Genomic DNA, 576,716 nt, shown 5'->3' on the forward strand with positions numbered 1-576,716 from the left:
GAGGAGGAGAAATAATTTTAACCCCAATTCATACATATAGATATCCATTGCAAATATTTCCCTTAACATGAGGATGAGATCTTAAAAAGATTTATTTTGCTAGATGGAATTCTGATTTTGGGGGAAGAAATGTGTTGTAAATGTATTGCTTTGAATAGGTTCACCTGAGACTTTGTCTTCAAAATAATTTGTAAACATTTCAATTTACCTATGTTCCTGTAGTTGAGAAAGTTGGGGAGATACAATTTAATTCAGCAAAAATGTATGACATTTTTTATTACCTTAAGTAAATGTTGACTCCTTTTCTTTTGAGCTGAAATTTACTTTAAAAATGTCTCTTTTTTTATTACAGATGAATGAGGTATACACATAAGGAGCTGGTTGTTCTTCTCCCTATTTATAATTTTCTTTACATTCTTAACTAAATAAATCATGTTCAGACTTGAAAAATTCTGTCCTAATCATACTTTCTCCATAAAATTGTATGTCATTATCACAGGCTATTTTAACCTTTCCTTCAGTTGGTATTCTATAACACATGAGACCTAGAGTGGCTTAACACTTCTTACAGTTCTCCTTTTATATACTTGACTATAAAGGAATCGGTATGAAACAATAACTAAGGACTTTGGAAGCAGAAGACTTTGATTTTGAAGTCTGAATTTGAACTGTTTTTGACATTCACTACCTATAATGGCCTTAGTCACAATTACATTATGTCCCTGCATTTGAACCTCCTCATTCAACAATAATAACATTCAACACAAAACAAATTTCTTGAGTACCAAATAACACTGGGGATATAAAGATGATAAGACACAGACTTCACCTTCAGAGAGAAAATAGTACGGCATTCTGTCTTTAGACCTAGGCAAGATAAGCTTGAACCTAGGCACGATTGCTGGCTTTCTCCAGCAATACCCACCCCCATGGCTGGGAGCCTGCTGGGCCAACGAGATGTGTCCTGCCAGCATCTCTCCTAAACCTTTCTGTGGGTACCTATGATCCCAGAAAATTTTGCCCGATAGACTGAAGGCCACATGCAGGGCATGCATAATCCTCTGCTTGTGTCAGTTTTCTTAAGAACAAATGCACTATTAATATGTACCCACAAGCAGGGGAAATGGCCAAGAGACTATTTATAAAGGGCATAGAGAGAGTTGGACTTGCAGGTTGGCTGTTGAATTACATATATGAACTCTTGTCCCATATTAATCTCTAATCCCCAGTTGAACTCTTGCAAGTACTAAATAAGGGTCTGATTAGAAAGAATATCTAACTCTAGCCTGAAGTGGTCAGGGAAGTCAGTTGCTTTTGGGTGGAAAGAATGCTTAATCTTAATTTTGATGGATAAATATAAAGCACATAGTCAAAGTGTAGACACTAGGACAGTCTAAAATGATACTATGTTAATATAATCTTTCCCAAGAGTCAGGTTGACAGGGGGAACAGTTCAACAAAGCCATATTGTAAGTTTTAAGAGAAGTTGGCATTTCTATTTGCTGTACCAAAGTTTTTTTTAAAAAATACTAGGAAACATTATCTGCTATGGTGTTTATTTCCTTTTGTTTGGCTTTACAACTCTCATTTTGCCCTTCAAAGAGGAGAAAGAAGAAATCCAGCAGTGTTGCAAGCATATATTGGTGAATTTTAATCATTGCATAATTCTTTCTGGCAGGATTATCTAAAGCTTACTATCCCTTCAAGTAACACTTTTAAAGGTCTATCAAATCATGAGGCCAAAGGGATATACACACAAATACTTTATTAATTCAATTTTTCAATATGCTTGAAATGTGATCTCCCAATTTCTGTGCAAGCAGATTAAAGTCATAGATCTGTATTTATCACACCACCTTGGAATTAAACAAGAGAACAAGGACTCCCCTTTCAATATGAGGACAAGAAATGGGAAAGTTAAGTATGTCAGAGTCCAAATAGAGATTTTGAAGAGGAAATTTTCAATCTGTGAATCCGTGCAATAGTGTGGGAAGAAGAAATGGACCCGGGCTAAATATTCTCCAACTTTAGAGGTCACGTTAAACATGAATACTTTAGCCAGGCTCCCTGACCACACACTGAAACCCACTGAATTCCACAATCTGAAACAGAGGTCACATAGTTAAAGATGTGAAAGAGAAAGTACATTTTTAGTACTACAGGTTTAGTGTAAACAATATTTGAGTATGTGTAAAATGCAGGTTTTTAGTTGTATTCTCCTTTTATCTGATTTTCTCAGATAATCGTCCATTTTCATCTCTAGACTCATGAATATTTCAGCTATTTTGAATTGAATATTGTTTAAAATATTAGACTAACTCTACTCATAGCACTTTGCTTGAAATTTAGCACAAAGTTAGCATTCAAAATCAAGGAAACAAGCAAAACAAATGTTCCCCCTCAATCCTTCAAAACAGAGAGTAGAAAGGATAAAATCTGCAGTCTTTGGCTTGGTTTTTACCTTGCTGATGAGGAACTTTCTTTCAAATTCCAGTTAGAACTCTGAACTTTAAATCTTCCTGCGATGAGTTTCAGAACTTTGTTGTTTCCTTCAGCATATTCGTTTTCATCTTATCATTTTCAGTTTCATTTATTTAAACCCTTACTTTAAAGTTACCACATGCTTATTCCTGAGTCTACAATACACTCAGTTTGGCACAAACATAAAAAGAAGAAGCAAGGAAATGTTCACCACAAAAATTAGCACAATATTTAACTTTAGGGAGGAGGGAATTGTGATTAGGAAAAGGCATATGGCAGCCCTCCTGGATGCTGGCAATACTTTTTTTGCCTTAGTTGTGTGACTATTACATGTTTGCTTTATAATGACTACATAAAGTGTACATTTGTTTTATGCATTTTCATTAATATATACTTTATTTCATTATAAAAAGGATCAAACAATCTATTTTGTCTACTAAATTATGGAGTTTTTGCTATAGGATTATATTGACTATATAATACAGATTGTATACAGATATGTTAAACTACATCTTAAATTCAAGTAAATTTTGAAGATGATTTATTTTCTCTCTCCATGGAGTTCCTGAAGATGTTTGTTTACTCTATCAAGTCTAACAGCAAATGAGCTGAAGTTTAAAATAAGAGCTGCTATACAACATCTGAGGGATTTTTCAGAAATCATTTAGTCTCAGAATACAAATGGACCATATCTAAGTACCATTTGAAAATATACTCTGATTATGAAAATGGAACACTGTATTCTTTTTAAAAATATGGAATGCTTCACGAATTTGCATGTCATCCTTGTGCAGGGGCCATGCTAATCTTCTCTGTGTCATTCCAAAACACTGTATATTAACAGAAAAAAAGCTATCATTAAAATATAAACTTTTTATAAGAATAAAATATAACTATAAATATTTCATTATAATATATAAAATATATTTCATTATATATATTATACATTATATAATATTATATTATATTTTAGTATATATTGATTATCATGTCTATATTGTATGTATTATATAATTATGTTCATTATATTTCATTATAATTAATCTCATCTCTATAGTTAATCTGATTTTATTTTGGTACATATTTAGATGTTCATATTAGTAATTTGACCAATACTATACTTTAAAAAAATGTTTTAAATAGTGACTCAGCTGTCTTGGAGGATTAATTTTGTAGTGCAAGGTCAATAAACCGTTAACTTATTGTTTGATCAAATTCAAAGAAATTTATTTTGTCTCAAAATAAATTGGTAGATTCAAAGGCATAAAATGATTCTCTGTGCAACATCTTCCAGGACAATGTCAACATCAGTTTCTCTAAGTGTATTTGTGGCAGAAAATATGCATGCATTTTTTCAGCAGCCAAAGTAGTAGACTATAGTATTAGTTAGAAATATCCATTCAGAGAAACTCTGCACACCTTTACTGTTAGGGGGAAGTCTTCCAACCACATGTGTTAAATGGAAATACATATCTACTCTCCTCCTATAGTAACTTAACCTATAGGCATGTGCCTGAGGCTTGGGCAATAGACAGTTTACCTGAGAGCTGACTTCTGAGAAAGTAATGCAGAGATGCAGAGGCAGTTGGAGGTTAATAGCTAATCGTTTTATTGGTTGACCTGAGAGTTTAGAGGCAGAAGGAGAAGTGCCCAGTGTAGCAAGAAGTGTCCAGTGACAAAAGTGGTGATGACAGCAATAACGTCTTAATCAGAGAGATCTTGCTGTTTGAGAAATGTTGTACTCTAGACCTCACTTAGTTCCTGGACACTTTGCAAGTATTCATCACATTCTTTAGACAATTTTGTTTATGCTTAAGTTACATAGATTGGCTTTCTTTTTGGTTTCTACCAAAGACTAACTTGTAAAGGGAGAAAGCATTCTTTAGCATTGTATTTTACTGTGTTGTGATATATTGTATCACATACATTGTATGTGATCATATAATACTGATAGATTTTTTACTGCTATAAGTACTACTTCCTTTGTCTTACACAATGATAACAGTCAATTTTGTTTGCATTCTTACCCCTTTTTGAGAGCTTATGTTTTTTTTTAAATGTGTTCATCTTTCAAGAAAGACTTGCAATTACTAGGTAAATGTCATGTGATTCTTTTGACCTTGCATAATTTTAGTAATCAAAATTGAGGAAAGCTCTTGAGCCAAGAAGACATGAGAAAGCCCTTACAAGTCTCTTTTAGACACCTGCAAGTGGAGAAAACTGAAAAGTGCAGTTGTCATTGGTCTTTCATCCACAAGGATGCAAGATATACCATTTGCCTCCTCTGCAGCATATAAAATAATAATCATGCTTTTTGCAGAATAGAGCTAAAGCAGAACAAATTAGAATGGACCTGGATAACCAAATAATAATAATAATAACCAAATAATTACCAAGCAACATGAAAATAATGTAATGGAGTAATTGAAAATGTTTTTTTTTGTAGAAACGTGATTTGCCAGATTTTTTTTTGAGGTAGCACTTGCATTTTCAAGTTTCCTCTCCTAATATCTATGATTATCTGCATAGAAATTAAATTGAAAAACTTACTTACTGTATTCATTTTCTCAGAGAATTATTAAAGGAATACCACAAATCTGAGTGAAGACCCTCTATGAATCCATACTAATTCTGAGATTGGACTATCCATGTTCCTAATGGTATTCATGGCTAGTTTCATGTATACTGCAAGATCCTTAACTCAGAACATAATTACAGATGGAAGAAAACAAAGAGGAATAAAATACTTCTTTTTCTGAACAAAATGAATCTAAAAATTCTATATTATTTTATGTGTTTTATATAATTATTAAGAGTAGATTGTGCAAACTCCAAGAGCTTTTATACATTCAGTGGGGAAGGTGAACTTTGGCTAATAAATGTATCTTCAACATTGTCAGTGGGAAATTTAGTGCTGTATGCTATTAGCTAGATGAGAAATTTTAAAGTTTATTTTTAAATTGCTACAAAGTAACAGGTCTAATACACAAGAGGTAGTTTTGAGCCATTCACATGAAAGAGAATGAGATAACATCTTCAACCACCCTAATTAATGTTAGTTGATGTTATAGACATTTAAGCACACCTATTAAAACACAGAGGGAAAATCAAACATGAGAAAAGCAAGTAATAGTATTTCAGATATTTTATTCCCAGTTTATTTCTAACACAATATGATTTTCTAAAATGAAATTGGATATGATCTCTCCAGCATACTTATGATTGAAATTAATTATTATGGTTAAAAATGGACTTGTTTCTGACATTGGTAACCACATATATAATTTCAGTAAGAATGCAGTCAGGATGTTTCAGTTGCCTTAACTTATTAAAATTTCCATTATGCAATTCTTACTAATTGTGATTCATATATATATATTCCATAATTCAATTATTCCATATATGTATACCACAGTATTCAGGTGATCAAATTATTATGCAACATTTTATTTCTGTCATTATTTTGCATTCCTTATTTCTCTGGTTAAAAAAGTTGTGTTTTCAGACCTACTAGAGAAGGGACTTGAGGATATGGGAAGGGGGAAGTGTAAGCTGTGACAAAGTGAGAGAGTGGCATGGACATATATACACTACCAAAGGTCAAATAGATAGCTAGTGGGAAGCAGCCGCATAGCACAGGGAGATCAGTTTGGTGCTTTGTGACCACCTAGAGGGGTGGGATAGGGAGGGTGGGAGGGAGGGAGATGCAAGAGGGAAGAGAGATGTGAACATATGTATATGTATAATTGATTCACTTTGTTATAAAGCAGAAACTAACACACCATTGTAAAGCTATTATACTCCAATAAAGATGTAAAAAAAAAAGTTTTGTTTTGTTTTGTTTTTTTTGTATGTCAAAAAGTGGATCCAGAATTTCCAACAGTTCTAGAAAAAAATCTGGAATGTTTTAAATGTACACACTATAGAATTTTAAATCGCTAATAGTACTGATTTTTACTTCATAAATTCTCATTCAGCTGCAGTGAATTTAAATATGTAACGTACAGTTCCTTGGATACATGCAATATTTTACTTTCTAAGAAAATATGTAGAACTTTAAATTTTATATATGAATTGCCACAAAAGATGGCATACTGTCATGTGGAAGATTTTAAATTGTTCTCTTATGCATTAAACATTGTTATAATCAGTTTTACAATATAAAACTATTAAAGTTACAAAAGAGTGTGTCCAATAACTGTCCCAGTTTTCCAATAAGGAGAGTCAATGTAATCACTCAAGTTGCTAGGATTCATGCCCTGTCTTTGACTTATGCTATAGTAGTGAGTCTTGTGACTTTTCAAAAAGAAAAAGAAGTTATAAGATGGTATTTTTGTGCTTTTCCTTTATCACAACAATTTCCATTAATTAATGCTAATCAATAATGCATAAAAAACTATATCAGTTACAGTCTAGCAAAATTTAAATACAATATGACATAAACAACTTATATATATTTCCTGATATTTCTTGGGAAATACTTTTTTCTTTTCACATTTGTTGACACCTCCTCTATATTCAGCTTTAAAAATTTTTGGATATTTATAAAATATTAATTAGTACTTTATTATTTATTAATATACTTTAAAATATATACTAACTAAAGTTAATAGATGTACTCAATTTTCAACTAATATTTTTTTCTATTCCAAGATTCTACTCAGAATGCTATATTACATGTAGTAGTCACGTCCACCTAGACTCTTCCTCCACTTGGCTGTGACAGTTTTACAGATTTTCCTTGCTTTTGATGACCTTGATATTTTTTAAGTCATACTAGTCATCTATTTTGTAAAATGTCTCTCAGAGGAATTTTATTGACAACTTTTTTTCATAATTAGACTTTGTTTGGGTGTTTGGGGGAGGAGAATCTCAGAGGAAAAGTCTCATTTTCAACATATCATGAGGCTATATACTATCAGCATGACTTATCACTAATGATATTAACATTGATGACTTCAGTAAGGTAGGGCTTGTCAGGTTTCTCACTTTAAACTTACTTCTTTTCATTCTTTTGAATACTGCATTATTTGGTAGGAAGTCACTGTGCATGTTTTCTTTTAGATACATAGAGATACAAATCTATCAATATCTCTATATTCCTAGATTTGTCAATATCTATACACATACATCTATCTATCTATCCATTAATCATCTATCAATCTATCTACATCTATATAAATCTACTTATCTATGTCTATTTATCTTTTTATCATCTTATTATATATGTCAATTTGCAACTATATTAAGCTAAACATGGGATCATACTGATGTCTTCAAATCTATTCCATTATCACATGGGTCATTCTAGGTTTTCCCCCTTTTTTATCTGTAATTTCCTACTTCAACAGTGAGAGTCCTGGATCCCTCCATTTATCTTCCATTTACTTAATATTTAATCCCAGTATATATCTATACTATCATCAGAATTGTTATCCTGTACCACCATGGGTATTTTATCAATTAGAGTACATTGCTATGTAGAGCTCCTTTTGACATTACTTTACCAGACTAAACTTATGTCCAAAGTTACTTAGGTTGGTGATTTTTCACTAACCTCCTCCAGTCAGTTTCTTTAATATATTAGTGATACAGTCAGATTTTTCTGTCAGAGTGCATTCCTTACTGGGACCTCTTAAAAAATAAACAAATAAATAAATTTAATACATTAAGATTCACTCTTTGTACTGTACATCTATAGTTGCAACACATACATAGTATCATATATCCACAACTACAGTATCATAAAGAAAATCTCATCACCTTATAAAATACTCTATGGGTTGACCTATTCAACCTCTCCCCAAATCCCTGGGAACCACACATCTTTTAATGAATGAAGGATCTCATTGCTCCATATCCATACTAACAAAGGGTATTGCAATTTTCTTTTATTTATTTATTTATTTTAGCTACTTGAGTAGGTATGTAATGTCATTTGAATTTGAATTTTCTTCATGATAAATGATGTAGAGCATAATTTTACATGTGTATTTACCATCTATAGCCTTTTGGCACAATTTCGGTAAATTTTAAAGAAAGAAATTAAAGAAAAATCACACTAAATTTAGTTAGCTAACGTGCCATAAATGAACTGTGAAGTGTCATAAACAAAGGATCTTAATAAGCATTGGCTGTATTAAAAATGACAACATGTAAATTAGTAGCTTCAACTACATGAAATAACTAAAAATAGTAGATAATAAATTTGTGCCACACTTTGTTGAACCTATTCAAAATACTTTAATGTGAGTAAATCTCACAGCTTTGTAAAACATACTTTATAATACCATAACTACAGTTATTTTTAAGGTCAAATTATCATTAAGTTACTTTCCTAAGAGATGTCACGACGAATATGATAAAGGACTTATTTCAGTTTGAGCATAGCTTTTGTCTGGCTTACTGATCTCTTTTTAACAAGAACTATTAAAAACTACTTGGTCTATATTAAGTTAAATACATATTTATAGCAAGCCAGCGGCAAGGAGAAATATATTTTAAAAAGTCAAACTCACATAAAACATTGGAAGAAAGATATCTTTATGGTTTTAAGTTGCTCATTCATTCATATTTTATTCAACAAAATTATTTTAAATTTCTCTTTGGTTTCAGGCACATTTAAAATTCATTTTTTTGTGACTAGGTTACCCAGTTCAGATGTTATTATATTTTTATTTCTTAAATAATAATGTCATTCAATTTATTATGTATTTAGATATGCATACTTAACAATACATTGAATGATTACAGTGTATCTGGTCCTGTCCTAGGTGTGGAAATTGTCAGTAAAGAGGCCAAAATTCTGACCCTTGGAGGTTACATTTTAGTGGAAGAGTAAGAAAATAAATATGATTAATGCATAAAATATATAGTATGTTACATTTTAATTTATGCTAGACTGTGGGGTTTTTATGTGAGATTTTTGCCAAGTAAGTATATAAATTTTTACATTGTGTTATTGGAAATGTTAATCCAAAAGGTGAATTTTCAGTAAATATCTAAATGTAATGAGTGCCATTCCTGCAAACATTTGGGGACAGAGTAAGTGCAAATGCCCTGAGACAGCAATGTTTCTAGTCTGAGTGCTGAGGCCAGTGTAATTGAAGTGGCTGTTCATGAGAGGAGATCAGTAGATAATGTCAAACGGACAAGAACCCTATTTTTTCCAAAGTGAGGTGAGAAGACATTAGAGATTTTTAGTAGATACATGTCATGCTCAGGTATACGTTTATACAATAATCATGCAGACTGCTTTGCTGAGAACAAACTGAAGGATGTAAGGGAAGACTCTGAGAGAGGAGACTCTATGTTACTACTTTAATGACAGGGAAAAAATTGAAATGGCCCGTGATTGTGGGGTGGGGCTAAGAAGAAGTACCCAAATGCTAGATATCTGTGAACAGTCAATTTGATAGAATTTTCAAATAGACATATTGTGGGATCTGAGAAACAGGGACTTAATAAAATCACCAAGGATCTTGGCTTGAATAATTAAAAGAATAGATATTCCTTTAATGGAGATGAAGAAAACTGCAGAAGAAGGCTTGGGAGAAGATCACCTTTGACCATATTAAATTTAAGATGCCTCTGTGTTACATTATTGGAGATGTTAAATCAGACATATACATCTGCAGTTCAAGGAAATTGGGCTTGAAATATAATTTTTGAATAGTCCACATATTTAATGTATGAATATATAAAGCAATGAATATAAAATAATGTTTCAGCTTCTGGAGAGAATAAGAGCTCATTGCAATACCAGGAACTCTTACCTTTCATCCCATAATGTACAGGCGTTTAGACTTCCACAGTACTTTTAACAGACCCTGTACGTTTCTCTCACCAGTATACATTTAATGCTTTGGTGATAGATGTGTTCTGGGCCGAAGTTACTAGGGAATGAGTGATTCACATGTGAAAATTCCACTCCTGCAGTGTTACCAATTTAAGTCTTTGATTCCTTCCTCAATATTATTGCAAGGGGTTTTAGCGATTATATTTCATTGAGGCTAAGCCACCATTATATTTAGGTTTTAATTAACCAACTGAGGTTAAGTTTATCCATATCAATAATTACAATATTGCATACATTTTTAAGGAAAAATGCAATCTTTGGGGTGTTAAGTTGGTGAAAGGAGAGGCATTGAAACAGGAAAGAAAGGAGATAATAATGGCTGCAGAGCAAGAAAGAAACAAGAGCAACAAAAATAACCTCTCTTAAAAACTGTGGATACTCCATATGTGATCTGTAGCTGTCAAAGAATATATGATAATTTTATGTAAATGCAACACAAATCCATACAGATATCCTGTAACTGTCATATGTTTTTTGGTTCCCAGAAGGGCAGGCATCCAAATATGGAAACTTACAACCATGATGAGAATACGTGTAGAATTTTTACAACTCCTTGACCTTCTTAAAGTTGACTGTTTTCACAATTCTCAAAATAATCATAAAGTCACTTTAATAATTTTAAAGTGGTAGATGGGATGAGTTATCTATTTTCTTAACTTCTCTATGGAACACAGTATGTTTTTTTCCTAGCTATTAAAGACTTGTTAACAGTGGGGTTATGTAGAAGATAAACATGATGAAAGCACAATATGATGTTCCTACTTACATTCCACAAGTTCTGAAGCTGAAATGAGAAATGTCCACAACCACTGGATATCAGGAATTCGGTGGAATTAAGAAAATAACTTCCTCTTTCTTACCCATTCTCCTTCCCTTCATCCTTACTTTATGAAAAATATTAAGGTGGGAGTGGGAGTGCTACAATATATAGGGTATCCTTGATTCAAAGATTAAAAATATATGATTTCTTGTGACCCATATTTAGTAACAGAAACCAGATTTACTTATCCACTTGATTTTTAAAAAATGACAAATTGTGTGAATAAATAGCTCTCATGCCATTGGATATTAGGCAACGAAGGACATTGAACCATGAGAGAAAGGAAACAGACAAGGTATGCCTAATGATTGTCCTGGTTTATTGCCTAGAGAAAGTTTATAGGCCAAGGTACAGAAAGGCAGAACCCAGGATGTCTCTGGAAGTCTATCAGAGGTGAGAAGACCAAGTTGGAAGACCAGGGAAGCCAATGCAGTGAGAGTTTATAAAGAAAAGAACAGGAAGGAAAAAGCTGCAAAGAAAAAAAAAACAAAAAAACTCCAGAAATCTCTAAAGGCTCCATCAAGAGTATTCAGTTGAGTATATAAATCAACATATGTGTGTGAGGAAATTACTTAAATCCAAGAAAGAATGACCTGAAAAGATTATAAGGAACAAAGCTTGAGATTTACACAGGATTTTACCAGGAACAAGCCTGCTCCCAACAGCCAGAGACATTCTCTCAGTTCTTTCACATTTGCGAATTTCTGTCTCTTAATGACAAGTTAACTGAGCATAATATACTTGGACATCCCTTCAGTTTACGCGGTGTTTCACTGTCTTTTTTCATTGGATGTATTAGTAGAGAGTTAGAGGGAATGCCATTATATATTCTGTGACTAACAGGCATTTCCTACATGACATATTCTAACTTTGTTTATCAATTACTTTCTATAACTTCCCCAGGGTGTATATTTAATTTGAAAGTCCTATTTCAGTTCTTATATGCTATGTGATATATTCTTGAATTGTTTTTCATTTTAGATGGTGTCCATCTATTATATAAAAATAATTGTATTTCCTAAGTCATTTATCATACTGGATACTGTTAGTCTCTCCCCCATATCACTTTCATTTGTCCAATTTCTTAGTCTTTTTCTAATTTTTCCTTCATCTTAACTGTAATAATATACATATCACCCTCCATGCCTTTGATTAGATTTTATCAGTGACTTCTGTGTTGTGGTTTCTAATTGAACTGAAATCTCTATTTTCATCTCATCAGATCTTTGAGGTCTTGAGTTCATGTTAGCATGCATTTCTAATTTTATCATAAGAGACACTTCGGGGAATTTTTCTGTCACCTGACCCTTCAAAAATATATTCTTAGTCCTTCTTTTGCAAATTAATATACTTTTTTTCTATAGTAAGTGTCTATAATTGCCATATTATTTATTTCCAGCCTATTCATATTTAATCCAGAAATTTTAATAGAATATGCCCAGATATACTATTTACTTCAATACAGCAGTGATGCACTAACATTTCCAATGTATAACTATTATATTTACCCACCTTCAGAGCTTCACATTTTAGGGAATAGTGTTGCTTTTTAATTATTCTGTTTCTTAGGGGTGGGAATGAGATTGGGAAGAACTCATTGGGAAGTACCTGCCAGTGTTATTTACAAATATGGCTCTATTTTCTCTTTAAAAAATTTTATTAAATCTCCTATAACAGAGTGATCAGTAGGCAAATCTATCTTATTTATCTGACCTTTCACTTGCTTTCACAACTCAACACAGTGCTCTATAGGGTAAAGGAGTCACTTTATAACATTATAAAGTATAAAGGTCTTCTGCTTTTGTTGACATCAGATATAGCTTTACTTTATGTAACAAAAGAAAAAATCTCAACACTTAAATTTACATATAAATACATCTTATCTTCTAAAATATTTGGCAAGATGGAGGAGGATAAAATATTTGAAGCCAAATAATATAGTACAGATTGGAAACACGTGACTCAAGGAAAATCTTACTAAAAGCAAACAACTACGTATGATGGCTTGAACATGAAAATGTAAAGGAATGAATGGTATATTTTTCATTATAAGAAACCCACGAAATATAACTAAGCACTTTAGACCTGAGTGTCAATGCATTTGTATGTTCCCTTTGGGTTTTAATAGGGAGCTGATGTTGTAAACAATATGTACATATTTATAAATAGCAAACATTAACTTACTTGCTTTGCAGAAAGTATCAGCATAATGTTAGCTATACTTTATTAATTTAGGCTCATTGTCTTAACAGTTTCTCAGAGAATAATATTCTCCATGAAATGCTATGAGCCTACATCTTATTAAAATCAAAACTTTAAAGATTTTAACATATTGGCTGAGCAACACCACTCCAGATATTTATGTTATTCTTTCCCATTGATAATCATACCCTCAGAAATTCCATATAAAACGGAACTGTGTCCGAGAGCTTAGCTAAGCTCCGTGTTATTGCTGCCTTGGCAACCATTTTGTTTGGCGAAGCCGACTTCAGGGAACATAAACTGACAAGTTTGTGCAAGCACAAGCCCTAGATAATAGTCTTCAGAAACACAAGCAAATGTAAATTCCTGATGTGACTTTCCCAGCAGCCCTTGTAATCAACAATCTCCTCTCCTTCCCAGTGTCTTCCCCTGTGCTCTCCTTAGATAAGAGCCCTGTGGCACTTACCAAAAGCCCATTATTTTGGTTTGAACTGACAATCAGGCCTTACTCAGGAACCCCAAAACCACCCAATGACCCTAGTAAAGACATGTGCCTCATGTCCTGCCCCTTTCTCTGTCTGCACTTTGCCTTGACCTCCCCATGTGGCCCCTCAAGATATGGTGGGTACTTCCTCCACAACCTGTGAATGATAAACTTCTCTATTTCAGCTTTATTTCTGGCCTGTTGTTGAACATTTGCTCACCATTGTGTACCCTATGCTCCACTTAACAACTGTTAATTTGACAGATTCATAACAAACATATAGTAGTCAAAAAATAATATTCTTTTATTCTCCAAATTTACTAATAAATTTAGTTTATGCAAAATATGAACATGTACATTTCTGGTTACCAAGATAAATTTTGTCAAAATATGTATATTGCTAAAGGGCAGTGTCCCTTCTTTTTGAAGCCATTTGTAATTTGTTTAAGATCAGCATTCCTTAAAAAAGCATTCATTAAGATCGACATATACTGCATGCATATAAAACACACACATATATTGCATGTAAAACATTGCATTTTGGAAGACTGATATAAAAACATGATTATTTACTAATTTATATGAAGTTTCAAACTATGAAGAATTGAAGTTAATAAGATAAATAAACTAAAATAAAACAAAATAAATTTGGGGTATAAGTAGTTATGTTTGTAAGAGGAGAAATATAATGCCTGAGAAAAAGAATAATAATCAATTGTAAATGTCTCAATAGAGTTGGCAAAACTTGAGTTGAACACAAAAAAATATGAACAGGATGTGGTTAAACAAGTAAGTAGTGAGAAAGAAAAAAAAAAAAGTGGCTCCTGATATCTGGGAACTGATCTGACAATAACTGCTAGACCTTGGTGTTGTTAGAAAGTACTTGGCACTCACAGCTAGGATTTGGTGTTCTCTTGTTGAGTGTGGACAATATCACAGAACGATGTCAACATATTTGCAATGTGTAACGTGATGAAGGGAGACCAAAGGTAAGGCCTCAGATGAAAACAAAGTCACTGTTCAGTGTAGATGAAGTACTGTCGTGTGAGGGGCATGCAGTCAAGATGGAAGTGAGGTGGGAGATCACATTTAAAGAAAGGGTAAGCACTCAGACTTGGTTTCTTTTAAAATAGTCTTTGTTTTCTCACGTGCTTATAGATGTGTATCAAAGACTTGAATAGTCATTCTCCTTAAATCTGAGGATTTTTAGTTTTTAATGCTGTCCTTTTGCCTAATAGTGAATATTTGCTTGCCTAAATGGCTCCTAAATTGTGGAGGAGTCTACATGTTTCCTTTTTTAAAGTTTCATTATTAAAAGTGATTGTTTATGTTTGATATTTTGAGTTTTGTGACTATATGGTGTAAATGAAATCTGTTAAATGTTTCAGAGTTAACATGTTTCTTTTGGTATTTCTGATTGGAATAAATTTTTTTTAAGTCCAAAAAAAAAACAAAAAACAAAGTCACTGTTCAAACACCTGAAGATACCAAACATTCCCTTCTCCTTAGCCCTTCCCCCTCTTTCCTGACAGCATGTACCCAGAGCAAATCCTGCTTTATGAACCAGTCACAAAGTCACCTAACACAAGCCCAAATTCTATAAGTGTTTCTAATAACATATTCATTAGATTCCCCATAATACCCTGTGGTGCATGTTCTCTCTTGCAGTGAGCTACACACCCAACTTTGAATACAGGTATTGTTCCAATGTTCTTTTGTCCAGAAGAAATTGGGAGCATATGGGTAATATTACTATAGGAGTTAGTATGCTTTTGATTTCATGAAGAATATGGTACCACCAACTGCATCACTAAGGATTCTAAAAGCAAAGGATGAAACAGTCAAGGATTAGAAAAAGTTAAGGAAAGGATCATTTACTTGTGTATGGGAAGAGTAAAGAGAACAGACAAGGAATTGCAAGGCACTCAGAAATAGTAACATCAGAAAGCATTTACCACCTTTAGACCTGAAAGGGCTAAGGAAGCTATCTCTGGTCTCTAGTACCAAGGATATAGGAACTGCCTATGTGAAGCTGTAGTCTTCAGTAGAGAAACATAGTCATTGCTAAAACATTATTAGGTGATAAAGGAGAAGGGTAAAAATACCCTAAACTCTCTTCTCTCATAGACTGTAATCACTAGCAGTACTTTGATTTGGCCAAACACAAGGGAAGACAAAGGTAAGAAATTATTGGCAGTTCCTTATGTAAATCATTAATTATCTGGGGCACACAAGAGTTTGGACAAGGTAGAGATTGTAGAGACAGGGTCTGGAAGTGTAAACAGAGACTACCCAGCAGTCTACCTATGAGGCTTATACAAAAGATGTTGATCTTTTCACCTATGTATAACTTCATGATAAAATTCAGTGGCAGACCTGTTTTCATGAGTTTGTGACCAGTGCAGTTACGTAAGGCACTGCACTCAGCAGGGAACTAGGCTTGGTTTAGTGCTTTGCTGTCACCATCTTACAGTTCTTAATCATTTTTTTTTCTTAGAACTTGTGCTTTGAAGGTGAAATTCTATGGGGCATGGAGCATGCAAGTGACTGGCGAAGCCACACTTAATATGTCTGTCTGCCATTCCTTGCCACCACATTCTGCTCTTTCTTGTCACCCATTGCCACAGACATTTGTGATGTACTCCAAAGTATGGAATTCCAGTGGCTCCACAATGTGTGGGAGTCGGCAAGACAAAGCAAGCGTAACACAGGCATGTCATGTCTACAATTAAGTACAACTATTGATAGCCTCAAGAGGCTCCACTTTCTGTTCAAGCAAGAACTTTCTTCAAAAGCAAAAAGAAAGCAATGGCACTCTAAGAAACATATATGCCTAAGGAAACCTATCATATTTTTCTCACTCATGTCACTTCCATGACTAGCCAACTATGTACACTGAAAATAATGACATAGAAGGGAAGGGAAAGACAGAGTAAACCATAGATTTTTTTCTTTCAGTTCTTTCTTACTCATTAGTAAGATGAAGGGAGAGAGTATGGGTAGAATGAGCACATATCAAGAAGTGAAATCAAAATGATTGAGTTAGTTTTGTGCAAAGTTTTCAGTTTGGGTAAGAGCAAAATACAGATGCATGTACCAGCTATGAGACATGAATTGTGTTATTTTAGTGATTCCAAATACATGTTAAGTGATGTTATGTTTGCAATTAAAACTGGGATTGTATAAGAATAAATGGGAAAGGTCATGCTAAAAATTAAAAAAAAACCATTACATTAAATTACAAATAGAAAACACCAAGACAAATTAAGATAGAGATCATGGGAAAAAGGGAAAAGCTTTATATTTTGTTACTTTTAACAACACATTTTCCTATTTTATGAGGAAGGGGTCCCAAATTTTTATTTTATTTTTTAAAATTATGCACTACTCTTCCAAAATTTTGTAGTAGCTACAAAAATATACAATATCTCGATCAGCTTTCCTATGAACCTTGTGACCTCCTTCTCTCCCATGTTTGTAATATGACCATGGAAGCTCCAAGACTATGTTCTTATTAAGAATTGACAAAACATATGAAGAGAAAACTACCTTTTCACATATGACTTTCTCTTTTATCAAGAGGAAAACTCAACTTCAGAAGTCTCCCACCCGCTGCTCGCAGAAGGTGATTCAAGTTCTAGTGAAAAGGAGGACAATAGTTTGAGGACCTGGCACTGTTAATTTCTAAAGAGAGAGACTCTGAGAGCAAGAAACTAGCTAGGACAAATTATTTTGAGAAACTAGCAACAGTGTGTGCCACCACAATACCTATTAACTTACACAGACTAAAATAGCAAGTTGGTTGGTGATGTCTGCACTTTCTTTCAGTTTACTTTCTTTCTTTGCCAATTAATAACCACTACCCCTAGATTTAATTATTTATATATTAAAAAATCGTTGTTAAATGGCTTCCATAGCAGTAAATAAATTAGAACTTTAGCTATCATATTTATAAATACATACTAAGGCATAAAGAGCACAACTTTTCCGGAAAGTGTAGGCTTTTATAAGTCTTTCAGTATTTATTACTTTCTAAATATTTTATTCATTATCTGACTTTATAAAAATACATGTTTTTTGGTTCACAATGTCTCATATCAGTGAACAAAAGCAAATGAGCTCATTGTTTTCCTTTCTTACACCTTCATCAAATTAAATATATGGTTTACTCTAAATTGCAAAATAATAGAGGGCATTGTGGATGTGTGTATGATACATTTTGAGACTTCAAGTGCTAGATAATATTATTAATTCATATTTGAAATAATGGTCAGATACTGCCATCTCCTGTTTACTAAATAAAGTTAAATACAAACACACACACACACACACACATACACACACCTTTGTGCATGCACACATAGGCTCAGAGGGAGAAAGTCATAACTTAGGGACTTTGAGAACAACTCCACGTTTTTTATTATGTTGATCTCTTTTGAGTTTTTGATTTTTCAGAAGCAGAAATGTGAAATTAATTCAAATCAGTAAGTTTTTCCAAAGAATCAGAGTTCACTTAAAACAATAATACAAAAGCATCGATTATTTGGCCATGATATTTAACGGGAGTATTAAAGATGCAGACATTTTTTTTCTTTCTGACAGAAAATGTAAAGATATGAATGTGTACCTCAAAACTATGTAGTCTGTTTACTTATGTGTCTTATGCATTTATGGAAGCACTTAATAATTTCAGTGACATTTAACATCCCTTGAATGTGTTCATCCTTGACTTTCTGTCACAATTGTTTGAAATTCCTTCTAGCCTTCCTCTAGTTGAACAGATTGCACTGCTTGTGTTTTGTAGAATGCTAAACACCTTAGATTCAGCAGAGCTTCCTTGTTAAATGCCAATCCTTTTGTGCATCTTCTCTTCAGAACTCCATCATATTCCCCAGTCTCACAGCCATTAGCATACTTACTCCTTCTCATCCCAAGTCTTTGATATCAACATATATATTTAATTGAAAAAAAAATCAAGGTCATTGCTCTATTTTATTGGCTGCCCCAAATTTCTCCTCTGACTATTCTACATTTTCTAACACTTATGTTTATTGAAAAATAGGAAATATATGCATTCCAGATGATAAAGGTAATAACCTTGAGATGACAAGAGTGTTCTACACAGAATATTATTTTAATTAAAAAAAATTTTTTTTGACACGGCTTCACACGGCATGCAGGCTCTTAGCTCCCTGACAACCCATGCCCCCTGCAGTGGAAGTGCAGTGTCCTAACCCTTGGACCGCCAGGGAAGTCCCTAGACAGAATTAATTTTAAAACTGAGTTATTGGAAGGAAGTAGTAATTTTAAAAGCCAGAATTGACTAAAGAAAATGAAACAACTTTTTAAATTGAACTTTGTTGTTTTAGTTACAAGACTAAGAATTTCTAAGAATGTCATGGATACAGTATATCAGAACATGTTAGATGGCAAAAGTCTATAACACAAGTCCATGTTTCCTAAAACCCAAACAGGAAAAATCAGCTGAGGCCAGCAGGCTTTGGTTGTATCTGTACTACAGGGGAGAAGCAATTAGTCCTTGGAAGCCCTAAATATAGAAAAAGGTCTTATCACATTGTTATTAATCTCAAACACCATTTTATTAAAGTTGAGTGCATCCTTGTTAAACTGAAAATCTATGAGATAGGTAAATTCCCCATCTGAAGCACACTTCCTACATCCTAGGAAATTCCTGCCCAGCTGTGAGGAGCACCCGCCCCCTGAACACACTGTTTGCTGTCCAGAAGATGTAAAAGGAAATGTCACTAAAGAATCATTAGGCCTTGACTTTAAAACACTGTAACATTGCTTCCTATGCAATTATAGAACTAATAATTCATGAGCTTTTTCATGAATTCACAGTACAAGAATAAAAATTGATTAATTAATTTTGATCATTTGTCATAGAAAGCTTCATATTTTCCATATTGTCACTTCTGCTAGTCTGTCAACTATTATAGATTATGTTCTTTGAACATACTGCATAATTTGCTCATCAGTCTTCAGAACCATTCTTCAAAAGATTTACATCAATCCATCCCCTTGCTTCTTATCTTCTTGAAAGTATATGTTCACCTACCACTGTGCTTTCATTTATTGGGCCGCCTAAAACATTCATTTGGGTTTTCTTGTAACATCTTATGGAAAAACCCAAACAAACATTTTGGCTAACCCAATACACTGGCCAACGTAATACATTGTTCTCCTTTCAAATTACCATGAATCATGAAATATAATACTTTGTTTTATTGGTTTTAACCTACCTACTTACTCTTTTTGTTTATTTAAACTGAAGCATCTTCTAATTGCCTAGCTCTTTGCTCAGTTTTGAAAAAAATTCCAGTGGGAAAAATTAACAAAGATTTCCTCCAATCAATGTTCCTAATTTTCCTTCCTGGTACATAATCACTGTTTTATTTTTCTTGCTCTACTGTCTTTCTTTCTTTTTTTACTGATACATTTTGTTCCTCATGGTAATTGTATTTACTTATAAAATTTTATTTTGTTATTTTGACTTTTCTGCCAGTATCTCTCATTTAATGAATATTTACACTCTTCAATCTTTGACAAAAGTACCAATGTATGGTACTGAAGAATCTGCATATCATGACATTTATTTCTATACATATAAGTACTGACCACCACACCAAAACCAATAAAAATCAACTAATCAACAAACAAAACAGCATCAACATGACCAGAAGAAGATAAAGATGAATTCTGGTCCAAGTTATGATACCAATGCAACTCGCCACTATTACCTATTACTGGACATTTTGTTTCTGTCAGTCTGAATTAACTGGTTTTTTGTTTGTTTGTCTGTTTGTTTGTTTTTTTGCAGTACGTGGGCCTCTCACTATTGTGGCCTCTCCCGTTACAGAGCACAGGCTCCGGACGCACAGGCTCAGTGGCCATGGCTCACAGGCCTAGCCGCTCCATGGCATGTGGGATCCTCCCAGACTGGGGCAAGAACCCATGTCCCCTGCATCGGCAGGCGACCTCTCAACCACCGCACCACCAGGGAAGCCCCTTAACTGGTATTTTTTATATTCCATATATTAATGTCTTTTTTTCTCTATGCTTAGATGTCATTTTTTTTTTTTTTTTTGGCCATGCTGTGCAGCTTGTGGGATATTAGTTCCCCAACCAGGGATTGAACCCAGACCCTCAGCAGTGAAAGTGTGGAGTCCTAACCACTGGACCACCAGGGAATTCCCAGATATCATTTCAAATAAATATTTCTTCTTGAATCCCAAACCTAATATTCTTGTTTTTTCTTGTTTTATCTTTGCTTCTTTTTATTTTATTCTCATTTATTTCCTGCATTTCTTCCTTTCCTACATCCTTCTTTCACTTATTCATTAAATATTGAGTGACCATTTTTACTACCTATTCTAAGTGTATAAGATACAGCAATGATGAAAATGTAGAATGTTTCTGCCAACACGAGTGTGGGAAAGCCAAATAATTTAAAATATGCTAATAGATGTCATAATTTGATAAATTCTATGAGGGAAGTAAATCTGGGTAAGATCTATAAACATTGTGAACAAGGAGATTTTTGCTTTTTTAAAGGGTGATTAAGGGAAAGGTAAAAGAAAAACTAAAATGTAAGCACAGGCTTAAAACAAGTGAGCACCCAAATGAGTTAGATATCTGAGCAAGAGAATTTTAGACAGAGGAAATCTTAGGATGAAGATTCATTGGGGTTAAGATGACCTCTATTCTGTCTCCCACATTGGGAATAGAAAAAAAAATGGTACTGTGAGCTACTATTATTAATATGAAATAAGTATAGTACCCAGGTGTGGCATGGATAAAAAGTAAAGATGCAACAGTTAGGATGGTTTAAACAATTTATTTCTCTCTCAGGTATGTGTCCGAGAAGCTTGTCCAACACTGGAAAAATTAGTTCCCAGGCTCATAGACCCAAGATTTTTTCTCTCCTACACTACCCTATGGATAGTTCCAAATGGCTGTTCTTGCTCTCACCATTGAAGGTCACTGCTAAATATGTAGCAGAAAATTAGTTCACTGAATGGTATATTTTGTCCATTTTAGGCCATAATTTGGGCTGTACCCATTGTTTCTATTCTAATCCACATGAGGTCAGAATCTACATCTATGGCAATACCTGCAGAGAAGGCTGAGAAAAGTAGGCTTAGGTAGGTGCCCAGGGGCCCATGGGAAACTTACAGAGATATGGAAAATGAGGATAACATATTCTGTGAGATAGTTACCAGTTCCTGTCACACTATAGAACTAGTATGACTTTCTAATAAGAATAATTTTCTAACTAATTGTAATTATATTCTAAACATAGGAGAGTATATTTTCTTACCATTTTGATTTTATGTATTCATAATCAGAGGATGTGAGCTGCAATAGTTGTTATTGATGATGATGCTTGTTTAATTTTTGCATATAAAAATTTACTCAGGTTTTACTTATGCCCTAATAAAAAACTAAATGTATACGAAAGGTCTGTGTACTGGGGAAGGTATATTGTCTCTTTATAGAAAATATGATTCATCTGAAATTATTAAATACAACATTCAATACACATGATTGAATAAATCAAAGATAGATATTTGCATTTGGAACATATTGGGTACTGTATTTGTTGAAATTATACACGTTTTAAGAATCATTTTATCATTTGCTATAAATATAAAAACATAATTTTTATCCCTATCATCATAAACAAGGATCAAATTAGGTAATAATCATATTTTACTTTATAAAATACTAATTTGCAGAGAAATTTCATAATTATATTTTCCAATGAGTAAGATTAATATTTTAGCAGTTAAATCAATTTCTGCAGCCAAGATTCTGTTGTCTAAAACTTAATGTTTTGTTCATACACATATTTCAATGTCATAAAATGAGAGAAAAAATATTCAATTGTTCTATCTCTTTATTTTGCAAGATAAAAGAGAATTCAAATCCTGTGTATATCATACATGTTTCTGAAAACAGTGAAGGATAAATAAGATATGGTATAAAGTATTTGCAAAATAGTCCAAATTATTTATTCAAACACACTAGTGTGCCTTTAAAGAGGAAACCTTCTACATATGAATTAAAGTATCTAAGTTTATAATTTGAGTTACTCAGCTTATTTGTTTCCTGAGTTCTTAATTCCCAGTGAAATATTTCGGAGGTACGTCATATGATTCAGTGACCTTTAAAATAAAATTGAAATATTTGATTTTGCAAGTTTTCTTTACTTCTCTCTCCTTCACTGCATGTAGTCTATAAACCCCAGCAGAATTAATTGCCTAATTACAGGGAATAAAAAAGAATGCCTTTTAGATTTAAAGATTTAAATGTGTATTTCCTGCCATGGAGATTTTACCTAACCAGCTAACCTACACAGTTTGCACCCATTAAAGAAAGAAAATAAGCATCTACTTGGAACACAGTTTTAACTTGATAATAAGTGTAACACAAATGCACAATAATTTTAAGTCATTTTGTATTCTAATAATTAAGTCTGGAGCTGTTGTAGTAGTTAATCCTTATCCATAACCATTTATCCTCTCAGAAATAAATCCCACCTTTATTGTTTTAATTGTTTTCTTGGTACAATTTAAATATGTAGCAGAAAATTAGGCAATAAAAAAAAAATATTGGGCTTCCCTTGTGGCGCAGTGGTTGAGAGTCCACCTGCCGATGCAGGGAACATGGGTTCATGCCCCGGTCTGGGAAGATCCCACATGGCGTGGAGCGGCTAGGCCTGTGAACGCCTGTGCGTCTGGAGCCTGTGCTCCACAACGGGAGAGACCACAACAGTGAGAGGCCCACGTACCTCAAAGAAAAAAATAAAATAATAGTAGATGTATCTATAGTACCATGGAGGAAATTTTCCAGCCACAAGATTTGATGAATTTTACGAACAAGACTTACAAATAAAGTCCATGTAAATATACCTGGGAGACAATCTAAAATGGGCAGAAGACCTAAATAGACATTTCTCCAAAGAAGATATACAGATTACCAACAAACACATGAAAGGATGTTTAACATCACTAGTCATTAGAGAAATGCAAATCAAAACTAGAATGAGATATCACCTCACACCAGTCAGAATGGCCATCATAAAAAAAAATCTACAAACAATAAATGTTGGAGAGGGTAAGGAGAAAAGGGAACCACCTTGCACTGTTGATGGGAATGTAAATTGATACAGCTACTATGGAGAACAGTATGGAAGTCCCTTAAAAATCTAAAAACAGAACTACCATATGACCCAGAAATCCCACTACTGGGCATATACCCTAAGAAAACCATAATTCAAAAAGTCACGTACCACAATGTTCATTGCAGCACTATTTACAATAACCAGGATATGGAATCAACCTAAGTGTCCATCGACAGAAGAATGGATAAAGAAGATGTGGTACATATATACAATGGAATATTACTCAGCCATAAAAAGAAATGAAATTGAGATATTTGTAGTGAGGTGGATGGACCTAGAGTCTGTCATACAGAGTGAAGTAAGTCAGAAAGAGAAAAACAAATACCGTATGCTAAAACATGTATATGGAATCAAAAAAAAAAAGTGGTCATGAAGAACCTAGGGGCAGGACGGGAATAAAGATGCAGACCTACTAGAGAATGGACTTGAGGACATGGAGAGGGAGAAGGGTAAGCTGGGACAAAGTGAGAGAGTGGCATGGACATATATACACTACCAAATGTAAAACCAATAGCTAGTGGGAAGCAGCACATAGCACAGGGAGATCAGCTCAGTGCTTTGTGACCACCTAGAGGAGTGGGATAGGGAGGGTGGGAGGGAGGGAGATGCAAGAGGGAAGAGATATGGGGATATATGTATATGTATAGCTGATTCACTTTGTTATAAAGCAGCAACTAACACACCATTGTAAAGCAATTATACTCCAATAAAGATGTTAAAATAATAAAAATTTCTTTAAAAAAAACCCAAAAACTAAAAATAAAACTACCATACAACTCAGCAATCCCACCACTGAGGATATACCCTGAGAAAACCATAATGCAAAAAGAGTCATGTACCACAATGTTCATTGCAGCACTATTTACAATAGCCAGGACATAGAAGCAACCAAAGTGTCCATAGACAGATGGATGGATAAAGAAGATGTGGTACATATATACAATGGAATATTACTCAGCCATAAAAATAAATGAAATTGAGTTATTTGTAGTGAGGTGGATGGACCTAGAGTCTGTCACACAGAGTGAAGTAAGTCAGAAAGAGAAAAACAAATACCCTATGCTAACACATATATATGGAATCCAAAAAAATAGTGCTTCATTTGAAGAACCTAGGGGCAGGACAGGAATAAAGACTCAGACGTAGAGAACGGACTTGAGGACACGGGGAGGGGGACAAAAAGCTGGGGTGAAGTGAGAGAGTAGCATTGACATATATACACTACCGCATGTAAAACCGATAGCTAGTGGGAAGCAGCCGCATAGCACAGGGAGATCAGCTGGTGCTTTGTGACCAACTAGAGGGGTGGGATAGGGAGGGTGAGAGGGTGATGCAAGAAGGAGGTGATATGGGAATATGTGTATACATGTAGCTGATTCAGTTTGTTATACAGCAGAAACTAACACAACATTGTAAAGCAATTATACTCCAATAAAGATGTTAAGAAATATATATATATATATATACATATATATTTCTATATATCTAGCTATCTATCTATATCTATCTATATCTATGTCTATATCTATCTATATCTATATATATATATATCTATATCTATCTATATCTATCTATCTATCTATCTATCTATATAGATAAATAGATATAGATATATATGCCCTCTGATGAAGACATGTATTTTAATACAGGCTTCATATCTGCTTTATCTGTGGGTTAATCCTGTTGTCTTCTGGTGCCCTTGGGTTCATGATTTATGCTATATAGTTGTGTTAGTTGTACATAGGCATATCTACAAACAGTATTAGAAAGCCAAAGATGTAAAAGCAAATAGATGAGATTATCTAAGCTGTCTTGTGATATAGAAAACTTGAAAAAGGTGGCTACTTTTATCTAGAGTATTCATAGAAAACTTTAAGAAAAAACAAAATTTGAAGGTGATTTTAAAAAGGAAAATATATTTTGAGTGCAAGTGAGGAATCAGTTAGGTTCAAAGTAGGCACTGTGTCCAGTAAAGTTTCCTGACATGGCAAGGAAAAAAAAAAAAAAAAAAAACCTCTGTGTAAAATAAATCAGTATAAATAAAATAATTTGGAACTATATTTTAAATGCTTTGCTATTTTCTCAGATAAACATAACTTTCTTTGACCGTCTCCTTTCCCTATTCATGGAAGAAGCCTATTCTGTGTTCACTGTCACAAAGGAGGATCCAAGAGAGGATAGCAGAAATAAAAAGTAATCTCTTCCTACATCTTTGTGTTCCAAAAACAGTTGGCATTCAAGTAAATAAAGAAAATCAGTCAAAATCCTTGTTGCCTGTGCACTTAATTAAGTTAGAAGTTCTCCCTCATCCATTAAGAAAAATATAAATAAATACAAGATTTTCTGTCCTCAGGTGGGAGGAAATGAGGAAAGCAAGGCATAAGATTCTAGATACCATTAAGTCTAAAATGGAAGAAACTCATGTTTTTGTTTTGACCTTGACTTCAGGAGAGCAGCAATATCCAGATGGGTTTTGTGCACTTGAGAAATGAGGTAGATCCTAGAGTGTGTACGGGAAGAAGGCAGTGGGAAAAGACTGCACAGTGAGTCTAGGCAGGCTGGACTTTTAAACCAGACTCGGAGATCCTCATGTCCTACCACGGCTCTCAATCAATGATTTTGTGACATAAAAATATGGGACATAAGATGACAATCAGACAGAATGGATGATGTTCATGGAAACCAGGGTGATTTTAGCAGCAATCAAAATGGGCTAAAACCTGAGAATCAGGCAAGAATGTAGAAACATCTGTATTGACAGCTATGAATCACTACACCCACCCCCATTCCTGCAATCTTTCATTGGCAATGTATTATCTTCTTAGAATTAAAGCCAAATCTGGGGAAGGTGCTAGATTTGGGAAATCTCTAACCAACTCAGATTGTTTCCACTCAGTTATGGAATATAAATTAAATGTTGAAATATTAAAATATAAATTATATTGAGTTACTGAAAACAATGAGAGTGAAATGTATTCCTTATAAAACAAAACATTTATTTTGCATTTAACATATTAATGAATATTTATACATAGGATATTTAGGAAAGAGAGCTTTGGAAAGTAAGGGGGAAACCATATTCCAGAAGTCCACAGATGTCAGACTACTGAGATTAGGCTTTAGTTCTTAGAGAGGATTTTGAGTTTTCAATATTGCATTGAAAGCAATGTTTAGAGAAAGTTAATCTGGTGGGAGACATTGGCAGTAATTGGTGGTAGAAATGGTAGAAATCTGGCAGGTAGAAACGAGAAGGGGAAGTAGACTTTGAGAGATAAATTTTATAGACTGACACAATTTTGAGATGTGAAGGGTCTAATGTAAGGTGATAGCAATATGTAATACAAGGGAATAACTACATACTAAACAATTTTTAAAAATGAAATTTAGGATTTGGTGATTGATAAGGGCCATGGGGAGGAATGGAATTAAGTGTGCTTAAAGTTTTCAGCTATGGGGATTGAAGAGTGATAAAGTCATTGAATTACCAAGTCAAATTAGAATTTTGTCATGAGGAAAAGATGTCAGTGTAAGTCACGCCACTGTATGCCATTTGTAAGACAATCCCAGTAATAGTAGAAAATGTGACAGTGATACAAAGGGGATAGCTTATAGCTTAGACTAGAGATGGGTTAGGAAATATCTATATGTGCATTTCAAATGGCTCAAATGCTTTAAAAAAGAAAATGTGTCAGAAGCCTATAACATATGTATTTGGGGGCATATAATTCAATCCATAACAGAAGTGAATTTCATCATTTTGGTAAAAAGTACTAATAAAATTTCAATTTATATTATAGTTAATATTTAAAATATTAAACACCTTGTTCTTATGAATGGAAAAAAAGCAAAAATATCCATCATCACCATTTCTATTCAATATTGTACTGTAAATCCTAACCAGTAAAGTAAGTCAAGAAAAAATGTCATAACACTGGAAAATAAGTTATAGAAGACTATAACAGGCAGAAGATTGAGACTCGGTGGGGAAAAAAAAAGAAATAAATTAGAAAAGAAGCACAAAAGATAGGCTCCATGGTTCAGAAAAGGCGCTAACCATTCTAAAGGGAAGCTTTTAAAACCAGGGTAGAAATTCAGGCATAAGGAAGCTATATATCAGAGATTATTAGCATTAGTACTATGTAAATGGTGTAAATTATTTTCCCAGGGTAAGAAATGGTAGATCTTATTTTGAAATAAGCAGAGGTATGCCAAAGTTGTGAGATATTAAAAAAAAATACTTACTTCTGTAACAAAATATAGTTAAACTGTTGTTTAAGAGAAGAACATAGTAATCAGAAATTCAGCAAGAAATTAATTTGTGCCCTGGCACCTTTTTTTCTGATGGCCTTTTCCATTCAGGATTTTTAGCTACAAATAATCTCTCAATTACTGTTTTCCTATTTTGTAAGTTTGTGGCCATTAAGGCAATCAATCTATTACACATAATTGCTGCCTTTTCATCTGCTTTCTACCCTGTCTTAATTGAAAAATTTCTCCAAATGATGTGAAAGTGTAGGAATTTAAATGGTGTAAGGTTTCAAGAATGGTTAATGCTTGAACTTTCAAGAAATGTTTTCAAATCAAACCAAATTAGAAACACAAAATATTGAATTAACATCTTTATTTTTTTTTTTTTTTTTGGTTTCTGTAATTTAAGTAATCTCCCAGTTTCTGTGGGAGGGTAAGGGTCTAACTTAGGTAGGCAATTCACTCCAATTTGCAAAACTACTTCATATTATAAAGACATGAGATTTCTTTTCCCTTTGAATAAATAAAATCTAACACAGAAAAAAATCCAAGAACCTAGTGAATTTTGGATAAACTGCATGTGACTAATCATGCTGTCAAGTCCTCCTACTTGAGGACTAGTTATTATATTGAGACCATGTACTGGACAGGTTGCATCTGCTTGGCAATATAAGAGGGTGAAATATCTCTCTGACTTTGCAATCTGTTAGCAGTTTACCTAGGATGAACATCACATTCTGGTTTAATGCTTACATATGTTTAAGCCCTAAATCCCAGTACCTCAGAATGTGACCTTACTTGGGATAAGATCATTGAAGATGTAATTAGTTGTTAAGATGAGGTGATACTGGAATATGGTGACCCCTAATCCGGTATAACTCATGTCTTTACAAAAAGGGAAATTTGGAGATAGATAGGGAAAACACATTATGAAGACTGGAGTTACGCTACCATAAGCCAAAGAACCACCAGAAGCTATATGAGAGACCTAGAACAGATCTTCCCCTGGCACCTTCAGTGGGAACATGGCTCAGTTGATATTTTAATACCAGATTTCTGGCCAAAAGAACTGGGAGGCAATAAATTTCTGTTGTTCTAAGTATCTTAGTTTGTGGTAATTTTGTTATAGCAGCCGTGGAAAACTATTAGTATGATTTATATTCCTAGTTTTCTGAGACTTCTTTTAAAAAATCATGAATACATAATTATTTTATCTTCTGCCTTTATTGAGATAATATATGAGTGTTCCTCTTTGTGCTTTTAATGTGGTGAATACTATTGTCTGATTTTCTAATTTTAAACCAAGGTTGCATTCTTTAAATAAGCTTCACTTAGTCATGAAGTATTATAATTTGTTATACATTTTTGAATGAATGTCCCAATATTTATTTGAAGATTTTTACACTTATGTTCAAGTACAGTAGTGTTCAGTTTTTGTTTGGTAATGTCTTTATAAGGTTTTACTATTGGAATTTTTCTGGCTTCATAAAATGAGTTGGGAATTATCCTCATTATAGGTTTCCTGGGATTGTGTATTATTCTATTATTTCTTCCTATTATGTTTGACAGAATTTAGCAGTGAAGCAAGTTGGGACTGAATATTTCTTTGAAAGAAGGTTGTTTCGAATTACAAATTCATTTTGTAATAGAGAACTATTCAAATTTTCTAATTTTTCTTCTGCTAGTTTAAGTAGGATATTACAAAGCTTTTTTGATCCTTTTATGTTAAAGTTATTGTCATTAAATAGCTTCTAATATTATTTTATTATTATTTCTGTGCCTTTTCACATACTGATATTGGTATTTAGAATTTTCTGTGTTTTTTTTTTAACATCTGTATTCTAAAGAGAGAATTTTAAATTTTTGTTAATTTTTTTTCTATTTGCTTTTTCTCTTATTATTTTCTACTTTTAGTTTTACTATTTCCTATATTCTCACTCTGTGATTACTTTTTTTTAGTTTCTTTTTTTTTTTTTTTAATTTTATTTATTTATTTATTTATTCATTTATTTATGGCTGTGTTGGCTCTTCGTTTCTGTGTGAGGGCTTTCTCTAGTTGCGGCAAGTGGGGGCCACTCCTCATCGCGGTGCGCGGGCCTCTCGCTATCGCGGCCTCTCTTTGCGGAGCACAGGCTCCAGACGCGCAGGCTCAGTATTTGTGGCTCACGGGGCCAGCCGCTCCGCGGCATGTGTGATCTTCCCAGACCAGGGCTCGAACCCGTGTCCCCTGCATTGGCAGGCAGACTCCCAACCACTGCGCCACAAGGGAAGCCCTTTTTTTAGTTTCTTGATGTGAAAGACTATTGATAAATATTTTTCTTTTGTATTATAGTTATTTAAAGATCTAAATATCTACATAAACATAAAAGCAGTATACACACTTTTCCTTTTGCTACTCTCCTGGGATACACATTTGATTAGAGCAGATATTTTATCTAATATTTTGTGATCAGTTGCAAAAAATATATTGTATGCATATATTTTATGAGCAACTAGATTAGTCATAAAATATAGACTAATACATCATAGCCTTGGAAATTACAGCAAACAGATAGAATAAGATCTTTATCTAAATAGACAAAACAATTCCTTTGACATTTTTATTTTGCATTGGGAATTTGGGAGTAGGGAGGGATTTAAAAGAATGAAGTGAAATAAATGGCTCATGAAACAGTAAATCAGGTTGTTTCTGTGCTGATTGAACAACTAGAGCAACCTGATCTACTGCTGAGTTATTAGAAGTTATTTTGAGAAAGAAAGAGGGAGAGAGAGAGAAATAATGAACTATTTTATTTAAATTTTCACAGCTGTCATGAAAAATAGATAAATTATGGCCATAGAATAATCTGTTCTTCAGTAGAATTTTATTATAAATAATCCCACTTTATGATAGAAAGCCCAAGGCTGTTAAAAAATTACTTAATTGGTGAACTCATATAAAATGAGCTAAGGGTAGTTAAATGAATATTTAAGTATCAATATAATTCTTACTCCATTGTTAAATTATATGATACGTCAGGTTTTTCCTTTAGATTTTAGTAAGATATAACATCGAATGAATTTATACAACAAGAACAAGTATCATCAAATGACTTTTGCCATACAATACTCATCTTGTTTCCTTATATATTTGACTATGAATCACTGACAACCTCAACACTTCTAGCAATAAGACAAGATGTAACAGAAAAAGAATGAAGTCTTAAAGGGGGTGATCAGATGCCTTTGAAAAACAGACACTTAAAGAGCTTGAGGAAGCTTTAAATGAATGAAGGCTATAAGAAAACTGTCAGTGATAGAAAACAGACTATTAGATATTGAAACGTTAGGTTGCTCAGGAAAGAGAACCGGAGAGGTTGCAGGTGACATTCATTCCTGAAAATCAGTGATGTCCTTGAAGACACATTGTGACTGTTTTTCCCATGGAGATCAGGATGCCTGGCCATTACCATTCTGGTAATTCATCACTATAGGAAGGGCACCAATCTCAGAGTAACATCAGTGTGGATAATTCAAGCACAAATAAAAAATTGTGGCATGTTCTAGTGTTAGATACTTAGAAAATATTAGGATTTTTCTCGTTCAATAAATAAATGAATTATATACTTTTTGATAGGTACTATATGCAAAACTTCCGTGAGAGGCAGGATGGTCATATTTAAAGGTTTTTTGTCCCTCCACAATTTAGCATTTGACAGTGATACAGGAGGGGGTGGAGCTGTGATTTTTATTTGGCAAGGATGTAATAGATTATTTGAGTTTTAAACTAACTACCAGAATGTAAACATCTTAATAAGGTAGAAATATACAAATTATCTTATCTTCCAAACAATTGGGGTTTAAACAGTACTTATAGTTCTTTGTGGTTTTACAAAAAACATTTTTACTGGGGGATATCATATCATAAATTCTTCTTTAAAATATTAGTGAGTGTTAAAATATTACAGAATGAAATTCTCATTTGTATAAGAAAATACTTCTAATTAACCAGGGCCCTTAAACATACAAGAGAGTCTGTATTAAAAAAAATCAACATTGGAAAAAACCTCATAAGAAACAGCTTCTAGCAACTTCATTAATCACAGCCATGTTAAGATCCAATGTCACCTCTAGAGCACTTATTTTGGGAAATATTTCTTAAATTGTTACTATATGTACAAGTCATAGCTACTTGTTATATTCAAAATATCTTTGTTGAGAGTGGGATGGAGAAACAAACAAACAAACACAAAAGGACTAAGGGGAAATTTTGGAGGTGACAAATATGTTTATTACCTAGATTGTGGTGATGATAACATGTGGATACATATTTCCAAATTCACCAAATTGTGTATATTAATTATGTGCAGTTGATTTTATACCAATTATACCTGAATAAAGCTAGAGGAGAAAGTATCCTTCCTGGGGCAGCAAAGCCTATTTCAAAAATATTGCATCATTTTTTTAAAAACTTAAACATTCTTTCACATATGTCACAAAGAGATAGTAATTCAAGAAATTATAAAGATTATTCGAAAATATAAATTTAAAAAATCAATTTCATTTGCTAATGATTGTGTACTGTTTATATATGATCCATGATCACAGAACTTATTTAATAATTAATCTTAGACTGTAAAGGTTTTTGAAAAGTCACATGACTCTTAAAGTAAGTAGCAATTATACTCCAATAAAGAACTATTAAAAATAAAAAAAATAAATTAGTAATTGCTATAACCTTAAGATAGATGGATTCTGAATTGTAGCAATGACCACCATGAAATATATTATGAAATCTTTGGTATTGTATCTGATCTTCAACCGTGCAATTTCTCCTTTAAATATGGCCAACTGTATTTCCTTAACAATGTTCTCTTAACTATATTACCTTTATCAAATCTATAGTTTGAAGATGAGGACATCTATTTTTTTTTGTTTGTTTGTTTGCGGTATGCGGACCTCCCACTGTTGTGGCCTCTTCCGTTGAGGAGAACAGGCTCTGGACGTGCAGGCTCAGCAGCCATGGCTCACCGTCCCAGCCGCTCCACAGCATGTGGGATCTTCCCGGACCGGGGCCGAACCCGAATCCCCTGAGGGGGATGAGAGACAGACTCTCAACCACTACGCCACCAGGGAAGACCGAGGGCATCATTTAATAAAACATTATTGTGACATTTGCTTGACGTGTTAAATATTTTATTTATTTATTTTATCCTGACAGTAAACATGAGGTTTCTGGATCAAAATCAGGTCAATTGTTTACTTGCATCAGATCTTAGTGACAGTTCCACATGCTCCAGTTTCCACCCTGGAGAATACACTGAGTCAAATGTCACTGGTACATGCAAAATGTGGGTTTGCCTCATGGTAGAGAAAATCTGTAATCACGAATCTCAAAGCTTACCTAGGGCAGGCTTGCACAACTTCCCTCTTCCCCTCAGGAGGAAAGAGACCTTATCTTCCTAAGATAAAAATCCTTTCAGTGGATAAGAGGTGAAAATCTCTAAAATCATTACCATTTGGAAAGTAAACCTCTGGCTCCAGGGGAGATAAAACTTTAAGCCACTAGAGAGAAGGACATAAACTCTAACTTCCAAGTTACTCACTCATCTCTTGGTTGTCAGAAATTTTTGCTTAGGAAGTTCAGACCATGAAGAAACGTAAAACTACTCATGGAATCTTACTTCCTGGCACTGCTTTTATGTATGAGAGAGTAACACTGTCCTAATGTTACCCACACAAAATAAACAAGTAGAAAAATAAACAAATATAGAAAACATGTTTTTGATCTGGAACAAAAAGCAGCAGAAAGAGAAAGAGAACAAATCAGGTGACTCTTACCATCACCCAGGCCTGTGGCTGTATGTAATAGATGGACTCCAGTTCAGGAAGGGAGACAGCAGAACAGGGCCTAGCAATTTCACTCAATTGTTGAAACAGATATCAGAGTTGAAATGGCTAAAGGAACTATAATTTATGGAGTAGAGCGACTTGGTTGAAGCAATTCCCGGGAAGGAATTCTGGAAATATGAATGAATCCTCTTGGAGCTTTTAGTTGATTACCTATCTCAGTATGCACTGTGAGGCCTGGAAAGAACATCTTCCAGCAAAAGAAAAATTACTAGGGAGCTTCAAGTCAAAAAATTCCAAGAGGTCACAAAAAGATAGTCATTAAGGAAAGAGCCCTTTTAAATACATAGAGCATTTATCAGAGATTCCCAAACAGCCATGCCTAAGAAGTGTTGTTAATTAATTTGAGAGCAAAAGCTGTTCTACACCTATTCTAAGAGAGCTTACAAATAAACATTTAAAGGTTTAATTTAATCAGCAGAAAAAAAGTTGATAGGAACATAAACAGAAATGGTAAAGAAAGCAAACAGGTATGTTAAAGCAGCTATTGAATATATATATATATATATATATATATATATATATATATATATATATATATATACTACATATACTCATACATATTTACTCAATATGTAAAGTAATACATAAATGTAATGAAAAGAGAAAAGAAGGATATAAAAAAGCTCCAAATATAAATTCTGGAAGTAAATAGTACACCTGAAATTTAAGAGCACTTCAGGAACTATTGAAGAAAACATAAAATACATAGAATTTTTATATATTTTATTATATATTTACAGAAAACATAAAATATATAAAATGAAGCACAAGAGAGAAAAAAAGGCTGAAATATTAACTACACCCACTTTAACAAGTGGGACAATATCAAGCAATCAAATATATACATTACTTGAATATAAGAGAAGGGGTACACAAAACAGTGAAGTAAAAATCACTGAACATTTTTCAAATTTGATGAAAAGTTTAAATCCAGAGAGCCAAGAATCTCAACAAACCCAGACCAAGATAAACATATAGAACACCACACTAAAGCATACAAAATCAAATTACTGAAAGCCAATACTAAAAATAAAATCTTAAAACAGCCAGAGGTGAAAAACTCATTAGGTACAGATAAATAAATATAAGAATGAAAGCATGCTTCTTATCTGAAATAATGTGGGCAAAAAGAGAATGCAATGAGATCCATTTATAATGCCAGAGAAAACCACTGTCAACATCTAACTCTGTACCCAAATATCTTTCAAAAATATAAGCAGTAAAAACTTTTCAAATGGATAAAATGGAGAACATATATTGCCAGCAGACTTATATGAGCACAAATTATCATTAATCACAAGTGACAGATCACTTTCCCCTACCACTGGGAAGATGCTCAGAATATCCGTTCTGTTCAGCATTGTACTGGATGCCCCAGCCAGTACCATGAAGCAAGAAAAAGAAGTAAAAGAGAAAGAGCTTGAAAAGAAAGAAACTGCCTTCATTTGCAGAGAGTGGGATTATTTACATTTGAAAAAATCCAGTAAAGCTACAGAAACACTACCAGAAATAATAAATTTAGTATTTTGTAAAATACAAGGTCAATAATTCATATCACTTATATTTCTATATTTCAGTAGAAAAGAATTGAACATTGAAAAATGTAAAAGTATATATTATTTATGATTGCAACCAAAAACATGAACTACATAGAGGTAAAATTAGCAAGATATTTCAACTAAAATATAAACATTTAATAAAGCACTGATGAGATAAATGAAAAAATAAAATAGAAAGGTGATTGTCAGGGACTGGAGGAGTGGGGAATGTGGAATTGCTGTTCAATAGGCAAAATGTTTCCGTTATACAAGAAGAATAGCATCTTGGTCGGCTCTGGCTGCTGTAACAAAATACTACAGACTAGGTGGCTTAAACAACAGAAGTCTTTTTCTCACAGTTCTGAAGCCTGGTAAGTCGAAGATCATGGTGTTGGCTGATCAGCGTCTGATGAGAGGTCTCATCCTGGCTTGCAGAATTCTGTCTTTTTGCTATGTCCTCACATGGTGGAGAGAGATAATCTCTCTCACTTCTGTTATGGTAAGGGCACTTATCCCATACATGAGGGCTACACCCTCATGACCTAATTAGCTGCAAAAAGCCCTATCTCCAAATACCATCACATGGAGGGGATTAAGACTTCAATTTATGAATTTTGGATGGATACAAACATTCAGTCTACAGTAAATAATTTCTAGAGATATGCTGTATAATATTATAGCCTCTGGTTAATAAGGTTTCCTTATGTACTTAAAAATTAAGAACATAGATCTCATGTCAAGTCTTCTTACAGGAAAGAAGGGAGGAAACAAGGAAGGGGAAAAGGTGGGAAGGAATGGAAGAAGGAAGCAAGGAACACAGGAAGGAAAAAGAAAGAAGAGAGATGAAGAGAAGGAGGGTTTAATCTCATTAAATATAATTCATGTTACTAAGGAAATAAGTGAATATACATATATAATGTATGGTAGCTAATACAAAATCAGATTTAATAAATAAAACTTTTCTGATGTAAGTATGAATAGGAACTATTACTTTCTCTGTTTCTTTCTGCTTTCGTCTATGCTTGCAGACACAAAAATTCAAATTTTGTGTACCAGATTGAGCTATGGCCTTCTTCCCATGACTTCTAGGAGAGCTATAGAAAACTGTAAAATCTGAGAACCTGGTATGTCAAATAGAATAATTGGATAATTATTAGAATTTTGTTCCATGATTTATAATGAAAAGGAGTGCAATAAGAACTCCTTAATGATATGATTAAATGGAAGCCAACTGAAACACAAAAATATACATATCTAAACAATTGCTTCTATATGCAATGGATTTAATGGATTCAGATGAATTGGACACATTTTGGAGTTCTGATTTATTCTATAATATATTTATTAAAAATCTAATATTTATTTGATAATTTAAAATGCATATTGGCATTGATAATGATCTGAAGAAATACATTACTTCATATGTAATACAAATTTAATTAATATGCATATACACTTGATCTACTAAAGGAGAATTTTCATTATTACTATATTTATTAAAATAAAGCTTATGCTCAATACTTTATCATGTTAATTAATATGGAGACAGAATCCTCTGTATATAATTTCCAGGATAGCTAATCCCTACTCACAATCTCAGGTGGTCTTGAGAGACCTGAAAGGTTACCACAATTATCACATACATCAGGTTTCACACATTTATATGATTAAATTGATGTGAAAAGTCTTTATAAACATTTCTACAACTAGTATTTAATGGACATTTATTATTTATATAGTTAAATTTGTTCTAGAGAAAATAAATGGCAATAAACTCTTGAAACATATTTTTCACTTCACCTATTTTCACAATGAATTATATCTATTTGTAGAAATTTTATCAAAGTACAATTTTGATATTTATTAATCTTTCATAGAAGTTTACATGTTTAATGTAAATAAGTTAGTAAACATAGAATCATAAGTGTAGATCCATTCCAATGTTTCAGAAATATGCATTATTTTGTATTTGTACAATGTTTTTATTTTTTAAGATAAAAATATAACTAAAATGGGTCATAGATTATAAATAAAAATATGTATACACAGAAAGAAAACAAACAAGCAAACAAAAAAAAACAAAGTTAGGAGAAAGAAATAAATAATAAAGATCAGATCAGAAATAAATGGAAAACAAAGGAAGGAAACAATAGCAAAGATCAGTAAAACTAAAAGCTGGTTCTTTGAGAAGATATAGAAAATTGATAAACCATTAGCTAGACTCATCAAGAAAAAAGGGAGAAGACTCATATCAAAAGAATTAGGAATGAAAAAGGAGAGATAACAACTGACACTGCAGAAATACAAAGGATCATGAGAGATTACTACAAGCAATTGTATGCCAATAAAATGGACAACCTGGAAGAAATGGACAAATCTTAGAAAAGCACAACGTTTCGAGACTGAGCCAGGAAGATACGGAAAATATAAACAGACAATCACAAGCACTGAAATTGAGACTGTGATTAAAAACCTTCCAAAAACCTAAAGACCAGGACCAGATGGCTTCTCAGGTGAATTCTATCAAACATTTAGAGAAGAGCTAACACCTATCCTTCTCAAACTCTTTCAGAATATAGCAGAGGGAGGAACACTCCCAAACTCATTCTATGAGGCAACCATAACCCTGGTACCAAAACCAGACAAAGATGTCACAAAGAAAGAAAACTACAGGCCAATATCACTGATGAACATAGATACAAAAATCCTCAACAAAACACTAACAAACAGAATCCAACAGCACATTAAAAGGAGCATGGCCCATAACCAAGTGGGGTTTATCCTGGGAATGCAAGGATTCTTCAATATATACAAATCAATCAATGTGATACACCATACTAACAAATTGAAGGTGAAAAACTATATGATCATCTCAATAGATGCAGAAAAAGCCTTCGACAAATTTCAACACCTATTTATGATAAAACCCTATGGAAAGTAGGCATAGAGGGAACCTACCTCAACATAATAAAGTCCATATATGAAAAACTCACAGCCAACATTTTTCTAAATGGTGAAAAACTGAAACCATTTCCTCTAAGATCAGGAACAAATCACCGTTGTCCACTCTCACCAATATTATTCAACATAGTTTTGGAAGTTTTAGCCCCAGGAAGCAGAGAAGAAAAAGAAATAAAATGAATCCAAATCAGAAAAGAAGAAGTAAAACTGTAATTGTTTGCAGCTGACATGATACTACACACAGAGAGTCCTAAAGATGCTACCAGAAAACTACTAGAGCTAAACAATTATTTTGATAAAGTAGCAGGATACAAAATCAATGCACAGAAATCTCCTGCATTCCTATACACTAATGATTAAAAATCTGAAGGAGAAATTAAGGAAACACTCCCATCTACCATCACAACAAAAATAATAAAATACCTAGGAATAAACCTACCTAAGGAGAAAAAAGACCTGTATGCAAAAAAAATATAAGACACTGATGAAAGAAATTAAAGATGATATGAACAGATGGAGAGATATACCATGTTCTTGGATTGGAAGAATCAACATTGTGAAAATGACTATACTATCCAAAGAAGTCTACATATTCAATGCAATCTCTGTCAAATTACCAATGGCATTTTTCACAAACCAGAAAAAAAAATTCACAATTTGCATGGAAACACAAAGGACCCTGAATAGCCAAAGCAATCTTGAGAAAGAAAAACGGAGCTGGAGGAATCAGGCTCCCACACTTCAGACTATACTACAAAACTACAGTAATCAAGACAGTATGGTACTGGCACAAAAACAGAAATATAGATCAATGGAACAGGATAGAAAGCCCAGAGATAAACCCACACACATATGGTCACCTTACCTTTAATAAATGAGGCAAGAATATACAGTGGAGAAAAGACAGCCTCTTCAATAAGTGGTACTGGGAAGACTGGACAGCTACATGTAAAAGAATAAAATTAGAACACTCCCTAACACCATACACAAAAATAAATTCAAAATGTATTAAAGAGCTAAATATAAGGCCAGACACTATCAAACTCTTAGAGGAAAACATAGGCAGAACACTATGACATAAATCACAGCAAGATCCTTTTTGACCCACCTCCTAGAGAAATGGAAATATAAACAAAAATAAACAAATGGGACCTAACGAAACTTAAGAGCTTTTGCACAGCAAAGGAAACCATAAATAAGGTGAAAAGACAACACTCAGAATGGGAGAAAATATTTGCAAATGAAGCAACTGACAAAGGAGTAATCTCCAAAACTTACAAACAGCTCATGCAGCTCCATATCATAAAAACAAACAACCCAATCCAAAAATGGGCAGAAAATCTAAATAGACATTTCTCCAAAGAAGATATACATATTTCCAACAAACACATGAAAGGTTGCTCAACATCACTAATCATTAGAGAAATGCAAGTCAAAAGTATAATGAGGTATCACCTCACACCATTCTGAATGGCCATCATTAAAAAATCTACAAGCAATAAATGCTGGAGAGGGTGTGGAGAAAAGGGAACCCTCTTGCACTCTTATTGGGAATGTAAATTGATACAGACACTCTGGAGTACAGAATGGAGGTTCCTTAAGAAACTAAAAATAGAACTACACATCAATCCCACTACTGGACATATACACTGAGAAAACCATAATTCAAAAAGTGTCATGTACCAGAATGTTCATTGCAGCTCTATTTACAATAGCCAGGACATGGAAGCAACCTAAGCATTCATTGGCAGATGAATGAATAAAGAAGATGTGGCACATATATACAATGGAATATTAGTCAGCCATAAGAATAAACAAAATTGAGTTATTTGTAGTGAGGTGGATGGACCTAGAGTCTGCCATACAGAGTGAAGTAAGTCAGAAAGAGATAAACAAATACCGTATGCTAACACATATATATGGAATCTAAAAAAAAAAAAAAAAAAAAAAAAAAAAAGATGGTTCCGAAGAACCTAGGGGCAGAACAGTAATAAATACGCAGACGTAGAGAATGGACTTGTGGACATGGGGAGTGGGAAGCGCAAGCTGGAAGAATTTTAGAGAGTGGCATGGACTTATATATACTACCAAATGTAAAATAGATAGCTAGTGAGAAGCAGCCACATAGCACTGGGAGATCATCTCTGTGTTTTGTGACCACCTAGAGGGGTGGGATAGGGAGGGTGGGAAGGAGACACAAGAAGGAGGGGATATGGGGATATATGTATATGTAAAGCTGATTCACTTTGTTATAAAGTAGAAACTGACACACCATTGTAAAGCAATTATACTCCAATAAAGATGTTAAAATATTTATATATATATATAGAAATATATATAGAATAACAGTGATTATGATGTGTTCTTATGTAATGTGCCTATAATCTAATAATATTGGGGGTTTTGCCTAAATAATATATCATTGTTTTATGACATGTGAATTAATATTCTATACATTTTTATGTGAATTAGTATAGAAACATGCTTAATGGTTAATTTCCATTTCATGGAAATTCCATTAATGGAAATCATTGATGACTTTTAAAATTCCAAGTTGTTGTGTATCCAGGCAGCATCAAATTATTCACTGCTATGGAAAATGTTGTAATGAACATCTGTATAGTTAAATTATTGCACACTTTCATAATTATACATTGGAATACATTTCTAGAAATTTGACTCCATGTCAATGATTATCTTTATTACAATGTGTTTTAAAATAGCCTACCAGCAATGTTATTTGATTTCAACCGGCAGCAATACCATTTGAAATTTTCCAGTACCTTATTTCTTTGTAACACTTCATAATAAAGTCATCTTAATTGGAAGATACATCTAGCAATTGTAAGAAATAACATTTTCAAGCAGATGTCTATATATGCTGAAATATGTATTAGTTTCCATTGGTTTCATGTCCATAAATATTGAAAACATCAAAAGCAACATGAAATTAATCTTGCCCTTTTTAGCAGTGTTACAACAAAGTATTTGGGGAAAAGAGCCAGGGAAAAGTAATTAAATACGAAATGACATCACCTTTGAAACAATTAATTATTTCAACTGACTTTTCTATTCTCCTCAGAATACTGAAGTATTGAATCCCTTCTTATTAACAATAGTCTCTCCAATAAAACAATTCTATTCATATTTTTGGATGAAGAGATTTTTTTCCTATAAAACTTAAATATCTAAAATATAGACTGAAACAAAGTAGATATTTTAATATATAATATTTAAAATGGCTAAATTTCTGTTTATAAATTAAGAAACACATTATATGTCTATATATGTACATATATCTCTATATAGCTATATTACCTGAACAATAAAATCCTGAACAATAAAATTGTTGCATTATCAATAGTTTCTCTCATAACCAGGAAACATAAAATAGAAAATTTGAAAAGTCTTATAGAAAAACTCAAAATAAAAAAAAAAATGTGATAATACAAATATATAACAGTACTCAACTTGTTTTGCAAGTAAAGTATTTTATTCTTTCCAACTCAAAATTTAAAAGAATAAACTGAAATTCTAACTATTGTTATAAAATAAGAAAGGATATACTACCATCTAGTGGTTAATGGGGTTACTCGGGGGTAATATTTCACTTGCATGTATTCTTAGAAACTGTAGCTCAAGGGAAGCTGGTGGTCAAACATCTTGCAGTTAAACAACTTTACTAAATATTTATCAAAAATTAGTTGATTATTAAACATATTATTAACCATTTTATATTTTCTTGCTTTCACCTTAGAAGTTTGAGTACTTTTGTTGTAAGAATATGAATGGTGAAGAGGGAATATATGGCAGTACAAAATAATAAAATAATATCTCAATATCTTAATAACTTAAGAAGCCAGTGAAGAGGAAAGTGAATACTGCTGTAGAGATTGTAGTTACTAAGTTTTATAGACCATTAAATTTACAAATGTTACATGTAGACTATCTATTGAGTAAGGAAATAAACTTAAACATTTTATTACATATTAGTGGAAATTAAAAATAGCTATATTATAATAATAATAAAATTTAACATTAAAGATACAATTAATCTTTCAAAAGAAAATATTTTAAAGACAATTAAGGACAAAATATTTGGGGAAAAAGGAAACAAATTGGGAAATGCTTTCAAGGAATTGATTGACATCTATATTGTGTTCTCTAATAAATTGTGGATCTTTTCTACCTTTTCTCTTTTGCCCTTGTTATTGCTTGTGTGTGAGTGTGTGCATATGTGTGTGAAAGTGTTCACTTTGTTTTCTATAATAATGAATATTTTATTATAGGATGTCTTCAATTCAAAATTTCTAAGCCATACATGTAAGCACTATACGTGGAATGATTATCCTTTTTAAAATCTAATTCACATCAAGTCATTTAACTAAAATTATTAATTTAACTAAATATTTAAATTACATTTTTACCATTTAGTCATGGGCTCCATTCAATTATACATGATTATTCAATTTGAATCATATAATCCTGCAGGTGAGAGATGATAAGGTTTTTTGATAAAGAGTCCTTTATACAGTAACTATTTTATCAAGAATCAATATTGTGCTACAAAACCCTGGAATACAAAAGTCTTGTTCATTAGCAAACTCTAGCATTTAACCAGTTACCAGTGCATTAGTATAAGAAAACAAGTCAAAGACACATTTCATTCATTTTTTTCATTCATTCACCAAATACATGATGACTACATTTTAAGGGCTATCTAATGTGCTAAAATATGGGGACACTGCAGTAAAAAACTGAATTTAACTGGCACAGTCTCTGTTCTTAAGGAATTACTTCTTTTTGGAAAACATAGTCACACATAAGAAAAATGTAAATTAAAAATGGAAAGACTTGAACTTGGGAAAAGAGACAATCATGAAATAGCCAGGCAACATGGATCCTAGACATCAAGAAAGCATTCAGGTAAAAAAAAAAAAAAAAAAAGGTTTGCTATGCTTCAGGTACTGTCATGTGAGAAGGGTAGCATAGGTGAGTGAGCAATGTTAAGAGAAAAGAACTTAATGAGAAGAAAGAAGCAGGGGCCAGAATTAGCAGGAACGTGCTACCCAGACACAAAGTTTACATTTTCTTTGAAGGACTGTTTTTAAGGTTTCTGCTTTTATAAATGATGACAAAATAAAATTTAAAAAAAGAAATAGAGAAAGAGGAGAATATTTGTGTGGAAGGATGGAAGAAAACAAATTCAGTGTAGATAGATTAAGATTGAAGTTGTCTATGTTCCTTATATCAAGCAAAGGGAGAATGAGTGGAATGGACAGCAGGTGATTTCACTACAGCAGTTGTAGGCACCAAATAAAAAGACCATTTGTCTGTTACAATTTCACCTTAAAGAGGGTTAGGAAGTTATATACAAAATAAAAACATCATTGGGATTAAATTCCAAGCATCACTCTGCAGTCTAATTAGTATGAAAAAGTATAGATATTCCTTTATAATGGACAGATCTGACAGGGACCACCTTAATCAAGTGATGAACTTGTCATCATAGGTACAGGAACACCCTGCTTTACTGCACTTCACTTTACTGTGCTTTGCAGATAATTGCATTTTTTACAAATTAAAGGTTTGTGGCACCCCTGCAAGTCTATCGTTATCATTTTCCTACCAGCTTTTGCTCATGTCTTGTCTCTGTGTCACATTTCAGTAATTTTCAAAATACTTCAAACTTTTTCATTATCGTGATATTCATTATGGTGATCTGTGATCAGTGATATTTTATTTACTACTACAACTCGCTGAAGTCTCAGACGATGGTTAGCATTTTTCACAATGTTTTAAAATTAAGGTATACACATCTTTTAGACACAATGTTATTGTACACTTAATAGTCTACAGTGTAGTGTAAACATAACTTCTATATGCACTAGGAAACCAAAAAGACCATGTGATTCACGTTATTGCAGTGGTCTGGAACCAACCCTGCAATGTCTCCAAGGTATGCCTGTAGTGAGACAATCTCATATTAAGTGTCTTCTAATATGATACAAATATAAACAAACAATATCAGTCACATAAGTGACATTTTTACACCCCACTCCCCACCCACTCATCCCTCAAAAATGTTTATCCTGTATGATTTAGAAAAATCCATAATTTTACTGATCAGAAAAATCCATAATGTAGACTGATCTACAATGAAACTGACCCTGAGCATATGGAAAGAGTCTATGTCACATAGAAGAAAAACCAAAGCAACTAAGTGATGGGGATGGGGAAAGGGGTTTATCCTGATTTAAAATAAATCAATGACAAATATATACCAATTGCAATACATGAACCTTGATGGATGCTAAATTAAAAACAAAGACAATATAGGCAGCATTGAGACAATTTGGAAACATAAATATGGACTGAATATTTGATATGTGTAACTAATAAAAATTTCCTCAAGGTGAAAATGGTATAGGAGACTATACTCATTGTAGGATAATCCATGATGAATGATTTGAAGAGGATGTGTCATGAAGACTTCAGTTTACATACAGCGAGTTCCAAAAGCAGCAAAGAAGTGTATACAATTTGATGAGTTTGGACATATGTAAATACCAATTTAACCATCACTGCATTCAATCCTTGTGTCTCTATTTTTGTGTTTGTTCGTTTGTTTTGTAAGAACACTTAACATGAGATCTACCCATCAACAAAATGAAAAGGCAACTTACTGAATGGGAGAACATATTTTCAAATCATATATCTGATAAGAGGTTAATATCTAAAATATAAAAAGAACTCATAATTCAATAGCAAAATACAAACAATCCAGTTAAAAAATGGGTAGAGAATCTGAAGAGACATTTTGTTCCTGAAGAAGACATACAAATGGCCAACAGATACATGAAAAGATGCTCAACATTGTTAATTATCAGGGAAATGCAAATCAAAACCACAATAAGATATCACCTCACACCTGTTGGAATACCTATTATCAAAAAGAAAAAAATAATTTTGGCAAGGATGTGGAAAAAAGGAACATTTGTGCACTGTTGGTGGGAATGTAAACTGATGCAGCCACTATATAAAACAGTGTGGAGCTTCCTCAGAAATTAGAAATAGAAGTACCATATGATCCAGAAATTCCACTTTTGGGTATTTATCCAAAAAATAAAAACACTAATTTGAAAAGTTAGGTGCACTCCCATGTTCATTGCAGCATTATGTACAATAGTCAAGATATGGAAACAACCTAAGTGTCCATCCACAGATGAATGGATGAAGTAATGTGGCATATATTGATATATTTTTATATACTTTTGTCATAAAAATAATGAAATTGTCATTTGTGTCAACATATATAGACCTTGAGGGCATTATGCTAAGTGAAATAAGTCAGACAGAGAAAGACAAACACCACATAATCTCAAATCAAAACAACAAACAAGCAAACAAACTAAGCTCAAACAAACTGGTGATTGCCAGAGGCAAGGGGTTGGTGGGGAGGGAGTGGGGCTGGGGGTTGAGACGGGTGAAGGGGGTCAAAATTTACAAAATTTCAGCTATAACATAAGTCATGATGATATAATATACCACATGACAAATTAGTTAAAAATACTGTACATATTGCATATTTGAAAGTTTCTAAGACACTAGATATAAAAGTTCTCATCACAAGAAAAAAATTCTGTAACTATGTATTATGAAAAAAAAAAAGAGATCTGCTCTCAACAAACGTTTAAGGGTATAATACAGTACTGCTGACTACAGGCACTGTGGTGTACAGTATAGCCCTGGAACTAGTTCATCTTACATAACTGAAACTATATCAATTGAACAACTCCCCATTTCTGCTTCCCCCTGACCTCTGGTATCCACTATTCTATCAATATTTGCTTCTTATATGAGTTTCACTAGTTTAGGTTCCTCACAGAAGTGGAATCATGTAGTATTTATCCTTCTGTCCCTGGTTTATTTCCCTCAGCAGAGTCCTTCCAATATATGTGTAGTGGTACCTTATTGTGGCCTTAATTTTCATACTCCGATGTATAATATAGTTGAACATCTTTTGACATTTTTATTGACTATTTGATAACACATTTTTGTGAGGTGATCATTAAAAGCTTTTGCCATTTGTCTATTGGATTGCATGCCTCTTTCTTATTGATTTTTAATATATATATATATATATAACCTTGATATAAGTTCTTTGTTTTATATGTATTAAGAATATCTTGTCTAAGTTTTAAATTTTCTTTTTTACCTTCTTTTTGGAAATTTTTGACAATAGTTTTATTGTTTTACTTTCAGGTTAAGATTTGTAATTTATCCAGAATTGATTTTTCTATATGGTGTACAGTGGGGTTGTGATTAATTTTTTCCATATAGATGTCCACGTGAACCAATATTATATGTATTAAAGAATTGTAATTTTCAACCTTCCCTGCAGTATCACCTTTGTCATAAACTGGTTGAACATATATTTGTGGATTTCTGTTTGTACCTCTATTTCATTCCCTTATGTATTTTTTTTTCTCTTCATCTATCCCTGTCAGATAGTGCATTAGACTGTACTAGACAGGGTTACTGTGATAACACTGCTGTAATTTTTCTAGATTTTTAACAAGGAATGATATTTGGTACTCTATATTCTCCAACTTTGTTTCCCTTCTTATTTAAGGTTTCTTTTCTATTATTAACTTTTTCATTTCTATATGAGATGTATAATCTCTGTTAAATTTTACAATCAGAACCTGCTGAGGTGTTGATTGAGACTGTACTGGATATAGACAAACAACTGGGTAGAAAGTATGTTTTTTATAATATGGAGTCAGTCAATCCATGACCAAAGTATATTCCATATTTTTTGAGAACTTATTTAATTATTCTCAGTAATGTATTGAAATCTCTTGTATGAAGTTCTTAATTTTTTTTACACTTGTACTTCATAAAGATGAATTTAAAGGTTAATGCTATTACAAGTTGTATTATTTTGGGAATTTATTTTCTTATTTTGGGAATTTATTTTCTAAGTATTTTTGCTAATATATGGAAATGATTTTTTAAAATCAGTTTGTATGCCATCATCATTCTCAGTTCCCTTAATTCTAATAGTACATCTGTAGTTTCTTTGATATTTTTTATACACAGTTATATCATCTGGAAATAATGATAGTTTTATTTATTGTTTTCTGATCCCTTTAATTTTTATTTCTTTTTATTGTCTTTCTTGTACTAACTGGAATTTCCAATTTTTATATGACCATATATACAAAAATATAGAAATAGTTATGGAAGGCAAGATGAATATAGACAAGTATATATATGAATATAGACAAGAATATAAACAAGTATATCTATATATGAATATAGATATCTTTTCAGCATAAATGAAGGCATGTATGACTGGCAGAGGATTAAATCAGAAATATATATTGACTTAAGGACTCAATTCTCAGAAATGGGAGGTTTGAATGTATTGCAAAATATCAACTTTTCATTGTTTTCCTTTGAATATCCTACAGTAGTGATATATGTCAACATTCTGATTTTTACTATTTTTATTATTATGGGCATTTGGATCAGGTAACTTTTGTGACAAATGCTTTGTCACTCTCTATACAGGGTATTCCAAGACAACCATCAGGTGCAATGATTTGCTTTAAAGACTCACAGGATTCAGGAGTGCAATACTCATAGTTACAGCTTTTTACAGGAAAAAGGTAACAGTGAAAATCAGCAAAGAGAAAAGGTGAGGTGCATGAAGGAAGTCTGGGAGAAATTAGGTGCAAGATGCTGGTACCCCCTCTCTGTGGATTCTCATAGGATATGGTTATTTCTTACAAGAAGGATATGTAACAACATGTGTAAAGTGTTGTCAACCATGGACATACCTGAGCTTTGTCCAGGATTTTTACTGGGTGAGTCATGCAAGCATTTAGTGTCTGCATGACTGACCTCAGATATTCAGACTTCCAGACCACCAGAGCAAAAGCAGGTAGTCACCATTAATTACATTGTTAGCATAGACCACCTGGTCATACTGGTAAGGTGTGGCCCAAGGCCTCAGGAGTACAGAAACACTTATCAGACTGATTATTTCAAGAACTTTATTCCTAAGAACTGACCAAAGGCCAGTCCTGGAAATAGGCCTTTTTTTGGAAAGTACAGTTTTAGAGAAACCCAGCCCTGCTGAGTTAACCCTCTCCTGTATACTACCTTGTGAGTTTTTATATGGTGTATATATATTACTGATGTTTGGAAAATATTCTGCTAAAGTCCTAGGTTTACTCCAAGGTGAAAAGAAAGTGCAGGTGATTTTTAAAAATAACTCTTAACTTGTGTTTATTATTAATGTATTATTTTATTATAATATGTTTCATTATATTTATTTGTAATATGCTGTGTCTATACATGCATGTACATATATACTCAATGTTCTGAATTCATTATCATATCCAAGAATATGATTCTGCTTCTATATTTGTGTGAAAAAATTTCCTATTTAAAAGAATAATATATATGCTTTTCTTGGCATTCAATTATCTCTAAAAATAAGTTATTCTCCCAAATTCATATTCACTATTATGTCTAGTGAGTGCATTTTTGTCTATTTCCTTATCATTCTTGGGACTTTTAAACTTATGATGTCTAAGTTTATATATTTAATATAATGTTTATTGATATTGTCTCAGCCCATTAGTATTCTTAAACTTGCTGCCATAAATAAATATATTCAACTTAAATTTTAATAAAAAATTTCTGGTGTTTTGACTGATCTGTTTCTTGATCTTGCTGAATCATATCTGCATAACCATTACTTTTTTGAGCTTATTGTGGTCATACTGTTAAATTATAAAGTTAATAATTTGTATTAGGTAAAAGAGATATATTATGGAGTTGATAGATGAATTGGGGATGGATCAAAGGATTATTATTGTGTATCATCAGAGATATGCAAGTTAACCAGTAGAACATAAAAATGAGTTCAGAAATAGATCCACACATGTATGGTCACCTGATTTACAACAACTATGGACAGCTTTCCCATGCAATAGAGAAAGGACAGTCTTTAATAATAATGCTTAATTAATTACATATGGACCAAAAATGATTCCTACCAAAAACGATTCTTACTATTACATAATAGTATAATAAAAAAACAGTTTAGGAAAATTAGTAGTTATCAACATATGGTTTAAAATATTAAGCCATTTACTTGAAAAATTAAAAATAATATATTTATGATATTATAGTAGGTGAAGATTTCTTATTTAGCAGGGGCAAAGTGTTTGTCATAGGGAAAAATGATAAATCGTACTGCATTAAATTTAAGAAATTATGTTCATGAAAAGATACCATTAAGGAAGTGAAAAGGTAAGAACGCAGTGAAAGAATATATTTTTGAGATATACATCTGAAAAAAGTCTGTGTATGTAATATACATAAAGGAATATTGCAGAGAAATAGAAACATATGACCTAATTTAAAATAATAGGCAATGACTTCATGAGCACTTTGCAAAAATGGATATCTCAAAGACTAAAAGGCATATTTAAAAAGTTGCTTTACTTCATAAATCCTTATGAATGCAATTCCCGGAATGTTTATCAAAAAGTTCAAAATGAAAAAGACTGACAATACTTAGCATTGGCTAAATTTGACAGCAACCAGGATTCACATCTGTTGCTGGCTGGTGTATAAATTGCTACAACTATTTTAGAAAATTGTTTGGCAGTATCTAATATTAGCATAACCTATGACTCAGCAATTTCACTTCTAGGTATATTCTCAACACAGATGATAATATATTCACCAAAACAAATGCATCATGTGAGCTGAAGCAGCATTATTCATAAGTGTATGAACAAAAATGTCTACAAGTATGCTTCTTATCCTTCAAATTGAATCCTTCAAATAAACATTCATATATTTATACCATGAAATACTAAATAGCAATAACTGAAAGATATACATACAGGTATACAAGAACATGAATATTAAAAATATTATGGCTGGGGCTTCCCTGGTGGCGCAGTGGTTGAGAGTCCGCCTGCCGATGCAGGGAACATGGGTTCGTGCCCTGGTCTGGGAAGAACCCATGAACAATGGAGCGGCTAGGCCTGTGAGCCATGGCCACTGAGCCTGTGCTCCACAACAGGAGCAGCCACAACAGTGAGAGGCCTGCGTACTGAAAAAAAAAAAAAAAAATATATATATATATATATATATATATATATATATATATATATTATGGCTGAGACAAAGAAGCTACAAAAGAATATATGCACTTGTATATTTATATGAATTTCAAAAAGAGCAATAATTACCTATGGTCATAGAATGACCTATGCTTCAGATCATGGTATAGTAGTGAGTAGAATCAGACATGAGAGCTTCTGAGGTTCTGGTAATGTTAATGTTGTGTCTCTTGGTCTGAGTGTTCATTACATGATGTGTTTACTTTGTGATAATGCATCCAGCTATACAATTTATTACATGTACAATTTTCTTTATGTACATTTAACTTCAATGTACATTTAATTTTACTTTAAATCAATATAAATTTTTAAAAATTAAAAGAACATTGTGATATGACATGTATGTTATAAAATAATTTTATATAAAGTAAATGTTTTATTGATACTATAATTATTATGGATTAATTCCATAACATTTCCTTCATTTTTCTAACTCACACTTCTTCTATATTTATTTGGTCATGCCATGACATGATAGGTTTTTAAAAAATAATTTTATGTCTAATACATTCCAGCTCCATTTTGCAATATAAAATTCGAAGAAATAGAAATTTGACCCAAGGTATCATGGATCAAATGGAATTTCTTAGAAATCAGATTCCAAATGGACAAAAGACTTTACATTTGCAAATAAAATTGATAATTTTTGAAGTACTGAAAAGAGATTAAAATCATAGAATCAGACTCAAATACATTTCTGTACAATTATTAGGAACAGAGGTAGAATAGATGAGCACTTCCAGTAATTAACACCCCTCAGTATGGCACTCAACCAAGGATGAATTTGAGTTGGTGGATAAATACTTCTGCCTTCTGGAATTTGGGTAAGAGCTCTGTGCTATCTCCCAGAGGTTTTCACTCAGATAAAGGTCCAGTTAACCAGAGCAATAACTTGCTAATCAATGCCTTCTTTATTGGTCTTTTTCCTTTTTCTGTCTCACTTCCCCTTTCTCCTATCATCCCCCTGTATCATTCCTGAATTCACTTCCCAATTAAACTTCATGTATGACAATTCATGTATCAAGTACTGTTTCTGAACACAATCTAATACAATGCTAAGCTGAAAACAGAATTAAACTCATATAACAAATCTCACTAGTATATCTATAAGACTATTGAATTTAGAGAACAGTTTTAGAGGAATTCTCTGAGAAACATTCTGGCCCTACCCACAGTTAATGCCTTAGCCTATCTCCTTGCAAATATGAAAGACCACAAATTAGGGTAAGAAAAAAAGGCAGGCTTTATAATTTTTATACTCTTCAAGTTAAAATTCATTTTCATTATGAGATATATAGAACAATGTGTTTTCTTTTAATTATAATGGGCAATAATTAGCTTTATTAAACTGTCACTTTCCTCTTTTTTATGATATATAGTTATTTCTCTCCCTCCTTTATTTGCTCTTGATTATTTGTGTTTTTAACTATAAGAAAATGTGCAGTTTTATAAAAAACTGTCCTATTTCTTATGAGGCACCTCAAATTATATTAGGATGAATTGGAACATAAATGAAGAACTTAATAATACTAGAAAAAGGAACATAAAGAGTATTATGCCACATGATTTTCCTAGCAATTATTTCCTGTCAGGGATCTAGGATATCATTTTGTCTGTAAATCTGTCAGTGTATAAAATGCAGTGACTGTTCCACAACCAATTTCTTTAAACAATATTTATGCCTCTTTTATTGGAAAAAAATGTGAAGATGTTAGGCATCAGCAACTCAGAAGCACTTAGAAAATGACCAGAGCAGAGATGAGAACAGCATCTCAAATACGGCATTTTGCTGCCAAAATAACTTGTTTTTTAGCTCAAAGACTTCTAAGTTACATTGAATAATTTACAGGTAGTTCACTGCAGTTCTTCCTAATTCACCTACATTGTCAACAAGAGCAAGAATTACTAACAACAGGCAATGAAAAGTAAAAGAACACGTAAATACCTATATATTTTACTGTCTGGGTAAAAGTTAGTAACACTGCCAATATTTAGTTTTTTCTTCCCCTCCACCTTCATTCCCTGAATTCATTAAAACAAACAAACGTAAGCAAGAAACTTTCAAGACTATTCACTACAAAGTGAATCAGTTATACGTATACATATGTCCCCATATCTCTTCCCTCTTGTGCCTCCCTCCCTCCCACCCTCCGTATCCCACCCCTCTAGGTGGTCACAAAGCACTGAGCTGATCTCTATGTGTTATGCAGAGAGAATCAGTTTTGAACTGGGAGAGAACTCATAGTCATAGAGAAGGAACACTAGGAGTGTAAGAGACACATTCATAGAAATTTAGTACATTCTCAATACTTATTACGTCTGAATTACACTCTATTTAGAACAGAATGCTGGAGGAAGTGAAGAATGTGATGAGAAAGATTAAATAGCATCAGCCTCCTTATGAAGACCATGCATACCAAAGTCACCGAAAGCCTCAAAGCCAGATGCTGTCTCAACTGGAGCCCTATGGCATTAAAAGTCACTTTTTCTCCAGTGATTATCTGAGGTTATCTTGATTTTGCTCCAAAAATATCCAATTTGCAATTGCTTAGCCTCCCTAAGAGACATAGACATGCCACAGACGCTTCAGTTACTTAATTGAGTCACAGGGGATAAGTGGCAGAGAACGATGTACAGCAAGAGAGCACCTTCCACTCAGAGCTCAACTCAATGCCCATGTTTCAAATGAACTGCTTCATGGTTACCCACAATTCTTTGTTCTTCAGAGCTTTTCAGCATGATGTGAACGTAATGAAAATAATATTTTCTGTTGTATTCAGAAAGATGACGTCCTTGTGGACTAAACTACGGCACAAATGTAGAAAATTGCCATATACCTGAGGCGATATGTTTTTGTCCCTGTCATGCGAAATCAAACTTCTGATATTCTCTCTTTATCAGAGTAGGGGAAAAGAGACATTCAAGATTAATTGCTGTATATCTGATACCAGTACCATTGAATTGACTTGATCCAGTTAGAAGAAGATACCAAGAAGAAAACTATAATTGAGTCACAGAGGTATCACCATCCCTGCATCTTTCTAATCTTTGGCGATAGTACTGAAACCACCACATGAAGGTGTGTGCATGCGCACACACACAAGTGTCTGGTATTGCTTATAATTTACTATTGTCAGGAGGGAGGAATTCCAATGATTTCTACTGAATCTTATATAATAAAAATAGTTAGATCTTACTTCACGGTTCATGGTCTGGGATGATAAACTCAGGGCCTAATATGAAGGGTTATTTTAGTCAAAAATGGGTTATCACCAGACGCTTATATTCTTCTTTCTGTGATATCTTAGGTAAGCATCTTGGGTCCCTAAAATTGACACTATTTTAGAGTTAAATTTCAAGATTTTTTTCAAGAGCACCAATGATTATGCTTTTTGTAAAGCATAGTTACACAGGTAAATACCCAAAAGTTAGAGCCTGGAAGAAATGGAAAAATGATAAGATTATGTACTTAGAATGATATAGTATAGTTATTCTCCAATACTGCATTTCTAAGGGACACTGCAAGATTAGAACTCATATATGGAAAACTGGTAAAAGGTCATTACACTCTAAATCAGATATTTAAAAACTGTAGCCAGTGGGCCAAATTAAGTTTGATACCTGTTTCAAATAAAGTTTAGATGGAAACACTCAGTTGGTTGCAAATGGTCTTTGTTTGCTTTCACACTACAGTGACAGAGTGGAGTAATTGTAACAGAGGTAATATGGCTCACATTGTCTAAAATATTCACCATTCGGCCCTGTACAGGATAATTTTAGTAACCTCTGCTCTGATTTCCTTTATATAAGATAAATAGTATTTTACTGTTTCTATCAGTTTAATATCTAGATGCCTAATGACACAAAGCAAGGTATCTCGATGAAATATACCAATATTTTCCAAATTTGCCAAATCAAAGAAACTTCTGGGAAATATATATATATATATATATATATATATATATATATATATATACACACACACACACACACACACACACACACACACACACACCCAGGTTCGCTATGTAATATTCTGATTTAACATCTCTATGGCAAAACTAAGATATATGAATTTTGTCAAAAGAGTCATACATGATGATTATGAGAACTTTGAAAAGAACAGAGAAGACCATTTACAGATAACTGCTTATTTTAAGCTTGCTTTACTATTAAGAATATTAAGTATAATTAAACCAATTCAGGTTCAGGTGGTTAAATGTTCCCAGTTGGGAATACTATATTAGGATGCTCCTATCCCCACTGAATTAGAGAGTTTGTTTCAATTATGTTTTTCCAAACCATACTCCCTGAGATTCTCATGTCACCAAAACCTGATCTGACCTAATAGACATACTGGACAGGAAAACATATGATTCTTCCATATGTATAGTAGATTTTCTTTGTTTTGGTTTATACTTTTTGTGTGCTTATGTATATGTGTGTGTGTGTGTGTGTGTGTGTGTGTTTTGTGTGTGTACTTGAATGCACTAAGATTGCCAGAGAATGCTGTTTCCAAATTCAATGGATTTTCCTGTCCATGACTGACTTGGCTTTTCAGCAGTACTTTACACATTTATGTAGAACAAAATATACCACACTATTTCTCACTTTTTTAATCCCTAAAACCTAAAATCCCAGTGCTATTTGTCATATCTCTAAATATCTATATAATCTGGCTACTTCTATCAAATCAGTCTACCAACATTCTAATCTAAAGTCATTATCATCTCCTCCTTTTAAATTGATTCACTTATTTCACCCTTGTCTGTCTGTGAGATACACAGGTATAGTCAGAATCTTTCTTTCTAAATCAGTAATTATAATATTATATGTTTATATATAATTCTCCAATGGATTCCCATTGCCCATAGAATACCTTCCAAACTCCTCAGTATAATTTGAGTTAGACTCCAATTCAGTTCTTGTCCATCTTTCGGTCTCATCATTCTTCACTCTCCCTCTTGCCCAGTCATCATGTGTACTGTGCCGTCTCTCAGACAAGGGCTACGGACATGCTGTCCCATCTGCCTAGATGACACCTCTTCTGTTTTCCTCCCACCGTATTCATTTCAACAATTTTCTGCTTGAGATCTTCTAAAATACATGTGTAAATAAGAGGAGACTGCTTTAATACCAATCACACATGAAATGATTTATTCAGTGTTATAAACTCCATAAGAGATGGGATCTTGCTTGCTCACTAGCTCCTGGGTAATTATCTGCACAAAGTAAGTGTCAATATGTTTGTGTTGAATAGGATGCCTTTTCCCCCAATATCTTTTTTGCATTATTTTCAATCACTGAAATTTATTATAAATGAAACATGTGAAGTTCAAGTACTCCTCATTGACCAACTACTTTAAGAATTTTAAGAACTGAACTCGGATTTCTTTATAATGAGTTAATCAGAATTTTTTTTCTTTTTACTCTCTATTTACTATGTTTGAAAAATGTTGATGCATTTCCTATACTGATTTAATAAATTTGTTTGTATTAAATAATTATTTAAATTAGAGATACAATCACAAGTTCAGGCAATTTATAGCTATTTGGATACACAAATTTCACAGGTACAACTGGGAGCTGTGAAAATTCTCAAATAAACATTCAGAAGACCAGCCTATGAACATACATAAGAGACTGCTCCAAATAAGATTAATACCATAAGCTCAGTGAGTCTCATTTCTTTTCTTCTAACTAGGATCATGAGGTTCAGATACAAAACACACTCCCATATGCAAACTAAGATCATGTCAGAAAAACAAAACACTGTAGAATTTCATAGTACACAAAACTATTTACTGTATTTCCTAACAGTCACCCTGTACAGCTATAATAGCAAAAAGGTAGATGTTGGTTGGTATCAAATTCCCAGTGAACACCACATTTTCAGTTTAATAAAACATATCAGATAACAACTAAAGTAACATTATTTGGAAAATTTTAATAGGCTGTTTCATTAATAATCTTTTTATAAACTGCATTACTCTGCTTGTCCTTAAAAATAAATTACTTGCTATAATCTCACAGGTGATGGTTACAAAATAATATGCCAAAAAATCTTTGCTTCTTAGCCACGTTGCCATAGATTAATTGGTAATTAAAGGGGAATATTATGCTTACACATTTCTTTCCTTGAACACTTTCCAAATAGGTCATTTTTTTCAGAGTAAAATGAGTTATACAGCCAAAAATGCTAATCCCTACGTAATTGTACATAATGCTTAAAGAAAATTTTGATGGGCAATTGGTCACAAAAAAGGAAAGGAGATAAAAAAGAAATACAGGGCTTCCTTGGTGGCACAGTGGTTGAGAGTCCGCCTGCCGATGCAGGGGACACGGGTTCGTGCCCTGGTCCGGGAAGATCCCACATGCCACGGAGCAGCTGGGCCCGTGAGCCATGGCCGTTGAGCCTGTGCGTCCGGAGCCTGTGCTCCACAACGGGAGAGGGTACAACAGTGAGAGACCCGCGCATTGAAAAAACAAAAAAAGAAAAAAAAAAAAAAAGAGAGGTACATTTATGCTATAGTTAAACTTAAGGAATGATAAGTCCCAGTAAGTTAAGTCAATGAAATTTACCATGTTAGTCCCTGTATGGAGTGAGAACTAATATATGCATTAGTGGGTAGTGGGGTAGATCCAGTTTCTTCCATCTTCTATAACCAGGGTAATATTTGTTGAATGTACCCAGATCTGGGAAGCAAAAGTCAATGTCAAAAAGTATTAACAGAAGAAAGAAACAGAGCTCCATTTTGATGGAGTTTAGATACAGGAATACAGTATCTATTTTTCTCTCCCTGTGGTATATATATCTTTGTGGCATAATTGTTATATATGGCAAAACAAACTAAGTCTCACAAACACTATGTAAAACAACTGTTAAAGAGCCTAGTGTGAAAGGGAATGGTGACTGGAAATTTAACAAAACAGTCGCCATCTTTTAGTATTTTGTATATGTTAAATGACACTAACATTCATTTTCTTTCACATCATAGTGAGATCGCAATAAAGAAGGTTTATTAAAAGTGAGTATATATTACTTAATTGGTTTGTTTTAAGGTTTACAAATGTCTTTATAAGAAAGGATCTTAGTTCTTTCCAAATTCTCCTTCCCAGGTGTCTACAGAACTCAAGACAGAGGAGTGTCTGAGGTATAGTCCAATGACACTCTTGATTAATCCCAGCCACCTTTCCTACTCTACATGCAACCTTTATACTTCCTTTTTATAAAGATAACACTGGTAAAGAAGTAGACAATGGACCAGAGAGGAAATCCATGGCAGAAATCCAAATGATAAATTAGAAAGGTTAAATGAAGTTTGGGGTAAGCTGCAATAGAAATGGAAAAGAAGGAAGGAATTCAGGACAGATACCAGCAGTAGACAAAAGGACAGTATATCATAACAGTTAAATTGGGCATCAAACAGGTAGCTTGATAGCTGTGTGACCTTGGGCCAGTTATCTATCTAATATTTGGTTTATTTTCTCCAAAATGGGGATAATATTTGTACCTTCCTACTTAGTTTTATTATGAAAATTAAATGAGTGAATGTATGAAAATACAGAATTGACCAAATTTGGTGACTGCTGAGCTCCATGAGGAAAGGGACTGTTTCCACATGCAGCCTTTGTAACAAACTTTAAAAATACTTATAGATAAGGCAGCAATTACAGGCTCTAATCAGGTGGTATATATATGAGCTAAATGACATTTTTATTGAACTTCCACATCTCTTTCTATCATTTAAACCTGTCTTGTTAGATTTATTTTCTATTAAAACAATCTTCTGATAGATTCAACCTTAAGAATTCAAACTTTGTGGAAAGATATGTGTGTTCAAGCCAGAGAGGTTCTTCTCAGATAATTTTTTTCCATTAAAATAAGAAAAAAATGGTGAAGTATGTGAAATTTCGCCTTTAGAAATTTAGAAAAAGGTTTCTGCTTTAAGCCGTAGGTTCTTTTTGATACTGGGAAGGTATATATGCTAATTTCCACAGCTGCTTCAAAATTTTACACTCTTTTTTCAGAAATAATAGTAAAAAGAAACCTTATTGAAAATGAATAAATTACTTTAAAATAGACTGCATTTTTGTCATAAATATTTCTATAAAAGTTATTGAAGTTTATTATTATGGCTGTGATAAAAGTGTTAATATCAGAGGTGGGGGTCTATGCAATACGTTTCTAAATAATTATTCATAAGGAATATGTATGTTAACATTGAGTTTGTATGATAATTATTTTTACATTTATTAAATTGGTTTTGTGATAGATTTTTTTCTCAAAACCTCTATTTGACAATCACTCCATATATATTACAAATACTATTTTCCTAATCATACAGCAAAGACTATTACCACTGTCTGTCACATAAGATTTTCACAGCTAATGTCTTATTCTTACTGTAACGCTTAACCTTTAATTTAAAATCATTGCATTTTCATCAAAGTACCATGTTTCTTTAATGAACTTTGAATATCATAAGCAAAAACTTTTGTTTGGAGAAACTTGGATGAATAATTATGGTCTCATTAAAATTCAAAGTCTTCAGAGATCCTCCTAATAATCCTCCTGATGATTTTCTAGTTAAATGAGTGAATGTCTTTCATCATTCTCGAATTGAAGAGCAATATTCTTTTCAATCTATGTAAAATACATAACATTTTAAGATAGTTCACATTCTCTGCCACTTCATGGTCACAAAAATAATTTATTGGCAGTGTCCTCTGAGGACGCTTCTCTATAAAAATGTATAGATTTATAGTGATTCAATCTAAAGAACTCTTGAGTATAAAGGCTTTTGACTTACTGCCTTCTGAACAGATTCATATCTGTAAATGGTAAAATCTAGTTATATAGATCATTAATTTGTCTATGCTTGAGAAGTAGTTAATACCAGTAAGCCTAAATCATTTCACTGAGGCCTTGATCTAGCACAGACTTTTCACTGAAAGTGTTTTCTGTGATGTATTTTCAATGATAAATAACTTCAGTTCACCTGAATATGCTCACAAAATAGCTAATGAACTTCTTTTGGAACAAAATTCCAAAGTATGATTCCATCTTTTTTCTGTTTAAACACACATCTGCAAATAACAGCTTGAACTGTGTAGCACGTTACAATAAACAGTTGCCACGGACATCTCTGACATCAGCATGGTAACACAAAATACTTCCAATCCTGGCCCTGTAGCACTGAAAAAAGCAAACCTTACTCATTTGCCTATTTTATTTTATTTATTTATTTACACTACAATCAGAGACAAATGAGTGTAGAGATGGGGCAAGTCAGTCAGATTCAAACCTTTTCTTCTGGACTAGTACTAACAACACAATATTCTGGAAACCAAACTCTTCTGAATTGTGTCATTTTATCAAATGAGGCATTCGTTAGCTTCAGAATGTATTAACTTAGAGGAAACAACGATTGCTTTAGTTATTCATTGATTCCTTCCTCCAACATATATATTTTTCGGGGCCAAAAACGTTCTATGTGCCCAAGAACAAGTTACAAAACTCTCTGAAAAACTCGATTACCATGGAACCACAAGGCATTGTATTACTGTGCAATGTCACGTGTCAAAATAACATCAAATCAAATCAAATTTTCTTGATATACTTTGTTGTTTTATCATTAATATGGCATACATTACTTATTTCATTTGTTATGTTATTTTGTTACTTTCATAAAATTTAATGTAGATCATTTTTTGATCAACTTTTACAAGTTTGTGAGACTCCTTTGCACTACCTACATTAATTCAATTGTGCATTATATCATATGTGCTTCTGTTGCTACTCTGTCATAATATTGGGGAATACAACTGAATTATTATAAAATACTTTAAAATTAAAATAGGTGGAAAGGCAGAAATACCTATGTGCCTTAAAAACAAGCAAATCATGGACTAGTGAAAAAAGCCAAATTTAATGAATTAGAGAACATTAACATTGAACTTAATTTTTTAAACTACAATTTAAAAATACTCCCTTAATAGCTTATGTGTTAAAAGGCTATATTTTCAAAGTATATCTACATATACAATATGGAGACATGTGCTTTATTTTCATCACTGGGGTTGACTGGATAAGCTGACAATGATTTGGATGATAATGAGCAAGCAATTTTAGATGAAGTGCAATCAGTCAACAATTCATATAAAATTTCAGACCTTCCCTTCTCAGAATATTAAGCCAGACAATATGGTGGAGTTACTGAACATGCTCATATACAAAGTAAATTACTCTAATGACATAATTATGTAACATGAGAAGAATCTGAAATGAAAGTAATCACTTTGTGTTTACTTCAAAGGCACTTGTATGAGAAAACAATACATTAAGAACTAAGGCAGAGAACCCAGTAACTTTATTACTTTAAAATTATCTGACATTATTTATAGTTCCAATAAATTTCTTAAATGATAATATATGAAAACACAGACCTGTATCAAATATTATATTGTTGTCCTGAAGGGAAACATAGCTGAAAAGCCAGTGAGTTTTTGATGTACTCTTAAGTCTAAAATCCTTTTATAGATATTACTTTGCCATTAGAAAAGATGATTTTTGAAGTTATAAATACATATATGAGAGCAAACCTTTTTTATTTTCAATCTGTATACACAAAGATATCACTGTTGTTTTTGTTTTCTTAAATCATCATTTATCATTCCTGCTTAAAGTAGTTAATTATCTCCTAGGTATGACTAAATTTCTATTCTCCTGAAAATAAGTTGGTCTTGCTTGGGAAGTAACATTAAGAATGATAAAATATAATGAAGTTCAGAAGTTGATAGAATCTGAAACTTAATACTGTTTTATAATCAAGAATTTCTAGTAAAGTGGCAGTACACTATTTTGCAAGTTCATAGAGACTGAAGAGTGTACTAAATAGAATGGACCCTTGAACAATGTGGGGTTAGAGGCACTGAGCCCCCCACATTAACTAACGTTTAACTTTACAATTGGCCTACTGCATCCTCAGTTCTGCATCCCCAGATTCAATCAACCTCGGATCAGGTAGTACATATTTATTGAAAAAAATCCATGAGTAAGTGGAGCCACACAGTTCAAACCTGTGTTGTTCAAGGGTCAACTGTTATATTAAATAATCTCTCATTTTGACAGATTAACTTGAAATAAGTAAGCCAGTTCCACATATATTAGGTCATTCCTTCTTTCCGCAAGTAAGACCAGATATATTGCTCCAGACATTGTGCTTAGAGCTGTAGACTCCAAGAGGAATTCAATGAAGTACCTATTCTCAAGGAGCTTATTGTTTAATAGCAGAGACAGTTTTATATATAAATTATTATTAAACAAGTACTTCAGAGGTAGATAAAATTTAGGAATCTTCTGTATTGTCTGCACCAGAAGACAATGCAATATTGTAAAATACAACAAAACCATGAAGTAGGGAAAAGCTAACTTGGCTGTTTGTTAACTGGATTATTTTCACTTCCTGCTTGTCAATCATATTCAGGTTGAAGAAATGCTGAATAATTCACAAATTATATTCAGTCAATAGTTAGAAACATGAGTGTAACTTCCAGAGACATGTCTGAACTGAGATATGGTTTTGGGAGAAAAAATGTACCTGAATGACAAACCCAGTTCACTTGTTAGTTTTGTGAATTTATGAAAGATGTTTACTTAGCTAAGACTCAATACCTTAAACTAAAGATAATGATAATAAAAGTAGGCTGCAAATACTTTAAGAGTCCCCCCATTGACCAGAGGGGATTTTTCCGTCACCTTGTATCTGGGCTGACTTTGACCAAAAGAGTGCACATGAAATGAATTGATACCATGTTAGTTCCAACCCCAGAGAACTGGCAGCAGCAACTTGCTCCTTAGAAGCCCTGAGTGACTGTGTATAAACAGTGACTACCCTGCTGAGTCACCACATAGGAAGTTCAACTGTCTAGTCAGATAGGCTCTGTAAATACATGAAGAGGTGTGGGGGTCAAGATGAGTCTGGCCTTCCCTCTACCCAATGACAGGTCAGTCACGTGAATAAAGTCATTGGGACTCTCCACATAAGACCGGCCACCAGCTGAATATTACCTAGTTATGTCAGGTAGAACAAAAGAATTGCTCAGCATAAATGTCTAACTCACAAAATCATAAGACATAAAAAGTAAAATTTGTTCACTGTGTTTTAATTTAAAAAAAAGAGCATCTTGGCTTATTTTCAGGGATATATAAGCTAATATATTTGAAAGTTTAACATCATGATGGAATCCTTAGCAAATTTACTTCTTAATGAATTCGTTGGTCAATATTGTTGTGAATTCAGTAGAGTAGAAAGAGCACTGAGTTCTGAATGAAATCCTAATCAGCACCAATATTACTAGGTTGTCAGCAAAAGAAGAGACAGAAGGAGAAAGAGAGAGAGACAGAGAGAGAATAGGGATCATCAGAGGAATGAGAAGATTTAGAGTCTGATGTTTCAAAAGTAAGGAAGGGGCACAATTAGGTAGGCAGGGATAGAGGTAATTCCTAATACTATTGAAGAGCTTTGGCTATGAATGAAAAATAAAGGGGAGGGGAGGAGGTAGAGATATTACATATAGAGAGTGCAGTCCTCTCTTTTTAAGAGTGGATGAGAAAGAAAATAAAGGTTAAATGGGGATAAATATACGTTTTTTAAAGATAATACCAAATTGGTCTCCCAACAAAGTGAGAACAAGGATCTGAAATGAAGAAGTAGTTCTACAGTAATCAAGTCAGTGTGGTATTGGCAAAGGAATAGAAAAACAGATCAATGGAATAGAAGAAAAAGTCCAGAAATAGACCCAAATAAATATAATCAACTGATCTTTGACAAAGGAGAAAGGTGATGCACGCAGCAAAGATAGTCTTTAAAAACTTCTGTTGTATTTAACACCCCATTGTAAAGCAATTATACTCCAATAAAGACATTAAAAAAAAACGCAGTGGGATGTAAAAACAAAACAAAACAAACAAACAAACAAAAAACAAAAGTGCTGTTGAACAAACGGACACCCACATGTAAAAAAGTGAATCTAGGTAGAGACCTTACACTCTTCACAAAAGTTAACATGGATTACAAACTGAATGTGAAACACAAAACTATAAATCTCCTAGAAGATAACATAGGAAAAAATCTAGATGTTCTTGTGCTAAGTAATGACTTATTAAATACAACACCAAAGGCATAATTCAGGAAAAAAGAATTGATAAGCCTAACTTCATTATAAACCTAAAAATTTCTGCTCTATGTAAGAAACTGTCAAGAGAGTGAAAGGATAAACCACAGATAGGGAGAAAATATTTTCAAAAGATCCTTGTGATAAAGGAATGTTCTCTAAAATATCCAAAGAAATCTTAAAATGCAACAATAAGCAAACAAACATCACAAATAAAAATTGGCCAAAGATCTTAACAGATACCTCACCAAAGAAAATATACAGATGGTAAATAAGTATATCAAAAACCATATGTCATCAGGGAAATGCAAATTAAAACAACAGATAACACTATACATCTATGAAAATGGCCAAATATGCAACACTGATGACACCAAGCGTTGACAAGAATGTGAAGCAATAGGAACTCTCATTTTTTGCTGGTAAGAATACAGACTGGCAGAGTCACTTTGGAACATAATTTGGCTTTTTCTTACAAACAAAACATATCTTTAGATATGTTTCAACAATCATGGGCCTTGTTATTTACTCAATGAAGTTAAAAACTTATGTGGACAGAAAAACCTACACTTCGATGTTTATAGCAGCTTATTTTGATTGCCAAAACTTGGAAGCGACTAAGATGTCTTTCAGTAGGTGAATGGATAAATAAGTTGTGCTATATTCAGACAATAGGCTATGTTTCAGTACTAAAAAAATGAGCTATCAGGCCAAGAAAAGAGACATGGAGGAAACTTAGAAACTTATTACTAAGTGAAAGAAATCAATCTGAAAAGGCTACCTGCTGTGTGATTCCAATATATGACATTTTGGAAAAGGCAAAACTATGGAAATATTATAAAGATCAGTGGTTACCAGGTATTAGGGGGAGGGAGGGATGAATAGGTGGAGCACTGAGAATTTTTAGGAGAGTGAAATTACTGTGTAAGATACTACAATGATGAATACATGTTATTATACATATGTCCAAACAGAAAACAGAACACCAAGAGTGAACTCTAATGTAAGCAGACTATGGACTCTGGGTATAGTGATGTCAATGTAAGTTCATCAGTTGTAGCAAATGTAGTCTTCTGGCAGGGGATGTTGATAATGGGGGTGGTTATGCACGTGTGGAGGCAGGATGTATATGAGAAATCTCTTTACATTCCTTTGAATTGTGCTGTCAACGTAAAACTGCTATTTTATAAAAACTATGTTTTTAAACGTAGTAGTTCTACATAGTGTATCTGACCCATCTTGAGTCCTGCCTCACAATCACTTGGCTCATTTTTAAATTGTAATTGTTGCTGGAGCAAGCAGTGGTATGCCTGAGTAAAGTGACAATACTTACAGCCTCTGCACTGAGTATCTCCTGCTTTGTTCCCCAGGGTCTCTATAGTATGGGTGATGATAAGACTGCTCTGTCATTCTGTGTCATGAGTAAACCTGAGAAGGAAATTAAAACTCCTTGAATTAAATTTTGATCATTAGTGTAAGACAGCTAATGGATAAATACTCCCCCCCCCTTTTTTTTTTTTTTTTTTTTTTACTGGGAAGATATTTCTGAAGTCTATTTTACTTGGTTCCTCACTACATCCTCAAAAAGCTACAATAATATGGGATAAAACTTTTCAGGATGTCACGATGTTAAATAATGATGAAATGAGAATTCCACAGAGTACAGAGGAAAGATCTTCAAGAAAAATCTGATTGGGAGGTGTCCAGTAGAAATGTAAAGCAGTAGGCTGATGGAGAAGATTAACTGTGGGTGAAGGTCTGCCTTCAGTTTTCAGACAAGTTTGCAGCTGATAGCCTTAAAAACCATTAAAGAAGAAAACATTTTAATGCCAGCATTGGATAAAGATCTGAGGCAGAATGTGACCAGTCTCAGGTTGAGAGAGTTGGGGTAGAGTTAGTTAGTAGAGAATGCAGGCTACTCTTGTATTCAGAGTTGCAATAAAACCCTTGTGTAAGCTGACAGGTTTTAGGACGTTTGTAGACAGGTAGATGAGCTCTGCTCTAGCTGAGGTTAGCAAAGAGTGTTGTGGGGTGAGATCTTGGGGATTTTAGTAAGGGAGAAAACATGTTATCAGTAGGCAAATTAAGCTTCATCTAAAGATACATTTTACCTAATGATATATTCTCTGGTATAGCCTAACAAATAAAAAAAAAAGACATGTACTTTTCATAACACTCAATATTATATGATTGTAACGCATCATGTAGCTAAAATATTTGTAACCATGTTATTTTATAGTGATACCATGCATTTCATCCACAACTTGCAACAATGCATCTTTGGAGAAATACACTTGAGGTTCCAAGTCAAGATGGTGTCTCTCGCAATTCAAATTTTAAAAGGGTCTTGTACTCCAAGCATCCTTAAAGTGCTGTGTTATAATCTTCTCATACAACTCAAGTTTTAATTTTAAACTTAATTAGCCCAAATATATATATTGATGGAACGTGTTTAAGAACTTAAGCTATCTAGTAATGAAGGCTTATTTCTCCTACCAGCGCCCCCCCCCAAAAAAAAAATATATATATATATATAAAGATTAAAAAACAAAGAAGAAAGTGATGAAAAGTGGCCTTGCCTGTATAAATAGCTAAAGAAAAGGCTTGTGTTCTAGCCATCAGACTAGAGTCTAGTCAATTTAAGTGCACTTTTTTTCTTTCTTCTCTTGCTATTTGTCTTCAAAAGTAGACTTTGCTACTCTCTTTTAAAATATATTGTAATATATACTATCGAATTTTTTCTCGTGTATTGAATAGAAGTTGTTTTGGGATAATTCAACTATTTCTCTAATAACTTGTACAATGACAAGAAATACATTTGTATGAGATCAAAATTCATTTACAGAATAGGTAACACCTGAAATTTGTGAATTCTGAGACTAATATATTTTGAAATAATGCTGAATATTAGTAGGGGCTGTGTAATTTGGACTTGTAATTGTGTGGTTCAGGAGATACTGTGCACCTAGCAGCTTCCCCATAGCTGTCTAAGGGTTTCTCCCCTATTATTTGCAGACAAATGCAAACCTATATAAAGCCTCTCTCACAGTTGCCCATATGCTTCCAATGCTTCTCCAAAATTAGTAAGTAACTGAAACAATGTCAACCAACATCAGTCCAGTCACTAACTCTGTGGTGGCTTTCAATGAGGACACTGCTCTAATAAGAATTATAGTTAATGAGTAGGTCATTGAAATTCTCCCATGGGACTGGAATTATAGACACTGTCATTAGCTTGATAAAGTTAATTTATATACTGGAATCCACAAAATAGAGGCCACCCTAGTAACCTTGTCTATGTCACAAACCTAAACCTAAGTCTCTACGTCACAAATCTAGACCTAAGTCAGTCAACACATACAGGAAACACCTGTCAACAAATCTTTTCTTTTTTTTTTTTAGATTTTTTTTTGATGTGGACCATTTTTTAATATAGATTTTATTTATTTATTTATTTGTTTGTTTTTGGCTGTGTTGGGGCTTTTTTGCTGCACACAAGCTTTCTCTAGTTGTGGTGAGTGGGGGCTACTCCTCATTGTGATGCACAGGCTTCTCACTGTGGTGCCTTCTCTTGTTGCAGAACATGGACTCCAGGCATGCAGGCTTCAGTAGTCATGACTCTCAGTCTCAGTAGTTGTGGCTCGCGGGCTCCAGAGGGTAGGCTCAGTAGTTGTGGCACATGGGCTTAATTGTTCCATGACATGTGGGATCTTCCCGGACCAGGGCTTGAACCCGTGTCCCCAGCATTGGCAGGAAGATTCTTAACCACTGTGCCACCAGGAAAGCCCTGTCAAGGAATCTTAACATAAACCAATCACTATCCTCCAACTCAGCTTTAGCTAGCTTACCTTACCCTAGAATATAGTACCTGCTGGCCTCATAAGGAAACCCTGACCTCCTAGCCAATCATGCCCTGTTTCCCAGTTGCCTCTTCTAACACTCTAGAAAATTTGCACTTGCTCAAAATCCCTCAGGTATAGTGCTCCACTGCTTGTGAGGCACTGTACTCACCAATTCATGGATTGTTTTTCCCTTAAATGAAAGATATCAAACTTGTTACTAAATTGTATTATTCTTGTCACTTGACTTCTGGTAGATAGAATAGAGACAAAAAGCAGCTGAGCCTCACTAATAGTAGATCTCCTGTTTACAGAGCTGGTTCCTTATTTAATTAGACTTCTGGTTCCAAATTCATGTCCTTCTATTCTTTGAGTCACCATTTCTCTCTTTTCCTCATTCTATCTTTCCTAACCTTTGACATTAGTAAGGTTCTGGGATCAGTTTCTAATATGTGTGGGTCCTTCCCCATACCACCAAGTAGTTCTCAGACACCAGTTCAGTGTACTACAATTCAACTCAATTCTGACACTACCTACGAGGATATTATGACAGATCTCACAGGTTAAAGGCTCAGTCCTACAAGAGTATCTTCCCTCAACCACCACTTTAGACTCCAATCCCAAGTCCAGGTCGTTAACTGTACTTTTAACTGACTAGTTATAAATCAGAGTTTCCAAAGCTAGAATGGCTCACAGAACTCATGGAAACCTTTCACTTACTAGATCACCAGTTTATCATAAGATAATAACTCAGGAAAGATCATATGGAAGAGATGCATAAGATGAGGCATGGGGAAAGGGAGTGGAGCTTCCATGGCCTCTCTAGGCTCGACACTCTTCTCAGTCTCCACATGTTCACCAACCCTATTCTTTATGGGATGTTATGGAGGCTTCAGTACACAGGCATGATTGATTAAATAATTAGCCATTGGTTATGGAACTCAAGTTAGAGATCCCTTCTTTCCCTGGAGGTTAGGGGGAGAGACTGAAAGTTCCAACTTTGTAATTACATGGTTGGCTCTACTGGAAAGCAGCCTCCATCTTAAAATGCCTTATTAAAGTCACCTTATTATCATAGCAAAAGGCACCTTATGGCTCTCATCATTTAAGGAAATTCCAAGAGTTTTAGGAGCACTGTGCCAGAAACTGGGATGAAAACCAAATATACATTTCTTTTTTTTTTTTTTTTTGCAGTAATTGCTAATGGTACATATTATATTATAGACCTGAAACCAATAGACTGATAGTTATTTCTTCAGCAAAAAGAAGGGCATTCAGCATCAGCAAAGAATTGCAGTTCTGGGTCTGAAACTGTGGTGAGCCACCAGCAGGTCCCTACACAGCAAAAGCAGAACCCTTTTATAGAGAGGAAAGTAAGTTGGGAAGCTGCGGTAAACAACAAAGGGTCCATGACTTTTTATTAGCTGAGTTTTTTCTTAGCTTTCTGCTTCCTGTTGGGCTCTGCTACCTTTCCAGGGCTCAAGAGCTCTTCATTCTGGAGGTGGAACTTCAAATCATTTATATGCTTTTTTAAAGAATCTCCCCATCGCTGTAAGAGGCTTGTTCAAATGTTTTAAAGATAAATAAAAGAAGCTGTAAGTAAGATGTAACAACACTTGTCAAATACTGCTATAACATTTATCCACACCCTAAAACTTGTGGAAGTTGCTCCTTTAGGGTATCTCTGGAGGAAGACTTACTGCTGGAAGGGCCAGCAGAAAAATACTCTTTTATTTAATATGGTAATAAAAAACTGAGGAAATAGGAATTCGGTTATGTTCCTTAGAGCTCCTTATTAAAATGACTGGTGGCAAAACTTTTGTTTGTTTGTTTTACATGTTTTTGTGTGTGTGTGTATGCACACATGTGTACATATGTGCTTTAATCTGTTTTATTATTTAAGATTTAAAGAAACTTAAAAAGAAATTTTGAATTTCTTTATCTCAATTCTGGGAGAATAACAAACTCAAACAGAAACTAGTAGAATAATTTTTGATTGAACATTTTCAAATGATGTTTGGGAAATAAATAGGATTTGCACAGTCAATGTAATTTCTCCCACCATCAAGGAAATATACAGAGTGGGAAAGAAAGATTCCCAAGGGTAAATTTTCTGCCATCAAGAATGATCTCCCTTTGAGAATCTGAAAGGAGAATTAGGCTCAATTAAATTGTGTATAGGTTATGCAAAGAGGATAATTATCTTGCTCTTTACCATTGCAGTTTGGAATTGTAGCAGATTCTTATTCTACCACAGTTGAAGATCAACTGGAATGATGCCTTAATCATTTCCACATTTGAAAGCCCTTATTTTCTCTCCATGCTGGCAGCTCTACCTTAGATGGGTAATGCTTGTGACTGTCCAGATGCACAATATGATCAACACAGGCACTTGTGTTTGGTAGATCAACATAGAGTAATTGGCATGCCTGTGATCTTCCCTTCTTTCTGGCCCTCAGCTGTGTTATTCACTAGCATTCTGATTATATTTTTAGTAATTAATAGAATGCCAGAAACTGGTCATTTTTTTTTCTTTAGTAAATAGGATAATGGTATGTAAAATGTGAAACAGACAACTAATATTAAAATAATTCTAATGCTCAGATAATACTCATTTTGTCCTGGATTGACAGCTGTTAGGTTTTTAATGGGGTTATTTAAAACAAAAAATAATCTATTTTCAGGGTATAAAATATGGCCAAGTTGACTCCTTGAAGAGTGCCCATTAGCAATATGGAAGGAACCCCATACAGATGTGGTCAGTCAAGTCTGTGTTCCAAACACAAACGGCCAGAAGTAGGAAAATATGGCTGACATTTCCTATGAAGTGTGATGTCTCCAAGCCTGCTCTATGGCAGCACCAAGAGAGGTAGCAAGACTGGAAGCTACATGACAGTTCTCTTAGCCTCAGACTATGAAATTAAACTTTAGGCTTTTGTTGCATTGCTGAAAGAATCTTGTCAACCAGGGTAATATGATTCACTGCAGCAAGTAATAGAATCTGATGACTGGAGGGTTTCTGTGAATGAGACTTGGAAGTAGATTTCATCTGATTTAAAGAAAAAAATGTGCCATTTCCTAAGACATGATCTATGTCCAATAAATCCTTATTTGCTAAAAAAAAAAAAACAATTGTAATGCATTACCCTTCCTAAGGGCACACATTTGATTCACAGAACAGCCTTCTTAGATGCCAGTATATATGCACATATGTATGTATGTATCTGTTGCACCAGAAAATGTATGACTGATTTACTTCTACTATTTCATTATATTATTTTAAAACATTAAAAAAAATTTGTATGGGCATATTTCTGAGTTTTCTATTCTGTTCTATTGATATGTGTGTCTATCCCTCTGCCAGTACTATGGTGTCTCATAGGTATATAATAAGACAATATCAAATAGAGTGATACCTGTTATTTTATGCTTCTTTGTCAAGATTTTTGGGTGTTTCTTTCTATTCTAGAGCCCACATCTTTGCATATAAACAATAGATAATGTTTATTTATGTCAACAAAAATCCTTACTGGAATTTTGGTAAGAACTGCATTAAAACTGGAATCAATTTAGGGAGATATGTCATATTTGTTATGTTAAGTTCCTTTCTTTTTAATATCCAATTAGATCAAACTGCAGACATACACTTCATCAAACACCTTTGGGAACATTGCTTTAAGGCTGCCTTTTTCTGAAAACTGCTTCCTGTTCTTCAGTCTTAATTTATTCCCCATCCTAAAATAACTTAGACTTCTGTAAAACTACCTACCCATTGTACTGATTAATTATTAACTATGCATCGACCTCTTTTTTTGCTGATTTACCTGGTTTGTTTCCATGTAGTAAGTTATATCAAGTTAAATCAGCTAATAAAGACCCTATGAATTCTTGAATTCTATTATCAATTATGTGGCTTTTAACTGAATACTAATTAATTTTGGCATGGAAATATTTGTTTTTTTTTTTATAATTACTTTGTATTATTTTTTCCTTCAGTTAATGCCTATTAATTTTAATTTTATTCTTTTTTCATAAAAAAAATGTTCAAGAGCATACATTTTCTTTTATTACATTTTTGGCTGGTTTTGATATGCTGTGTTTACTGCAAATTTTAATAAAATTTGTAATATTTGTTCTAAACTAATATTTGAGTAGATAACTTTTAGAATTTTAAAATTTAATTTGAAATATCTGTTATTGTTTTGTTTTTGGGGGTGGGCAGGGAGTTTGCACAATATTTGTGGCTTCTATTCCATGGATTATGTTGAGGTTTGCTTCATTACATAACATAAAATTAATCTTGTTTTTGAGATGAGTGCATACTCCTTCTTTTTTGTTTTAAAATGATTTTAATATACATTATTACATATACTTCAAAATGTAGTATTCAACATTATGTATGTTATCTAAATATTCTCTAACTTCAACATCTACTCTTTACTTGCAAAAATCCCTGAATATATTAAGCACATTAACATTCTAGAGTAAGCCTCTATATAGTATATATATATATATATATATATATATATATATATATATATATACACACACATTAATATTGTATACAATATTAATATACATATATTAATATTACAAATATATTCAGTAATATAGTCAATCCCTGCATATCTCTCTTCTTTATTATTTACACTAGGTACTTGTAAACATTTTTTGTAAAAGGCCAGACAGTAAATCATTTCAATGCTGTGGGCTATAATGTTTCTTTTGCAACTGCTCAACTCTAACACGGTAGTATGAAAGTAGCCATAGATAGGATGTAAAGGAATGAACATGACCATTTTCCAATAATATTTTACTTACAAAAGAAGCAGTGAGATGAATTTGGGTAAGGGACCTTGTTTGCAGACCCCTGACCTACCTAATCATTCTGCATGACATAGGAGATTGCATGTAAAATTACACACTCACACACTTTCTTTTTTATTTTTTTATGGAATTTTTTATAGTGAGCTTGATAATATACTCTTATTGAATGGAATTATATAAATATATGAGAAGGTTTTTAATACACATCCAAACCAGAATTCTGATATTTTAAATATATTTCAGAAATATGAGACTAGCGATTTAAAGCCTAAAGTGTTTTGTTTTTTTGTTTACTTGTTTTAGAGCCCTGTCTTGTAGAGATATGCACATTTATTTTCAGACCATTTATTCCTGTTTGATTCTTTGTTTGTTTAAATCTTAATATTTCCAAAATTGAATGATTTTATAATGATTACTGCTGACCAGTCACTATTCTAGATGCTATACACATAGTAATTGATTCATTCTTCATAACGCCCTTTGACTATTTATAATTAGAAAACCCATTTTATAGATGAAGAAATTAAGGCTGAGGTTCAAGCTCATTCTGCCTGGCTGTGTCCTTAATGGTCAAAGTGTATAATAATTTTGCTTATTCATCTGCTGAACAAACATTTTTATTGATCTCATACAATTTAATTTATGTGACATCTTATGCACATGATCAGAATGGTCATGGTCAGATTCTGGTCATTTTACCATTTTCTGATCCAGAACAACTTTGTAATGGATTCTAGGAAAGCCAAAAGGATTATTAAAGTATTAATCAAATCAAAAGCTTTTTAAGATGATTAAAAATTTTTAGGGGGATAAAAGTGAATTCTGCAATTTGATTTGAATATACAGCAACATAATGACAAAGAATATTACCAGTTCATCTTCATTTTCCTGAAATAAGGAAAGAAGTTAAACTGGCCAATAATAAATTTTATTGAAACCTACTGAAAAGAAATTCTATTGAAATTGGATAACACAGAAGATTTGACATTTTTTCTTCTGTAGATCAACTGAACAAAAATATCTTTACTTAAAAGAACATAATTAGATGGCCTCAAAACATCTCCTTCTAGTCCTCTGTCACTTTGTAGCATAACTGATAAAAACAATAATAAAACCATTTGTATCATCTTTTTATTAAAGACAATCTTAAAATTATTTTTGAAATGTTGGAAAGTTGTTTAGAGCTCCTTAACTATTTTTCGTCCCGAGGGCATCATTTAATTAAGGCTTCAGTGTACTAAATGGTACACAAGTGGCCTCAACACTGTAAACTAGGTTCCAGAATTGCCTAAGGAGTCTCTAGTGAACATCTGAGCTGTTTAGAGGACATGGCTCATTAGTGTTTTGATTTAAAAGTTTCCATAATCCTAAGCATGTAAATTTTCACACATAAATCACTTATAGAATTTTTGTTTATATGTGTTTATATCTCTTTATTAGGGAAGCCAAAGGGTGTATAATTCTGGTTTCTAATAAAGAGATGAATAATAATTGCATGTGGGCAGTGACAGATAATTAATGACACAAAGCTTAAAATAGCATTAGTAATAAAAAAAGTAGTTAGGTTAAGATTTAACAATTGTAATGTTATCATCTACTTCTCTGATCATTTTTTCTCTACTGCAAAATATATATTCAATATATTTCACATGTAATAAAATTATTAATAACAATCCTTAATAAGAGAGTGTATAATCTCATCACTGGTAAAATTAAAGAGTATAAATATATATTGCAGAATGCTTTTTTAAATGTTTTATAGATAGAAAAAATTTAATTTATAAGCTTAGCAAAAGTGATTTGGCAAAGGTCCTGAGAGAAATATGCTATTGGATATTTTCCTCAAATGTATGAATTATTAATAGAATAAGATTAATTGTTCAACATTAACACTATAATTTATTAAACTCACAAGAAAAGAGTTAAATAATTTCTAATTTTTTAATAAGTAACTTTTATATAGGTTTAAGAAAAAGACAGTCCTCTACTATATTATCCAAGAAAAAGAGTTCAACACCACTAAAGTGTCTATACAAGAAATGTTAAAGGAACTTCTCAAATCAGACAACACCACAACCAGAAATATGAAAGTTACAAAATAAAAACGTCTCATTGGTAAAGTCAAACATGCAGTAAAGGGAGAGGGTCAACCACTTATGATGCTATTAGGAAACTTAAAAGACAAAGTAGTAAAATCAACCATATCCTCCATAAATAGTTATGGGATATACAAAACAAAAATATGTAAAATATGACAAGAAAGATATTAAAAGTGGGAAGGGGGAATAAAAATGTAGGATGGTTAGAACTGGTTTGAATTTAAGAGATCATCAACTTAAGCTAATCATATATACATTGTTGCATATCAACCTCATGATAACCACAAACCTAAAACATATGACAGATATACATAACATACATAAAGAAAGAGGAGTTCAAACATAACACTGAAGATAGCAATCAAATCACAAAGGAAGAGATCAAAAGAAGAAGAAAGGAACATCAACACCACCACCACCACCAAAACTACAAAAACAACTGGAAAATAATAAACAAAATGGCAATTAAGTATACATCTATGAATAATTATTTTAAATGTAAATGGACAAAATGCTGCAATCAAAAGACATAGAGTAGCTGAATAAAGAAAAGAAAACAAGACCCATGTATATGATGCCTACAAGAGACTCACTTCAGATCTAAAGACACACTAAGAATGAAGGTGAGCAGATGGAAAAAGATATTCCATTCAAATGGAAACAAAATGAAAGCTGGAGTACGTACTTACATCAGACAAAATAGACTTTAAAACAAAAACTGTAACAAGAGACAAAGAAAAACATTACATAAAATAAAGGGATCAATCCAACAAGATATATAACAATTGGAAATATATATGCAATCAACAAATGAGCACCTAAATACATAAAGCAAATATTAATAAACATAGTGGGAGAAATTTACAGTAACACAATAATAGTAGGGGACTTTAACACCACACTTACATCAATGAATAAATCATCCAGACAGAAAATCAATAAGGAAACATTGGCCTTAATACTTTAGATTACATGGACTTCATAGATATACACACTGGACCCTTGAACAACACAGGTTTGAAATGTGCAGAACCAGTTTTATTTATTTATTTCAGTAAATATACTAGAATTTTTTTTTGGAGATTTGTGACAATTAAAAAATACTCAAATATTAATGTTACTAAGAAATTTTGAAAAATTTAAGAAAAAGTAGATATGTCATAGGTACATAAAATATATGTAGGTTCCAGTCTATCTACATATAAACCTATCTTATATAAGCATAAGAGTAATATTTAATATACATTTAATGATGTGTTAGTTTACTAATGTTTTAAGACTGGGCTTTCAAAGATTACATTACCATACTCTCATAATCAGAGAAACTTCACATTAGCCTATTATCACAGGTAACTTTTTTAAAGTAATAATGTTTCCAATATTGTATTATGAATATTAATGTAAAACTGTATGCCATAAAAATTTAACTATTCATCCATTGTGTATAGGCTAAGATACCATGAAGAAATTGTATTGATTATACTGGGCTATAATAAAACAATCACATTGTTGCTTCTTCCTGATCAATGCATGAGTCATTATACCTGTAAATAAATGTGAATTTCTTTCTCACATTATCTTTTCATTTTTGATGTTTAGTGTTAGCAATGTATATAACATCTATAGTGTCATATCTTATAAGACAATGGTGTAGGTAATGAAGACAATTTATAATAACTTGTAAACAGGAAATGTAAACTTATGGTATTCATAAATATAGTACAGTACTGTAAATGTACTTTCTCTTTCTTATGATTTTCTTAATAACACTTTCTTTTCTCTAGCTTACTTTATTATAACAATATAGTGTATGATACATATAACATACAAAATGTATGTTAATTGACTGTTGTCAGTAAGGTTTCAAGTCAACAGTAAGTTATAAGTAGTTACATTTTGGGAAGCCAAAAGTTATACATGATTTTTAACTGCATGGTAGGTTGACACCCCTAACTCTGAAGTTGTTCAAGGATCAACTCTACAGAACAATCTACCCAAAAGCAGCAGAATACACATTATTTTCAAGTGCACCTGGAAATTCTCTACAATAAATCATATTCTAGGACAGAAAAACAAGTCTCAATAAATTTAAGAAGATTGAAATAATATCAAACATCTTTTCTGACAACAAGAGTATGAGAATAGAAATAAACTACATGAAAAAAAACCTGAAAAAGACAAACAAAATATGCTATTAATCAACCAATGAATCTCTGAAAAAATCAAAGAGGAAATCAAAAGTTCCTGGACGCAAATGAAAATGGAAACACAATGATCCAGAATCTATTGGACAGAGCAAAAGCAGTTATAAGAGCAAAGTTTATAGTGATACAAGCCAACCTCAGGAACCAAAACCAAAAACAAAACAAAACTCAAATAAATAATCTAAACTTACACCAAAAGGAACTAGATAAAGAGCAAACAGGGCTTCCCTGGTGGCGCAGTGGTTGAGAGTCTGCCTGCCAATGCAGGGGACACGAGTTCGTGCCCCGGTTTGGGAAGATCCCACATGCCGCGGAGCGGCTGGGCCCATGAGCCATGACCACTAGGCCTGCGCGTCTGGAGCTGTGCTCCGCAATGGGAGAGGCCACAACAGTGAGAGGCCCACGTAACACACACACACACACACAAAAAAGAACAAACAAAACCCAAAGTCAGTAGAGGGAAACAATCACAAAGATCAGAGCAGAAATAAATGAAAGAGACTAAAAACAATTGAAAAGATCAATGAAAGTAAGAGCTACATCTCTGAAAAGATAAACAAAATTGATAAAACTTTAGCCACATTCATCAAGAAAGAAAGAGGGCCCAAATAAATAAAATCAGAAATGAAAGAGATGTTACAACCAATACCACAGAAATGCAAACAACTGTAAGAGATTAATACAAACAATTATATGACAATAAAATAGACAACCTAGAAGAAACTGGATTAATTCCCAGAAACTGGATTAATTCATTCCCAAGACTGAATCAGGAAAAATGAAAAATATGAACAGAAAAATTACCAGTAATGAAATTGAATCAATAATATAAACTCCCAATAAACAAAAGTCCAGAATTAAATGGATTCACAGGTAAATATTACCAAACATTTAAAGACAAATTAACACACATCCTTCTCAAGCTATACCAAAAAATTGAATAGGAAGGGATGTTTCTGAATTCATTTTATAAGGCCATTATAATGCTGATACAAAAATGAGACAAAAAACATGACACACACACAAATTGCAGGTCAATATCTCTGATAAATATAGATGCAAAAATCCCCAACAAAATATTAGCAAACAGAATTCAACAATACGTTAAAAGGCTCATACACCATGATCAATTAGGATCTATCCCAGGGATGTAAAGATGATTCAACATCCACAAGTCAGTCAATGTGATATACTACATTAACAAATTGAAGAATAAAAATTATATGATTAGCTCAATAGATGCAGAAAAAGCTTTTGACAAAAGTCTACATCCATTTATGATAAAAATTCTCAACAAAGTGGGTATAGAAGGAACATACCTCAACATAATAAAGGCCATATGTGACAAACCTACAGCCCACATCAGACTCAGTGGTGAAAACATAAAAACAATTTTTCTAAGATCAGGAACAAGACAAGGGTGCCAACTCTCACCACTGTTATACAGCATAGTATTGGCAGTTTTAGCCACATTTATCAGACACGAGAAACAAATAATAACAATCCAACATTTGAAAGGGGTAAAACTGTCACTTTTTGCCAATGACATAACACTATATAGAGAAAATCCTAAAGATACTACCACAAAATCATTAGAACTAATAAATGAATTCTGTAAAGTTGCAGGATACAAAATTACTATACAGAAATCTGTTGTATTTTATCCATAAACAATTAAATATCAGAAAGAGAAATTAAAACGATCTCATTTACAATTGCATCAAAAGGAATAAAGTACCTAGAAATAAATCTAACCAAGGAAGGAAAAATCTTGTACTCAAAAAACTATAACACACTATTGAAAGTTTCAACAAAACAAGCAAATAGAAAGATACACCATGCTCATGGATTGGAAGAATTAATATTTTTTTAAATGAGCCTACTCTCCAAGACAACCTATGATTTAATGCAATTGCTATCAAAACACCCTGGTATTTTTCACCAATCTAGAACAAATACTTCTAAAACTTGTATGGAAACACAAAAGACCCCAGATAGCCAAAACATTCTTGAGAAAGAAGAGCAAAGCTAGAGGTATTATGCTTCTTGACTTCAAAGTATACTACAAAGCTATAGTGATAAAAAACATTATGGTACTGGAACAAAAACAGATGCATACATCAATGGAACAGAATATCAAGTCCAGAAATAACCCTACACTTATATGATCAAATATCTATGACAAAGGAGGCAAAAAATATATTACATAATAGGGAAAAGACTGTCTCTTCAATAAATGGTGTTTAAAACTGGACAGCTACATGCAAAATAATCAAATTGGACTTTCTCACACCATATACAAGAATAAAGTCAAGATGGATCAAAGTCCTAAATGTAAGACCTGAAAACAGAAAACGTCTAAAAGAAAAGATAGGCAGTATGATCTTTGGCATAGGTCAAATGACATAGGTAATTTTTTGGAATATTTCTCCTCAGACGAGGCAAACAAATGTGACTACATCAAACTAAAAAGCCTTTGTACAGGGAAGAAAACTTTCAACAAAACAAAAAGACAGCCTATTGAATGGGAGATGATATTTGCAAATGATATGTATAATAAGGGATTAATATCCAAAATGTATGAAGAACTCATACAAATCAACATTGCACATACAAACAACCTGACTAAAAAAATGTGCACAGGATTTGAACAGACATTTTCCAAAGAAAACATACAGATGGCAAAGGACACATGAAAAAATGCTCAATATCACTAATTATCAGGGAAATGCAAATCAAAATCACAATGAGATATCACCTCACACCTGTCAGAAATTTTATTATCAAAAAGACAGATAACAAGTGTTGGTGAGAATGTGGAGAAAAAGGAAAACTTGTGCACTGTTGTTAGGAATATAAATTGGTGCAACCACTATGGAAAATCATATGGAATCCCCCCAAAATTTAAAAATAGAACTGTTATATGATCCAGCTACTCCATTTCTGTGTATTTATCTAAAGAAAACAAAATTTGAAATGATATATGTACTTCAATGTTTATTGCAGTATTATTTCCAATAATCAAGATACTGAAGCAACCTAAGTGTCAATCCATAGAGGAATGGGTAAAGAAGATGTGGTATATGTATACAATGGAATACTATTCAGCCATAAAAAGTGAAATCTTGCCATTTGCAACAACATAGATAGATCTAGAGTGTATTATGCTAAGTGAAATAAGTCAGATAGAGAAAGAAAAATACTGCATGATCTCACTTATATGTAGATTCTAAAAAACAAAACAGACAAAGAAAACAGGATAAAAACAGACTCGTAAATGCAGAGACCAAATGAGTGGTTGCCCAAAGGGAGAGGTTGGGAGAGTACGCAAAATAGGGAATGCGAATTAAGAGGTACAAAGTAGTTACATAGGTAATAAATAAGTCACAGAAGTATAATACACGCATAAGGAATATAGTCAATAATACTATAATAACTTTGTATGGGGATGGATGTTATTAGATTTATCATGGTGATTATTTCATAGTGTATGCAAATTAGACTATGTACTACACCTGAAACTAACATAATATTGTACATCAGCTACATTTCTATTAAAGAAATAAAAATAAAGTATTGTTTAAGGAAAAAGAATGTTCTCCCTTGATTTATATTTCTCTCCTACCTGAGAATCAATGACACTGGGTAGAGTTTCTCTTGATCATTCCAATACCACATTTCCACAGGAGAAAACAACAGCAATTAATGAAACTTTAAATAGAACAAATATCTTATTCCCTGAAAAAGACATGATCATATATTTTAACAGATGGGAAGAGTGCTACTAAATATACATGAAAAACAATTCTAGTGGATATATATTTAAAAAAAAAAGAAGTGGTGAGTTGCATATTTCTAAGGAGCCAGGTAAAACTGATTTTAACTAGCATTTTTTTTTATACATGCTATATTTCAAGCACTGTCTTTTTGCATGTCACTTGTACAAATTTATTTAGCTCCCACAAGAAACTGATGATGCAAGTACTCTTCTTGTATGTAAATGTGTTCCAGGTACAGAGTTAGTAGGTTCTAGAGTAAGATTCCAACGATGCACTTTTGTTCAAGAACAACTGATTTTCACTAAACCCTATTTAGCCCAAACAACAAAATCTCCACAGAAATTTAGATACTGCTTTATTTTTCCCTTGCCTCTTAATTAGGTTGTGTGAGATATAATGTTCATGGTTACTTTGTTTCTGATATCCTTTATGCTGAATGGCTTTGAAAAAATAGAAGCAGGAGCTTAAAAGAGAAAACGAGATCATGTGAGGCCAGAGATAATTCAGAAAACAGAATATTTCTCCTCCAACAATTCATAACTTTGGGGAAAATGTCTAATAGCATATTTCTCCCAGGACATTTGCTAAACTTACTTTTGCTAAGCTTCTTAATTTTTTAAATTATCTTTCTGTCTATAAAGCGTAAAAAATTGTTCTGTGATTTATATTTATACTATTTAATTTTGTCAGTGATAAGACTGTACACTGCCATATTAAGGACCACTATTCAGATAGGGAAAACAAATTTATACATGATATTCTGCAGGTGATATTTGGTGAGACCATATTTCATGCATGAATATATAATTAATGTTCCATCACTGAAGTTGGAATATGCTACTTCTCTCTGAAATATGAATGTTTTAAAATAAATAACACAGATGAAGAAGAACAATGTTGAGATGGCAGTATCAGTAGGTTTTTATCCAAAGGCTATAAATCATGTTTCACCTAAATGTATTTAACATATTCCAGTGCTCCCATTATGTTTGAATAATGGAGCAAAATCACATATATCCACTGTTTCATCACTCTTCTGGAAGATGATGAATTTGGAAGATTAGTCTGATGTGTAATACATACAATTTTATGCAAATATGTAACTTAGTTTTATAGGATATACTGTCAGCTGAAGCAAAAATAGCTCAATAGAAAACATAAGCGGTGATGCTACACTGGAGAGATAGTCAAAGATGAGTGATGAGTGAACTATTTCATACTTTAATTTATCATGCTTATGAATTTAGACATGCTTAAGTTTGCTTTTCACACACATTTAACCAAAACTATTAATTTTCAGATCACAAATCAATCAAATTAAATCACATTCTAAGCAATCTAATATTAATTATATTAAGAAATTTCCCCCTCAAATACCTAGTTTACTTTTTCTATGACTATGCAAAATGAAGTGGTGAAAAACCTAGAAAATGCAAGTGAAAATACCTATATCTAAAATATAAAAAAAGGCTGACAAAGATTATCAGTTTCAAATATATTGAATTTTTACAACTATATGTCTCCTTGCTAATAAATTTGTAGCATTATTCATAATAAATATATTTAGTGTAAGACAAGTTACAAAATTATCCCAATTTATTCTATTTTTCTGAATATAATTTCAAAATTTTTGAATGGATTTCTATTTATTTGAATATTAAATATATTTTTACATATTAAAATATGCATATACAATCCAGATGATTTTCACATACAGGTACATTTAGGAGAGAGAGAGTGGGAGGGAGAAAAATGCATGGATAAATTTAGATACCAAGATATATAGAAAAAGAGAACATTCCATAGATGTATAGATTCAAGATGAAGAAAGAGCTCTTGAATTGAATCCTCAATGTAACAGTCTGATATTGGAGCAGGATAGGAATCATTTGAGGCTCTTACTGAAAGATAAATTTGAGTTGTATTGGATCAGAATTTATGGGGCTGATCTTAACATGAAGATGCAACTAATGTGATTGAATCACAGTGAAGTGGGGTCTGAAAAAGAGGTCAAAGATTTATAATTATCTACTTAACATTAGCCAGAGCACCTGTTTTATGCATTGATCTTCCTAAGATTTATGTTTAAAATAACTTTATTGTGCTTTAAAAACCAAGTTCAATGGAATTTCAGATTTTTTGAAGTATTACACCAGTGTTTTGGAAATGCAACAATGAATTAGAAGTTTCTTAATTTTGAAAAACTCTCTCTTGATACCAACCAAGTAGAGAATAGTAAGTGCTGTAGTAAAATTACATTCAAAGTTCTCTAAGGGAGAAGATGGTAGAGCTATGGACAGAATTCGGGGAGGATTTGACATTTGACCAATGCTTTGGTTATGTGTATTAATAAGTGACCATTAAAATAATTAAACTTCAAACAAAAGCACAAATAAACAAATGGAGCTACGTCAAACTTCCCTTTTGCACAGTGAAGGAAATTATCAACAAAACAAAAAAGATAACATATTGAATGCTAGAAAATATTTGCAAATGATATGTCTGATAACGGGTTAATATCAAAAATATACCAAGAATTCATCCAACTCAAAATTGTACAAACAACCTGATGAAAAAAATGAGCCAAGGAGTTGAATAGACATTTTTCTAAAGAAGACACACAGATGACCAAAGGGCACATGAAAAGATGTTCAGTGTCACTGATTATCAGGGAAATGTAAATCAAAACTGCAATGAGATATTAACTCATACCTGTCAGAATTTTTTTTATCATTAAAAAGATAAGACATAACAAGTGTTGGTAAGGATGTGGGGAAAAGGGAACCCTTGTGCACCGTTGGTGGGAATGTAAATTGGTGCAGCCAATATGGAAAATGCTATGGAGGTTACTCAAAAAATTAAAAGTAGAACTAACATATGATCCAGCAATTCCACTTCTGGGTATTTATCCAAATAAAATGAAAACACTTTTTGAAAAGACATATGCACCTCTATGTTCATTGCAGCATTATTTACAATAGCCAAGATATAGAAGCAAACTAAGTGCCCATCTATAAATGAAAGAGTAAAGAAGATGTGGTATATCAATTCAATTGAATATTATTTAGTCATAAAAAGAATAAAATTTGTGACAACATAGATGGACCAAGAGGGTATTATTCTAAGTTTAATAAGTCAGAGAAAGAAAAATACTGTATGATTTCACTTATACATGAAGTCCAAAAAAGCAAAAAATCAACAAACGTAACAAAACAGCAACAGAGTTATAGATACAGAGAATAAATAGGTGGCTGCCAGAGGAGACGAGGGTAGAGAGAGGAGAGGAATAGGTAAGGGAGATTAAGAGGTACAAATTTAGAGTTAGAAAATACATGAGTCACTGGTATGAAATGTACAGTGTGGGAAATATACTTAATATTTATGTAACATCTTTGTATGGTGGCAAATGGCAACTAGATATCATGGTGATGATTTTGAAATGTACAGAAATAGTGAATCACTGTGGTAATAGTCAGGGAAGGGAGATACAGTGATATCAGTAACCACCATGATGTTAATTCACGATTTATTCCTCATATTACTTCACCTCTTTGACACAATTAATCACTCATTCCTCCATGGAATTTAAACATTTTTTTACTTAGCCTCTGGGCCACCACATTTACCTGTTTTATTCCTAAACATCTAGTGTATTGATTCTCAACTTGGGACTATTTTGCTGCCACATCCTTTCCCAGCTAGGGACATTGGCAATGTCTGGAGAAACCTTTGGTTGTCACACCTGGGGAAAGGGTGTGTTACTAGCATTTAGTGGGTAAAGACCAATGATACTGGTAAATGTTCTATAGTGTACAGGACCATCTTTCCATAAGAAAGAATTATCTGGCCTGAAATGTCAGTAGTGCTGAGACTGAGAAATTCTGGTCTGCCTTCTTTAGCTGATTTCTACCCACTTCTGGGACATCTAAGTTTTGCTATGCCCCTGGGCTCAGTCATCAATTCTCTTCTCTCTCCATATCATCCCACTTCTCAGGTAATCTCATTCAATGTCATAGCTTTAAATATAATATATAGGCAAAAGACTCCCAAATTTATATCTCAATCAGGGACTTCTACTGTGGAGTCAATCTATCTAACTACTCATTCAACCGATCTGATATATAGATATTTCTCATGTCTTTGCAAATGAACATGTCACAAATGACCTCCTGATTATTTTTTCAGAAACCCTTCCACCATGTTCTTTCCTATTTTGATGAATAGCAATTTCATATTTTAATTTATTCAAGCCAAACTTACTGGAGTCACCCTTGATTCTTTTTCTCACTCTCTACCATGGGTCCTCCAGTAAAGACTGTCTATTTTACTTTTGAAATATATCAACAATTCAAACACTTCTCACTGTGGCTGCTAGTCTCATACTGGTTCAGCCTCAATCATTTTTCACTTGTAATATTGTAGTGGTTTCCTCATCTGAGATCTTCAGTGAGATATTTTCAAACTCCTCCAACATCTCCACTTCTTACTAATGATAAAATCTACTCTTAAAAGAAAAAAAAAAGATATTGACTTTTGTTACAAGTCAATTGATTCCAAGACCTGAGATGCAGAATATGGTCTCTAGAAAGGATCAGCCCTGAGAGTGATCCCCACTAGTCCCCAACAGTTTTGAGAAGTTTCTGATAAAAGAGTGTGAGGAGAACCCTGCCACCCCAAAATGTATAAATCTCTAGGTCCATAATATCTTGCCATAAAAAAGAGAGAAAATAGACATAAGCAGGAATTTTAGCACACTCTGTCATTTCTTTTCTCTACTTTCAAGGAAAAAATATAAATTGCCAAATAAACTCAGTATCTCTAATATTTCTAATGGAATATTCCTCAAAGTTTTCTCCATATCTCTAGCTCTCAAAAAGCATCCTCTAACATCCTGTAATCTCACCTGTTCGCATAAATTACTTTTTATTTAGAACACAATCATGTTCTCCCAAACGACAAGAGCAATAGTCAAACTATCATGTTAATAAACTTTTTTTATATAATATTATTTATTTATTTTTGGCTGTGTGGAATCTTCATTGCTGTGCACAGTCTTTCTCTAGTTGCAGCAAGCTGGGGCCACTCTTCGTTGCAGTGCATGGGCCTCTCACTGTGGTAGCCTCTCCTGTTGCAGAGCATGGGCTCCAGGTGCAGGGGCCTCAGCAGTTGCGGCATGCAGGCTCAGTAATTGTGGCTTGCAGGCTTTAGCGTGCAGACTCAGTAGTTGTGGTGCACGGGCTTAGTTGCTCCATGGCATGTGGTATCCTCCCGGAGCAGGGCTCGAACCCACATCCCCTGCACTGCAGGCGGATTCCTAACCACTGCACCACCAGGGCAGTCCCGTTAGTAAACTTCTGACAAATTACTGAAAGATAAAAACATGCTTTCACCCTGCCACAATAAAAGGCCACTTTCTTTATGAGGGCTGTGTTGAAAACTTTCAAGTGTGCTGAAGAGCTGAAATTGGTTAGCTTTTCTTTGCATAATTTGGAGTTCAGCAAAAACTTATGTTAACAAGATGACATTCATATGAGAAAAATATTATAATATGCAAATATTTTAAGACAAGGAACACTCATTTTTTTGTTAGCAAATGTATTGATAGAAAATATCTGATTTCTTTCATGTGATGACATTATACTGCAAATACTTATTTTATAAAGTAATCATCTTAATCCCAGGTGAAATAAATTTATGATCAACTGCATGATTACATTATATTTGCGAACAGTGAGAAGTCATGAGTCACAATGCAAATGTAGCCTAAATAAGCACATCTAACAAACTTTCCTTAGCAATATCATTCTTTTATATGTTGTACATAAATATACACATTTACTATGTATCCAAGAATCTCAGCACACAAACCTGTATTCCACAAGATTAATGTGTAAAACTAATTGTGGTTTCCAAGAGTTTTGTATGGGAACTAATTTACAATAAAATAAGTCAAGGTAAGCACACTGCATTTCTCTTTCCTAGCACAGTGGATTAATTACCTTTGCACTGCACCCTATTTATAACAGCATTAAGAGCAATGAAATATTTTGAGAGAAATAAAAAGTGTCCCAAAGAAGGCAGTCATGTCAGTATTTAATTTCTCTAGGGTGTAAAAGTAGAACCCATGGGGCTTCCCTGGTGGTGCAGTGGTTGGGAGTCCACCTGCCGATGCAGGGGACACGGGTTCGTGCCCCAGTCCAGGAGGATCCCACATGCCGCGGAGCGGCTGGGCCCATGAGCCATGGCCGCAGAACCTGTGCGTCTGGAGCCTGTGCTCCGCAATGGGAGAGGCCACAACAGTGAGAGGCCCGTGTACCACAGAAAAAAAAAAAAAAGTAGAACCCAAATAATAAATAGTGTATCTCCTTAAATATCTTTAATATAGTGTGCCCTTGATTATTAAGCCTTGAAACTTGTTCATATTTACTTAAGGCTGACTGGACAGAAGCATTTTCTTTTCAACATCATGGCTTTTTTTTTTTTTTTTTAACTACTCTGCTCCACATTATTTTAAATAAGAGATGGTATAATTAACACCATTGTGTTTTGGAGACCTCAAGTATTTTAGCATAAAACATTTCATCAGCACTAAAGGCAAGACCATGTCCTCACCAACTGACAGGTTAACTTCTTTCAGAAATACTCCAAAAAGAAATTTCTTTATGAAATTAAATTAAGAAATATGTTGGTGTACAATTTAAAACATGCTGAAAGGTGACTTTTTTCAAATTAAAAATAAAAATTATATAAATGTATATTTCAGTTAAACCAGGTGAGGATTTCATATTTTATTTCATATTTCATCTACTAATTTATAATTTCTAGATTAATTTTAATTGAGTACCCTGCATTCCTTTGTCATAAGAGATGCTATGCATTCATTTGTACAAATATTGTTACCAGAATAGCTTTCTTACAAACATTCTTACATTATTTTGGATCAACTATGGCATAGCCAATTAGTTCTTCTCTAATATACAGAATAATGACATAAGTTATTTAATATCAATTTAAAATATAATTAAAATATTCAAAGTAGCTCTAAACTTAGATATTATCACCATACTAAATAATTACTGAAATGTGTAATACTGTGGTTAAAACTTACTGTTAGCTTACTTTGTATTTTAATATTGCCTCTTTAATCATGAATGATACAAATTATTCATGAAAATTTGTATCTTACATATTTCTAATTTATATCATTCAATTACAGTGGCTCATACCAAAGGAAACAACTAACGTTGGTTTTTCAGATTTTTTAAAATATCAGCATGTTTTTGCTGAAAATATGAGTATCTAGTAAGAGTAACTTACATAATGAAGGTATTATCATCTCTCTTATTTGGGCCAACACATTCCCTACCACAAGCACGTCCTGCACACCACTCAGTACTGGGAATGCATTTTCATTGTGATTGACAATAGTCACATATAGACTTTACTACGAATGTACTCACTAGGTTTGCACAGTGTCAAGATGCACACACATAAATTTTACTTAGTATTCTGGAACTAAGCAGATGCAAATTTCAACTGCTCAAAGACAACAGGGCAAACTCAACCCCTTGTCATCTTTCTGGTCTAATACCATCCTCGCTCTGTATCCTCTGTAGGTAGCTGAAGCAGATCTAATTATCTCACCACTCACTCCACCATAGCTGAAAGCAGAAAAGAAGGGCATGATACAGCTTATTTGTCCTCATGTGCTTCACTCTTTAAATCAGAGAACAAAATCTTCCGCCAAAGCACAGCTACAAAGTTCTACTTTTGTCTCATTGACCAGAAGTATTCATAACCTTTTCTAGCCCAATGATTAACAAAAGGGAACACAATTGTAATGATATGCCTGGAGTAGGCACTTGGCTGCAGAAACAAAATCATAGTTCTGAAAACTAAATGAGAATGGAGAAAGGACTGCTTGGTGGGGTTCTAAAAGGATCTGCCACATGCATCTCCATTAGTGATCAAATGGTGCCAGCCCAAATGTTGTTCTGATTTAATTTGAAAACTGTTGTGAAACGTTGGACTCATTATTGAGAAATATTATTTTTAAAAAAGTAAAAAAAAAAAAAAAGCTTCACATTTAGTAGTACTTATTTTAGGCACTTATTAAACTTAACTTTCTGGAAGAAAGTAAATATAGCCACTATGTGCAAATCAAATGTTTATTTGGAAAATCTGAAGGCAAAAATATAGGTGAATACCATAAGCACTGATGGAAAAGACAACCACAGATATTTCTTTATGTCTTTGGTTGTACAAACTACACATTTTCTCTGAATAATGGAGATAAAAAGGGAAAGTATTTGAAGCTTAGGGGGTCATAGCTTAGCACCATAGAAGGAAATGGCATTAATAGAGTAGGTCAAAAGATGTGGCTAATGAAAGCAAATAAGCTTTCTCTTATCCAGACAGTGCCACAGTGGGATATTGACCTAAACAAATAGACTGCTAGTTATTTCTCCAAAAAAAAAAAAAAAAAATCAAAAAAACCCATGTGGGTTTATTCAAGATCAGCAAAGAATTGCAATTCAGGGTCTGCAATGATGGTGCAACACTAGCAAATCCCCCTGCAACAAGGAGAGAATAATTATTTTAAAGAAAGGGAAAGGAAGTTGGGGGTGCTAGAGTGAACTATTGGAGGAACTGAGAGTTTGAAGTGCAGTGGCTTTTCATTGGTTGAATTGAGACAGTCTCTCATTGGCTGAGCTCTTGCCAGGTGATAGAGGAAGTCATTCTTCTTCAGGACCTGCTGTCCTCATAGGACAGCAGGACCTGCTTCCCCTTCTGCTCTCCCAACATTATTTATTTATTTGAATTTTTGAATTTTATTTTTTAATACAGCATGTTCTTATTAGTTATCATTAGTTTTTATTATTAGTTTTTATCATTAGTTCTTATTAGTTCTTATTAGTTTAATACAGTATGTTCTTATTAGTTATCAATTTTATACATATAGTGTATATATGTCAATCCCAATCTCCCAATTCACCCCACCACCACCCAACTTTATTTTTATTTATTTATTTATTTATTTATTTATTTATTTATTTATTTATTTATTTATTTTGTGGGACATGGGCCTCTCACTGTTGTGGCCTCTCCCATTGTGGAGCACAGGCTCCAGACGCACAGGCTCAGCAGCCATGGCTCACGGGCCCAGCCGCTCCACTGCATGTGGGATCCTCCTGGACTGGGACATGAACCCGTGTCCGCTGCATTGGCAGGTGGACTCTCAACCACTGTGCTACCAGGGAAGCCCCCCAACTTTATTTTAATTGAAGTTTATTTATTGATTTTTTACCGGGACAGTGCTAACCATTTTCAGTTCTTGCACAGCATCCCACAGAGGCAGCAAGAGGGCATTTATTAACCTTGAAGTGGATCAAGTGTCAGTGAGGAAAAAAATATTTTAATGACATTCCCACAAATATTATCTATTATACAAAGAGGTCATTCTCACAGAAAAATTAGGCTTCTCTTAGAAAAAAGAAAAGGGAAGAGATGAAGGACAGAAAAAAAATATCATGTTCACTAAGAGAAATGTAATATTGCCTGCCATATCAGTAAGCAAATGATGTCACGGTCATCAGAGATTGCAGCCACTGCCGCCATGGTGAGCTGGTGAGCCCTGAGGGGACTCAGGAAGTAAACAAAGAATACCTGCCATCCAGCAGCCATCAGACTGTAGCCACTCCCTAAGGTGAGCCTTGAGGAAACTCAGGATGCGAAAACAGAGGATACTTGACCCCAGATAGCTGAGGTGCATATTCAGTGAGCCCAGACTCTTACATCTTCCCATATATAGAAAAGTGCTAAATTCCTTAACTGGAGATATCTAGTTTTCTTTTATTAACAGTAATCTTTTATTCCACTTACCCGTCCTTCTTGCAAAACTCCTATATATACTGGCACCTCCCTCACCTCCTCAAAGCAGTTCTCTAAGGGTTACTTAAGATTCTGCCTCCTGGGCTTGAAGTCCTAAAATTTTCCACTGAATAAAACATTAACTCTCAACTTTTAGGTTGTGAATATTTTTTTAGTCAACAATGATATTCCTGTTTTTGTTGTCCTGAACCAAGGTTTTAATCGTAGTTTTAGGATTTAGATATGTCATCATACAGGCATTTTTTTCTTAGTATTTTAGAGGGGTAAGATTATTTTTAATTATGGATAGCAAAAAATAAAAAGCAGAGGATATATTCAAAGTAGAGTTGTTTAATTATATTTACTTGGGAAGACTGACACATTGCTCAAATTAAATACAGACTACAGTGAAAACTGTTATTTCTGGCCCTTGATAATTTCATAACATTATAATGCCAAACTCCTAAGGCAAAGAATAAGAATCTAAATTCTGTTGAAAAAAGGAAAAAGATAGCCAAATCAAGGGATAATGCAGGCAAACGTACCTCTACATCAGCAATTAAAGCACTGTGTGGATTTCCTATTCATACGTCATTCCCCTGTATGCTTGTAATGCCTAGACACGTAGAAGTTCCATTTATGAAACATTATATTTTTGTGTCTTTGCATTTGTTTACAAAAACTGGTATTTGCATAAAAGTTTTTTTTTTCTTAGCAAGACCCACTATAAACTTTTATTTCAAGTGTCCTTCTAATATTTATCATTTTGAAATTGGTTAATTGTTGCTTTTTATTCTAGGATTGCTTCCACTTATCTGGCACAGGATTTTCAAGAATTCCAGTAGTAAATGAATCACACTTCTTCACATGGAAAAGTCTTTATTAAGGACAAGTCTACATGGCCTGAAAGAGCAACTTAAATCTGGGTTCGAAACATTAAATATTGCCCATTCACATCTGGACCAGTGAACAACCAACCAATGTAAGTGGGAAAGGTTAATTCGTATCTCTAGCTCAGAGCTGTAACTTCTGGAGCCAGATTTCCTGATTAAGAATCCTTCCTGGCATCACAACTTGCAAGATCACTTGTGTGATCTTAGGTTAACCACTTAATCTCATTAATCCACAGCCACCTTAACTCCAAAATGGGGATAAAAATAACACCTGTGTTATGAGTTATGAAGGTTATTTAATTCATGTAATGTTACTCAACGCAATGCAAGTAAGACAGTTCTAGCACAGTAAATTCTTAATAAATATTATAGCTACTTTTATTATCTCTTAAAGAGGGCTCATTCTAAATATACCCAACTCTAAGGAATTTCTTTCCTTATTAAGTTATTAAGGAGTGCAACAATAAAAATGACAATTATAAGTTAGGTGCTCTGGAGCTACTCTGCTTGGGATCTGCCACTAACCAGGTGTATGGCCTCACTTTGGTTACTCAGCCTCTCTAAGCCTCAGTCTTCTTTTATGTAAAATAGGGTAAATAATAGTGAGTGCTTAACTTGCAGAGTTGTGTGAGGTATAAAGAATCAATATATTTAAAGCACTTGGTAAGCAGTTTAGAGTATACATGTTATCATCGTGGTACTATATTTGTAATGAAAAAATATATCTATTTTGTAATTTTAAATAATTCATTGTCATTGTCAGAAAGTATTGTGCATGTGTATATATATGTATGTAGGTATATATGCTTTTCATGAATTTTGAATTATTTTTTCTCCTGAGAGAAAAATAGTCATCTGCAAATATCTGCTGTATTCTTTCAAGAAAAATAAAACAACAGAGGTCTTTGTACAACTTTGACCTAAACTTGATTTTAGACTATGTTGTACAGGAGAGTGGTAAGATTAAAATGAGTCAATTGGGCTTCCCTGGTGGTGCAGTGGTTGAGTCCACCTGCCGATGCAGGGGACACGGGTTCGTGCCCTGGTCCAGGAAGATCCCACATGCTGTGGAGTGGCTGGGCCCGTGAGCCATGGCAGCTGAGCCTGCACGTCCAGAGCCTGTGGTCCACAACGGGAGAGGCCACAACAGTGAGAGGCCCGCGTACAGCAAAAAAATTAAATAAAAATAAATAAATTTAAAAAATAAAATAAAATGAGTCAATTAACTTAAAAAAGATGACAACTTCTGGGGAAAATACCTTATCTCTCAACACAAAGTTCTGTAGAAAAAAAATTATACAAAAGAAAAATACTTATAAAAATTAAAAGCTTCCAGCATAAACTACGATAATATATAAAAGCATGTACGTTCATAGCACAAAAATAGAAATGAAGAATAGGGTTAAAGTAAAAGTTATTAAAATTCCTTTCTCCAGCGAGATGCAATAAAATAACAGGCAGAAGCAAGGAAGAAGGGAAATAGCTGAAACAACAAATAATAGGCAGCCAGCAATTTACATGAGAAAGCTAGATGGAAAAGAGCCACAGTGGAGAAAATAAAAGAAATATTATAAAGGTGTGTATTTTAAATAGAGAACATATTTAAACAACATCTTGAGAAGTAATTCAAAATCATATTTAATACTGTAACAAATTTTGGAAAGGCAATCATAGTACATTGCATGCCAGCTTATTAATATTTAAGAAATATATTAGTTTGAATTAAATGATTTACTTAAAATTCGGCAATATTTTGGATCTTTGACAAATATTGTAATGTTGGTGAACATTACATATGAGGACCATAAGACAATTATGTATGATTGCTACAGAAAGTTACAATTAGAAATGGAATTGTCCAACATTAGTCGTAGCTGCATTTCAGTTCCTATTCCCTTTGAGATTCTTGATAGATGTGGGGAAGAGAGGGAAAGCATTTAGTTTTGTTGTATGTGGAGGTACACCAGCTCCCTTCATTATAATGAAATGTCAATCCTAGAGCTATTTCCACCAGGGAACTGGCTTCATCCTCATTTATAATAGCAGCAGGAAACTCAAGTGCGGCCATTGAGACACATGCCACTGTTTCAGTGAGAAACAGAATACAACAATAAGATGTGCCATCCTGACAAAACAACTGCTCCTTACTGAATTTTTAAAGAAGGTATAGATTTAATTTCCTTGGGGAAGGACATTATCTTCCTAAGAGGGACATTCTAACCTGCAACAATGCAGAAATTTATGGAAAGCCAAAATTTAAAATTCAATGCATGCTATTTCAATGGGTTAAACCAGAAAATACACAATAGGCAGCTTGTTTTAAGCTGCTTCTACTGAGAGCTTGAATGATCAAGGAATTTTTACCTAACTTTTAAAATTTCATAGCACATTTTTTTCAGTGTTGAAGATCTAAGTTCACATTCAATTGAACAAATTTTTTTGAATAACAATCACCTTTGAATTTTCCTAATTCATGATTTTTATGATAACTTTTAGCTTTGCAAAATTATATACTGTTTTTTAATGTCATATGGATTTTCTCGTGGGTCTCTTTGCTGCATGAGTATACTTTATTTCTTATTTCCAATGGTACACTTTTTTCTCCTGACAAATACATCCTATGCAACATAACAAAGTTAAATTTCAATAGATGCCCCCAAAGTTTAGGAAATACACAGTTAAAAGTGGATATAACTATTGATTGAAACAGCAGAAAAACAAGTTCTGATTTGACCTGTACTTTCTGATATTCATTGTCTATCTACCTATCCATCAAAATTAAAGACAATAACTTATATAACTATGTTAGTTAGCAAGCAAAGGCAAATTTTCAGGCACTGGTAGTATGTTAAATGACAGTTTCAAACACTGAGAATAAAACACCCATTGAAGAGCCTGTGGAAATTTTCTTTAGACAACGTTTAGACTTTAGAGAAAGTTCTACATTCTACATATTCCAAGAAAGAAGGGGAGAAACAGATAGAGAGGAACAAAGAATGACAGACAAGGGAGAGACAGAAAAATAATCTTATTTTTCAGGTTATTAGAGATGTCCCTTAAGAAATACAGTGTACCTGTAATTATACAGATTTCCTCTGACACATGGTATTACACAGTGAAATAAAAGAGGCAACCAATTGATAGATTAAAGAGATGTTTATGTAAGAAGCCTTCTACATATTTGATATACTAGATCTTAATAGAAGATATTAGATTATAGCTATTGATACCAATGACAGGAAAATGAGGAGGAGAGGGGTGCAAGGCCTGCTGGTAAGTGGATGTGCTGGGCTGTCCCATGCAGCCAGGTATTAAAGTGGACTATCAGCTGCAGGTTACCTGGCACTGCACCAAGAGCAGAGTAGGCCTGGATGCAAGGGGAGGATCCAAACTTCAAGGGCAACAGGAAGTAAGAGAACTGGCTTCCCTGATATGCCGCTCAACTGTGCACTGTGGTTAGGACTGTGAAGATATGCGTCCCTACTGCAGGGCTGGGACAGGATCTTCCTGCCTGGAGAAAAGAAGGTCTGCAGGACTGGAATAGTACTCTCTTCTGGAGGTCCTCTGGTTATTTTGTCCCTGTGCAATATAGACTAGATTGATTAATTGGGGGACTACAACTGCCAGAGAGAGATGTCCTAGCCACACTTGGAGTGGAGGGCATCTGAATCTTCACCCTCTCAGTTACCTTTTATCATAGAAACCACGAAAAATAGCTAAGAATGGCCATGGAGGAAATTCAATCCATAATAAAGAGATGTCAAATCCAACAAGAGCAAGACATTAAAGGAGATTTTGGCCTTATTTCAGTTAGGAGGTCAATGATGCATAGAAGAAGGCACATACACTAACTATTAGAAATCATTCAGAAAGAAATGAAACTAATGACACTGTGTACCATTGAGACATTAAGGATAAAATGTTTAGCTATTCTTCAGCTATATATTAACAAGTTGGATTCACAAGGCAAATATACATTATTTAGGTGCTTATTGAATACAAGTAATGATTCAGGTGTGGAAGCCTTTATTACTCAAAATATCAAAATCTAATTGATGTTTTATTAAAGAGAACATATAATAACAAATGGTTTACAGAACCACAGTTGATTCCCTTTCTAGATTTGGTTCTCTTTCTTCCAGAGGGTATGGAAACAGATCTACTGCAAAACTCAGAGAGTACTATGGCTTCATTACAGTTATTGAGGCATTTGATTACCAAAAATGATGAAAATGAAAATCAAACTGGATTATAGACGGAACTCAGGAAAATTTGAGAATATTTTCTTAAAGTCACTCCAAACAGGACTTAATATGTTAAAAGCACATTATGAAGCAGAAATTAAAAACAGCCAAGAAAATAGCTAAGAAGTCCAGAAGTGTAATGATCTTTTTCTATAACCTTAGGTGGAGAGAAGATACCTGCTATGACTCCTGAAATACAGTTTAAGGTCTTATGCTCAACTCTTTCTCATTTGATTGAATTGAAAGTGTCCTAGTTTGAGTAGAAGACCAGATTGCTATGAAAAACAAAATTTATCTATGAAGAAAATATTGGGACAAAGTAGTTTCCACAACCCAAATAAAAACTAGTAGAACACTATAAATTCCATTATGACTTATTTAACACCTTTATATATTTTTCTGTTAAGCAGTTACTGCTAGAAAAATAAATCTGTTTTTAAATGTATTTAAATAAAATAAATTTATTTTTTAAATGAGGAAAAAACTTACAGCTGAGTCTTGAATATTGAACTATGCTACACATACCAAAAACATTCACTCTAGAGAAATAGGCTTGTGATTGGAAACTGCCAACTATAATACATGGATTAGTCTTTCAATCAATAATTGTACATTACATGCAAGTAAATGATTTTGGTTATTTGCATGGGAATAAATCAATAAGTTCACATAAATATTCAAAATGATAATAAGTAGTTAATAATCATATATGAACCTATTTTTAACATAACAATTCTCACTTTAACAGGTTCTTCTCAATCATGCCCATTACTTTTCAAGTAATTTAGGACATTAGCCAAATTTACATAACTGTTAGTACTATGAAGGGTAGCAGGATGTCCCACCCAGAAACATACCTCTTTGGTTTAAGGATTATTTTGAACTGATTGTTTTGAGAAACATCAGACACAAGATGGAGATGTGTACAGAGTAGCAGTTATCCTTTTGTAAAGGAAATTTACATTTATAGAAGATGTGTCTATTTCTAAGGGTGTGTCCCTCTCTGTACCAGGAAGAGAAAGAAAATCCTAAATCACAAGAGAATTTGATTAACAGAGAAGGAACAGACTTAAATTTCTATTACAAATCCTACCCTTGTTTAGCTTATTTTCCTGGTAACACACCCCCCTTAGTAACTGGCCTCCCCCACGCCCTTCCCTCTTGTGTCTTTAGCTGGAGATGGTATTTAAGCTGGTGACTTAGGTCACTTGAAAGTGTTACTCATTTTGGGATATGACCGTCTTCTTGAGCCCCAGTTTTCCTACAACAATTCGTGTATGTTGTTTTCTCCACAGTGAGGCATTTCTCATAATTGCAAGCTGACTTAGGTTTAGATTTGTGAACATGGGCCAGGCCACTGGAGTGGCCTCCTTTTTGGAGTCCTTATATACAAATTACATATATATATATATATATATATATATATATATATATACCTTACTATGTTATCTATAGCTATATCTAAGTCTATATTTATATCTATATATCTATATATCTATATCTATATCTACATCTATATCTATATCTATCTATCTATATACATATCTATATCTATCTATCTATCTACATATATATATATGGTTACTTAGGTTTTAAGAAAAAATAAATGTTAATATGGCAGATAATTCTTTAGAGGAAATAATAGGACTTATTCATATAATTTATTTATTTTTTCTTTTAAAAAGCAAATTTAGTTTATATCACACCAAACAAGTAATTGTGTTCATAGATTAACTATATCTACTTTGTGAGGGATCCCTCATGAACTGCATCAAAATGAAATTTAAACATCTAACCACTCTTTTTTTTTCTCATGTTGAATATATATCAAGTAAAATTTTAAGTATGATGTTTCCTTTCCCTCTATGAATTTTTACACTATGTGCATGTGTATGTTTAAATCTTCTTCATTCAAGGGGGTTCTGCTTTTAGTGTAAAGGTCTTGTGAAGTGCAGTTATAATGTATGATAATGTTGATGTGTATTATTTATAATGTTAGTTTTGTATCACACAATTGTGTCAGCTTTATTTGAATACTAAAGAGACATGCATTGAAAATAATTGAAATGATAATATTTCCATTTAAAATTATGCTTTTCCATTGACTCCTCCACTCTATGTATTTATAAATCTTATAAGAAATAATATAAAATATTTTTAAAATATCCAACAGCATTTTAAAATATGAAAATCTGTCTATAGTTACCTAACATACTTCTTTTGCTTAATAGTGCTACATTAAAATTTTATGATATAATTCTCTATAATTTTGTGTAAAGCTAAGAGCACTGTGTGGGTTGTTCAAGAATATATTACAAGCATATAATAAAATACTGACACTGAATACAACCTATGCATTTTCTATTTTGAATTTTTAGTGCAACAACATTTGCATATGAGCAATGAAAATAATCAACTTAATTTGCCCTCCTAGAGAGCATGAAAGTGGCTTTGATTAGCCTATTGAAAATTTGTGTTGTTCCCCTTGAGTTTGGATTCAGGGGGTAGAATTGCCAACATGATGCAACTCAGTAGGGATGCAGGGTGTCAAGGCAATGCTAAAGTTGACTATATTAAAATCAAAGGGGAAGGTCATCGACTAGGAATAAACAAGTTATTTATTCCACAGCTGTCTCTGTCTTCTTTAAATAATTTGTCCATGCTATTATGTTACAATCATAAATGCATGCATATATTTTGCCCCTTGTTATTTATTTAGCATTTTTGCAAATGAGCTTCCAAAGAATTAAAATAAACAATGTCCAGTGCTCAAATAGGTCTGCATCTGTTCTCACCAGCCAGGATGGAAAATCTCATAATTCATGGAACATTGGGTAGAATACTTAAGAAGTTCTTATCTAGGTAGTAGAGAATAATGAGCTTTAGAATGAGGACTGCACTGAATTGGTCTAACAACAGAAAAAAACTAATAATACCAACAAAAATCAACCTATTCAAAGTAAATTAATTGAATCTACTACACCCACAAAAGCTCAGAAGTTCTTAAGATATTAAAAAATAGCCATCACACATCAAGATAAAATTCACAATGTCTTGTAACTAGTCAAAGATTACAGGGTAGGCAAGGAATCATGAAAACATAAACCATAATGAGAATATTCAATTAATGAAAATACAACCATAGATACATATGTTGTAATTTGCAAAGACAGTAAAATGGTTATTATAACTGTGAGGGACAGAATAAAGGGTCAAATTAGGTAATTAAATAATTAATCCCACTAGGGTATTGTAAGTAAAGAAAAAAGTATGGGAAACCTCTGTAAATTAATGATCACTCAAGAAAGCAGGTTTACTTAACCACAAAACCAAGCAAGCTTGCCTAGCAACAAAACCATGTGACAGAAACATGAGACATGCCCCAAGACAATAAAACAATGGTGGCATGAGACCCACATCCTGCTCAGTCAGCTCAGTAAGTTAATGATCCCTAGGATATGCTCTCTGCACACATAAAAAACAATAATTTATGGAAAGGGACTCATTGTACAGAGACCTGAAATAATTTTTACAGTCCTGGCTTGACCATGTAGGGACAAAAAAAACTCCCCTGCCCAGCCTGGAGGAGGAGCTGATGATGAAAGCATAACGTCTATTCAAGAATGAAGAAGAAAGTGGTCTTTTACCCCTCCCCACTTTTCCTTTGATTATAAAACTGTAGCTCACTAAGTTCTTGGGTGCAGTACTCTCTTGCCCGCCTGCTTGTAAGCCTCACAAGCATCCTATTCTAATAAATCACGTCTCATCTATCACTTTGCCTCTCACTAAATTCTTTCTGCACTGAGACACAAAGGACCAGGCTCCTTGGAGCCCCCCTCGAAATGACACCTATCAGTTTCATAACTATTTTACATGGGTTCAAAAATGTGTATAAATATATATACAAACATGCATTATGTTTAAATACACAAACACACACAGATAAATAAAAACTAATTACATATATGTTAGTATACATGTTTATTGAATAAACATGAACTTCCTGTCTTTGTCCACTGAATGAGTCTGGAAACAGTGATGACACAGTAACAATGAACACACCCAAATCTTATAACTTGGTTTTTAAATACCATTCTATAATAAAAGCAATCAGGGCTCTGATTTTAGGGATTGGACAGGGAATACACAAGATCAGTCTTGATCTTGATAGTTCTAGAAAGAAAGGAAGTGCTTTCAAAATAAAATGAAAGGGACACATCAAAGGGATATGGTGTAAAGCTGAAAGAGTTCTCAGTTGACAAAGTTAGAACAATTTGTGCAATGATATTAATAACAGTATTGGATTATAATTCAAAGAATACAAAAAATATACATGAATCCATATTGGTATAAATAAATAACTGAATAAAAATTGGGAAAAAGAAACAAATCATTACAGAAGATATCTATATTAGTTTGCTAAAGCTGCCCTTATAAAGTACCACATACAGGGTAGCTTAAACAATAGAACTTTATTTTCTTACAATTTTGGAGGCTAAAAGACTGAGATCAAGGTGTGTTTGTTGTTGCCCAAATCATATAATCCTAGTGTAATCATAAGAAAACAGCTCATAAACACAAATTTAGAGACATTCTATAAAATACATGATGAGTCTTCAATTCTCTCAAAGTCATGAAAAATAAGAAAAGAGTGAATCCACAACAGATGAAAGAGACTGAGGAAACATGCATACCAAATACAGTATGGTATCATGAATTAGATCCTGAAACAAAAAAACTACATTAATGAAAAAACTGGTGAAATATGAATAGATTCAGTATTTTAGATAATGTTATTAGCTATCTCAGTGTCAACACATAGATCATAGTTAATGTTAGTTTAGGGAAATTTGAGTAACAGGCATATGGGAACATTGTGCATTGTCTTTGCAACTTTCAATAAATCTAAAATTATTCAAACAAATTCGTTTTAAAATATTGTAATGAGATGCCTCACATAAAGAGCAGAGAGCCTTAAAATGAAAGAATGATATTACTAAAGGTTGGCAAGCATGTAAAGCAACTGGAACTCCCCTTCACTATGGGTAGTAGTACATGCTGGTACAACCAGTTATTAAAACAATTTCTGCTCAAGCTCAATCTATGCACACACTCTACATTAGCATTTTCAACATGAGATTAAAATCCAATCAAAATGCACAATTATTTACATTAAGACATAAAAATGTTCATAGCACTTAGAAATGGCAGCACAAATTGGACACAAAATTGCTCATGAAAAAATGGAAGTAAACATGAAAATACCATAAATATAAGAAAATGGAAGTTAACATCAGCTTATCTTAAAGGGAAAGAAAGGAAGAGAGTAATGATTTAATATTCATGAGTCTTTTGGGGTACAGAAAATTTTCTATTTTTTGACTTGAATATCTTTATGTGAGTGTGTATGTTTTGTCAAATATGTGTATGATTTTTTGCATATTCCATATCGTGCATGAATATAAAACCATTATTTCCAAAGAAATGTATGAATAGAAGTAATAGCGTCTCATCTGCCTTCCTCATATGTTTTTTTTAATTGACATATGATTGACATATAACATTATATTAGTTTCAGGTTTACAACTTAATGATTCCATATCTGTATACACTGTGAAATGATCACTGCAGTAAGTCTAGTTCCCTCATCACCATATAAAATTACAAAATATGCAACACATCATTATTGACTATATCACCATGCTATACATTACATTCTTATAACTTATTATTGCATGACTAGAACTTTATACCACTGATCCTCTTCACTCATTTTGCTTATTCCCCAACCCCCTCTTCTCTGGTAAATGCAATCTGTTCACTGTATCTGTGAGTTCTGTTCTGTTTGTTTGCATTGATTTTTTTAGATTCCACATATAGTGAGATCATACAGTATTTGTCTTTTTCCGTCTGACTTATTTCACTTAGCATAATACCCTCGAGGTCCATCCACATTGTCACAAATGGCAAGATTTCATTCCCTTTTATGGATGAGTAGTATTCCTGTGTGTGTGTGTGTGTGTGTGTGTGTGTGTGTGTGTGTGTGTGTGTGTGTAAATATTCCTTGTTCTCTTGGTTGGAAGTTTTTGCTTTTGACACTTAGGAGAGATCATGCCTTTCTGTTCTGTCCTTCAAAGTTTCTAAGCAGTACTGAAAAGTATACTTTTTGCCTCTTTAATGTTTCTTTTGTGTGTGTGTGTGTGTGTGTGTGTGTGTGTATGTGAGTGACTTGACTTCTTTCCTATTTGATATGTTTATGTGAATATTTTAATGAAGCAAACTGATTATATTACTTTATTTCTGTCAGCATAAGTTTGAACAGAATATTCATTTTCATAAACTAAGGTATAATTTTTAAAAGTGATTTAACTAAATGATGATAACTTTAAGACTTCTGGATGTCAACGTAAAGAAATGTTAGCATGCCATTGGTAACCATAGTTTTCAGAGTTAGACCCTGTCATTTTATGCCACAGTATTTGTTAAATATTTTAATAATTTTAATACTAAAAGCTAAATTTTAAATTTCATTATATCAATGCAAATGTAGTTCTGCAAAAAGAAAAAAATACTTTTTGGAAAGTGATCTGAATTGGAGATTAGTTTATTCTCTCAAAAACGATTGTTTCCCTCAGTGGAATATTTTAGCTAATTCCCTTTTTATAGCAATTTCAGACCACTAAAATTTGTGGAAACCTAAATCAACTACAAGCAAAAGTTGCCATATGTTTAATATAGTGAAAATGCATCAAAGAAAAACATATTCTTCAACTTTTGTGGCAATGTGTATGTGTATAAAAATTTTATGGCTTATGTACATATACATATACACATATATACATTCATATGCCATATATATTAGATATATCTGATATATATCTGATATGATATATATATATGTGCATATATATATATATATATATATATATATATATATAAATGTATTTCAAGGAGATGTGAATATATATGAACAATTCTTACCTCCTTGAAATATATTTGTAAAGATAAGTAGATGGATTTCAATTTATGTGTTTAATCATTTTTTATGTTTTAAATCTTAACCAGTTCTCCTTAACCACACTCCTTAGTAAATATGAGCAAAATAAAATATTTACATAAAAGAAAATTTAATTATGCTTTTAAATATGACTCAATCAGTCATGACAGAGAATAAATAAATCTTCCCCAAACTTCTTTAATCAAATTTTCTTAGATCACAAATACCACACAACACTGAAGACAGAAAACTGAAATTAAAAAGTATAAATACTAATTTAGGTGGGGTGAATTAATAAAGACAGCTATGCATACATAAAATTTAAAACTTTAATAAAGAGTTAAAACTTTCATTTTTAATCAACTTTTTTATATTTAATAATTTTTTAAGCAAAGAGGCTATATTAAGTTCGCAGTTTTTACAACTGAAGAAAGGGGAGGTCCTACATAGTTTAAATTTTATAACTAATTATAGGCAGAAAACATTATGACTAATACTGACTCACAGAAAGGAAAGTCTTTGAAAAGATTATAAATGTAGTGGTTATCACATTCTACATAATTTTCTAGAATAAAAATTTTAATTGCCTTATTTATAGGCCTAGCCATCTGGAATGATGGTAAGAGAAGAGGGGGTACCCCAAGTTTCAGGTCACCTAGCTTATGGGCAATTAAACAGAATACTAGGTGAACATGCATTCATCTTTTCCTAGTACAGGGCTCCTGACTACTGGGGTTTCATTGCAAGCAGAAATTTATACAGGTTGCTTTGAAAAGAAAAAATGTGAATAAAAAGTGATATGATTTAGTACAGGTATTAATTTGAATGGTCAGTAAGAGAAGCAACAAGTCATCTCTAACTAGTAGAAGTCCAGTCACACAGGCTCAATGTTAGTATGTCAGTAATTTAGAATTCTTCAGCATAATGGGGCATTACGTGTTAACTTGATCTACAGCCCAGACAAAATATTTGCTGTATTCAGAAATTTATACTCCAAGGATGGTCAGCTAGCACTCAATTAAAAAGTCACTCTTGGGCTTCCCTGGTGGTACAGTGGTTGAGAGTCCGCCTGCCGATGCAGGGGACATGGGTTCGTGCCCCGGTCTGGGAAGATCCCACATTCCACGGAGCGGTTGGGCCCGTGAGCCATGGCCGTTGAGCCTGCGTGTCTGGAGCCTGTTCTCCACAATGGGAGAGGCCACAACAGTGAGAGGCCCACGTACAGAAAAAAAAAAAGTCACTCTCTTGGAAGTGGCTACCGGAGTGCTTCATCTATTTTATATATGACCAGTTCCATTAACTTACTAATTTATGAAATAAGATATTTATAAAAGAAAAATGTGTTTCCATTAGTAACAAATGGTTTTCATGGTTAGCCTTAAAGAGTAATACCTTTAGGTTGGTCCCTAAATTGTCTGATCTATAAAAGATGTTAAACCAAACTCTGTGCCTACAATCAATATGGTGACAGTCACCTGTAGTAAAATGGCTTGAGGCATTTTGGTTTTGTAATTTTTCTTTTTCTGGGATATCTTAAAGGACAGAGAAAGAGAGATTCTCCAAGTCCATAGAAAAAATTGGAGCACACATTTCTAAAACCATGGCACATTTGGGGTTATTTTAGCCTAGTAGCAAGATGTAACAGAATAGCTAATCTTCAGTATTTTCTAAATATTGGTGACTGCCAAGATCTAGCAAATAAATATACTTGTGAAGAAATAAAAATAGTGGCATACTTACATTCAGAAAAGTCAACTCAATCCTTCTATACATATTAACCATTATTTTCATATATATATATATATATATATATATATATATATATATATATATATATATATATATATATATATATATAAACATCTTTATTGGAGTATAATTGCTTTAAAATGGTGTGCTAGTTTCTGCTGTATAACAAAGTGAATCAGCTATACATGTACATATATCCCCATATCTCCTTCCTTTTGTGTCTCCCTCCCACCCTCCCTATCCCACCTCTCTAGGTGGTCACAAAGCACCGAGCTGATCTCCCTGTGCTATATAGCTGCTTCCCACTAGCTTCTATTTTACATTTGGTAGTATGTATAAGTCCATGCCATTCTCTCACTTCGTCCCAACTTACCTTTCCCCCTCCCCGTGTCCTCAAGTCCATTCTCTACGTCTGCATCTTTATTCCTGTCCTGCCTCTCGGTTCTTCATAACCATTATTATTATATATTGTTTTAGATTACATATACATATGTTAGCATACAGTATTTATTTTTCTCTGTCCGACTTACTTCACTGTGTGTGTATGTGTATGTACTTTTCTAACATTTCTTAGAACATTTCCCTACTTTCATTATTGTTTACATCAATGGTTATTAGACATCTTTTATTTCATTAAATTGACATTACCATAAAGTGAGAATCATTATTTTGATTGAAATAATGAAACCATTCCACAGTGACTCTATTTCTTCTTCTGATGACATTCTTTTTACCCAAGATTAGATCTCTCTACAATGCTCTATGGATGGCTATTGATTCTCCTGTGCTACAAACTAAATCCATGGAAAAATGTATCTCCTTGTACACAATTGCTCTTCTTTAAAGCAACACTTCTTACTCAATGTCCTCTTACCTCTCACATGTCTTTCTAAATGCTCAGGTCTCTACAAAAAAAAAAAAAAGTCCATTTGTGATTCCTCTCCATAATGCTACAAAAGGAAATGATCCCTGTTATTTAATTCTTCATTGATAAACTACATTAAAAAAAAAAAAGAAAACAATGACCAAGTCTTTCTTCTACTGGATCACTGCAATTATTAAGTGGGTGCTTGGGTGTTGGACACACCCAATGCAAAATAACTAATCTGTACTTTCCTCAAGATGCAGAGACTCTCTTGTTGCATTTTGAATGACTGTCTATCATGTTCCATTAAAATTGTCCTAAAATCTCTCATTAAAGATCACTATTTCAACTTCTGTAAAAATGTTGGAACAGGATCTAAATCATACATTCTTCAAACCTGTAATCAGAATACTGTTGCATCTTTCCTTACATCCTCTTTGAGCTCTGTAATTCACTGGAGTTCCTTTTGCTCAGATATTCATATCCATATCCACACATTTAAAATATGTGGTATTTCACAGCACTGTCAACCTCTGTTCAACTGGTGCTCCCAAATCTGATGCTGTTGTTCTCCAGGCAAAACCAAGCTAAGTCATACCAAGTCAGTTGAAAAAGCATTACAAAACCAAATATGATGATAATCAGAAAATGTGTTATTGAAACTTACATATATAACTATATGTTATAAGTATATAAGTATAAGTTTATATATATATATATATATATATATATATATATATATATAGTTTGGAGCATTTAAAAATTTACTGTTGAGATAGGTATGCTGACACCTCTTATTTAATTTTTATTTTTTTTTCAATTTGCCCTGTAGTTTTTGTTCGAACTATTGTGATGGTATTTTGTTTTATGCATGCAAATACTTGATTGCTTTTTGTGGATGATGAAATTTATTATTGTCCCATTTTAAGGCATTGGGCATTACAATCTTATGTTGCTACTGTTTGGAATATGTTCATATTTTATTTTTAAAAGTTTTCTCTATCTTCTTATTGTTTAATTTTGGGTCACTTTTTTGTTTTATCCCTTATAATAACTACAGAGCTTATTTTTAAATACTAATCTGAGATCTAGTTTTCTTTATTATCTAAATATTACCATTGATATTTATTGGAATAGCATATATCTGGTCTTTTTACCAACCTCTAACTTTGTGTTTTTATAGTTAGGCTCATCTGTTAAATTTCTGTTTTTGTTTGTATCACCTCTTTGCCACTAAACAAGATTAAGTGGGTAAATCAAGTTGGTCAGATCATGGTGTCTTACTCTCCTTAGCTAAAGTGATTTTTTGTTCTAAGGTTAAGACATATGAATCAAGTCATTCCAATTGCGGTTCTTAAAGGGACAATTTCACACTTGTTTTCTTATTTAAAAATATGTGCAAATGAACAGAAGGACTAGTAGATTTATAGTTTCATCTTTATGGAGACAGCTAATCTTAGGAAATTGAAGTGTCCATTCAAAGAGAAGCTGAGATGAGTATGAAGAAAGGGGAAACTTACAGTGATTGTAGTCTTTATTCAGACTCAATCACTAGCTCTCCTCCTCCTCCTCTTTCTTCTTTTTCTCCTTTCAGTAGATTTCAACCTTGGCTGCACATGGAAATCACAAGGATCCCACTCCCAGAGATTCTGATTAAAATATATGCTGTAGCTTGGATATGGGAATCTTTTACAGCTTCACAGGTAATTCCATGTACAACCAAGGTTGACAGACACTATTTATTTATGTGCACACTGAGTCAATATACTTGCTCCCTTTCCCCCATGCCATAAAAAATAAAATAATAATAATAATAAAAAAAGATCATCAGGCTTTTTTTTTTCGTCTTTCCTTGTTTTACCTACTGTGTTGGCTGAAATCATCTGAAGTGTCAGTTTCAGAATTTTTGTTATTATGTTTTTACTTTCTTAGTTCTAATTTTTCAACAAATAAATACAACCAGGAACTGTTTCTTCCATTATGTATTTATTCTATTTTTAAATTAATTTGATTCATTTGTGTCTTATCATTCTAAATTATGAGTTTTTATTTCAGAAGATTTCCCTTGAATTATAGAGTGGTCATATTCTGTTTTTGGCTGCCCAATATCTCTATATTTTCCTGGCTAGGAAGACAGCAGTAATTTTCTTCTGGGGACTATTCTTCTCACATCACATACCTTCTTCCTTATCTTTCAATCCTCCCTAACCTAAAGGATAAGCATATAAACTAGACTATTTCAATGAAACTACAACTAAAATTTGTATTTCAAGCAGAGTGAAAATTGAAAAAAAAATTAGAAGAATTTCTTAGATAAACCTTCAGAGATACTTGGAGCATTTAGGACGTTTTTAGTTTTGAAATTGCCTGAAATGCAAGAAAACCCATATTCGTGTTACAGATAAAAAAAAAAACTTTCAGTCTCTTATAATCAAGAAACATCTAATTATGTGTCTACACAATGACCTATATATAAAAGTTCCTACATAGCAGCTTAATTTGTAATACCCAGAAAATAGAAATGCCCCCAAATACCTATCAACTGGAAATAGATAAACAAATGGATATATAATAGGATAATATTCAGCAAGAGAAAGGAATGAACTATTAATACATGTAACAACATAGTTGAATTCCAAAAGCATTAAGTTAAGGAAGCCATACACAAAAGAGTATATATTGTATGGCCCTATTTATATGAAATACTAGAAAAGACAAAAATAAAGTCATAAAAATACAGATCAGAGTTGCCAGAGTTCAAGGGTTAGGGAAGAGGGTACTGACTGTAGCAAGAGGGAATGAGAAATCATTGAGGTGTGCAGTAGGAAAACATACAGGTTATAATACTTAAAAGATCATGGTGAATAAATGCTTCTGAAGATACTGGAAAAGTTGAAAGAAAAGAGTATCAACTCAAATAATTAAAATGCTTGCTTCAAGGCATTGAATATAATGAAGTATCTTTCTATGCCTGAGCTGAATTATTGTCTCACTGCTTTTTAATGAATGGTAAGATGGAGATGATGATGATGATCAGAAATAAACTATGTTTGTTGATAAACTTCATCAACTGAATTTAGAATCTAATAAATTCTTGTAAGTGAAAAGTATCCCCTTAAATGTGAAAGAGTAACATCTGAACCATTGATTTGGCCATAACTCAGAGGTTGTGAAATACACAGATGGATCACCTACTATCCATGGCCAGATTAGGCCTACAGCCTGTTTTTGTGTGGTCAGTGAGCTAATAATTGTACATTTTTAAAAGTCATATAAAGAAACATAGAAGAATATGAGACAGGAAGTATATGCAGCCCACAACGTATAAAATAGTTACCACCTGACAATTTAAAAAAAGTTTGCCTATCCAAGTACTAACAGCAGCCCTGGAAACAATTTCTATCGAGTCTTCCTTGCTAAGGTGAGATAGATTCTCCTCTTTCTAACACACATAAGTGCCAAACCTGTAACCACAGTCTGAACTCAACATTACTCATGGGGTAGAAGGCAGACAGAGTTGAAATAACAAAATATGTTTCCAGAAAGGATTGGTAGAATTTGTTAATTTATATCATCACAATTATTAGGAAATTTTTTTTGATTTCTTGTCAAGGAAGAAAATGTTAACTGTGGATACAGATATTAAATATATAGCTACATAAATGTATTGGGGCTGCCCAAAAAGTTTGTTCAAGTTTGGCCATAATATCTTATGGACAAACCCGAACAAACTTTTTGGCCAACACCCCCCCCCCCACACACACACACACATGTGCACACGCATGAAACATAGTATATACCTGTGTTTGGTGTACTAGCTGGTGCAAGGAGTGAAAATACTAAAAAACTTTGCAGTTTGTCAAAGTCCATAAACAGTCATTTAAGCCAGGAAAACATGTTGAAGCTATGGTAAATGAAATGGAGTCTCTGATCTTAAACAGGAATGGGAGGGAGTTTGTGGAACAAAAGTGATAGCATTATTTAACTCACAACTTCTGCAAGAAAAAGTCTTAAATTCCACAATGATCTATGTTGACTTGACTTCCCTTGTTAGGCTTTAGAAAGGGGTTAGCAAGGGAAATGGCTCTACATACTATCATCATCAGTGAAAGAAAAGGACTCAAGGATGTACTATTAATCCCATTAAATCACAAAAATCACAGTACCAGTACATTGATGTAATAGTTATTACTATTAGGTAAATTTGTTGAGTCAATGTGTGTCAAAACATCTGATTTACTTATACTTCACTGCAACAACATCTTCAAAGGCATATGCTTTTCTTTTTTTTTTTGAATTTTATTTTATTTTTTTATACAGCAGGTTCTTATTAGTTATTTATTTTATACACATTACTGTATAGATGTCAATCCCAGTCTCCCAATTCATTCCCCCACCCTCACTTTTCCCCCTTGGTGTCCATAAATTTGTTCTCTACATGTGTCTCTATTTCTGTCTTGCAAACTGATTCATCTGTATCATTTTTTTGATTCCACATATATGCATTAATATACGATATTTGTTTTCTCCATCTGACTTACTTCACTCTGTATGACAGTCTCTAGGTCCATCCACATCTCTACAAATGACCCAATTCCATTCCTTTTTATGGCTGAGTAATATTCCATTGTATATATGTACCACATCTTCTTTATCCATTTGTCTGTCGAAGGGCATTTAGGTTGCTTCCATGCCCTGGCTATTGTAAATAGTGCTGCAATGAACATTGGGGTGCCTGTGTCTTTTTGAATTATGTTTTTCTCTGGGCATATGTTCAGTAGTGGGATTTTTGGGTCATACGGTAATTCTATTTTTAGTTTCTTTAAGGAACCTCCATATTGTTCTCTATAGTGGTTGTATCAATTTACATTCCCACCAACAGTGCAAGAGGGTTCTCTTTTCTCCATACCCTCCCCAGAATTTGTTGTTTGTAGATTTTCTGATGATGGCCATTTGGACTGGTGTGAGTTAATACCTTATTGTGGTTTTGATTTGCATTTCTCTAATAATTAGTGATGTTGAGCAGCTTTCCACGTGCCTCTTGGCCAACTGTATGTCTTCTTTGGAGAAATGTCTACTTAGTTCTTCAGCCCATTTTTTCAATTGGGTTGTTTGTTTTTTTAATACTGAGCTGCATGAGCTGTATATATTTTGGAGATTAATCCTTTGTCCATTGATTTGTTTGCAAATATATTCTCCCATTCTGAGGGTTGATTTTTCATCTTGTTTATTGTCTCCTTTGCCATCCAAAAGCTTGTAAGTTTCATTAGGTCCCATTGGCTTATTTTTGTTTCTATTTCCATTACTCTATGAGGTAGGTCAAAAAAGATCTTGCTGTGATTTATGTCAAAGTGTGTTCTTCCTGAGTTTTCCTCTAAGAGTTTTTTACTATCCAGTCTTACATTTAAGTCTTTAATCCATTTAGAGTTTATTTTTGTGTATGGTGTTAAGGAGTGTTCTAGTTTCATTTTTTACATGTAGCTATCCAGGTTTTCCAGCACCACTGATTGAAGAGACTGTCTTTTCTCCACTGACTATCCTTGTCTCTGTTGTCATAGATTAGTTGACCATAGGTGTGTGAGTGTATCTCTGGGCTTTCTGTTCTGCTCCATTGATCTATACTATATTTCTTTTTTTGTGCCTGTACCATATTGTCTTGATTACTGTAGCTTTGTAGTATAGTCTGAAGTCAGGGAATCTGATTCTTCCAGCTCCATTTTTTCCCCTCAAGATTGCTTTGGCTATTTGGGGTCTTTTTTGTCTCCATACAGATTTTAAGATTTTTTGTTCTACTTCTGTAAAAAATTCCATTGGTAATTTGATTGGCATTGCATTGAAGCTATAGACTGCATTGGGTAGAATAGTCATTTTCACAATATTGATTCTTCCAATCCAAACACACAGTATATCTCTCCATCTGTTTGTGCCATGTTTGATTTCTTTCATCAGTGTCTTAGTGTTGTCTGAGTACAGGTCTTTTACCTCCTTAGGTAGGTTTATTCCTAGGTATTTTATTCTATTTTTTTTGTGATGGTGAATGAGATTGTTTCCTTAATTTCACTTCCTGATCTGTCATTGTTAGTGTATAGGAATGCAAGGGATTTCTGTGCATTCATTTTTTATCCTACAACTTTACTAACTTCATTGATTAGCTCTAGTAGTTTTCTGGTGGCACCTTTAGGATTATCTATTTATAGAATCATGTCACCTGCAAACAGTGACAGTTTTACTTCTTCTTTTTGAATTTGTTTTCCTTTTCTTTCTTTCTCTTCTCTGATTGCCATGGCTAGGACTTCCAAAACTATCTTGAATAAGAGTGGCAAGAGTGGACAACCTTGTCTTGTTCTTGATCTTAGAGGAAATGCTTTCAGTTTTTCACCATAGAGAATGATGTTTACTGTGAGTTTGTCATATATGGCCTTTATTATGTTGAGGTAGACACACTCTATGCCCACTTTCTGGAAAGTTTTTATTGTAAACTCATGTTGAATTTTGTTGAAAGCTTTTCCTGCTTCTATTGAGATGATCATATGGTTTTTATCCTTCAATTTTTAATATGGTTCATCACATTGATTGATTTGCATATATTGAAGAATATTTGCATTCGTGGGATAAACCCCACTTGATCGTGGTATATGATCCTTTTAATGTGCTGTTGGATTCTGTTTGCTATTGTTTGGTTGAGGACTTTTCTATCTATGTTCATCAGTGATATTGGCCTGTACTTTTCTTTCTTTGTGACATCTTTGTCTGGTTTTGGTATCAGGGTGATGGTGGCCTCATAGAATGAGTTTGGGAGTGTTCCTCCCTCTGCTATATTTTGGAAAAGTTTGAGAAGGATAGGTGTTAGCTCTTCTCTAAATGTTTGATAGAATTCACCTGTGAATCCACCTGGTCCTGGGTTTTTTGCTTTCTGGAAGATTTTTAGTCACAGCCCCAATTTCAGTGCTTGTGATTGGTCTGTTTATATTTTCTATTTCTTCCTGATTCCATCTCAGAAGGTTGTGTTTTTCTAAGAATTTGTCCATTTCTTCCAGGTTGTTCATCTTATTGACATTGAGTTGCTTGTAGTAGTCTCTTATGATGCTTTTTATTTCTGTGGTGTCTGCTGAAATTTCTCCTTTTTCAATTCTAATTTTATTGATTTGAGTTTTCTCCCTCTTTTTCTTGATGAGTGTGTCTAAAGGTTTATAAATTTTGTTTATCTTCTCAAAGAACCAGCTTTTAATTTTATTGATCTTTGGTATTGTTCTCTTTGTTTCTGGTTCATTTATTTCTGCTGTGATCTTTATGATTTCTTTCCTTCTACTAACTTTGTTTTTTGTTTGTTCTTCTTTCTGCTTCCTTTAGGTGTAAGGTTAGATGGTTTATTTGATATTTTTCTTGTTTCTTGAGGTAGGATTGTAGTGTTGTAAACTTCCCTCTTAGAAATGCTTTGCTGCATCCCATAGGTTTTGGATCATCATATTTTCATCATCATTTGTCTCTAGGTAATGTTTTATTTCCTCTTTGATTTCTTCAGTGATCTCTTGGTTATTTCATAATGTATTCTTTAGCTTCCAGGTGTCTGTGTTTTTTACGCTTTTTTCCCTGTAATTTATTTCTAATCTCATAGTGTTATGGTCGGAAAAGATGCTTGATATGATTTCAGTTTTCTTAAATTTACAAAGCTTGATTTGTGACCCAAGATGTGATATCCTGGAGAATGTTCCTTGTGCACTTGAAAAGAAGTGTAATCTGTTGTTTTCAGATGCAATGTTCTATAATTATCAATTAAATCTATCTGATTTATTCTGTCATTTAAAGCCTGAGTTTCCTTATTAATTTTCTGTCTGGATGATCTGTCCATTGGTGTGAGGTGTTAAATTCCCCCATTATTATTGAGTTATTATCAATTTCATCTGTTATAGCTCTTAACATTTGCCTTATGTATTGAGGTGCTCCTATGTTCAGTGCATATATATTTATAATTTTTATATCTTCTTCTTGGATTGATCCCTTGATCATTATGTAGTGTCCTTCCTTGTCTCTTGTAACATTCTTTATTTTAAAGTCTATTTTATCTGATATGAGTATTGTTACTCCAGCTTTCTTTTGATTTCCATTTGCATGGAATATCTTTTCCTACCCCCTCACTTTCAGTCTGTATGTATCCCTAGATCTGAAGTGGATCTCTTGTAGACTGTATACATATGGGTCTTGTTTTTTTTTTTTTTTTTATCCCTTCAGCGAGCCTGTGTCTTTTGGTTGGAGCATTTCATCTGTTCACATTTAAGGTGATTATCGATATGTATGTTCCTATGACCATTTTCTTAATTGTTTTGTGTTTGTTTTTGTAGGTCCTTTTCTTCTCTTCTGTTTCCCACTTAAAGAAGTTCCTTTAACTTTTTTTGTAGAGCTGGTTTGGTTAGTGGTGCTGAATTCTCTTAGCTTCTCCTTTTCTGTAAAGCTTTCGATTTCTCCATCAAATCTGAATGAGATCTTTGCTGGCTAGGATAATCTTTGTTGTAGGGTCTTCCCTTTCATCACTTTAAATATATTGTGCCATTCCCTTCTGGCTTGTAGAGTTTCTGCTAAGAAATCAGCTCTTAACCTTATGGGAGTTCCCTTGTATGTTATTTGTTGCTCTTCCCTTGTTGCTTTTAATAAGTTTTGTTTGTCTTTATTTTTTTTTCAGTTTGATTATTATGTGTCTCGGTGTGTTTCTCCTTGGGTTTATCCTGCCTGGGACTCTCTGTGCTTCCTGGACTTGGGTGGCTCTTTCTTTTCCCATATCAGGGAAGTTTTTGACTATAATCTCTTCAAATATTTTCTTGGGTCTTTTCTCTCTCTCTTCTCCTTCTGGGACCCCTATATTGTGAATGTTGATGCATTTAATGTTGTCCCAGAGGTCTCTTAGGTGGTCTATCTTTCTTCTCATTCTTTTTTTCTTTATTTTGTTCCATGGCAGTGAATTCCACCATTCTGTCTTCCAGGTCACTTATCCGTTCTTCTCTCTCAGTTTTTCTGCTATTGATTCCTTCTAGTGTAGTTTTCATTTCAGCTATTGTATTTTTCATCTCTGTTTGTTTGTTCTTTAATTCTTCTAGGTCTTTGTAAACATGTCTTGCCTCATCTCGATCTTTACCTCCATTCTTTCTCTGAGGTCTTGGATCATCTTCACTATCATTATTCCGAATTCTTTTTCTGGAAGATTGCCTATCTCCACTTCATTTAATTGTTTTTCTGGGGTTTTATCTTGTTCCTTCCTCTGGTACACAGTCCTCTGACTTTTCATTTTGTCTGTCTTTCTGTCAATGTGGTTTTTGTTCCACAGGCTGTAGGACTTAGTTCTTCTTGCTTGTGCTGTCTGCCCTCTCATGAATGAGGCTATCTAAGAGGATGTGCAAGCTTCCTGAAGGGAGGGAATGGTGGTGGGTGGAGCTGGGTATTTCTATGGTGGGCAGAGCTCAGTTAAACTTTAATCCTCTTGTCTACTGATGGGTATGGTTGAGTTCCCTCCCTGTTGGTTGTTTGGCCTGAAGCAACCCAACACTGGAGGCTACAGGCTCTTTGGTGGGGCTAATGGCAGACTCCAGGAGGGCTCATGATAAGGAATACTTCCCAGAACTTCTGCTGCCAGTGTCCTTGTCCCCACAGTGAGTCACAGCCACCCTCTGCCTCTGCAGGAGCCACTCCAGCACTAGCAGGTAGGTCTGGTTCAGTCTCCCTTGGGGTCACCGGTCCTTCCTCTGGGGCCCTATGTGCACACTACTTTGTGTGTGCCCTCCAAGATTGGAGTTTCTGTTTCCCCCAGTCCTGTCGAAGTCCTGCAATCAAATCCCACTAACCTTCAAAGTCTGATTCTCTGGGAATTCCTCCTCCCGTTGCCAGACCCCAAGGTTGGGAAGCCTGACATGGGGCTCAGAACCTTTACTCCAGTGGGTGGACCTCTGTGGTATAATTGTTCTCCAGTTTGTGAGTCACTCACCCAGCAATTATGGTATTTGATTTTATTGTGATTGTGCCCCTCCTACCATCTAATTATGGCTTCTCCCTTGTCTTTGTATCTGAGGTATCTTTTTTTTGGTGAGTTCCAGTGGCTTCCTGTGATTGATTGTTCAGCAGTTAGTTGTGATTCCAGTGTTCTCACAAGAGGGGGTCTGTATTTCTTCTAATATATGTTTCTGAACACTAAGGTTCAGTATATTTGCCTTAATTTTTGACCCAAGGCTATGTGCTCATGAGATATTTTTATCCATTATTCAAACTTCCTAACCTATTTCAGAACATTTACTCAGTGGTACATTAAATATATAATGATGTTCACTTGACCTTTTATTATACTTGATTTCATTTGAATGTGGCTTTTAAAAAACATATTGTCCCTAACACCGAAGTGGAATAAAACAGTAGCCTCACTCCTAATATTTGAATGTCCTAGAGCAAGATTAAAAATGAAGGTCTACATATATGTCTATTATTTAAGCAGAGGTAAATAATTTAAACAAAGTTAACACTCTATTAAATAATACAGTTTCTATCCTCTACCCAACTTGACAAATATATCTTCAAAATTACATAAATGGTCAGATGCAAAATTAGAATTTTTGGCTCCTTTAGAGTTTTAGGCCAGAACCAGGCCTCATGGATGGCTTTGAACTGTTCAAGACTTCAGTGGAAGAAGTAACAGTAGATGTGGTAGAAATAGCAAGAGAACTAGAATGAGAAGTGAAGCCTTAAGATGTGATTGAATTGCTGCAATCTCATGATAAAACTTTAACAGACGAGGAGTTGCTTCTTACGGATGAGCAAAGAAAGTGGTTTCTTGAGAAGGAATGTACTCCTGGTGAGATGCTTTGAAGATTGTTGAAATGATAACAAATTATTTAGAATATTACATAAATTTTGTGATAAAGCAGCAACAGTGTTTGACAGCATTGAATCCAATTTTGAAAGAAGTCTTAATGTGGATAAAATGCTGTCAAATAATTGTATACTACAGGGAGGTCTAATGCTAGTCTTTCTTTGTTCATGAGTCAATCAATATGGCAAACATCACTGTTGTCTTCTTTTAAGAAGTTGCCATAGCCATTCCAACCTTCTACAAACACTAACCTGATCACTCAGCAGCCACCAACTTTTAGACAAAAGCCCACTAGCAAAAGGATTATGACTTCCTAAAGACTGAGATGATGGTTACCATTTTGGGGGGGGGAATAAAGTATTTTTTATAAAGTATTGTTTTATTAGACATAATGGTATTGCACACTTAGTCGACTACAATATAGTGTAAACATAGCTTTTGTATGCACTGGGAAACCAAAACTTTTCTATGATTCACTTTATTGCAGTATTTGCTTTATTGTGGTGGTCTGGAACCAATCCCACAATATCTCTGAGGTATGTCTGTAGTTTCTTAGTGTTGATAACAAAATACCACATGTCAGGTGGCTGAAAGCAGCAGGAATTTCTTCTCTCATAATTCTAGGAGTTAAAAATCAGAAATCAAGGGGTTGGCGGGACTATGCCCCCTCTGAAAGCTCTCAGGAAGAAGAGTACATGGTCTCTTTTTAGGTTTTGGCTTCTCCTAGTAATCCTCAGCATCCCGAGCCTTGTAGCTACATTGCTCCCGTCTCTGTCTCTACTGTTATACAACCTTCTTCCCAGTGTGTCTCTTCTCTGTGTCTCTTTTCCTCTTATGTGGACACCAGGTATTGACTTTAGGGCTCACCTTAATATAGTATGACCCCATCTTAATATAACTAATTACATCTGTGAAGTCTCTATTTCCAAATAAGTTCACTTTGATTTTCTGGGTAGACGTAAATTTTGAGGTGATACTATTCAACCCAATATATCTGTCTAAGATGCTTCATTTACTTTCTCACATGTTTCCTCTAAGAATTTGCCCTTAACAAATTCTTAGGGACCACTTCTAAGAAATCTGAAATCTATACTTATACACTATTATACCCCTAGTATATAATATACAGTAGCAAAGTATTTGGCGCATAATGAAATATGTATATGTAATGCTAAAAAGTACACTTTTCAGGAACATGGGTAACATATATGTATGGGAAATTGATAAATATGTGTGAATGGGAATTGGTAAGTATAAGAAGAAAGTACACACTACATTAGGAAGAGTTTTGGAAATTACTCTCCTATTCTGTCTGGGGAATGATTTTTCAAAAAAAATAATAATTTCTGGAGGGAAATTTGGCTTCATTAACTATTTCAAGATATTTATTAAGCACCTGCTATCTTCTAGGTGGTCAAGACACATTAGTGGAACAAAGCTGACAGAAATCTCTACCCTTAGGAAGCTTACATTTTGGTGGAAAATTATATGAATTTATTATATATATATATATATATATATATATATATATATAAAATAAACTATATAGATTCTATTCATTCTATAAAGAACACTTTACAGCTGTTCAAAGACTAATATTTCAAATATGGAATTACACCAAAGTTTGGTTGCCCTTATAATTGCTTCCAGGTTTATATGTGGTCTGGAAGATAAATATTTGAAGTATGTATTACTTGCAATAGAGGTGAAGAAGGAAAGAGCAGAAAGCAAGTATAAAGCTAACAAATGGAGGGCTGAGATTTGATGAATTATAATCAAGTTACATTGTTCAACTTCAAGTAGAACTCCTATATGCTTAAGCAATTTCCAAGACAGTAAGGAACTCAAAAATAAAAGAATATCATATTAAAAACCTGGACAAATTTTCAGTAGATCTATCTTAATTCTTGAAAATTATTTTGTTTATGATTTTGTTTACATTGTGTTCCATTATACTCACTAAAACATTTTCTGTTATGTTTACAAACAATAACGCTAAGTGAAGTTGAGTAAAATGCTAAAATTTTGCCCAAGACAAAACAACCAAACAAAGCCTCTCCAACTCATAAAAAAAACGGAATTAAGGAAACAAATCTTAACTGATCATTTGTAAGAATAAAGCTGTAACTAGTAGAATATGTAGGACAAACAAAATAACTCTCCACTCTGGCGATTGTAGATATACAATGTAGGTATAAAAAGACAAATCAAATCTTCTCTTACACTAGTTACTGCAATAATGGTAAACAGCAATTTTGAAATGTTGAGTTTAGACTTTTCTCTACAAATCTTTCTGTAACATATATCCTATTCCTAAGTCTGCTCCTCAAATTCTTTAAGTTTTTGTTCTACAACTCATTTTTCCAAGAGTTCATTCCTTTAAAGAATAGCAATAGTATTTCTAAATGAAGAAATAAACTATTATCTGTTATTTTATGTTCAAATCCTCCACCTCATCTGTGCCATGTCAATACAGTAATGGGCAAAGAGAAAGATAGTATCACTCTTGCAAGTTATTTTTAGCATTTTCAAATTATGACTAAGATAAATTATTCACAGATCCACAAAGACCCATGCTAAACAATTGTGGCAATCTTAGATAACACATCATCTTGTCATTGTGATACTCTGTCAAATAAATGCTTGAAGTTAAACCTTTGACCCTGAGAAGAAGATTTAGGGCAAGGATTATGGAGGAAGGAGCAATGACTTCAAATTCACTCACTGCTATGATGTTGGTTTTTATTTTATTTTTTTCTTTATATTTTTTCCTACTTTATGTCAAAGAAGCAGTACAATGTTAAAACTCTTCTCAATTTCCAAATGGAAAATACTACTCCTTTATGATAAGAAAACAATTAAAAATGAATTGGTTTCTTATGTTATTGATGTCAAAGATTTTTTTTATAAATATCACTGGAATGTTTCAGAAACTTTTGGTCTTCCAAAAAATTTGGAAGGTCTGTAACACAAAGAAAACTCAAACAGACCTTCATTTTAATAATATTTTCGTTTCACATTTTAAACAAGTTCCATTATCACAGAAGTCCTCAGGCTAGTAGCTGTTCTTTCATGTCAAAATGTGTCTGACTAAAATCAGAAATGGAAAGCAATAAACTCTTTTCTATTTACCTTATTTTGTCTGCTCAGTCCTATGCCATTTTCATTCTAGAAGACTGTAGAAGTGTGAAGACAGCACTTTCAGGTACATATATGACTACAAGTTTTATTCTAGTACATCAGCTATATTCCTTTACAAGACCAGATAAATCAGAACCCGTGGATCTATGATAATCATATTATAACACAGAAACCCTCTGAAAGCTTAGTCCTTTATCGCCTATTACCTTCTGAGCCTGTCCCTGAATCTTGCACTAGGAGAGAAGAAACATAGGTTGTAATAAATTGTGATGTATGTATAATCAACACATTACCTGACCGGATCATGAAAAGTCATAGACTATCACTGCCTATTCAGCCAGGAGACTTTTTTGAGATCTTAGGAAGAAGTGGAAAGAGGCTGTTTTTGCTAACCAAAGATGAGGGTACACTGACCATGCACTCATGGTTCTTAGGGAAAGCAGACAAGAAAAATAGAAAGCAAAAGCAAAAAAAAAAAAAAAAAAAAAATTAAGAATGAATTAAATATCTTTAATTCCAAATGACAGAAAAAGAAGTAAATTCTATGCTATTAACTACTATCATTTTATCTAAATGGTAGACATTTAGGCTTGAGAAAGTAGTCAGCTTAATCGAGGGCAGGAAAAACAAATGGTTCTTGGTAATTCTGTAAAAATGTCATCAGACTGAACAAGTGGTCAATTTTCAGAGGTGACTAATGGCACACCTTTCACTGTGGATAAATGGTTATTGATGACAATAGTAATAAAAGCAAACATCAAACAGAAGGCTTGGCTTTGCTTTAAATTACTTTGATTTAAAATTAGCGTGACATGATTCCATTTCCACTTTTATTTAAATCCATGTTTGAATAGCTTAATAGCAATACAGAGTGCTTTTTAGAAACATAAAACAATATAATGTAGTTGATATGTAATCTACTTTTATATTAATATAAATAGATCTAAATACTTGTTTGTGTGTGAACATTTACATAATATGGATGTTAAAGGCAAATGCTCATCACCAAATCATTGAAAGATTATATAAAAGAATATGAGTTGCACTGTACTATATGAAACATAATAGCTGACTTTTATTCGTTTGTTACACTATCTTTCTTTTGGTAAGATATGGGATATTATGATTCCCTGAAGATAAATGCACATGAAAAAATCACCAATATGAAGAAACTGTCAAGATCAAAGTTAAAAGTAGCACTGCATGTAGAAATGTTGAGTCTTTAAGAAAATTAAACATTATTTCTTGATTATTTCAGGCACAGGAACCTGAGTTGAAGGAGTAATATGAAAATCAATATGTTGATCTTTTAAAGACTAGTAATGATTTTTGTAATATATTTTCTTCTGAAGGCAAACAAATATTAAATTTAAAAATTTTACCGTTAAGAGAAAATATTGTAATGACATCTGTGTTGGTGGCACATGGGAGCATTTGCACAATGGGATTAAAGAATGATGGAGTGGTATAATTTTTGCAACACTGAAGCATGAATGCAGCCTAATTAACAGAATTGAAATTGTTACACTCGTATTCTATTGCATTTATCTTTTTTCACTTCATTTCCTTATGCTGTTGTGGTCACTAAAGTGCTGTTTCTCCCTGGCATGCTGCAGTATTTCCTGTCCACCTGCTGCATCTTGACTGCTATGTCAGGATGTTGTGAATGCAATTCTCTTTTTTCTCAGAAGCATTCTAATTACAGTCTATTGCCTCACTGAGATTCTGCTATAAAGAGTAATTGAAAATGCTCTAACCGTCTTGCTCTGAAGAATAGGTGAAAACAATTATAAAAATGAATTTGTCAATTGCCTTTGAGTTATGCATCTGACAATGTTACATATATGGGAATTTCATTTGCTTCATTTATTTTCTGGCTTAATTCTTTGCTACCATTTTTCAATATCCATAGAAAATAAACTTATAAGAGGGAGAAATAAATGGAGATTAAGATAAATGTACTTTCCTGCCTTGGTCGTGGCCAATGCTTTATCTCTTTAAATATATCAAATTTTTTTTTCAGGATATCAGCTCAAGTTTGATTATGTCTTTCACCCCTTTTTTAAAGGATAAAACAACTGTTTTGTTGTGTGGAAATAATATTTTAAGATATTATAACAAAATTATTTGTTTGGGGTTATGAAGCAGCACCAGAAGTACTAAGTTGTAAATCTGGACGTCATTAAAAGTTTGACTAGGACAGGCCACATAATTCTAGGCCATCATTTCTTACATGGATTAGGAGACAGAATGAATACATGACTTTTAAAAACTCATTAATTCTGACATTTCTTTTGTTCCATTTATGTTTTACTCCTTGGCCAGCTGCAATTGCACATGTAGGTTCCTATTGGAACCAAACATATTTCTTTATATCAATAATTAAAGATATGATAAAGATACTCTAACAAATACAAATAGGTTTTTTTTTCCCTATGCCACTAATTTTATACTAATAACTGTTCTTGAGCCCTAATGAGTGTAAACAATAGTGCTAGCACTTTAGATACTGTGAGTGTTTTAATGTGACAAGAACAAGAAAGTCCTTCTTACTCCACAGTATTTTCTTCAAATCTTAAAATGATGAGAAAAAATCAACCTTATATACTTATCTTTTCTGTCTGTAATTGTTCTGGGATAATTTGTTTTATATATGATAAAATATAAATATTTTTGTGGAAGGTCACCTTCGAATAAGGGTGGACATAGTTCATTTGCATTATCCTCCATCTACTTGTAAAGTCAAATAAGTTTATTTCAACACTTCTCCAGCATCTATCCTCTATACCAACATTCTCCTCTTGCCTCTTGGTCATCTCATTACTTCATATTCTTGCCACTTGCTTTACCATACAGGAAAGACATACAAATATTTGAAGTTATTTTGAACTGTGTCATTGAATCAAAAAGACATGGTCTCTGGCACAACTAAACTAGTTTGAATCTCTAATCTAAGAAGTGATCTTGATCAATTTAATTATTAAACTTTTCATTTGCTTATCTAGCAAATGGGTAATACTGCCTGCTTCAAAATGTTGTTATGATAATAAAATATTATTTGATGTAGATGTAGTAAAAGACACCTAAAATTCACTTGAATTTCATAAAATAATTTTGTATACTAGCAATAATATAGTGTGTTATCCTTTTGAATATATTTGTTTCTACTAACTATTGGTACACTGATCTAATGAAATCAAGTACCAGTGGTCACCATTTTCAATCCAAAGTCACTCATAAATATCTCTTGATTCTTCCTCTTTTCTCAATACCTACTGCCACTGACTTTTATCAGGTTGTTACTATCACATACCACAACTATTTTAATAGACCCTTAAAAGGTATCTCTTCATTCTTTTCTGGTCTATGGTCTCTTTTTATTTTATAATACTCCATTAGATTTTGATTCTAGTCAGACCTTTCTCAATTTTTGCAATTTGTAATATAGCTGCTACTGACTGAAAGATAAAGAGTGAATCTCTGAAAACATCCTAATCTCATTTTCTGTCACTGTCATGCTTCATGTTTCCTATGATTTATTTGTATTAAACTTCTTCTATTTTATCAAACTTAAGATTCATGAAATAAAAGTGCTAGAGGAGAATTATATGCACAGTAAATAAAAAAATGATTAAAATATCAGAGATCTGAGTGGAATACAAAATCAAACTTTGATTTGTATCTTAACAACACGACTTTGAAGTTTAATATATATATATATATACATATATATATATATATATATATATATATATATATATATATGTATGAGTTGGTTTCCAGTTCTGCTTATATGGAGCTTGTAAGTCAACATTTCATCCTAACAATAAATAAAAATCTGAACAGAATGAAAAATCAACCATTCTTCTTGGATCCATATGATAAAGGAGCACAGAGGACAAAACACTGTCCCCTGGATTGAAGAGACAGGTAATACTGGGAGTCACAACTTACCAGAGCAGAGACTCAGGACTGGAACTGCTGGGGGAATCAGTGCTGTGGCAGGAAAATCTGGACTGGAATTGACAAATCGCTGGAGGCTCAAGGCAGACGACTTTGAAAGTTAAAAACTACAGGGAGACTCAGTCATAGGGGGTGGAGGAGGTCCACATTATTGTGAAATTTACCACTAGGTGCTCAACCAGGTTCCCACAGTAAACATAAGAGAAAAAAAACCCTCCTGTATCCAGCAGGAGAAAAGGAAAAGGAGCCATTTTGAAATATCCCGGAGCAGCGTGTTCTTAATAAGACCTGCACTCAGGGGAAACTAGTTAACCAGAGTCTAACTGGCTAGGGTTTAATCAGAGCAGGGGTTTCATTAGGGAAAGGGTAATACCCAACACCAGCATACTCTAGCTATCCTGTCCCACTTAAGGAAGAGGAAAAACACCTGAGAAACACCTGTGAAGTTCAGGGTCCACAGGCATAGGCTCACTAAAATACCTAGACCTAATTGTAGGACTATACAACACCCCCTCCCTCCACTTCTCACTGCCACTTCACTAAAAGTCCATTTGCAGCAGCTCCTGTTACCCAATACATCATGTCCAGCTATCAAGAAAAAATTATAAGGCATACATACCAAAGGCAAAAAACACAATTTGACAAGACAGAGCAAGCATCAGAACCAAACATAGCAGAGAAGTTAGAATTATCAAGGATGAAAAGGGCATTACATAATGATAATGGGGTCAATTCTGCAAGAAGACATAACAATTCTTAACGTGTATCCACTTAACAATAGAGTGTCGAACTCCATGAGTCAAAAACTGATGGAACTGCAAGGAAAAACAGGTGAATTCACTATCATATTTGGAGGCTTCAATAGCCCTCTCTCAGAAATGGACAGATCCAGCAGGAAGAAAATTAGTAAGCATATAGGTGAACTCAACAACACTGTCAGTCAAATAGATATAAGAATGTTACAAACCTATGTGTGCTATTAAGAAAGTAGAATAAGGAAATATGACTATTGAGAGAAACAGAAATAGAGAAAACTCTTCAAATCATCAAGGAGAAATTAAAATAAATATACATTTCATAAAGCTATCAAAAAACTGGTCAGTTTAGGAAAAACATAATCTCAAGTTAGTAGTAAGCATATAATAATACCATACAAAAGAATGAAATATAGCATTTATTGCATTTAATAAAGGTCTAAAAGGCAGAATTTATAAAATCGGTTAAAATGCAGAACCAAGTTATATTTTTACAATGAATAAGTTTGAAACAAAGTGTCTAAGAAAGCCTTGAAAGTATGGAATGACACAAATAATCAGAAACTACGAAACAAAGACAGAGTAGAAACATTAAGAGGAGACTAAATTGGATAAAAGATTAAAGATATTAAATGTAAAGAAGAACTTCATATAGTGTTAAAAGGTACAATTAATGGAAGAAGTATAATTTCAGTATACAACAAAAACATCACATTAAATAAATAAATTGAAAATTTGACAAAATGTAATTATAGTTGGAAATATTAACCTATCTTCCCCAGAATGAGACAGATATATATATATCAAAATAAAAATATGCATTGTAAATCAACTATACTTCAATAACATATTTTTTTAATTTAAAAAAATAAAAATGAAGAAAGCAATCAACAATTTAATATATAGTTATATTATAAACTTTACATTCCATAAGGAGAAGGATTACATTTTGTCATTTGTCAACAGTACATTTACAAAATCTAACACAGACTTGAGCATAAGGAAAATCTTAATAATTTCCACAAATAGGAGAACTTAAAAAACATACTGTCTCATTATAGTAATCAAATTAGAAATAAGTAATATCTATGTGGTCAAAAAGTCAAAGATACTTGGAAGAATACAATTCTTAAAAAAAAAAAAACTTCATTTTATTAAATTGGAAATTACTAACTATTAAAAAAAAGAAAGATAACATTTCATACCAGTATTTATAAGGAACTACACAATTTGTATTTCCATGAAAGTCAACTATTCATGATATCCATATCTTACAGCATTCCTAAGTTATTAAAAACAATACGGAATTCTTAAAAAGTATTTAAGCATTTGAAAGGATCTCAATAAGAAATGAGTGGACAATTATTATAATGTTAGAAATAAAGAGACAGAAAACAAACAGAAAAATTGTATTAAGTGACCATATATCCCAAAGCTAATGCTTTCAAAAGACTATGCAATAGATTTTCCTGTTCAAGGAAAATGAAAAGTGAAAACAGAAAAAATGTCCAAGGAACCAGAATCGCAGATACAGAAAATATAAATAGAATAATAAAATATTAATATTTGCAAGTTTTGGAAGAAATATTTAAATATTTTGAGAGAAATAATTATATATGACTAATTTAAAACTACCAAAATTGAACCTGGAGAAACAATATACAAAATTTGAATTGATTAATTACCACAGAAGTGATTGGAAATATGTTGAGAGGTATCACTTAAAATGAATTACACAGCTGAGTTTTATCATACTAGAATATATAATCAATAATCCTTACACTTCTAGGCATTGAAAAACATGGAAGTATTTTAATACAGTTTTATCATTCCATGAAAATTTAAAAAGAAAATTAAATATAAAGACCAAATAAAAATAGTCAATAAAAGGAAAGTATAGATCAATTTTACATATATATAATTTTCATATAGTATACAGAAAGACATCAAAAGAATAACTCTTATGAACAAGCTAATAAAATTAATAAGGTATTAGGAACAGAAATGGAAAGATAAAAAAGAATGGAGAATCTAGGACCAGATCAATTGCATGTCAGAGCAAATATATACAGCTGGTAATTCCATTCAGCTGTAGAACGGTAGATTATATAATTAACTAGATATTTATATGGAGAACTAAACAAATGGACAACATGGACATCTGCATTAAAATAATTTTCAAAGGATACAGTTATATATAAAATACGGAATAAAAATACTACAAATATCTAAGATATTTCATCTCATTATAGTGGTATAGGGGTTGGGGGGAGTTCTTAAATAGAAATCTACAAAGTTAAAAATAAAAGGAGTAAAGATATAAAACTTCTTTGTAGGAAAAATACACCAAAATTAATAGATAAATATTAATTCTGGGGAAAAAAGCATGTGTAACAATCTTTAGTTCTTCTAATATATACCTATTTTTAATTGAAAAGTAAAAGATAATCACTTCAAAACAAAAGCGGTCCAAGGAAATGAATAGAAAATGGCCAAAAGCATGTGAAAAAGTTGTTCATATGTTTGGTTATCAGAAAATGGATATTAAAGTGACTAAGAGATGTTTATGACTAACGGACAGGCAAAACATTATGTTTCATTGCTGACAGGGATATGGGGAACTTCTGCTACTTATATTACTGGTGCAAAATAAGAATTAATAGAGTTTAATGGAGGCAAATTGGCAACACCTACTAACATTAATAAATGCATTGTTTGATCATGTGAATCTTTCCTACATAGATACAATGTACAAATATGTCCAAAGGTACACCCTAAAGTATTTTCATTGTGGGCAAGAACAGGAAAAAATAAAAATGCCCATTAGTAGGAGATTAAAGTGTAAGTGTTACATCATGTACCCATTAAAAAAGAAAAATTAGAGTAACACTTTGTTATTTGGAGAGATTTTCAGTAAGAAATTGTTAATGGGAAAAGTAATATTTAGACAGATGTGTCTAATAGTATCCTGCTTTATAAGACATTGATAACAGTGTCTAAGATAAAACTGTAGATATATGTGTGCATATGTATATGTATGTGCACACATAGAAACATGTAGAAAGGGCACATGTCACATGTTAGCATGGATGAGTGTGGATAGTGGTGATATTGGAGGGAGGAAAAAAGTAACTTCAATAAATATTATATGTATTATATAATTTAAATTGAGTATATAATGAGGTACATGAAAAAGAGTTCAGCAAAATGTTAATATATTTATTTCAAAATGTTGGATTTAAGGTGACCTTTACTTTGTTCAATACAATTTATGTATTATTTGAGATTTGAAAAATACATATCAGTGTTGAAAATATTTTAAAATTTTATTTTATATATATAACACATGTATAATCATATAAATGCATGTTATGTGTATTTATTCAGCATTGATATTTTTATTAAATATGAGAAGACTATTAACTTTTGTGATACGTATCTAAGTAAAAATTACTACTGACTTCCCTTTTTAGTTGATAATTTCAGAAGGAAATCTATGTTTAAAAAATTACACTTAAAAATCACCTGTAAATATTTGGGAGAAATGTCCTGAGCAATTACTTAAATTTCTTATGAAACGGGCTTCCCTAGTGGTGCAGTGGTTGAAAGTCCACCTGCCGATGCAGGGGACACAGGTTCGTGCCCCAGTCCGGGAAGATCCTACATGCCGTGGAGTGGCTGGGCCTGTAAGCCATGGCTGCTGAGTCTGTGCGTCCAGAGCCTGTGCAAAATTTCTTATGAAAAAGGAATGACTGTCAAGAATTGAGACACAGAAAAGGTGATGAGACACAGAAAAGGTGATGATACACAGAAAAGCTGATGATATCTTCCTCCAATAATGTTACAGTGTAAAGAACAAATGCTTTAGGGTCACTACTTGTGACCTTAGAAAATAACTTTACCTCTCTAAATCTCTCTTTTTGCATGTATATAGGGATGATATAAATAGCTAGTTCACTCTATTTCTTTAAGGACATACCGACTTAGTTCAGTTATGCAAATTGTTGTCATAGAGCAGACCAAACATGTTAAATCAATAAAATCATAACTGTAACTAAAATTCTGTCTTAAATCAAAGCACTCTGGAAGGGGTTAAAGTCTTCCTTATGAGAATCAGACACAAAAAGACTTAAACACGTTCCCCTGATAGTTTTTATAGGGCTATAAAAACTATAATTGGCTGTATCTAGCCCACCAGTCTATAGCAGATTGGACAGGCAATGCAGTTAGAGTCAAGGAGATTAAGATTAAGGTGGTTACCAAGAGCAAAGGGAACAGATAGAGGAAAGTCAGTCCATTCAGACTGCTATAATAAAATACTTCAGACTGGGTGGCTTGTGTACCACAGAAATTTCTCATAGTTCTGGATGCAAGGAAGCCCATTTCCTAGACAGCTGTCTTTTCAGTGTAACCTCACATGGCAGAAATGGCAATGGAGCTCTCTTGATCTTCTTTTATAAGAGCACTAATCCCATTTACAAGGGGCACACCCTCATGACCTAATCACCTCCAAGGCCCAGAATCCAAATACCATCACCTTGGGGGTTAGGTTTCAACATGTGTAATTTGGGGTGACACAAACAGGGAAGGAAAAGATTTCTAAAAGTTTGCCAGAAATCCACTTGGAAAAACAGAACAAAATAAAACTACTTTATAGCCAAAGTATATTTAAATAATCACTAGTCAAATACATTTTAAAAATCATTCATATTTATTGAATTCCTACCTTATGGTATACATTTTTATCTCATACTCTGCATTTACTTTCTAAATTTATGTCATTTCAATTTCTAATAATGAAAATGCGTATCATCAATAATTGAGAAGAAATCTAAAAAGAAAAGTTATTAAACCTGACTTTTACAGCATCTCATTTTTTTTGTCTATATTTATTCTTATTGTCATTGGTTCACATGCATTGTTGGAATAAGGTACTCAATCTATTTTCCATTGAACTTCAAGTGCTATCTAAACTTCTTACCATGAAAAAGGCATAATGCTTGAAGACACTGAGCATTTTGATATCATGATCTCAAGAGCATTCAACATGACACTGTCTTTAAGACATAAAGATCTAATTAAGAAACAACTACTAAATCTCTGGCAAAGAAAGAAAATTATTCACTTCATCTTTCTAGCATGCCTCAGTAATTCCAGAGAAACAGGACAGATAAATTCATCATTACTACATAAAAAGTTGAATTTATATATATATATATATACATATATATATGACTATATTTGATTATATATATAAAATCTACTTTCAATAACCGATATTTGAAAACTATAGTCACATGTTTTCACCCAAAGTATGGCATTTTAAATATAATGTTTTAAATGTGAAAGATATGCCATGTATTAGTAAAGACACACAGACTAAAAATCTAACAATATAGAGAAAATTAGAATATCTCTTTTGATATTATTTGTATCACTCTAGTACAGATTTTTACAAACTAGTAAGCTTCAATAAAATTTTGAGTCAACCCTATTTTACCATAAGTTTGCATATTTGCAATTCACATATCAAGTTTAAGTATAAAGTAGTTTAAATAACTGACTGAATGCTGTACATTAATTTAACTATTTATTTTCCAAAAATAAAGCTTTGTTCATAAATACATTCACATCATATTTATTTTATAAATTTATGTATTTCATTTAGTAGCATCAAATTATTACTTTTAAAATAATGAATAAAAATAAGCATTGTTCAGTTACATCTTTAAGGTAAATATATAATTTGCCTTAATTTCTCCCTAATTTTTTCTATCCTTATTGGGCAAAATTTGCATTAGCAAATAGTGATATGAATAGAATTATTAACATTTATTGGTCTCTCAGTTCTTCCATTTTCTACTGGATTATGCTGCATAAGGATTTAAGTTAACATTTTTCTCAGAATACTTCTGCTATAGTTCCTGAAAATATCTGTGTAGCTGCTCTCTTGCTCATTTTTAGCATTAGGACATTGACTTTTGCCTAAGGAAACTTCTTATAATTATAAAGTTTGGATTCATGAATTATTTAGTTTTAATTAAATCATTACATTTTTTCGCAGTGGTCAGCTACAGAATTAGAATCTGTAAAATATTAACTATAGCTCAGAAGTGCTTCCAGTAAGGTTTCCATGATGGAACACACTGTTGATTCTATGGAGAGAAATAGACTATTAGATGTTGGCAGCCTAGGTGTTAATTTTCTTTTTCTTTTTCTTTTTTTTAAGAATATTGAAGATGAAAGACATAAATTAATTCAAATCACCTGGGCTACATTTTGTGATTTTTGTATGGCTGCTAAGGAACCACAACTTTATAGCACTACAAATTATATCAGCATGTATATTCTCCTTAAATTCTCTCACATCTTTGGTTTCTCCAGATTGAAAAGTATGTAATGATTTAGTGAATATAACAATAATAATGATAATTGCTGCCAGTTAATTAGAACCTATTCTGGAGCTTTAACTCTGATAGCTATTTTATAACTGTATTTTTACTATTAATACAACAATGCTATAAAGTAGATTTAGTGCTAATTGTATAGATGAGGAGATGGTGACTCTGCAAATCATTAATCTTGAGAAACCAGGTTTTGAATCCAGAATTCAATTTAATATAGCTTTTAGGATAAGAGTATGGTCTTTCAAAAAAAATTAATTTCTATATAGCATGTGGTAGGTTTTCTAGCACATAGAAAGGGCTAGGAATGCTCATTACAATTCCATTTATTAATAATACCTTAAGAAAAGACAGAAAATAAATTGTTGAAATTGTTACTGTGTCCATAGAGGAGAGACCATGACAATGGTAGTGTTCATGAAAATGTACAAAATAATACTACTGGAAAAGTGTAGCCTCCTGAGAGAAAGTGGGCAGGTCCATTCCTGTGAAATTAGGGCAGCACTTAAAGGACATGTTGAGGAGAATGTCCCTTATTAAATATTAAAGTTTTGGAACATGTTTGAAGGAATAAGACTTGATCAGTTTGTCTTTTTAACAAAACCTCCCCAGTTGCTGTATGGGTTGGTCAGAGTTGGTGTAGTAGTGTTTCAAAAAGCAGGCAGAAGAGAACAAAAATTTTCTGCATATTAATCTTGCATTAGTCCTACACATCAAACAATATTAAAATATACAACAATATGTAGAGAAACACATTTCTCTTCATGGCCTTAATTGATAACATATTAGTTATAAGTGGTTTTAAAGACAAAAGAGGTAACTGGTATTTGTCACCTTTTATATACCAGGATCTGCAACAGATCCATAAATGGCGGCCTTTAAGTCTAATTTTGAGGGTGCTATTGTTTTTCTAGTTTTAAGATGGGAGAACTAATAATCAGAAAGGGGTAGGAAATTTTTCCAAGTCCAACATTGAAGGATCCAAAAACAAACCCAGATAGTACCAGAGTAATTCTCTTTCTAATATGATTCAAACACTGAAGAATAAAGAGTCCCATTTAACAGATAAAACTGATCTCTTGAATATATATTCATGGACATGACAAGAAATGCACTGAAATTGTTCATAAACGGCACTCAAACAGTTTCTCTATGTAAATGACATGTATGGGTTGGTGTGCATGTACAAGAGGGTAGGTGCATGAGCAGTGGGACATCATAAGCATATGCATATTATACTTTTTTCTAGCACATATGAATAGTTTTAATCCAATTCAGAAATGTTGTATATGCTATAAGTGTCTCAGATTTTTATAATTCAAATATCATAATATGTCATTATGCAGTATTATAACATACTGCATAATATCATTAACACTACATTTATATGTGCAAAACACTCTACATCATGAATGCATACAGAATTTTCTCAAAGGTTTCTCACTGTTTCATAGAATATGTTATCACTAAAGTGCAGAAAAACCCCAAAAAACAAACAACAACAACAACAACAACAACAGTAATTCAGTATCCTTATGCTAAAGACTCCAGGTACTTAAAAATTTAACAGCTTAGAATTAATGACTCTAACGTAACATGGTCATCACATAAATATTTAATCCCAAACTTTCAGAATTAGCATATATTGTGGTAAGAGTTCAATAGCACTAACACATACAGAAGTAAAGCCCACTTACTTCGTTTTAGCCGGTGCTTTGAGCCTCCAAAACTCTTACCAGAACTACTTTATGGGGGATACTTACCTAGTCATCCTCTCCTTTAAAATTTTCTACTCAACTGCTAATGGATGCAACAAGACATTTTTGTTTGTTTATTTGTTTTTTTAAGTCAAGAAAGTGAGCAAAGAAAAATGAGAAAGGGCAGGAATAATTCCTAAAATGCTTACTCACTCCTTGAACAATCTATCAACTGCATGTACACTTGGAGTCCATGCATGTGCTATAGAGATGGATAGGAAGTCGTAATAAGAAATGAGGTTGTCTTCCACTGAATGTTGCTTAGCTAAGTCAGAAGTTCAAATGTCAGTAGACACTGTGACAATAACCTTAAAGATGTCACTGTCTCTTCAACCCGTTGCTGGGTTTTGGCACTTCAAAATCAGCGGACTCATTTTTCATCTTTGGTTGAGTTTGATTTCACATGAATCTTCAAGAAGTCATTTTAAAGTCCTTTAAATTCCCAGAATAGAATTAAACATTAGAACTTGGATGATGCCCCAAATATCTTTTACACAGACCGGTGTCAAATATCTAAAACAACACAAGATGCTCGTTTGAACATGAGTAATTTAACAACAAAGGAGAAGTGGAACTAGGATATTATTTTGTGTTTTTTCCTCTGGCTCTTTTGAAATAGATTATTAAATGCTTGTGCTGATGATATGGGTTTTTGTTGTGACACTTATCAGTCATCTATACTTTGCATTTGAAAAAAATGCCAAAGCAAACACTGTTAGGGAAAGCTATTTCTTTAAATCATCTAAGAGTAACTTATGCACCTGAGAAGAGAGTTTGTCAGCAAAATTGTTACATTTTTGATTAAAAGATGTGTGCAATTGAATAAAGTTTGTAGGTCAGTGAATTGGCTTCAGGATTTCAGGCAGGAAAGAAAACAGATTTGAAACAGCTGAGCATAAAAACTGCAATAACGAAAAGAGGACAACCATAAGAAAAAAAAAATTAGAAGACTAAAATCAAATTGTTTCCTCAAAAATGAAACCTAATATCAGATGATGATTACACACGCTATACTTCCAATAAAATATGAAATAACAACTGAGGATTTACTTTATAATTGCCACACAGCACTTATTAAGTTGTACCTGGTTCTAGTTCCTAGAAGATCAGAAAAAATATGGGTCTATAATTCTGATTTATTAGCCTGCTTTTAATGAGGTGTTCCGAAGTTTATGCAACTATCAGGCCACAAGAAAAGCAGAAGTAATCAAATTCAAGATTTTGTTTGTTTTTTAGTGAATAACTTTTAAACTGTTCATAAAAACAATATAAAAATAATTTAACAATAATAACTGCAACTTATTGTGTGCTAGACACATTGTTCAATTGTTCCAGTGTAAATGCTGACATAAGAGAGAGAAACTTAACATCAACCAATGTATAGAGAAATTTTAGGTGAACAAATAGGCATTCACTTTGTAGATAAAATAAGTGTAATCAAAATGTGCATTCAAATCTAATTTTTTTCTGAGGTTTTTTTTTTTTTTAATTTGATGAACCTAAATTTAACTCTAAATTTCTACTTTCCCATCCTGGAATTATGATTGTGTCTCAAGGTTTTCCAGTGTAAAAAAAAAAAAAAAAAAAAAAAAACAGCCCACTTGTGCTCTGTCATCTAAACGCTCTGCTTATCTCTATTTTTATAAATGGCCTTCAGGTTTGGAGTTTGATGATTCTGCTAATTTCAGTGCCACTCTCAGAATAGAGAAAGCTTGCTAGCCCATGACACTCACATATTAAATCTTGACCCACCTTAAGGACCTTTGACTCTTTTCTTCGAGGAAAATAATGTTGCTTTCTAATTTGAAGGATTCTTCAGAATTCCCCTCAATGGCTCATGAAAAAATGTCTCCTCACTTATAACAATACTCTGCTATTTGCTTTCCCTTATTATGTGTTAGAATAAAATCTCTAAAGAGTTTAAGATGTTATAAGAGATATTAGTGCTTTTGACTTTAAAGAGCATTTTCTATGGCAAATAATAAAGCTAATAATGCAAAGAACAATACTAACCTCTTAAACTATCTTGGAGACATTGGAGGTATAGCCACTTTAATTCAATGTAATATGTCAAGAATTATTTTGCCATATATGTTGTATGAAAATCATAGGACTGAGGAAAAATTGTTATGAGAAAGGGATTGAGGAACTGAGGGAAAAAAATTGAGCTGATTTGCTTTCATGACAGCAGTGCAAAATTCAAGACACTCTGGCCCTTAAATAAGACATTGTCATGATTCTAATAAACAAATATTTGCCAAGTTTCAGCACTGCCTGAAGTTGCAAGTTTATTAGACAGCTCTTTTTTTTTTTTTTTTTTTTTTTTTTTGCGGTACGCGGGCCTCTCACTGTTGTGGCCTCTCCCGTTGCGGAGCACAGGCTCTGGATGCGCAGGCTCAGCGGCCATGGCTCACGGGCCCAGCCGCTCCGCGGCATATGGGATCCTCCCAGACCGGGGCACGAACCCGTATCCCCTGCATCAGCAGGCGGACTCTCAACCACTGCGCCACCAGGGAGGCCCTAGACAGCTCTTAATTAGGCAGTTTTGTAATTCGTACCTTTATGTACTATTCTTACAAATACATTTCACTTACACAATTTTTATGCTGGTATTCTTGTTATGTTAGGGCCTATTATGTGTTTATTTCTACAGAGCTTCTAAAATCACTTATAACATTTAACTCAGAATAAAATAGAAGGAATTATACATTAAAACTTCCTCTCACCAAAACAACAAATTGGTCATAAGAAGCAAATAAATTGTCATTCTCAGTTACCTTAAATGAGCTTTCTGCCATTTTATAATCTTCCTAATAGAAAATCATGTATACTTTCAAAAATTGTGGCAAATAACAGATGTAAGTGGGCCCTGGACATTGTTTTCCCTCTTATGAGATGACAAAAATTTCATTAGCAATGATATTGGTTATTTTAAGTAATTATTGCCTTTCCAATTAGGTTTTCACCTATGAGCCCAAGAAATCAAAATTCATGTTACTAGAATCCTCTTTTTCTCCATTACCATAGCAACAGACTATTGAACATGTAAATATGCTATACATGTTTAATTTGTTCTTGGTCTACAGGTAGTTAACAAAGCAAGATGTACCTACTGAGATTAGCCCACTTTGTCGTTCAATTCATCTCACCAAATAAAATGACAGATTATGGTATTTCTAGGTGAGTAATAATAATTTCATTCCTTTACCTATTCTCACATCATGTTTAATGAATTCTAATGTGTATTTTCATGTTAGAAGTATTTAAGGGACAAGAAGTTCACTATGAGGTGACTTTACTTGGAAACTTCATGTTTTCATTTACTTGTTTGAATAATTTTACATTAAATAATTTTCTGTATTTTATTTGCTCTCAGATTATGTCATATATATTTGTCTCATCAATTCAACTGATCATAAGTATGTTAAGCACATAATAATTCTTCCAATCATAGAAGGACCGTTAAAGAGAGAGAATATGAAGCAAGGAGGCTTGGTTTCAATCCTGACCCCAACACTTATTAGCTGGATGATTTTCACAAGTTGCGTAACCGCTCTGAGCTGCATCAAGTGTATCACATGTAAAAGAGGGACAGTAACATGACTCACCTTAGTGGATTGTTGTGAGAATTAAATAAGATTTTTAAAGAGGTTTAAAAAAAAACTGCCTAATACAGAGATAACTGTATGTGTATTTATTACCAAAATCAGTAGCTATGAAAAATATTCTCCTAGAGTGTCTAGATTGGAATTTGGCAGTACATTTTTAGATTTTGCAGGACACAATCATCTCTATCACATTTTTGTTTGTTTGTTTTTATACTCCGTTACAATGTTAAAAACATTCATAGCTCACGGGCATAAAAATGCAGGCCAGATCTGGCCCATGGGCTGTAGTTTGCCAACCCATGGTCTGGATGATAGGAATCCTTGTGGAGTACAATATATAGTAACAGATAGAAGGAAAATTCACATAGCCCTAGAGGATAAAGTGTCATGTTGTCTTCATGTGTTTTTGATTCTTTTTACTGATGAGGACTGAACAGAAAACATTTGCCAGATCAGTTGCTGCCTATTGAGTGCCTGATGCTGTGTTAGTTAGTGCTAGTAAAAACCCCATAACTGGAAGTAAACTAAGATCAAAGCTTAACTAATTAAGCTTAACTAATTAAGCTTATATAATTAAGCTTATAATTAAGGTTATATTTGGGGTAGTCCATTTCATTCAGCTTCATGTACATAGTTTTGATTGACGATATGATGGCGACCACCATCCTTCCATCTTTTCAGTCACCGAGGGCAGATCCAGTATATGTAATGGATTATGATTTCTTTTCCTGATGATGCTTCCTCACATCAGGGAACAAATATGAAGTTTCTGTATTTTACTTAATATATCTATCTTAATTAAGCATTTGAGAATGGAAAATGAACAACATTGGTAACTCAAATATTGGACCAACTGTAAGAGAGTCCTGGGCTAGGACTTCATTCATATCTTGCATCCATAATACCACACTCTAACTGGGGGTCCATAATAGAATTCATGTTCCTTAGTATCAAGACCCTATACCAATAACCATCAAATGCCCTAGGTATTCAGTTTCCCCCGTATACAGTTGCTAAGGTGAATGGTTGCTGATTTCTTTGGGAAAGAACTGGGGGAATACTTATATAGTGGTTGTTTGTGGTATTTCTGGGTCTTTTTAAAGGGTATCCTGTCTTGCTTTCAATATATGGGATATGGATCTTAAAATTGGATCAGACCTAGAAACAGGTAAGGACTTGTAATTTTCCATTGTCACAACTGACCTCAGTCTGTTTCTCACTAACTCCTTTTTCTTTCCTTTTTGTAAAAGTAAAGGCATTGCCTAGTTTCCTACCAATTTTTCACTGTTAAGACAGTATAATTTATTAACCAATGCCATAGACTTGTGTACTGAGTTTCATCATATTAAGGCTACACGGTTCCAACGTTTGTTTTGCTGTCCATGCTGATGCTTGTGCCCACCTCACCTCTAATGCTTAAGGGTCAACACTTCATTTCTGCTATTCAAAAATCACTCATAACATCACTCAACCTTAATGAGCCTAGTTCTATGGAGATATCTCCCATCATAATCCCTGAGGTAGAGAGGATATTCACCATGTAGCTGCCCAGTGATGGGGGTTCCATTTCTTACTGTCTTAATGAAGTGTGTGTTGTCTGGGATTTTCTTGTAAACATAACATGTCCAATCCTCTGAGATTTCAAATCTTTCTACAAAGGAGTTCTGTCATCTCTATCTCATAACATTAGGGCATTGTAAAGTGCAACTTTCAAGGGACTATTAAAGAAGTGCATCCAAGAACTGACTCTATATCAATGTATCATTGATAGACTATTAAATCCTGAATTATAGGAGTTTCCACAGCCCCATGTCAGTTAACTTTCCCTTATATAGCCTTATAATTTACTCTCTCTGGGTCAGCATACTTAATATATACATTCTCACATGTTTTTCATTGCTCTTTTCAGGACATATTATCCTTGGTCTAGCAACTCGTTTAGGGAGTAAATTATATTCTCCTGGAGCAGGAGAACAGACTTCTCATCAGTTTATACTGAGACCTGACCACAGTTATTGGTCTAGATGCAATGAAGACAAGCTGGGGAAGACCTTGAGTAGTACAACCATCATCTAGGGGTATCCACTTCAGTGAGATCTGCATTGTACCCAGGTAGGTTTAGTAGATGCTGCAAAATAGTTTTTCAAAGTGGTAGTAGCAATTTAAATCCCAACCAACAAGTTATGAAGATATAAAAATTCAATTTATTCCACAATTCACTAACACTTTAATATTTCAAGCATATTGTCAAACATTTCACCCATTATGTTTTGGGACATGTTGGTTGTATCATGTGTTGGTTTAATTTGAATTTTTCTGATGACTTATGATGTTCTACAAAGTTTAAATACTAATTGGTCACTGAAGTACCTTCTTGTGAAGTAACCATTCAAGATCTGTGTCCATTTATGTGTCATTTTCTAATTGATTGGTAGGCATTCTTTACACAGGATGTTTGTTGCCTGATATGATACATACAAGGTCACACTTTTTATCTATCTATCTATCTTCTGCAATATATCTTCTCCAATCATATTCTCTCAGTGGTGTCTTTTAATGCACGTAAGTTATTATTATTATTATTATTTTTGTGTGGTACATGGGCCTCTCACTGTTGTGGTCTCTCCTGTTGCAGAGCACAGGCTCCGGACATGCAGGCCTAGCAGCCATGGTTCATGGGCCCAGCTGCTCTGTGGTATGTGGAATCTTCCCAGAATGGGGCACGAACCTGTGTCCCCTGCATCGGCAGGCAGACTCTCAACCACTGAACCACCAGGGAAGCCCAAGTTATTAATTTTAATACAGTTAATTAATTATGCTCTTCCTTTTATGACTAATAATTTTTACTTCTTCTTTAAGAGATGTTTGCCTACTCTGAGGTCAAGAAGTTCTATAATTTTTACTAAAAGCTTTACTGTTTTACTTTAAAATTGAGATCTGCAATTTATCTGGAATTATGAGCTTGTGTGTCTGTGTGTGCACACAAATGTGTGCATGGTTGTGTGCAGTTGAAAAGGACAGCCTTTTTCCATGGTACTGCTTTCGTCATTTTCACAAATCATATAACCATGTATGTTTACATTTTTTTTGAACTCTTCATTGTGTTGAACCCTCCAGTTAGTTTATCCTTGTGCCAATATTACATGTTTTCCAGGAGGAACAGGGCCACACCCTCAGCTTTGGAAAGAATAAGAAAATAAAAGATTGCAGATATACTGAATGATTGACCACAGGCTATTTGTATCAAGAGAAAGATTGTACCCCCATTATTCTCTTAATTCTCTGTTCTTTGGAAAGAGAGTATGCTTGATGTTAGAGTAGTTAATACATGAGAACACCACAGATAAAGAAAAACCAAACAAACAAAATTAGAGAGGAATCTGGAACAAAAAGGAACTCTGAGACAAGAAAGTACCAATCTTTCAAGGGCATCTGAAAAAGATTTTTTTTTCTATGTATAAACTTTTGGCACTAAACTTCAGTATCTATGCCAATTGAAGTTTGATACTCCCTCTATGAAAAGTACCTCAGTTATATACAACACAATATAAGACTGTATCACTCTGGATTAGGCATTTTGCTATCAAACATGCATATGATACATGTATGTGTGTGTGTGTGTGTGTGTGTGTAGAGAGAAAGAGAATGAAAAAGGGGAAGAGAGAAAAACAGAAAGAGAGAGAATTTATTCCAATTTTTAAGGAAAATTTAGCTTTTCATTAAATAAATATTTCACTTTCAAAAGACAAGTTATTCATTAGCTGTTTTGACTAAACAATATACAGAACCTACCATAGGTTCAAAACTTTTATGAAGATCTTACAAACATAAAAGTCTCCTAAGGTATGGTCCTTATTTTAAGAGACTAAAATAGTTTTGGAAATAAGATTAAGGCATATTTTAATATTAGGAAGCAAATCATTTTGGTGTAAAATAGAAAGCTAAGCATAATCTTGCATAGTGTAAGTACAGCAGGACTTGGGGGAGAGAGAGGTCACAGAAGGTTAGAATAAATTATTTTTTCTGATAATTTGACATGTGTATTTGAATGTAAATACTTTATCTGTTAATAGTTTGCCTGCCCTCTCTTTTTTGTTTTCTTAAGATCTACATTTTGGAAAATGTACTGTGTTTAATACAGACTTACTTTAATTTCCTTTTCTTTATAATGTGAGTGGGAGGGACAAAAAAATGATCTTAAGTATTTGAAAAATTTAAATGGCCTAAAAATTTGGAAATCTCCCACTTTACTTGTTATATTCCTCCAAAACCACTCAAAGCCTTGTCTTTTATCTTTTATTTCAGGATTTTAATTCCTGGTTGAAGGAAGTAGGAAAATGAATACAATTGAAGTTTAATTATGTCTTTGTATATGTAACGGTAACTATGATTAGAAAAATTATTACCTCTTAGATCAGAGATGAAAAGAAACTAAACCATCTCTCTCCTTAATTCAAGTGTAGACTAACGACTAACTGGACCCAAAGCATCAGATGTTGTATGGCTATATAAGGGCAAATAAAATTCCTGGTTGATTTATGATACAAAACAACCATTTTAATATAATTTGTAACTGAGAAGTTGCTAACTCACTCTTAATTGATCTATTTACACAGTTAATGTAATAGATTTGTGTTATTAATATTTATTTTAAAATTATACTGATTGTTCATATTATACTCTTGAAATGTTATCCTTCTTTCTTCCAATATTAAATGTTTTGCTATTTAAAACAGTAAAAAGGAAAGAAGCCTAGTCTTTTGTCCTGTAGCCCTACATATCTTTTTCGTCCATACTGACAGTCCTGGTAGGCCAACAATCAAGATCTCCTACAGAAGTGTGTTTTATTAATTACAACCACCCATCACATGTATCACTATGTTTCCTCCTTTTGCTGATGGCTTGAGTCAAAATATATATCCTTTCAGAGAAACAATAACCTATCTTTAAATATAATGTCTGGCCATGCAATTCTTTCTCCTCTCACGTTAATAAACTAAGTAAGAACAACATCTTGTTAAATACCATTGGCTGTAACCTCAAAGCCACGTCTTGTTACCCTTTGGTATGTAATAAAATTTTTAAGATGAAATCTACTGTTTAAATGATCATACCTCCAAAAACAGTCTTACATGAATACATATTCATCTGGAGTTCTCAAAATTACAGAGGAGGTGAAAAACAAATGGTCATTTAACCTCATTATGTATTTTTCTCTCTTTATACCATGAAGGATATTCATGAAATTTACAATAATATAACTTCTTTTACCTCAACAATATATACAATAAACCCAAATATCTACCATTGGATTTACTACAGTGGTATGCTGGTGCTGGTTATTATTAGCCCTCAAGGGTTTATTATTCAATTTCAGCAAAATTTTACAAGCAGGTTACTAGCTGGAAATAAATCATGGTGGGACTATAACACATACACTCAGAAATATGCAAATCCTACAAATCAAGATTCTATTTTTCCCAGACTGCCAGTTTTTTAAACATTTACCAGCTCACCAATGGGTTGTTTTCTCAACTTTTAGTACTTTCTGCTTCAGAAACTTTTCAAGAAGAGTCTCTCTCTTTAGTCCTTGTTGTGTTTATTATCCTTTCAAATGTCCTATTCAAATATTCCTCTTTGTGAGTCCCATTTTTATCATTTTATAAAAATTTTCATAGTTTGAACCATGTTATCATTTCCAGACTATTTTCAATTCCTACTCATATAGTTTCTCAAAGTTCCTTAGAAGTACACATTTTAGTCATTTATTTGTAAAACTATGAGCAATTTCAAACTAGTCTAAAAAAAATTTCAACACAACTGACATTGCTTTATCTTAAAAATTGGTCCTCCATAAATTCCTGACCTCTTTGTGCATGTACCACACCACCCACTGAGAGATGAAGTCAAATCCTCTATGTTACTGAAACAGTGCTGCTTTGATCAACAAAATATAGCAGCAGTGACCTGGGACCTATCATCTTAGAGGATTGGTGGTTACAGTGTCCTATTCATAGTGCCCTGGGCTGCCATGTCTAAGGTCTGTGCTGTGGACAGAGGACCCAGGTAGAGGAGCATAGAAGTGTAAGCAATTAATAAAAAAATGAAGTGATCTAGTTTTATTGAGCTTCCAGATTATCTGGCCTGCACACACCACCACTGGTTTATCCTAATAGTCTGCTAGAGGACCTGGCCCTGAGACAGGGTTGAATGAGTAAATGATGGTTGGGACTGAAAAATGTTTGCAGCTAAGAAAGCTGTATTTTCAGCTAAACTGATGTCAGTTTCTAAAATCCACATACAATTAAATACATCAGATAAATGTTCTGTTTCTGTGGCAGAGATTATCTTCTGTTCTTCGGTAGGTATTGCAAAACATCATTTCTCTCCTCACTGACCCTAAATAGCACTTATTCTCATTGACTCTCCTCCTCCCCACTTTTACCTTTAGCCTAATTCATGAAGATAAAATCACTCAGGTGCAACTTTTCTTGTTAATGATCATCCCCTTGCCTATGAAAATGTTGGTTGCATATATTCTCTTTTAAATAAGTCTAGTTCCCAGAATGATTGTTCAAGAAACTACTTCCTTTCTCCATTGCACTTTCCGTATTTCCCCTCCTCTGAATCAAGTATTTCTATCCTTAACAAACGAGCAAACTTGTCACGAATCTAACTCACTCTCAGAATTTACATCTATTTAAAAATATTTATTTACAGGCATTTATCTTTATTTTATTTTTTAGTACCTATTATAGATGGTTATGTTATCTCTACTTGATTCAAATAACTCAAAATGTTGACAATTGCATGCAAACTCTGTTAACTAAAGAGGTTGTGTTTTCTAAAAATTTCTTTATCAAAAGGTTAAAGGAACATGATATAAAATACAACACAGAAAACTGAGAATTAAAAATAACAAAAAATGTCATCTTCTGTATGTAATTCCTTTACCCATTGATTGATCTGTTGAGCCCACATTTCAACACTTTCAATTGTTGTTTTTTTAATACTTATCTCTATTTTCTCTATAGCATACTTCATGTTTTTGCTTTCTTACTTATATCTACTGATTTTCTATGAAAGATGATGATTGCTTATATATTTACCCCCACTCACTCTCAGGGTTTCTTTCCACAATACTTTTAACATATTTCAAACATCTGTGGTAAATTATATGTTTTCCTGCAGCCTTTTTTTCCCAAGTATTAATTAGTAATCTTATTTTTTAAATTTGCAGGGCTTTTTTGTTCTAATCTAATTGTTTTGTAAAACCTCCAACATAACATCCAACAACTTAGTAAAACACTTCTCAAACTGATTTTGCAACAATCAAATCTACCAGATAATCTATTATATATATATATATATATATATATATATATATATATATATATATATATATATATATTTTGTCCCTTTGAGACTTCTTTTCTGGAACCCTCCATCCTCTCATTCCAAACTGGACTTGTGACTTTGTAGGAAAATTGCATAGCTGTTGTCCTTTGAATTTTTTCTGTCATCATCCTAGTAATTTCCCTCTACCTTATCCTAAATTAACTTCACATTTTCCAGGATTCTGTGTATTTTTAATTGTTGTTGGACATTGTTCATTTATTCCCTAAGGAAGGATTACTCTGTCACATCTGCATTCACAGGGATGGGGATACAAGCAGGTGGGCAGATGCCACATCGGGAATGGTACCAAGATGAACATGCCCAATTCCTTGTCACAAATTAACTAATCAGATTGAGCATTTCATCTTTTGAAGGGAGGAATAAATGAGGGATGGAAAGAAAATAAGATCTTTATGTTAAGGGAAGACCTTTCCCATGGAAGGAATCACCAGAAATAGTGAATATTCATTTCCCTAATCTTCTTTAATTCTTGCCTTGGGTACATCATGTATTCAGTATTCATCTGACTGGGGATGCTATTACCAAAAATATGCTGTATTTTATACTTTTGGAAAATGAAAGAGTTAATAATTTTGTCAGTCATCACATACCTCTGCTATCTATATATCCAAACAAACATGTCAATAACACCTTTCTTCATAAACATTTGGGAAATACCCTATAAATTTAGCTTTCCTTCATAGTTCAGTCATCTTGTTCCTTCTTCCCTCTTCTCCCCTTCTCCCTCGTCCTCCTCCACCTTTTTTTCTTCCTCTTCTTCTTCTCCTTCTCCCCCTCCTCCTCTTTCTTCTTCTCCTTCTCCTTCTTCTTCTCCTTCTTCCTCTTCTTCTTCTCTCTCTGTATTTCACTTTATAATTTCCAACTCTAGTTATATAACCCATTACTAGGCATTTGTTTAAAATCTCTGCATGGATGATTGCTGCTTCAGCTCCAGAATTTATTCTGAATTTATACATTCATGTTTCAAATTACCTACCAAAAATTAGTGTGAATATCCTGCTAGACTATAATTCAACCTGTTAAAAGTTAAACATATCTCTAAATAAGTTTGTCCTTTCATTTTTTAATATCCTTAATTTTCCAGTGAGACATCAACTTGGCTCATCATGTCACCATTTTCCAGGGTGTTCAAGACAAAAAACTTGATATCATTGCCTAGCCATTTCTCCTCTTCAACCTTCTTATTTTCTCAGCTACAAGGATATATTATTGTATCTCTGATATGTCACATTAATTCCAAGCTACTTATTGCCTCTATTACAAATGTTGCAAATTCTACATATGTCCTCAGCATTCCTCATTTGGGTAATTGCAATAATGTCCTGTTTTCCCAATATTTCTGAAAATTGGCCTTGCTAGTTAATTCTTAATACTTCTGGAAAAAAAACAAATTAACCCATTTGCATACTTGAACTCTCTATTGCCTATGGGGTATAGCTTATATTTCCAGTACAAGTCATTCCACTATTGGGCTAAATTGCTATGGCCTATACATGAAATATATTCCTCAATAGCTTACAAATATATGTTCTTTTGTTTTTAATATTTGTGCAGTCTAAGTCATGTGGAAGTACTTGTTTATATAAAATAAATATTGATTTTCACTTATGTTTTGGACTGAATGTTTATGTCTCCTCAAATGCATATATTGAAATATAATCCCCAGTAGTATTCTGAGGTGGGTATTTGGGAATGATGACATCATGAGAGTGCAGCACACGTGAATGGGATTTGTGTCCTTATAAAAGAGACCTCAGAGAGCTCTTGCATCTTTTCTGCCATGTGAGGACTCAATGAAAAGATAGTCTATGAACCAGGAAAGAGGCTCTCACCAGACACTGAATCTTTGTGCCTTGTTCTTAAACTTCCCAGGCTCAATAACTGTGAGAAATACATTTCCTTTGTTTATAATTCACCCAAACTATGATTTCTGTTATAACAAACTGAACATACTAAGACAACATATCACACGTTCTTATATTTAGGCAAATCCTCAAGTTTTCTAAATCACATTGTAAAGTTTAAATCAGGATTTCTAAAATCAGTTTATAGTTCAATGTTTTAATGGAATTTACTCAATTAAAAACTTCACATCTGACCTTTTTCAACTTAAAAAAATACTCTTTTCATGTTTAAATTGGACATGGGGCACCTTCATTCTGAGTTTGTATGAGCTCAAATAAATGTTATTATATATCTAGGCTACAAACTTACAGGAATGTTGTAACAAGATTGCTATAACTGGTGAGGAACTCTGGGAGTTTTAATCCTGGTTCTGTTATAAACCTGCTGTATGACCTTGGCAAGTTAACCTATATCTGTGTATTTTTGTGGAAAAGAGCATTGTTGTACCTAAGCACTTTGATAAACATGTCACCACTGTATAGTGCAATATACAAGGAAAATCAGAGGGTCAGAGAATGTATGACCTGAAAGAGAACATGAGGGAATTTCCTGTTTATAGTTTGAATTTCAAACAGTACTGTCTATAAAAAACTAGTCACATCACAGCAGATCCAATGTCAACTGTAGACGGAGTGGCAGGCAAGTGACATTTATTTTAAAATTAAAAATTTTAAAATTTGATAAAAATGATTTCCTGCATATTTTGATCATTGATTATAAAATCAAGCAACAATGGTCAATTATATATATGATATAGTTTGCCCATTATTCCTTATATTTCTAAACACTATCTTACATTCATCCAGTACATTGTTTGTTACATTTTTGAAGATGGATTGTTAAATTCATAGCTATTTACTTTTTTCTTTAAAAGCCTGATTTCATATCTTATCTGTCTTTGTATTTTTTCTAGAATATCTGAGACCTTGCCTCCACTTCACTAGAATCCCAACCACAAACACATTGACTTATAAGTTCAGGAAAACTTAGATTTTGCTCTCAGACATGGAGATGTTGAAGAAATGAAATCTTAGGGCAATCTTATTTAACTTAGATTTGTAGAACCTTATTCAGCACACACTATTCTTAAAAAGGTGGCTTTAATTAACTAATGTGTGCTTTTATTTACTTCCACATGCATATGTTCTTTATAATTCTACACTATATATCCTTACATTAAATATTTTAAACATCCACTTGATTATAAGAAATATTATGGTATAGCAGAATTTTCTAATTTTGAGAAGAGTGCTAAGGCAACACGGGGAAAAATCTGTTCTGGGCAATAAATTCACTAGATATTTTTGGCATGTGAAATCAAATATTGAACAATTTGTATTGAAAAAAGAATAACAATATCTGTAATAATTCTGGCTTAAAAGCTGCCTTCACTTGTTTATAAACTGCATATATATTTTGAGTAGGAGGATTTAGAAAAATATACTAAATCACCGAGCCTTAGCTATGAAGAAGGTGCATTAATGAAATTCTTGGTATAGTATTATTTTGGGTATTTCATATTACTACTTACTGATCCATTCACACACCCCTTTTAAAATCAACTTTATTGAGGTATAATACATATATAATAAGATGCAGCTATTTTAAGTAATCAGTTCATTAAGTTTTGACACATATACTTACTTGCATGAATATTACTCCTATAAAGTTTCAGATTATTTTCATTGATTTGCAAATTCTCTCTTGCTGCATTTACATGTCTCACCCACCCCTTGCTCTAGGCAACCACTGATCTGTTTTCTGACAGTCTAGATTAGTTTTGTCTCTGTTAGCATTTGTTTAGCTTGTTGAATCTGTGAGTTTGTGATTTTCACTTAATAAGGAATTTTAGCTGACAACTGTGCCAGTAATCATTAGTTTCATCATCATTTTCATTTTACAGATGAGGATATTAAGCCACCAAATGAGTAGGTGGCTTGGCTTTGATTGTATGACTGGTTAGAATCAAAGTCAATCTCAAAAACTAATTATTCTAACTCCTTGACCAAGGATTTCTCATCGTTATTACTCTGTACATACCACAAATAATGAAAAACACAATACAATGAATATTTTAAAGTAGTGACTTCTCCTTATATTGCACTGATTATTTATAAAATAGAGCAAGTTATCTCTTCATATTTTTAAAGAAATTTCTTCATATACTGAACTTACAATTCAATAGGGTTGAACTTTTAGATATTAATCATAAATATTTTAATTCTACCAACTTGGACTGTATTTGGAGCTAGTCGTGATTAACATGAAACTTTTCTTCAGTGATGCTATGAGAACAGCCACTAATCTACTTTCATAAAAAAGAAGTGACATATTTTAAACCAGACAGAGGATAACCGCCTTTTATTTATGCTTTTAAAATGTTAAAAATGTTAACATTTGGCTTATTTGCCAAATGTTACTCTTTTAAAGTAAGTTATTAAGCTCTCTTAGTTATCAGAATAACAGCCAAAGACAAGACAATTTTGTGTAAATTAAACTTAATTTTAAAAATGTATTTATCTCTTAAAATCAGAATACACCCTGACAATAAAGTATTTTAAAATATATTAAAACTAAAAATAATAAATAGAAAAGGAAATTCTGAATGTGACAGTGTGCAAAATATATATTAAATCATACTTACACTACTGTGTATCAAGTAAATAACAGTGAAATAGTAGAGAAAAAGTTTTTGAGTTTGTATGTTGCAACACTTTATTAAGAAGCATGATGCATTTTTCCCTTCACTGATTTATAATACTTTTATTTACATGGCTAAATATTCCCCTCCTACTGTTTCCCCATCTGAGCACTAGAATTGAGTTTACAGTAAAACAATATTAACTTTATTTTAAGAGTATTTACTGAGACCTTAATCTGTCCCATGACATATGCTGGGCTTGAGCATGTACACAAGGCATATGCCTTGTGGAGGAAACACACAGAATACTGGCAGAAATCAAATAATCAAATTACATTTCTTGATGGGAGGAATAGAAAGCTGGGACCTAAAAGTTGAGTGAATTAGGCAGGTGAAGAATAGAGACAAGTATTGAATACGTTCCAGGTAGTAGCTTTCCCCAAACCTACATCTTCAGAAGTCAAGGCCACCACTCTCTTCTCAGAAAAATGTGCATCCACGTGGAAATAACAATCACAAATAAATATACTTATCTGGGACTCACAGATGAGATTCATGGGAAAAAGACAGGAATTTGGGAATTAACCTCTAATTTGTATGGAGAACCACAGAAATGATGGGACTGCTTGAAACATGAGATTTTAGCATTTGAAGCAAAAAATACCCAGTCTTGATTCCTAAGGACCTTTACCAGTTAGAGGACAGATAGAGTAGGAGAGGCCAGTAAAGTCTTCTGAGAAGGCATGGCAGAGTTGAGGGAAGAAGTAGCAGTGTGAAAGGGGGAAAAAAAATAAAAATGTATTTTTAAAGAGTTATGAAATAATGTCATTCGCAGCAACATGGATGGAACTAGAGATTATCGTATTAAGTGAAGTCAGAGAAAGACAAATATCATTATCACTTATATGTTCAATCTAAGAAAATAATACACATGAACTTAACCGAAAAGAACTAGAGTCACAGACATAGAAAACAATCTAACAGTTACCAATGGGGAAAGCAGGGATGGGGGGAGGGATAAATTAGGAATTCAGAATTAACAGATACACACTAGTAGATATAAATAGATAAACAACAAGGACCTACTGTATAGCACAGGTAAATATATTCAATATCTTATAATAAACCATAGTGGTAAATATTCTGAAAAATAATACATATATATTAAAAAAACTGAATCACTTTGCTGTACACCTGCAACTAACAAAGCATTGTAAACTAATTACAATGTTTTTTTTTTTTTTAAAGTAGGATTGATCAACTCTGTAGAATTCTGTGAGAGGTAAAGTGAGATAAGAAGATAAAAACACATATGAGAATCAGGAACTTGGAACGTCAGAAAAAGTTAATAAGAACAGCTTTTCCAGGGGCTATGTATATATCAAAACATGATTGGAATTGTCTGAGAGGTAGAAGCAAGGTGGTGAAGTAGAGAAGTCACAGGACACCACTCTCTGAGGAAGTTTACATGTTCTAGGGAATAAACTTACTGACAGGAGCTGGAAATAGGGTCAGGACAACTTTAGTTTGTTTTATAAGGAGAGAGAGTACCACTTATCCACAAGCTGATAGAATGATCCCATAGAAAGGAGGGTTCGATGTGCAACAGCTGGAGGGAATAATTAATGAAAGCCATTCCTGAAAAGGGAGAAAGAGCACAAGGGGAGCTTTTGATCTTCTGTTAAGAGGAGGAAAGAAGTAGTGAAGAATAGCAAACTTGTAGATTTGGGGGTGTGGTAAGTAGTGATTATTGTTTGATGAATGATATTTACTCTATGAAATGTGAGACAAGGTCATTAACTGAGGATAAAGTAAAATTGGCAATTTCTGTAGACTGCAAAAGTAGGGTTTTAAAAAAATTTTTTTTCTTCAACTAAGCTAAAACCTGGGACTTTACATTTCAAACACTAATTGCAGCCCATTATTGTTTTGGCTTTGAATATGGTATATGAAGAGGAAGGAACTGAGGAGAATGTTGGGGATAATTTTAGTGGTGTACTGTCTGTCATGAAGCCAAATCGTGCCGGAACTATTGAATACAAACTAGTACCTTCTTTCTGATTCTATCATTTTTCCATTTCCTTTGTAATTCTGCTTCAAAGAAAGTGTGTTTGGGTGTGCACTTGCACACACACACAGTATAGGACCATGGCATATAATGAAGAGAATTTCCATAAGACTAGTGGTATATGCAGAGTTGGACAGTCAGCTAGTCCCCACCAACAGGGAAAATAATAAAGATAATGTTATGCTAAATACTTTATACCCATAGAATCATTATTCTTAAAGTGATCTTTGGGTGCTACAATTTTTCACGTGCACATTTTTGTGCCTTTTCAATAGATACAGTCACTTTTTTAAAAACAAGACAGCATGTTGTACTTTGTAATATCACATTGGCGCCCAGTGTTACTTAGTCAACTGTTCACTATTGGCCTTTTTCATGGATAATTTTGGCCTAAAAATAATGAACAGGTGGTGTAGAGGTAAGAAGCCATGTGGGTGTTAATGTGGCATCACTTTCTGCAGAACAAGAGGAAGTGTTTTCAGAATCTCAGGCTGCCAGTCTACTCAGTTGGCATCTGTAGTCTAAACTGGAACACAATTCTGAGAGCAGGCATGTTGCCATCGTAACAGATGGTTGTGAGTATTGATGGCCAAGTGATCATGTATGTACATCAGTTGTGGGTGTTGAAAGCAAGATGTTCATTTGAGAAGGTCAAACAGCAGTCTGTCCAGAGCTCCCACAAATAACATTAGAGTGATAGCTGTCTATTTCTCATATTCTATTATTTATCCTCTTATTTACACTCTCATACAATTACTTGGATTGTGTTCATCCTGAGAAAGCTCATATTGCAATCAATAGAACTCAGTGGCAGAGCAGAAGCACTGAATGTGGAATAAGTAAAATAATTAATTTTGATAGTCAAAAAAAGGGGGAGGCTTAAATGTCACATAAAATGAAGGGAAGTTGACAGTTAATTACATGAAATATATTCTTTTTAAATAGGATTTTTTTTGTCCAGTAAATTTATTTTCAAACAGCCCTCAAGGTTCCACTAAATTGACTAGGCTTATTATTTATTAATTTTGGAAAATCAGAACATTATAGACCTTGTGAAAGGTCCATAGAGTATTGTTCCTAGTAGATTTTGTTCCCTAAATAGGCTCAATTCAGATACTACCTATGTACAATGGCATAATTAGTCATCCAATTTCAGATGAATAATCAAAGATATCACAAGGCATACTAAAAATTATATGTCCTCCAATAACTTACATTCAAGTTTGTTCAACCAACAATATTTTTATGAAAGAATAAATAAATTCAAACCAGTATGTGTGGCAGATTCTAAGAAGCCTCCTCCTCCAATTATTCCCAAATCCTGGTACCCAGGACCTTGTGGAATTCCCTCTCTTGAGTACTGGCAGGGCTTGTGACCAATGGAATATGACAAAGGTGATAACATCATATTACTACCATTATTGTATTACATGACCTGTAACTTCTATCTTGCTAGTGGACTCACTTCATTGCCTTTATGTTTTATATGCTTTGAGGAAGCAAATGGCCATAGTGAAGAGGCCCATGTGGTGAGGAATTGAAGGTCACTTCTGCCTAAAAAGCCAGCTAGGAGATGAGGGGGACCTCTGACTGATAACTAGCCAAAAAAATTAGTCTCCAGAAGATTGCAAGGAGCTGAGTCCTACCAACAACTATGTGAGATTGGAACCTGATCTTTCTACAGTCAAGCCTTAGATGAACTCTCAACTCTGATTGATACCTGGATTGCAGATTTCTCAGAGATCTTGAAGCAAAGTACAAAACTAATTAATGACTGGATTTCTGACTCTCAGAAACTGAAATTAAAAATGTGTGTTGATTTAAACCACTTAGTTTGTGTTATTTCATTAAAAAGAAATTCATAACTAGTATAATATGTTTATTCATAGATTAATGAAAAATTCAGGTAATAAAGGGATCTGTAGGACTACAATGGCAAGGAGACTTCCATAGAGGAGATTTTCTTTAAAATGATAGAATAAGTGTTGTCTACATTCCTAGAAGACAGCCGGAAGTATGATCTATAAAGAAAATATCATGAACGCTAGGAAGAATGTTAAATGATATGGAGATAAAAATGAAATTTCTGCCCAGATGACTCCACACTTTTGTCAACCTTATTTACCTTTGAATCTCATCAATTTTGGAGTTATTGGTATATAGTAGATTCTCAGTAAGTTTTCTAAATAATTACAAAATTATGGAAAATTAGAGGAATAGTGCATGTATGATAAAAATAATAATACTGACATGCTAGATGAGAGATTATTTGGTGAATAATTGATTAAATGACTGAATATTTTGTGATAAGAATTATCACAAGAATAACTGACATTTACTTCGTATTTCCTATGGATGAGCAATAAGCAAGTTTTCTATATGCATTATTATATTTAAGACTGGTTACAAGCCTGTGAGTTAGCCACTATTTTTTGGCAATATATATACCAGAATGGTAAAGTGTAGAGACGTTAAACTGTGCAGAATCTCTCACTCTTGAAAGAAGATGAGCTGGGGTTTAATTACAGAGTTTCTGATCTCAAAAACAATGTTCTCTACCAATACAAAAAACTAGGCAAACGATGAAAGAATGGAAAATTAGGAAATAATAGAAAAGCTGGATAATATAGTTTTGAATTAACAATGGAGTAAAAATAAAAAGAATGAAAAAGCACACACATATTATCATCGTAGCTCTATCACTATAGAATGATGTGATTAAAAAATACTTTCATCTCTAAAATAAGAATTATTTACTAAATAACCTGAACCTTACATTGTAAAATTCCATAATTCTAGAAAAGCATGAGAAGCTCATTTTGAGATCCGAGAGTGAGAAATTTAAACATAGTGTAACTATAATATATATATATATATATATATATATATATATATATATATATATATATATATATAATATATATACAATTTCTACCTTTTTTAAGATTTTGAACTAAAGTTTAATGGAGGTAACAATATTTTATATTTCACTTTATTATTTCATTTCACAGAAGGGATTTTTTAGGATACTTTGTTATAAGTACAGTAAGAATGAAGGATTTTTTGTTCTAAAAAAGCAGGGGAAAATGACAGTAAATGGTCCATAAAGGGATATGGGAAATGTAAATCATAGTGCAAGGGGAAGTATTGTGTTTTAATCACAGGGAAAGCGGTTTTCTTGTGGAAGGGAAGGGAAGAGAGATTAAATTATGAATTCAAGTGTTAGAAATTTGGGTAGTTACTATATTATGGCTTTAATTTGCTCTTTTCCATATGAAGTAAGTATATTAGTTTATAAGGAGAAAAGGAAAGGGAAAAAAAAACATAGTCTGAAATGACTTGAAGTAATCACGGGCAGTGGACAGAGAACCAAGTTCTTTGAGGATCATCAAAAATAAATCAGAGATTAAGGACTAGTTGCTACTAGTGACTATGAATATATGGAATAGTGTCACCTATTTGATTTTATCCATCAGCATTTAGTTGTATAGGGGCAGGTTTAGAGAAATTACATGGAGATATTTTAAACATGAAGAGGTATTGCTTAGAAAGTTACAAAAAATGATAAAGGGAAAAAGAAGATAAAAACTACAAAGAAATGGTCCCTGGATCTCAGTTGTATATAAAAAAGATATAGCCTGTGATGATAAGAAGCTATGGTCACAGATTAGGATATTTAACACAATAACTCCAAGGATGTTTTAGTTCCCAAAGTTCTAGTGTGTGACCATAGCATGGGTGACAAAAATGTAATGGAGAAAGTTATTTACAGGAGATAATTTTTTATCAATGAGATGAAGCCATTCTAATGGATTAGAGAGATCAGATAGGAAGATATTAGATGAATGAAGATAGTATCCATAAAAGAGTATGATTACACAATGAAGAACTGTAAAGAGAAGTATATCAAGGTAGTGCAATCACCAAAGAATAGTGAATTTTGCAAGGATGCAGGAGAAATCATTTGGGAATAAGGAACAGTGATCTTGAATCCCAGCATGAAGTCTATGGAACATGAAAAAATAAAGAGCTTCTTTTTACATGAACTGAAAAGAAAGCAGCATGCTCAGTTAAAAGTAGAGTTAGAAGGAACTTCTAGAAAAGAAAAGTTAACAGTACAGCTTAAGATATTGACATTGGAGCTGAAGATTTAGTACTGATAGCAGCATTAAAGGAGTGAGGGAATGGAGAGGAAACCGCATCAAGAAAAAGGAAATTTAGAGGGTTACTAGAGTTATAAGAATAAAGTACGAGAAACTTATATGTTGAGCATTGACCAAAACCAATAGAGATAAGTGGTCAATCTTGATGTTTTCTTGCAGAACAGAGAAAACCTTTACGTCTATGAAATACACCAGAAGCCTGGAAGGGACAGTCTAGTAGTTATGGTATGGAGCTGGGCATTACTTTTCCTGAGTTAGTAGAGCCGAGGCTGTCACAAGACTCGAATATCTTGCAGGTATGAGAAGACAATGGCTCCATCTGGCCATTACTCAGCTCATCCTTGCTGGGGCAGCTTTCTGCTGGGTTGGATATATTGGTTCACCTTGTTTGCCATTTCTCAAAGTTCTGGCTTATTGGCAAGAGATGTTGCAGTGATTACAAAATTTTCATTCCATAAAATAATCACCAAAGTAGTTATCTCAGTGAGTCAGAGAGAATGGTAACAATGTATAGGAAAATGCTAAGACTGAGGGAAGATTTGTGTACCACATGCTACCACTGCAGGAGTAGTGCTGCAAATTCGGTTTTAACAGCCAAACTAAAAATGGACACATAATCAGTTAAATGATTCATGGCATGCCGAAGGGAAACAGAAATGTTAAGTAAAAAACAAAAACAAAAATGAAAACAAAAACACAAACCTCATTTTTTAATTAGTAGTAGTATTTTTTATTGAAGTGTAATTGATTTAAAATATTGTGTTAGTTTCAGGTGTACAGCAGAGTGATTTGCTTATATATATATATATACACACACACACATATATATACACACATATGTATGTGTGTGTATATGCTTAGATTCTTTTCCATTATAACTTATTACAAGATATTGAATATAGTTCCCTGTGCTATACAGTAGGTCCTTGTTGTGGGGCATCCTATTTTTATGTCCATTTTACAGATGAGCAAAATGAGTCTCAGAGAGATTGGGTAACTTCTCCAGAATTCCAGAGCTAGGGCCTAATCTGTCTCTGATCCTAATACAGTTCTATTATTTACCCATGTTATTAATGTCTACACTTTACCATTTTCCATGAGATAGCAGTCACAGTAATCATGGGGTTTATATCTATAAAGCTGACCAAAGAGGACCTGAATTTGAACAGGAGAAAAAAAAACCTCATTTTAAAAGAAAAATATATTTTCTGATATTAAGAACTGAGATAAATTTCTTTCCTTAAAAAATGAGCTCTCTTTAAAAAAAGCTGATAGCAAAAGGAAAAAAATATTCTTTAATTTATCCCCACAAATGTCAGGAAAAAGGTTTTGAAGTTTTAAAAAATAATTTATAATATTCCTCTCTTTCCTTCTCATGCATCAATTTATTCATCAGTAAAAATGGAATTACAAATAGTACATACTTCATGAGATAATTAAATGAGGCCTTTTAAACTAGCTTAACATTGAGCAATATACATTCTTTGGTAATCAGCGAGGCACAGGGAAGGGTTAAGTCTTTTCAGAAAAAAAATTAAGATCCAAACAAAAGACCTAGTACAGTTATTATGGCAGAACGGAAGTATACCTAAGTGTAAGATCTTACCTTCTTCAGAAACAGATCTGACGGCATCTAGTCCAATAATATAATTAATAAATAGTCATGGTGCCAAAATGCTATGCCATGGAGACTGCATGTAAGATGTTAGCTTGGAAAATATTCAAATAATGACCTGGTGTGATTTAAAAAAAAAAAAATCGGTTGAATCATGTGGCGTCTCATTTAAGAAATATAGTTATGTTGAAACATCAAAATGAAGCTTGTAAATTGGACCCTTTTATAACTATTGGATTGTTGGCAGATGTATCATGAAATGCTTGAAAACCATTGGTGAAGAGAGTGGTTTTGTTTTTAGAGTAAGTAATTATAATCTTGCTTTCAGACAATAATTAGAGAAAAATAACAAGAGTGTTGAAGTCACTCTGTCATAGTGCAGGAAATAATCACTTTAATATAAGGGTGTTTGAATTTGGCATTTTCAGAATTAGAATTTCTTTGAAATAATTTTTAAAATTTAGAAAGCAGAGATATAATGTAAAATTTAAAACTTCATTCTTGGGTATTGCTAGTGAAAATTTTGTCTGAGTTTTAAAAAGCCAGCATTTTATATGATTGATTTGTGTATATTGAAGAATCCTTGCATTCCTGGAATAAACCCCACTTGATCATGGTGTATGATCCTTTTAATGTGATGTTGGATTCTGTTTGCCAGTATTTTGTTGAGGATTTTTGCATCTATGTTCATCAGTGATATTGACCTGTAGTTTTCTTTCTTTATGACATATTTGTCTGGGTTTGGTATCAGAGTGATGGTGGTCTCATAGAATGAGTGTTGGAGTGTTCCTCCCTCTGCTATATTTTGTAAGAGTTTGAGAAAGATAGGTGCTAGCTCTTCTCTAAATGTTTGATAGAATTCACCTGTGAAACCATCTGGTCCAGGGCTTTTGTTTCTTGGAAGATTTTAAATCACAGTTTCAATTTCACTGCTTGTGATTGGTCTGTTCATATTTTCTATTTCTTCCTGGTTTAGTCTTGAAACGTTGTGCATTTCTAAGAATTTGTCCATTTCTGCCAGCTTGCCCATTTTATTGTCATATAGTTGCTCATAGTAATCTCTCATGATCCTTTGTATTTCTGAAGTGTCAGTGGTTACTTCTCCTATTTCATTTCTAATTCTATTGATTTGAGTCTTCTCCCTTTTTTTCTTGATAAGTCTGGCTAATGGTTTATCAATTTTCTTTATCTTCTCAAAGAACCAGCTTTTAATTTTATTGATTGTTGCTACCGTTTCCTTCATTTGTTTTTCATTTATTTCTGATCTGATCTTTATGATTTCTTTTCTTCTGCTAACTTTGGGGTTTTTTTGTTCTTCTTTCTCTAATTGCTTTAGATGTAAGGTTCGATTGTTTATTTGAGACGTTTCTTGTTTCTTGAGGTAGGATTTTATTGCTATAAACTTCCCTCTTAGAACTGCTTTTGCTGCATCCCATAGGTTTGGGTCATTGTGTTTTCATTGTCATTTGTTTCTAAGTATTTTTTGATTTCCTCTTTGATTTATTCAGGGATCTCTTGGTTATTAAGTAGTGTGTTCTTTAGGCTCCATGTGTTTGTATTTCTTACAGATTTTTTCCTGTAATTGATATCTAGTCTCATAGCATTGTGGTCGGAAAAGGTACTTGATACAATTTCAATTTTCTTAAATTTACCAAGGCTTGATTTGTGACTCAAGATATGACCTACCCTGGAAAATGTTCCATGAGCACTTGAGAAGGATGTGTATTCTGTTGTTTTTGGATGGAATGTCCTATAAATATCAAGTAAGTCCATCTTGTTTAATGTGTCATTTAAAGCTTGTGTTTCCTTATTTATTTTCATTTTGGATGATCTGTCCATTGGTGAAAGTGGGGTGTTAAAGTCCCCTACTATAACTGTGTTACTGTCGATTTCTCCTTTTATGGCTGTCAGTATTTGCCTTATTCATTGAGGTGCTCCTATGTTGGGTGCATAAATATTTACAATTTTTTTATCTTCTTCTTGGATTGATCCCTTAATCATTATGTAGTGTCCCTCTTTGTCTCTTGCTATAGTCTTTGTTTTAAAGTCTATTTTGTCTGATATGAGAATTGCTACTCAAGCTTTCTTTTGATTTCCATTTGCAAGGAATATCTTTTTCCATCCCCTCACTTTCAGTCTGTATGTGTCCCTAGGTCTGAAGTGGGTCTCTTGTCGACAGCATATGTACGGGTCGTGTTTTTGTATCCATCCAGCCAGTCTATGTCTTTTGGTTGGAGCATTTAATCCATTTACATTTATGGTAATTATCAATATGTATGTTCCTATTACCATTTTCATAATTTTTCTGGGTTTATTATTGAAGGTCTTCTCCTTCTCTTGTGTTTTCTGCCTAGAGAAATTTCTTTAGCATTTATTGTAAAATTGATTTAGTGGTGCTGAATTCTCTTACTTTTTGTTTGTCTGTAAAGCTTTTAATTTCTCTGTCAAATCTGAATGAGATCCTTGCTGGGTAGAGTAATCTTGGTTGTAGGTTTTTCTCCTTCATCACTTTAAATATGTCCTGTCACTCCCTTCTGACTTGCAGAGTTTCTGCTGAAAGATCAGCTGTTAACCTTATGGGGATTCCCTTATGTGTTATTTGTTGTTTTGCCCTTGCTGCTTTTAATATTTGTTCTTTGTCTTTAATTTTTGATAGTTTGATTAATATGTGTCTTGGCATGCTTCTCCTTGGATTTATCCTGTATGGGACTCTCTGTGCTTCCTGGACTTGATTAACTATTTCCTTTCCCATATTAAGGAAGTTTCAACTCTAATATATTCAAATATTTTCTCAGTCCCTTTCTTTTTCTCTTCTTCTTCTGGGACCCCTATAATTCTAATATTGGTGTGTTTAATGTTGTCCCAGAGGTCTCTGAGACTGTCCTCAATTCTTTGCATTCTTTTTTCTTTATTCTGCTCTGCAGTAGTTATTTCCACTATTTTATCTTCCAGGTCATTTATCTGTTCTTCTGCCTCAGTTATTCAGCTATTGATCCCTTCTAGAAAATATTAAATTTCATTTATTGTGTTGTTCATCACTGTTTGTCTGCTCTTTAGTTCTTCTAGGTCCTTGTTAAATGTTTCTTTTATTTTCTCCATTCTATTTCCAAGATTTTGTATCATCTTTACTGTCATTAGTCTGAATTCTTTTTCAGGTAGACTGCCTATTTCCTCTTCATTTGTTAGGCTTGGTGGGTTTTTGCCTTGTTCCTTCATCTGCTATGTGTTTCTCTGTCTTCTCATTTTGCTTAACTTACTGTGTTTGTGGTCCCCTTTTTGCAGGCTGCAGGTTCGTAGTTTGCATTGCTTTTGGTGTCTGTCCCCAGTGGCTAAGGATGGTTCAGTGGGTTGTGTAGGCTTCGTGGTGGAGGTACTAGTGCCTGTGTTCTGGTGGATGAGGCTGGATCTTGTCTTTCTGATGGGCAGGTCCATGTCTGGTGGTGTATTTTGGGGTGTCTGTGGCCTTATTATGACTTTACTCAGCCTTTGTGCTAATGAATGGGACTCTGTTTCTGTCGTAGTTGTTGTTTGGCATAGGGTGTCCTGCACTGTAGCTTGCTGGTCCTTGAGTGGAGGTGGGAATTGGTGTTGAGATTGAGATCTCTAGGAGATTTTCACCATTTGATATTACATGGAGCTGGAAGGTCTCTTGTGGACCAGTGTCCTGAACTTGGTTCTCCCACATCAGTGGCACAGCCCTGATACCTGGCTGGAGCACCAAGAGCCTGTCCTCCACACGGCTCAGAATAAAAGAGAGAAAAAAAAAAAGAAAGAAAGAAGAAGATAAAATAAAATAAAATAAAAAAGTAAAATAAAATAGTTATAAAAATTATTCTTATAAAAAAAATTTAAATAATAAAAGGGGGAGCAGACAGAACCCTAGGACAAATGGTAAAAGCAAAGCTATACAGACAAAATCACACACAGAAGCATACACATACACACTCACAAAAAGAAATAGGGAGAAAAAATATATATCACTGCTCCCAAAGTCCACGTCCTCAATTTGGGATGATCCCTTGTCTATTCAGGTATTCCACAGATGCAGGGTATATCAAGTTTATTGTGGAGTTTTAATCCACTGCTCCTGAGGCTGCTGGGAGTGATTTCCCTTTCTCTTCTTTGTTTGCACAGCTCCCAGGGTTCAGCTTTGGATTTGGCCCCGCCTCTGCATGTAGGTCACCTGAGGGCATCTGTTCTTTGCTCAGACAGGATGGGGTTAAAGGAGCCACTGATTTGGGGTCTCTGGCTGACTCTGGCCCAGAGGAAGGAGGGGTACAGATGCAGGGTGAGCCTGCAGTGGCAGAGGCCAGCCTGACATTGCACCAGCCTGAGGCACTTCATGCGTTCTCCCTGGGAAGTTGTCCCTGGATCACGGGACCTTGGCAGTGGCGGGCTGCACAGGCTTCTGGGAGGGGAGGTGTGGATAGTGACCTGTGTTTGAACACAGGCTTCTTGGTGGCAGCAGCAGCATCCTTAGCATCCTATGCCCATCTCTGGGGTTCACGCTGATAGCCCTAGCTTGCGCCCGTCTCTGGAGCTCCTTTAAAGCAGCCCTCTTAATCCCCTCTCCTCACGCACCAAGAAACAAAGAGGAAAGAAAAAGTCTCTTGTCTTTTCGGCAGCTCCAGACTTTTACCTGGACTCCCTCCTGGCTAGCCATGGTGCACTAACCCCTTCAGGCTGTGTTCATGCCAACAACCCCAGTCCTCTCCCTGTGCTCCAACCAAAGCCCAAGCTTCAGCTCCCAGCCCTGCACACCCCAGCGGGTGAGCATACAAGCCTCTCGGGCTGGTGAGTGCCAGTCGGCACGGGTCCTCTTTGCGGGAATCTCTCTGCTTTACCCTCTGCACCCCTGCTGCTGTTCTCTCCTCCGTGGCTCCAAAGCTCACCCCTCCGCCACCCACAGTCTCTGCCCGCGAAGGGGCTTCTAGTGTGTGGAAACCATTCCTCCTTCACAGCTCCCTCCCACTGATGCAGGTCCCGTCCCTATTCTTTTGTCTCTGTTTATTCTTTTTTCTTTTACCATACCCAGGTACGTGGGGGTGTTTCTTGCATTTTGGGGTGTCTGAGGTCTTCTGCCAGCGTTCAGTAGGTGTTCTGTAGGAGTTGTTCCACATGTAGATGTATTTCTGATGTATTTGTGGGGAGGAAGGTGATCTCCACGTCTTACTCTTCCAGCATCTTGAAGCTCCCTTGAGCTTTATTTTTTTTTCCTTGAGCTTATTTTTAAACTAACTTATTTCATCATTACCAGAAGCATTGTAGTTATCATCTTAATATTAATGATTTGACTTTAGTTATATAGAATATCCTAGAGGATAATCTGTCCAGTTGGGAAGTGGGATTATGAGTCGTCACAGTCATCATTTTATCTTTTTTTTTTTTTTTTTTTTTTGTGGTATGCAGGTCTCCCACTGCTGTGGCCTCTCCCATTGTGGAGCACAGGCTCCGGATGCATAGGCCCAGTGGCCATGGCTCATGGGCCCAGCCGCTCCGCGGCATGCGGGATCTTCCCGGACCAGGGCACGAACCCATTTCCCCTGCTTCGGCAGGTGGACTCTCAACCACTGCGCCACCAGGGAAGCCCCATTTTATCTTTTATTCATTAAAATAGAGTGCTTCAGCTTAACTATAGAAAACAGAAAGCCAACCTCTCAGCAGGATCTAAGATAGTTTCTAAAAAACTGCTTATGACATTTTGAATATAATTTATATAAGAGCAAACATAAATTTTATATTTATCTTATTTCAAACTGGCATAATTCACTTCTTTAGTTTATGCTAGGTGAATTAACCAATTTTCTATTTTCTTTTGTAAGTATAAAAATATTTCAAAACTATTTTCTAAAAAATAAAATGATTCCTAAGGTCATTTAATGATATTTCAGAATATATGTTTATATTACCATATTCAAGTTCACCTTTGGTAAAGTGAGACCATTTTAATAGATAATATTAACCCACCTATCCTCTCAACCCCACAAGGTAGGTAATGGTATTATCAGCAATTTAGAGGGAGAGGGTGACTCGCTGAAGATCACACTTATTGTTATCAGACCAGCTGGGATTTAAATCAAGGTAGTTTGGTGTCAGGGTTCCTATGTCTAAACACCACACTCTGAATGCTTTGAAAAATTAAAGTCAACACTTTCAGCAAATCTATGTCATTGAGTGTGTCAAGAATGAAATTTTACATGTACTCAGAGTAAAAATATGGTAGGAATAAGAATCACTCTAAATTATTTTGTGAGGGAATCTATACATAAATCAAAAAACTATAATACTCATAGGAGATAATGAGTTAAGTAGTGATAAGTTAGCTTGAATTATGGTCATAACCTTTTAAATACACCACCAAAGGCATAATTCATGAAAGAAATAATTGATAAGCTGAGCTTCATTAAAATTAAACACATGTACTCTGAGAAAACGTCAAGAAAATGTCAAAAGAATGAGAGGACAAGCCACAGACAGGGAGAAAATATCTACAAAAGACACATCTGATAAAAGACTGTTATCCAAAATATACAAATAATATTTAAAATTCAGCAATAAGAAATCAAGCAGTCCAACTGAAAAATTGGTCAAAGAGCTTTACAGACCCCTCACCAAAGAAGAAATACAGATGACAAATAAGCATATGAAAAAATATTCCACATCATAGGTCATTGGAAAATGCAAGGTAACATAATAATGAAATACAACTATATACCTGTTAGAATGACCAAAGTCCAGAACACTGATAACACCAAATACTGACAAAAATATGAAGCAAAAGGAGCTCTCATTCATTGCTAGTGGAAATGCAAAATGCTATGGCTAATTTAGAGGCATTTAGAAGTTTCTTGTAAAACTAACATGCTTTTGCCAGATGATCCAGCAATAATGCTCCCTGTATCTACCCAAAAGAATTGAAAACGTATGTCTGCTGAAGAACCCACACATGGATTTATGGATGATGTATTCATAATTGCCAAAACCTGGAAACAACTAAGATTCCCTTCAGTAGGTGAATGGTACATCTAGACAATGAAATATTATTCAGGACCTAAAAGAACTGTGCTGTGAAATTAGGAGCTATCAAGTTTTTTATCAAGCCAAATGAGATGGAGTAAACTTAAATGCATATAACTAAGTGAAAGAAGCCAATCTGAAAAGGGTACATTCTGTGTAACTTCAACTATATAATATTTGGGGACAGGAAAACTTTGGCGACAGTAAAAAGATAAATGGTTGTCAGGTGGTGAGGCAGGGGATAGCAGAAATGAATAAGCAGAACACAGAAGATTTTTAGGCAGTGAAACTACTCTGTATGATAATGTAATGGTGGATCGATGTGATTTCATGTTTATCCAAACCCATAGAATGTACAACACCAACAGTAAGCTGTAATGTAAATTATGGACTTCGGGTGATTATGATGTGTCAATGTAGGTTCATCAATTGTAACACATGTACCACTTTGGCAGGGGATGTTGATAATGGGGGAGGTTATGCATTTGTTGGGGCAAAGGGCATATGGGAAATCTCTCTACATCCAGCTTAATTTTGCTGTGTCTTAAAAGTGCTCCAAAAAAATAAGGTCTTAAAAAATAAGGTGAGACATACATAAAAATAGTCCATACATTCTAAAACTCCATAAATAATTAAGTATTATGAGTCACTTTTTTTCCTGTAATTTTGAAAGCATTAGCAGTATTTTAATGAAATATTAGAAATTATAATTTGCTTAAACAGGGATGATTTAGATTTTATGTAACATCATTGTGATTTTCAAAGCACTTTTATATGTTTCTCTACAGTTAGGATAATGGAAGGATAATCAAATGTACATAACTAATTATAATGTGTGAATTATAATCTGTTTCAAAGTCAAACTTATATATTATTTTTAGAATCTATGGCTATTGGGAGATATGACCAGACTTAAGCAAATGAATTAAGTTAAAGTGTTTATTTGTTTGTTTGTTTCTTTGTTTGTTTTTTTTGGCCTCACTGCATGACATGTGGGATCTTAGTTCCATGGCCAGGAATCCAACCCGTGTCCCCTGCAGTGTAAGCACAGTGTCTTAACCACTGGGCCACCAGGAAGGTCCCTAAAGTGTTTTGAATTTAACATAATTACTGGATATTTCTAGTAATCCTGATACAGCTTTTTAATACCAAAATTATTGCAGAATAGTCATAAATAAATGAAAACCCATTACCATAATCCTGTATAAAATAATGAAAGACCAAACTAATTTCATTTCTGTATAAGTTGACCTATACATATTGTACATAGTGAAATTTTGTTAACAATACTTTAATGATATGTTAATGTGAGAGGGGCAGAATTCATCATTTTAGCTTAGATTGATATGAAAACTTAACAGTTAATTTAAAAATACAATATCAAAAATATGTGCAGTATGATTCAAATTGTTACAAATATATAGATTTACATATCTTTCACAAAATATAACCACATATGAGTATATGTATATGCAAATATGTATCTGTACCTATATATCTGTATTTATAAACACAATCTTTATCAATGTCTATAGTAATAATTATAACTATATATTTGCAACTATGTGTATTTATATAGCCATATGAATATATATAAGCCTATAATTAACATATACTTTAGTATATATATTAATATATAGTGTATAAAATAATACATATATTACAGGTACAGATATATTTAAATCTTAAGTAAATTCACCAACATTTTAATGTGTTTATCTTTGTAGAATGAAATTTCAGGTAAATGTTATTGCCTTCATTATATGTGCCTGATTTTCCTAAATTTTCTACAATAATTATGTACTACTTTTATTACACAAAATGTTCTTTTGCTTTTGCTAAGCACGATTTTCAAAGATCAACACAGGTGAAGATGAAGGCTTTGACCACGTGATGGTGGAGGTGAAACATATTTGATATATATGAGTTATCATTAAGATTCATTCAGCAAGTATTATCTTTTAATTTTAGAAAGGAGGAGAGAGAGACAGAGAGAGGCATATGGGGATAAGAGACATAGTGCTAGAAACAAAATGTAAGTCATGTGTCTCAACACTAGGAGAAAATTATTAATCTATCCTATATACATGCCTAATTCTAGCATCATAAAACTTAAAACTACTTTCATTAATTGAATTTTAAACTTCTGTGAAATCAACAAGAATTATTTACCCTGCTTCTATAAGGGTAAATACAAATTGAAAAAAAATTATTCCCCTTAAAATAAAGGAAGAGATTTGCCCCATTCTCTTTTCCTTGAGCATTTACATTAGAAAACCTGTAATTGTAAATTATTTCCAGGCTTCTTGAAAATGCATGTAAATCATTCCCAAAGCTGAATAAAGCTATTGCCCACTTATAGCTCAGGAAAGTCTTTCTCAGGAAAATGGGAACCATCTCTTTGAAATGTAAGGAAGATAGAGCTCCCATCTCCCTGTTTCTGTGGGAGGTTAGGAGCCTGACTTCTGCAGGTGCCTTGATCCGACTTGAGAAGTACTATTTTTTCTTGTGGTCACTCTAAATACTAAGTGAGTTTAGAATAAGCTCTGTGTCACAAACAGTGCCACCACCTCCTCCACTTGAGAGTTAGTCACTGTTTTTCTGGACAGCATGTCTGTAGTGGGTTGTATCTGATTCGCTATGAAAAGGGCGAGGTTTTTCTCTGCCTTTGCAAATTCTTAGCGGGTTGCCTGCGAAGCTCATCACCTTCTAGTTCAGTGCTTATTCAGTAATAAAACTGTTTCATTTTTCTTGTACATTTGTGGAGAGGAATTCTCCTTTGGGAGGAGATTTTGTTTTTAATTATATTTTCCACAACACTTCCTAATGCTAATGAATTTCAGCTATTTGCTTTATGATATAATAATGGTGAGGTTTTTTTTTTGTTTTGTTTTATTTATTGAATTTACTCTTTCTGGAAACCTCAAAAGTGTCAAATATTTCCAAAACATGCATTGTAAACCTTGAACTGTCAGAATTTGTATATGTGTCATCTTAAGTAAGTTTGCTTTCATTTTTAATTACATTGGCTCATGAAAATAAGACAGTATCATGGAAGAAAAAATAAAGTATCTTAACAGCAAAAGTGTAATAGTTCACAGGTCCTAAAATAAAATATCATTTCCCTTTTTCTTATTAACTAAACAATAGTGATTTGTTACAGTATTTTTTCTCTGAATTTACTTTTATTTTTTGTATCACTATTAATAATCAGTGTATGCAGTTAACCAAGACAGCAGATGTGATGTCCTCCTAAAAGACACAGTGAAATCACTTGAGATGTGACTTTCCATTGTCGTTATTTGTCATTTTTCATTATGTTTGAGACAATATTACGGTGTTTAAAATTAATATTCACAGATAAAGGAACCATAGTGGCAATAACAGAGTTCTTTTAAACAGATAAAAAAAGATTGATGTCACAGAACTCTGTATATTAATTAAATGCAAAGGCTGAAAACATTTTGTTATGATCATAGACTTAAGAATTTGGAAATTGCATAATTAGAACTACATGGACAATTCATGCTTCTGACTATTGCATACAACAATTCATAAAATATGTGGAAATGACCAGTATTATTTTCCAGACACGAGTGAAATATATATGAGTAAAGAGTATATTTTCACCATACTAATAGCTATAGAGCTAATATTACCAAAAATAAGCTCATTCTTTGTTCTGTAATAAATAACAGTATTATAGGAAAGACATGTTCAATCTCATCTCTTTCCCTCCAAATCACACCCTTTATCTTTAACCAAGTTAATCAAAGCTTGCCTGTCTGATGTTGTAAGGGAGAGGAAGACAAACGGAGCCATTCCTCCTTAAGGAAAATATCAACAAGTGAACCACGGTACTATTCCTACTATATCATTGGCTGGTCCTACTCACATTGCCACATCTAGCATTTAACGCAAGTACAGAGCAGGAGCTTACTTTTCTAGAAAATAGTATGACCAGCACCTCCCAGCTCCAAGTTTAAACAAAACCTTAATAATACAAAGGAAATAAAGAGAAAAAAAAACAGAAATAAAAACAAACAAAAAAAGACCCACAAAAAAACTCAAAAAAGTACCCCTAAAACTCAGGCTTCTCAATACAAAGAGGAAAAAGAGAGAATGCTAAAACTGAGGGAAAATTAGCAATCTCTGCGACAATCCCCAAAGCAAGTAGAGAGAATACTAAAACAGATTACTTGTAATTCATATAGAAATTCAACAAGATTAGTTTAATACAGTGTAGTGACTTACTTTAAGCACCAATACATGTTTTTACAATCAAAAAACAGCCAATCATTTGATTTTAAGATTTAAACACTGAAAGTAATCCTAACATGCCCTGTTATTTTAGAAATTACAAATACTCTGAAACATAATAATAAATATAACAAGGCTCAGAGGATCAGATGTATTGATAGAAGGAGAAGATTTTATGAATCATAAGGTTGAAAAATTCAGTTAATTTGATTATTCAGGGTGACACAATGACACATAATGAAAGATTCTCAGTGATGACAGCTTTCTTTAAACTGTTATTTAAGAAAAATAACAAAAATACATAACAATTAGTATTTATCATATGAAATATTTCAAAATATAGAATTAAGTGATTTTAATGTAAGGGTATTACAGTATAAAATTTTCAAAATAATATTTAAAGTAAAATTTTATATAATACATTCATAACTAATCAGCTTTATAATAAAGTTCTAACTTTCACCTCCTCTCTTGAGGAAGTATGATCATAAACATGCACACATGCACAGCTTGATTCTTCACCGTAACATAGGGAAGATAAATTTGTAATTCCCATGCTGAGTTCTAAATTGTTATATCACAGTTATTGCCACATCAAGGTAACTTTCCTTCTGATGGTCTTTTTGGAAAGGCAAAAGGAAATCTTTAGGGTGAAATGTTATGGGTCTTGATATGAAGTAGATTACATCGTTTTATACATTCCTCAAAATCATCACACTATACATAAAGTTTCTTTTCATTTTACTTTATGTAAATGAAAAGTCAATGAAATAATTAATTCCAAGGTGTGTAAGGGGTGAAGGCTAGGGGATATGTTTTATAAGTATGTAGTTTACTACCTCTATATATAGATTTAGTTTAACTATATGTTAAAACTCTAAGGCACTTTTCTTTTGAATGATATTACTTAAAAGAGAGTAATACCTTCATGATACTTAGATTATATTTCATTAAACTTTATTATACAATAATTTAAAATTTATTTATAAAAGCAGAAAATAAGCAGACTAAAACTTCTTAAACCAATAAAGCATAATTATTATTTAACAGTATACAAAAGTATTATTGTTACAATAAAGTTATTATTATTATAACAAAAAAAATCTCCAATATTAAAGTGTAAGTGAATAAGTGGCTTACGTTTTCTGGCATTGCTGATTAACAAACACCTCATGTGATGATCATTATTTGAGGAAGTTCTTCTGATGTACCTCAAGTATCCCATGCTACCAAATTTATGATACTTATACAGCAGAGATATATTTTGAAAGTAGTGTTACAATGTAGAGAAATCTTTAAAAGTAATATTTTACCCTTACAATTTTGCTGACTAGAAAAATAAGAATCTCAAATAATAGAAAGATTTATTTAATAAAGCTAATAAAACTTTGCCATGCATGATACTATAAAGATGTATAATGTAATGACATTTCCATTGAATAGTTACATATAATTTGTTTTTTTTATTGAATCAATAATTCCTTAAAATGTTTAAAATTATATTTCTTTGATTTTAATATTGATTAGTGAATATAATGAAAACAATGTCTTATAAACTACGCTTATTAAAATCCTTTCTCCAGAGTTTATTTCATGGGTTTACCATATAGAAAATAAACTATAATGAGGTCCTTTGATCATTTCTGGAGCTAATTCTCTCTAGAGAGCCACAAGATAAATTGACCTTATACAGAAATATTCTCTAAATTACATTGCATGTTAACACTATTGATGCTTCAACACCTTCAAAATTACATCATATGAGAATAAAACATCAATATTTTAGACCCATAATAATCTTCTACTTTACATAAGTCAACATTTCTCTGATGTACACCAATCACTCTGGGCAGAAACATGGAAACTCACATCAAATTAACACACTGCTAAGTACTGCACAATTTAATTATGTATTTAGAACGTTTAAGGGACTTACTGAGAGTCAGACAGTGTTTTGTGTGTTGTGAGCAGACCAAAAAACAAAAGCATATTCCCTGTTTGCATAGGTTGTGCATGTTTGAGAGAGAGAACCTAGAAATTAAAAGAAAGTAACAGTAAATATGCAATGTGTCAGGTATGTAAGTGCTATGAAGAAAAATCAAGATGTTTAAAATATGGAAGAGAGATAGAGGTATTACTTGTGGAAATGAGTCTGATTAAAATAAGGAAGCAGGCATGCTGATGCCTGGTTTACAACAAAAACATATTCTCACACTCACAGGTCTGCAGGTCTCTGGGGGGTCAGCTGATCTAGCCCCGGCTTGGCTAAGGCTTCTGCTTTAGGATGCGGGCTGGATAGATTTGGATTCTGGCTAGACCTCCTCCATTAGTCACTGTATGGACATGCAATTGAGGCATGTTCCCCACAGGGCAAATGACAGATGGGAAGTCAGACTACAGAAACCTATTTTAGGACTCTCTTCATGTCAAATATGCTCACATTCTACGGGCCAAAGCAAGTCATGTGGCCAAGCCTTACATTAATATGGGAGAGAGATATGTTTAACCCATAGTGAAAAAGCATTGCAAAGTACCTGACAAAGTTTATGGGTCAATTATCCTATTACACAAGAGAAAAAATTTAGAACCGATCATTCAATATCTTGTCATTCAGAAAGTACAGGATTTTTTGACCACAGTAAAGACATTGTTTTTCATTCTGAGTGAGATATGAAGCTGTGATCAAATTTTGAGCAAAAGAGACAGATTATCTGACTTATGTCTTGAAAAAAACTTCTCTGTTTACCTTTTGAAGAATAAACTGTCATGGGGCAAGGGAAATAATTGGGACTTTATAATAGCCCAGGTGAGAACTGACCAAATCCAGGACCAGGGGTAATAAAAATTGATGAAATTTAGTGAATAAATGAGATTTAGGATATATTATGTAGGTAAAAATAATAGGATTTTATCAATTATCCATTCAATGAATATTTTTTGAGTACCAAATATGTGCCACTATCCCAAGCTCTTGGGATAAATTAATCAAAAAAACAAATGATAATCACTAATCACAGAGCATTATGGTGAAGAGGACAGTAACAACCAATGTAAATGAGAAAAGTTCTGGCATGTTACAGAGTGATAAGTACTAAATAGGAAAATAAATCATGGAAGAAAAATATGAAACTTTTATTTTAAGAATACTTGGTTACAGATGAATTCATATAGGTAGGGGCATAGTAGAGACTTCACTGAGAAGCTGACGTTTAACTAAAGAACTGAAAGAGAGTGAGAGAGGTTCAACCATTGCAGATATCTGGATAATGAGTATCCAGTGCAATGTAAAATTACTCATTCAGGAACACACGTATTACTGTGTTCCAGGGAAGAAAATAAGAAGTACCCAATGAGACTAGAGCATAGTGAATAAAGGAAGCATACAAAAGAGAACAAAAGTTATCATAATCAACTCATGGATGGCCATGCAGGTCATGATAAGCACTGTAATAGATTTCTCCAAAGAAATGGAATCAATAGAATATAAATGAAGATTTATAATAAGGAATTGGATCACATGAATATGGAGGCTGAAAATTCCCACAATCTGATTCTGCAAACTGGAAACCCAAGAAAGTCAGTCGTATAAATTCCAACCTGAGTCTGAAGCCCTGAGAACCAGGAGTGTCCATAGCCTAAGTTCCAGGTCAAGGGGAGGAAAAGACCAATGTCCCAACTCAAAGGTCAAGCAGAGAGAGCAAATCCTCCCTTTGTTCTATCCAGGTCCTGAATTGACTGGCTGATGCCTCCCATATTTGGGAGGCAATTGTTTTATTTAGTTTACAGATTTAAATGCTAATTTCATGTAGAAACATTAACAGGCACCCCCAAAATAATGTTCAGTCATATATTTGGGCACCCTGGGGTTCAGTGAAGTTGACATATAAAATTAACCATCACAAACATACTAGCATTTTCTCTGTGTGAGACAAGAAATCATGGAAGGTTTTGCCTTAGAGGGTCCATCCAGGTACTATTTTGGGAATAAAAGGATAGGATAAAAGGGAAGTGGATTGGTGGCAGTTTGAATAAAAAATCAAAAGAAAAATTTGGGAGGGTTGCTTGTCCCTGTTCCATGAAGTTAGTGGCCTCGCCTAGATTCCTTTATAATCTTAAGTAATTCATCCTTTGGGTCAGGTATTATCTGGATGTATATTCATTCACATGTCTGCCCTCTGATCCTTGTCTGAGGACCACAGTTGGGGCTTTTGGTAAAAATATCAATACTAATACACAGTATTTCCATGTGGCCTGAGCTTTATGGAAGCACAGTAGCACAAAACTTCTTACAAGTTAATTTAGAGCTCCAAATGCTAGTGTCCCAAAAAAGCCAGGTGGCAGCTCTATCGCCTTTTATAACACAGCCTCAGAAGGCATGGAGGACTCACTTCTGCTCTAGTAACAAGCCCTTCCAGAGTCCATGGTAGAAAATGTAGGACTTATTTCCTCATGAAAAGAACATCAAAGTCACATTAAATAAAGACAGGTGGAATGGGAGATGTGGCAGTCATCCTTGAAAAAATACAATATGCTATAGTATTCCCTCAGCCACATAATTTCACATCTCTCCCACATGAACAACATACACATACCCCCTTCATTACAGTATTAGTTCAAATTTGAAAACTTAAGGTTCCAGGTATGGATGAAGCTGTTGAGGTGAAGGATATTGGGTCCACCACTTTGTTTAATTCTCTCAGTCTGTGGACTTGTGAACCAAAAAGAATATATATTTCTCTGCTCTACCACACACTCATCACACAGCTGTGGAATAGGCATAGGTGACCACTATAAAGATCTCCCAGTTTAAAATGGGAAGCTCAAGAGGCACTCAGAAGCCACTAGTCTGTAGTAATCTTGCAATCAATTTGGGCAATTTTTTTCTATTTAGATTCAGCCCAATTGTAATATCTTGGAGTTGCTCCCTGTGTCTTTTGAACCTGACTTCTAGGCTTCTGGTTACATGTGAGTTATCCCTCTTTTGCAAGAAGTGGCACCTGTGTATATATCTGGGCAGGTTTTTTTTTTTTTTCAGAATTTTGTTTGCTTATTGAAGTTTGTGGGTCAAAGATACTCAATTTATACCGTCTATTTCCTTTTCAGTACAAGTTTATGCAATCCCTTTAAAAACGTGAGTAGGTCAAATTATAAATCACTCCCTAGGCAAGAATCACACTCCCAAATCTCATCAATAAAATCCCCTACTGATTTGGTCTCCCAATGGTACTGCTGTGAGAGAAAATCCTTAAGATTCTTAGAAATCCCTTTGTTTAACAGAAAAGACCTGTGTGACCACTTTGTGATTTTTAGGAGGATTTTTGTCTAAAAGATTGTGTGAAGCATCATCTTACACTTTTAAGGTGTTAACATCGGAATTTATGATTCTACCATGGATTTAATCTTTGCCTGAAATCTATTTCTTAATTTGAGAATGATTTGTCATCTGGAAAATTTGACAACAGGAAGCAGTTTTAATTTAGAATTCTAAAAACTCTGACTTTAAAATATTTAACATTTCATTTTTTGTTTGTTTTATTTAAATTTTATTTAAAGAGAGAGAAAAGGCTAGGTGGCCACTGAAACAATTTGCCTGGAGATCTCCTAGTTAGGTGATTAAGTTAATTAGATGTGATTTCTATTTTGCACATTCAGGCAAGCACATTGCCAAATTTCCCAGCACTATAATGGCAAGTACCCCTTTCCTCTATTTCCCAATGCAATTTCCCTTAATCTCTTTTAAGCTTTTACCAACAAACTTCTCCAGACCATTGAGGCTTCATTAATACTATTCTAATACTATCTAAAAACCCTTTAGGCTTTGGTTAACAGTAATCTCAAGACTTGCAGTTTGACTCCATTTATTTACAAGTGCATACCAAATCACCCCAAATATCTCATTGTAAAACAATAATCTTATGATTACAAATACTTTTGGTCAGCAATTCAGAAAAAAAGCAGAAGGAATTTCCATCTGCTCAATGACTTCAGAAACTATCCCTGAGAGACCTCAACTTCTGGGCAAAGGAATCATGTGAAGGCATTTTCACTCATGTATAGTGGTTAGTGCTGGTGGTAATTAGGGATTCCTACTGGCTCTGTCAGCCAGAACACTATTTCACATATTCTGGGCTTCCTCATATCATAGTAGTCTTGGACTTGTTACATTATCACTCAAGGTTCTAACGTTCTCCAATTTCCTTATATGAACCAGCCTCAGACCTGCCATAATCAAAAGCCCACCACTCACCAAGCTGATCTCCTTGTGCTATGCAGCTGCTTCTCACTAGTTATCTATTTTACATTTGGTAGCATATTTATGTCAATGCTACTCTCTCACTTCATCCCAGCTTACCCTTTCCTCTCCCCGTGTCCTCCTCAAGTTCATTCTCTACGTCTGCATCTTTATTCCTGTCCTGGCCCTAGGCTCATCAGAGCCACTTTTCTTTTCTAGATGGTTGGGATAGGGAGGTTGGGAGGGAGGCGCAAGAGAGAGAGGATATGGGGATATATGTATATGTATAGCTGATTCACTTTGTTATACAGTAGAAACTAACACAACATTGTAAAGCAATTATATTCCAATAAAGATGTTAAAAATAAATAAATAAATAAATAAAATTAAATCAAAACCTGAAAAAAAAAAGTCCCCCACTCAGATTCACAGGAAGAATACAGTCCCTCACCTTTTGATTGAATGAATGTCAAAGTTACGTTGCATGAAGCACATGTAGGATGGGAGATATTCTTATGTACATTTATGGAACATAAAATCTGCCACACCTGCCCAGGTCATTCTTTTCACATAGATTATATCATTTAAGCAAAAGGCAGCAGAAATTATTGTGTACTGAATATGTGTATTAGTGAGAGTATTTTCCTTGTTTTGCAACAGTAAATTGCTGTTATCTATAATTGGTTAGAAGTTACAAAAGTATAAAGCATAATCAATATCATATCACATAGAATGCTAAACACCACGTGCATTTTCAGTGTTAATTTCTGAATTAATTATGTCTTTGATACTGTTGACCAAAGTAATTTTCCCTTGGTTTTATAGATATTATGGCTAATTTTATGTGTCAACTTGACTGAGCCGTGGAGTCTCCAGACATTTGGTCAAGCATTATGTGTCTGGGATAGTGTTTCTGAATGAGATTAACATTTGAATTGGTAGAATGAGTAGAGAGGATTGACTTCTCTAGGGTGGGTGGGTCTCATCCAGTCATTTGAAAACTAAACTAGAACAAAAAGCCTGAGTAAGCGGGAACTTTTGTGGCTTGATGTGAGACATCTCTCCTCCCTTGACCTTGGACAATAACTCACACTGTAGGCTCTGCTGGGTTTCAGGCCTTCCAACTCAGACTGGAGCTTAAACTATCAGCTCTCCTGTGTCCCCTGCTTGCTGACTGTAGATCTTGGGATTTAGCCTTTATAGGCATGTGAGAAAATTCCTTAAAATTAACCTCTCTCTCTTTCTCTTTTGTTCACTAGATTGATAGATAGATGATGGATGGATAGATACATAGATGGATAGACCTCCTATTGGTTCTGTTTTCTCTGGATAACTCTGACTAATATAGTAATATAGTGGAATTCTATAATTCTGGAAGGAAAAATGAAATCTCTTAAATCTCTTAAAAAGTAAATTATAATAACTGTATTTTTTAAGTCATGAAGAAAAATAGTCATCATATTTTTAATTTCCTTAAGGGAAATTAAACACAGGCTTACACAAATTGAAAAAAAAAATAATACTTCATTACTGTTACTGTGGAACTTTTTTTTTTTTTTCTAAGCTGTAGTAGACCAAAGTTGAATTTTTAGTATTGAAAACAAAGTGGCATTCATATTCCAGGTTCCTACCTTGGGGATGATGCACAAATAAATTGAGGGGAAATGTGCTAAATGTACATGATTTCACATCTCTTTGTCTCATTTTGTAAGAAAAGACTATTTTCACACTATCTTACTACCAGTTTACTTACTCATTCCACAAATAATTATTAATAGCTAAAAACTCTTATTATATGATTACCAAATAAGATTTTACCAAAATTAGAAAAGATTGCAACATATAGATGAAGAACGAAATTTAGGAAATGGTGAGGATGTTTTTAAAATTAATATAATAAAGCAACATTGTAGAAATGAGAATACATTAAATAATATTTATTTAGTAAAATTAATTATGTACTGTTAATTATGTATCAATCAGACTTTGTTAAGCTCTTTACAAAACTAACAGCATTTAATTCTTACCATTACTCAGTGTCGCAAGTGTTATTAGTATATATCTATTTTACAGATGGAAAACTGCCACGTAGAGAGTGCTCAAAAGAACAAAGGTAATAAGTAACATTTTATTATGTGTCCAGAATATACCATATTATTATTCATTGGATGGCAGTGTTGATAAATTGCTAGGATAACTTTTATTTCTAACAACTGAAAGAAGATGTTTTCAAAACCTGATAATGGCACCCATCGCTTGTCACTTTTTAGTAGATCCCCATCGCTGACTCTCTATGATGAGGCCTGAGTACTATTCCTTTTCCAACTCGTCAGCTTCTTCCCATATGCTGCCTTGCCACCTTCCCCTACTCAGGTGCCTCACTCTTTTATCATCTTTTTGTCCACAGGGGCAATGTATTATTTAGCCCCAAAATCAAACAAAAATGAAATACATGAATGAATGAATGAATGAATGAAGCAGCCCATGAAGTGAAGATATTATCTTTCAAAGAGAAATCTGTAGATTCCCAGTGTTGACTAGGAAAAGCATATCTCATTATTTGATTAGAATGTACATTCCCATCAAACTCTACTCAGGCAGCAGGGTCAAGAGTTGTGGAAACTCTAATGTGGAAATGTGCCTTGACCCTGATTTGAGTAGCAGCAAGAATGGTAACCAGTGTGTCTGGAGCAGGTCTGCAAGGAGGGTAGCAGGTGATGTGTTTGGGATGAGATTAAGAGAACACGTGATACTGGGAATGTGGTTTGCTATTGCAATAACTTGTTCCTTTGGAAGAAAAATAAACTACTGGAACATTGTGATCAGAGGATTGATAACATCTGATTTCAAACATGCTCTCTGGCCATTGAAGATAGACTGAAGAGGACCATGGATAAAAGTAGGAAGACCAATTAGACAGATATGTTAGTAATTCCAGGTGATGTGGGCCAGGTTCGTGGACTCAGTGAAGGTAGGAAGGATTCTGAATGTATTCAAAGGGATTAATGAAATGATGATCGTCTCTAACAGAGTTCTCGTGAGTATCAAACGAAATAATATGATTAGAGCATTTAGCACAGTGCTTGGCAAATAACAAGATATTGGAGAATAGTGGTGAATGGTGGTAAGTAATAATAGACAAGGGCAAATTTATGGTGAAACTAAGGAAGCATATGTTTCAGAACTTCTCACTTATGAAGGTCACTTCTAAGGCACTCTTATGTTTACAAATTTGTATGATTCTTCTTAAAGAGGCTCCTCAAAATGTTATAAGCTTCAGGCCACAAAATTTCCTTTGCCTCAGGAAAAGTTATGACAATAATAATAATAGAGGGAGAAAAAGAAAAGGAGAAGGAGGAAAAGAGTAATAGTTACAAAACTAAGGACTGGGAAGATGAGCTGGAAAACTGTGCACCAGAGCAAAGTTTTTAAAAGGCTTAAGTGAGATATGTTAATTATAAATGTAAACATACATATTTACAGCTTCTCAAGCTTATAAAGCATAGCTGAGTAGTGTTTACATTTTATCAATGAATTGTCTTATGAAGATGAGAGGCCTCTGATGAATTTTGCTGAAAATCAGTAACTAACCTTTTTCAAATTTAATGATATTTAATGATTTTTAAAGTCTATTAGTTTTCAAGAATGAATGGGAGTGCTTATGGTGGAATCAGCATGATCACCTAGTGTAAATACTGGGTTGAACATCTGGAATCTCTTCAAACTGTTAAAATTTCTCAGGACTTCTTGGTTGGTGGATATGTCTATTATCAAATACTTTTTCATTATGTGAAATAGTATTTCATCCACAGATGGCCACCATTACTGGCAAAGATTAGCATTAACATGTGGAGAAGGTATTCTGATTAATTTTTAAGTGTATTGAAAATTTTTATGTATAATATTGTATGCCAATTGATAAATAAAATTGAATTCATGAGTACAAGGGAAATTATATAACATTTTATAAAATGCTCTTATTTTGTTTGTTTTTCATAAAAACTGAAGGGGTAGCTATACTATTCAATCTATTCTATAAATAAGGCACTTGAGTTCATTAAATGACTTTCCCAAGCTCTTGAGAAAGAACATGGACAAGCCAGGAAAAGACAATTGTAAAAATTATAATATTGTATCCTTTCTAACAGATGATTCTTCTCTTTAAACTCATTTTATCTCCCTTTTTCTTTCTGTCTTTAAGATGATTCTTTTTTAGTGTATTTAGCCATTTTGCTCTGTTTTAAATGACACAGCCATCTGTACTTTCCTGAGGGGTTATTTTATACCAGGGTATGACAGCTCCTCTCAAAAAATGTTTAATCAAATCGTGACAGTCATTAATAATTATTTAGCACCTGTGTCTGTCTGGGAATCTAGCAACTTCATAGAATGTATATAAATTCCTTCAAGTTTTTGCATCATTTAATATTCTAATGAGAAAAGGGCTCATCAAGTCACTCTTAAAGGTAGACTTTGTGGAGTCTCCCTTTACTCTTTTGGATATAGAAAACATAGGGTTAAGCCTACAGGAATTTAACTTTTCTTCTTTCTAGTATTTTCTGCATTTTGGTTTCTTTGTGTCTGCTGAATTAGGGATCAGGGATATAAACATTATCACTGGGAGTTAAATAACTTCTGAAAAATCAGTATTACAGATAAGCAAAATTATTTTACATTTTTGAGGTTGAGAAAATAGTTCTGCCTGAAGTTGTAGGTTGCTGTCTTCTCTGGATTGTATTTGTAGTGAAACACATAAGTGTTTGTGTATTGACAATTGAAAATTTTGAATTTTTGGAAATTAATTATGTTTTGTGCATACATAAAAATAAGTATTTCATATAATTCTATTACAATTTATCACAGTGTAATAGCTATATATAGTAAATCAAATAATTATTCAAGTATCTAAATAAAATAAAAACAGATAATAATGGTAACCAACACTTGTTTCATTTATTGGTGCAAGTGTTTTATATATGTTTTAACTTATTTAAACTTCTCAACAATCTGTGGAAGTAAGCAGTATTACCATCTCAATCTACAGATGAGAACTTAGGTGTACAGAATTTAACTGCCTGGCCAAAAGTTACATCACAGCCAGGTGGCAGAGGCAGGATTCACCCCAGTCTATTTGGTTGCAGAGTCAACACACTATCCAGCTGTGCCCTATTGTTCACTAAAGTGCCTTTCACAGCAGAGCTCAGATGAAAGGAAAGTGACAGGTGAAAGTAGCAGACATATCAGTAAGTAAAAAAAAAATGTTGATTGTTGGATGGAATCAACTGTATCATCACTTAGATGAGAATAAAATAAATATTTGAATGCCAACAAGATTGAAATTATCATAGTTGTTAAAACGCCATTGTAACATTATGGGATAGTATCCAATAACATAATACTAGGTAATATAAACTCAAAAACATATCCTCCCTTACTGTCTTAGTAAATCTCTGTCCATTTTGAATAATAAGAAAAGAAAAATAGCTTTGTATAAACAACTTTTTTTTTTCCTGAATGGTTCTACTTCTTGAAGTGTGTTCAACATAATCCTAGACTAGAAAGATTGATAAGAATATCCATAGATATATATATACCTATCAAATATTTTCTATATGTCAGTTTTCTTTGCAGTTTTCTAAACATGGTCAATATTTCCTTATCCTTTTGAAATGTCTTGATCTTTGTCTCAACAGGCACACAGATTCTGCTATACTTGTTTCTATCTATTCAGAGTAGTCTGAGACCAGGCTGAAATTCCATTTCCACTCTCTCTTTTTTTTAGGGAACTATTATGTGACCTCAAAACCAATATCTGTGAAATAAATTTCTTTGATAGTAACACGATACTATTAAGGAGAGCAATATTGTGTGGGATAGAATATGAAATTAGTGTATATGAGGGGCAGACACATTTCTAAGATTGGCAAATGTACAGCAATAGATCCTATAAGGAGCCTGCTTATAAGCTAGTATCAGTATAGACAGGTGCTCTGTTCTCTTTGCTCACACTACCACCTCTGATATTTGGCACTCACTCCATTAGGCCTGGTACTTCTCCTGGTATTTGCATTTTAGACTTACCAAGATTCATTTGCGTTTTTCCCCAAACTTCACTATGTCATTTTCAATTGTTTTTTTGGTTTTTTTTTTGTTTTTTTAGCTGCAATGCGTGACTTGTGGGTTCTTAGTTCCTGGACCAGGAATTGAAGCCAAGACCTTGGCAGTGAAAGCATGGAGTCCTAACCACTGGACTGACAGGGAATTCCCCTCAATTGATATTTTAATTACATAATTTAGCCAAATACCACATCATCAAATGAAAATGGACGTGAATGTTATTTTCCCTATGGAAACTAAGTTTAATAGACACGAAAGTCTAAAAGAATGCAGGTAGATTAAAATCTTAAAGTTTTAAAAAAAGGCACAGACAATAAAAATGTAGATAAGCAAATAAGTTTTTAACTTTTGAAGGAATCTTGCCTTCAGATAACTGGGACACTGACACAGTTTTCAGGCTACTTTTAAAACATGGAAAATTATGGATCTATATAAAATGTGTTACTAGTGAGGAGTGTTTGAATCCCAATCAGTTGAATTCATATTTAAAAAAAGGATTCCTTAAGACAATTAAATAAATGTATCTGTACTAGAAAAGACGTTAACTTTTAAAAATAAAACAGAAACGAACACACCATTGTAAAGCATTTTACTTCAATAAACATGGTAAAAAGACAAATCAATAAATAAAAATAAGTTTCTAGCACTCAGTAGATATACCTCAAAAATAACATTTTATGTTCAAGTCTGAACATCAAGGATTAATTAGCAAGATAGTATACATGCAAATTTTAAATTAAAATAAGTAAAATCAAATGCTTGAGGTAAGTTTATATTGTTGTGTATGATTCCTTTCTTTAACTTCCCTAATTATTTTAGCTAAGAAGTCTTCTGTTCTTCGATATTAATTTTGTATACCAGACATTCTGCGAGTGACTTGAGTTTGATTAAGAGTCAGGACATTTCTCACTGAGTAAAGGGTAAAAGTGAGTTTTTAAAAAAAAAAATGTGTTTTTGTGTATACTGAGATAACTAACCCCTGAAAGGAGAGTTCTAAATGTGTACATGTTTAAAGGATTGACCACCCGGTAAACAAAATGATACTTGGATTCACTTATCATTCCTGTTCAGGATGAATAATTTGCATACATAAATAAACATCATACTATACACAAATTAAGAAAATCCCCAAATAGAAAATATGACAAGGAATGCAAAATCACTCCACATTCTCTAGTGCGACACAGCTAGCTTTTGAGATTTATATTAAAGTCTTGAGCTATTTTAATAAGTTCTCAAGTTTAGGAAATTTTCTATGAATTTGTATCAGATTGGTAATTTTACTAGATCTCTGAGTTTTTGCTGATTGTAAATTTAGTGTATTTTACAGCTTCCTTGATCCATCAATTGTACATAATTTAGCAGGTTTATAGTGAACAATAGCACATAATTTTTTAAACTCAGTTTCTATCGAAGAGAAAACTATAGAATTTGAGAACAAATGCATGTACAATTTATTAGTCTTTATAATTCTTCCAAGTTTGTAATACTGCTTCCTGTAACAAGTTGAATTAAAAAAAACCAGCTTCCCATCCATAATTGGAATTAGAATTCGGCATGATTTAACTGTGGTGATGCTCTTTTATACAATTTGATAATCTATCTCCTGTATCAAATAGCTTGAAAAATGTACTAGGAAAGAACACTGGGAACTTTGTTTGGTTCTTTCAAACATAATGTAAATAATCTTAAAAATGTTAAGGCTACCCAGATTCAGATGACTTGAAATTGGGTCAAACCTTATTCAGGCAACTATCACTCTGAGTTATAAGTACAATCAAATATTCATCGTCACTAACCATGTTTTTGTAAAGTACACCTGTTACTCTGTTGAGCTTTCAAAATTTGCCACACAAAGTTTAATGCAAGGAAATATTCAATTAAATTATACAATATTACCTTAAACTTTTTCTGAAGGTAATGAAAAATATACTATGACATGGTCTACAGGTGTCAATTTGCTACACCATTTAATAAATTCGATATGTCTTTGTGACAATATGATCAGAGACATCCATTCTCATACACGACTTAATGTAGAATATAGAAGAGGCAAAAGCAAAGTAATTCTTTTAGTAATTGTTTTTTCCTTTCTTAACTGTAGTCATATCTTATGGAGAAAATAGGAGCAAATTTTTATTATATATTATTCTTAAACATCATTATTGTAGTATAATTGCTTTATAAAGGCATGTTAGTTTCTGCTTTAAAACAAAGTGAATCAAATATACAATGCTTTTATCCCCGTATTTCCTCCCTCTTGAATCTCCCTCCCAACCTCCCTATCCCACTCTTCTAGGTGGTACAAAGCTCCGAGTTGATCTCCCTGTGCTATGCGGCTGCTTCCCACTAGCTATCTTTTTTACATTTGGTAGTATATATAATCCATGCCACTCTCTCACTTTGTCCAGGCTTACCCTTCCCCCTCCCCATGTCCTCAAGTCTATTCTGTACTTATGTGTTTAAATTTCTGTCCAGCTTCTAGGTTCTTCATAACCATATATTTTTATTTTCTTTAGATTCCATATATATGTGTTAGCATACGGTATTTGTTTTTCTCTTTCTGACTTACTTCACTCTGTATGACAGGCTCTAGGTCCATCTACCTCACTAGAAATAAATCAGTTTTGTTTCTTTTTATGGCTGAGTAATATTCCATTGTATATATGTTCCACATCGTTTTATCCATTCATCTGTTGATGGACACTTAGGTGGCTTCCATGTCCTGGTTATTGTAAGTAGAACTGCCGTGAATAATGTGGTACATGACCCTTTTGAATTATGGTTTTGTCAAGGTATATACCCAGTAGTGGGATTGCTGGATCATAAGGTAGTTCTATTTTTTAGTTTTTTTAAGAAGATCCATACTGTTCTCCATAGTGGCTGTATCAATTTACATTCCCAACATAGTGCAAGAGAGTTATTTTTCTCCACACCCTACAGCATTTATTGTCTGTAGATTTTTTGTTGATGGCCATACTGACTGGTGTGAGGTGATACCTCATTGTAGTTTTGATTTGCATTTCTCTAATGAATAATGATGTTGAGCATTCTTTCATGTGTTTGTTGGCTATCTGTATATATTCTTTGGAGAAATATCTGTTTAGATCTTCTGCCCATTTTTGGATTGGGTTCTTTATTTTTTGGATATTAACCTGCATGAGCTGCTTGCAAATTTTGGAGATTAATCATGGTCAGTTACTTCATTTGGAAATATTTTCTCCATTTTTTCTTTCTCAAGATTGCTTTGGCTATTCAGGGTCTTTTTTGTTTCCATACAAATTATGAATTTTTTTGTTCTAGTAATGTGAAAAATGCCATTGGTAATTTGATAGGGATTGAATTGAATCTGTAGATTGCTTTGGGTAATATAGTCATTTTCACAATGTTGATTCTTCCAATCCAAGAACATGGTATAACTCTCCATGTGTTTGTATCATCTTTAATTTATTTCATCAGTGTCTTATAATTTTCTGCATAAAGGTCTTTTGTCTCCTTAGGTAGGTTTATTCCTAGGTATTTTATTCATTTTTTTCTAATGGTAAATGGGACTGTTTCCTTAATTTCTCTTACAGATTTTCAAAATTATTGTATAGGAATGCAAGAGATTTCTGTGAATTAATTTTGTATCCTGCTACTTTACCAAATTCATTGATTAGCTCTAGTAGTTTTCTGGTAGCATCTTTAGGATTCTCTATGTATAGTATCATGTCATCTGCAAACAGTGACAGTTTTACTTCTTCTTTTGCAATTTGGATTCCTTTTATTTCCTTTTCTTCTCTGATTGCTGTGGCTAAAAATTCCAAAACTATGTTGAATAATAGTGGTGGGAGTGTGAAATCTTGTCTTGTTACTGATCTTAGTGGAAATGGTTTCAGTTTTTTACCATTGAGAATGATGTTGGCTGTGGGTTTGTCATATATGGCCTTTATTATGTTGAGGTAAGTACACTATATGCCTACTTTCTGGAGGGTTTTTATCATAAATGGGTACTGAATTTGATGAAAGCCTTTTTTGCATCTTTTGAGATGATCATATGGTTTTTCTCTTTCAATTTGTTAATATGGTGTATCACATTGATTGATTTGCATATATTGAAGAATCCTTGCATTCCTCAATAAACCCCACTCAATTATGGTGTATGATCCTTTTACTGTGTTGTTGGATTCTGTTTGCTAGTATTTTGTTGAGGACTTTTGCATCCATGTTCATTAGTTATACTGACTTGTAGTTTTCTTTCTTTGTGACATCTTTTTCTGTTTTTGGTATCAGGGTGATGGTGGCCTCTTAGAATGAGTTTGGAAGTTTTCCTCCCTCTGCTATATTTTGGAAGAATTTGAGAAGGATAGGTGTTAGCTCTTCTCTAAATGTTTGGTAGAATTTGCCTGTGAGACCATCTGGTCCTGGGCTTTTGTTTGTTGGAAAATTTTAATCACAGTCTCTATTTCAGTGCTTGTGATTGGACTGTTTATATTTTCTAGTTCTTCCTGGTTCAGTCTCAGAAGGTTGTTCTTTTCTAAGAATTTGTCCATTTCTTCCAGGTTGTCCACTTTATTGGCATAGAGTTGCTTGTAGTAATATCTCATGATCCTTAGTATTTCTGCAGTGTCAGTTGTTACTTCTCCTCTTTCATTCCTAATTCTATTGATTTGAGTCTTCTCCCTTTTTTTCTTGATGAGTCTGGCTAATGGTTTATCAATTTTTTTTATCTTCTCAAAGAACCAGCTTTTGGTACTGTTTCCTTCATTTGTTTTTCATTTATTTCTGATCTGATCTTTATGATTTCTTTCCTTCTGCTAACTTTGGGGTATTTTGCTCTTATTTTTTTATCTGCTTTAGGTGTAAAGTTAGCTTGTTTATTTTATGTTTCCTTGTTTCTTGAGATAGGAGTGTATTGCTATAATCTTTCCTCTTCGAACTAATTTTGCTGTGTCCTGTAGTTATTGAGTCATCATAATTTCATTGTCATTTGTTTCCAGTTATTTCTTTGATTTTCCTCTTTAATTTCTTCAGTGATCTCTTGGATATTTATTAGTGTATTGTTTAGCCTCCATGTGTTTGTAATTTTTACAGATTCTTTCCTGTAATTGATATCTAGTCTCATAGCATTGTAGTCTGACAAGATACTTGATACAATTGCAATTTTCTTAAATTTTCCAAGGCTTGATTTGTGACCCTAGACATGATCTATCCTGGAGAATGTTCCATGAGCATTTGAGAAGAAAATGTATTCTGTTGTTTTTCGATGGAATGTCCTGTAAATATCAATTAAGTTCTTCTTGTTTAATGTATCATTTAAAGCTTGTGTTTCCTTATTCATTTTCATTTTGGATGATCTGTCCATTGGCGAAAGTGAGGTGTTATAGTTCCCTACTCTTCTTGTGTTACTGTCAATTTCCCCTTTTATGGCTGTTAGCATTTCCCTTATGTATCGAGGTGCTCCTATGTTGGGTGCATATATACTTACAATTGTTATATCTTCTTCTTGAATTGATTCCTTGATCATTATGTAGTGTCCTTCTTTGTCTCCTGTAATTGTCTTTATTTTAAAGTCTATTTTGTCTGATATGAGAATTGCTACTCAAGCTTTCTTTTAGTTTTCATTTGCATGGAATATCTTTTTCCATCCCCTCACTTTTAGTCTGTACATGTCCCTAGGTCTGAAATGGGTCTCTTGTAGACAACGTATATATGGGTCTTGTTTTTGTATCCATTCAGCCAGTCTATGTGTTTTGGTTGGAGCATTAAATGCATTTACATTTAAGGTAATTATTGACATGTATGTTCCTATGACCATTTTCTTAATGGTTTTAGGTTTGTTATTGTAGGTCTTTTCCTTCTCTTGTGTTTCCTGCCTAGAGAAGTTAGTTTAGCATTTGTTTTAAGGCTGGTTTGGTGGTCCCAATTTCTCTTAGCTTTTGTTTGTCTGTAAAGGTTTTAATTTCTCTTTTGAATCTGAATAAGATCCTTGCTGGGTAGAGTAATCTTGGTTATAAATTTTTTCCCTTTCATCACTTTAAATATGTCCTGCCACTCTCTTCTGGCTTGTAGAGTTTCTGCTGAAAGATCAGCTATTATCCTTATGGGGATTCACTTGTATGATATTTGTTGTTTTACTCTTGCTGATTTTAATATTTTTTCTTTGTATTTAATTTTTGATGGTTTGATTAATATGTGTCTTAGTGTGTTTCTCTGTAGATTTCTCCTGTATGGGACTCTCTGCAGTCCCTGGACTTTATTAATTATTTTCTTTCCCATATTAGGGAAGTTTTCAACTATAATCTCTTCAAATATTTTCTCAGACACTTTCTTTTCCTCTTCTCCTTCTTGGACCCCTATAGTTCGATTGTTGATGTGTTTAATGTTGTTCCAGAAGTCCCTGAGACTGTCTTCAATTCTTTTCATTCTTTTTTCCTTTATTCTGATTTGCAGAAGTTATTTCCACTATTTTATCTTCCAGGTCTCTTATGCATTCTTCTGCCTCAGTTATTGTGCTAATGATTCCTTCTAGAGAATTTTAAATTTCATTTATGGTGTTGTTCATCATTGTTTGTCTGTTGTTTAGTTCTTGTCTGTCCTTGTTAAATGTTTCTTTTATTTTCTCCATTGCATTTCCAAGATTTTAGGTCGTCTTTAGTATCGTCACTCTGAATTCTTTTTCAGGTAGTCTGCCTATTTCTTCTTATTTTGTTTGGTCTGGTGGGTTTTTACCTTGCTCCTTTATCTTCTGTGTGTTTCTCTGTCTTCTCATTTTGCTTAGCTCACTGTATTTGGGGTATCCTTTTTTCAGGCTGTAGATCCGTAGTTTCCATTGTTTTTGGTCATTGCCCCCAGTAGCTAAGGTTGGTTCAGTGTGTTGTGTCGGTTCCTGGTGGATGGGACTAGTGCCTGTGTTCTGGTGGATGAGGTTGGATCTTCTCTTTCTAGTGGGCAGGACCATGTCCGGTGGCGTGTTTTGGGGTTTGTGTGACCTTATTATGATTTTAGGCAGCCTTTCTTCTCCTGGGTCGGGTTGTGTTCCTGTTGCTAGTTGTTTGGCATAGGGTTTCCATCACTGTAGCTTGCTGGTCATTGAGTAGAGCTGGGGTTTAGCCTTGAGATGGAAATCTCTGTGAGAGCTTTCACCGTTTGATATTACTTGGAGCTGGGAGGTCTCTGTTGGACCAATGTCCTGACCTCAGCTCTCCCACCTCAGAGACACTGGAATGACACCCAGCCAGAGCACCAAGACCCTGTCAGCCACACGGCTCAGAAAAAAGGGAGAAAGAAATTTATAACAATAAAAAAAGAAAGAAAAAATAAATAAAATAAAATAAAATAATTAAAATAAAAATGATTTAAAAAAAAGAATGAAAGAAGAGAGCAACCAAAATAAAAAAAAAACAAAGCCAACAATGATAAAAAATGCTAAAAACTGTATTAAAAATAAATACAAAAAATAAATGGACAGACAGAACCCAGGACAAATGGTAAAAGCAAAGCTATACAGACAAAATCACACAAAGAAGCATACACATACACATTCACAAAAAGAGAAAAAGGAAAAATATATATATATACATATTTGCTCCCAAATCCACTGCCTCAATTTTGGGATGATTTGTTGTCTATTCAGGTATCCCACAGATGTCAGATACATCTAGCTGACTGTGGAAATTTAATCCTCTGCTCCTGAGGTGGTGGGAGAAATTTCCCTTTCTCTTCTGTGTTTGCACAGCTTCTGGAGTTCAGCTTTAGATTTAGCCCAACCTCTGCTTGTAGGTTGCCTGAGGGCATCTGTTCCTGCCCAGGAAGGAGGGGTTAAAGGAGCAGCTGATTCGGGGGCTCTGGCTCACTCAGGCTGAGGGGAGAAGGGGTAAGGAGTGCGGGACGAGCCTACGGCAGCAGAGGCCAGCTTGACGTTCCAACAGCCTGAGGTGTGCTGTGTGTTCTCCTGCTGAAGTTGACCCTGGATCATGGGACCCTGGCAGTGGCCACCTGCACAGGCTCCTGGGAGGGGAAGTGTAGATAGTGACCTGTGCTTGCATACAGGCTTCTTGGTGGCTGCAGCAGCCTTAGTGTCTCATGCCCATCTCTGGCGTCTGCACTGATAGTCTTGGCTCATGCCCATCTCTGGAGCTCGTTTAGGCAGTGCTCTGAATCCTCTCTCCTCATGCACACCGAAACAATTGTCTCTTGCCTCTTAGGCAGGTCCAGACGTTTTCCCAGAGTCCCTCCAAGCTAGCCGTGGTACACTAGCCCCCTTCAGGCTGTGTTCATGCAGCCAACCTCAGTCCTCTCCCTGGGGTCTGATCTCCGAAGTCCGAGCTTCAGCTCTCAGCACCCCCCTGCCCCGGCGGGTGAGCAGACAAGCCTCTCGGGCTGGTGAGTGATGGTCGGCACCGATCTTCTGTGCAGGAATCTCTCCACTTTGCCCTCCATACCCCTGTTACTGTGCTTTCCTCCGTGGCTCCGAAGCTCCCCCACTCCGCCACCCACAGTCTCTGCCTGCGAAGGGGCTTCTAGTATGTGGAAACCTTTCCTCCTTCACAGCTCCCCCCCAGAGGTGCAGGTCCCATCCCTATTATTTTATCTCTGTTTTTTCCTTTTGTGCTACCCAGGTACGTGGGGAGTTTCTTGCCTTTTGGGAGGTCTGAGGTCATTTGCCAGCATTCAGTAGGTGTTCTGTAGGAGTTGTTCCACCTGTAGATGTATTTCTGGTATATTTGTGAGGAGGGAGACGATCTCCATGACTCACTCCTCCGACATCTTGAAGGTCTCTTATTATTATACATGTTTTTATGTTAAGGTTTATGCTATGAATGGAAGTGCATAATTAAATCATTATTATGTTTGATTGTTCTAAATAAATTCCTAATTTAGAGGAATTAAAAATAAAAGTGGAGCTATATGTAATTATTCTATTAAATATTCACTTTATCTTATTAATAAAAACAACATGGGGACTTCATTTGTATTCCAGTTGGTAAGACTCTGTGCTCCCAATGCAAGGGGCACAGGTTTGATCCCTGGTGGGGGCACTAGATCCTGCATGCATGCCGCAATTAAGAGTTCACATGCTGCATCTAAGAGTCTTCATGCCACAACTAAGAAGCCCGCATGATGCAACTAAAGATCACACATGCTGTAACTAAGACCCAGTGCAGCCAAAGTAAATAAATAAATAAATAATAAGTAAACTTAAAACAGCAACAACAACACAGTTTATGAGACATTAATGTGTGAAACTACTTCACCTATTTTTTTTCTATGTCTTTTGTTTTTCTTCAGTCTGATTTATTTGTATACTATTTTTGTTTGGATCCTGTCTAGGCAGCTTTCTGAATCAAGGAGAAAAATATATATACATCTAAGTAAATAAGCATAGACTGTTTTGGACTAATGTTGTTTATACTATCTGGCATTCTTGCATATTAACTGTGACATTTTGGAAAACTGTCCATAATTTGGTAGGAGAGACCTTACCTCTATATAGACTTAGTAACTGGCTTAACTCAGTTTAATCATAAACCCTGTGGTTCAGGAGAGAGTCAAATTTTTTTTCTTTCTTTTTTTTTTTTTTTTAATGTTACACGGGCCTCTCAATGTTGTGGCCTCTTCCATTGCAGAGCACAGGCTCTGGACACGCAGGCTCAGCGGCCATGGCTCACGGGCCCAGCCGCTCCGCGGCATGTGGGATCTTCCCGGACCAGGGCATGAACCTGTGTCCCCTGCATCGACAGGCAGACTCTCAACAACTGTGCCACCAGGGAAGCCCAAGAGTCAAATTTTGAACCACTGAAAACCATGTTCAGGACTTCAGCTTAGCTGCTCAGGCAGAGCAGCACTCTCTCCCTCAATAGGGCAACGATGTAAGCAAGTTGGTATTTCTGTGTGATCCCAAGAACACCTGCTGCTGCTGGAGAGGATCTCCTGGGGACCCAGAGGACTGGTCCTGTGAGAAATAAAAAAGAAGGCTAGAGACAGAAGCTGGGTCTTTGGTGATATTGGTAAAGAGACTAAATCAAACTTTATTTTTCGCCTTAACTATTGGGTTAGCAAAATGTACCAAACATTTTTTGTTGTTTAAAGCATTTTGAGTTTTGTTTTGTTTTGTTTTGTTTTGTTTTTTGGTCACTTGGAACACAGATATCCATCACAGACAGATAAGCATGGAATTACATTGTTGCTCTCTCACTTTTCACTCTAGAGCTACTTTCTCATGTTGAGTGGAAAGTGATACGATTTATAGGCAGAGAGCACTTTATCTTAAAGTGTTCTCTTTATGAAGGCTTACATTCATATGCCATGCCCAAAACAAAACAAACAAAACCATAAAGACTCACATGCTCCTCTTCTGTACAGCTACTTTCTCTTTATCTAATGGATTACAAATTTTGAACTGATAGGCTTTTCCTCTTCACTTTAACTGATAGGAATCTCAGAACCAAATTTACGACATACCTCTGTCAGCTACAAGAAAGATGGTGATGTTCCTTTCAGTGAACTCACTTTACTTTGTGTTCAATGTGTAAATAATACCTTTATTTCTCCTCACTTTTACTTAGCCTTATTTTTAATTGTATTTCATTGTATGCATTTGTGTTAGGAAACAACTATTCTTGGTACTGAATTAGAATAACAATAGGTAAGTAAAATGAATATAAAAATATCACCCCAAAAATAATGCAAATACCTGTCAATCTCTTAGGATTCTGTGGACTGTAAGTGACAAAAATCAGATTCAATTATTTTCAGAAATAAGGAAAATATACTGTTTTCCTCAGGAAGTCCAAGGTTGAGGTAACTTCCAGGTTGGTTTAGTCATCTATTAAACAATATTTTCAAGGATGTAGGTTCTTTAAGTATCTTTTTTTTTTCTTTTTCTTTTTTTTTTTCTTTTTTTGCCTGCCCCACAGAGGATCTTTAGTTCCACAGCCAGGGACTGAACCCATGCCCCTACAGTGGAAGCACAGAGTCTTAACTACTAGACCACAAGGGAAGTCCCCTTTAAATATCTTAATTATGCCAATCTTAGATTTGATTTCACTCTAATATAGACAGCAAAATGGCTGCAGCAATTCTGGTTAGCTCAACATATTATGACAAATCCCAACAAAGGAAAAGGACAGTCCTTTCTGCTAGTTGTCTCACTGGAAAAATAAAACATCTTTCCAAAAGCCACCTCATCTTTCACAGAGAGTTTTAACATTCACAATTCTGAAACAGGCCCATTCGAGGGAAATTACATTATTACAATTTTCCTAGAATTCAACTAAGGTTCTGTACAAATTAAAGCATTAGTCACAGTGTTCATCACTATGTGTCTCTCATTTTAAAATTCATTTTCAAATTCATTTTCATGTTATTGTTTTATATCACTAAACTCTATTCTAGATATTAAAGATTTGATGTTCTAAAAATAAGAGTTGCCCTTAAAGCAGAGACACATTTAAAATATTACAGTTATTTTACACTTTAGAGTGAATCTACAATGTTTTCACAGTTGTTAATTCAAATAATATTTTGAAAACTTACAATATATCAAGCACTGTTTTCACTTTTTGTTAGTAGGAACTTATAAGTGATAAGCTGTGTCTTCAAGGAGATATCTTTTCTTAATTAATTATTTAATTCAACAGATACTTTTGCACACCCCATTTATGCCAGGAACTGTGTTAATAATTGGACAATGAACATTTAACAAAATAAATATGGCCCTTGAGAAGTATATAGTAATTCAAATTCCCCCCCCCAATCCTAAACTCCTTTCCATGTTTTATAAGATTATGGCAAATGGTAAATTTTGTTAAAGAGCTAGCTTTGATGATAGTGTGGGAGTTGACTGGGTAGGAATGAAGGTGGAGTCAGGAAAAGAGTTTAGAAAGTAAACCAGTCAAAGAAATACAAACACTATGTGATTCTACACATATGAGGTATCAAAAACAGTCAGATTAATAGAATCAAAGAGTGGAATTGTGGCTTCCAGTGGATGGGGAGAGGGAGGAATGGGAGCTACTAATTAATTGACATAAAGTTTCAATTAAGCAAGATGAATAAGCTCTGGATATCTACACTACAACTTTGTATCTAAAGTCAACTATACTGTATCATATCCTTAAACTTTATTAAGAATGTAGATCTCATGCTAAGTGTTCTTACCAAAAAAATTAAAAAGTCAGCAAAGTTAAGAAAAAACACACATATAGATGCCAGGTTAATATATTACACATTCTATCAAATTGATTTCTAATTCACAACCTATTATTTCTATGGTGAAAAAAGGCATCCACCGAATGGGTATGTAAATACACATGCATGTGCATACTCACACAGTCATATGCACCCTGTCACACATTTGCACGAGCATGCACATGCACAATCAACCACAAAGAGTCTTGTGTACACATACACACTCACATATACACACATACTTCCACACGCATTCATAAACACTATGCACTAACAACCACATGCATACTCATACATGCTCACACATGGAAAGCACATATATACACATTTACACACATTCAAACATACATTCATGAGATATACATATCTCTCAACTGCTGTGCATCAATTAACCACTTTTACTGAATCCGTACAACAGCACTGTGAGTTAAGTATTACTAAGTCCATTGTACATATGAAGAAATTGAAGCTCAGGGAAGTAAAAGAACTTCTTCAAAGTTACGTAGTTAGCACATGGGAGGTTGTGTCTGATTCCAAAATGTTTACTGATGTCTGTAGAATTAGAAACAAGCCAACTTATTGTGTTGGTGTCCTCTAAAAGATGTCACTAATTATACCATAATTTTAGTTAATAAAACTCAAAGCACATTTCTTTGAAACATTTCCCACTTAACTTTTAAATTTTACATTAATTTGTGGAAAATTTAATCCACATGTTTGTGATTCACTTACACCAAATCCTCCAAATATTTTCTCGTAAAGATATTTGATGTTAATAAAAAGCTTTTGGATTTTTCAGGGAGATTTCCCATTATTTATACATATTAAAAATAGACAAAACCATTGTCCCAAATGCAGGGAGATTTAGAATTATGTTTGAGATGGCTTTTTCTGTTATTTTATTTTGAAGATCATTTTCTATGCATACTCAGTTATTTGAACAAATAATCAGTTGATTTTTGTAAAAACAATAACTAATTATAATAGACTCTAAGAACTATGATGCTGATCTAAAATAGTAACAATAAATATGTATCAAATATTTGCCAGAGAGGGGTTTTGATCAGAAGAGAACGTTAAGTCCCTGGTGAATGAGAGGAAGGAGATGGAATTCAGTATTTATTCGGTTATGAGAGGAAGGTACTTTTATAATAGTTGCATGTTTGAAGGATTTTTTATTTCCAGTAAGCTGTCCCATGAGGATTCACTTCCTCCAGATTGTGTAGCTGGTCCCATCTGGCTGAATACCCTGGTCCCTAATACTCATTGCTCTTTAAGTTTTCCCTGTACTTTGAGTCACCTGTAATGGTGTTGATCTTGTTGCTTTTACGTAAGAATAAAATCTTAAAGTGTAAAAAGTCTGATGTGGAGAAGGTGAGATCTTGAAGGAAGAATGTTAATGTACCTGGTGACACCAAGTTCTGGAGTTTTTCCTCCACCTTTTCTTCAGAAGGACATATATACTTTACCAAAATGCTATTTCCAAGGCACTTGTTGGGGAGGAGTGCACTCCTTCCTGGGATACCATTCTACCCTTCAACACTTAAAAAATCCTGTTTTCTTAGGCTTGGAAAAGACAGGAACAAGGCACCTGGTTCCTGGAATCTAAGTAGCAGCCACATGTAGACAATCTAATAGGATAGTAGGGCTCAGGAAAGGGACGGAGTAAAGTAAGATCTTATGAGTATTCACATCATTTATAAAATTTGATTGCTATCCTTAAGTTACAGTGTAACTAACTGTTTTAATACAGTATCCTGGATTTTCAAAAACTAAATTTGAAAAATGAAAGTAACTGATAGGTCTAGGAAGAGGTACAGTAGCCATTTTACTTTTTCCTCTTAGAAAAATATCTGGATTTCTGCAGTCTCAAAATTCTGCTCTCCAGGGGAATTGTTAATTTTACTATTTCATGTCTACTACATATAGGCCACCATATCTTGCACAAATTTATAACAATTTTGGTAAATAAACATAATCCTATGTTTAACCAGTGAGTCATTGAGTCCAACAGCCTGGTCACATGTGACAGTCCACATAATCTTCTCATGCAGCCACCTCATTTCACTAAAACAAACAAAACTGTAGAAAGTACAGTTCTACATATACTGAAAAAATCAGGCTCTTCATGACCCACACAATTTATTTTCAGCAAGAAAGCATTTGAACGTTTTGTACCTATAAAAACTCCAGTGGGAGAAATTAAATTTTTACCCTGAGGCACTTACTTTTAAATGGAAGATTAGATTTACCTTCTTAACCATTAATCATAGAGGAGTGGGTGGAACTTGAAAAATTTTTTTTTTCCAACGCAAACCTGAAGATTGAAGTCTTCCCTCCCTTGCACTATGATGTTAAAGTAAAGATGTCTTTGCATGTGTATAGTTTGTCTTAGACATCAGCTCCAGTAAACTACTTTGGCAAGGCCATCATCATAAACAGTGACAGCAGGAAATGTGATTCTTCATCTTCTCTCCAAATTATTTTGCTGCAACAATCTAGTATCACCTGTAGGGATATTTCATCATTGGATGAGTAATAAATTGGAAAGATGTCTCTCTCTTGCCCACATCAGAGCTTTTTAAAATAATGAGAGAGAGAGAGAGAGAGAGAGAGAGAGAGAGAGGGAGAACATGAGAGAGGGAGAGGAAGGAAGAGGGAAAAGGAGAAGGTGAAAGGAGAAGTAAAGAATTTGAGAGGAAAAACTAAAAAGTGAATGAAAAGGCAGAGAACTGGGGTATCTAGAAATAAATGCATATATAAAAATAATTAATAATTATGAATGGATAGATCATGTTTCTAAATATTAAACTATATTAAATAATATCAAGTGATAAAATGTTGAGCAGTAAAATGATAAATGAAGTGGGTCAAAAATATCTGCAAGCTGAAGAAAAACCAAAAGAAACAAATATGATGGAAAATAACTTGTCATATAAAACAAATACTTAGGAGACTGATAAAATTCTTAGTCTTATTAGTTCTGGAATTCATGGTCAATTTGCCAGAAATTTCTGATGTCTGCAAGAAAGAGGTCTGATTCCTAATAGAAATATACCTAATCATCTTCATTCTATTGCTACTTTAAATAAGAGAAATCTTTCATTATCTCTAATCATTCTCTCTCTACTGTCTTTTTCTCATTCTTTATCTAGTTATTGATTTTGTTCTAGCTCTTTCTCTTTAAACCTGTTTTGATTAAATTATTCCCTTTTCCAATAAACAGAAGAACCAACATCAGATTCGGTCAATGAGAAAACCTGGAACTGATGGCATAATGAAGTTGTGGTGACCAATCATGTCAAAGACACAGACTAGACAAGACTGTTCTAGTGTATGCTGATGTGATGGATTATTAAGAGATTGGGAGATTAGGGTGCTATAATCCAAAACAAAAGTTAGGGAAGTTATAATTTAGTTACAGTATTGTACCGTAAACTTTGAATGATGTGAGTAAATATATCAGTAAATAGGAATTGTTAAAGTATTGATACTAAAATGAGAGTATTATATGCATCAAGCACACAAATACACTTCAGCATATTCAACTACATACCATAAATATTTACAAGTGAATAAACATTGAAATTCTGTTGACAGAGACCCAATTTTTGACATTGTGCTTAAGAATTTAGGTTTGCCCATTAGGATCTAAAATAGTACTATAAACCTTGTTTAGTAAATGTGATGGGTAGAATGAGGGAAGAGAGATGAGAAAAAGATCATATGTATTTTTGATTAGTTGTTTTGAAAGAATGAGTTAACTGCAAGATATTTAGAATAACATATTACCATTGAGTAAAGAACATAATAGAAGGAGGACATAAAGATAAATAACACATTTAAAACATTACATTTCACTGATTTTCCTCACCATAATCCACCACCGACGGCTCCTTCATAATGTATAATATGTACAAAAGTAAAAAGGTGCAGCTTAATTCCAGATTTAATCTCAAAACTATCTTTCGTTGTTTTTAATTTTCACAACCTTTGAGCTAATGAGGTGTTAGGGTGCAGGGGGCTTAACTGGAAGAAGAATGAGACAGGACTCCACTGTTTTTACAGTCCCTATAAAAAATACAAGTGTGTTGAGTCATTCATTTAGGTAAATCCTCCTATCTTTGTTTTCTAGGGAGACTGTCCATTGATTTATAATAAACTACAGGGTTTCTCCTGTTTCAGGCCTGCTCAAGAATTGCTAACTATAGCCTTTGCTTTTATTCTATGGGCTATCCCATATCTTTCCCATGAATTACTTTATTTGGCTAAAGATAGCCTGATCTGTTTCTATAGCTTGTAAACAAATAGGTCAAAAAGACACAGACACAATGATAACTATTAGCTATCATTGATCTAAGGACTGCCAGAAGAGTTGTCATCATAGCTCTGTATAAGCAATTTGCTTGGGGAAATCAATGTACTGCTTTGCCTCGGACATAAAATCAGATTAAAAAAGAGAGCTTGTGAGAAAATAAAAGATCTTTTTATCCTCTCTAAAATTATCATGGTAACCAAACAATTAATTTTCTTATCAACTGACTATATGACAGTTCGTATAAATTTATCCTTTTTATTGATATGAGTTATCTTGTAGAATATGACAGTAAGCCACAACTATGAATACAATTTGTGCCTTAACTGTAAGATAAAAACACAACCTTTTAATCTAATACCTTGAACTGCTCTTCTATTTCCTCCTTTCTATCACAACTTTACCCAAAAATCATTCTGATCATATTAAAGATTATGACTATGCAGCTTTAACTTTTCCCTATCATGTTTTATTTCTCTACATACACATACACACACACACACACACACACACACACATTACTTGTGAACTGTCTTCTTATTAAACTAGAGTATAAACTCTAGAAGAACACATACATACATTCTTTTGTTTTTCTTTTCTGGCCTTTCACCCTAAGATCTTTGCTGTCTTCTCTTTGTAGCTGCAAGCATCTAAAGAGTGACCAGAATAAGGGGCTTTCCTCTACCTGCTCATGAATGTAGCCACACTTAACCCCCCCAGTTCTTGGTGCTTCCAGACTCCACTGTACCTAGTGCCCCCTCCATTATGGCATCAGATGCAAAAGGATGGTAACATGTGCACTTGTACAAAACATGTTAAATATGTTTTGTGTGTGTATGCATGTTCATTCATGTATTTTCATTTTTTAAATTGAAGTATAGTTGAATTTTAATATTATATTAGTTTTAGGTGTACAGCATAGTGATTGACTTCTGGATTTGTTTGTTTGTTTATTTATTTTCCTCAATACCCAGCCACTGCAAAAGTGACTAGCACCAAGTCATTATTCAATAATATTTATTAAATGAATGAATACAAACTTAAAAAACTAATCTAAAATATCTAAAGGAAATATGAAATAAGATTTTCCAAATCCTCCTGTAGAAATTCATCTTTTTCCACTAATTCATTTAGATGAACTAATTTGTCTGGTATATTAAACTGTTGATAGCCTTTGCAATTTTATTAGAAAAATATCAGAAATTAATTCATTGGGCAACATTAGAAAAAATCATACTATGACCAAGTTACTTTGGAAGACACTAGGAAGAGGGGTTATTATTGCCTATCATGATGTCTTTATCACTAGTGGTTATATTTGCCTTAAGGTGGGCAAAATGCTTATGTCATAAGTTTACAATACTGAGAAGTGTGTTAATAAAGATGTAGGTTAACAAATAAATTCATGGATGAAAAAATGATGGAAACATAGATGGATAGATAGATGATAGATAAATAGGTAGATAGATAGATAGATAATAAAAAGCAAAATAGAAAGATATGCCTGATAAAAAAGTTTTCCATCCAAGTTTTCACCATGAAATGAATTATTAGATTTTCGTGGTCCTCCAAAGTTAAAAATAAACCCTTTATTCCTTGAAATCAGTGAATGAATAGTGGTTGAATATTGAAGTCCAATGATTATGATTTCTACAAAACTTTAAAAATCTAACTTTATATTTAAACACTGATCATGTTTATGGTTAGATTATGTAACTAAGATTTCTGGTTATAAATGGCAATTACTATTAGTATGTAGCAAACATTATTCCAATAACTATAAAATGTATATGAATACATGAAATATGGGGAAAGCTCACAACACACACACACACACACACAAACACAAACTAATGTTTGCAAGTGATCTACGCTCACATTCTAGGATACAGTTTAACTAACTCTAAGATCCACTGAACTTGAAAGAACAATTTGAAGTTCACCACAGCTAAGCTTTTAAAAACAGAGCTAATCAACAAACTTTCAGGATGTAGAAAATCTCATTGCCTCTCTCCCCAAATCTCTACATTTGAATTAGGAACTCTGGGGCTGTAGTATTCAGAAAAGAATTATACAGCCAACACTCAGTTATGTGGGAGTTTCTTTCTGAAGTAGCTAGAAAATGTTGAGCTCACTTCCTATGACAAATTGCTATGTAGTGGCTCTTGCATCTCTGGTATTGGTAAAAAAAAAATTGTGTGGTTCTGTGCTGAATGGGTAAATATTATATATAGTGATGTAAGAATGGCCTTGCTGTGGAGCAAGGTGAGCTGGATAATCATGCTTAAGGAAGACAAGCAATCATCAAAATCACTCTTATCCCATAGACTAAATATGTTGCATACTAAGTTACGATTAATTACACATTTGAACTTTTTAATTGACCTCAGCAAAGCAAAGCTAACCAGAATCTCCATTAGAAATGACATTTTTTTCTTATGTTTCCTTTATTTTATGGCTAAAACTTGGTTGGGGGTGGGGTAGAAGCATGCAGCAAGGGAAAGGAGTTAAGGTGTATTGATCAAAATTATGGGGTCTAGAGTAAGGTATCTTGTTCTAAATCTTGGCTGCTCCCTCACTCATATGAATTTTGGAAAACAAGTTCTCATCACTGCACCTCAGATATCTCATCTGTGATATATGTATATTAATTACATTTAACACTTTGAGATATCAAGAAGATTAAAGATCTTAATAAAGGTGAAGTGTTTCTAGTAATTCATAAGTTCTCATCAAATGTTGATGTTTCAAATGTAAGATACCTTAGGAAGGAAAAAGCTTCCTTCTCAGTTAAGAGGAACCCTATGAGGAAATGGGATAAACCTCACAATGATTGTGTTCCATCTTGAGAAGCAAGATGGAAATTGGAGAAGCAATCATATAGATGAGAATCAGAGGTCACGGTGGAGACAATGAGTCACTAATTGATAGAGCTGGGAGCAGAGGGGGAGAATGTGAGAATTTCAAGATGCCTAGCATTTTTGCTTGAGTGACATTAACAGAGATGACAGACATATTCAGGAAGCAAGGAAGAGAATGGTAGGACACACAGTTGGAGAAGTTAGCAGGGGCCAGATCAGAGAACAGTAATGCAGGGCTTAATTATCTCTTTTTCTCTCTACCAACAAATAATCCGTCTTACCAGAAGCCAGCCACATTCGTTTTCCTCAGTATATTTGAACTTTCCAATCTTATCCCTGCCCCTGGTATTGGTACTTGCTCTTGCCACTCCCTACAAACCCCGCCCTCAAGTCCTAGAAGGACTTCTTACTGTCACTCAGGACTCAACTCAACTCTATCCCTAACTGTGGCTGTGCCTGACATTTTTGTTTTGTCTTTTATTCTTTAACATTTTTATTGGAGTATAGTTGCTTTAGGATGTTGTGTTAGTTTCTTCTTTACAACAAAGTGAATCAACTATATGTATACATATATCCCTGTATCCCTTCGCTCTTAAGTCTCTCTCCCACCCTCCCTATCCCACCCCTCTAGGTGGCCACAAAGCACTGAGCTGATCTCCCTGTGCTACTCAGCTCCTTCCCAATAGCTATCTATTTTACATTTGGTAGTGTATATATGTCCATGCCACTCTCTCACTTCATCCCAGCTTACCATTCCCCTTCCACTCATCCTCAAGTCCACTCTCTACATATGCATCTAAATCCCTGTCCTGCTTCTAGTTTCTCTGTAACTTATTTTTTCTTTTTTAGATGCCATATATATATGTTAGCATACGGTATTTGTTTTTCTCTTTCTGACTTACTTCACTCTGTATGACAGACTCTAGGTTCATCCACCTCACTACAAATAATTGAATTTCATTTCTTTTTAATGGCTGAGTAATATTCCATTGTACATATGTACCACATCTACTTTATCCATTCATCTGTCAATGGACACTTAAGTTGCTTCCATGTCCTGACTATTATAAATAGTGCTGCAATGAATATTGTGGTACATGACTTTTTTGAATTTGGTTTTCTCAGGGTATATGCCCAGTAGTGGGATTGCTAGGTGATATGGTAGTTCTATTTTTAGTATTTTGAAGAACATCCATACTGTTCTCCATAGTGGCTGTATCAATTTACATTCCCACCAACAGTGCAAGAGGCATCCCTTTTCTCCACACTCTCTCCAGCATTTATTGTTTGTAGATTTTTGATGATGACCATATTGACTGGTGTGAGGTGATACCACATTGTAGTTTTGACTTTCATTACTCTAATGATTAGTGATGTTGAGCATCCTTCCCTGTGTTTGTTGGCAATCTGTATATTTTCTTTGGAAAAATGTCTATTAAGGTCTTCTGCCCATTTTTGGATTGGATTGTTTGTTCTTTTGATATTGAGCTGTGTGAGCTGCTTGTATATTTAGGAGAATAATACTTTGCTAGTTGCTTTGTTTACAAATATATTCTCCCATTCTGAGGGTTGTCTTTTGGTCTTGTTTATGGTTTCCTTTGTTGTGCAAAAGCTTTGAAGTTTCATTAGGTCCCATTTGTTTATTTTTGTTTTTATTTCCATTTCTGTAGGAGGTAAGTCAAAAAGGATCTTGCTGTGATTTATGTCTTAGAGTGTTCTGCCTATGTTTTCCTCTAAGACTTTTATAGTGTCTGACCTTACATTTAGGTCTTTAATCCATTTTGAGTTTATTTTTGCATATAGTGATAAGGAGTGTTCTAATTTCATTCTTTTACATGTAACTGTCCAGTTTACCCAGCACCACTTATTGAAAGGCTGTCTTTTCTCCACTGTATATTCTTGCATTCTTTATCAAAGATAAGGTGACCATGTATACATGGGTTTATCTCTGGCCTTTCTATCCTGTTCCATTGATCTATATTTCTGTTTTTGTGCCAGTATCATACTTTGTTGACTATTGTAGCTTTGTAGTATAGTCTGAAGTCAGGGAGCCTGATTCCTTCAGCTCCATTTTTCTTTCTCAATATTGCTTTGGCTATTCGGCGTCTTTTGTGTTTCCACACAAATTATGAATTTTTTTGTCTAGTTCTGTGAAAAATGTCATTGCTAGTTTGATAGAGTTTGCATTGAACATGTAGATTGCTTTGGGTAGTATAGTCATTTTCACAATGTTGATTCTTCCAATCCAAGAACATGGTATATCTCTCCATCTGTTTATATCATCTTTGATTTCTTTCATCAGTGTCTTATCATTTTCTGCATACAGGTCTTTTGCCTCCTTAGGTAGGTATATTCATAGGTATTTTATTATTTTTGTTGCAATGGTAAATGGAAGTGATTCCTTAATTTCTCTTTCAGAATTTTTGTCATTATTGCATAGAAATGTAAGAGATTTCTGTGCATTAATTTTGAACCCTGATACTTTACCAAATTCATTGATTAGCTCTAGTAGTTTTCTGGTAGTATCTTTAGGATTCTTTATGTACAATATCATGTCCTCTGCAGACAGTGACAGTTTTACTTTTTCTTTTCTGATTTGGATTCCTTTCATTTCTTTTTCTTTTCTGATTGCCGTGGTTAAAACTTCCAAAACTATGTTGAATAATATTTGTCTTGTTCATGATCTTAGAGGAAGTGGTTTCAGTTTTTCACCATTGAGAACGATGTTGGCTGTGGGTTTGTATATATATATGGGCTTTATTATGTTGAGGTCGCTTCCCTCTATGCCTACCTTCTGAAGAGTTTTATCATAAATGGTTGTGGAATTTTGTCTAAAGCTTTTTCTGTATCAACTGAGATAATCATATGGATATTCTCCTTCAGTGTGTTAATATGGTTTATCACATTGATTGATTTGCATATATTGAAGTATCCTTACATTCCGGGGATAAACCCCACTTGATCATATCTTATGATACTTTTACTGTGCTGTTGGATTCTGTTTGCTTGTATTTTCTTGAGGATTTTTACATCTATGTTCATAAGTGATATTGGCCTGTAGTTTTCTTTTTTTGTGACATCTTTGTATCAGGGTGATGGTGGTCTTGTAGAATGAGTTTGAGTGTGTTCTTCCGTCTGCTATATTTTGTAAGAATTTGAGAAGGATAGGTGTTAGCTCCTCTCTAAATGTTTGATAGAATTCACCTGTGAAACCATCTGGTGCTGGGTTTTTTTTTTTTTTTTGGAAGATTTTTAATCACAGTTTCATTTTCATTGCTTTTGATTGGTCTGTTTATATTTTCTATTTCTTCCTGGTTCAGTCTTGAAATGTTGTGCTTTTCTAAGAATTTGTCCATTTCTTCAAGGTTGTCCACTTTTTTTGTCATATAATTTCTTCTAGTAATATCTCATGATCCTTTGTATTTCTGCAGTGTCAGTTGTTACTTCTCTTTTTTCATTTCTAATTCTGTTGATTTGAGTCTTTTCTCCTTTTTTCCTGATGAGTCTGGCTAATGGTTTATCAATTTTGTTTATCTTCTCAAAGAACAAACTTTCAGTTTTACTGATCTTTGTGATCATTTCCTTCATTTTTTTTTCATTTATTTCTGATCTGATCTTTATGATTTCTTTCCTTCTGCTAACTTTGGGGTTTATTTTTTCTTGTTTCTGTGATTGCTTTAGGTGTAAGTTTAGGTTGTTTATTTGAGTCTTTTCTTGTTTCTTGAGGTAGGATTTTATCACTATAAACTTCCATCTTAGAATTGCCTCTGCTGCATCTCATAGGTTTTGGGTCATCGTGTTTTCAATGTCATTTGTTTCTAGGATGTTTTTGATTTCCTCTTTGATTTCTTCACTGACCTCTTGTTTATTTAGTAGTGTATTGTTTAGCCTCCATGTGTTTCTATTTTTTTTTAGTTTTTTCCCCTGTAATTTATATGTAGTCTCTAGCATTGTGGTCAGAAAAGATACTTGATAAGATTTCAACTTTCTTAAATTTACCAAGGCTTGATTTGTGACCCAAGATATGATCTATCCTAGAGAATGTTCCATGAGCAGTTGAAAAGAAAGTGTATTCTGTTGTTTTTGGACGGAATGTCCTATAAATATCAATTAAGTCCATCTTGTCTAATGTGTCATTTAAAATTTGTGTTTCCTTATTTATTTACATTTTGGATGATCTGTCCATTGGTGAAAGTTGACAAAGTACCCTACTGTGATTGTGTTATTGTCGATTTCCCCTTTTTATGGTTGTTAGTATTTCCCTTATGTATTAAGCTGCTCCTATGTTGGGTACATAAACATTTACAATTGTTATATATTCTTCTTAGATTGATCCCTGGATCATTATGTAGTGTCCTTCTTTGTCTCTTGTAATAGTCTTTTTTTTTTTTTAAAGTCTATTTTGTCTGATATGAGAATTGCTATTCCAGCTTTCTTTTGGTTTCCATTTGCATGGAATATCTTTTTCCATCCCTTCACTTTCACTCTGTATGCATTTGTAGGTCTCTTGTAGAGAGCATATATATGGGTCTTGTTTTTGTATCCATTCAGCCAGTGTATGACTTTTGTTTGGAGCATTTAATCCATTTACATTTAAGGTAATTATTGATATGTATGTTCCTATTATCATTTTCTTAATTGTTTTGGGTTTGTTTTTGTAGTCTTTTCTTTCTCTTGTGTTGCCTGCCTAGAGAAGTTCCATTAGCATTTGTTGTAAAGCTGGTTTAGTGGTGCTGAATTCTCTTAAATTTTGTTTGTCTGTAAATGTTTTAATTTCTACGTCATATCTGAATGAGATCCTTGCTGGGTAGAGTAATCTTGGTTGTAGGTTTTTCCCTTTCATCACTTTAAATATGTCCTGCCACTCCCTTCTGTTGAAAGGGAGAGTTTTTGCTGAAAGTTCAGCTGTTAACCTTATGGGGATACCCCTGTATGTTATATGTGTTTTTTTTTTTTTTCCCCTTGCTGGTTTTAATATTTTTTCTTTGTATTCAATATTTGATAGTTTGATTAATATGTGTCTTGGCATGTTTCTCCTTGGATTTATCCTGTATGGGGCTCTCTACACTTCCTGGACTTCACTGATATTTCCTTTTCCATGTTAGGGAAATTTTCAACTGTAATTCTCTTCAAATATTTTCTCAGACCCGTTCTTTTTCTCTTTTTCTTCTTGAACCCCTAAAATTTGCATGTTGTTACATTTAATGTTGTCCCAGAAGAGACTGTCCTCAATTCTTTTCATTCTTTTTTGTTTATTCTGCTCTGTCTTAGTTATTTCTACTATTTTTTCTTCCAGGTCCCTTATCCGTTCTTCTGCCTCAGTTATTCAACTGTTGAGTCTTTCTAGAGAATTTTTATTTTGTTCATTGTGTTTTTCATCATTGTTTGTTTGCTCTTTAGTTCTTCTAGGTCCATGTTAAACCTTTATTGTATCTTATCCATTCTATTTCCAAGATTTTGGATCACCTTTACTATCATTACTCTGAATTCTTTTTCAGGTAGACTGCCTATTTCCTCTTCATTTGTTTGGCCTGGTAGGTTTTACTTTGCTTCTTCCTCTGCTGTATATTTCTCTGTCTTCTCATTTTGTTAACTTACTGTGTTTGGGGTATCCTTTTCTCAGGCTGCAGGTTTTTAATTCATGTTGTTTTTGGTGTCTGTCACCCGTGGGTGAGTTTTGTCGAGTGACTTGCGTAGGCTTCGTGGTGGAGGGGACTGCTGCCTGTGTTCTGGTGAGTGGGACTGGATCTTGTCCTTTTTGGTGGGGTGGGCCATGTCTGGCATTGTGTTTTGGGGTGTCTGTAAACTTAGTATGGTTTTAGGCAGCTTCTCTGCTAATGGGTGGGGTTGTGTTCCTCTCTGACTAGTAGTTTGGCTTGGGTTGTCCAGCACTGGAGCTTGCTGTTTGTTCAGTGGAGCTGGATCTTAGCATTGAGGTGGAGATCTCTGGGAGATCTCTTGCCAATTGATATTACTTGGGGCTGGGAGGTCTCTGGTGGTGCAATGTTCTGAACATGCTCTTTCACCTCAGAGGCTCTGGACTGACACCAGGTAGGAGCACTAAGACCCTCTCAGCCACACGGCTGCAGTCTAGCCCAAACTCTGCTTGAAAGAAGAGTTATCTGGATCATGTCTGTTGAAGATGGAGACCACAGGCTACCCACATTTCCACACTGGTGATATCTGGTTATAGCCTCCAGGCATGCAATATGAAGGATCTGTGGTTTGGCTGTCTGTGGTTTTGGTTACCCAGGATCAACCATCGTCAGATTGTGAAGACTGGCATCTTAGGCTGTCATGTTGAAGACTCAAGGAAGAGTTGACACTACAGTGTAAGTACAAAGGACATTTGCTAACAGAATTCCCTCTTTCTCTTTCTTTGTTGGTGGAGGTGGGTGGGAGAAGGTCAGCTTTTTTACTGTGAAGAACTTCAACTGATTGGATAAAGCCCACCTTTTTCTTTTCCTTTGTGCTTAGTCTGGTTTCACTGGCTCACAGGGGGTTGTACCTGGCACCTCAAACCAAAGTTTCTGGTGTGAAAAGGCGATGTCAGTGCCTTAGCTGGCATGTTGTGAGGAGACATGTCACACAACACTCCATGCTTGACTTTGTTACCTAATATTGCCTGTCTGCTGCTGTCATCCCATCCTGTTGGATTTTCTGCTTTTACTTTATCATTTTTGAATTTATTTAATAACTGTGGAGGAATATATATATACATACATATACATATATATATATACATATATACATATCTGTAGCCTATTACTATGTGTAATTGGAATGTTACAGAATCCTTCAATGTGTCAATGGCTTGAAGAAATAGTGTATCACCTTTATGTAACTATCTCTCTAGGTCTTTCTTTTCTTTTTTTATTTGACTGCTTAAAAGTGACCTTTAACAAATTCTTCTTTAAAGGAAGAAAAATCAATGATATTTTTTCGCTATTCTTATTTTGAAATAAACTTGTGAGGAGTGTAGCATACTGTTTTTTAATGACCTTACACAGGTTATAAAAAACTTCCTTAATGTTTCAGAATAAAGATTTACAAATTTAAAATTTGTTTCCCTGATATCTGTGAAAGTGCTCTTCAATAACCTCGTGCATTTTAAATAGGTATTTATCCTCAAAATGTTGTGTGGGAACATAAAATTTTTATTTTTGCATTGCCTGTTCTTTGTCCCTAGAATGAAGCTTTACTAGTGAAAGGGCCATATTTTATTTAACACTGCTTCCAATAAAATAGGGAATCCCCATACATTTTTTTTTTTTTTTTTTTTTTTGCAGTACATGGGCCTCTCACTGTTGTGGCCTCTCCCGTTGTGGAGCACAGGCTCCAGACGCACAGGCTCAGTGGCTATGGCTCACGGGCCCAGCCTCTCCGCGGCATGTGGGATCTTCCCGGACCGGGGCACGAACCCGTGTCTCCTGCATCAGCAAGCGGACTCTCAACCACTGTGCCACCAGGGAAGCCCCTAATACATATTTTTTGAATGAAATAGTATATGGGACAAAAAAGCATGGTCAGTATATGAAAAATAAAATGAAAGAAAATGATAAGCCAGATAACTCTAAAGTAAGCCAGAAGACAAAATAAATCATATAACAAATAAAACAAATGATATGAGAAATAATGGCAAGGAAAATGTAAATTGTGCTAGATTTTAAATCATGTCCCAAGACCCCTGCTTGCAAACATGCTGGAATAATTCATAGCAGAACAAGAGTTTCATTAAAAAAAAATAGGAAAAATGCAACTCCCTTAAAGAGTGACATTTATAAAAGCAACCAAAATACTTAAAAGGATGTCCAGAGTGATTAAACTACCTGGGAGCAAAGAACCTCGAAAAAGTGAGCTGAGGATATTCAGAAGATTTATACTGTCAGGAACTTGAATGCAAATCTGGTCACAGAGGGTTTCTGTCTGCTTGTTTCTCTCTAGCCAGTTCACAGCTGAATTCTCCCATTAATTTATCTCCAAAGTATTTTTGCTAGTCTGTGGATGTTGGTAGGTACCTATGTTATTCTGACAATGACTTCGTTGTAGGTATATGCATGTCCTTGGATTTTGAGAGTGTGATCTCTGTCTTCCTATGGTTTCCTGGTTCTAGTTGTGGATTCAGTACTAATTTTGCCCCCTTTCTTAAGCTCCCCTGCTGTCTTCTTCCAGCTCCAGCCCATTTTCACCAATGCCTTAAGGGCAACAGTGCATTTATTCTGTAGTGGAAAACTGAAAGAAGGATCTAGGCATGGTTTCTTAGTTCTCCTGAACTGCTGCTATTTCCCTCCCTCCCTTAAATTCTTCACTAGAATGGATACTTTGGGATTCTTTCTCATCTCATGAGGGTTTTGTGGAATTCCTCTGTACATTTCTAATCTCTGCAGCCCCTGGGGGCTTCACACTGTCTTGTCTATTTGCACCAGACCACACTAACTTTTCAGATATTCAAGATAAACTCTTATTATAGGTGTTCAGTTATTTTCACCCTGGGTGAGCATGTACTTGCGTCTCCTTTCTTCCTGCAGACACCAACTCTCCTTAGATTTTGAGCTTCTTGGTTACAGTCTACTGTCCAAAGGGTTCGAAACAAATTTGTGAATTTGTCATTAGTCTGGCTCTTTGTCATTGTTTGTTTGGGAGCATGTAGCTTTCTACATCATAGGGGAGAAGGCTAGTCTCCCTGTATCATTTTTACGATTCTCCCATAGCATATTCTTCATATGAGGAGATAATTTCCCACCTGAGCACATAAGTGTACTTGCAGGCCAGATTCTTCTTTTAATCACTTCTTGTGCACTAATTAAGGCAGTGACACACATCATTTTATCCTTGCATAAATAATCCCATTAATATAAACATGGTGTTTTTCATATCAGTCTGCTCAATGAGTCTATGCTTTTTTCCAGGATTCAACTTGTAATGGCATCATTATCATCATCATCATTTCTATAACAGCCCCTCTTCAGTCTACATTAGGTTGATATCAACTTTTTCTATCAATCTTGTTTTTCATTCATAATAAAGAAAGATTAGCTTTCTTTTTCTTTCTTTTCTTTTTTTTGTCTACTATTTCCTGTTTTTAGAATTTCAGTGAGGTTCTTCAAGGGAACTAACATAAGCACATTAATATAGTCTGTCATACTGAACTGTGTCCCCTATGATTTGGGGATTTTAATTCTCTCTTCTGAATTCACTCATCCTTTAAACTACCCTCTCCTATGTTTTAACCCGTAGGCAAAAATTGCATTTTTTTTCTCAACAAATTTTGTTGAACTGCCACAATGTCTCAGGATGAAAAGCCCTAGATATAGTGTGAAAGATGCATTACTTGTAATAACAGAACTTCAGTGCATTGTCCTCAATTAGCATTTTGCTACCCAAATTTGTCCTGAGCATATAACTTTTACTGGTAAAATATTCTCAAGTGAATTAGAATACTCTGTCAGGAAGTAACTCCATCTGATAAAATAAAGAACTATCAATAATTTCAGAAATTCTAAATAATGAAAGAGAAAAAAGGAAAACATGTCCCATCAGATAATGACACTCGTTATGAATATACACTGCTTAAGACCATGTTACAATGGTATGGATCAGATAGAATAGATTAGAAGTCTTCTCCTGCTCTCCCCAATATTTTAATACACACAAGTATGGGCATATACACATTTAGTGAATGACTTTAAATCACATTTCAAGAAAAGGAACTGATTTTAAAACTAAGTAAATGGTCTGGAGAAATCAGTTAAGAGTTGGAAGGAACATCCCATTGGAACCACTGTCATGAAACAAACAACATTTGCCTGAGATATCTCTGGCTGTTTCCCTTCAAGTAACCTAGCAATGAAGTGCCTCACCAGCTAAGCCTCCTTGACCTCTGGCTGGACCCAATGCTGATGTGCAAACTTGCCAAGTATTTAGCATCTAAATGAAAACTGCATGATTTTCACACCAAGACTGTAACCTTGATTGCAAAGCTCAGTGTCTTCTGTGTTAGTCTATTTTTCTACTTTCCCTCTATATGCAAATGTTTTAATGTCCTCCTCCTAGAGCATAACCCAATCAGTCTCCCTGGTCCACGTCTACCATGTTATGAGAAGTCAAGAGTCTTGGGAATCACCAAGAGTCTAGAATCCTCATAGACCTATGCCTGTAAATTTTAATCTTTTTTTTTCTTTACATCATTGCATTTCTTTTCTTTCCTTTTTATTTTTTCTACTAAAAGTATAGTTTACATATAATATGATATTAGTTTCACATATACGACATAGGGATTCAATATTTTTATAGATCATGTACCACACAAAGTTATTATTATTGACTATATTCCTTGAAGGACTAAATATGCAGGATAAATATGTGTTGAATCAAATCAAATTGGCTTGGATTGATTGAACTTATACTTATGATAATGGTTTGGATGTATCGTGTGTAAGATAGGAAACTACTTAATGAGAGGGTTTTTTTTTTTCCTGAAAATTCATTTGTTTCCTTGTATCTGATTTTTGCAAATCTTAAAATAAAATCTCAATATTTAGTAAACTATACATTTGTTTAAAGAGTCATTCATATAGCATACTTTTGGTACATTGGTAAAAATATTTTATAAATCTAAAAAATGTCACAAAAATTATTTGTATTGCTTTTGTTGAATTTGTAAGCATCTGTAATGTGTCAGTAGGATATGTTTGAATATTACTGCCAATTTTTCATAGCCTACTTATTTTGTGGGAAATTAATATCACATTATCAATTAAATCTTTCAAAATATAAAAATTTCAATCAGTATCTTGATTCCCTAGAATTTGAATTTTTAATTGAATCAGAGAAAATATGATTTGTGGAAATCCAGAGTTTCAGCATTTGCAAGATAGATGTATCTTACAAATGAATTCAGGTTTGTACCCATGTCAAAATAGCAGTCTACTCTTCTACTCTGGATGTTTCTTATTTTAGGGGGAAAAACATCCTTTTAGAAAATTTTGATAACAGGCCTCATGTTGTTACCAGACTGTTTTTATATTCACAGTGTCTTGATCTTTCCTCTTTTCTTGCATCTGGAAAGCTACCTTTGTGTATTTGTTTAGATTTTATAGTCTACAGCTGGGACAGCTTGAATCCATGCCTGTGGAATTTGGTCAATTCACTCAACCACTCTGTGCTTTCATTTCCTTACAAGAAAAAAAAATCAGAGTAATAATATCGATGTTATTGTATTATTATGAGAATAGATAAAATAATATGCAAAAGTACTTAGAACAGTTCCTATAATTTAGCAAGTAATATATAAGTATTCCTATTATTGTTAACCCTATCTCACTGTTCTAAGTCAGGACTTCATCATGTCTTATTGAAGGTGATAATTTCTCAATGGACCTCTCTCTGCTCCTAGTATTTAGAGGTTCTGTTACTACAAGAAGCTCACAACATTTTAGAAATTAAAATTCAAGTACATTACTTAAGTGCCAATAAACGATTAATATTTTCAATAGTCTATTTACAAGAATAACATTTTTTTTAACAACAGAGAACAAAGCCTTGGAATAAAAAAAAATAAAGTTAAAAAAGAAGATGGCTTTGTGTTATGATACCAATACATTAATTTCTACTGTTTAATTTCTACTAAATAGTCATGAGTCCATAGGCAAATAATTTCAATTTCCTAAAGAAAATTATATCCCCTTTAAGAATGAAGAGTTATAGCCTGCCTCTTAGATTTATGAGTATTAATAAAATAAATTTATGAGTTTTAAAATAAAACTCAAAGCAAGTTTTCTTTTATGCAGCATTCAATGACATTAAGTAACTATTTTTATTGTTGCATTTGTAGTTTTAATGATGTGTACTTTTGATCAAATGATATATTGACTTTCAAAGTCTTGTTTGTTTATGTATTGACTTGCATCAGTAAAGGGGCTGTTTTGTTATGCTGCACAAGATCAACTGCCCTGTGATATTTTATAAGTAACAGAATATTCATGTGAGTCTATTCATATAGCTATATTTATATAATATGCACATGTTTTATATGTGTGCTTCTGGAAAAAAAATAATAATTATGTATCAAGTACCACAACTTTTATATAGCAGAAATGAATAGGAAAACTTAAAATGAATGTCAATGATTGAACCAAAAATAAGTTTCTCTGGAGAATTGCTTTTAAGGTGTATTCTATTCTAATTGTTTTGATTCATGCTTACTTCAGACTTTCATATCCAGATACTTTCAGTTCACCCCAGTCTATACTTTTAATTATTCTCTGTATTTTAAAAATGTGAGGAGATGGTTTAAGAATAGCATTTATTTTATCATAATAATATTAATATATATGTGGATATATCACTATATACAGTACTTTATACTACATATAGTCATATATATACTTTCTTTTCTGGTACCCTAGTCATTATTGGCATGGAAAATTTACCAATTCAGGGTATTCTATATTTCTCAACACATTTGGATCTCACAACCATTACCCGAGTTGGACAGTGTAGTACTGAATGATGTTTGACTCTGGGTATTCTCAATTTTAGATAATCTCCTAAGGATAGGGTTTGGCCCGTATAAGCAGTGGGATACATTGGAAACGATGTCATGTGACTACCAAGGCATAGACACAATTCTCATATACGAAGAGCAAGCATGTGATAGTCAAAGATCAAGGATCACAACAGACTAAAAAGAAGAAAACTATATACATATCTTCAGGTATTAGGCTTGGAGACAAAAATAAACATATCATTTATCCCTCCTCTACCACCCCGCTTTATATATATATATATATAATTTCTTTAATAAGAGCCAATGGGTACTTTGTAAGAAGGGGAAGGAAGGGAGGAAGGAAGGAAGGAAGGAAAGAAGGAAGGAAGGAAAGAAGGAAGGAAGGAAAGAAGGAAGGAAGGAAGGAAAGAAGGAAGGAAGGAAGGAAACACCGAGTAAACACCTATTGTTCAGGTAAGAAAAAAATCAGTTGAGTACACATAAGCAATATTTCTGAGAATAAGTTATAAGCTCAATCCTGGATAATAATATCTTTACAAAAACCCAGGGTTTGTTTTGATATATTATGTCAATACAGTACAATATCAGCAAAGTAAATAAGAATTAGTTTGCGGGATCAATAATTTCATCACACAAAATATACTGTGTTTTCATATATTGGACATACATGTATGTGTGAATGTTTATTATGTTTATGCACATGTTTATATAACTAATGTATAATTAATATTGTTTTCATATTTTCATTCATGTGTACACATCACATGTGTGTGCCAAATAATCATTAAAATGAAAGTTTAATTTTAATATAATGGTGAATATATTTGGGGATAATTATGTTACCACTTTTGTTGTAAAGCAGATTTTTTAATAGGATTTTATGCACAGTTATATTGATTACCCCCAAAGTCATTGATCCAAAAATAAATCTCTGCTTAAAATCAATTTATTTTCCCCAGGAAAAGTAAATGAAAATAGTAATAATAATTTCTCAAAAATAATCCATTATGCTCAAAATCAAAAGAAGTAAAGAATAAGTGAAATAGAAAACAGTTATTAAAACAGAGCATAGCTGATTTGTTTTCATTGATGAAACATAATCCATATGTTCTTAAATGTGTTTAGAATGGCCTTACTGATTTGTAGAATTTTAATGTTAATTTATTCATGTTATTAAATAAGACTTCTAAACATGAGGGGTTAATATCCAGTTTTATATTTAACATGTGGTATGAAGATATTAAAGGTTACTTGATATGCATGTGTATGTTATTTTTTTTTCCTCTTAAAAACCTCTCCATCTACAGGCTTCCTTCTCCAACCTTAGCTTACATTGTCACAAAGAAAGGCAGACTACTGCCAACTACAAGGGAAGGAGACAACAGAGACGTAAATTTATATTGTCTGGTGGGTCCAGGACTTGGTATATATAGTAGATCTGGAAAACAGTATGGAGGTTGACAGCTTTTCTTCAACAAGAAGTTTTCTACACACACACACACACACACACACACACACACACACACACACCTGTCTATGGTGAATGGGGAATTTGAAAGGAACTCAGAAAAAAGTTGAATAGAGGGTGTGGACTTTACATATTACTTGCTGTCCTTCACCTTTACTTACATGTGAGTAGAGAACAGTACATCCCTGTGAATATTTAAGAAATAAATCACCTCAAGGCGTTGGGATACTGCAGAACAAAGTCAGTGGATTCTGTTCCATCAGAGTTTGGGGATGGTGACTTATTCTCCAGCCACCATGCCTCCAGATGTGAGATTAGAGATGGCATACAGGATTAGTTTGCACAAAGGTTAGGTTTACTGCAGGAAGGGCCTTCCAGTGCCCATTTGGACATTTCTAAACATCCAGTTAAATGAGGAGAATGCTTAAACCTGTGAAAGGCTAATTTTAATAGAATTTTGCTTGATAAAACAAGAAACATCCCTTTTTGTTTATGGAGTATTTTTTAAAATGTTTTAATTTGCTGCCCATGTTTTAGGAAATCAGTTTTGGTTTGAGATAACTCATTTGGAGGTTTGTTTGGGATTATAATATTTCTAAGTTCTATTTATGCATTGAATCCTCCCTTAATTTCACTATATATTTTTTAGAATAAGTATTATCCTTGCTTGTACAATCTTAATATTAAAGTCATGTCATCAGATAACAGTTTCCTATCATTTGCCTTAAAGTAAACTTGATTTTGTATCCTAAACTTTTTTGAAAGTTTAATGGTTTGTTTATATCCAAAAGGTATAACATATTTTATACTTGATATTCATGTCATTTATCATGTATCTGAGTACTTATGTGCTATACCTTACATTTTAAAGTCAGATTGACCTGCACCTACACTCCGGTGAATGTATGTGTGGACAGGCAGTGTTTCTACTATAATGAGGTGAATCAGAAAGTCAATTTTCCCCTAACACTCCTTAATTAATTAATTAATTAATTTATTTATTTATTTATCTATTTGCGGTATGCGGGCCTCTCACTGCTGTGGCCTCTCCCGTTGTGGAGCACAGGCTCCGGATGTGCAGGCTCAGCGACCATGGCTCACTGGCCCAGCTGCTCCACGGCATGTGGGATCTTCCCAGACCATGGAACGAACCTGTGTCCCCTGCATTGGCAGGCATACTGTCAACCACTGTGCCACCAGGGAAGCTCACACTCCTTATTTTAAATGTTGCTATTGATTTATTTACTTAAAGGCTTTTCCTTTACAAGGTTGCTATGGATATTGAGCCTGAATTATTGTATTTTGAATTTATTTTCTACCTAGAGTGTCGTGTTTAAGTCAGAGTAATTATGTGGGTTACTCTGAGTAACTTTTCATCATCTATAAGTGCTAGACCACCAAAAATACATTTAATTCGTAGACTAGATTAAGAAGCAAATGATTCATTGTTTGTCATTATGTCAGGAAAGTGAGCAAGAGACTTTTAAGGGTTAGGGTTTAGGAATAAAAATTAATCTATCCCCTATTACTTGAGTTATAAAACCATTGACTAAATACATCTCACCAGTAATAGGGTATTATGTTACTCTAAAACTAACGTGATTGGGGTCAAAAGGATTACAGAGACTGTGAAAAATGTGAAAAACATGAAAATATTGTAGAAGATATATAAAGTTCCATTTTCTTGGGTCTATAACCTCTTTTAGTCACTTGTTCTCTGTTTATTTTACAGGATCTTTGAGAATCAACTGATATAAGTATGGACGTCATTTATAAATGAACACATCTTGCAGACTGGTGAGGCATCAGTACATTGCTATGCTCCTACTCAGCCCCCCATAGAGTCAACTGAAACATTAACTTTTTTGAGGCTCAAAGGTATTAATTCTCATCCCTAGAACATGGATACTTTTTTTTAAAACATCTTTATTGGAGTATAATTGATTTACAATGGTGACTTGATAGTGAAGAGGATTGATTGTGAGCAAGAGTTTGTCTACAAGGAGTGTACGTGAAGACTAAACCCACTGTGGTTTCTTTAAAAATATCTTAATTTTATTGACATTTGATAAAGAAGCTGTGACACTCGAGTCACCAGACTTTCCTGTAACACAGGGACTCAGTGGAAAACTGAGTGAAGAAATTTAATTTTCTAGAATGCAACTTGCAGATGCAACTGCAGTAATTTTTCTGAACCTAGCCTAATTATTGCAGCTGAGAAAAGTCTTTCATTTTAGGGTTTAACTGCCCTAATAATCACCTTATCTCATAATAATATACCTTGCTTTGTGCTATGGGAAATTATTTTCTCAGCAGTCTTATGTCAACTGAATTAAACTGTGTGTAATGAGACAATTTCAAATTATAAACAAATAGAGAATTTCGATCATGTAAACAAAAGAACCAAAAAACATTGCTGCATTTCAATGATTTTTCCACTATTCCAAGGCTAAATTCTAAATGTCTTTATATAACTTAGAAGTCCCTGGATAATATGTTCAGAACCCTCCTGTGATTGTTTGCTAAACCAGCTTCACTGACTGACCCTTAAAACTTTTGAACTTGACTCACTTCTATGTGTCCAGATTCTTACCATTCTGTTTTCTTAATGAGAAGAGCCATTATTTCCCTTTGCATCCTTTATACTCATTCTTCAGGTCTCATTACACGTATTTGGTTTAGTGTCATATCTTCAGGGAAGACTTGTTCACCTCTGCAGTCTCTCTCTTACAAACATATAAACAACGCCCTATTTTTTTGTTGTTGTTCAGAATATTTTCACTATACTTTGTATGTGACATAACTCATTAAAAGAAAAAAAATTTTCTAAGAAGATATAATTTAGAACACAGTAGAACAAGCATCTGTTGTATGCTTTCTGTCAATATTGGTTTCATATTTTTTATCTCTACTTTACTTTAAATTCTAAGTATCTAGGAACAATGTTTACCCTGTTGTCCAGTGTATCCCTAGCTCCTGGGCAATACCTTACACATATTCATCATTTAATAAACATTTAATGTATTTACTAATTCAATTAACATACTAAAATAGTATTGCCTATCTCTAATCTCCTAATCAAGAACACTGATCGAAAATCAAGAAAACCACATTCTGCTTAGTTTATCTGTAGTCAGCCATTTATATATTGAGGACTCTAATCAATTTACTGACTAGTAGAGTTATTAAAATAATAGTCCCATAACTCTCAGTATTCAATATGAATTTGTGATAAATGACAATAAGTGAAATACAAATTTTACTAACACTGAACAAGTTGATTCATCAAAAAACTGAACAGGTTGACATTAATGCAAAATTCAGCCCAAAGGTTAGTGATTCTTTTGGAAACATATATAGAAACTTTAAAATCAAGTACTTGAGATAGTCCTTTTTGCCATTTATACAAATATTCAAGCTTAACATGGTTAATAGAAAACTATTTTTCTTATAAAATATTCCTTATAGAATAATTATTGTTAAATTTAAATGAAGATAAGTTACAGGTATATGATCAATGCAATACATGTTTATGTCTTTTTATGCAGCTAACTTCTTTGGACAGAAACAATTGACCTAAGGGACAATCAGCATAATTTATATCATGCAAGCTAGACTGTAATTAAGCATCATATTCTAAACATCTTAAAATATACTCTTTTATTTTATTGCCTGATCCCTGATTATAAGCCACATCAATTCAACAGGTAAAATATAACAATGATCATGAATCAGATGGTTATCAGACAGGCTTTACATCTATTCATCCGGAGCAGAATTCATTTCTCTCTTTATGCTTCATTCCATACACATAGGAAAAAGTCAATCCACTGCCAACTTAGTTAAAGAATTTGAGACTTTCCAGAGAGAGAAAGAAACAGGTACAGAACTAGACACTGACATTTATTCATCATCATTTATGGTGATTATATATTAATATCAGTGCCACAAAATTATGTGTGTGTATGTAGTTTCCTCTAACCTGGTTTCTAAATGTCATGGTTAAATTATGTGTTTTTCTATTTTGAGGAAAGCGTTGTTACTTTTTTTAGATGATAATGCATTTCTTTTCTCTTTTGACAACTATATTTTTATGTTTGCTATATGCATAAGCACATCTTTTCTTTAGTTTTACTATGTGTGATGCTGGAATTTTATTCATTGAAATTCACCCACCTAAAGAGATCATAAAATAGCCTCTGTTAAAATATCCCTGTAATGTATTTTAAATATGAAAGGAAAATTGACATATTTCAGTATATCTTATTTTGGTAAGAATATATTTTTTCCATGTATAAGTTATAAGTTCCCACTTACATAAACACCTGTTCTGGATGTTGTTTCCACTTTAATGAATTTGGGGAGGTTTATATCTCTGAACTGAGAGTAATTCTATCATTTTGACATTTAATTTTGTTTCTCTTTTATAAATGTCTTGTAAAAAAATTATTTAGCATCTGTTTCGTTATCTACCAACATCTGTCTCAGTTACCCATTGTAACAAAAAATACACACTTTTAAATCACAGACTGATTCAACCTGTGAGGTAGAGTTTTTTTTTTTTTTTTTTTTTTTGGTACGTGGGCCTCTCACTGTTGTGGCCTCTCCCGTTGCAGAGCACAGGCTCCGGACGCGCAGGCTCAGCGGCCATGGCTCACGGGCCTAGCAACTCCGCGGCATGTGGGATCTTCCTGGACCGGGGCACGAACCCGTATCACCTGCATCGGCAGGCGGACTCTCAACCACTGTGCCACCAGGGAAGCCCGAGGTAGAGTTTTTAATATCACACATTCCAGTGAAACATTATTATAATGTTATTACAAAAATAAATATATTATCTCCATCATTTTATATTGAATATACATATATATATATAAACTGCATATGTATAATGAGAGAAAATGTTTATCTTTGTAATAACATGTATGTTTATGTTACTACAGATAAAAATTTTATAAATGTAAATTATAATATATGAAAATTAAATTATAAACATTATCCACATACAATGTATAAATGTGTATAAATTATAAACCCGATACACATATAAATTGTGGACATATATAAAGAGATTATTTGGACACTTGAATCAATTATTTTAAAAATTGAAGTTTGATTCTTCCTTTTGAAAATAAAAAAAGTGGAGTTGGACATAATTTTAGCAGTGATTAGTTTGAATGGTTTAAAGATAAAGATCATTCAATAAAATTCAGTTAAAAACATTAAAAAATATGAAATCATCAAAATAGCTTCTTTCTCAAATAAGATTAGTCCAAAACCTCACAACCTGTAAATGCATTCAACTTTTATTGAGGCGAACCTCCATAATGCACCAAACGTCCTTCATTCAGACTTGTTTATATGAAACTTTGCTTTGGAAGTGAGCAAATTGAGGAAGAATGTTCTGCAGGGGAAGAGAATTCATTTCTGGCTTATTTAAGAGGCACCTAAATTTCAGGAGCATCTGTGGTTCGAGTTTGGGGCATAGAAGAGGAATCAATGAAGCCCACAACATCACCCATTGCTGTGGCTGCCTCTAGTGCTCAGTGAGGTGTGGCAGTCATGACAATTCCTTCCTGGGCAATTTTCTTATTCATCATGTTGAGCTTGTGGCTGGTTCTCTGGCCTCATAAACAGTTCTGTGAGCTGCTTTATTTTAAATTTTTTCCCCTTAATTTGCAGAGTCACTGCCTTTGACTACAATTAAAACCCTGAGAATACAAGAGAAATAAACACATAGATATGTAATATATTGTCAGGTGTTTATATGTGGCTATGAAAAATAAATCAGGAAAAATAAAAAGTTATGGGGGCTACAGTTTCAAATAGGGTGGTCAGGGCAAGTCAGACTTTGGAATATTCAAGTTTCTTGATGCTTCAGTTTGATATAAGAAGGCAGTATTTCAAAAGATTAGAATGAAGTATGAAAATGAGCTCTAACATATCTGGAGAAAAAATCTTCCACATCCAACTAACAGAAATGGAAAGGCCCAGAGGTAGAGATACACTTGGTATGCATGAGAGGGTACATATTGTTCAGAATATGTTTCAAATAATACAAAATATTGTAAAACAAACATTATGTTAACCATATTATGTATATTTAGTGTAAGATTAAGCTGTTCAATTAAAATGTCACAATATTCTATGAAATAGATATTGCCTTGGAATAATAATAAAGCTAAAGAAAATAAATTAAAAGAATCAGCACTATATTTTGTGTAAAATTGGTCATTGTCCATTGTAGAACATACACATCTCTGATTTGCTTTTGATTAAATAATAATTAGTATTTAATTAATACATTTTTATTTATAAAGCCCATTCTGTTCTGGACCTGATTTACTTCTAGAGTTATATGATATTCATGCTAAATATTAAAATGAAGAGTAATGCATTCTTTTCAATTGGTTCAGAACATACTACAACAATATTTTAAAAAGCAAGTGTTGGGCTTCCCTGGTGGCACAGTGGTTGAAAGTCCGCCTGCCGATGCAGGGGACATGGGTTCGTGCCCCGGTCCGGGAAGATCCCACACGCTGCAGAGCAGCTGGGCCTGTGAGCCATGGCCGCTGAGCCTGTGCATCCGGAGCCTGTGCTCCACAACGGGAGAGTCCATAACAGTGAGAGGCCCGCATACAGCAAAAAAAAAAAAAAAAAAAAAAAAAAGCAAGTGTTATAATGAAAAGTGACTGGTGATATTTTATTTTACAGGTTGGAAGAAGTGATCTTGAAATACTGCTTATGACTGGGGAAATATGAGGCACAGATGAAGGAGATGTCAGATAGTGTGATATAGAAATAAATAGATGGTAGTTATAAATGGATAAACAGATATAGTTAAATATAGATGGTTCATATTTAACACTATTATTAAAAGTTGGTAAGTTTATGATTTTACCCATTTAAAAAAATAATGTAGGGTAAAATCCAATAACAATTACAAATATCATAACTGAGAGCCACATATATAGTTGGAATGTTTATTTCTGACATTTGCCATATAGAGAGAAACTGTGGGAGGATTCTTTTCTGCCCTCATTGTGTGCTGTAGTTGCAGCTGAGGCCATGGCTAAACAGCACTACAATAACAGAGACATATTTCACATTTCAAAGTCAGAAAAACAGAAAACAAATCTTCTAACAGTGGGAAAGTCCATGCTACTTAACTCCTAATGCCTGGTGATCATTTGCACTGATAGTTCTACAGTCAACAGCTGCCAAGCTTTTGTCTTTCCAAAACTCCATACAGAGACAAGTTGCATGCTTATCATGTATATGTTATGTTATGTTATATTATTTTTCCATACATATATATATATATATATATATATATATATATATATATATATATATAATCTTATATGTATCCTTTTGAAAATCCGATAATGATCATCCTAGCAAAGTTGATGTGAACTCATGTAAGCATGTTTTTCATGAAACATATTTCATGGCACTCACATTTAGTCTTACTTATTATCAAATATAAAAACAGATATGTGCTTTTACTACAGTATGCATCAAAATATTATAGAAAATTTAGGAAAAAATAAAACTAGTCCTAACTAATCCCCTTAATGTTTTTCAAGGAAATTTTTCCTTTTTAATTTTTATTGGAGTATAGTTGATTTACAGTGTTATGCTACTTCCAGGTGTACAGCAAAGTGAATCAGTTATACATATACATATATCCACTCTTTTTTTTTTTTTTAGATTCTTTTCCCATATAGGCCATTACAGAGTATTGAGAGTTCCCCGTGTTGTACAGCAGGTTCTTATTAGTTGTCTATTTTATATATTGTAGTGTGTATATGTCAGTCCCAATCTCCCAATTTATCCCTCCCCCCCAACCTCCTGGTATCCATAAGTTTGTTTTCTAAAACCATGACTCCTGTTTTGTTAACAAGTTCATTTGTACCATTTTTTTTTAGATTCCACATAATCAATATCATATGATATTTGTCTTTCTGTGTCTGACTTACTTCACTCATTATGACAATCTCTAGGTCCATCCATGTTGCTGCAAATGGCATTATTTTGTTCTTTTTCATGGCTAAGTAATATTCCATTGTATTTATATACCACATCTTCCTTATCCATTCCTCTGTTGATGAACATTCAGGTTGTTTCCATGTCCTGGCTATTGCAAATAGTGCTGAAATGAACATTAGGGTGCATGTATCTTTTTGAATTATGGTTTTCTCTGGGTATATGCCCAGGAGTGGGATTGCTGGGACATATGAAAATTATATTTTTATTTTTTTAAGAAATCTCCATACTGTTCTCCATAGTGGCTGTACCAAGTTACATTCCCACCAGCAGTGTAGGAGGGTTCTTTTTCTCCACACCCTCTCCAGCATTTATTGTTTCTGGATTTTTTGACGATGGCCATTCTGACCAGTGTGAGATGATACCTCATAGTAGTTTTGATTTGCATTTCTCTAATAATTAGTGATGCTGAGCATGTTTTCATATGCTTTTTGGCCATCTGTATGTCTTCTCTGGAGGAATGTCTGTTTAGATCTTCTGCCCATATTTTGATTGGGTTATTTGTTTGTTTTTTTGTTTGTTTTTTGATATTGAGCTGCATGAGCTGTTTGTATATTTTGGAGATTAATCCCCATCAGTTGTTCCAGTTGCAAATATTTTCCTCCATTCTGAGGGTTATCTTTTTGTTTATGGTTTCCTTTGTTGTGCAAAAGCTTTTAAGTTTAATTAGATCCCATTTGTTTATTTTATTTATTTGTTTGTTATTTTTATTTGTTATTTTGTTATTTTGTTTATTTGTTTATTTTTGTTTTTATTTTCATTACTCTAGGAGGTGGATCAGAAAAGATCTTCCTGAAATTTATGTCAAAGAGTGTTCTGCTTGTTTCTCTCTAAGAGTTTTATAGTGTCCAGTCTTATATTTATGTCTTCAATCAATTCTGAGTTTATTTTTGTGTATGGTGTTAGGGAATGTTCTAATCTCATTTTTTTTTTTACATGTAACTGTCTAGTTTTCCCAGCACCACTCATTGAAGAGACTGTCTTTTCTCCATTGTATACTCTTGGAAAATGTTTAATGAGTGTAATTTTTCTCTCATTTTAAATACCAAAGTTTGAAATGATCTGTTTTTGTTTTTTTGGCCTTGCTGCGTGGCTTGTGGGATCTGAGTTCCCAACTAGGAATTGAGCCCTGCCATGGCAGCGAAAACACTAACCACTGGACCACCAGGGAACTCCCAAAATGGTCTTTAATAGAAGAATTAATGTTATCATTGTCATCCAATATATTTTGAATCTTTATGCTCATGTCAAAAATAAAAATAAAAAATGTTCTGCGTCAAGAGAATGAGAAGATAAGTCACAGACCAAGAGAAAATAGTTGCAAATGATATATCCGATAAAAGACTATTATCTAAAATATACAATGAACTCTTAAAAGTCAACAATAAGGAAATAATCTGATTAACAGATACTTCACCAAAAAAGATATACAGGTGGCAAATAAGCATATGAATATAGGCTCTACATCATGTGCCATTTGGGATATTCAAATTAAAACAAAATGAGATACCACTACACACCCATTAGAATGGCCAAAATCCAGAACATTGACAATACCAAATGCTAGTGAGGATACAGAACAATAAGAATTCTCATTCATTGCTGGTGTAAGTGCTAAATGGTACAGCCACATTGGAAGGCAGTTTGGCAGTTTCTTACAAAACTAAACATACTCTCACCATATGATTCAGCAATCATTCTCCTTGGTATTTACTCACAGAGGTGAAAACTTATGTCCACACAAAAACTTGCACATGGGTGTTTATGGCAGCTTTATGCATAATTGTCCAAATATGGAAGAAAACAAGATGGCCTTTAGTAGGTGAATGGATAAATTGTGGTACACCCAGACAATGGACTATTAATCAGCATTAAAAATCAATGAGCTATTAATCCAAGAAAAATCATGGAGGAAAACTAAATGCATTGTTAGTAAGCGAAAGAAGCCAATCTGAAAAGGTTACATACTGTCTAATTATACATATACAACATTCTGGAAAAGGCAAAACCATGGGAACAGTAAAAAAAAAAAATAGTGGTTGCTAGGGGTTAGGAGGGAGGGACAGGTAAATAAATGGAACACAGATTTACAGACCAGTGAAACTATTCTATATGATACTGTAATCATGGATATGTGGCATTATAAATCTGTCCAAACCCATGGAATGTACAACACAAAGGGTGAAACCTAATACAAAGTATGAACTTTGGCTGATAATGATGTGTCAATGTAAGTTCATCAGCTGTAACATATGTGCTTCTGTGGTTGGAGATGGTAATGATGGGGGGAGGTTATGTGCTTGGATTATATGGGAAATCTCTGTATGCTCAGCTCAATTTTCCTTTGAAAAAAAAATTCTATAAAAAGTGGAGAGGGCTTCCCTGGTGGTGCAGTGGTTGAGAGTCCACCTGCTGATGCAGGGGACATGGGTTCCTGCCCTGGTCCAGGAAGATACGGCATGCCGTGGAGCGGCTGGGCCCGTGAGCCATGGTTGCTGAGCCTGCATGTCCAGAGCCTGTGCTCTGCAACGGGAGAGGCCACAACAGTGAGAGGCCCGCGTACCAAAAAAAAAAAAAAAAAAAAAAAGGTGGAGAAATAAACATTTGCTAGACAAAATTATTAAAAAAGTGCTTGGAACCCTAAGTAACAAGTATCAGGTTGCTTTACCACATAAGAAAAAACTATGCTTTGTACCACTGGGCTATTTCAAAACTTGTGTCTTCTAATTCGTATTGCCCATTTTCTTTGCCTTTAAGTAAATAAGATTATCTTCAACAATATATACTTTATTCTTATTATTAATAAGTGTAAGAAAAAAGTATTACAAATTCATATTTTGAGTGTAATGCTCTTTTCACAAAAAAGTATTTAATTAATGAAGCAAAATTTCCAGCATTTTGTGATTTCTGTTTAATGTGAAAAAAAAAAGTTTTCTGATATGTCTAGTAAAGAATTTCTCTCAAAATTGAAAAATATTGATCCTTTGATCAAGTCCTATTTTTAGAGCCATAGTTTCACAAAAGCATTTTTCAGCAATATACAGAATGGTAACTGTGAATCTCTAAGTAAAATATTTACTTAATTATATTATTAAAAATACCTGCACAACAATCATTGCACTAATAAATCTTCTAGAATTTTTTTTCATGAATGAGAATTCATTTTTAGTCAAATGCTTCTGAGTATGTCTTCCAGAAACTCACTGTTTCTGTGTAAAGAAATAAAACAACTGCCTATTTGCTCTATATCATTACAAATCTTTAAGCTTCTAAATGTTTGGCAATTGATTTAAACCCTAGATTTATTAAATGTGATGATTTTCATGAGACTAGGCAACTTTTTTTTCTTTTTTAATATTGTTTGTAGAGTGCTTGTTGGCAATAAAATATAGAAGACAAAGAAAAACAATGCGAAGGATATCCTTTACTGAAGTGGGAGAGGCAGTTGCTTTGCCAAGCATAGAACATGCTATGTTTGTTCACCAAGAACGCACACTTTCTTTACAGTTAACACTTTGCTTGTGAAGGAAGTTTCACTCTTTTAAAATATTGAAGACTTGGTAGTTTTCAAACATGTTTCACTAAGATGTCTTTTATCATGTACTTGACAATGTAAAACACAACCTGGTAAGATGCTTCAATACAACTTCATTGTGTTAGAGCAAAACTACATTCTGGTAGTGATAGCATTTACATCTGAACTTGTTTTTTCCAAAGAAATATGCACTCTGATGCATTTTCAGAATGAATATAGGCAACTGTCATTCCTTTTCTATAGTTTTTCAATATATCAACAATTAAGTCAGTTTTCTTCCTTTCATCCTTTGAACACCATCACCACCCCCCTTCCACTGATGTGATCAAATATTTTCATATAATTCTAAACTTGGATTTTATTCTGACATTTTGTTAAAATGTTTCTGGGCCCTCTGCAGAACAAACAGAAAATAAGGATTGAAAACACAATTTAAACAACACAGAGTAGCACTGCTGCTCTTGTGTCTCTTCATGTTTGATAATCAAAATAAAGTTAAATCTATATATAATAACTTCTTCATTTTTTTCTCTTTGACATTTTCAAACATAGTCTAGGTCTTGTATGAACAAAAGAACTATCCATAGTCTTAATTACAGGAATTATTTTCTTTAGCCCATGCTTATGGAAAATGATAGTACTACACGGACAATGATTGAATATTATGGGTTGAGCTACCGTAGCTTCCTATATCAGACAGTGCCTCACTACTACAGGTCTCTTGACCTCATCTTTCTCTGTTCCTGGCTACCACAGTGCATGGGCTCCAACTGGCTTCATGGGAGCACAACTTGATAGTTTTCCCCTTGTGCATGTACCTTGTGCCCTTTTGATACCATTAAAAGAACCCCTTCAGTGTCACATGCACAATTTGTAAATGTGGGAGAATTAATGCAAACCTTTGACTGATGGGAGCTTTTAGCCAAGATATAAAATCCTCCTCCTTTCCTCACCCTTAGACATTTTAGATAGTCAGTTTATTTGATTTCTTGGATTGTCTTCGGGGACTGTGCAATCAGTATTAGTTATCAGGATTCCAGAATGACAATAACTGTCCCACTTTTCCTGCTTTATCTGCTTGTCCCTCACTGCTGGCTTGGAAATCATACTCCGTATTAACATAATAGCTTATGAACCACTGCCTGAGTTTCTGCTTTCTGGATAACACAGGCTATGACCTTATTTGTTCAAACATAAATTACTAAGTTAAAAACATAATTTGCTTTTTTTTTCTGACAGTGTTTTCAGAAGTGAAATCAAAGGAAAGTTGAGTTTGTTTAGTTTTGTTTTTGTTTTCTGCCCATTGTCCAGATTTTCTCAAATGAATTGAGAAATTTACAATAAATACATCTATTTCTATGATAGAGTCACAATCTTTTGGCAAAGATGTATCTAATCACAGAAAGGTCCCTATTTATACTTGTAAACAAAAGAAGTGTGAGCAGAAATGTTAACAATATCAAAATAGAGATATAACATTATCAATGTAGCTAAATTAATATCCACAGATATTAATTTCAATTAATTGTAGATATTAATTCTACATACAGAATTTTTTTCCTAATATGTTACAGATTGATTGCAGTTTCAATTTGAATATTTCTTTTGGTTCTGCAGATTAAAAAAGTGAACCAGAAAACCTTTATATAAAATTAGATTAAACTAAAAGTTGAGAACTATGCCAAAGTACTGGTCAAAAGAAATGGGGTAGAGTGTAATGTTGAAAAGAATAAAGCTCAAAAACCAACTTAAATTAGGATATATTAAGGAATTTTAGAAAATAAACTTTGCTTAATTCTATCAGTTGAAGAGACCTATTTCTCTGAATTTGAAAAGATGTGTTCATTTAGAACAAAGAAAAAATGTAGAGTTGGTGGCTGTGTCTTAAAATCTCACCTTGCACAATCTTTGTTTATTAAAATATGCACTTTGCCACCATATTTTAAAAGGTATTGCTTATTCGCACACATTTTCAATTAGATTACATGTATTTGCCATCGTATCTGGGTATTGGAATACAAAGCAGGAACAATTTGGGAGCAAGTGGTTTATGGCTTAAGGAAAGTAACATATATTGAAAAATATTTATTAAAACAATTTTGTTTTTTCTTCCTAACTCTGTCAAATATATCCCTAAAGGTGAACCGTGTGCTATGTGCACATGGCCAATAATACATGTGATTTAGCAACATGAAACAAAAGCCAGTCACTTTTTTACTCTACATATAGCTAATATTAACCTGTAAGTGGGCTGCATGATATCCATCATTAAAAGAAAAAATAGAATAAAACATGAAACCAGGAGCCATGCCTATTATCATGCTTGTTGTGTTCATTAAAAACTATATTTAGTTTTAAATATTATTTCAATATGCATTGTCTGATACTTTTCCCACAGAAGAAAAGTATAACACTTTTTCAGTTTTTGGCACACCCTGTTTCCTAAAACTGAATTAAAGGAAATAATTGGAGTGGCAGTGCATTTATTTGACAAGCTAATTGAAACTGCACAATGAGTCAGTCTGATTTCCAAGGACAGAAAGGTTAATGGAGTGTGCTTCTCTATACTTGGACAATAGCTGCGTTTTCATTACTGAATTAACTGTCATTTCCTCTATTAGTAGTTACATTATTCAAACAGCAAAGATATACTTGAGAGGAAAACTTAATCATTATAAAATGCACCTATTTTAGAATATACAGTTCACAAATTTACAGTGATCACATAACGCCATGTCCTTGTCAAATAATACAAAGTGCACAGTTCTCATTTTCTGTGTTAAAAACTGCTGTGATTTCAAGTTAAATGTATTTAGTGGGACAACACAACCAGAGAGCATTTTAGACAAGTGATATTTAGTCTATTACAATGCTGCCATAAACAAGAAACAAGAGACCTTTTTCGTTTTGATAAAATTCAGCTCCAGTTGAAAATATATGCAAAGTGGCTTCTCTGGTGGTGCAGTGGTTGAGAGTTCACCTGCCAATGCAGGGGACACGGGTTCATGCACTGGTCTGGGAAGATCCCACTTGCCACAGAGCAGCTGGACCCATGAGCCATGGCTGCTGAGCCTGTGCGTACAGAGCCTGTGTTCCACAGTGGGAGAGGGCACAACAGTGGGAGGCCCACATACTGCAAAAAAAAAAAAAAGAAAAGAAAAACAAATACATGCAAAGCATATGTCAATGACAATTTTACCATATGAGGATAATGTTTGCAAATCATGTTACCAGAACGTAAAGTTCATTTGAGAAATTAAATTAGGCTAGGAAAAGACAGTACATAGACAGACTTCACTCTAACCTTTTTAACTTGTAATAAGAAAAAAGTAAAGACTTTAAAAAGTTGAGAGAAGAGCAAAATACAATCATTTCTATGATCAACTTTGCAATGTTTAATGCCAGTTTAAGTGTATTTGTAATGTATGTAAGTTTCCATTACTCTGGGATTTAAATAAACATTTAGAAATAATATCTACTTTTTTTTTTTTTTTTTTTTTTTTGCGGTACACGGGCCTCTCACTGTTGTGGCCTCTCCCATTGCAGAGCACAGGCTCCGGATGCACAGGTTCAGCAGCCATGGCTCACGGGCTCAGCTGCTCCGCGGCATGTGGGATCCTCCTGGACCGGGGCACGAACCTGTGTCCCCTGCATCGGCAGGCGGACTCTCAACCACTGTGCCACCAGGGAAGCCCAATATCTACTATTTTTATGTTGACAAAAATAATACAGGCTCAATCATGTATTTATCACTTCAAAAAACATTTGCTAGGACCTACTGTGTCAGGGATTATTGAAGGCCTTGCAGATTTATCAGTGGACAAAATAAAGTTCCTGCTCTTGTAGAACTTGAAAAGAGAATGTAGGAGAGAGAAATGAGCAAATTGATCATCAATAAGATGGTAATGATAACAGCTAAAGAAAAGAAATAAAGGAGGTAAACAAGGTATGGTAGAAGTGGGCAGGAAGTGGTTGGATAGATGAGTGGTTGGTACCATAGTGAGCGCTTTAGAACATATAGAAATGGTACGGAAGAAATCTTTCAAAATCTCCTATTATGCTTTATTCATGGTCAACCATTGTGTGTATTTGATTGAATCTCTTAAGTAATTGATTTTCAACACATATACTTTCAGAACTCGACACTTACAAAATGAAAATAATACCTACACATAGCATTTTTTGGAATATTTCATTGAAAACAGTATTTCTAACATTTCATTTGATTTTTTAAAACTCACATTTAAAGATTTTGTTAAATAATAAAAATTAACTTAAAATATGCAAAAATTTCCAAGTTCTAACTATGTTGTCTCCAATTATACTCTGTAATATTAATACCTAATATATCTTGTAACAGTCTATAATCAACAACTTTATGGTTAAGAAATTTTTTAAAATATGTTTACATAAGTTTCTTACTATTAGAAAAAATAACTGAAGTGACATGATTGGGTAAGGCATATGATCATTTTAATACTTTGATACGTATTGCCAACTTGACTCAGAGAAAATGTTTTCTTTTAATTTATTTATTACCAACAGAGCATGTAAGTTTCTGTTTTCTCAGTCTTTAATAAGAGGTAGATAGTACATTATATCACTTAATAAAATGAAGAACATTTTAATTGGGTTTTCTTATTTTAAACTTTTTACTGGTAAGAATCATCCCAACAAAGTAAATCCATGCACAAATGTGTAATTTGATGAACTATAATAGTGTGAAGATCCAGGATTGGAGATAGAGCCTTGAGTGCCTCCTGGAAACCTCCCATGTGCCCTTCCCAATCACAAGCCTGCTTCCACTATGATCAGTCACTGATCTGATTTCAGAGTAAATACTTACTTTTTCTATTAGTTTTACCACCCAAGTGTATACGCATTACCACTGATTTTAACTCTGTTGTTCTTTTCCTTTAATATACCCTTTATCACCTATAGATAATTCTAGATTTATATGCAATTAACTAATTGAAAAACCGTTGTATTTTTCTACATAAAGCTCTTCACATTCTAGATTCTGAGATTTTATCTGCATTGAAAATTTTGATGTGATACTCTATAAATTGATAATTGACTTGAGAGAATTAATCAGAGTTAGGTTCACTTTTTTTTAGCAAGTCTAATTCACAGATGGTTTCTTCAGCAGAATGTTCATACCACTGGAAGTCTCTTCTTTTTTCCAATAGGAATTAAAAATAGTAATATTATAATGCTATCATCCAACTATCTGCCATAAAAAAGAAAACTTGTATCATCTATCATCTATTAAGTGATTTAGTTCTTACAATAAAGTCATTCTATCTTTTTTTCACTTTAATACTAATTTTCAAAATAATGAATTGAGTCTGTACCATTTTCCAAATGTTAACACTTATTTTTATGTAATGTAGAAGCTTTGGAATTAAACATATATGATGTGTTTCAATGAACAACAGCAATTTCCTTCATTATCCTCAAATCACTTCCTCTTTGGCCAGTGGAAACCTCTTCAAATGAGTCTGAGGCCTTCTGACATGATCCTGAAAGGCAGTGGTATCTTCCTTGTTATTGGGAATGACAGTATATTTCAAGCACGTGTTGGACATTTTCTACCCTTGACTTGAATTAAATCATACTTCAAGAAATGACATTTTAAGATTATAGTCTAGGCACTAGAGATACTTATTGCTACAGGTTTAGTTATTATTTTTAGGCATTTTCTGACAGAGCAGTATGTGGTGAAATATAAATTGATTTCTGATATTTCTTATCCAATTCAGGACTAGAGATTGTTTACTTAATCTCTTCTATTTATATATGAATCTCTCCTACCCTTTTAACATAATAAAAAAAAAATTTCTCAAGAAGAGAGAGTATTGGTATTCCTAAATAGGAATACCAATATTATGACCAATAATGTAAATATTTAAATTATTTTTGTATGTATTTCCCCATTCTTTATCCATTTTTTATAGTTGTAAGTACATTGCTAGATGTGTAGTCTTCATAAATAATAATTTATGTTTTCTACCCCATATATCAAGCATTTATTATTTTTACATGTAAATATGTATTTTAATATTATACACTAGTGTTTACTTTGGTGTCTATTTAGTCATTTTAATTGTCTGAAGCTCATTCTATGAATCTTCAAGAGCTATTGTATGTTGACAGTTTTTCCTAAGACCTTTATATCTGAAGTCGTTTAATTGGAAAACAAATCCTTGGCTCATATTTTCTTTTATGCTATCTCTTAAATTATCTTTCTCCTTTCCTCTGGCAGTAATATTGCTCATGGAAAGTATGAGGATAATCTGGTTTTATTTTCCTTATATTTCTTGTCTGAATGACAAACCACAAATTTCTTTTTCTTAAAATGAGTGGTAGACAGTATAATGCCCCCCAAATATGTCCATATCCTAATCTCCAGAAGTCATGAAAATGTTATTTAACATGAAAAATAGTGCTTCACAGATGGAGATGTGATGAAGTTAAGGCTCCAGATATATGGAAATTATCCTGGATTATCTAGGTGGGGCAATGTAATTATAGGGTCCTTTTAATAGGGTGGCAGGAGGGTGAGAGTCAGAGAAGAAGCTGTTATAATGGGAGAGTTGAAGTAATGTGCAGCCACAAGCCAAGGAATAAGGGCAGCTTCTTAGAAGCTGGGAAAGGCTAAGGAAACTGATTCTCCTTTAGAGTTTCCTGCAGAGCCTCCAGAAGGAACACATCCCTGTTAACTCATTTTAGAATGCACATACAGGATAAATCAAGAAAAAATATTTAATAATTTTAACATTTATTAAGTTGCTAATTTCTGAATAATTGCAGCTTATAATGGCATTAACATGAAAGGCCCTTAAGGTAATGTATAGATGAGAAGTTTGTACTGTATGGAAAATACATAGATTTGCACAATATTTTGAAATGTCTTTATAGAGAGACACCTCATAGATTCAATATTAGTATATTCATTTCCTTGGCCTGTTATAACAAAGTACCACAAACTGAGTGGCTTAAAACAGCAGAGATTTATTCTCTCACAGTTCTAAAGGGTAAAGCCTGAAATCAAGGTGAAGACAGAGCAATGCTCAATCTAAAGTTTAGGGAAGAAGTTTTCTTAGCCCCGTCCTAGTTTCTGGTGGTTACTGGCAATCCTTGGCATTCTTTGGCTTTTAGATGAATCACTCTAATATCTGCCTCTGCTGTCATATGGTGTGATCCTTCTATGTCTATCTGTATTATTGCCTGGATTTCTTATAAATCATAAATGTATTGCTATATTATATTAGGTATAAGACAATTGGATGAGGACAATGATTTACATGTTATTAGATTTATGGCCACTCTAATCCAGTATGACCTCATCTTAATCAATTACATCTGCAAAGACCATCTTTCCAGACAAGGTCACATGAGATTCTGAGTGAGCATGAATTTTGAGAGGACACTTCAACCCAGTGCACTTGTTAGTGCATCTTTTTGATGCAAAATAGCCACACAAAAATACAGTTTATAACAATGATTTTTGACTTTTTTCCATCAAAGGGAGTCATTATTTCATCAAAGGATAGCTAATATGGAAAAAGCAATGATAAAATGGAAATGGTCAAAGCTCATCTGTTTGAAATAGGATTAACAATCTCAAATTCTCACTCAAAATACCATCATAGATTTCCCTCAATTTGAAAGCCTTTACAGAGGATAAAAGAGAGAAGGAAGAAGTTATAAGGCACAGGAAGATACAAGATACTTAGCTACAGAGGAATAAATTCTTAGATTGAAACCCAGTGGGTTGTTAATTGCATTAATATTAAGCAGATTCTGAGGAGAGAAGAGTAAATACATCCAAAATATTGTATAAACTGAGATTTTCTTTTAAAGTAGTAACAGAAGTGCTGACAACAGTTCTGGCTAACATAAAATTAATACTTTTAGCTACTCTGTCTTTTTGGCATGAAGTGATTCTCTATTATAGTGCAGACATTCTGCCTTACCTTAGGTATTTTCAGAAAGTAATAAGAAATGTCATTCAAAGATGTTTGAAGAACTAGAGATCAGAGAGCAAAATGTCCTTTGATCTTCCTTTGAGTAAAGGAGATATCGAACTGGCAAAAGTTATTATAAAATACAATAGCAATCCCATTAACTAAAAAAAAATCATATATTGGCATTATGCTCAATAGAAAAAATAGAGTTTATTATCATATAACCTTAATAATAATTCAAGTTCTATAGGAAAACTAAAAATCAACTGGATTATGCAGCCTTTCAAGTCACTGCAGAATATAACTTCTGTTTAGTGCTTTAAAGTTGTGCTAAAAAATTCATGGAATAACCTTTTAAAATTGAAATAATCAATAATGTTTTGTGTTGTTCAGCAATAGTCGTTTAACATGAACAGATATGAAGAATGTTGGAGCAACAATGATAGTTAATCAAAAACATCCTTACATCCCTTAATAGCTCCCAGTGTGACAATAGCCAAGAAGATGAGCAGTATTTCCAAATAAATATGCAATGATGATGTAAGTCTCTAAGTAATTCCACTTTCTTATATTTCAAAACAACAATTTATTCATTAAAGCAGGGAAGGGTCTCATATATTCTATTTCAACTGCAGATGAACCCGTTAGCTATCTATTTCAAAAAAGCTCCTCAATTCATTCATTCAGCACATATTCTTTGAGTTCCTACCAGGTTCCAGTCAGTATTCTAAGTGCCAGGGATACCTGAGTGTCAGAAGAAGCCATCAAAAAGACATGATCACCAATTGACCATCCAGCTGGACCTGGGCAGTTGGGGAAATTGGGGGCACCCCACCTCCTACCCTGTCCTTGGAATGTGCATTCTGCTTGCCTTACCCACTTTCAGAGCCTGCTTCAAGGATACCACCTCAAAATAGAAATGTGGTCTTAAGGCTATCTCGACTGGGTACTGACTGAATCCATTTAAGGATTCTACACAAACTTTTAAAATAAGGCGGACAAGTGAAAAATTTACTTATCTAGCAGCTGCCCATGACAAACCTCTTAAGTAAGTTCCCTTGCATATTAAACCTGCTATCTACCAACCTGGAATGACCTGCCTTTTTTCTTCTGTCTCACCCTGCCCTCTGTCTATGGGGCCCAGTTTCAGATTAAAACTGGACAGCTCCTGAGGTTATGAAGCAACACTGTTGAATGAAGAAGACACAAAAATCTTTGCCTCACAGAAACTACATTTTTGTGTTGGGGAAAAAATAATAAAAACAAGAGACAAACTACATTTAGTATTATGAAAGCTTGTAATTACATTTTAAAAATTTAATCTGGAACTGGTAATTTGTTGCACTGCATAGGTTAATTCACATTCCAACAAGGGAATTTCTCATTGAGTAGATTATATTTGATCAAGTATTTTAAAGAGTTAAAGGAATGAGCTATAGAGGTATGTGTTAAAGAACATTACAGGTAGAGGTACAGGTGTATCTCTGAGATATTGTGAGTTTAGTTCCAGACCACATCAATAAAGTGAATATTGCAATAAAGAGTCACACATTTTTTTTGGTTTCCCAATGCATATAAAGATATATTTACACTATACTGTAGTCTATTAAGTGTACAATAGCATCATGCCTGAAAAAAAAATTAATACCTTAATTTAAAAATAATGCTTTTGGAAGTATGGCACTGATATACTTGCTCCACACAGGCTTGCACAAACTTTCAATTTGTAAAATCTTAAAATCTGTAGAGTGCAGTCCAGTGAAACACCATAAAACAGGGTATGCCTGCACTAACCAGAGTAGAAGCCCTGAGTGGCCAGAATGGAGTACATCTATGGTAGAGGAGAGAAGATAATATATGAGATCAGAGAGATGACAAGGGGCCAAGTCATGGAGCTGTGTTCATGCTCATCCAGCCAATGACAAATTCTGAATATTCTGAGGTGCCATGAATCATGCTACTGAAGCATATATTTTTTTCCATTTAATGTCATGAATGTGGGACTTCACTGGTGGTGCAGTGGTTAAGAATCCGCCTTCCAATGCAGGTGATGAGGGTTCGATCCTTGGTCGGGGAACTAAGATCCCACATGCCACAGGGTAACCAAGCCCACACACCACAACAACTGAGCCCACATGCTCTAGAGCCTGTGCACCACAACTAGAGAGCCTGCATGCTGCAACTACTGAGACTGTGTGCTCTGGAACCCATGCAATGAGAGAGAAGCCTGCATGCCTCAACTAAGACCCAATGCAGCTAAATAAATAAATAAATATTTAAAAAATATTATGAATGTATTTTCAGATAATTTCATATACAAATATACTCATATAGAAAAGTGCTCTATAAAACATGTTTCTTTTCTTCATGATTGCAAAATTAAAAAAAAATAATTACCTAATCTAGGGCTTCCTTGGTGGCACAGTGGTTAAGAATCCATCTGCCAGTGCACGGGACACAGGTTTGAGCCCTGGTCTGGGAAGATCCCACATGCCACAGAGCAACTAAACCTGTGCATCATAACTACTGAGCCTGCACTCTAGAGCCCATGAGCCACAACTACTGAGCCAACGTGCCACAACTACTGAAGCCTGCGCACCTAGAGACCATGCTCCACAGCAATAGAAGCCACCACAAAGAGAAGCCCGTGCACTGCAATGAAGAGTGGTCCCACTCGCCACAACTAGAGAAAGCCCGCATGTAGCAGTGAAGACCCAATGCAGCCAAGGATAAAAATAAGTAGATAAATAAATAAAATAAATTTTAAAAATTAACTTATCTAGGCATAAGATATTGATTTCTTCTACTTCAGATACATAACAAAAGATATTTGCTATCTGTATAGATGTTTTTGCATTAATATTATCAAAATCATCAAATATTTTGTTATAGGAATAATTAGAACTATTTTTGATACAATAATATCAAATAATACAGTTTGTAGTACTGAGCCTCCAACATAGCCCTCAATGATCTCAACTCCTAGTATTGATACCCTGGTGTAGTTTCCTCTACATGGTACAAGGTTGGTCTGCATGACAAGTAGCATATGACAGAATTAAGAATATGTCACTTCTAAGACTAAATTGTAATTGCTCTTGCTCTTATCAGTGGCTAATGGGAGAAATAAATGCTTAATTGTTTTAAGCTGCTCGTTTGAAGATAATTTATTACAAAGCAAAATAATATTTATACATATTTTGGTATCAGGATCTGCATGTTAAAGAAACAAATTTGAAGGTTTCCCTGGTGGCGCAGTGGTTGAGAGTCTGCCTGCCGATGCAGGGGACACGGGTTCGTGCCCTGGTCCGGGAGGATCCCACATGCCGTGGAGCAGCTGGGTCCGTGAACCATGGCCGCTGAGCCTGTGCGTCGGGAGCCTGTGCTCCGCAACGGGAGAGGCCACAGCAGTGAGAGGCCCGCATACCGCAAAAAAAAAAAAAAAAAAAAAAAAGAATTAGGGAAAGGGTTTATTGTAGTGTAGTAGGAGAAAGTTTAGCAACCCTATAAACTACAGTTAGATATAAAGTATGAAACGTGTAATCAGGCTAAGGTAGTCAAATACTGAGAAAAGTTTGAGATTTTTATCTTGTTTGAAAGCTAACGAATTGGTTTTCCACAATCTCTTTGATGCTCCCGGAAGATATCAGACTCCTAGGTCTCAGAGACCAAGGACTGTTTTACTCAAATCACTGCATACACCACAAGCTTTATACTTGCTTCAGTTTCTCTTGCTCCCTATGTCCCAAAGGAAATGCAAAGTGGCTTCCAGCGATGTTGAACATGAATGGCATTTGTGTCACAAATGAAGAACCACAAGCTTAAGAAACTCCCCAGCTTACAAGAGAGCTGTATGCAAACTGTGTTAGGTAGAATAACGTCCTTCCTCCAAAAACTCCAGACACTGTGAATATGTTATGTTAAATGATATATTCACTTAACATAATGCATATATCATTATTCGTTAATAATGTGCCTCTGCAGGTGAGGTTACATTAAGAATCTTGAGATAGGGAAAATATACTGATGGCCCCAAAATAATTAAAAGGGTCCTTGTAAGTGAAAGAGGGAAATAGAAAAGTCAGTGTCAAAGTGATGTAGCATGAAGAAGATTGGACCAGCCATTGCTGGCTTTGAAGATGGAAGAGGTCCATGGAGTCAGGAATGGCACAAAAACAGATTCTCCCCTGGAGCCTCAAGAAAGGAGTATAGCCCTGCTAATACCTTGATTTCAGCCCAGTGAGGCTTATTTCAGACTTGTGATCTCTAGAATTATATTATTTTTATGTGGTTTTAAGTCACCACACTTATGATAATTTATTACATCAGCCTAAGGAAATTATTATGCAATAGATTTTGGTGCCTTGAAGTAGTGTGCTGCTAAAGAAATATCTAAAAAAATTGTTAAGTAACTTTGAAATTGGGCAGTGGTCAGAAACTGGAAAAATATTGAGGAGCATTCTAGAAACAACTTAGACTTCCTTGAGCAGACTTTTATTAGAAATATGGACATTTAAACCTGCTGGTGAAGGCTCAGAAGAAAGTGATGGACATGGTGTAGAAAACATATATCACCTTAGAGAATTCTTAAATCATTGTGAACTGACTGTTGATAGATATACATGGACCTTAGAGGTGCTGGTGAGGACTGATAGAAGAAATGAGAAATGTATTACTGGAAACTGGAGGAGAGGTATCCTTCTTATGCAGTGTCAGAAAGCTTGGCTGAACTGTGTCTTGCAGTTATGTGCAAAGCAAAATTTGTACATGATAAACTTGGATATTTGAGGAAATTTCCAAGCAAAATATTGAAAATGTGACATGGTTGCCTTTTACTGCTCATAGTAAAATGCAGGAGGAAAGAGATATATTAAGGGAAGGACTATTATGCAAAAGACAATATAACTTGATGATTTGAAAAATTATCAGCCTACCCAGATTGCAAAAGATGCTAAATTAGGAGGTTCACTCTCAGAACATGCTCTAGAAAGAATGCCGTGAGCATGACTGGAAATCTTTGCTAGTGCCTGGGAAGGAACTAAAGGTCATAGTGTTCACTCCCAAAAAGACTCTTTGAAGGTGTGTGACTCATGGATCACCTCAGCCATCTGAATAGAAGTCAGAAATAGAGATGGATTATTCAAGAAAGATCTGTGGTGTAGCCTCTTGTCTAATACAGTGAAAACCCACGACATACATGGGGGACTGATAAGGGTAGAACAAATTTTTACCAGTAGAAACACTGCTAGCTTAGACCAAAAGGGACAGAGAGGATAAGATGAATGAAAGAAGGTGTTAATCTCTCAAAATTCTTTAGCAGAAAACAGACAGATACAATTACTAAGCTGTAGACATGAGCTAAACTTCTAAAAGATAAAGGTTAACTGTGAGAGTAGAGGAGCCATGAGCCAGGGAGTAGAGCTGAGAGCCAAAGAAAGCTAACGTCTTGAAAGCTAATGCTGGTTGCCTAGCTGGACTTCAAAATTGTTTCAACTGGCAACTCTTTTTTTTTTCCTTCTATATTTTCTTATTTTGCATAAGAATGTCTATAACTGCTATCCTACGACTGTCCCACCATTGTATTTTGGAGGCATATAACTTGGATTCTAGTTCCTCAGACCCACAGATGGAGTGGAATTTTTCCCTAAGAAGGATTATACCCAAAGTCTTATGCATGACTGATTTAAATTATGATATTTGGGGCGTTTGAACTGATGAGACAGGAATCAGATTTTGCACTTGAGTTGATGTTACTTGGTTGAGACTTTTGCAGATGTTGCTATGGGGTGATTTCATTTTGTATGTGAGATGGAAGTGAATCTTTGGGGTACAAAATATGGACTATGATTGGCAGAATAACGGCCTTGTAAAGATGTCTATGTCTTAATCCTTAGGATTTATGAATATGTTACCTTACTTGGTGAATGTGACTTTGTAAATGTGACTAAATTAAGAATCTTGAGATGGGGAGATGATCCTGGATTATTCTGGATTGTCTAAGAGGGCCCAATGTAATCTCAAGGGGAAGGCTTTTTTTCTCTGAGATGGCAGCTTTCATGCTCATGGTCAAGGCCTTTTTGGGTTCTTCCACTGCAGACGTCCTTGGCCAGAAGCCCACACTTGACCATGCCCAGAACACATTTCCCAGGAGGCCTCTGCCCTGTGGTCTCTGGTGTAGGAAGCTGAGGTCGTGTCATGTGTAGGAACATGAGGTCCTGTGGATCTCCTGGACCTATGAGCCACTCTGCTCCAGCGGCCTGTTGGACACTTGGGTATGGGATTAAGCAGCTCTGAGCCTGCTCTTCTGACCATCTCCAGCTGCTTCTAGGACAGAAAAGTCAATGTTAGAGTTATACAGCAGAGCAAAGACTGTACCAGCCATTTATAACTTTGAAGATGAATGGGGCCATGAACCAAGGAGATATATATATTTGTAACTGAAGCAACCAAGTTTGTTACAGCAGCACTAAGAAGCTAATACATAAAACTACAACATAACTGGCACAGAGGGAGATGTTATCTTTAACATCTTTTAACATCTTAGGCTGCAAATCCTGGAAGGAGATACTACCTCTGTCTTCCAAAATTGTTTGCTATGAAGACATTCCTAAAAAGATGTCAGAGTGAAGAAACACCAGAGACCCTTGGAGAGCTGTCTCCCAATGAGGAGAATTTCAATGTTGAAAGTACTGCCTAGTTTCCTCTTACTGCTTATAGTTATATGTGAGAGTGACATAAAACAAATGAAGAATGGTGAAAATATTAAAACTTGATGGCTTTGAAAATTCTCAGGCTTTTCAGATGGCAAAGGATGCTAAAATTCTGAGGAAAGATCAAATCCATGACACTGTGGGAAAAAAAAAATGTAGACCAAAGATTAAGCTGCAAGTATTACTGAAAATCTTTTGTTAAGATCGTAGAAAGATCAAAGGCTACTTCAGACAAAAGGCTCTCCAAAGAGGTAAAACATGTGTCTCATATATGCCTTCGATCAAACATTAGAGCTTTTGAAATACTGAAGGTCATTTTCTCTCAATCTTCCCAGATTGAATGCAAAGTAGAGAAGGCTTATCTCCAAGAGATCATAAATATGGCTTTTATCTAATGGTAGGAAACCCAATAAGATTCACAACTTTTAAAAGGAATTCTGTATTCAGAAACATTACCAACTTTGACAGAAAAGGTCAAAGAAAGTACAAAATGAAAAGACAATTTGGCTCACAAAATACTAGTAACAGTAAACAGACTGAGAAGCAACACATGCTACCTTTCATGAAAAAGGAAGCAGGACTCAGGGTGGAACCAAGAGCCTTCAACAATTATTCCCTGGCGTTGAGACCTAATCATAGCATGTACAATTCTTGCCTGGATGAATGTAAGAATTGTTTTGAAACAATGTCTACATTTACCTTCCACTTTCTCCCTTTTATTAAGATGTTATCTGTTCTAATCGCACCATCATCAACTGGGCTGTTTTGGAGGCAGATAACTTGTCACTTTAAGTCAAGAAGGAAGATAACTTGTCACTTTAAGTCAAGAAGATAACTTATCACTTTAAGTCAAGAAGAACTGTACTCAAATGACTGTACTTACAGAACCAGACCCAAGGAGCCTTATTCACTCTGGACCAGATTTAGATACAGGAATCTGGACTTGAGCTGATTTTGTAATAGGATAAGACTTTAGGTGGGCCTTATGGGGAGATAAGTGTGTTTTGCTTGTGGAAGTATTACCTGAAAAACGGGGTTTGCCTCTTGGTGACTGTGGAGCCAGAAGACACAACCAAGCCAGAGATTGGGAGAAGGAAGGTTTTATTATTCCTTGCAGCCAGTAAGGAGAACCCCAAGGATCTTGCCTCAAGCAGTGTCTCCTGGAGCAGCAAAATTGGAGCAGTTTTAAGCTAAAGGTACATGCATACTCATGAAGGTACTTGGGCAGTCTACAGGGTCCAAGTTTTAGTTGATTGAGTCACGAGGCTCAGAAAAGGTCCACATCGTCACCCCTTAGGTTCCAACTGATCTGGTGGTTGAGGGCTTCAGTCTAATCTTTACCATCGAAACAGAACTGGGAGTCTTTACAAGTGATATATTATCTTTGTATTGTAACTTCTCTTGCTTGATCATAGTTTGTTTCTGTATTTTTCTGTTCCCTTAAGATCATTAATTATTGAGACCTGTTCAAGGGCAAGCACTGTGGCCAGGCCAAAATCACAAAATGGCTTAGGACAAAAATAGCCTCTCTCATGTCAAGAGAGCGTGCCTGGTTCTCTTTCTCTGGGAACCCCCTACCCTATTTGGTTACAGGAGGAATATAAATTTTACTGATAGCCAGACAAGACTGTGGTAGCCAGCCTCCAGTATGCCCTCCAGTGCTCCCTGTTTGTTGTTCTCACACGTCTGTGTAGACCCCTCCCACGTATTACCAGGGTTTGTGAATGTGTCAAATAGCATAAGGCAGAACTCTCTTTCTCTCTCCTGTCTCTCCTCCCCACTACCCTTATCTCTCCCTTTCCTCTCTCCCTTCCATTACTGTCTCTGGCAGAAAGAGAATGTCAGTTTGAACAAACATATGAGAAAGCCTATGTGTTGAGAAACTGAAACCTCCAGGCAGAGCCTGTCAGGAAATCAGGTCTGCCAGCCATCAAGTAGGTGACCTTGAAAGAAAATTCTAAAGTGACAGTTAAGGCTTGAAATGGCTGCTGCCCCAGCTAAGAGCTTGACTTGACCTTGTTACAAACTCTGAGCTAAAACCACCCAGTGCAACCACTGCTAGATTCCTGAATGTCAGAAACTGTGGGAGAAAATAAACATTTGCTACTTTAAGCTATAAGTTTTAGGGTAATATTTTTTACAGCAACAAATGACTTATTCAGTTTTGTTTCAGGTTTCCAAATTGACTTACTTCTAAACAGTAATTATCACTTTAAGAGAGAGGTATTCTCAGATTTATAGAAAATGTGAACATTCAAAATGTTTTTTAAATGATAATGAAAAATATTGTAATATATATGTTAGACCAATAAAAATCAAATTCTAACTATTGATGGAAAAACTCAAATATGCAACTTATTAAAAAATAGATAACTGCAAAAATTTTTCTAAATAACACTTAATATTTTTTGTTTTTACTTTTCATTTGCAATCATTTGTTTTTGTGCTGCTGATTTTGCTCTTTCTCTAACTGTGAATTAAAAAGTAAATAAACACTAAGCCGCTGAGTACATGAAACATTAAAATGAGATATATTTCTGCCCTTGCTTGAGAGGAAAGTGGTAAAATACATGTAAAGTTTTCTGAATAGATTTTTAATTCATTGTTTGAGTTTTGTGGAAAAAAGGGGTAAATTTACATGAAGTAAAGAATCATATGAATAATACATGAATAATTTTATTAATTTAAAAATCAGTCTAGAACATAAAAACCAAATGATGATTTTACCACAATTTATCATGAAGTTATAATGCAGAGAAAGTAAAGCAAAATTTTTTAAAAAGGTTCTTTTTTTGTGGTAATAATTACTTTGAATATTTCTAAAGCTTGTGTATAACTTGCTAAATATGAAATTTAGAAAGGTTTGCAAAGTGCCCCGTTTGTGCTGATTTGGGCAAAAGTCTTGATAATTCCTAAGATCCTCTATTCCATTTTTGCTATCAGCTTTTTCTATTAGATGCTATAGTTTCATTAAAGTTGTTTTTTACTGTATCTTAAATTCATCATAATGCAATTCAGTAGTCTCCTTTAATATGGGAAAAAGGAAACATGGAAATATTTGAGTTGCCAGAGCACAAATACTATTTAGTGTCAGAGGGTAAATTTGAAATGTCATTAGTTAATTTTAAATATTTTGCTTCCTTACATTGTTCAATAACTTAGAAAATTCTTTATTTATACTTATTTTTAGAAATCCTGTTTCAATAAAGCTTATGGAAAACTAATAAGAAGATGTAAGAACCCAGTAAAAATGGCAAGAGATACAAAAATTTTTTTAAACATCTTTATTGGAGTGTAACTGCTTTACAATGGTGTGTTAGTTTCTGCTTCATAACAAAGTGAATCAGTTATACATATACATATGTCCCCATATCTGAGATACAAACTTTTAAAAATAAATTCAAACATATTTATATTGTTGAAAGACTATTCAGCAATGTAAAAGAAGGAATCTTGATACACTCAACAATATAGATGAATCTCAAAAACATTATATTAAATGGAAAGAAGCTGGATTTCATTTATATGAAATTCTAAAAGAACAAAACTATAAAAAGAAAAATGAACAAAAAGCAGCCAAGTTATTGTGTGGAGCATAGGATGGGAGTGACTGACTTCAACTGATAGGAATAAATTTGGGGGGTGATAGTTACACATGTACATTTACCAAAATCCATTGACCTGTACATTAAAATGGTGTGCAGCTATAAAGATTATTAATGAAAGAAGTATTTTTTCATCTCATCATTAAGACATCTTTATTTCTCAAAATAGCCTTTCTGCATATATATATTTTTTAAAGAATATTTCTCAGTTCAATCATCAACAGGGTGGCATATGTTTATCCCATATCAGAGAATGAGTTCTGTACTATAATACATATTTTAATCATTTACTTCTGGAGCTTTGCTTTGGTCATCCAGGGTTTACTATAAAGTCTCAGGTATCACATATGAGCACTAGTTATTCCAGGGAAGAAAAGTAAAGATAGAAAAGAAATAATGACCTAACAAATTTAGATGTCAAATTTTAGACTTATATTAGGAGAAAAAAGAAAAGAAATTCCTATGTGGAATCCAGTGCAATACATGATGAAAATACCTTATTCAATAAGAAAAATGTTGTGTTTTCTGTGTTATTTTTGAGAAATCTTAATAGGTGTAGGGCATTTTAGAATTTTTTAAATTACAAATACTTAAAATAATACAACATTCTTTTTTTTTTTTTTTTTTTTTTTTTTTTGTGGTATGCGGGCCTCTCACTGCTGTGGCCTCTCCCGCTGCGGAGCACAGGCTCCGGACGCGCAGGCTCAGCAGCCATGGCTCACGGGCCCAGCCGCTCCGCGGCATATGGGATCCTCCCAGACCGGGGCACGAACCCGTATCCCCTGCATCGGCAGGCGGACTCTCAACCACTGCGCCACCAGGGAGGCCCAAAATAATACAACATTCTTATATTTAAAGAGGTATATTCTAAATAACAGATATTCAATTATTCATAAGAACTTATTAAGAAACAGTGACATAATTATTAGGCTAAGGCATACATTAAAGTATTTAAATATATTGTGGAAAGCTTGGTTTATCAATGCATATATATATTATTAGAATAATGTTAACTGCTATGTGTGAAGTTAAGTTACCTAGATATGGTCAATTAATTCTTGAAGAATTAGAACCACACCAACTAGCCCAAATGAAAGGTAATAGGTTTCAGAAAACTGAGTATAGCAGAAAAGTCAGGTGATTAATATTATACATTTTATTAAAATCATGGATGATTCATAGTCAATTAACCTTATCAAACTAAATGATACTGATAGCCAATGACAAGCAAAATGTTAATCATAAACTCATAGGTTTTTACTGGAACTCTCTTTGATGAATATGTAAAATGAAATCTCAATAGGGACTAGTTGAGATGTACTCTTCTTTGAAGATACGTCGTTTTTCTCATATCTGGTGGAGGACATACCCTAATGCTTCTGTCCATGGTCTACATTTTCTTAATAAGGAAAATTAAAGAGAAGCTGAAAAGGATGGCAGTGACAGGATCCTCTGGTATTATTTATTTTCAACCAGGTAATACTATGCTGAACAGATAGTTGGAGAAATGTGGATATTGGTATGTTTAATTCTTTCAGGCATGTGGAGAAAATAAGAGAGGCAAAAAGTGAGTCTTGATATAATCCTTGTTATTATTTAGAGCTGAGAACATAAGGGAAATCTGTTTTTCAAGTATTTAGCTGCTGTATATTATTTCAGGTTAAGAAATGGAACAAGGGAAAGAAGAAAAGTATTCAGTTATTAGTTATCATGTGGTTTTCATCTTATATATAATCATCAGAACATGGTCAGGTTTTTAATATTTCCTGTTTTATAGTTTCAAAAAGTCCTAAAACTTGAAAATTTCAGAGTCAATATTTAAAATGATTTTCTTTCCATTTCAGAGTACAGTTCCCCTTTTATTGAAAAAAATCATCCTGCAAGTAACTGAACATTCTTGCCTTCTCCCATAATTCATTAGTTTCCCTGAGTAAGAAACACTTTCTCAGAGAAGAGACAGAGTTAAAATTGAGACTACCATCAAAGGGGCTAGTTTCATCAGTGACATGAAGTGTGCAATAAGTAAAGAAATGTATTTAATCTCTTTCCTCCATCTCTTAAGTGGGAGTTGAGAGATGCTTCTGTCTAAAGATTGATCCTGGGCTTTCTATAGTCAGTATCTTAAGGGGACGTGGCCCCTTAATTAAGAACTTAAAGCATCACACCCTGGAATTCACTTTCTGTATGTCTCACAAGAGAAGAATGATTTTTTAAAGAGTAATTTCCCTTCTCTTCTGGTAAACAATAAAGACCTCATCCTCATGGATGCTGAGAATTCATTAGAGTTAGTGTAGTAGAATGGTCAATAAAACATATCTTATTTGTTTTATAAAAATGGAAAGGAAATAAAAGTAATATTTTCGAGTAATAAGTACTGTATATTTTGGAAAGCCCATTACATTTTTATATAATTTATTTCTCACAAAATTCTAGAGGGGGATGTTAGTACTCCTATTTGCTAGGGGATAAACTAGTTGCAGAGAAAAGAAAAAAAAAATAGGTCACAAATTTAATAAAAGATTGTAAGTGGAAGACGTGGATATGGGGCAAGTTGAATTTGATTTAAAAACATTGTATTTTCAACCGTAGGACAGTTGAAGCTATTAAGTGAATCAAATAATGAAGCTGATGCTATCCTGAATGGAGCTGTCCTCTTTACAGAGAGGTATTAGAGAAGATTCCAGAGAGGAAGTGTATTTCATTCATTCTTTTAATATTATGAAAATTGTATTAAATGGAGACAAAAAGCCTTATTTATAAAACCTGAGAAAAAGAACAAACAATTCAAGCTACATTCAATAAGATTTTGCAAAGCACCATATGAGGAAAGGTTTGAAAAACTCGTATAAAACACCAAAATAGTTTTTAACATGTATGAATACTCATAAAACATGACTTACTATTATCATGCCAGTTCTCCCTAGGTTAACTTACACATTTAACATAATCCTAATAAAAATAATATCAAGTTTCATTTTCTGGAACTAACAAGTTGATGTTTAAGGTTTTATGAAATAATAAAAATCAAGGATGACTAGTAAAGTATTGCAAATGGAGAATGAGCATGAGAGACAAAGCTATTATAAAGGCTTTATAAATAACAATGTGCAACCTGTTACATGAACAGAAAATCAGCTTAATAGAATAAAATTAAAAGATTAGATGGTCCAAGTATATGTAGAAATTTACTTAGTGATGAAAGCAGCATCTCAAATCCTAGAGCAAAGATTGATATGGATAAACAAATAAAAAGATGTGGTATACATATACAATGGAATATTACTCAGTCACAGAAAAGAATGAAATCTTGCCATTTGTGCCAACAGAGATGGACTTAGTGAGTATTATGTTCAAGGAAATGTCAAACAGAGAAAGACAAATACTATATGATTTCACTAATATATGGAATATTAAAAAAAATTAACAAAGAGAACAAAAGAGAAAGAGAGTCAGAGACACAGAGAACAAACAGGTGGTTGCCAGAGAGGAAAATGGTTGGGGGTGAGAGTGAAATAAGTGGGAGAAATTAAGAGATACACACTTCCAGTTCCAAGATAAATGAGTCACAGGGAAGAAATGTACACTACAGGAAATATAGTTAATAAAAATGTAATAACTGTGTATGATGACAGAGGGTAACTAGACTTCTCCTGGTGATCATTTAGTAGTGTATAGAAATATCAAATCACTATGTTGTGCACCAGGAACTAGCACAGTGTTATAGGTCAATTATACTTCAAAAAACAAACAAACTCATAGAAAAAGAGAACAGATTTGTGGTTGCCATAGGTGGTAGGAGTGTTTGGGGGAGGGGAAATTGGATGAAAGTAATAAAAAGACACAAACTTCCAGTTATAAGATAAATAAATAATAGGGCTGTAATATAACAACATGATTAATATAATTTGCACTACTATATGTTATATATGAAAGTTGTTAAGAGACAAATCCTAAGAGTTCTCATCAGAACAAAAAAATATTTTTTTCTGTTTTTTTTTATTTATATAAGATGATGAATATTCACTAAACTTATTGTGATAATCATTTCATAATATGTAAGTCAAATCATTATGCTGTACACCTTAAACATATATCGTACTCTATGCCAATTAGATCTCAATAAAACTGGAAGAAGCTGACACTGACACAACAAGTTGGTTATTTGGAATACCATAAAATAGATTCATGCCTCTACCAAACAGGAATAAATTCCATAAATTCCAAAATAATCAGACAAAAAAAAAAAAAAAAAAAAAAACTAGAGCATATTGGTTCAAGATGGAGGAGTAGAAGTACTTACTCTCATTCCCTCTTGTGAGAATACCAGAATCACAGCTAACTTCTGAACAATCATCAACAGGAAGACACTGGAACTAACAAAAAAATATACCTCACATCCAAGGACAAAGAAGAAGCCACAATGAGATGGTAGGAGGGGCACAATCACAAAAAAATCAAACCCCATAACTGCTGAGTGGGTGACTCACAAACTGCAGAACACTTAGACCACAGAAGTCCACCAACTGGGGTGAAGGTCCTGAGCCCCACGTCAGGCTTCTGGCAATGGGATGAGTGATTCCTAGAAAATCAGACTTCAAGGCTAGTGGGAACTGATTGCAGGACTTCAACAGGACTAGGGAAAACAGAGAGTCCACTCTTGGAGGGCACACACAAAGTAGTGTGTGCATCAGGACCCAGGGGAAGGAGCAGTGACCCTATAGGAGACTGAAACAGACTTACCTGCTAGTGTTGGAGGGTATCCTGCAGAGGCGGGGGGTGACTGTGTCTCACCATGAGGACAAGGACACTGGTAGCAGAAGTTCTGGGGAGCACTCCTTGGCATGAGCTCTCCCAGAGTCCACAATTAGCCCCACCAAAGAGCCCAGGTAAGTTCCAGTGTTGGGTCACCTCAGGCCAAACAACCAACAGGGAGGGAACCCAGATCCACCCATCAGAAGACAAGTGGATTAAAGTTTTACTAAGCTCCGCCCACCAGAGCAACAGCCAGTTTTAACCACGAACAGTCCCTCCTATCAGGAAACTTGCACAAGCCTCTTAGATAGCTTCATCCACCAGAGGACAGAGAGCAGAAACAAGAGCTACAATCCTGCAGCCTGTGGAACAAAAAACACATTCACAGAAAGCTAGAAAAGATAAAAAGGCAGAGGGCTCTGTACCAGATGAAGGAACAAGATAAACCCCCCAAAAAACAACTAAATGAAGTGGAGATAGGCAATTTCCAGAAAAATAATTCAGAATAATGATAGTGAAGATGATCCAGGAAGTAAGAAAAGAATGGAGGCAAAGGTCGAGAAGATGCAAGAAATGTTTAACAAAGACCTAGAAGAATTAAAGAACAAACAAACAGAGGTGAACAACACAATAACTGAAATGCAAAATACACTAGAAGGAATCAACAGCAGAATAACTGGGGCAGAAGAATAGATAAGTGACCTGGAAGACAAAATGGTGGAATTCACTGTTGTGGAACAGAATAAAAAAAAAAAAAAGAATGAAAAGAAATGAAGACAGCTTAAAAGACCTCTGAGACAACATTAAATGCAACAACATTTGCATTATATGGGTCCCAGAAGGAGAAGAGAGAAAGAAAGGACCAAAGTAATTATTTGAAAAGATTATAGGTGAAAAAGTCCCTAACATGGGAAATGAAATAACCACCCAACTTCAGGAAGCGAAGAGAGTCACACACAGAATAAAACCAAGTATGAACATGCTGAGACACATAGCAATCAAATTGGTGAAAAATAAAGACAAAGTTTCTGAAAGCAGCAAGGGAAAACAACAAATAATATATAAGGGAACTCCCATAAGGTTAACAACTGATTTCTCAGCAGAAACTCTATAAGCTGGAAGGGAATGACATGATATACATAAAGTGGTGAAAGGGAAGAACCTACAACGAAGATTACCCTACCCAGCAAGGATCTCATTCAGATTCAAAGGAGAAATCAAAAGTTTTACCGACAAGCAAAAGCTAAGAGAAATCAGCACCACCAAACCAGCTCTACAACAAATGTTAAAGGAATTTCTCTAAGTCGGAAACACAAGAGAAGAAAAGGACCTACAAAAGCAAACAGAAAAAAATTAATGTCAATAATTACCTTAAAAGTGAATGGATTAAATGCTCCAACCAAAAGACACAGGCTCACTGAATAGATACAAAAAAGAGACCCATATATATGCTGTATACAAGAGACCCACTTCAGACCTGGGAACAAATTCAGAATGAAAGTGAGGGGATGACAAAAGATATTCCATGCAAATGGAAATCAAAAGAAAGCTAGAGTAGCAATACTCATATCAGATAAAATAGACTTTAAAATAAAGAATGTTACAAGAGACAAGGAAGGACACTACATAAAGATCAAGGGATCAATCCAAGAAGAAGATATAACAATTATAAATGTATGTACACCCAACATAATGATCAAGGGATCAATCCAAGAAGAAGATATAACAATTATAAATATATATATGCACCCAACATAGGAGCACAACAATACATAAGGCAACTGCTAACAAGTATAAAAGAGGAAATCAACAGTAACAAAATAATAGTGGGGGACTTTAACAACTCACATACTTCAAAGGACAAATCACCCAAACAGAAAATTAATAAGGAAACACAAGCTTTAAATGACACAAGAGACCAGAAGATTTAAATGATATTTATAGGACATTCCATCCAAAAACAACTAAATACACTTTCTTCTCAAGTACACATGGAATGTTCTTCAGGATAGATCACATCTTGGGTCACAAATCAAGCCTCAATAAATTTAAGAAAATTGAAATCATATCAATCATTTTTTCTGACCACAATGTTATGAGATGAGAAATCAATTACAGGGGAAAAAAAAAGTAAAAAACAAAAACACATGGAGGCTAAACAATATGTAACTAAATAACCAAGAGATCATTGAAGAGATCAAAGGGGAAATCAAAAAATACCTAGAGACAAATGATAATGAAAACACGATGATGCAAAACTTATGGGACGCAGCAAAAGCAGTTCTAAGAGGGAAGTTTATAGCTATACAAGCTTACCTCAAGAAACAAGAAAAATCTCAAATAAACAATCTAATTTTACACCAAAGGAACTAGAGAAAGAAGAACAAACATAACCCAAAGTTAGGAGAAGGAAAGAAATCATGAAGATCAGAGCAGAAATAAATGAAATACAAACAAAGAAAACAATAGCAAAGATCAATAAAGCTAAAATTTGGTTCTTTGAGAAGATAAACAAAATTGATAAACCATTAGCCAGAGTCATCAAGAAAAAGAGGGAGAGGACTCAAAGAAATAAAATTAGAAATGAAAAAAGAGAAGTTACAAGAGACACTAACAGAAATACAAAGCATCCTAAGAGACTACGACAAACAACTCTATGGCAATTAAATGGACAACCTGGAAGAAATGGACTAATTCTTAAAAAGTATAACCTTCCAAGACTGAACCAGGAAGAAATAGAAGACATGAAGAGAGCAATCACAAGTAATGAAATTGAAACTGTGATTAAAAATCTTCTAACAGTGCTTCCCTTGTGACACAGTGGTTGAGAGTCTGCCTGCTGATGCAGGGGACATGGGTTCATGCCCCAGTCCAGGAGGATCACACATGCCGCATAGTGGCTAGGCCCGTGAGCCATGGACACTGAGGCAGAGCGTCTGGAGCCTGTGCTCCACAATGGGAGAGACCACAGCTGTGAGTGCCCTGCATACAACAATAAAAAATAAAAAAATAAAAAAATAAAATAAATAAAAATCTTCTAACAAACAAGAGTCCAGGACCAGATGGCTTCACAGGTGAATTCTATCAAACATTTAGAGAAGATCTAACACCAATCCTTCTCAAAGTCTTCCAAACAACTGTGGAGGAAGGAACACTCCCAAATTCATTCCATGAGGCCACCATCACCCTGCTACCAAAAACAAAGATATTACAAAAAAGGAAAATTACAGACCAATATCACTAATGAATATAGATGCAAAAGTCCTCAACAAAACACTAGCAAACAAAATCCAACAACACATTAAAAGGATCATGCACCATGTTCAAGTGGGATTTAGCCAAGGGATGCAAGGATCCTTCAATATACGCAAATCAATCAATGTGATACACCATATTAACAAACTGAGGGATAAAAATCATATGATCATCTCAATAGATGCAGAAAATGCTTTTGACAACATTCAACACCCATTTATTATAAAAACTCCCAAGAAAGTGGGCATAGAGGGAACCTAAATCAACATAATAAAGGCCATATATGACAAATCCACAGCAAACATCATTCTCAATGGTGAAAAACTGAAAGTACTTCCTCTAAGAGCAGGAACAAGACAAGGATCCCACTCTCACCACTATTATTCAACATAGTTTTGGAATTCCTAGCCACAGCAATCAGAGAAGAAAAATAAATAAAAGGAATACAAATTGGAAAAGAAGAAGTAAAACTGTCACTGTTTGCAGATGACATGAATCTATACATAGGGAATCCTAAAGATGCCACCAGAAAACTACTATAGCTAATCAATGAATTTGGTAACGTTGCAGGATACAAAATTAATGCACAGAAATCTCTTGCATTCCTATACACTAATGATAAAAAGTCTGAAAGAGAAATTAAAGAAACATTCCCATTTACCATTGCAACAAAAAGAATAAAATACCTAGGAATAAACCTACCGAGGGAGACAAAAGACTGAAAACTATAAGACACTGTTGAAAGAAATAAAAGATGATACCAACAGTTGGAGACATATATCATGTTCTTGGATTGGAAGATCAATATTGTGAAAATGACTCTACTACCCAAAGCAATCTACAGATTAAATGAATCCCTATCAAATTACCAACAGCATGTTTTACAGAACTAGAAGAAAGAATCTTAAAATTTGTATGGAGACTAATAAGACCCTGAATAGCCAAAGCATTCTTGAGGGAAAAAAATCGGAGCTGGAGGAATCAGGCTTCCTGACTTCAGATTATCCTACAAAGCTACAGTAATTAAGACAATATGGTACTGGCACAAAGACAGAAATATAGATCGATGGAACAGGATAGAAAGCCCAGAGATAAACCCACTTACCTATGGTCAACTAATCTATGACAAACGAGGTAAGCATATACAATGGAGAAAAGACAGTCTCTTCAATAAGTGGTGTTGGTAAAACTGGACAGCTACATGTAAAAGAATGAAATTAGAACACTCCTTAACACCATACACAAAAATAAACTCAAAATGGATTAGAGACCTAAATGTAAGACCAGACACTATAAAACTCTTAGAGGAAAACATAGGAAGAACACTCTGATGTAAGTAACAGGAAGATGTTTTTTGACCGCCTCCTAGAGAAATGAAAATAAAAACAAAAATGCACAAATGGGACCTAATAAAACTTAAAACTTTTGCAAAGAAAAGGAAACTACAAACAAAATGAAAAGCGAACCTTCAGGATGTGAGAAAATATTTGCAAATGAATCAACAGACAAAGGATTAATGTCCAAAATATATAAACAGCTAATACAACTGAATATTAAAAAAACAAACAACCTAATCAAAAAATGGGCAGAAGACCTAAATAGACATTTCTCCAAAGAGGACATACAGATGGCCAAGAAGCACATGAAAAGCTGCTCAATGCCACTAATTGTTACAGAAATGCAAATCAAAACTATAATGAGGTATCACCTCACACCAGTTAGAATGGGCATCATCAAAACATCTACAAACAACATATGCTGGAGAGCGTGTGGAGAAAAGGGGACCCTCTTTCACTGTTAGTGAGAATGTAAATTGATACAGCCACTATGGAGAACAGTATGGAGGTTCCTTTAAATGTAAAAATAGAATTACCAAATGACCCAGCAATCCCACTACCGGGCTTATAGCCAGAGAAAACCATTATTCAAAAAGACACATGCCCCCCAGTGTTCATTGCCACACTATTTACAATAGCCAGGTCATGGAAGCAACCTAAATGCCCATCGACAGATGAGTGGATAAAGAAGAAGTGGTAAATATATACAATGGAATATTACTCAGACATAAAAAGGAATGAAACTGGGTCATTTGCAGAGATGTGGATGAATCTACAGACTGTCATACAAAGTGAAGTAAGTCAGAAAGAGAAAAACAAATATCGTATATTAACACATATATATGGAACCTAGAAAAATCATACAGATAATCTGGTTTGCAGGGCAGAAATTAAGTCACAGATGTAGAGAATAAACCTATGGACACCAAGGGGGAAAGCAGTGGCGGGTGGGGGCGGCGGTGTGATGAATTGTGAGATTGGGATTGACATGTATACACTAATGTGTATAAAATGGATGACTAATAAGAACCTGCTGTATAAAAAAAAATAAATAAAATAAAATTCCAAAGTTCAAAAACAAAAAACAAAAAAGTAATAAATAAATAAAACTATACTAGAAGTAAACATAAGTAAATTCCTTCATAATCTGAATGTGAAATAAAAACTTTATGCTTAAAACATTTTGCCATTAAAATAAATTGGATAATTAAATTATATTACAAAAATGCTTATTTTATATAATAAAATAAGGAAGTCATAAGAAATATCAAGTGAAAAATGACTACTTGTAAAAATATAATGGATAAAGAGCTTATCTCTACAATATCTAATACATTTTTAGTCAATGGAAAGGAAACACAAATTCAAAAATTTGAAAATGATAGAAACATAATATGAAACTCAATATAAAAACTTGTTTAATATAACAATTGTACAATTTTAACCTGCAATGAAACATCATTTCTCACCTATTTCAGAATTACCAAATTTCAAATTTTGATAGAATTCTGTTTTTGAAATTACATCAAATAGCCACTCATATATTTCTGATGGAAATAAAAATGGTACAATTCCTATGGCTAGGAACATGGCAATAACCATAAAAATTAATACAGCAAGCTCATTTCTAGAAACTTTGTTGAAGTTACACCTACAACAACATGAAAAAAATCAAAGTTATTAATTGTAGCACCATGTATAATGTCCAACTATTGGAAAGAGTCTTAATGCTTACATATAAAACTTAGAGCAATAACCAAGGTACATCCATACAATTTAGTGCAATGCAGTGATTTTCACAAATGGTTTAGCATCTGCAAATCAATCAGTGTGATATATCACATTAAAAAATGAAGGATAAACATCACATGATCATCTTAATGGATGCAGAAAAAAAACATTTAACAAAATTCAACATTCATTTATAATAAAAACTCTCAACAAAGTGTGTATCCAGGGAACAAAGCTCAACATAATAAAGCCCGTGTATGATAAACCCACAGCTAACATACTCAAAGGTGAAAAGCTGAAAGCTTTTTCTCTAAGACCAGGAAGAAGACAAGGATGCCCACTCCCACCACTTTTATTCTACATAGTATTGGAAGTCTCAGCAACAAAAATTTGTTTAGAAAAAGAAAAAAAAAACTCATCCAAATCAGAAGGAAGTAAAACTGTCACTATTTGCAGGTGACGTGTTACTACATATAGAAAACCCTAAAGACTCCACCAGAAAAACTGTTAGAACTAATAACTGAATGCAGTAAAATTGCAGGATACAAAGCCAATATACAGAAACTCATGGCATTTCTATATACTAATAAATAAATATAGAAAGAGAAATTAAGAAAACAATCCCTTTAATAATTCCAAAAAGAAGGATAAAACCTAGGAATATGTTTAACTAGGGAGGTGAAAGACCTGTGCACTGAAAACTATAGGATATTGATTCAAGAAATTGAAAAAGACAGAAATAAATAGAAAAATATTCTGTGCTCATGAAGTGAAAGAATTAATGTTATAAAAATACAATAGAATAAATAACAGCACTTTTTCATGCTCCATAAATGGGTCTATGCCTCTGCACTTCATAAACTGGTTCATATCCTGATGCCATAACCAATGAAATAGCATACTTTCTAGAATTGTTCACTCAAGGAGAAAATAAAAGTAATAACAAAAGTAATTGGGTAGAGAACAGGATTTAAGACTTCAAACATGTTTAAAGCTTAAATAAATTTATTCATTTTTTGTCTATTCATAGCTTTAAAAAACTATTATAGCCATTAAATTCTGTAGTCAGACAAATGTCTTATGACACTAACAGTTATGGAAGATATTTGATTTTAATATAAAATGTAATCAGTGTAAACATATGGTACTCTGAAACCCTTATTTACACACAGCTCTAAAGTTTACTGTTTTTCAGCATCTTTTTTCTTCCTGTATGTTAGATCATAGACAGTTGCACATTTTACAGCATTTACTTCTTTGCAGAAAGCAGAATTTCTTATATGTTGTATTATGAACCCATGATTTACAGATTTCCTAATGGAAAATATGACTTTCATGTCTCCCTTCATTCAAATACTAAAATTTCAGTTAGTGTTGAAATTTTCTATGCACATAGTCAAAAGAATAAAATTCCACTTTTTAAATGTGATTGTGTGTTTGTGAAGAAAACATGCTTCATACTGAATATCAGAGAAAACTGTATTATTTTGGATAATATAATATAGCAACTCTATAATCAGATCTTCCATCCCTTTTTGTAAATTTTTAATGTTGCTATGCTTTGCTGCTGAAGTCTCTGCACATGCTCTCTCTCTGTCCCTCGGTTTTTTTTCTTCCTTTTAAATCTGGATTCTTAAGGTTATCCTTGGGTCAGCCTACTTTAATGGTCAGTCAATGATTGTCTAATGGATCAGATAATTTTCTTAAGTGGCTTCAGCCAGTAAATATTCACCAATTTACCAAAGGGATTATATATACATATATATATATATATATATGTATATATATATATATATATATATATATATATATATATATATATATACATATATATATATATATGTAATTCCTTTATAGAGTATGCCTTAAAAACTCAAGCAGTTTAAACATATATCAGAGTCTTACTTCCTCCTTATATAGGGCTTCAATGTTAGTAAAAGTTGACTACCTGATGCCTTCTCAAGGAGTTTTGTTTGTTTTTTTCCCCACCTGGGCATACACACAGCCTTCAACATCACCAGGAATATGTCAGAGCTTTTCAAAGTCCTCTAACAACATCTCCTTTCTCAAATCTTCCTTTTAATTTTTTTGTTTGTATCTTGTTGTCCATATTCATATTGCATCCTTAAACAGCATCTAGTGTTGAACAATTGCTTCTAAGTATTTTCAACAAACACCCTGTGGATCAAGCTTTTCTGAAAGAGTAAGTTCTGAGTCAGATGAGAATGAAACAATACCCTGCAAAATGTGGCTTTTCTGGGGGAGATCCCAACAAAGTAAAATAGTGACAATAATACTGCAATGGGGCATTTTTAAAAGCTCCACACTAGGTCTGTTTTCCTCTAGTGGTGCAAGGCTTCTGGCATTTACAGTTACTGTTTTAAGGCAGCTGTTTTCAAGGCTATCACAGAGACAGGGAATGGGAGTAGTTTAAGTTGCAATGCTAGAAAACCTATTCTTATCAAAGTCTAGCTATTTTTTGGAATAAAGAATCTTCTTAGTATATATTATAAAAAAACATTATAAAGCAATACTCATCAGAAAATTACCATTGAATATATTAATTAATTCAAATCAGAAATTCAAGGATTCAGGAAAGATATAGCAGGCCATTAGAGAAACTAAGTAAGAGATTCTAGAACTCAATAGAAAAATAGAAGCTTTAAACTGCTGAAAATTTCAGATTTATATCTGTATTACAGTCTACCTTATTATGACAGACACAGGATTAAAAACAAAATATTAATAATAGAAGACATTAAAAAAATCCAGAATATGCATTCCAGAAGGAGAAAACAAACAAACAAAACACAAAACACAGAAATGGTAGAGAATAAATAATTAAGAAATATTTTTAAAGTATTCTGAAATGAGAATTAAGAAAAAAATGAGAAAAAGAAAACAAATATATTAATATGGTTCTAAATGGGAAAGGGAGAGGGATAGGATGAGATTAATATATACACAGTACAATATATAAAACTGATAACCAACAAAGACCTACTGTATAGTACAGGAACTATACTTGATATTTTATAATAACCTATAAGGGAAAAGAATCTGAAAAAGAATATATATATATATATATATATATATATATATATATATATATATATATTATATATATATATATAATATATATATATATATACTATATATATATATATAAAATACATATATATGTATAACTGAATCTCTGTGCTGTATACCTAAAATTAACATAACATTGTAAATCAATTACATTTCAACTTTTTATAAAATGAAGATTGGTACAAAGATCAAAATGGCTAAGGAGGGGACCTTCAAGATGACAGAGGAGAAGACATGGAGATCAACTTCCTCCCCACAAATAAATCAAAAATGTATCTACATGTGGAACACCTCCTACAAAACATCTACTGAATGATGGCAGAAGACCTCAGAATTCCCAAAAGATGTGTGGCTGATAGGGTCTTAGAGCTCCAGCTGGGTGTCGTGCCTGAGCCTCTTAGGTGGGAGAGCTGAGTCAGGACATTGGACGACCAGAGACCTCCAGGCCCAATGTAATATCAAATGGCAAAAGCTCTCCAAGAGAACTCCATCCCAACTCTAAGATCCAGGTCCACTCAACGACCAGGAATCTACAGTGTTGGACACCCCCTACCAAACAACTAGTAAGATAAGAACACAACCCCACCCATTAACAGAGAGGCTGCCAAAAATCATAGTGTCACAGACACCCTAAAACACACTAGTGGATGCGGTCCTGCCCACCAGAAAGACAAGACCCAGCTTCATCCACCAGAACACAGGCACCAGTCCCCTCTACCAGGAAGCCTACACAACCCACTGCACCAAACTTACCCACTGGGGCCAGATGCCAAAAACAATGGGAACTATGAACCTGCAGCCTGCAAAAAGGAGACCCCAAATGCAGTAAGTTAGGCAAAATGAGAAGACAGTTAAATACACAGCAGATGAAGGAGCAAGGTAAAAACCCAACAGACCAAATAAATGAAGAAGAAATAGGGAGTCTACCTAAAAAATAATTCAGAGTAATGATAGCAAAGATGATACAAAACCTTGAAAATTGAATGGAGAAAATTCAAGAAATATTTAACAAGGACATATAAGAACTAAAGAACAAAGAAACAATGATGAACAACACACTAAATGAAATAAAAAATTATCTAGAAGGAATAAAGAGCAGAATAACTGAGGCAGAAGAATGGATAACTGACGTGGAAGATATGATAGTGGAAAAAACTACCACAGAGCAGAATAAAGAAAAAAGAATGAAAAGAATTGAGGACAGACTCAGAGACATTTGGGACAACATTAAATGCACCAAAATTCGAATTATAGGGGTCCCAGAAGAAGAAGAGAAAAAGAAAGGGACTGAGAAAATATTTGAAGAGATTATAGTTGAACACTTCTCTAACATGGGAAAGGAAATAGTCAATCAAGTCCTGGAAGTGCAGAGAGTCCCATACAGGATAAATCTAAGGAGAAACACGTCAAGACACATATTAATCAAACTATCAAAAATTAAATACAAAGAAAAAATGTTAAAAGCAGCAAGGGAAAAACAATAAATAACATGCAAGCAAATCCCCATAAGGTTAACAGCTGATTTCTCAGCAGAAACACTGCAAGGCAGAAGGGTGTGGTAGGGCATATTTAAGGTGATGAAAGGGGAAAACCTACAAACAAGATTACTCTATCCAGCAAGGATCTCATTCAGATTCAATGGAGAAATTAAAACCTTTAAAGACAAGCAAAAAGTAAGAAAATTCAGCACCACCAAACCAGCTTTACAACAAATGCTAAAAGAACTTCTCTAGGCAAGAAACACAAGAGAAGGAAAACACCTACAATAACAAACCCAAAACAATTAAGAAAATGGTAATAGGAATATACATATTGATAATTACCTTAAATGTAAATGGATTAAATGCTCCAACCAAAAGACAGAGACTGGCTAAATGGACACAAAAACAAGACTCATGTATATGCTGTCTACAAGAGACCCACTTCAGACCTAGGGACACATACAGACTGAAAGTGAGAGGATGGAAAAAGATATTGCATGCAAATGGAAATCAAAAGAAAGCTGAAGCAGCTATTCTCAAAAGGGAGAATACTCAAATCAATAGAATTAGAAATGAAAAAGGAGAAGGAACAACTGACACTGCAGAAATACAAAGGATCAGGAGAGATTACTAGAAGGAACTATATGCCAATAAAATGGACAAAACAGCAGAAATGGAAAAATTCCTTTAAAAGCACAACCTTCCAAAACTGAACCAGGAGGACATAGAAAATATGAACAGACCAATCACAAGCACTGAAATTAAAACTGTGATTAAAAATCTTCCAAAAACAACAACAAAAAGCCCAGGACCAGATGGCTTCAAAGGTATATTCTATCAAACATTTAGAGAAGAGTTAACTCCTATCCTCTCAAACTCTTCCAAAATATAGCAGAGGGAGGAACACTCCAAAACTGATTCTATAAGGCCACCATCACCCTGATACCAAAACTGGACAAAGGTGTCACAAAACAAGAAAACTACAGACCAATATCACTGATGAGCATTGACGCAAAAATCCTCAACAAAATACTAGCAAAGAGAATCCAACAGAAATTTAAAAGGATCATACACCAAGATCAAGTATGATTTATCCCAGGAATGCAAGTATTCTTCAATATAAGCAAATCAATCAGTGTGATACACCATATTAACAAATTGAAGGAGAATATTCATATGATAATCTTATTAGATGCAGAAAAAAATTTTGGACAAAATTCAACACCCATTTATGATAAAAAACCCTCCTGAAAGTAGGCACAGAGGGGACTTTCCTCAACATAATAAAGGCCATAAATGACAAATCTACAGCCAACATCATTCCCAAAGGTGAAAAAGTGAAACCATTTCCTCTAAGATCAGGAACAAGACAAGGTTGCCCACTCTCACCACTATTATTCAACATAGTTTTGGAAGTTTTAGACACAGAAATCAAAGAAGAAAAAGAAATAAGAGGAATCCAAATCAGAAAAGGAGAAGTAACAATGTCATTGTTTGCAGATGACATGATACTATCCATAGAGAATCCTAAAGATGCTACCAGAAAACTACTAGAGCAATCAATGGATTTTGTACAGTAACAAGATACAAAATTAATGCACAGAAGTCTCTTGCATTCCTATGTACTAATGATGAAAAATCTGAAGGAAAAATTAAGGAAACACTCTCATTTGTCCTTTCAACAATAAGAATAAAATACCTGGGAATAAACCTACTGAAGGAGATAAAAGACCTGTATGCAGAAATCTATAAGACACTGATGAAAGAAATTAAAGATGATACAAACAGATGGAGAGATATACCATGTGCTTGGATTGGAAGAATCAACATTGTGAGAATGACTATACTACCCAAAGCAATCTACATATTCAGTGCAATACCTATCAAACGACCAAGGGCACTTTTTACGGAACTAAAACAAAAAATATCACAATTTGTCTGGAAACACAAAAGACCAGAATAGCCAAAGCAATCTTGAGAAAGAAAAATGGAACTGGAGGAATCAGGCTCCCTGACTTCAGACTATACTACAAAGCTACAATAATGAAGACAGTATGCTACTGGCACAAAAACAGAAATATAGATCAAAGGAACAGGATAGAAATTCCAGAGATAAACCCACTCACATATGGTCACCTTATCTCTGATAAAGGAGGCAATAATATACAATGGAGAAAAGATAGCCTTTCAATAAGTGGTGCTGGGGAAACCGGACAGCTACACATAAAATAATGAAATTAGAACACTCCTTAACACCATACACAAAAAAGACACCCAAAATTGGTTAAAGACCTAAATTTAAGTTCAGAGAGTATAAAACCCTTAGAGGAAAACATAGGGAGAACACTTTATGACATTAAACACAGCAAGATCCTTTTTGACCCACCTCCTAGAGAAATGGAAATAAAAACAAAAATAAACAAATGGAACCTAATGAAACTTGTAAGCTTTTGCCCAGCAAAGGAAACCATAAACAAGATGAAAAGACAACTCTCATTATGGGAGAAAACGTTTGCAAATGAACCAACTGACAAAGAATTAATCTCCAAAATTTACAAGCAGCTCATACAACTCAATATCAAAAAAACAAAACAAACAAACAAAAAAACACTCCAGTAATGGGCAGAAAACATAAATAGACATTTCTCCAAAGAAGATATAAAGATTGCCAACAAACACATGAAAGGATGCTCAGCATCACTAATCATTAGAGAAATGCAAATCAAAACTACAATGTGGTAACACCTCACACCAGTCAGAGTTACCATCATCAAACAATCTAGAAAGAATAAATGCTGGAGAAGGTGTGGAGAAAAGTGTACCCTCTTGCACTGTTGGTGAGAATGTAAATTGATACAGCCACTATGGAGAACAGTATGGAGGTTCCTTAAAAAAACTAAAATATAGAACTACCATATGACCCAGCAATCACACCACTGGGCATATACCCTGAGAAAACCAATTCAAAAAGAGTCATGTACCACAATGTTCATTGCAGGTCTCTTTACAATAGCCAGGACATGGAAGCAATCTAAGTGTCCATCAACAGATGAATGGATAAAGAACATGTGGCACATATATACAATGTAATGTTACTCAGCCATAAAAAGAAATTAATTTGAGTTATTTGTAGTGAGGTGGATGGACCTAGAGTATGTCATACAGAGTGAAGTCAGAAAGAGAAAAACAAATACCATATGCTAACACATATATATGGAATCTAAAAAAAAGTGAAAGTGGTTATGAAGAACCTAGGGACAGGATAGGAATAAAAACACAGACGTAGAAAATGGACTTTAGGACACAGGTAGGGGGAAGCATAAGCTGTGATGAAGAGAGAGTGGCCTGAACATATATACACTACCAAATGTAAAATAGATATCGAGTGCAAAGCAGCTGCATAGTGCAGGGAAATCAGCTTGGTGCTTTGTGTCCACCTAGAGCAGTGTGATTTGGAGTGTGGAAGGAGATGAAAGAGGAAGGAGATATGGGAATATATGTATACATATAGCTGATTCACTTTGCTATACAGCAGAAAGTAACACAGCATTGTAAAGCAGTTATACTCCAAAAAGATGTTAAAAAAATGGCTGGGGAAATCTAATACTTTGTGTCCACTTTGAAACATATCCTTGGAAAGTTATTTGATGTAACATGTCAAAATATTTGAAATGCCTGGGAAATCAATACAAAATATAACACAAATCACCAATAAATAAGTACATAACTAACTAACTAAATAAATAAATATCCTATATTTTGTTCCAGGTACAATACTTTTTAAAATTAAGTATTCACATTAAGTAATTTCTTAAATCTCTTTCTGCTTTAAAGAACTATCATCATGTGTACATAGGGCTGTAACCATTGAAAATTACATCTTCTGTTACTGATATGTACTCTGTCTATCGACCTTGAAATCGTTTTGGACTACCTGCATATCACTGAGAAGGAAAACTTAAAGCCAAATTTCCATTCACTTCAGAAGACACCCTCAGATCCTGCTCAGAGACCTCACAAAGTCAGTCTTAGCTTATTAAAAACATCTGATTTTATATCCTCCTGGGGTGGGAAATAAAGCAGGCAGATTTGGATGCCATCACTTTAGGATAGTCGAATTGTGAAGCTGCTTGAATCACCAATGGAGGGAGGATGAAAAGAAAATAAAAGCCACAAAGACAAGACTTTAGGACACATCTAAGTTTTGGAGTGGGAAAGTGGAGGAACAGACAATAACAGTGGCAGAAGAAAGCATTAGAAATTAAGCAAAGATGATAAAAAAGAACATAATCAAGAATGAGGAATAGTCAATACAGTTATTTACTATAATGAGAATTAATATCACAAATAACATATTTCTAGAGATTGAATACTGCCAAAGAGCACAGTTAAGAGGACTGAGGGTGGTAAAACAGGGAAAATTGAAGGCAATTGTCAGAAAAGGAAAATTCCAGGGATTCTAATGTTGTTATTTCCATTTATACTACAAAATGCTCCTGGGCTAATAATATTTCTAAACTATGTTTCTACTAATTAACATAACATGATTTTTCATGTAAAAATAATGTAATGAGTTTTTTTTTATCTGATTTTAAGAATTAATTGTGCTCTCCCAATTTGCTAAGTAATTGGAAGAATTCATTTTCTGCTCTCCAAAAAAATTTCCAAAAATAATACCTGAACAAAATTAGGTTGGATATGCATTTGAGATCACTGTAAAATACTTTTCTCACTGAAGTTACTTCCTACATGACAGATGTTTTGACAACCACACATTATCTCTCTGTATATTCCTCTCTGTCCTTTCCCTTGCTAACATCTGCTGACAGGCAGAGATCAGTCTTAGCAAACAGCTCTTCTGATGCTGAGCATCTAGCCAGCAAACCTCCTGCAGGCTAGAAGCAAAACAAATTCTCTGTTGCAAAGCTGAATAATTAATTAAACATTGGTAAGTCTGTTCTGCTCTTCTTACTGAAATTGAAAGGATGGTATCTTAACAGGTAATGATATTATGATGTGATAAACCAGAGCCACATATAAGTGAACATTCATGATAAAGTGCAATATGCTCTGGTCTCCTGCTAGCACAGTTAAATTATTGAGGGGGAAAATTGCCCTTTGAATTTTTATCATTGTCATGTAGGATTTATTAAACACTGATAGAATTTTATTGAGCTAGGTCTTCTCCAAGCAAGTTTTACAAGCCCTGACATTTAAGAGCTAGGATTTTAAACCAGCCAGTGTTGATAAAGTTGATTGTAAAATGCTGGTACTTGAAAAAGAGATTTTAAAAAATTGGATGAAGGAAAGGAAGTAACATTGAGGGCAGAACAGAAAAAAAAGAAAAGAGAAAACAACTCTGCAGTTTACCTCTAGGAGAGATAAATTTAGAAGAAGAAATTTGAGTCAAAAAAAAAATCTAATGCTGGAAATGTACTCTTATTTCCTAGGGAATAAAACAATTAAAAAGTAGTTTGTAGGAAAAGATCCTGATTAGGATGAAGTAATGTCTGCAAGTTACAGCCACTATCTATCATAAGGTTATTCTGTGAAGAAGTAAAATTGTATAACTATTTTTCTGTGAAATAAGTTTGAGGAAACTCCTAAGACTTATCTGATATTGTTCTCCTTTGATCATCAATGATCAGTGATAACTATTTTAATTAAGGTTTCAGTACATTTTTCTTTCATAAGCATCTGAGCTCTATGATCTCTCAGCAGATAATCTCCATGAATGGCAGGATGGAGTAGAAAGCAAGTGAAAATATGAAATTAACCCAGGCTGTACAAAAAATCCACTTAAAATTACCTACAACTTAGGAATCATATATTTTTTCATATAATGAGTTGTTTACACAAATTAGGAGAAAAGCAACTAGCCATTAGGAATGAAGACTGGATGAGCCTAAATGGAATATATAGAGTGTTCCGTTATTTTTGCTCTCACTCAGTGAGTCCTGTTCCCCCCTCTACCCCACTGAAACTAAAGTGCATTCAGTGAACCTTGAAAACTTTCTTTAAAAAACTGTATGTACCTTCAAATAATAATTATATTATTGATTTATGTCATTTTTCTTTTCTAATATATGCATTCAATGCTATAAACTTCCCTCTAAGTACTTTCACTGCATATCACAGATTTTGACAAATTGTGTTTTTATATTCACTCAGTTACAATTTTTTTTTTAAAATTTTCTCTTGAAATGTATTCTTTGACTCATGTTATTTAGATGTGTGTTGTTTAGTCTCCACGTGTTTTGAGCTTTTTAAAATTATCTTTCTGTTATTGATTTCTAGTTTAATTCCATTGTGATCTGAGAGCAGACATTGTAAAATTCATATTCCTTTAAATTTGTTAAGATATGCTTTATGGTCCAGAATGTGATTTATCTTGGTGAATGTTCCATGTGGGTTTGAGAAGAAAAAGTATTCTGCTGTAGTTGGTTGAAGTAGTCTGTAGATATCAGTTATATCCCATTGATTGCTAGTATTGCTTAGTTCAACTGTGTCCTTCCTAGTTTTCTGCCTGCTAGGTCTGATCACTTCTGACAGAGGGGTGTTGAAGTCTCCAGCTATGATAGTATATTCGGCCATTTCTCCTTTCAGTTTTGTCAGTTTTTGCCTCACATAGTTTGCTGTTCTCTTCCTAGGCACATACATATTAAGAATGGTTAGATCTTCTTGAAGAATAGACTTTCATAATTTTGTAATGCCCTTCTTTATCGCTGATAAATTTTCTGACTTTAAAGTCAGCTCTGTTTGAATTTGATATGGCACTCTTGCTTTCTTTAGATTAGTGTTAGGGCAGTATATTTTTATCCATCCATTTACTTTTAACTTGTATGTGTCTTTATATGTAAAGTGAATATTTATTGTAGACAACATATTTTAGATCCTGTTTTTGATCTACTTTGACAGTCTCTGTCTTTTAATTGGTGTATTTAGACCATTGACATTCAAAGTGATTATTGATACTTGGATTAATATCTACCATATTCAATATTTTTTTGTGTATTTTTTGCTTTTGTTCTTTGTTCCTACTTTTGTTTTCCACTTTTCCCTGCATTTCATGGTCTTAATTAAGCTTTTGATAAGATTTTATTTTCTCTTTTGTTTGTTTGTTTCTGTTTTTTTTTGTTTTGTTTTTTTTTTTTTTTTTTGTGGTACATGGGCCTCTCACTGTTGTGGCCTCTCCCGTTGCAGAGCACAGGCTCTGGATGCGCAGGCTCAGCAGCCATGTTTCATGGGCCTAGCCGCTCTGTGGCATGTGGGATCTTCCCAGACCGGGGCACGAACCTGCGTCCCCTGCATCGGCAGGCAGACTCTCAACAACTGTGCCACCAGGGAAGCCCTATTTTCTCTTTTTTCTTTTCATACTAGTTATACTTATTTTTCTGCTTTTTCTAGTGATTGTTTAGAGTGTGCAATATACATTTACATTTACAACTAATCCAATTATACTTTAAAATAACATTTTATTACTTCATGAGTAGTATGAATACCTTATAATAACAAAATATTTCTAATTTTATGTATATGTGTGTGTATGTTTAAAGTCATATTGTAATTGGTAGAGAAAAGGAAAAGGGAAACGACTAAGAATGAAGACAGTTTGGGACAGTCCTCAGAGATAAATTGTTTCTGGACCAAATGACTTATTTAAATTTTATTTTATTATTTGCAATGAAATCTATAATTTTATCTTAACATTGGATTATGTCCACTTTTGTTGTGAAAGGGCTATCTTCTTTAGGAATGATCGCCTGCTGAGGATTATAGCCTAGTGTAATATTTCATGCCAAATGTATATATACATAAAGAAATATCCAGCTCAGTGGGAATCCCTAAAAATAGTGCTTTATCTCAGTCACAGTTGCAGTCCTCACTTATTATAATGTATCTCTATTGCATAACCTCACTTCAGCCCTAATAATTCAGAAATACAGAATATTTGTCTTTTGTTTTTCTAGCCCTATAGGGATATTTTATTTATTGATTTGTTTGTTGTTTGTATATTTATTTTTGTTTTATTCTAGTTGTTCTTTCTCAAGCAGAGCATTCTATTTGAGTGGACTCCTCCTTTACTCAAATTCAATCTGATCTACAGTAGTAACAAATTTCATGTTTAACTTCCTAAATTTCAATCTTCTCTGGTATTTAAACAGGTATAGGAATTTTCCCTTTTGTTAAAATGCTTTACTGATTTCAAAGGGAATCTGTTAAAGGAGAAGGTGGGATTTCAAATATATATTCTTCAATAATTATAGAAGGAAAGCATAAGCTTCTAAGGAATGATGTCGTATTTCAATTCTAAAGCTGTAAGTCAGTGAAAAGAATGCTTAATGCAGCTGAGCTTTTCTCCAAAAATATTTTCTACATATAACTTTGAATGATGGATAACTTCATATCTCATGCACTTAATACTTTTTTTTAAAATAAATTTATTTATTTATTTATTTTTGGCTGTGTTGGGCCTTTGTTGCTATGTGGAGGCTTTCTCTAGTTGTGGTGGTGGGGTTACTCTTCATTGTGGTACATTGGCTTCTTATAGAGGTGGCTTCTCTTGTTGTGGAGCACGGGTTCTAGGTGCATGCTCTTCAGTAGTTGTGGCACTAGGGCTCAGTAGTTGTGCCTCGTGAGATCTAGAGTACAGGTTCAGTAGTTGTGGTGCATGGGCTTAGTTGCTTCGTAGCATATGAGATCTTCCCAGACCAGGGATCAAATCTGTGTACCCTGTGTGCCCTGCATTGACAGGTGGATTCTTAACCACTGCATCACCAGGGAAATCCCATACACTTAATCTTTAAAGTGACTTTCTGACACAGACTTTCCAAAACGTTGTAAATATGAGAGCACCTGAGAACAGAGAGAATAATTTGACATATTATCAACTATGTTAACTGTATAGGTACATTTCTACTATTACATAGTTAGCTTTTATTCAAAGTATTCTTTACACAAATTGAAAACAATTTTTGAGCTTTCCCTCACTCTGAAACATAAAAATATAAAGATTTCTGTCAATATTCCCAAAAATTTAATAATTTGTAGGAAAAACAGAAAATCAATAGAGAAAAATCAATGAAATCACATGGTCACATAAATACATCTAGAAAGGGCACTTGAGAAAATCCAACCCCCTTTTATGATAAAAACTCTATTAAATTAGAAATAGAGGGAAACTTCAACTTGATAAAGAACATCTACAAAAAACCTACAACTAACATCACACTTAATGGTAAGAAACTGAAATCATTCCCACTAAGATCAGGTGCAAGGTAAGAATGTCCCCTTTCACTACTACTTTTCAAAATCATACTAGAAGTCCTTGCTATTGTCAAAAGTCAAGGAAAGGAAACAAAAGATGTATAGAAATGAAGACAAAAACCTGTCTTTCTTTGAAGATGACATGATAGTCTATGTAGAAAATCTGAAAGAATAGACAAATATATTTTTGGAACTAGTAAACAATTATAACAAAGATGAAAGATTCCAGGTTAATACATAAATGTCAACTGCTTTCTTATATACCAACAATGATGAAGTAGAATTTGAAATTAAAAATGCAATACCATTTACATTAGCACTCACAAAACCCAAGATACTTATTATAAATCTAACAAACTATGTACGATATCTATACGTGGAAAAGTACAAAACTTTAATAAATGAAATCAAAGCAGAACTAAATAAATGGAGACACACTGCATTACTCATGGATAGGAAAACTCAATATGGTCAAGCTATCAGTTCTTCCCAACTCAAGCTATATATACAATGCAATTCCAATAAAAATCCCAGCAAGTTATTTATGGATATCAACATGTTGATTTTAGAGTTCACATGGAGAGACAAAAGACTCAAAATAATCAACACAATATTGAAGGAGAATAACAAATTTGGAGAACTAATGTTACCTGACTTCAAGAAGTATTGTAAAGCTACAGCCGCCAAGACAGGATGGTAATGGCAAAAGAATAAACAAATAGATCAAGGGAGCAGAATAAAAAGCCAAATAGCTTTAATCTACGAATTTTCCATTTGGTGCATGTTCATTTTCTTAAATTCCCTACAACTTCTAGTATAATACTGAATATATTTTTCCCCAGCTATCAGAGGAATAAACAGTGTTTATAAAATTATGAGTTTTCACTGATAAAGGATATTTTATTTCTTTAGAGTTTCAATAATTCCCATAATTTCTACATTATATGACTAAAAGTTATGAATGAAAACTACAAATGCTAGAATGTTTTCTAAAGATTATAGTCTCAGAATCTGGCTACTTTTCTGGCCCTTACTGACCACTCATACTATCCTAACATCTAGAGATATTCCAGTAAATCTGGAAAGTGGCAATAACTAGTTTACTCCATTCGGGTATGCTCAAAGAAGGGGTTATCTATTGATGGTAGCAACAGCTACTCTTCACAGAAAGAGAAAAAAGGACCACCAAAAACAAAAACGTACTTCTAAAATGAACACACACTTCTAGGAAATGTCGTTAATTAAGCGTATACTTGGGAGAATTTTTTTTTTTTTTTTAGTTTCCTTGTCATTTTCTTTTGATATTTACATTGTTTACTTCTGAGAAATTACATGAGTAAACTGGATTTTTACATTTTCAATTAAAGTCAAATTACCTTTTTTGAGTAATATCAAATATACATAAATATGATGATTTTTTAGGTATTTTATTTTTGCAAATGTAGACATTTACACTTATTTCTGTAGGAAGATTTTCCCTTATTCAGCTCAACTATCTCCTTTCTAAGGACAGAATACCTCTTGCTAGTTGTCCCACTTCTCTGAACTCATAATACCGTGGTCACTTTTCACTCATTTTATCTACTACATACTTAATAATAAATTATCTTATTTATGTCTGAGTGCCAGACTATGGGATATTTGTATCTTATTAATTTTTGAAAGTTCGTCATCTATCTATAGATCTAGTGAGTGTTAAATATATGTTGATTTAATGAATAGATGTTATCTTTTGAATGATAACATCTTTGGAATGAAGATAAAGGGAAGTATTTAGTTAAAAATGACTTGTTTGTTCAATAATCTTAATTCTAGCTATAGTACTTATAAATCGTTTATAGTACTTATAAATTGTTAAAACTTGGGGAAATATTTGTTGTTTTAAATTTATGTTTTCTTTTTTGTAGACTGTGATAATTAAACTCTCTGTAGCATACACTGTTGGATGTTTACTCTCTTCCATGATTCCAAATACTCAGGGAAGTAAAATCTTTATTCAGCCTCAGAAGGGGTTAATCTTATTTGGGCTATTCCAATGATATGAATTACATTTCCTTTGCCAGAGGCTGACTTAGAAAGAAATATTTTCCTCCCTTCTGTCAATTAAGATTCCAGTGGAAATCTGCTTGTGAATAAGGAACACTGATTTCTAGGAAAAACTTTAAAACCTCTGTATGTTTAGTGTAAGAATGGGTTGTCCAGAACTACTATAGTTAGGCTTTGATGAGGCAGTGAGGTAGCTGAAGAAACTAGAGTAAAAGATGAAAGCAACCTAAAAATTTTTATAGCATTTGAGTCTCTAAACACATCACAGTACATAGGGACTACTTATTATGACATGTAATACATTTCTTATGTTTTAAGCTCTTCAAGTTGTGTTCTTGTTACAGCCAAAAGATCCTTAGCAAACATAATTGCCTAGCAATGTTTAATAAAAAGCAAATGTTGCTTAGCAGGTGTCTTGCATCTAGTAAGTAATCAAAAATCTATTGATATGTATTTCAGAATTAGAAGGTGACTAAAAGGATGCAAATAGTCCTTGTTAACAAGGAATTCAATGTGAAAATCTTTTCTGGTGATATAATATGCATGCTGTTCAACATATTTTTAAATGTGTGTGCAAAGCAGAAACTTGTAGTGGATTCCTAAAATCTCTGTATCTGGCCATTTGGAAATGTCAGAAGAAACACATGAAGTCAGCATTATTATATAAAGAGGAAAAGGTTATTAATAATTATTTCACACTCTGAAAACAAGATCATTACTGAAAATTTTCAAAAATACTTTAATATCCTTAACGCAAACTGATAGAAGCTTGAGTAACTAAGAGGAGTTCCACTTAATGTGTTAGAGTTGAATGAATAAACAAACCATTAAATATGACTTCATTTGAATAGCAAGCTGAAAGACTGTTCTTACACTTAGAATGAAGTCTAAAGGTATATCATATTATCTCATGCTTTGAGTGTTATTGATTTTTTGTTTTTCGACCTCTATACTCACATAATGAGACTCAGCACATACATTTATAAATAAATGTGTGTTTTAATAACCAAGAATAAATAAATAATGAGAAAAATCAAAGGGGATACACTAATAATATGATAAATACAAGCAAACAATGACAAAAGTCATCATGATTGAAATACTTTATGCAGAATGGTCCTTGTTGACCAGCCTGTAGTTTCAAATGATTATCTATTTAAAACAGAGAAATCAACATGCTATATTCTGTACATCTTTATTTCATAGAGGCATTGCTAAGTCTGTGTACATCATAAAGATACACCTGCTCATATTTTACAAAACTATGAATTCTCTATTTCATTTATTTATTTTGCAAAGTGGTACTATTTGTAACCTACTGGATTAAGCAATTTATAGGAGACGAATAAACATTTAAAATAGGTATCATATTGCCAGAAATGATCCTCTGATGTGTATGACAAGTCCATTTTTGTTCAGTTTCAAAAGTATATAAGGTATTAAACACTGAATATTTGTGGCAAATATTGAGCTATTTAATATACTCTGCTTCTGATTAACTATATGTGGATTAAAAATTTATGTCTTTAATCATCTGAATTTTCAATTGATGGGAAAGACAAATTACTAAATAATAACTGAAATCAGTGTGGTTGGAAATGAAAGCAAAGCTCTGTATCTTTTGCTATTTAAGTCACTAAATTCTCTAGTTTTTTCCTACAGTGGCTCTTGATGTATTGTGTTTCTTGGACACTTACTCATAGCAAAAACCTATGAGAAATATTAAATATTGATGTTCACAATAGGATAGTTGCAATATTTCATAGAGTTTTACCAAATAAGCAATATTTCTACATGCTAGGACATTTTTTGTTGATGAAAGATTCTTTTTCTTCCCACTCCAGAGGAAATCAGAAAAGTCATTTAAAACTATATTTAGCTGTTATGGAACTATTTACTTCTTTTTTTTCAGAAGCAAATAAACATGAACTGAAATAGAATTGTTGATCACGATGGCTTTTACTGTGACAAATCTCATGATCTCTATGTTTGAAAACAAGTCATGTTGCATTTTAGAAGTATGGCTGTATTCTCTTTGAAATGTTTGGAATATTTTATGATTAAAAAACGTTGACTTCTTTTTAGTAATTCCTCTTCCACTGTAATGCAAAATTTTGAAACGAATATACAGAAACACTCAGATCTTACCAAAGTATTGACATTGACAGTAAATAAAAAGATAAAATATTACATGACTCCTTAACTCATAAATATAATTTCTCATTACCTCTGATCTGGCCAGGAAAATATGTACCAATTCTATATGTATCTTTAATATATATGAGCAGCTGGCTCATCACAGCCATCCCGGTGAATTGCTGTGGCCGTGGCTCTACTGTGGAAAACCCAGGGGAGCCAGATGTCACAAGAATGCAGTCGCATGTTGGGCACCAAAAAACTGTTATCGAAAGTGGGGGTCAGGCTGCTCACCACTCAAAAGCCAGTAAAGAGGCAAGGCTGGTGGGAAGGAGAGTTGTTTATTTCCAAAGCCATCAACGGGAAGGGGTGAGGGTGCTGAACTCCTGTCCAAAGGCAGACTGCCTCCTACCCCTTCTTCCAATCCGTAGGCAGAGCTTTTATAGGCAGAGGGAGAGTGCAACATTAAGAAACAACACAGGCAGCTCTGACAGTCATCTTGAAATTGGTCATGCGGTGGTCTGATCAGCACCATCTTGATTGTTTTAAGTACAGTTAATCTTCAGTTCAGGAGTTGGTTTGTTCTCATTTCTTTGAGGCAAATGCTCAGAATTGTGGCAGCTATGTCATATCTACAATCTGGTCATCAGGGAGCTAACTTCCACCTGCTGGGGGTTTCAGTATCTCAAGACAGCTCAAAGGATAGGCCTCAGAATACTATCTATAGCCCTTGAAATAAACAAATGTCCTTGACTTTGTTTAATGACTAAAGTATTGCTATTTGTCTTGTTTGACTGTTTTCCTTTGTTTCTACATTTTCTCACTTCTTTGATTAAACTTATTCTTTGGTTAAAGTTTTTCTACAGACAAAAGGCTGGTTGAATACATGGGGGAGAAGAACCATAGGATTCTGCTCCCTTTCAAAATGACTACATGACATCCCACTGTGTGGTTAAAGCATATTTTATTTACTCATCCCCCTAGTGATTAGTATACAATGTGTTGACCACTTTTATGACATTGCAAACTTTTCTGCAGAAAATACCTTTGGGCACACACTTTATGTATTGAATTTTTATTTTTTAATAATAATTCTTAAAAGTGTGAATGATAGGGCTTCCCTGGTGGCGCAGTGGTTGAGAGTCCGCCTGCTGATGCAGGGGATGCAGGGGACGCAGGTTCGTGCCCCGGTCCGGGAAGATCCCACATGCCGTGGAGTGGCTGGGCCTGTGAGCCACGGCCGCTGAGCCTGCGCTTCCGGAGCACAGGCTCCGCAACGGGAGAGGCCACAACAGTGAGAGGCCCGTGTACCGCATTAAAAAAAAAAAAAAAAAAAAAAAAAAGTGTGAATGATAGATCAAAGGCTTTGTGTATTTTGAGTTTTAGAAGAAATTGCTAAATTGATTTTCAAAAGGCAATAAACTTGGCATTTCCACCAAATGCCAGGTAGTAAACCTTTGTCAAAGATTCTACAGTAATTGGACATTCAGCCCTTCATTTCTTAAAACATCACTTTTATGGGTGTATTACTTCATTATCAATTGGATTCTCTTTCTCAATATTACCTAAAAGACTACAACCTAATCAGGACAACTGAGAATTTTGAGAGAATATCAAATGGCCCAACATAGTTGAACTTGGCATTCAAGTGGGAGAGGAGAAAAATGAAACAGCATGAGAAATATTTGAAGAGATAATGGCTGAGAATTTTCCAAAAGGAATGAAAGACTTCCAACCAAATAGGCAATAATCTCAGAAAATCCAAAACAGGAGGAAAAGGAATTTAAAAAACACTAAAACATAATAATAATTGCTCTCATTCACTGTTAAAAAAAGAAAATGTTGAAAGTATCCAGAGAAAATTGCAACATGTTTTGCAAATAAAGATAATAATTACTTTATATTTCCTCATCACATAAAAACATACATATATATATATATATATATATATATATATACACATATTATATATCTACATTTGGTAGAAAGTATGTGTTCACATTGATAACACTCAATTTTTTTTTATCTCAGTTGGGTTCTCTTTTCCTTTCCCCATTCTGTATTTTATGCTTTTTCTTCCATAGTGAGACCATGGTGCCCAATAACATAAATGTATTCACTTATTTCTTTAACAACTCTAATATACATATAAATCAATTCCAGAATTGTTTTACTCATGCCATTACAATAATAAAATATATATTTAAAAAAAGAAAGAAAACAAAACAAAACAGCTTTTACCATTATTTTCACCCACCTCCTAAAGACCTGTTCAAGACCAAATGTATTGTTGAAATAACTTTCTAGACTCAAGGTGGAGCCACTCTTGCCTGAGGTGACATATCAGCAAACTAAGACTTAGATAACTTTTGTGTCCCTGTGGATGCTCCACTTGGCCAGAAACACAGTCAGTCAATCTCCAAACACCAAGCCAATTCTGGGCTTTCTCATCCCTAAACAAGATTAATTGTGTGGCCCCAGTCACTCAGATACTTTCAGTTTTTCTATTCCTTGTTCTTTATTCTTCACTCTGTAAAATCCTTCTGCCTTCCACCCCATTTTGCAGTTCTCCAAAAGAAGACTGTATACTTCATGAAGTGTTAAATAAAGTCTGTTTGTATCACCTAAACTGTCTTCTTTAATCATTTTTTAACAGTATATGGTCAAATCCTTTCCTCCAGATTTTAGTGTGGTTATAATATTCATTTGAAGTAAAATTATGTGTTTTTTATTTGGCTTTTGACTTTTTTATTGTTTTTTCTTCCGACTTTTATTCATTTAATTTTATATTTCTGATTATATGTAACATTATCACATTTTCAGTAGTTAAAAAAGGTTTGCTCAGAAAAGTGAAAATCTTCCTGTATTCTTTCCATTCCATTTTGTTACCCTGTTGGTAAACAACCTTACTCTTTCCTGATTACATTTTCTGGTGCTTCTTTTGGTAACATACGTGTGTTATGTGTACTATTTTTTTTTACAGGCAATATCTCTTGCAACTTAAATGACTAAACAAAATTAAACTATATAAAGTGATGCCAGAAATAATAATACATCATTTCCTAATTGGATTTATTTCAGTAACATGAAATTACTGCAGTGGTATTTATTTGTTGTTTTTTAAATTGCACATAAGCATTATGTATACTTTTTTTTTTTGTATACTTTATAGTAAAACGTGTTCCACATATTGGGCCAAATAAAAGGATATATGCATTTAATGCCACTTAAAGCTATCCTTTCCTTGTATTGCATGACTCATTAATAAACATGTAATTCCAGGCATTTTGTAACTCACTACAGCATACCATTCAAAGAAAAAGAGTTTGTTTCTGAGCTCATTACATATAATCAGATATCTTCACTGATTCTTACTGTTCACCTGAATACTTAGTTTCGATATTAGATTTGAACTAATTGTTATTTATTATTTATTTATTTAGTTAGTTAGTTAACTTTAACAAGTATTTGAAGTGCCATGAAGAAGGACTTTAGTTACCTCCATATGAAACAATGACACCTTTCAAGAAAGGATGATATTATTTTCATAAATAAAATAGCTTCATGTCTTCTATCATCTGAAAATATTAAGTATAATTATGAAACTATAAGTTACTTCTAAATGCTGGTATATAGAGTTCAAATTAAGTAACAAATTAAGGAGTTCCTAAATTGTTCCAGTTCTCACATGTTCACTTAAAGAAATTATGTTACAAGCACCCTGTAATATGAAAAAAAAATCCTTAATTATATTTCACTATTTACTAGATTTTACTCTGAAAATCCATCTGATTAGCTTAGTAATTAGTCTTTGACCATTGTGTCAAACGAGTTCTCTAAGTTGCATATTTAAAAACCTTACTTGATGTTAACACATTAAGTAAAAATAATGTCCAGTGTAAACAAGTACTTGAATCAAGCAGCATAATTTTATTGCTTTTATCAATACTATATTTACATCCATTAAAGTTCACAACTTCAAAATGTATGTGGACTTGTTTTTACTCTTTCCCGTACAAGCATAAGGTCACACTGCCCTCTTTTGGTCAAATACAGTTTATTTTTCTGGTGGGGGGAATCGACTTCTACAGAGTAAAATCAGAAAACAGAAAGAATTAAATATAAGTTGGATGATAAACAAAACTCCTTGCAAAGAGTAAACACGTTTGTGGAATTTGAATTTTTCCCTCAATGTCAATCCTTTTTGATTGTTTGCTTGTTTGATTAATCTTAGTTTTCACTATGGATTTTTCTGACTTCCTTGAACAGGAAATTTACTCATTTAGAATAATTGTGTCTATACATAAGTAAACCAATGTTTAAATATATCTAATAGTTATGCTTATTTTAAAAATGGTTTTCTGTGCAAAAAATCCATATCTTTTTATGAAGCCTTTTTATCTCTACATTTTTAAAATTGCTTCATCATTCTAACTCATGGAAGATTTGTCTTTAAAAATATTCCACCGTAACTTTCAGAGCAAGGTTAATAATAAACCTGGTGGTATGAAGCACAATGTGTTTACAAGTCCATGAGATGATCTCTGTGGGAGCCATTTACAATTCCTTTCTTAAACATGACAAACATTCTAACTATTGTCATTATTTTGTAAGTATTAGGTTTTCAAACTTACTAAATCAAAGCCAAATAAACATGGAATTTTCTTTATACTTATTTCCAGATCCATTATTTTCATAGAAAAAATAAATTCAGCATTCAGACTGATAATGCTCAAAATATTTGTGTCTCCCCGAAATTCATATGCTGAAATCCAAATTCCAAAGACTTATTAGGAGGTGGGGTCTTTGGGAGGTGCTTAGGTCATAGAGGTGGAGCCCTCAGGAATGGGATTAGTGCCTTATGAAAGAAACCCCACAGGGAGCACTCAACCCCTTCTACTAAGTGAGGACACAGTAAGAAGGTACTGTCTGAAATCAGAAAGTGACCCTTTTCCAAACATTGGATCTGCTGGCGACATAATCCTGAACTGCCCAGGTTTCAGAACTATGAGAAAGAAATTTCTGTTGTTTATACCCTACTCAGTCTGTGATATTTTGTTACCACAGACCAAACGGACTAACAGAGAGCCTAAAGTCTAAATAAAATTTAGTCACTAATACTTTGTATGTAAGCAGATGAATGGAAAATGGCATAGCATACTAATTCGTTGGTTTGTAATTGCCATCTTAAATAGATGTAGTACTTATTGGACTTCATTTTAAAGATGAATTTTTCATGGTCATTTTCCTTCTATCCAGGAGAATTGTACTGTTCTGGAAAAAGAAGAAAGAGAAGATTTCATCTGCCCCATTCTGTTTTGTTATTTTCTGTGCCAAAGAACCAGTGATGAGTTGATACAATCCTAATCGTGGCCCAAAGAAATTATTCAAAAAATAACCAAATAGATTAATTTGGAATTATAATGCAAAGTGTAATGCATAATACTGTGTAGAACATGTAAGTGTCTATTGCTTTCAATATATGTGAAATAGAGGATGGTAAGGAGAGTCAAAATGGATTGGAGTTATACAAAATTCTGAATGAATATCTGAGTCTGTTTTTTTCTGATTGTTTTTGCTCTTGGAAATATTTTTTCTTGCCCTTTTGTGTGATGTAATCTGTTTCTGTTGAATGTCAGACATGCTGTGTAAAACAGTAAAACACTATCAGTGCAGACGGATAGTGGATGTAAATGCTAAAATTTTACTGTGGGAGTTTGGGTTAAACTATTTGAAGTTGCACTGGGTTTAAAGTTTGTTGTTACTATGGTTCCCCTCACTGCACCAGACTTAAAATTATTCTATTTCATGGTTTCTCAACTTTGGCACCATTTACATTTTTGATTAGATATATTGTTTTATGGGGAGATTTCCTGAACATTTTAGGATGTTTAACAGCAGTGTTGGCTTCTAGATGTTAGATGAAAGTCATTAAAAAATTGTCTGCAGATATTGCTAAACATGCCCTGGGGTAGGGTAAAATGACCTTCAGTTGAGAAATATTTATCTTGCTGTAATCTTGTGTTTAGGTGGAAGCAGTTTTTTCCAGGTATTTTTCAATATGTGCACCAACCTAAGCTTTAGATTGTTTCTCTTATGCTGTGTCTGAGAGTGGATCTCTTTCTCATACATATCCATTTCCCAGAAATATTTTGCTATTAAAAATTGTTATTTGAGGGCTTCCCTGGTGGCGCAGTGGTTGAGAGTCCGCCTGCCGATGCAGGGGACATGGGTTCGTGCCCCGGTCCGGGAAGATCCCACATGCCACGGAGCAGCTAGGCCCGTGAGCCATGGCCACTGAGCCTGCGTGTCTGGAGCCTGTGCTCCGCAACGGGAGAGGCCACAACAGTGAGAGGCCCGCGTACCGCAAAAAATAATAATAATAATTGTTATTTGAAACCAGTTACTCTGCCAGTAAGGGGAGTAGCATAGAAGTGACTTTGTTTTTGTTGTTGTTGCTGTGATTAAACCTCCATGTTGGGCAGACGCCATGCTCTTGGGTCTTGTAGTTGTGGCTTTCTCAGTGTTTCTGCACCTCCACAGACTATAGTGCTGAGCTCAGCATATAGTCCTGCCCTTGCTCTGGGGTATGGTGTGTTTGTGTGTGTATGTGTGTGTGTATGGTGTGTGTGTGTATGATTTTCCCTGATTCCCATTCCTCAATTTAAATGGCTTTTCACAGCATCATAATTTCAACAGTATTTGCTGTTCTTTCTCTACAGATTAAGCCTTCTATTCCACAGAGTAGTGACAGAAAGAATCTAATTGTAGCTACCATGCCTCTCACACAGTTGCTGCTCCTCCCCTCCCCTATGTTTGAACCACAAGTGATGATTTCTTAGGGCACTTGTCAATCTTTTTTGTTAGGACATGGTGGAATTCATTAAGAAAAAAATGCTATAAGTTATATAGACTCCTCCAATATCAGTATTCCATAGGGCTTACATGTTTTTCTGTCAGTATACATTTATTTCCTATTAATTCATCCTCCCCACAAAACCCCTCACTAAATTATATTAACTATGTACTGTTGTGTGTACCCCACATAAGCCAACAGCATCTTTATAAGTACTTGTCTTCCCCTATATATTGAGTCTCTTTTTTCCCCTGTAACTTCCTTTTGTCAAGAAATGTCTTGGTCAAGAAAATGGTCAAGAAAAGTCATGAATTTGCAGTCTGTCCAGACTCTCTCTTTGTGTGGATAGGAGCAACATTCTTTCCAGCTCTTTACACTCTGAGAAGAATTTGAAGTCTGTCTGATGACTAATAAAGAATGATGATTTGCAATTTGATGAAAGTCAACTGAATAATGAATGCTTGTAACAGGAACATATTGAGATCAAGGTTCCTGCATTTCTTAACTGTGTGATGTTGGGTAATTGACTTTATACATCTGTAACTAAATTTATTCATCTGTAAAATGAGAAAATATATTGTATGTACTTGTAAAGAATTTAAGAAGTTTAGAGAAGTTCCTAATCCATAGTAGGTTCCTTATGAATACTCATAGTCAATATTATAAAAGATGGGCATCTAACATTGAATATCTTACCCTACATAAGTTTTTCTAGTTACACACATTATTATCAATATTTTAAGAAATTAATTTATGTACATAAATAACATTGTCAAATAATGGATCCTTTAATTCATATTTTTGTTTTTATTTAAGCAACAAATAATTATAAAAAGCAGAAAAGAGAAAATATTCAAAATTTAATTTAAAAGTGAGTGTTTATGTACTTTACTAGTTATATATATGAAAGTTCTTGTAAAACCAAAATATATTTTTTATCTAGAACTTGAAACAGGTAGCAATGTTAATAAAACTATGGAAATCTTGTTCAAAAATAAAATTCTTCGTTTTTAAATTTAGTTTGAATTTAAAAATGCCAAATATATATCCTCCTTTCTCTTCTTAACTAGTCTAGAAAGGAAAATACATTCTAATAAAGTATATCTTACTTTTGATGTGTGTCTTTTTACACAAATTCTTTGCAAACTCTAAGAAGTTACTTTAAATCTTTGAAGCTACCTATATCAAAATATTTTTGGAAAACTGTTTTTGTTTTCACACAGAAAATATTGGCCACCACTACACTAAGTATTTTTTCATGTCCAAAAATTATCTCTTAAAGCAAAACAAAAATAATTTTCGTCTATATTTAGAACTTTTTATGCTATTAAATATTTTTATAAGTAATTTGACTTTATCATGTCCATATAAAACAGTCTGTGGACTCCCTCTTGCAAGAACACCAGAATCACAACTTGCTGCTGGACAATCATTGACAGGAAGACACTGGAACTCAGTAAAAAAGGTACTCCACAAGCAAAGACAAAGGAGAAGTCACAATGAGATGGTAAGAGGGGCACAATGACAGTAAAATCAAATCCTATAACTGCTGGGTGGATGACTCACAGACTGGAGAACACTTATACCACAGAAGTCCAACCACTGGAATGAAGGTTCTGAGTCCCACATCAAGTTCCCAACCTGAGGGTCTGGCAATGGGGGGAGGAATTCCTAGAGAATCTGACTTTGAAGGTTAGTGAGATTTGACTGCAGGACTTCAACAGGACTGGGGGAAATTGATACTTCACTCTTGGAGGCCACAAACAAAGTGGTATGCTCATCGGGACCCAGGGGAAGGAGCAGTGACCCAAGGGGAGACTGAACCAGACCTAAGTGCTTGTGTTGGAGGGTCTCCTGCAGAGGTGAGGGGAGGCTGTGACTCACCGTGGGGACAAGGACACTGGCAGCAGAAGTTCTGGGAAGTATTTCTCAGCATGACCCCTCCCAGAGTCCACCATTAGCCCCACCAAAGAGCCCAGATAGGCTCCAGTGTTGGGTCGCCTCAGTCCAAACTACAAACAGGAGGGAACCCAGCTCCACCCATCAGCAGTCAAGCAGAATAAAGTTTTACTGAGCTCTGCCCACCAGAACAACAGTCAGCTCTGCCCACCACCAGTCCCTCCCATCAGGGAACTTGCACAAGCCTTTTTGATAGCCTCATCCACCAGAGGGCAGACAGAAGAAGCAAGAAGAACTAGAATCCTGCAGCCTGTGGGAAAAAAAAAAAACTACATTCACAGAAAGATAGACAAGATGAAAAGGCAGAGAGCTATGTACCAGATGAAGGAACAAGGTAAAACCCCAGAAAAACAACTAAATGAAGTGGAGATATGCAAACTTCCACAAAAATAATTCACAATAATGATAGTGAAGATGATCCAGGACCTCAGAAAACAAATGGAGACACAGATCGAGAGGATGAAAGAAATGTGTAACAAAGACCTAGAATAATTAAAGAACAAACAAACAGAGATGAACAATACAATAACTGAAATGAAAACAACACTAGAAAGAATCAATAGCAGAATAACAGGCAGAAGAACGGAAAAGTGACCTGGAAGACAGAATGGTGGAATTCACTGCTGCATAATAAAATAAAGAAAAAAAGAATTAAAAGAAATGAAGACAGCCTAAGAGACCTCTGGGATAACATTAAATGAAACAACATTCACCTTATAGGGGTACCAGCAGGAGAAGAGAGAGAGAAAGGACCCAAGAAAATATTTGAAGAGATTATAGTTGAAAACATCCATAATGTGAGAAAGGAAATAGGCACACAAGTCCAGGAAGTGCAGAGAGTTCCATACAGGATAAACCCAAGGAAAAAGGCGCTGAGGCACATAGTAATCAAATTGGCAAAAATTAAAGACAAAGAAAAAATATTGAAAGCAGCAAGGCAAAAATGACAAATAATATACAAGGGAACTCCCATAAAGTTCACAGCTGATTTCTCAGCAGAAACTCTACAAACCAGAAGGGCGTGGCATGATATACTTAAAGTGATAAAAGAGAAGAACCTATAACCAAGATTACTCTACCCAGCATGGATCTAACCTACAACCAAGATTACTCTACCAGAATGAAATCTTTTGAATGAAATCAAAAGCTTTACAGACAAGTGGAAGTTAAGGGAATCAGCAGCACCAAACCAGCTCTACAAGAAATGCTAAAGTAACTTCTCTAAGTGAGAAACACAAGAGAAATAAAGGACCTACAAAAACAAACACAAAACAATTAAGAAAATGGTCATAGGAACATACATATCAATAATTACCTTAAATGTGAATGGCTTAAATGTTCCAACTAAAACACTCATCCTTGCAGAATGGATACAAAAAGAAGACACGTATATATGCTGTCTACAAGAGACCCCTTCAGACCTAGGGCCACATACAGACTGAAAGTGAGGGGATGGAAAAATATATTCCATGCAAACGGAAATCAAAATAAAGCTGGAGTAGCAATACTCATATCAGAAAAAAATAGACTTTAAAATAAAGACTGTTTTAAGAGATAAGGAAGGACACTACATAATGATCTAGGGATCAATCGAAGAAGAAGATATAACAGCTATAAATATATGCACCCAACATAGGAACACCGCAATATGTAAGGCAACTGCCAACAGGTATAAAAGAGGAAATCGACAGTAACACAATAATAGTGGGGGACTTTAACACCTCACTTACACTAATTGACAGATCATCAAAAATGAAAGTAAACAAGAAAACAGAAGCTTTAAATGGAACAATAGACCAGATAGATTTAACTGATATTCATAGGACATTCCATCCAAAAACAGCAGATTACACTTTCTTCTCAAGTACGCACAGAACATTCTCCAGGATAGATCACATCTTGGGTCACAAATCAACCCTCAGTAAGTTTAAAAAATGGAAATCATATCAAGTATCTTTTCTGACCACAATGCTATGAGATTAGAAGTGAATCACAGGAAAAACAAAACAAAACAAAACAAAAAAAACACATGGAGGCTAAACAATACATTACTAAATAACCAAGAGATCACTGAAGAAACAAAGAGGAAATCAAAAATACCTAGAGATGAATGACAATGAAAATACAACAATCCAAATGTATGGGATGCAACAAAAGCAGTTCTAAGAGGGAAGTTAAGAGCTATACAAGCCTACCTCAAGTAACAAGAAAAATCTCAAATAAACAATCTAACCATACACCTAAAGCAACTAGAGAAAGAAGAACAAACAAAACCCAAAGTCAGTAGAAGGAAATAAATCATAAAGATCAGAGCAGAAATAAATTAAATAGAAACAAAGAAAACAATAGCAAAGAACAATAAAACCAAAAGTTGGTTCTTTGAGAAGATAAACAAAATGGATAAACTATTAACCAGACTCATCAAGAAAAAGAGGGAGAGGACTCAAAGCAATAAAATTAGAAATGAAAAAGGAGAAGTTACAGCAGACGCCACAGAAATACAAAGCATCCTAAGAGACCACTACAAGCAACTCTATGCCATTAAGATGGACAAGCTGCAAGAAATGGACAAATTCTGAGAAAGGTATAACCATCCAAGACAGAACAAGGAAGAAATAGAAAATATGAACAGACCAATCACAAGTAGTGAAATTGTAAGTGTGATTAAAAATCTTCCAAGAAAGAAAAGTCCAGGACCAGATGGCTTCACTGGTGAATTCTATCAAATATTTAGAGAAGAGCTACACCCATCCTTCTCAAACTCTTCCAAAAAAATTTCAGAGGAAGGAACACTCTCAAACTCATTTTATGTGACCACCATCACCCTGATACCAGAACCAGACAAAGACACCACAATAAAAGAAAATTACAGACCAGTATCACAGATGAATATACATGCAAAATTCCTCAACAATATACTGGCAAACAGAATCCAACAACACATTGAAAGGATCATACAACATGATCACATGGGATTTATTCCAGTGATGCAAGGGTTCTTCAATATACATAAATCAATCAATGTGATATACCATATTAACAAATTGAAGAATAAAAACCATATGATCATCTCAATAGATGAAGAAAAAGTTTTTGACAACATTCAACACCCAGTTATGATAAAAACTCTCCAGAAAGTGGACATAGAGGAAACCTACTGCAACATGATAAAAGCCATATATGACAAACCACAGCAAACATCATTCTCAATGGTGAAAAACTGAAAGTATTTCCTCTAAGAACAGGAACAAGAAAAGGATATCCACTCTCACTACTATTTTTCAGCATAGTTTTGGAAGTCGTATCCATGGCAATCAGAGAAGAAAAAGAAATAAAAGGAATACTAATTGGAAAAGAAGAAGTAAAACTGTCACTGTTTGCAGATGACATGATACTATACATAGAGAATCCTAAAGATGCCACCAGAAAACTACTAGAGCTAATCAATGAATTAGGTAAACTTGCAGGATACAAAATTAATGCACAGAAATCTCTTGCATTCCTATACACTAATGATGAAAAATCTGTAAGAGAAATTAAGGAAACACTCACATTTACCACTGAAACAAAAAGAATAAAATACCTAGGAACAAACCTACCTAGGGAGACAAAAGACGTGTATGCAGAAAACTATAAGACACTGGTGAAAGAAATTAAAGATGATACCAACAGATGGAGAGATATACCATGTTCTTGGATTGGAAGAATCCACATTTTGAAAATGACTATACTACCCAAAGCAATCTACAGATTCAATGCAATCCCTATCAAATTACCAATTACATTTTTTACAGAACTAGAACAAAAAAATCTTAAAATCTGTATGGAGACAGAAAAGATCCTGAATAGCCAAAGCAGTCTTGAGGGAAAAAAACGGAGCTGGAGGAATCAGACTCCCTGACTTCAGATTATACTACAAAGCTACAGTAATCAAGACAATATGGTACTGGCATAAAAACAGAAACATAGATTAATGGAATAAGATAGAAAGCCCAGAGATAAACCCACACACCTATGGTCAATTAATCTAAGACAAAGGAGTCAAGGATATACAATGGAGAAAAGACAGTCTCTTCAATAAGTGGTGCTGGGAAAACTGGACAGCTACATGTAAAAGAATTAAATTAGAACACTCCTTAACACCATACACAAAAATACACTCAAAATGGATTAGAGACCTAAATGTAAGATTGGACACTATAAAATTCTTTGAGGAAAACATAGGAAGAACACTCTTTGACATAAATCACAGCAAGATCTTCTTTGATCCACCTGCTAGAGTAACGGAAATAAAAATGAAAATAAACAAATGGAACCTAATGAAACTTAAAAGCTTTTGTACAGCAAAGGAAACCATAACAAGACAAAAAGACAACCCTCAGAATGGTAGAAAATATTTGCAAATGAATCAACGGACAAAGGATTAATCTCCAAAATATATAAACAGCTCATGCAGCTCAATATTAACAAAAGAACAACCTAATCCAAAAATGGGCAGAAGACCTAAATAAACATTTCTCCAAAGAAGGCATACACATGGCTAAGAAGCACATGAAAAGCTGCTCAGCATCACTAACTGTTAGAGAAATGCAAGTCAAAACTACAATGAGGTATCACCTCACACCAGTTAGAATGAGCATCATCAGAAAATCTACAAACAACAAATGCTGGAGAGGGTGTGGAGAAAAGGGAACCCTCTTGCACTGTTGGTGGGAATGTAAATTGATACAGCCACAATGGAGAACAGTATGGAGGTTCCTTAAAAAATGAAAGATAGAATTACCATATGATCCAGCTATCCCACTACTGGGCATATACCCAGAGAAAACCATAATTCAAAAAGACACATGCACTCCAATGTTTATTGCAGCACTATTTACAATAGCCAGGTCATGGAGCAACCTAAATGCCCATGGACAGACGACATGATAAAGAAGATATGGTACATATATACAATGGAATATTACTCAGCCATAAAAAGGAACAAAACTGGGTCATTTGTAGAGACGTGGATGGATCTAGAGACTGTCATACAGAGTGAAGTAAGTCAGAAAGAGAAAAACAAATATCGTATATTAACGCATATATGTGAAACCTAGAAAAATGGTACAGATGAACTGGTTTGCAGGGCAGTAATTGAGACACAAAGTAGAGAACAAACATATGGACACCAAGGTGGGAAAGCCGTGGGCGTGTGGGGATGGTGGGATGAATTGGGCAATTGTGATGGACATGTATACACTGATATGTATAAAATTGATGACTAATAAGGACCTGCTGTATAAAAAATAAATTAAATTAAATTTAAAATTTTTAAATAAAAAAACAGTCTTTTGGTATTTAACAAATAGAAATCAGGAGTTAAAAGTATATTCATAATTTCATTCATTCATTTGGTCACTAGCAGCTGCTGTGTACACACTGCCAAATATGTCTAAGTTGACTGTGAAAAGAATTAGTAAAATTTCTTGGTTGTTAAGCTCATCTTTAATGTGCTACATTAAATGCAGAAAGTTATTGCATTATTTTTTCTTATTTTATGCCTCTTTTTATTTGTTAGCCTTATTATTTGCTTTACTTCACAGTAATCAAGATTGTGAATTAAGGAAAGAACAAAACACATTAAAATCTTAAGACATTGTATAAACCTTTGGCAGTATTTGTTTACCAGTAAAACCAAAAGTAAGTCAATCTCTAAAATAAAAATTGGTATTTGAATTGTATTATTATCCCCAACATTTCTGATAGTTTTAAATAACACCTTTGCTAAAGGAAATACCTTTAGTTTATGCCCTTTAATAAATTATAGTTTACAACTAATATTATGTAGTTCCACAGAGCTGAATCCCATGGAGTTTTCAAAATAAACATAATTTATTTTGTAAGTAAATACAAAGTTGTAAACTGTGCAGAGTAGTTACATTTGTAAGATATTTTACAAAACAGAATTCAGACAATTCCAGGTGCAGCAATTATTTTAATCTAAAAGGAGAAACAGATGGTAATTATTTGTGATAGGTCCTTTAAATTCTCGTGTACATATATATTTCAATAAAAAGAGTAAAACATTATGTAACAACATTATGTATTATCTCCATTTCATTTAGTAAAAACAGTTCTGTACTACAGTTTTAACTACTGAAAATCATAATAATCACATTTTCAAGAGTCAAGGTGTAATTTTCTCTAGCTCAAACATAATTTATTAGCCACCTTTATAGGCACCATTAAGAGTTTGACATGGATACATGGACTAAAAGCATTTGAAGTTGCAGAAAGTAATATATTGTGCCCACCATATACTTTATTATAGCTACAAGATAACAGGTTTCTTGTAATAGTAACACATTAAAAAGAATGTTACAGCTTTCATTGGGAAAAATAACATACTGTGGATTTAAGTAAGAAAGTAACAGTATTTTTCTATTTCTATTTTTCCATAATTTTTCCAAATCTTATTGCACAGAATGTGCATGTTATTTTACATAGAAGAATACACTTTATTCTCACATACATTTGTGGTGCTTGGCTCCTAGAAATAGAGGAAAATCATCCACAATATAAGCATAAGGAAGAGTGTTTCCATTTTACTTGAGGAGAGGTGGTATAGCCCTCTGCTTCTCTTTTATCATCCATAAAAATATTTATAAGTAAACTATTTCCTCACAAAGCTTAGGGTCACTGAAGTCATTATTCTCAAGAATAAAACAAGTAAGAACTAATGTGTAATTAATCAGGGTAGAAGACAATAAGTGACTTTCTGTTCAAATGGTAATTAGTGAATTTTTGTTTAAGTTTCAGTAAAATAAATTCTAAACCAACTATATTTTACACATCTGTGGAATAGATCCATTACTGCCTTTATTCTGAGTAATTCAAAGCAGGAATGCTTTAGTACTTGAATTGCTTTGCTTATTCTTCATGACTTTATATATACTGATTTGAAATTTCCTAAACTGGCTCTTTTAATTTGAATAGAGCCCAACTATACTCAGATATGACTGTCTTGGAATTTCTATATTGAAATTATAATGATATAAAATGTTATTTGTGAAAAATAAATGAGTTATTTATTAATGATTTTCCTGGACTGAACTTGAAAGGATGAACATTATCATTCACTATATCATCTCTTATATGTGATTGTGAATTGTAATTCATAAACTACAAATAAAAGAAACAATGTGTGTAATCACCAACAATGTTTGAGGCATTATGATTTCAAAAAAGTTGCTTCCTATTGTAATTATTATTTTATTATAGAAATCATAAATATGCAATAAAATAATATAATTAAAGCAAACACAGTATTAGTGTAGTTTTTGAGAAAGAATATTAGTGTAATGAATGGATTCTCAAAGTAAGTCTTTTTATTACTTGAAGGTCTTACTATTTTGGCATTCATTAGTCACCTTAAGGAATCTTAATTTTTGCCCAGTCTAGATATATATTTTTTTAATGAAATGACTGATGATTAGAAGTGCTTATTTCTCAATGAATTGAGCAACTCAGTGTTTTCTGTTCTAGAGATTTCTGGGAAAATTGATTTCCTCCTGTTGTATTTTATAATGCAGCAATTTTATCAGGGTATTTTCACTATGGCTTAGTTAATCTTTTTTCAGGTTTTGTGGTGGTATGACTCAGGTCAGTAGGGGAAGGAAGATCACATGAGAGGTCTCCGATCTTTTTGACAACTATACATCATCATGAGCCTTTCAGTGTGATTGAGTCATCACATGACCTCTAAAAAACTGGACTAAATCTAGAGGAACAAGGTTTTCAGAGAAATTATGTATTTTTTTCTTAATGTCTTTACAGTTTCTTGTCTTCACAGTTTCATGGGAGAATGAAGATTGATGCGGAAAAGGTAGGCTGGTTAATCTTTGAGATTTTAAGTGCAAATCGTTTAATCAAATTTTACTACATCATTTTGTTGTTTGTCTTTGAAATTTTTTTTGCTAATATCAGAACTGAAATATTTTCATCTCTATTAGAATAACCACTTAATATGGTAGGATATGAATGTGAAAATAAAATATAGGCAGAGCACATGACATAACTCCCTCTCACATGAATTTAGTACCATGAAAATTCCTCTTGCATGATTATTTTTCATCTAGAATTTATTTTATTAATTTTGCAATTTATGACTTCATACCTGACCTCAATACTGAGCCCTTAATTTTCAGTTTATATACCTATTGGATTAACCCATATAAATATTTGATCAATGATTTAAAATCAACATTTTGACCCTGAATCACATGTGTTCTACTCATCTTAAAATTTTCCCTATATAGATGACAAACTTAGGTACAAAGATTAAGAGCTTGGATTGGGACTGAGACTGTATTGATCTGAATCTCAGTTTTTCATTATATAATACTCTAGTTACATTTTAAAGCCCCACTTTTTTATTATACTTGAACAAAAACAGTGTTGTCACAAAGATAAAATAATACAATTTTCTTAATATAGGCTGCAGTAGGAGTCATTTATTATTATATATTAGGTATCTTATTGTAGAAAATTCAGAGACTTTAAATGGAATAGCCGTTATTCATAAACATTAGATTTGTGTAGTGTTTATCAGTTGTTCTTTTTATGCTTTTTGTAACAATGACATCAGTATTCTTTTTTTTTTTTAAACATCTTTACTGGAGTATAATTGTTTTACAGTGGTGCATGAGTTTCTGCTGTATAACAAAGTGAATCTGCTATACATATACATATATCCCCATATCCCCTCCCTCTTGTGTCTCCCTCCCACCCTCCCCATCCCACCCCTCTAGGTGGTCACAGAGCACTGAGCTGATCTCCCTGTGCTATGAAACAACAGTATTCTTGTAACAACAAAAACATAACAACGAAAATAAACCTCTTGAGTGGTCCTCTCAAACCTAAATTCTAAGGTTTGAAGACATTATGGGGACAACTCTCAAGAGCAGATTAGAAATCCACTTGTTAGAAATCCGGTTTTTTTTGTTTTATTTTTTTGGCAAATGATGTCGTTTTAGTTGTTACAATCACCACTGGGATGGGCAAAGCCAGGGGAAAGGGGTGGAGCGCCTGGAGTTGAGACTGTGGCTGCTGAGGGCCACTTGGTTCGCCTCACGGGAGACCACATGGACCGTCTCGTGGAGTCGAGCAGCACACTAGATGTAGGCCCTGCACCAACGGATGCATTCTAGGCCCAATTATCTGTGTTTTTTGTTTGTTTGTTTTGTTTTTTGTAAAATTTATTTCATATAATTGTGTTTATTTTTTCTGAAAGAGTATTTCGATCTAGGACAGGAATCATGGAGTCTTTATCATTTATAGGTATTTGTTAAACCATTCCTATTTTGGAATAGTTATTTTATCCTAATTGGTTGCTCATCTCTTGCTCTCAGTGAGGATTAAATGAAATCACAAATGTAAATCCATTATATTTAAATAAATATATTACATATATCATGAATAGTATAAATATATATTTCTATATATTTATTTTAAAAAAATATTGGAGTATAGCTGATTTACAATGGTGTATCAGTTTCTGCTGTAAAGCAATGTGAATCCATTATGCGTATGCATATATCCCATATATCCACCTTTTTTAGATTGTTTTCCTATATAGGTCATTACAGAGTACTGAGTAGAGTTCCCTGTGCTATAGAGTAGGTCCTTAGTAGTTATTATATATTTATATGTAATGGATTTACATGTATGTATATATGTATATACACAAATGTCTACATATAAATGCATTTAATGCATATTAACTATCATTAAAATTATAGTGCTCACTTTTGATTTCAAAAAGTAGTGCTGTCCACAACATAACCAATATTGCAACAGTTTCCCTCGACCACTTGGTACATATATTAAATTTATGGCAGATTTTCCAAATGCCATTAAGTTGTCATTGTTTTAAGCTCAACTATATCCATCATTTCCCTTATAAACTGTCAGGTGAAATTTGCAGATGAATGTTAAGGCAGAAATGATAGCAAAACTTTTGAGCCACAGAGCCAAGTTGAAAAGCAAATGCTGTCTTAATCAAAGACATGCCTTAGTAAAAGCAAAGGATAATGCAAAGTATGCACTATGCAAAGTATGCACTGCCTGAGATGAAAATGTCATACTTTTGCCATTATATTCTTAACTGTATATATTCTTAGGCAAATTGAATCCATGTATATCAATGCAGTTTTTCACTATTAATCATTTTATTCATGTATCTGTTCTTTTTTTTGGAATATGACCATCTATATTTATATGTATATCTACAACTATATTTACATGGAAGTTTTACCCTTTTTTCTTTTTTTCCTTTTTGATCACCAGAATAAACATGTTTGTCATAGATAATTTGGAAAGGACATAAAAATGCAAAAGAACAGTGCAAATACTGGATTTTGTAAACTACAAATGATATATTCATGTCAACTAAAATCAAAATATGTCCTTGGTTTATTTAAGAATTAATTAAGAAAATTAAGTATTAAAAGAAGGAATTTGAACGATTCTGAGATTTAACTTATACCTGGGAAGTGTGCATTCCCAGGTATAAATATAATTTTCAATCTGTAGCATAGAGCATACTAATAAAAATAATAAAGCTTTCCACATAAATTCCTCAAAAGTAGTCATTGTATTTTCTAGATGTCTGGTTCTCAGGTCAGGTATTGGATAAGCAATAGTGTTTTCACAATGCAACTACTATAAATTCTTTAGTTTCAGTAAAGAAGTCAGATGTTCAATTATCAACAAAATTAAAGCAATCAAATGAACTTTTCACCTATAATCACCAAAGAAGCTTACTCTGGGTACAACCTTTTTATCATCCTCAAGCATCAACAGTGTTAAAAAAAAAAAAGGTTTCCCTCAAATTAAGAATTAAACAATTAAAATCTATAGTTTCACTTTTAAGGTTATAAAATTTGATTAGATACTTTTAAGACCCTCTTTGTTTAAATACAAAATAACGTTTCATTATATTGAGATAACTCCCAAGTTTCAAACATTGAGTCATAATAATAACAAATTATATATGAAAAAGCAGGGAATTTCCATGACATTTTGGAAGATTACTATAACTTGGTATAAAGTAGTAAAACTACTTTGGTTTAGGAATTATGTGGTTGTAATTCTGTTTTATTTTATTAAATTCTTTTCCATTGTCATAATTTTAAATTTTAAATTTGATGAAATGTGAAGCAGAAATATTCAGTAATTTTTTTAAGTTAAGACAGCTGATTAGAGGAAGAACTTGAATCAGAATTCACATCACCTGTGTTTTTTTAAATGTTGCTTATTTTTACTTTCCAACATTTTCTCTGTAAAGCATTCATCTTTATGTACTGGAGCATTGATGGTGAATAAAGATAATTCTTAGTTACTTAATCCAGAGAATATCTACCAAGATAAGAGACATTTATTCCATGTATGTTTGCTATCATAGACACTTCTGCTTTGTATTAATTCATTAGTAATGTCGTTTTTCCCAGAAGCACATTACATTTTTGGCTTTCTGTTAATGACCAGCCTGTGTTATTTAGCAGAAAATTGCTCTGATTTCTTTTTCCCAGATAGTAAATAAAACATATGAAAATGTACAATACCAGTGGGATTGCTTATAAAGTCTCAAAATGAATCCATATTGGATGTTGTAATTATTTCCAGAAAGCAAAATTGAAAATAGCATCAGCATTTTTGTGAGCCAAAACAATTAAGATCTATTCAATTTTGTCCTTGCCTCAATATGTGATTAAAGCTAGAGTTACTTTCTTTCAGCTGGTCACATTTCTGAGTCAATGCAATCTCTAGAATGAATAATGCATCAACTTAAATTAGTTACGTTTAAAAAAATCATTTCAAGGATGTGAACTAAACATCACCTTAAACAGATTCACAATCTTGGAATACTTTGGAATGCATATCAAAATGTATATTGACAACAGTTTTTGCACACTAATTTACCCAAATACCCCCCAGGAAACTTTACTTCTTGTTAAAAAGAGAGGTAGAGTTTGGCCTCATTAACACATATGTTTCAGATGCTTTGTGGTATTCCAGTATAATATTTGGCTACTTTAAAATTTTTGTAGAATACAGTATCTGATAATATTTTAGCTTATTTTTATTTTTAACTTTAAGAAAGTAATATCATGTCTTAATTTTTCATTTCTTCCTCAGTAAAATATTACTCAAAATCAGGGATTTATAGTCTAAAACAATGAGCTTTAATATTAGTATTGTACAGTGGAAAAAGCAGTGGCTAGAATGCTACGTGTTTCTATGCGTTTATTGTCTGTGATGTAAATTAGCTTTGTCATATGGAGTCAGTCTCATGTTTTATCAGGGAGGCAATTAAAGCCTTAAATGAGCAGAATGCACTAGAATACGAAAGGTGTAAACCTACGAAACAGCAATCCCCCCCCTTTTTTTTCTGTATAGGCTAATAACTGGTTAAAGAAACAAGTTGAAGCTATTAAAAGTCTCTAAGCCATTCTATCAGTATAAAACAGGCACATATATTTAGTTTGAAAGTGCCAAGTCCTGAATCAGTATCTCATTTGTTTGCATACAGTTTCTACACTTAAACATTTTAGATGGGATATACTACTATTTGCTATGTTACGTGGAATTTGTAAGAACATATTGATATTACTCAGCAGTCAGCAATGACTAATTAGATATACATTATCTTACCAAAGAAACACTTGAGTATGCATATCTGATTGAGGAGGGTGATATAATAGATTGAGTGATATTTCCAAAGGACTATGTGAAGATGTATCATTTTATAAGATTCCAAATGCCTCAGAAGGGATTATATGCCCCTCCAAAAATTCTCTTCAGGGTAGAATGACCAAATAGCCCTGTATTCTGACTAATCAAACATATAAAGGAGATGAAAAAAAATATGTTTTGTTCCATTTGATTCCAATAGCCATAATTTTCTGATTCTCTTGGAAGAATCATCTAAATTTAGTATGGACTATTTGAATGAAATTCTTTGCAGTAATAGCTAAAATACTAAGCTGTGATGGATGGGAGCATTGGAAAGATATTATATTTTAGGATTTTAAAGACTCTGGTTCAATTAGTGAAATAGCAGGAAAGTTCAGCTGCTAGTCACAGAGATGGCACAAAACTGACTAAGGGAAACTTGAAAGTGGCGTTAATACTCTCTGAGATTTAATCAGAAATGGGAGTGGGGAGGTTATTGGACTGTCTTTGCCAAATTAAGTATTGCTTGAGACTTGATATTGGGATTTCTGTGAAAATAAACACATAAAATAAAGCCAGAAATAGAAAGAGAGAGAAAGGCCAGAGGAATATTTTGTTTTCCCCCCTCCCTTCAAACTGTTTAGTCTCCTGAAACCTACACTTCCTGGTATTACAAGGTGAACTATACAGTACAGAAAAAAAAAGGTTCTTCTCTGAAGCATATGGCAAACCTTCAACAATTTTAGGTCTGACATTTCCTGCAGTTGAATCTGATGATAAACAGATCAAAGTCAAAGTGAATGTTTTTCCTCACTTCCCCTTGAGAGTTGGAGTTAGATTGTGTAGCAATTGGTATAAAAAACTTGCTACTAGCAACATAACAAAGAGATCTTTCAAAACAATCTAAGTTTATCATGAAAAGCATAAACATTGTTGCCTTTTTTTTTTAATTTTAGTTTTAACACTGTGAAGTTTTGTTCTTTTCTATTGAATAAATTAGATATATACCAAACTAGATAAACCCATTGTATGTATATTCAATTTTAGGTAATTTCAATTTTTATGACTTTTTTCTCTGCCATGGGACAATTGTATCAATATTTTAGTGGGCAAGATATAGAATTCCCCTGAGAAAATATTCTTCAAGATAACTAAATATATAGGAGGCTGTAAGGTCTCACTTGGGTAGCATCCCTTGATGTAATATCCCTCACCCAACATTAGTTTTCTATTAACTGTCAAGTTAGAAATAATATAATTAACTCACAAATTTAAAATATCCACAGTGTACTTATGTACCTCAGGTCACCCCTCCAGTGCATGTTTGCATTTATTAAAAGACAAAAATTGAGTTGAGAATAAGTCTCTACATAAATTCCAGTATGGATACAGGGTTTACAAATTCAGAGATTTGGCCATTTATGTCTCTCCATGAACTTGAAATAATATCATGGATTAATTATGTAATTATATAGTTAGATATAACCTTGACTTTGTCTACTATATTGATATCTATTGCAGTAAAGGATTATCAACTAAACTATAATATTCATACTGTTTCGGGTGATAGAATCCCAAGAATAAATCACTATGAGATTACCAAGGTATGCACATAATTTAAATAGAAAATGTGGTTAATTGAAAGTGATTTTTTCACTATTTTATGTTCTGTCCAAGAGCCTGCATATAGGCAAATTAAATATAGATACACACACAAAAAAACAATATAAATACGTGTGTTTTCTTCTGATAAGAAGATGGATCTTTAGATGGTAAATAAGTTATAAAATATGGAATTGAATGCCATAGTAAAACTAATACATAGCTTATTTTCAAGCAGGACAAAATATTTCTTTTGTTTCCATTAAATTTAGAAAGTGATGCCATCACAGAGCTTTTAGAAGCTGGTACAATAAAACTACTTCAATTATACCCTAAAAGTCTGAAGAAAATTGTAAGACTGATATTAAGAGCCTTTGACAGATGTTCCCATAGTTCCCTAGTGGTATAAGTGCCAAAAGCTGACCATTTATTTCTGTTTTTGCATGTTTTGAAATAAACAGTACTATTGGAACATTACATACCTTTACACTTGATATTAGATTGGACAAATCTGTATACAATGAGACATATAACTAGAAAGAATCTCATTCATCAGAAACAATGAAAGGATAATGGTGTCTATGGGAAGAGATGAGTTCCTAATTTGAAACAATGAACAGTGTAACAATATGCATTTAATAAACTTGAGTAAACCCATAAAGTAAAAAACAAACAAGAAAACAACTTCTAATATAAGGAAACTATTTCACTTAACTGGCCTAAGTAATTGCTTGTTTTATGTATTGTAGTCTTAAAATTAGGTCAGTATATTCAGATCAAGTAAATATTTCCAAGTTTCTACTTAGGCATGTAATCTAACTCAAATGAAAATGTGGAACAGTAAATCATATTTTTATTGATTTAATTTTTAATCAGTGATTTGCAATAGTTTTTAGTTATATCCACAAGAAAGTGAAGTATAAGTCATCTTCTTTATGAAGACCTTGCTATGTGCCTTCTTGGCTAGAATAAACTACATCCCCCAGAATTCCCTTTCCTTTTATATTTCAGTTAGTGTGAGCTACGAAGGAGATTGTCTCTGAGAGTTGGAGGGCAAAGGGGAGGCAGTAACCATTTTACAAAACTCACTTGTTTCTGATCTCCTGGGTCAACCTGTGGTCATGAAGCAGCAGCTGTGCCTGTGTTTGTTCTCTTTCTCCTGGATTTCCCTCAGTTTTTCTGACTCATGTGTTGTATATTTATGTTCAGTTCCATCTGAAAGAGTCCAGGATTCTGCAGTATATCCTTGTTACCAGGGTCAGAGGGAAAACCTATAGAAAGCAAAAGATCTGTGTTTACAGGGACTGAGAATGGGTGAAGATCATAAACAAACTTCAGAATGATGAAAATATTCTGTATACTGATGTGGTGATGGTTATATGACTATATATTTTTCAAAGTTGTCAATCTTAAAAGAAGTGAGTTTTATGGTATGTAAATTATAACAAAAATTCTCACAAAAAATAAGAAAATACACAACAATAAGTTTTTCGACCCTTCTGGAAACTACAAAATCAAATTAAGATAACTGTGATGGTAAAACATAAAATTGTATAGCAGGCCATGTTAGCATCACATTTATTTTGTATACTTCCTAATTTGTTAATCTTGTAACTGGGCATATTAAAAAAATGGGTGGTTTTATTTTCAAAGTTATGTCTTGAATTTGGATATCTCAAATTAATAATAAACTATCATATATATATGTATGTGTGTGGTATAATTTCTAAATATGTATATTTAATTTCAAATTTATTAGAATTATATGAATCTATATTTATCAGTATTTAAATTTGTTCTATTTGTTCTTCCTTGAAAAGACAATATACTGCACAATTGCATGGAACAAACTTGTTATGAGAATGAGCAGTAATTATGTATTCTGACAAGCACAATAATTTCTTTTTTTTTTTTTTTTTTTTTTTTTTTGCGGTACGCGGGCCTCTCACTGTTGTGGCCTCTCCCGTTGCGGAGCACAGGCTCTGGATGCGCAGGCTCAGCGGCCATGGCTCACGGGCCCAGCCGCTCCGCGGCATATGGGATCCTCCCAGACCGGGGCACGAACCCGTATCCCCTGCATCAGCAGGCGGACTCTCAACCACTGCGCCACCAGGGAGGCCCCAATAATTTCTTATAAAGCATTTAAAGCATTTAATACTTGTCTGTCTACTAGACACTTTACTTAATTTATTAGATTCAAGACTAAGATTAATCTGATTTAAGAGAGTCATTTGCTCTCTGAATTTGGAAATAAAAGCCAAATTTCAATGCCATCATGTGTGCAATGAAAGATATGCTAAAAGATATGTAAAATCGCCTATAACCTTAAAATCCTGAGACAATAAAATGTAACATAAGTTACTTGTTTTGTCTCACCTTTTAATAGTTTAATAATAGACATTCAACATATTTCTTAGGCTGACATTAATTTGGTTTCCTTTATTTAACAGTGCTAAATTAAACATTCCTATAAAGCATTCTGATATTTTGATCCTAGATTTTTCTGTTTTCCTTTTGAATATATTTCCAGCAACTAGATTTATCACTTTGTTTTTTGCTTTATATATATTTCACTAATTTCCATTCTATATTGAATATATTACTTCTAATTTTCTTTTCTCTTTACTAGTACACAGTTTTTACCTTCTAGGATACCTTTCATGGTTTTACCATTTCAATTCTAATGTAAGAAATTTACAATAATATACTTTCATTTTTCCCCTACTGATAATTGTATTTTGTTGCTTCCATGTCCTGGCTGTTGTAAATAGGGCTGCAGTGAACATTGTGGTACATGTCTCTCTCTTTTTTTTTTTTTTTTTTGTGGTACACGGGCCTTTCACTTCTGTGGCCTCTCCCATTGCAGAGTACAGGCTCCGGAGGCGCAGGCTCACGGTCCCAGCCGCTCCGTGGCACGTGGGATCTTCCTGGACCAGGGCATGAACCCGTGTCCCCTGCATCAGCAGGCAGACTCTCAACCACTGCACCACCAGGGAAGCCCTACATGTCTCTTTTTGAATTATGGTTTTCTCAGGGTATATGTCCATCGACAGATGAATGGATAAAGAAGATGTGGCATATATATATATACAATGGAATATTACTCAGCCATAAAAAGAAACAAAATTGAGTTATTTGTAGTGAGGTGGATGGACCTAGAGTCTGTCATACAGAGTGAGGTAAATCAGAAAGATAAAAACAAATACTGTATGCTAACGCATATATATAAGGAATTTTTAGCAAAGGTAGTGATGAACTTCATGGCAGGGATGGAATAAAGACGTAGACATAGAGAATGGACTTGAGGACATGGTGGTAGGGGTGGAAGCTGGGGTGAAGTGAGAGTAGCAGCGACATATGTACACGACCAAATATAAAATAGATGGCTAGTGGGAAGCAGTAGCATAGCACAGGGAGATCAGCTCTGTGCTTTGCAACGACCTAGAGGGGTGGGATAGGGAGGGTGGGCGGGAGGTAGACACAGAGGTAAGAGATATAGGAACATATGTATATGTATAGCTGATTCACTTTGTTATAAAGCAGAAACTAACACACCATTGTAAAGCAATTATGCTCCAATAAAGATGTTAAAAAATAAAAAATAATAAAATATAAAAGAGGGAGGGGCTATGGGGATATATGTATGCATATACCTGATTCACTTTATTATACAACAGAAACTAACACAGTATTGTGAAGCAATTATACTCCAATAAAGATCTATAAAATAAATAAAAGAAAATTGTATTTTGTCATAATTTTTACTTTTAATATATTATAAACTCCATTCTACATTGTTCCTACTTTTGTTTAAAGAGTTTGAAGTAATGATTAAACATCTTATATGTTTAACTATGCAGTTACCATTTTCAGGGCCAAAATTTATTTATTATATTGATCCATATGTCCATCTGGTATCATTTTTCTTTTGTCTGAAGCATTTTTGACATTTATTTTACTGCCACAAGTCCATTGATGATGAATTATTTTATATTTTATGTATTTGATAATGCCTTTGCTTCATTTTTTTAAGGTGTTTTCTGTGGCTAAAATTGACAGTTCTTTTTTCTTGCATTCAGTACTTTAAAAATGTCACTTCACTGTCTTCTGTCTTGTATTCTTTCTCATTAGAAATCTGCTGCAGTCTTCATCTTTGTTCATCTGCACATAATGAGTCCTTTTTTGTTCCTTTCCTGGATTTTAAAAATTCTTCCTTTTCATTACTTTACACAGTTTCTTTGTGATGTTCCCTACTGTAGTTTTCTTCACATTTTGGGGGAATTGGAGTCCTTTGAGCTTTTGAAACTTAAGGTTTGTAGTTTTCATCAAATTTGGAATATTTTCTGCCATTATTTCTTCAACTATTTTTCTTGCTCCATCACTCTGTCTCCATTTTTTTAAGGAACTCTAATTTCATTTATTTGGGGCCACTTGAAGTTATCTTACAGCTTACTGATATTTTGTTAATTTTTAAATATTTTTTCTCCATATTTCATTTTGGATAACTTATGCTGATGTTTCATATTACTTTTTTTAAAAATTGAGGTATAGTTGATTCATAATACTATATAAGTTTCAGTTGTACAACATAGTGATTCACAATTTTTAAAGATTATATTCCATTTATAGTTATTATAAAATATTGGCTCTATTCCCTGTGCTGTACAATATACCCTTGTAGCTTATTTCTTCTTTCATTCATTATTCATTTTAATATTTTTTTATCTGCAATTCTTCAACTGTCATTAATTCCATTTGGTGCTTTGTGGTTATCATCTTTAGAAGTTTAATTATGTGTTTTTTAAAAAATATTTTCTATGTTGCTAACTTTTTAAGCATATGCAATGCTGTTACAATAACAGCTACAAGTGTCTGCTAATCCTAATATTTCTGTCAGTTCTGCATCACTTTCTATTGATTGATATTCCTCACCATTATGGGACATGACACATTCTCCTGCTTCTTTGCATGTCTAGTAATTTTTTACAGGATAAGATACTTTAAAAAATTTCCTTGTTGTATGCCATGTTATTTATTTCTATAAATATTCTTGAAATTGAAATACAGTTAATTGACTTTATAACAGTTTTATTCTTCTGGGCTTTACTTTTAAGGTCTGTTAGATGAGTACAGTCTGTGCCCAAACTAAATTAAATTAAATATTTACCACTACTGATGTAAGATCCTTCTCTATGCTCTTACCCAAGACCCAGTGACTTGAGCTTTTCCATTCTGGCTGGTGGTATTCCCAGCTCTGTGTACATCTGGGCACTATTACTTCTAATCTGTTGAGGTGGCCCTTCCCAAGGCCCAAGGTGACTTCCTCAAATTCATGAACAGATCAGTACTCAGCTGTAAACTCAAGGATACCCTCTCCTCTCTGGTACTTGTTCTTACCGAGTCTAGTCACTTCAATCTCCATGGTTTATCAGCTTAATCTCCTTAACTCCATTTTCTGGGTTATTCCTAGATCTCCCCTGCCTGTATTGCAGCCAGGAAACCCTCTTATGGAAGTAAGCTGGGTCGATTGTAGGCCTATCTTGTTTGCTTCTCATCTCTCAGAGATCACTGTACTTTACTGCCTAATGTTTACTGCTTGTTACAGTTTATTTTTCTCATGTTTTGGTTGTTTCAAGTGGGAGCCTGGATCAGGTCCTGTTACTCCATCTTGGTTGGAAGCAGAAATCTGTAATTCAATATGAGATTGTTGAACATATTTCAATAAAAGTGAATTTCTTTTTCATGTAGGAATCTAAACAGTATGAATATATGTTCTGCCAAATGCCACAGTATGGATTGTTTTACATAAACACGATATTGAAACAAAGCAGAAATCATATTGATTCATAATGAGAGAAGTGATTCCTGGTCAGTGAACTGGCACAAATGGCACTTTCTTGAGTATCAGCATTTTGTACACATGTGCTTTTTGCATAAGTATATGTATAAATTTGCACTATATGCGTCCATTCTCTAATCTACAAGGTTACAAGTTATGTTAATTTTGAAGTTCAAAATCAGAAAATATTTTGCTGAAATGACCATGTAAAGATTAGAATATTAAGTTTATTCACATCTTAGCTACTGCTTGATTCTATTCAAATAATTTTGCTTTGTGATGTTGGGTGACTGGAAAAGTCACTTGACTAATCAAAATTTTCAGTTAAACTCTTGTAATCCAAGACAGTTTGTAGTATATTGAGGACAATATTAAAGAGAACACATTTAGACAAACGCAATGAACTTTAGGATATTTTTGCTTTATATTTTAAAAAATTTATATGACTTTAGTTTAATGGTCTGTATCATCTTACCTATTTACAAATATAACTTAATGTTATTATTTATACATTCTGATTAATATTCTACTTTAAAGTTCCTATCCTGGAATATCCTTTGAAGATTTTCCTTTAGCTCTTTGGATTGGCAATGACATGTCCTTTGCTTGGATTCACTCAGGTAGTAAGACAAAAACCAAATAACTGAAGCAAACAAACACATTTTTTCCCCAAGATTAAGAAGTTTAATTGCCAGCTAAGTATTCCTAGTTCTTTATTTGCTTTATGCATATCCACAAGACAAAGTACTAAAACAAGATTCCTAGTTTTTCTTGAAACAGTATTAACTATGCCTAATACAAGATCTTGGCAGTCTATTGTCAACTTAGTGTTGCACCTTCTGTGAATGAGTGATAAGAGAAATCCAATAATATCTTCCAGTTTTGGCCACCATGATTTGTTTTCAGCCAAAGGAATTAGAGGAACATGTGAGGTTGTCTGGAAATTTTCAGTCATACACTTAAATAAATAAATTGTATTATTTTATTAATTTCAAATGTATTTATAATTGTATATGTATTATAGAAATATTAATGCATATATGGTTGGAAATAAAAGTACCCTTCCCTTTTCTTATCACACTATCCCCTTCACCATCAATCAGAGATTATCACTATTAAAAAGCTTAGTGTATATGTAGGCAATGATCACATAGCTAGTTAAAAAAGTAGAGAGACTGATGTAAAGCTGTTAGATATAGGACAATTAAGTAACACTTTCCTCATAAGTTTAGGTACCTACCTCATAAAATGTTTGTAAGGATCAAATGAGTTAATATTTTTGAAGGTCTTAAAATATTCCCATTTACCTTTCTAAAGTTTTCTATGGTAATTTATTTGTTGGTGTACTTACACATTTATTTCTATGAAGGAAGGGAAGTTGAATCACTGGATCAGATTTGGTCCCAGAATTCCTGATGTGCTCTGTGATATCTGCTTGACAGGAATGACAGTGGAAAGTGTTTTCTCTGAACTGGGCACTCTAAATGGAGGTAGTGGAATTCCAAGACAAGAGTCAGCACCAAATGGCCAAAATAAGGTTGATGTGAGTAGTGTAATGGAGACCAGGTCATGGCTGTAATCGAATGGTTTTACCTAAAGAGGTTTCTGACATTGGCTAATAGATAATGGGAAACCTAGGGATGAAATAATGATGTTGATGGGACCATCACCATCATCATCAACAATAGTAGTAACAACAATAACTAAAAGGTTCTTGACTTATGAAGTAAAAATTTCTAGGACCGCTGATTAGAAGTCTGACTTAAGTCACCAAAAGGGCATCACAGTCCAGTTCCCAGGCTAAAAGCTTACTGTAGCCACAAAACAATCTATGAATGAAAAGAAAGATGAGTATGCTTGAGGAAGAACTCCATACCCCCACCACCAAATTGTAGTATATGTCTTCCTGCTAACTTTTTCCAAAGTTCGTCTATTTACTGTGAAGTGGGGAAGGGAGTACAACTAGAAGTTGCTTGGGAATACTGGTTATGAATACTGAATTGACAGTCATTCCTGTAGCCCCAGGAAGAATATGGGATTATGGAATTGAGGTGATTAATGGAGTTTTGGGTTCTGGAACAGTAAGTCCTGAAACACACCCTGTGATGAATTCCTCAATTTCAGATTGTATAGCTTCAATGGATATATTCAGCGACTGTCAGAATCTTCACACTCATCTCCTGATCCATGAAGTGAGGGGTTTTGCAATAGTATTGCAGAGATTATTGCCACTACCACTTTTCACCACCAAGAACATGAAAGATGGAAGGTTGTTGATTGCTAACACATCCCACATCCTCATTCAATACACCTAATTATCCTCTGTAGAATACAGAATGATCTTGGAGAATGAAAGTGCATTTTGTAAGCTAAAACTGATGGTGGCTCCAATTGCAGCAGCTGTTCCAAATCCAGTTTTGATGTTAGATAAAAGCCAACATATTCCCTGGCAACAGGTATCTAATACACACACACACACAAATGCAAATGTATATATACAGTTGACCCTTGAACAACACATGGGTTAAGGGTCCTAACTTTCCACACAGTCAAGATTCTACATATAAGTTATAGTTGGCCTTCCACATCCACTGTTCTGCATCTGCAGATTCAACCAATCACAGATCATATAGTACTGTAGTACTACATTTACTGAAAAAAACAATCCACATATAAGTGGACCTGCACAGTTCAAATCTGTGTTGCTCAAGGGTCATGTGTGTGTGTGTGTGCATGTGTGTGTATGAAATGAGACCATAGTAAAGAATCAAGAAAAACAAAAACAAATATGTGTGTGTGTATATATACATACATACATATGTATAAAAAGTATATATGTGTATATATGTATAAAATATATGTATGAAATATATTTGTTTTTGTTTTCCCCTGGCTCTTTACTACAAATGTCATTTCAAGGTGAATTGAGGGGAGTGGAAAAGTAAAATCATCTCAGTGGAAAGAAGTTCTAACAGTGCTCTTTGTTGTTATTTTTTATTTGAAAGAGAGTGAGAGACAGGTATAGATCTATACTCATTCATGAGCAGTGGATAATAGTATGGATTAAAGTATAGTGACATGGAAGGAACACAACTGGAAAATTAACAAAGAATTCTGGAAAAGATTTATGTGTCCCATTTGAATGCTCAAGAAAGAGTAACTTAAGGAAAACAGATTATTGTCAAGTGGTAAAGATGATTTGTTCTGTGGATAGCAACCACTCTCCACATCAACATATGTGCTTAACCATAGGTTCATCTACATTTTGTCATGGTGGTAGAGATGGAGATGATGAGTGGGCTGAGCAACATGGACTGGAATTCACCAAAACTTATTTGACTGTACTCATCTACTCATTGCAAAACCTGCCTGTAGCAGAGATCAATACTGATCCTTAAGAAGACACTCTTTCTCATTGAGGACAGCTATGTACTTGATGGCAGATTGATTACATTTCCTTTATGGAAGGCATAGTGCTTTTTTCTCACTGGAAAATAACCTAACTGTGGATTATTATTTTTTTCTCTGTCTGTAAATAGTTTTTCAAAGCCACCATTCATGGTTTATAAAAAGCCTTGGTCACTTTCATGTTATGCAACAGAGCATTGCTTCTGAATACTGAATTCCTTTACAGTGTGTGAAACACAAGATTCAGCTCCTACTCTTGGAATTCACTGGTCTCATTTCTCATCACCGTAAAACAGCAGGACTAGACACCTCATAGAACAGCATACCTTGAGGAATGCAGGTGTTCTCACTAGCATCCCCAGCTGAGTTGGCTGATAGCATCAACCAATAGTCGTGTGAGTGAATGGGCCTTTGGATGAGTCCAGCCCTCAGCATCAGGTTCATTCTGGAGTTTGAATAAAAAAAAAAAAAAAAAAAAAAAAACTAGAATAACCTCCTATAAAGCTAAATACATAAGAACAAATTATATTTTGGAGGAAAATTTAGATGTATTTGAATTATTCCAAATTCAAAAATTTTAGCTAATATCAAAATTTGTGCAGGAACAACTTCTATGTTCCAGAAACCTTTGGCTTTTATGAGATATGCAGTACACATGGGTCTCACATTTAGCCATTCTTAAGTGTCCGTATTCGATTATGATAGAACTCTTTTAATAGCATTTTTCAGCCGCCTCTGCTTTCTCCAGCACTCTTGTTCTGCTCTAAATTAGACACAATTTGTACTTCTTGTCTCAGTAATATTCCCCATGACAGAAAGTGTGGATATGTGGAACACATGTGACTTGACAGCAGTTACTATAGTTAAGGGAAATTTAGAAGTAGTGCTGAGGTAAAAATGAGTGAAAGGTCAGACAAGAAAGAGATGGACCTCCTTCTCAGGCAACCACTTTTGTTTTCCCAGGTTTGGGGATTAGATCTGGTGTCAGAGTGAAAAATCACCATTATTGGGAGAACATATCCCCATGGTCTCTTGTATTTCTATACCTTTTGTAAAGAAAAGCATTAATTGCCTTTTGTGGTAGACTATCTTTTAAAAGATGTCTGTATAGCAAAAAAGTCATGAAAGAGATAGTGTCTGTCTCCAGAACAAAGAGCATATTTGCTTACTATCTTTTATAAAATATTTATAATATATTTAGGTTTCCTAAATCAAATGGGACACATTCTGTGTATAGTCATAATCATACACCTAGGCCCATCCACATGGACCTTGTGGAAGTTGGGACAAGGAGAATTGACAGAATTATTCTTGTGTGATTTTGTGCTGCACGTTGAACTGTGCTCATGCAATCCTTTTCTCTGATTCAGGAGTCTTGTGTCATCTCCCATCTTCCATGAAACTGTGGCATCTTATCTTGTTGGCTTAAAAGTAGAGTGAAATCTCAGACCCTTCAACATTCTTGACAACTTGTAGACCAGAATAAGGAGAAAATTTGGACAAATGTGATAAATTAAAATTTTTTTCAATTAGCTTAATACTTATTTTTTGAAAATTTTTAGATATTTGCTTTATAGGAGTTTATTAGACTGTGTTTTAAAATGTTCAGAGGGCACATATTTTGGAAGTTCATTTCTCTCTAAAGTTTATCATCACTGAAAATGTCTACTGAGACCTTGTTGGATACATGACTGCCTAAGTAGCACTGACGTGAAAATAAAAAATACCTCTCCTACACTATCTAATACTTTGTTGTCTAGGCAAAGGCTATTATTGGTTATCATTCTAATTTAGTTTTCATCAAGATTATTTTTGTTTCTTTTGGTTTTAATTCTGCTTCCAATCAATTCCATTTTATTTAAAATTTACATCAATGTTTGTATACCATTTAAAATTGCACATTTTAAAACATCTGTTTCAATTAAAATTTCTCTCTTGTTATCATATTTGCTGCAGCTGTTTCTACCATTGACTGTCTGACACCACAAGTTTATTTTGCTTGATTTTTCAATTTTGTTCTCTTATTTTAGGAGGAAATGATTTTTTTAAAACGTTTAGGCTAAGGCAACCATTTTCTTTGTACTTTTGTATAGTAACTCATTCTTTGCTCCAAAAGAAGTAAACAGCGTTGGCACAAGTTCATAGGGAAACACCATCTATGAGTAGCGCCACATGGGAAGGGTTTCACAGGTTCAGTTGTGAGTGCAGGGTATCTGGCTATGTTTTCTTACACTGGACAATATTACTATAGGCAGGAATTTGAGATCAGGGTAACTGAAGCTGGAACCACAAAAGGTTTAGGCAATATTCTTTTTCATCAGATAATGTCAAGTACCCTCTGCCAGACCCTTTATTTTTTTTCTATAAGATTATTAAAAAAATACTTCAGAAACAGAATAACATAGCTGTTGCAATTTTAAGCCACAAAGGTTTGTTTTCTTTCCTTTGGCTTTGAATCATAATATCAGTTTAGAACCTTAAAAGAGAAATGAGTAAATGAATCAAGGGCTACATATATCTGAATGCTCATATAGTTGATTACATCACTCAATCTCTCTAACCCATAGAAAAATATTGTAAGCCCACTATTGCTTTCTTGTACATGTTATGCCATTACGTTTCATCAATATATATGCATATATGTATATATGTCTTACATGTTATACTATTATTTGAATCATCAAAAATAAAGATATCTTGAATTAAATGAGACATTTAACAGTTCTTCTACTTTTGTAACTTTCTATTAGGAACATACACAATGAGAAAGAAAGTTTATGGCACTTAACTAATGTTGCTTAACAGGCCAGAGAAGCTTAAACCAATTTCATACTATATCTAAGCTCTTTACAGCAATACTAAGGGAATCTTTATGATCTCTATTTTGTGGAATAAAAAAAAGCTGAAATTCAGAAAAAAATTATGTGATCTATTTGCCCAAAGTCACAGGCATGCTAAGTGACCAAAGTGGAACGTGAACCCTGGTCTTTTGACTTAAATTTTAGTTTCTTTCCCTTCTCTATGGAAATAATGGAAATGTCATTGGTCTGGACATTTGCTTTTAATTCACTGGAATTATAACATTTGTTTCTAATTCCAGCTCAATCAGTAACAGTATATCTGTCAATAGATAAGTGATTTTGACTCCCATGTATTCACTTTTTTATTCAGATGAAAAAAGAAGAATTTTGGATGAATACTTTGCTAGATTCATTCTAGTTCTGTTTCTGGTTTACATGTTATTTCATGTGATTCCAAGTTTTCTAAAAAATTGTGGTAAGAATAAGATGTTAATATATCATGTTACATATATTATTCACACATACTTATACGTGTATGAATTAATTAATATTAATTAATTAATATTAATATATTATGCAAAATATATCATATATCCATGTGTGTGTGTGTGTGTGTATGTGTGTGTGTTATTTCTGATACTTGTGGAAAAATAAATCAAAATCTAGGCATTTTCTATAAAAATCCATGTTTATAGACATACTTTTTATTTGTTATATATCACCTCATTTTCTTCTATTAAACAATACTCATTTCCTGAAAAGTGAAATGTTTAAATATATATGTTAAGACATTTCAAATATGTAGTGATAAAGTTTCACTCATGTGATCATTTTAGACCAACCTAAGATGTATTAACCCTTTTAATAATGGATATTGTATGACACAGTGTATGTTGACTCTGTCTGGCTATCAGATGGATTTTGGTAGGGATTATTTTGGATACAGTGATTTTTAATGGTAACATCTTATTTTCTCTTAGCATGTTCTCTTATACCTTAAAACTGTCATTCTTTTCTTTGCCATGGTAGTGATATTGTTAACAAAACTTGGAAGAGTAGAAATCAAAAAAGATTTCTATTTGATGGGTTGTAAATGATATGGAAGAGAATAAAAATACTCTCCAAATTATTTTGAATTGGTCAGTTAACATAAAATAAGGAAAATTATGTTTGATACATATAGCCTCTCGTATGTCTTAATAATTTAGGAGTCTTGTTAGGAATGAAGCAATTGCTTCCTTTTAGATAGTTTAAAATTCCCATAGAAACATGTTTGAGTTTTATATTCATGAAATATGAAATGAAAAATTCCTCTTATAAAACTAAAAAAAGGAATAAAGGAAATTCATTGTATTATACTGAAATGATACTTGAAAAAATTTACATGAATAGTTACACTAATTGCTGGGGCTATTCCTTGCTCACATAGCTATTTATCAAAGACAGAATGATAAATATAAGCTACGGTTTATAAAATCCTTTCAAAGATATTAAAATAAATGATTCATATTGTGCACAGATGGCTAAATGTGAAAGTACTACATTATGTATTCAGATATTTTTTTCCTTTATGAATTGAGTAGGCTTTCAATGAACTAAATATACACAGTATCTTTAAATGAATTATTGGAATGATTAAGTTTTAGGAGACTTTTAAAGTATGAAAATCCTGAGAAACCATTGTAATAAATTACAGTAGGGAGCATTAGAGTTAGTTTAAATGTGTAATTCACACAAGTATAGAATTTTAATTTTATGAGATTTTAATTCCATAGTTGGAAAATGATGAATGCTAATAGTTAAAGATCACAACATCTTATTTTCTTTTCATTGCATGAGCTTTCTACTTCTAAAGTTGTTAATACTATAAGTTTGAAGGCTATTAAGTGATTTTAGTCTTTGCACTTCCTGATGCTGTGAGTGGCTCTCATCTAAGCGTACTGGAACAGAATATTTTCATAGAAAGAAAATTGAGTGCCCTTTTTTCGGTCAATTTTTATTTTATTTTACCTAAAAATATATTGTAGTTTGTTGCTCACTTACTCTCTAATAAAATGAAGATTGGAAAGATTATGTTTCTATAATTGATAGAGTATGGTGGGAAGAAATAGTTGCATTGAGGAAAATGATTTCAATACTCATAAAAATCCTGACTACCTTAAAATTTGTTCTTGGACAAGTCACTTGCAATATTACCTCTTTGTATTATTTCTTGAGTCTACATCATAGTAAATCCCATCTTTGCTCCCCATCAACAACATGGTTACAAATTAACTAATAAACTGGGGGCAATATGTTTATTTTTTCTTTCACTTATTAGAGCAGGAATTGACAAACCTTTTCTGTAAATGTGCAGATAGTAAATATTTTAGGCTTTATAAACCATAGAGTCCCTGTAGGGGACTCAGTAATCAATGTTGTAGCACAAAAGCAGCCACAGACTAAATGCATGCACATAGCTGAATTCCAGTAAAACTTTATTTACTAACACAAGTGGTCATATTTTTCCTGCAGAAAGTGTTTGCTAACCCATGTTAAAGAAATAATAATAATAAAGACTCAAGCACTCTTACAGCCTGGACATATCAAGGATAAGGAATCCCTGAAAACTGTTTCTGGGTGACTCATCATCTGTTGGGCCATTTTAGCAGAAAATACTCAGGGAAGTGTTGGGGTTGTTACATGCTACCTGGACAAGGACAGGAAGACATATTGGTAGAGTTTTCAAAACAGTTGAGAAGGTCTCAGAAGATATAACTTGCTTTCTTTCCATCTGAACTATAAGGGAAGTTACTTGAAGCCCATGTACCGCAAAAAAAAAAAGTTTATGAAAATTAAATATTATATTTTTCCTCAGTGGTTTCTTGAATTGTTTTTAGTCTTAAAAATATCTAGCCTTAGAATGTTTTCAATATTTCACAGCATCAGCATGTTATTGGTCTCTGGGGCATGCTTTTTAACATAAATATATATCTGTATCTATAATATATATATTTTACTCAATTCTCAACCAAGCTATCTGCTTTTCTTCTATTTATCTATCTTTAGATCATTTCACTTAAGTAACACCTTTCAATTTTGTGACATTCTATCCATTTCTAATTAATCTTTTCCTAGGTCCATAATATTTTAATTGCTCACTTATTAAAAATATGTGTTAGAATATCTTCTAAAACAACTGCTCTAGTTATTGTAGAAGAAGAAACTTCTTGCCTCCAATAATCTTGCATTCTACTGGGAGGAGACAAAATTACAATAAACAAACAATCAAATATCAGAGAATAAACAGGTGGATTAGCGAGATTAGGTATTAAATGATTAGGTAGACTAGGTAGTAAATGATGGCCTGATTTAGAGGTCATGTAATATCTGTAAGAGCATTCCAGGGAAGCTTTAGCCAATTATAAAATTGACTTGGGAGTCTACGACCAGCACTTTAAAAAGTAGAATAAAATAGCAGGCTGTGGCAAAAATAGTATAGCATAGCATAGCATAGCATAGCATAGCATACAATGGAAAAATCAGATGCTCTATACATAGAGTAAGTGTTCTAAGAGTTATTTTGTGTGTTCTGTGTGAAACTGCATATGTTTATGTGTGTTTACATGTTTGTGTACTGGAAATACAATATAATATGCATTATCATTGGTCCAGGTCAAAAAAGTTTGGAAAGCACTGATATATAGGTAAAATAGGCTTTAAATATAACAGTTATTTAGCAATTACTGTACAATAAGTTCACTCCTAAGTGCTTCCTATTTAATCCTCACAACAATTGTATTAGGTAGTATTAGTATTTATTCTCTTTTTCCAGAGAAGGAAATTGAGGCACCAGACAGGTTAAGTACTTTCTCAAGTGCAGTTTCAAGTTAACATTAAATTTGAATGTATACTCATATCAAGTATCCACATTTAAAATGGGGGTTGATTTTCATGATTGAGACAGATAACAACCATCTTTCTATTTTGGAAACATTGTTTCATTTCTTTAGTTCTCAATTTTTTACTCTCATAAAAATTGCTGCAGTATTTTGTAGATAAAATTGTGTGCACATATGACTGTTTCCTTGGAAATTTTCTTGGATATATTAACATTTAAAGCCCCAGATATATTTTGACAAAATTACATCTAGAAAGGTCACTGAAGTACATGAATGTCTTAAAGGTGGAGGTTCTCCTGTTCAAGTACCCAGTTTCTCCCACGAACCTAGAGACTTGAGCTTCTTTACACCGTTGTTCTTTGTAAGGCTCATGACATTAACTCTGTCATTCTTCCCATCTCCACTCTTGTTCACAGAACTACTACTTACATTTCTAAGTATTGTCCAGTTAGATCCAATGAATTCCTTTTTACTTCTTTTTGCCATATTGCCTACAGGAAGTCACTAGTTTTTTTGTCTTGTTTTGTTTGTCAGCCTTGTTTGCTTGTTATTTTTCTTTAGTTTTCCCCTGATGTAGAGAAAACAAAATAAATGAGTAGTGAGGCACGATATTGTCTTTGACTCGTTGTTACACAAACAGGTCATGACCACTGTGACCACTAGTTTTTCTGGTAAAAAGAGATCCCATAAAACAGAGTTGGACACATAGAGTTCAGGTGGTTAGAACAATTTTCCTACGTCTTTGGGGCCATCTGACTTTCCCAAGCTCAGAAGATATACTGTCCTTTGTAGTTAATGTGTTTCTCATGTCAGGTAATTTTCAAGCTGACACTTTTGCTTGGTTCCACTACCAACCTTAAAAATAGAGTGAACTAGGCTGTGCTCTCTATTAACCTAAAAATATAAGTCCTGGTAGAGAGTTTGTGCAGAAGAAATGACAGCAAGTCCACTGGATTACCAAGGAACTTTATTAAAAGTTGTATCTGGCATGGGGCCTGCCTCTATTGTTATTGGATGTGGAGGCATGAATGAAGTTTCTTAACTTCATTTGAATAATACTCCTTCAGTGTGCTGTGATGTTATCAGATATGACCGATAGAGAAGAAAAGCTCAAGAACACATGATTAACCACTGTATATCATTCAACAGCTTTGGAAGAGGTCAGCTCATGAGATTGGGTGTCCAGTGTTGAAATTCTAAGTTCAGTGGCATTGAACTGCCTAGAAGAGTTAAGGAGCAGTGTAAAGTAATTAATTAGAGACAGGGCATAGAGCTGGGTTTACCTGACACGTAGACACTGGCTCTAGAGAATTGAACAAATAGCGATGTTCTGGATGAGCTCAGATAGAGAGTTCTGCAATACATGTCAATGATGGCTGCAGGTATCTTTGCTAATCTGGGCTTAAGTGACCAAAACATATCACTCACTTGGCTAGCAGTTTGTGCTTCTTTTGACCAGGGATTCATCTGAGGCAGTTTACCTTAGTGATGCACATTGCCTTTCCATGAATCTTAGGCTTCTCACTGCATGGTGGCTGGGATCCAAGAAAAATAATGTAGAAGATGCCAGATATTTTGAATTTTGACAAGGTTCCAGAATATTAAATTTTCTCTTTTCTAATAAACTCAGTTCCTCAATGGGGAGTGAAAAGCATATACAAGGAGAGAAGAAATTGAGTACAATCATTTACAGATCCTTCTTACCAAAAAAAAAAAAAAAAAAACACTTTTACATTAACCACATATTTATCATATCCAGCACTCATCATTCTTTCAGTTAAGTGCTCTATTGATATGTCTTCAAATTCACTGAGCTTTCCTTTGGCTGTGTACAATCTGTTGCTAAGTCTAGTCAGTAAAATATTCATTTCAGATATTACCCTTTTCAATTTTAGAGTTTCCATTTGGTTCTCTTTTATAGTTTTCATTCTTTTTTTTTTTTTTTTTTTTTTTTTTTTTTTTTTTTGCGGTACGCAGGCCTCTCACTGTTGTGGCCTCTCCCGTTGCAGAGCGCAGGCTCCGGACACGCAGGCTCAGTGGCCATGGCTCACGGGCCCAGCTGCTTCATGGCATGTGGGGTCTTCCCTGACCGGGGCATGAACCCGTGTCCCCTGCATCGGCAGGCGGACTCTCAACCACTGCGCCACCAGGGAAGCCCTATAGTTTTCATTCTTTTACCGAGATTCCCCATGTCTGTTTTCTCCTCTATGTCCTTAAAACATTTGTTATAATAGTTAGAACTTACCTGTGTTAAAACTTAACCTGCTAATTTTAATTCTTGAAATTCTTATTTATATATTGTTAGATATTTCTAATTTTACAAATCGCCACAGGCTGGGTGACTTAAAACAACTTGAATTTGCTTTCTTACAGATCTGTGGGTCAGGAGTGTGACCCAGGTCTCAATGGGCTACAGTCTAGGTGTCTACAGGGTTTCATTTCTTTCCAGAGTTTCAAAGGAGAATCTGTTTCCTTATGCCTTCCAGCTTTTAGTTGAGCTTTTAAAGGCTGCCCCATTTCTTGACTCATGGTCTTCTTCCTCCAACTTCAAAGCCGGAAAAGGCAGTTTGAACCTTCATATTACATCACTTAAGACTTCTCTTCTGTCTCTTGATTTCGATTTTAAGGATCCTTGTGATTACATTGGGCACCCTTGAATAATCCAGGATAATCTCTCTATTTAAAGGTCATTTTATCAGGAACTTAATTCTTTATCTGAAACCTCAATTCCCAATTTCTACGTAATCTAACATTCATAGATTCTTCAGATTAGGGTATAGACATATTATTATTATTATTATTTTTGGTGGGGGCATCATTATTCTGCTTACCACACAAACCCAGTGAAAATTTCATTTCAGTTATTGTTCTTTCTGGTTAGAATTCCCAATTTGTCCTCCTCTCTAGTTTTCATTTTTCTGCTGATAGTCCCATAATTTCTATTATTATGTTAGTCTTTTACTTTATGTCCTTAAACGATTCGTATGAGTTGTATTAAATTCTCATTTACTAATTTCAGTTTTCTAAATTATTTTTTATATGACCCATGGTATATTTAAACCACATCACATTTTAATCTGAACTTCTATTTTTATGGTTCCAGTAGGAAGTTTTGATTATCACCAACATGTACTCTTTAATATTTACTTATAGGTATTAATTTCCCTTAATTTTGCCCATGATCCATTCAGGCAATTCACTCTAGAACACTTAAATCATGTTTTGAACTTTCTCTGATTATTGGTGTTGTCATGGAATATTTTCTAATGCTTGTCCTTGCTCTGACATTTCCCAAACCCCACACACGTGTTCTTCCATCTATAGCTCTTGCTATCTATCTAGTCCAGAGATTTTTTTTTTAAGTTTTCTACATACAACAGCTTTCTTTTATTAATTAATTTATTTATTTTTGCTGTGCTGGGTCTTCGTTTCTGTGCGAGGACTATCTCTAGTTGTGGCAAGTGGGGGCCACTCTTCATTGCGGTGCACAGGTCTCTCGCTGTCACGGCCTCTCTTGTTGTGGAGCACAAGCTCCAGATGCGCAGGCTTAGTAGTTGTGGCTCACGGTACTAATTGCTCTGTGGCATGTGGGATCCTCCCAGACCAGGGCTTGAACCACTGTCCCCTGCATTGGCAGGCAAATTCTCAACCACTGCACCACCAGGGAAGCCCCAGAGATTTTTTATTTAGACTCTGTCACTGCCACTTAATTTCCAACTCTGCAATGTCTGTTTTTTGGGCCAATTTTCAACCTCATTAATATAGGTTAAGTTGAGGAAGAGTCTCAGATTGAGACAATAAGGAGAATGAATATCTTTGAGCCTCTGACATTGTTACTTCTAGATGTTTCAGAACAGAAAATGAAGAGGTGCAGGAAGATCCAAAATAGATGTGTGGTGTGTGTGTATGTGTTTCTGTGTGTGCGTATGTGTTTGTTCCTTGTATCCTTGTGGTCTAGAGCAGAATTCAAGAAATTTTATCTTTCTCCTGAAAAAGAAAATTAAGAATCTAAGAAGTCACTTCTGCCAAATTAGTTTTATTTATATTCTTTATCTACATCCTGCTAAAATAATCAGTCCCTAATATTATTACTTATTTTTCTAGTCTCAAAAAGTTTGTACTTTTCTGATATGTAAATATTGAACTTTTTTTGGTGACTTTTATGAGTATGAGCTCATGTATGTTGTATGTGGGGTGTGGATGTGGGTGTGGGAGTGTGTGTTTTAGAGGTTACAGGATACAAACTTTGTGTTTCTTCTGTAGGATAAAATATGTGATTTATCCCTGAAGGCTCTATTAGCTACCTCTATATGTCCCTAAAGCACCCTGAACTCTCTCCTACCAGGATTTAATTCTCCTTGTAAAGCAGTGCTTATTTGCCTATAATATTAATTTTTACTGTTCATTCTTATTCTAGAGCCAGGCACAAATAACATTTGCTAAGATAATGCTAATGAGTAACTAAATATTTATTCAGGAGGAAATTTGATATATGAAGAAATATCTGTAAGTATAACCTGTGTTAACAATATGATAAACTTTGAAAGAAATGAACTTACTCTATTTTTTTACAAGTTGCCAAGATTAGGTAAAGTTTAATTTTATTAATTTTATTACATTACAAACTCAACATTTGTAAACAGCAATATGACATGCATCCTTTTGCATCTTGTCAAAGCTTATTACTATCTAGAAACATTAGTAAAATCATTCCTACTAACAATGTATATATGAAGGATTTCTTTTAAAAAATGGAATAGCATCAAATTTGTCCTCTGGAAAATATTTTTTATTTGCTTATTTTTCATCCTAAAGTGAATTTAAATTTCATTTAATGATTCATTTCTATTATCTCTTAAACATCTATGTAATGTGGTCTCTAGTTATGGCTAAAGAGCAGTGATGTGTAAACAACTATAGGTTCAGTTCAGGTGAAACAATATGAAAAGCCATGCATACAAAGCAAAATGACCTGTGTAGAAATTGAACATGGAATTACCTTAGAAACTACATTAAGCAACTTTATTACAGGAATAATATTATGTAGATAAGGTAGCAAAATATTAAAAAAACAGATTCTAGGACACTTAGGGTGATCTATTATCAACCAGTTCTTTTTTATTTCTGTAATTGAATTCACTTAAATAGCTGCTTTTATGAAACATAAGTAAAGTAGTTGTTAACGTATTGCCATCACATTTATTTTTCCTCTTGTCATAGGATGAATGTGTTTGTAAGGCAGCCAACAACTCAGAAAAAAATGAGGTTTCAACTCAGGTGATTTTGTTGATGGCTTGCCAGGTAATGACCATATATTTCGACAGTGCCCATTATGATGTGGATCACAAACAAGCAGAAATAAGGCAGGACACTTTGAGAAAGAATTCAAGCAGCAGTGACTTGGATGAATGAGAGGCACTGAATGCTGAAGACAGCAGGGACTTAACCTGGGTCAGGGAGATGCCTAGATAAAATCAAGGGAAAAGCATACCCACTAAATAAGATTTAGACATAGCAGACAGGTAAGGTAACAAGGTAACAAGGTAAGGGTGAAAAGTATGTTTTGCCTGAGGCTATGGGGTAACAATAAGACAAGATTCTGGACCTCCAATCTTAGGGTGCACCGTGATTATTAACCAATTATTAGTTTTGTTCAGACGTTGATGAATTTAATATTAAAAAACATTTATTTAATCCAATATGTATTATGTGCCAGGAATTTTACAAATGATTAACTTGACCTTTTCAAAATATCAAAAGGTAACTAATATTAATACCATTTTACTGATGAGAATTTAGGTTCAGTTTAAGAAATTTGCACAATATCAAACAGAGAGTAATCAGCAAAAGAAAAAATAAAAATTTTCCCTGTTGCCTCATGCAATCAGGAAAGTTTGGAGGAGTGTATATTTGAGAACTACAACCAGTGATTCTTGCCTTTTTCTGCTTTTTGTCATTATTCCTCTCTATGTGTCACATTCATTTTCTATTTATGCTGATTGGTTTTCTCCATGGAGAGAAACAAGGGCAACCAGCAGCTCCTGGGTTCATATTTTTCATCCAAGAATAAGGGTATTATTCTCCGAATTCCAATTTAAATATCTCCATGAAAAGACTCTAACTGGCCTTTGTTTTAGGCCATTCACCCAGTCCCTAACACTGGTTAGGAAAGTGAGACTGTATGGTTTCCAGCATGGGACAGGTGCCAATCATAGTCCAAACACTTCATCAAGTCAGCAGAATCACGTAAGAAGAGGGTGGTGGTATTATTTAGCTAAGGATGCCATAACAAATGACTACAAACTGACTGGCTTAAACAACAGAAATATATTGTCTCCATCTTTTGGAGGTCAGGCCGGGAGTCTGAAATTAAGGAGTCAGCATGGTTGATTCCTTATGAGGGCTGTGAGGGATAGATGTGTTCCAGGGCTCTCACCTTTGCTCATACCAGGCCATCTTTCCCTTGTGCCTCTTCACATGGCATTATCCCAGTGTTCATGTCTCTCTCGAGCGTTCCCCTTTTTATAGGGATACCTATGACCTCACTTTAACTTGATCACTTCTGTAAAGACCCAATCTCCAAATAAGGTCACATTCTGAAGTACTGGAAATTAGGAATTCAGTGTATGAATTTTGGCGTGACACAGTTCAACCCATAAAATTGGTTCTCATTTGGACAACATGGTTGAGGTTTCCCAAAAGAATGTAAGGTGTGTTTCTTGAATTACAACCTACATTATTTACTGTATATTAATTATGTAAATCAGTAGCTTCTGCCAGATGGTATTTAACCAGGCAAGGCTGTGTATCTGAGGTCCACAAAACCTAGAGATCTGATAGCTTAGTGCTCCTTAATATTTTCTGCCTTTTTCACTACTTTTCTTTCTGTGTTATTTAAAATGGCTCATCCTTTCAAAAGCTTTACACCATATCACAATATATTGTAGTACTTCTGTTTTCCTAAATCTCAATAATAGAGATAATTGTACATGTACTATTTTTTCATAGTATATAGATTTATTTGAAAAAATATTTTGTCCCATCTATGTCATTCACGTTACAGTAAAAATATGGCACCTACAGATGAGGATGTTGGTTAGTGTTTAATTTTCATAGTCAGCACAGTATTTTGGATGGATGAACAAGTTAAATGACTCTGATATCACCAACCAGCCAACATGACAGAAACAGATCATTAAGCCTGTAATTTTCACAGGTAATAAAGATCTGAAAATAATCACTGAATTCTTTGCCCCATCCTATGATTACATATTTAACTCCCAAAGAGGTAAACTAAAGCCATAAATCTATCTAATATTTTCAGAGATGAGTATATAGTATGCTTCAAATTAACTATCAACTTCCATTTGTCAAGTAGTTATATTAATGAAATAGCCAGTTTTATTTTAATGGCTGTAATACTGGCTTTTTTGGTGTGACTTCGTCATGAACATCATATTTGTGGTTAAATGACAAGGCAAAATTGGCAACATATATTAAAATGGAACCAGTCTTCTAATATTAAATACTGTTAGCTAATGCATAATTGATAATGTTACAGAAAGCAGGGGTTATACAATGAAGTCAGATGGAAAGCTTAATGGTAGATGATTGATGTACAGACATGTTCTAAAATACAAAGAAAAAAACAAAGCAGCAAGTACAGGTCTGCTTGGAAATAGAGGCAGGTAGAATGCCTCTGTCTTGTTTTCAGCTAGATTAAGGTGACTCTTTGAATAAAAGTCAATAATACTAACCTTTGTGAATACCAGCTGTAGATACAAACTAGGAAACTGAGAACATTAAAAATATATCAGCCCTTCTGGCTACACACATAGCAGAGGATCACTGCCAATAGAAAGTGGTTATGTCATTCTCCCTAGAGGCATTGGACAAAAGAAAGAGAATCAGCAGGGGAAATTTAGAAGTGTGGAATCTCCTAATTAGAGGAAAAAAAATATAAAAAGCATTGATCTGAGTACTTGCTGGTTCTGAATATTTATCATTATCACTGGGTGAACCTTTGACATTTTAATTCATGCCACTCTACTTCCCTTATTCCAATTTGATGAGACTAGATTGAGACCCAGGGATGGTGATTTTTTTAAAAAAATCCTCTAATGTGATCTATCATTTCTCCTTTCAACTTGCCCCCTTACTCATCTAGTATTTGCATATCCCAGATGACTCGTGGTCAGTTTCTGCTCTCAGATGACTTTGAAAAGGGAAAGATGACTTGGGGAGAAACATCATGTATTCTTTAACAAGGATCTAATAATCTCCATTACATATTTTTCACTTCACATATCAAAAAGTCACTGATAATTTGAAGTGGTTCTTCACCATCATTCCATGTAAAGTGCTCGTGTTCAGATCATGGGGGAATGCTCTTTATGGTAAATTGGATATGGTCAACTAATTATCAGAGAATATTTGATTTTTGCTATAGCTAACTTACGATTTCAATTCTACTATGGTTTAACAAATGGATCTGCATCCTAATCCGGTTTTATCCCAATAAATATGTTGCCATTAGATCTTATCTATGATGTACCAGTTAACTATTTCTAACCCTCAAACAAATTGTATTCATTAAACTAAAACTTCTTTCAGCATCAGCATTAAATCAATATCTAATTTGTAATACTGTTTAATTCCCGTGTGGTAAATATTCCCAACATGGCCAATTTCAAGCTACAAATGGGACCTTAATGAATGAGGAGTTGGGAAGTGTATTAATTTCTTACATCTGCTGTAGCAAAGTACCCCCAAACAAGAGACATTTATTCAACAAGAGACATTATATATACATATATATAAACTAAAAAACATATTTAATGGTAAATGTTTCAAAATAACTAGCAAGTGATATGTTTTGAGTATTTTAGTATTTATTGCATTTTAAATATAACAATAATTATAAATTTATATAATTTAATTTTAACAATGGCTATATTTAACAGTTGTCATGTGTAATTCTTGAACATTTAATAATTGACTCATAATGTGGTATGAGGTAGTTCTAATGCACTACTGATTGGAAACATCATATAACCTAAATCTGAAAAATATGATATTGAAAGTGGGAGTTAAGGGAAACTATGGAAAGTCTTTTCCCGGCCTGCATTATTTCTCCTTTTATTACAATGCTAAACAAAACTAAAGGGATGTTGCCCATTCTGTCATGATTAGTGAGGGAGACTATAGTCAAAACAAAGAATATAAGCAATTCAGATACTGAGCTCTGTTTGTAGACAGCCTTCTATTGGTATTTCTCACATGTTTGCAAATCTTGGAAACAAGGCACTGACTGCCCTTTTTTTCTGAACTATCTTTCAAGAATGTTTGCATAGCCACCACTTTGGAATACAGAAATGGTGTCTCCCAAATGACAAGTTTGTTTATAGCTTGGAAGACAGAGATAGTGTTGTTTCCAAAGGGCAGGTCTGCTTATGGTTCATTATATTAAAGACACTGTCTCCCACTGGAGCAAAGTGCAGCCACACTTACTGACCACTAAAAAATATTCTAGTGCTCTAGTTCTGTGATCTTCTCTGCCTCAACACAGTGAGTGTGCAGATGTCATCCATCCCTCTTTGAGTCATGTGTGGAACATGGGGTTTCAGGAAATGAGTACAAAAATAATGATACTCTGGCTATTGACATTGCTGTGAGTAATCAACTGTACTTGTTCTCTAACCCAAGCTTGTTTTCTTCCCTAAGAATCCGTGAAAATATTGTCAGCCTACTAATCAGCTTTCACGGAGAGGAACATCTCAGATCCACACGGCTCTTCACATCACCTTTTCTATTGAGCTTGGATTACCTCATCTATAATATTTTGTTAAATGAGCCTAAATTTAAGGCTTCCTCTATCCCTTTTAGAATTATAATGTAGCACAGTATTGCTCTTATTTTTGTTTACCCTGTGTTTTCAGATGATTGTAAAATTAACAACAACAAAAGTTCTGAGTCTTACTTGTAACTTCCATATGAAAATATCTGGTAAATTTTATAGTATATCTTGACTCAGAATTATCCTATTTGTTTTTTAACAAAAGGTCTTGTTCTATTTGTTCATTGACAAGACAGTGTATGCTTATATGGTCTATGTATGTGTGTATGTATCTACTGATCTATCTATTTATCTGTCATTGATCTATCTACCATCAATCTATCATCTATCTCTACCTTAGCTAATTCAAGAATGCAGCCACTTTCTCAGTCTGTGCCAGTGACTATATCACTTTACTTCATTAAGCCTTAGTTCTCACATTTATAGAGCAGGGAGAGTAATACTGTCTACCTTTTATTGTTGTTATGAGATTGAGGTAAGTGGATTTAAGTAAAGCAACCAAAATAATTATTTTTTGGATGATATTGTATTGATTATGTACATATACTAGATGTTATTTCAAATGTGTTTCTTTAGGACAAATAAATTAGTTAAGTCACTGGATCAACAAATATATAGTGAATGTCTACTATATAGCAGGTAATTTTCAAGGCACTGAAGATGATATATACAGATCTTGAGGGTCCAGTATGTAATAGGCTTTTCTAGTAACTGAAGTTATATCAGAATATATCAAAGAATCTTTGCACTTGTGGAGTTGACATTCTTTGTGAAGACAGAAAATGAGAGTTAAAAACATTCTCTATTATTAAATAGTGTTAAAGTACTAACTGAAAACAGAGCAATTTTAGTCAGAGAGAAATGTGGAGATCTATCACATCTTTGGTCCCCAGAGGCATTTCTGATGAGTTGGCCATCATACAGAGACCTTAATGGGATCAGGAAAAATGTGCATGTCTTGAGAAAGTGAGTTGAAGCAGAGGTATTATTAAAAGCAGTGGATCTGAAGCATGGGAATGTTTTGTAGTTTACAGGAAGATACTCATGCCAATAAGGTCAAGAGCCATTCACAACATGATGCGTGTGATAGAAAATATAGTGTCTGAGGTAGTGAGGACTCAGATCAAGTAGAACCGAATTTAGAGGGACTTTGGAGTTGGGAACTTTGGAAAAGTGAAATGTTTCAGAATAAAGAACAAGTAAAATAGGAACTGTATCTTTCTTTTGCACCTTTTAAATCTGGGAGAACATGAAGTCTGACTGATGACTTCAAAGGAACTCAAAATATTAGGATGGAGAAATAGAAATAAAATACACTTCCTAACATGCTGTTCATTTAGAATTGAGTTAACAAAATCTATGCTTGTTTAAAACTTTATCATATAATTTTATCGTTTTAAGTTTACCATTTTAGTTTTAAATTGTAAGACATTAATCATTCATAAACTTGGATTTTTAAATTATAATGTCACAATATACTGTTGTTCTCATTTTTAATGAATTGGATTAAACTTACCTTTAACAGTGTTTCCTTGTGCTCATCCCCAAGCAAGACAGAACAACATATATTTTGTTTGAAAATAAAATATAACACAAGAGACAAAGTAAAATGGTTCTTAGTTCAGAACCAATCTATTAAAACCACTTTGATTTTGTCCAGGAAGGTTGGCTCCACCTCAGAAGAGTTGGTCTTCACATTTTTAGCTACAGCTCTGTGTATAATTTTCTTTCCATGATCATTTAACAGAGATCCCATATTAGTCTCTTAGTCTCACAGAGAAGGCAATACTAGGCTTTGAGATGGATTTCAATGGGATTCAACCACAGATTCTAAATGTATTTTACCCAGAGGCTACACTTAGATTCAGAGGGTTTGTATTTCAAAATGGAAAATAATTCATGTAACATATGTTTTGTTATCATTTGTGGAAGGCAGTATATGTTCGTTAATATGAAATGTCCCGAATATTTCAAAATATGAGTTAATAGAGTTAGGCCTGCTGTTAGTGGAATGCATTGTATAACTTCAGGCATTCAGAAGTGAAATAGGGAAAGTCCTGATTTTATGACAAAGACTATTGTTATGATGGTGGATGCTGTTGGATTAAAACTTTTTTGTAATTGTTCATTGACTGGAGTATATTAAATTAGCAATAATAGTCATTATAGGTAGTATTTATGTGGTGGCTTGTGTTAGAAAATATTTGGTGGATACTTCTATAGCTTGTGGGTTATTTTCCTTTTTTATTAGAATAGGGCTAATACCTAGTATGTTTATTTCAAATCCAATTCAGATTAATAACCAGTGTGAGGTTGTTAGTTCAATTATGGTTCCTGAGATAACAGTAAAATCAATAGGGTTATTAGTATGAGAAGGATAAAAACTAACATTTTTGGGGTATGGGCCTGATAGCTTATTTAGCTGATCTTGCTGTAGAATGTGGTGTAATGTGGTGGCAGGAATAATTTTGAATTCAATATTCAATTTGTATAATTTTCGAAATAATAGAGTTTAAACACTTTTGTTTACTCTATCAATGTAACATTTTTGTCAGACATATTTTTTATGTTTGTGGTGGGATGCTTGATATGATGATTGATAGTGAAACATGTCACATACATAAGGCTAGTGTTAGTGGTAAATTTTTTTTTCATAGGAGATGTATAAGTTGATCATGTGAAAATCATAGGTAGGGTGTTAGAATTCATACAAAGAAGATTGTTAGAAATGTTTTAATGAGGAAATTGTGTGTAATTCTGATATGTAGGGGTTATGAAATGCTCCTAAAAATAGGATTGTTGTGGAACTTTTTATTATGATGATGTTGGCATACCCTGATAAGAACATGGTGAATGGCCGTGCTACATATTCTACATTGAAGCCAGATATGAGTTATGCTTCACCTTCTGTTAAAGCAAATGGGGCTTGGTTAGTTTCTGTGAGATTAGAGATGACTCATATTATGGCTAGGGGTCAGGATGGGAAAATTAGTCTTAGGGGTTCCTGTGTAATAATTCGTATTGAAAGTGTAAATGATCCATTTATTTGTAGGACTGATAAGAGAATAACTGCTAATATTACTTCATATGAGATTGTCTGGGCTACTGCCCATAGAGCTCTGATAAGTGTATATTTTGTATTTGAAGCTCATCCAGATCCGCTGATGGAGTAAACAGTTAGGCTTGATATAGCTAGCATAAATAGTACACCTAGCTTTGTACTGATTAGTGGTTAGGATATGGGAAGAGGAATTCATATTGAGAAAGCCAGGTTTAAGCTAGAATTGGTACAATAACAAATATAGAAATTGATGATATTGAAGGTCATATGGTTATTTAATAAATAATTTGACTGCACCAGCAACGGACCACAAAAATCCATAGAGGCTGATGGTATTTGGCCCTTTTTGGAGTTGAATATAGCCTAGAACTTTTCTTTCAATTAAGGTAAGGAATGCTACAGTGAATAAAATTAGAATAACATGCAAAAGAATGTTGATTATAAACATGTCGTTTGGAGGAGGAATTGAACTGCTGGCAATAAAGGTTTAACTTTTATGCAACTACTGGGCTCTGCCACCCTAAGAAACCCTGTTCTTGGGTAGGATATGTATATGTTAATTGAACTGATATTATATCATCAGTTAGCTTGAAGGCACTTTTGTAAGGTAGGCCTTATGTCTCTTGTCCTTTTTGGCACACAGCTGAGAGAGCTAGCTGCCCCGAAATATCCATATTCACTCATATTTTGAGTTCTCACTGTGGTTGGGTTGGCATCATGTAACTATTTCTGGCTGGTAGGCTGTGAATTGAGGTGATGTGTGTCTGTTCCTGGATGAGGAGTCACTTCTCCAAATGAACTTGAAGGTGGAGCAGAGTTGCTTGCCTTTAGTGAACTCTGAATGAACAAACACTAAAACATTTAATTTCTAACTTCTGTGGGGTGTTGATTCTATAGCATGCCTAACATTATGCTGACTAAAATAGAAATTGGACCCTGAGTGAAATGCTGCTGAAAAAATAAGCAAACAAAAATATAAACTTAACTGCATGGTCCTGGCTTAGTAGTTGGGTTGGGGAAAGTAAGGAAACTGATATCTAAGCCTAAAGAGATGGAGATTCATATTAGCAGTAGCAAAATACATGGGAAATTATTGCTTGAAATCATATGGAATGGAAATTCTTTGCCTCCTGCAGCTCTAGGGGAGGAAGTTAGAAACATGGTAAAAGTTTGTGAACATAGTTATGGCTTGCATTTATCAAGGTCTCAAAAGAAAGTGACAGTCTCTAAAAATGACTGCTCAATTTGTAAGTGTTCAAATAAAAGCAATTTCAGACTTTTTTGTAAGATGTATTGCAAGAGGCAGGAAAAGGACTATTGCAATTGTTAGAAGGGGACTCAGAACATTCCAACCGGAAGATCTACAAACATCTCAAAAGTTGGACAGAAAAGGGCTTTCCTTTTATCAGGAGGAATAAACAAGGATAAAAAAACCCAAGTGTGGGAGCACAATGCCTCAGGAAATGCTTTTCCCTGGGATCAGTAGATTCTCACATTTTTGAAAAAGTTCTTAAGGATAGGCTGTATGCTCTCTCTGGCTAAGGGTCGGTCAGTGTTCAGGGTCCTATGAAGAGAGAAACTTAACTAAAGTTTGGTTAAGTCACTTAAACAAGCACTTTGTGTTGATTCACGGGTGATGACAAAAAGTTCCACTACTACTCTTTCATGAGGCAAAGAATGGGATTTGGAGATTCTGGCCTTGTTTTGCATAAGTAAACAAGGTGTGTGTGTGTGTGTGTGTGTATGTGTGTGTGTGTGTGATGGGTTACCATAAATCTTCTACTAAGTCGTAAGGGGAAGGTTGTTCTTTGCAGCCAGGCTTTCTTTTCCATTACAGCAAAGGCTGGGGGGATTTCTTCAACCCAAGCTGTTTTCCAGGATCACAGATATCAGATACTAAGTTAAACACTGTTGCAAGCAAAACTTGTGAAAGGTTCAACTACTGACAAGAGTAGGAAAAGTCAACCAGTGTTAAAAGCCCATGGGGATAACATGATATTACAAAGACTTTGAACAAAAAAGCCCAGTAAAATTTCTCAAATTGTGGCACAGGTTAAATGTTCATCATAATAGATTCCAGGTAGCTTCCATTAATTGAGAGGGGATCAGGTGGGGCAAGGAAGTGAAATCTCTAAGAAATATAGCAGATTTTAGAAATAGGTCTGAAAAGAACTTTGGGTGTGGTAATTAGCACATGGAAAATCCTGGAACCTAATAGACGAGAAGGCAACTAAAATTTTAAGGAAATTTTGCTGGCAAGATATTGGACTAGAAAACTTTAACTGTTTGAGATTTTCAAAGAAGAAAAACAAACACACAAACAAAAAACCTTTGGTCCCTAAGCTTCTTCCTGTAGGAACTGAGCTGAGAAATCTGGCAGACTACAGGAAGGCACCTTTCCCATTATCTGCCTGATATGTAGACAAGAAATACAAACTATAGATAATCCCAAGAGCAGAACAAGTCAGGAACCAGGACAATAAGGACTTCTGAGAGAACTGACTGTCAGGTCTTGTCATGAACCCCACCTCCAGACCTAGAGTAGGATTGCTTCAAAAATATCTTCCCACTGGCATTTTAGAATGGCTGCAGACCAGTCACTAACCAGATAATACTTTGATTACTTCCTTTAAGGAGGAGATGTGTGTGTTCTAAGTGTGGGAAGAGGAATCAAAGAGATGCCCTAAATAAAAACATAACAAAATAAAGTAAAATAAGAATCAATTAAAGCTTATAATATTAAAAAAAAAAGAGATGCCTGGTGAATAAGACAAACTTTTTTTTGCCTTTTTTACCTTTCTTGTTCTCTACCATGGCAGCCTCTGTAATCTGCTATGTAGAAGGCTTATATACTGTAGGGGCCAGGCTACCTTACTACCTGCAGACCACATAAGAGTAAGAAACTATTCTTGTGCTAAACCACTTAAATATTTTTCCTTTTTTCTATTCTTGCTACTGCAACATAGCTGAACATTTTACTATTTATTGTAAATTATAAACCATGTTTGCTATATTATCATTACTTCTAATCCCAGCTTCACCATTTGTTTCCTGAGCTCTGTTCTATAAATTTACATGTAACATTCACACACATTTCATGTGTATATATTTATTATTACTCTAAGTAACATGTGTTCCTCTCATTACCAAATTCTCTATTTATAGAACTTACACTGAAATAATAGCTCTTCACCTTTCCTTTCAAATGTAAAAGAAATACTGATTATATACTGTGTGATGGAAAGTGTTCCTTTTAAAAAAGGCTGTCTAGCACACTACAAACTCCAAATTTATAATCTACTAAGATTTCTTGCAAAGACCTTAAGCCTATTAAATTCCAAATAAACAGAATTTTTTTTCTAATGTAGTACTGTTAGCAATAATTTAAATATATAGAGAAAGTAGATTTTGTTACTAAAACAAGGATAATATTACTTGTTCAAATCTTGGTAAAGAAAAAAATGATCATTTTATTCAAATGGAATACACTCAGTTGTGTTGTCATAGTCATAATGTGATACTTGCAATTTATAACTATATACTTGTAACAATCATATAATAAATGAAATAACTGGCTACTAATATTTTATTTATTAAAACATTTGTGATGTAACTGTATAGGAAGTGTAAAATATTCAAGTCAATAAGCATTTATTATAAAATAACATTTCTTGCACATAGGTATGGTTATAGGGTTCAATCTATTAGATGTGCAATGAAATTTATATCTGGTTTCATTTCATGTTAATAAGTAAACTTTCCTACTTTTTGTGGAATTTTATGAAATCAATGAACATTAACACATTCATTTTTACATAATGATAAGTATACCCTTTTGTTTATTAAGTGTTAAGGCAGTTGTAAACCTCCATGGGATGCCCTATATCTATCTTCATACTCCATTTCTAGGCTGTTTGATATATATGGTTTTGTCATAAATCTAAAAACTGACAGAATAAGATGACAGTTATTGTAGTAGCAGAATCTCCATTCTATAATCCTTTCTCTGCAATAAATTATTGTTTGGTTTTCATTTTAACTAAAGAACTATACTGATAAGTAACTAGGCATTAATCTTGTAACTTCTGAAGCATCTCTGAAAATCTGCTGATGTTAAAAAAGGAATAACTCCATTTTCTACTCCCTTGTTACTCAAAACGTGGTCCATATATCAGGCACATCAACATTCCCCAATAGCTTCTTAGAAACACGGAGTCTGAAGCCCTACTCAAAACCTACCAAATCAGAATCTACACTTTGGTAAGATATCCATGTGATTTCTGTAGCTGCATTAAAGTTGGGAATACACTACTCTGTTCCTTGCAGTAGAATTCATGTTTTTCCTTTGATAAAACTGAGAAGAAAATAGGTCATAATGAATTTGATTCTGCAACCGAAATTTCCTACATAAATTTGTAAAAAGAAAATAATGTTTATGGGACTTCAGTAGAAAGAAGCTTCTGACCACCACCTTCCCACCCTTTTTTTCATGAAGGCTAATACATTCCTGCTTCATCATCCATTAATACTCTTTGTGGAAATATACCACACATTAAGTTGAAGTTCTCAACATAATAACTAACCTTCCATCTCTAAAGTAGTGGTTTCAGACATGATCATAACTCTGAAAAAGTATTTCTGATCTCACATTAGGAATGAGAAAGAGAAAGATGTGATTTCCTCTCTCTCTTAAATCAGTTACTCATATTTATGATGCACAAGGGAAAAGCAAGGATGATATGTCTACAGTGTTATGGGAATATGTTCTATATAATATGCTATTCATTCCATCACTTTTTTTTCCTATCATTCAGAGAAATCTAAATTTTATTCTTTGTAGAGGCAGTGATTTGTATAAGAATTTTTTAATAGAAAAATCAAAGAAGCTGTTTATGTAAGGCAGTTAGGAACTTGCCTAGATACAAAGTCATTGAACTAAAAAATATGTTCCAATCGCCATTCAAGCTTGACAACAACAAAACATCAGTTTGAAGAGTCAGAAAAGGGCTTTAGAGAGCAATAGGAGAAAATGAAAATCATCATTCTGAGTGCACTAAAGAAATTAGCCGGAGATAGACTCCCCCTTCTGATACTCATTTACATCTTAAAAGGAGTCCTAAAATAAGGTGTAGAGATGAATGCTTTTTTTTGACAAAGTTCAGTAAAAAAGAAAATATTGGATTATAATAATTGGTTTTCTGCAAGTGAAGTTCACTTTATTTTTAGAAACACTCTTTTTATTGTTATCTAGTTTAAATTAAGCCAAAAATGTCATTGTGATTATTCAGTTCTTTCCCTGCAATGTATGTTTGTGAGATAATGAACCACATTTTCTCACTGTGTAAATTACACCATGGAGACTAAGCAGCATTTTTAGAAGCTGGGAAAAACATTTTAGGTCACTGGGATACCACTTAGGAAACTAGCACTTATTACAGTAAACGATACCCTAGTGGCTTGGAAAGGTCAACATAGCTTTCAAAAAATTATGACCCCCTGAAATCATATTGCTCAACCATTATCATGTTATTTTCAGTGCATCTGGCTAGATGTTTGTAAATAAAGATCTTCCTGTGGTGTGGTAAATTATGGAGTATAAGATAGTATATTACAGGAGAATAAGCTAATTCAGTTTTAAAGATGACTATTACATTATATGTTTATATGAATAAAGCAAGTGTAGTTCCTTTCTTTTCTTTCAAAGATAAATATTTCAATATATTCTATAAAATATCACAACTAATAGGTCCATCAGATCCCAATTCCATTCTTTTCTCATAGGCATAGATAATTATCGATGATTTATGTATATAGCATGACAATATGTATTTGCAACTACTATGTGAAAGCATTAGGATGTGATTCATGCACATTATTTCCATCCTTACAAAAATATTTAGTATACATTAAATAGTATGGGTTATGAGGTATAGTATGCATAAGTTTTAATGCGATTTTTGTATGTGCCAGGCACCTTATGTGACTTATCATACTCGCTCCTCCTAAACATTCTAAGACATATTGATGGATAATATATTATTATGTGCTTAAATATTTAAGGATACATTAAAAAGATGGCCTTTGAGAGAATAAGTAAGTTAAATTGTGTAGGTCTTCTTAACGTTTGTTTGGGTTTTTCTACACTATACTACAGCGAAGTGGGTAATTCAATTTTGAGGAGAATTGGGTATTCACAAGGATTTTTTGATACTTTGGAAATTTGCAAAACCAAAGTCAGCTACGGTGTAAATCCACTCTAACTTCATTCGTTGGGGTGAAGTTTTGTAAGATTATCTTAATTGAGTGCAGATAGGGCCTGCAAGCAGAGTAAACTCCAGACCTGCTTCACTGGTCATTTTCCACAGCTCACTGATTGTTACAGTTGTTCCCAGCCAGATTAAAAATTTATTCTTCATTCCTTTACTTTACCCTGTTTAAAATAAATGCCCAGATTTCCAACACTCTTCTTACCTTAGTCCAGGAATACTATCCTCTCTCAACTGGGATTACAAAAACAACCTCTTAGCTGATCTCACTGACAGCTCCCTTGCTCCATCTCATATCATGTTCCATATTTCAGTAAAAGAGGGCATCTAAGAAAACAAATTGAACATTGCATTACCCTTTGAAGCACTAATGAGCGTACTGACACAGTGTCTGAAACATGGTCAAATTCTCAATTTCTTTGTTTTAAGATCCTTCATTATTTTGAAACATGATCCTCTGCCCAATCTACCAATCAACTGTGAGGATAGAATAAATACATTTTCAGTCACTCAGACTCTCAGAAAAGTGACTTTGAGATACTTTCTTTAGGAAATTACTGGATGATGAGTATGCCCAAAATGAAGAAGTAAACAAAGAAAATAGGAGATATAAGTTACAATAAACAGAATAAAGAGATAAAGGGAATCCCCAGGACAGAGCAGTTAGGATGATGGCTGTATTCAGGATATATGAAATAATCCATTAAAATTGAAGTCAGTTATATTACTTGGGAGATGTTTCATTAGGAAGATAAATTTTATATGTTATCTATGTATCTCAACATAGTAGAGGAATGTGAGGCAGTTGGAGAGTTTGGAATAGAAATTGTGATAGAAACATAAAACTAAACAAATGAAATGAAACAAGATAATTATTCATACCAAGAAAATAAGTATTTTTCATGGAAATAGAAGTAATCTTACTTTGCTGTATAGTTACATTTTGAATAGCATTTACATACTCATAACATAAATCTTGAATATTTATCTAACCAATATTTTCATAAAGTGTTATTGGAAAGATGGATTGAGAAGAATATGTTGTATCATAAATGAGAGATAAATCCTCATGAGCACCAGGAGGTGAAGTTTAATTTTCCCATTCAGATGTCTCAATTTGATATTTCAATCTGAGGAGCAATGATGGAATTATGTAAACATGGCAGTGTTCCTTACCTAATGCTAATTTATGAAATCCTGGTAACTAGAGAATGCATCTCTCCTATAGTTTACACTTTCAAAACAGTAAAAACAGTTATTTGTCCTCAACTCTCATCTTTATTTCAAGCCCTCCAAATTTTCTACCAACCTGATAATGGAGTTATCCAGACTAATTGTATCTCATTCCTTAATTACTTTATGCTTAATTTGCCTGTGATACTTTCATTATAATTTTATTAGTGTAACATGGTAAACTAAAAGTGAAATACATACAGGGTAGTTTTAATGTGGGCTTGGTCTTTACTTGTTCTGAATCTAATTGGTATCTTGGCTATTCTCATACTGAAGTCAAAGTAATGTGAACTACTCCAGTGGTTTGAAAAAAAAAAATACTGTAAACTATTCCCATGGCTTGAAATGTTGTTTGACAGAAAAAAAAAAAAAAACAAACTGCCATGTTTCTGATCTTTCTCACTAATCCTTGCTTTCTAATTGGGAGTGGTGATGCTATTAACCTCACTGAAAGTCACGTTTTAGCTCTAAGTCCATTTTTATACTCTCCTTCCAGCTTTTGTACCCCTGTTCCTTCTTCTAACAGAGATAGGCACTTTTACCTCACTGCAAAAAATGTTACCATCTGTAAAATGAGGGGATGGAACTATTACATAATTTAGAATGTTATTTTTAGCACCAACATATGCTATTCTAATTTTTAGTGATTAATAAGGTAAATCATACATCTGCCTTTTTATAAATTAAAGTATATAATTTCAAAATATATTTGAAAAGTTGTATAAAACTGTATCAAAATTTATAAATATATAAGGGGTTTGTTAACTTCATTAAGATAGAATTTAATAAATCATATAGCTGTAAATTTAGACGTTAAAAAGTTCAAAATGAGTAGACAAATATCTCCTTGATTTTCTGGATGTTACTTTAACATTGTCATATGCACAGTTATAACTAAAATTGCTTTATGTCAAACACATGATTCTTCATGAAAAGTTTAAAATTTATATAAAATATATTTAACTTTTAAATTTATAAAATTCAAAGATGTTTTAAAGAATTAATTTTAAAAAGTATACCGAATGTGAAAATTTACATGGAAAAGCAAATAAAAGCTCTCATTTAGAAAATATATTTGAAATTATATTTATTAACTAAAATTTTGTATCTCATATATTGGATGATAAGCTATTAAGTACAAAAGCACCTTATCAGTGCCCTTTTCTGATTGGGTTTTCTTTCATGTAACAAATCATGAAGCAAGATTTCTGTTTTGTTTTGTTTTGTTTGTTTGTTTTTGCCTACATAGCTGCCAGATATCTATGTATGGAGGAACATTTTTGGTGTTTATAAAGTAAATGTGGAGAAGAATGATGTCAATATGGTACAGTAGGAAGCTCTAGGCCCTAATCACCCCATGGAGACACAAGTTACAACCAAATGGACCAAAATACATTTTTGAAAACTCTAGAAAACTTTAAAGAAGATTCAGCACCCAGTCAACACATAGCCAAGAACGGATTTGACTAAAAAGGGTTTTTGTGTGTGTGTGTTCCTCTTTGCCAATCCCCCAACCCAGTGTGGTGCAGCACAGTTGGAAGGAGACCTCCCAATCCCTGCCTCCTGGAAAGAGTGGAACCTATATCCAGTGTTCTAATTTTTCTGGGGTCTGCCCTAGGGACTTGTTATTGTACGTATCACCTGAGCTGGACAGCTTGGGGAACAGTAATGTAGTTTGGGTTAAGAGGTTGGAGACCTGTCGTAGTGCCATGGACATTAGAGCAGCAGGGAGTGTGCAGTTCTATAGGGAGGCTATGGAGGGAGCAAATGATTGCAGGCATAGTAATTCAATAGAAACAGAAACCAAGGACTACTGAGGGTGAACATTACAGGGTAATTAAGATAGTTAAAAGTAGCTGTACATTCTAGAGTAAAAGCAGATGCCAAGCTCAGGGAAGACACATGCCTAGAAAAGGTTTGAGAAGCCCTGGAACCTCTAGCTGGGCTGATTAGTGAAGAGGCTTCCCCTGCAAAAAGGTGGTTTGTAAAGACTAGGACAGGAGCCTCTGGTCCTTAAATGTATCTCTTATATCTCAGAGCCAGCAATTGTAAATCAAATTCTTTCTCAACTGGAATATATCTGAATTTCCTATCTGCAGCCTTTCTCTTCTTCTTCCACTGCATCTGACTTACCTTAGCTGGGGAAAGTTCTCCATTTTTAAGGGCTCATGTGATTATGTTGGACCCACCTGTATAATCTAAAATAATGTCTCCACTGTAAGCCCAAAACCTTAATTATATCTGCAAAACACTGTTTGCCATGTAATATAATATACTTACAGATTCTAAGGATTGACATATTTGGGAGGGCTAGCTGCTTACTCTATATAACTGTCCCTATTCCCTTACCATCCACCCCTCACCCCCACCCCTACACCCCATACTGTGGGTTTCAAGTGATGAACCAGGTAACTGGTCTTCCACCCCATCCTGTGCCATGCTCTGTAGAATCAGACAGCAGCACTCTGATTGCCCTACTTGGTAGTGTTTTTGGGGTCCCAGCAGGGAGTTGATCTTGTTTTCCCTGCCCGTGGAAGGACGTAGTGCTCTGATTCTTCTACTGAGATAGTGTTAATATGAGAAAGAAGGTGGTATACAGTCTTCAGTCTTGAGGAAGCAGCTGGTACTCCAGTTTCCCAGACAAGGTAGTATCCATGGGGTCTGGTGGCAAGCTGAACCTCTACTCCCTTCCAGCAGCAAGGAAACTTAACAAGGTAGTACAAAATTGAGCTAGTTGCTACTCTCAATTACACTCCCTCTACCATCACCACCTAGTGTCAAAGAGACTTAACAAAGCAATGAGAGTCAAAACTAATCAGCATTCTACTTTCCACACACACCTGGGAACAATGGGGCCCAGTGAATAGATAAACCTCGGCACCCATGAAGTAACAATGACACCGAGTGTGGCAGTTTGAGTCAGGACTCCTGGGAACTTCAGCACCTCCCATTCCATAGTAGCAAAGCCCACTGGGAAGCCCACCATCCACCTGCCATGAAGGAGACAGACTAAGGTGGTACAAGGTGAGACTTGTTTGCACTTGCTTGCCTGGCTCCCTTTGGCAGCAGGAATCATGAGGTGCTCAGTTACAACTCTATCATGCACAATAAGGTGGTATGTTTCAGTCACTTGACTCCCCTTTCCCTTAAGTTTGTGAGGCCAGTGGAGACGTAAGCACACTCTCCAAGTTGGAGGCAACAAGATGGTGTGAGCCAATGCCCTACATTTTTCAGGGTGGTGTTTGTGAAGCCCAGTGAGAAGTTGAATATAAACACCCAGCAGCTATAGTGGCATGCCTCAACAAGGGGTACTGCCAGCTTAAAAAAAATAGGCACCACAGTTTTTAGTTTAATAGAATTTATATTTTCAGAATCCAAATAAAAATTACTCTTCATACTAAGAAACAGGACAATCACAAGTTGAATGAGAAAAAAAGTAATCAGCAAAAACCAACAGGGAGATGAATTTGATGTTGGAGTTATTTATCAAATATTTTAAAACAACCATCATAAGAAATTTTCAACCAGCAATTAAAAATTCTCTTCAAGCAGATGGAAAAAAAGAAAAACTCAGCAAAGAAATATCTGTCAAAAAGTGCCAAACAGAAATTATAAAACTGAAGAGTACAACAAAAACAAAGTTGCTTGATGAAGTCAACAGGAGAGTGGAGATGACAGAGTATAGAAGCAATGAATTTGAGGACAGATCAATAGGATTCACCTAATCTGAACAACAGAGAGAAAACAGACTGAAATAACAGTCTGAAGGACTAGTGGGAATAAGCAAAGAACTCATTTTTGTATCATAGAAACTTAGAGGAAGAGGAGAGAGTAGAATTTTAAAAAGTATTCAAAGATATAATAGCAGAAAACTTTCCAAATTTGATGAGAGCTATAAACGTACAGGTTCAAGAGACTGAGCAAAATAGGAGACTCAAAGAAATCCACACCACAATACATCATAATTAGAATTCTGAAAATTAAGACAAAATAAAATTATGGAAAGAAGCTGGAGACAAGTGACATTACTTTAAAGGGAACAACTATATTGAATAACAATGGATTTCTCATCTGAAATCATGGAAGCCAGAAGAAAATGGCACAGCATTTTTCAAGTGTTAGAAGAAAAGAATTGTCAACTGCAATTTCTATATCTGGCTAAAATATCTTCAGGAATTAAAGGGAAATAAAGACATTCTCAGAGGAAAACCAAGAAAATATGCTACTAGTAAATATAATCTTAAATAATAGTTAAAGGAAGTTCTCAAAACAGTGAAGTGATTTAGAGAGACTGACTTGAAACTTAAGAAAGGAATTAAAAGGGACTTCTGGTCTGGACCATATGGTGTAGGCCAGTTTCTTCCTCCTCTTTCTCACTCTGTAAACTATATACTCTTAAATAATGTGGGAGACAACCAAAGAACTCTGACAGATGGTAAGAGGAAGAACTGGTGTGAGAATACACTACTGGAGGAGAATCAAAATAGGAGGATATCTTAAGCTCCATTTACCCCCAACTTTGGCATTCCTGTCTTCAAGTTAGCAACAGAAGACACCCAAGTAGGTGTCAGGATTCTCTCTGACAAGATTAGGCAAGCCTGGCATCGCTGGTAAGGGCCATCAATCACAAACTCTGCTTACAAAAGCCAACAGAGGAGCAGTTACCTTTCCCATCAGGGCCTGAATCCTCCATCTCTGCCCTGAGACACTGGAGTGGCTGGAGGAGGAAATATACAGTGGGGATCCTAACCTAATAAATATCTAGCCCAGGAAGTGCTCCCCCTCCACCTCAAATAAGTGAAGGTACCACCACGACAAGCAACAACCAGATGAAGCAACAATTCATCTCCAAATCTTGAGATTGCAGAGATATATGGTGGCCTGAAAATAAAAGAAATATGTAGACTTGAAGGAAGATTGAGTTAAAATATATGTAAGAAACACCTAAAGTAGTGCTAAGAGGGGAACTGATAGCACTAAAGGCTTACATTAGAAAAGGGGAAAGATCTCAGTAATCAATAATCTAATTTTCTACCTCAAGAAACTAGGATAAGGAGAACAAAATAAACCCAAAACAAGTAGGATAAATAAATAATAAACATCAGAACAGAAATCAATGAGGTTGAAAACAGGAAAACAATAGAGAAAAATAATTGACGGACAGAAATGCGGCAGAAATCTGTTTGGAATGGTTACCAACAGCCTCTGCCGCATCATCCATAGCCCGTGATCCCATCCCCACCAAAAAAGCCACATTCTTCTTGAGACTGAGAGCCTGTAATTTGTAATGGCCAGATAAAACAGTGTTGTCCACATTTCAGTGGAGGAATATGAGTAACTGAAGTAGAGTCCCCCATAGGCAAAATAATGTAAATAGCAGAAAAGGAGCTTTTGGTGAATAAAGGTGCAAAATAGGGCTCCAAGTGTTTTTATTATCCACACTTACTAGAAGCATTAAATGGGGAACAACAAAAATTCTTAACACATTGATCTGTAGAGGTTTACTGTCTATACCCCAGGCTGTCAGGCATATCCTTTTGTTTACATTGTAGTTTTATGGGATTTTTGAATGGTGAATACGGTGGCACTGTGGAAGAAAATAAACCAAATTCACTATTTAACAATAGTATTCTGAAACTTAGGATGAATAATTACAATTAATGGCAAAACAGTTAAACTTATTACGTTCTTCACTTGTTTTAGTATCATAATTTTTTCAGTGTTTTATTTTAAGGCATTTCTTAATTTAGTACTGTAAGTGAACATCTTGGTTCAGCAGTTAGGGAGGAATTATTTATGACATTTATTAGCAATTAGGAGCAAATAAATTTTATTGAATGCATGCTGTTGGTGATTAAATAAAATAGAAAATGCAAACTATATAATCTTATATACCTAATGCATTTTTTTTCAATTTGTGTATCATTTTCAGAATTATACTACTGAAAGAGAGTAGACATAATTAACCATGTATGGGAAACTAATGTATGCTTGTAATAGGGATAATGGCTTTTTTAGACTGGTATGATTACTTTTACAATCCAATTTAAATTTAAGGGTTAGTGTTCCTTCATTAGTTAGATTGAATTTTCTTTACTCCAGAAGTTTCATAATTTTTGCTTTGAGTTTATGTATGTGAAGTGAATATTTGGAAAAAGGAGGAATAATACTAGTGAATTAATTTCCATGCAATCAAATGAAATTTATCATTGTCCTTTTCATTTATTTTCACCCTATATAAATATAGTGTTTTCCTGGTCATTATTCACTTCCTAATGGAAAAGAGAAAAAGTAATTTTTCCATGATGAAGAACATGTCTGTGTAAGAATAGGTTCATTCAGCCAAAATGAATGAAATAAACCTCTGTCAAAACCAGTTTTATTTATTTAGAATGATTTTGCAATTTGGCAGGGACTTGAGAAACTATGCCTTTTGTTATGGGTTATGAATGTCAAAGTAAATGAACTTGTCCTTCTGGTTGTGGATTGACCTTTAACTATTAACCAGTCTCTTACTTTTAGCAATTAATTTTAATATTAATTTTAAATATTACTGTTTATTTTGACTAATTTTAGAAATTAAATGAATTAAGCTGCACTGTTCCATAAAAATTGATAGGAATTAATAATTTTGGCTAAATATGGCTGTAATGTTCACTTGGAAACAGTGTCAAATACTTGATAGATATTTATAATGAATAATAGGCTCCAGATTCTAGGGGATAAATAGTTGTATCACTATGCATTTCATCACTAATAATTATAATTATGAAGTTATATAGATATGTAGTATCCATCTATACTCATGTAAACATATAAACCAAACCTACATAGTTGTGAAATAAAATAAGGTAATATTTAAGTCAATTTGAAGAATATAGTCTCCAAATTTGAGGAAAAAAATAATTTGACTCTCTCACTTTTATAAGGCAATATTTTAAATGTCTTTAAGTACATAAGATAAAAAAGAAATCTTAATTGCAGAAGATATATTGCAGAAATCGCTACAGTTCTTCATTCCTCCCTCTATCCTCACCACTTGCAAGGCCGTTTTAAGCTCTTCCTATACGGATTTTAATCTCATTTACTATTCTTTTAATGTAAGCTGGACTTGTGACTTCCTTTGGTCTGGTCAATGGAATGCAGCACTCTTCTTGTCTCCCTCAGAGTTGTACCAGTACATAAACACAGTTGGTGGTTTGAGACTTCACATGGAAGAAGAGTAATGTGCCCTAGCCAATGTTTAAATGTAGAATCTCTAAGCTGACCTGTAGTTGTTATCAGCCATATACAGGAGTTCTGCTGAGATCTAAAGAACCAGCCAGCTGAGTTCAACTTTAACTGCTGACTTGCAAAATCATGAATTAACAATATAGTTTCTGCTGTAAGCTACTAATTTGGAGTGAACTATTACAGAGCAATAGGTAGATGAAAAAGTTCTCAAAAAGGAATTTTGAGAACATTACATTTTAACAAGTTACTTTAAACACTACTTTAAAATCCTGCAAGCTTTCTAAAATTTTCACCTAAAACCAAAACCAAACAAACATTTTATTTTTATGCTAAAATAAAAATTGTTGGTAAAATATATCCAGTTTTATTTTAGGAAATGCAAATTTTTTTGACTGAAACCATTCAAAATAATTTCACTTCTTCAGATACAGAAGCTTTCTGGATAATCATCTTTATTTTCAATCTCTATTTTCTCTTTTATAATATATTTAATATTCAGAATGATATTCTCAACTGTACTCTAATTTATTTATTTATTTTGGGGGACATATTTTAATTATCAAATATTTGTTGTTGTTTTTGTTGTGCTTCTTTGTTTCCTATTTGTACATGCAAAGCCTTCTTTACTCTTTGTGTTAGCTTTTTCCCCCGGTTTGTGGTTTCTCTAAACACAACTTTTTTTCAATATCTTTCATCTACACTATTAGATTTCCTCATAATATTCTGTTCAAAATGAATTACCAATAAGAAAGTTCAAAATTATAATAAATTCATTATGAAGAGATTGATGTGTGTAAGTTAAATTAAGTCTACCTCATAGAGACAAATAATCAACAATGATAGGTCCTAATCAAAGATTCACACTCCAGTGTGTTTATTTAGTTGTAGAACTTCAATCCCTGTAAGTGAGAATTCACATTTTAGAGGTGGCTGTTAATGATCAACATCTAAATATCTTCATCAAAATCTTCACTGGAGGATATATTATAACACTGTAATAATATCAGTTTGTTTTATTTTTGAAATACCCATTAGGGTTTAGTTCTCACATCAATTAACTGAGAGATTTTAATATTTTTAGTTATAAAAATTAGTTATTTCATTCACAGGACACTTCTGTCTATGAACATCTTAATAGATACACTGTCAAAAGTAAGAAGCTAAGGGACTTCCTTGGTGGCGCAGTGGTTGAGAGTCCACCTGCCGATGCGAGGGACATGGGCTCATGCCCCAGTCTGGGAGGATCCCACATGCCATGGAGTGGCTAGGCCCGTGAGCCATGGCTGTTGAGCCTGAGCGTCCGGAGCCTGTGCTCTGCAATGGGGGAGGCCACAGCAGTGAGAGGCCCGCATACCACAAAAAAAAAAAAAAGAAAAAGAAAAGTAAGAAGCTAAGAATGTTTGTTTTCATTTATCCAAGTGTTACTCTTAAAAATATTGCTACAAATCATAGGATAAGCTCTTTTGTGACATACCAATTTAGCCTTACAGAGAAGATCCATTGGTGGCAGTAGATGAGATAACAATCCACTGAACAGAATTTTTTTTTAATCATCCTAAATATTTACCTTGAGATACATACTACTTACTCATAAACATGATAATACTCAATACAATATGCCTCCTCAGCAAATACGTATGATTATAACCCAAATACTGAAACATATGCTTTTTATCATCATGGTTGTTATTTTGTCTTAGGTTCATTTTCTCTAGAGGCTATTAAAGAATGCATATTTTTTTGCTGACATTTTATCACAGCGATAAAGTGAGATGGGGATCTATACTCAAAAGGCCACTAAAATCAGTCAGCAGGTTTATTGCAGAAAACAACTGCTTGCCCAACATTCTAAAAAAAATCAGTAAAGTATGACCCAATTTATGCTTAAGTGTATTGTCACACAAAACCCTCAATTTGTAGCATATTTTACATTATAAATATATATCTATTAAAGACAACATAATTTAATACTATTATTCTAATGTTATTCTTACTTTAGTGTATGATCAATTATCCATGGGAAGTCAGAAGAAATTGAAAATTTTTAAAACTTTTACTTATCATATCACACAAAATTCACACATATAAATCAATTTTCTTGATTACATTCTCCCTGAACCTACTAACCCATTTTTTCATTAGTACGAATCATTATACCCCTAAATGTTAGTGCAGATTCTCAGACAATTGCTTTTACAAGTTCCAAGAAACAATTGACAATGTTTTTAATTGTATATAATTGAATTCATCCACAGTAGAAAAAAATATTCATTCAAGATATAGCTTCATGGAATGTATATTGTGGACATAGCTGAAGCATTGTATAATTTTAGACAAGTGAGAATTGTAAAATAAAACTTTTTATTGCAGTGTATTATTATTTATACAAGTGTTCTGTGGAAGAGTAGAAAACAAAAGACAATTTGAATATAAAAATTTATTTAATCATTAAAAAGCATATTTATAAATTTTATTCCTTATAGCAAACATCAAGCTTGTGCTGTATGACATAATAAGAGAGTTATCCATGTCTTCATTACTTTCTTACTAAAAGGAAGTCAAGCTGAATGTTTATATTTTTTATGAATGCCTACTATGAAAAAACACTAATCCAAATTGAATCTAACTTACATCCCAATTGTCCTAATGGAAGTAGACATAAAGAGTTTTTTAAAAACTGTACAAAATCTTAGGTATTTGTTGTTGTTCTTGCATTTTTATGAAAAATACTTAACTAAATACTTTAGTGTTTAGTGGGTCTAAATAATAATTTTGTGAATAGGGTAGAAAATGTTGATCACCAATATACTATTTCAACAATGGAGAATTAGGTGCAAATGAACAGTAAAGATGAAATAGTATTCATATGTAACAAGGACATGGGCCTATCAATGCTCTGTATCTTCTTCAATCCCTGCCAGCTACAGTTCATGAATAGCCCTGCCAACCCAGAGACCCAAAGTGAGGCACTCCCATTATCATGGAAATACAACATAAAAGACATATGCTTTTTATCTTCATAACAAAACTTATGGGATACAGCAAAAACAGTTCTTAGAGGAAATTTTATAACAATAAGTGTGTATATTAAGGAAATAGAAAGATCTCAAATAAACAACCTAATTTTACACCTCAAGGAGCAAGTGAAAGAAGGACTAAGGAAGCCCAAAGTAGCAGAAGGAAGGAAATAACAAAATCAGAGTGGAAATAAATGAAATAGAGACCAGAAAGATATTAGAACAGATCAGTGAAACTAAGAATTGTTTTTTTTTGAAAAGATAAACAGAATTTACAAAACTTTAGACTAACAGAAAAAAAGAGAAGACTCAAGCAAACAAAATTATAAATGAAAGAGGAGACATTACACCTGATACCACAGAAATACAAGAATCATAAGAGACTACTATGAACAATTATATGCCAACAAATTGGATAACCTAGAAGAAATAGATACATTCCTTAAAACATTTAATTTTCCAAGACTGAATCTTGAAATTATTAAAAATCTGAAAGGACCAATAATAACTAAGGAGATAGAATCAGTAATCAGAAGCCTCTCAGTAAAGAAATGCCTAGGACCAGATGGTTTCACTAGTGTATTCTATCGAACATTTAAATAAGGATTAACAATAAATCTTTTCAAACTCTTCCAAAAAACTGAATAGGAGAGAACACTCTCAAACTCATTTTACAAGGCTGACATTACCCTGTTTCAAAGCCAAAGAAGGACAAGAAAAAACAAAAGTAGAACAAAACTACAGGCTGATATTCCTGATGAACATAGATCCAAAAAATCTCAGCAAAATATTAGGAAACAGAGTTCAAAAGCACATTCATATGACTGTATAGCAGGATGGATCAAATGAAATTTATCCCTTGGATGTAAGAATGGTTTAACATATGCAAATCAATAAATATCATATACCATGTTAATAGAATAAAAGATCCATATCATATGATCCATGCAGAGAAAACATTTGATAAAATCCAAAATCCTTTCATGACAAAAACTCTTAGTAAACTGGATATAGAAAGAATGGACCTCAACCTTATAAAGACCATATATGCTAAACCCACACCTATAGTCATATTCAATGTTGAAAGATTCTCTAAGACCAGTAAGGACACAAGGGTGCTTCCACTCATCATCCCCATTCAACATAGTATTGGGAGTCCTACAAAAAGAGATTAGACAAGGAAAGGAAATAAAACACATCCAAATTGGAAAGAAAGAAAAAAAATAGGCTCTGTTTGCAGATAACATTATCTTATCTGTAGAACATCCTAAAGACTACATCAAAAAACTGTCAGAACTAATAAGCAGTACATTTTTAGGATACAAAATCAATATGAAAATTCGGTTTCATCTCTATACACTAACAATAAACTGACTATCTGAAAAAGAAATAAAGAAAACAATCCCATTTACAGTATCATCCAAAACAATAAAATACTTAGGAATATATTTAACCAAGGAGGTGAAAGAATTGTACACTGAAAACTAAAGGATATTGGTAAAATAAATTGAAGACACAAATAAGAATATCCTATGTTCATGGATTGGAAAAATTATATTGCTAAAATGTCCATACTACCCAAAGCTATCTATACATTGAATGCAATGCCTGTTAAGAATTCAATGGCATGTTTCACATAAATAGAAAAATACAATCCTAAAATTCAAATAGAAGAACAAAAGACACTGCATTGCCAATGAAATATTGGGAAAGAAGAATAAAGTTGGAGGTATCACACTTTCTGATGTCAAACTATATTATAAATCAACTAACTAGACATCTTGAAAATTAAAATATAATTCATGCCTTCATTATTAAGTTAGGGAGAGAAACACTAATATTTTAACAATTCCAGTTGATGTTGTACCTTCTTTTAGAATACAAGTGAAACCAAATTCCACATTCCTGAGTGACTAGAATTTACCAAATTAATTTGACACTAAATTTACTAAAACTACTCTTGGTAAACCACTTCTTTCTCTTTAAAGATACACATTAAACACATACAGAATATTTTTTTCTACTTGATCAAATTCCTGCTTTTTCTCAGAAATACTAGGTCAATTCTTTTCTTTTGTCTTTCCATTTACATTATTTTCCCATATTAAATTTATTAAGATAATAATATTAACAAACTGAGAGATATACAGAGCATGGGAAAAGAACCCTTTAACATATTAACTTATACATGTATTTGTTTTTATATTTGTTGTCAGTTCCTTCAAAATACAAACACATGGAGGCTAAAGAATACACTACTTAATAACAAAGTGATCACTGAAGGATATTTGTGTTTTAATGCATTTTCATCTTGAGCACCTAGTTTGAACAACTGCACCTTGTGCAGTTGTTCAAACTATCAAGATTAAATAATTAGTAAATGATAGAGCCATATTACTATGTACATATTTCAAATCCTCTACAGCCAGATTTCTCTGATTCTCTCAATATGTAATTTGAATTGTTGTACAAGTCCTAACTTTTCCCACTGTCTACTTCTTACGGGACATAGCACAAGATTAGTTATACAGACGTTGATGACACCCAAGTTTTCCCTAGACATATAATTTGTGACAAGTACTTATTTGGGAGTGGATTACCAAGTCAAATTGGCTTTGGTTCAAATGTTTGCTATTTTCTTGCCATGCTGTGTGTTACGTCAGGTATTGTATTAATTTTCTATTGCTGTCAAAGGAAATTGTCACAAACTCAGTGACTTATAACAATAAGAAAAAATAGTATTTTACAGTACTGTTAGTTGGAAATGTGACCCAGGTCTCACTGGGCTAATTGAGACATTGGTAGACTTACATTCTTTTCTGGCTGCTATAAGGGAGAATTCATGTTCTTGTGTTTCCAGCTTCTAGAGACTACCAGCATTTTGTGGTTTCTGACCACATTTTTTCATCTTTAAAACTAGTAATGGCAAGGAAAGTCCTTTTCCCTTTATCTCTTTGATTCTCTGTAGCCTGGACATAAAAGAACTAGACAATTATGTTCAGGTGAACCTAGAAAAAATATTAATTGGTGGTGCCTACTGCTAGGGATATTAAGCAATGTGTAGCCATTGCTGTAGAGAGGGGAGAACCATGTCCAACAGAGCTGCAATAGCCACTCTCTGTATCTTTTTTTCTTTTTTAAAATTTTTATTGGAGTACAGTTGCTTTAAAATGTTGTGTTAGTTTCTGCTGTACAGCAAAGTGAGTCAGTTATATGTATACACATATCCACTCTTTTTTAGATTTCCTTCCCATGTAGGTTACCATAGAGCACTGAGTAGAGTTCTCTGTGCTATGCAGTAGGTTCTCATTAGCTATCTATTTTATACAGAGTAGTGTACGTATGTCAATCTCAATCTCCCTTTTCATCCTGCAAACAAACTCATTGTATCTTTATTTGCTACAGCACAATGGGAAAGTACATATTCCCATGTGCATGTGTAATGCTCCTAGAGATAGGTGCCGGCAGTTGGAGGGATACGTTGTATATGTACTGGAGCTCCTTCTTCTTTTTATTTTAAATAGACATTTTTTTTTAAAAAAAATTGGAGTATAGTTGATTTACAATATTGTGTTAGTTTCAGTTATATCAATCCCAACCTCCCAATTTATCCCTCCTGCCCACGCTCCCCTTTCCCTCTTGGTAACCATAAGTTTGTTTTCTACATCTGTGACTCTATTTCTGTTTTGTAAATCGGCCTTTTGTACCATTTTTTTTAGATTCCACATATAAGCGATATGTAATATGATATTTATCTTTCTCTGGAGCTCCTTATTGAGCAAGTGAGGTCAATTAGGGTAATTAAAGTTACAGTTGATGGAGTATACAAGTCAGCCCTTTGCCCTGACAGAGAACAGGTTAGGCGCTCAAAGGTGCGGTTTTTTTTCATAATGATCAGAGTCAGGTTTATCATGGATATTCTGTATATTAAATATGCTGGCAAGTCATGCCATAAGAACAGGGTGATTGTTGAGTGAGTGGAGAGAGGAGGTTGATCCCAAGATTTATTTCCAGCTTGTAAATCATAACACTCAATTGGTACTGTCATGAAGATGGTGGGTGCGCAGTAGATAGATTATCTGAGGCACAGTGATGACAGAGCACAATGTCCCTTGGGTACTGCATGGAAGAGCAGTGACAAACTAGTAAAAGTAAGCTGACCGAGCTAATGATTTCAGTACAGGTACATGGACTATATAAGCTACAGGCTGGGAGAAAATATTTGCAAATACTGGTATCTAAAATATACAAATAACTCAAAATACAACAGTAAGAAAACATACAATGAAAAAATGGAAATTTCACATATTTCAATTATAGTATTTAGAGTTCAGTATTGGTCTTTCTCCTTTCACTACACCATTTATAGGAGCCATATTTGAACCCTCTGTCTTCAACATCTATCACAGTATTTGATCCAGAGTAGATATGGAACAGGACATTTTAAATCCAAGACATTTATTGGACTCTTGTTTGAAATGAAAAGAAAAAAAGCACCTTAATATTTAACATGCCTTAGGAAAATAGAGTATTCTATACCAAGAACTTTGAATTTTCAAAGTCTTGGGATGATCACTCTCCTCCTCAGTAAGCAAGAGAGGGAACTGAAGAATATTTACACGTTGGTAATTGCAAACACCTAGAACAAAGAGACAAACAGTTGGAGGAAAATATTATTTAAATCATTTATCTTATGAAGGAGGAATAAGAAACTCTTAATATGGTTCATGTTATTCCTGGTTACTTTATTCAATAAGAAACGTAGAGTCCCTTTTAAATATCCTTGGAATAGAACTTTTAATAAAAATGAGTAAACCATTATAAATTTTATTTAATCTACAGAATATGTTTATGTTAGAAAATGGGATTGGATGACATGTTATATACTAATTTGATTAACCCCACTCATCACAATTAAAATTGTGTAGACTGTTTTGTTAGAAAGATATTATATTCTATGTCATTTTATTTTTTTCTTTTTAATGACATAAATAAACACATAGTAACTTTGCCAGATTTATATTAAAATTTAACACAAATCCTGGTTCATGGATCATCCTTCGATATGATGATCAATTACAATTTATTATATAAGAAAATCAATGTGAATGGACATCAAACAGTAAGCCAGTGTTATTTTTAGTGTCTATTCTGTATTTGAGTACAATCCCAAGTGATATTATTCCAGAAGTAAGCTCATGGTGCCTTTATAGGTCCTCAGCTCTGACTTTGTTTTTGTAATAAGAAGAAGGTGACATAAAAATAAATGTCTTCTTTTGTGCTTTAATAGGGAATTCCACTTACTCTGTTTATGGTATTTTAGCTTAGGTCAGGATAGTCCTCTGCTCTATGACCTATTACTGCTTAATTTGTAGTGGTGGAAAATATTTTCCTATCTATAACAGGAAACTATTTACTCGGTAGGGAGTACTGACTCTCAAGGAAATTAACCACTGCTAAGGCAATACAATTTTAAAGAACCAAATACCTTTTGAAAAATTCCAATTATATTTAGAATAGAACACAAGTTTTTAAGCACTATGGACAACATTATCATTTATCCACAGTCTCCAAAAATTAATTGATTAATAAATTAGGTAATTGTCACTTATAATATGTGATAATGCTTCCTTTTACTTTTAGGAAACTATGACTTTTTAATGAAGGCTATTTCATGGCAGATGGACATCTGGGAGTGGCTTTATTTTATATTTGTCAACTCGTTCTCTACCATTTCAGCCCCTTTTCTCAATACTCATATGCTTATTTCTTAACTTCTATATCCTAGCTTGCTCTTTCTGTGACTTAAAGAGCCCTTCTGTGCCTTAGCCACAGTAAACTGGCTTGAGTCTCTAGGTTTATTAATTCAGCAATGCCTTCTAAACTTTCCCTGGACTTTACTTTCTATATCTTCATTACTCTTTCTTAACTTTTTGATTCAATGCACTGATTTTTTGGTCTATAATCCACAACCATGGGATAAATTCTTGAGTTTATTTTTCTTGCACTTTTTTTCCCATGGCCTTATTTCTAAAATGTGTTAGATACAACCTTAACTTCCTGTAGAGGAAACAGTGATGGAGGAATTAAATAGTTACCACAGGAAAGGTAAAAGAAAATGTTAATATTAAAATCTAATATCCAATATAAATGTAAGTCTGCAACAAGAAATTTGTTTAAAAGCCAGGCTTATTGAGAGAAAGTTTTATTTATTTTAACTTGCTTTATTGCTTCATGTAACATACTAATAACCAAAACTCGATCATATGGTTGTACTACTAATAAGAAATAGGGAGAGAGAGAGGACATGATAAAGGAGGATAGATAAACCCAATAGTGTCTGCTTATTTCCATAGGATAATAGAAGGAAAATATCTGAAGAGAAAGTGAGGGGGTACTATCCTAGGTTCATGCTTTTTCCATCCATGAGCCAAACCATCAGTGGTCTTCAGAAAAGAGGACATTTTGTAGAAAGCCAAGTTGGAAGAAAATTTCATGGTAGAGAAATAGGTCTCTCACTGTAAACTCAAGTGTTCAACCATTTTCTAGGGTAACAAGAAGTAGACAGGGATTCAGAAAATGTATGGCCCCCAGCACTTGAGAGACCCTGGGGAGCAGTAAGCCCTCCCTATCCCAGGCATGAGGGTAAAGAAAATTCATATTTTTACTAAGTTCACTTACCCTAGACAAAAGGTACCATTCATACATCATGTGGAAAGGATAATGCAGTTGATTATTCCTTCCTCATCTTGTGTGAGGGAGAAGAAGAGGAAAGACAGGATGTCCAGAAATCCATCAGAGGAGTTATTCTAACTGCCCCTCATGTTCTACTTAGTAGTATTACACAGCTCTGTTTGTATGTTTGTATGATTTCTTTATTTTCTCTTATTTATTTTCTAAAATGAAAGTTCAAAATCCCCTTTTTTGAGACATCTTCTTTTCTTGGTATTTTATAATATATGCAATTAACATATGTTTATATACAATATAATAAACATTGATTACATAGATTTTTGCAGCATATGTAAAGATTGAGAAAACTTAATTTTCCAAAATGTAATTCAATTTAATTTAATTTACTAAGAAGAATACTCATAATCCATTTCTCAAATCATATTATGTTTTGGACTTGAAGAAAATAGTATATGTTATAATAAAAAAAAGAATATATAGAAAAATGCACATTAGGATTTTGTTTGTTGTGTCCATAGTACTTTAAACTTTTATAATATCAAATACACTTAGCTGTAGAAAACCACAGAAAAATGTATACCTTAGTTTGTTAATATAAGATTAATTCCTTTGTAATAACAACTTAGGTCAGGACAAAGAACTCTCCAATCATCCCATAAGCACTTCATGTACCTACCCGAATGACTATTCCCTTATACTCTCTAAAAGTAACAGCTATTCCGAATTTATAGCAGTTACTTCATTTGTTTCTTCATTTGTTTTGTGACTCAAGTATACATCTCTTAGCTCTATTTTTTTTTTAGAAAATAAACAAATCTTTAGACATATCTTGATATATCTCTTTGTATCTTTACGAGCCACTTGTATGTCTTCTTTGGAGAAATGTCTAATCAAATTCTTTGCTCATTTTTAAATTGAATTGTTTGTCTTTTTATTATTGAGTATATTATATATTCTAGATTAAGTCCCTTATCACATAAGTAATTAACAATTCTTCTCCTATTCTGTAACTGGTTTTACTCCTTCTTGATAGAGTATATTAAAGTGCATTTAAAAAGAACAACGTTAGAAGAAATCCAGTTTATGTTTCTTGTTGTTGCTTGTGCTTTTGGTATCCTATCTAAGAAAGCTTTGCCAATCCATGTCCAGGAAGATTTAGTTCTATCTTTTACTCTAAGAGTATTCTAACTTGGCTTTTATATTGATGTGCTGATTCATTTTGAATTGATTTGTGTGTACAGTGTGAGGAAGTGGGCTAATTTCATTCATTTACATGTGGATATCCCAGGACCCCACCACAATATATTAAACATGTCATTCTTTCCCCACTGAATTGTCTTAGCATCCTTGTTGAAACTAAATTGATTGACACTGTGAGGGTTAATTGCTGAACTCTCAATTCTGTTCCATTGATCTATCAATATATGTCTGTCTTATACTTGTACAACACAGTCTTTTTTACAGTAGCCTTGTAGCAAGTTTTATAAGTTTTGTTTTTCTTTTTCAAGTTTATTTTTCTACTTAGGATCCCTTCCATTTCTCTGTGTATTTTAGGATCAACTTGTCAATTTTTCTGAAAAAATATAAGTGGGTACTAGAGATTACTTTGAAGCTGTAGAGCAATTTGGAGAGTATTGTTATTTTAACAGTATTAAGTTTTGCACTCCATGAGCATAGGTATTCTTCCATTTATTTATGTCTTCTTTAATTTCTTTGAAAAATGTTTTGTAGTTGTCAGTGTGTACAATTATACTTGATTTATTCTTTTTGATGCTATTGCAAATAGAATTATTTGCTTAACTTCATTTTGGACTATTTATTGTTAATATGTAGAAATACAGTTGTTTTTTGTATACTGATATTATAGTTTTCCTGTGGATTCCTCATATCTACAGGATTTTCTGTGTACAAGGTTATGTATCTTGCAAATAGAAATAGTTTTTCTTCTTTTCCAATCTGGGTGCCTTTCATTTGATTTTCTTGCCTAATTTCCCTGAATGTAAACTCTATTGAATATAAGTGGCAAGAGTGGACACCTTGTCTTGTTCCTGATCTTAGGGGGAACATATTCAGCCTTTTACCATTAATTGTGATGCTATCTGTAAAGTTTTTTTAAATGTCCACTATCACTTTCAGGAAGTTTTCACTATCCTTTGTTTTGTTGAGCTCTTTTTGTTGTTTGTTGTTGTTTTGTCTTACATTGAAGGGGTGTTTAATTTTATCCAATGATTTTTTTTTGTCTATTGAGATGATCGATTTATACCCCCTAGTTGAAATCTACTATTGATCCTCTCTAGTGAAAATTTCTTTTCAGTTACTGAAGTTTTCAACACAAGAATTACCAATTGGTATGTTTTAATAATTTTTATATCTTTATTGACATTCTGTATTTAGTAATCCATAATCATCATACTTTCCTTTATTTAGTTAAACATTATTTGGTTTAGTTTCTTTTTTAAAAAAAACATTTATTGTATTTATTTATTTTTGGCTGAATTAGGTCTTTGTTGCTGTGTGTGGGCTTTCTCTAGTTGAGACAAGTGGGAGCTACTCGTCGTTGTGGTACACGGGATTCTCATTGCAGTGGTTTCTCTTGTTGCAGAGCACGAGCTCTAAGCACACAGGGTTCAGTAGTTGTGGTGCTTGGGCTCAGTAGTTGTGGCTTGTAAAGCACAAGCTCAGTAGTTGTGGTTCATGGGCTTAGTTACACTTCAGCATGTGGGATCTTCCCGGACCAGGGCTCAAACCCATGTCCCCTGCATTGGCAGGTGGACTCTTAACCACTGCACCACCAGGAAAGCCCCCTTTAGTTTCTTTAACCTATCAATAATGATTAATTAGAATTATCTGTTAAGTCTGACATCTGGGTTCTCTCACAGTTTTTGTTGCCTTTCTTTTGCTTATGCATGGCTAACACTTTCTTTTTTCAAGTCTCTCATAACTGTCTCTTCTCAATACAGGATATTTTATATAACATATTATAGAAACTCTGGATACTAACTCTTCCTCCCCTACAGTACTGCTGTTGCTATTGATTTTTTGTATATTTGTTTAGTGACTTACCTGCATTTACTAGTAAATTGTGTTTCCTCTACTTTGTGAGGCCCTGAAATTCCTCTTCAGATAGCTCACCTTTGAGCCTGCAGTCACCCTAGGATAACACCGGTTACAGCAAGGCTTTCTCTCAGGATCATTTTCCCTCTGTTAAGCTTGTTGCCCTTGTTTAGATATTACACCCAGCTTTTAGGTTCAACTCATTGTTGGATGATTGCTCTTTTTTTTTTTTTCAACAATGCCCTCATTCCTTGGCATTCTCTGGTAAACTAGGTAGTCTGCAGGTAAGCTTACTGCTCTCCTGGAGCTACCAGCCTTCTCTTAGTTTCTCAGCACAAACATCTCCATTGTTTTCAGAGCACCCTTAGACTTGAACTGTCCCACACTATGCAATAAGTAAAGTCAGTTCTTTTGAGAAGAACTTTGGAGATTATTTTATGGTCTATATCTCACCTTGTCCCAAAGCTCTGAGACAATGTTCCAGAGATGGCAGTAGAGACAGTTGACCTCTTCTTTCAGGGTAACAGTCTGTTTTATAAGCAGGATGCTGAGCAGGTGTTGCTATGGTTTAAATGTTTGTTTCTCTCCCACACCCCAAATCCATATGTTGAATTCCTAATGCTCTATGTGATAGTATTAAGAAGTGGGGCCTGTGAGAGATGCTTAGCTCATAAATGTGGAGCCCTTGTAGATGGGATTATTGCTCTTATAAAAGAGGCCCCATAGAGCTCCCTACCTCTTTCCACCATGTGAAGATACAACAAGTTGGCAGTCTGAAACCTGGAAGGAGGTCTTCACCAGAACCCTGATTTTGAACTTACAGCCTCTAGAATTGTGATAAATACTTGTTGATAAGACACACAGTCTGTGGCATTTTGTTATAGGAGACCAAATGGACTATGACAGGTTTGGTGGCCCCTGGTTTTCCTAGCTTGCCTCTCCCAGCATGGAACTTCACTTTATGAGTAAATGAGGCAAGAACAATTGCAATTCCAGTATTTCCTGCTTTCAGCAGGAAAAGTGCAGAGACTTTTCTCTCTGCAGGGTGTCTAAATGGAAGAATGGAGACCCTGACTTCTCAATCATGCTTGCTTAGATTTTAGCCTCTACAATATGTAGCTGGGAGAGATGAGAAATGTTGGTTGTCTCCTTGTCCTGAGGATATATCATAACTCTTAATTGGGAGTGGGGAGGAGAGGGAGCCTTGCCTTCTTAGCTACAAATAACTGGACTGAAACTCTTTCACAGTGAGCTAAGGGTAGAGGGGAAGGAACTGGGTTATGGCTCAAATGCTACAGGCTTTTCTTGATCTTAATTAGATTATGTAAATATTCTTAAATAAATGTTTCTCCAATTTGAGTTTGCTCCCAGGATAATCTCCAGATTCTTTTGCTTTTGAAAATACTTTTTACCAGTTATTTATTTTGTTGGGGAAGAGATCTGTAGAGCATCTCAGCCACCGTGCCAGAATTACATCTCCTCAATGATACTTTTTTTTTTTAATTTTAGATATGTTTGATACAGTTCATTCTAATTCATATTACAACCCTCCCAAACTTTCAAAGCCTTTTTAGCAGATGTTAACTCTTCACAAATATTCCTATATGGGAGATATGACAGTGATATGATGTATAATAATTATATGGAACTACTTTTCAAACTTACATTCTAAATAATATCATTACTTTGAAAATGTTTATCAGATATTTTCCAGAGTAAAATACATAAATTAAAACTTAAATACAGATTATATTTTATTTTTCAAAAAAAAAAGCAATTTCTATTTTGTTGTAAAAATGTGTACCTGCCTAATATTTGAAAATAATATGAACAATGTGATTGATAAAAATTGAAGTTTCCACAAATGTTAAACATTTTAGAATATTCCATGGAATTTGAAAATTTTCATAATATCACTTCTCTCTTTCTCTTCTTCTGTCTTTTCTGCAAAAGTGGATCAAAATAAATTTTCAGTATTAACTAATGAAAGTGATCACCTATCTTGGTATTCACTTCACTAAGAAATTTTGACAGGTACTGTAAACAACAAAAGCATAGACATAAAACTTTCAATCACTGCAAATAAACTATCACAGAGGAACGTTATAAGTCTACTAATTTCTCCTGTCAAGGAAATGTCCCAGAGTGTTAAAATCAAAATTGATGGTATCATTGAAATAGATATTTATACCAAAATAGTTGTGTTATGAAAACATTTAGAAGGAGATTTTTAAAGCATATCCACAGTACCTAAATAAATTAGTGTTTGGTGCTAATGAACAAAAGTAAGAACAGATGATATTTCAATGTGTAAGATAAATAAGTAACAGAAACATCTATATCAGTTGGTACATGAATTTTGTTACAGGTTGTTACAACAAATAATTTGTGTCACCTGATCTAATATTAATGCTGGTATCATTCTCCTATCCCCATATTAGAAAGTTAAATCCTCTGAGACAGAATAGTTTAGGTCTCATCACTCTGAAGTTAAATAAAAAATAAAAATGTTCAAACAGAGAAAAATCTATGATGCTGTCTCATTTCTATTTGATTCTAGTTCATTTTGTTCTTTGTTATGTTGGGAGATTCATCCATATTTCTGAGCATAGCACAATTTTTCATTCATGTTAATGAGTGTAGTTTGTTCAATATCTTTACCATATATTACCCCTATGTTTGAATATACCACAGTATATATTTATTTATTCATGATGATTTGTTTCCAGTTTTGTGTTTATTATGAATGTAGTGCTGTTGTAAACATTCTTGGTATATTTTGGGAGACATGCAGATATTTCTTTTATGTAAAAGTTAAGAGTAGAATTCCTTTATCAGATCTATAGATATTACAGGTTTAGTAGATACAACTAAAGTATTTTACAAAGGAGTTATACCATTGTGCTAATTTACAGTTCCACAAATAATGAGTATGGGCTCCAGATGATCCATATTCTAATCAACACTAGTTATTGCTCATCTTTTTAAATGATATATTTTATGTTTTTAATTATTTGGAGGGAGTTTTAGGTGTTTCATGTAAGTGTTTAATTTGTACTTCCTTTATGACTAATGTAAGTCACCACATTTTCATGTTTATGAATAATTTAAGTAGTCTCTTGTAACTGCCTCTTATAGAAATCTATTGTTGCTGGACTCTATGTCTTTTACTAACTGATTTATAAATTCTGAAAATGAGCCCCTTTTCAGATATATGTACTATAAATATTTTCTCCTTCTCTGTCAGTTGCCTTTTGACCCTATGTATGGTGTCTTTCAATGAACAGCTATTCTTAATTTAAACATAGTATTATTGATCAATTTGCCCCTTAGGGTTAACACATTTTTAGTCTAATTTAAAAATAATTGTTTATGCCAACATCATTAACATATTTCCCATATTTTACTTTAATGCTTTATTGGTTTGTTTTTTATATTTAAAGCAAAATCTATCTGAAATTAATTTTGTTCATTTTGTGAGTTAGGGGTCAAAGTGTATTTTTTTTTTTTTTTTTTTTTTTTTTTGCAGTACACGGGGCTCTCACTGTTGTGGCCTCTCCCGTTGTGGAGCACAGGCTCCGGATGCACAGGCTCAGCGGCCATTGTTCATGGGCCCAGCCACTCCGCGGCATGTGGGATCTTCCCGGACCGGGACACAAACCCGTGTCCCCTGCATCGGCAGGCAGACTCTCAACCACTGCGCCACCAGGGAACACCAAGGTGTATTTATTTTTCCATGTGAATATTCTTTTGACCCAAAACAATTTACTGAAGAGACTATCCTTTAACCATTGCATGTCAGTGTCACGAATGTCAAATATAAGGAAATGATTAATGTGTAAGAGTATTTCCAGACTCTCTCCCAATGGTCTATTTATCCATCATTGTGCCAATATTACTTTGTATTAATTAGTATAACTTTAGTTTAGGTCTCAACATCAGGTAGTTTAACTCCTGTAGACTATTCTTCTCACAGATTGTCTTGGTTGCTTGCTTTTTGTATTTTCATACAAATTATACTATCATTTCAATTTTGACACAAACTTTTCTGTGGTATGGTTGGGTTTGCAATGTGTATACATCTCAAAGGCAATAAAAATGCATAGTTAAGTGTTGAAGGTATTCTAAATAAGAGAGAGATTATAGGGGTGATAAACCATAAAAGATGCTTGTTTAATGAGTTTTCCTTTATATAATAGCATAGGCTTTGTCATAATTAACAAGAAGAAAAAGAACACCATGAAATAGAGAAGATTAATGATGACCTTGAAAAATGGTTTTATGTCACTAGTAAAAATGGTCTGGGGGTCTTAAACTGATACTACGGAAGCTTGACAGAAAGTTATAAATTATTGATACACTGTTAATAGAGAAGATTATAATAGTGAAGCCAGGCTGGTTGAAAGATCCCAATTTCTATGGATACCAGCAGCAAATTGAATAACACAGCAAATAAGCCTATTCAGGGGAAATGTGATATGTATCATATTACACTTCCAAATTTAAAACAAATCTGAATTTTGTTACACCTTTTACACAAAAGATTTGTATTCGTGGGCCTCTCACTGTTGTGGCCTCTCCCATTGTGGAGCACAGGCACAGGACGTGCAGGCTCAGCGGCCATGGCTCATGGGCCTAGCCGCTCCGTGGCATGTGGGATCTTCCCGGACCGGGGAACAAACCCGTATACCCTGCATCGGCAGGCAGACTCTCAACCACTGTGCCACCAGGGAAGTCCAAGATTTGTATTTTAAACTTGTATTTACTCTTTGTTTTTATTGGTGTTAATCTGTTAATGTGTTTTTATTGGTGTTAATCTGTCAGTTCTTAAACTTCAAGAAGTCTATGTCGATGTACCTAGAGCAGCAGGTACATCAGACATCACAGTTTTCTGCATTGCAGTTCTCTCTTAAGTAGTTTGTAAATTCTATCATATCCTAAATTTTCTGTGAAAAAAAAGATGTGTGTTATACTTATTGTTGCATTCTTAGTGCTTAAAATAGTGCTAGGTACATGATAATAACCAGTAAATTATGAACAGTTTTATTTATTAATTTGATGCTTATGAATACTGAATAGTGTGAAATTCAAGTGGAGTGCCACTTATGTACCCTGCAGTCATGCTCTTTCAAAAAGTAAAGCAATGTGTATCTTAAATATTGTTTTTTTAAGGAGAATTAGTAAAACTAAGGATAACATTTATACTGTTTTTACTACCCTTTTCCTGTCCTGCAATCTTATGCCATTTTAAAATTTGGTATATGTAAAATTATACTAAGGAAGTTTTAAATGGAATATTAATTCCTTTGAGCATATTCACTCTGAATATGGTATAAGTTTTATCAGTTACTTTTCTATAGAAAATTATAAAAAAATCGTTTGCATTTTTAGTAATTTCTAATGTTTAGATAAAATCTCCATACCATATTTATTTGAATAACTTAGCAGACCCTGGAACTATGGAGCAGGTTGGGCACAGTGTGGTTTGGGGCATGTAAGACAGAGATTGAAAGAAATGAAAATGTTTTGTACTAGAGGAGAGAGCAGTTGGTATGGATCATCCACATGCAGAGGGTCCACAAGAACAGAGAAGCATAAGGGCATTAGTGATGGCAAAATTGCCTAGAACTGGATCATATATTTCTGCCATATGTCAGGCAGAATAGAAGAGAAGAGTAAATATAAGCAACTCTTTCACAAATGCAGAAATTATCTCTAAATTTCACGTATGCACAAAATAACCATAGATACCTAATTCTGGGAGAGAATTCACTCCATTCTCAGTTTATAGTGAGATTCCATGAATTTAATTTTCAAGTAAGCTCCTTTTCAGTTAACATGATATTAAAGTAGAAGTAAGGAAAACTTTTCTTTCACTGATCACTGACCTTCAGAAGAAAAACACATTTGTAATATATTTGTAGTTTTTGTATTTTGTAAAACATTTTCATATCCAAACATTTTATGGTCATGGTAATCATTTGAGTTATGGATGAAAACATTGTTATTCTTAAATTGTAAATAAAGTTACAGAATTTCAGATGAAGGGAGTTTGGGGAGAATATATAGCTATTATGTAGCAGGACATGATTCAGAACTTGCATTTGTAAATCTGGAACTTACGTTCTAGTTCATCAAATTACAATTTTGGGATTTGTATTGTTTTTGAGAAAAACAGAAAATGTTGGTCTTTATTTTTTTAAGAGTTGGTGTGATAACTTAAATCTCTCAAATAATAACAAATCAGTAACTTTATTCAGTTGCATAATATGATGAGGCAAAATATTTTTTTAAGTTATGTAGAGATAAAAGACAAGTAATAAAGGATGGAATAAATAAAGGTTGAAAGAAAAGAAAATAAAGGAGGAGAGCCAAGAAATGTATTGGCTGTGCTCCTTGGATAGATCTTATTAGCTTTGTTTTCCTCTGCTTCTCTTACATACTATGTGAACCCAGGAATTAGATATAGGAGAAATTATGAGGAGAAGTCTTCCATTTTAACAGTTGGCAAATCTATACCACGTTTCCATTTTGAATTTCTAGTAATAATTCTAATCATCATCATTAACCCTTTTCTAATGAAAATAACTTAGATTACTATTACAATACACCTTTTAAAAATAACTTATTTATACCTTATATTTTGGTGTAGCTTACCAATTCTATAATAGGGATCTGATTTTTAATAGGATGCCAGGTTTGAATTATATTTTGGAGAAAAAAGAAAAGCATGGCTATAATATATAAAAATAATCTGTTTTAAAAATAGGTAAAATTTTCAGTAAAACAAGTTGTATATAGGCTGCATATATCTGTACTTACAATAAAACTTTGTTTCCTATGAATAATAAAGACATATACTAATCACCAAACATGGGCACAATCTGTACAGGGAAATAAAAGTGTATCTGCCAGAGAAAACCAATGCATTTCTTTGATCAACACTTTTAAATTTATCTATGGAAAATCTAAAATCTACTAAAATTCTTATTTTTAAATGACACTAGGTTTTCATCAGCTCCTAAATATACTCATGGAGTCAGTATTATCACTATTTTTTCAATGATCATATGAGAACTTAGCTGGTATTTTAATTGACTTCCATTTTTAAAGTAGTTTAAGGTATCAGTAATAAGAATTCATATAGAAGTTGTATTTAAAAAGTCTCTTTGAACTCCTCATGTTGGAAAAGTTTGGCAAGCAGGGGATGTATGATTTTGTGATAAGCATATTTTGGAGGAAAATATTTCACCCAGAAAGAAAAAGATAGCAGCAGCCAACAACAACAAAAAATATCAGGCAAATGTATTTGCAGTGAGACGCTTCACATTAAAAAACAAAAAGCAAACAAACAAATACCTTTGGGCACACTTACGTTCCATATATGATGATAATTAAAGCAAAGATGCTCCATTTTTGTTACCATCCTTTCATTTGAATAAAATATTCAAACGTCAGATTCACATATTTCTTGAGGGATTAGATAACTCTTCTGTAAGAAGCTTTGACCCTTTTATATTCTTCAGATAGTGATGTTTCTCAGCAAGTAATGCTAAAAAGATACCTCTCTTCTGTTCACTTAATAAAATCAGTAATCATACTTCCTGGAGGATTTTGCTTTCCAATTTTCTACCCTGCTATAAACAGACTTTAACAAGCTATCTTTGATACACAGCACATCAAACAAATTCAGAGAGGGTTATTTACTCATTTAGGTGCTTGGTGTTTTAATTTAGCATCTTAAAGATAGCTATTTTCTTTTTTTTAATCACAGAGTTTACCCTGAGGTATATAATATATGAATATATTATTGCACATAATCCTAATTTACTGAGATTCTGAGATTCCATTCATTTCTTATTTATTTATGTATTCATTCAACAAATATTTATGGGAAACGCTTTCATGAAGTAGGAATTAGCAGGCACAGGAAATTTAAAAATACATCAGTCCCTGAAGTCTCACTCCTTAGAAAGTAAAATAATGCACACAATGAGGTACTTTGGTACAATGGAAGATTAAGGCATAGACATAGATCTCATTTTATATATTTATTGGTCAGAAGTCAGGTAAATTTTTAACCACTCATTTCCCAACTCTCAACATCTAACTATTCATTATCATTTGGACTTTTGTCTTAATTTATTTTGCCTGCTATTACAAAATTCCATAGACTGGGTGGCTTCTACATAACAGAAATTTATTTCTCGCAGTTTTGGAGGCTGGGCAATCCAAGATCAAGACACCAATAGATTCAGTGTCTGGTGAGAGCCCACTCCCTGGTTCAGCAACAGTGGTCTTCTTGCTGAGTCCTCATATGGCAGAAGGGAGAAGGGAGCTCTCTGAGATCTCCTTTATAAGCCTACTGGTATCATTTAGGAAGGCTCCAGCCTCATTACCTAATCACTTCCCAAAGGCCCACCCCCAATACCATAACATTTTGAGTTAGGATTTAACGTATGAATTTGGGGGGAACCTGAACATTCAGTCCCTTGTGGCCTTGCTGAATATTTCTTCTTTCCACTCATACTTTTGCCACCACAATCTCTCAACTGAATTATTTCAATGACTTCCTGCAGTCCTTTCACTTGCTCTTTTTTTCCCTCTCCAATCCCTACTCAACTTTACAGCTAGAGTTAACCTTCTCAAAGCAGTGTTTTCCCATAGAATTTCTGTGATGATAGAAATGTTTTACATCTGTATTGTCCTATATGGTAGCTCTCAGCTACATGTTGCTACAGAGTATTTAAAATGTAGCTACTGGAACTGAGGGCTTAATTTTAAATTTTATTTAATTTTAATCAATTTAAAAGTAAATAGCCACATGTAGATAGTGACTAATATATTGGACGGAACAGTCCAAGAGCAAAAATATGATTATTTACATGCTATCATCAGTGTGAAGTCAAACTCTTCAACATGAGTGATGATCAGTATCAATTATGGCCTTTGGTTACTCATTCACCTCATATCCACTCCTCCCTTCATTCCACAAAATCTGTGGTCCAGCCAGACTTAGTTTAAGCCAGACTTAAATAGAATATACATTTTTTTCTGTAACTTGATAATGTGTCTGTCATTTGTCTGCCTGGAATATTCCACCTTCTTTCACAATAGATCTGTAGAACCATATAGTGAATTCTGCACAGTTGAATACTTTTAGTGAATTGTGAAGATGGGAAGAAAGTCACTGTACTAGTTTTCTGTTGCTTAGAAGTAAGCCACAGGTTCTGCTGCACTCAAGGAGAAGGGTTCTACTAACATGACAGCCAATGAGTCACAGGATGAGAAACAAGGAGGTGATTCATTAGTGGTCACTTTAGTTCACTTAAAGTCAAGTTTTGCCCTCTGGCCACCAGTGTTTCATAATCAAATGCAAAATTCATTCACCTAATCCCAAAATCTCCAAATGTCTCATTCTATTTTAGCATCAGTACAAAGCTTAAAATTCCATCTATATCTAGTCCAGGGGCAAATGAGGCTCATGGTTGAAATCTGTTAGGCTCACCTCTTGGAGCACAGTTCCACTTGGTCTGTGGATCTGTAAAACCAAATAGACAAATTATCGGTGACAGACACACCCAAAATACAACGGTGGAACAGCAATAGGATGCCAGCTATGGACATTCTATTTCAAAAAGGAAGGGAAAAAATACAGGAAAGAAAGAGTCCCTAGTGCTGGAAGTTTTGAAATTTGGTTGGGCTAACTCTAGTTGGAATTTTTGATTGAGTTTCAATACCTGGGAAACAATTATCCATGGCTCTCTGCAGTTTTAGTTTCATTTGTTGAGTAATCCTTCTTCTCATATGAAAGTTAACATGATTAGTTTTATTAGCCAGTTTTCTATCATCAGAATTTTGGAGACCTGACAATTTCTTTTAATTGTCTATGTTCTCTGTCCCGTTTGACCCAAGCTAGCAATGTTTCTGCTGAAATGATTTTTCTAAGGGAGTTTCTAGGCCTTCCCAAATATCACTTACATTCACTCCATTAGACAAGAAGCTATGGTTACATATTGTTCTGAGAAAATACTTTCTGTATCTTGGCCTCTTAGATGGCTGAGGAGAAACGCCCTTAAGCTTCCTAGAAACTCTCTGGTTTGATTGAGATCTGTAAATCACACCCTTAATCTCTTTAAAGGCCACTTGTGTGCCTGAATACTGTCTTTTTAATCTTTCTGAGGTTTTAGCGAAAGGTGGTATAGCCATACAGTCTTACCCTCAGTCTTGTCTCTAGAGCATGCTTTCCTGACAGTGGATCTTTATTCTAAGTCTTTTTCTGTCCTGAAGAGGCTGATAATTATCAAAATCATCTAGTCCTGGTTACCTTTTATTTAACAATTCTTCCCTCCACTTATTTCTCGCTTCTCACATTTTACTATAAGCAGCAAGAAGAAAAAAAGCAGCACTTTCAGTGTTCTTTTGGACCCAATTCATCACTTACAAGTTCTGCCTTCCCTATAAATGTGGGCAAGGATTTTATTAAATGTTCTGCCACTATGTAACAAGGATATCTTCAACCGGTTTCTAATAACATATTCCTCACCTCCTTCTAATCTCCTACGGGCATCACTTTCATATCTGAGTTTCTACTAACAGCCTGTCCATGTGATTACACTTTCTCTATCATGCTCCTCAAAATTGTTCCAGCCTTAGCTCACCTTCTGCTTACAAAGCTGCTCATCATTTAAAATACCTGTCACAGCAGTATCTCCCTCTCATGCACCAATACTGTATTAGTTTTTTATTCATTAGAAGTAAGTCCCAGGTTTAATCAATACTCAAGGAGAGGGGATTATACAAGGGTTTGGCTCACTGAGGGTCACTTTTAGGAGTTTCCACCACTGCTGTGGTCCTGTTTGTATCAATGTCATTTCAGTGCATGCTAGTGGGAATATATTTGAGAAGTAGATAATATCAAGACATTATACTGCAAATTACCATCTTAGGCATGTGATGCTTTCATGCCTTGTTATGTGAGGACATGAACAGTGAGAAGAAATTATACTAATCAGTTTACTGGAGCAGTTGATGCACACACTAAAGATCATATAAACTCTGATATGCTTTGAAATGTGTCATGGTAAATAGTCAATTAGCTATTAATCTATGATAAGCTTTTATTCTATTAGAAAAGGTAATAATCTTCTATGTATCTTGTCAGCCTTGGTAAATACAGCTTTTCTCTATACAACAAAGTAAAAATAAAAGGAAGAATAGTGTTTCTATGTAAATGTAGAATATATCAGAAAATTTTCTATGAGGATAAGATATTCTGAATTAAACCTTATTATTTAAATATTTATAGAGTGCTTATTATTGACCAATCACTGTGCTAGGGAAAACAGGTGATTGCTATGATATTGTCTTCTAGGAGACAATAGTGAAATCAGAGATGTGAAAACAAATATTGTTGTCAGATATAAATAAGGTAAACAAAAGATATATTGGTCATAGAAGAATAAATAGAAATCAAAATAAGTTATTTCTGTTCTACAAAGGAATGTGTTTGGAAATAGATAACTGATACAGTTAACTATTAGGAACTGCATGAAAGCCTGGGTAAAGCAACTTCACAAAGGTAATAAAGCAGTTCCCTGCCATGTCACTTGTGCATTCTGTGAGAGCACTTGACAGGGGATGAAATTCTGGATTATATAACTGATAGATAATTGATCCAAACAAATCCTTCTAGATAGTCTGTTTCTTCTCCTCTTCAAATGAAATCGTTACTAGGAGGAACCATTTCTTAAGTCCTTACTAGCTGTCATTTTATTTGTCTGCTAATAATCCAATAGCATTTTGTTGAATGGGAAGGAAATACAGGATCCATTCTAGCTTACAGTGGGGTAGAGACGATCAAGAAGAAAAAAGTGGGAGAGGAAACTGGGTATTAAGAAAGAGGAAATAGGTGATGAAATTGTAAGTTTGAATGTATCCAAGTCCAGAGAATATATTTGATGTTACAACCATAACTGCAAACATTCCCTTTTCATTAATAAAAAGCCAGATTATTCTTCATTGTTCTTCACATATTACCTCACTTAAATCTCACAAGAACTCTGATATATATATATATATATATATATATATATATATATATATATATATATATATATTATTTATTTATTTGGCTGCACCTGGTCTTAGTTGCAGCTTGTGGGACTTTCCTTGCCACGTGCGGGATCATTTTTTTTTTAACATCTTTATTGGAGTATAATTGCTTTACAGTGGTGTGTTAGTTTCTGCTTTATAACAAAGTGAGTCAGCTATACATATACATATATCCCCATGTCTCCTCCCTCTTGTGTCTCCCTCCCACCCTCCCTATCCCACACCTCTAGGTGGACACAAAGCACTGAGCAGACGTCCCTGTGCTATGCAGCTGCTTCCCACTAGCTATTTTACATTTGGTAGTGTATATATGTCCATGCCACTTTCTCACTTCGTCCCAGTTTACCCTTCCCCCTCCCCATGTCCTCAAGTCCATTCTCTACATCTGCATCTTTATTCCTGTCCTGCCCCTAGGTTCTTCAGAACCATTTTTTTTTTTTTTAGATTCCATATGTATGTGTTAGCATACGGTATTTGTTTTTCTCTTTCTGTATGCAAACTCTTTGTAGCATGTGGGATCTAATTCCCTGACCAGGGATCAAACCTGGGCCCCCTTCATTGGGAGCATGGAGCCTTAGCCACTGGACCACCAGAAGTCCCGAGATAGATATTATTTTTTATTAAATCAATTTTACAGATGAAGAAATCAAAGGTTAAAGAGGTTAAGTAATTTGCCAACGGCTGTATATCAGGTAAAAATTTAAGCAGGACTTCAGTTCAAGCAACCTGGCTCCTTAAACTATTTAAGGTTCATCACAGGGTATATTTGCCAAATGTGGACCAAGATTAATCGAATAGGTTTATTATATTATTCGTAGAGGAGAGTCTAGAATTTCAACTAACACCAAAATATGTCTGGATCTCTGTAGTGGATGTCTTTGGCCTAAAGCAAACACAGGGAAACATTAAAGCTTACCAGAACTGCTGTTATTCAAAATAAACTCCTTAGAGTTGCCCCAAGTTTCATCCCATAATCTTATTTCAGGGGAAAAAGCTATGATTGTATTGATTATCTAATAAAGATTGAAAAATGTAATAGAATGTAAAATACATTTAGAATACATATATGAATTTTAATGTAATTTGTTTATGTTCTAAGGGGCTATAAAACTATCTTTGCACACTAAGATTCCATATAAACTACATATATTTTTTAGGAACATTATGTATTTAAATCCTAATTCTATGAGTGTTAAAATTAGTAAATATTACTTACTTACTTACTTACAATACTTAACATAACACAACAGTAATCATGTGAAAAAAATTGGAGTTTCTGGAAAAAAAACTATATATATATGTTTTGGTCACGTCACTGCATGGCTTGTGGGATTTCAGTTCCAAACCAGAGATTGAACCTGGATCACAGCAGTGCACTGAATCCCAACCACTGGACCACCAGGGAACTCCCTAATTAGAAATTCTTATCAGTAAAAAATTGAAGTGTGCTAGCAGAATCTTTCAAATTAAAATATATTTACTTCTATTTAACAAAGGAAATATTTAGGAATAATTATTTTTATGTATATATTCATTCATTTGGGAAAGATTTAAGAAAAACTTATGATGAAAAGGTCTACCCGATTTTAATCTACTTTATTCAGTCATATAATTACTCTTACACTACAAAATAGGGTCTGCATTTAATGTACATATCAAGCTGTGTCTATAATTATGTATTGCATTCTTTAGTCCTAATACAAAATTAGTAATGGATATCATGCTGCAAAGAAAGTGAGTATTCAAGAAAAATGATAATATATAGTACTGAATAATTCAGAATGAAGTTGCCATTGATAAAATGAGGAAGAATGTAGTGGAAGTACACTTTGAGGGAGGAACAGTAGTTTTTTTTTTAGATAATTTAAGAATAAGTTACCTTTTAGACATCTAATTAGTGATAATGAACATGCAGTTGTTTTTAGAAGTTTGTAGTTTGTGTAGGTGTTCACAGTTGAAAACATACATTTGGATATATTCACATATTGATGTTATTTAAAACCAAAGCCTGGATGAGATTTCAAACCAGTTAGTGGATAAAAACAACACAAGGAGTAAGGGTTGTTCCCTGGGCTACAATGAGTATTGCTGTGGATTGTAGGAAGAGTGTGCTAATCAAAGGAAATTCAAACATTTTAAATATTTTTTCAAGGATTATATATTCAACTCTTATTTGCAGATTAAAAAAAAAAACCATTTCTCTCTTTCCAGTGAATAGAGTAGTAGATATGAAATGATAATGTATACTTCAAAATGACTGGGTCACTCAGTAACTATTAGAACAGATCTTCCTAAACATAAATGAACATTTCACTTTTAGATGCATCTCACAGGTTATTGTGTTCAAGACTTTTACACCACAGCCATGGTCAATGTATAAGTAGAATACCCTGAGTGAACCAAAGCCCAGATCGTCCTAAGCATGTAAAATATTAGATATATCTAATATATTTTTCTGAGAACTGTTTTGTGACTTAAAAACATTAGCAAGAAAAAATAGAAGTCACTATGAGTTTTAAAATTTACTTTACATGGTAAAGTAAATAGATGTTGGAAATAATACATTAATAGTAATATGCAAAGATTATTATAAACACATGAATAAATAAGAACGTATATAGATCATCCTGTATACAAAATATATCTGGTAATCAACTCTTTCTAATTGTTAAAGACATTAATAAATATTTACTATAAGCTGTATATTGCTGTTGATTTTTTGGTTCAAAGATGTCCAAGATGCATTTTCTGCCTTTGAAAACCTGATAGTTTTATCAAAGGAAGAAAATATATATTAACAATATTAATAACGTAAATATAGTGATAAGAATATTTAAGGCCTTGTGTGACTATAAGTAAAATATTTTATGTATTGGAACTACTTATATACAGTGTACATGAAAAAAGGGGTAAAATATTGCACCTGTTCGTAAATGTATGTACATGCTGCAGTAATTTCATTCCTATTACTCATATGCTTTATATCAGAGTGATTTTTTTAGAAGAATGAATAAAAGTTTTGAGCAATCAGTTTGAACACATGGGTAATGCTTTAATTGAAGTCCTAAGATCAAGCTCGAGGCAAAGGTACTGCTGGAATGCCATAGAACGGTAGTGTGTATTCACACCACCAGTGACAGACTGGCACATTGGGGTTCATCTGCAGTTTTCTTTATGGAAGAAATCTCAGAAGGGTTTCAACAAAGTACTAACCACTGTATAACCTAGACCTACATGTTCCCTGTCTAGTGGGTTCAAAGAAGTCTCTATAATCATTTCTTCAAAATTGGAAGTGAGCCCACTGGGAGAAAATCGATGAATGTTTGTTTACCTGCTGGGTGGAAAAATGGAAAAATATCAACCTAAGGACATTTTTGTTTTCATCTTGTATTGTGCTTGATGATTACGCAGCAACTGGAAGCTGGCTATATGACAGGAAATCAGGAGGTGGTCCCACACTCAGAGGAACTCACTGCTGGCAAACAGATATTTCTTTGCTGCCAAAAGTTTCCTGCTCACAACAAAGCTAAGTGACTTCAGGATATTTATACACCCTGCAGTTGCAGCATGGTCTGTAGCTTAAATACTGGAGAGAATCTCCACATCTCTGAATATTTTAGGGATTCAGATAGGAACTTGATAAAAGAAGACTTTTTTTATTTAATCCATTAAATTAGGATTTAAGCACCAAAATTTTTACTAAAAAGATGTTTGGAAGGAAAAAGAGATTTTTGGAGGCCTATTAAGTGATGTAACTTCAAGTATACTAGGAAGCTCCATGTTTATCAGAAACCTCTCGGCATATGTTATGAAAAAGTCATATATTTCTGTTTAAATATTGCATAACGCAGTTCAGTTGTATTTCTTCATATTCAAAAATATAATAGAAGGAGAAGCCTCTTTCAGGATGGTAGAAAAATAAATAACAACAGCAAGGCAACACAACTTTAGCTTAGAAGTGTGGTCCACAAGTTGTACAGCAAGAACTATTACAAGTCTTAAGTATGATGCAGATAGATTTTCAATGTCAATGGAAACAGTTTGCATGTCTCAAGCACTGAAAATAAATATAACCCAAAATAGGCAGAGTTTTCACATGGCATGGAGGAACTGAGTCTATCAAAATTGAATGGAGTACAATAGGCATGAAGCACAGAAGATAAAGGAGATGTATATGATTTCCTCAATCTAAGTGTCCCATTCAGCAGCCATACTTAAGCACTGACACATAGGGAACTTTATACGTTTTGCTCATTGCTCTGTCAGCACCACCTAAAATAGTGTGTGGCTTATATGGTGCTCACTACATATTTGTATGTTTGAATGAATGAATAAAGCTGGGAATATGAGAGTTTTATGGAAGTCAAATATAGAAACAATTTGTAACAATGTAAAAAGCCTCATCATTTTGAAAGTTAATAAAAATATCAAGTTGAGTCTGAGGAGACATTAGATAAGATATCTAAGATTTGTTTGAAGTTCCCTTAAATCTCCCATTTCTTTTTCCCTGACAGAGGCAGAGAGTTAACAATTTCCCCAGTCCCACATTTCCCTACTTTAGTTCATCTCATCCCATCCAACTGCCTTTTTTTTGGACAGTGTCTAAAAGTTCAAGATTATATGTTCCTCTTAAAACTTAGTGTGTATTCCATTCACTTAAGGATGAGATAAATTTCTAACTAGAGAAACTCATGATTACTATGCAGATATGAATGACACTGAAAAAAATATAGTTAGCTCTCCCTGGTGTGTGTAATTTAGAAAGATAGATGGATAGATATATATAGATAGATAGATAGATAGATAATAGTTACATAGATACATAGAGAGATGATAGATATAGGTATGGATATATAGATAATTTCAAATATGTAGAAGTCTTCAAACTTCCAAAACCAAAAAGAGGGCTATAGCTATCTCCAGTCTTCTAGGAGGCTGTTTATGAACATTTTTATTAGAGGAGGGTCCTCTAGTTAATCCCATATCATATAATTAACTAAAGTCATATCCATAGTTCCTTATAAAAAAGTGATTGTCCATCAATAGTGTTAGTGATGTAAGTTCCAGGTTACTTTGATATTATTTTCACCCTGCATAATGAACCTAAGAAAAAGAGAAGACCAAAGGCCAAATTCCAGATCATATGAAGATTGAAATGATTTTTCCTGTAATAGACCATTATGAATTTAGACTGGGAATTTTTTCAGGAAATAATTCAGTTATTATAGATATTGGCTACTTACCTGTATGAATCCAATCATTTATTTTTATGATTACAGAATGTCATAGGGTTCTATGTGCATATTTAAATTGTTCTGCACTATAAAGAGAATAGTCTTCCTTACTGTTTCAAAAGTGTCTTGACAATGAACTGTGGCTATATTTCCTCTAGGTATTTTGTCATTTCAGATTACAAAAATTCATTAATAACCAAAGTCATAATTATTTCTATTTTTTTAACTAATTAAACATAGATCATCCCTGGTACAATGGCGTAGCTGGAGATTAATGTAGAAATTATCTACATCCTTTTTCTCACCAAATTATTTGACTAATGAAGAAGCTGAGTACCACAGAGGTCAATTGATTTGCCAAGACCACACAGTTGAGGAGGGCTGTATCAGGATTATAAAACATGCTTTCTAAATTTGGGCCACTGTCTTATCTACTCTGCTAGAACTTTTCAAACTTTTCTGAGACTACTGGTAACAGAAATTATTAGGATCAGGACTGTGGCATTTCTGAACACTCTGGCCCTAGTTCAACTGGGTATCGTGCTTTACTCAATTTCATGTCTACTTTTATGGTAAATTTTGCTAAAATGCTTCCTCCTGCTAAAATCTTTGTAAATCTTTATACTAGAAATCAACTCAAGTATAATTAACCTTACTGGATGCACACTCTTTCTTTCAGGACAAGAAACATCACCACCCCATACATGGGCATGTATGTGAAACTAAATATGTCCCTAAAAATACTGACAAAAGTGTCCCCTGTTGGTTGTCAGGGAAGTCATCTGAGCATTTGAACCTAAAACTCTGTCTTCAATCAGTAGATTATATCATTTTGAGATTATTTCACAAGAAAACAAATTGTAAAGTAGTCTCCAGAAGTTGCTAAAGCCTAGATGAGTATGGACTAAAATCATTTCAGTTGAAAGCCCAATACAAAGAAGGAGAGAGTAGCTTGTAATCAGACTCCAGACATTGTTAAAAAAATAAATAAGAAGGAAAGTGTGGAGCAAATGAAAGCAAGAACTTGTGGATATATTTTAAGGATATGTTGAAAAGAAGTTTCGTGTATGCTCTAGACAAAACTTGAGCATAAAGAATTGTGGGGCATAAAAAATTATGTCTTCTTATTCTAGGTGGTTTGGCTTCTAAGACCATGTACAATTCATTCTTCAAATCTCTGTATCAGATTCTTATCTTGAGCACTAGCTCACCAAGTGTCCATCTTGTCTTTTGTCCTCAGTTAGTGGCCAGTGGAGCATTACAGACTCTGGAAAGTATAATCTTTTCCCTATGACTTGATACTCACACAATGTAACAACTTGTTATTTTTAAACCATAGGAAGCACAAGGTCTTAACTCCTTTAGGAAACTATCATTCAAATTGGTGTCCACCTGTTTGGAAGATTCTATAATGTAATTAATTTTCCCAATCCCTAAACAAGATTCAGGACTCCCCAGAATCATGGCAAATCAGTCATTAATATTTTTATTTCAATTATGATATTGATTTATGTAACTTCAGAGAGTTCACCAAGTATTTCCTTTGAAATGCCTTTTCTTGTGACTACATATTACCACAGGGAATTCCTCTCCTAGCCATGACAGATAAATCAATACCAGATTTATTGGTTAGAATAAGTCGACTGCAAATCTGGGTAAAACGTATGAAGCAACTATTTTTAGTGATTGAACAGCTTTGCTGGACTGTATCCCTGTATCCTTTTGCATAAGTAATGACATGGGATGAACTCCAAGGTCACTCTTCAATAAACCTGGTGTTCTTCCTGGAAGCCTTTTGGAGCTAGAAGCAGAGAGATGAATCCCAAATGGGCCACTCACCTCACTGAGCTCAGGAGGCTGTTGAAGCTGATGGGATTGGTAGGGCAAGATGCATAAGAAGAGGAAGAATCCAGATTCTCCATGGATTCTCCATCAGAATACCTTAAGGGTTCTTGGTTGAAGTCTGAACTACAGCTGCAAAGTGTGAGACACTAGAGGGTCATTGGAATGCTGCAATTTTCTTCAAGGTGAGATCTTCTGAATCCAAATGTCTCCCTAAAAAGGATGCCACCTGCATATTTACCCACAGAAGCTCCAGCACACCCACCAGACAAAGTGGTTGAGAGGGTTTGAATCAGTGAATAGCTGTTCTATCCTAGACACTCAGGGATAATCTGATCAGTACAAAGAATAGAAGGTGAGTGTACAAATAAAGAAAATGGAGCAAGAATTAACTATATAAATAAATGTTAAGCAATTAGAGAAAATATTTACAGAATAACAATGCATTAGAATTATTGAGACAATATGGTTAAAGGGTATCAAACGTTGGGAAACAGTACCTAGGATAAATCTGAACAAATTCTCAGAGGGAACAAAATGGAAAGATAGTCAGAAATTTGCCATATCCAAAAACCTCCCTACCCGCCCCCCCCCCCACAAAGAAAGCCAATTTTAAAACTCTATATAATGTTCTAGATTGAGGCCTCTGGTTTAACATTCTTTTATATAATTCCTCACCTTGTGTGGGTGGGACTGTTTTAACAGGATATTATTGTGTTATATGGCAAAGATGAAGGAATTTTGTAAATGTAATCAAGTTCTTTAAGCAATTGACTTTTAGTTAATCAAAATGAGATTATTTTGTGTGAGACAGACTTAATCAGGTGAGTACTTAAATGACAGAAGTTGAAGAGATCAGAAGCAACAGCAGACTTTCTTTTGCTGGCAGAAGCAAAATGCCATATTTTGGAGGGAGCCATGTGGTAAGTATCTGCACATGGCTTCTAGCAGCTAGGTACTTCAGTTTATACCTGCAAAGAACTTATTTCTGCAAATAGTAAGTTAGCTTGAAAGAGGACACAGAGCCTCAGATGACAGTGCAGACTTGGCTGACACCTTGATTTCACCCTGATGAGATGCTGAGCAGAGGGCTCAGCTAAGCTGTGTACAGATTCCTGGTCCAAAGAGCTGATAAACTTGTATTGTTTTAAGACACCAAATTTATAGTAATTTGACATACAGCAATAGAAAACAAGCAACAGAAATTAAAGGCAAAAGGCTGTCCAAATTTTAATATTAATGTTACAGAGCCCTAGCAATAAGTCTATAAAATGAAAGTATTAAAAGAAAGGAAAAGAAAAATTACAAGGCAGCAGTTCATTAAAACCTAATACACCTAAGACACCTAAGGCAATCAGATAATGTAATTTACTACATTAAACAATTAAATGCTTCACAGTTATAGATGCGAGCAGTATCTTTTCATCTAAATTAACAACCATTTATGAGAAAAAAATTCAATAGGAGAGGAACAGGAGTTTAGTAATAAGGAAAGTCTAGGTAATAGTCTGATGATAATCTAACTCCAAATTTCAGTACCTAAATATAAAAAAAGGTAGACTCCTAATTCATCCAAATTCTGTTGTGAGTCAGACAGCTCGCTTGGGCAAATGTCTCTCTGCATGGTGACTCAAGTATTTTGACTGCTTATTACTTATATCAAAGCAGATCTACACCATGGACAAACAGGATATAATTTAATCACCATGCAAGCAAAGTTCCTATGAGGAAAAAGGAAATTTGTGAAAAGCTGCACCAATGGAATATTTCCCAGTTTAACCTTTTCTAACATTCTCTACATGTTATATATTCTTTGAGCTACTTTTTTCAATAAGACATCTGTAAGAATTATATGTCTCAAAATTCAATTTCGCAAATAGATCTGGTCTTTTTCAGAAACACATGCAAAAACCCAAGTCACACTAAGAAAAAAAAATTTGACATAGATAACATAATTTGTTCCTTGATGTAAAAAAATTACAAAAGGATGGAGGAGTAGAAGGACGTGCTCTAATTTCCTCTTGTGAGAACACCAGAATTACAACTAGCTGCTGGACTATCATCGACAGGAAGACACTGAAACTTCCAAAAAGATATCCCACATCCAAAGACAAAGGAGAAGCCACAATGAGACAGTACGAGGGGTACAATCATAGTAAAATAAAATCCCATAACTCCTGGGTGGGTGACTCACAGACTGGAGAATATTTAGACCAAATAAGTCCACTCACTGGAGTGAAAGTTCTGAAACCCACATCAGGCTTCCTAACCTGGGGGTCTGGAAACGGGAGGAGGAATTCCTAGAGAACCAGACTTTGAAGGCTAGCGGAATTTGATTACAGGACTTTGACAGGACTGGGGGAAACAGAGACTCCACTCTTGGAGGGCACACACAAAGTAGTGTGCCCATCAGGACCCAGGTGAAGGGGCAGTGACCCCAGGGGATACTGAACCAGACCTGTCTGCTAATGTCAGAGGGTCTCCTGCAGAGGCAGGGGGTGCCTGTGGCTCACTGTGGGGAAAAGGACACTGGCAGCAGAAGTTCTGGGAAGTACACCTTGGAATGAGCCCTCCCAGAGTCTGCCTTTAACCCCACCAAAGAGCCCAGGTAGGCTCCAGTGTTGGGTTGCCTCAGGCCAAACAACCAACAGGGAGGGAACTCAGCCCCACCCATCAGCAGTCAAGCAGATTAAAGTTTTACTGAGCTCTTCCCACCAGAGCAACTGTCAGCTCTACCCACTACCAGTCCCTCCCATCAGGAAACTTGCACAAGCCTCTTAGATAGCTTCATCCAACAGAGGGCAGACAGCAGAAGCAAGAAGAACTATAATCTGGCAGCCTGTGTGTGTGTGTGGGGGGGAAACATTAATAGAAAGATAGACAAAATGAAAAAGCAGAGGACTATGGACCAGATGAAAGAACAAGACAAAACCCCAGAAAAACAACTAAATGAAGTGGAGATAGGCAAACTTCTACAAAAATAATTCAGAATAATGACAGTGAAGATGATCCAGGACTTCAGGAAAAGAATGAAGGCAAACATTGAGAAGATGTAAGAAATGTTTAACAAAGACCTAGAAGAATTAAAGAACAAACAAACAGAGATGAACAATACAATAACTGAAATTAAAACTACACTAGAAGGAATCAATAGCAGAATAACTGAGACAGAAGAATGGAAAAGTGACCTGGAATACAGAATGGTGGAATTCACTGCTGTGGAACAGAATAAAGAAAAAAGAATGAAAAGAAATGAAGACAGCCTAAGAGACCTCTGGGACAACATTAAAAGCAACAACATTCACATTATAGGGTTCCCAGAAGGAGAAGAGAGAGAGAAAGGACCAGAGAAAATATTTGAAGAGATTATAGTCGAAAACTTCCCTAACATGGGAAAGGAAATAGCCATCCAAGTCCAGGAAGTGCAGCAAGTCCCATACAGGATAAACCCAAGGAGGAACACACCGAGACACATAGTAATCAAACTGACAAAAATTAAAGACAAAAAAAAAAAAAAAAAAAAAAAAAACTATTGAAAGCCACAAAGGAAAGACGGCAAATAACATACAAGGGAACTCGAATAAGATTAACAGTGATGTCTCAGCAAAACTCTACAAACTAGAAGGGAGTGTCATGATACATTTAAAGTGATGAAAAGGAAGAACCTACAACCAAGATTACTCGGCAAGGATCTCATTCAGATTCGATGGAGGAATCAAAAGTTTTACAGACAAGCAACTACCAAACCAGATCTACAACAAATACTAAAGAAACATCTCTAAGTGGGAAACACAAGAGAAGAAAGGGACCTACAAAAACAAACCCAAAACACTTGAGAAAATGGTCATAGGAACATACATATTGACAATTACCTTAAACGGGAATGGCTTAAATGCTCCAATCAAAAGTAACAGGATTGCTGAAAGGATACAAAAACAAGACCCATATATACTCTGTCTACAAGACACCCACTTCAGACCGAGGGACACATACAGACTGAAACTGAGGGGATGGAAAAAGATAATCCATTCAAATGGAAATGAAAAGAAAGCTGGAGTACCAATACTCATATCAGATAAAATAGACTTTAAAATAAAGAATGTTACAGGAGCCAAGGAAGGACACTACATAATGATCAAGGGATCAATCCAAGAAGATATAAAAATTATAAATATATATGCACCCAACATAGGAGCACCTCAATACATAAGACAACTGCTAACAGCAATAAAAGAGGAAATCAACAGAAACACAATAATAGTGGGAGACTTTAACACCTCACTTACAGCAATGGACAGATCATTCAAAATGAAAATAAATAAGGAAACAGAAACTTTAAATGACACAATAGACCAGATAGATTTGATTGATATTTATAGGACATTCCATCCAGGAACAGCAGGTTACACTTCCTTCTCAAGTGTGCAAGGAACATTCTCCATGATAGATCACATCTTGGGTTACAAATGAAGGCTCAGTAAATTTAAGAAAATTGAAATCATATCAAGCATCTTTTCTGACCACAATGCTATGAGATTAGAAATGAATTACAGGGAAAAAAACGTAAAAAACACAAACACATGGAGGCTAAACAATACCTTACTAAATAACCCAGAGATCGATGAAGAAATCAAACAGAAAGTCAAGAAATACCAAGCAACAAATAACAATGAAAACATGACGATCCAAAACCTATGGGATGCAGCAAAAGCAGTTCTAAGAGGGAAGTTTATAGCTATACAAGCCTACCTCAAGAAACAAGAAAACTCTCAAATAAACAATCTAACCTTACACCTAAAAGAATTAGAGAAAGAAGAACAAAAAAACCCTAAAGTTAGTAGAAGGAAAGAAATCATAAAGATCAGAGCAGAAATAAATGAAATAGAAGGAAAGAAAACAATAGCAAAGATCAATAAAACTAAAAGCTTGTTCTTTGAGAAGATAAACAAAATTGATAAACCATTAGGCAGACTCATCAAGAAAAAGAGGGAGAGAACTCAAATCAATAAAATTAGAAATGAAAAAGGAGAAGTTACAACAGACCACAGAAATACAAAGCATCATAAGAGACTACTACAAGCAACTCTATGCTAATAAAATGGACAACCTGGAAGAAGTGGAAAAATTCTTAGAAAAGCATAACCTTCCAAGACTGAACCAGGAAGAAATAGAAAATATGAACAGACCAATCACAAGTAAAGAAATTGAAACTGTATTTCAAAATCTTCCAACAAACCAAATTCCAGGACCAGATGGCTTCACAAGTGAATTCTATCAAACATTCACAGAAGAGTTTACACCCATTCTTCTGAAACTCTTCCAAAAAATTTTCAGAGGAATGAACACTCCCAAACTCATTCTATGAGACCACAATCACCCTGATAACAAAACCAGAAAAAGATACTACGAAAAAAAAGAAAATTACAGACCAATATCACTCATGAATAAAGATGAAAAATCCTCAACAAAATACTAGCAAACAGAATCCAACAAAACATTAAAAGAAATGTACACCATGATCAAGTGTGATTTATGCCAGGATGCAAGGATTCTTCAATATATGAAATCAATCAATGTGGTACACCATATTAACTAACTGAAGAATAAAAACCATATGGTCATCTCAATAGATGCAGAAAATTTTTTACAAAATTCAACAACTATTTATGATAAAAGCTCTCCAGAAAATGAGCATAAGGGGAACCTACCTCAACATAATATAAGCCATATATGATAAACCCACAGCAAACATCATTCTCAATGGTGAAAACCTGAAAGCATTTCCTCTAAGATCAGAAACAAGACAAGGATGTCCACTCTCACCACTATTATTCAACATAGTTTTGGAATTCCTAGCCACAGCAATCAGAGAAGAAAATTAAATAAAAGAAATACAAATTGGAAAAGAAGAAGTAAAACTGTCACTGTTTGCAGATAACATGAATCTATACATAGAGAAACCTAAAGATGCCATGAGAAAACCAATAGAACTAATCAATGAATTTCATAAAGATGCAGGATACAAAATTAATGCACAGAAATCTCTTGTATTCCTATACATTAATGATGAAAAATCTGAAAGAGAAATTAAAGAAACACTACCATTTACAATTGCAACAAAAAGAATAAAATACCTAGGAATAAACCTACCTAAGGAGACAAAAGACCTGTATGCAGAAAACTATAAGACACTGATGAAAGAAATTAAAGATAATACCAACAGATGGAGAGATATACCATGTTCTTGGATTGGAATAATCAATATTGTGAAAATGACTATACTACCCAAAGCAATTTACATATTCAGTGCAATCCCTACCAAATTAGCAATGGCATTTTTTATGGAACTAGAACAAAAAATCTTACAATTTGTGTGGAGACACAAAAGACCCCGAATAGCCAAAGCAGTCTTGAGGGAGAAAAACAGAACTGGAGGAATCAGCCTCCCTGACTTCAGACTATACTACAAAGGGACAGTAATCAAGAAAATATGGTACTGGCACAAAACATAGATCAACTGAACAGGATAGAAAGCCCAGAGATAAACCCATGCACCTATGGTCAACTAATGTATGACAAAGGAGGCAAGGACATAAAATGGAGAAAAGACAATCTCTTCAATAAGTGGTGCTGGGAAACTGGACAACTACATGTAAAAGAATGAAATTAGAACACTCCCTAAACACCATACACAAAAATAAATTCAAAATGGATTAGAGACCCAAATGTAAGACCAGACACTATAAAACTATTAGAGGAAAACATAGGAAGAACACTCTTTGATATAATTCAGAGCAAGATCTTTTTTGATCCACCTCCTACAGTAATGGAAATAAAAACAAAAATAAAAATAATGGGACCTAATGAAACTTAAAAACTTTTGCATAGCAAAGGAAACCATAAACAAGACAAAAAGACAACACTCAGAATGGGAGAAAATATTTGCAAATGAATCAAAGGACAAAGGACTAATCTCCAGAATATATAAACAGCTCATGCAGCTCAATATTAAGAAAACAAACAACCCAATCTAAAAATGGGCAGAAGACCTAAATAGACATTTCTCCAAAGAAGACATACAGATGGCCAAGAAGGACATGAAAAGCTGCTGAACATCACTAATTATCAGAGAAATGCAAATCAAAACTACAGTGAGGTATCACCTCACACCTGTTAGAATGGGCATCATCAGAAAATCTACAAACAGCAAATGTTGGAGAGGGTGTGGAGAAAAGGTTACCATCTTGCACTGTTGGTGGGAATGTTAATTTATACAACCACTATGGAGAACAGTATAGAGGTTCCTTAAGAAACGAAAAATAGAATTACCATATGATCCAGCAATGACACTACTGGGCATATACCCACAGAAAACCATAATTCAAAAAGACACACGTACCCTAATGTTTATTGCAGCACTATTTACTATAGCCATGTAATGGAAGCAACCTAAAGCCCATCAACAGATGAATGGATAAACAAGATGTGATGCATATATACAATGGGATATTACTCAGCCATAAAAATAATGAAATTGGGTCATTTGTTGTGATGTGGGTGGATCTAGAGACTGTCATACAGAGTGAAGTAAGTCAGAAAGAGAAAAAGAAATATCATATATTAACGCATATATGTGGAACCTATAAAAATGTTACTGATGAACTGGTTTGCAGGGGAGAAATTGAAATACAGATGTAGAGAACAAACATATGGACACCAAGGGGGGAAAGTCACAAGGGGTGGGGGTTGTCGTGTGGTGAACTGGGATTGACATGTATGCACTGATGTGCATGAAATTGATGACTAATAAGAACCTTCTCTATAAAAAAATAAATAAAATTTAATTTAATTTTTTTAAAAAAAATTAAATTAAAAAATTATAAGAAATAATTTATAAGAAAGACATAATCTATTGGGAAAAAGGCAAAAACATAAATAGAAATTTCAACTAAGAATTATAAATGCTATGGTCTGAATGTGTACCCCTAAATTTCATATGTTGAAAACTTAATGCTCAAGGTGATCATCTTAGGAAGTGGGACATTCTGAAGGATTTTATGTTATGAGTGATTAGTGCTCTTATAAAAGAGGCCCCATATAGGTAGCTTGTACTTTTCACTATGTGAAGCCACAGAATTCAGTACTCTACAACCCAGAAAAAGGGTTTCACCAGACAGCTAATCTGCCAGCTCCATGATATCAGACTTCCCAACCTCCAGAACTGTGAGAAATAAACATTGTTTATATTATGCTTGGTCTATGGTATTTTGCTATAGGAGCTTGAATGGATTAAGACAATAAATATAGAAATTCAAATTAAGTCTTGAGATGTACTTTTCACTGTACATATTAGCAAAAACCCTCTAATGCAGCAATACATACTTTCACACATAAAGTATATGTACTGTATTAATCACAGCTGTTTCCAAAATTGAAAAGTGGGAACAATATACCTAATACATATGGCCGTTAGTAAGGAATTTATTAAAATTTTTAAATTGATAATCAATGGAATGATGTGCAGCTATGTGCAGACAGATAAAAAAAAATCCTTCAAGACATAATGTTAAATGAAATAAAATGAGTCATTAAGGAGTAAATAAAATGTAATTCAAAATAAAAGATACAAAACAAGAATCCACAATTAAAGTAAGTATTGCAAAATTATATAGAAAAATAAAAGAACCCATCAAACTATAGTTTTATATTTAGCATATTGATTAACTCTTTGGCATATATGGTTTTATTCAAACCACTTTTATGTGTGCTTGGATCTCTTTCAACAAGAATGCACACATGTTACTTGAGTAACTTACAAAATACAAATAATATAGAATTATTTTAAACTTGAAAATATGATTTTCAGCCATTTTAAAGATCAAATACTGTCAAGTTAGTATTACTTTGCCAGAGAAAAACAATAAAATTATACTATGTCCTATGACATGAAATAAAGTAATGTCAGTCCTTGACCTGAGAGTTGTCATATTTGGTATTTATATTTTCCTCTAAGGATTGTGCTTACTCACTAGATTCATAAGGTAAATCTTAATAACTATGAAATAATTTATACATATTGCAGTTTTTTATCCGATTTGAAGTTATGCTCTAATATTATCTATACATTTATCATACTCAACTCTAATCCCAGTTTGATTAGAAATTCTCGAAGCAGGCCAACTTGTATATATTGTGGTTCTGGTAGCATAGGCTTAAGATAGGTGAATAATTGATTAATTTGTATAGAAATAAAATATCAAATAATGAATTATCAAGTCAGAGGACACAATACCCAATCTCAAGGAGTCAAATAAACATAACATGAGAAGATGTTGATGACAGTCAAATATGAGCAATTAAGAGAAGTCAAAGTAAACGTTATGGGAAAAGAACTAAAAAACTGCAGTTTAGGAGTTATAACTGGGAGCCTGGTAATACTGAAATAGAGATTCAGACATAGAGAAAACAGAGCAGTAGGAAAAAATCTCAGTGTCGACAATATATTCCAAAAATCTCAAAGAGCAAGGCTTAGGCAGTCTCAGGTTCATACTGACAGAGATAAGAAGTTCTATGTTGTCCATTAGCAACAATGGGAAGATAGGTCATGGTCACTCTCCCTAGAGCAAAAGTCATATATTCTGGTTGGAGTTGTGCTCCCTACTTGTGATGTGTCTCATGGGCTTGTGGTTGTTTGAGGGGAGGCAGTTTATAGCATATGTCTGTAACTCCTGGCCTAGAAGCAGAAGAAGCAGATGAGACTTCCTAGGAGCTTTGATCCTTGATCACTATGTTTGTTCTACAACATTGCTTATCAGAGCCAGGACCTGTAGACTAGTTTCTGAATATGCTTAAGAGAAGGGTGGAAAACGTGCTCTCTCCTGTTTTTACCACAATAGAACACACACACACACTCATTCACACTATGGGGAAGAGAGAGGAAGAAAGTGGTCATTAACTAATTACATTTCTTAAAAAAAAAAAAAAAATCTTAGCAAATTCCCACAGAATGGGGCTTCCCTGGTGGTGCAGTGGTTCAGAGTCCACCTGCCGATGCAGGAGACGCGGGTTCATGCCCCGGTCCAGGAGGATCTCACATGTTGCGGAGCGGCTGGACCCGTGAGCCATGGATGCTGAGCCTGCACTTCTGGAGCCTGTGCTCTGCAATGAGAGAGGCCACAACATTGAGAGGACCGCGTACCACAGGAAAGAAAAAATATTCCCACAGAATTAAAATATTTCTCATATGTAGTATTCAGCTACAAACAATATTTAATGAGTACCAGGAATGCTTTCTCAAGTTAACATTGTATTGATTGTTTCATCAAGATATATTCTTTCTGTTTTTTTTTCTCTTTTGTAAAATTATAAGTCATAATTTTATAAGCACATATCCCATTCTTCAAATTTTAGATGTGAGAACATTTAGTAGTGTTCCAGAGTAGCAACAGAATTCACATCATAATTTTGGTGACCTCAGTAAGAAGTAGTCATCTTCTCATCTAGCTATACATCTTTTAAGTGGGAGATACCTGATTTGAGTAGTAAATTCTGACTAAATGCTGACTGTAAAATACTTCCTGTTAAATATAGGGAATGCGTTTTCTAAAAACTTCAAAAATTTCAGCAATATTGACAGAGGAAGATATGAGCGAGGCAGAATATAAAATTGTTATCAAATGAAACACTTCAGATTGCAAGCTACGGCTTCAGAACAAGTTCAAATTGCTTTTTAAACTCTATATTGGCTTTTTCTCTATGTGCCCTCAGCACCGCAAACTCTCTGAACATCTGATAGGAAATGGAAACACTGAGCTGTTCTCTCTTGATTTTTGTGCACAATGTTTCATCAGAGAAAACAGTTGCCAATATTTTATGCCAGAAACAAATTCTTTCTGTTTTTCTCTCTGTAATCAAAATCAGAAACCTCAATTAAATAAATAAATGCTCTATTTTCTTTATATATAATGTACTTATATATTAAAGTAACATATACATTTAAAAATAGTTCTCTAATGTTTATTAAGGATTAAAAATTTAACTAAAAATTAGATTCAATTGCAGCCCAAACAATAAACAAGTAATGATTGCAGCCACCTATATTGGGGAGAAAAAAGAAATAACAGGTAATACTGAATATTTTTGAAGTTCAAATTTGCAGTCAAATCTCCATTATCCTTGTTAATAGGACAAGGTAGTGGCCCAGATAATATAGCATGTCATCCAATGGTTCATTTTATTGGCCTGGTAATATATTATTCTATTTTGCTCCTGCATGTTTATAGCTTTAATTACATTTTAATACTATGTTATTAAATTAAGCGAGCATTCCATGAATACACACTTTTTTTTGAGTGTCAAAATATTTCATTTTATTTCTGTATCATAAGTTTGTCATTTTAACAACTTTGATCATTAGCTAATAGAGTAATACAAAAAAAGAGAGCGAAAAAGATGTTAGTATTCATTTTCATAAAGTACAGATTTAGTTTTCAGTTTTTTTGCCTCAGTAAACATCATCTCACTTCAAATCCTCCCCTGACACCACCCAAGGAGGGGGTATTTTTGTTTTCCTTAATAAATGTCTAACACCAGGAATAAATGAAAGATCTAATAAAGACAAGCTTTTTTGCAAACATTTTTCTGGGTAAGATTTCTAAGGACAACAGTACTGAGTGAAAAATAACATTTCATAATCAATATGAATATATATAATAAGAAGAACATAACTTAGATCCCCATGCTTATTTTGCAATTTTTAGGTCTCCAATTATGAAAAAGTTACCTAACTAAACAAGAATGGTTACCTTCATACGTGGCCAAATTATTTTTACTGATGATCTTTGAAGACATTCTCTAGTTCTGGCCTTTACAAGAAGTTAATTCTCACACTCTCTCACCAATTACATAGGCTGCTGTTTCTGGCATAGAGACAGGCCTTGAAGAAAAGCTATATGTGAAAGATTATTTAATGGAAGGTGGAAGATACTCTGCCATTAAGATTTTATTATTTTAAACCTGAAAACAGGTAACCAACACATAAACAAATATAAATAAATTGAGTTTTTAATAGTGAATTTCTCCCAATTTGTTTATTGAGAGACTTCACATGAACTGTGAGAACATTTTGTGAGTCTTACAAATGCCCCTTGTGCTTCTGATGAAGAGTTATTAGAATAAAGGACATCAGCTGTGGTAGAATGTATTTCACATACATACACAGAAGCGCATATGTAAGCAAAATACTAAATAGCTTAAAGTAGTAAGCAAAATACAGCCCATGTTTCCAAAAAACATCAGGACACATACACAGAAGGAGGGATAGCAAGAGAATGAAATGGGGAAATAAACAGGAGATAAATCATTCAAGGTCTTAGATGCCATTTAAGATGTTGACCATTTTGATAAGAGTGATATATGAGTAAAATATTATTCAGGCAAGAATCATCAGTGAATGTTCAACATAAGAATCAAAGGTTATTGAGTAATAGAATATTAATGTTGTCCCAAATTTCTCCCCTAAAATTATTAACTATAAAAAATTTTTAAAAGTAGTAACTACAGATCTGAGTAACTGGACAACTCTTTACGTGATCAAAACTAACATGGCAAAATAAGACTGATGGAATCATATGCTCTGGCTGTATTGTCCTGAAAAGAACACAGTTTCATTTCAATAATATTTCAGCAAAAATTAATAACCTGAACTTTATCATGAGAAATCTCAGAAAATCCAAAATTAAGAAAGAGTAGTGAAATGCTAGTTTGTAGTTTTCAAAAATGTCAATTTTATGAATGACAAAGGAAGGTTGAAGAAATTTTCCAGATTAAGAGACTAAAATGAATGACAGCTAAATGTGGTAACGGGAAAAACAATTATTTTAAAGAACATTAAAAAACTTATGGCTTTTACCCATTGGAAATATAGTTATTCTCTATGATGAAAATCCTTATTTATTTAGTAGTTCTATATCTGAAATATTGAAAGTGTAACTTATACAGTTCTCTAGAATAATATTATATGAGAGTCATCTATTTTTAAATATGTTATTGTTTCAAAATTTCCTGTGCAGCTTAGCTTGCTTTTAAAACTATTGCAATCTTATATGATTAACATAGCTGGTTAAAGGAAAAAAAAAATAGTGGGAAATAAGGACAACTGACCAACAACTTAGAAGAAAAGTAGCAGAGTAAATAGAGGGGTATACAAATATAATACTGTTTTAATAACTTTAAATTTATTTGTTTTAAATAGGAAATGTGGAAAATTACACTAGAGCAATGGAGTTCTTCTAGAATACTAGGAAAAATAACTCTTTAAAGTATCTGCTAAAAGGACCAAGAATTTTTTTTAAGAAATCTTTTATCTGAGTGTAGTAATATCTATCTTTTGAGAAACAGAAACAGAAAGTTGTAACAATGGCATAAAATAAAATAAAACAATAATAAAAATAATAAATTGTGTAAAATAATCACCACTGATTAAAAAAGATCAAAATTGAAAATATTACTTAACCTTCTTATGAAACTATTGGAATAAACAAATCTATGTTTAGAGACAAATCTATGTCTTCATTGATAATTAAGAGGAATAGACTTTGGTATCTGGCCTCTTATTTATCCCAACCATCACTCCAGTGAAAGCACATTTGGAATTCCAAAGAAAATTATACTGGTATAATTTTGAACATATTGCTGACTTTGTAACAAAGTAAGGATAATCCTAGATATGTACGTTGAAAAACATTTGCATATATGCACAAGGTAACATCACTAAAAATAAATTCAGAATTTTACACAATATTGAAAATGGAAAACCACCTAAATACACGTTAACTCAGGAGAATAGATTAGGATAAACAGATTAGTATTGGAGTAGTATAACAATATAAATGAGAAAGTCAATTGCAGAATGATATATACAATGTCATATAAATGTATTTATAGTTTAAAATGTACAAAATAGTATTATATAATATTTGACAATAACTTTTAGGTAGAAAATAACAGAGATATTCATAGGAATGATATAATCTCAGGACATGATTGTAAGCAGTCTTTGAGAGTAATGAGAGAAAGAGAAAGTAATCGCAATGTCACATGCAAGTCTTTATTTCTCATCCTTTTTTTTATCTAAAATATGTTATATAATAATAAAAAGTGATAAAAGAAATAAATACAATTAACTTTCAAGTCAAATTAAATTTTCAAGTGTACAAAAAATCAAATATACAAGGAATTGAAATGATGAAAGGATAAGCATGCAGGAAATATCTATAACAGAAAATTAACATAATTAATGAGTTTGACCTCCTTGACAATCTAAAAAGTTTAGCAGTTTGTTTTCATTTACATACTTATAATTCTAAAACTATTTTACAGCAACATATGGATAGAATCTTTTTTAGCAAAGATAGAAATTAAGGGGCTGTTAAGTTTATAGATTCATAGAAATGGATCTGAAAGACACCTGAAAGATCACTCTTTTTCCTTTAAATGTACATATGTATTGAGGCTCAGTTACAGGTATTTTTCTTCCTTAAATTTTGACAAGTGTCAGGGCTGAGTTCAGTTTTTGGTTTGTTTATCCTCTCCACTAAGCCATGAGCCATAAATGCTGTTGTGCTTTATTTCCGGCAATACACAGTTATCATGTGCTACAATATGAATGCTCTGTTTACGTTACCAGCTCATCTTCCTTTATCATCTTCCCTAAATACTAACTTCACATACATGGTGTGAAAAAGCATTTGCAGCTTCATGAGCAGATAGAAAACAGAGAGAGGCATGTAAATAGTAACTGGTACAAGGTGTTTTTTTGTTTTTGTTTTTTCCTCCCCCAAGGTCTCAGAGTCAATCTTAATTATAGGTAGTTCAAGTAATATGACTAATTTCAATTAAAAATCAGTTGAATTGTGATGTCTGCTAAAGGTTTTTTTAAGATTAAGTAATGTAATATTGGACTACTTATCACAATAATTAATAGACATGAAAACTGGAACTTAGCCCAGAGTTTCTTAAACTTAATCCCCATGACCACTCTCTACTTTCAAAATCATGCATATTTTCAGCAGGATGAGTCCCACTAACTGGAGGGAAAAAACTGTCAATTGTTAAGAATAAATATATTAAAAAGTTAATAAGAATGAGGAGATCCATGTATCTTTTAAGGACTAATTTTAGAATATTGGTAGTTAAAATGAACTCAGAGTGATGCTTACAAAATATTAATAGTGTTTCCATATATCATATATTCTAATGGCTAATCACAGCTACTTGTCAGAAAATAATATCAAAACCTAATCAAGAATATATTTTATTTTTCTGAGATACTCTTATGGTCCTAACACTAAATCTAAATGATCAAAACATTTCAAGGTTCACAATTTAGAAAACAGCAACCATAAAACATCCTTTATTTCAAACTGAATATGGGCTAGCCCCTACAATTTAAGATTAGATCTAACAGTTGTATTGTAGAGAAATATGTTTTGCTCTTTGCTCTGTTAATAAGACATTATCCAAGTTTTGTGGGAGCATGAGAGCAGACAATAACTCACTGCAAGGCATTCATCTCTAGGGAGTCAATTACCTCCATCTCGTTGTTAGATTGTGATGAGAGCACTTAAAACATGGATATTGAGATCAACTCATTCCATTTAGTCCATAAAGTGATAGCAAGTCATATTTCAAAAGAATAGCTTTTTGAAGTGGCTCAGTAATGAAACAAAAATCTCTAAGCTAAACCACACATTTGCTTCAGAAGTTAAATTTCATGTAAAATAGATGAACATATGCTCATGTCATTACATTAATGTTTTTTTGATATTTTTCATACTTCAAATTGCCCCTGTATATACAATTTATACATATTAGAATTCAATGCAGTTACTGGAAGTGGTTGAAGGAGTGCAAGTGTTGGAAAATAGCTTTAAAAGCACTCTGTACATGATAGTGGGTTAAGCAGTGTACAGATCAAGTACAAAGGAAATGATCTATAGTTTTGAGAAAGTATGACATAAATCATGCTATACTATAAAGAATTAATCTTCTTAAAACGACAACAACAAAATTGTACTTGTGACTACCTTGTTTAATATCATGCAAAGTTACCTAGAATATAATCTACAGTTATTACTATTGCACACAGGGCCTATTTAAACTCAATAGGTCAATCTCTTCACCTTCATTTTCCATCTTACTGTGATTCTGTAACATAGATCTTTCATGTCCATAATGTGTCATTCTATGTCTTGCTTCCAGGGTTTTGTACCTGCTGTTCAACTTGCAAAAACACTTTCCCTTCTCCATCCTTTGGTATTTTCTCTCCTGATTCTTCAAAGGATCTCACATCTCTAATTATATTCCATTTTCCTCAAGAAACTTCCACTGCTCCCAGATAATGTCAGTCAGTTTAGTATTTCTGTATAGATCATATTTGAATTGTTAATCCTTTCTGCCTTAGGAATTATTTTTATTTTTATATTGGACTACAGTTGATATATAATGTTGTGTTAACTTCAGGTGTACAGAAAAGTGATTCAGTTTTACATATATAATTTTTTTCAAATTCTTTTCCCATTAGGTTATTACCGAATACTGAGCAGAGTTTCTATGCTGTACAGTAGGTCCTTGTTGATTATCTATTTAAAATATAGTACTGTGTATATGTCAATCACAAACTCCCAATTTATTCCTCCCTTCACTTTTCCCCTTTGGTAACAATAAGTTTGTTTTCTAAGTCTGTGAGTCTGTTTCTGTTTTGTAAATAAGTTCATTTGTATCAGTTTTTTAGACTCTGCATATAAGCAATATCATATCATATTTGTTTTTCTCTGTCTGACTTATTTCATTTAGTATGATAATCTCCAGGTCCATCCATGTTGCTATAATTGGCATTATTTCATTCTTTTTAATGGCTGATTAATATTCCATTGTATATATGTACCACACGTTCTTTATCCATTCATCTGTCAATGGACATTTAGATTTCCTCCACATCTTGGCTATTTTAAACAGCACTGCAATGAACATTAGGGTGCATGTATTCTTTCAAACCATGGTTTTCTCTGGATATACACACAGGAGTGGGAATGCTGGATCATATGGTAGCTCTATTTTTAGTTTTTTAAGGAACCACCGTACTGTTCTCCATAGTGGCTGTACCAATTTACATTCTCACCAACATTATAGGAAGGTTCCCTTTTCTCCACACATTTATTGTTTGTAGACTTTTTAATCATGGCCATTCTGACTGGTGTGAGGTGATATCTCATTGCAGCTTTGATTCGCATTTCTCTAATAATTAGTGATGTTGAACATCTTTTCATGTGTCTTTTGGCCATCTGTATGTCTTCTTTGGAGAAATGTCTATTTAGGTCTTCTGCCCACTTTTTTAATTGGGTTTCTTTTTTCTTGATATTGAGCTGCGTGTGATGTTTGTAAATTTTGGAGATTAATCCTTTGTCAGTCGCATCATTTGCAAATATTTTCTCCCATTCTGTGGGTTCCCTTTTCATTTTGTTTATGGTTTCCTTTGGTGTACAAAATCTTTTGAGTTTAAGTGTAAATGACATGATATTATATATAGAAAATCTTAAAGATGCTACCACAAAACTATTAGAGCTCATCAATGAATTCAGTAAAGTTGCAGGATACAAAATACACAGAAATCCGTTGCATTTCTATACTCTAACAATGAAAGATCAGAAAGAGAAATTCAAGAAACAATCCCTTTTACTATCGCATCAAAAAGAATAAAATACCTAGGGATAAACCTACCTAAGGAGGTAAAAGACCTGTACTCTGAAAACTATAAGATGCTGATGAAAGAAATCGAAGATTCCTCAAACAGATGTAAAGATATACCATGTTCTTGGGCTGGAAGAAACAATATTGTGGAAAGGACTATACTACCCAAGGCAATCTACAAATTCAATACAATCACTATCAAATTACCACTGACATTTTTCACAGAACAAGAACAAAAAAATATTTTAAATTTGTGTGGAGACACAAAAGATCCCAAATAGCTGAAGCAATCTTGAGAAAGATAAACAGAGATGGAGGGTTCAGGGTCCCTGACTTCAGACTAAACTACAAAGCTACAGTAATCAAAACAGTATGACACTGGCACAAAAACAAAAATATTGATCCATGGAACAGGATAGAAAGCCCACAAATAAACTCACGTACCTATGGTCAATTAATCTACCACAAAAGAGGAAAGACTATACAATTGAGAAAAGACAGTCTCTTCAATAAAAGATGCTGGGAAAACTGGACAGGTACATGTAAAAGAATGAAATAAGAACATTCTCTAACACCATACACAAAAATAAACTCAAAATGAATTAAAGACCTAAATGTAAGGCTGAATACTATAAAACTCTTAGGGAAAAACATAGGCAGAACACTCTTTGACATAAATCACAGCAATATATTTTTTTGACCTGTCTCCTAGAGTAATGGAAATAAAAAAATAAACAAATGGGACCTAATTATCTTTGGAATTCTTATTCCCAGACAAGAATGTAAACATCATGAAGACAACAGTATATACATTTCACTCTTCATTCCCTAAACCCTAACATACTCTTTGGTATATAGTAGGGACTCAGCAGATATCAGCTGATTTAATGAATATATGAGTAAACAAATGTTAATTTGAAATGTATAAGTAATAGTAATAATTCTGTGGGCATAGTCTTCTAAGAGAGTTCTAGTGATTCCTGCCTCCTGGTAGTCATGCCCATGTATTATTACCACTCTTCCTGAATGTGAGCTGGACCTAGTGACTTACTTCTAACCAACAGAATGTGGAAAAGATGATGGGGTGTTACTTCCATGTTTAGAAAAAAAAAGAAGATACTGTTAACAAACTCTGTCCTTTGTTGCTTTTGTTGAAGCAAGCTGCCATGTTGAAATAAGATGCTCATGTGGAAAGAAACTGCAGGTTGCCTCTGTCTGACAGCCAAGAAGGAACTGATACTCTCAGTCTAACATATTTTGAGTAAATAAATACTGGCAGCAGACACATAAGTGAGTTTAAGAGTTGCTTATTCCCCAGTTGAACCTTTAGCAGTCCCAGCCCCAATTTACACTTTGATTGCAGTCTGGTGAGAAACCTGAAACAGAGAATCAAGTTAAGCCATGCTTGGATTCATGACCAACAGAAGCTGTGAAATAATAAAAGTATGTTGTTTTAAGCCTCTAAGTTTTGATAACTGTAGGTAACGGAGACATATTTTGACTGTCAGAGAATCTTCAGGGAAGAAAGGTTCACCATTATGAAGAGGAAAAAATGACAGTGAAGATGCATAGAGGTTCAGAAAAACGGGGAAGAATGATAGCTTTTTGTGAAAAGCTACGGTAACTTCTGTTTTTGATTAACAATTCCTTTATGTTATTAGACTGCATTTCTTGGCCTTCAGTATCAATAACATTTTGTGTTTTTTGGTATATAAATTCCTGCTTTATCATTTATTGAAATCAAATTAACTTTGATAACAATGTGCCCATTTATTCAATTGAAAATATAGGCAATGTTAAGTGATTAAGTAAGGAAAATAAGAGAGAAGCTATGCGTATTTGGGATGGGTTATTTTTGAGGATTCTAAAGAAAAAAATGTTGCCTGTCATTACCGTTCTACAGGAATCAAGCCATTAGCCACTGCAGTCACCCACAGACAGTGCACCTGAGGGGAATTCAGGATGGAGAAAAACAGGAAACATTCGTACTTGGCTTATACCAGCCCCTAGATAGTTAAGATACATATCTAAAGAAAAAAAAAAGTTCAATGACCCCCGATTCTTGCATCTTCCCATACATAGAAAAGCACTAAAATTATTAATTTGAGATCTGCTCTTTGTGATTAGTAGTAAGACTTTATGCTTGACTATTTGTTTTCCAGTGAAAAAACTTCATGTATATTCTGGCTCCTCCCTTGCCTATTCAGAACTGTTCTTCAGAGCTATCTGAGAGGCTATTTCCAGGGCTATAGTCCTCAGTAGAATCCCTGAATCAAACAACTCACAACTTTTCTTTCAGTGGACAAGTTTAAGATATAACTGGAGCTAGTTCAGAAACAGAAGTCAGATTTAAGAAGAAAAAAAGATGATGATATATAACGAATAAGATTCAGAATGATGAGGTAGTGGTGCTTGTTGAGGGGACAAGGAAGTGATTCTAATTATTTAACTTACAGGATAAATAAAATCAATATAGTGGTAATTTAGTTGATTAAGCATCACTTTCCATTTTAATGTTTTATGTATCTCAAATTAACCATATATTAGTTAGATCATTTGCATGTTTAGAAAGAACATTCAAATTGACTTAGCTTAAAAATTAGAGGAATAAGAATTTCTATAAGAATTTTACTTAGTATTAAACAATTTTACTGAACGTAAGCTGAGGATTGGAGGTGGACCTCAGAGACCACTTTAACCAGTGGCTTGAATAATCAAAACTGTATCTCAGGCCCCTGTTTCTGATTCTCTTCTCTTCTTAGTATGATTCTCTCTAATTGAAGACTTTCTCCATGGAGCAGGAAATGTGGCTACAACAATATGATAATTTTATATTCTACACCTCCTAGCACCTTCACTAAGGTTGCCTGACATACTCAAACTCAATTCAAGGGTCCAAAAGGAAGACACTATTTTTATTTTCTTTTTGTGGCTGCACCAAGTGGCCTGTGGGATCCTAGTTCCCTGACCAGCGATCCAACCCTCACCACCCCCTGCATTGGAAGTGCAGAGTCTTAACCACTAGACCACCAGGGAAGTCCAGAAGACACTCTTGAAATGAGTAAGGTGTAAATACTTGGACTAGTCATCAATCATATTGTGTAAACACAACATTAGTGGTGGCCATAGGAGTGGAGGATATGAGAGTTTGTATAAAGATGTAATTCTATGTTAGAAATAGCACAAAATGCATAGACAACAAAAGGAAGAAAAAATAGATGAATTGGACTTCATCAAAATTTAAACTTTTTTTATATTAAAAGACACTGTTGAGAAATAAAAAGACAATGTACAGATAGGAGAAAATATTTGTAAATCACAAATCTGATAAGGGTCTAGTATCTAAAATATATAAAGAACTACTACAACTCAAAAGCAAAAAGGTAAACAACACAATTATTAAAAAATGCAACAATGACTAGAACAGAAACTTTTCTAAAGAAGATATACAAATGGCCAACAAGCACATGAAAAGATGTGCAACATCATTAGTCATTAGAAAAATGCAAGTCAAAATCACAATGAGATACCACTTCACAATGAAGTGGTAATCATTATCGTCTTCATCATCATCAGAAAATAACTAGTGTGAGCATGGATGTGAAAAATTTTCACAATTTTAAAATTGTGAAATCACTCTGGAAAACAGTTTGGCATTTCCTCTAAAAGTTGGAACAGAATTGCTATATGACACACTATTTCCACTACTAGATATATACCCAAAATAAGTAAAAACAGGTATTCAAACAATACTTTTATACAAGTTTTCATGGAAGCAGTAATCACCGTAGCCAAAATGTAATATCAGGTCAAGTGTCCATCAAGTGTTGAATGGGTCAACGATAGTTGTATACACATACAATAAAATATTATTCTGCCAAGAAAAGAAATAAAGTCCTGTTATGCTACAATGTGGACAAGCTATATAAAAAAAATTCTAAATAATCGAAGCCACAAAATGTTGCATATTGTAGGATTCCATTTCTATTAAACTTCCAGAAGAGGTACATCCACAGAGACATAAGGCAGACAAAGAGTTTCCAGGAGATGGGTGAAGGGGAATTGAGTAACTACTGCTTAGTATATGCAGGGTTTCCTTTTGGGAGATGAAGATGTCTTGGAACTCGAAGAGGTGATGTTTGCACAACATTGTGAATGTACTAAATGCAAGGAAGAAGTACACCTTAAAATTGTTAATAGATATTATTTTATTAGATGAATTTTACCTCAAAAATTTAAAAATGAAATGTGAAAACTGTCACACATATATGTAATAACAAACATATTCTGGTTTAGTTCATTAACTCTTTATTTGGACAAAATCTAAGTTATAAAGTGAAAAATATTTATATATAAGCACACACACACTCATGTTCATGTTTGGAATCAAATTATATATATATATATATATATATATATAGTGCATTTTACTATAAGGTATATACATTTCATCTCAATTAAAAAATAATATAAGAAGAGTAATGTTATTCTATTTAAGTACACAGGCCTATGTTCAAAAACCACATCCCTAATTCTAATAATCTATTTATATTTGGCTGTTCTTAATCACAGGTTAATGACAAAAGGGAGACAGGTATATGACTCAAATCCATATGGCTAATTATATACAAAATCTAACTGGATTCTAATGTGGATCATCATTGCTGTAATTACAGTTCATTGTTAAGAGAAAAATAAACATTTAACACCAGTATCTATCCTACTATTTGCTTTCCCTCCTGTGTAATAAATTTACAGTAATGTAGTATGACTAAATAGAAATGTGATTTTAAAACTTAGATCATATTTATATTCTAAAAGAAGTTTGCATTTTCAAGCATTCCATCATGCTGCAAAAACAAGCAATATTTAAAAGACACTCATTTTTCAAATTTTTGAAGAAAGAATTCTGGAGTAGAACAAAATTTGGAAAGCATTGATATAACCATTCAGCAATCCAGACTATATTTGTATTATAATTTTTCTCTGAATATTTTCAAAAAGCAGTAAGTTGGCTACCACTGATGAAAGATATTTTCCCCCAAATAGGGCATGAATGCTGAAGGCAGTTATCACAGCTTGCCCTCCAAACTATTTTGAGTTATTATTATTAAAATAAAATTATCACATATAACTACAATTATAAAAGTTGTTTGTATATGTTTGTGTGTTTATGTATGTGATCCTTATATTATTCAATAATCTTACCTTGCATTCAAGAAAAGTAGCTTAATAACTTAATCTAAAACTAATGTGGTTTCCATTATATATATGTGTATGTGTATATGTATATATATGTGTGTATGTGTGAATGTGTTTATATATGCATACACAGAGAGTTATTGAATTTGAGACCTAAGAAATTGTGTTTTTAAAATACCCTCATTGAGGAATCTGGTTCCAGGCCAAAATCTCATGTATGATTTTTCAGGCCTGACCATGGATATTACAGGGCTTTCTTTACCCGGCAAATCTCAGGAGGCAAAGCTAACCTCTCACACAAGAATTGATGCGCAGCTAATACGCTGCAGCCACTGAAGGGAGTTTCAGTCAAGCACTCAGCCCCCACCCCCCCATCAGCCATGCTCCGTGAATAACTCCATTTCTAGTTCACGGATCTCCTTTTTTTGCTTCCATTTGGAGGAGTCTTTATTGGGAGCCTTACACCAAGACCTTTCCCAGATGCCTTCTTCTGAGATCTCCTTATGGACTGAGGGGAAAATAGAAAACACTTTTTACATTTGACTCTGTACTTTTCTACTCCTAGCCTTACTTCTTCTCCCTCCGCTTCTGATCCCCAGGTCCATAGAACAAAAGGCATTTTGTTTGGTGCTTCCTTGGCAGTGAGAACCATTGTCTGTGCAGATACATTTGATCCTCCACCAGTGCTGTTCTGTGAAGAAAAACTGAACACTGTGGGAGCTGGTGAGTTCTCCTCTTGTTTATATTATCACAGTAAGTGATTGAAAGCTTAACTCTTTTATTTGGCTTGTTGTTTTATTCAGCTACTCTTAACACCTGGCAGCTCAGCTCTTTCCAGATCAGCTCAGCTCTTAACACTCACTCCATCATTAGTTCTCATGTATTTGTGGGAAGGAATTTTAAAAATTCAGTCCATTACATGATCAAAGCCATGAGCAAAGAATATAGTTATAACAGACACTCTGTGCTCTCCAGATACCCTCAGATCCATTTGCCTGTGCTTGTGTGTCTGTTTCCCAACTTCTAAAGACTTCACCCATGACATTTTCCAGAATTCTTTACAAACAGAGGGTTTGGGGGCTTATGATACCTTCACCTCCGAATGGTCCCCCTCTACCTACTTTATCAGGTAGCCTTTAACCAAGGTTAGAATAGTGTAGGGAAATGAAAGCTAGTTTTGTTGCCTATAGCTAGGATAATCTCAAACGTGTAATTTATGCTCCAGAGTTCTCCATGAGATCAGATTCAGATGGAACATTATAAGAAACATCATAGCTTGGCTTCTTCCTTCTTCTTTGCCCTACTTTTCTTCCTTGAGGATTACTCTTGGGAATAATTTCTTAATAAATCACTTGTATTCTCTTGTTTTGCTTTTGAAAAATTCAAAAACAAGGATGGAAACTAATGCTTAGAAAATAGAAAGATAATTTTTTCAGCTTTTTTAATCTTATAGGTCTGCAAAGGCAGAAGAAATGAACAAATTTCTGCAAAAGAAAGGTTTAAGGAGGGAATAGTAATAATTCTGACTTAACCAATAGACATAGCATTGCTTTAAAAGGTAGAAAGATGTTTATTACCCCCAAAATGATATAATTCCCAGATGTTTTATAGACATATTTTATTAAACTTATAAAATGTGTATCATTATGTTACTTAAACTTTTAAATAACATGAAAGTCAATAGGCCTTAAAAATGTTCGGGAAAAAATGATGTCCTAACTCTGATACCAATGAGATATATATCTTACAAAACACAAAAACTGTAGGTCAATCTTATTTGGCAGGAGAAACCAACATTTTAAATAAAATATTAGCAGGCAGATATAACTCATTATTTAAAAAAAGAAGATATAATGAAACAGTGGAGTTTTTATTGTTGGAATAAATAATATTTTAAAATTGGGAAATATATTAATGTATTAAATTAATGAAGTAAATGAGAAAATCCTGGTTGTATTGAAATATGTTTGATAAAATTCTACATCCATTTTAAAGAAAAACTAAATCATTATACCTAACTGGAACAAATTCCTTAACTTGAATAAGACTGTATCTGAAATTAATAATAAAGACACTACACAGATGAGCAATTAAAAGTTTTCCCTCGAAGTCAGAAAAAAGGCAGAATTACCACCTATCAAAATTATTATTCAATGTAGTTTGGGGATAAAGAGATTGAGTAATGTAAATATTCCAAAAAAATAAGGAAAATTATATTGGAGAATTAGAAAAGTAAATTACAATTATTTGCAAGTAATTTTTACCCAGAAAACCCAAGAGCATCAACTGAAACAATCATTAGAACTGATTGAAGAGATTACTATATAACAGCTCAAATAAAAAATAGGTAAAAAAGAGATGCAGCATTTAAAGAGTTAGGAAATATATTAGACAAAAACATTAAATATTAATACATAATAAGAAATGTGGGGAAGTGACATGACAAAACTTTAATTATCTAAAGTTATAGAAAAGTTGGCTTGTTGGACAGAAAATGTCATTTTTTACATTATTTTTGTTTGCTTATTCCTCCATATTAATTTTCAAAAGGATCATCAAGTTCTAAAACTGAAATTCCTGAGATTTTGATTTGCAGTTTATTATAACAAAAATTTTATTTGAAGAGAACCATGAAAGAAGCTAACAGTCAAAGAAGCTGATAAAATATTTTATTTTCTGGACAGTAAATAACCAAGTGTATTTTAAGAGCCTGAGAAAAGGAATAGAGTGTGTAAAAGGGCTTATGAATTGGTCTTGTATATTAAATGCCAGGAAACTGCTTTGCACTGCTCATTCCAAAGGCATTGGATAGTTTTCTTTTTTTATTTTTTCTTTTTATAAGAAATAATAGAAGTTGGCATAGACAGGGAAGAAAATGGGGTCCTGATGATAGAGCCTGCTACACAATAAAAGTTAAAATATGATTATTTTCATTGTTTTCCTAGGCAGAAATTGGTACAAGCAACTGAAATCCCAAATCTAAATTTCCAGAAAGAATTGGATAAAACATTTTTGGAGTGAAAACATGTAAATGGGTATAACCCATAGTTATTGGAGAGGAAAATAAGCTACTATTAACAGGATAGTGTTTAGATAAATCCACATTATATCACAGTTTTATAATTTTTGATTCTTTATTCTGACACTCCATTCATAAAGTGTATTTAAATACAGAACTATCATATTACTCCTGTCTTTTATTACTTGTTTTCCACTGAGAAACAAATGCAATATTTCATTTTCTGTTAGCAAGTTATTTAAAATGTACTTTTCCTTTTTTTACTTTTTGGTTTTCTCCTCTGAAAAATTAAATGTTGTAGGGAAGGAAATAATTGTTCTCTATGTTTCCTTTGTGCATAGATGTGGAACTAGGCACATTTTTCCTTTGCAGTTAATATGATGAGAAAATTTTATGGCATTGTAGACTTTTTATTTTGCTACCAACAATTACCTATGAGCAGAAAGCTACACTGTGTTCGTGGATGATAATTGAATTGGGTAATAAGAAGATGTTGGTATGGAGGGGAGATTTTCTAATTAGTAAATATAATTGAATGTGATAAATCTATTTTAACTTCATCATCCAGAATAAACTGTTATTTAATTAACTTCTTACACATACAAATTAAATTTTATTACATTAAATGTGACTACCAAAGATATACATATATCCTCAGATGCAAAAATTGCAATTGGAACAAAGTATATTTTTTTTTCAAAAATTGCTTTTATGAGAAATATAAAATCAAAGTAAACCAATGACACTTACAAAAACATTTTGTTGAAATTTATATTAATTAACATACATTAATGATATATCTGATCACTGCTATGCTGGCAGTTTAACAACTGGTTCTCTGAGGAAAGAAATAATATATTTGTATTGTTTGCAGACTTTGTGGTATAGCTACTCCCACCATGGGCAATTTCAAAATACCAACATGATATCACTGAGCATGGGGTTAGGAAGAGATACTCACAATGGACTCTCATGCGCCATTGCAAGCCAGCTCCAGCACACCACTGTCACTAATGATTATTTTATCATGATCAAATAATAGTTAATGAAATTGTAGATATTATGTGCATAAGTCATTAAATAAATACAAAGCAGTAAAAACATATAAGAATACCTCCCTAATGATTCAATCATAAAGAATTCATAATAAATCAGAAACACTATGCCATTGTTAACTAATTCCAAAGCTCACTTAGACAAAATGTCACCAACTGTTTTTGACTCCCAATGTATATATAGAAGATTGGAGCTCTCTTTACAATCTATATATAAAGTTGGGTATAGCAATTAAATAGACCACTGGGTGAAAATAAAATACATCAGCAAGGGTTTCTCTAGTGGCGCAGTGGTTGAGAATCCATCTGCCAATGCAAGGGACATGGGTTCGAGCCCTGGTCCTGGAAGATCCCACATGTTGCAGAGCAACTAAGTGTGTGCTCCACAACTACTGAGCCAGTGTGCCACAACTACTGAAACCCGTATGCCTAGAGCCCATGCTCCGCCAAAAGAAAGGGCACTGCAGTGAGAAGCTCACACAGAGCAATGTAGAGTAGCAACATAGACCCAACGCAGCCAAAAATAATAAATAAATAAAATAAATAAATTTATATTTAAAAAGTACATCAGCAACATTGGCTAAGGGAGAATAAACATACCAGCACAGTTGTAAAACATTGACTAAACTATCAAAATTCTTTCACAAATGACCAGCATTTTTTTAATAGTAATCTTTTATTTATTTATTTATTTATTTATTTATTTATTTTTGGCTGTGTTGGGTCTTTGTTTCTGTGCGAGGGCTTTCTCTAGTTGCAGCAAGCGGGGGCCACTCTTCATCGCGGTGCACGGGCCTCTTCACTATCGCAGCCTCTCTTGTTGCAGAGCACAGGCTCCAGATGCGCAGGCTCAGTAGTTGCGGCTCACGGGTCTAGTTGCTCCGTGGCAGGTGGGATCTTCCCAGGCCAGGGTTCGAACCCGTGTCCCCTGCATTAGCAGGCAGATTCTCAACCACTGCGCCACAGGGGAGCACTGACCAGCATTTTTAAAAGTCTACAGAATAGATTTCAGTTAGGCTGTTGTAAGTGTTCCGAAAGGTAGAAATAAATTACTCTTGTGAGTTTTCATTATCAGATCCCTTACTTCCTATTCAGACTCCTCCTCTACCTTATTCCTTTCTGTTCCTTCTGCTTCATTTCACTCTGCTATGCATCCCTTTGGCTCTTTCTGCAATGTGTTAAGTCCCCTCCCATTTCTGGACCTTCAGTGATCTCCTGGCATCCTCACTCCTCATCATTTAGACATTATACACCTACCTCCTCTTACACCCATGTTATATTAATGTACCTCAAACCACTTCTCTTGTGAAATTGTATTATTTAGCTTTTTGCTTAGGTATTTATTATCTGTCTCCCTCAATATAACATAAATTCCATGAGGACAAGTGAATTTGTTTTCTATTGCTGTATAAGAAATTATTACACATAGTGGTTTAAAAGAATGCAAATGTATTATCTCAGCTTCCTTGGGTCAGGATTCTGAGCAGTGTTTTCCTACATTCTCTGGACAAGGTATCAACCAGGATAAAATCAACGTGTTGGCCAGGGCAATGATTTTATCAGAGAGGCTCAGCATCCTCTTCCAAGTTTACTAGGTGTTATTTTACTTCTTTGCAGTTATAAGACTGAGGTCCCTGCTTTCTTACTGGCTGTCAACTGGGGTTATTCTCAGTTCTTAGAACCTTCATAAAATTCCAAGCATAGCTGGAAAATCTCTTCCTTCATTCTGCTAAGACAGGATGTTATATAAGGTTACAGAACCATTAAAGTGACTATCTGTAGTATAATAAAAAGTATATTTGGTTTGTCCCTGTCTTCTGGCACAAAGCTTCTAAAACCCTTGGAGTTTCCTGAGTGATAGGAGGGTCTGTTGTATGTTAATGAGAAGATTCAGGTGTGTATATGGGGGTAGAGGGGGCTGGATAGCTTCAGAGGGGGACTGGCTGCTAGAAAATCTAAGCAGATGATTAGAGGGTTAGGACCTTCAGCTCCACTCATCAACCTTTGGGGAAGGGAGAGTGGTTGGAACTTGCATTCAATCATCCACAGCCAGTGATTAAATAAATTTGCCTACATAGTAAAAATTTAATAATAATAATAATAATAACTCAGAATGACAAGATTTGGGGAAGCTTCTGTGTTGGTGAACATACCTACTTGCTGAGAGGGTAGGGCAATCTGACTCCTCTGGGACAGAAGCTCCTGTGCTGGAGACCCTTGCAGACCTTGCTCTATGTATCTCTTCATTTGGCTGTTCATTTGTATCTTTTATCATAAAACTGCAATCATAAATATAGTTATTTTCTAAGTTCTGTGAGTCAATCTAGCAAATAATCGAACCTGAGTCATTTGTGTGGGAACCCCCATATTTGTAGTTGGCTGGGCAGAAGTGTGCATCACCTGAGGACCATACTTCCAACTGGCATCTGAGATGGGGCAGTGTTATGGAACTGAGCTCTTAACTTCTGGGGTCTGCACTCAATTCCAAGTAGTTAATTTCAGAATTGAATTTAATTTTAATACACCCAGTTGATGTCAGAGGATTGGAGAATTGGTTATTGCATGGAAAAAATAAGCATTATCTCATTACCTTTGCCATATACTATGGCCTAATTAAGGGAGTGAGTTTTCTGTCATAATGACTGGTCCCACCCATAGCTCAAGGGAAGTCAATTTTACAGGACATGTACAACAGGAGGTAGAAATCAGGGAGCATCTTACAAATCTTCCAACCACAGCAGGGATGCTATTTGCCTAATGTCTAAAACAATGCTTGACACATATAAAAAGTCCAGTATAAAGTTGCTCCCTGAAAATTAATTTTCTTCATGTGGCTTATTGTTTATATAAACAAATCAATTTTATTTGAAAATAGTTAAAATATTGAAGTCATTTTATTGATACATAATACAGGTAGGCATTATCCACAATCAGATCAATGTTGCCCTTGCTTTATAATAGATTTTAGATGGTGATTCTACAAAAGTGACCAAAGAATCACCTAGTTTTTTTTAACCATTATCAAATTTTATGGTTGATGACTTGAAATATACTTTGTTTCTGTAACCTGTCACCTTGTAACCATAGGGAATGGGAGAGACCACGTACAGATTGCCAATGCCTGTTTTCTATACTGTATAAATTCTCCTTTTCTAGCTGCTGTTGCACTTCAAAGACCTCAGATAGTCTATGGTTTGGGTGAGCAATTTTTTTTTTTTCCTTTTTAAGGGAAATAGCTCCTGAGATACCAATTCACCTGAAAGTGGAACAGCTTTTGCATGCAGTAAACTCTCAAGTTCAATGTTAAGAAATAAATATACATAAATGGAAATGTTCTCAGAGATATGTATGATTTAACCATTCACTAAAAATGGTTAATAGCTATCACACGGAAAAAAAATTATGTATGTATTATATACACATACACACATGCACATATTATATATATATATATATTTTTTTTTTCAATTTATCTGGTCTTATTTTTATCTTCCTTTACAAAGGTACTGCAAGTTAAGGATTGATAGTTTGGGGTTGATGATACTGCTGAGTGTTTCTGAGGATGTGAATCACCTTTAAACCTAAGGTATTGCTCTGAATATGTGGAACCTGACCCTGGGACTGAACCATAACTCAAATTATCCGAGCCTCAACCACTGCTTCCAGTGATAAATGAAGCAGATTCTGCAAACTGCCTCACACAAATAACGCTTTTGGATTGTTTGTTGTGCTTCCTTGCAGAGCTGAGACAACCATTTTTCTTCTAATCCTTAAGAACAAAAGTGCATTAGTCTTTCCACTTCTCCCCCAATCAGTGCTATTTTTCCTCTTGTGAATAAAAGGTTTTGTGGAATCTGTTGGTCATTATAACCACTGGCTTATGAAAGCTTCAGTGTGATTCAGAACTTCTATATTCTCCTGTAACAATTAATATCACACTTTGGCTGTACCCAACAAATTAGATATTTCAGAATAAAGCTGTCTTAATCTTGTTATTACTTACCTTTATTATAACTAAATAAAAATAAATGTAATATGTGAATAGTTCTATATAGAAAAACAAAAATGTCAGGGAGATATATATATATATATATATATATAATTTATTAAATGTAAATAAATGTTATAATTTTCTTATGAAGCAACATACTACATTGTTTAAGAGGATGGACTACTAGGCAGTCTGGCTCCTGCATCCATCCTCTTAACAGTATGAAATGCATACTCACTTAAAACCCTAATTTAATATCTTATGTATCAATCACTATTCCAAGTATTATACTTTTAGAAATGAGACCAATTAACACCCTGTGAAATATTTATTGCTATTAGTGCCATTTTGCAGAAGGAAAAACTGAATAGGGTGTGACTTGGAACTTGTAATATAATCATGCAGAGTGCCAATTAAAATTAAAAAAGCAACTTTATGATATATATCTACATTTTGTTATATATCACATTATTTTTAAATTCATTGAAAACATGTTCTAAAGAATGGTCATGGACTCTATTTTGCTTTCTTTTTTTTTTTTTTTTTTTGCGGTACGCGGGCCTCTCACTGTTGTGGCCTCTCCTGTTGTGGAGCACAGGCTCCAGACGCACAGGCTCAGCGACCATGGCTCATGGGCCCAGCCTCTCCATGGCATGTGGGATCTTCCCAGACCGGGGCACGAACCCATGTCCCCTGCATCGGCAGGCGGAGTCTCAACCACTGCGCCACCAGGGAAGCCCTCTATTTTGCTTTAATCATGGTTTGTATCCAAGAAAAATGGTTTATTGTGTAATTGATTTTATATATATATGTGTGTGTGTGTGTGTGTGTGTGTGTGTGTGTGTGTATATAGTTATTTTTCAAGGACCATGAAAGATCAGAGATTTTACCCTACCTGAAAGCTAATTAATTATCTTTGAAATTTCATGAAAGATAATAGAAGACAAAAGACCCCTGGGTCAGAGACAAAAGACTATTCATTAATATCAGCAATTACCATAGCCAGAGTATCAGCATTTATGCACTAGTTTCCTAAGACTCAATTCTCAGTTGGTAATATGAAGAGGGTGAGTTAACCCCTGCATTACTGGACAGAATTCTTGAGTTAAAATATCACCAATATTTTAAACTGGGCAGTATGTTATATGTATATGCAGGCATGAACTTAATAATAAAGAAGTTAAACCTAAAGAGAAAGCTAGACTGAAGGGACCCCAGGGTTATTTATCATGTGTAGTTCTGGTAAAGAGTGGATAGATAATTATTTACAACTAAAGTCCTAGGCCAACAGGTTATGTAGAAGAGTGATATATTATCATGTATCGGTGTGTGCTCTTGGGGAAAATAGCTGTTATAGTCAAATAGATTTATATATCCAAGGGATTATTTACACTAAATACATCATTGTTAAGAGAACCAACAATATACAGTCAGACACACAAGGACTACCACCAGTGCTAATCCATTACGCCCTTAGGTCTACAGAGTTAAGGTAAGTTTAGTAGATTACATTATAGGCCTATAGTTTTCATCCCTCACTGTTTCAACACTTTGTCATTTGACTTGGCAGTTCATCTTGTTAGGAAGTAGTCTATCTTTCTATCCTTGATTATTAGTGTGTCCATGTGACTTGATCTGACAAGTAGTTAGGAGGTGTGATGAGTGCAGAGACCACGTCTTTGTCAACAAAGCACATTAGTGTTTGCACATCTCCATTTGTTCTTCTACCATTGCCATAAAAGTATTTATCAACCAGCCTGCTGGAAGAGGAGACAGGAGAACCAGGTCTGAGTCACGGCAGTCATCCCTATGTGGTCATCCTAGATCACCTTGTATGCTGTTTTATTGAAGTCTGAACATGGAGAAGCATGCAGGAAAGGAAAGTGCACCAATGAGAGATGAAGAACATGGAACTGAGGGAATCTGAAAAGGCAAGCAAAGTTCTTACCCCAATAAAGATTCTTAGTTAATAAGCATTTGTACATTGTTGTCCAATATTGTCTCCAATGTTATCATTGAAAAATGTTGTTTCATATCCTAGGAACGCTCAAGCTGTTTTTGCTTCTGTCTTTCAAAAGTGGCATGACTTTATTTAGTCGATTCAAAATCTCCTCCTGAGAAAAGTAGAAAACAGAAAGAAAATTGCAGCTTAGTCACATCAGTCAGCCAATTCTACTATCTTCTTCTTATTCTGAGATTCTTAGTGGTAGCATTTTATATTTGAGACCATTACCTTTGAATCAATTATATCTAGTTTTGAACTCCAAGAATAAGAAAATTAAATATATCTATAATTCAGATGAAACATAAACTGTTTTTCAACCATTATTTTGTCAACTAAGTTTCTTCAGAGGAACCAGTTTCTTTTTATCAAAGTGAACCTAAAGATACATATGTATATATGTATATCCCCTGAACAGAGTTAATTTACATAAGAAGAGTCAGATATGTATACACACACACACACACACATATAACCTGACTCTTACATGTGTGTGTATATACATACCTACATACATACATATATATATATATATATATATATATATATATATATAGAGAGAGAGAGAGAGAGAGAGAGAGAGAGAGAGAGAGAGATAACAAAAGCAGTTCCTCTATCCTATCATTTCTATGGCAAATGGAAGACTGTAGTTCAGTTAGAAAAATAGTATAAGTGCAATGTACCTACGAATATCAGCTCAGCATTCATGTTCTCTCAGTGGAGAATAAAAACTACTAAACTTTATATCTAATATGAACACCTACCTAGGACCAAAAAAGTCTTCAAATAAACCCTCCCAATTCAGGGAACACTAGTCTCCTGGCTTATGTTCCTAATTTGATCCTTTCTTCTCTTTTCTTCCAAACCCAAATAGATGCTCTAACTGGACCCCATATCTTTTTCCATTAAAGTTTGAGAGATAGCTCTACCCCAGTTCATTTTTATGGATTCTAATCGTAGTTTTAGTGACCAAAATATATGTACTCAGTCAGTATTGGTGTTACTGTCACAAGTAAGTGTTAAAATTATTTAGAATTACTTTAACATACCCAAAAAACAGAGTAATTCCAAAAGTAAGTCCATTTTTTTGAAATTAATTAGCATATAGTTTGAGAAAAGCAGAATAATCTTCATTGCTTCCCTTCTGTAGTGTAATATATACATCTGTATTTATATTCTTTGTTTCCTTCATACTCTTTTGGATCATAAACACCAGGAAAATGGGCATTTGCTCATTGCATGACCTGACCTGAGTCAGTATGATTATGTTGGTACAGGCCATGTAAAAATTAAACGTGAAAAATAATAGGAATAATTTCTGAGATGAAAATACTATGTACTTGTAAAGTTCACTAAAGTCATTTTAAAAAGGAAGAAAGAGAAAGAAGTCTTTCAAATCTCTCAATTAAATCTCACAAAAGTTCCTGATATTGATCACAGTTTTCAGAAAGTTAAGGCTTTATTTCAAATGCTTACAGATTTACATAATATGGAAGGAAGTATTCAGTGTGTCCAGCATTAAACAATAAAAACCTTTAGAGTCTAAACAAGAAGAAGAAATAAAGGAGAAAAAAAACTATATAAATTAGTAGGCAATGTTAGTTTTTCTATAGTCACACATGGAAACTTTAAAAAAAATAAGCAAAAATAAAATAGAACATGACTAAGAAAATATAAGCTCTGTCCAGGTATCTGAAAAGTCAAAATAATTCAATACCACAATTTATATTTAGCCTTTAATTTTCTATGAATTTTAATTTACCACTAAAACTATTTGTTTTTTCTTCACTTAAACTGTATCTGAATAATCTGCATAACATAACCTTAAAACAAAGCATTTCATAAAATCTCTTTAGAATCCCAAGTCAGTTTTCTAAAATAGAATTTTTAACAGCATGTTTTTTTGAAGTGAATAAAAGGAAATAAAAATCAGAAGATATTTTGATTAGCACTAAAACATGGAATGTGAACACTCTGTATCACAAATTTAGGGGAAATTTCATTTAGATATAGTGCAAGGAAAAAAAATAATAGAGAAAACTCACAAGTACCAAATCACAACTTCTCCTTTTGAAAAAAAAATTATCCTCATTTTGAAATAATGAAGAAAAAGAATTTAAAGAATATCATGAAAACCCCACGTTTGGAGTCATAAGACAAGAACGTACATAAGAAAGGTGGGGACATTTTTTCTTTCACTTTTGATCCACAGTATTTTTAGGGAGGTGGGTTCAATCATGAGAACTACTGAACAGAAAGGCTTGGAATGTTAAAGGTTTTCTCTTTCCCTGGTTCACAAGGGGAAAACTTTTTTTTTTTTTTTGATACAAAGGTGCCATAATATAAAAGTGAGAAGGGCATATTACACAAATGGTACTACTCTATTCAGAAACATTTTCACTGCTTTGGGCCAAGATGGGAAAAAATGTACTTCTATAGGAAATAACTAAAAAGTCACGATATACTGTTACATACCTCTGACTACTGCCATTCTTGTTGATACCATTGACATAGCATTCCACCTGGAGAGTGCTTCTCAAGTTTCCAATTAATAGGAATATAATGGCTTAAATTGCCCATAGTATTAAACTTACATTTACTTGTATCCCCTAAACTTATATTTAAATAACTTATATTTACACATATAAAACAAATCTGAATCAAGGACTCCTCACAACCTCTCCCTAAAGTCCCCTCTTACTAACATCAATGGCTTCCAGTTTTCCATTATGAATCAGAAGTTTCTCATGAGAACTGGCTCATTATCTTTTTATGACTTAAAGTCAGTTGTAATAGAAGGTCAAATATTAGGAAGACCAATGTAACGCCAGGCAGAGTATAAGGGAGCAAATGAGAATAACAGTCTGGACTTAATGGAGATCCCCCGAACTTGTCTTCACTTAATTGCCTCCACGAATTTGGCTCTCTGCCATGTCAATGGTTACTTAATTTTCTTGAAACTTGACATCTTCTGTCATGTATTAGTAGAAAATATGTATTTGAGTATGAATTCCAGAATAGGGAAGATATTTGATTAAATTAAAAGTATAGCAATGCTACCAACTTAATAAGAAGAGAAAGCAATCTCTATAGTAAATTATAAAACTCCAAAAAAGAAAAGAAAGATAAGAAAAGAAAGATGAGAGGGGCTTCCCTGGTGGTGCAGTGGTTGAGAGTCCGCCTGTCGATGCAGGGGACACGGGTTTGTGCCCCGACCTGGGAAGATCCCACATGCTGCGGAGTGGCTGGGCCCATGAGCCATGACCACTGGGCCTGTGCATCTGGAACTTGTGCCCTGTAACAGGAGAGACCACAACAGTGAGAGGCCCGTGTACTGCAAAAAAAAAAAAAAAAAGAAAAAAGAAAGAAAGAAAGAATAGACCATGATGTACAAAAGAAAAATACATACTTCAGGTAAGATAGAAATAAAAAAAATAAATTTTATCAACATAATGTAAATGAATGTACTAAATTCACCTATTAAAATAGAATTGGAAAATTAAAAAAATAAAAATAAAATCTAGATATATGCTATTTTCAATGTATACACAGAATAAAAATGCCAGGCTGGAAATAAAGAAACAATATTAAATTAAACCATAAAGATAAGACTAAGACGCTCTATACATGATAAAGAAACAATGTTTCAAAATTCTCAAATAATAGAATATTAATATAAAAGTTATATAGAGTTATATAAAATCTAGTTATTAGAAATGAAAAGAGAATGTACTACAAATACAGTTATGATGATATATCCTAATGCAATTATTTCATACAGATACAAATTATTACATAAAAATATATGTAAGGATCTATAAGAATTGAACAGTTAAATCAATAAATATTCATATATATACATCAACAAATCATAAGTGTATGTAAGTCTAAGTTAAATATTAGAAATTTAAAAAAAAATCCTGTTTTATTTTGAAGTTGTAAGACATAGATAGCATGTGCATCAAAAGAAATTCAAAGTAAAACTTCCAACTATCGCAAAGCAGCAAAAATCAGTAAAGTTCACAGTAAACCCATGAGGAAAAGCAGAGTTTTACAGTTTCTGATTTCTATGTCTTCATAATCAAATCAAGAAAAAATTAGAGTGTTCTTACTTTCAAATTAAGATATTAGAGAAATGAAATTCTCAGAAATTAGCCAAAAGTAATTAAGGAAGTTAAATGAAGATTTAAGGTAAAATTAGTAAAGCAGGAAAATAAAGGTAGAAAGAACATATCAGGGCTGTATTTTCTGTATTCTGAGCATTGAATAATTGTTTCTGCTTCCTCTCTTCCTCTTATTTCTTCCTTCTTTGCCATTATGTTTCTTCTTCCCGCTTATCCTCTTTCTTCTTTTTGTTACTCATGAAACTCCTGGAAAATTAGTTGAAATTATAACTCAGAAAATAAAAATTAACAATGCAGTTCGAGTGAGAAAGTGTCAATGATGAGACTGGAAATTTTCTGAGCATAGAAATGACTAAAAATGAATTTGGAAATTCAATTACAGCATGTAATAAAGGTGTTACCATCTTTACTAATGCATGCATAATACAAAACTATTAACAATTTGAGTACTGGGACATTTTAGAGCATAATAGAAGAAAAAATATAAGAAACATAGACCCTGGATTTATGAAATTAAAAAATGTAAACAAGAAGCAATTATACTAAAACCTAAAATGGGACCAAAAAAAATGCTTGTGCGTTTTTTTTATGGAAATAAAAGTGAATGAAGAATAGTTACATATTAAGTTAGCTTTCTAGGGTTTCATAACAGAGTTCCACAAAGCTTGTGGCTTAAAACAACACATATTTATTAAGGCATCATTTCCATGAGTCAGGAGTACTGGAATGGCTTGACTGAGTCCTTTGTTCTGGGTCTCACAAAGCTTCATTCTCATCTGAAACTTTGGGTTCTCTTCCATGTTCACTGGTTGTCAGAGTTCAGTTTTTTACATCTGTAGAATTGATATCCCAGTTTTCTTGCTTTCTGTGAGTGCCATTCTCAGCCCAGAAAGGCCCCTGCACTTAGTCATCTCATCAGGCCCTATCACAGTGTGGCCGCTTACTACTCTAAAGCCAAAAGAGAAGTGTCTAGTGCAAGCTAGCAATAGGTGTTTATATAGGTATACTGTATGTACAGGTATATTGTAACTTAACCACAGGAGTGACATCTGTCACCTTTGCCATATTCTATTGTTCTGAATAAGTCACTGGTTTCTTCCACACTCAAGGGGGAGGAATTAATAAGGATTTGAATGTGGCGGGGGGGGACACTCTAAGGTCTATCCATCATACTTATTCAATAAAAATTCTTAGATTTGCTTAAACAGTCAAATAATGACACTATAAAATTTCATAAGAATTGGCAATCAAGAAACATGATTTAAATAGAAGGAGAAAAAGTTGTGTGTTGCAGTATTATGTCAGTAAAATATTATTCAATATAGAAAGTATTAAAGAAGGAGAGAAAAATGATAAAGGTGCTATAGACAGTGAGAATGAACTGGTTGTTAAAAATATGAGCATTTAATAGAAATAAAGTTATCATGGTACATTTTTTAACTCATTCCTTTAAATCTCCATTAATATATCATTTCTTGTACATTATCTTGCTTGATCCCCTAGTATTGGGTTAAATCTCCTTTGTATGTGTTCCTGTAATGTTTATTTCTTCTCCTTTGATGAATTCATTGCACATGTAATTAGTTGTTTAAAATTTGTATTCTTTCCTAGACTGGGAGTTAATGAAAACAGAGATTCCAACTATCACCATTGTCTTGAAGAGTCCCTGGTGCATAACAAATTATCAATAAATATTTACTGAATTAAAATAGAAACAAATGATTTACAAAGTAAAACATAATGACCTGAAATGATTAAAGACTCTTCTTATTAACATATTTAGTACTAATATAAATGAAAAGTGTTGATATAGGTAGAATTTCAGAAATCTTTTGTTTGGATCAGATATAAGAAAACAAAATAATTTTGACAGGTATATTTCAAGAGAGTTTAACTATTAAAATTAGCCCAGAAATTTTAGTTGTCCAGATACATTTTCCTTCCTTTAATCAAGCTTTTATAGCTTTCATCTACTACCTGTTTGCTCAATATATGTTGGCACATCTCCAAGGTATCTTTAGTTGAACTCATTAAAATATAGGTTTACATTTGCAGCTTGATCAATATTTCAGGATTGATTTTTTTTTAATTTGTATAAACTTAGTAGTTTATTATAACCCTTGTAATTTCTCAAATACTTTTAAAATTAACTCATGTCATAATATTTGTTTAAACACCTCAAATATTTCAAAGGACAAAAATATTTAAATAATCACTGCACCTGTGATAAATGAAAATTCCACTTGGTATGCTATTTTACATGTCAGTATGTTTAGTCCGTGCTTTAAACAGAATGTTTTATTTTAAAGAAGTCATTCTCAATCTTTTTGCCTTGTGGAACATATAAGGGGGAACCTCTGATATAAATACATACATACATACATACTATTATGTAGACATATCATGATACTTTAGCCAAATTAGTGATTTGAAGATACTATAATAGAATAGTAATTTTCAAGGTTTGTTTGAAAGGAAATATTGTTTTTGCTACAGATCTGTTTTTATGAGAAACTTGTTATCTTGATCATTTTGGTATTTTTTTTTTTATTCCCACAAAGAAAACTCGAAAGCAGATCATTAGTGTGAATACATGTAACTTTAATTTTCTTTTTTTAATTAAAATACTTACTTGATAATTATTTTTTCAGTTATTCCATGTAGGCTAAAATATCATCACAAATTACTACTATACAAGATTATAAGGTGCAGAGAGTATTTGTACAGTAGGAGAATCATTTTTTTCACCATAAACAAACATTTGAGCCAACATTTATTGAAAAAAAAGAGCTCAGCTCTGCTTTTTTAATTGAAATGAATGTTTTTTCCTATTCATATATTTTGAAAACTTACAAGGAAAAAGATAATATATTTCTGAAAAATAACTGATGTAAGATACAATTATATTTAATATATGAAATTAGGCTTTGAAGATTTGATTTAATTGATATTAGTTACTGTTTTATAAAGAAAGTGTCTCTGACAATGTGGAACAATAGACCTAATAAAATCATAATTAAAACAAAATAAATAAAAATATATTTTAAGACACATATGTACAAAACTGTGGAAAAATATATTCTTGCTATGTGACACATTCAGTTTCATGTACAGGTCTTATGTTAGTTTCAAGAAATAGTCTTTTATTCATATAGGCTACTCTTTTTTTTATAGAAATGAAGAATTTATCAAGTAGCAGAACAGTAATCCTCATATTGAATATGCTATCAGACAGCAATTCAAAACATTTTTAATCTTCTCTCAAAGCAGTTTCAATTTGTGTTAAAAAAGATGCAAAATGCAGTCTCATTTTATTCTAGAGTTATTATTACTGCTTTCAATAACCCTTGAGACCTCTTGATATCTTACCTCATTCTCAAGCTTTTCATTGGCTGAGCTTTTCATTGGCTGAGCTTGCTTTTCAGGCAGCAAGAAAGAGTCTTTCTTCTTCCTGTTGGGCTTTGCTATCATTGTAAGGTGTGAGAGCTCTTCCTTCGTCTCTTCCTTGGTCTCCACTTTATTTTAATTAAGGTTTCTCTTTATTACTTTTTACAATTTTATTGGTTCTATTTCTCTGTGGAGCCCTGAATTCAAAGAGTTCTTCCAGGATGTTTTGTTTTCGTATATAAATAAAAATCTTCAAATATACCTTGACCTTTGATATCTTCGGAAGTTCTTTGGATCAGGAGTGTTTTCTTGAATTATGCTGCAATTACAAATCTTACAAATGTGAGGTAATATTTAACATGTCAACCTAGATAGAAAAACTGTTGCCTGTCATTTATTACAAAAAAAAACCCCAGTATTTTGTGTCAGATTATAAATGTCACTTTATTATATTATTACCTATTTCTATTGTATTTGTACATTGTTTCACACATAACACAAAAAGACAGAGGCCAAATTAGATTATCAGCTTATGGAAAATGTATGAATAAGTAGCATTCCTTTTGTTTGTCCTTTGTCCCACTAGTGTATTAGAATGTGTCATAATGTAATTATTCTTTTTCATCAATCTTATGAGAGTTATTTATAGGCTTAGGCTTCAAATTATTGTTTATTATGTCACTATTTCCTTATAAAAATTTTAGACATGATTGAATAAAATTTCATTAAACAATGAAACAAACATACATAATAAGTCAATAGAAAAATCTAAAAAAACCCCAAAAACTTTGCAATATACTTTACTTCTAAACTAGATAATCCGTATTTTCCAATATTTATGGCAACATTTGCAACCATTAGGGTGCTGTTGAACTGGGATACATAAAATGCTTCCTTTAGAGTAAAAATTCCCTTTTGATTTTTTGTTACACCAATTTGGTGTGTTCAGACCAGTACGTTAGACAGTAGCCTCCAAGGGGATGTTGGAGTAGGTTCTTCCAGAAGGAAAGTAATAATATTGTCTCCTTGTAATACCACAATTACCAATTATCAATGGCTACTACGGTCACATCTAGAACTGACTCAGTCAAGTGAATATGTTCCACTGACCCTGAGCTGCAGGACTGGAAAACCTCTAATGAAATCTCTAATGAGATTTCTCTGTCAATGCCCTGCATTAATACAGAAATCAATAATTGTTTTATTTTCAATCATCTTACCTTGTAGACCCCTTAATGATGCCTCACAGAATCTTGGTTTGATAAACGTTATTCTAGAGTTAAAAATTACCTGAATTTTCACTAGGATGTTACATATTTCTTCTAACTTTCATTCCAAATATGGGAGATACATTGAACAATTTCTCAAAATTATTGGTAAGAAAATTTTAACATATTTTCATAATTTGAGTTCAAATAAATCATGTAATTACTCTTAACATCCCATCTATTTAAACAAAATTTTCACCCTAGGTGTGCGTAATGGAATAATGATACTGTAATTGTGTGTTTAAAAAAAGGTACATTCATATAAGTCTTTATTTTAAAGAAATATTCACAGATGAAATGATATACCTGGAATTTGATTCAAGATGATGGATGGGTAGTTGAAGTTGTATAGGTCAGATAAAATTACAATAAGTTGTTAATTGCTAAGGCAATGAGGAAATTTACATATGATTTATTTTATATATACTTTATAATTAATTTTTTCATAAAACAAAAACAGAACAAAGCAAAATAATGTGTAGGGAGCTTAACCATCTAGTATAAAAACATTGATTCTCACCTAGTTTCCTAATACTCAAAAAATGTTAGTATCAAACGAACAATGAAATTATACACCTTTATTTTGTCACTTTATTAGTAGTAAACTCCTTCTTAAAAGAGAACAAACAAAGCAATGTGGGCAAGTATATAAGTATGCTTTCCTTTTGGCAATTTGCCATTTAAATGCATTTTCCTCTTAAAGTATATATTCAAAATTAAAATATCCTTTTATTTTGTTTTTTTAACCCCCTTTTAGAAATAAGTTATATGAAAGTAAATGTTATGGGCAAAATTTTGTCCTCCTAAAATTCATATGTTGAAGTTCGAACCTGCACACTTCAGAATGTGAGTGTATTTGGATAAGGTCTTTAAAAAGTTAATAGATTAAACTAAGATTATTAGGGTAGACACTAATCCAATATAACTGATGTCCTTATAGGAAGAGGAGATTAGGACACAAATAGACACACCAGCCATGTACATGGGCAGAGAGACTATCATGTGAGGACATAGTGAGAAGGTGGGCATCTGCAAGCCAAGCAGAAAGGCCTGAGGAGAAACTAATCCTGCTGATACTTGGAGCTTGGTCTTCTAGCCTCCAGAATGGTGAGAAAATAAATTTCTGTTGTTGAGGCCACCAAGTGTAGTGTTTTGATGTGGTAGCCCTAGCAAAATAATGTAGTAACTTTTCCTAAGTTTCTTTTTCACATACTCAATGTTCTTTTAATGTGTATATTAGTCTGCCAGGGCTGTCATGAAAAAAATATCACATATTGGGTGGTTTAAACAGCAAATCTATCATCTCACAGTTATGGAGGCTGGAAGTCCAAGATCAAGGTGTCAGCAGGTTTGATTTATCCTGAGGCTTCTCTCCTTAGCTTGTAGATAGCTGCTTTCTAGTTGTGTCCTCACATGGCTTTTATTCTGTGACACCAGTCATATTGTATTAGAACCCAACCCATACGACCTACCTTAACTTTTATTGACTTTCTAAAGGTCTTATCTCCAAATACAGTCACATTGTGGATTAATGCTTCAACATATAAATTTTGAGGGAACACAGTTCATTATATAAAAAATATCTATATGTAATTTGAATTCATAAGTTTATTTGATTTTAAATATACATTTTCATGTTCAGTAAGTGGGATATATTTAAAAAGAAATTTGCATAAAAATATCTGGTTAGGACTCTTGATCCAAAATCTATTTTTACTATATTGTGAATAACTGTGGTATTCAGTAGGATAATATTCTTTCTACTGTCTATTTCAAGATGTGACACCAGTGTTTTAACTCTCTTCAACATTATATTTTCCTGCTATAAAATTAAAAATATTCAATTTTTAGCTACTTAAATGATAGATTAATTTATAGCCCCTATCTTAAAGCACCCTTAACCCACTATGCATCTATTATTTTTTTAACTATGAGGAAATCCTAGCACATTTTTTATTGAAAACTGCCTCCCATTTGAGCCTCATGAGCTGTAAAATACAATTTGTATACAAGAAGAAGAAAAATAATTTATTTGTAGCCAGTAGAAAATGGTTTGTTCTGCTCTGGGAACTAAACCTAAAGAAATACCTTGACATAAATTCTCTGTTGTTTTAAAAATAATAGATATTTAAGTAGATGGGTGAATTCTTTCAGCTTCCATGTAATATATTAGAAAAAAATCTCACTAAATATTTAATACTTCAGACAATATTTAATATCAGTCCTTCATTGAGGATTAAGTACTATATCTGGATAGCTTCTTAAAATAAAAACAAAATTTTAAAAATCATTTATGAATAATTGCTGAATCTTGAATACTTATTTTCTCAATAACTATTTTCAAACATTTTATATTATATATTATGTATATATAAATTATATGTAATACATATTATATTTATACATATATATATATATATCTTTAATTTTAGATTCAGAGAATGTGTTTAATTACTTCTATAGAAAAATAAGGCCTCTAAAGTTTTAGTGTTGAACATCTCTTATTTCCATCCTATATTTTGCTTCTTTAGTATAGAAATGATGGGAAAACCAAGATGTTGCCACTAAAGGTGTATATTAAAGGAAAAAAAAGCTAGTATCCTGGTATAATTCACATTAATTACCTCTAGTGATCTGATCAGCCTCATTAGATTATGAATTTTATTCACATATTCTTTTTCTTTAATTTATTTTTTTTTTATTTTTTAACATTTTTAATGGAGTATAATCGCTTTACAATGGTGTGTTAGTTTCTGCTCTATAACAAACTGAATCAGCTATACATATACATATATCCCCATATCTCTTCCCTCTTGCATCTCCCTCCCACTCTCCCTATCCCACCCCTCTAGATGGACACATAGCACCGAGCTGATCTCCCTGTGCTATGTGGCTGCTTTCCCCTAGCTATCTATTTTACATTTGGTAGTGTATGGACATATATTCACATATTCTTATCTCCTTTATATTGCTGCAATAAAGTTAGGTGATTACATATATAATATATTATTATTATATACATATATCTTTAAACCTAAAGTTTTGAATTTTTAATGAACTAGTCATTATTGTCATAATCTCTCAATTGGGCTACTTCAAAGTCTCCTAACTGAGATTTGTGTGTACATTTCAGTATTCTACATTCCAGTCAGGATATATTTTCAAACAAATATGGGATCATGTGTCTCTCCTGTATGAAGTATATTTTTTACTTTTCTCAAAAAACAAACAAAAAACTGCTTGATCTTCCTGTCTTTCACCAGGTATTCCCTCTCCCTCTCTAAAACATCCATTTAGTCTATTTAAGTCATTTCCATTTATCTCAGTGCCTTTGTACAAACTAACTCACAGAACATCTACATTTATTTTGCTCTCCATTAGTTGATCAGCATATCTCAAATATAATTTGTATATATTATGTATTAAAATGTAAATGTGAATTGTTCAGAGAAATTTTCTTTATGTCCTCAGGTTTCCAAAAACCACAAAGTTGTTTCTTCCCTAATAATATTTTATAGTAATAAATTCATATATATGATAATGTCTGTATCTTCCACTAGATTTTGAATTTCATGAGCCTAGGGAAAAAGTATTTTTGTTCACCTTATATCCCACATCTATAAAAATGCTTAAAATATTAGGTACTCAATGGATATTTGCTTAAAAAATGAATTAAAATCAAGGGAGAGAGAAGGCATTTCAGGAATAGTAGAATAAGTGCTCCAAATCTGCATCTTTATAAAAAAGAATGAAATGAGAACACTAGCAAAAAATAGCAAAATAAAAATTTTTAGGGCTCTGAATGCAATGTAACCAAAAGTCTACAATAATTTGAGAATATTTATTTAACCAAAATGAGTGAATCTCAATAAGAACAATGAGCTGGTGTTTACCTTGCACTGTTTCCGTCCCCCTCTCCTTAGCTCTGTGGTAGTCTTGAAAACCAATTACCTCACAAACAAGATAGGTGTAAAAACCAGCACTCTAGCAGTCACTAGAGAAGGCAGAATAAATTTGGAATTCCCTAAAAGCCCATCCACAGAAAAATCTCTTTATTGTTTTGACTTTGAATTCTGTCAGCATAAGCAGCTATAAACCCAGGTTTTTTGTCAAAAACAATTAGCAACAATTGTTTAACTTTGCAGCTGCTTCAGGTAGAAATACAAGCTGAGGCAAGCAAAAGGCTGACTAAAATATTTAAAAAATAATACCAGGAAGGAAGAAGACCAAAGAGAGCTTTGAAAACGTTTGATATATTCCTGGGAATCTAGAAAGTCATACACATGTGTAGGGTTATGCATATACCAAGGAAAGATCTAAGTAGGACAATATCTTACTCTGGCTGATCTTTAACTTCTGCACAAACAAGAACTGAAGGCTAAGACAAATATTTAGCTTACATAGTGTGGAAATGTGACTCAACACATACACAGGGCCCCTAAGCAAATTCAGAAAGATTTATTGGACCAAGGCATTTGAAGAAATCTCGTTTAATCATTAGCTAGTAACTAAGCATACCTAGAACAGATTTCAATGGCCACAAATGCAAAATAATACAGATTTTACAGTTCAGGAAAATAGCTAAATGCTCTAAATAAAACAAACAGCAACAACAAAAAACTATGAGGAAAGGGAAGGATCTGATCTTCATAAAAGTCACAAACTGTTTCTCAAATGTTCAGTTTTCAACAAAAATTAAATGTCTTACATTTATAAGACATGTAAAGAAACAGGAAATAATGACAGATGTACTGGATACAAAAAAAAAAAAAAATCAATAAGAATTTTCCCAAGGAAGCCCAGATACTGATCTTAAAAGAAGTCAGCTACTATAACTAGGTCCAAAATTGAAAGAAAGCTATACCCAAAGAATTAAAAGGAAAAATATGAGAATAATATATCACTGAAATAGTGAATACCAATTAAAGGATAGAAATTATAAAAGCAAGCGAAATAGAAATTCTGGAGTGGAAAAATACGATAAAATGGAAAAATTAACTCTGGGGGAAAAACACAATATTGAAACTGTGAGAAGAAAGAATCTAAACATGAATAAGAAAGGTCAACTGAGATTAGCCAATTGAGGAACAGGAAGAAAAATAATTTAAAAAATGAACAGAGATTCAAAGACCTATGGGACAACATTAAGCAAGCCAACATATGCATAAAAGGAGTCCCCAAGTAGAGAAAAGTGACAGAGAGTATATAAGCTTCCTGTGGTTGCTGTATTATAGACGTAGTGGCTTAAAATACCATAAATATAGCCTCTCACACTTCTGGATGCCAGAAGTCTGAAATAAGTTTCCTAAGCTGAGCTGGAATTAACACTTCACGGAGACCACACACCCTCGGGAGGCTGCAGGGGAGAATCTGTTCTTCCTCTTGTCCAACATCTGGGACTCCAACATTTCTTAATTTCTGACTGTGTTACTCTCATCTCTGCCTCCATGGTCATAGTACCTCCTCATCTTTTCAGTGTATCATACATTCTTCTGCCTGTCTCTTGTAAGGACACTCATAATTGGACACATCTGGGTAATCCAGGATAATATTCCTGTATCAAGATCGTTAACTTAATTACATCTGAAAATACTCATTTTTTATATAAGGAAACACTTACAGGCCACAGGTTAATGACCTCATATTTGTGGGCATTTATTATTCAAATGACTACAGAGAGAAAGAGGCCAAAGAATATATGAAAAAATAATAGCTGAGAACTTTCCAAATTTGATGAAAACATTATATTGATAGATGGAAGACACTTAAGCAAATTAAATAAGATGAACTCAAAGATATCCGAACCTATGAATAAATTATTGAAAGCCAAAGAAAGACAATGTTGAAAGCAGCAAGAAAATTGTGGCTCATCATATGCAAATGCTCTTTAAAAATATTTATACCTGACTTTTCAAAAGAAACCAAGGAGTCCAGAAGTAACTGAATGTTATTTTATTCAAAGCACTGAGAAAATAAAACTGTCATTCAAGAGTTCAATATGCAGCAAAGCTTTCCCTCCAGAATGAAGGAAACAGTAACACAGTTGCAGATAAACAAAAACTGAGAACACGCCATCACTAGCAGACCTAACCTACAAGGAATACTAAAAGAAATATTTAAGTATGAAATGGACACTAGAAAGTAACTTGAACATAAAAAAATGATGAACACTTATAAAGGTAAAACATCTTGATGGGATTATAAGATTTGCATGATAATAAACCACAAAGGAGAGACTTGTATACTTTTGCAATTAGTTTGGTATTCATCCAAACTAGATTGCTTTAAATTAATTTAATCCCCAAGGTGTCTTCCAAGAAAATTACTCAAAAAAGAAAAAAAAAAGTAAAAGATACTATAATGGAATTAAAATTACATATTAGAAAATATCTATCAAATTTAAATAGTAATAGAGATATAGACTTACATAAAAGATATATAGGAAACTAATAGAAAATTTCAGATGTAAATCTACATTATTATTGTAATACTTAGAGTAAATTTACACCAACTAAACACTGTATACTCTTTACAGGAGAAACATTTTAGACTCAAAGACACAATAGAAGGTATAATTATGGGAAAAGATAAACCAGTCATAAAAACACTAATCAGAAGAGAGTTTGAGTAATTATGGTAAAATGAGAAAAAAATAGCCTTTAAGGCAAGAATAGTTCCTGCAGACAAAGTTGGACACTTTATGATGATAAAAGAGTAAACTTATCAGAAAGGCATGGTTATATACTTGTTATAACATCAAAGTTCTAAATTACATGAAACCAAAAACTATAGAATTAATGGGAGGTATCCACAATTTCAACCACAGTAGTTAAAGACTTCAATACCTTACTTTCAATAATAGAACAGTGAGACATATTATAAAATATATTTCAAAATATTGAATGGTTTAGGTTATACAATCTATATTCTCTACCTACAATGGAATGAAATTAAAAATTAATAATAAAAATAAATTTGGGAGATTCAAAAATGTGTGTAAATTAAGCAATACACTTCCAAATAAACAATTGATCAAATAAGAAATTATAAGGGAAATTATCAGATCAATGAAAATAAAATTATAATATGCCAAAGGTTATGAAATGCAGTTATAGCAGTGCCTATAAGGAAATGTATAGCTATAAATACCTATGTTAAAAACCAAAGGAAAACATATCAATACAATAACTGTACTTCCACTTTAGTAAAGTAGGAAAAAAGAAAAATGGAACCCAAAGTAAGCAGAGGGAAAGCATAATGAAGATTAGAGTGGAAAAAAATAAATAGGTTATATGAGAATAATAGAAAAAAATCAGCAGAACCAAAAGTTTACTCTCTAAAAGATTAACCAAATTGACAAAAGTTTATCTAGACCTACCAGAGAGAGGAATAAAGAGAGCAAGAGTGGTAGAGGGAGGCACAAAACACTAAAATCAAGAAAAAGAGGATATAGGAGAAAACTATGAAAAACTATATTCTAACAGATTTGTTAAACTAAAGTGGACATATTTCTAGAAAGACATGAAGAAGACATACATAATCCCAATAGATCTAGAATAAGTAAAGGGATTGAATTTAGTAATCAAATTCCAGCCAATAGAAGCCCAGGCCCTCATGTCTACTGTAATGAATTCTTCCAAATTTTAAAGAGGAATAAAGATTAATCCTTCACAAACTTTTCCAAAAAATAAAAGAGAATAGAATGCAGTTCAACTAGTTTCTTGAGGCCCAAATTACCCTGCTACCAAAACAAGACTAAGAACTCACAAGAATAGAAAAATACCCAATATCTTCTCTAAATGTACACTCAAAAATCTTTAAGAAAATACTAGTAAATTAAATTCAACAACAAATTAACAGAATTATATATCATGACTAAACAGGATTCATCTTAACAATGCAAAGTTGGTTTAACATTTGAAAATTTATCAATATATTATATCATGTTAATAAAGAACAAAAAAAAACCCAATATTTTCTCAGCAGTAAAAGGAAAATTATTTGACAAAACCTCAACATCTTTTCATATTTATTAAACTAATAAATGAGTTCAACAAGGATGTAGCCTACAAGATCTATATATAAAAATCAATTATATTTCTATACCTTATAAATTAATAATTAACAATCCAAAATACGGAATTGTCCCTTCAAGAATCGAGTTTTCTTCATGTAGTAAGTGTAATGGAAGACACAGGATGGAGATTTTGCCAAAGTTCACACTGGAAAAAACACATTTCTTCTTTGAATTAGCACCTGCAATCATCATGGAATACTCTAAGCCTGTAAAGTCACTACCATTATGGTTATCATTTCCAGATAAATGGGTAATATCAACTATGCTCAGTCTCACAACTAATAATCTGAGGAGTTTTATTGACTAATCAGATCATCCATTGCTTCCTTTCTTTACTGGGATGGGGAAAAAGCTATAAAATATCATTTATATGGAAAATTCCTAGAAATTAATTAGGACTGTTGGTTCTAGACAAGAAAATTGTGTTAATCTGAAACAAAGTTTTATTTTATTTTTTTCCTTATTTATTTATTTATTTATTTATTTTTTGCGGTATGCGAGCCTCTCACTGTTGTGGCCTCTCCCGTTGCGGAGAGCAGGCTCCCGACGCGCAAGCCCAGCGGCCATGGCTCACAGGCCCAGCCACTCCGCGGCACGTGGGATCTTCCCGGACCGGGGCACAAACCCGTGTCCCCTGCATCGGCAGGCAGACTCTCAACCACTGTGCCACCAGGGAAGCCCCAAAATGTTATTTTAAATGAAGATAATTCAAAGAAAAATTGAGATAATTAATTCAAGGCAAAGAGATTCAACAACAAATCTAATGTCTAATTAAACTACTGTCTGAATATCATGATAACCTTCTTGATAATCATTAACTAATAGAAGCCATAAATATTATATCAGGTCATAGAAATATAAATGATTTTATAGAAAGCTTCAAAGACACTTACCTTCCTTTGTTCATCTTGATATCTGGCTCTCCTTACATATTTTCTTATACACTTATAAAAATGATAGGAGCCATTTTTAGCAATTAAAATATAGGGATTTTATACTTTATTTGATCTATTTTTTATATGGGTTTAAGAGTTAAATTCAGTACACCCCAGACTTTTGATGGACTGACAAATTAGAATGATTTTCAAATAAAGTGCCAGGAAACTGAGATGACACTAACATTTTCTAGAAACTAGAAGCTAATGCTGAGCCTAATAATTTCTCATACTCCAATTCTGAATTTATACTCTGGCCAAAATTCCCAGCTTTTTCTATATCAAGTATAAACTGAGATGTATCTTCTCTCAGTGGCTGCAGAATAGAAGACTTCATGTGCTTCATCAAATAGGTAATATATGTTACCATTGTACCATTTTTAAACTGAAATAACAGGACAAATTATATTATAAATATTTGAAATGATAGTCTTTTAAAATTTTGAATTTTTAAAAAAATTTTCTTCTTTATCTATCTAGAGGAAAAGCTTTTAAACTTCTATTCTCAAAATTCCAAGCTTTCAATATAGTTAATAAGTAAACTGAACTGAAATAATCAAAAATAAAACCTATGCCTATCCTTTATTGTCTGTATATACCCAATAACATAACATATGCATATGAAAAAGTATTTATTGATAAATATGGAATAAGACCAAGGTCAAAGTTTTCAACCTGATCACTTCCAGAATGTTGATATCCTAAGTGTAGATTAATTAATGAAGAAACGATCAGAACCTGCTTGTACTGTTAATCACATCTTGATTTTTTCCCTTGCAGTCATGTGGCAGAACACATTCCTTTTTTTTTTTTTTTTTAACCTGTTGATTTTTCTCTTGTTTAATGCAGGATTTTTTTTTTTTTTTGATTTCACACTGGAGATTTTAAAATTATTTATTTATTGAAGTATAGTTGATTTACAATGTTTGTGTTAATTTCTGGTGTACAGCAAAGTGATTCGGTTTGTGTGTGTGTGTATATATATATATATATATATATATATATATATATATATATATATATAGTTTTTCATATTCTTTTCCATTATGGTTTATTATAGGATGCTGAATATAATTACCTGTGCTATACAGTAGGACCTTGTTATTTGTCTATTTTATATATAATAATTTGTATCTGCTAATCCTAAACTCCTAATTTATCCCTCCCCCACTCCCTTTCCCCTTTGGTAAGTATATATTTGTTTTCTATGTCTGTGAGTATGTTTCTGTTTGATAAATAAATTCATTTGTGTCATATTTTAGAATTTGGTGATAGGGCTTCCCAAACAAAAACTGGTTAAATGAAAATCAATTCTCCAATAGAAAATTTTCAGAAGAATGCACTGTTGAAACCATTTAGATAAAGCCAATTCTCACAGACTGAGATGGGCTCTACTCCTTTACTTGTAATGGAGAGTATGTGGATGTTTGGGTTTGGGTTTGAGCCATGAGGGATTTTGTAGGAAATTGAAAGTATCCTGGACAAACATGCAATATAATTTATAAAACCATGGGCACCCAGATATATACAGTAGACGAGGGGTCCACAACCCCCGGACCCTGGACCGCTACTGGAAGGTAGGCCGCACAGTAGGAGGTGAGCAGAGGACAAGTGAGTGAAGCTTCATCTGCTGCTCCCCATTGCTCCCTGTGGCTCCCCATTGCTCGAATTACTGCCTGAACCAACCTCCTGCCCCCCACGCTGGTCAGTGGAAAAATTGTCTTCCATGAAAAGGTTGGGAACTGCTGTAGTAAACCCAGGATATTGTTTATGCAAATGTTTGGCAGCTATATTTTAGCAGCACTTGTTTCTGGGCAACATTTGCAAGTAATTCAGCAAGGACATTCTCTTGATTTTCAATGAATTAGCCTAGTAAATTGGATCTCAGTGATTTTATTTTGGGAAACTTCTTTACAATCCATTTTGTCTTCAAACAATTTTAGTTTGTGCCCTTAAATATACAATAGGAGTGTGAGATAATACTAAGGCATAAGAGTACTAGGACCAACTTTTATTCTAATGAGGTGAGTCTAGATGGGCTCTTGGATGACTCCTGGATGGGGGCTGGTCACCAGAAAGATGGAGCCGTAATTAGAAGCTTAAGATTTTCAGCTTCCCTCCCCCGGCATACACAAACACACACTTCTTTAGAGAGGGAAGAGTGCCTGGTAAAGGAGTTAATAACTGATCATACTTACTTGAGGAAGCCTCTATACAAATCCCAATATTGTGGAATTCAGGGAACTTCCAGGTGAGTGAACACATCAATGGACAAGGAGGCTGATACACCTCAACTCCTTGGGGACAAAAGCTCCTGATCTCGGGACCCTCCCAGACCTCAACTATGTATCTCTTCATCTGACTATTCAGTTGTATCCTTTATGTCATCCTGTAATAAGTTGGCAAACTTAATTAAATGTTTCCTTTAGTTCCATTAGCGTCTCTAGCAAATTAATCACACTTGAGTTGGGAGTCATAGGAACCTCTGATTTGTATCCAAGTCAGATAGAAGTTTTGGATATCCTGGGGACCTATCACTTGTGATTGGCATCTTAAGTGTGTGGGAACAGTACTGTGGGACTCAGACCTTAACTTGGGAGGATCTGACTTTATCTCCAGGTATATAGTACCAAAACTGAGTTAAAGTATAGGACACCCAGCTGGTACCACAGAATTGCTTGGTGTGGGAAAAACCAACACACATTTGGTGACCAGAAGTGTCAAAAATAAAGTATTCTGTGTGAAAGTAAAGGAGAAACACAGGTGGAGGACTGAGTTTTTTTTTTTTTTCAATATGAACAGTCAAAAGCAGAATGATTATCAAAATGATTGTAGATTCATTTCCTGCAATGTGGTTGAAAAGATGTTCTGAAAAGCCTTTCTGATATGAAATATACAGATTTTCTGTTTAAGTAACAGTTAACCTCATTGTAAATGCATGTCTCTGCTGGAAATAAAGAAAAGAGAATATTTTAAAATAGCAAAATATTATCAAAATTGAAATAAGAAAAATCAAGCATGCTAAGAAATTCCTTGAGAAGATAAGAGCTTTGATTTTTAAGAAAGGCCTGAGAAGAAAAGGGAAAGCCAAGGATAAATACATAGTGAGGAGTGAAATCTAAAAACTCTATGTATACTCTGACCAAAAATATTTACGTATTAATTTAAATAAAGATCTAAAAAAATAAAATTTACTTCTTAAAAGATGTTAGTAAGGAAATAAATCTGGTTGACCTTATCTCTGGGCAAAGTGATGGAAAAAAGTCTCCCCAAAACAATTCACAACTGCATTCAGCTCCTCAGGGTGTGTTGGGCCACTAGTTTCATCATTATGTGCTCCCCAAATAAAAGATGTATGTTTTATCCTATATTATAAATATATTTAATCTGTAACTTAAAACTCCCCCCACAAATGTATTTGTAGTCCCACATGCTTTCACTTGAATTCTATCAAACATGTGAAATAGCAATAAATATTACAGAAACTCTTCTAGCAATTAGAAAAGAGAAAACAGTTCCCATCTCTTTTTAGAATGCCTTGATATGAAAACCTAACAAGAACCACTAAAGAAAGTAAAGTTGCAATTCAATCTCTATGAAGAACATAAATGCAAAAATTCTAAACAAAAATATGGAGAAATCAAATACACCACCAAATAAAACCAACCAACTAACCAAACAAAATGTGATATTGAATAAGATTTATTCAGTACTGCAGTTGTAAATTAATGTTCATTCAATGTAATCAACCACATAATCAGAAGAAAAGGTGAGAAAAATTATATGATGAGTGTAATAGATGTAGAAAAACTATTAAATAAAAATTCAACAACCATAGGTGAAAATAAATTTTATCAAACAAGAAAAGAGAAGAGACTTTTTTACAATTAAAAGCTATTTACAAAACAAGCAAATGAAAAACCTACAAGAAGGAAAAATATGGAATGCTTATCCTTTGAGACCACTGATGAAATAAAGTTGATTGCTATACCACTTCAATTCATTATTGTACTTGAATTCCAAACTATTACTGTAGGGCAAAAAACTATAAGATCCTTGCAAGTACAGGAGTATAAGAAGGTAAATATTAGGATTTTGATGGAAGAATTAAACTTTTATTTTTCAAAAATGAATAGATTTCCTGACTAGAACACTAAAGTTATTCTACATAATAACAAAAATTAAAAACATGGGAATGTAACATAGTTTGCTTATTATAAGCTTGAAATAAAAAAACTTCAATTATATTTTTCTATGAGAAAAAATAGAAAATGTAATTGAAAACAAACATTTTAAATAAATAGTATCAACAAAAATAAGGGTATTGAGATATGAATATAACAATGATATGGAATTATTTCATGGAAACTTTTAATTCTCAGTGAAGATTATTAGAAAATATCTAATTATATAGGGACAAATGAAATGTTTAATGTTTCAAAGACCTGTTATTCTAAAGATATCAACTTGCTGTCAACTGAGTGCAATTTTTAAATTCTTACAAGGAGTTTACTTTTAATGAAATTTTACAAGCTGACCTTAAATGTTTTAGAAAAAGTAAAGAGTCAAATTTAGCCAGGACACTCCTGAGGAAGAGTAAGCAAGGTAACCATTCTTAACAGTCTTTTATAAACTCAACAATAATTAAAGGATTGTGTTACCTGCTTCACACTATAAAATAGACCTATGATAGATAGAGAGTCCAGAAATCAAATATTCCTTAGATGTTCTAAGAAGTAGAGTATCAAGTTTCTAACATTGCCTTAATGAATTAACAACAAAACTGGCAGTAAAGAGGTAGTATTACTTTTCTGCTACTGGAACAGCATAAGAGGAGGCCTGTTAAAAGGTAAGCTTTAAATTAGATTGAGTGTCTCAACTCATAATATCAAAATGTCCAGATTTCAGTTGAACATCATGTATAGCAAGAATCTGGAATATCTCAAGTTAAATAAGACAAGAAAATTGACAGATCCCAACACTAAGATGATACAGGTATTAAAATTATCAGACAATGAATTTAAGCCAGCTATTATTAAATGTTTCAACAGGTAGTTACAAACACACTTTAAATAAATGAAAATAGGAAAAATGTCTTGAAAGCCCACACAAGGAAATGACATATCGTCTATAGGTGCAAAACAATTTGCATGACAGTGAAATCACATAAAAGAGAGGCAAGAAGGAAGTGATAAAACATTGCAAGTTCTAGAAGGAAAGACCTGTCAAGCTGAATGTTTCTATATCTAGTGAAAATATTCTCCAGCAATGAAGGAGCAATTAAAACATGCTCAAAAGAATGAAAGCTAAGATTATTTGTCACCAAATGACATACTTTCAACAATGATTAAAAAAATTTTAAACAGAAAAAAAAAAATGATGAAAGGAGGGAACTTGGAACATCAGGAAAGGAAAAAAAAAGGATCAAAAGTATAGTAAATACAATAGTTTGTAGTTTTTGTCTTAAATTTTCTTAGCTGTTTTTATTGGTGGAAACAAAATGTATAACAATGCCTAATGTGGTTCTGAGTGTATCTAGAGGAAATATCTAAGGAATTTAAAAATGGGGAAATTAAAGGAAGATAAAGTGATATAAAGTTTCTATGCTTTATTCAAACAGTTAAAATGTCAATGGCATTATACTATAAATATATATAATACCTAGAGCAGCCATTTACAAATCTATACAAAGAGATATACTGAAAAAACATACACACTACAGTTAAATCAAAATGAAATTCTAAAAAATAAAAAGAAAAAAAATTTAAGGCAGAAAAAAATCATAGAGAACCACAAAATTGTAGACATAATCCTTTAAAACAGCAGTCCCCAACCTTTTTGGCACTAAGGACCGGTTTCATGGAAGACAATTTTTCCATGGCCAGGGCGGCCGTGGAGGGATATTTCATGCAGTAACACGAGTGATGGGGAGTGGCAGATGAAGCTTCAGTCACTTGCTTGCCGCTCATCTCCTGCTGGGTGGCCCAGTTCTTAAGCAGGTTGGGGCCCTCTGCTTTAAAACACATCAATATCTGCATTAATGTAAATGGTCTAACTATACTAATTAAAGTCAGAGATTGATAAAGTGCATAAAATAACATCATCCAAGTGCATGCTGTCTATAAGAAACTCACTTTAAATATAATAATCACAGATGGTGAAAGTGAAAGAATGGAAAAATATAGACAAAGAAAATAATCAGCAGAAAGCAGGAGTGAATATATCCATATTGTATAATGTAGTCTTTAAAGAAATGTTACCAAGAACTTAAGGAACATTACATAAAGTGGAAAAAAAAAGTCAATCCAGAAGGAAGACATAGTACTAAACAACGGACCTGTGAGTTATGTAAAGCAAAAACTGATAAAACAGAAAACTGAAATCATCAAATCCACAATTATAGTTTGAGACTTTTGCATCCCTCCCTCAATAACTGGTGGAAAATGAGACAAAACATCAGCAAGGATATAGGACTCAACAAAAACATCCATCAACAGGAATTAATTGGCATTTATGGAACACCCCATTGAATGAAAGAAGGATACACATTCTTTACATTCTTTTCAGGTGTCCATAGAATTTATATCAATGTATACCATACCCAGGGCTGTAAAACAGATTCAAGGACTGTTAAATAATTGATATCAGAGAAAATGTGTACTCTAATCACCATTAAATCAAACTAGAAATCAATAACAAAAAGGTAAAAAGAAAATCTCCATATACTTAAAAATTAAACAACATATTTCTGAATAAGTCATTGGTCAAAGGGGAAGTCTTAAAGAATTTTTTTTTAAAAAAGAACTGAATGAAAATAAAAATATTACATATCAAAACTTGTGGGATGCAGCTAAACCAGTGATGAAAGGGAAATCTCTACATTAGAAAAGAGAAGAAAAGGCTTGAATAAATAACCTAAGTTCCCACTGTAAACTTTTTGATGTTTGAACAAAAGATCAAAGTAAACCCAAATTGAGTGAAATAAAAAATAAGAAAAGAACACAAATCAATAAAATTGAAAATAGTAAAACAATACAATAAATAAAAACCTGGTTTATTGAAAGGGACAATATGAAAGACATACCTCTAGGGGAAGAAAAAGGACACAAATTACTCAAATCAGCAATGAAACTGTAGGGCAATAAAGAAGAGCTATGGAGGACTCTATACACATACACTGAAAACTTTAGATGCAAAATTCCTAACAACATATTAACAAATGGAATTTAGTAATAAATAAAGAGAATTATCCATCATGACATGTGGGATTCACTCAGATACAAAGCTGGTTCAAATCTGAAAATCAGTCAATGTAATGCACTAGAATAAGAGGAGGAAGAAAAAAATCACATTGTCATATGTACTGATGCAGGTAAAAACATTTTACAACCTTACTATCTATAGATGATAAATAAAAAAAGAAACTTTAAGCAAACTCAGAATAAAGAGGATTTTCTCAACTAGATAAACAAATTTATAGTATATCTGTAACTACCATCATACTTAATGGTGAAAAGCTGTTTTCCCTCTGTGATGAGGAATAAAGTACTGATGTCCATTCTCCCCACTATTAGTCAATTTAGTTCTAGAAATTCTAGCAAGAACAATAAGAAGAAAAAAAATGTCATACAGATCAGAAGAGATGAAATAGTACTTTCTCTATATAGGGTTGACATAATGGTCTGCAAAGAAAATCCCAAGGAATCTAACAAACAAACAAATAAACTTCCTAGAACTAATGAGGTAAGCAAGGCCACAGGATACAAAATCAGTGCACATAAATCAATCAGTTGTTTTATATACTAGCAACTGGCAGGTAGGGAAAAAAAAACTTTAAACATAATACTAATATTTACAATTGTTCAAAAAATGAAATACTTAAGTATAAACCTAATAAAACATATAGAGGACTTGTATGCTGAGTACTAAAAAATAGATCTAAATAAATGTAGTGACATAACAAGGTCATAGACTGGAAGACTTCCTGTAAAAAGTGTTAGTTCTCTCCAAATTTCCAGGCACGTTCAATGTAATTTCTTTCAAAATTTCATTAAGACTTTTGTAGACACAGACAGGATTATTCTAAAAGTTATATGGAAATAAGAGCAGCTAAAAGAATCTTGAAAAATAATTAGAATATGAAGTCTTTCTATATAGCTGCAGTAATCATGACAATATGGCATTGGCAGAGGGATAAAGCAAAGGTAAATGAAACAGAATAGAGAACCCAGAAATAACCCCTAAAACAAGTCTGGTCAACTGATTTTTTACAAAGTCATAAAAGCAATTTACATGAGTAAGGATAGCACTTTTAACAAGTGGTGATTGAAGAGTTGTATATCCATAGGCAAAAGAAAATCACCTAAATTTCACACTGTACATAAAATAATTGTTAATTCAAAATCAATCATAGATTTAAAGAAGTATAAAATATAACTATAAAATTTTAGAAGATAGAGACTAAAATCTCATGATCTACAGCTTTCTTAGACATGACACCAGAAGCACGATGTATTTAAAATCAAAAAGATAAATTGACTTCATCAAAATAAAGTTATATTTTTCTATGAAAAATCCTGTAAAGAGAAGGAAAAGACAAGGTACAGACTGAGAGAAAATATTTACAAACCACATATCTGACAAAGGACTTACCTAGAATATGTAAAGAAGTCTCAAAATGCAACAGTAAAAATCAAATTATAAAATAACAAAAGATATATGGAGACATTTCATTAATAAGGATATTCACATGGCAGTTAAGAACATAAAAGGATGTTCAACATCACTAGACATTAGAGAAATGTAAATTAAGACGACAAAGAGATATCACTACACATCTATTAGAACAGTTAAATTTAAAAAAAGAAAAATCACAGAAACAATACCAAATATTAGTGAGGATACAGAGAAACTGAATTTTTCATACACCACTGGTGGGATTATAAAATGGAACAGTCACTTTTATAGTTGTTTGGAAGCTTCTTAATAAATTAAACATGATATCCCTTGATCCATCTATTGTGCTTCTGGGCAATTAACCCAGAAAACTAAAAATTCAAAACTCTCTACACAAATATTTATAGCGTTTTTGTTTATAATAGCCCCAAACTGGAAACAACCAAAACATTCCTTAATATGTGAATGGTTAAACCAACTACGATGCAGTCATACAAAGGAATATGACTTAGCCAGTAGCATAAATAGACTTCTTGGTGCAAGTAACAATTTCAGTGGAACTCAAAGGCACTATGCTTAATGACAAAAGACAATCTCAAACGTCAGACTATATGAAGTCATCTATATAACAACATTGAAGTGAAAAAAAAATCATAACAATGGAAAACAGGCTAGTGATTGTCTAGGGCTAAGGAACTGCAGGAAGGTGGGCATTACAGAGGGGTTCAAATTTCTCCACTTTCTCCCAACACTTACTATTTTATTTTTTTTTCACACCCTAACTGGTGTGAAATGGTACCACATTATTCTGATTTATACTTTTTATAATGACTAAAAATGTTGAACATTTTCCATGTGCTTCTTGGCCATTTGCATAACTTTTAAGATAAACACCTATTCAAATTCTTTGCTTATTAAAAAAAATGAGCTATTTTCTTGTTGAGTTGTGAAAGTTATTTACATATGCTGGATATAGACCCTTATCTGATATAGAATTTGCAAATATTTCCTCTTATTTTGTAGGTTTTCTTTTTACTTTCTGATAGGGTCCTTAGATGCACAAAGGCTTTTAAATTTAATGAAGTCCAATTTATCTTTCGTTTGTTTGTTGCTTGTGCTTTTGGTATCTGAGCTCTAATTTTGAAAGAGCTCTTCTAAGAAATTCTCTTTTTTATTTTAAAAGTTCAATGTATTTTAAGGTATATTAGTTTTTATAATTTCATAGTTAAAATTTAGCTATTTTATATATTATAAAGATGGTGTGTTCCATTTTTAAGCATAACATGTAGAATATTTTATGGATACAAATAAATTATTAAACAAGTTTTCATGCTCATTAGATATTATGGCTACTGCACAGTACAATAACATTGTGGCAAATAAAGTAGTCTCTTCATAACATCACCCTGTGGTTGTAAAAATTAACATCTTTTCAAAAACATCAGGTCCTTAAAGGAATGATTTGAGAATTAAATCTGATTTTCAAATTGGAAGCTGCACAAGGTAGCAGAAAGATTCAGGATCAAAAGATCATAATTCTTCATTTGAAGGCTTGTCAGTTACTTACTATTTGACCTCAGGCAATTTATTTGTTCACACCGAGTATCATTTTTCTCAAATGACAGTTGGCATTTGGATATTACAGTATCTGACCTAGTTATCTTAAAGAGAGTTTTCAGAATTAATAAAAGAACAGTTACAAAGAGCTTTATAATTTGCGTGCATTAAGTAAACTGAAGTTTTTATTGTCATTTGCATGGCTTGGATATTGAAATCGCACAAGGTAAAAACTGGGTGTCAAAAACAAAGAAAATTTTGATCCTGATAATTTTGAGTTATCTGTTCAAACTCGAGTAATTCAGAAGGAAGAACTTCCATGGTGTCTTGATTATCCCATAAATGTACAAAGAAGCTCAGCCTGCTCACATGTCAGTTGCTATTTATGTTGTGTGCAAAAGTGTGTTATGTTATTTTACAAGTGGAGGAAAAAACATTGCTAACACACAATTTATAGTGTCTCCATAATATTGCAGTCTTATAGCTGAAAGCCTTCATGAAAATTTGATGATGTTAAATTGGTACCTTCTCATTCCAGCTATTAACTTCAACTGATAGTGTATACCTCTACGGAAAAAATGGAAATACAGTACAACTTTTAAATCTTACTTTGTTTTGAAATCTAAATACTCATTGAAAGAAAAGCCAACAGACCTAAATAGATTCAACAGATGAGTTGCACTACTTAGTTATCAAAACTACCAATGATCATCTCAAGGTACAGGTGACCAGAATAAGCGTCATAGCTCAGTACAATTGCCCCCATAATATTAGAATTTTTTGAAGAGCATAAACTAGGTGACCTGTGAAATATTCTCCTTTTTGTTTCTTTCTTCCACAATGTAGGACTCACCTCGTTATAATTATGATTGTCATCATTTTCTTTTCCTTAGCTATATCCCTACTGCTGTTTAAAATTAATAGTTTTCTTTCTTGTCCACATCAGATCCAATTGTTCATTTAAATTTAACATTTTTAACAGGACAACAGAAAACAATGTTTCGAGAAAATAGATTTTTCTCATTGCGTTTGATTTACCTTTAGTATTAAAAAATATATTATAATCCAAGTGATTTCAAAGGCTAAATAGGTATTATAAAAAGTATTATTGAAAGCTCATTAGGCACAAATCCTCCTACTAAACTACAGACGTAGAGGATGGATGGTCCTAGAGCAGCACACTGTGACAATTCCCAAGTGACTGTGAGTAGTCTATCTGGAAACATATATAAAAGAACTGAAGTGTTTTGTTTCCTGCTGCTGTCAATCTTCAGTTAATACCCTCTATACAGAGAGGAAACGTGAATCAAAGTTGCCTAGTTAAGAAAAGAAAAAAAGCTGTCTTCAGATTAACTTTTCAAATATCTTCTCACACTGACCTATAAAATTGTATGAAAATAATGAGGGTTAGGTGGGTGAGGGGTAAACAAGATAAAACCTATTATAACATCCATAATAATGGACCAATAGTGCCATCTATTGCTTCAGATACATGTCCATTATATATATTACAATCTTTGTGTGATAAAATAATGAAGAAATTATACTATGCATTTGTCATTTTGTATACTTGCAAATATCATAAAATTAATAGTTACATTTCAAAATTTATTATGTTATATATAGCATATATTTATTACATATTAAATTTGTTATATTTATAATCTTTTAGGAGATAGTGTCAGTTTATTAAAATTTATACTTTTTCTAAGGAGTTATATATCTTCTACACAAAGTGTGAGTGTAGGACAGTGCTAGATGTACAAAATATTAATACTGAGTACAAATTATTGATGCTGTATATAAAGAGTGTTTAGCGTAAAAATCAATCTGAATATATATACATATAATAAAATTATACTAAGAATTTGTCAGCTATATTCTAACTGTGCTCAATTTTATGCAAACCTTGCTTGAAGAAAGGAATGAAAAAAAAAAGAAAATATCCCCAGATCCACTGTCAAGATGTTCTTGCAGCAGTTATCCAACTTGCAGTTTCACCCTGGGTTTCATTTTGCCTCATGTTTTGTTCCAATTGAAGTAAGTGACTATAGTTAAAGCTAATCTTGTTTACAGAGATCTCGTTATCTGCTTAGACCCATTCTTAATAAAACTATGGGTGCCAGAAATAATGGAATGATGTCTTGAATTTGTTAAAGACAAAACAAACAAACAACAATAAAAATGTTAATTTAGACCCCTATACCAGCAAAAATGTTCTTCAAAAAAGAAAGTTACTTAAGCTTAGATGATTTGATGTTAGCAAACACACTCTACAAGAAATAGTAAAGATGGAAAATGATCTCTGATTGAACTATATTACTATAGGAAGGAAGAAAATGATCAGAAATGGAAACTTTGACAGATAATAACTGTTTTAAGTTGCAGTTATAACTAAGTATATCATGTGGGATTTTTTACATTGTCATTACTAAGGTATAATTTACATGCAATAAAACTCACCAACTTTAAAGTACAGTTCCAGGAGTTTTGTCAAATCAGTGCAGCCATATAATCACCACAATAATCAGCACACACCACAGTTCCATCACCTGAGAAATTTCCCTTAAATGTTCTTTGTAGCTATAGTTAGCTTCTTCATACATCCAGCAGTAATCTGTTTTCAGATTTTGATAGTTTTGTCTGGTCTAGAATGTCATATATATAAAATTACAAGGTAGGTAGCATTGAGTTTGGCTTCTTTCTCTTAGTATAGTTCATTTGAAATTCATTTGTGCTACAGAGTGCACCAATAATTTGTCATGGTAAGTATATGTCTAATGTAAAAAAAAAAATCTGGGAAACTATTTTTGCAATATTTGTAACATTTTTCATATCTGCCAGCAATGCACAAGAGTTCCTTTACTCTGTGTTCTCGTCAGCACTTCATATTTTTTGTCTGTTTAGATATTGAAATAGATATACTGTGATACTTCAGTGTGGCTTTTAGTCTGCAATACCCAAATGACAATGATGTTAAACATCTCTTTATGTGCTTGACATTTGTATATCTTATTTGATGAAGTGTCTGTTCAGATTGTATATCCATTTTTTTATTGGGCTATTTATCTTCTAATGGTGTGTTTAGAATTCTCTTTATTCTGGTTACAGATCCTTTATCAAATATATGATAAAAGCCAGACTGTGGCTTTTCTTTCCTTCTCCTAACTGTATTTTGTTGAAAAGAAGTTCTTAATTTTGGTGAAGTATAATTTATGAATTATTTTTTTAAGGAAATGTGCTTTTAGTGCCATGGCTGAGAAATCATTGATTATTCCAAGTCACAAAGATTTTCTTGTATGCTTTATACTAAAAATCTTTAAGTTTAAAAATTTTAGGTTTTACTTTTAGTAAAATTACCATAGCTTTATATTAAGTTTTGAATTCAGGTTATTTGAGTCATCAAAATTTTATTCTTTTTTTTTTTCAAAACATTTTGGCTATTCTAACTCATTTGTGATTCTACATGAATTTTAAAATCAGACTGTTCAATGCTAAAAAGTTCTGCTGGGTTTTACTGAAATTGCAATGATTTTTTAGATTTTTAAAATCACATTGGGAAGAATATAGCATATATCAATATATGAGAATGTAGCATCTTCTAGTCAATGAACACAGTATCTCCATCATTTACTTACATCTTCTTTAATTTATTTCAACAGTGTTTTGTAGTTTATAGCACAAAGACATTACACATATTTTGGAAGATTTATACCTAAAAGTGTTTCTTGTATTTTAGAGTGAATTTATAAGTGGTACTCTGTTTTTAATTTTGATCAACTGCTCAGTACTATTATATTAAAATAATTTTTGTAAAATTTAACTTTGTAACCTGTGACCTTGCAAATTGAAGTGTGTTTATGCGTGTGTGTGTGTGCATGTTTATAGATTTTTTATGATTTTCTAAGTAGATATTCATATCCACTGTGAGACAGACTACTTTATTTCATTCAAACTGTACTTATGCTATTTTTTTAATATTTTTTTTTTTATTTAAGCTGCACTGGGTCTTTGTTGCTGCATGCGGGCTTTCTCTAATTGCAGTGAGCGGGGGTTACTCTTTATTGTGGTGCACAGGCTTTTCATTGTGGTGGCTTCTCTTGTTGTGGAGCCTAGGCTCTAGAGGCGTGGGCTTCAGTAGTTGTGGCATGCAGGTTCAGTAGTTGTGGCTCACAGGCTCTAGAGTTCAGGCTCAGTAGTTGTGGCACACAGGTTTAGGTGCCCCACGGCATGTGGGATCTTCCCAGACCAGGGCTCGAACCCATTTCTCCTGCGTTGGCAGGCGGGTTCTTAACCACTGTGCCACCAGGGAAGCTCTACTTATGTTATTTTTATTTATTTTATTTTTCTTAGCACACTGACTAGAACCTTCATAGGATATGGAATAGAAATCATGAGAGTAATTATCTTGGCCTTGTCCCTAATTATAGAGAGAAATCATCTCCAGATTACCTGGCTTAAAAATCTGACACCTAATACCTATAAAATATATGTGAAAGATACAATAAATACTCTATATTTTAAATATGATAAAGCTTAATTTAAATTTATTTTCAATACCTATATATGCAAATTTATGTTAATATACATGTGTATTTACATATATTGCTTACAGATATGCATATTAATAAAAGTTATCTTATGTTCTGCTCGTACTCTGATGCAGTATTCTGTAAAAAACCTCTTTGTTATGTATACAATCCACTCAGCAGGCTACTTCCATCTAAAGCTAAGCCCAGCCTATACTCATTCTCATCTTGCACTCCCTAATACAGGGATAGAAATAAATGTGTTTCCAGAAAAAAAAATATGTCTGTATTTACATGTTAGGGGAAGAATAGGACAGGAAAACTTTCTGAGATATTTTCGGAGGTATTACTTTGTGTTTTGGCCTTTCTATGGTTAACCACTCCATCTTCCTAAAAGCCAAAAGTCAAGACATTTATATTTCCTGAATCAGGGAGGTTTAGTTTGCAAGATCCAAAGAAATATATATTTGAACAAATGTATTATTTATTTCTTTGAGTGTCTGAACTTTTCAGAAAATTATATCATGAGAAATAGGTTTAGGAGAGGGCCTTAGAGAGAGTACAGTCCTGCAAGTCTAGGAACGAGTACAGAGCAAAAAGACACTTACATTTGCACTTCACACCCAGAGTATGACACATATCACCAGCTCCACATCTATGGCTCTGGAGTCAGCTTTATCACATTGAATCTTTTTTATTACAGGAACCTCCTAAATGGTCGCAATGTTCTCTCCTGGATCTGGCAGAACACAGCAGTCAGGAGTAGATCTTTTGAAATAACCTCACTCAGAATAAAATCAAGCTCTTTGTTTCCTCTCTGACTTCATTCCTCATCACTACCAAGCTATTGAAATGGAGAAGAAAACCAAGATCTAGCTCCCAAGTTTAGTGGAAGCCGAAGCTGCAGGAGGTTGGACAACATGGTTTTGATTATTTAATACACAGAGGACTATGTGTTCCATATCACAACTTTGAATTTTAAGAGCAAAGAAATTGTCTTCTTTTGTGTAGTTTGCTTTGGAATTGCTCTGCAGAAAGCCATTTCTTAATGAAATCCTAATTTTCTTAAATAGTTAGGTTTGGCACAGTATGAAAAACAGAATTTATACAGAGGTCATAAAATATACATTTTTTTGCACAATTATACATTTCTTTCTATGTACAATTATTTACAGGTTTACAAATTATTCAAAAATGTTAATTTGCACACACAAAAAGAACAAACTGAATGGTTGAGTGAACACTATCAGTATACTTAGGTATATTGAGTCATGATGGATGGATAAAGAGATAGAGAGATGAACTGGCATATAGAAATGATTAACAAAAATAAAAGAAAAAACTATAAATTATAAAATGTACCTGTTATTATGCAATATTTCAGATTTATTGACTGATGGGTTAGCATTCGTTAATGTGATATAATGAATAATTGGGTATAGGTTAAGCTGCTATGAAAGAGACCTTAAGACATAGTGCTTTAAACTTATGATATTTGTCTCTCACCTAACAATATGGCTGATCTGGTAGATTGATAGTGTCAGGGACCCAGTCTCGATCCATTTTGAGTTCTGTCATTCCCACATGCTATTGCCCATAGGGTTGATGATATCCACCAGCTGAAATAAATGAACTGTTGTGTCTATAATTGAGTTTTTCTAAGAAATTTTCCAATCAGTCTTCTCCTTTAGCAAGTCCCTTTTTAATATTCCACAACAGCTGATTGCCTGATTAATGTCCCATAAAATGCATAATTTGCTATTATGAATGACCTGAATTTTTGCAGGACAAAGTATAGACAATATTATATGTGACATACTAGCTATAAATTATATTTTGCCAGCATTGAGTCCAAGTTTAAAATATGCAAACATTCATAATAAAAATCCTTTCCTTTTGAATACTTCAAAAAGATTTTCTCATAGCTGAAACATATATCAGAATGTGTTGTTCTTAATCATTTATGAAAGATTACATATGCTTGATAAAACAATGACAAAATCGTGACTGTTGCTGTTTTCATATACTGAAACAATGTAGTCCTATGCTTGCAATCAATAAAATAAGATCAAAATAGTCATAGGGAAACTGGTCTAGTTACTTTACTGTCAGAATAAGATTTTACTGAATGATCACTTCTAAATGCTTGAATATATATTTAATGGGAGAAAGTGAGTTAGAAGAGGTGTTTCAAACTATATTTTGAATATATAATAATCACGTATCTTTAATGTTTGAATTGAATAAAGTTGTGATGTAACAAATCCAACTTTTGATTATCTATTATAATATAGATGAATACAGTGAGCTAACACAGATAAGACAGCGTTTGACACGTGGTAAACATTCTGTAACCATTAGCTGTTGTATATCTTGTTATATATCTTACTGTAAATGTCTGCTGAATAGAGTGAGATAACTTCCTAAGAGGGCAGAATCAGTCCATGCTTCCTCTCTAGTTGCCATGAATTACGTGAGATAATGCAAAACATATTTTTCTACTTGGTATATTACTTATTACATAAACGCATTATCCAGTACAATATTGAGAAAATAAAGATCAAATATTTATGATACTTACATCACAGAATCAACTCTAATTAATGAGGCATCAACATGGTCAAAATTGTATTAATATATTGTTATAGGATATTGCAAGTGAATACAAAATTATTATAAGTACACTGTTTGTTCTTCATTCAAAAAAGAGAATGGCACTATCAATCAAAAGCCCTTAGTTCTTACATTATTTTCACTCCTCAAATTTCTCTAAGTCTCAACATTTCCTTGGGCTAAATAAACCAATATCACCTGTCCCTACATACATATGGACACAGAAACTAAGTGAAATGAAAATATTTTGAAATCTTTGAGAAAAAAATTACTAAAATGATTCATGTAAATACTTCATATTAGAGTTTAGGGAAATTTATACTGACATCAACATTTAGGCATATAAAAATAAAAATGAAAAAGACTATCAAAAAATATATATACACTAATTTCATTTAAATAGGCTGTTATAAGTGTTTTCTTTTTTACAAGTCAATGTTAATTTTTATAATTCAATTATATGTCTCCTTGTATTACCATAGATTCATTCCTAATATATAAAGTGAACAATTTATTGTACATTTTTTATTGCTAAAACTCTCAGAAAACTTGCTTTATGGGGCTTTCTGTATTTAAAATCAAGTCCTCAAATAAAGAGATTATAGTCCCAAGTTCAGCTAGCCTGCTTTCTTTAAATCTATATAAGAAAATAAGAAATATTCCTTTGCTCTCATAAATTTGTTTTAATTTATCATGTATTCTAGTAAGAAGAAAAATGTAGTCCAAATTTGATCATTATTTTCAAATCTGCTACAGGCCTCAAAACAAACTTGTACCCAAATTGAAGGATTTACCAGATTCAAAATATTGCTTTTTGTTGTTATTTTTGTTGTTATTGTTGTTATTTTTGTTGTTGTTCTACTCTTATTTTATAGTATTCTATCTTCTGTCTTTCTTACTTGGAAGTCTCTTTTACTTGTGGGTCATCAGAAACATTTTCTGAAAGACTGTGCATATTGAGAATATTTATTTGGAGGAATATATATATATATATATATATATATATATATATATATACATACACACACACATACATGTACTATATTGGACATATATATACAGTGACACATTTACATCTATATATGACTGTATTTATATGTACAGGTAAACAGATTATATATATATGATTAGGTACAGATAATAATATTGATGATATAAATCAGAGGTAGGCAAATTTTTTCTGTAAAAGGCCATACATAATATAAATATTTTGGTCTTGTGGGCCATACAGGTCTCTGTCACAATTGCCAAACAGTGACCCTGTAATACTGTAATATGTAAGCAATCATAAAAATGTGTAAACAAAAAAGCATCACTGATTTTTAACAACACTTTATTTACAAAAATAAGTACCAGGCTAGATTTGGCCTACAGGGTGTATTTGCTAACTCCTGTTATACATAATAGATATAGCTACAAAATGGACAGAGATATGTAACAGAGCCTGTGTACTCATAAAATACTTTATTTATCTTCTCTTCTGGCCTAAGTTCACACATGTTTGCCAAAACATAATATAATCATTTCCAAATACATAGGTCATATAAATTCTCATTAATTGTGGGGATTACATTAACCTTTTCATGAAAATAAATTTTAAAAAATTCTATACCATTCTATAATATTTACATATAAACATCACCCTTTAGAATCTTGCACATGAAAATGATCAAGATAAAAACAATGTAAAATTAAATAGATTTAACTATAAAGGGCTATTATTAATATAAAATATTAAAATTGTGGATTATATGAAATAAAACTATAATTGGAAATAATATAGCACTCTAGTACTTTTAAAAGTGACAGCAATGAAAGTGACAGGAGATCTGTATCATGGGAGAAGTTCCTGCCATTGAGACAGAATGACCCACATTTATTTTCTACATTAATTGTGCTGCTGTGTGATCTTTCTTTCTCCTTCCCAAGTTTATGTCAACACTCGTATGGCATGGAATGCGTTCCATTTTTTTCTGCAAATAGTGTGGGAAGACTTTGGTGAGAAAATTATGTTTAATTTGACACCTGAAGGATAAATATAAGAAAGCCAAGCAAAACAGAAAAATAAAGTCACCAAGGCTGACAGAAGAACCTGAAAGAAGCCACACTGATCTAATGGACATACCTAGACCACTTAACCCTATAAATAAATAAATAAATAAATAAATAAATAAATAAATAACTATCAATAAAAACAAAAACTGGTTCATTGAGAAGATCAATACAGTGAGTCTAGTCAAACTCATCAGGAACAAGGAGAGAAGATAGAAATGATAAAAATTGGAGAATAGAGAAAATGAAAAACCACCATCATCAACAACAAATCTCTTGTTAGTAATCGTAATTGAAGATGGGAGTATTAACATTGTTATTCTGAGGCAGCTGTATTACCATGTGAAATGAAACATAAACATAAACATGGGATATTCTCCCTATATCATCTCCACATCATTGAAAACCGGAATTATCAATGTATATGAAATGTGACACAAAGGTAATAAAGGTGAAGTCGTATACAATTTCCATAATTTTTTTTTATTGGAATGGAAATGGACTATTAGTATGTCTCACAAGCCATTTTATCTGTATAAATTTATCTATACCTATTGGTCCTAAATCCTATGAGAAGGCTTAGAAAAAATGATTGAGTCTCATTGCAGTACTGTCCAGTTAAAAGAAAAATGGGTTTCTTGGAGAAATAGGTGATTCCATGTATAGGGAAGAAAATGTACAAGATAAGCATGGACACTCCTGAATTATCAGATAGCAAGATAGCTATTAAGGACCACTATGATCATGCCCTGAGGATTCAAGATCCAATCTGCTGAGGCTTTCACTTGTCAATTCAAGAAGGGAAAATTTGAGATTTAATATGGATAAGTAGTGTAATGGATTGAAAGTCATCATAAATAAGTGAGCTCCTAATTAATGTGAAAAATAATAATTCATTTTTTACCTGAGTATATGACAGAAAAAGAACCAGGTGATTGTCCCACTTTTCCTGTATGAACTGTACCACTGGGTAACCAAATAGTAGATGAAAGGTAACATTACTTTGCAAAATTGTTTCAGCTGAAAAGTTAAAGTAAAATGATAGAATTAGATTATTGCCATTTTTTAACCTCCAGTGGAAGATGAAATGAGAAATTGGGTATAAATGGCTGGAACAGGAACAACAAAAAGTGAAAGCCAGGAGGCAAATATTCTGTGCCTCCTGTTAAAATAATCTATTATTATTTAAAGACCTTATCAAATCTTTGTCTGACAGATGTTAAGCTGCACCATGAGTTGCAATCAACCTAATTTGGATTCAGGGAAACCTAAGTCAAACTTCACAGATTCTAAAACAGAGAAATTATAAAGAAAAGAAAGGGATAGAGAGTAAAAGACACAGTAAGCTGAAAAATGGGAAGACTAAATTCTGGTATCTAATGCTACACACTTGCTTTATAAACTATAAAGAAATTCAAGGAACTGACTGCTATAAATATCAGGATAATGATTAACTATTGGAGGTACCAACGGAGCTGTGGTTGGTTTAGAGTACCAGGAGAGTCTTCAGGAATGGCTGTGAAAATTATATTCGTTAACCTACACAGTGGATACAAGTACATTTAACTTGAAATAATTCAGTAAGCAAATAAAGAAAATTCATTTGATTGAATTACCACAGAATTAAAAACAATCAAGTTTGAAATAAAAGTGGTTTTATTGTGTTCTTCCTTTGGTAAGCAAACTTGTTTAATCATGGCATAGATTTCCTAAGAATAAATGTAATGTTATTGACTATTTAATCCAGTTTCCATCTAGGACCCTCACTCTACTTCATTTATCATGTTATTTCCTTTTCAGGAAACTGGGGTAATAAACAAATAACCATATTCTACATATGGTAACAGAGATCTTAGATAATACATGACTTTGACAATCAAACAATTGAATAGATTTAGAAGAAGAATACAAATCATGAACTTAAATTTAGTGTTCTTTTCTCTGTTAAAGTTTCAAAACCAAAGGGGAAAATAAGGTAAGGATGGCTACAACATAAATTATGTGATAATGATATGCCATTTTTGGCAGAGTAATTTGTATTGCTCATTAAGTCTCTAATATATGACTTTTATATGCAATTACTAACTGGTTAAGAAACAATCAATAAGAACATTTTTTTACCAATTAGTGCTCTTTCTCATTAAATATTTAATTTCTCAATGGAACTAAGCATCACATGTTCTTTTCCAAATAAGTTCTGAAAGATGAAAGATAAAACAACACATCTCAGCGAAATGCCATCTCCTGCATCCAAACTGCTTTCCTTTTATTTTGTAATGGTCTCTAACTCCTTTGATTAAGTGACTAGCCTGTGGTGTTTTGTTTCAATCTTATCAGATTTTCTTAGGGCACTTTCCTAGGGAATGTTCACAGAAATGTTAAACTTCCTTTTACCTACTAAATAATTTTCATGTGAAATTTTTGACTGCAAAGCCAGTATAAATCTTGGTTCCCATGAAGTTACTGAAATCTGACTTCAGTATCTTAATGGCAGTACTGAATACTGTAATAATAGCTACTTCTAATTATCTCATACAATTAGGAGTACACAATATCATTTTGAACCTTGGATTTTCTTTAATTTAATTAAATACCAATGCATTTATTTTATTCACAATTCATGGCTTATGTGACTTACATAATCATAAATATTTGTAATAGCACTGATTCTAGTTATATGTATTGTTTCTGCATCTACACAATTTGGTAAAAGTCAGTTTTCTAAGGAGAGACAGGGGAGAAATAAAGAGAACTCGGGGATCACTCTAAAGTAACCTCAATGGCTGTGTGTTTCTAGTTTCCTGAGGTAAAAAAATCTTGATTAAAAAATCAATTAATATTAATTTTTAAAAATGCTTTAGACTAGCTGAACTGAGACCTAACTCTGCCCAACCTCTCAGTTTAGAAACAGGAATTTAGTGGTAGGTCTAAAGTTCATGAAATGCAAACTTGTAACCGGGGGTGGGGTCGTGGGGTGGAGTCAGGTGGGATCTGTTGAGTAGAGCAACTGAAAACCATTGAAGGCTCACTTTAAAGGAGTGAATGAAGTTAAGCATATAGATCATGTGGGAATCAGCATAGTGCCCCTCCCTCCAAAGATGTTTATGACCTAATCTCAGTAAAACAGTGTCTGCAGAGGTGATTAAGTTAAGGATCTTGAGAAGAGGAGAATATACTGGATATTAGGTGGGCCCAACGTAATCACAAATATCTTTATAAGAGACAAAGGGAAATGTGAAATTCAGAAAAGGAGATGAGGAAGGAGCAGAGGTCGGTGTGATGGGACCTGGCTTAAAGGGGCCTAGGCCTAAGGCCAGGGAATATGGGGAACCTCTCCAAGCTGGAAAAGACAAAGAAGCAGATTCTCCCCTGAGCCTCTGGTTTTGAGCCTCTGGTTTCCAGCATACACCTTGATTTTGACACTGTGAGACTCCGGTTGAACTTATGATCTCCAGAACTATAGGTAATGACTGTATAGATTTAAGCTACTAAATCTGTGGTTTTTTTTTTTTTTTTTAATAGCAGCAATAAGAAACTATTCTAAAGGAAACCTTAATGATGTTCTACTATCAATACAATTTCTGAGGGGGTGGAGGAAGTAAACTCATATTTTACAGGATAGCACATAATAGAGCTCAGGGAGGAACTGTAAAAGTGTTTATTTTCCCTGAAAGGTCTCTAGTTAGAGAAAAGATTAAATAATAGAAGGAAGGTCATACTGGTAACAAGTTCCAGAATGCATTATAAAGATCTCCTTGAAACTCTCATCTGATCTTATCTACCAAACTCTTCCCCTTATCTTTTCATCCAAACTTCTAAAATGTTATCTACACATCTTATCTATAATTTAATACTTTTCTTTGTTCTTCATTTGACAGCCCTATAGTTTTACCTTTACAACTAGATTGCAATTGATCTAGCACTGATTACCAATAATCATCAGATTTTGTACATGATTTTCATTGTTATTTTCCCCCAATTTAAAGCCAGATGAAAAAACTAAAAACAAAAACAAAAACAAAAACATATTCTATGAGAAACATAGAAGGGATTATTTTTGAACCTCTTGAGTTGCAAAAGGAAGCTTTTTCTATAAAATGTGGAATATAATCAACCATGAGTATGCTGACCATCAAAGTAAGTACTTGACAGGCAGTACCAAAGAAACAAATTACTGCATGATTTTTATATGAAACACTTGGGTATTTATTATTATATAGAGTATGGCTTCAAGATGCATTAAAGCCCCAAAAGTAGGGGCTTTTGTCGATGTTACCATTAATTCTTCATATCCTTACATTAAGATTACAGACTATAAAAGAAACAAAAAACTTATATCACAACAGCTTTATACCCCCAATATTATAGTGGGGATGAGTTAAAATGTGAGAAAACAACTGAGAGTGAGAACATGAAATAGCAATTCTGCTGGGACTTATGTTCTGCATAGGTCAGTGGAATTATCTGCATAAGGTAGCAAAAGTTTTGAAAAAGCTAAATCAAGGCAAGAAGGTGGAAAGGTCCATAGACTTCTATCCCACCTGAATCAGGTTTGCACATATAGCTTTAAGTATTGCATATGCAATATTGTGAATATTGAATGCAGTGATATTTAAGTATGAGAAAAACAACTGTTTTTCATATAAATGATTAAACCATGTTGGATAGAGTAAACTTTTTAGAAGTTTGACACAATTATTTTGCTTTATTATATAGGTTATCAAAACATTTAAAAATATTGTCCAATATAACATTTAAGAAATGAAGAGATATTAGTTACTGCATTAAAAAGGTATCTACCTAATTTTTAGTATTCATCTTAATAAAACTAATTATCAATGAAGTATCTGACATTTATGATAATTTAAAGAATATAATAACTTCTATTCTGATAATAGTAATTATACTGTTATTTCCAATTAACATATAAAAGTATAATTACCATGCTATTGCTGGGGGAACAGTTGATAAACATATGGATTTTTTTCATTGAAGTATTGTTGATTTACAATATTGTGTTAGTTTCAGGTGTGTAGCATAATGATTCATTTTTTTCTGATTATATTATTATAGGTTATTACAAGATATTGAATATAATTCCCAGTGCTATACAGTAAATCCTTGTTACTATCTATTTTATATATGCTAGTTTGTATCTGTTAATCCCATACTCATAATTTGTCCCTCCCTCCCCTCCCCTTTGGTAATCATAAGTTCATTTTCTATGACTATGAGTCTGTTTCTGTTTTGTGTATTAATTCATTTGTATTTTTTTTTAGGTTCCACATATAAGGGATACCATATAGGATTTGTCTTTCTCTGACTTACTTCACTAAGTTCAATATTCTCTAGGTCCATCCATGTTGTTGCAAATGTCAATATTTCATTCCTGTTTATGGTTGAGTAATATTTCACTGTATATATATCAGGTCTTCTTAAGCCAGTTATCTGTTGATGGGCACTTGGGTTGTTTCCATATCTTGGTTATTGTAAATAGTGTTGCTATGAGCATTGAGGTACATTGTATCATTTTAATACATGGGTTTTTTTAAAATTAATTTATATTTACAGTTTTATGCTATAATTCTTTCCAAATTCTTTTTACTTATTTAGGCCTAGATAATGTTTCAAAGGGGACATTATAATGAACAAAGAAATTTAATTGTTTTTCAATATTAGCAATGTTACTGATAACTTACATTGGATTCTCATTTTCTTTTAAATCTGGCAGGTGAGAAAGAGTAGGATGAAGGAAAACGTTTGAGTTTCGTCTTGCTAGTGTTCATTTTCACAGTGACACCACAAGGCAAGTATCCCAGCACCCAATTTTTTCTGCTCCCAAGATATTTTGATGGCTGGTAGTAAAATTGTCAGGAAGCACTTTATAAACATGTCTGATTACTTTTTCTTTTTTTTTAACATCTTTATTGGAGTATAATTTCTTTATAATGTTGTGTTAGTTGCTGCTGTATAATAAAGTAAACCAGCTATATGTATACATATATTACTTTTGAAATTTATTTTTCTTCTTGTCTTTCTTTCTTTCTCTTTCTTTCTTCTTTTTCTTTCTTTCTTTCTTTCCTTCCTTCCTCCTTCCTTTCTTTCTTCCTTCCTTCCTTTCTTTCTTTCTTTCTTTCTTTCTTTCTTTCTTTCTTTCTTTCTTTCTTTCTTTCTTTCTTTCTTTCTTTCTCTTCTTTCTTTCTTTCTTTCCCCTCCCTCTCTTCCTTCCTGTTTATTGCAGTAGATCTATTTTCTGTCCTAATGCTGTTAGTTGAGCATGTCAGAAAGATTAGGAAAGAGTTCATTTGCTGTTTATATTCACAGCCACAGGTGTGCACTGTGAATATAAACTGTTTGCCCTGGAAAACACCCCATAATTCATTTAAGAAGTCAGTGTAAAATAGACCTGATTAAAGACAACAGAGACAAGTGAAATACAAAATGAGGACAATTTATTATTTTGCTATGCCCTTATCTGTGATTTGTTTTCACTCTTGTTTTCTAAGTGTCATGTACATGCCAGGGGAAAATTATAAAAGAAACAAATAACTAATTATTAGGCAGTAAAAAGGAGAGAGGAAAAAAATACTGTCACCTACAGGTGTTCTCTTCACACACATTCTACTTAGCAGCAAGTTGATGTAGTCTGTTTTATATTTTCTCACATACTCCTGCTGAATTCTGTAGATTGCTTATAATGACTGAACTTCTTGGGAATGTTTTAAAGAAGACTTTCAAATTTGAGCACTTTGCTCCATAGGCTGCTTTGAAAGAAAGTACCAGTTACAGACACTAGAAAAAGGATTGGGAGAATTTGTCTAAAAACAAAAATAACACAAAAACATTTTATTAATATGAGTTAAAACAAAGGAACAGATGATAACATTAGAATCACAGTTTGAATTTTATGTACAGTTTATAAAAATACTCCTGAGACTCAATAGAGTTAAGAGAAAAAACAAAAATCTTTTAACACATTTGTAAGTCTACAAAAATAGACAAATCTAAAGCAAATAGGGAAATAATAATGATGAGATACTTTTACAACATTTATATATTCTTGAAATGTATTTCCATCTTACAAATGCAGTGTAATCTGCAGCCATGTAATGAATTTATAATCACTAATATTGTTCCTGTAAATATTCACAAGACAGAAAAAGTATTTATCCAAGTATAAAAATTGAGATATTCCCAGAGGGAATATGCAAAGAGTACACAAAACAGAAATTATAGGATTGTTATTTTTAAGAGAAAAAGTATATATACTTTCTATTACTCTGATCAGAGAATAATAATACTATTCAATTATTTCTATCAGGACTTATAGTAGTACAATATGAGAGGCAACTACATACTTCTGTGGCTAAAGAGCAATTTATCAATATTATTCTTACATCACAGTCTTACCTTGATTACATTTTATATTGTATGTTTAGAATGTTAATGTATTGAAGCAATTTGCATTCCAACTAAAATATTTAAAAAACTAAAATTATTCTTTATATCAGAATCTATAAGGTCAAATAAAGTCTATCCCTTTTACCAGCATTGATGAGGTATATTTGAGGTGAAAACAATCTGATCTCTCTCTGAGTACATTTAATGAGGCAGATGATACAACCATGTCTTTCTTTTATAATATTCTGCTTCCTGTGAAATGGACCCATTTACAGTAGTAATATAAATAACAAATAGTAAAAATAGTAATAGTTTAAATTAAGGAAAAATGAGGGCTTGTCTAAAATATAAAAAATATTTGTAATGAAATAAATTTATATTCAATATGATTCAATTGCTAATTTTGTCAACAAAACAACTAAATGGAAGAATTGATAAAATATATCAATATTTTGAAGGGTTATACAAAAAGCATGAAGATTGAATAATTTTATGTTAAAAACAAGAGGGGCTAAAGAATCTAGAAAAAGAAGAGTAAAGAATAAAAAAAATACTTTTCATTTCTTACATCCTTGAATACTTGAAATTTTAAAAACCTATAAATGTGTTTCAATTTAAATAGAGAGGTATTATTTAGTTTTACTTTCCTCCAAAACCTAACAAATAGTACTTAGAATGCCATATTAAATGCTATTTAAAAAATCTATATAAACACAGATATATATATATATATATATATATATATATATATATATATATATATTATTTGACTTGAATAAATAGAAACACAACTTGTACTTAACTGAGAAGAAGGAATGGCATAAGGAGAACAAATCTCATCAAATTAATATAGTATCAATCAAAATGTCAAATGAAATTTTTGGGAAGTTATTATTTTTTAATTAATTAATTTATTTATTTTTGGTTGCATTGGGTCTTCATTGCTGTGCATGGGCTTTCTTTAGTTGCGGTAAGTGGGGGCTAGTCTTCATTTTGTTGCACAGTCTTCTCATTGTGGTGGCTTCTCTTGTTGTGGAGCATGGGCTCTAGGAGCACAGGCTTCAGTAGTTGTGGCACTCAGGTTCAGTAGTTGTGGCTCACGGGCTCCAGAGCACAGGCTCAGTAGTTGTGGTACACAGGCTTAGTTGTTCCATGGCATGTGCGATCTTCCTGGACCAGGGCTCAAACCCTTGTCCCCTTCACTGGTAGGCAGATTCTTAACTACTGTGCCACCAGGGAAGTCCTGGAACTTATTTAATAATTCTAAATTTCACAAAAGATGAAGAATTAGAATAGTTAAGACATATTAAAGCTTACCTGAAGAATAATCTGTGGAGGTCCATTATCAGTTATGAAATGTACCTTAAACCTGCATAAAAAACTAACTTGAATAAACAATGTATGTGACAGACAAACTTTTGCACATTTAATAATAAAAAATGACATTTATTTAATTCTTACTTTGTATTCTAAGTGTTTCAGCATATTACACACTAGTTAGTACCTGTAAGGGAAATACGATGTTTATCTCAATTTTATAGTTGTGTAAACTAAGGCTTACTGAAATCCATATCTTGCCCAAAATCAAGGTCACACAGCTAACTAGCAGCAAGGGTGATAGTCTGACCTCAGAAGAGTATCCTAAATGACAAAGTCATTGGAATTGATCCATTGACCAGACAGGCCCTCCCCTACTTGACCTCATAGCAAACACATTAATTTTTCAAGCATTTTTCAAGCTGTGGTAAACAATTTCTTTTCAAATAATATGTAATTAGGCTACAGAATCCTTTGCATTATAAGTTCTTAAACCATGTTTCACTTGAATGCTGGTTCTTAAGTCCCATGATTCACACTGTTTGAATGTTGTATTTTTACCTCAACTCTGGTATTTATTTTTTAATTTTAGTTTTATGAACGTATATTTGTTGTATACTATTATATGTCATAGGTGTATAATATAGTGATTCACAGCTTTTAAAGGTTATAATCCATTTATAGTTATTATAAAATATTGGATATATTCCCCATATTGTACAGTATGCCCTTGTAGCTTATTTTATACCTAATAGTTTGTACCTCTTAATCTATTACCCCTGTATTGCCTCTTCCCCCTCCTCTCTCCCTACTGGTAACCACTAGCTTGTTCTCCATATCTGTGAGTCTGCTTCTTTTTGTTCTATTCACTAGTTTGTTATACATTTTAGATTCCACATATAGTGATATTATACAGTATTTTTCTTTCTCTGTCTGACTTATTTCACTTAGCGTAATTCTCTCCAAATCCATCCATGTTGCTTCAAATGGCAACATTTTGTTCTTTTTATGGCTGCATAGTATTCCACTGTGTGTGTGTGTGTATATATATATATATCTCACATGTTTTTTATCCATTCATCTGTTGATGGACATTGAGGTTGCTTCCATATCTTAGCTACTTTAAATAATGCTTCTAAAAACATTAGAGTGCATATATCTTTATGAATTAGTTTTTGGGTTTTTTTTGGATACATACCCAGGAGTGGAACTTCTGGATTGTATGGTAGTTCTATTTTTAGTGTTTTGAGGAACTCTATACTGTTTCCACAGTGGCTGCACCAATTTAAATTCCCACCAACAGTGTACAAGGGTTCTCTTTTCTCCACACCCTCTCCAAAATTTGTTATTTGTGTTCTTTTTGATGACAGCCATTTTGACAGGCATGAAGTGATACCTCATTGTGGTTTTGATTTGCATTTCCCTGATGATTATTGATGTTCAGCATCTTTTCATTTGCCTTTTGGCATCTACATTTCCTATTTGGAAAAATGTCTATTCAGTTCTTCTGCCCACTTTTTAATTGGGTTGTTTGTTTTTTTGATGATGAGTTACATGATTGTATATGTCGGATATTAACCACTTACCTGTCACATCATTTGCAAATATTTTCTCCCATTCAGTAGGTTGTCTTTTCATTTTGTCGATGGTTTTCTTCACTGTGCAAAAGATTTTAAGCTTAATTAGGTCCCATTTGTTTATTTTTGCTTTTATTTAAATTGCTTTAGGAGACAGATCCAAAAAAATTATTGCTGCTATTTAGGTCAGGGAGTGTCCTACCTATATTTTCCTCTAGGGATTTTATAGTATCCAGTCTAACACATAGATCTTTAAACCATTTTGAGTTTATTTTTGTATATACTGTTACAGAACATTCTAATTTCATTATTTTACACATAGCTGTCCAGTTTTCTCGGCACCACTTATTGAAGATATTGTCTTTTCTCCATTGTATATTCTTGCCTCCTTTGTCATAGATTAATTAACCATAAGTGTGTCGGTTTATTTCTGGGCTTTTTATCCTGTTCCATTAATCTTTGTGTCTGTTTCTGTGCCCAGACAGCATTGTTTTGATTACTGTAGCTTTGTAGTATAGTCTGAAGTCAGGGAGAGTGATTTCTCCTGCTCTGTTCTTCTTTCTCAAGACTGTTTTGGCTATTTGGAATCATTTGTGTTTTGATACAAGTCTTAAAATTATTAAAACTAAAAGACGGTTATTTGAAAAGATAAACAAAATTGATAACCCTTTAGCCAGACTCATCAAGAAGAAAAAAAAAAAGTGAGAGGGCCCAACTCAATAAAATCAGAAATGAAAAAGAAGTTACAACTGACACCACAGAAAAACAAAGGATCATAAGAGAGTATATGAACAACTGTATGCCAATAAAATGGAAAAACTAGAAGAAATGGACAAATTCTTATAAAGGTACAATCTCCCAAGACTGAACCAGGAAGAAACAGAAAATAAGAACAGACTGATTACCAGCAATGAAATTGAATCAGTAATTTAAAAACTCCCAACAAACAAAAGTGCAGGACCAAATGCCTTCACAGGAATATTCTACCAAACATTTAGAGAAGATTTAACACCTATCCTTCTCAAAATATTCAGAAAAATTGCAGTGGAAGGAAAACTTCTGAGTTCATTCTGTGAAGCCAGCATCACCCTGATACCAAAACCAGACACAGGTATCACAAAAAAAGAGAAAACTACAGGCTGATATCACTGATAAACATAGACACAAAAATCCTTAACAAAATACTAGCCGACTGAATCCAATAATACATTAACAGGATCATACACCATGTTCAAGTGGGATTTATCCCAGGAATGCAATGATTTTTTTTAATATCAACAAATCAATCCAGTGTGATACAACACATTAACAAATTGAAGAATTAAAACCATATGATCATCTCATTAGATGCAGAAAAAACTTTTGATAAAATTCAACATCCAATTATGATAAAAACTCTTCAGAAAGTGGGCATAGAGGAAACATAAATCAATATGATAAAGACCATATATGATAAACCCATAGCTGATATTATTCTCAACAGTGAAAAGCTGAAAGCATTTCCTCTAAGATCAGGAACAAGGCAAGGATGTCCATTTTTGCCACTTTTATTCAACATAGTTTTGTATTTGGAGGTGCTAGTCACTTTTACCCAATTTAATTTATTCACTGTGAAAACTGGAACATGCAAACATTTTGCATGTTTTCTGAGAAACACAGCTTTAAAATTTTACATGCAGTCAAGTAAGGATATAGGCAAAATAAATAAAATATTTGAGCCTATTTTTCACCTGAATTCCTATAACAAAGATCACATTTATAAATGCGGATGGAGTTAAAAAATATATGTTGAGGGCTTCCCTGGTTGCACAGTGGTTGAGAATCTGCCTGCCAGTTCAGGGGACACAGGTTCGAGCCCTGGCCTGGGAAGATCCCACATGCCGCAGAGCAACGTGGCCTGTGAGCCACAACTACTGAGCCTGCACGTCTGGAGCCTGTGCTCCACAACAAGAGAGGCCGTGATAGTGAGAGGCCCCCACACCACGATGAAGAGTGGCCCCCGCTTGCCACAACTAGAGAAAACCCTTGCACAGAAATGAAGACCCAATACAGCAATAAATAAATAAATATAATATATATATATATATAAAATGTATATATATATATATATGTTGAAAAATATTAGCAGATAGATATCAAATTTAGCACAAGAAATCCCAACAATAATATCAGAGTTTACTTTGTCTTCCTTTTCTAGAAAAACTATAAGCAAATAGGGCTGCTTTGAGTGGTAGAGGTATTGAACCATAGAGAATATCTCATCAGACTTATAAAATAAAGGAAATTTTTTTTTTTTGCTTACAGTAAAAAATATAAATTGCCAGCCTGTTATTCCATACATGTGTTTTAGCCTTCAATCCTCACTTCTCCCCTGTAGCCACAACGCACACCGCAAACACATAAAATGTAGATTCCTTTTCTGGCATCTGACACTTCCTACTTCTGAGGAATCTAAAAGAGGAGAGTTTATCAAGATTTTAAGAAAGGACTTGAATTTCCTCACTCTCAGAGAGGCTTAGTAAAGTTTATTATATGATTATGTTCTTTGCATATTTGTATTTTATTTTATTTTTGCCATTGTCCTGTATAATTTTAGCCTCTTTTGAGGTTCAAGCTAGTAAAACCTTATTGTCATGAGCAAGCAAGAGAAAGACATTCAAATAGTTTTTACCAGATTAACATTTGGTTCCACATTAAAGAAGCATTCTTAATGTTTACTCTCAAGCTACTGTTTCTAACAGTATCATCTTGTTAAACATTTCTTAAAGCTTATTTTGTCAAAGCTGTTCAAAATACTCCTCCCTCTGAAGAAGTTTGAGGCATTTTTTAGGGGGGTATTATGTTTGATATTATTTTCTCCAAATATGTTTTAAGAGATATGCCAAAATCTCTCTTGCATAGCTGTATTTTTACTTCTGCCTTGTCTTTCATATATATGAGTATTTTTTAACAGTAAATATTCATCTTTATGTTGCTTTAAAAAATAACAATTGCCAGAATAACTTTATTTTTATTTTCTATTTATTTTCTGATCCTTACCAATGGACTTTTTAGTTGTATGTTGTATTGACTCTCTGAATTCATCATACATATGTTTTGAACTCTTTTGTTTGGAGACTATGATTCAATTCTCTATTTCATTTCATTTTATGGAGACTATTTTCTGAAGAGTTTCGTCTGTAATATGCTTGTTATTTTTCATTTGTGTCAGGGAGTAGAGGAGGTACAGATGTGTTTCCTCTGTTATTCAGACATTCAAGGTGAAATTCTGAATAAGACTTTATAAGGGTAATACCCATTTCTGAAAGACACTTTACTGTGGATGATGATTATGGGAACACTCTAAAGGAAAGTATCATTCTGTATTACAAAGATTTGTTAGGAAAGATGAAAAACTATTAGAAATGTTGATGTGAGTAAGTTCTTAATTTAGACTGTCTATGTCACCATGCTTTGTGGCCACAAGCAAAATATCATGGAACTTATTTCACAAACAAAAAAATTTAATTTGGAAGTACAGATGAAAAGTTGTCAAATAAAGAGAATCTAGTTGATGTATAACTGGCTGGCAGCACCTTACAAGTTTCACATGAGCAAAATAAGACTCTCAGATTTGTGGGTCCTAGTAATTGAGACCATTATTTGACTAAATGCATAAAGGATCTAAGGAAGAATTCTTAGGAAAAAAATATATCAGAATTCAAGATTTATTCATTTTAACTTGATATGCTTAGAAAGAAAATTGATAACAGACATTATTTCAGGCTGCTCCAAAGTTGTAAATTTATACTAAAGTAAAATTATTCACTGCAAAAATTACTCAGAATATTTAGGATAGGGAGCCGGAGGAAGATGGCGGAAGAGTAAGACGTGGAGATCACCTTCCTCCCCACAGATACATCAGAAATTCATCTACACGTGGAACAACTCCAACAGAACACCTACTGAACGCTGACAGAAGACCTCAGACCCCCCAAAAGGCAAGAAACTCCCCACATACCTGGGTAGGTCAAAAGAAAAAAAGAATAAACAGAGACAATAGGTTATGGACGGGACCTGCACCAGTGGGAGGGAGCCGTGAAGGAGGGAAGGTTTCTACACACTACAAGCCCCTTCGAGGGCGGAGACTGCAGGTGGCGGAGGGGGAAAGCTTCGGAGTAGCGGAGGAGAGCACAGCAACAGGGGTGTGGAGGGCAAAGCAGAGAGATTTTGGCACAGAGGATAGGTGCCCTCAGGCACACACCAGCCCGAGAGACTTGTCTGCTCGGCCGCCAGAGCGGGCGGGGCTGGGAGCTGAGGCTCGGGTATCGGCTTTCAGTCGGAGCGCAGGGAGAGGTCTGGGGCTGGCGGCAGGAAGAGACCCTGAAGGGGTTAGTGCTAGCCCGGAGGGAGTCCGGGGAAAGGGTCTGGAGCTACCGGAGAGGCAAGAGACTTTTTTTCCCTTTTGTTGCCTGGTGCGCGAGGAGAGGGCATTCCCCTCCCTCCCCTCTGCCTGAGTGAGCCAGAGCCCCCGAATCAGCGGCTCCTTTAAACCCATCCTGTCTGAGCGAAGAACGGACGCCCTCCGGCGACCTACACGCAGAGGCGGGGCCAGGTCCAAGGCTGAGACCCGGGAGCTGTGAGAGCAGAGACAGGGAAATCTATCTGTGCAGCCTCCGAGGCAGCGGATTAAAGCTCCACAGTCCATTTGATGTGCCCTGCGTCTGTGGAGTGCATGAATGGACAGCGAATCATCCCAAATTGAGGAAGTGGACCTTGAGGACAAGATTTAAGACTTTCCCCCCTTTTTTTTTCCTCTTTTTACAACGAATTATCTCAAATTAAGGAGGTGGACTTAGCAAGATTTCAGACTTTTCGCCCTTTTCCTCTTTTTACAACGAATTATCCCAAATCGAGGAGGTGGACTTGGAGAGCAAGATTTTTGATTTTTCCCCCTGCTCTCTTTTTGTGAATGTGTATGTGTAATCTTCTGTGTAAGATTCTCTCTGTATAGCTTTGCTTCCACCATATGTCCCAGGGTTCTTTTGGTCCGTGTTTTTTTTCAATAATTACTTTTTAATTTTAATAACGCTACTATATTTCATACTTTATTCTATTTTACTTTACCTGCTCTTTCTTTTTTTCCTCCCTTCCCTTCCTCCCTCCCTCCCTCCGCTCCTCCTTTCCTTCTTTCTTTTTCTTTCCTCCATCCCTCCCTCCCTCCCACCCTTCTTCTTTCCACTTTCTTTTTCTTTCCTTCCTCCCTCCCTCCCTCCCTCCTGTCTTTCTTTCTTTCTTTCTTTCCTTCCTCCCTCCCTCCCTCTCTTCTTCCATTCACTCTTCCTTTTGCTTTCATTCCTCCCTCCCTCCCTCCTTTCTTTCCTTTCTTTCCATCCTTCCTCCCTCCCTCCTTTCTTTCTTCCTTCCTTCCTTCCTTACTTCCCTTCTTCCTTTCTTTCAATCTCTTTTTCTTTCTTCTACTAATTATTTCTTTCTACTTTTTCTCACTGTTATTCTGAGCCGGGTGGATGAAAGGCTCTTGGTGCTGCAGCCAGGAGTTAGTGCTGTGCCTCTGAAGTGGGAGAGCCAACTTCAGGACACGGGTCCACAAGAGACCTCCCAGCTCCACATAATATCAAGCAGCGAAAATCTCCCAGGGATCTCCATCTCAACACCAGCACCCAGCTTCAGTCAACGACCAGCAAGCTACAGTGCTGGTCACCCTATGCCAAGCAAATAGCAAGGCAGGAACACAACCCCACCCATTAGCAGAGAGGATACCTAAAAACATAATAAGGCCACAGGCACCCCAAAACACATCACCAGACGTGGACCTGTCCACCAGAAAGACAAGATCGAGCTTCAACCACCAGAACACAGGCATTAGTCCACCCCACCAGGAAGCCTACACAACTTACTGAAACAACCTTAGCCACGGGGGACAGACACCAAAAACAACGGGAACTACGAATCTGCAGCCTGCAAAAAAGAGACCCCAAACACAGTAACATAAGCAAAATGAGAAAGCAGAAAAACACACAGCAGGTGAAGGAGCAAGATAAAAACCTACCAGACCTAACAAATGAAGAGGTAATAGGCAGTCTACCTGAAAAAGAATTCAGAATAATGATAGTAAAGCTGATCCAAGATTCTATTTCCCAGATCCAAAATCTTGGAAATAGAATAGACAATATGCAAGAAACAGTTAACAAGGACCTAGAAGAACTAAAGATGAATCAAGCATCGATTAAAAACACAATAAATGAAATGAAAAATACTCTAGATGGGATCAATAGCAGAATAACTGAGGCAGAAGAACGGATAAGTGAGGTGGAAGATAAAATAGTGGAAATAACTGATGCAGAGAAAAATAAAGAAAAAAGAATGAAAAGAACAGAGGACAGTCTCAGAGACCTCTGGGACAACATTAAACGCACCAACATTCGAATTATAGGGGTTCCAGAAGAAGAAGAGAAAAAGAAAGGGACTGAGAAAATATTTGAAGAGATTATAGTTGAAAACTTCCCTAATATGGGAAAGGAAATAGTTAATCAAGTCCAGGAGGCACAGAGAGTCCCATACAGAATAAATCCAAGAAGAAATATGCCAAGACACATATTAATCAAACTGTCAAAAATTAAACACAAAGAAATCATATTAAAAGCAGCAAGGGAAAAACAACAAATAACACACAAGGGAATCCCCATCAGGTTAACAGCTAATCTCTCAGCAGAAACTCTACAAGCCAGAAGGGAGTGGCAGGACATAATTAAAGTGATGAAGGAGAGAAACCTGCAACCAAGATTACTCTACCCAGCAAGGATCTCATTCAGATTGGATGGAGAAATTAAAACGTTTACAGACAAGCAAAAGCTGAGAGAGTTCAGCACCACGAAACCAGCTTTACAACAAATGCTAAAGGAACTTCTCTAGGCAAGAAACACAACAGAAGGACTATACCTACAATAACGAACCCAAAGCCATTAAGGAAATGGGAATAGGAACATACATATCAATAATTACCTTAAATGTAAATGGACTAAATGCTCCCATCAAAAGACACAGACTGGCTGAATGGATACAAAAACAAGACCCATATATATGCTGTCTACAAGAGACCCACTTCAGACCTAGAGACACATACAGATTGAAAGTAAGGGGATGGAAAAAGATATTCCATGCAAATGGAAATCAAAAGAAAGCTGGAGTAGCAATTCTTATATCAGACAAAATAGACTTTAAACTAAAGACTGGGCCTCCCTGGTGGCGCAGTGGTTGAGAGTCCGCCTGCCGATGCAGGGGATACGGGTTCGTGCCCCGGTCCGGGAGGATCCCACATGCCGCGGAGCGGCTGGGCCCATGAGCCATGGCCGCTGAGCCTGCGCGTCCGGAGCCTGTGCTCCGCAACGGGAGAGGCCACAACAGTGAGAGGCCCGCGTACCGCAAAAAAAAAATAAATAAATAAAAAAAAAATAAATAAAATAAAATAAAATAAAATAAAGACTACTAGAAGAGACAAAGAAGGACACTACATAACGATAAAGGGATCGATCCAAGAAGAAGATATAACAATTGTAAATATTTATGCACCCAACATAGGAGCACCTCAATACATAAGGCAAATACTAACAGCCATAAAAGGGGAAATCGACAGTAACACAATCATAGTAGGGGACTTTAACACCCCACTTTCACCAATGGACAGATCATCCAAAATGAAAATAAATAAGGAAACACAAGCTTTAAATGATACATTAAACAAGATGGACTTAATTGATATTTCTAGGACATTCCACCCAAAAAGAACAGAATACACATTTTTCTCAAGTGCTCATGGAACATTCTCCAGGATAGATCATATCTTGGGTCACAAATCAAGCCTTGGTAAATTTAAGAAAATTGAAATTGTATCAAGTATCTTTTCTGACCACAATGCTATGAGACTAGACATCAATTACAGGAAAAGATCTGTAAAAAATACAAACACATGGAGGCTAAACAATACACTACTCAATAATGAAGTGATCACTGAAGAAATCAAAGAGGAAATTAAGAAATACTTAGAAACAAATGACAATGGAGACACGATGACCCAAAACCTATGGGACGCAGCAAAAGCAGTTCTAAGGGGGAAGTTTATAGCAATACAATCCCACCTTAAGAAACAGGAAACATTTCGAGTAAACAACCTGACCCTGCACCTAAAGCAATTAGAGAAAGAAGAACAAAAAACCCCCAAAGTTAGCAGAAGGAAAGAAATCATAAAGATCAGATCAGAAATAAATGAAAAAGAAATGAAGGAAACGATAGCAAAGATCAACCAAACTAAAAGCTGGTTCTTTGAGAAGATAAACAAAATTGACAAACCATTAGCCAGACTCATCAAGAAAAGAAGGGAGAAGACTCAAATCAGTAGAATTAGAAATGAAAAAGGAGAAGTAACAACTGACACTGCAGCAATACAAAAGATCATGAGAGATTACTATAAGCAACTCTATGCCAATAAAATGGACAACCTGGAAGAAATGGACAAATTCTTAGAAATGCACAACCTACCAAGACTGACTCAGGAAGAAATAGAAAATATGAATAGACCAATCACAAGCACTGAAATTGAAACTGTGATTAAAAATCTTCCATCAAACAAAAGCCCAGGACCAGATGGCTTCACAGGCGAATTCTATCAAACATTTAGAGAAGAGCTAACACCCATCCTTCTCAAACTCTTCCAAACAATATCAGAGGAAGGAACACTCCCAAACTCATTCTACGAGGCCACCATCACCTTGATACCAAAACCAGGCAAGGATGTCACAAAGAAAGAAAACTACAGGCCAATATCACTGATGAACATAGATGCAAAAATCCTCAACAAAATACTAGCAAACAGAATCCAACAGCACATTAAAAGGATCATACACCATGATCAAGTGGGGTTTATTCCAGGAATGCAAGGATTCTTCAATATACGCAAATCAATCAATGTGATACACCATATTAACAAGTTGAAGGAGAAAAACCATATGATCATCTCAATAGATGCAGAGAAAGCTTTCGACAAAATTCAACACCCATTTATGATAAAAACCCTGCAGAAAGTAGGCATAGAGGGAACTTTCCTCAACATAATAAAGGCCATATATGACAAACCCACAGCCAACATTGTCCTCAATGGGGAAAAACTGAAACCATTTCCACTAAGATCAGGAACAAGACAAGGCTGCCCACTCTCACCACTCTTATTCAACCTAGTTTTGGAAGTTTTAGCCACAGCAATCAGAGAAGAAAAGGAAATAAAAGGAATCCAAATTGGAAAAGAAGAAGTAAAGCTGTCACTGTTTGCAGATGACATGATACTATACATAGAGAATCCTAAAGATGCTACCGAAAAACTACTAGAGCTAATCAATGAATTTGGTAAAGTAGCAGGATACAAAATTAATGCACAGAAATCTCTGGCATTCCTGTACACTAATGATGAAAAATCTGAAAATGAAATCAAGAAAACACTCCCATTTACCATTGCAACAAAAAGAATAAAATATCTAGGAATAAACCTACCTAAGGAGACAAAAGACCTGTATGCAGAAAATTATAAGACACTGATGAAAGAAATTAAAGATGATATAAATAGATGGAGAGATATACCATGCTCCTGGATTGGAAGAATCAATATTGTGAAAATGACTCTACTACCCAAAGCAATCTACAGATTCAATGCAATCCCTATCAAACTACCACTGGCATTTTTCACAGAAGTAGAACAAAAAATTTCAAAATTTGTTTGGAAAAACAAAAGACCCCGAATAGCCAAAGCAATCTTGAGAACGAAAAACGGAGCTGGAGGAATCAGGCTGCCTGACTTCAGACTATACTACAAAGCTACAGTAATTAAGACAGTGTGGTACTGGCATAAAAACAGAAAGATAGATCAGTGGATCAGGATAGAAAGCCCAGAGATAAACCCACGCACATATGGCCAACTTATCTTTGATAAAGGAGGCAGGAATGTACAGTGGAGAAAGGACAGCCTCTTCAATAAGTGGTGCTGGGAAAACTGGACAGGGACATGTAAAAGTATGAGATTAGATCATTCCCTAACACCATACACAAAAATAAGCTCAAAATGGATTAAAGACCTAAATGTAAGGCCAGAAACTATCAAACTCTTAGAGGAAAACATAGGTAGAACACTCTATGACATAAATCACAGCAAGATCCTTTTGGACCCACCTCCTAGAGAAATGCAAATAAAAACAAAGATAAACAAATGGGACCTAATGAAACTTCAAAGCTTTTGCACAGCAAAGGAAACCATAAACAAGACCAAAAGACAACCCTCAGAATGGGAGAAAATATTTGCAAATGAAGCAACTGACAAAGGATTAATCTCCAAAATTTATAAACAGCTCATGCAGCTCAATAGCAAAAAAACAAACAACCCAATCCAAAAATGGGCAGAAGACTTAAATAGGCATTTCTCCAAAGAAGATATACAGACTGCCAACAAACACATGAAAGAATGCTCAACATCATTAATCATTAGAGAAATGCAAATCAAAACTACAATGAGATATCATCTCACACCAGTCAGAATGGCCATCATCAAGAAATCTAGAAACAATAAATGCTGGAGAGGGTGTGGAGAAAAGGGAACACTCTTGCACTGCTGGTGGGAATGTGAATTGGTACAGCCACTATGGAGAACAGTATGGAGGTTCCTTAAAAAACTACAAATAGAACTACCATATGACCCAGCAATCCCACTACTAGGCATATACCCTGAGAAAACCATAATTCAAAAAGAGACATGTACCAAAATGTTCATTGCAGCTCTATTCACAATAGCCCGGAGCTGGAAACAACCTAAGTGTCCATCATCGGATGAATGGATAAAGAAGATGTGGCACATATATACAATGGAATATTACTCAGCCATAAAAAGAAACTAAACTGAGCTATTTGTAATGAGGTGGATAGACCTAGAGTCTGTCATACAGAGTGAAGTAAGTCAGAAAGAGAAAGACAAATACCGTATGCTAACACATATATATGGAATTAAAAAAAAAATGTCATGAAGAACCTAGGGGTAAAACGGGAATAAAGACACAGACCTACTTGAGAATGGACTTGAGGATATGGGGAAGGGGAAGGGTAAGCTGTGACAAAGGGAAAGAGAGGCATGGACATATATACACTACCAAACGTAAGGTAGATAGATAGTGGGAAGCAGCCGCAGAGCACAGGGAGATCAGCTCGGTGCTTTGTGACCGCCTGGAGGGGTGGGATGGGGAGGGTGGGAGGGAGGGAGATGCATGAGGGAGGGGATGTGGGAACAGATGTATATGTATGACTGATTCACTTTGTTATAAAGCAGAAACTAATAAAAAAAATAAATAAATAAAAGAATATTTAGGATAAGGACAAAGCAAGTTAGATATCTTTAAGATACTTTAATCAAGCATTGGATGTGAGACAATTTATTAATCTCACCTTCAAATACAGGATATTCTGTACTTTTAAAAGATGTCAAAAACACTGTTCAAGATTCGACTTTCCAATTTTTGTTTTTACTTAATCCCCAAAATGCTTTTACTTCATACTAAGGTGGTTAACATCAAGAGATCCCAACTATCTTTTCATTATTGTTATTGGTGCCTTTTAGAAGATAAAGCATGATCCCTGTCAACATATATACAAAACATTCCCATCACATTTGCAAACCATCTCTTCCCCAGACGGTTAAGCATACCCAATTATCTTGAATTACTAGCTCTATTTTAGATGTAGGCATTTTCTGACCTTTCTGAAACTTAAACATTCTCATTTTTATGTTCTCTATTTGGAATACTCTGAGTATACAGTTTTATATAAAGTTAAGATAATAAATATATTATAACTAACTTATTCAGTGTAAATGGAAATTGAAATTCTTCTTATTTGGTTAAAATTAATTTGACCAAAAGCAACTTGGTAAGCATAAAATATATTAGTCAACAATAAGTATCCTGAAATATTGATGCTTTGATTATTCTTAATTTTGATGCAACAATGTGGACTTACATAAAACTCTTTAGTCATTTTACATATACTTGTAGTTTTCTTGTATTCAGAATTTTACCATATTTTAAGAATATTTTTGTTTCTATTTTAATTTTTAAACAATAATTTCTCATATGTGTTATTACAAATATTTAAAATCACTAAATGCCTACTAAAATCACCAATGTCTACTAAAATCACCAAATGTCTACTTTGTACATGTGAAACTTGTAAGGTGCTGCTGCCAGTTATCATCAACTTGGGACTTGATTGTTATGTGTTGAAAATTTTGAGGATTAATTACTAGAATTATCTATTTTTTGTAAGGTTATCTTTTATCTATCTATCTATCAACCAATAATTTTTTCTAATTATATATAAGCTGAATATTGAGAGAGACAAAAAGGTATTTGAAAGTCTAGTTATCAATTTCTGGAGGGCAGAATGAGAATATTACTTAAATGCTCATTTTGTCCACTTATATTTTGTTTGCTTTACTTTTGTTAAAATACTAAAAATGATATAAACTTCTTAAGTAATATTCTTCTATGATACAATATTTATTTGGCCTAGTCTATTTCCTATTGTTATACATGTATCTTATGGAAGCTAATTATGTGTTAACTATACATATCTGAAAAACTAATGTCAAATATTTTTTTGTTTACTTACAGATGCTTAGATATCTACATGCAGTTTGTGATATATACATATTACTTGGTTCACTGACATGAACCAATTCAAAAACTGGCAGAAATAGCATGTAAAGAATGTGGATTTTTAACTGGATAAGTGTTTAACTACATTAAAAGATATATTAATAACAAACAAATGAGGTCAATTTAGTTGAAGGGCATTGTAGTGGAAAAGTAAAAATAGGAAGTAAGCAAATTTTATCTATGCACTCAGGAATTCTAGATGACCATAAGCTGCTAACTGGACACAGGTGGCTGTTTTCTCAGGAGAGCACTTCATAATAGGTTTTAAATGAGAAAATGAGAATCATCATTTTTAGATACTTTTGAAATCTCACAAGTGTGAAAGCCTTCATACATCATAACTGAAATAATAGGAAGTGATTAATAAATGTCATTGACATAAATGAGTTGCCAGATGCATCTAATCCTCAAGTGAGCAGGAAAAAAAGTGCAAAAGAACTTCATAAGATGTGTCATAACAGATTGTGGCAATTTATGTTAAACCAAAGAAATGATTTCAATTTCTAAAATAAAGTACTTTTAGAAAGGTAAGTTATTTATTTTAAGAATATAACCAAGTTCCATGTTTTAGCATTTGAAGATTATATTTTGTCTTCTATCTCAAAGCATAATTATAAACAAGCCAAAGCAATAAATGGACAAAAAATAATAAATGCCTAAATTAACAAAGACAATAATGGAATATATAAATGTATCCAGTTAAATAATAAGATATAAAAAATAAAACTCTTAATAGGAGTATCTGTTAACTGAGAAATGTTTTAAATAATTTATTTGAGTTTAATTTGAAAGCTAACTACTAATTTAGTTAACTTATGCTATGACGCATGCCATTGGGTGGTTATTATTAAATTTAAATATTAGAAACTCTAGTTAAAATACCAAGTTTTGCCTTTCCTAAGGGAAAGCCAATCTCAGACAATAACTCAACATTTTTTTTATTTTTTATTTTTCTTGTGGTATGCGGGCCTCTTACTTTTGTGGCCTCTCCTGTTGTGCAGCACAGGCTCCGGGCATGCAGGCTCAGTGGCCATGGCTCACGGGCCCAGCCGCTCCACAGCATGTGGGATCTTCCCAGACCGGGGCAAGAACCCGTGTTCCCTGCATCGGCAGGTGGACTCTCAACCACTGCACCACCAGGAAAACCCTAACTCAACATTTTTTAGATTAATTAATCTATTTATTTATTAAAGTATAGTTGATTTACAATATATTAGTTTCAGGTGTACAATATAGTGATTCAAAAGTTTTATAGATTATGCTCCATTTAAAGTTATTACAAAATAATGGCTATACTTCTCTGTGCTGTATAATATATCCTTGTTGCTTATTTATTTTATACATAGTAGTTGGTATAAATACCTCTATTTTGCCCCTCCCAATTCCATTTTCCCAATGATATCAACATTTTAATATATTTTATGAAGAATCTTTTTTTTCTTGTGTAGTTGAGCCACAATAAAAGAATAATAAAATCATATTTAATAAATAATAGCAATTCAGCCATTTTACTAATCAAGTAAATTTTGGTCTCATGTCAAATAAACAGTATCACTCTCAGTGCCTCTCAGTTCCAAAAATGGCACTTCTCTGGTGGCACAGTGGTTAAGAATCTGCCTGCCAATGCAGGGAACATGGGTTCAAGCACTGGTCCAGGAAGATTCCTCATACCAAGGAGCAACTAAGCCCTTGTACAACAACTATTGAGCCTGCGCTCTAGAGCTGGTGAGCCACAACTACTGAAGCCTGCAAGCCTAGAGCCTGTGCTCCACAACAAGAGAAGCAAGTGAAATAAGAAGCTCGTGCACTGCAACGAAGAATAGCCCCTGCTTTCCACAAGTAGAGAAAGCTCGCACACAGCAACAAAGACCCAAAGCAGCCAAAAATAAAATAAATAAATTTATTTTTTAAAAAATGTATTGTTTAAAATATTCACCAATGTTTACATTTTATCTTTTATTGGTGGGCATGATAGAGATTTTCTAATTAGATTGGTGTCCCAGCCTCAATATTTTTGGGTTACTGTTTACTGATCCAAACATTGGAATATTTTATATGCTCTATAGTTTACTTAACATGTAATGAGTATGACATGCATTGTGTTACTTGGTTTAGTCATTTTTTTTGTTTAAAAATATATATTTTAACCATTTATCATATGTGCATGTGTTTTTTTGTGTATCTTTGGAATGTACCAAACAGAAGACACTGTGTTCTGAGTAACATAAAGTTATATAAACTGTGGTGTTCTTCAACTAAAAGCTTTGAAACAAGCAGAAACTGGTAATTTTCTCTACTTTAGTATTAAATATAGATAACTCTAAAATCAATTTTTTCAAAATGAAACTGGCTCTTAAATGCTCATTTACTAGTTAACTCATGAGTCTGCCTCCTGAATTCAATACGCTCTAAGTGAAACTGATCATCATCTCTCCTAAAATTCCTATTCTTTCTGATTTTCCTATCTCCTTCAAAAAGGGGATAATCTCTTCTTTTGTTACCTCCTTTGTGTTGGCTGGACTATCACTTGATTGCTGAAAGTAGAGGAGCCATTTTGAATGGTGAGTTAGCCTTGGGAACAGAAATAAGGCACCAAGGAACAATGACAAGGATGGGACATATTTTTTGTGTTTCAGCAACATTCCATCAGTGTCTGATTTTTATAAGTAAATCGTGTAAAACTTCTATTTTACCAAATTATTTTCTTTTTGTCACTCACGTTTAAGCATATTTTTTTCACAATATGCATAATTAATTTATTATAATCCATCATCACAGCCATCACAACCAACCAGAGCCTTCTGTTTCTAGCCCTGCATCTAAGCAATGAAAACCCTTACACTCTTTGTCAAAGCAGTGGAACCAGCAGTTATTTCCAGAAGAATATGCTCTGCTTGGCACTGGAACAACTCAGAACAAGGCTATAACTCATTAGTCCTAGAGAAATGGCAGAGTAAACACCATGGATGAGAAAGCAGACACAGCAGTGGAAATGTAAAACAACCTTTAAGGGTTCTGCAAACCCTGGAGTGGGAGTATTTTGCTGTGAACTGGAATTTCTACATAAAATTGGGACAAGATAAAAGATAATGTGGGTTGGATTTGTTTTACTTATATGCATTTGAGATTTAGACTAACCTACAGTTTTTGCTTTATTTAATCAGTTATAATGCTACTTTACCTAGACATTATCATATTAAGTGGGGTAAGTCAGAAAGAGAAAGACAAATACCATATGATATCACTTTTATGTGGAATCTAAAATATGATTCAAATGGACTTACTTACAAAACAGAAACAGACTCATAGACATAGAGAACAGAATTGTGGTTGCCTAGGGGGTGGTAGGGGGAGGGATGGATTAAGAGTTTGGGATTAGCAGATGCAAAATATAAGATATATGTATCTGAATCACTCTGCTGTACAATAGAAATTAACACAACACTGTAAATCAACTAAACTTCAATAAAATAAATTTTAAAAAGAATAGTAGTAGCATATTTATTCCTATGAGTTCAAATGCAAAAATTTAATTTTGCTATGCAGTATGTCCCCAACATGTGAACCTTCAAATTATGTACTTACAAAGATGTGAAGGTGTGTTCCATCAATGTCAGGTGTGAATGAAATTTCAGCTTGCCCTCCATCTCCCATTGCTGAAGAGCCTTCAGCTCTACCATCTCCAATTTCCTCTTCCTCCTCCAGTCAGTAACTCTTCTTGCCTGTTCACTTGATACACAGACCAGACCCTGTATGCCAGTTGTTGTATTATACTACTGTATTTTTCAAGGTACTGTGCTGTAAGATTAAAAATATTTTCTTTCTTTATTTTTTCATTTGTGAGCTTTTTTTTGAATTTTATTTATTTTTTCTTACAGCAGGTTCTTATTAGTCATCATTTTATACATATCATTGTATACATGTCAATTCCAATCTCGCAATTCATCACACCACTACCACCACCTGCCACTGCTTTCCCACCTTGGTGTCCATATGGTTCTCTTTTGCATCTGTGTCCCAATTTCTGCCCTGCAAACCCGTTCATCTGTACCATTTTTCTAGGTTCCACATATATGCGTTAATATGCGATATTTATTTTTCTCTTTCTGACTTACTTCACTCTGTATGATAGTCTCTAGATTCATCCACGTCTCTACAAATGACCCAATTTCCTTCCTTTTTATCGCTGAGTAATATTCCATTGTATATATGTACCACTACTTCTTTATCCATTCATCTGTCAATGGGCATTTAGGTTGTTTCCATGACATGGCTATTGTAAATAGTGCTGCAATGAACATTGGGGAGCATGTGTCTTTTTGAATTATGGTTTTCTCTCAGTATATGCCCATTAGTGGGATTGCTGGGTCATGTGATAATTCTATTTGTAGTTTTATAAGGAAACTTCATACTGTTCTCCATAGTGGCTGTATCAATTTACATTCCCACCAACAGTGCATGAGGGTTCCCTTTTCTTCATATCCTCTCCAGTATTTGTTGTTTGTAGATTTTCTGATCATGCCCAGGCTAACTGGTGTGAGGTAGTTTTGATTTGCGTTTCTCTAATAATTAGTGATGTTGAGCAGCTTTTCATATACTTCTTGGCCATCTGTATGTCCTCTTTGGAGAAATGTCTATTTAAGTCTTCTGCCAATTTATTGATTGGGTTATTTGTTTTAAAAATATTGAGCTCCATAAGCACTTTATATATATATATATATATATGTATATATATATATATATATATATATATATATATATATATATATATGTATATATATGTTGGAGATTAATCCTTTGTCCATTGATTCATTTGCAAACACTTTTTCCCATTCTGAGGGTTGTCTTTTCTGTATATTCCTTTGCTTTGTAAAAGCTTTTTAGTTTCATTAGGTCCCATTTGTTTATTTTTGTTTTTATTTCCATTACTCTAGGAAGTGGATCAAAAAATATCTTGCTGTGATTTATTTCAAAGAGTGTTCTTCCGATGTTTTCTTCTAAGAGTTATATAGTGTCCAGTCTTACATTGAAGGTCTCTAATCCATTTTTTGTTTCTTTTTGTGTATGGTGTTAGAGAGTATTCTAATTTCATTCTTTACATGTTTCTGTCCAGTTTTCTCGGCACAAATTATTGAAGAGACTGTCTGTTCTCCGTTGTATATCCTTGCTTCCTTTATCATAGATTAATTGACCATAGGTGCATGGGTTTATCTCTGAGCTTTCTATCCTGTTCCATTGATCTATATTTCTGTTTCTGTGACAGTACCATATTGTCTTGATTACTGTAGTTTTGTAGTATAGTCTGAAGTCAGGGAGTCTGATTCCTCCAGCTCTGTATTTTTCCCTCAAGACTGCTTTTGCTATTTGAGGTCTTTTTTGTCTCCATACAAATTTCAAGATTTTTTGTTCTGGTTCTGTAAAACATGCCATTGGTAACTTGATAGGGATTGCATTGAATCTGTAGATTGCTTTGGGTAGTATAGTCATTTTCACAATGTTGATTCTTCCAATCCAAGAACATGGTATATCTCTCCATCTGTTTCATATCATCTTTAATTTCTTTCAACAGTGTCTTATAGTTTTCAGTCTTTTGTCTCCCTCGGTAGGTTTATTCCTAAGTATGTTATTCCTTTTGTTTGCAATGGTAAATGGGAGTGTTTCCTTAATTTCTCTTTCAGATTTTTCATCATTAGTGTATAGGAATGCAAGAGATTTCTGTGTACTAATTTTGTATCCTGCAACTTTACCAAATTCATTGATTAGTTCTAATAGTTTTCTCGTAGTATCTTTAGGATTCCCTATGTAGGGTATCATGTCATCTGCAAACAGTGAGAGCTTTACTTCCTCTTTTCCAATTTGTATTCCTTTAATTTCTTTTTCTTCTCTAATTGCCATGGCTAGGACTTCCAAAACTATGTTTAATAATAGTGTCAAGAGTGGATATCCTTGTCTTGTTCCTGATCTTAGAGGAAATGCTTTCAGTTTTTCACCATTGAGAATGATGTTTGCTGAAGGTTTGTCATATATGGCCTTTATTATGTTGAGGTAGGTTCCCCCTATGCCCACTTTCTGGAAATGTTTTATCATAAATGGGTGTTGAATTTTGTCAAAAGCTTTTTCTGTGTCTATTGAGATGATCATATGGTTTTTATTCTTCAATTTGTTAATATGATTTATCACATTGATTGATTTGTGTATATTGAAGAATCCTTGCATCCCTGGGATAAATCCCACTTGAACATAGTGTATGATCCTTTCAACATCCTGTTGGATTCTGTTTGCTAGTAATTTGTTGAGGATTTTTACATCTATATTCATCAGTGATATTGGTCTGTAATTCTCTTTATTTGTGTTATCTTTTTTCTGGTTTTGGTATCAGGGTGATGGTGTCCTCATAGAATGAGCTTGGGGGTCTTCCTTCTTCGCCAAATTTTTGGAAGAATTTGAGAAGGATAGGTGTTTGCTCTTCTCTAAATGTTTGATAGAATTCACCTGTGAAGCCATCTAGTCCTGGGCTTTCATTTGTTGGAAGATTTTTAATTACAGTTTCAATTTCATTACTTGTGATTGGTCTGTTCATATTTTCTATTTCTTCCTAGTTCAGTCTTGGAAGGTTATACCTTTCTAAGAATTTGTCCACTTCTTCCAGGTTTTCCATTTTATTGGCATAGAGTTTCTTGTAGTAGTCTCTTAGGATGCTTTTTATTTCTGTGGTGTCTGTTGTAACTTCTCCTTTTTCATTTCTAATTTTATTGATTTGAGTCCTCTCCCTCTTTTTCTTGATGAGTCTGGCTAATGGTTTATCATTTTTTTATCTTGTTAAAGTACCAGCTTTTACTTTTATTGATCTTGCTATTGTTTTCTTTGTTTCTATTTCATTCATCTCCTCTCTGATCTTTATGATTTCTTTCCTTCTGCTAACTTTGGGTTTTGCTTGTTCTTCTTTCTGTAGTTCCTATAGGTTTAAGGTTAGATTGTTTGTTTGAGATATTTCTTGTTTCTTGAGGTAGGCTTGTATAGGTATAAACTTCCCTCTTAAAACTGCTTTTGCTGCATCTGTTAGGTTTTGGATCATCGTGTTTTCATTGTCATTTTTCTCTAGGTATTTCTTTATTTCCTCTTTGATTTCTTCAGTGATCTCTTGGTTATTTATTAATGTATTGTTTAGCCTCTATGTGTTTGTGTTTTTTACGTTTTTTTTTCACTGTAATTGATTTCTTATCTCATAGTGTTGTGGTCAGAAAAGATGCTTGATATGATTTCAATTTTCTTAAATTTACTGAGGTTTGATTTGTAACACAAGATGTGATCTATCCTGAAGAATATTCCATGCACACTTGAGAAGAAAGTTTAATCTGCTGTTTGGGGATGGAAAGTCCTGTAAGTATCAATTAAATCTATCTGGACTCTTGTTTCATTTAAAGCTTGTGTTTCCTTATTAACTTTCTCTCTGGATGATCTGTCCATTGGTGTAAGTGAGGTGTTAAAGTTCCCCAATATTATTGTGTTACTATTGATTTCCTCTTTTATAGCTCTTAGCAGTTGCCTTATGTATTGAGGTGCTCCTATGTTGGGTGCTTATATATTTACAATCATTACACCTTATTCTTGAATTAGTCCCTTGATCATTATGTAGTGTCCTTCCTTTTCTCCTGTAACATTCTTTATTTTAATGTCTATTTTATCTGATATGAGTATTGCTGCTCCAGCTTTCTTTCGATTTCCTTTTGCATGGAATATCATTTTCCATACCTTCACTTTCAGTCTGAATGTGTCCCTAGTTCTGAAGTGGGTCTTTTGTAGACAGCATATATATGGGTCTTGTTTTTGTATCCATTCAGCAAGCCTGTGTCTTTTGGTTGGAGCATTTAATCCATTCACGTTTAAGGTAATTATCAATATGTATGTTCCTATGACCATTTTCTTAATTGTTTTGGGTTTGTTTTTGTAGGTCCTTTTCTTGTCTTGTGTTTCCCATTTAGAGAAGTTCCTTTAGCATTTGTTGTAGAGATGGTTGTGTTGTACTGAATTCTCTTAGCTTTTGCTTGTCTGTAAAGCTTTTGATTTCTCCATCAAATCTGATTGAGATCCTTGCCGGGTAGAGTAATCTTGTTTGTAGCTTCTTCACTTTCATCACTTTAAGTGTATCCTTCCATTCCCTTTTGGCTTGTACAGTTTCTGCTGAGAAATCAGCTGTTAAACATATGGGAGTTCTGTTTTATGTTATTTGTCATTTTTCCCATGTTGCTTTCAAAAATTTTTCTTTGTGTTTAATTTTTGCCAATTTTATTACTATGTATCTCAGAATGTTTCTCCTTGGGTTTATCCTGTATGTGACTCTCTGCGCTTTCTGTACTTGGGTGGCTATTTCCTTTCCCATGTTAGGGAAGTTTTCATCTATAATATCTTCAAATATTTTCTCGGGTCCTTTCTCTCTCTCTTCTCCTTCTGGTACCCCTATAATGTGAATGTTGTTGTATTTAATGTTGTCCCAGAGGTCTCTTAGTCTGTCTTCATTTATTTTCATTCTTTTTACTTTTTTTCTGTTCCATGGCAGTGAATTCCACCACTCTGTCTTCCAAGTCACTTTTCCGTTCTTCTGCTTCAGTCATTCTGTTATGTATGGCTTCTAGTATATTTTTCATTTCAGATATTGTATTGTTCACCTCTGTTTGTTTATTCTTTAATTCTTCTAGGTCTTTGTTATATATATCTTGCATCTTCTCAATCTTTGCCTCCATTCTTTTTCAGAGGTCCTGGATCATCTTCACTATCATTATTCTGAATTCTTTTTCTTGAAGGTTTCCTATCTCCACTTCACTTAGTTGTTTTTCTGGGGTTTTATTGTGTTCCTTCATCTGGTACATAGCCCTCTGCCTTTTCATCTTGTATATCTTTCTGTGAATGTGGTTTTGTTCCACAGGCTGCAGGATTGTTGTTCTTCTTCCTTCTGCTCTCTGCCCTCTGGTGGATTAATCTATCTAAGAGGCTTCAGCAAGTTTCCTGATGTGAGGGACTGGTGATGGGTAGAGCTGGCTTCTGGTTTGGTGGGCAGTGCTCAATAGTACTTTAATCCACTCATCTGCTAATGGGTGGGACTGGGTTCCCTCCCTGTTGGTTGTTTGACCTGAGGCCACACAACACTGGAGCCTACCAGGGCTCTTTCATGGGGTTAATGGAGTACTCTGGGAGGGCTCATGCCAAGGAATCCCTCCCAGAACTACTGCTGTCAGTGTCCTTGTCCTTATGATAAGACACAGCCATCCCCCACCTCTGCAGGAGATCCTCCAGTACTAGCAGGTAGGTCTAGTTCAGTCTCCTGTGGGGTTACTACTCTTTCCCCTGGGTCTTGATGCTCACACTACTTTGTGTGTGCCTTCCACAAGTGGAGTCTCTGTTACACCCAGTCCTGTCAAAGTCCTGCAATCAAATCCCGTTAGTCTTGAAAGTCTCTTTCTCTAGCATTTCCTCCTCCAATTGCCAGATCCCCAGGGTCAGAGACCTGACGTGTGGCTCAGAACCTTCACTCCAGTCGGTGGACTTCTGTGGTATAAATGTTCTCCAATTTGTGAGTCACCCTCCCAGCAGATATGGCATTTGATTTTATTGTGATTACACCACTTCTAACATCTAACTGTGGCTTCTCCTTTGTCTTTGGATGTGGGGTATCTTTTTTGGTGAGTTGCAGTGTCTTCCTGTCAATGATCGTTCAGCAGTTAGTTGTGATTCTGATGTTCTTGTAAGAGGGAGTGAGCACACGTCCTTCTAATCCACCATCTTGAACAAATCTCTCCTGTTTTCTTTATTTTTTGTGTTTGTTTTTTATGTATTATTTGTGTGAAAATATTATAAACCTATTACAGTATGGTACTATATAGCCAATTGTGTTAGTTAGGTTCTTAGGCTAACTTTGTTGGACTTATGAACAAATTGGACTTACAAATATGCTCTCCGAATAGAACTCATTTGTGTGTAGGGGACTTACTATATTTTGTAATATTTTATATTGCTCATTTTTTCCCTAGAAAATTTGAAATGAAATGCAGAAAAAAATACGTTGTGCCTGATATATTACTTAGGGTATTGTTCCTCTGTATTTTATTTTCTCAATTTCTGTTCAAATTTCTTTTGTAAATATAGCTATATATATATATATATATTTTTATATATAAATGTTTTAGCCCTTATATTTGGGTGTTTGATTCTTGCTTAGTTATTTTTTTTTTGTGGGGTATAATAGGGTTCCAACGTCATTCCTTTGAATGTGAGTATTTAGATGTTCCAGTATCATTTATTATTTATTTATTTACCACTCTTTTCTTTTTTTTTCAGTACGTGGGCTTCTCACTGTTGTGGCCTGTCCCATTGTGGAGAACAGGCTCCAGATGTGCAGGCGCAGTGGCCATGGCTCATGGGCCCAGCCACTCCGTGGCATGTGGGAACTTCCCAGACCAGGGCACGAACCCGTGTCCCATGCATTGGCTGCCAGACTCTCAACCACTGCACCACCAGGGAAGCCCCTACCACTCATTTTTAAATTTCCTTTTTGAATTGCCTTTACACTCTTGTCAAAATCTATTGCCCATAGACACAAGGATTGTTTCTGGATTTTGTATTACATTTCATTGACCTATATATCTGTCATTATTCAGATATCAACCTGTGTTGATTACTATAGCTTTATAGTAAATATTAAAATAAAGATATGTGGGTCCTCCAACTTTGTTCTTTTCAAGATTTGTTTGCCTGCTCAAGGTCCTTTGCATACCTATATAAATTTCAGTATCAACTCATCAATTCCTTCTAAGAAGCCAGCTTGGATTTTGATAAGAATTGTGTTGAATCAGTAGATCAATTTGTAAGTGTTGTCATCTTGGCAACATTAAGTTTTCCAATTCATGAACATTGGATGTCTTTTCATTTATTCAGGTCTTCTTTAATTTCTTTCAAAGACTTTTACATTTTTTAGTGTACAGGTTTATTTCTAAGTATTTATTCATTTTAATTCTACTGTAAATGGGGATTTTTTTTAATTTTATTTTTGGATTTTTTATTGCTGCTATATAGGGATATAATTGATTTTGCTTACTGATTTTTTATCCTGTGTTCTTGTTGAACTAACTTACTTCATTTTTTCCAGCCTGTCTATGTGAATTCCCAATAATTTTCTATATACAATTTCATGCCATTTGTGAATAAAAGTTCCCTTCTATTCCTTTCCAAACTTGATGTCTTTTATTTCAGTTTCTTACTTAATTTCCCTGACAAAAACCTTCAGTAAAATGTTGAATAGAAGTGGCAAGAGTGAACATCATCTTCTTGTCCCTAAACTTAGGGAGAATGATTGCAAGTTTTCACCATTAATGTGGTGTTCTCTGCGGGGTTTTGGTAAATGTCCTTTATCTTGGTTATATTCTGCAATCTACTTTAGGTAGAACCTATCCCACATGTTCACTGAGAGCTCCTGTCCCTTCTGCTCCTGCTGCTGTCACACGAGGCTTTCATGTATCTGGCTCATATCAGCTGACATTTCTTCCTGTTCAAATCTACAATCTCCCATTGGTCCATAGCCATCCTTCAGTATGTCTGCAATCCTCTCTCAGAAGCAGGGAAAATTTCATCTGCTTTATGCTACTATTCCCAGGTAGGAAGGAAGTATCGATGGTGGTGGTGAGATGTAGGAGTATTCCTACATAAGGACAGGAGATTAAGAAAGATTAAAGTAAAATGTTCTCTTTTAATAATAATATTTTAATAATAATAATATTTTCTGTAATGGCTTATATGGGAAAATGATCTTAAAAAATGTGGATATATGTATATATATAAGTGAGTCACTTTGTTGTACACCTAAAACTCACACAGCATTGTAAATCATCTATACCCCAATAACAATTTTAAAAATAAATAAAAGCTCTCTTCTATGGTGTCATTTTAACATTCTCCTTCTGATACAAATCCCTTCTCAATGATAGAATACAGGAAGACCACGGAGTAAATAAAATGCATCAATTAATAACTATCTCTTTCTCTCTCTCTCTCTCTCTCTCTCTCTCTCTCTCTCACACACACACACACACACACATATACACACAAACACATCCCTAAAGTCAGGTTTTGTTGAATGTAGTTGAAGTTGAACTGAGAGTTATCTAGAATTCATGAAGTCAGAAGGTTTTATTTGTGAATAACTCGTAAAATTAAAATTCTAATGAACATTGCCTCAAAGGGGTAATTTAATCTTATATCAATCTGTTTCGTAAGAAAAAAATATCAGCATCAGAATTACCTTTCTTATAGTGTTTTGTCATGAACTATCAAGTAAATCCTCTTTTTTATTATTGATTAAAATAAATGTCCCATAGAAATGTAAATTCCTCTAATGGAGTGTAATTTGTACATTAAAAATAACTATATTTATATTGTATAATTAGGCTTATTTCTACAATGGAAATATATAATTTTTTCATAGTATGGTATTCCTGAGCTGGGCATAGAGAAAGGGTTACTAGATTAAGTGCAAAATAGTCAGTTCCCATATTAAAAAAAAAAAACTAACCTATTTTCCAATCCAACTTTATTTGTAGTCAACTTATACCCTTCCAGAGTTCTAGTCAAACATAAGTTATGGTTTGCCCATTTTTGTACTATAAAATTTGTTCCTTATATTTCCACAAATATGTGCTTCCTGAAGCTAACTGTATTCTTCATTAGACTTGTCAGGACCAAAAGTCATAATAATTACAGGATAAATGTTCAATGCATACTTCTTGATGACAAAAATTAATGAGACTTGGCATTGCCTCAAATTATGGAGACCTTAGTTGGGCTATTATATTATTATTATATCTATTGATATTTGGTAAATCTTGTTGTGATACTGATTTTTAAAAATCTAAATCAAATTATAGGGCAATATATTTTATTACCACTATTGCTAGCAACAAATATTAACAATATTTTTATTTGAAACATCATCATTAATCTGATTCTATCAGGTTTTTTTTTTAACAGAATAAAGCCATAAACTGTATGTACTTGCTGAAAACTAGGAAACTATTAGGAACTGTGGCCAATTACTTCACTTCAAGATTTTTGGATTGGCTAAAAAGATATTGGCCTGGCACTGGAATGACACACAATGGCATAGCTGTATCTCACAAAGAAGTTGTCTACTGGGGTGTTTCTTAGGTCTTCTTTAGCATTTTCTTTTATTCAAGAGCAGCTTATTTCCCATCTATTTGGAAAGTGAAAGCAGAGATTTCGTTACAGGGCTATTGGACACCAGTTGCAAGCTCCATTATTAAGAATTTTGTTGTTGATATTTCTGTACTCACCTCTGGCAATTATAAAAATATGATTCCAATTAAATTAAATGTATCCACATAGCACACACATATAGGTGCAGATGCATACATGCACATACACACACAAACACATTAACACAAGCATGTACACACCTTTATGTGAGATGTTTTCAAAGACAGGTTACACAGGATCCTCTTGCTCTGAGGTCTTGTTTCTTTTTACTTTCTGCCACAAGGAAATTTGATTAACCCTGCCATTGATCTTCCATATAGTGAAGTTCTGTCTTTTGAACTCCAAATATAAAAACATAACTTAAAGAAGAATTGAATTGGTAAAAACCTCACGTCTTTCCATTGGCCCTTAAGAAAGTTTTGTTATGGGATGAATACCTGTTTCTTATATACACCTCATTTTTTGAGGCATTCTTTACTTAAGAATATTTTAATTGAGGTTTACTTGATATACAGCACTGTATTAGTTTCAGGTATACAACATAATGATTTGATATTTGTATATATTATGAAATGATAGCTGTAATAGGTCTAATTATCAGTTGTCACTATACATAGTTACATAGTTTTTTTCTTATTATGAGAACTTTTAAGATCTACTCTCTTAGAAACTTTCAACGATGCAGACAGTATTATTAGCTATAGGCACCATGATGTACCTTACATCCCCATGACTTACTTATTTTAAAACTGGAAGTTTGTACATTTTTACTCCCTTTACCCATTTTTCACATTCTCCTCACCCCTGTCTCTGGCAATCACCAATCTGTAATCTGTTCTCTTATCTATGAGCTGTTTTTTTTTCTTCTTCTTTTTTTTTTTTAAGATTCTACATATAAATGAGATCATATGGTGTTTGCCTTTCTCTGTCTGACTTATTTCCCTTAGCATAATGCCCCCAGGGTCCATCCATGTTGTCACAAATGGCAAAATTTTGTTCTTTTTGTATTTCTGAATAATATTCCACTGTCTATATACACAAACAACATTTTCTTCTTTTAAACTTTTTTTCTAATTCATTTAAATTTTTTTTGGTATAGTTGAACTACAATATTATATTAGTTTCAGGTGAAAAAAATAGTGAGTCAGTTTTTTAAACCTTATGAATGAGACAAAGTTATTACAATATTATTGACTATTTTCCCTTTGCTATACATTAGATTCCATTGACTTATTTATATTATAACTGATAGTCTGTAGCTCTTAATTCCCTTCACCTATTTCACCCATCTGCCCCAGCCTCTTCCCCACTGGTGATCACTCATTTGTTCTCTGTATCCATGCGTCTGTATCTGTTTTGTTATATTTGCTCACAAGTTTTGTTTTTTAGATTCCACATATACATGAAAATGTTCAGTATTTCTCTTTCCTTGTCTGACTTAATTCACTGAGCATAATAAACTCTAGGTACATGGAAGTTGTCACAAATGGCAAGATTTCCTTCTTTTTATGGCTGAGTAATATCTCACTATGTATATGTATATAGTGGGAAATACACGCATACATATATGCACATATATATATATATATATATGCTGAACTTCTTGTTTCATTCATCTATGAATGGATATGTAAGTTGCTTCCATATTGTGAAAAATGCTGCAATGAACAAAAAGTGGATGTATCTCTTCGATTTAGTGTTTTGTTTTCTTAGAGTAAATACTCCAAAGTGGAATTTCTGGATTGTATGGTAGTTCTGTTTTTAATTTTTTGAGGAAACTCTATACTGTTTTCCATAGTGGTTGTGCCAATTTATATCTCTACCAACAGTGCACAATGGTCCCCTTTTTTCCACAGCTTTCCCAACACTTGTTTTTTTTTTCTATTTTTGTTTATAGCCATTCTAACAGGTGTGATTCCTCTAGCTTATTATTTCTCAACATTGCTTTAGTTATTTAGGATCTTTTGTAATTCCATACAGATTTTATGATTTTTGTTCCCCTGTGAAAAATGCCTTTGTCATTTTGATAGGGATTGGATTAAATCTGTAGATTGTTTTCAGTAGTATGAACATTTTAGCAGTATTAATTCTTCCAATCCATGAGCACAAAATATCTTTCCATTTATTTGTGTCTTCTTTTTTTTCTTTTATCAATGTCTTATAATTTTCAGGGTACAGGTGTTTCATGTGCTTGGTTAAATTTATTCCTAGTTATTTTTTGATGCAATTGTAAATGGAATTGTTTTCTTAATATCTCTTTCTGATAGTGTGTTATTAGTGCATAGATATGGAGCAGAATTCTGTATATAAATGTTATATCTTGCAACTTTACTGAATTCATTTATTAGTACTAACAAGTTTTTGGTGGAGTCTTTAGATTTTTCTGTATATAATACCATGCCATCTGAAAATAGTGACAATCTTTCTTTTTTATTTGGATGCCTTTTTTTCTTGCCTAATTTCTCTGGCAAGGATGTACAATACTATGTTGAATTAAAGTGGCAATAATCGGCATCCTTGTCTTTTTCCTAATATTAGGGAAAATTTTTTCAGCTTTTTTTTTTTTTTTTTTTTTTTTGTGGTACGTGGGCCTCTCACTGTTGTGGCCTCTCCTGCTGTGGAGCACAGGCTCCGGACGTGCAGGCTTAGTGGCCATGGCTCACGGCCCAGCTGCTCCACGGCATGTGGGATCTTCCCGGGCCGGGGCACGAACCCACATCCCCTGCATCAGCAGGCAGACTCTCAACCACTGCACCACCAGGGAAGCCCAAAACTTTCAGCTTTTTAAACACTGAGAATTATCTTAGCTGTGGGTTTGTCATAAATATAGAAACACATTTACTCTGTACCCACTTGTTGAGAGATTTTATTGTAAATGGATGTAGAATTTTTCAAATGATTTTTCTGCATCTATTAAGATGACTATATGATATTTTATCCTTAATTTTGATAATGTAGTGTGTTACATCAATTGATTTGCAGAAGCTGACTCATCCTTGCATTCCTGAAATAAATCCCAGTTGAACATGGTGTATGATCTTTCTAATGCATTGTTGAATTTAGTTTGCTAATATTAGGTTGAGGATTTTTACATCTATGTTCCTCAGGTATATCGGCCTTTAATTATCTTTTCTTGTAATCTCTTTGTCTGGTTTTTGTATCAGGGGAATGTTGGCCTCGTAAAATGAGTATATAAGTATTTACCCCTTCTATGTTTTAGTAGAATTTGAGAAGGATTGCTAATAATTCTTTGAATGTTTGGTATAATTCACCAGAGAAGCTGTCTAGACCTAGACTTTTGTTCTGGGGAGTTTTTTGATTACTGATTCAATCTCCTTTCTATTAAATGGTCTAATCAAATTTTCTATTTCATCTTGGAAGAATATATGTTTCTAGAAATTTATCAATTTCTTCTAAGTTGTTCAATTTGTAGATGTATAATTGTTCATAGTAGTCTCATGATTCTCTGTATTTCTGTGGTATTAGTTGTAATGTTTCCTCTTACATTTCTGGTTTTATTTATTTGAGTCCTCTCTATTTTTTTCTTAGGGAGTCTACCTAAGGTTTGTCAATTTTGTTTATCTTTCCAACAACCTGGTTCTTGGTTTCATTTTTTTTCTATTGTCTTTTAGTCTCTATTTTATTTATTTCTGCTCGGATTTTGTTATTTCTTCTTTCTACTAACTTTGTTTTCTTTTTCTAGTTCCTTGAGGTGTAAAGTGTATTTGCTTTTTAGAGACTTTTCTCATTCCTTGAGGTAGGCATTTATTTCTATGAACTTCCATTTTAGAACTGCTTTTGGTGTATCCAATAAGTTTCAGTATGTTGTATTTCCATTTTCACTTGTCTCAAGCTATTTTTTAAAAATATTTTTCTATTGAGTTCTTCATTGACCCATTGGTTATTCAGTAGCATGTTGTTTAATCTCCACATAACTGTGAATTTTTCAGTCTTGTTCTTGTAATTGTTTTCTAGTTTCATATCATTGTGGTCAGAAAATACGCTTGATTATTTCTTAACATTGTTAGTACTTGTTTTGTGGCCTAATTTATTATCTATCCTAGAGAATGTTCCTTGTGCTCCTGAGAACAAAGTGTACTCTGTCATTTTTTGAAGAAATACTCTGTATATATCTAAGTCAATGTGGTCTAACGTGTCATTAAATACTATTGTTTTCTTGTTGATTTTCTGTCTGTATGATCTATCCACTGATGTATGTGGGGTGTGAAAGTCCCCTACTATTATTGAGTGAGTGTAAATTTCTCCCTTGAAGTCTGATAATATTGGTTTTTGGGTGCATACATTTGCAAATTTACACTCTCTTTTTGGGTTGAGATTTTTATCATTATGCAATGCCCTTCTTTGTCTCTTACTGCAATCTGTTTTAAAGTCTATTTGTCTCATATAATCATAGGAACACCAGCTTCCTAATGTTTTCCATATGTATGGAATATCTTTTTTCATTGTTTCATTTCCTTTCTATGTGTTTCCTTACATCTGGAGTGAGTCTCTTTTGAGCAGCATATAGATATGTCTTCTTTATTTTTGTTTGTTTACGTTTATACATCTGACACAATATATATTTTGATTGCAGAATTTAGTACATTTACATTTTTGGCTATTTATTTATTTTTAACATCCTTATTGGATTATAATTGCTTTACATTGTTGTGTTAGTTGTTGCTGTATCACAAAGTGAATCAGCTATATGTATACATATATCCCCATATACCCTCCCTCTTACTTCTCCCTCTCCCATCCCTATCCCACCCCTCTAGGTGGTCACAAAGCACCGAGATGATCCCCATGTGCTATCTTGCTGCTTCCCACTAACCATCTATCTTACTTTTGTTAGTGTATATATATGTCCATGCCACTTTCTTACTTCTCTCAGCTTACCCCTCCACCTCCCCGTGTCTTTGAGTCCATTATCTATGTCTGTGTCTTTATTCCTGTCCTGTCCCTAGGTTCTTCAGAACATTTTTTTAATTCCATATATATGTGTTAGCATTTGGTATTTGCTTTTCTCTTTCTGAATACTTTATTCTGTATGACAGTCTCTAGTTCCATCCACCTCACTACAAATAACTCAATTTCCTTTCTCTCTATGGCTGAGCAATACCCCGTTGTATATATGTGCCACATGGTCTTTATCCATTCATCTGTCAATGGACACTTAGGATGCTTCCATATCCTAGCTACGGTAAATAGAGCTACAATGAACATTGTGGCATATAAATATTTTTGAATTATGTTTTTCTTAAGATATATGCCCAGTAGTGGGATTGCTGGGTGAAATGGTAGTTCTATCTTTAGGTTTTTAAAGAACCTCCATACTGTTCTCCATAGTGGCTGTATCAGTTGACATTTCCACCAACAGTGCAAGAGGGTTCCCTTTAGTTCCCTTTATAGTTTACTATAGTCTGAATCCCCCAGCTCCTTCTTTATTTCTCAAGATTGGTTTTGATATTTGGGGTCTTTTGTGTTTCTATACAAATTGGGAAATTTTTTGTTCTAGTTCAATGAAAAATGTTATTGGTAGTTGATAGGGATTGCATTGAATCTGTAGATTGCTACTAGAGTCATTTTCACAATATTGATTCTTCCAATCCAAGAACATGGTATATCTCTCCATTTTTATCATTATTGATTTCTTTCATTGGTGTCTTATAGTTTTCTGCATAGATTTCTTTTGTCACCTTAGATAGGTTTATTCTGGGTATTGTATTCTTTTTGCTGCCATGGTAAATGGGAGTGATTCCTTAAAATCTCTTTCAGATTTTTCATCATTAATGTATAGGAATGCAAGAGATTTCTGTGCATTAATTTTGTATGTGCAACTTTACCAAATTCATTGATTAGCTCTAGTAGTTTTCTGGTAGCATCTTTAGGATTCTCTATGTATAGTATCATATCATTTGCAAATAGTGACAGTTTTACTTCTTCTTTTCTGATTTGGATTCCATTTATATCTTTTTCTTCTCTGATTGCTGTGGCTAAAACTTCCAAAACTGTTTTGAATAATAGTGGTGAGAGTAGACAACCTTGTCTTGCTCCTGATCTTAGAGAAAATGTTTTTAGATTTTTACCATTGAGAATGATATTGGTTGTGGGTTTGTCATATATGGCCTTTATTCTGTTGAGGTAAGTTCCCTCTATGCCCATTTTCTGGAGCTTTTTAAATCATAAATCAGTGTTGAATTCTGTTGAAAGTTTTTTCTGCATCTATTGAGATGATTGTATGATTTTTATCCTTCAATTTGTTAATATGGTGTATCACATTGATTGTTTTGTGTTTCTTTAAGAATTCTTGCATTCCTAGGATTTATCCCACGTGATCACAGTGTATGATCCTTTTAATGTGCTGTTGGATTCTATTTGCTATTATTTTGTTGAGAATTTTTGCATCTATGTTCATCAGTGATATTGGCCTGGAGTTTTCTTTTTTTGTGACATCTTTGTATCAGGATGATGGTTGTCTTGTAATATGAGTTTGGGCGTGTTCCTCCCTCTGCTATATTTTGGAAGAGTTTAAGAAGGACAAGTGCTAGCTCTTCTCTAAATGTGATAGAATTTGCCTGTGAAGCCATCTGGTCCTGGGCTTTTGTTTGTTGGAAGGATTTTAATCATGGTTTCAATTTCTGTGCATGTAATTGTTCTGTTCTTATTTTCCATTTCTTCCTAGTTCAGTCTTGGAAGGTTGTGCTTTTCTATGAATTTGTCCATTTCTTGTTACTTCTCCTTTTTCGTTTCTATTGATTTGAGTCTTCTCCCTTCTTTTCTTGTTGTGTCTGGTTAAAGATTTACCAGTTTTGTTTATGTTCACAGAGAACCAGCTTTTAGTTTTACTGGTCTTTGCTATTGTTTCCTTCATTTCTTTTTTATTTATTTCTGATCTGATATTTATGGTTTCTTTCCTTCTGCTAACTTTGGGGGTGTTTTTTTGGTTCTTCTTTCTCTAATTGCCTTATGTGTAAAGTTAGGTTTTTTATTTGAGATATTTCTTGTTTCTTCAGGTAGGATTGTATTGCTATAACCTTTCATCTTAGAACTACTTTCACTGCATTCCATAGATCTGGGTCATCATGTTTTCATTGTCATTGTTTCTAAGTAATTTTTGATTTCTTGTTTGATTTCTTCAGTGATCTCTTGGATACTTAGTAGTGTATTATACAGTCTCCATGTTTTTGTATTTTTTACAGACCTTTTTCCTGTAATTGATATCTAGTCTCATAGTTTTGTGGTCGGAAAATATACTTGATATGATTTCACTTCTCTTAAATTTACCAAGGTTTGACTTGTGACCCAAGATATGATCTATCCTGGAGAACGTTCCATGAGCACTTGAGAAGAAAGTGTATTCTGTAGTTTTTGGATGAAATATCCTATAAATATCAATTATGCCCATCTTGTTTAATGTATCATTTGTGTTTGAAGCTTGTGTTTCCTTATTTATTTTCTTTTTGGATGATCTGTCTATTGGTGAAAGTGCATGGAATTTCTTTTTTCATCCTCTCACTTTCAGTCTGTATGTGTCCCTATGTCTGAAGTTGGTCTCTTGTAGACAGCATATATATGTGTTTTGTTTTTGTATCCATTCAGCCAGTTTATGTCTTTTGTTGGAGCATCTAATCCATTTACATTTAAGGTAGTTATTGATATGTATGTTCCTATTACCATTTTCCTAATTGTTTTGGGTTTGTTATTGTATGTCTTTTTCCTTTTCTTGTGTTTCCTGCCTAGAGGAGTTCCTTTAGAATTTACAGGAAAGTTGGTTTGGTGGTGCTGAATTCTCTTAGCCTTTGCTTGTCTATAAAGGTTTTAATTTCTTTGACAAATCTGAATGAGATCCTTGCTGGGCAGAGTAATCTTGGTTGTAGTTTTCTCCCTTTCATCACTTTAAATATATCCTGCTGCTCCCTTCTTGCTTGCAGAGTTTCTGCTGAAAGGTCAGCTGTTAACCTTATGGGGATTCACTTGTATATTATTTGTTGCTTTTCCCATGCTGCTCTTAATTTTTTTCTTTGTATTTAATTTTTGATAGTCTGATTAATTTGTGTCTTGGCATGTTTCTCCTTGGATTTATCCTTTATGGCCCTCTCTGAGCTTCCTGAACTTTACTGACTTTTTCCTTTCCCATATTAGGGAAGTTTTCAACTATAGTATCTTCAAATATTTTCTGAGACCTGTTCTTTTTCTCTTCCTCTTCTGGGACGACAATAATTCAAATATTGGCGCATTTAATATTGTCCAAGAAGTCTCTGAGACTGCCCTCAATTATTTTCACCTTTTTTTTCCTTTATTCTGCTCTACAGTAGTTATTTCCACTATTTTATCTTCAATGTCACTTATCTGTTCTTCTGTCTCATTTATTCTGCTATTGATTCCTTCTAGAGAATTTTTAATTTCATTTATTATATTGTTCATCATTGTTTTTTTGCTCTTTAGTTCTTGTATGTCCTTGTTAAATGTTTCTTGTATTTCCTGCATTCTACTTACAAGATTTTGGATCATCTTTACTATCATTACTCTGAATTCTTTTTCAGGTAGACTGCCTATTTCCTCTTCATTTGTTAGGTCTGGTGGGTTTTTATCTTGCTCCTTCTTCTGTTGTGTATTTCTTTGCCTTCTCAGTTTGCTTAACTTACTGTGTTTGGGATCTCCTTTTCACAGGATGCACGTTCGTAGTTCCCATTGTTTTTGATGTCTTCCCCCAGTGGGTGAAGTTGGTTCAGTGGGTTGTGTAGGCTTCCTGATGGAGGAGAGTGGTGCCTGTGTTCTGTTGGATGAGGCTGGGTCTTGTTTTTCTGATGGGCAGTACCATGTGTGGTTGTGTGTTTGGGGATGTCTGTGAACTTATTATGATTTTAAGCAGACTCTCTTTAATAGGTGGGGTTTTATTCCTGTCTTGCTAGTTGTTTGGCATAAGGCATCCAGAACTGTAGTTTCTGGTTATTGAGTGGAGGTGGGTCTTAGCTTTGAGATGGTGATCTCTGGGAAAGTTTTTGCTGTTTGATTTTATATGGGACCAAGAAGTCTCTGGTGGACTGATGTCCTGAACTTGGCTCTCCCACCTCAGAGGGTCAGTCCTGAAACCTGGCTAGAGCCCCAAGACCCTGTGAGCCTCACAGATCAGAAGACAGGTAAGAAAGAAAATAAAGTAAGGAAGAAAAAAATAAAATAAAGTTTTTAAAATAAAAAATAAAAAAAATACCATTAAAAATAATGAAAAATAAAAAGAGTAATAAAAAAAAAGAAGATGAAGAAAGAAGAGAACAATCAAACCAAAAAACAAATCCACCAATATAACAAACACTAAAAAGTGAAAAGAAAAAAAAACCAGAGAGAATTCTAGGACAAATTGTACAAGCAAAGTTATACAGACAAAAGACAAAATCATACAAAGAAGCATATGCATACACACTCACAAAAAGATAAAAAGAAAAAAAAATATATATATATATATATGAAGAGAGCAACCAAATCAATAAACTAATCTACCAATGATAATACTAAACTAAATAAACATAAATCCAGAAACAGATGCTGAAAGCAAACCCCAAGTCTACAGTTGTTCCCAAAGTCCACCACCTCAATTTTGGGATATTTTTATCTATTCAGTTATTCCACAGTTGCAGGGCACATCTAGTTTACTGTGGAGATTTAATCCTCTCCTCCTGAGGCTGCTGGGAGAGATTTACCTTTCTCTTCTTTGTTCACACAGCTCCTGGGGTTCAGCTTTGGTTTTGGCGCCGCTTCTGCATGTAGGTCACCTGAGGGCATCTGTTCTTCGCCCAGACAGGAGGGGGTTAAAGAAGCGGCTGATTCAGGTGCTCTGGATCACTCAGGCCAGGGGAGGGAGGGGCATGGAGTGTGGGGCGAGCCTGCAGCAGCAGAGGCCTGCATGATGTTGCAACAGCCTGAGGTGCACTGTGTGTGCTCCTCGCAGGGAAGTTGTCCCTGGATCATGGGACCCTGACAGTGGCATGTTGCACAGACTCTCAGGAAGGAAGGTGTGGATAGTGACCTGTGCTTGCACCCAGGCTTCTTGGTGTCTACTGCAGCAGCCTTAGCATCTCATGCCCATCTCTTGAGTTCGTGCCAATAGCTATGGCTCATGCCCATCTCTGGAGCTCCTTTAGGTGGTGCTCTGAATCGCCTCTCTTCACACACCCTGAAACAATGGTCTCTTGCCTCTTAGGCAGGTCCAGACTTTTTCCCCGACTCCCTGCCGGGAAGATCATTTTGATTCTATTTTTCTATTGTGGAATTAATAGCTGAAATAAATGAATAGATAAATAGAGAAAGATAGACAGAAAGTAAAAAGAAGTAAAGGAAGGAAGATAGAAAAGAGAAAGAGTGTTAAATTCTCCAATTTTCTAACATTAATGAAGCTCATAAAGGACTAATAAAAATCTTTCAGCTAATCAAAATTAAGGCAGAAAACTAACAAATTGAGAGGGTTTTTTGTTTGTTTGTTTTTTGCTTTTCTCCTCTGTGTGTGTGTGTGTGTGTGTGTGTGTATGTGTGTGTCTAAATCATTGGTAGGATGTATCACAATGTTTTCACTGAGTGGAGGATTCATGTATAAAGCCAATGGTGGAAAAAAAATTCAGTTGTGATTCTAATGAAGAAATATAAACATTCTTTCTTCAAAGTAAAATAGACATGTTTCCAAATAGCATGCACAAATATGATAATATTATCTTGTGTCAACAAATAGCTTTTCAAACAGTATGTTTTCCCTTGTCATATAATAACTGAGCAATGCTGCCTTAGCCACAGATCTATTTGACAAAGGGTAGAAAGTAAAATGAGGAAGCTTGTGAAAATAAAAACAGTAAACAATGATGATTATTTTGTGGTTTCTTGTATCTAGTCTAATCAGATCCAATGTTGGTTTTCTGTGCTGTAGTTTGATTATACAGCTAATGCTATGCAAAGAAATGACTCAAGATGTATATTTATGAGCAGATATCAGGTTTCTTTGCATTTTAATGTTTATAAATGTGATACTATATATATATATATATATATATATATATATATATATATATATATATATATATATATATATATATAGTTTACTGAACCAGGGTCTAGGGTAAACTTTTCAATTGAAAAAAATTATTGTAAACTTTGTTTTTTATAGTAAGTAATTTCTGTTTAAAAAATGTGATCACAGGATAAGTTCTAGAAAAAGTCATGATTTCATCCTATAAGGAAAGATTAACTGTGCCATTTTTACTAATATGAAAAAATGAAACCTTAAAACCAAGCCACTATTAATTACTGGCTATCACATCACCCTCCATATAAAATACTTTTGAATAAATGTACGTTTATGTCTTCTGTGCTTTGTTTTACTGAAACGTGTATTTTTATATTTCTGATTTAAATCTAAAGTAATTTGATTAAAATAATTGAGAAAGATAAAGACAGAGAGGGACAGAAACAGGGTGAACAGGTAACAGGGAGCAAAAGAAAGACACAGAGATAATTAAAGGAATTCCTGACTCTGCTTGCTCATTCAAATGATAAGAATGATTTTATTTATGGAATTCAAGGTCTTGACTAACCTATCAACTCCATAAATCTATTCTTAACTTCCTATAAGCTATTAGACTAAGAACAAAGCACCAAAAAATATCTTTGTCCTGAACAATCTTCAAATATTATAGTGCTTATGTTTTCCTGAGTTAGGAGCTTTGAAAAGACTAGGCAGGTAAAGATGATCACTATGACAATCACAAAGTACCTAAGAATAATTGAGAGCTCTCAAATTTCATTTTTGTTTTACTTTAGAATCTACAGTAAACCTGTGCACTCTGAAGGAGAATTTGGACAGTAAGTTTGTTCTCTAAGTAAAATAAATTATGAAATTTATAACCATCAGAAATTTAAGAAATGTCAGAAAACTTCCTTATTAAGAATTTTATTAGCATTTGTCATATGCCTGTGATTTATCTGCTGAAATATGTTGGAAGATGTTATTATCTTGCACATATGCTTCTTCTTACATACATATAAAGGGACTGTGAGTAGAGAATGGAAAAACCTACTCCTAGAATGCAGAGTGATAATCCTCGAAGATGATTTCACAGAAACAAAATTTACTGTGATTTTCTCAGCAATGACCAAGGTTAATATGGGAAGCATATAAAAAGTCGGTCTGCAAGATTCTCCATTCATCTTTTCCATTAATCACTGATACTTATTATGCATTTTAACATACTTTATTGCTTTATTTAGTGCTTTTCAGGGCTGTAAATCAAAAATAGTTAGAATAGGCTGAAGATTTTGTCTACCATAAACTAAGGTGCTTTTTTTTTTTTGTAAACAACCTTGAGAACAGCTCTATAATTATTTTTTACATTCCCAGAATATGCAAAGTTTCCTAAAAACTTCTCAGTAAACTACAACTTGCTGTTTAAATTAGATGACAAATCACTCATTGTTCATGCAAGTTCTTTCCAGTGTGTGTTGCAGGGTGTGTAGAAGGAAGGGTCTCATCATTCTTATTTATAATTTAGCAAAGAGAAGTAACTCTACTGACTACATGTAAACTTTAAGAACAATACAATGATGATATCATGGGACAAGCAACATTTTTTAGAGAAAGTGGGTACTTTACATATAGGGCTTTATTTAATCTTTCCAGCATATGGGATAGCTAATGTTTTTAATCACATTTTCACTTTGCACTGAAAGAGTGGGTGAAAAATACAGGCAGGACCTCAACAGAATTTGCTACAGATAATGTCACTCTTCTTCCACCCCCAAATTATCCTACATGTTCTAATCTCCATTTAGGAATGTAGCTGATGATGTAATGGGAAAATATATTCTGATTTTGATAACAAATGGAGAAACTTTCCACATAATAGAGTTTCTACTCCATTATTCCATCATATAAAATATAAGAAGCAAAGTTTAATTGAAATGTTACTTAATCATTCTTTTCACACAAATTATATTTTGTAGGGGAATCAAATACATTGCTATTTGATAAGTAACAAGAGGAAAAATGACTTTAAAATATAGTGAAACAACGAAGAATCCTAACTAAACAGCAAATAAATACTCCATTATTATATACACACACACACACACACACACACACACACATGTACACATACATTCACCCCAAAACACTGTTAAAATCATCGAAAAATAATTATAACATAAAACTGAGTAAAAATAGATGACAATTATAAGAAGACTGAACCATGTAGATAAGAACTCAATCCTAAATGAGTTGGAAAGACAAGGTATCATGAAAACAGTTTTATTGTCTGCAAAATGATATTTTGGCTAATTTCTATTGTCTTTTCTAGTAAGTTTGCTGTGGTTGTGTAGGAGCTAGTCTCTAACAAAATATCCAAGTAACACTTCACTTGTAACTCTCTAATTTCTCCTATATGTTCACATTTAACTAAAGATAACCTATATGTCATCAGGAACGCTATTCAATAATATAATGTCATAAGTTTTTGGGTTTGCTTTACAAACATAGACCAAAAATATTATGTATTGTTTATGATACATTAATTGTGTCAGCTTGGAAAATTAATAAAATAATAAGATAAATCAATGGCAGCATTCTTCTTCCCTATCATAAGATGTATCCATTAAGACAAGAACATAGTTGCCTTGCTTGTAAATTCCAATTATCACTACAACAACATTGAACCCACCTCCAGGGAGACAAACTGCTTTAAACTGTGACACACACACCCCTCTTCTGGCAATCCGTCTTGGCTGACTTAATGAGACACAGAGAAGCCCTGAACACGTGGAATCACAGTAGTTAACTTGCTGAACCATGCCTATAACAATTCAATTATCAAATCCCTGTGGACATTCTGTACTTCAGCAAAATTATCCAGGGATAGTTTTACTAAGCTTGCTTTCTAATCATGTTGCCAAGCCTAACTGTTTGTACAGAGACTATCATTGCCCTTGCCAAGAGGAAGGGTCAACTTTATTAACAATCCCATATGTCTACATTCCTAAATTGTCATTTCATGTACATGATGGTGATTATGGTTAAGCAGAAGCTTTAAATCTTTGCTAGAGGCTAATCAGCAAAAATAATATGCCTTTTGTCTCCTCATCCCATAATTAATCTGGCAGGAAATTTAGACCAATACTAGGTCAGAAATATATTTAAAGTTATGCAATCAGAGTTTATGGTAGGGTTAATATAAGTATTCACAAAAATGCAAAGTCAGAAGTTAGTGGTCAATGGCTTAGAATCCATGAAAGCTAATACACACAAATGGAGTGTTAGTTGCAAAACACCCAGACCCCAAAAATATAGTTCAAAACTTTTAAAATTGTAGGTAAACAAAGGCAGTTTCTCTGTGGCTCTTTCTACTTGTGGACTAAACTTTAAGAAAAAAATAAAGTAAATCTGTTTTGCTTCATTTTCAATAAAGAATAAGTGAAATATTTATTCACAATTGCCAAATACCACACACAATTTTTTTCCTTTCTATGAATCAAAATTTAGTTTGTATTTCTGTTGTAAGAAAATAAACAACACTAGGGTCTATTAATTAAATACCAATACATATATTCATTATCACAAAAAGCATATGCATTCCAAACAAAATTAACCCATTTCACATATTTTCCTCACTGAGTAGAAAACCTAATTTTTCTACAGCAAATTTATTGTCTCATGGCATATCCAACAATTTGTTTGCAAATAAAATTATGTTTCCTCAAGCCATCCATTTATTTAGCTTTCCCATATGTCTCCATGCACAACACATTTTGAAGGGTGGAAGAAATTTAGCCATGGTCATAGTAGAACTCCAATAAAGTGACAAAGTTTCCTTTTTCCTGGATGAGTATCAATATTCTATACTCTTAATTGTTGTGTTTAATATTTCTGCCTTTAAGAAGCATATATATTATCTTACGAAAATTCACTAATAGATATGAAGAGCTAGATTTTTAACTATCTCTGATTCACAAATTTACTTAAAACAGAACCCCCAAATTCCTAACATTTTAGGGAACATTCCTAAGCATCATTTATACCTCCATGTTAAAAAGGAGATTAGGAATATGATGTGATTAAATTACTTTAGAGAGAGAATTCATTTAAGCTCAATTTTTTTTTTCTAATCAAATATGCCCGTGCTTAGGTATCTGTCTCCTTTGTGTTACTGAATTTTCTTTCCTCGTGGGTTAAGATACCAAGTGTTCTCCCATTTTCATTATCAAAGGAAATTTCTACATTTCCCAAACTATTAGAGAATGATAAGATATCCTTCATTTTTTATTTTTTCTCCAAAGTCATAGGTACTGTCCAGCATCCTCCAAAGACCAGGTCAATCATGTGTGCAAGTGTGTGTGTGTGTGCAAGAGAGACAGAGACACATTCCCTAAGATCTACAGAGACTTCTTCTGAGCCCTTCTGACAATTACTCTCTGCACTGCTCAATAACCTTTGTTGTATATATAATTTCATGCTGGTTCTTTTTGAAGAGTGACCTGGTCTAATGGTGATTCTATTTTTCCCTCATTCCTCCTTCATTAATTAGTTGGAATACTGTAAGGAAGAACTTCCTATTCTCCCCTATATATTTTTATTTATTCATTCATTCTTTTTTTTTTTTTTTTTTTTTTTTGCGGTACGCAGGCCTCTCACTGTTGTGGACTCTCCCATTGCGGAGCACAGGCTCCGGATGCGCAGGCTCAGCAGCCATGGCTCACGGGCCCAGCCGCTCTGCGGCATGTGGGATCTTCCCGGACCGGGACACGAACACGCATCCCCTGCATCGGCAGGCGGACTCTCAACCACTGCGCCACCAGGGAAGCCCTATTCATTCATTCTTGAATGAAGTGTCTGTCCTCTATTTTGATTTTTGACTGCTGACTTCTTTTTAGGCTGCACCCTCTCTTCCCCTTTGGCTCCAGAGCTGGACAGGGTAAAAGGCCCAGGAGTTTGCACTGGTGGGGAATTTAAATCTTATGTGCATGAAATTTTCCCTCATCTAAATCCTTAGCCATTACAAAGGCCAAAACCCACTCCTTCTTCTTTTAACCAAGACAACCTGGACTTCCTTTCACTCACTTAGCTGTTTCTAAGAGTCCCTTGTATGAGTAATAAAGTTTCTCTCAAATTGTCTTGTTGAGTGTCATCAACTGCACATCCAAACTATATTCTTGGGGGGGAATCCCTGTTGCTTTTTCAGGGGTAATATACAATTCCCATATACACTTCTGTAAGTTAGCCCTCATAAATATTTATTTCATTTTATGGGTAAAACAAAATGTTATTTCTATTCAATTTGTTGTCCAAATGTTCCCAGTTTTTTGGCCACTGTGAGCTCTTTCAGGTTGGCTTTTTGGTTCCTTTGATATTCCCCCATATTTTGAGTACTTTCTTGTTTTCTGACATCAAAGGATGCTTAATATTCATCTTGTATTATCCTTTCCTTAGCCCTGGAATGAACTACCTTTTTAAGGAGTGCTGGTTTCATTTATTGGGGAAAGATATTTCAAAACTGAGAACTGAGTGTTACACTGGTTCTGTGGTGAACAACTTATTTCATCTGAATGTTCTCTGATAACACCTTGGTGATCACGGTAGAGTTTTCACAGATCTAAGGCAAGGAAGTGCTAAAAGTTTGCACTTGAATGTCACGGAACTTCTGGTTTAACCTTACCCTTAGTGCAAAGCCCACTAGGGTATCAATTTACGTGAGGGATAGCCTTATTTACAGTAAGGACAAATGTTCTATCTGTGAAATTGTGAAGAAGAAAAACTAAATTTGTGTTAGTTTAGCTGCCACATCTCAAACTGCAACAGTTAACAGCTACAGTGCATGATAAGTGCTTAGTTAAGGTGGAAAGGGCATTAAATTTGTACAATAAGATATTCTAAGGGAGACAGAGGCCACTCTCACAGAACTTTTATTACAGGAAGTTGTTATAATTGTTCTATATTTTTTAGTTATTGTAGTTACTCCCTTACTGTGCCTAATTTATAAATTAAACTTTATCATAATTATATATGTATAGGAAGACATATTGTAAATATTGTAAATATAGGGTTTGGTACTATCCAGGGTTTCAAGCATCCCCTGGGGGTCTTACCCCACAGGTAAGAGGGTACAATAGTTTGCTTTTGTGGAGGTGGGGGGGCATTTCAACTTGACTATGTTTCCTATTACTCAGATTACTGGTTAAACTATAAGATATATTGTGGAGGTTGGCTAAGATATATTGTGGAGGTCCACTAAGCACATGATAGTAATTCACACAGACTGGCTTGTGATTCAAAAAAGTTTATGAAGAACTCCACGTTTATTACCTGTGGTAAGAAATTGTTAAAGAACTAGAATTGTAGCCCTTTTTGCTTGAAATGTGAGGGATAAATTAATTCGAAATTACAATAAATAAAACAATTATCATTTCCAGTTTATCTGTAATAACATATTTATAGAACTTGTAACATCATAGCAACTTGCATGTTATATATATATATATATATATATATATAATAGCAACTTGGCTCAGTATTTCGATCAGAGTAAAAGCAACTGCTTACATGCTCTATGTGGCAAGAGACTTTAGTCATCTTCCTGACCTCAATAACCACTCTTTCCCATGTTCACTCTTCTTAGATGCAATCTCTTTCACACTGTTCTACATATGCTTCTGCCACAGAGTATTTATACTGGCTATCCCCTCTGCTAATAATGGAATCCTCATAGCAAATTCTTTTCTATCTTTTCTATCTTTGTACCTATGCTTGAGTCACAGCATAGCGAAACTTTCCTGACCACGTTATTTAAAACTGCAAGCTTGGGCTTCCCTGGTGGCGCAGTGGTTGAGAGTCCGCCTGCCAATGCAGGGGACATGGGTTCATTCCCCGGTCCGGGAAGATCCCACATGTCGTGGAGCGGCTGGGCCCGTGAGCCATGACCACTGAGCCTGCGCATCCGGAGCCTGTGCTCCACAACTGGAGAGGCCACAACAGTGAGAAGCCTGCGTACAGCAAAAAAAAAAAAAAAAAAAAAAAAATATATATATATATATATATATATGTATGTATGTATATATATATATATGTATATATATATATATATATACATATACATATATATATATATATAACTGCAAAGTATCACTCTTCTGAATCTTCACATTCCCAATCCTATTTACCTTGTACTACTTTCCTATGAGACATTTAGTATGAACATCCTAACACAAGATATAATGTATTAATGTATCATTTCAAATGCTTATGGTCTGTCTCCCCACAAAAAATGTAACCTCATACCAAAAGCATTTTAATCTATTCTGTATATGAGAATACCTCAAGAAATTATTCTATACTAAGGTATTTGAATATTTATGAATATTATTGAATGAATAACCTGATCTTTCTGGAATATTTTATGGTTTCTAATATCCAGATGCAAGCCTGTGAATTAATAAAATATTAATGCTTCAGAGTTTGCTCTAACGGGGCATTTATGTCACCTAGATTTAAAAACAATGAATTATCATTGTATGTAACATTTTGGCTTGTTTATAGTAGATATGGGGAACGATTGCCAACAAAAATAAAATATTTTAATACCACGAGGAAGTGTCTGACATCTTTATTATCTACCCATTAATCACAAAATATAAAATAATTTACTGTAGTAATTATCTATAATTTATATACATACCAGGGGAAAATTTTAAGATCATACACTATTGTTACAAATATTGAACATAATTTAATTTTCTTTTATTTACTGTGAAATACATCGTATGGTTTGCTGCAATAAAATCATATATTTAGATAAAGAATATTTCTTTATACATGGTACAGAACTTTCACAGATCAAAATTATTGATCAGAATAATTAACCACAAATCTTCTTATTTTGATAGGCATAATTCAAATTTAAACGTTTTAATTTATTGAAAATATAATTGATTAGATCAACTGAAACTTGTTAATTCAATCAGCTAGCAGCATTTAGCACTTATCATATCACCAGAGATAAGTAAAGTCTTCCAAATATTAAAATGAGAAACAATACCTCCTATTCTGAAAAATAAACCTGGCATTTATGAAGGCTGTCTCTCTGAAAACCAAATTGTCTCGAGTTTCATTTGCATTTTTTCTCATGAGATGTCTCCTCCTTCAGAGAGATTACCCATTTTTCTTACTTCCTATGTATTTCATTATCCATATGGAAGTGAACTGACTTAATATGTCTCTGTAATAATGTCTCAGGCACAAGAAATTAGCCCCTCTTTAAAGTGGTAGTGAAAGAGTGGAGTTAATCTAAAACTGTGATAACTCAGTCATAATACAACTGTGAAAATCTGTCTATATTATATCTATATCTATATATCTATATCTATATTATATCTATATCTATACATTTCAACATTTTAAAGATAATTCAAGAAAAGGTAGAACTAGTATGTCTAAGTTTTTAGTAACAGAGGATACAAAGAAAAAAAGAAAACCCGTGATGCTTCCAATCCCACTTATCCTGCTTTATTTTTCTATAGCATATAAAAACAATACACTTACCAACATTTGGGAGTGAAATAACTCTCTTGATATTAACTGATAAGTTAAAGAGGAGTCACTCTGGAATTATGAAATATTTATGATATTTAAGAGATAACTCATCCCAGAAATGGAATTTGCTTCTACTGAGCTCTATGGAAATCAACTATAAAGTAATGCTTAAGCAGGTGACATACCATGGCTGGGATTCATTGAGCCATGTGAACATGGATGTGGCAGATTCTGTCCCAGCTATGAATACTAATTAGGTAGAAGTGAGCTGGAAACTAAGTTTCTATTATATCATATTACTGCAATCCTGAGAAGAGGCTTGGAATACAACTCTGTCACTGCAACAGAGGGGCCTCATGCTTTTCCAATCACATGGTTTATATAAAGCTTCCAGCCAAGTAGTTGCTCTAAATGCAGCTTTATTTTCTACCTGTATACAGTCCCCCAAATGGCATTGTTGACAGGAAATCCTCTCTACTACTACTACTAGTCTGTCTCCAGGAAGAAAATTATCAATTGTCAATAATTGATAATATTAAAATGGTAAATTTTAATATTATCAATAATTTACTCCAATATATTTTAAGGTTACAATGGAAATTATCTGGGTAAAATAAGTTAATAAAAAACTCAATGGAATACAATATCTAAAAATATAATATCCACCAGGGAAAGTTATTTGGTAATAAAAATCATTCCACTCACGTTAAAAAATTATCAATATAACAGGGAACTTTTGCTAAATTATCCACAAGCATATTTTCTAAATATTCTTTCTGAAAATAGAGAGTAGAAAAACAAGTCAAGATAACCTGCATTTTTATGAGGATAGTATAATTTTGTAAATGAAACAAGAAAGCACTCTAAACTACGAAATTAAATATGAAATCATCTGGTAAAATATTAAAATAATGAGCCATCATCAAATGCTGTGGAAGGGGTAAATAAATATACAAGTAGGTTTATAGTTTTTTTTTTTCATTTAAAACACAACATAAAACAAACTGCTGTTAAAGTAAAATAATACAAAGCTAGTGAAAAGCAGACTGTTCTGTATTATATCAATCATCATCAGTGATGTTAAAAAGAGAAAAAAGAAGACATAATAAAGAAACTCAAATCTCCCGTTTAAAATGGCTGGTATATTGTACTGTAAGATTACCCCCAAGGGCAGTAATTAAGAATATCTGAGTGAATAGCAAAATTACAAAAAAATAATAATAACTTTTAGATTATGTAGATATATGAGAAACCAAACTTTTAGGCTTAGGGACATCTTGGGAACAACACAGCACTTTACTTCTTCTGTGAACTCGGGTCAGGGTACATTAGGTCATAAATCATAAAATTTTTCATAGGCATTTTTGGTTGACATCACAATTCTTAATAGTCATCATTACGTAGAAGTTGACTATAGCATGCAGGCAGTCGATTGTGTAGCATATTTCTAGGCTTTATCGCAGATGTAAAAAGATACACAAACACACTGATGTATATAATGGATTAAATGATAAAAATTATATTACTATCATAATCAATGCATAAATATTTTGAAAGTTTAATTTTAAAATACAGAACTAAAATTATTATGTTTTTTTAAATGTCAAAGGGTATTTATCAAGTAAACTTTATCAAACATCAAACTTAGTGAGGAATCATTCAATCATTGCCATAGTCAATAAAAAAAAAACTTGATGTATTTTATGGAGCTTTACATTGAAAATTGTACTGGTGACCCTAAGGCAAGCAATAGATCAAAAATAATAAAAAACAAAGCTATTACTGAAAGGAATTAGGTTGAAGAGATAATCCTGATATTTTATTGATTCATTTGTTATTTAAAATTATACAAAAATCCAAGAGAATCTGCAATAATAATCTAAAGTGAAAGATAAGAGAGTTCACACAGATTCTTGTCAAAATACAAATATGAAAAAAATCAATATTGTTCTTATATAATACCAATAAACAATAGAACAACAAAATCAATCTTATATCAACAAAACTTATAATGTACTTAGTAATAAATCAAAAATGTTCTAGACCTTCTGAAATGGAACCAGGAAGAAATAGAAAATATAAACACACAAGCACTGAAATTGAAACTGTGATTTAAATCTTCCAGCAAACAAAATCCCAGGACCAGATGGCTTCACAGGCGAATTCTATCAAACATTCAGAGAAGGGTTAACATCTATCTTTCTCAAATTCTTCAAAAATATAGTAGAGGAAGGAACACTCCCAAACTCATTCTACAAGGCCACCATCACCCTGATACCAAAACCAGACAGACATGTCACACAAAAAGAAAACAACAGGCCAATATCACTGAAGAACATAGATGCAAAAATCCTCAACAAAATACTAGCAAAACGGGATCCAACAGCAGAAAAAAGGATCATACACCATGACCAAGTGAGGTTATCCTAGAAATGCAAGTATTCTTCAATATATGAAAATCAATCAATATGATACATCATATTAATAAATTGAAAGATAAAAACATATGATCATCTCAATAGATGCAGAAAAACTTTCAACAAAGTTCAACACTTATTTATGATAAAAACTCTCCAGAAAGCAGGCATAGAGGGAACCTACCTCAACATAATACAAGCCATATATGACAAACCCACAGCCAACATTGTTCTCAATGTTGAAAAACTGAAACCATTTCCTCTAAGATCAGGAACAAGACAAGGGTGCTCACTCTCACAGCTATTATTCAACATAGTTTTGGAAGTTTTAGCCAGAGCAATCAGAGCAGAAAAAGAAATAAAATGAATCCAAATCAGAAAAGAAGAAGTAAAACTGTCACTGCTGCAGATGACATGTTACTATACATAGAGAATCTTAAAGATGCTACCAGAAAACCACTGGAGCTAATCAATAAATTTGGTAGAGTAGCAGGGTACAAAATTAATGCACAGAAATCTCTTGCATTCCTATGCACTAATGATGAAAAATCTGAAAGAGAAATTAAGGAAACACTCCCATTTACCATTGCAAACAAAAAGAATAAAATACCTAGGAATAAACCTACCTGAGGAGACAAAAGACCTCTATGCAGAAAACTATAAAACACTGATGAAGGAAATTAAAGATGATACGAACAGATGGAGAGATATACCATGTTCTTGGATTGGAAGAATCAACATTGTGAAAATGACTATACTACCCAAAGCAATCTACAGATCCAATGCAATCCCTATCAAACTACCAATGGCATTTTTCACAGAACTAAAACAAAAAATTTCACAGTTTGTGTGGAAACACAAAAGACCCCGAATAGCCAAAGCAATTTTGAGAAAGAAAAATGGAGCTGGAGGAATCAGGCTCCCTGACGTCAGATTATACTACAAAGCTACAATAATGAAGATAGCACGATACTGGCACAAAAACTAAACTACTGATCAATGGAACAGGATAGAAAGCTCAGAGATAAACCCACGGACATATGATCACCTTATCTTTGATAATGGAAGGAAGAATATACAGTGGAGAAAGGACAGCCTCTTCAATAAGTGGTGCTGGGAAAACTGGACAGCTACATGTAAAAGAATGAAATTAGCACACTACCTAACACCATACAAAAAAATAAACTCAAAATGGATTACAGACCTAAATGTAAGGCCAGACACCATAAAACTCTTAGAGGAAAGCATAGGCAGTACATTCTATGATATAAATCACAACAACATCCTTTTTGACCCACCTCCTAGAGAAATGGAAATAAAAATAAAAATAAACAGATGGGACCTAATGAAACTTAAAAGCTTTTGCACAGCAAAGGAAACCATAAACAAGACGAAAAGACAACCCTCAGAATGGGAGAAAATATTTACAATTGAAGCAATTGATAAAGGATTAATCTCCAAAACATACAAGCAGCTCATGCAGCTCAATATTAAAAAAACAAACAAGCTAATCCAAAAATGGGCAGAAGACCTAAATAGACATTTCTCCAAAGAAGATATACAGATTGCCAACAAACACATGAAAGGATGTTCAACATCAGTAATCATTAGAGAAATGCAAATCAAAACTATAATGGGGTATCACATCACACTGGTCAGATTGGTCATCATCAAAATATCTACAAACAATAAATGTTGGAGAGGGTGTGGAGAAAAGGGAACACTCTTGCACTGTTGGTGGGAATGGAAATTTTACAGCAACTATGGAGGACAGTATGGAGGTTCCTTAAAAAACTAAAAAAAGAACTACCATATGACCCAGCAATCCCACTACTGGCCATATGCCCTGAGAAAACCATAATTCAAAAAGAGACATGCACCACAATGTTCATTGCAGCACTATTTACAATAACCAAGACATGGAAGCAACCTAAGTGTCCATCAACAGATGAATGGATAAAGAAGATGTGGCACATATATACAATGGAATATTACTCAGCCATAATAAGAAACAAAACTGATTTATTTGTAGTGAGATGGATGGACCTACAGTCTGTTATACAGAGTGAAGTAAGTCAGAAAGAGAAAAACAAATACCGTATGCTAACACATATATATGGAATCTAAAAAAAGAAAAAGAAAGTGGTTCTGAAGAACCTAGGGGCAGGACAGGAATAAAGACACAGATATAGAGAAAGGACTTGAGGACACGTGAAGGGAGAAGGGTAGCTGGGACGAAAAGAGACAGTAGCATTGACATATATACACTACCAAATGTAAAATAAATAGCTAGTGGGAAGCAGCTGCATAACACAGGAAGATCAGCTGGATGCTTTGTGACCACTTAGAGGAATGAGATAGGGAGTGTGGGAGGGAGAAGTAAGAGGGAGGGGATATAGGGATATATGTATATGTATAGCTGATTCACTTTGTTATAAAGCAGAAGCTAACACAACATTGTAAAGCAATTATACTCCACTAAAGATGTTAAAAATATGCTAGAATATAAATTATAGAATATGAATATAAATTTATAAGTTATGGATAGCCCTGACAGGATATTTGAATAGAGATAAATCACTATATCCATAGATTAAAAGATTTAATCTGCCATAGTAGAAAAATTCTCTCAGTATTAATTGATAATTTCAATTTAATATTAATAAATTTTAATTAAATTTTATTCAGAATTTTTTCATGTAACTTGACAAAATTATTCTAAAATTAAATGGTAAAGGACCATGGATATCACTGTAATTTTAAAGGTGAAAAATAAGTAGAGAATGAAAGGTTCTTGTGTTCCTGGATATCAGACTTATTAAGAGTAAACATTGACAAAGCTGCTTTTATAGGTGCAGCGAAAGATAAACATCTCAGTGGATGGAATAAGAACTTGGCATATGATAGAGCTAGACTTAAAGATCTATGGAAGAAATTAATGAGTGCCAAATTTTTCCAGCAGAATTTATAATCATAAAATTGTCAAGTAAATCAAAAATAAACAAAAATAATAATGTAATATTAATCTGAAAATCTCTAATGGTGACCTGGAGGTAGAAAGACCAAGAGCTTTTCCACTTTACTGGTGGGTGTGCAAGTTACTGTAATTCTTTTGAGTGCAATTTAACCATATTTCTTGCAAGCAGCCTTTAAGACATCAATTAGTGTTTAATTAACAGAGCAATATAGCAACCCACTACTTATTTCCAAGTATATTGCCTAAAAAGAATTGTATATGTGGACAAGTGTACCCATATTTCAGTGTTGTTTATAATAATAATATTATATTAGTAACAACATGTACACCAAGTGGTGTGATGTAAGTGTTTAAGAACTAGATATTTTGGTGGAAAAAAGTCTTGGTTTGTAGCAGTTGCCAGTCTTCATGACGTAAATACCAGCCCCTATGACCAATTTTGATTCAATCACTGAATACGATTTGAGAAGAAATATACATAATGGGCCTATAAGATCTTTTAAGGGCTAGCTCCAGCACACCTGCTCATCGATATGAACATAAAAAAGTGATTCATAAAATATACTATAAACTAAAGAATTGGATTAGATCTATCTGTATAAATATAGTTATATTATCAAAGCGCAAAACTAAATGAAAAACAAATTGCTGAATTATATGTGTACCCTGAAGTGATTTTTAAAAAACTAAATATGCAAAACTTTTTATAGTATTCATGTGTAGTACATGTGTTTACCAAAGTATGGAAAGTGCCCTATAAGAAGTGCCACTGGGCTTCCCTGGTGGCACAGTGGTTGAGAGTCTGCCTGCTGATGCAGGGGACACCAGTTGGTGCCCCGGTCTGGGAAGATCCCACATGCTGCAGAGTGGCTAGGCCCGTGAGCCATGGCCATTGAGCCTGCGCGTCCAGAGCCTGTGCTCTGCAATGGGAGAGGCCACAACAGTGAGAGGTTGGCGTACTGCAAAAAATAATAATAATAATAAAAGTGCCACAGTCTTCATGACAGTGGTTAATTCTAGGGACTCAGCAAGAGGAATGACAGTTTGAATAGAGATCACAGGAGTCCAAACTTATATATAATATTGTATAATTATATATATACATATATATATATATATGTATGTATATATATATATACACACACAAATTATATTGTATAAAATTGTATTTATTATGGAAAGCTGCATGCATACATGACATTAACAATTATCTACTCCATATGGTAGAAAGTTAAGTGATCTCGTTTTTCTGTACTATGTATTATATTTATCTTTGAATATTAGTCTATAATGTCCATAAACTTTAAGAGAGTTCCTGGAATAACTATATAAATAGATTGTAATAGGGTCCAAGTATTAATTTGGTTTGGCTTTCTAAAAGTCTCATAATTACTAGGAACAACTTTTCACATTTCTCAAAATTATCTTAAATAGTGGAATAAACATTCAAAATCTATTGAATTTTCATTTTTAATGTGTCATTGATGATTTTTTAACAAAATTGAAAGGAATTACTGGTAGTCTGAAAGGGATGAATTACCTCAAAAAATATAATGGATTGATGGATTACAGAATAACTTATTTTTTATACTGTAGGGAACCCGCTCTCTTAACAGCTGAGAAAAGTTATTCAATTTGTTTTATAAATAGTATCTGACTTTATCCAGTTTAAAATATAGACAAGTATTCAAAAAAATTACTTTTAAAAGTCATCAATTATTTTGTCATATTAATGTAAAATTAGTCTGATACTCTAATTAAATGTTCTATGTCAAATCAGAAAATCTGACAAGACGAACTTAAATTTATCTTTGATTGGCATGGTTGAAAAACATTAGTACCACAGCTGGTTTCAAGATAAGAGAGAGAGCGAGAGAGGAAAATATAGTGATGAACAGGAGCAAAAACACAGAAGTAGGAGCTCTTTTACAAGAACTGGAATCATTACTGTCTATGACAATACCTGCAACAGTGAATAGGAGTGAACTCATTGACTGATTCCTTGTCTCTGCCATTCAGTCTCCCAATCAGACCTCTCATGGACCAAATTTCATCAAAAGTCTGATGGATAGAAGGCTTAAGAAAGAAAGAGAAGGGTAGGAGAGGGAATGAAATATATCAGAAAGCAAAAAGGCAACTAATTACAACAGAAGTAATAATAATAATAAACTCTGGTATTAGAGAGTAATGTCAGAAGATTTAAAATAATAATAAACAATTATAAAATACTGTGTAAAAAACAAAAAAGATTATTTACAAAGAAACAAAATTCAGAATGACTTCAACAACACTGGATGCAAGAAGACAAGGAAATAATAATATCAAAATACTGATGGGGAATTATTTGAAACTAGAAACTCTAATACATTAAAATCATATTGAGGACTGCTGCTTTTGCTCATGACAGAATAACTGATGCTGAACTTGCCCTCACACCTTACACTAGAAACCTGGGGAAAAGCATGTCAATTGTTTTCAGACAGCGTTGGAGAGGGATCAACAAGAGAAAGGAAACAAATGAGTTGAGCACTATGATCACCCTGTCTTTCAGCCTCAAAGCACTTTCCAGGATGAAGAATAAGGAGGGGAACCCCCCAAAATCATAGTAGTCTCACTGACTTGTGGGGAAAGATAGGAGTCAGGCTGAGATGGCTAGAAGCTGTGGGGCATGGTACCGAAGAGAAGAGAAATCTGCAGATGGAGAGACATACGAATCTGTTCAGGGATCCTTGAGTTTTTACAGAATGCTAAATTGCACATGCAAGTGGGAATCTCATGAGGCAAAGAAGTAACTGCTACTAAGGCACCATAAGGTGAATAAATCCCAGTGCTCACACAGAGTGGGGAAACATCCTAGTTCCAACTGATGTGAGTGGAAAGACTTTACTGAATACCTCAGGCATTCAGCAAGGACTCCATAAATATCCTGCTTTAATACTGAGGGACAATGTAGATCTGCCAAATAAAGCTTAAAAAGGAGCTCCCGAAATAATCAACATGATCTGCAAGTAACTCAAGTACATACATTATTATTATTATTATTATTATTATTATTATAGTTATAATAACTTTATTTTAAAAAACCACAAAATCTCGACATTCAAAAATATAACAATCAAAATACCCAGCATCAAACAAAAATTACCGTAAGTGCAAGGAATCAGAAAAATGTGCCCCATAATGAGGAGGAATATCATTCAACAGAAACAAACCCAGAAATGACAAGAAATGGTGTAATTAGAAGGCAAGAACTCTAACATTACCATTATAAATATGATCAATAATTTAAAGGAAAGTATGAATATAATGAGGACAGAAAAGTTAGATATGAAAAAGAATCAAGTAGGACCTCTTGAGTTGAAAAACAATACTGTAATTCTCAAATAAAAATAGCAATAGCATTGGAAAACTTTAACAGTAGATTAGACAAAGCAGAAGAAAAATCAGTGAATTTGGAAGCATGAAAACAGGAACTATCTAAACTCAAAGAAAGACTCATGATGAAGGAATGATTATTGTGGAATTCTTCCCAAGTTCATAAATGTTAATATGTGGGGGAAAATATGTGTGTTACAATTGATGAAAGAAGGTTAAATGAGACTGGATGGTGAAAGTGTGGTTAAAAAGCTAGTTTTTATTTATAGACAACTGACTGAGTATCTTTGAGCGGGGAGTACTGTGATCAGAGCCGAGCTTTATATCTTACAACATCTTTTTTCCTACAGGAATGGAAAAGTCAGTGCAAAAGACAGGCTGGCTGGGTCTGGGAATGATACTGCTAAGAAAAACATAAACATATATTTAAGTAATCCAGAGTATTTTGCCCAATTACTATTCAGATATTAACTTCTCCAATAAATATTAACTCACAGTCACAGTGCTATGCTAATAGCCCCCCACTGTAATATACACATTGGGACAAAACTGAGACATTTTCAGAAACCAAACATTAAGGAGACCTTGAAACCATGAATTTCAAAGCTCAAGATCATTATCTCATCTCATAGTGTTCTGTTCCATGGATTTGCTTGTATTCTGGACCCAAAGATTGAATAATGAATATAATTATACCAATAGGGAATCTGACAAGACAATCAGAAACAAGCTCACAATTAGGGATATTAGTTGAACAGAGTGACAGTTATTTACCTACAAATAAAAAGATGTATTTCTAAAAATGAGTTTCCTGCTTCAGGAAAACCTGGAAGAATCATTTAAATTAGAATTTTCTGTTTATTGCAACTGAATTTGTTAAATACTTAAAATTAGGAAGGTGAAAAGTCCCAGTTTATAGGGAGTAATTGTGTTTTATTCCTATTGTCTTGGCTTAATTATTAATACTACACCTTTTCACTCTCAAAACTGCCCTTGATGGAGTTTGAAAACACTTGTTTAATTAACGTGTGGTAAAAGGACAGTTGGGTGTTTATATCACATTAATTCCAATAAAAATATAAGGGGAGAGATGTTTAAGATTTGGTTTTCACACAATAGCTTTCAAATTTTCCTTTATTAGTTCTCATAATTCACATTTAGCATAAGTTCCTCTTAATAGTTTTACTTGCCTGATTGGATGAGGAAATGTGGGATGCTGTAGAATTCTCTGCAGCATTTGAAGAAGTACATAAACACTGCCAATATAGACTAGTTAAGACTATGGACTCTGCAGCCAGGTTGCCTGGGTGTAAACTCTGGTTCTGCCAAGAACTTCCTGAATGACCTTGGGGAGGTCCCTTAAACTCTATAGGGTTGTAGTCTTATTATCTGCAAAAGAAGGTCAAATGGTTTATGCCGAGATTAAATGAGTAAATAGTTGTAAAGGTAGCAGATAATTGTTGGCACATTGTCAGAACTATGTAATTGGTTACTGCTATAAGATACTCTTTAGAAGATTAAAAAATATATATTTTTTTAAAATTTATATTTGTTACCAAACTCCCAACCAAGCATAAATTCTGTTGGGAGGAAAAGGTGGTTAGAGCTGGGTTCTCATACATGCTGAGAAAAATGTGTAAAAATTCTAAAACTATCCCTTACCAAGTGTCAGTCAATTGATATTTAACCTCTTCAGGACTAAAGACAGCAAAAAAGAAAAAAACAATGGATATAATTTGTAAGAATGCAATATCAGGCACTACTGCACAAAGAAAGTATTGCAAAAAAGAGCTGACTACTGCAAAAATTATGTATGATCATAAGGCTTTAAGTTGATAGTACAGTTTGGCTAATCATATACCTATTCCAAAATTCTGTGTTGTCTGTCTATCTGAAAGAGCTTAAGTGCTTTTTTTCTTTTTTTATTATTATTTTTTGTTTGTTTCCATAATGTAGCAGATGCAAACAATGAAATTTACACAGAAATTTCCTGGGGTGGGGGACAAATTTCTTAGAAAAACTTCTGGTTCTTTTCACTTTTTCCTGCTTTGAAACAGAAAGTGAAATCCGGAACTTCAGTAGAAATTCTTCAACCATGCAAATGATAGGCCAGTCTACTAAATATGTACAGTGGAGAAGAAAGAAAGAAGGGTATTGCTGAACCATTGCACAAGTCTTAGCTGCTACCTCTTGATTTCTTGGTATGTGAGGAAAAAGAAAATCTACTCACTGAAGCTATTATCAGTTGGGTTTTCTGAATTTTTTGCCCTTCAAATGCATTTCCAAATGATTCAGGAATTTATGAGGGCTACAGCTCTACTCTAGACATCATACTGGGTTTTGTATTTATTAATGCTTTTTGAATTTTATAGTAGCTTTGGAGAGGAGTTTGCTTCTACTCCAAGTACTGCATAAAGGGAAATTATAAGGAATGCAAAGAAGGGCCATCAAGTACAACTGATTGGATACTAAACATTATAAGTAGGCAATTTAAATAAAAAATATTTAAGAAACCATAGCTAACAAGCAGTACAATTCCAAACACAGTGTCAGAATACATTATGCTTTAAACATGTCTGTTACTCTTTGCCATTGCTATGTGAGAGGAGTCCAATTGTCAGTAGGAATGTCATACCCTATTGCCTATATAAAATCAAAGTAAAGAGTGAGCACATAGGTGGATACAGTTGGTTTTTCACTAAAGTATCATCTTGAATAAAGAAGCAATTTTATTTCACTGAAACTTTAACTGTACTCACAGAACCCTGAGTGGAGTTCAAGTTATAGAGACCTTAAAATTAAATTCAGATAAATTTAGGTATATTTATGAAACCACTAGGTAGAATTTTGGGGGGCTCCAAGGAGCTCCTGTTCTTTAAGTCTCAGAAAGAATTCAGTGAGAGGGAAAATGACAGATAAGAAGTGATTTATTAGTATAGGACACTTGTGAGGCTTACAACTGGGCAGGTGAATGAGAGGGTGCCACACCCTGAGAACTTAGTGGGCTACAGTTTTATAATCAAAGAAAAGTGGGGAGGGGGAAAAGACCACCTTCTTCCTCATTCTTGAGTAGACGTCATGTTTCCATCATCAGCTCCTCCTCCAGGTTGGGCAGGGGAGTTTTTCTTGTCCCTACATGGTCAAGCTAGGACTGTCATGGCACTATGGAAAAATTATTTCTGGTCTCAGTACAATGAGGGTCTTTCACTTTGAAATGTCACCTTTCCATAAATTATTGTTTCTTTATGTGTACAAAGAGCATGTCCTAGGGGTCATTAACTTACTGAACTTACTGGGCAGGATGTGGGTCTCATGCCACCATTGTTTTATTGTTTTGGGGCATGTCTCATTTGTCTGTTGCATGGCTTTGTTGTTGCTAAGCAAGCCTGCTTGGTTTTGTGGTTAACCAAACCTACTTTTTGTTTTTTGTGATCATTAACTTACAGGGGTCTCCCATACTTTTTTTCTTTATTTACAGTCCCCTAGTGGGATTAACTATTTAATTACCTATTTTGTCCCTTTACTCTGTCCCTATCATTTATATCTACTTTACAAAATAGATGTAGGGCCTACTAAAATAAAAATACAAACAAAACATTGAGAGAAAATTTTAAAAAGTCACAGTAATATATAAGGTTAAAACATATTTGTAGATTGGAACAATTAGCATAATAAAGATTTCATTTTTTCCCAAAATCCATACATAGATTCAATGCAGTTGTTTCCAAAGTTGCCAAAGACTTTTTGTTTGGGGGTAAGAGGTGTTGATACATTGGCTCACTGACAGTCAAGAAAACATAAAAGAATATAAGAACAAAGTAGGAGGGTATATTCTATTAAATATTTTGACTTACTATAAAGATATATTAATTAAGATGGTGTACAATTTGTGAAAGAGAGGTAGAGAATGGAATAGAAGGGACTGTCCAGAAACCTTACTAAACCTACCAGTGCTTTAGAAGGTTTACTGTTGCTATCATTTTCAGAATAGCAGCACTGAAAAAAATATCCAGTGTCATTGAATACAATATGTCAAATATTTTGGTTCCACTTTGTTCTTCTGCCTATTATGGTCATTGTGCCCAACTTGTCTCTACTGGTTCAATGGCCTCTGCCACTCCAGGATCTCATCACCTACACTAACAACTGGGATCTCAGGCAGAACGCCCCATTCTGTATTTAACTAATGTATGTGTCAATGTTTTTGTAAAGGACATGCACTTTGGGACCTCTTGGAATATGTAGGGGTAGGGAGGAATAAATGTGAAGTTCTCATCTGATTAATTCAATCTAATATTCTTACATTTTTGAATACCTTCCTTTACATGATACCAAGGGAGTTATAACATCTTATCCTCCCTGAGCGCAGGCCAAGTTGAATTAAATTTTAGTCAGTCAACCAACCAAGCTACTAGAGCCCAACTCCACTGGCTCGAGCTAACACATGCAGCAGGAACAAAGCTGGAAATACTTTTGTCTGTGGAATATTTTCTTCACTTGGATTTCCTTTACTGATTCCCTCATATCCTCTAATTCCTAATATTGTGCTATCATTGGTTTCAGTTATTGGGCATCTTTATCTAGACATACTCCCTTTGGTCTTATAGTTTTAAGGCTTTATTTTTCTTCATATTATTTATGATTCTCTATCATCTCTATTATTCTTTTTTTTAAAAAATAATTCCATCTCCTAAATTTATATTCCTAGTCTAAATATCTTCTGGTCATCTCCCCCCAGCCATTGTATCTGTCCCAGTTTTTTAAAAAATTATTATCATTCCAGTTGCTGGAGGCAAAACAACATGGTGTCATCCTTGTATTTTCTTTTTCTTACTTCATATCATATCTGTTTGCAAATCCTCTTTGTTTTTTCATTAAAACAAAACAAAACACATATCCAGCTGCACGAACTTCTCACACCTTTCACCTCTTCCATGTTGGCCCAAGTCTCTATCAACTCTCACTAGAGTTATTTCAAAAACCTTCCAACTTATCTCATTATTTTGACTTTTCCTTCCTTCCCTTTTCTCTCTCCCAGCAGCAAGAATGATCCAGTTAACACTTAAGGTCAATTTTATGACTCAGATCACTCTAGTAATTTCCCATTTCACTCAGAGTAAATTTGTTATAATGAACTGCAAGGTGCTACCTGACCTAACTCTGGACCTTCTTTGACTCTAATATTCTTTTTTTTCCTTAGTCCACTGAAATTGTCCTTGTTTCCATGTTATCACATAAAGCCAACAAACACATGTCTTTCTCAAGACTGTTACCCTTGCTGTACACTCTGACTGAAATTTCTTTCCCAAGATAGTCAAATGTCTTTCATGCATTTGCTCAAAAACTCCATGACCATACTATTTAAAATTTACCTGCTCAACACTCTATTAACTCCCTATTCACATTTCCCACAAATGAAAATTAAACTACCCTCTCTTTCATATTTGATAAATTTGACGTGTTACATTTCATAAATTTAAGGTGTTCAGGGTATTACTTTGATAGATTTAATATTGTAATATGATTGCCATTGAAGCAATATTTATCAGATTACATTATTATAGTACAGTATTTTTGTCTATATTCATTATACTGCATTAGATCTCCATGGATTATTTTTGGTTTTGTTTTTTGTGCTTTTGGCATTATTCTCAAAAATATTATTGCCAAGACCAATATGGATGCACTTCTTCCCTATGGTTTCTTTTAGAGGTTTTATGGTATCAGGTCTTACATTTAGTCATATCCATTTGGAGTTAATTTTTGAGAGTGATATGAATCAAGGGTATAATTTCATTGTTCTGCATGTTTTTCTCCAGTTTTCCCAGAACCATTTGTTAAAGAGACTCTCCTTCCCCCATTGAGCATTCATGATTCTTCGTTAAATATTAGTTGACCTGACATGCTAAATTTAATTCTGGGCTCTCTATTTTGTTTCAATTGTCTAGTGTCTATTTTTGTTCCAGTATCACACTATTTTCATTACTATAGCTTTGTAAAGTAGTTTGAAGTCAGAAAATGTGGTACCTCTGGATTTGTTCTTTTTTTTCTCAGGATTGCTTTGGCAATTCAAGGTTTTCTGTGATTCCACACATATTTTAGAATGATTTCTTCTTTTTCTGTGAAGAATGATATTGATGTTTTCATGGGGACTGTGTTGATCTGTAGATGGTTTTGGGTAGTATGGCCATCTTAACAATACTTAAAGACACAGATATCTTTCCATTTGTTTGTGTCTTCTTTGATTTCCTTCATCAAATACTTGTAGTTTTTATCATACAGATCTTTCATTTCCCTGGTTAAATTTAATTCTCAGGTATTTTATTATTTTTGATGCTATTGTGTTTGTGATGGTTTTATTTATTTCTCTTTTTGATGCTTCATCATTAGGGTAAAGGAATGCCACAGATTTCTGTAAGTTGATTTTTTAACCTGCCACTTTACTGAAATTATTTATTAATTCCAACAGTGTTTTGATTGCCTCTTTGGGATTTTCTGTGTATAAGATCATATCATCAGTGAATAGTGACACTTTTACTTCTTACTTCCTAATTTGGAGGCCTTTTATTTCTTTGTCTTACCTAACTGCTTTACCTAGGGCTTCCAGTACTATATTAATAGGAATGGTGAGAGTGGGCAACTGTGTTTTATTTCTGATTTCAGAGGAAACCCTTTTCTTTTTTTCTCCACCAAGTATAATGTTGGCTGTGAATTTGTTGTATATGTTATTAAATTGAAGTATGTTCCTTCTAATCCCAATTTATTAAGAGTTTTTAATCATGAAAGGATGTTGTATTTTTTCAAATGCTTTTTCTGCATATACTAAAATAATCATGTGATTTTTACCTTTCATTTATTGATGAGGTGAATTGCATTTATTGATTTGCATATGTTGAATCGTGGAGCTAGCTACTTTTTGATATACAAATATAGCCTATATATCTTAAGAATGTCAGTAGTGAATTGGCATAAGGGCCAGGTTCTCATTTCAAACTGACTTCTAGTATCAAATCTGTTTTCACTGAACTTATGGTGTTAAAATATAATAACAAAAATATGGAAAACAGAATAGAAATGCCAATATTATCCTGGCATTTAATATATATAAGCAGTTCTTCATAAGCTAATTATCATAAGAATAATGTGTGTGGGGGGGGCTTTCCTGGTGGCACAGTGGTTGAGAGTCCACCTGTCGATGCAGCGGATGCGGGTTCGTGCTCCAGTCTGGGAGGATCCCGCATGCCGCGGAGCGGCTGGGCCCATGGACTGTGGCCACTGGGCCTGCGTGTCCAGAGTCTGTGCTCCACAACGGGAGAGGCCACAACATTGAGAGCCCCACGTACAGTAAAAAAAAAAAGAAGAAGAAGAAGAATGTGGGGGTGTTCTATGTATCTTTATTAGTTCTTGACTAGTAAAATGCTTTGTTAACTGTTAGTGATAAACAAGTAGTTAATTATAAAGTGACAGCCATTGAGCTGCAAATTTTAGTGCTGCAAATTTTAACAACTGATTGTTATAATCTTAGAATCTGTAATGGCCTTGCAAGTCACCATCTGTAAAGCAAGTATAAAACGTGTTTCCACTATTTTGATTGAGTATAAAAATGTTTGTCTGTTAAAATATTGTATTCATTATATCTAATTCAATTCAATTTCTTTCTTTTTTTTTTTTTTTTATCCACCAATGCTTCTAATGCAAGGATCTTCTTGCTTGCTGAGTACCCACCGATGGGAACAGGGATTGCCCAACAATGACATTTTTTTTTTCCTGGGGACCTTTCACAAGGGACACCAACAATCCCTAAGCACAGTTTTATTCCTCCCAGAAAATTCTTTCTCGACATACAGCTACTTAATGCCTTGATTTCACCTGCTAAATAAAAGGAGGGAAAAGACCTATATAAATCCATTAATTTTTACCTATTTTGGAATATATCGATTTTTTTTTTCTTTTTTTGGCCTTCTGTATATTTGGTGTTCTGTTTCCCTGGATAATTCTCACTATAAAAATGATTAGTGGGCTGCCCTGGTGGTGCAGTGGTTGAGAGTCTGCCTGCCGATGCAGGGGACATGGGTTCATACTCCAGTCTGGGAAGATCCCACATGCTGCAGAGTGGCTGGGCCCATGAACCATGGCCACTGGGCCTGCGTATACGGACCCTGTGCTCCACAGTGGAAGAGGTCACAACAGTGAGAGGTCTGAGTACCAAAAAAAAAAAAAAAAAAATGATTAGTGACTTGCTGTCTGAAACTATTATCAAATTACTAAGGGAACTTGCTATGAAAAAATATCTTACAGGATGACAGTCAACCCTCCAGTGATAGCACCATGCATCAGTTGCTTTGATACTGAATTTTTTTGCATTTGCATAAGATAAAAATATACTGATAATGACATTTAAGTGTTAACAACCATTTTAGAATGACCATTTCTACCTGTACAATTTAGAGGTTTTGTAACTTGTGCTTCTTTGTCTTAAAAGATTTCCATACAAATATATTATTCAACATCTACTCTGGTTAGGATATAAACAACTGAATGCAATCTGAATTCAACTACTTCATTCATCTTTCAGAACCATTCTCACAGTGTTCTTTGATTCTAACTTTCTTCATTTCTGAAATGAAGTTCAATAAACCCAGGAAGCACTTTCTCTTCCAAAAGTGATATGTTTGAAAATTCCTCTGTTGGATTTAATTAGTTGAGATGTCTACAGGTGGGTAATTAGTTCATTCATCAGATGAATTCAGAAATGTTTCTCAGAAGGCAGCTTTATTATATTTTAACCTTGAGGTAACAGGGAGAAACATTTATTAAAAAATAAATACTTCCAATGAAAGTGTTCTATTTACAAATTAACATCTCATCAGATAAAATGCATTGTATTTTATCAGTAATTTAAGTTTCAATAAAAATTCTATGTTATTGGAATTAAAAAAAAAACATTTTTTAATAGAAGATACCTAATTTAAGTAGCTTTTACTTAGAAATAGCATATGTATACATATATATATAATGTTACCTTAAGGAAGAATACTGAATAAATGACATTAGGCATATTTGTTAAGAGTGAATTTTGCTTGCTATCCTTATAGAGCTAATTTTTTTTTCCCCCTTAAAAGTGTTTTAAATAATTACAGTAACTGGGGAATTTGATTCTCAGCATTTATTGCTGAGATTACTGAGGTAGATCCACGGATTTCTATTACGACATGTATATTGTATCACTGAGAGAGTAACTTGATATGTCTTAAATTAATCAGACCACAAAGCAAACCCAATTCCATTGTAAATAATCAGCCATCTATATAACTGATCTAAATTCAATGTGTTCATAAACTTATGGAAGGGTTTATATCAATTTCAAATTTCCCACAGTGAAGAAAATAAATATTTTATTTTGTTTCTACATTCTAGATTAGTGAATTGCCCATAGAAAATGATTTCTGTAATTTGTGTTTCCACAAAGGCATTTGAGACATGAGCCTTTGCTTTTCTTGAGATTTCACTGATACTACAAATCATGTAGATTTCACTATAACAGATGATGTCCTTGTATGTTTACTGGTCTAACACAGGCAATGTATATTTGCAAATATTATTTTATATACTCTGCATCTACAGTTCCATGTGATACCTACCCCATATAAAATATTTATTAAACTTTTTAAAGCACAATTATACATTAGTATTTTTCACTAAATTATAAATAGAATTTTCACAAGCAAAACAGAATATTTTTCAATCTGGAAGAGAAAATTTCATGATGAAATATTTGTGTTTCCTTTATTTGGATAATAATATAACTTTCATTTCTTCACACATACACACACACATGCGCACACACACACACACACACACACTTTTAAATAACTAAAACCATTCTTTATCACTCCATATGGTATCACTTTTCCTGGAAACAATTCAACAGAGAATTTACACTTACCACTCACAATATCCAGGTCTCGCTATGCTTATTCAGTGGAGGTTGACTACCAGACACCCATTTTCATTCACAACGTTGTTGCCTAACCAAAATTGAAAATAACAATTTTGCTCTTCTAGATTTTTTTTTCTCCTAGATTTTTCATGCCTTGTCATTTAATTATAAGGAAAAGCGTCTATTATAAGCAATTAGGCAACTAGAATACATGTGTCAAATAGTTGTATTATCAAGGGGCTATTTAGTGTAGATAGGGGAGATTTTTCTAGATGTCTGTTTATTTCATTGAAGAGTACAAGGGTTACTTTTTGCAAGCTATTCTTGAGATATAGTATAAGCACTTGTTACAAATTAGAAATTAATTTGGTAAATGAACTGAACTAAGAAGCAATTTACTTTATGGATGATTATGAATATAATAACATCATCTATCAACATACACTATTTTTGTTTTCAATTTTAGTTCTTATATTTATAGGTCTATCATGTTTCTGTTTTGTGCTGGTTCAGTCTTCTAGTTCAACTCTTTATTTGGAAGATAATGGTAGGCATACTTATCTCATTCCTCAACTTAAAGGGGAATAAAAGTTTTACAATTCTGTACAACATTTCCTGTAGGTTTCCTGTCAATTGCTTTTAACAAGCTAGAGTCCCTTTCTATTCCTAATTTGCTGAGAGCTGTTGTTGTGAATGGATAGTTCAATTTTATCAATTTTTTCCTGCATCAGTTTATCAATTTGATAATCATTTTATTATTTATTATCTCTTTATTTTATTTTTTGCTTCTCTATATCTCACAAATATAATGCTCATGTTGCTGGTCCAAGGACAACACCTTGAATACCACTGCTTAGATTTGGTGATTTTTTCTTTCCTTTTTTTTGTGGTAAACTCATTTGGGTTTTCTTTACCTGAATATATTGCTGCTTTGCTCTCATTCTTGAATGACACATTCACTGGATTCACAATTCTGGGTTGACAGATGTTTCTTTCAGATCTTTGAGTGTATTATATCATATACGTCTGAATTCCATTAATGCTTCTATGTCAAATGTCAGTCCAATCATGTTTTCTTTTTGAAAACTGTCTTTTTTCCTCTGAATGTTTTAAGAAATATATCTTTTTATGTGTATTAGCTTTCTTTTGCTGCTGTACCATATTACCACAAACTTAATGGCTTAAAACAACACACATTTATTGTCTTACAGTTCTGTAGGCTGGTCTACACAGGTCCAACACAGGTCTCACTCAACCAAAATCAAGGTCAGAAGGGATGTTTTCTTTCTGAAGCCTCTATGGGAAGAGTCTATTTCTGTGCCTTTTCTACTTTCTAGAGGCTGTTTGCATTTCTTTGATCCTGGACCTCTTCCTTCATCTTCAGAGACAGAAGTGTCACACATCTCTCTGATTATAGCCTGGAAATGTGTTCAGATTTTCAGGATTTATTTGATTAGATTGGGCACTCCTGGATAATCAAAAATAATGTCTCCACGTCAATGTTCTTAACATTAATCATATTTGCAAAGTACCTTTGTCACATAAGGGGATATATTCACAGGTTCCAGAGATTAAGGCATTGACAGCTTTGGGAAAGCCATTAGACTGCTTACCACAATATGGTTCTGCACTTTTGGTATGTATTTATTCTCATTTACCCTAATTACGAATTTTGGACTCCTACAAATGATTATTTATATTGTTAGTTCAGTCTAGAAACTTCTCAATTAATTTTTTTTTCTCCTATGGGGACTTCTCTGATGGTCCAGTGGCTAAGACTTCGTGCTCTCAACGCAGGGGGCCCACGTTCGATCCCTAGTCAGGGAATTAGATCCCACACGCCACAACTAAGTGTTTGCATGTGGCAGCTAAAAGAGATCCCGCATGATACAATGAAGATCCCACGCATTGTAACAAAGATCCCGCATGCTGCAACTGACCCCGTGCAGCCAAATAAATAAATAAATAAATATTGAAAAGAATTTCCTATGGAATTCCATTCCAATTCTCAATTTTTTCTTCCATGTCTCTCACCCTCTCTTTAATATTTCATTTGTCTTGTTTTCTTCATTTTGGTATGTTCTGAGTGTCTTTTTACCTTTCTTTTTGTTTACTAATTCTCTCTTCTGCTGTACTTATTCTATTATTTAAACTGTTTATGCAGGCTTTTATAAATTTCAATTCATTTCCAGGTTTAAAATACTATTTTTTGAAATTGTTTTACTATATATATATATATATTTTGGTACGCAAGCCTCTCACTGTTGTGGCCTCTCCCATTGCAGGGCACAGGCTCTGGACACGCAGGCTCAGTGGCCATGGCTCACGGGCCTAGCTGCTCCATGGCATGTGGGATCTTCCTGGACCAGGGCACGAACCCATGTCTCCTGGATCGACAGGCGGACTCTCAACCACTGCGCCACCAGGGAAGCACCATTTTACTCTTTTTGATTTCAGAAATAGCAATATTACTATCTTTATAATATGAATTTTAACTTAATATTTGAAGTCTCACTTTTACTTTCTTTAAATAGATGAAACATTTATTTATTATTGTAAAAATAATCTTAATAAGTGGCATATTTTGGGGTCTGATTGACTTGGCTTCTGTTTCTACTGATTCTAACTCATAATGCCATCTGTGTGCACAGGTGCATGCCCATGGTGCATGCCCATGGTGCATGTCGTGGGTTTTGTTTATTTTTTTTACTAAGAGCTCATAAACCTTGACCTGTGGTTTGAAGGTATATTCAGCCAGATGATTTAAATTTGCTTATTTCTGTGCTTGGCTGTGCTCTCAACACTGGACTACTTTGAAATATATCCTTCGGCTGAGTTTTTGTTTTGTTTAATTTGGTAAAGTTTGGTTTATCAATTTGGCAGCTGTAAATTCAGCTATAAACCCAAATAAGATTTAGTTGTTAATAACAAAGTGTTAGAGGTGAGATTTTTAACATATTTATTTATTTACTTACCGTTTCATACATACATAATAATGATCTAAGTTTTTGTTCCTCTGACTTTGTTAGGAGCTGACGTCAGAATCGTACTAGTTTCATTTGCTGCTTTAAGCTGCTTTCTGTAATGCAATTACATATGTTTTAAAGATTTAACAAAACTAGCTTAAAGACTTGGAATGCTAATACCTTTCTCCCTGGTGACTTTAAATTTCTTCAGCCAAAATTAGAACTCAAAATACCAATAATTCAAACAGTAAATCAGACAAAAGCAAACTACTCTTTCAAATAAAAATAATGAATAATCCTTAGTAACAACAAAAATAATTCAAAAATAATATATTAAAATTTGCCACAACTTCATTCTTGCCAATTTTAGTATGGAAATCAAGCTTTATAAGATTTTGACCGATCTAGCTGGTGTAGCCACTGGAGCCAGGGATCAAAAGTTACCATTTGTAAAATTGTGAGGTTGAGAGAATACAGTATGGTTAGTAGATAATTATCTTAACAATGAAAGCAGTGACTCTATTGAGTTACATTTCTTTCCAGATTACATAGCAAAATCCAAAAGTGGGGGAAAAAATCTACTTGACCTTATTCATATGTTGAGTTAGTGCTCAACTACGGAATTGGATGTTCACTAATGTTAAATAGTGCCCTTCTAATGTCTTTCAGATTATCTTAATATCCTCACAATTATTCAAAGTAAAAATAGACAGTTATTTCTGCCCACATATTCTTTAGGTAATTTTATGCTTAGATGATCTGTTATATTTAGTACTTTTCTTCTTTAAATTAATGTTACAGTTACTTAAAATTGACTATGTGCCATTAGTTACATCAGATTTATAACACTTGAAAATGTATAATTTAAGCTAATTTGATTTGTTTAATTAGATATGATATTTTATATATCTTAAAATATGTGTTTTGATTTCACTCTATGCTATTTTTAATCCATGTATATGTATGTAAGTAGAGGTGTCTTAGTGAGATGGGAGAAAGTCTTTTGCAGGAGCTGGCAAAAGCAATTTAAATTCCTGACCCTCTCACTAAATTTATGTGTCCTTCAGCAGGTCACTTAATCTATTAATATATGTGTTTCATCTTTTTCTTTGTAAACTGTATTTTTTGTTGTTGTTCTTTGTGTTATTACAAATGTTTTGTCATATAATAAATATGAACTTTTTCTGAAAAGTTTTGAGCCCCTCTACATGTAATTATCACACCAAATTATTCCTGGTAAAATATTCCTTTAGAATCACCGTACCTTCATTTTGTCTTCATTTAGATGAATGTAAAGCAAGAATTTCCCCTTACTAATTTATGCCCCAACTTTTTATAGTGAAGATAATTGTGCCATATGGTGACAATCCATAAAATAAAAATTAAGCTGCAACATAATATTTGCACTATTGGTATGACTGGATATTTCCAGTCTATTCTATTCTGGTTTGAAAAAAGAAATGACAAAATTAGTTAAGAAAGACAGATACTGTGTCTCAGTATGGCTCAATTGCTGAACATTATAAAAATAAAGGGAGATGAGAGTAGGACTGTTTACAAATAGATCTTCTTTGACCTTATATTTATTCTTTCCAGAAGGTATAAAGTCATTCAAATTTTATTCCGAACCTCAGATACATTTGCAACAATGTTATTATTTGTAACAGACAATAAGTAGTTTTAAATGGATAATATACAGGCAAAAAACTTTTGAGGTAAAATATAAAAAACAATTTTAAATATATTGGGATGACCTTGGAAAGTTTCTAAATCTCATTTTTATCAACAATAAGTGAATATTGATTAAACTTATGTCAGAGATAAATGAGTGTCTAGCACATTAATGAGCAGGGAAATTCTGATACCTGTCAGGTTCGGCTTCAGTTCACCTACAGTTCCAGTCATTCTGAAGGAAAGTTCCAGAATCTGGAAGACGCAGGGCTCTCTACATCTGTGTGTAGAGAGAATGGGGTGAGAACTGTTTTTATCATCCAGTTTCTACCACTGTCCTATATGGATATTCTGTAACCCAGAGCCCAAGATGATGGAATCGTCTGTCAAGGTTCACGGCCTGACAAATCTATCTAGAATAAGTCTTCTTCTCTAGGAGGCTGGGGTTTATATGCGTCACCATTCATCAGCCACACCCACCAGAGAAGCTCTCCCTCAACAGATATTTGTAGGGAAAGAGAGGACAGCTCTCTTCACAAAACCGCCCACTTGCATCTTTCCTGTATAGTAGGATTTGGAGGTGGGGTGGGAAATGCGTGCCACCTAGTTGACTTTAGCCACTCAATAAAAACTTTACACAGCACAAAGCTGTGAAAAATGTGTTTTGCCAATGTTCATAAGCTGCTGAAATCACATGAAGTAGCTCTTCCCTTAGGGATCTTGGAAAAATGCAAGCTGCTACTCAGCTGCTGAGTCTACTGGGACAGCTTTTCAACAAGACTGAGTGGTAGGGGCTTGGATGCAATCCTTAGCTCAAATGCTACAGCCTGTCAATTTTCTTACTGAGTTTTTTATAATTTTGTTGAATAAATGCTTCTTAATTTGTTGTAAATCATTGATCAAACTCCAGAAACTTGGATACTTGTCTGTTCAAATTTTGCCCAGCTTAAAAGTGTCTCTTTAGGAAAGAGGTTTCTCCAAGCTCCTCACTCCACCATTATTAAAAACAAACAAACAAAACACACACATGCACACACACAAACCCTCCTTATATAAGCACAGGTTCTCAAGCTTTGAAGTGTGTTAAAAGAACTGGAGTTGGTTATTAAAAGTGAAAATGACTAACCTCAACTCAGACTTCTGTATCAAAATCTCTAATGGTGATTCGTAGGCACCTGCAGTTTTGATAAACTCCCCCAGTTGATTCTCATACAAGAACAAGTGTGAGAGCTATCTAGCTGAATATATTATCGAGCAATGCCACACATGGGCAGTTTTATCTCATATATAGATTTTGAACATGACTTAAAATGTGTGGGCTCCCTTTCTCCAACTTCTACCAGAATCCTTTTTAAATCATCTATAAAACTAAATAGTATTAAAATACTAGCAGATTTAGTTTTTAAAGTTATCTTTATTTCATCATAGTCTTGTAATTGCCCAATAATTTTTTATTTAATTTCCTTTTTCTCATTACGTAAGTTTTAAATATATATATTCAAGTATAAGAGATTGACTATCTTAGGCAATTGAGCCACAAATCTAAATGTATAACAGCTTTCCTTAATCTTCTATTTTTCTAATGCTCTGTATTAGTCCTTAAAATGTCAACTTTTTATTTCATCATCTTAATTTTTGCTTAATTTAGGTAATATCTCAGTATTCAATTTTTAAAAGACTTTGTGTATGTTGATATACATAAACACAAGCAAATACTTATCCACCAAGCATCACAAGCTGCATTCCTCCGTAACCACAATATTTCAAATCACCCTCCCTCTGAAGTTTTATAATATCAGGATTTCCTTTTCATCATGTTTTATTCAGAATGTCTCAGCACTTTCTGAAAGCTTGAGCAAGTCATCCTATAGCTTAGAAGTTAATGGGATATAGAATGCAGTGAGATATTTTGCTGAAGTCTTCAGTGTATCTGGAGGTTTCCACCAGGGGGAGGAAAATGACAGTAATGAGAATGGATGGTTGTGCATGGGAATGCAGTTGGATTGTTAATACTATTGTTATTAGTATTATGATTGTACTTAGTTTTAAAAGATAGGTGACTGACAATCTAGAAGTGACTTTAGGGAAAAAGGAAAACAGTGAGTGACTTCAACACCCAAAATATGAATCACAAGAATGAATAATGATAAGAGGAATATAGGAAATCAGCCTGCTTGATGAACAGGTAGTTTCCAATGATAACAAGCAATGGAAAAAAACTGAAAAAGTACTAAGGATAAAGAGTAATTTGCTGACTGGGAGTGCCTTAGTGTATACAGGGAAGCTTTGAGGAGATGGGTTGCCTTAGGTGAGGGGAATGACAGACCTCAATGGGGATCAAAGATAACTGAATATATTCAGCTAACATTCTACAAGGCAATGCAAACTAAACCAGACATGGAGGATAGACTGTACTTTGAAAATTGTCTGTCGCCACACTGATGACAACAAATATGGAATAATGTTGAGCAAGTAATGGTGGGGACTTGAGGGAATAGGAAAAAAGTAATATTTTTTTTCTAATTCTAAGTTTTTTCACTTTCTAAGTTTTAAAGTGCGTGTGTGTGTGTGTGTGTGTGTAATCCACCAGTATTCAATAAAACAGAGACAATTATAAAGATCGTGCATGTTTTACATGATGTGCTTACATTTTTTATGTATGAGAAAGAAGGGGAAATGTCTGCTGTGAATAAGTATATATATATATATATATGTATATATATATATATGTATATACATATGTATATAATGATTTACATCAAAATACCAAATGAAGTTGCTTATACCTAAAATAGTATATATAACTTCACAATTGTGAATAATTAAATTAGTTGAAATCTCTGCAGTCTACTCTTTTCCAGTTGAAGTTGCTATATTGGCAATTTTGTAGGCAAGGTAAGTTAAAATATTTCACAAAATTAATGATGTATGTACTTGCAAATATAACATTGTTTTAGTAAAACACACTTATAGACAAGCACATACATACAAATGGAAATTACAGACAAAACCCTATATGCAGATTACAACACTATCAATTTGTACATTGTTAAATAGTATATAAAAGTGACTAAAGGAGTTAGTGAATGTTAGTTAGCAATATACTGACCATTTTTTTTTTTTCTATTTTTGAGACTGGGACAAAAATCCTCATGATGGATTACAATAGTGCCACTTAGTAAATGGACACTTATGATCGTAATACAATGTTCTCTTGTAGAATACAGTACATATTAATTATCTATGATACAATAAAACTACAACAAACATAACATTGAAAATAATCAAAATGCAGAGAAGGTAAATCTTAAAAATAATTTTGCTTTTATTTCAATATCAAATAAGTGCAAAACACAATGAAAAATGTTCTGGATCTAAAAGTCTTGATTATTCTTTTAGAGAATAAATTAAATTTGTTATTATCATTTTTATAGATAGTTCTTATTATTAGTTATATTTTTCTGTTTGAACAATTGGTTATCTCTATAATTATAATAAACTGCTATATTTAACTTAAATTTTAAAGAAAGGTTATATGTGCAGGCAGACACAGAGAAATAATAATAAAGTCTATTAAAGTAAATTCAACTAAACATATATTCTCAAATGATTTAAATTAATAAAGTAGCAGAAAAGCCTCATTAAATTTCATGATAATAATGTATTTATTTAGTTTTTACTAATTTATGATTGACTTTAACTTTACAATGCTAATTAATTCCTTTGGGGAAGTAATATGCATAACATTTTCTCACTTTATTTTTTCAGTAATTTTAAACAATAGATTTAACTTCAAGGATAATAAAAGAGCAAATAGTAAAACTGATAAGGCACATCACCCTGAACTCTAATTGTTTATTTTAATTTGTCTCCCATTAGTCTGAAAGAACCTTAAAGGCTGGGGCAATAGTTATTGATCTTTGCATTCTTAATATATAATACAGCATTGGAATAGTAGAAAAACTGTAAAAATATTTGTGGAAAGAAGAAACTAATAATAGGGCTTCCCTGGTGTCACAGTGGTTGAGTCTGCCAGCCAATGCAGGGGACACGGTTTCGTGCCCTGATCTGGAAAGATCCTACATGCCGCAGAGTGGCTAGGCCTGTGAGCCATGGTCGCTGAGCCTGCATGTCCGGAGCCTGTGCTCTGCAAAGGGAGAGGCCACAGCAGTGAGAGACCCGCGTACTGCAAAAAAAAAAAAAAAAAAAAAAAAACAAAGAATAAACTAATAATGGGACATAATTTTACAATGGAAACTTGTGATTTGGTATTTTCAAAATACAAATGTCTTGATAAAAGGTATATAATCATTGCATCAATGTCCTTCTAATACTTTATAAGAATCTGAAGTGTTTTTAGCATTGTTCAGACTAAGTTACCATCTGGCTTTCTACCCAAAATAGACAAGGACATGTGTTAAATTTCTTAAAGGATGCCTTGTGTTTTACAAAAAAAAAATAAGCAAGTGGCCACACCATCTATAACTTTGCCCACTGATGCAAGTCACAACCTTAATTCCATCTATAAACTTAATTCTCTTTTTATCTTGTAACAGAATATATTCACAAGTTCTCCAAATCAGTATTTGGACATTACTATTTTGTGTGTGTGTGGTGGAGTGGTGTAAAAAGGGACATTATTTTGCTTATCCCAGTATCGTATTCCTCATAGTACTTCTAACTTTAAAACTAATATTTAAAACAAAAATAGGCCTATTTCCATATATTTTTGCATAACTTTAGAAATATACTGTGACCATATGCCTGTTCTCAAAGTGTTCATGAAAATAAGAATATCCCATTTAAATTTATTCTCCAAAAGAATAACCAGGAATGCATTACATCAAAAATTGTAAATTCAAAGGCCAGTTAAAAAAATCTTGAAAATCCTATTTTTTCCCTACATCAACCCTAAATACTCAATATTTTTAAAATAGCTAAAATTATGTCTTTTTCAAGAAAATAATAGATTGAACTTATTAACCTTAAGAGAATTACCTGTATTTATACTTGACATTTGTGTAAGATAAAAATTAAAATTTCCATGTTTTAAAATGGTGCTCAGTGATGGATATTCTTTCAGTTGAGTCACAAAAATAACTATAAATCAATTATTATAGAAACAGAAGATAGTTTATATTACTGAAAAAGCAAAAAGAAACAAACAAAAGCTGAAAAAGAATTACAAACCAGGCACTAAGTTAAGAGAATAGTAAGTAGACCCTTCCCTTTTGCAAATGTTAATTTCCAGTATCATATATAAATATAACATTTCTGGAGTTAGTTTGTCATTTTACTTTGGATTATACAATCTATTTTATCTTGAGAAAAATGATCATCAAGATACAGGCAGTTGAAAAGTTCTCTTCTGGTCTAAAGCAATATTTCTGAAAGTACTGTTGACCCTTGGGGAAAAAAAAAAAACAGATTTGAACTGTGCAGGTCCACTTACACATTGAATTTTTTCAATAAATACATTGGAAAAATTTTTGGAAATTTGTGACAATTTGAAAAAACTCATGTATGTACCACATAGCTTAGATACATAGAGAAAATTAAGAAAAAATATTTCATGAATGCATAAAATATATGTAGATACTTACATAGGCATAAATGCTACTTAATCTAAAATTAATAGTGTGTTAGTTTACCTTAAACATGCCTCTCCCTCAGCCTATCACCACGGGTAGCAATGTTTCCAATATTATATGATGAATATGACTGTAGTACTGTATGCCACAACAATTTTATAATGATTTATTTATTAATGTATATACTAGAGTACCATGAAACAATCGTATTGATTGCACTAAGCTACCATAAAACAATCATATTTCTGCTTCTTCATTATCAATACATTAATTATTATACTGGTAAGTAAATATGAATTTCTTTTTCACATCATCTTTCCATTTTTGATACCTAATGCTAGTAGCTGTGAATTTGTATAACATATACAGTGTTTTGTATCAAATAAGACAATATTGATGTAGGTACTGACAGACTTCATCTTATAAACAGACAACATAAACTTACAGTATTGATAAATATAGTACAGTACTGTAACCGTATTTCCTCTTCCTTAAGATTTTCTTAGTAACATTTTATTTTATTTATTGTCAGAATACAGTATATAATACATATATAAAGTATGTGTTAATTGACTGTTTATGTTGTCAGTAAGTCTTCTGGTTGATGGTAGGCTATTAGTAGTTAAGTTTGGGGGGGTCAAAAGTTATATGTGGTTTGGCACCCTAACCCCCTGGGTATTTATGTGTCAAATGTATTTCTGAACCAAAAGCATTAAGGTCACTTGAGAACTTGTTGGAAATGACAATATTCAGGCTCCACTCCATACCTAGTACATCAGAAACACCTGGCGTAGGACCAAGAAATCTGTTTAAAGTGTTCAAGGTGATTCTGGTGTTCTCTAAAGCTTGAGAATCATCCCCAACCACTCTTTATGCAAAAGAAAACAAGGCAGACTCTGAGCAGCAATTGTAATGGTAAAAGTTACAACGTTAATAAAGAGAAAACAGTTCATTCAGCCCATTTATTCCATACAGTTGTGTGTGCGTGTATGTGGAAAAGCTTTAGCAAGATTAATGTTGAAGTTTTGTCAAAATATGTAAGAACCTAACTGAAGCTACAACCAATGAGAGAGCACTAAAAGATAATGTGGTAGAAAAGAGAAATAAGAGATGCCTGCTTTTATTATTTAATCAAATCTAGCCAGAATTTCAAACATTTCTTGATTTCACATTATGAACTGTGCATTTTTACAGCATATGTTACCATAGAAGTTAAGCAACACATATCTTCAGAATATATACATGCATATTAGAGTACACCAAATACAATATATTTTCAAACAGTTTTCTTTAACACAATGGCCCCTGCTCAGCCATATTAAGAGCAATCTTTGCCCTGAGGGCCTGTTTGATAGATAATAAAAAAATGTTATTTCCTTCTTCTTTACAAATGAAATGCGTTATCTTTCATTTAATTCACAGGACAATTCATTTTCATAAATATTCTTCATTCTGAATTACTTTTCTCTACCAATATACATGAGTAATTTTTGTAATTTGAGGGAACATATTTCTCTTTCGAATACATTTATTAAAAATGTCTAACCAAGGGAGAAAAATAATCTAATGACATTTAAAAGTAGATAAAGTTCAATAGATTTGTGGCAGCTCTACTAACTTACATGTGAGAGACAGTAATAATGAGATAATTTTTATTCAGTGTCAGCTATTTAAGAAAATTCTGCAGTGGATTTTAAGAATGGACAAGTGGGCTCTAATCATTCTCTCTGAGCAGAGTATCAGTTTGAAGTATTTTCTCAGTACCTTACCTTGAAACTGTAAGGGACTGGATTTTAGAAATTGATACACATTACTAAACCTCATTATAAAATAGTATCCTTAGTATTTGAGCAAAGATATCCTCTGTCTTATTTACTCCTAAAACTGTGCCCTAATAATGACGAAGAACAGCATAGTAAATTGCGATAACTATTTCTTGAATGGTGAATTCACCCTTGCAGTAGTTTATGACATTTCTTAAAACACTGGATTGAACCATTAATTTGTCTTCTATATCTATAGTCAAAAGTTATACTTCATAGTGGTCTACTTTTATTTAAAATTTGTTTTATTTAAAAGATACATACCCTCACTTGATGTGCTGTTTGTCTTTAAAATTAGTAACACCTAACATTTATTAATATGGATTAAATATAAAAATGGTTTAATTATTTAAATGGCAATATCTATATTTTCACATATAATGCAACATAAAGTTACTGGTGATAAGAAACTATAATTTTGCTATGTACTCATTATAATTCATGTCTATAATTATCTTTATATCAAATGCAAAGTCATACAGACTGAGTAGCCACATTTAAAAGCCTGAATTGTCAAACATCATGTAATTCAGCAGTTAAAAATACTTATTCAAATGCCAATACTCACTGTAGGACTTGACGAGAAATGCATGATATAATTATTTTTGGATTACCTAATGAAGCTAGTCAGACTTTCCCAGTGACATTGCTCTGTATCCTTGTATATCAGTGAGTATGTGAAACAGAAATTCAAGGTCAGTAAGCAGGTTCATTTGAGATCCATAGACTGCAAGTATTAGCATATAACATGTTGCTCTGATTGAGAAGGTTATTGTATCATTTTGTTAGTCAAGACTTCCTTATTACTTCGAATCTAGATGGTTCATTTTTCTTGGCCCCTTTAGTTCCCTTCTCACTTTCCAGAAATTACTGCCCTAAACTAAAGGGTGAGAAAATATTTTCTGTATAGAGCTAGATAGTAAATATTTTAGGCTTTTGAGCAATGTCCTTTCTCGTAACTACTAAAGTTGGCTATTGAAGTGGGAAAACAGCCATAGACAATATGTAAATGAATGATCATGCTGTGTTTCAGTAAAATTTTATTTACAGAGAGGTGATGGGCAGGTCTTAGGTTATGACAGCTATTCTAAACTAAAATCCTCATATCACTTTTCTTAAGAAATCTTTAGAAACCCTTCTAAAGATGCAGAACACCCTTCTGCATACAAACTGGAGGAATATTTACTCACCTTGTACAGACGTGTTTGTTCTAATTTTCTCACACTAGAGGAGTCCTTGTTCCCATGAAGCCCAGGGCAAGGGGGGTAAATGCTCACTGAATGAAGTGTGTAAACATGCTTTTCTAGTATATGTAGCTATATAATAATAGCAATAATGATACATCTTTTGTTATATGGGTATAATTACAAATACATATAGATGACACTATATTATATGATCTTTTAGTAAATTTTGATATATCAAAGTTATACTGATTGTTATACTTGCAAATTACACTAATATAAAAATAAGCTGAATGCCATTTTCATTCTTGTTTCCACACATATAAAAACTGGTTCTGGGATGGTTTTCTGATGTATTTGTCCACAAAAAAATGAGGAAGGGTATACTCATTTTTCTTGAAAGAAAAAATTTCATATCTCTTTAAAAAAATAATATTTAAAAAGTTATTTCCTGTATCAATGCCTTCCTATATTTTCATACCACTTTTGCTATTTGAATGCATTTTCCTTTGGAAATTGACTACCACAAAGAACCATAGATTATCTGAAAAGATATAAAATTTACTTATTTATTTTATACATTTCCTCTAATTTCCAGTAGACTATAAGGTGCTGTAGAGTAGGATTTTATATCAGCTTCGTTAACTCTTTCATCTCCTGGCTAGAAGAGGCCTGGCTGATAGCAAATATGAATGCATAGTGGAATAGAATAATGTTAGCAATATTACTTGGATACAGATTGTTACATATTTAGCTTTTTAATCAAATTTTCATTTATTTTTTTTCTATTTTTAATAAGAAATTCACAAAAGTTTCATATAATTTTAGAAAATATCCTTGATACTTGAGTGGGTAAGAAATAGAATTAACTAAGGAAGACAAGCTTATATTTGCCAACACGTTATTTTCATATATTATGTATATTATTTTACTGAATTTTTGTGTGTTATCTTACTAAATCTTTTAACAATCCTATGACACATGAATAGTATCCCCATTTTACTGAGGAGGAATCTGAGAATCTGAAATATTAAGTGATTTCTCCATAATTACATTGCTAATGTGTAATTGAGCTGAAGTTCAGACATGTAGTTCTGCCATCCCAATTCCCACTGTGCAACTCACTTCCAACAGGGACACTCTTCATGATCCCATTGCACATGGACATAGAGCAAAAGCCTGACTGACATCCACAGAACACTAAACTTTGTCTACCTGGTAATTCAGATCGTCTCTGCTAAGGTGACTCTTCTTTGAGTTTTTGTGCAGTGTACATACATACCTTTCCATTATATGCTCATTCTAAATGTCTATTTGAATACCTCCTCATCCCCACAACCACTTGGCACCAATTTCCTAATCATGTTCTTTCCAAGGTCCTAACCACCCACCTAATCCATAAGCCAAAAACTAATATTCACTGTAGAACATTATCTCTGACTCTTTCTAGGCAAAATTAATGGTCAGGTATACTGCAACTGGCTATTGAAATGATTTTTCTTCACCAGACACTTCCATCTGTGCAATGCCTGAGTGGGTCTATAGTGCAGCAATTGTCCACTTTCTGGTAGTACAAGCATATTACATATAATATGCACAACTATCTGTAAATCAAGGCTAAAGTTTTGCTTTCTCTATCATCTGGTCATAGAGAAATCCCAAGAAGCCATAAATGTGGGTTGAGGGAGAGGAGATGGTATAGCAGGAATAAGATCAATGAGAGTCTAAGCATCTTTCTTATGGAACTTGCTTATTGCTTCAGGAGTTACTTGAGCTTGATCTTGTTTATACCACTACCAGGTAGTGATGGAGTCCTTCTGTCACTGTGTACCTCAACTTTATAGAGTGATGGATCAGGAAAATCTTACTTCATGATGGAGAAATCAGGTCACATGGTAACTTGGTGGGCCTCCAGTCTCTACTAAGGTCAGTAGTAAGCTAGAAGCTTTTTCTAAAAATGAAGTACTTACCTGCAGATGATGGAATTGACTTGTCCCCTAAACCTTGACATTTACATTGTATTTTACCAAAAGGGTCTGACAAAGACTCCATGTAGCATTACTATCTGCTACAGACACTCAACGATCATTGTATCTTTTCATAAAATATCATTGGCAGAGTAACTTTCATGGCAGGCCAGACTTTAATGGGGTCTTACTTGCTCTAGACAAGTAAGACCTTTTAGATTAGTAGCCTTTTAGGTTAGTCAATGACTAGCATCTTGTAGTTCAAAACTGGTAGCCTTTTAGGTTAGTCAATAACTAGCATCTCAGATTAATTATACATTGTTTCCCAAATTCAGAGAGGTCTACTTATAGTGTTTCTTTTTGTTAGGAGAGGTCAGATGAAATAACAAGTTCTCTATCTTAGAAGAGTTACCTTGAAGTGCTTCATATTTCTAAACAGCTAAAAATTTTATTGAACTTCACCAGTTCCTGAAATAGTTTTCCAGGTTTTTGTGTTATACATTCATGTCCAAATGCAATGCTTAATATTAAGTATGCCTCTAATTTATTCCAGAAACTACAATATATTTTGGGTTTATAATAGTGCACAAAACAAATGAGATTCCTACCCTCACTGCAGATGTAAGTGCTACTCATAAGATGGGTATAAGATGTGTAATTAACTTGCAGCAAAACATAAATCAATTGCTGCTTCTTTCTTTGGAGAAGTCTTGCCATGAAAAAAATAATAATATAATTTGAAATAAACAGTGACTTTAAAAGACAGTAGATTTACATTCTGGTGCATTCTCCTAATCTCAGTGAGGATAGCACTCTGAGTAGCACTTGTTTAGTTTATATACAATATGAACTAGTAGTAAGATAACCACTACTGTCAAAAATGTAATATCAGAGAGAATTACAATGCAAATCCTCCTCTCACCTCAAAGTCTTTGAACATGTTGTTACTCTGCCTGTTTGTAACATCTTTTAAATTCCATCACTTTAGTTAAACTCGACTCATCTTTTAAGACCCACCTTTACAAGGGGTTCTCTCATAACTTCATAGATGATGCCATGACCCCATTATGTTACAAAATCTTTTATCATTCAGCAACTGTCTTTCTGATCACTTTTTATTTTATAAATTCATTTAAAAATGATAAAATGAATTATTTGTGGGATTATATAATTCAAGTTTTAATTGTTGGTTAATTGTTCCAAAAGAATAATAACCAATATTTATAAGATAACAATACCATGTCTGACATTGTGATCAAATAGTTTATGAGTATGTGTATATATACCTATATATCTATATAATTTTCTCTCTATATATACATACACACATACATTATATACATACAATCATATATAGCTATATTAATCTCTATATGCATAAATATACACAACTTTCATATACACATACATATGTATATATACATACACATAATTTCATTTGATACAATAATATAATGTTAATGAATGGTGGATTTAGAGTTTTGAACAAGCCATAGAAAATCCAGAAACCACCAATCTACATTTCTGATGTTTGTTTCTCTCTTTGAAAACATGTGTTAACCCCTTCCCCCTGCCTGATGACCGTTAATGAGTCTAGAGGAAGAGAATGGGAGTATCATTTAGGGGCTCTTGATACTACATTAGAATATCTAATAATTCTCTATATTAATAGATCAAAAGACTTCAAAAAATAACATGGTAATCTCAGTAGATTAAAAATATATTGACTAAAATTTAATGCACAGGCAATTTTTCTTTTTTTAATTATGAACAATGAATATTGGAGATGATCCTTTCTTTTGCAAGCTTGAAAAAATTATATTAACAAAATCCTACATTAAACATCAAATTATGGGCAAAATGTGATAGGCATTTCCATTAAAGTCATAAATAAGCAAAACATCCATTATGAAATATACTGTTCATTATTCTAAAGCTCTGAACCAATGAAGTAAAAAAAATGGATAAATCAGGTGCACAAGTTGGATACGAAGTGACAAATCCTCATTATTTTCAGACAATATTATTTTCCAGCTGGAAATTCTAAAGAACCAACTGGCAAATTGTAAGTACTAATAAAGTATTTAGAAAGTTCTATATATGATTTATTTAGTAATCCCAGAGCTTTTCTATATATCAGCATTACTCTATTAGAGATATCATAAAATAATTAGAAAAAATTTTACAATATTATTAAATACATCTAGCAAGGTATTTAAGAAAAATTTTTATAGGGCATCATCATAACTAACAATTATTGTGCATTCATTTTGCATGATGCACTGTTGTATGCTTTTACATAGCATATTTAACCCCTACTAAACCTTACGCATTTAGAAAAAGACTTAGTTACTGAAAAGTCAGAATTTGTAATAAAAGGATGACTTTGGGTCCATTTTTTAACAAAATATACTATGTTGCCTTGAAACATGGGAGACATAAAATTAATACTGAAATAACAGAAAAATAGAACTTGATTTTATTTTGGAAGATTCAGTTGTGTAAACATGCCGGTTCTTACCAAATCAATTTAAGATTTCAATACCGTCCCAGACAATCTGATTATAATTTTTATTCTAAAACTTAAAATTTTTCCTAAAAATTCATACCAAAAAATAAATATGAAAAAATTACTAACAAATGTTGGAAACAGAAAAATGTGCAGATATATTTCCTAAAATATTCAAATATGTTATAAAAGTATGGTAATCATAGTGATAGTATGTCAGACAGGAGTAAAAGGTAGATAAAAATAGAAAGTCTGAAACCTAGAAAGAGCTCTATTTATATATGAAAATATATTAATGAAGATAACTTAATTAATTATGGAAAACATTAATTAATGAATAATGTTAGTTTGATTTTCTATTTTGAAAAAAGGTCATGCCTTATCTTACATATTCATACAAATGAGTTGCAAATTATTAAGGGCAAAAATATAAGACAAAATTTTAAAATGTTTTTAAGACCATACTAATATTCAGAAAGAATGAAACTGAATATGATTCATCCTTGATGTACAGAACTCTTAAAAAATACTCAAAAAGCAAAATTCACAAATAAGATTGATAAATTTGGATATGCTTAAATTTTAAATTATTTCTGTTGAGAAACCCCATTGACCAAGGTTTAGACACATAAAAGAGACTGCAGAAAATGTTTGTATTATATGTAAATAGTATTTACTACCCAAAAGTTATAATCAATCTTTATAATGTGAGAATAGAGCAACCCAAAATAAAATAGATGAATTAATGAATATCATTTTCCCAGAAATATAAAGCTATTATTCATTTGAAGGGTATCTAATCTAACTAGTAACTAGGAAATATAAATCATATTAATAATAACTCATTTTTGACTCATTACAATAAAAAACATTAGATAGAATGATAGAATCAAATGCAGACTAGGATTTTTAAATCATTTATGCAATATTAATCTGCAACAACAACTTTGAAGAGCATTTTGAAAGGTTCATGTAAATGTCAGAAGCACGTATCCTGTAAACCAACAATTCTACATCCCTCATATTTGTTAGCAAATGAATGAAATAGGCACAAGGTGGATGTTTCTTGAATAATTATTTGTTCTGATAAAGAAAAATATTTTAAAAATCATTAATAAAAGGGAAAAGTTAATAAGCTGAGGAAGCTTAATACCCTGATCTGAAATGCTATCAAAGAACTAAATAAATAAGGATACATTTTATGTTTATATAGGAATAATCAACATTGTCAAGATGTCAGTTTCTTCCAACTTGATCTATCCAGTGAGGACAATCTCAGTCAAAAATCCAGCAAGATATTTTGTGGCTATATCACAAAGATAGACACAAATTGGAGCACAGTCCTAAATGTTAAATGCAAAAGTATAAAGCTCAGAGAGCATAACACAGAAAACCTAGATGACCTTGAGTATGGTGATGCCCTTTTAGATACAACCTAAAGACACAATTTATGAGAGAAATAATTGATAATTGAACTTCATTAAACGAAAAACTTTCTGCTCTGTGAAAGACAGTGTCAGTGCAATAAGAAAATAAGCTACAGACTGGGAGAAAATATTTGCCAAAGGCACATCTGATAAACTGTTATCCAAAATATGTAAGAACTCTTAAAACTCAGTAGTAAGAAACCAAACAACCTGATTCAAAATGAGCCAAAGAACTAAACAGATATCTCAACAAGAAGATATAGAGATGGCAAATAAGAATATGAAAAGATTCTCTATAACATATGTCATCAGGAAAATACAAATGAAAACAATGATGAGATACCATTATACACTTATTAGAATGAACAAAACTGGGAATACTGATAACACCATATACTGATCCGGATGTGAGGCAACAGGAATTCTCATACATTGGTGGTGTGAGTTCAAAATCATTCAACCACTGTGGAAGACAGTTTGGCCACTTTTTACAAACTAAATATACTCTTACCATATGATTTGACAATTGCACTTCTTGGTATCTATCTGTCTAAAGGAGTTGAAAACTTTTATGTCCACATAAAAACCTTCAAGTGGATGCTTATAGAAACTCTATTCATAATTGCCAAAGCCTGGAAGTAACCAAGATGTCCTTCAGTAGATGAATGAATAAATGAACTGTGGTACATCCAGACAATAGAATATTATTCAGTGTTAAAAAAATGGAGGTATCAAGCTAGAAAAAGACATAGAGTAATCGTAAATGCATATTACCAAGTGAAAGAGGCTGATTTGATAAGGTTACATGCTTTATAATTCCAACTATGTGCCATTATGTGAAAGTCAAAAGTATGGAGAAAATAAAACAGTCAGCGTTTGCTAGGTTTGGCAGCAGGGGTTGGATGAATAGACAGAGAACAGGATTTCTAGGGCAGTGTTAATACTATTACACCATAATGATGAGGACATGCCATTATACATTTCTCCAAACTCATAGAATGTGCAAGAGTGAGACCAAATGTAAAGTATGAACTTAGGTGATTAAGATGTGTCAGTGAGGTTCATCCTTGTTAACAAAGGAAATGTTTTGATGGGAGATGTTGATAATGGGGAAGATATGCATGACTGTGGATAGAGGGTATATTGGAAATCTCTGTACCTTCCTCTTAAATTGTTATAAACCTAAAACTGTTCTTAAAAAAAAAGCCTTAAGGGCTTCCCTGGTGGTGCAGTGGTTGAGAGTCCGCCTGCCGATGCAGGGGACACGGGTTCATGCCCCAGTCCGGGAAGATCCCACATGCCGTGGAGCGGCTGGGCCCATGAGCCATGGCCACTGAGCCTGTGCGTCCAGAGCCTGTGCTCCGCAATGGGAAAGGCCACAACAGTGAGAGGTCCGCGTACCACAAAAAAAAAAAAAAAAAAAAAAAAGCCTTAAGAAGAACACTGATATATATTGTTTTCATAATTAAATTGTTTTCATAATTCAAAATTAAAATGGAAAAATCCCTCAAATGTATTAGGTAAAGCATCCATTTTCTTTCAAAATGTAATTTAATTTTATAAGAAAAATATTTCTACCTCTATATAGGTAATTTTGACAAAGCCAATGACAGAATTTTTGGGGGTTTTTTTGTATTTTTAGAAAATACAGTTTCAAGCATCAATTGAAAAGGTAGAACAAAAAAATTAATTTTAAACAAAATAGGAGAAAATAGGACAGAAATCCTAGTCTAGTAAAATGAAATGAAAAGAAACAAAAATCCACCCTCAACTCACAATTCCTCTTTCTACAATTACACTTTTATAGCCAGGTTCTTCTAAGTATATATGAATGAAAAATCTTTATGTTACCTAGAGAGATATTAATCATAGAAGACACAACTCACAAAAGTTTACATTTGTAATCTAACACCAATATCTAAAATTTACAAAAATAATATAATAAAACGTAGATAATGGCTTTTTTATGTAAAATATGTGCAAAACATGCTAAGGTAAACATAAGTAAAATATGTGTAAGCATGCTACACTGAGGTAAACATATGTTTAAATAATAATCTACCTGACAAGTGGAATTTATTCTAGGAGTGGAAAGATGATTTACTATAAGATAAGAATAAAATAATTTCTTAATAAATTTAGTGAGGCTGAGCCTAATTTATAGTAGTGAAGGCTTCATTTTAATACAGGTACTAGAAACTCAACTGGTTAGCACAGTTGACTAAATTCAGACACCACTTGCTAGTGAGCATATTTTTTTGCCAGAATTATTTTTCACATATTTGTGATTTCATGGGAATAAGAATGGTGACTCTGGGTCTTTATAAAATGCATAAAGAAAGCAGAAACTGATATTTTGTGGGGAAATAGGATAATTTAGAATCAATTCATATTTGTATACATCCTTTTGTAATAAAAAAATTCCTTATAGTCCACCTAGAAATGTCATGGATTAATCGATAACAAGCCATTTCATTACTTCATAATTCATTGGTATCTCAACAAGAAATTAACATTTAAAGAAAGCTTTTAGAATCACTTGAAGAAACTCATAAATAGTCCATTGTGGAAGAAATCAAATCCAAATGTTATATCCTAAAGTCAAATAAAATATCAATAGCAAAATAATTACTTATATAATAGCCTAGCTGGAGTCAAAATCCTAGCAATTTAGAAAGGCTGTGGGTGCATCATTTATATGTGATTTCTTCTTGGGACATTTAGCATATTCATAACACACTGGAAAATCTTACATAAATAACAATAATCACCATCCAAATAAGCCATTGTTATGCTGCAGTCACAATCTTGTCTTTGAAGAAATATTCTCTAAGAATTAATAAATAATTATTTGCCAAATTTTATGGTGATAAAAAAAACTTGAACATAGAATTCTAAATTTAGATGGACTTTAAAGTATTTATTTTTTATTGAATTAATTTTTATTGAATAAATTTGATGTGTAACATTGCCTATGTTTAAGGGGTGCAATGTGTTACTTTGTACATTTATATATTGTAATATGACTGCCATTGTAGCAAGGTTTATCACATTACATAATTATAGCATAATATTATTGTCCATATTGATTTTACCTTGAAGTACTTTTTTTTAGTCTTAATTTAATGTACACCAAATACACAGTAAAACCTGTATACATTATTATTTTCTAGAAAGATAGAAAGAACTGTATGTTTTCAAATTTTGTATTAAAAATACAATCTAAATTTCTTAGCAGAATACATATATGTATATATATATACAATTCTTTTCCAGCTATCCCCTGGAAAAAAACTCCCCTGTATTTCAAGCCTATGATGCATTTTATTGTGACTCTTTGCAGATATTCAAAATTGTATGAGGAATTAATTAATATTTGAAGAAAGGATTGACAGAATACATTATTTTGGTCACCAAATGATTCAGATCATACATCATTATCAACGAAAAAATATTGAGTTGTACAAATTTACTACTAATATTTACTACTAATATTGTTAGTAATAAATATGTATTTATTATTGTTATTACTATTTTATTACTATTACTATTATTATTATTGTTGTTATTTATTATTGTTATTTACCACTACTATTATTAATATAATTTACTACTATTATTAGTAATAAATATGTATTTATTATTTTTATTGCTATTTTAAAAATAAAAAGAGATATAATCATCAAAGTTTAAAAATAATGATAGATAAAATAAATTATTTAAATATTGTAGTATTCATATATAAAATGTAATGAGTTGTGGTTACATATTCACATTCATCTTTAAAATTGTTACTTTAAGACAATGAAATATTCATTTCAAGAGGTGGTTTTCATTTAAGATTATTTCAAAATTTGTTTTCTAAAAAAATTACAATAAAAAATACCTCCCAAGTAAAACTATATGTAAATGGAAAAAAAGCCTCTTTGGCTATGCTTGCTAAAAATGGTCTCATTCATCTTTCAGTTCCGAACAACAGCTTTACAAAAAGTTTTTTTTTTTTATTAGTTTCTGCTTTATAACAAAGTGAATCAGTCATACATATACATCTGTTCCCACATCCCTTCCCTCTTGCGTCTCCCTCCCTCCCACCCTCCCTATCCCACCCCTCCAGGTGGTCACAAAGCACAGAGCTGATCTTCCTGTGCTATGTGGCAGCTTCCCACTATCTATCAACCTTACATTTGGTACTGTATATATGTCCATGTCTCTCTTTCGCTTTGTCACAGCTTACCCTTCACCCTCCCCATATCCTCAAGTCCATTCTCAAGTAGGTCTGTGTCTTTATTCCTGTTTTACCCCTAGGTTCTTCATGACATTTTATTTTCTTAAATTCCATATATATGTGTTAGCATACAGTATTTGTCTTTCTCTTTCTGACATACTACACTCTGTACAACAGACTCTAGGTCTATCCACCTCATTACAAATAGCCCACTTTCGTTTCTTTTTATGGCTAAGTAATATTCCATTGTATATATGTGCCACATCTTCTTTATCCATTCATCTGATGATGGACACTTAGGTTGTTTCCATCTCTGGGCTATTGTGAATAGAGCTGCAATGAACATTTTGGTACATGTCCGTTTTGAATTATGGTTTTCTCAGGGTACATGCCTAGTAGTGGGATTGCTGGGTCATATGGTAGTTCTATTTTTAGTTTTTTAAGGAACCTCCATACTGTTCTCCATAGTGGCTGTACCAATTCACATTCCCACCAGCAGTGCAAGAGTGTTCCCTTTTCTCCACACCCTCTCCAGCATTTATTGTTTCTAGATTTCTTGATGATGGCCATTCTGACTGGTGTGAGATGATATCTCATTGTAGTTTTGATTTGCATTTCTCTAACGATTAATGATGTTGAGCATTCTTTCATGTGTTTGTTGGCAATCTGTATATCTTCTTTGGAGAAATGCCTATTTAAGTCTTCTGCCCATTTTTGGATTGGGTTGTTTGTTTTTTTGCTATTGAGCTGCATGAGCTGCTTATCAATTTTGGAGATTAATCCTTTGTCAGTTGCTTCATTTGCAAATATTTTCTCCCATTCTGAGGGTTGTCTTTTGGTCTTGTTTATGGTTTCCTTTGCTGTGCAAAAGCTTTGAAGTTTCATTAGGTCCCATTTGTTTATCTTTATTTCCATTTCGCTAGGAGGTGGGTCCAAAAGGATCTTGCTGTGATTTATGTCATAGAGTGTTCTGCCTATGTTTTCCTTTAAGAGTTTGATAGTTTCTGGCCTTACATTTAGGTCTTTAATACATTTTGAGCTTATTTTTGTATATGGTGTTAGGGAATGATCTAATCTCATACTTTTACATGTCCCCGTCCAGTTTTCCTGCACCACTTATTGAAGAGGCTGTCCTTTCTCCACTGTACATTCCTGCCTCCTTTATCAAAGATAAGTTGACCATATGTGTGTGGGCTTACCTCTGGGCTTTCTATCCTGTTCCATTGATCTATCTTTCTGTTTTTGTGCCAGTACCACACTGTCTTGATTACTGTAGCTTTGTAGTATAGTCTGAAGTCAGGGAGCCTGATTCCTCCAGCTCCGTTTTTCGTTCTCAAGATTGCTTTGGCTATTCGGGGTCTTTTGTTTTTCCAAACAAATTTTGAATTTTTTTGTTCTGGTTCTGTGAAAAATGCCAGTGGTAGTTTGATAGAGATTGCATTGAAACTTTAGATTGCTTTGGGTAGTAGAGTCATTTTCACAATACTGATTCTTCCAATCCAGGAACATGGTATATCTCTCCATCTATTTGTATCCTCTTTAATTTCTTTCATCAGTGCCTTATAATTTTCTGCTTACGGATCTTCTGTCTTCTTAGGTAGGTTTATTCCTAGATATTTTATTCGTTTTGTTGCAATGGTAAATGGGAGTGTTTTCTTGATTTCACTTTCAGATTTTTCATCATTAGTGTACAGGAATGCCAGAGATTTCTGTGCATTAATTTTGTATCCTGCTACTTTACCAAATTCATTGTTTAGCTCTAGTAGTTTTCTGGTAGCATCTTTAGGATTCTCTATGTATAGTATCATGTCATCTGCAAACAGTGACAGCTTTACTTCTTCTTTTCCAATTTGGATTCCTTTTATTTCCTTTTCTTCTCTGATTGCTGTGGCTAAAACTTCCAAAACTTGGTTGAATAAGAGTTGTGAGAGTGGGCAGCCTTGTCTTATTCCTGATCTTAGTGGAAATGGTTTCAGTTTTTCACCATTGAGGATGATGTTGGCTGTGGGTTTGTCATATATGGCCTTTATTATGTTGAGGAAAGTTCCCTCTATGCCTACTTTCTGCAAGGTTTTTATCATAAATGGTGCTAAATTTTGTTGAAAGCTTTCTCTGCATCTATTGAGACGACCATATGGTTTTTTCTCCTTCAAATTGTTAATATGGTGTATCACATTGATTGATTTGCGTATATTGAAGAATCCTTGCATTCCTGGAATAAACCCCACTTGATCATGGTGTATGATCCTTTTAATGTGCTGTTGGATTCTGTTTGCTAGTATTTTGTTGAGGATTTTTGCACCTATGTTTATAAGTGATATTGGCCTGTAGTTTTCTTTCTTTGTGACATCCTTGTCTGGTTTTGGTATCAAGGTGATGGTGGCCTTGTCGAATGAGTTTGGGAGTACTCCTCCCTCTGCTATATTTTGGAAGAGTTTGAGAAGTATATTTGTTAGCTCTTCTCTAAATGTTTGATAGAATTTGCCTGTGAAGCCATCTGGTCGTGGGCTTTTGTTTGTTGGAAGATTTTTAATCACAGTTTCAATTTCAGTGTTTGTGATTGGTCTATTCATAGTTTCTATTTCTTCCTGATTCAGTCTTGGCAGGTTGTGCATTTCTAAGAATTTGTCCATTTCTTCCAGGTTGTCCATTTTATTGGCATAGAGTTGCTTATAGTAATCTCTCATGATCTTTTGTATTTCTGCAGTGTCAGTTGTTACTTCTCCTTTTTCATTTCTAATTCTATTGATGTGAGTCTTCTCCCTTTTTTTCTTGATGAGTCTGGCTAATGGTTTATCAATTTTGTTTATCTTTTCAAAAAAACAGCTTTTAGTTTTATTGATCTTTGCTATCATTTGCTTCATTTCTTTTTCATTTATTTCTGATCTGATCTTTATGGTTTCTTTCCTTCTGCTAACTTTAGGGGTTTTTTGGTCTTCTTTCTCTACGTGCTTTTGGTGCAGGTTCAGGTTGTTTACACGAGATATTTCCTGTTTCTTAAGGTGGGATTGTATTGCTATAGACTTCCCCCTTAGAACTGCTTTTGCTGTGTCCCATAGGTTTTGGGTCATCGTGTCTCCATTGTCATTTGTTTCTAGGTATTTTTTTATTTCCTCTTTGATTTCTTCAGTGATCACTTTGTTATTGAGTAGTGTATTGTTTAGCCTCCATATGTTTGTATTTTTTACAGATCTTTTCCTGTAATTGATGTCTAGTCTCATAGCATTGTGGTCGGAAAATATACTTGATACAATTTCAATTTTCTTAAATTTACCAAGGTTTGATTTGTGGCCCAAGATATGATCTATCCTGGAGAATGTTCCATGAGCACTTGAGAAAAATGTGTATTCTGTTCTTTTTGGATTGATTGTCCTATAAATATCAATTAAGTCCATCTTGTTTAATGTATCATTTAAAGCTTGTGTTTCCTTATTTATTTTCATTTTGGATGATCTCTCCATTGGTCAAAGTAGGGTGTTAAAGTCCCCTACTATGAGTGTGTTACTGTCGATTTCCCCTTTTATGGCTGTTAGTATTTGCCTTATGTATTGAGGTGCTCCTATGTTGGGTGCATAAATATTTACAATTATTATATCTTCTTCTTGGATCGATCCCTTTATCATTATGTAGTGTCCTTCTTTGTCTCTTCTAATAGTCTTTATTTTAAAGTCTATTTTGTCTGATATATGAATTGCTACTCCAGCTTTCTTTTGATTACCATTTGCATGGAATATCTTTTTCCATATGCTTACTTTCAATCTGTATGTGTCTCTAGGTCTGAAGTGGGTCTCTTGTAGACAGCATATATATGGGTCTTGTTTTTGTATCCATTCCGCCAATCTGTGTCTTTTGGTGGGAGCATTTAGTCCATTCACATTTAAGGTAATTATTGATATGTATGTTCCTATTCTCATTTCCTTAATTGTTTTGGGTTCGTTATTGTAGGTCTTTTCCTTCTGTTGTGTTTCTTGCCTAGAGAAGTTCCTTTAGCATTTGTTGTAAAGCTGGTTTGGTGGTGCTGAACTCTCTCAGCTTTTGCTTGTCTGTTAAGGTTTTAATTTCTCCATCAAATCTGAATGAGATCCTTGCTGGGTAGAGTAATCTTGGTTGTAGGTTTTTCTCCTTCATCACTTTAATTATGTCCTGCCACTCCCTTCTGTCTTGTAGAGTTTCTGCTGAGAGATCAGCTGTTAACCTGATGGGGATTCCCTTGTGTGTTATTTGTTGTTTTTCCCTTGCTGCTTTTAATATGATTTCTCTGTGTTTAATTTTTGACAGTTTGATTAATATGTGTCTTGGCGTATTTCTCCTTGGATTTATTCTGTATGGGACTCTCTGTGCCTCCTGGAGTAGATTAAGTATTTCCTTTCAATATTATATGTTTTCCACTATAATCTCTTCAAATATTTTCTCAGTCCCTTTCTTTTTCTCTTCTTCTTCTGGAACCCCTATAATTCGAATGTTGGTGTGTTTAATGTTTTCCCATAGGTCTCTGAGACTGTCCTCTCTTTTTTTCATTCTTTTTTCTTTATTTTGCTCTGCTTCCGTTATTTCCACTATTTTATCTTCCACATCACTTATCCGTTCTTCTGCCTCAGTTATTCTGCTATTGATCCTACCTAGAGTATTTTTCATTTCATTTATTGTGTTCTTAATCGATTCTTGATTCATCTTTAGTTCTTCTAGGTCCTTGTTATACAAAAAGTTTTAAAATATAATCTAGTAGATTTAGTTTTTAAATTTAAGCTAGTAAATTTCGATCTTTCCCAATGTCAGTTCGACATTTGGGGGAAAAATTCTTACCCAAACTCTTATTTAATAAACTCCACTTATCATATTAGAAATTATTATTTTCCGTATTTAAACATTGAGACCTGAGAGTGATTTCAAATTTTACAATTTCTTTTCCACTGTAAAACTATTAAATTTCTGTGTGTTACATAATAATTTTAATCTCCTTCTCAATGTTTTTACATTGCATACATTGCATTTTAAATAGTCTACTATTTAAGTGTCTTTTTAAAAACTAATATAACAACATCTATGTCAGTGTGTAGCAAACACCCTGCAATGAATTGCAGTATCTGAAAACAGTAAGCATCTGAGTGTGAGGATTTGAATCTCTCCTCACTGTGGTGCTCTCATTTTTCCTTTATCACCTAACATACACATAAAGGAGGATAACAGTGTCAACTCTGAATTGTGATGCTTAATTTTTTTAAAAATATTACTTAAAATGATATATTCTAGCACTTCGTTCCAGAGCTCAATGAGAGTTTTTGGAAGGATGTTTCCCAGTAGTAAACATGATTACTTCTGGGTAATGAATTTTTGCCGATAGTTTTGCTATTTTACTTATATAATGCCTAACACTTTAATAATAGTATAATGCCTTTATAATTAAAAAAAAAACTACTTTCCCTCTGAACCTGACACTTGGTTTTAATTATGTGAAATATTGCTGAAAGGTTCAACAGATTTTAAAGCACTTTCATAAGCATTATTTCATTTAAATCTCACATTACAGAATAAAGTAAACTACAATGTATTTATCCAAAATTCATTAAATTAGAAAAAATACTGAACTACAAAGGGTTGTTATTGCCAGAGGTATTTGCATATCATTTCTTCTTTAGTTTTATAAGCTAGAGTACTCAAGATATACATGGAGAGGTCATGGGTACTGACAGGACAAGAAATAAAAAACGATCCTCCACGGAGTTGCCTTTTCCAGACTTTAACTCTGAACTCGTTGAAAGTTCTTTTTACTTCATCTTCCTTGATTTCCTATATTTGTTTTTAAGCACCTATCCTCAGTCTAAATATGAAAAAACATAAATACAATTGGACTTTGTCTCAAAACTGTGAAAATTGGTTAAAATTGTCTTCAAACACTTTGGTGAGTGAAACATTAATTTGTAGAAGTGAAGTGTCAACAAACTATATAAACTCAAGAAGTAAGCTTGAATTGAATGTGTAGAGATGAAGGCAATATAAATATTATAAAACAGTTAATTATTAAATTACTATGCAAACTCTTTTATTTAAGATAGTAAATACCAAGTTTAACCAAATTAAAGATGGCATCATTCCTATTTCAGAAATACTAAAATGTCAATCTGTGATATACAGTAAAACATCTCACATTTCTGGCTTAATATATCATGTTGTTGTTGTTGAACTCATATTTTATTATAAAGGAGCAAGTGTTGTGACAACATTGGAGAATTAAATAAAATCTCATACGCCTTCTCGTGGACTAATATCTCACTAGTGAGATGGCTTGACTCTGACTTGGCTCTGAACTCTAGGATATAATTGCCCAAAATGTATCCAGAAACTCAACAGCATTAGAACTCTTTTATTTATTTATTTATTTATTTATTTATTTATTTATTTATTTATTTATTTTTGCAGTACATGAGCCTCTCACTGTTGTGGCCTCTCCTGTTGCAGAGCACAGCTTCCAGACGTGCAGGTTCAGTGGACATGGCTCACGGGTCTAGCCACTCTGCAGCATGTGGTATCTTCCCGGACCGGGGCATGACCCGTATCCTCTGCATTGGCAGGTGGACTCTCAACCACTGTGCCACCAGGGAAGCCCACATTAGAATTCTTGAACACTTAAGTTATTAACTTGTGTCCTGCCTCAGATCTAATGAACTGGAAACTTAGGGGATTTGAGGTCTAGAAACTTGAATTTTGAAAGAAACTTCCAGATGATTTTTAAAACAACTAAATTTAAGATGTATTAATGACTTGTTGAATCAGTGCACCTTTTATCACAAACTTTTTTGAAGTAATCTTATCATATTAATTCAGAAGACATACATTATATTTCTTGGTGAGCTTAGAGTTTGTTATTAAAGGAAAACATATTTTTATTAACTAGAATAATAGTAAGATTTAATTGCCAGGCATTTGGGGAGAAATCATCACTCTGTCCAAATATTTACTTTTGTAGTTTTTATCAGACACTTTGTAATTCATTCTTAGATTCAGGAAGAAAATTAAAGGAAATGCTGAGTTTCAATATAATCTATTTATAAAACCTATTTAAGGACATTAAAGTCTTGAAAATGCTAAAGTAGTACCTCCAAGTTTTCAGACTAAATAACCATTGTCACTGTTGATTTCAATATGTTCTACTTACCTGCCACTAAATTAATAATCTTAAAACACTCTTTTCATCATCATCTTCACCAAGCTTCAATGCATAGATAGCAGTTTCATCTTTCTAATCATCTAATACAGGATCTTCCATATTCAGATAATATTTACCCAAATTTAACCTCATTATTGACAATATAAATCACCATATGCAACCAGGTATAATCTTGGCATACCTGCCAAGGTATTATCATGATCCATGATCTTGGCATAGTCATTCTCAAATTTAATGCTTCTGTTATATCCTCTTCCACATTTTCTCTTTTTGTGTTTCTGTCTTGAAATTCCAGTCCAATTTTTAAAATCAGCATTTCTCCCCTTCATCTTTAAGAATCCTTTTCACTGATCTAGAAACATTTTTTCCTATTGTTGCTGGAATGTGTATCTTTTGTATTCAATTTTCTACTTAAATTTGCATTGAATATGTTTATTTTTTGTTAACTTATGAATACATAGTGACAATGATAACATTATCAGCAAAGTGATAAGGGTTGGATCCATACTAAGTGGCAAATAATTGCTATGTCTTTTACTTACATTATATCATTTAATCATAATGACATTCTTTTAAGTGATATATTGTCTTGCAATATGATAATTTAATCTCGGGCAGTTACTTGATGTCATAATTTACACACCTAGAATGAACCAGAATGAAACCGTAGGAATCTGGGGCTCCAAAATTCTTTCTATATCCCATCTACCAAGCTGCTTCCTTCAAAAATAATTGTAAGCTCTTGGCATCAGGAACTCTGTCAATTGTCACGTCTCCCAGTGAATATAAGGAGTAAAATCATACTGTTTTTCAAGAATTATAATTAAATTAACTTGACATGTATGAGGATGTAATGTACAACATGGTGACTATAGTTAATACTGCATTGCATATTTGGAAGTTGCTGAGAGAGTAGATCTTAAAGTTTTTCATCACAAGAAAAAAAGCTTTGTAACTGTGTATGGTGATGGATGTTTACTAGACTTACTGTGGTGATCATTTTGCAATTTTTACAAATATAAAATCATTATACTGTGCACCTAAATTAACATCATAATGTTGTATGTCAATTATAATTCAATTTAAAAATTAAACAACCTGGCAATCATATGATTTAGAATATTGAAAAATAGAAAAAAACGGAAAATAGTACAATGTGAATTTTTTTTAAATGCAATTTCCTAAAGACTCCAAGCTTGTCAATGCTTAAAATAATCTTATTTAAAGTAGATATCAGCCTCACAACAGGCAGTTTGTACGGTTGGCCTAGATCAAACTTATTTACACATTTACTCAGTATTATTGTATGTTGTACAGAATAAAAATAAGCCATAGAAATATATTATATTGTCTGATCCACTTTAAAATGTAAAACAAAACAAAACTCGTGTACACAGTCAAATTATGGATATCTTTGTACATGTAGCAATTGTTTTCACAAGTCTAATACATTTTTAAAACTATTTGACATTTTATTAAATCAATTTTTAGTAAATATATTTTCTAAATTATCATATTATACTCTGATATCTAAATTTTATAATTCATGCATAGAAGAAAATTAGGCTTTCATCATAAGGAAAAATATTTATCAGAGATATAAGAAAATACTTTTGGATTAAAGTGGATAAAGCAATAAATTTTGCTCTTTCATAAATAAAATTTTCATAAAAGATGACTGCACGTTATTGGGAACTTGAAAGCTATGTAGGATTTGTAACAAGAAGAGGAATGGCATTTGAGATTAAGAACACAGTGAAAGCAGAGATACAAAGAAGCTTGATACTTTTTGGCAGAATTTTTAATATGGGAGGTTGAGCTTTGATAAAAAAGCAGGATAGCAGGATATTAAGTTGGACCAATTATTTATTCAATAATCCCTTCTTTCATACTAAAAGTCTTAATTTACTGTTCACTTCAACCAAATATTTTGGTAGAGATTAAGAATGCACAGGTAAAGCCATTTGGTTCTGGGATTTTCTTTGTTAAGAGGTTTTAATTACAGGTTCAATCTCCGTACCAACCAGGTATATATCTGTTTCATTTTTCTATTTATTCATAATTTGTCTTTAGTAGGTTTGTCGTTTAAGGAATTTATCAATTTCTTCAAGGTTTTCCAATTTGTTGGCATAGTACTTTCTTATGATCCTTTATACTTCTGTAATATCAGTTGTAATGTCTCCTTTTTCATTCCTGATTTTGAGTCCTGTCTTTTTTCTTAGTGTGGTTGATAATACTGTATTGTACACTTAAAAGTTTGTTTATGAGGGTAGATCTCATGTACATTTTCCTACCATCATAAAATATAACTAATAAAATGTAAATATGAAAAATAATGCACAAGTGAAAATAGCAACTGTGATTTTCCTTATTTAGACAATTAAGGCAGTGAGAAAAGAATAAAAATAATGACTGCCGAAAAAATGATAAAGGATTATGAATTAACTAGACCTAGTGATTGATTGAGGCAGTGCCTAGAGATGGAGTATGTTTGATGTATACAAAGAACGTCTTGGAGATTAGTCTGCTTGGAGCCAAGAAAGCAATGGGGGAGTAGTGGGAGACAAAGTCAGAAAAGGCCATTGAAAGAACTTGACATTTAGTTTAAGAGAAATGGGGAGTCTTCCCAGAGATATAAGCAGACTGACATAATGACAAGTAGAAAAGGATCATATTTTGAGTCCTTTAGAAGGTGCTTCTAACAGAATTTTCTGCTGAATTCGATATAAAATGAAGCGGAGATGTAAAGCTTCCCTTTAACTAAGATGGGGAATATTGCAGTGCAGCACCCAGTCAAATGGATGTCTAAGACAAGCTTCATGAAAGAATTACCAAATTTCTAATAGGGAAAACATCCAACTTGCTTACTTCTCCTGAATTGTTCAAATTTGCCTGTCATCCTGGAATTTACCAGTAGTAGTGCTCCCTTTCAATTTCAAAGGTGAGTTGAATAGGGAAATAAATTATGTGGTCATCCTATTCATTGAAACATATTGGGTTGTATTAAATAGATCCTGCATGCCAGACATATACACACAAATGTCTTTTTAATAGTGTAAACATCTTTATAATGATCATTTTAAGATATTCAAAACTTAGATCCAGTGATCCCTCAAAAAAGAATAGAATCTGTTACATATTCATATTTTGGTAACAACTAACTTAATACTTAGAGCCTGTGGAGATTTGGCCCCAAAATTTGCATTTTTAACTAATTATGTGGGTAATTCTTTCTTAAAGTAAAATGTTAGAACCATTGGTCTATGACATCCAGTAAATATCAGTCAAAATTTATATATTAATTCAGATATGTTGTCTACATAAGAATCTATATACGTAGAAATAGTTGGAAATAATTTTTCACGATGCCATTAGGAATTTTCAATAGAAATCGATAACCAAAATATATTTTGTCAACTACTGTTTACAGTATTTAAGTTATATAATTCATTAGGTATGGATTTTATTTTCAAAAGTAAATTTAAAGTGAAATAAACACAAAAAAATGGAGATTAGGAAACAGTTCCATTGCAGGGAATAGGAGGGAAATATGTTAATCCTAAGAGTATGCAATACAGATATAGAAGATCAAATTTAGTTCTAAATTTTACAATAGCCAGAGAAATGGATATATTAAATATTTATCATTATCACAAATCATAAAATATATAATCTTCATTGATAACTCTGATAATGTTGCATCTACTTGGACTTCAACTATGCTATTTCATTGAATCAATTGTAGCTACACTTTTAAATTCATTAAAAATTTTAAGCTTGATTATTTAAACAAATAACTCATTGAGAAAAACATAGTTTATTGTTAGCTTACAATAAATGATGACAGTAATCATTTAAAATACCTCTCAAATGCAACGTTTTCTATAGAATAAAAATATATCAGACTTACAAAATCTATAATAAGGATTAAAAATATATACTAAATTATTTTCTATTGGTGAATTAAATACAAACTAGGCTGGTCTAGGAATTCAAGGTTTATTTATTTTTTCATGATACAGTTTCAAACAATATTTTTTCTGGTGTGTGATTGAGTGTGTGTGAATGTGTTTTAATATATAAAGATATATTAGAATCTATTGTTTGCACTGTGACTTTCCTTTTGCCTCTGGATTATTTTTACAAACCTAGTATTCCCTAGTCTCTTTGAGTTTATACTGTGATACATAGTATTCAGTGACTTGGAAAGTACCAACCTATTTCATAACGCTTTAGGGCAGAAACAATTAGAATAGGAAAAAAATATAATTACAAGTAATGTATAAAAAAAGGAGGCCTTTTCATGCTTCATCTGATTCTATTCATAAAGAAATATGTGAATTCAATTTGTAAGCTACATAAGCAGTTTAATAAATTGTCCTTTGGCCTCATAATTTTCTAAATTGGTTGATCTCAGTCTCTTTATCTGCATTTAAGTTCTGTGCAAATATCCTTATTTAAGTTTAAATGTTCTTTGCCTTGGGAATCAAAATAAGGATTATCAATTTTTCTTTCATAAAATAGGTGATAGAAGAGCAATTGTTATACATTAAATTTCTCAGTAATGACTAATTCTTAATATAGGGAAAACACTGTAGGGGGCAAATTTGAGTTTACTCAAAGAATGAGTGATTTCTTTTTAACTGTATCATTACAGATGATAGGTCTTCTGTCCTTTTAAAGTTGACATCATTTCAAGTTCACATTACAAAACAAGGACTTCAGAAAAAGAGAAGCAATTAAAATAATTGCTGAACACTCACACAACTTGAAAGCACAAAATAAATTCAAGGCCTTAAATCTTCATGTTTGTAATTCAAAATTAATATTGTAAGTTATCATTTCTGGAAAATCTTTTTGAATATTACAAAAAAGTTAATACAGTTACACTTACGTTCTTGACAAAATAGAGTTATACTATGTGAAAAATTCAACTCCTCACTATTTTTTTTAATTAAGCATCTGCATAAAATGATGTATGTTACTAATTAACAGTGGGCAACAAGAATGTCCCACGATAGTGATATTCATGAATACCTTGACAAGGAAGCTTCGAAAAGAGCCATAGAGTGGTCTTAGTCGAGACAGGGGAAGAGAAGAGTAAGTTTGATGGTCCATTCTGAAGCACGGAATGGGTTTAAACATACTCCTTGTATAGGATCTTTTAGAAATACTCAAAACTGTAATTTTTTTTATATTTGTCAAAAATTCATTTAAACTGTTTAAAAATTTATTTTCATTAATTGTTTCCAAAGATATATGGTTTAAAAAAAAATCTAAGCAGGTAAGAATTGTAAATATAACATAGGGAAAGGAAGTGCTGTAACATCAGAATCAAAGAAAAGAAGACTCTTAGGCATAAAATTAAGTGACAGTTATTACCTTAGCCACCACATCCTATAAAGAAAAATTTTAACATTTAGAAGGTAACAGGAAGAAAGGAGCAGCCGCAGAGTAGCTACATCATATCACCTTTCCCGCTTCATCTTAAAGAGAAGAAAGGCGTATTACAGCTGTAGAAAGAGGCATTAACTAGAAATTGTGAGTTAATGAGAAATGAGTATCCAGTCATAAGAAATACCTCCCTGCCATCTGTGACTTTTAATCACAGAGCTAAAAATAACACCCAGTTGTGAAAAGAAGAGCTCAAGAGAGAAAAGCTCTAGTATCTTTAAAAATAAAATTATGTTAATCCCCAAAATGTCTAATACAAACTATTAAACTGAACCTACAATCCTGAAGATGAAGATTAACAAAAATCTCAGGCCAGTAAGGGGGTGAGCAAAGTGTTATTCAACAATTGGTGAAGCAGGACAAGATACATCTTACATTTATAGAAGGGGCCTATTTGAATTTTTCACATTGTTATCTCCTCCTTATCTCTAAAGTTATTTATATCTTATTGAGAGGAGTTAGTACTGATCAAAAGAAATATTTCTGAATAGCTAAAAAAAAAAAGATAATTCAAGTATTGACATAGCTATAGATATTCAGAAGACCATGGATGGATAATAGAACAAGGTCAAAATTAGAAGTTATTCAAAATATCTAGCAGAAAATATTGAACCACTTGTATCAACTTTCTAATAATAATAAAAAATAATAACCCCAAATTTGTTTTAGATATTTATATAAAATTTAATATCCATTATTTTAATCCACCTACATCCTAATTCAGGAAATGATTACAGCCTAAGAAAACAAACATCTTTACTTTTATTGTATAAACATAAATACTGTATGTAATTGTCTATATAATCATGTGATTGTATAGTCAAAATAGCTCCTAGCTTTCTGAAAGCCAAGGCAGAAATGTAAAAATTGATGAGTTTAATGGTCCACATAAGAAAGGAAGAGACATAAACATTGTTAAAAACAATTAAAATAATCTCTGGTGATTGACAACTTAGAATTTGTCTGTATTTCTCACAGGCAACAGGAGAAAAATGACATAGCTTAGTGAAAAGATTTTAGCAAGTTTAACCAATATTTTACTTTGCATCTATTCTTAAACCTTGTCCTTTGATCCAGCTTTCTTATTCTCCCTTTCTTCTTTCCACCATCACCAAAACAATGCAAGGCTATTGTTAACCTTCCTCTGAAAATGATGGAGGAAGTGATGCCTGAACCCTAATAGCTGAGCTTCTAAATCACGTTCAGCAGTGGGGATGGGGGCAGTGGGAGAGCGGGAAAATGGGTGAAGGTAGTCTAAGAATACAAACTTCCAGTTATAGCATGACAAAGTTCTGGGAATCTAATGCACAGCATGGTGACTTTAGTTAGCAATATTGTGTAATATACTTGAAAGTTGCTAAGAGAATAAATTTTAGAAGTTCTCATCACAAAAAGTAAAATATATGTGAGGTGATGGATGTGTTAACTAACTATGTGGTAATCATTTTGCAATATATACATGAATATCAAATAACCACCTTAAACTTATACAGTGTTACATGTAATTATATTTCAATAAAGGTGAAAAGACAAAGAAAGCATCCAGAGCAGAGGCATAGTATTGTGGTCTAATTGTGACCACTGGGCTTCATCTGATTGAATTGCTACCATTTTGCTGTAATTATGGGTTTCCTGCACTGAGTGTCTGGGTTCAAGAACATCTGTGAGCCTTAATTTAAGAACAGAGCTTAAAGTGCCTGCTGCTTCCTTGACTCTGCCAAATACCTAATCCCCTCTTAGCTTTGGATATTGTGCTATACTTATTTCCTGGTTGCTGTAATGTTGGTCTTCAATGTTAGCCTGAACTTGGGTTTCTACTGTACATATATAGGACTAACGGATCTCAAGGGCATCCTGCCTGGAAGCTTAAGTATGGGCTGCTCCATGTGCATCCCTGAATCTTGTTTTCTGCCTGCAAGCTGATATCTGCTGCTGAATCAACTCAGCCTTTAAAGGTTTCTTGGACTGTGATGTTAAAAATGAGGCAACACTTGGACTCATTAATATTCTTCATTTGGCTCCCAGCTGTATTCAATCAACTGACTTTTATAGTTGATAAAGCTCTCATCTCTCCTGCCATATTTTAGTCCTTATTTTAGCTTAGGTAACCTACAGTATCTGATTGCCTGATCTTGAGACTTAAGAAACATTAAATAAGATGATGGGATGTTTTATAGATACTAAAGATCACTTGATTTTACAAGTATCTAGAGATCAATGAATAAATAAAAGAATAAATAATTGAATGTCATAAAGTCATCATAAAATGTGTTTCATTAAAGATGTGAAGTACCATAAAATTGATTTAATATACCACTGTTCTCATACACTGAAGATGTAAAGACATGATTATATTTGTTTAAGAGAAGCAAAGCTTTTTCTTTTAAAATGTCATAGCTTAGATTTCAATAACATTATTCAACTTTGCACACAAAAGACTACATGCACACAAGCTTTTGTGTTCATTCTCAGAAGTAATGAAAGTATTTATATATGTTATATGTACATTTATACACACACACACACACACACACACACACACATATATATATATAACTTTCATTAAGTTTCTAAATATAAAAATTATTTCTAACATTAGATAAAGGAAGGTTCATTCTAGATAACATTCAATGCTCATGAGGAACAGAAAAAAAAGTGATCTAAAATAAGACCTAATGTTTAGAGGAAATACAAACTTATATACATTAATTTATTGCTTATTTAAAAAATATCATCATATAAACAATCTTTTTGGGAGAATTTTATGATAGTTTGTGGTATAAATGGGATAATAAACAGGCACTAGTGAAAGATATAAATTTTATTACCACAAATATGTAATTCAACTTTCTGCATAAAGGTAGAGTCCAAGGGGGAGGGGTCAGCCTCCCTTACCTTATAGTCCCCCAAAAGACACCAGTGCTGTAGACAACAGTATTTTCAATGTAAAGATCATGGAAGTCCTTCCAGAAACTCCACTTACCATTCTCAGGAGGTATGTATATCTTACAAGCACTTCCCAACTGTTCATAGGCTGTGCCTCCATGTGTATTAGTCCAAGCAGAAGGCATCCCTTGTGTATTTTCTCCCAGAATGAATAAGCCTTAGGATAATTTCCCAGGTCTACCATCTTGCTAACAGACTCCAGCCGCATGTCAGCCTGAGTTTCATTCCTACATATGAGATAAATTAGAAACATACACGTGTGCAAAACAAACATGAAAAGTGACCTATTCAGCCTCAAGAGAGTTCATTTATGAATGTGGAACTTCTTGGTTATTTGAATAAATAACTTTACTATATAAGATATGTAAATTGAGAAGTAAATATAAAATGACTTAAAATCAACATTCAATCTTTTTTGAAAAATATTTATTCCAGATTTACTGCTTACCAATAATACAAGTAGAATGTGCCTATATGTATTGATTACCTTTTGCTGCTATAACACACTCTCAGAAATCTAGTGACTTACAACAAAAGTTTAGTCTCTTATAGTTCTGGAGGTCAGAAGTCCAAAATCACTGAGCTAAAGTCAAGGTGTCAGCAGGACTGTTTCCTTCTGTAAACTTGGGAGGGAGACTCTGTCTTCAAGCATTTTGGGTTTCTAGTGGTTGCCTGTATTCTTTAGTTGGTGGTCTCTTCCTCCATCTTCAAAGGGCATAGCTCCAATCTCTGCTTCAGTCATCCATCCCCCTTTCCCTTGACTCTGATTCCATGTGCCTTGCTCTTATAAGTACCACTGTGATTCGTTGGACCAATCTGGATAATCTCTCCCATCTTAATGTCCTTAATCTTATTTGCAAAGACAATTTTTGCATATTAGGTAATATTAACAGGTTTTAAGGATTAGGGCATTTTGGGGGGCTATTTTTCCTACCATGACATTTGTATAGTTCATAATTATAACTGGACACCATGACACGAATAGCAGCTCTACTAATAATATTTAAGAAAGTTAAATAAAATATGACTAAAAAGAAAATAATTTAAAAATAATATTCACACTATTATCTGAGGAAACATATAAATTATATTATTTTCAGACCGTAAGTGATAACTTACTAAAATCTTAAAAGTATATCTATCTTACAGCAAAATATAAATAATGAGAAATTATAATATGGAGAAATTAAATGATACTAATATCAGGTAATTACTTCATAATTTTAGTATATTTCAATATAACTTGAAAGCAGATCCACAGGTTCTCCTTAATGAAAGCAACACAGTGAACCTAATAGAGATGTTTTAAACTGACTAAAGTGCTTAAAGCTTGAGAAATGTGTTAATAGAAGTAATTATTAATTGAATCCCAGCATTTAGTTTCCCTAGCTCCCAGTATTACATTCTAAGTGAGAGATTCTCACATGTCTTTATATTAAATTTAGCAGCTAAGACCCTGAAATATAATTTAGCTTATTAGAAAATTTGCCCTTTGAAAAAGTAGGGCAAGAAGGAAAGGAAAGGAAAGTTTTCACTGAAACTGGAAAGCTTAACCATCTTTGCAATACTCTTTCATTAGCACCTTCCTCTGAAACAGACCCCACAACATATTTCCTAATGTCTGAAACCTAATAACATGGCTACAAAAGCCTTTCTAAAATAACAACTCTAAATAGCTATAAAAATAACTGGGTTAACCTTCACCACTTTCACACTGTTACTCTGAGAGCTATAATTGCCTCCTATTCAGTTGCCACTGTCTTAAATATTTTTGGAATATGACATGGAATAAAAATGCATCTGCATTCATATTCATGAGAAAATAACCACTAACCAAAACAATATATGTATGTAATATGACCCACTGTCAAGTTCTTTTCATTTAGGTGAGTTTGATGTTATTATGTGTATATTTGTAACCAGAATGTTCTTAGTGGTTCAGTGAAAACATAATTTTTCAAACCTGAAGTGATTTTTTCCCATCCCTCTTGCCACCTCATAAATAACTAGTTCCTCTCCTTTTAATTTGAGGAGGTAATATACTTACCCTACACTCAGTCCCATAAATCAAGAAGTGAGGGTCAAACTTACCTTCTTCTTCTCTCTCATCCTCTAGATTTAATTGGCTGCCACATCTTATCATTTCCTTATTTTTAATATTTCTCTATTTCATCTACACCTGCTGGTACTCATTTAAATTCATCCCTTATCATCTCTTACTGTTCTTCTTATTTTTTGATTAGACATCTACATGATTTTGTTCGATTTCTGTATCTATTCTAAGTTATTGCTCTGTTGGTCTTCATGTTTTCACCTTGCTTTAAACCCCTCTTTTGTTCTCAATCATATGTACTAGTATTATCTAAATTGCTGATTTTTGTCCAAAAGTGGATTATAAAATTGGTTTTGTGTTTCTCAACCAACTTTTTAATGAACTATAAAATAATAAAATTTAACAGAAGAGAAAAATAAATAGAGTATGAATAATTTTGTGAATACACACTTACACATTCATCTGTTTAAACATGTAAAAAATATTTTTCAATGTGTTTTCCATTCAAAAGTATTAAAGCCATGGACTTGTACCAAATATTAAAGCTTCTTACCACAACATAAAGACCCTTCATGGTGAAGCCTGTGACCAAATGCTCAACTTCATTCCTTGTAACAGTGCCTCCTTGTACTGTCCTGAAATTCTGTACTAATCATAATTCCTAAACAAATTGTGATTTATAGACTGATTCCAGACTCTTTTTAATGTCTTAGCAAGGACACTATCTCTATCAAGATAATATTCTATGCACAGGTTTTCAAACTAGAGTCTGCATTAGAAATACTTAAAGTTTGTTCAAACACAGATTATTGAGCCCAAATTCCCAGAAAGTTAAACTGAGTATATCTGAGGTTGGGCCTGATAATTTGCAAGTGATACTATCATTGCAGTTCCAGGCACCACAGTTTTAGTCTCACTATTCTGTAGCCAACAACTTAGTCACGAAATAGGACAGGTGTCTCTTGTCTGTAGTCTGACTTTGAGCATGTCTTTATTATAGATATATCATGTTTCACAGAGTAATTTGTTATAGTGAAATTGTATTTATTTTTATGACTCCCTATATATAGCAGAAATAATATGAAATCTATTTTGGAACAGGTGATATAAATGTTCTTTTATCCGGACCACCTAATTAATGCAGAGCATATAGTAGGTTCTAAAAGTTATTTATTTAAATAATGTCTTAATGAAAAACTTAATTTTGAAGGCTTTCACCATATTTATGTTTTTAAAATTTTACTTTACATACATTTAAAATATTCAGCAGAAAAAAGTCATGATGGTATGCTGAATGCAGTTATAGCTATCAGTCATGTCAGGTAGTAATGAAATGTCTCAGAGATAAAGAGACATTTAACTCTGAGCACTGAGAATTTTTTTGGTCCCATTACTTATATATTTATAATAATGAGAAATATCATTAAGACACTTTGAGAAGATACTCTGAAAGTCAGTTTAAATGTCAGACAAAATTTTTAAAAATCTAGGGTTAAAGAGGTGATAACATATTTGTAATGAAATTTAAGTTAATGCCATAATACTTTTCAACAGTGTTACAAAGTTCAGTCAAATGTCTGTATAAATAATATTTTGAAAGAAAGAACAGAATGAATCAAGTATACTTTTGAGAAATTGAAAGGGGCTGTGTTTTACTTTTATAAATTGGACTTCAGTGACAGATTCTTTGCAGTATGAGCAAACCATCCTTGCCATTATATCTGCTACTATCATTATCATAACTTCAGATATGTAGCTATAGATCAAACGAAAGGTATAAAACATTTGCTAAAACCATTTAGACCTCGTCAACTCACACCTGCCAAAATGACTATCATCATAAAGACAAGCAATAACAAGGGTTGGCGAGGATGTGGAGAAAAAGAAACCCTTGTTCACTATTAATGAGAATGTAAATTGGTGCAGCAAATGTGGAAAAGAGTATAGGGATCCTTCAAAAAACACTACCCCAAAATCCAGAGGTTCCACTCCTGGGTGTTTACCCAAAGAAAATAAAAACACTCTTTGGAAAAGATATATGCACCCCAGTGTTTGTAGCAGCATTATTTTCAATAACCAAGATATAGAAGCAACATAAGGACCCATGGACAGATGAATGTATAAAGAAGATGTGAGATTATCTATCTATCTATCTATCTATCTATCTATCTATCTATCTATCTATGTATTTAAAGGAATTTTACTCAGCCATAAAAAGGAATGAAATCTGGCCATTGGAACAACATGGATGGACATGAAAGGTATAATGCTTAGTGAAATAAGTTTGACAAAGAAAGACAAATATTGTATGTTTTCTGTTATATGTGAAATCTACAAAACAAAACAAATAAATATAATGAAACAGAAACAGACTCACAAATCCAGAGAACATACTAGCAGTTACCAGATGGGACAGAAGTGGAGTAGGGGGGCAAAATAAGTGAATGAGGTTAGAGGTAGAAACTACCAGTTATAAAATAAATTAGTTACAAGTATGTAATGAACAACACGGGGAATATTGACAATATTTTACAATAAAGTTGTATTGTGCATAACCTTTAAAAATATCAAATTACTCTGTTGTACACCTGAAAGTAATATATATTTTAAGTCAACTATACTTCAATTGAAAAAAATATCCAATTGGGCCTCATTTGAATATAAGTAGGAAATATACTCTTTAGATTAGGAAGATTATAAAAAATACAAAAATTAAATAAGACAACTTAGTGGAAGAGAAATTTATAATACTTTATGCCTAAAACGGGGGTGAAAACTGAAATAATTAAAGAATTCTGTAAGGTTATGAATTGGAAAGGAGTTTTAATTGTGGATATAATCCACTCTAGTCATTTAAGATATAAATTAATTTACTAAGATGTATGAAATCAATTGGAGATCCCAAGCAATTCCAGGAAAATGGAAGTATGCAGCCACACCATATCACCAACAGAACCAGTGTGTCTGCTCTGACAGTGAAGTAGCAGAATTTGAAAGTTGCAAGCAAAGTTGTTGGACTCAGTCCACACTGCCTCTGCTATAAAAATAAATTGCTGAATCTGAAAGCCTGCTGCTTTCAAAGATATCCCATATTCTTGGATTGGAAGAATTAATACTGTTAATATTTCCATACTATGCAAAGCAATCTAAAGGTATAATGAAGTCCCTATCAAAATACCCATGATATTTTTCACAGAACTAGAACAAATAACCCTAAAATTTATAAAAACCCACAAAATACTCCAAATCACCAAAGCAATCTTGAGAAAACAAAACAAGCAAAAAACTTAAGGTATCATCCTCCCTGACTTCAGACTATATTACAAAGCCAAAGTAATCAAAACAGCATGATACTGACACAAATACAGACACATAGATCAATGGCACCGAATAGAAAGCCCAGAAATATACCCACTCACCTATAGTCAATCTATGACAAAGGAGCCAAAAATATGCAATGGAGAAAAGACCACAAAAACTGGTGCTGGGAAAACTGGACAGCTATATATAGTACAATGAGATTAGAATATTTTCTAACACCATATACAAAAATAAACTCAAAATGCATTGAAGACCTAAAAGTAAGACCCAAAACCATAAAAATCCTAGAAGAGAACAGCAAAACACTCTTTGACAAAAATCATAGCGATATATTTTTGGATTTGTCTCCTAAGGCAAAAGAAATAAAAGCAGAAGTAAACAAATGGAACCTAATTCAACTTAAAATTTTTTTCACAGCAAAGGAAACCATTCACAAAAGGAAAGGCAACCTACTGAATGGTAGAAGATATTTGCAAATGATGTGACTGATTAAGGGTTAATATCCAAAATATGTAAACAGCTCATAAACTCAATATCAAGAAAACAAACAACCCAGTTGAAAATGGGAAGAAGACCTGAATACACATTTTTCCAAAGAAGACACAGAAATGGCTAACATGAACATGAAAAGATGCTCAACATTGTTAATCATCAGAGAGATGCAAACCAAAACCACAATGAGGTGTCATCTCACACTTGTCAGAATGGCTATCATCAAAAAGATCACAAATAACAAATGTTGGCAAGAATGTGAAGAAAAGGGTGCCCTTGTAGACTGTTGGTGGGAATGTAAATTGGTGTAACCACTATGGAAAACAGTATAGACAGTCCTCAAAAACTAAAATTAGAGCTACCATATGATCCATCAATTCCATTCCTAGGTATATCTGAAAAACTTATTTGAAAAAATACAAGCACCCCAATGTTCACAGCAATATTATTTATAATAGCCAAGATATTGAAGCAACCCAAGTGTCCCTCAACAGGAAAATTTATAAACAAGATGTGGTATATATATACAAATGAATGGTACTCAGACATAAATAAAGAATAAAATTCTACTATTTGCAACAATGTGGATGGATTTAGTTAGTATTATGCTTAGTGAAATAAGTGAGACAAAGACAAATACTGTTTTTAATTTTAATAAGTTTTTAATTTCTCTGTCAAATCTGAATGAGATCCTTGCTGGATAGAGTAATCTTTGTTGTAGGTTTTTCCCTTTCCTCACTTTAAATGTGTCCTGCCACACCCTTCTGGCTTGTAGAGTTGCTGCTGAAAGTTTCACTGTTAACCTAATGGGGATTCCCTTGTATGTTATTTGTTGCTCTTCCCTTGCTGCTTTTAATATTTTTTCTTTGAATTTAATTTTTATTAGTTTGATTAATATGTGTCTTGTCGTGTTTCTCCTTGGATTTATCCTATATGGGACTCTCTGCCCTTCCTGGACTCAGTTGACTATTTCCTTTACCATATTAGGGAAGTTTTCAACTATAATCTCTTCAAATGTTTTCTCAGTACCTTTTTTTCTCTCTTCTTCTTCTGCAACCCTTATAATTCCAATGTTGGTGTGTTTAATGTTGTTCCAGAGGTTTCTGAGAGTGTCATCAATTATTTTCAATCTTTTTTCTTTATTCTGCTCTGCAGTAGTTATTTCCTCTATATTTTCTCCATGTCACTTATCTGTTCTTCTGCCTCAGTTATTCTACTATTGATTCCTTCTAGAGAATTTTTAATTTCCTTTATTGTATTGTTCATCATTGTTTGTTTGCTCTTTAGTTTTTCTAGACCCTTGTTAAATGTTTCTTTTATTTTCTCCAATCTATTTCCAAGATTTTGGTTCATCTTTACTTCCATTACTCTGAATTCATTTTCAGGTAGACTGCCTATGTCCTCTTCATTTATTTGGTCGGCAGTGTTTTTATCTTGCTCCTTCATCTGCTGTGTGTTTCTCTGTCTTCTCATTTTGCTTAACTGACTGTGTTTGCAGTCTCCTTTTCACAGGCTGCAGGTTCATAGTTCAAGTTGCATTTGGTGTCTGCTACTAGTGGGTAAACTTTGTTCAGTGGGTTGTGTAGGATTCCTGGTGGAGGGGCCTGCTGCCTGTGTTCTGGTGGATGAGGCTGAATCCTATCTTTATGCTGGGCAGGACAGCATCCAGTGCTGTGTTTTGAGGTGTCTGTGAACTTATTAGTATTTTATGCAGCCTCTCTGCTATTGTGTGGGGTTGTGTTCCTGTCTTGCTAATTGTTTGCCAGAGGGTGTCCAGCACTGTATCTTGTTGGTCGTTGCGTAGAGCTGGGTCTTAGCGTTGAGATAGAGATCTCCAGGACAATTTTTACCATCTGATATTACATGAGGCTGGGAGGTCTCTGGTGGACCAATGTCCGTAACTCGGTCCTCCCACTTAAGAGGCTCATGCTTGACACCCAGCCTGAGCACCAAGACACTGTCAGCCACGTGGCTCAGAAGAAAAGGGAGAAAAAAGAAATAAATAATAATAAAATAAAAGTTATTAAAATAAAAATATTATTAAAAATAAAAAAGTATAAAAAAAAGAATTATAGAAGAGAGCAACCAAACCAAAAAACTAACCCACCAATGATAACGAGCACTAAAATCTATACTAAAAAAAAAAAAGGACAGAGAGACCCCAAGGACAACTGGTAAAAGCAAAGCTATACAGGCAAAATCACACAAAGAATCATACACATACACACTCACAAAAAGAGAAAATGGATAAAAGTATATATATACATATACATATATATATATATATATATGTAAAAAAAAATAAAAGGAAGAGAGCAACCAAATCAATAAACAAATCTACCAATGATAATAAACTCTAAATACTAAACTAAGATAAAAATAAAACCAGAGACAAATTAGATGCAGAAAGCAAACCCCAAGTTTACAGTTGCTCCCAAAGTCCACTACCTCAAATTTGGGATGATTTGTTGTCTATTCAAGTATTCCGCAGATGCAGGGTACATCAAGTTGATTGTGAAGATTTAATCTGCTGCTCTTGAGCCTGCTGTTAGATATTTCCCTTTCTCTTCTTTGTTCTCACAGCTCCTGGGGTTCAGCTTTGGATTTGGCTCCGCCTCTGCATGTAGGTCGCCTGAGGGTATCTGTTCTTCGCTCAGACAGGACAAGGTTAAAGTAGCAGCTGATTAGGGGACTCTGGCTCACTCAGGCTAGTCAGGGGGATGGAAGGGAGTGATACAGAATGCGGGGCATGCCTGCGGAGGCAGAGGCCAGCGTGACATTGCAACAGGCTGAGGAGCGCCATGTGTTATCCTGGGGAAGTTGTCCCTGGATCATGGGACCCTGGCAGTGGCAGGCTGCGCAGGTTCCTGGGGGTTTCAGGCGTGCGGATAGTGACCTGTGCTGGCACACAGGCTTCTTTGTGGCAGGGGCAGCACAAAATTTATTTGTTTTTAATCTAACATTTATCAAATGTTCACTGTTATTAGAAAAATGGATTATGCCTTATTACAACCTTAGTTTCAAACAATATTCTTTATTTATCATCTTTAAGTTTTTACACATTTAAATATTTAAATAAAATTTAAATATTAGTATACTAAAAAAATATTAATTATCTACAAAGCCGGTGAAGTGAATCTTAAAACAGAATAGTAAATACAAGAGTGATTTGTATGTTTTCTTTCTTTTGATATGCCCATAAATCTCAGTAAATGCAATGAATAATAAATATTCACTGAATAGATCATTGTAAAATAATACTTTTAGATGATGTATAAAGCAGTTTTGATATATTTTGTATTAAAACAAAAACAGCTAGTTCTTCATAATTTTGTATCATATACATTCTAGGCAGTTTATATAAGACATCAAATATGGTCTCATTTTATTTCTCTTGTCTTGCTGCGAATCCATTAGAGAAAAAATCTCAGGAACAATGCCAGCATCTGTCAACTTTTCTGCTGTTTGTGCCTGGAAACAGCCTCACATGCCATCATGTCCCAGAGGGCATCCAAAACAGGCCTGAGTGTCTTAGGAAGAGTTGGCACTTGATTCTGAGATTGTTTTCCAAGTTCCCAATCCTTGTTAGAGAAGAAAGTGTGTTAGGAAAATAGATGATCAGTTGAGCAGAAAGAAGAGAAAACAGACATACCCATGGATCAAAATGGGTATTTACTATAAAACAAAGTAAACTTTTCTGTTTCTATTTTATCCCGATCTAACACAATATTCTAAGCAAACATTAACACGTTAGTCAAAATTACACAGAGTACTTCTTTTCAGCCATGGTATGACCTGACACCTGATAGGATGTTAAAATATTAAAGCATTAAAAAAATTATAATTACAAACAGTCATGTATTTTCAACTTAACTGACTCTGGGAAAATTGGTAGAAATATTTAATAAGCTGATAATTTGTATTCCTTCATCACTTATGTAATGTTTTTTTATTAGTCTATGGATGGTTATAAATCACTGCTATGTTTAGTTTTCTTTCTCCACTTTGCCAATGAAAAAAACATAATGCTTTCATGAAACTTCCTTAAAACCATTTCCTCTTCTGGAAATCAACAATGCTATTTGGGTTTCCAAAAAGCATCTTATGGGACATCATATGGAAAAACCCAAACAAACTTTTTGGCCAATCCTTATTTCCAAGCATTTGTTTGAGATAACCACACAATTTCCCCACTCCTGAAAATATTCAATTTTAAGATAAATTTGGCAGGTGGCATGCATTGTATCTCTCTCTGAAGATTAGCAATGAAGTGTAGCTTATTAAAGCTTTGCAATTTCCTGCAGTATATAAAATATTTTATCTTTGAAGCAAACATTTTAATTATGCTCTTTATAGCATTTAAGAAAAATAAATTGGTGGTTAATATTCTACTTTAGATTTTTTTTTAAAAATTGCTGCTTTCAGTCCAGTGAATATTTTTGTTTGACTTTATAAATGTTTTCGTGTTATGCATCAAATTGGACTATTAATTTTTCTTGATTACATATATATATGTAATTTCATATATGTATGAAATTACATATATGTTTGTAATTTCTCTCAAAATGCATGTAAATAACCGAGGTTAAGTACTCAACAAGTGTTCTGATTTGGTTTGACTTACTAAATTATTTTTATCAAAATATGAAGTGGAAAAATATGTAAATAATTTTGAATAAAAATATAAAATAAGCTACAAATAGAAACAAAAGCCAAAATTTAGCCACTTAATATATACTAAATTATTTCTAATAAAGTTATAACAAGTAATGTATGAAACTTCACAAAACTTAAAAAAATAAAGCATTTAAAGAAACTGTGCTTTCTTTCCTGATGTAATCCCGTCCAGAGGAAATCACTATCCTAGGATTTTTGCTCATCATTATCATATATTAATTTAAACTCTGTGTATTTACATATCTATAAACAATATATAGTATTGATCTTGATATTTTAATATCTTATATAAATCTTATGCTGTTTTCAATAATACCCCTTATGTACACTGCATCATTGCTTCTACAATATATATGTTTAATCTCTTGCTATTGGACATTTAAGTTACTTCTAATTCTTGGCTATTGTAAGCATTGCATCTATTAATATTCTTGGGCAGGTCTACATGAACACATATATGTAAGTTTCACTAGGGTGTATGTCTGGTAGTAGAATTGCTTCATCTTATTTTAGGTACTTCTTCATATTGAGTGAGTAATGTGAAATGATAACAGTGCATAGTAATACCAGAAGTAAAAAAAGATATTTATTTTTAACCTTTCTGCTATTTGATATTACCAGATTTAAAAAAAAAAATTGTTCACTTGAAGTTTGTGAAATTATATCTAATTGTATTTCTATTTTGAATTTTCCTGAAAATTTGATATTTTCACATCATTTCATATGTTTATAAATGTTTCCTATATTGTTAATTATCTTTTTATGTATATTCTTCTCCTTTTTTTATTTTCCTCCCTTCCCCTTCTTATGCTTCTACCCTTCTCCTCCTCTTCCTCCTCCTTCTTCCCACTCTTTCTCCTCCTTTTCCTCCTTTTCTTCTTCCCTATCCCTTCCTTCTCCTCTTTCTCTCTTATTCTCTAATTTCAAAAGTTTGCTATTTGTGGCAATTGGTTTTTCAGAATAAAATAAAAAGATAATCAATTATGCCAGACCCAATAGAACCCTTATTATAAAAGTGATTGATATTATGTTGAATTTTTGTTTTCTTCTGGAAGAACTGTTATATTTGGTCTTTCTTTGTATGAATTCAGTGTAGATCCTTGTATATTTAGTTATTTAATTTTTTAAAATGTAACTTTTACATTAATTTTTCTCCTATAGGCCTTGTACATGTCTTTTATTTCTGTCCTAAAATTGGATCAGTGTTAGTAAAAGATCTATGTTTATTTTGGGAGACTGGATATTGATAGTACCAGGACTATATATATATATATATATATATATATATATATATATATATATATATGCATATATTTTAGATAAAAATGCTTAATTTTGCCATTCAAAGCATCACTAAATATCCTCATATATTTGTCTGATTGTGCTAGAAGAGATGTTTCTTAAAACTACTAGAGTCATTTTGGAACTGTCAACTTATATTTCATTTCTATTAGTTATTTGCTTTATGAAATTTGGAGCTATGTTATTAGTACCTGTAAGTTTAATAACTTTATATTTGGGGATGGTGAATAAATTGTGCTTCATTGTGTACATCCTGTATAAATATAACGATATATTTTGTTTTAATGTCTATTTTGCTTGGTATTACTTGGTGTCAGCTTACCTTGGTGTTAGTGTAAATTTAATATTAAAATTAAATTTATAGTATTTTGATATCATTTTCTTTCTTTCTATGATAAAATCATTACTTGCTTTTTAAATGGTTTTCATTTAAAATTCTAATATCCAAGTTTTCTGCACTTATTTCTACTATTTTTATCTTTTCACCAATCTTCCTATTTTTTTTGAAATAATTTTTGTGCATATGTTGGCTAATCTCAGTTCTAATTATCCTTAAACCAAACATTGTGTTTTCTTAAAACACAAGAATTTTATTACTGAATTTTAGAAGGCATTCTAGAGTATCCCATGCATGAGGCTATGTTTGTTTTCTTTATTCCAGAATATCTCAATTTTTAAAATGAGATTTTTTTTTCCAGAATAGCAAATGCCTTATGTTGCTGAAAACAGCAATACCAGGCAATCTCAAAAGTATTTTTATAAATTCCCTATTGTACCTTGGCATGGTAGAATTTTCTATGTTGAAACTAGTAATAACAGATTTTATTATTCACAATTATGTGAACTGGCAAAGTACACTAATATGACTGAGCATGCTTTGCCCTTCAGTAAATGGATAATTTAAATTTGTGTCTATGTGATTATAGAACTAGAATAAAAATTTCACATAGTGTTTAATTAAGCATATTTTAGAAAAAAAATAAACTCAGAGGTTCAACTAAACAAATTGCAATACAAAAGTTAATTTTATTCATATTTTAACATTCTAGGAGCTAATACAATACATCTAGCTTCTTTCTCAATTAAAGAGATTACCATGGGTTAATTTTTTTTAAATAAAATTCCTTAAAGTATAAACAACAAAGGAACTCTCACTAGAAAACTGTATTTGCATAATTACAGTAAAATGCCAATTTTGTATGAAAAACAGGAGCCAGAAATATTTCAAAATGCCATTTGAATTAGAAATGCAAATGTACTTGTTCTGCCTGGCTAAGCCAACAGCCACAGTAGTGAAAATATTTATCTTACAATGTTAACAATAGAAATAACAATTTTCAGTATGAAAATAGAAGCACCAGTATAAAATACACACTATCTTCAGATAGATCTAACCTCCTACTATCACTGTTAGGTAAAATAATAAATTCGTGAAAATAATTACAGTTATTAATTATAATTATAATTAAGTATCAGTGGCCCACAAATTTTTAAAGTCTAAATAATGTCTAGTCCTTTACATTAAACTGAGGTAAATACATGTATATCTCATGAAATAAATTATTTTTATTAAGACACAGACCTTAAATCCTCAGTTTGACGCATTTTGACAACTACAGACACCTGTTATCATCACCCAAAACAAGATTTAGAGCACTTATTTAACCCTAAAAATTTACCTCATGTCCCTTTCCAGTCAATTCTTAATTTGAAATAAGCTCTTACCATAAATTCATTTTGGCTGTTTTTGTTATTTATATAAATGGCATCATATAGTATGTACTCTTATTCTAATTTTTTTTCACTCATGATGCATTTGAGATTCATCTGTATTGTTGCATGTACTTTGAATTATTTTTATTGATGAGTAGAATTCACTGCATCAATACACCAAAATTTTTTATTCTTCCATTAAGTTCTTGTAGGTTGTCAGCATGTTTGCTCCTTTTTTTTTAACTTGTATTTATTTTTTGTTAATTTTTATTGGAGTATAGTTGCTTTACAATGTTGTGTTAGATTCTACTGTACAGCAAAGTGAATCAGCTATACGTATACATATATCCCCTCTTTTTTAGATTTCCTTCCCATTTAGGTCATCGCAGAGCATTGAGTAGTTTCCTGTTCTATACAGTAGTTTCTCATTAGTTATGTATTTTATACATAGTATCAATAAAGTATGTCAATCCCAATCTCCCAATTCATCCCACTATTAAATTCAATTTAGTAGTAATATATTATTTGTGATTTTTGAATATGAAGGTTTTAACATGCTTTTATCCAGAGCTTTTACCTATTTTTCACTTATTCCTTCCTTCCTTCCTTTCTTTTTCATCATTGCTTCTATTTGATTTAATTCACCAATCCTATTTTCTTCCTCTTTAACAGGCAACTAATCTAATGTGCTTAATTCCTTCATTAATATATTTATTTTTATTCAAATATACATGCATTTTTAACTTTCAGGAATGGTATTATGCCATAATTGTAATTTTGAATTTTATTCCTTTTACTCAATGCTTAAAAAAAAAAAAAAAAAACTAGGTTGCTGTGTGCACACTGCTACTCAATGCTCTGCTTATGCCATAATGTGCATTCATCCTATTCTACATATTTAATTTCACATTGATGGAAGCATAAATTGTATCTGATGCTTTGCTGTCACAATCTATGATTAATAATTTTACACTTCCTCCTTATGAATATGAATAAAGATTTCTCTGGACATATGAAAAGATGCTCAACATTGCTAATCATTGGCCAGTGATTTATTTCATTTATTTTATTTGTCTAGAAAGGCATAACTACTTAAAGTCTAGGTGCAAGAATATAAATATATGAAGCTACACTGCTGCCCAACCACAGCTGATATAATTCTTTTTGAGACATAAACTTTGTTTTTCTAAATTGTGATAATATTGAGGTTGTTTGTTACTATGGCATAAAATTATGAAAGCTGAATTCACTCATGTTTTGTTCCATATGATTGTTTTTCTTTGAAATGAATGTTAATTTTTGAGTTATAACAGTGTTACCTCAGCCATAATTCAGTGCTTATATTTGCCCAATACAGCTATATACTATATCAGTATATATATACATATAGTATCAAGTGTACAAAATTAGATTACTCATAATCCTATATAGCAGATTTCTTATATTTCATGCGGTGCCCACATTTTAATTTACTTATTTAACTAATACCTTTATGACTTTTTAAAGTAATTTTTTTTATATTTCAAGACTAATTGCAAAAATATTAGGGAAAATGTCCCTATACTCACAATTTGTTTCCCTTGTTATAAATACATTATTATGGTACATTTGTTATAATTAATGAACCATATTAATATGTTATTATTAGCCAAAGCCTATTCCTTATTCAGATATCCTCAGTTTTTAACCTAATGTCATTTTCCTGTTCCAGGTTCCCATCCAGGATACCATATTGCATTTAGTAGCAATATCTCCTTTTGCTTTTTGGGGTTACATTGATTTCTCAGAGTTTCCTTGTTAATGATGACTTTGAGAAGCTTGATGAGTATGGGTCAGATATTTTGTAGAATATCTCTCTGTTGGTACTCATCTAATATCTTTCTTATTAGAATGTAATATTGGTTTTTGAGACTAAGATCACAGAGGTAGAGTATCTTGCATCACATCATATCAAGGGGGCCTATTATCAATGAAATTTATCACTGTTGATATTAATATTGATCACCTGGCTGAGGTAGAGTTTGTGAGGTATTTCCACTGCAAAGTTACTCTTTATTACCCCATTTCCTGATTATATTCTTTGCAAAGAAGTAACTACACACAGCCCACACATAAGAAGTGGGAATCCATACTACACCTCCTCTAAGGTATAGTAGTTACATACATTATTTGGAATTTTGAATGGGAGATTTGTCTTTTCCCTTTCATTTAATTATTTATATCATCATTGAGTTACAAATAATTATTTTTTAATTTAGTTTATAATCCAGTGTACTTTATTTATCTTTTTGTTCAAATTGTTTCACCTTTAGCTTTTGGGAGCTCTTTAAGTTGGCTCTTATGCACCTGTCTTTTTAACATATGCCCATCAATGAGAGTTTCTCTCTTTTTTTCCTTTCCCGCTCCTTCCTTCTTTCTTTCCTTCCTTCCTTCCTTCCTTCCTTCCTTCCTTGCTCCCTCCCTCCCTCTCAGGTCAACATGACTTCCCTGACCCCCTTCAGTGAGTTTTTTCATACATTTGTATTACAGTTAGGATGTTTTGTCACATTTTGCATTTTATTCTGGAATTCCTTAGCTGCCTTAAATGATGCATTTTAAATTTTCATGCATTAACGTTCGTTCTTTGTGCCATAAAGTTTAACGAATTTTGACAAAGGCATAATGCCATGTATCCACAGTTACAGTATCATACAGAAAAGTTTCACCATAGTAAAAAAGTTCTCTGTGCTTCATCTACTAATCTTTACACTATTCCACTGAACCTTTAGAAACCAATGATGTGTTTAACATCTGTATATTTTGGCTTTTTCAGAATATCATAAAATTGGAATTGTACAATATGTAACTCTTTCAGACTGCTATCTTTCACTTAACAACATACATTTAAGATTCAACCATGTCTTTTGTGGCTTGATAACTTATTTCTATTAATAATTAAATACTATTCAATCTTATGGATGCACATAGTTTGTTTATCCATTTACCTATTGAAAGGCATCTTTGTCGCTTCCACATTTTGATGATTATAAGTAAAGCTGCTGTAAATATTTGTGTGCATACTTGTGTGTGGATATCACTTTTCCAATTAGTTTTCTAAATACCTAGAAGATGACTGAGTACAGTAAAACTATTTTTATCTTTGTAAGGAATTGCCCAACTGTCTTCCAAAATTGTTGTGGTAGACTGAATAATGGCCATCAAAGCTATTATATTCATAGAAATGTAAAGGTTTTTCTTGTATCATTAAATGAAGTTATTGTAAGAAAATGAGTGCTTTACCTCATAAATTTAAGGAATTTTACATAGTTTTAATTATGAAAGTAACACAATATCTATTTGTGGGTGTTTTAAACATTATTTTTGGAGTAGTTTTAGGTTCACAACAAAATTGTGAGGAAGTGCAAAGATTTTCAGTGTATCAGCTACCCGACTTTTGCATAGCCTCCCTCACTATCTACATCCTCTGCCAAAAAAGTCCATCTGTTATCAAGGATGAGCCTACACTGAGACATCGTAATCACCCAAATGCATAATTTACCTTAGGGTTCCCTCTTGGTGTTGTACATTCTATGAGTTTGAACAAATGTATAGAGACATGTATCCAATATTATGATAATACTGAGTATTTTCACTGCACCAAGAATCTTCTGTTACCCACCCATTCATTCCCTGTCCTGTAAACACTGATCTTTTTACTGTTGCAGCAGTTCTGCCTTTTCAGAAGGTTAGTTGGATTATTTAGTATGTAGCTTTCTAGGATAGGCTTTTTTTCACTTAGTAATATGTATTTGTTTCCTCCATTTCTTTTTATGGATTTATAGCCCATTTCTTTTCAACACTGATTAATATTCCATTGTCTGTGTCTACCACAGTTTATTGACCCATTCAATACTGAAGGACATCTTCCAAGTTTGGGTAATTATGAATAAAGCTGCTGTAAATATCTGCATGTAGGTTTTTGCATGGACATAAGTTTTCAACTCCTTTGGTAAATACCAGGGAATGTGAGTGCCAGTTGGTTTGTTAGAAGTATATTAATTTTGGAAGAAAGCACCAAACTGTCTTCCAAAATGACTGCACTATTTTGCATTACCACCAGCAGTGAATGACAGCTTCTGTTCCATATCCTCACCAGTTCTTGGTATTATCAGTGTTCCAGATTTTGGACATTCTAATGGATGTGTAGTGGCATCTCACTGTTGTTTTAATTTGTATTTCCCTGATGACATAGGATGTTGAGCATCTTTTTATGTGCTTATTTGCCATCAGTAAATCTTCTTTGTTGTACTGACTGTTAAGGTCTTTTTACCTATTTTTTAAATAGATGGTTTGTTTTCTTACTGTTCAGTTTTAAGAGTTCTTTGTATATTTTGGATAATAGTCCTTTATCATATGTGCCTTTTGAAAATATTTTCTCCCAGTCCTTTGCATAGCAGAAGATTTTAATTTTAATGAAGACCTAGTTATCCATTATTTCTTAAATAAATCATGCCTTTGATGCTGTACCTAAAAGGACATCATCATACTCAAGATCATCTAGATTTTCTCCTATGTTATCTTCTAGGACTTTTATAGTTTTGAATTTTATATTTAGATCTATGATCTATTTTTAGCTAAATTTGTAAAGTATGTAATGTTTTTGTTAGATTCATTGTTTTGCTTGTGGATGTCCAGTTATTTCAGCACCAGTTGTTGAAGAGAACATCTTTGCTCCATTGTATTACCTTTGCTCCGTTGTCAAAGGTCAGTTGACTATACTGATGTGAGTCCATTTGTGAGGTCTCTTTTCCATTCAGTTGGTCTGTTTGTCCATTATTTTACCAATACCACACTGTTTTGATATCTATAGCTTTATAGTATTTCTTGAAGTCTGGTAGTGTCAGTCTGGATAGAGACAGCCCTGGAGAGTATCCCCCAGCAGACAGGTTGTCAGTTGTCATTAACTCCTCGCTTTTCTTTCTTTCTTTTTTTTTTTTTAACATCGTAATTGGAATAAGATTGTTTTACAATGGTGTGTTAGTTTCTGCTTTATAACAAAGTGAATCAGCTATACATATACATATATCCCCATATCTCCTCCTTCTTGCATCTTCCTCCCACCCTCCCTATCCCACCCCTCTAGGTGGACACAAAGCACCAAGCTGATCTCCCTGTGCTATGTGGCTGCTTCTCACTAGCTATCTATTTTACGTTTGGTAGTGTATATATATCCATGCCACTCTCTCACTTCATCCCAGCTCCTTACTTTTATAGGTCTTTGGGGCTGTTCAGGTATTTTCCTGTAAGGCTGGTGGTGCTAAAACCTATTTCAGCATGCTATTGAGATTAATGATGTGGCATTGATTCTCTTAATGCACAGCATGAAGTAGGACAAAGCAATGAAGTTCCCCCACTTCCACCTATTTTTCTCACCACTGCACCTGCTACCACAGATTCAGGCTTCTGCAGCCGTTCTACAATTTAAAGCAGATTTCAATCTGCCTGGATTTTATCATCATTCATTTTAAATGTTGGTCATCTGTCCCTTTCTCTTTGTTTCTACACAGTTGATTTTAAGAAGGAAGACAGAAATTTTACTATTTTTTCCATTACGTTACACTCTAGGACTCTTAAATTCGTTTCCAAACTTTTTTTCTTTCTTATTAATAATTCTTTATTTTGAAATTTATAAAAATTAAAAGCTCCTGAATTTGTCAGTCTTACATATTGCTCTTACACTCATTTTCAAACAAGTAAAAAATAAACTAAACATATAAACAAATAAATAAATAAAAGTGAAGCCTTGTACTTTTGATTACTTTTTGGTTGTATCATCTGCTAATAGCAGTATAATGTTGAATGGTACCTTTTCTTTTAGCTACCTCATAGAATACTGCTGATGTGTCTATAGGTAATAACAATTCAATCTCAAAGTAGACAATAAAAAAAATACTCTCAACTAATGTATTGGTTTATGAATATGGTTGTGAAACAAAACTTCATTTAATATGCTACACTCAGACTAAAATATTATTAGAACTAGTTTTTAATATAGAATATTTAGAGAACTAAAATTCATTGGTAAAGAAGTGCCTTTGCAGTCTAACATAAAGAACTGTCAAAATGTATGTTTGTGTTTTTCCTATATTTTGATAAGAAAAGTTTATCTTAACAAAAAACAAAATATGATTAAATTTGAAGAAAATTGAAGAAAAAAATGCAATCATTCATCTTCACAGTTACATTTCTTGCCATTTCCATAAGAATTAGATTTCATTTGTCAATGTTAAACCTTATCAAAACTGTTGAGCATCAAGCCATATTTAGAGTGAGTTTTCATTTTAATTATGTTTGTACAGTATGAATATTGAGGAAATATAATGAATATGTGCATTTATCTTATATCTTTATTTTTCTACAGTTATAAATTATGTAGATCACTCATTTGTTTTGCAAATATTTGACTTGCTTTGACTATTTTCTTCTAACTCAAAATCATCACAGTTGAAGCTACTATTGAAGATGAAATTTTAAGGCAAAGTTTGAATTAGAGATAAGTAATGTGTTTGATTTTAGAACTTGAAAACAAACTCTTACCCTTTGAATTTAGAAACTGAAACACTAAAATATGCATTAAATCAAAGAGTAAATCATCCTTATGACAGATTATGTGAAGCATAAGAAAAATATGTTTGGCAATATCCAGAAATTACTGTTTTCTTAAAATTAGAAGATATTTAACATTTTATGATTAAAAGCTAAATATTTAGGTACAGATTAATAATAATTATTTATGATAATTATTAAAACAGAAAAAATAGTATATGTAGCTTAAATTTACATAAAATAAAGAAAATATTAGTATAAAAGTCCATCCTGTGCTGGATTAAAGGATCTCTTAGCAGCATAAATATTGATGTAACTCTCACATAAGATTTAGCAGAAATTAGGCAACAATATATACAAAATAAAATATTTTCAGAAAAAGTTTAAGTGATTTCACAATGCTTATTATGCCTTTGCATATGGTACCTAATATGTTATATGTCCTTCCAATTAGAAGTAAATAGTAGAACATTTGTGTAAAAGGATGTAAAAGCTACAAATAAAGCAGAAATTGCCATCTGACTAATGTATTTCCATGATATTTCAATAAAGTAGTGGGTAAATTTAAATATGCACAATGGCCTAGGTTACACATAGTAATCAATATCATGAATAATCATTAATGACCACTAACACACACAAAAAGTATTTAGCAGATGTCACTTTTCTAATTAAATTTTTAATGTTTAAATCCGAATTGTTTTGGCTACTTAAGATTTTGACAATGCCACCTTGAATTAAAATTTGTATTTTACTCATTTCCTTACAAGTAGAGGTAATAATTCCATGGTTACAAGTAAGTGTCAGAAAAAAAAAAAGATGAAATTATCTTCAATTTACTTTTATAGAAAGAACTGCATGCATCGTATACATATTTATTGTGAAGCTCTGTTTTACCTCTTTAAAGCAAATTACCTCAAATAATTTGTAAGAACACTGTTGGTCTTGAACAATAAAGTTATCAGTTATCTGCTTGCAAAAGCTTTCAAATATCAGTTCTGCAATGTTGGTTGTTCATTTGCCAATTGTACAGTATTCACAATTACATATACTCATTGACACGGTATCCTCTCATTATAGAATTACTTTAATTTGAAGCTATGATCTCCACTGAAATATCTTTACCATTTACCCTCCAAATTGACTACATTTGAAAGCTTATCCTTTAAAGTTTAAATTAATCACTTTGAAAATAAAATTAAATGGCACAAATTAATCTTCATTTTCTAAATGTCTTTAAATCATTGTAACATGTAGAACCACAGAACATTATATATATATATATTATATAAATTCACAAATTACATAGAGGTATATATTCCTCTATATTAAATCATTTTCCCTATAGTACACAGATATATATTTTAGCTATTTTTAAAGCTATTGTTTTAATTATACTAGGTTGATTTTGATTTATTAAAATGGAATTAAAAACAAATTCATCAATAGTTTAAGGTAACCAAAAGCAGTTATTCTTGGGGTATAGCTCAGTGGTGGAGCATTTTATTGCAAAAGCAACAATTCTATGCTTCATACAACCTGAAAATATTAGTGCCAACTCAGCATAAGAATACAGTATTTTTTTCATATTATTGTTATAATAATTTATGTTTAAGACAAATTAATATTTTGATAGGACTTTGAAACAAAACATATGAACACAGTACTAATTTATAGAAGTATATAAATTTCTTAAATATTATAAGAAACATACTTTTTCATCACTATATTTAGTATTTTAATCTCATATTTCCTGGAACTTCTTGTGAGTTTTAATGAATTTTATGAATCCTTTAAAAATGATTGACATTTGACAATTTATAGTAAAATGTGATATACTTCAAATGATTAACATCAAATGGAGCTGGATACAGAATAATAACAAGGTCATTGGGCATCATTAATTTTCAAATATTTGATTTCAGCTGAATGGTTGGATATATCATTTTTTATTTTAATCATGAAGTACACCTGTCAAAGAAATACTTTTCTATACAGTATTTTGAATGAGGTTATGCACAGAGCTTCCTTCGATTGTTTCTACTCAGTGATCAGTAGGTGAAGTGGATGGCTTGCTATTATCTTCCCATGATGTATAGCCAAAGAGCCTGAATTAATATCACTGGATAAAGTGATAAACCTAAGATGGAGTATAACAGAGATTGAGTGGCCTTTTATTAGATATATGGAAGCTATAAATATGAATATATATTCCCAAATTATCTTATTTAATAAATAATTTAAAAAAATATAGAAATAGTGTAACTCTAAGGAAAAATGTGTATGTGTATGTATGGAGGTGAAAGCAATATGCTTTTCACTTAAATTCCTTTTAATTCCATTTAATACATGTATAGTCACTGTTCTAAAAGTGTGTGATGGACTAGCCTCCAGAAAGCACATAGATGAAGAAGACACAAGCCTGATTTGAGTAACTTAGGAGTCCAGAAATGAAAATAAGGCATGTATTAATCTGGGGAAAAGAAGTAGCCAAGACATTAAACCATGTGGTTTTCATGATGCTTATTTCTTAACA

Source organism: Hyperoodon ampullatus, assembly GCF_949752795.1.
Source record: "Hyperoodon ampullatus genome assembly, chromosome: 5".
NCBI classification, from domain to species: Eukaryota; Metazoa; Chordata; class Mammalia; order Artiodactyla; family Ziphiidae; genus Hyperoodon; species Hyperoodon ampullatus.